This window comes from Takifugu rubripes, chromosome 1 (genome assembly GCF_901000725.2).
Source record: "Takifugu rubripes chromosome 1, fTakRub1.2, whole genome shotgun sequence".
Taxonomy (NCBI): domain Eukaryota; kingdom Metazoa; phylum Chordata; class Actinopteri; order Tetraodontiformes; family Tetraodontidae; genus Takifugu; species Takifugu rubripes.
Genome location: NC_042285.1, coordinates 4855560 through 5408963, shown reverse-complemented (window position 1 = coordinate 5408963; position 553404 = coordinate 4855560). Strand labels below are relative to the sequence as shown.

Here is a 553404-nt window from a genome sequence, read left to right as displayed (position 1 = left end):
ATGTAATGCTTTTGGGTTACATGGCGGGGGGGATTTCATACATACAAAAGCTGTCATCCTAAATGCGAAACACATCATAATACTGACTTCTCAATCAATCATTATTTTTTGGTGATTATTTATACAGTGAAGGTTAAAATAAGAAAACGGAGGACAACAGACACAGATAGTCTGTTGTATTTGGGGATCAAACCCCTGCCCTTCTGCCTGTTAGGCCACTACGCCACCATCCCATTTGATAGTTATCAGGCTGGTCTATGTATTCCCGATCCTTCCTGGTGTCATTTTTGTGTTAAACTCTTGCAATTTCACCATTTTATGCCTAACAACACGACATCAGGACAGGCAGGCCACCTTCAGCGTGATGCATAGAGACGCTGAGCTCAGGAATTGGTCAGTAAAGCTTTGTTTTCACTATTGCGAGGTAAGCGTATAATGTGGGTTTATTGTGTCTACCCTTGGCACTGTGAGGGTTTAACTGGGTGTCTCCGGGGAGCCGGTTATTGACTGTTGACCAGCCCAAATTAATTTTCAACAAGCCTCTTCAGGGTTACAATGGAGATGGATTATTGTTGTAAATGGCCACGCATGTTTTATTCCCAAGGTCCACTGAGCGGATGACAAGTAGTTTCATGCACCTCCACCACAGTGACAGGAGTTGTCTACTTGTTTTTGTATTGATTGTCAGCCTGGCGTACCAAATTCTCCTCCTGATGATGCAGAGTGCAGTCATTATTTCCAGCGGGTCGCCCTCACATGGGTTTAACTGTGCCTGTGTAGCTGGTGCACCAGGGAGGGAGTCGAGCAGCTGAGTTAAACAAGGCCTCATTGTTAATTTGAGCATCCTGGCTTATTAGTTTGGTTTTGATCCATCAGAGGCTGCTGGGTGTCATCCCTTTGCCTGTTTTCCCTCTCCCACTTTGAGTGGTAGAAGTGACAAAAGGCCTCCCACACACAGTAGCTGGCACAGTGTGATCACTGCATGCTGAGACACTGGGAGGTGTCAGCACTAATCTCCTTTAAAATGGCTCTCTTGTCTCACATCCGATGCTCGCAGCGGATCCGCAACACTGTAATTGTGTCTACTCGATGAGACTCACCGTTCCACTTTCGCGCCACTTTTGTTCCATACAGCGAGTTCGCGAGGAGTCGCAGATCTGTGAAATGTTTTTACCTGCTCATCTCAGCCGCATCTGGTGCCTTCTAATCTCCCATCACTAAAAGAGGTAATAAGAAGTAATATGCAGTACAAAAAGCACAATCTGCTCCGATTGTCAGTGTGTGTACAAAAAGGGAGCGAGACTGCTGAATTTCACAAAGAGCTCAGGAGCGCTAATTGACGACTGCTTCAGCCCAGTTTTTTGCACTTCCTAGAAAAACGTGAGCAGCACTTGAGGTTTACTTTGGAGAGACTTTCACCACTTTTAATCGATTCTTTTTCCCCCCATTTTTGCATCCAGATCCTCACCCAGTTCATTTATTCCGCTTATTTCGTGATTAAGTTGTCACATGCTATTTCCTCAGAGCTCAGTATGCTACTCTTTCCCAAGGACCTGAGGTCGGAAAATGATGGAAAATGTGAAACCACTGACCAGTGAAAATGGAACTAATAAAAGTGTGTGTGTGTGTGTGTGTGTTGGGGGGGGGGGGTGGGGGGGGGGGGGGGGGGGGGGTTCTGTTAAATTCTGACAGAAAACAGATTAGAAAAAGGAGAAGCCATAAAACAGGACATGCATATTTGCATCCAACTTGATCAACAGCAGACCTTTAGAAGAAAAACATACTTTTTTGAGTGGGGGCTTCCTGCATTCTAAGCATTACTGTTAAGCCAGTCTCCCAAAGGAACACTTTATTTCATTAAAACTTTGTAACTGAAGGAAACATTAGCATTAAACGCAAATATCAGGATCCCAATACTGTATCGGTAAAATACTGTCTTCGATACCCAAGCCTTCAGCGCGTCCTTGCTGTTTTCTCTGCTTTTATTCAGTGCTATAATTTGAGAGGCTGCGAGTGGCGGTGGAGCTGATCAAAATGCATGTAAATTACTTCCATTTTTACTTTTTAATGCTGACTTTGCACTGCCACTGTCCCGTTGTTGCAGTCTTTTACTAATAACCATTGATCGCCTGAGCAGCCAAGTAGAAAAAGTGGGTGGAAAAAATCTTACACCCTGACTGTGTCTTTTTTCATTTAAAAAAAAAAAAAAATCCCTACTAGGTCACGGTCAACTTAACAACACCACCTCTCAAGCATTGAGAGTAGAGCATGCAGATCACTCAATTATTTCAATATTAATGTGGTTTCAGTCAGGAATTGTACTGCTCTCATCCCTGAGACGCTGTTGCTCCGTCTCCTCAGTGTCCTAAAAATGTGGGAGAAGACCCACAGCTGAGGTAGTTTTCCCAAGGTAAGCGCGTGATGATGAGTAGCAGAGTTGACTCCATGCATCTGGACTTCATTATGGGAGGCTGGAACATGCTCCGCTATCATTCTTTCTATCTGCTGAGGGAGATGGAAGACAGCCGCAGAATCCAACTTAGCAGGGGTTGTCTTCCATCTTATTTTTTGTTTTTTGGAAGGGGGGTATCTCATATCTTCCTCTTATTTTCCCTCTTGTTCACTGAGTAACTCTGCCTTTCTGTTTGCCTCTGCTTCTGAACGTTTGCATGTTTATGGCAAAACCCATGTTTGGTGTACTTGTTGAGACTAAAGGGCTTTAACTTCAAGTCAATCTTACTTACACAATCCCCCTCCCTTGCTCCTTTTCACCCTCTTTCACTTTACTGAGAAAGTTTCTTCTTCCTCTCTCATACCTCCTTGATGCCTGGGAAAGTCAGAGCGCTCCCTGTCTCGCCCCCAGGACAGAGAGCACCTAGTCACATGCCTTGTAGGCTCGCCAGGAGCTCAGAACCTCTGTACTGACTGATTACCACCCAGACAAAAAAAAACAAAAAACAGAACCTGCACTTTTGCAATTCTTGATTTCTTATAATTTGTGTGAAAATGGCACACATAAACCTCTTACCCTCCATATGTCCATCAATCTTTGCATCTCCCATACGCTCCTCCTCTCCTTACTGGCAGCCAAACACAGTTTGGAAATGAAAGTATTACTCTTTTAGCCCAGCAGGAGTGGCGGACTGATGCGTGTGGCAAAGGGGGATCAATGCAGGCTAAAGTGGGAGATCAAACACAGTATGTAGGTTTGGATTACGCTATAGTGTCTTCATTAATATCCATCAAACCTGAGAAAATGACAGGATGCATTATTGATATCTGGCAGAGAAAGTTGCATCACCTTCAGTGTTCCAAAGGGGAAAATAAAATAACACACAACTGGCTGTTTTTATTTTTCTTAATATATATATATATATATATATATATATATATATATATATATATATATATATATATATATATATTTCTCTTTCCCTCTGGTGAGATGTCACTTCAAAAACAACCCAACCAAGGAAATGTTACTGTGCTGAAAGAATGTCAGCCAGTTACAATAGGCTGCTTAATGAGGTAGTGTGGCAAACTTTCAGGCAGGCCATAATATGAATTATTTGTCATTGCTTCTTGTGTATGTGTGTGTCTTTGGAAAAGGCCCAGTGTAAAGTGGGATGAAGGCAGGCCTTGATGGAGAGATGTGGCACTAGCCTGGGGGCTTGCTCCACTGTGAGGTTAGTTAGCTCGCTGCACACTGCCATCATTAGGGACTAGAGCACTTGTGCTGGGAAGGTGACACGTGAGCCTGCGTTCAGACAGCAGCACACACAAACACACACGCGCATCACACCTGGATGTATGCTGCGGCTCTCTATCGCTCTCCTGGCCTTGGCCTCAAATTATCAGATCTCAACCTCCTGTAAGTCTATAATCATTATTTCGCTGAAATGTGGATGTGCCTTCTTTGCCTGGAAGTGAATGCTGGAGTGTATTTAAAAATGGACTGTGATGTTTATGGTCCTCCAGCAGGGAAAGATATTAGAGCATCTGCTGGGTTTTAGTCCAGACAGGCTACAGAGTGATTGCTCTCTGGATTCCCTTTAAAGTATATTTTCACTGCGTTGTTCTTATATTTCCTTCAAAAACCAAAAATTAAAATAAAATGAGTCTACAGTCCTGAAACAACATACAAATCAAACCAACATAAATAAATCAAACAAAACATAACACCCCAGGAAGTCTACATAGAATACTCATCTTGTACTTGAACCAAATAAAAAGACCCTAAATATATACATGCAGAGGAAAGTAGTGTCATGATTTCTTATCCTGCACGTGAGCTAGGAATGGGCCCCAGACTTCATCAAACAGATCTTCCCTCCCAGCCACTCAATGGGTGACCCACTCAAAGCTCGACATTGAGCTCAGCACCTATATCAACTACTTAAAAGTGGACAAGTTGGGAGATTTCCACTGGCATAAAGTTGTTCTTGTCCTTTTTTGGCGTATTGACATCTGAATAGTATATGGAAGTAATCCCAAAAGACATGACGAGGGGGCTCTTATCAAGCGCATACCCAAGTACGTCTTGAGAAACAGAATTATTGCATTCCATATGTCATTAGTCTTGTCATACTCATATAACATATGCACCAGAATTCCAACCTTTCGGTTACATCTCCAGCATATATCACTGCTTCTTAGTTTCAGTCTTGCCAGTTTGGATGGAGTCCCAGAGGATCTATTTAATATCTTATAACAAATGACCTGTGATTGTGTTTCAACTAACAGTATCATGATGCATGTAGGTTTTTCCACTTTTTCTGGAATCTTCTGAGCCAAGCCCCTATCTCAACATACTGTACATTTAGGCCATACAGTTTTGGCACTTTTAATACTTTTATTCAAAGAATTTTTTAATTTTTATCTCATCTTATAAGAAATTTCTGCAATTCCAAATTGACCATACTGAAAGTGTTGCGATATCTGATTTGTAGGAATCCCCAAAATTTTGAATTACAATGATTATATTAATTTTTAATTTTGTCATAGGATCTGAATCCCACATTTCCAACAACCTGCTCAAGAATGTGAATACCAAACCTAATCCATGCAACCCAAAATAAACTCTTCTTACCTATTAGCAGTCTCTTGTTATACGATATGGAGGATCTGTTTGATAACCACAGATCAATTAAATTCAATTCACTTTTATTTACATAGTATCAGTTACAATAACAAAATTGTCTCTAGGCAGTTCAGATGGAACTCTGAGCAGCACTAGGCTCATGTGGGGGCATGCTAATTGCTGGTTGGGGCAAGAAGGAGCAGATGGGGTGAGGACAGATAGAAAATAATAAACGACTTACACTGTATAAATATATGAATTACACTGAGCAACCAAAGCCAGAGCTGAGCGGGTCAAAGGGGTCAGAGGTCGGCAGGTCAGTGCACAGCTATGGGGACGGCCATACCTATAGATAGCTATGGGGGGGGGCACATAAACCTACACAAGAAAATGTGTTAATGACATCATCATTGGCCTACAAGAAAATCTTCTTTTTTTTATTTGTTTGTAATTTGATGCAAAGGAATACGACAAGGAATGCCTCCACAATAAAAACAGGATACACTAGTAGACCCAGAAAGGGATCCTTTTATGGGCAGATGAATTTCAGATGGCTGAGATGAAGAAAATAACAAATGGTACCAGTGATAGTGCTAATTCCTCTTTGTCTTTTAGAGCATATAGTTTGGTCTTGGTTCATTAAACGTGGGTTTTATTTCTGCCCATATAAACTTCTCTTTCATTCCATTTTATGTTTTAAGTAGTGCCTCTCAGGGAAACAGAGTTTATCCCAATTGTGTAACAGATTTTGGGGTTTGTGAAAGAATATGTTGACTTCCGTTATTCTTTTAGACCTGGCGTTATTTGGACACCAACATATGTTAATCCTTCTGGCTTCCATCTGAATTTCCAGTTCTTTCTGGAAACGATGGTTTCTAATTTTAAATTTTAAACTTTGCAAAGTTTTGGGAAGATTCTGTCTTACTGGATATCATCTGCATACAAAAGACACTTCTTTTCTTCCTGACCTGCCTGCACACCCTGTATATTTGAATTAGCCATTTAAACTGATTTGAGGTGACATAATCCTATTAGTTAGGACTACGACTGATGGATCAGTATACATCAGTTCCTAGATGTTACCCAAACCCATATTTTTGTAGTATATAAAATAAAAAAGGTATGCTTTTTCAGCATCTAATGAAAAGGCCGCAGTTGGAGTGTCACAATTTGCAGTATCCACATAACAGTCATTGAAGGTTGTCTGCGGAGCTCCTGTCCCACATAGACCCCAACTGCTTCTGATGAATGAGAAATAGGGTTACTACTTCCAATCTAGATTTTATCGGGAATGTTTTCATTCACATTAATTAAAGCTGTAGGACACACTGCTGTGGATCTCTTCCCTCTTTCTGCATTAGCGTAGTAACTGCTGCTCTGGTGCTTTCAGGTACACTTCCTCTTTATAAGGCACCTTGATATATAACCACCAGAATCCCAGGGCCTAACCCCAGACAAGCAACAGTGGCAAGGAAAAACTCAGGCTCATGTAGGGGGACCCTCCTACTGATGGCCGGCTGGGTAGAGAGAAAGGAGAGGAGAGGAGAGGAGAGGAGAGGAGAGGAGAGGAGAGGAGAGGAGAGGAGAGGAGAGGAAGAGGAAGTGGAGAGGGGAGGAGAGGAGAGGAGAGGAGAGGAGAGGAGAGGAGAGGAGAGGAGAGAAAAGGGAGAAGGAGAGGAAAAGGAAGAGGAGTCAAATTACAAGTATTAAAAGGTATATTTGTAGGAGACACCTACAGTTACACACTAAAGCAAAATAAACCTGTTATTTCCCAACACCAAACCTTCTGTTACATACATACAACTTGTACCACCGGTTGTCCAATGATAAAGTCATTATTGTTGGCTATTGCAGGGCATATTTCCCATTATACCTATGGAGAATCCCTTGTCCTTTTTCATACTTCTTGCATTTCTCTTGAAACTCTTGCGCATATTCTTGGAAGAAAAATCCTCGTACCGTTCCAGGAGACGTGCTTCTTCTTTCTCACAGCCATTAACGTGACAGTTTTGGCTTTGTCCCGTAGTAACCGATGTGTCTTGGTGTGGCGTTGTCTCCTGGGTAGGGCCTGACAGGGTAGATCCTGCCAGCTTCATCACAGATAGCTATGTCCAACCATTAATAGCCAATGCAAGCATGAATCCATCCCAGTCACAACCGTCCATTCCTTCATTCACGCCCATGATATATATGTTTTGGCCCCAGTAAATGACACTCATGTCACGGACCAGATGAGAACCCAAATGCGACACACGAGTTTGGCTGAACACCCCTTTATTGTCAGAAACAGACAGGATTCACCGGGGAGCGAGCAGAATAGAATAGTCGGGGACAGGCAAGGTCGAGATCGGGCAGAAGGCAGACAGAGTTTACCGGGGAGCAGGCTAAACAGAATGGTCAGGAACAGGCAAGGTCGGAACCGGGCAGACAGGCAAACAGGAATACGCTGGAAAGTCATCGGAACATGAATAGTGATCTGGCAGGGAGCAGGTGTGCCTCTGGTGATTAAGAAAGGGGCTCATTAGTGTCCAGATGCACAACAGGTGTGCGGGGCGAAGCGACTCATGGGCATGATTGCCCACAGCTGTGACAACTCAAGGCTGTTGTTTTCTCCTTTGCGATTCTGTCTTGCTAGATCATTCATCTTTGGGGCCCTCTTTGCCTTTTCTTCCTCCAGTTTGGACATTCTGGATTCTGTAATCCTGCAGCCCAGGCTTTTCACTGTTTCGCTCCCTGCCTCAAGTCCTCTTTTTAGCCCCGAGATGTCTGTAGCCAGGCTGTCAAGGATAGTCTTGATACCCTACTGTTCAGTCCTCACAGCTGTGGTATCTTGTAGAGAGGATTCCGCCATCTTCACTGCCTCTGTAGACTCCTGGGTATTCTTGCTATATTGCTTGGACAGGGGTTAAGGGTAAAATAGTGGCATTTTAAAGACATATTCCTTTACAGTTGCTGTTTCATAATAATATAAGTTGGTTGTTTTTAACTGTGCTGATTTGACAATGCTGGCCTTTTATACAGATCAATAAAGCATGTTTGCCAAAATAATCATAAAACAACAGCCAATAATTTTGAAAGATTGAGAAATAAATAATGGGGGTTTGATTTATATGAGGGATATTTTAGATATTTAAATCCATTTTCATTTTGCACAATGTGATCTTTTGCTTTCCTGCATCAGACATCATTTATTATTTTAAGGACTGCAAGTTTATGAGAAAGAGCCATTGTAGAAATAAAGACACAAACAAGTCTGATTACTGAAACATGTCTGTGTTGTGTTTCACTATTTTCTGTTTACTTCAATGTCACTTTCTCCAGCCCCAGACTCTATTATAGGGGATCACACACACCGTTTAGCTGTAATGGATCCAAAATCTCTCTGATTGAAGACGTCCTTTTCATTGACATGCAACAGGACGGCCTTTGCACATGAAGCAAATATTTAACTATTTGTTGCGCAATTTATAACTCAGAAAAAAGGCACCTTCTCTTGAAGAAGGGAGCAACTTTGCTTCACGTGCGCTTTTTGTCCTCAGTGAGGACGCTTCATGAGTAATCACGTGATTGTCTTTGTATCAAAAAGTTAAAAAGGGGGACATTTGTCACCATGTGATGTGAACTGATGAATCATCCGGTTGTATAGGGCTTATATTTAAGATGTTGTGGGTGTGTGATCATTTTGAAGATAATGGGGGGAGGTGCAAGCACAGACTACCACCACCTACTGGCACGGAGTGTTTATAGCATGCATGGTTACCACCATTTATTTTGAATCTTTTTAAAATCTCAGAACAGAATTGTGCTGTTTTATTCCTCACCAATAGTAATTCTCCAGAGTGAGGAGGTGACCTTCAGTTGACCCCCCCGTTTGCCATGACACCTAAGGCAACAAAAAAAGACTGTGATCATTAGATGCCGTCAAGAACAGCGAAACACAAACTTCATCGTTCAGGTGCAGCACATTGAAGTGAGCAATTGATGACGACTTGCTTCTACACAATGAAGGTCACAGCAGAGCTTTAGTTGGGGTTTAGTGTATTCTTTTGAAGGGTTTTTGCAATTTATCCTTTTTATAATTCATTATTTGGCATCGAGAGCACAGCCACATTGAAGGGCAGCTTCGGACTCCTCACGGACACACTGGACGTTGACCTTTTATCCCATTTAACTCCTTATTACATCTAATAGGGGTGAAAAGAGGAATGTCATTATGGAGGACAACAAATGCAGCTGAATAGCACGCTTTTGCTCCTCTGTGACCACTTCCTTTAACCTTTAATTTATTTCAACCACCATGGACAGGGTCAGATGGATTCATTTCTCTTCTTTAGAATAACAAATGAAACAATGCTTGCTCCGGTATACGCCTTTCCTCCCCCTTGAAAGGCAGAAGCTGAATCACTGACGCTCACATGTTATACAATACAATAGATGTACAGTTCAAGGATATAGTCCACACAAATGCATTAAGTGTGCCTATAGCATACAAAGATGGCTTGATTGACACTGAATCCTCCCCCCTCGACTATTATTTGCTCCATATTCTACATCGCAGTATAGGTTGTGTTTGTGCAACACATATGCTGTGCTTCACCTACACTGGATTCAGCAAAATTCTAATGACTAAAACAACAATTCCCTGCCGCTGTAAGATGCTGCTGCCTGTCACAAAGATTTATTTTTTTATTTTTCTTGCTAAGCGGTTGTGTGAGCGCAGACTGACCCGTACGACACAATTCAGCCGGCTTCCCTGGATTGTGTTGCCTTTGTGCTTTTTCTAACACAGGAAAGAAAAGTACATTTGGAAACATAAACAGTTCTGAAAGTGGCAGTGCTTGTACAGGTGTGTCGATGCAGGAAATGAGGATAATCCAGAAGCCTGGATGAAGCCTGGATAAAACAGTTCCTAATGGGTAAATGATGAGCGCTCTGTAAACCGCAGTGCAGTAATACAAAGCTACAAGTGCCTTAGTAGATTGTTAATACCTCTCCACTGTATTGGAGCTAATCCTGACCTCTGACCTCCAAGTATATATGAATGCAAGAGAATAGAGGATGTCCCAATAGAGACCATTTAATTATCCCTTATCATTAATCCAATGACAGAGGAAAGGCCAAGGTTTGGCCGATGTCACGTGGTTGTTAAATGGTACACTTGAAACTAAGACTCTCTGGGTTCCCTTCCAGAGTCTTTCTATGTGGCCTTTGCATGGTCTCCACATGCCTGCATGAGTGTCCTCTCACAGTCAGTATCTCTGATTAAAAGGACTTAATCCAGGGATAAACATCACAAATGCATCGCATTCAGCTGATGTGGTGCACATCTGTGGCGTAACTGGCTCTGTAGGAAAGTGGCCAATTGTTCAAGCCTTGAAAAGTGTTGATCCGAGCAGTGCGGAGCTTCTATGTAGGTATTAATACAATATTTTTAATATTGTGTGCTTGGATAAATTTTTTAATCACTGAATGTTCCAGGAAATTGAATGGCATGGGATGCACAGTAGTTTTTATTGCTGCCTTTGTAAATGTTCGTGAAACCACGAGGCTACGCTGCCGCTCTGCACCTACGAGCCGCCATGCTTGCATCTGATGTGCCCTTCCCCTCGTGTGCTCCACAGAAAGAGGGACAGAGATTTGCACATACTAAGTTGCTTTTATTAATACAGAACTGCATGCTACAGAGACTGTACAGCATAAACATTTATTCATTACAAAAAAACATGGTTTTGGAACCATTTAAAATAACAGGAAAAACAAACAAACAAAAGAATAAGAGCATAAAATAGAACAGGAACATCACAGCCGTTAAGGAAACATTCAAACTATTTATCATTAGCATCTTAATAAACCAGAGAAGAAATCGACAGATTACAGTCGCGTCATGTCAACTACAATGGCACCGAGTGGATGATTCTCTTGTAGCTTTTTTTACAGCCTCTTGCAACATCAACATGCCTATTTTTTTCTATCTACCTATATGTAGTAGTGTACTTAAAAGTGGCAGTTTGTGTTTTTTTTTTGTATTTAATAGTTTTTTATGAACCTCCTAATATACATAATTTGGCCCTTGTGGGTTTATACAGTATGATGTTCGCCTTTTTATTAAGTTTAAATTTTAATATTTGACAATTTGCTACCAAACACATTTGTTATAGCAACATTTATACTACATACATAGCAATCTATGTAACGTCACAGCAAAAGAATGGTATCAAATTAAAAAACAAACAACAGCAAAACAAAAACAAAACAAAAAATTCCCTACAGAATGGTTCAGAGGGGGCAGCGAGTTATCACAAAATTTGGCACGGAAAAATCTGTACACGAATCTGCAGTCTGAGAGATGTGACTGTGCAATTGAAAAAAAGACAGGCTTCAGACACTTTTTCCGACTACTGAAGACACGGTACCCACTGTCTACTGTTTCAAGTTTATCTTTTCTTCTTTTTGTAAAATGGCTTATAGACGCATTTCTGGAAATGAAGTTGTGCATACTTCTGTTCATGAGATCTACACAGTACACTGGGTGGAATCCAGGTTTTTAGCGAGGAAAGGAAATGACAAAAAAACGAAAGGAAAAAACAAAACAAAAAAAACAAACAAAAAAAATCCCAAAAGAACATCAGCCTTTTTAAAACCTCCTTGTAAAAATTGATCATTCATATATAAGTCGCTTACCTTAAGAAAAAATATTTGTACAATGTTTTAAGAAAACAAATCTGAAAAAGAGACACGTACAAGATACAACAAGCAATCTCTAAAGCAATAAATACTACTGGTCCTAGCGTTGTGACATTTTGAATTTAATAACCCTTAACCCTCCCACCCCGACCTCCCCCTGACCCCACCCAACTTGCCCGACTCCTCCCCAAAGGTAAACAACAACGAAAAAAAGACAACGCAGTGGAAGAATGCATATTTAACACAGTAAGATCCCCCCCCTTCCCATAATTCTGTACATTTGAACAAGAACAAGTAACATCACAATTAAAGTTGTTCCTCAAAGAGGTGCCGCCGCTAGCCTCGTTGCCCTCCTTCAGTTTCAACAGATGTCAACTGATTGGTTCGCAAGCTCGTATTTAATACAAATAAACCAGAAGAACCAACTCTTTCGAGAAAAAGGGCTCAATGAATAACCTAGCCATAATATCCGTCTTTTAAACATTTTTGAAGTTGAACTAAATATTTTTTTTTCTGTTTGCACTGTTTAACACTACAAAAAAAAGACAAAAACAAGATTCATAAAAATTTTGGCAGATTCACAAAGCTATACTACAGCTCGTATCTTTCTTTTTTTTTTTTAATAATAATTAGATTTTTTTTTGATAATGATGGGTCAAATATTGACCAATGAACTTTTAATAAAACAACTAAAATTTCAAAGCCTCGTGGCACAGAAACAGAAAAAGAATCTGACGTCAAGTGAAATATAGCACAGGGAGGGCTTAGAAAGGTGAGTGCAGAGCTAGAAAAGAGCGCAGAATAGGGTCGACTATTCTATAGACTTGGTCACTAGCGACAGAGGCTGAGCGGGGAGGAGCGATTGGGAATGACACAGCGATGCTGATGGCCGGGCCATTGAGGGCACCACAGAGGAGCCCCGCTGCCGCGAGGACGAGACGTTGACGTGTTCCAGGGCTCCGTTGTGGGAGGAGGCGCCGGGCGTTTTGCTAGCTGCAGCGGAGTTTTCCAGTTGAACTAAAGGTGGCGTGGGCCCAGCCAGGAGGTGCGGGTGGTGGAGTGGCTGGTGGGCCGGTTTCATAGTCAGTGAGAGAGGTTGCATTTGTTCAGTCTGAGGTTTGGACTCTTTTGGGGAGGGGGAGGGAACCACTGAGGAGGGGGAGGATGGGGGGGAGTCTAGTAAGCTTCCGTCCGTAGAGGGAGGACTGGCACAGCTGCCTTCACCTTGGATGTAGCGAATGCACTTTTTTTTTCTCCTGGAGGACAAAGTGAGAGAAAAAACATTTTTAATTTCACTTCTTCAAACTGCATCGCCTCTTAGCACAGCTGCCTTAAATGCACCTTCCAATTGAATAAAAGAACACCCCAAAAGGGAGGCCAAAAGATGGCGCTGCCCCCTAGTGACCGGCTGCTGGAAACTCCACAGCCACAGCTCTAAACTGTAAGCTGAAGCACTCAAATAATTTAGCTGTTACAGTAATTAAACAGGCTAAAATTTGCTCACATGTTCGGTGTGTTCATCTCTTTGATTTTATAAAAAAAAAAAATCAGCGAAATGCCATTTAAAATTTAAAACCCCACTCAATGGGTTGGTCACTTCCTGTTTGCGGTGGAAAATGATCACCGATTCCAGCGATCTGTGCTTTTCAGGTGCATTTAAATAGCTCCATGTGGCTTGTGCTAAGAGGAAAGACAAGAAAGGTTGATCGAGTTCTGAACAGACAACCACCAGACAGGACAGCGATGAAGCGAAGAGCTCGGGAAGACGAGAGGGAAATAAGAAGCACACAGAGATGAGCATGAGGACACCATGAAGCAGGTTAGATGTAATGTTGCTCCCTGCCTAGAAACAAATCCTTTTTAGCTCAGAGTTGGGGGTTTCTTTAGCAATTTAAAGCTACCAGAGCTCTTTCTTCACTATCTGGGCTTTAGTATCGTGTCTCCCGGGGTGATGGAGTTTGGATGCGAGGCAAGAGTCAACAAGATCCACACTACCCTGTTTTTCTGCCCCACAGACACAAGTGTGTGTGGATGAGGGGTCAGGGCATTGTGTTTGCATTCCTGCCTGGGGTTGGGACCCTCTCCCTTCCTTGCCTGCCGAGTCCGGAGGCCAGACCCGTTTGCGCTCGGCAGAACCCCCGATGAGGGAGCGAGGGTGTGTTGGGGCGATCTATGGTGACTCTTCTGCGCATTCAGGTTTGGTTAAGGGGGAATCTCTGCACACCGCAGCTTCACCGTGACCCTGAGAGTGACCTTTCTCAGCTCTCCATTTAGGAGAATGCCTAAAGGCCAGAGGTTTTTAGCATTTAAGACTCAGGGACAGACAGATGTGTAAAGACAGGACTAACCTGCATTAAGAAGGTTTTACAATCCTACTATTCTAAATGCTGTCACAACAAAATCATTTAAATGGGGCACTATTCTCTCTAACTAGGAAGAGAGAGCAGATTACTGGAAAACAAAAGGAAGAGGGACATCGGCACATCACATGAGAGGAGTCAGGAAGCCTCGCGCTCTAGGATGAAAGAGTGGGGGTTCAACAGAACAAGCACACAACACCAGACACTACAACACAGCGGAAATCGCGGTGGAACTAGGGGAACGCTGGCCGGTGAAGACTATCCACTGGCTACTATATGCTCGTCTCGCTCCTGATAACTGTCCGTCAAGCTGCAACAAATGAGCTAATATCCATTTTTTAACAGACGTATCGATTCATCGTATGTGCCTGTGTACGTTATTGATTTCCTCGTCTCGGGGGAAATTACACCAGATGCATCTTTTAGGAAATGGAGCCCAGAGAGAACTTTTAACCTCTGGACTCCGAAGACGAAGACTAAATTATCGCACTTATCCTGAACTCATGATCCTCTATTATTGTTTAAGGAATAATGCAGTGTTTCTCATATTGTGGGCGTCATCTGGGAAGGGGGGGGGGGGGCAGGGGGGTAAGAGAGCTGAGTGGAAACGCGGGGAGCGCTGTGGGTGAGTGTGGTGCCGGTTGAAAGACAGCAATAGTTCGAATTTTGGATCGACTGAATGATCAGAACCGATGAAATGTGGAGAAACAAACAATGTGTGGCAGTTGAGAGGACAGGGCGACACAAAGAATCAGTACTTAGCAGAAACAAATACCTACCATGAAAATATTCCCAATTCAAAGACTGCTTGTGTCAGAACAGAAAGACAACAGGTAGGGACTAAGTAAGGGTTATCGAAGAGGAGTTTGGAGGAAGAGGAGGAGGAGGAAGAGGGCACAGAAAAGAGTGTCACTGAGCAGGCCCTCAGAGAAAGCAGGGCTAAATTTTTAAGCATTACATTGTTATTAAAAAAAAAAAAAAAGGACGCCAATTAGAACAAACACAACAGTTAGGATGGAAGGGAATCAGCCACAGCCTGGGGAGAAAATGGATTTCGACCGGTCGGCTTGGTAGAAAGGTGCTTCCAAATTTACATCGGGAAATCTCGAGTAGGTTTCCGTTTGCGATCAAATATTTGGTAATCTCATTTGGAAATCCATTTTCTGCCACTGGGCTTGGACCAAGATATATGAGGAAAATTGCTGAGACGGAATTTATAGCAGGAAGTTCCTCGGTGTGGAGAACGGAGCAAAAGAGTTTGCCATCTGTTACCACACGGAGGGAGCTGTGTTTTAGAGGCACAGTGTGTAATAATCAAGGAGAAGAAGGTGCTCTTTGAGGATGTCTTCCTCCCATTGGTTCTACAGCAGTAATACCTGCATGGTTTGCACCATAAACTCAGCTGGTCAAGCCCGAACAAGGCACGACACTTCTTTGGGGTATTTGCATCTGTTAGCCGAACAGGTCGACACAAACACACACACAGAGACAACAAAACAAAAAAGAAAAGAAAATGGACACGTCATTGCACAGACAAAAACATGTGGCCAGGGCTTAGGTTCAGGCTGGCAACACTGGGATATTCTCCATCATTACGACTAAGCCATCAGATCCTCCAAGCCCAAACCTGCCAGTTTTAGATTTCTGATATCCTGTAATAAAACCCCTGTAACTCCTTCCAAATATTAAACACACAGACGCCATTCACACAAACACTCTGGCATACACTGGTAAAAACCCTAGTTCCCCAAAAAGAGGTTAAAAAATAAAAACCACAGAGTGAGAACCTAGAGATAGACCGGCAGGACATGGCTGGAGGAAGCTGAGAGTTCTGGCGGAACAGACACGAGGCAGGGGGAAGAGGAAGGAAAGGCAGTAGCGGAGAGCAAAGGAGGAAGTCTCAGTGTACAGTTAGCCAGCCTTCACCTGGCCCCGGCCTGTGCAAGCACACACCATACACACCTGCACGGGCCACACCAGTTATTCTGTTGATCGAGCCCAAAGCGCGCTCGACACTTCTTAGGGGCGCTCAGGTCTGACGCCGCGACAAGGAGGGGGAAGCCAGCAGAGAGAGGAAATAGAACCAAAACCATAAGCAACAGAAATCCCAAAGAGGAGAGAAATAAGGAGAAAAAAAACAGGTAACAGTGAATCTATGAAGCTCGGCAGTGGATGGTTGAGCAAGAAACCCCTCCCCTGAACCCAATGAAAGCCATTCTCAAGTCTGCCTTTTCGCGCAAAGGTGAAAACACGAGTGTTTTAGACATTAGTGACAATCAAAAACGTGCAAATGAACGGGTTTACGTAGAGGCAGCTGCCTGCTTTCAGTCAGATAATCTAAATTAGAGCTGAAGCTGAAGAAAAGAAGTGCTGAGTTGATCTAAATAGAGCAAATATGGACAGGGTTAAAGGTCAAGGACTGAGCAGCGGTAGACTGTTAAAATAGCACTGCAGCAAGTTAGTTCTAGCCAGGGAGAGGATTAAAAACAGGCTGGAGCCTGAAGGAGAAACCTGCTCACGAGACCTGACATCAAACGGCTGGACTGTCCGCCATCAGCTGCTCAAAAGGCCGTCACCATTACATTCTAAGCTCTGACCGGCTGGAGCAGGTAGAGCAGAGTGACCACCGAATACTGAGCTGTTTGAGTCCAGGTCTGGTTGGAGCAGTCGCAGCTTTAGAGGGGAAGTAAGCCAACCTCATGCTAGCCTATAGACACGGGTACAGCAACTGAAGCCTACAGATTAAGGAGGTTTACCCTGACATCATTAATCTCAGGTCATACTCCAAAACAAATCTTTTATCTTACATATCAAGTTCTAGAGAGTTGAATAATGATTATGCTTAATTAGAGAAAATGCTTTAATGCTAAACAGAAGCATGAATAAATGGAGGTAGATGAAATGTAAGCTAGATTAAAGTCATATAAAATATATAATTGAAACATTTAAAGAAGAGGAAAGCAGCAAACAGCGAAAAAAACCTAAAACTGCTTTAATAATCAACATTCACTGATATACATATGTGAATATATAAAAGAAATATAAACATGTTAGTAATTTAATACTTAAAATGTCATTAGCACCTGTAATCGGAGGGAGTGAAAGGCAAGGGTTTGGAAAATATTCTCTGTGTTCTGAAAAAAAAGAACAAATAGAGAGGCCTTCAAGAAGAGATCCGTCACCAAACGAGCGCTAAATACATGATAACAAGTTGCCATTTTTCCTCACAACACAATCAGTGAATCATGAGAATGGAAGGAGAGCAATCATAGAAACAGCAAACCTCCTTAATTTTAAGATGGAGAGGATTGGTCTTGTGTTGATATAAAAGCATGCATAAAAGCAAGCAAGGGGCAGCCCAGCAAGCAAGCTCACACACACGCACACACACACACACACACAGTAGTGTGATCTATCTGCAGGGCACAGGCATTATAAAACAGGGCCACGCACACAACACTGTTAATGCTTCAACTTCACATTCTCAAAACATACATATCACAATACCACAATGCTAAGGGGCAAAAGTGGGTGGGGGGAGGAGGAGGAGAGGAGAAGGGTGTCAAGAGGGGAGGTGAGGAGAAGTGGAGGGTCATGCATATTCAGTTATTAGCTAGGGAAGGCTAGGGGAAAATGGGAGGGGGGGGGGGGTCTACCAGGCAACTCTACCATTTAAATATTGCATTGGGTAGCATAACTATACCAAAAAAAAAGAAAAAAAAAAAAAAAAGCCAGGCACAATAACACACACTCACAAAAGAACTCTAACAGAAAAATTGTTTGACTTTTATCTTGCAAAATGTCACATCTGCCCGACACATGATGGGGTCCTTCTAATATGAGAGATAATTGCAGCTCACTTACCATTGCCCTCTGCTTGCTGCTGCTTTTCCCTTTTTCTCTTCTTCCTTTTCCCCTGTTGGTTAGCCGACAAAAAATAGAAAGAAAAAAAATAGCCACAGACAGGAACCTTAGTTATTATACTGCAGAATGCCCAAAACATGAAACAGAGAACTCATCTTTGTGTTTACTTATTTATTTATTCATTCTTTATCTGCCTTTTTCCCCCCTCATCTCTGCCCTCCGGTTTGTTACAGCCACTGCAGGCCAGAGTAGAATCCTCCCTCCGCCTCCTCCTCCTCTTTTCTGATCTTTCTTCTTTTTCTGTAATCTTTTTTTCCCCTCACTCTCTCATTTTCCTCAGTTCTTTGAGCATCTAGACATGTTTTGACGAGCTTCTGGTTCGGAAGACAGACTTCTCTAAGGCTATTCGGGGAAGAGTCTGGTGAGCTTCATAAACCCAAAACGGGCTAAAAATGTGAAGAGAATTAGTGCGCCTGTCTGTCGGGGCACCGTCCAGGGTCCGAAGACATTTATCGGACTTGCATGTTTACGTCACGGCCAGACGTTCACACAAATTAAAGACGTACGTCTACAAAAAGGTGGAAATTCGAGCGCTCATCCCGGTAGTGTCACCTAATGAGTCGGGGGGAGAGAACCGGCTGTTAAAACTTGTAAACTTAAAAACTTACATAGTTGTCTCGTGCTGACCAGCCCGGATACAGCTGCATGTGAAGCTGTCGCTCTTTCCTGGCCAGCTCATAATACTTGGCCTGCTCCTCCCGTGATAGGGCGTGCCACTGTGACACCGGAAACAACACACGGAAATATGCTTAGATATGTCGGTCTGGGGCTTAACTGGGCCAAACGGGTCCTCCCCTGCCAAAATCCTGCCCCGATCTTACCCTCCGCCCCAGGATTTGGTTGATGGCGGCGCTTTCCTTCAGTGTACACTCCGCCACCACCTTGGCCCTCATTTCCTTCATATAAAGCATGAAGGCGTTCAGGGGTTTCTTTATGTGGACCTCTTTCTTTTTCTCCGGTTCCTTCTTGGAGTCTGACTGTTTCCTGCGGAGGACAAGAGGGCGGGAAGGTGAGTGTGGCGCCGGCCCACCGTGGCTGAGACCGAACCGGCGGTAGGATTAAGGCTACTCACGAGCTGTTGAGGGAGTTGATGTCACTGTGGGTGGATTCCTGCTTGACGTTGGGCGTGACGATGGCTGGATGTGGGATGCCCGTGGTGTGCAAACTGTGGTGAGGGGGCACCATGTGTGGGGGGAACCTAGAGGACAGAAGACTGTGTAAATCGTCAGAATTGACACGGGTGAAATGAGAAAATGAAGCACATGTAAACAAGGCTAAAAAAAACGTAATTCTTTTTTTTTTTTTTAGAAATGAAACAGTCATAAGACGACATAATTACACATAAAAAAAACATCCAAAAACTACTAAGAAGCTAAATTCTGCATTATTATCCGCAAACAATTGAAACTTTTTACAACACGAAACTAGTTAGAATTGCATGTGAGGAAAAATCTTTTAAAAAACATTTTAAGTAGAAAAAGTTGAGTGTTGAATACAGACAACAAACCAAGTTCTAGACATAATAATGTTTGAACATTTTACAACTCAAAATGCATAAGAAGGTCAATAATATTTCATTGCAGAGTCCAACTCAGATTATGCTTCTCACTATGCAACGGTAAGAACCCCCATGCAAGGATAAATCCCTTAAATCCCACTTTGGACAGAAAAAAAAGAAACATTTGAGTGGTGAATACAGACAGCAAAGCACATACTAGATTTAATTTAGTTTCTTTGAGCGCCTGTTGCACCCTGAGCTCTTATTATAGTCGTTTCAGACACATATCGGTGCTGATTAAGCTCATTCACCCCTCACATTCAGGCTTGGGGGGGGGCCTTTACACCTGGATTAGCAGGTGACACCTTTAGAAGCTCAGCAAGTGGTGTCCAATAAGATTTGAGGGACACAGACGATGTCTTTAAACCACAGACACCGAAAGGCCAATGGGATTATTCCACTCATCCAATTCATCAGTATTTGTGTTTTTGGTGCAGTTACATTGATATGAAAATGTCAGAATTGGGGGAACTCGTATCTCTGATCAAGAAATACTGCCAACTGGATTAAAATGGTTTATCAAAGTTGGGTATCTTCACTTCAGGTAGAGGGTCTTCATTTGCCTCCCTCCTATTCTTTTATGCAAAATCAGCACTGTCAGCAGCTCTGACATTTTTATCTCCTGACATCCCCCCTCCTATCATCATTTCATTATCTCCAACTGTTCCAGGGACCAGAATCCCTTTATTTATTAAAAAGGTAACCCCGGACACAAAACAGCCAGTCAGAGGGGGTGTCTGTTCCAACGCACAACACTAATTATTGACGCTGGGATATTTGAGTGAATGAACATGCTGCTCGAGCTGCATGTTTACAGCCCAAACTCCACATGACCACACACATGTAAGAGAAGGATGAAGAAAGAGGAAAAAGGGAATGATTCTCTCTCTCTCTCCCTCTTTTTTTTTTAAAAAGCAGCTCATTATCCGACTGTGTCTGGCTGCATGGCTCCGAGCCAGAATATAATGATGAGGATAAACTCGCCAGGAACAACTACTTTCTGTTGGAGGCCATCTCAGGGGAGTGCCAGTGCGCTCCCCCCTCAAACTCTTTCCATTTTTCCCCCTCCTCTCCCCTCTTCATCACTGACATGGGTGTTTGTGCCATGTCATCCGTTGATGGGGAGCTCAGCAGCAGTTGCTGCATATCACCCATCATTAGGGGTGCTGCGTTGTCCTCGGTCACACTGCTCACCCCCCCCCCCCCCCCCCCCCCCCACCACCACCACCTCCCCCTGCACTTGTTAAAATTTCCACTGTTTCAAGATCTACTTCTTCTCCTACTTCATCGTCTCTTCTCCTCCTCCCTGTCCCCTCACCACCTCCATACTCCCTCGCTTCCCCCCCCCCCCGCCACCGCACGGCACAGGTTATGGTTAAAACATGACGGCCGTCCCTTTGAAGCACAGGGGCATCCTCATCACCATCATCTAAGCTCATCAGTGGAAAGGCGCACCTTGGTCCAATTTAACCAACACAGAGAGGAAGACGTGGTAAACCCCACCCCCCCCGCACCGCCCCAGCCACCCACCCCTACCTCCAACCCTGGGGCTTCTATGTCTCAATCTGAAAGGTACGGCTGGCTGGTGGGGGGGTCACTGGCATAGCAAGCATCGTGTCAGCTAGTGCCATTTAATTGCCGGTGTGATGCAGCAGCCCCAGCCTGTTTAATGTATAATGACCAGGTTGGTGCGCTTCTCTCCAACCCGGAGAAAAAGAGAGGGAGCGGAATGGGGGGGGGGGGGGGGGACATATCAAAGGGCAGCTTTAAGCACAAGGGGCCTTCACACTTCCTCACCTGTCTCATACACACACAATGTAGGCGACCTGCACTGGCTCCGAAGCCATTATCTAAATCGTGTCTTTCATTTGTTCCACTGACCGTCTCAACTCTCCTTGGCTCTTTCCTCCCGTCCAACCAAGATGCATTTTTTAACAGCACCGACGTGTAAGGTGCTCATTGCCGGACCAGGTACCACATTCATCCCCAGAATCCTAATTCGGTCCCGGCTACGGCACATGGGAGGAAAAAGGAAACAGCGCGCCCCTGCAAAGAAGTGGCCCCTGACAGGACTACAAGGCCGGGACGTCTTTCACTTTCATTCGCTCGGCCGCTACAAACCCTCCGAGTTATCGCTGCAGTCTGGTCTGCTCTTGAAACAAAAACCGAGTGGCTGCAGGCAGCGTATGACGACTGTGGCTATTCTGCAGATACAATTAAGCCTCATTTTTATTCATTCCCTCAAAGTCACAATTTAGGATGTCTTTTCTTCATGATGGTGGAGGGGGGGGGGGTGTCTTTTTGGGTGATGTGTTAAACCCTCCCATTCTCCAGAGATCTCCCAGAGCACTCCATCTATTCAGTTATACTAATTCAATTAGGGCCCTCATCACAGTGCATTAGCTCTTCCCCATAGCTAGCCCCCCCTCTACACCCCGGCCAGTATATTCAATTAACTATGCTGGAAATAAGATCATCATAATGTAGAGGCTGTCATTAAGGAGCCAAATTAGCAGTCACTTAAAGCCCAGGTCGTCTGAGCTCTGCTGCCAGATGCCACGTTTGGGCAGATCACCCATTTGACCCATTTGCACCTGAGATGTGAGGGGCAAATCTGAGTGAAAAGCAGGGAAATGGTTTTTCTGGGGGAGGAAAGGAACTGTAATCCATCAGCGACAGAGGGGTATAAAATTGCTCTCCCAATCAGGCCGTAATTAAACCAACTCTAGTTCTTGTCCCTAGACTGTAAAGCAGCTCCTATCCCTGAAGTCCCACATGGCGGAGGAGAAGGAGGAGGTGGAGGAGGAGGCACAAGTGGAGCAACGAGGCGTTTGTTTTTGTGTGTGGCTGCAATCTGGCTCCTACAGACCAACAAATTTAAGACCTTTTAGTCATTTATATCATCAATATCCTAGGTTCAAACCCCTCAAGGGAATAAGTAGTAGTAGTAAACACTAACAATCCCAAATGCACACACAAAAGATGGCAACAATTACACATACACCCCCCATGGGTGCAGTAATGTCCATACCAGAGCCCAAACTGGACCCTAATGCGGCATGTCGATGCGCGAGCCAAGTGTCAGGGCCCGGCTTTACATCAGCGCGCCCCCTTCAAAGTGTTGCCATGTTTGTTTATCTGTGTTGCTGTTCCAACTCACAGCAAGGACATGCCCCCACTCATTTCAGAGCAGCTTGACATGTGGCGGGGGTAAATGTTCTTCAGGGGCCTCATTAGAAAATGATAAATATAATTAATATTTGAGCATGCTCGCTGGAGCCCCACACGGGAGAATTGGCCTTTTGAACACAGGGATGGGGAGTGAGAGCTCTTCTCCTTAAGGGAGAAGTTGCTTCTGAGTGTCTCCGGATGTGTGTGCGCGCGCGAGTGTGTGTTGACTGTGCTTTGCCATCACCTCCAATAGAAAACATGCAATTGTGTGTGTGTGCGTGTGTGTATTTCCTAATGCTCAACTCACCTTGACATGGATGCGTTGACAGTGAGCGCAGTGGGGTAGGGGTGTCTAAATCCCCCTGTTGTGATTGGATAAACAGGTTGACCTTGCCTGGAAAAGAGGATGGAAAGAAGAAAGACACATAGGTAAAGGAGCAAGGCTGATGGAAGGGGAGAAGGTAAAAGCCTTCTGTCTCTCTTCTCCCTACCGTGGGTCTCTTTATTCTCATTTGATCAGGACAAAAATCTAGGGGATTGCAGAGCGCGGATCAAAGGGAGGAAAACTCCAAACAATTTGAATGGCACAAATCTTGATAGCTATGGCTAATTAAATTTCATAACCCTTCACTCGGTGTCGACAGAGTGGGGCCCTGTTCCTCCCCAAGCTGGAACTAGGTGTTTTGTTGTGATAATTAAAGACGAAGCGCGGGTCTCTTTAATGGAGCCATCACGCTAATTGAGGTCTACACATTCAAAGACAAACAATAATGAATGTAAATTTATACCAAAATAAAGTGCAGCAAATCAAAGGGCGCCATGGCTGCGCTCAGGGCCTCTCTCGGTATTTAGATCGCGGTGAGAAAACATTAAATTAACAGAGCTTAATTTGTAGCCTTTTGTCATATTAACAAGTGTTGACAAGAGTTACCAAGGGAAAGACCCCTTGTGGAATTATGGGTAAAATACAGGCAATCACAGTTCATTGCTCTAATTGGACCAGACGCAGACATGCAAAATAGTATATTCCACAAAGTAAGTTGTGGTTGGCGAGAGCCTGGGGAAGCCATCGTTGGGCTGCTGAGCCCCAAAAGCGATGGCTTGGCAGGAGGTTCATGTATCAGGGTCGTCTGAGAGGACCGCGAGGAGGCAGAACGCTACCATTTCTTGCATAAAATTGCACAACGCATCCATTCAACTATAAAACCAAAACAAAGGAGCAATATTTGGCTGATGCTCAGTCCTTTTCTTAACACCTTTAAGACAAAAGGAGTGGTAAAAATGTATCTGCTTACTGTGGTACTAGCCATCCTAACGGATGGGGGATTTGGCCGACAGTGCCTGGTGACAGTGGGTAATAAGGAGATATATCTGGAGGATGTGGAGGCCTTGGAATTCCTGTGGAAGAAAGATGACAAGAGTACAGAGGAGGTGGACGGACATGATGACAGAGGCGAGAGCGAGAACCGAATCTTTGTTAGCGCCGAATTCATTCTTTGCAGAGACATTCACACATCTGAATGGGGAAAACATCACAGGAGTGCAGATGGGAGGAAGAGGAGGAGGATGAGGGCTTGTTGCTCGCATGTACACAGTTCTAAATCACACTTCCTGATCAAAGGCCTTTGAGGCGGCGGCGGCACAATGTGTTAGAAGAGGCAGAGGCGAGAGAGGTGAGGAGAAAACACCAACGTGATTCTTGTCGCATTTGTCTACTGATTCAGCTCTAATGATATAAAATGACGAGGGTTTAGAAGTTAACAAAACACAGCGATATAATTAAACCCTTCAATGTGATCAGAGGGCTGCTTATATGCGACTACAAGGTTGATTCTCTCTGATTTATCCTGAATATTGGCTATGGAAATGAAATGCCACCTGCCTTACAGAAATAAACCTAAAGGAGCAGTGCGATCGTCGGCTGAAAATCTACTGTTGAAGTACGATCTGTGTGTTTGGGTTTTGGCTTGTTACTGACACTTCGATTTTATATAAATTATATGCTTCTTTGTCATCCCCCAGGCTTAATAGACATTTGGTGTTGTGTAAATGGTTTAAAGAATTCAAGCTAAGAAGGTGTGTGTGTACGTGTTTGTGTGTGTGTGTGTGTGTGGGGGGGGGGTGGCAGCTGTGTGTTAGAAATGCACATCTGGCTGTCTGTGCATCTGTTGCTGATACCTGCGCCAATATGGCTGAATTACAGCTAGATAACTTCATGGATCAGATTTTGGCCCGTATTAATAGTTACACCCAAAGTCTGCAGTCGATCCAGGATAAATCCTGGACTTTTGAGAGAGATTCTAATACCGACAGACAAAATGCTGTCTGGCAATTTTTGGGACTGTAGCGCAGTGTTTTAACAAAGGCCGGGTTTATTAAAAAGGAAACATTATCCCATCAGCACTCAGCACTGAAGAACTAATAAAGCTCATTAATTAATTAAACACTGAGCCCAATTAAGCAGCCCCATTAAGCACTGCATTAAACAGCAGCTGGCACATTATTTCCCCTTTGCAAAGACCAGCATTCTTACCTAAACGAGCAAAAACCAATGGAAACCATGAAATTATTCCTCACACTGAAAACACATCAACCTGAAAAAGCTAGGCTGAATGATGGCTGACAAAATAGAGTGCTGGGTCAAGATGATCTTGGAGTTCAATAGAATTGCCGAGAAGACTTGCGCACTCAAAGACCCTATGCCTCCCCTTTTCTGTGTCCTCAAGCACAGTCATCATTGCAGACAGCCATGAGGCCTCCTGTGCCTTTCCTGATCTGTGGTATTTGGAAGTCCAACCACAGAGCCTGAATTGTTTTGAGCCTCAGCAAACCGACATCACGAGCAGCCGTAGTTGTTTGTTAAATTCCTTTTTTTTCCTCCAAATTTTTGTTTCGCCCCTGATGCCAAACTGTGGGGTTTTTTTGACCATGTTAGCTAAATCAATCAGCAGCGCGTGAGCACAAATGTGCTGTAGTTTGTCACTGGTTCTGAGGTGGCAATATAAGCAATGCATGTTTTATCAAGTTTAAATAGGACTTAAGTGAACAATACAGCCACTCTTACCCAACAGCTGCTATTCAATCACGAGCACCATATTGTGGTATCTAATCTTGTGTGCTTACAATGTTCCTGCAGACAGACAGACGCCATCTAGACGAACATATCTCTTAATATCCGAGCATATCTGAGCTGTGGCAGTAAGGCATAATAAAACATTTACACGCCCATCAGTGCAAAGAGGTGACACAGCTCATCTAAGGTTTCACAACTTGTTTTCAGAAATGTGCTCAGAAGTTTCTGACATATTATAAAAACCCACTTCTATCACTGTTTGTAGCATCCAGTAGCACGTGTGCTCGACTTTGAATGAGAAATTCAAACTCTAAAGGAGTGAAATGACGTTTTACCTGTTTTGGGATCCACGTCTGTCTGTAGGTGAGGTGGGGGGTTCCCCGGTGTGAAGTGCTCATTGCTGTAGGTGATCAGAGGTGTGAGAGGGTGCACATGGTGAGGGTGCTGTACCACTGGAACCTTATTAGACTGAGAGAAAGAGGAAGACAAGAAAGGGGAAACAAAATGGTCGAAGTATTAACATCCAAGTGAAGGGGTCTTTAAGGCTCTTGCCACACAATTACAGCTTGGTCTGCAGGCACTTGGAAACAGGAGCTACAGAATTCTGGGTATCCTTGAGGTGCCAAACCACCAAGCCGCAGTGAAAATAATGTGGTTTGTAATTAAAAACACTTCTGTGGTGTCACTCTGGAATCTGGTAACCCAATCTACATGGCTTTGAGGGGTGCCAGCTCACATTTGGGCCTGATGTGTGATGAGGCACTTTTTTAACCGCAGCTGCAGTGAAGTAATCGATCATGTGTAAACCACAAAATCAAGGCTGCGCGTGCAAATCCAGAGCCATTAGCAGCTCCAGCCAGCTCCCGCTCGTCTTGGCCGCCCCCCTCCTGTTCTCCCCTTTGCCTCATCTATTCCCCTCAGGGTCCAGTTCATGAAGGGTAGGGGTGTATTGTGATAAAAGGGTTAGAAGAGAGGAGGAGGGTCTGAAAATCCATTTCTGCATTTTTGCCAAATTAGTTTTAGCTATGTAATCTTCTCTTTGTGTGCCTAAGTGGTGCAGGCCCCCTTTTTTTCAATTACCCAAAGATTACAGTGGAGCTTTAGGGGTGTGCCGCCGTGGGCCCCTTGTGTTAACCGGAGCTCAGCCTGTCTCATCAGGCCAGAGACAGACACTAACACACGAGCAGTCCCCCGACCACAAGATAACCAGATTAGAGCAGCGCTGTCGATTATGCTGGTGGAAGAGGCTGCTCTCGCCTCTTTACCCACACGTCCTTATCCTGCCCTCGGCAGTCAAAGAAGCAGCACTAATCAGGCTTATCATAACATGCTTGATATGTTTGGGGGGGGCACACCAATGTGAGTGTACACTCAATCTTTCTCATAGGCCATACACTCTCATTAGTGACTTATATGTATACACTTAAAAAAAAAGTGTATACATATATATACTCACACACACACATGCACACACACACACACACACACACACACACACACTGTGGAGCACTGTGATAGACTTAACATAAATGAGACTAGACATTGGTGGGGGGGGTGCAAACCTGAGTTGTTGCCCAATGCTCATTGGCAAAACAAATAAAAAGCCTTGGAGGTAGTGCAGGACAAATGCTACAAGCTAATTATCTTTGTGAGTTCAGGCCAAATACACTGACGGTCCATTTAGAGACACTTGCGAAAAAGCCACAGTGCACTTGAATTTGTCCATCTGTACGGCCTCGCGCAAGCTTGGCCACCTAGACCTAAATCCAGCATTGGCGCTAGTGGGGAACTGGTGAGTGTGGAGGGGGTGGGGGGCATTCCCTATTGCCGTGGTCCCAATGAAAGATTAATGAACCCCAGCAGAACTCCAGGGAGGCAGAGAGACTCTTGGGACTCATTCACAGCCCTGAGCTGAAAAGGCTACGGAGGCGAGGAGGAGAGCGGGGTTGAGGAGGGGCGTATGTGTGTTTTCGTGTAGGGGGTGGGTGGAAAGGGATTCATTAAAAAGAAACATAAACCTCCTCGCTGCGTGGAGGCTCCCAATCTGAGCAGCACATGTAGAATAGATGCAAAAAAAAGAAAGAAAAAAGAACGGGTGTAAAAAACAAAAAACACTGAGGATTTAGATGGGGGGGGGGTTGTGACAATTGATGAGTCTGCAGCTGAATGCTAGAAGGTGGCTCTGTCTTCCAACCCTCTCTTGTCCCACTGCTATCTTCACCTCCTAACCTCCTCCTCCATAACTCCTCGCTCCTCCCTGGGGTAATGATGTGAAAGAATGTTGTCAATCCTTCATCTCTTGGTGCTGAGAAGCTTTAGTGACCATTTAAAAGAATTCTTTTGTCCAGGGGCCTCAGCCATTCAGAAGACAGTTCAAAATGTCCAACCACTGAGTCCACATTTAGACGGAGGGCGTCACACAGGGTGCATGTGGCTGAGAGAGGGAGGGGATGACAGACAGAGCTTGAAGGCAGCTGATTTACATCAGTCACTTGCGGTTGAAAAGTGTCCATCCAACCTCGAAAGCGAGGCAAACGGGAACCTTCAGGACTCAAAGGAGGCGATGTGGCCAAAACTTTGCTGTATCCATATAAGATTTGGTTACCGACTTCAGATCGAGCAATATAAAATTGATTAGCATTGCTCCCGCCAACTACCACTTTCAAGTCTCTGGAGAACTTCATAAGTGGCCTAGCTGAGCGGTTTCAGAGGTGGAAATAATATTGACATTTTCCAAGCAGTTATTTATTTACCACTGGGTAGAGCCGGCCACCCAACAGAAACTGGCTGAATGCGAAATAAACATGACGAAAATAAGATATCTTAGTAAACCTGATGTTTTCGCCAATGTCGTCTTCAGATTTACCTGCTTTTCCTTCTACTCTTTTTAACAAGCCTTCTGAACACATTTGCAACAGATCCATTTTGTGTCCCATTGACGTCAAGGCAGGACCCGGTGGTCCCCACAAAAAGAAAGGCCAGCACCTGTCCCACCCCGTGCCCGACGTGGGACAATACAAGTCCAGGGGTAGTTCTACATGACGCTCTTAAGCCACGCGGACCCCACAGAGATTAGGAGAAACAAAAGCATGCAACGTGGGAGGCTCGGCGCTTTACAAAAGCCAGGGGAAAATAAAGAACACTTCCTGCCCTGACACCCCCACTGGTTTGCATCCTTCCCACCACCTCCGTCATTACAACAAACAAATATAGAAGAAAAACTCCTCTGTAGTCACGGCTGTGAAGCTCAAGCCGAAAAAAGAAACTTTGCATTCATAAGACCCCGCAGAAGAATCTCAGAGCACAAACATCAATAAGCAGCACATTGACTCCTTCCATATCCAGGACACATACGGCGCCTGCTGCTGTGAAAGGCCAGCGCTGTGAAGTGCAGGCAGCACATTTAAGAAGAGCAGACACAAACGGAACATTTGGCTCCTCTGACGAAGTTGTTAGTATTGTCTCGGCTCTATTCTTTCCCACCTCTTCTATGCATCGATAGCGTCACAGTTAAAAAAAGGCCTATTGTCTGCAATACTTACACCAATTTGTCTACATATATATACATATATATATTTGAAAACCACAATCTTGTCATCAACCAGCATGTCTTCAAAGTAAAATGTTTTCTATATTAACTGGTAAGAGAAGTGTTTGGGACTTGGACAAATAAAGGAGGTTTTGAAACATCTCTGGAGAGAATGGGGGGGGGGTGTCAGGGGGTGAGGAGGCAGCTGAGGGGTTGAGAAGGTGACAGCAGGACAGAGTGAAACAAAGCTGGAGGGGGAGACAGAGAGGTGGAGGCCGGACAGGAAAAAGCTGTTGGCCTTGCGTTTCCGCTTGGTGGCACCTCGCAGGGCCAATTTGAGCCCTAAATGTAAAGGTGGTGACCTTGTGGCCCCAGGGGGCGGCTGGGTGTGAGGGCTGGAGTCTCCGTCTCTCTGCTTTATGTCATGATATGATGAGTTGTCACAACAGCTCGCGGGGTGCTAATGAGCTGTAGTGAGGCCAGGGCAGGGGAAGGGAAGCCAGCAACAGAGGAGCAAGACATGCGGATGACAGTGCGGTGATGGATGGAGGGTCCCTCTCAGGCCTCCAAATTCCACAGCAAGCAGAAAAATCTGCCGGAGCATGCAAGTGGCCCACATCCAAGGCACATCAAAAAATAAATAAAAAAATAAACTCTACACAACCACTAGAGAAAGCGTCATAAGCTGTGCACACGTATTCGCATGTGCGCGTTGATTTGAGCAAAAACATAAATTGCCCAGAAGCCGGCTCAGTCAATCATCCCATACCATTTCCATTCCGACTTGTTGAAATGTGTTTATACCCACAACTGTTTTTTTTTCCCCTATAAGGGGAGCAGAGTGCCCCCTTCAGGCTAAAAAGCCTCGTCTCTACGTGGAGCTGATACCGTACCAAACCTGCGTGCTCACACATATACACACACACACACACACACACACACATTAGTAGCCCTTCGAAAAATCTATCCTTCGGATTCCACCCGACAATCTAAAGGAATGCTCAGAGATTAACGTTGATGGAATATGAAATTCTCTGACAAATTAAAGGCTTATCAGAGCCCACATCCTCCAGCATGCCACACTGATTTTTAAAAAAAACCTGCTATATTTCAGAATTAATATTTCTTGGTTAATCATTAACACAATATAGAGAACCTGGGAATTATGGAGGAGCGAAGGGATTTTAAAAGCAGATATGGAGGTGTTGATCAGTTTTCTCTTGCAGTGAAGATGCATCTCTGAGGGCTAGGGGCTCCTGAGACCACAGTATATTTAAAAGTTAATCTATTCACTTTGCTGCAGTGACACGCCGACTGCTTGATCACAGCGAGGAACAAAAATATTATGTGGGCCAGAGCCTTTGCTCCCCATCCTACTGCTCTCTTCGCTGGCACTCAAGTCGTTCCGTCACCGTTTATTTTCGCTTCCCATCTTTGATAGTCGGCACATCAAATAGAATGGAAGAAAGGACACATTGCGGATATGTCAGGGATAAATACGACGGCGCGCACAAATAGTTTAAATATGAAGTGCTGTTTGGCGGCAACTGTTGTATTCTGTATTCGACAAATCGCCTCTTAAGGAACGTGTAAACACCCTCTTGAGCTCTCATACCTGAGTTAAAGGGGCTTCTCCAAGAGGTGATATTGTGTAACAGCGTTAAGAGCCAGACTGAATTCTGCCTTTTGAAATGCAATCAGCCCCCCAGAATTATATCTGAAAGCCGAGCGATTACGAATTTGAATAGGACGTCGACATTAACAAAGGACTATGTTAATATCGTGCAGGTTATTGAAATCTTATTTAAAATTTTAAGACACAAGCCCCATCAAGTCCTGTTTTGTTGAGTAAATTATTTCCCTCTCCAGAGAATCTCTTTTTTTTGGGGGGGGGGGAGTACTGAATCTTAAAAATCAATCTGCAAGTGCAGTTATGACATTTATTATTCAGGCCTCTCAGGCTTTTAGGTGCTGCACACACGTAAACAAAACTTTTCCAGAGAGGAGATTGTTTTATCAGATGTCCGAAGCTCTCGCCGTCCAAATATCTGCTCCCTCCACCCTAACAACAACCTGTCAGAGTGAGAGAAACAGAGAAGACGAGAGGTAGCCGTGCAGTTACTCACCCAGCTGCTCAGACTGAGGGGCCAGCGGCCCACCTGCTGGAGGAGAGAAAGCCAGGGGCCCAGAACTCCTAACTTGGCTCCCATCTCCTCCAGCCCGGCTGCAGCTTGATTCCACGGGTACGTGACCCCTGCGGTCCCACCCTTGCCCCCGTCTCCTCCTCCTTCCACCTCCAGATTCTCCTTCTCTCTCTACACTAGGGAGAAGATCTTTTGCTTCTCTTGGCCGCTTCTCCACCTTCTTTGTCTGTTTCCTTCACTGTGCGCGACTTTTTCGTGGCGTACGTGTGGGCTCACCGTCCCCTCCTGTCTCTGCACCTGGCCCTGCTAATCATTGTTGCCCAGGTTCTCTGAGGTCTAGTTTCTGGTACACAGTCGCCATAGTCTTCAATTTAAAATGGTTAAATCAATCCTCCAATCTAACCACAGCAGGCCCCGCGGACTCCTCTTCTTTCTAGGTCAAAGTTTTTACGCCGATGACAATAAGTACGAGTGATTCATACAGAGAAGGAGAAATTACTCGGAGCAGATGTTCAGAACTGCACAGCTCTACCTACGAGCAAAAAATATATATGAACTCACAAACACACACACACACACACTTACAAAATCAGTTATTACCCAAATCCCTGCTGGACGTTGGTTCTGTATGTGCTTCTCAGGGTATGTGTGTGTATGTGTGTGTGGGCTCTGCTGTGCCTCCAGGATGCCCAGAGACCAACTGGCAGCTTGAAACGCTTTGGCTACAAGGTAAAGTGAGCGGGGTGAGAGATGGAGACAAAGAGGAGGGAGAGAGAGAGAGCGAGATAGAGCGAGAGAGAAGAAAAAGAAAGGCAACAGGACACAAGAACACACACAAAAGGAGGGCAGGCTCAGCAAAGTGTGGCCAACAGTCACTTTACCTTTGTGATGCTGACAGTCCCCTCTTCATACCCACTTTGCGAGGGGGGTAAACCAAAAGGAGAGGGAGAGAAAGTCTTCACTCTGACACGCACCTTTCGCCGCACTCCTTTTTGTGTCCCCTCCCCTCCCTCGCGCATTTTTTTGAACAATACCTTAGAGCGGAGAACAATTCTTCTCTTAACTCCCACCCCCCCCGATTCCGTCTCCATTCAAGGTTCATGTGAACAAGGCCTCAAGCCCCTCCTCGCCATCCTCAACTCCCCGCTGTTCTCTCTGCAACTATTTCGCCTTCAAATCTATTATACGTGCGAAGAGCGAAGTCAAACGACAGGCTTTGCACGGTCACGACTTCCTCCAACAGGCGTGTGCAAATTCCACTGATCTGCTGCCTGTCCGTGCGCGCACACACACCTACAGACAAGCTGGAACGCTCGGGAATTTCATCAAACATTCACCGTCTTATTTTTAGATAGTAATAAATGAAGCATTTTCGAAAAAATTCTTTAATTTTTTTAAATAGCTAGTAAAAAAAAACCTCTTCATTTCCACCTGAACTTTTTTTAATTATTATTTTCAAATTAAAGAATGGGCAATAAATGCAGATTTCAAAACTTAGATTAAATAAATATTTTCCAGTTTTGGCATCGGATTTATTTTTATTTTTAAGATCCTATAAAATTAGCACGGTTGTGTTTTGTTTTTTTTAACGACCTGGACCCCGATAATTACCCTGACAAATTAAATATTTATAGTGCCCATGTCAAACCAGTCCACTTTCATTTATTTTGAAGCAGATAATATAAGAAGAAAAGGAAATAGCTGATCAGATTTAACTGTTTTTTGGCTAAAAAAAATAAAATTAAATGCAGATAAAAAAAAAATCAAATTTTAAAGTTCGCAGTAGTTAAATAAGAGCCCCTTTTCTAAACACACCATGACTGTATTTTTTTCTTCTTCCTCTTTTCTGCTGTATTCGCTCTGGCTGTCTGTCACTGATGGGACGCCGCTCTTCCCCTGGCCTGCAGCAAGGAGTCCCAAGGCCCTTAAAGCCAAAACAAAGCCCTGGGAATGTCCCTTACACAGCCCGGACAATAACACGGGGGCTTCGGTTTGACAAGTAAAAGAGGTCCGACAAGGCGGTGGCTAATTGCCTTCCCTCCCTCCATTGAGGGGGCCTGCCACACTCCTGCCATCTCCTTTTGTCCCACGTGCACTTTCTTAAGTACACTGCCAGTTCACCAGCAAGTGATGGACAGCTCCCAATCACAGAGCCACAATGGCATCAATGCCAAAAGAGAGCAAAGAGGTGGTGGTGGTGGGGGGGCAATACGCCACTGTCTGAAATGTTAGCGCGAGATCCACAAATGCATGACACCCCCCCCCCCCCCCCCAAAAAAAAACAAAAAATTAAAAAAAAATCTTCAGCAAAATAAACCAAATTCAAACTTTGCGAAAATTAAAATAAAATAAAAACAAATGCTTTTCATAATAAAACCACTCGCTTGCTTATCTTACTTTAGGGCAACTGTAAATAAACTGCTCATAATCAGGTTATTCATAAAAATAATATCCAGGTTTTAAAACAAAATCTTCGATATTACACATCAAGTGCGATTTAGAAGCACCGAAGCTCACAGCAGATTAGACATGCACTTAAAACGGCTTAAACCTAAATACAAGAAATAATATTATAAATTGTTCTAAATGGAACAATCAGCAATCAATAGGATTCAATATAATTGCTTTTTAATATAAATAATATTAAAAATGAATGCAATTTGTTTTGATGTACTACAATAATCCACCCCTGTCAGGCTGTCAAGACAAAGCAATCAAACGCTGCCTTTCATTATCTAAATTGTCAAACTGTCACTTAGCAACATAAGTGTTATAAATTACCAAAAAAGCCCAGGAAAAATATCAGTGAATAAAGCCACCCCAAACACAATATTTCAAGCAAAACATGCAGCGTGAAAACAAGAGGAAGAATAATTAAAACGTGGAAAAGTCTTACCATTTAAAAGAGCTGTATTTGTGATGCTGCTCGGTTCCTGGTTAAAACAAGCATGCTGGCACTCGTGGTAGTGCACAGACTCCAAGCAGACTCCCACCACCATGTCAGCCACTAATCCACTGGGGGGCAGCACCTCGTCTACGGCAGCCCCCCTCGCCAAAGCCCGATGGGCTAAGCCGATAAGACAGAACGGCCGAAGGACCGGGCGAGAGCCAAGGTACGCTGGAGCGACTCGGCACCGTAGGTCCGACGGAGGAGAGAGACGGCCAGAGCTGGTTGTTCCCTCTCAGCCCCCTCATGATTTCAGACAAACAGGCAGGCTGCGCTGCTCTCCTCCGCATCTGAACGGGACTCCCTCTTTCCCCCTCGCCCATCTTCATATCCCCCCCAATAAGCTCTTTTGTGTCCATCTCTTTCTTTGATAAGTTGAAAGAACAACAAAAAGAGGGGAAAAAAGAGAAAGGCTTTCATTCAGCGGCTTGGCAGACATAAAGGTGGTGAAGTGCCGTCTATAGGAGTTGCCCTAACTTGGCTAAACTCAAGCAGCGGGGTGTCTCTCGTCATGTCATTAATCCCCACAACTAGCCACGCTCCATTCACCACTAGTCACACTAAATTAAACACAAAATTAAAAGAAAAAACACACACAAACACAAACGGCAGCCATAAAAACCCGATAAGTTAAAAAAAGAAAAAGGCGCAGTTTGGATTCCGATCCGGGGCAACGCGGAGGCGCAGCCACACTGCCCCTCAGTCCAGCCCGTCGGTTGCCCAAATTTCCCGCACAAGCAGCGGGGGGAAAAAACAGCCATGCAAAATACAACCTGAAACATTTATCATCAAGGATGCTTGGCCGGAACGGCATCGCAGCCTTCGCGCCTCCGAGTCGCCCACCCGAAGCCTTGTAAGAGGAGTGAGAAAAAAAAGAGCTGGAGCTCCAGAGCCAAACCTGCCAGACACTGAACCGACTTCAACACTTAAAAAAAAAAAGTAAAAATACCAATAAATGGACACAAGCCCTGTGTGGTGCTCAGGAGAGCTGGCAACAGAAAATTCAACCCGGCCAACTGGTGGCTTGAAGAGAGGAAGCCCACTCTTAAAGCCGTGATCCGACCATCCACTATACCACCGCTGTGAGCCTTTTAACCACAGTAGAAAAAAAATGACTATTGATCTTCAAATAGCGATAATTGAAAAGATCAAAAAGATTAAACAAAAAAAAAATTGAGAATGTGCTGACTTACCATCTTACGCTCCGTTTTGTCGTAGCTTTTTGTTTAAATTTAAAAAGAAATGCTCAAAGATGCAGCATTGGAGGTGTCAAATATTTGTAGCCGCCTCTTGATCGTATTACTTCCACAGTCCTGGTTTCCAATGCGTCTGAACTTTTTCCCTTTCTCTTTTATTTTGTTTGTGGTACCTAGCCTTTTTTTCCCCCTGCTTAAGACTTTAAAAGCCTTCAGCTCAGTAAAGCAGCACAAATTATCTTGCCACCTTGCTCAGCTCTGATGCTTTGGCCGCTAACTTTGGAAGGCCCTTTACTACTGCATCAAAATTAGCATTGTCAAAGCAGTTAATGAATATTAATATTGTATTTGTCATTGGAGCTGGCCCATTGCTGAACTCCAAGTCATCCATCAGGGACAAGATTAAGCACACAATTATTTCTGACTGACAGGGACCAAATCTGGAAGATTTTTTTTTTCCCTCCAACAATTTAAAGAAAAAGACACAGCATCATCTTAAGGTACCTCCCATGAGACGAGACAAGATTAATACACTTTTAATGAAGCAAGATTTCTTGGTGCATGAACAGCAGGAACCTTAAGAAAAAAAAAAGGTTGAAGAATATAGAAATATTGTAAGTCATAATTTTAAACGTCTTATTAAAGATTTAAATCAGACATTAAAAATTATTTTGGCGACAGGAGACGAAAAATTTCAAAGAACAGGTTTTTTTTTGATGAATGATGTCTTTTCTTTCTTTTTTTTTTAAAGATCAGAATACACCATTTTACCATCGTTGGAATAGTTAGCGAATTAAACAGCGCTTTGAACAAAGGCGGCACTCAATTTAACATGAAACATTCATTAAAAAAATAAAAAGAGAGCGCGAGACACCCAGGACCTCCAGCAGTCTCAGCAGTGCCCGGCAAAGCACGGACCGCTGAGGACCACACAGGCAGCCTCCATCAGCACCACCCGCTGCATCCTGGAGCGCTCTCCCGGCTCCCGTTACTCACAGAAAAAGCTCCCCGCGCGCGCAGCAGCTCTCTCAGCCCTGGCACGCTGCACAATTTCCCAGACACGAAACAATGTGCAATTTTTAGATATATCATCAGCAATGATACAAATTATACAGGTTATTTAGGGAACGATTTACCAAATATGGGACGGGGGGGAAATAAGAACGTCCAATCGTCCCCTCGTCTGTGCCCAAATTTTTTTATGCCGCTGTCCCAATTTTTGGATTTTTCACATATAGTAAATTCTAAGCAACACATCAGCAAATCTCCAAAGCAGCCATCGTTAATCTTTCCAGAATCATCTTATCCGTCGCTTAGTTTGGACTGGAGCTTTGCTCGGGACAATTAAACATTTTTTTTCCCGTCCTTCGGAAGAACAATCACAGAATAAAGAGGACGGAGTTGTAGAGGTTGCACATACAAATGACAGATGTGGGGCACTAATGCTAGCAGCCCAGTAAATCGGTGTGAGCGCGGGGGTCAAGCTGCGAGCTCACCTTGGAGCGCCGGGCCCCTGCCGACCACCCTGCCGGCTCCCTAATACCATTAGCAACCCTTAGATGAACATATTAAATTGGACTTTTGTTCTCCAGTCCAGCCTCACTGGTGTCACAGAACCAAATGCAGATGGCGCCGGTCCTTTCTGAAAAGAATAGCGCCCGAAAGAAAGCGCTCCAACGTCCCTGCTCGCCAAGTAACGCCGCCGATGCTGAGATATTTTACCGCGGCCAATTGCCATTTATTCTCAACATAGTTACTTAATTTTTATTTCATTCTTACTCACATTTATCTGAATTTACAAATAATTCAATTTCAAGTTAAGGCAAATACAAATTTTTGCCCTCTTTAATAAAAAAAAATGTATAGAATTTCAGCCATCAAATGTATCTCCTTTAAAAATAAAATAAAATCTGATTTTAGAAAATTATTTTTAACAAGATGTTTGTCTCAAATAGAAGAAAAAAATGCACCGTAGCTCAGAATGTAATCTAAAAGATAAATAAAATTATAAAAGTGAAAAATACAAAAGGCAGCTGTAAATTCAAACAGCTGTTTAAGATGGCTGTAGATTTTAATTAAAATGAATGAATGATTAGGGACTATAAATGGTTTATTAAATGTTTGCAGGGTCCACTGTGAAAACAGGCACCCAACACACAATCGCATGGCTGCTTAATTCAAGCTGAAAGCCTAAAACAAGTCCAATCTAGGTGAGGAGCAGAGGAGGGAAGAGAGGGAGCGGAGCAGGCAGCTCTGAGGCCCAGCGTGATCACATCAACGCTGGTATCAAATTAACTCTCTGACTTTGAAACTTATTGATCTGCTATTAAGACACTAGTGAACTTGATGAAGTGAGTGCTGTAGGTGACTCTGGGACTTCAAAGTATCGCACCCGCCACATAAAACAAGCCACTTTGATCCCCGTTCTGCTCCTCGGATCTGTAGAGTGGGGCTTCAGAGGAACCCCGAATTCTCCTCTACTCTCTTCTCCCACTCACCCGAAGGCCCGGGCTCACTCGAGCTCTGCCTTTTCCCTTTCCGCGCCTGCTGATGCCCCGCGAGCCGGCAAAGCGCCCGTGCTACACACTGTTCGATTGCGGCGCGTCTTTCGGAGCAGTCAGCAAGTTGAGATCATATTCAGCTACGCCAGTGCGGACAGATCCCCTCACTGATTCTCGAAGAGACGATAAAAAACGCAGCGCGCACAAACGTGCAGAAAATGCAATGTGATGTCAAAACAACCGGTGGAATAAGGCGGCAATCTAAGCGCACTGGCATTAAAATTCAATGCCGATAAGAAAGATCTTCACGCTGAATATGGCATGTAATAAGGTCGGCGATGAGAGAGACAATGCAGAGTGTGAGATAGCGCTACCATTGTGCGGCGAATGCATCCCCCTCTTTGCTTAAGGCAACTCTTCCCACTACATTAAATACTGTGTGCTGCCAATCACACCTGCCTATTTTTCATTTTGTGCCACTGGGTGGAGGTAGTAGTTAATATTTTCAACTTGCGATGCATCGCTGGAACACTGGGAATCTCCGCTGAGCCACTCGATACTTCCGTAACGCCATCGTGGGACAAATGCGAGACAATTTTAAGAAAGAACAACAATAAACGGTCCATCTCTTCTACCTCTCTGCAACAAGACAGGCTCCAAGAAGAAGAAGGAACATCTCAGGCTCTCCACTGAGCTGCTAACTTAGCAAGAGAGGAAAATAAATATTAACGGCTAAATTAATCATCGGCAGGACAGTGTTTGCGCTCAGGCTCCAGTGCTCAAAAGCAGTGTGTGTGTGCGCGCGTGTGTGTCACTCGGAGCGCAGGGCTAAGCTGCATCTGTTTAATTAAGAGGGGTAAAGCAGATGACAAATGCGAGACAGTTAAACATTTAATGTGTGCTTATCTCCCCCTCATTTATTTAGTTGGGAGAGATTCAGAGTGGGTGGCGATTAAGAGTGATGCGCGCGGCAAAACTGGCGGAATTAGAACGCAGCCCTGCGTGCCGTGACAAGGCAGCACGCAACGTTCAGCCGTTTGCTGACAATTGTTTTGACGTTTTTGCAACTTAATTCTGTTTGATAAAAAAAAAAGGGGGGGAAAGGATTACGTGATAAATCAAATAAGCAGATTCTGCAGAACAGCTGTTTGGAAAAAAAACAAAAAAAAGAGCTTTAACAAATTCCAATGTAGCAATTTTAGCAGTGGAAAATGTCAAAATAAAGCAGGCAATTAAAAATGCAACTGTCAAGATTCTACATTCTCCTCTGGTTCACCTGACAACGATTGCATTTTTTTTTCCCTCCGAGGATGATCTCTATTGTATATCTGGTGTTGATGCACATTGCCTAAAGTCAATGTCAAATCCCAGCGCCAACAGTCCCACAATAAAAAAGAAAAAAAAAGAAACAGAACAGAACAGAACAGTGCCCGCGGCACACAAATCTCTTTACTCAACACACTCGCAATATATCACCCAAAGTTATCGCTTCCAATGTGACAATGTTAAAATGAAAAACAACAAAAAAATAATACGATTTTAGACACACACAAAGGAAAGATAGAAGGTGAGAGACAGAACGGGTGTTGGGGTGAAGGGACGGATGGTGTGGATGGGGTGAGAGAGAGAGGTGCTGCAGCTAAAAAAAAAATGCAAAAAAATAAATAAATAAATGAAAAGGGGGAAGAGAGAAAAAGAAGAAAAGGAAGAAGGTGGTGGGGGAGGAAGAGAAGAAGGGAGGAGAGAGGGAGAGAGAGAGAGGGAGAAAAAAAAAGCCCTGTGCCACGAGCATATATAAGAGAAACCTTCACCAATTAGTGGGGAGAAACAGGAGAGGGAGCTGCCGCCGCGTCGGCACTCAAAGAGCCGGGCCTCGCGGCGAAGCTGTCATGTCGGCAGGATTGATCAACAGGCCTGCTATTTCTAATGGCATGTTGTCATGAAGCTGCAGCCATGGGGAGCCACCTGCCTTGGTCCTCGCACGGCACTCGCTGTGTGTGTGTGTGTGTGTGTGTGTGTGTGTGTGTGCGCGCGCGCGCATGCACGAGTGTTTGTGTGCATGAAAGATGGGGATGGGGATGGGGGGGTACCGCAGCAGCCATACCTATTCTGTGCCCATATACTGTATCTTTTACTAACAATTTAAAAACTGCCTGAAATGCCCCCTCCCCTCCCACTATCTGGCTGTATATCCCGGCTCCTCCTGAAGGTGGGAGACACGTGCCGTCCCGGATTGTTCTTTAACGGCGCTTGGGTAGTACGCTAGCATAGAATCCGACACAAAGGGCGCAAACAATGAGATTTTAGGGAACCTAAATGTAGAAAAGTCTTACTGTCGCTAAAGAATTTAGAATGTAATTCAATGTTGTTAATACAATGTAAATATTTGTATGTTTTTTTTACGTTAAATGCAATTACATTTTCGACCACAACAATTAGGCTATTCAAATGAATTACGACAGATTGTTTACATATGAAAAAAAAAAGGTAGTAAAAATCTTTACGTTTTATGAAACTGTCCTGCCAAAGGTCACTGCAGGAAAAGGGAAATCCGAATTCGTAGACCGTTTTTTTGACATACTTAAAAAGTCGGCCCATAGTATTCTTTAACATAATGCCGTCACAAAAAGCAACTAGGTTTTGGGCCTCGATAATAATAAAAAGTCAAATAAAAGTTACCGAACTTAAAAGTTCAAGGTAGCGCAGGCTACTTGGAGTGTGTGTCACGTACAGTTAACCTTTTTATCGGGCATGCCTGTGGTCTCATCAGTCGATGAAATTCTTCGCCTGCGGCGGTGGCTTAGCCAAGGGACACGGACCAATAGAAAAATATTTCATTGTGTTAGCATTTCAAATGGCGGATGGAGGGTGGAGTGGAGGGCATTTGGAGGGGCGGTGGGGGAAGAAGCTCTAACCGATCGTTGCCAGCGGAATTAATTGCCTTTTCTGAGAATAATGTCCCTTATCCACGATCCTCGGAGGGCCAAACGCGAGCAGAGGCCACTTTTTTTTTTCTTTGGCGTCTTCAAAAACAAGAGCGCTTTGGGGTACTGGCCGTATTAGCGGTTTTAGCTGTGTCTCCTTTTGGCCTGGAAAAATAATCAGAAGCAGTGAACCAAACTAAACTAATCCGTATACCAATTAAAACCGTCGAACCCATTACACCTAACATTTTCAAGAATGCTTTACCTTTTAGTTTAAATTTATAGACAAATGCAAACTAATCGTCAGCGTCGATTACGTGAAAATAATTTTAAGATCATTTGGAAAGTACAGCGGCATACCGAATGGCTTTCGGCCAGTGGTCGATAATGGCTCAAGATGGAGTAACCCCGGTGGCTTTTCTATCCCTTTATTTAAGGGGATTTGGGGTTCAGGCTCTGTTACACATCGGCCAAGCATATGCAATGACCCTAACTGTTATCGGTGCATCTTTTAGCTGCATCTTAATCTAACCTTTATAAAGCTCTTTGCCTTTTCAAACTCAAAACAGCATTAACAACGACTATTGTTCGAATGCTGGCAGCCCTGGGAGATGATTCCGCCGAAAAGCCGGACTCGGGCTGAAGCGAGAGCCCTTTGGAAAAACAGCTGCTTACGTACTCCAATCAGTGGGAAACAAAACCAAAATCCCGATTGCTAAGAATGGAAGGGGGGAGGACGGAGGGGGTTTTTTTTGTCATTTTTATTTGGAGTTGGAGGGAACATCCCAAATGTTCCATCCCTTCATATCGACCTCTACGAGCGTATTCCTGCTAGGTGTCGATTTCATCCCTCAGCAGATGGATGGGCGAATTCGCAGCAGTCCCCATTACACGCCTCTCCTTCGCTCATTGTGAATTCAGTCAACGAAGTCAATCTTATTAACTTCCGCGCCGGTTCACACATGACATTTTCTTCAATTTTCTCGCCGACATCAAAAACATCAATTAGCAGCTCGAAAATGGAAAGGAGCGACTGACGGAGTCCGATAACACCGACTTATTTGAAGCCGAGGGTAAATCTATTCTCCAGTTTTGAATGTGTTCATTACAATTGCGTTTTCAAAGAAGACCTCGAAATAGCAAAGAAATTAAAATTATCTCCTAGAAATGTCCAGAAATTGTTTTTTCCCCCCCTCCCTCTCTTTTTTTAATCCTATGTCTATCGCTCAGCCTCAGTGGATGACACAAAGCATTGTGGTGCTGCATTTTCTGTTCCTCATTAGAACAGATCACAACTCCTATAGCGTAAACCTCGCCGTAACCCGTAAAAATCATTTTAAAAAGGAGTCCAACATTGCTTTAAAAAGAGGTGATAAAGTGGCCTCCCGCTGACCCGCAATTTTAACAAAAATACCAGCCGCTGATAAATGTGCTATCTACTTTTATCCAGTAAGGGGAGCTATTATCAGATTAAAGAAATAAATGCCTTCAAGAAAAATATTACGCTTTTTTGCGGGGGTTATCAATCCTAAAAATCTCTTTATAGAAATATTCATTTCACCTGAAGGCGTAATAAAAATGTTTAAAAGTTACATATTTTAAAGTTCCACCAACTCAGTTTTTATTATCTATTTACCAAACAGTATCCTTATTATGGTTGGAAAATGACTGCATTTAGAAATAAAACAAATTCACTATAATACAAAAATGTTCCCCCATCCATCTCCTACTGCTTTCCCTTGAACAGGGTCCTGAGTAATAGAAAAATGTTAAATAAAAATAAAAATCCATGAACCTAATTTGCATGTGTGTATTTTTGTTATTTTGCTGCATAAATTAGTCAAGATAAAAAAAAAAGTTCTATCACAACTAAATTTTATCCACAGTCTCATTGATCATTTCCTGCATCTCCACATCGCACCGACATCAAAATGAAATACAAACCTGCACATTAATGAAGCTCTCACGGCTCAACTCCTCTGCCTTCCATCACTGATGAACATGTAACTCTATAAACCTTGGTCGGTAACCTTTAAGTAAAGGGCTATTTTTGCCAATATCCAAACAATGTCAGACAGCTTCCTCATGCTTGAGTTACATCTCCGAGGGGGTGAACAAAAGCAACTTTATTGGCTGTGGAAAGGCGCTCGTAATGCGAGGGGGTAGAGGGTCGGTCGCATGCGGAGCCGCGCCGGATCACATTCCTCCGGCCCATTGATTTCTGATCTTTTGACATTATTTAGTTGCTTTTTATTTTCTTGCCCGTCTTTTATTCCATGTCACAAAAGACACAAATGTCCAAACAACTGATGTTGGTAATATCTACTATCTGTCAAAAGAGCGGGCCTTTCCCGGCATTAAAGCGGCCGAATGCTCTGATGTAGTGCCGAGAATCGGCAGGATGAAAATATCACTCTTTATAATGGAGGCTAATCAGATTTCGGATGGTGTTTGCCTTCAAGCTAAGGAGATATGGAAATGTGTGGAGCAGTAGGCCCTGTAACCAATACACTCCTAAATCATCACAAGACTGACCGCGAGACACAGGGCAGGGCCTTTTCCCCCCTCTCATGAAATCACTGCTGTGCAATCACAATCTAAACAAATACAAAACTAAATTTCGTCCCAATTTCCAAACATGCATAGCCAAACACAGACAAAGACGAGGACATACATGTTTAAAGCGGCCGTTGGTTGAATGTTGTACACACAGCAGCGATCAGTTCCATTAGGCGGGGATTTGATCATCTCCCCCGTGCGCCGTCACAGCTTAGGTTACTGTGAAAATGGTCAAATGTTGTATTTATCCCTCTGTAATTATTTTGATGCAGATGACAGAGATTGGTTGCTTGTAATGTGGCATGATGAGTGTGCACAGTGTGAGCCAAAGCACACACACGCAGGCACACGGGCAGGCTGAATGGCTCGTCTCTATGCCATTAACCCATTAGATAGTTTCAACAAAAGGCCTGAAGAATAATGTTTTATGTGCGTGGGGGAGAAAAAAAAGTCCTCAGAGCCCAGGGCACGGGCAATTACTACATTATAATCCTTGACTTTTGATTAATATTGGTGTTTTTCTTGCGTGACCCAAATGGATTTTCAATGAGAATAAAAGGTGAAAAAAAACAAAAACTTCAAAAATCGCAGGAACCAGAGTAGGAAAGCACCACTACACACTTTCCTTTTCATGGCCACTTTATAGTAGCATTTTGTCATCATAAATTAAAACTCACCCTAATTCAGGGACAGTAGCAACCATCATTAAAGCAGCAGCCTCCATCATTTGTAGTAACTTTGAAAAAAAGATTGGATTTTAATGCGACATCACTTGACTGTATGTTGATGTCAGCTATATTTTAGTTATTGAATCACCGGATATTCATTCAGCCACCAAAATAAATGACCTCTATTGTGTGAAAGCAACATTTAACGCGTTTCCAGCCGCTGTCGCACCGAGGACGCCCGTCAACCACGGGGTGACCTTGACTGAGACTCTCTCGGTCCTCAGGGGGACATAAGACTCCCGAGTTTTATGCGGTTTCTTTTGTGATGGATCCTTTCTATCTCGTTGTTTGAATAATCACCTCTAGTTTCACTTATCTCGAGTTAGGTTTTGTCACTAGATTACTGACCTTTCGTATCTACCTTTCCAATTACTTTTAAGAGTTTTGGATGAACAAATTTGCGCTTTCATGTCCCGTGTTAGTGGCTCAGTCGCTGCTTCTGGCCATGAAAGGAGAGTTTTTAATGAGCTGAGGTGAGGTTAATTGGTTCGGGAAGATCTTCCGAGTCATGCGTCTCTATATGAAATTAAGTCCATTTGGAGTTTCCCTGGATGTGTTTAATAACAAACACTTCATCCTAATTTTCAACCCACTAATATAACGTCAGATCCAAGAAATCCAAACTCTTTAGCTGCTTTTCACTCCAAAAAGTCTTTTACACTCATATTTCAGCAAGCTAATTACCAGAAAAATGTGTATTTCTTTATCACGAGGTGTTGTTGGTTCCATTCTGAAACAACAGGGGGAATTTGGCATCGGTGGGTTGAGCGCTGCTGTCGATTCAGTGCGGGGAAACTGCTGCACGCGCGCAATGATGCTAATCCTTTGCAAACGACTGTGCCTTTCACTTGCTATTAGGAACGACATGATGTGAATCTGCTCAGACTAAAGGCCCTTGTAATCAACACTGGTGCAAATGTGTTAAGTTCAGTGTCTCCTTGTAGGGGGTTCAATGGCCCTGACAGTGTAATTACGGGTTGCCGCCACAATGCCGCGGTCAGAGCACTCAACAATAATGCCATCCATCTTCATTTCTAAAAGCAACGCCCCTCCAATTGATGGATAGTTATCATTAGAGAATGACAAAACACTGAAACGACTGACACGTGAGGTGCAAAATGTGCATACGTGTATGTGAGTAAGAGAGAGAGAGTAGATGAACCAGCTAGGTATTCTGTAAATTCAAGAAGATAGCCAGTCTATGGCTAACAGTAGTATCATATTATTATAACTATTTAGAGAGAATGGGAGATAAATCATTGGAGTCGGTGTCCTTCACGCACCATCACGCAAATATACATGAGATATGGATATGAACATTTTCACACAAAAAGTGTTTACCTCGTGGGGATCCTGACACCCATACACATCTAGGTGCCGCAAAGCACTAAACCATGGTCTGGTCCTCTATACTTTCAGTCTATATATTCGTTTGAGCTGGGCTTGTATATCTTAATTATGAGCTTCGCCTCAGCAGAAGGCTAAAATGAGGCCTTTACCCTCTTTTATAAGGCCTCTGGCTCAGTCGAGGCACCATAATATCATATACATTTATCTTTATGTACTTCCTTTGACATTCTCACAATGTGATTCACAACAGTAACTGTGCTATTTCTGCAAGACAAACCAGAATTTGAAAACTTTCACTGAAAGACAGGCTGAGAAAGACTGCATTGAGAATATAGCTAAGAGGCTGGGGGGTGGACACACAAATGGCCAGAAGAATTTAAGCAGTGCTGTGCTCAATGTGATTATCTCTCCTTTTTCCATGCATGCAGCTTTAGGGGTCACTACCATCTCATACTCTCCGTCTCACACAGACAACACACACAAAAACAGGTTGGGCTTTGCCATTTCAATGACTCAATCGCATCTGGAGTTCTCCATCGATTGTGCTCAGTGACCCTGCAAAGGCCCATGTGGCGATGCGCCCGCCCCACCTCTCTGAATTAGACCACATTCAGATAAGAGCCGCTGCGGCCGCCGCCTCCTCCCCGTTACCAGGAGAGGGTGCTGAAGGGATCTCGAGTATTACTTCATCGGGTTGTTTTTGTGCTTTCAATGTAAAAAAAAACAAAGCAAAGCTGTGACTTATTTGTTAGGATTTTTCACGAGTGGGGATTTAAGAGCCAAGGAAACATTTCCAGAGAAAACACAAAGGCGCGCTGTGTTCTGCCGCCGAAGCCACGGCGAAGAAAGTGGCAGTCAGGTGATCCTGCTCTCCCGAACTCATGATTCTCACGTGCGAGTTCAGATTTAATGGTTTTGCTGCATCCTAAAGTGCACAAGGACTGTTTATTCATTAAAATTCCAGATGTGCAACAACACACAATTATATCTTAAGCCAGCTCGACGACTGATACACAGGCGGAGGATTGCCGGCCAACACTTTACCGTAGACGGGCTGGCCTGCTCGCGGAGCCTGCAGTTTGTTTAGCAACACTTCTTCTGACGACGCCCGAAGGGTGCAATTAAGCCCAATTAGAGCCTGTCAGTTTTATTAAGAGGCAACGACTGGCCAGACTCGGGGGCAGTGAGGGGTAGAGGAGGGAAAAGGAAGAGAAGAGGGAGGAGGAGAGCGTCTGCAGCACCAAGCTCCCTCTACTCTGAGCAACTGGGCACTCACCAGTGAGAGGAAACTGGTGTAAATAGAGTGCACGCCAACTAAACAGACACTGCACCGAAATGACAGCTTTGACAGATCAATGACCATCGCGTCTTAGGATTCTTGAACCCCGATCATATCTTCGTAACTAGGTTCTCAGATGACCCCCCCCAGTGAGAACCCCTAGCTCAAACACAAAGACGATACCTATATTCGGATGAAAAACAACTTTAAATGTGTCGTTTTGGGATCAGAAAGGGATCAATGTATGACAAAACCCAGCGTGTCTATAAATACTCAGCGGCTATACTGAATGCAGACATGTGTGGATGCAGATGTCACAAAGCATTTACGGAAGGATAGGAGGTGGTGGCTGTCTCGCTACGCAGGCCTGCCCCGATATATCAGTGCGGCGGTGAATAGAGCAATACAGCTGGTGTGAAACAAAAAACTGCCGCATCCCTTTCATCAGGAAATCAAAAAAGAAAGCAAATGAATGTATCATTCCTTCACAATTCCTTTTCCGTCGACCCCTCAACAGAGATGTTTACAGATAGCTATCATCCCCCCTCTTATTCACATTTGAGCTTGGACACGTTTCAAAAGAGGGGGCCTTTTCATCTCCCCTCTCGCTGTGAGGAAATTTGCTCCTTAATGGCTTTCAAAACAGGAAGCACAGACAATATAAAAAAGGGAGAAGTGAGAAAAAACGCTACGCTCCCCCGTCCCCCCACCCCCAGTCCCCACTTCAGTCGACGCATCGTTCGAGGAGCCGAGTGCCGCGGCACACTGCCGCTGTGCCAAGGTGCCAACTGTGCCAGTCACACTGACCTCCATCTGCAGGCAACTTGATACCATCTCTCCAACCGCCGCATACTCCCACTGAATGGGCTCGCTCAGTCACAGTGGAGTCTGAATGCCATTCAAGGCTCCGGCTCAGAATTGTGTTTCGAGTTTCTGTGCTATTGTATTCTTTGTTCACAGCTGCTGTGTAAAAAAAAATCCTTTATCACTACACTGAATAGTCAAAGGGTTGTATTGGAGGAATGCACATAGGAATACATTACTGCCAATGTGCAAATCATTCCACTCTCAGGCAAATTAGAGCTGATTTTTCACAAGTCTTTATCAATGACCCTAAGACAAGGTTGAACTACTACAGACCAGCTGAAATTAATGCTTAAGATGGTCTGTTGCCAAGTACTACTTACTATTTTAATAGTATATGTAGGTGTGTGTTTACTCATGTTGTATTCATAATTCCGCCTCCTGCGGGGCATCTATGTCCACCGAGTGCCCTTGAACATGCCATGAGTAGTCTTTCTACGCTTCAACTAAAAAGAGACCTGAAAGACAGCTACACACGCTTCCGCACAGTTGGATAAAACAAACCTTAACCACACAACTCAACCTCACCAAAGAACTTGCTTTTTTTTCAAAAGATGTTCAGAAGTGTGTTTTTTTTTCCCCCTCCTCGTCTTTGCTTTTTCTCTCCCTGGGTAAAACAAATGCATCATTTTTCAGCGTAAAAAAAAAAGAAAAGAAAAAATGCTTTACTCCCTCTTCTCCCTCCCATTGTGCCATTTCCGTGTATGGAAGTGTTCCCTCCCATTGATTTTCTCCCAGCCAGAGCCCTACCCAACACGAGCTTCCTTTCTGGTGTCATCTCCTTGTGCCTTCCTCCTTTTAACTGTGTTTTACTCATGCGGTATGCTGTAAATCTGCCAACCCGGCTGAGGGGAGGGGGCTTGTAAAAAAACAGATACAAGCACATGAAACTTTGAGGCATCGATTTCTTTTTGATGAAAAATGAAGTGTTTAAAGCTGTTTATAGAAAAAAAAATGAATGCATGTTTTTCCACAAGATACATTTCTTATCTGTGCCCGAGTTTGTGGCCTGCGATACGGTGAGGTTGTGTTATATGGAGCCACCCTCAACATGCGCGCATTATTAAGTGCACAACCACCAGGAAAAAGTGATTATAGTCAGAGAACGCCGGAGCAGATTAGGCCTACGGCTGCATCTCAGAAATGCATAAGAAAAACTGCATGCTTGTGAGAAAAACACAAAGCTGTGCAGGTCTTCCTCGGGGAATTGCCAGGTTTGCAAAAGTCTGAAATTTGCAGCAGAATTATTGAAGGAACAGTTGAATGATACGGTATGTCAGAGATAATTCTGACATTCAAATACACAACGCAGGATACTGAGATCAAAAGGAGAGCCATGTGGAGATATCCAGAGATGAAGGCGAGAGCTGGCAGGAGCATTTTCCAACTGCTGCTGCTCCTTGTCAGTGGTTTCTGTTCCCCGCTCAGCCAGCCCTCTGTGGTGAATGTCTGTGTCCACTGGGGGCTACAATTAGCCCATCAAACTCATTCCAGCCAGGGATCCGCACTGCCTTTCCAGTCCCCTTTCCCGGCATCTCGAAGCCTGGGCCCCTCCAAAGAGACAGGCAACTTGTAAGACTAGGGGAGGTATCCTTTGATGTGCCAGATTCTGCCGAGGCCGCCCTTTTTGCTCATATCAAGACTGAGAAGATATAACAATTAAAATAGAGGAAGAGGCAGGCTGACACCACAGTACAGGGCTGCTGCCCGTGTGTCACGTCCTCAGGTTTGAACATTGGACCTGCTCTTTAAAAGGTGGACGATTCCTGCCCAACTAAAAATGCTATTGAGGAACTTCAGGCTCAAAACTGCATTTGAGATTCATCCTGGACTTTAATTAAATGTTCAATGCAGGTCTGAAAAGCACGAGATCTGCGAGAACTTTGCAAACATTTTTTTGCCTTAATGGCATTGATGATACTTCTCTCTAATGTAAATCATAATTGGTGGCTTTCTTACCTAAAGTTTCTCATTTTAGCCAGATTTCCTGAGCGTTTCATTCCAACAATGCTAAATAAAGTAAATCCCTATTATTATGAGGCGAGAAGCTCTTTTAGCTAAACCAAACCGAGAAGTCAGTTAACGAAAACATTCTCAAGTTTTCAGAAATGTCCAACCTCACCTGCGTCTCAAGAGACCCAGTGTGGTGTTTAAGCCGGACTGAGAGCCAGCAGTTCTGATGGGCTGCTGTTTTATGTTGTGTAAGACACAGTTCCAATCCCATGGCTGCTCCAATGGGAATAAGAGGCAGACAGCCAGGTAATTACACAGCTCCGTGTACCAGCCAGGAGAAGAAGGCCCACCACCACACAAAAACACTAATTTGCGGATACAGATCGCACGAACCCCACCCCTAAACACACAAACACACACACGCACGCACACACATGCATGCAGGGCATTTATGTCAAGGGGGATTACAATGACTCCAACCTGACCTGGTGCTGCAGCTGCTCCGTCTCTGGCACAAGTGTGCCTGAATTCAGTGCCGGAGGTAAGGGACCGTCCGCAGTCAAAACAGGTGTGTATTTCTGCAGATGCACAACTCAAACACGTGGTTCGCATTAGTTGCTGCAGTCAAGCCTGATAAGGGATTGATGATTTATTCCCAGTTAACCTCCACAAGTGCAAAAAGAGAGCACTTCTCATGCAGTTGGTTCATTTCCTAGAACAATTCGGTCATTTTTATTTGTTTGTCTTTGCTTGAACCTGGATACAGGAAATGAAATCACTCTTTTGTGGAGCCTTTGCAGCATCTTCAGAAGGCCTAACATTATGGAGTAACAGTGGTGACTAACTCCACCACAGTCAAATGTAAGATTCGGTGCTGCTTCCGAAAACAGGTATTTTAAATCGGGTTTTCCTTAAATTGTTATTGTGTCAAAAACAGCAACTAAACTGCAATATCATCCAACCTGTAATGTTAATTTATTTTGGCAACATGATTATTTTCAATATTATGGAGACATTAAGATTTCAAAAGATCCAGCTGAAGTTGTAGAGGGAAAGAATGAATTTTACCAGGAAGGGGGCCCAGCTGTGAGTAATCGAGGGAAACAAAACAAAAGCACAGTCATGCGTCTGAGAAAGCGTAGGTATTCTCCGTCCTTTGTCGGTTATTCCGACAAAGAGAGAAATCTCGTTTAAAAAAAAAAAAATACTGTCATGGATTCCAGTGAATGCCAGTGAGAATCAAGCGCGCTATTCATGCTGCCAGTTGATTTAGGCACGCCTCGCTACACACCAATCAGCCCGGCCCCGGCCTCGGCAGCCACTCACTTGTCTGACATTCCGACACAAGATGGAGACACTGCCAAGAGTTCCAATTAAAATATCCATTTGTGATATCTGTGCAAAAGTAAGAGCAACAACAACAACAAAAAAGCATCTACCAGGCTATCAATAGTATAGGAGAAGATAGAACAAAAGCTGCCAAAATTCTGTGGACGGGCCACACTTCAGTTATCTAAATAAATACTAGCGGTGTGTGTGTGTAGGGAGAACGGGCGTGCGTGGGGAAAATAGACAGAATGTGCATTTGTGTGTATGTGTGTGTGGTACCGGGAGCGTCTTGTTATGGAGGAACAGAGCATGTTGCAGATAAGAGGGCGATGGTGTTCAAAGAAAAAGGCAGGCTGGTAAAGTGTGTGCCGATTCGACATCATCGCCTTACTGTCCCTTAATGAGCCTGGAGAGGCAATCTGGTGTCCACAGAATTCGCTCCTGTCTCGCTCCAATCAGGTTGCCGGGCTTTTTATTCAAATCTCACACACAACTGTCACGGAGCCAGTCTGGCCACGCTGTTTATCTTACTCCAGGAGGATGTTAACAAGACAAATGAATGAATAAATACACAAATAATGCGTTTAGGTAATGTTAATAATGTATGAAATGGAAGCAGCTTTTTGACAGTACTGCTGAACGAAGGATTCTTCCCAACTTCGGTGACAGGCTTGTTATTCTTTTCCCATCATGCAATTCTCTGCGTCTCCTTGCAGGCGACTGTCTGGCCGACTCTGCGCCTCTAACGTGCGTGATGAGAAAAAGAGCTCCTACACATTAGTTTAGACTTCTCTCCCATGAAAGCAGTCCATGCACTGTCAGGATTGAGCCATCTCTGCATCATCCAAAACATCTCGCACGATGATCCTCCTTAATCTCATGGAATCCGGCTCCACTTCTCGCCCCACTGCACTCCCTCCTCGCAGTCGGACATACTGAATTCAACGTAATTGTTTGGGGGCCGCGCAGCTGCACAGGTACACAACAGCCGCCCAATCAGAGTGGCCTCTCTTAAAGAGATTTCACTAAATTTACAGGTCTACGATGACAAAACAAAGACCAGAAGAAAGCATCAGGGAAAAAAATGTGTACTGAATTCCATCTCAGGGCCAAGATAAAATCCCGGTGCTCTGGCAAAGTTGACTTGGTAGATGCATAAAAAGATGACCCCCCACGAAAATCTCAAAAAGTTTGAGCGGGTCTGCCAAGAGGAACAAAATCAGATAAATTGGGGGTGGGGGTGGTGTCTCGTTCAAGCTGCGCTGAAACCTGAAAACGCTTTTAGAACAGGAGAATGAGGAAGGTGACAAAGGACGCAGCAAACGACTCAGAACGCAGATACACGGCTTTTCACCCTTGTGAACACCGTAGAAAAGCCCCCGTCCTGTTAAAACATGGGAGGGAGCTTAAGTGCTCCCTGGAATCACTCAGCATTCCACCGTCTTACACACACACATCCACAGTGTTCAAATTCGACTCTGACAGTGTATTCATCCATAACTGTAAATTGTTCTTTGGGGAATTTGACTGGGCCTCATATTCTCCCCCTCCTCAAGACCCCTCTCCCCATTTTCCCCCTCTTTCTTTCCGCAAAGCTGTCTTCATACTTGTATATGTGTACAAGCAGTAACCATAGTGATTGAGTGACTGCCAATCGTTACAAAACCGGGGACTCCGGAGGCCAGATAGTCATGTGTCACGTATGGTTTAGTAATTACCAGTTATCTTCCACTGACATCTCCTTTCTACCTTTTCTTTCCTGGTACGGTACTGGTTAAAAATACTAATGATGTTCAATAAAGAAATGAACTGTGCAAACTAACTCAAAGCTTAAAAAAACGATTGAAATTTTGAACGAAATACATCAGCAGCAGCGAAACCTCTGGAGAACGGTTGCGGAAAGATACGGTCCAGAAATCAACTGTTTGCGATCCGTATTCTCACCACTAGATGTCACCAAAACTTACACAGTGGACCTTTAAGATGGCATTTAGCAAGAAGCCGAAGGCCTCATTCGCTGCCAGGGTGCAAAACTGGTCGGGTTTCCTCCTAACTGATTGAAAACATACACTTCCTTAATCCATATCACCGATGTTAAATGCATCATTTATTTGATCAGGTGTACGGCCAAACTGACCTATCGATCAAGGCGATGACTCACACTCTCGGCCTGTACCAGCGATGGTTTCGGTATGAAACTACCCTGGTCTAAAGTTCACGTATAGAAAGTTAATCCAAAGGTTCCTGAGCCTTTGTCATGGCATCTTTGGTGGGAAAATGGGATGCATAGTGGAACTTTTCTCAAGAAGGGCTGTAAGGTTCAACAAAGCCCACTTCTATCACAATTCGTTGGTCACATTTTTTTTTAACAAATACAGGGTGGTGATTTCACTTGCAACGCGCTGCAATGCCTCTGTTGATGTGTACCAGGATTTAAAAAGAGCCTATAAAATCTGGCAGCCCACCCCTGGGATATGATCTTAATCACTTGAACCTGATCTCAAAAGTTCACTTGCAAGCTTCCTGGAACATGGGAAAGACTTTTCTAAGGAATAACAAAGAGGGTTAGTGAGAGCAATAACGTCGTCGTTAATCCGATGCAATTCTGCCCAGCGCCACTTTGGACACAGAAAGACACAACGGACCCGCAGAGAAATGGGAATCAAGAGTCAATTTGTGACAGAAAGACACGAAAGACACAAAAAAGAAAGTTTTAACATTTGCAGTTAAAAGAACTAATAGTCAGCAGAGGTGAGGTATGTGCCGTCCTGTATTGGCCTTACATACTTTTCCTCGTCTTTGCAGCTCAGCTCCTTCTATACAGCTGCTGGGGGTGCGGGGGAGGAACGAGGTTGCGGATCACCTTACTCCAGCCTGCCTCCATAATGTCATAAACCCCTCTCCTTTCCCGCCACACCAAGCCCTCTCAAAATGTCATTCCATCACTGTGGCCAAATCCACACGCACGCAGTTCAGTTTGTTTCTCCTCCCCTGTCATCCACTCCCACCCTTCCTGTGCCCTCATCCCAGTGTTAATTGGTAAATCTGTTGAACCATGCCAGCCCTAACAATGAGACACCTGGAGTTCTGTCAAAACAAGTTTCCCTGTGAAACAGCCTCCAGTGTTAACACAGTAGCAGAGGGAGCTGCTGAGCATGCTGCGGCTCACGAGGATGGCTAATAGAGCCGAAGCTCGCCCTATCTGGGAAACTTTATCAGGGATTAGAGCACTGTGGTCGACCGTCTGTCTGCTGGGAGAGAACTCTGTTGGGAGCAGTGCATCATAAATCTGACTCTTGAACCTTGAGCTGGCTTATTAAATGCATATCAATTAGTACCTACTCTGGGTGAACCTCTGGGTTACATGAGTTCATGTCATCGCATGTAAACATATACAGATAGAACCTGGCCTGACCCAGCTCTGACTACCTGTCATCCAAACCTCAATTCAGACCTCAGATGCGAGAATACAAGCAATAAACTGGCGCATACAAGGGTATGTTTGTAAGACAAACATGCGGAAGGATGGGCACGCCCAACAGTGATCCTGCCTGACCTTGTCAAACAAGTTCCAGCAGAGGTGCTTGTATAAAGACAAGACACAGGCCGATGGGAAGAAAAGTTATTGTTTGGTCTTTCTCAAGTTCAGACACTGCAATGTCATATTTATAGTTGTCATAAATTAACATCGGGCGTTTTTCTTGACTTTTCCCTTATTTTCGCACTCTTCTTGAACTAGTATTGACTGGCAGCACAGGCCCAGCAGAGTATGAAAAACCAACAACCAATTGACTAGTTAAACAACTCAAGCTGAGCTTGGTTCGCCCAAAGCAGATTAATAAATTATCCTTTGGGTCAGGATGTGAAACTCACAGAAGGAAATTAAAAATGAGGTGTGCCGCTTTCCTCAGAATTTGAGCTCTGCGGGAAAGCAGACTGACTTCGCCAAACGCACGTCTGGCCCCTCAAGTCCAATTCTCGGTTCCGCGAAGAAGCTCGTTGCCGATTTCACATGGAGTCCTGCATGATTGCTCTCCCACACTTCTGTCAGGCCGCATACTCATGGACACAATCATAGGTAAACAACATGACATATTGAGACACATTTCCATTTTGAGCATCTTCCACAGTGAACACTGTGTTATGGCTCAGCTTAGCCGACCTGATATTACGAAGCTGCTAAAAGTCTCTGAAAAATACAATCAACATCTCTACCGTCACTGTGTCAATCAATCAAACTATGTTAAACCGCATGCATCCGGAAAGAGCCCCAGAGCTAAAAGGATGTTAGTATCATGATCCAAAATCCCAGATTGTTACACAAATAAAAAAGGCAGCCAATACTAACATACAGAAAATAGCAAATGAAGCTGGACAAACAGCTGGAGCACTCATGAAAGTCTGTCAGACCGATTTAATACAACAGAAAGCACACAAAGCAGCAGCACAGAACTACGGCACACAGCACAGCATGATTATATCAGCATCATACCCAGTATTCAGGTTTTTCATTCATTTCACTTTTTTAAAATTAATCATCATGTTAATTTATGTGTGGAATCAACCAGCAAGGTATGTTTGGAATTCAAAGGTCTCTCACCAAATGAAATTGGTGAAGGCTCAGATCTGACTGTCCAGGGATTTCCCAGCAGAAGGGCCCCTGAAAGGCAAAGATGGACGTTCCCAAGTCACACAGTTGTATCAGATCGCCATTTCTTCATCATACTGCACACGCACGCACACACACACATACATACATACACACACACACACACACACCTCAACACATCTCCGCCGACCAAGCTCTCCCAGGAAATAATGCATTCTCCAAGCTTTTTAGTAATTTAAACCAGTACCTCGTCTCTGCTGGCTCAGCTTTCTCCCGGGTGCATGTTCGGCACCATTATTACTAATTTTACACAGAGAGAATAACAGAACACTGGCTCTGCACTGGTAACAGGGCTGTAAGTACTGGCTGCCTGGTTGTTAACACAATGCTCCAGTCTTTCTCTCCACAAAATCAAGAGCTTTGTGGATGTTGAAGGGCAGTCATTTGCTAATTATTCTCACAAACCATGGTTATATTATTTATACAGGGGTGGACATGCTAATAATGCATAAAAAGCAAACAGGGCTCCTAGTACCATAAAAGTACCGTAGCAACTGATTTCTCGGCAGAGAACACTTGGATTGGTTTGCAACTGCGCCTGACCTCGAGGGTGGGTGGGTGGCTTTTTACAAACAACTAGATGGCGAACGCTGGTGAACTATGCTTAGCCACACCAACTCACAAACACAATCACGTATTATCTTTTAAAATGTGCGTGCCCAACAGTAGGGTCATATATTCCCCGAGATTGCTCCGGTTGGCAGTTGGCATTAAATGGCGAAATACCCATGCAAACAAAAGTTCTGACTTTTTGCCATAAGAATTAAAAGTTTGGGTGTACTTAGAAGTTCAGAATGGGGGTCGGAGCCTCTTGAGTCATTGTTTTATTACAAGTGTTGACTAAGCCAACACAGAGTGGATTGTCTGTGGTCACAAGCGGCCATCCAGACTGCTAGACAGACACAATGACCGAGGTGCCTCATTGTCATTGTCACAGTTCCCATAGCCTGACGCCATGTCTCGACAGCCGTGCATTTTGACTTGCACTGGTGACGCAAGTGTTGACCCCTTGAACGGGTGTCTTGTCTGGGGAAGATGGCGATGGCAGCTGTGTACACTGTTCTTTATCAGCAAGGTGTGCAAAAGCAACCTAGCAAGATGGATAAAATCTTTAATTGATGAACGGTTCTTTTCATATTCGACATATTTTCTGGAAATTCAAGAGAAAACAATCAACAGTTAAATAACCAGATAGCAATGCCTGTTATATAATTCTGGCCTACATGCCAAGTGGGTTCTGCTCCTTCAACAAGTGACCAAATCCATAAATAGATGATTAAGATATGAGCTCTCTCTTTCAGCAAAGGTTAAGGGTGGACAGAAGAATTCCTGCACAGGGGGGAAAAAGACAAAGGAGGTGAGAGGTTATTAAGAAAATGCTTTTAGATGCAAGAAAGGAAAGAGCAGTTTAAGGTAGAGAAAGGCATCTCAGCAAAGAATCGGGACAGTGCGTGGGTGGTGCCTGCTGACCATGGGGTTGCTCATTAACAGCCGAGTGGGCCAGGCATCCTAGAGACTTGGGCAATTATCTGCCGAGCCCAGGTGCATGGCCTATTCAGATCACAGGAAACCCACTTTGTCCCCATTCCATCAATTCTATCCAAATGGATGTGTTTTTTTCCTATTACAGACCAACAGCTGCATGACGTGGCATTGTTTGGATCCACAGAGTTGTTATAGCTTGTGTTTCCTCAATAGCAGCACATTGTACAAGCAGATCTGTCTTTATTTAATATCAGAAGTGTGCCTAGGCTATTTACAGAGCTTTTGTCTCTTCTTTTGGCATATTCTTTACAGCAGAGACTGTCAAGGAATAAAATAAGCATGTTTGGTAGTTGTAAAGGTTCATGTGGGAGGTCTCGGCCAGTGATGGCCAGATTCCATCACTTCCTCTGCACAAATTACCATACGCTCAGAGCAGGTGCCCTCCTCTCTTCATCCCCAGGCCCATGATTCACTACCTCTGACACACACGCACACACACATAACAATAATGCATGGTGAGGTGCAGTTGGGAAATGGTTAACACTCCAGCAATCCCCTGCTGCCAGAGAAAGCCCACAAAACAATGGACACATTGTTGAAGCAGGCTCAAGACTCTAAGGCTTTGTGTGTGTGTGCGTGTGTGTGCGTGTGTGTGTGCTCCTTACTTTTCACCATTTTTGCCCCAGTTCCCAATATGGCTTTTCAGAAATACATAAATGTACACCACCCGAAGAGGGAACTAAAGTATGGAAACGTGACTCAGATTAGCCAAACGAATGTCATGGTTTAAAAGAATGAGACTTGAACAACTGTACGGGGCGAAAGAAGCCTAATTTACAGCACAAACACAGAACAAAGACGCTACTTCCACCAGCTATTGAGCTACTTCTTCCTGTTAAGTATCCGCAGAGGCACTCCAACATCAAAACATCACAATGCAAGTCAACCTGACAACCGTGGACTACTTCTCGTGGGAGCTCTGTGAGGCATAAAAATGTTTCTTGGGAGTCCCTCCCTCAAAAAATACACATCAATAGGTGGATAAATATTGAATTACTGCAGCCAATAGCATAAAAGTTCAGCGGCCGCAGGTTTGGAGGCTGCCTGCAGGGTGGTCAGGTACTTCAAAAGATCCAGCATGGCCCCCTTTGAGGGCATGGTAAACAGGGTCATACACCATGCCCTCAGACAGACCAGCCACTGCGAGGTCACTCCCCCCCCCCCCCCCCCCCTTCTCAGCTGATCCCCCCAGTGGTCCAATGCTGCAGAGCCGTCCAAATGAGAACAGCCGCGTGCATCCCGGTCCCTGTCCATCTCCCTGTCTCTTTCATGGGGTGCGCCCCTTCCCATCCAGCACCTTTTCTATTGATGGTTTCCCTGTCCCGAGATCGCTTACGCTCTAGCTAATGGTTATCTGTCAGGGGAATTTCTTATCACTGCCATTGCAGACTGCTATGACGCTGCAGGCGGTGAGAGGTCAAGGTGACTAAGAGTTTCACATTTGTAAACAAACGAAACTACCACTTACAGACCAATTTATTGATAAGAGAAGGGTGAACTGGTACATGCAGGTCTCCATCCTGGAGTGTAAAACAAATAAAAGCAGACCGATCAGGTGATACCAGTGGCCCCCACTGTGCCATCACTGTGCTGTCCAGTTATCCATCCTGTCTGTAGGTACAAGCATGATGTAAACTGCGGAAACGTTTGTCCGCATTTCCTTCCCAGTCATAGTTGCAGCAGGGTGGGTAGGTGGGGTTATACCAGCAGCAACACAAGTCGCATCTCACATTCAATTTTATCACTGGCACCAACAGTGAGTTGGGCGCCAAAGTAACAATGCTGCAATGCCTCTGATCTAACCGGTCTTTGTATTCCATCAAACGAACTGGGCGCAGGCAAGGCCAGGCCAATATTACAATATATTCTCTGATATTGATCGGTGTCAGTACTTATCACAGTATGCATTTAATCCTGCTATGACTGACCTGTTATTGTACCTTGGCTTCCTACGTAACCAAGGCACAAAGACAGAAAATACCAGGTTTGCTGAGGTTTCACTCACACGATTTTTATTAAAATTGAAGGATTTCTTGACATTACAATGATGTGAATTCAACAGTGGAAAACATTAAATTATGTTTGGAGCCCGTGTATTATAAGTGAAAAGGGTAAACCTATTTCACAGATGAACTGGCAGTTTTGCTAATTCTCTGTCGACATTATTTAGTATTCATTTTTTCCCGCCTCATCTTATGTGACATTATGAACTTGGATCTTATGTTGCGCAGCGATCAACATGTTTTTTTTTAGTTTCGACAGTGTTGAAAATGCTTGTACTTCAGCAAAGCGTATTTCTTCCATCTGGCTGCTTGTCCATCTTTGTTGTTTCAAGTTTGTTTTTTGCCCCAAAGCCAATTTCAGTTTTGTGATGAGCTGCTCTTGTTACTTGTTTGTTTCAAGCCTGTTAGCGCTTCATGCTCGCCTGTTTGTATTACAGCTGCCTGTGTACATTGTGAGGAAAAATTGCTTTTATTTTCCTCCAAAATAATGCCCGCAAGTGTCATTTTAACAAAACATTCATCACTGAGCACTTTTTAAAAAAATTTCTACCATCATAACAACTCATAAAAAGTGTCTCTTCACCCCCCACGTGACCTCAGTAATGACCACTAATGGTAGAAAACAAAGTCATGCATATAAATGCGTGTAAATAGCAATTTTTGCAGCACCATTTGGCCACCAGAAATCCAAAAAGTCTTTCCGTTTATCTCAAAAGTACAAAAGATTGTGAAGAGTGAGCAAAAAAAATGTTGCCTTTTTGGCTGTTCTCAAAGGTCCTTTAAAAGATTTATACAGCAGGAGCTGAGGTGGACGTGATGTGGTAAGTATTTGCAGCCACATGACTCACACCAGGATAAAACCTCGAGCATTTACCTGCAGCTTGAGCTGCCCACGACCAGTTTAATAACTTCACAAGCTTTTTTTCACCCTGTCAGCATCTCCTAAAATACCAGTAAGACGAAGCTCCTAAAGTATTTGAAATAAAAATAGAACCAACACTGCAGAAAAACACAAGGGGGTCCTTAACTTGGCAATTTTTTAAAATTTATTTTGCTTGTTTGCCTTACAACACAACTTTTGACGAGGTTTCAGTTTCAACTGGGCAGCCTTGTCAACTCCTGCTATTTTAAGACATGCTTAAGTTGACTGGGCAAAATACCAAGAAGGCCATACTTGCCAACCTCTGACTAACCAGAAGAAAAGGTATTTATTGCAAACCATAAAAGTCACTGAAGTGATAAAAAATCAGGTGTGACTCATAGGGACAATGTGTCTTGACAGCATAATCCATCTGATAAAAAAGGAGGAAAAAAATCATCACCACCTTCTGTGAGCTCAACTGCTGTGAGGACTATTAACTGTGTTCTTGCAAAAACAAAAAGGGTCAGTGTTGTATTATTAGCTCTAGCACCAAAATTTTACTACAGGAGGTGTTCTATTCATACAAAACTTGGAAGGCCTCCTTATCTAAAATTGTGATATGTAAAAGATGCATGACTCCAAAAAATAAAAGTAACAGTCGAGCCAAAAATGGCCCGGAGCGCTTGTGATCACCTCGCTAATTCTGCTCAATCTCCACTCTCATTGATTTTCCTGGCTCACTAACCCTGTGACCACATATGTACACCTCCTTATCTTCAACCTTTCCACTGACCTCTTGAAAACTTTATGCCTTTGGCTAACCAGTAAGTTCACATCCAACTGCTCATCCTGGAGTGCTATCCTCTTAGATATTGACATGCCCCGGGTGGTTGCTCTGTTGTGTGCATCTACTTCGTATGCCCCGTATCGCTGTCCAGCCAAGTCTCCTGCCAGACTACTCCTCCAACTCCACAGATAGGGTAATCAATGTTGATGGAACACCCACACATCCCTCAAAAACGATATGTTAGCAGGCCAGCATTTGTTCATTCTCATGAAAAAAGTTGTCAACATCAGACCAGTTCTCCATAATTACCCTTCTCATTCCAAGACTGGGCTGGGAATTACCACCTTGTTTGGAATAAGGTGCCTGTAGCTGCCTTTGGGGTGTAGTTTTCCAAAGAAAACCACGCCCCAAAGGCAGTTACAGCTACCTGTCAGAGCGGCAACCAACCACTCAGTCATCCCTCATAAACAAAAGGTGTACTTTCAACATGAGTTTGATCACGCAAATGAAGGAACAGAAATAAAGAGAGCTCACTGGGTGTGTGGGTGACTGTCATTAAGGGAATGCAAACAAATACGCTATATTGTTCCAGTCAAAGCAATGATTAACGGGGGAAAACACACAAATAAGAAAAGGACTAGATGGATTGCAGGATGCGTTTCTGCAGAAGGCAGTAAAATAACAAAAGTACCGAGCTGAGTGTTACTTACAACGATGTGTGCCGGTGACGGGGACCTGGCATCTTTAAGTGCTTGTCTACTTTGAAGACCTCCTGGTTGAACATCTAGCAGGGGCCATTTCATCTGTAGGTACTGAATGGCAGAAAGGAAACAGAATGGAAAGAAAGAAACAAAACATGTTAACAATGCAGAAAGCAAAAATTAAAAAGAACAAACCAAAAAACAGGACAAAAAAGAGGAGACGCCATTCCCCAGGTGGGTGTTGTGGAAATGCAAAGACAGACACACAAAAAAACAAAACATCTTAAGGTGGATGGTGGATGAAATGACGATTCACATGTGACATATGTAAACCAAGTTACCCCATTCACATTTCTGCCCCATAAATATGGACGGCAGGCGTGGATCACTGCTTTAGATTTCATTAAGTCATTAATTTGAAGCTGGGTAGGGCAGAGGTGTTGGAACTGCACCCAGCTCATGGATTCAAAATGACCTAATGCCATAAATGTGACTGCTGTTGGGCTTTTACTGGAAGTCATAAAGAGCTTCACGCATGGTATCTGCGCACGCTTCTGCGAGGCTAACTCTCCTGGCTACTCCCATTAATGATTGACTTGCCTTCTAACACAGGCCTCCCTCTTCTCCACAAAAATGTAATGACAATCGTCTGCTGCTATAAACCAGGTGGAAGAGTTTCATTCTTACGATGTTCTGCATTGATCCCTATAACTAAAACAGGGTGATTGATACCAAGTTCTGGAAAAGTTCCTTTCCGTCTCATCCCAAAGCTGCTAAATCTAAATCAACGAGGAGCATGACCGGCACTATGGCCACAGCTCTGTGCAGAACGTGCTTCACTGTGTGGTCCGTTTATCAAGGTCACGGCCACCTCGTTTTAGGTCACAGTAGCCGAGATATTTAAAAGTGGTACACTACTGGGAAATGCAAAACCAAAACACAGAAAGGAAATGACTAAAGAACTGGATAAGGGAGACAACAGCTGTAGATGGCATCAATCAGGAGCCGGTGAAAAATAGTTCTCTCAAATTTACGCACAAAATTAAAGTACTGCAGATAAAATGATCAGAATGTCTGAAGATCTAATGTTATTATTTCTCTTGTTTCTTTTTTTGTCCGTTTGTTAGATATTAAAAATATAAGGATAAGAAATCCAAGTTTAATCGAGGTATAATAATGAGTCTTTACTTAAGAACTTTATACAATATTCCTTTCTTGCAGTCTTGACAAAAAACCCAATGGACGAGCAGGTTCCATAGCGCCGAATCTTAGATAAGACCAACTTGAAACAGAATTTGCTACCATTCCTGCCATCCAGCATGTGCGACCAGCGTTTTGTATGTACATCTAGGGGGGCTTGTGTGTGAGTGTGTGCTCTGTGTGTGTGAGAGAGCCAGCCAGAGAGTGAGTGTGTCACGACCCTTCCCGAGACAGTGTCTAAATCAGTGGTAATTAGCGAAGAGTTCACTGTGGGGTGCCTGCCAGTGGTAGGCGCTGGAGGGAGTTATTGACTCCATGTCCTCAGTTACAGCCCCTGCAAGGAAAAAAAACAGTTTGCTGCCTGGTCTTTCTCCACCACTAACACTCATTTATGACCCCAAGATGGCTTTTACTGTGAAAACCAGGGTTTGTTTATGCTTGTTTGTATGTGATTTGAGTGAAAAAAGCAAAGGTTGTAAAAAAAAAAAAAAAAAAAAACTCCAGAGTTGAGGTCTTGTGGGTTTTTATGGACCCCCCACACTGGGTATCAGCCTAATTGCCATGGGGTGGGGGGTTGGGAGGGCAAGAGGAGGGAGATGGTGTTGCAGCTAAAAAAAAAAAAAGTGGGGAAGAGAGTGACGGAACTACTGTCATCTATGAAGTAATTCAAGACCGTGTCCATGGTGCCAGAGGGGCTAGAAGTGTGCTGGGGAGACGGAGGGCAAATTGTGATCCAGCCATGGGAAAGTCTTGCCACCGAGGGAGTGCAGAGGCAAACATTAACCCCAGCTGCAGAGACGGACGAAACAGGGCCACTCTGAGTAGGTGGGTAAAGAGCGTGATGGTGACACTCCTGAGTGTGGCAATGGGGTGGAGAGTCACTGAAAGACAACACTGAGGGGTAGTTGTAGTGCACTGGCCTGACAAGTGGCTCCACTTCAGCCACACTATTGCAAATGTTCTCACACGCTAATCTTTCCTGCAGGTTTTACAAGCATGCCAATGAAAATGGAGCCCTGGCAGGCAGCAACTCTCTGACCACCCCCCCTTTTTGGCCTCCTTCCTCCCTCACCGCATGCCTTCCTAACGGACACACTGCTGATGCAAGAGTAGGCCATGACCTCTGACCGCTCTCTGCTGCTTCGGGCCCCTCCCTTCTCCCCACTCGACAACCTGAAAACTTTCCTGCTGAGGGGGCCCCCCGGGTAACTCAAGAGCCATTCCAATGTGACAAATTGCTCCGAGAGTTTCAGGATAACTCTCTATCTTCCTTCCTGCCCCCCTGCACCATACACAAACATGGAGCAACCCCCCATGGCCCCCTCCCTACTCCCCACCACCCGTTGCACTAAGGGTTGTGTAGCAGACAGCTTCACCCTTCTCCCCTTCTCCTTTTCCCCTACCCAGCACCCCTCCTCGCCAGGCCCTGTCGCACAATGGGAGCTGAATGACTCAATTGTCTCTGATGAAGTGAAAGACAAGGGACTCCTCTAAATCCTCACAGAAGGATGAACTCGCTGTCTCTGCCCCGATTTCCCTGTCCTCTATTGCTTTCCCAAGCGCAAGAAGGGGGTTAGTGACTGGAAAGTGGGAGTTGTTTACAAGGGCAATGATTATTGTCACCATTGATTATTTTGTCAGCAGGTTGTTCACTTGACTACTCGGTCAATAAAATAGAAATATTTGCTTGTCAGAGGTTCTAGAACATCAACATGGTAATCTGATAAACACAACCAAGGTCCGGCATGTTATATGATACATTCCAGATACTTTAACAACTGTCCACAGTGAAAACACACTGGCGCCTTGGTCCTGGTGTTAGTACTGATGACAGAGGGCAATCACACTGGAGACAAATGGAAGGGCATTTTGAGAGTGCAGTCATCTACACACCGGCTCCTATCGACATTGTTACTCAAGTGTAACCAAAGCAATTTGGCCTGAAAGCTTCCATCCTGGTCCCACATTTTATCAAACATTAACCAAATATCAACACAGGATATTGACAAAGCAGGTGGTGGAGGGAGGGGCTCACTGATATATATATTTTTTTGAGTGTGAATGATAGACAAGGAAAGTGCGGGACTGTTCCGTCCCTTTCTGGTCTGCAACCAGCTCTTTTTTTCCATAACGCCTACATTTGATGTGTTTATCGCATGAAGCCTGGTGGCTGGCGCAGCGGCCAGCTCACAGCTTGTTCGTTTTGTTTTGGATTAAGAGCAGAGGGCTTCGGAGCAGTCAGACAAACAGAGCTCCTTATGTGCCAGTGTGGCTCCCAAACCGGTCCGCTCTTTTGCCAGATAGCCATGGGACAGATGATGAGGACCGCTGGGGCTCCATCAAGCATTCCAGCCATGTGAGCAATGTAGAGGAGGAGGGGAGACGGACAGACAGATAGCAGCTTGGGTTTAGCATATGGACGCTGGGTGTTGCCGAGAGTCCAGCAGATCTTGGATCCATCTGCGGCTGTCTCATATCAAAGGCATGACATAGCTGTACATATGTGTCACACAGATAATGTGTACATATTCATGGTTACCTTGTGGACATACTATACTGTACATTATTACTCCCTGATTCACATGTGAGCAATATTGCGCACGCATTGTTGGGAAATCCTGTAGCTGTCAGGCCCGGCAGCTCCTCTGGGAGGGCACTCAGAGACTGGGATTGACAGCTTGCAGATTACACCAATCAGACTGCTACTATAAAGAGCTTTATTTAAGTCTGAAATGATCAAGGCTAGTAAGAGGAGCCTATTCAAAGCTCTGCAAGTAAACTGTACCGAGCTTAAAAGATTAGTCCATCAGTTTGACTATAGTTTTATCCCTTTAAAAGAGAGCCGAGTATAACGTCTTGATCTGATGCAGATATTGCTGGCAATTTTCGTCCTTACAAGAGAAGCAAACAAGTGCTTAAACAAACACAGAATTTATGAAGGGAAAGTAATTTGCCGTAATTGAGGGTGGGGGATGCTTAATGCAACACAGACCTTTTGAAATCCCTGTTTAAGAGAGAAAACCATCAGCGGACAAGTCTGCTGAACTCAGCCAGACCGCTGCGTCCGTTACTGTGCACAGCGTGTCCGTAGAGGGATGAGAGTTCTGTAAAGAGAATATAGGTAGCGCGAAAATGCCTCGACAAAACTGGGGAAAGAGTTAGCCAACACAAGAGGGCCTATCATGGCTTCTTTGGTTCGACTAATGCACATTTTATGAGTAAATACGGAAAGGAAAAAAACACCTGCTCGGATAGCCAGAGGCATTTTGCAACCAGGAAAATAAAAGTGGAATGTGGGAAGGCCTGGGGTTTCTGTGCCCTGGGGCAGGAAGAGGTCCACTGGGCTTATATTTACTCTAAAGCCAGAACCGCTTGGGGGTTCGCGCGGCCCTGACAGCACTGGGGCAGCTGACCTGATCCAAATTCTCTCCTCTTCACCTCTGACAATCCCCTTTGCAAACAATCTCCCTCTCAAATTTGCCTCCCCCTTTGTCTCGCAGGGAAAAACCTCAACTTTCTTACACTGTACACACACACAGCGAACATTCTCGTGACTTTTCCTTGCTCTAAAACCACCTCGGACTTTCCTCACCCCGCTCCAATGAGCCTGTGGAAATAGGCTTACGAAACAGCTATTGTTCTTAATCTCAAAATATTGCAGTGTTTGACACAAAAGCGGAGAATTGCTTGGTTTTTGATGGATCTATCTGGTGTCCTGACTTCACACTTCTTTTGGTGAACGCTGTGACTTTTATCTGACCTGTTGTTGAAGTTAGTTTTGTTCTCTTAAACACTGCTTCATGACATAAACGGGGCTCTTTTGTGACTGTTTGCTTAGCCAGTTTGGACAAAGTGCTGTTCAAACACCAGCTGATGACCTGAACGTTTTTCAAGGATTGTGCCACACACTGACCTACACACCGCTCTATGACAATATCAGGCTGACCAAAGTGTCCAGTCAATGCTTTGAAAAATCTGCCACATTTAAATAGTTTATTTCAAAGTTGCACACAGCCAGGAAGTAGCAAACTGCTAACATCGGCTAACATTTTTCCTCTCGAAACTCGTGCTTGCAGGAGATACAGCAGTAGAAAATTTAGACTGATAAACAGGTGATTGTGAGAGCAAGATGCTCCAAATCCGTGGTGAAGCATTGCAGAGCCCCACAAACTACAGGTTTTACCATTTTGAGTGCCAGCTTCCGATTGCTCTGGCTTGTCGAAGACTGAACATGAAGTAGATCGATCAATTGATAGTATATATAGTATTGTTATTAAGAACAATTACATGTTATTTGTGCTGTAATCATCACTATTGAAATTCTACATTTGAGTAAAAGGATAACATTAAGTAGGAGTGGCAGTCACTGGATACATGAGTCAAATCAAAACAAGAATGAAAAATTAAACTATAGTTGGAATCAAAGAGCAACCAAAAAACTCAGAGAATAAAAAAGTGAACATCATAAGGTAATAGCTCCTTGGCTGCTGCACTATGCAAGTATACCATGATGTACAATGCAGGAAGTCTTGTTTAACCTGTCTTCTACATAGGACAAAACAAGCTTTTTAATTGGTTGAAAGTACGTGGGCATTGATAAACTGTTTTCTAACTGTTTGCGGCTTCGCTTGCACCAATGGTTACTTATGAGCTCTAGTACCACATAAAAACTTACAACCAACCGAGATGGTTATTCTAGTTAGGCTCCATGTATTTTTTTAAATCACCTTACAATGTGAGTCAACCAGAGAAAGAAAAAACAGACAGTATTAAAAGTAAGGTGAGATCTGAACTCACACTCAAGATGTTTATTGCAGTTGTCATTTAGGGATATTGAGTAACATTCTATTAGTATCATCACTATAACTGTTTCACACAACTCAGTGGCAGCAGGTTTATAGATTGACAGTAAAGTCACGTCCTCAACCTTCCGGACTGGAATCTGACCTACTTTGGGACTACATGATGGTGAGCAGGCATGTCGGCAGGGCTAGGTGTGGCGAATCCCTTATGCAAGGCTGGGGAGAAAGGAGAAGTGGTAGTGCAACTCACGCGTGTCCTTTACGCTTACCTTTGTCTGCAGGACGCCTACGCTCAGGGTGTGGAGGGGAAGAAAAGTTAGCCGACTGCAGCACTAACACTCTGCTAGAGAATGCTGTATTCAGTAATGTGCTAGTGGAGAGCTCAACATTGGCCTTGATGTTGAGTGTCTGGTTTGGTTCTGCAAGAGTTCACTGTGAATTCGCTAAATGGCTGACTGGATATAAGGAAGCTAAGAAACACGCCACAGAGGGACCAAATGCGTAAACTCTCAGGCTTCGCTGAGAATGCCAGCATTTTAAAAACACCACACACTATCACGCGAATCCACCTACACATATTCATCGATCAGAAAGCATTGCGATGAAGGCATCGCGCCTTCACACCGATCATCATACAATCTAACAACCAGTCGGCATTTTTGTGGCTTTTATATTTGCACATGCTCCTCGAAGCGGTTTAGCCTCCATATTCATGAGCAGCTCTTCCCCAAAATAAAGTAAGTTATTCTATGTTTATTCACTGAAATCAAATGTTCTGAGGCTATGAATTTGCTAAAGAACAATTTACTAAAATTACTTAGCTGAAATATTAGCTTTAAGATAGCCAGCAGCTATTTTAGGACTCAATTAGCTTTAACCATACTTATTATCTCTGCAAACAAAGTTGGCCTGTGTTGTATTTGCACCCATTTGTGGCTCACACCGACTAAAAATAACATTAGAATTTCTTTAATTGTTGGCACTAACTTGGATTTGGGCAGAATCCAGTCTTTTAAATTTAGTAGCGGTCAGATTCCCATGGAAATGTTTGTTTACTATGAAATAGAGCATGAAAAAAAGGGAACGGAAATCCAACACAATTGGTTACAAGCACATTCAAGAGCCGGATGTTGATGCTGTGCCACGCGGCTTAATGAATAAATAAGTAATAAGGGTTTGGCTTTAGCACCTCATTAAAATGAAAGATGCTGCGATGACAATAAGACCTGAGGACACTCAAGGCCATCCCTCCGTAACCTGACCACGTGCCCATAACACTCACCTCCAAATCAACTCTGCCACTGATGCACCCCTCAACTGCATCTCCACCTTTTCCTGACCCGGCGACGCATGCATCCTCGTGCTGTGCATGCACTCGCGCGCACGCAAGCACAGACTCAGAAAGTTAATTACCACTTAGCTCAATCACACGGTGATCCGTCCATAAGAGCCACCCCCACCCTGCTCCCCCTAGAACACAAACAGCAGCACACATGCCAATTATTGATGAATCTTTAATACAGCGTTTACCAAGGCTCCATCTCATTTCCTTGCGTAGGTGATTACTTACCCAATGCGAGTGGAAGGAAATAACCTGCAATATCATTGGTAGGTTGAAATAAAGTGGCCTTAGCCATTTAGAGAAGACATTTGTTTTAATGTTCTGTCTTGCATCTCCAGCTAGCTCAATATAAAACCCCCGCACAAAAAAAAATCCCACGCCGCGATAACATGTCAATAATGAGCTGAGGCCATCTATTGATCAGCTTAATTTTGCATCTATTAGCTAGGGAACGGCTTGCTCCGGGGGCGAGGGAAGCCGGGCGCTAACACACACCGACAGGCTGGATGGAGATCATTACAACTGATGTTCACACACACGCTGTGATTGACATGGAGATAAGGCAGGGGAGAGCCCAGGCTCGCACGCCTCCCCGCACACCAAGCTAATGATACACCAAACATGCGTTCGGTGTGTGTACGGGAGCGCGGAAGAGAGTATCTATCTAGAAAGAGTTTGAGCAGGGGGGAAAAAAGAGGGAAAAAGAGGAGAAGAAAAGCAGGCCACACGCCTTTGCTAATTGGCACAGTCAGCCAGCGAAGCTCATAAAAGACGAAAAGGCATTTAGAGGAGCACCTCAGCTTTCTGGATTGCCTTATCAAGTCTGTGTCATTTAAAACCCGTTGGCGACACCACAGAAAAAAGCACAGCTTTGACCTGGAAACCATGGTTTCATCTGATACATCCTTAATTTGGAGAGCTAGCACAAGTAACACAGTCAAAGTATTCATTATGAAAATTTGAATTGAATTTGTTTTCCACCGAGAGATTGATTGTGAGTTTCCCGTGCCCCGTGTCAACACAGCACGGGAAGCCGAGAGCATTTTTCCGACACTCTCCTTTTCCTCGCATCCACAAGAGGTGACGTAGGCACTAGAGAGGGATCCGCACAAGGAGGGAGTGGTGAAAACATGTTATGATGCCCTTTTTACTCCGCTCCACCTCTGCATTGATGCAACCTGCTGCAACACACGCTGCCTGCCATCGACGCATCTCTCCGTCCACCGTCTGAGAGTTTTTGGATGGGCGGAGGTCCCGTTTGATGCCAGTTGGGCTCTACGGTGGCGGGGATTGGAGACACACACAAAAAAAGACAACCCTTGTCTAAAACTGTGTGTTTTTGTCAGTTGAGGGACACAGCGCAGAGATCGAGCGAGAAAGGGGAAGAGGGAGGGAGGGAGAGAGTGAGGGAGGGAGAGAGGAGGGGGGGAAGCCCTCAGCCAAGCCATCAAGTTGAACATTGAACTTCACAGTAGTAGCTGCCTTTCTATGCCTCTGTTTGATGTTACCTCCAAAGCAAAGGATCAAAGGCTTGGAGTGTGGCGTGGGGAAGTCCCAAGCTCTTAGCCTGCCAGCCCGTGATATATGCAAAAGTCTACGCCAAAAGAGAGAGAGAGAGAGAGACAGACACACACACAGAGGGAGAGAAAGCTTGTGTGGAATGTGGTTGTATAGCATGTTCTATGTGTCGGATGACACGTGATGATGCAATCAGCTATTTTGCTCTCATGTTACGCAAAGCTGGAGAAAGTGTGAAACCATAAGCATTTGATACTCCGAGTAACAAATGGGGTAGAGCGAGGCCATATTTATGACCCCCACATCACCAGCCGACGGACAACGCGGGGCTACCTCTCACTGCCGTGTTGCACCAACCCCCGGTGCCTCCGCGACATCAACGAGGTGAGAGGAAGTGACATAAATACACAGTGTGTCGTTAAAGCGAGGACTACAGTAAACAATGAGTGGATGAAATCCCAGTCGTCTCCAAACAAACACACAAACACACACACACACACACACAAACACACTGTGGGCTCAGCTGGGCCACAGAGAGGAGCAGAGGTGTGTTAAACTTGACAAATCTGTATGAGACACACACCATACACACACACACACACAGACACACACACACACACACACCCTTTCCCCAAGGCTGTAGGATTAAGAGGTCCAGCTGGCTGACAGCAAGCCCTTCCTTCCCACGTATCCTGTCGATCTCACCCCTCCCACACACACACACACACACACACACACACACACACACACACACACACACACACACACACACACACACACACAATCTCCCCCTTTCCACAGTCCCTCCCAAACCTCCAGGTCTGCCAGCCATCCAACACAGCCAGCATGCCAGGAAGACACACCTGAATTTGACATCGATCGACCACGAGTTTCACCCCCCCCCCCCCCTCCCGTTCCCAATTGCACCTATCCTACTCAGAATAAAACAGATTCCAGGAAAACAGAAACATTTCAGTTGTCTGAATTGCAGGGGGAGCATCGCTGCACAAAGCTAAAGGTCACGTCATCATCAGCACTGTCACTGTAGTTTCGCCATTTATCCGAACACTGATTGTTACTGTTGCTGGTAAAATAGGCCCTGAAATGGGGAAACAAATGAGGAATTGAGAGACTTGTTAAGAGAAGAAGAACACGTTCTTGAATCCCTCCCACCCGCCACCCTTTCCCCATTTCTCAACAGCTGCCAGGGCGCTTTACAAACGTCTAGGAGAAAACATGCAGCAGGGTGTTGCTCGAGTGTTATGTGATTTTGTCGACAGTGGCGCGTACACACGTAAAGGCACACTAAAAAAACACCAGAAACTTAAGCAGCATCCAAGGAAGGATGACGACTTTAAGTCTGATGTCAGCATTTGTGGACTAAAATGGCTCATTTTCCCAAAACCAAAAATGCGCAGAAAGGGATTTGAAAGAAAACATGGTGTCTCTGAGCTGTCGACAGTGATTTTTACAGTCAATTGGTGATTTTTCACTCCCACGGAACAACAACCATGATTGATCGGTAGAAAGACACAGCAATTGGATACATTTGCATGTTTTCCTGCTGTGATTGGTTGCTGCTGTAGACAAGCGCAGCCTGAGCGCACTAGCACTGACAATACCGTCCAAGGAAACGACAAGGTAATATTTGTATTTTTTCCAAAACAACCAGAGTTCATGGGTCTGTTTATTGTTAAAAAAAAGAAAAAAAGAAGTAGCATGAGGAATGGAAAGAAAAAAACATGAGCGGCAGCAGCAACATGGTTTGATATCAGATGTGATCACAACCAGAGGTTGCCAAAACTGTGCTTTCATGGATAACTAACAAGAGAAAATAAAGATCTATCCAGCAATTCAGCGTGCAGCCATCGACAGGGGTAGATTACTAACACGGACTGGGCTGGATTGTAGAAAGGGGGGGGAATAATTATAAAAAGAGACGTGACAGTGGTGTAAGGGAAGAATAAGAATTAGTCAGTGAGAAACAGAGAGAGAAGAGAGCCAAAGACAGAAGAGAAGGGTAGAAATTCACAATGATGACACGTAAGTGCAAAGAGCGATTAAGGATTTACTTTCAAAAGGGCTCCCATTGATCTTTTTTGATAGACCTGCAATAAATCAAACCGGATTGACTCGCATGAGAACCAAGCCTAATCCTTTAGTCAGATCCAGGAGAACTCCAACCAAACCAGCTGTTAATTTAGGCTTTACAAGATAAAGCAGGAGAAATCCAACCTGATGTACCCTAGGGCAGGGGCTTACATCATCTCTGTAAAGCAATCAACTTATTGCCAGTTTGGAGAGGTAATCAGAGCGCATAGTGAGATGGAGGAGCGGGTGAGTGGGGAGGGACCACTGGGTGGGGAAAGAAACTGGAGACAAGAGATGGCTGAAAAGATTAGAGGAAAGTTATGAGAATGTAAGAATGCTAGGCCACTTTTGAGGGTGTCGCTTAAGGCCAGTGTCGGCTGCGTGCCGGCCAACGTCACATGTCCTCTAAAATGCCCTGTACTATGAAACTGAACTTTGAAACAAATAAAAACATGTTTACCCCGAGTGCATCGTGCTGAGGTTGAAGATGAAACAGAAAGGAGCTAGCTGGCTGCCAACATTAGCTGCCTGGGCTGACAGCAGGCGGTGGAGGCAGGCCTCAGCTCCATCCTTCCTACTCACCACCCTGTAATTTCCCCAGAGGCCAGCCCAGACTCCGGCCTAAACCCCCAGAGGCCAGTGCCACCTCAGCTGGGTCCTGCCAGCCGCACTGTGGCTGGAGGAAACATAACCATTGTAATTTAAATGGTTATTTTTGTTTGGGGGAAGAAGAGGATTCTTCTTTTCCGAGCTCTGGGTGGAAGTATTGCAAGACAACCATCCAGCCCACGCTGTAAAGTAAACCACACTGATGTCTTTTTCAGTCGGTTGTGGATGTGTGAAACTGTGTGTCATCGGTGTCCTGCAAAGGTTTTAGTTCCTCTTCTGAACTGGGTGCAACAGAGGACGGAGGAGATAGAGACTGAAAACACACTAGCGCTCCCCCTCCGCCTCCCCAATGTGCACGCCCCAGCACAAAGACTCATTAACTCGCCATCTCCCCCGTCTTTAATGTCCTGTTTACAACACAAAACAACCAGATCAGGACTGAAATCCAATCACAGACCTTTGCAGAGCCCTTCACGTCGGGCTTGCACCAGTGCTGAGCAGAAGCAGGCCCTGTAGCCTCTGGACACCGTCCAAAGGAAACCAAAACGAAACCGCACATAAAATCAGAGTTGAAACAGCAGCCTCTATTCAGCTCTCCGTGACCCCACCAGCAGACACATGCTTAAACATAGACACACACTCTCTGGCCCCTGCTCCTCTATCATCTCCCTTGGTTACACTGTATGCACACAGGGATCACTGCGACTTCAGCAGGGGCTCCTCTGAGGCTTGGTGTATTGGGTTTTGACATAGACACACACACACACGTCAATGTAAAGGAGACTGCCACTTAAACTCAAGTCACACCAGCCTGCACTATCTTTAGCAACTAGGTTGAACTGTTAAAACCCCACCACTTTGTCCCCTACCAGCCAGATAGAGGGCCTGGCTGGCGCTTCCCGCCACGGCTGCAAGGTCACAACGTTTAATCACAAGTAGTAATCTCGCCAGACAGATGGCAAGCAGGCCACCTCTCAATTACTTTATGCCCGATTGAATCATTACTGATGTTATTTGCTGAATTATAGCTCGCACAAAAGGAGACAAAACTAGATTTGTTCTACAAGTGTGCCTGTGTGTGCGAGACCAGCGTAGGGACACATGCAGATGTGCCTCCCGCTTTGTGAATGGTGACCGAGATCACACAGACGTGACGAAAATCAGCAGGTGACCATTTTCTTTTTTTTCTTTTTTTTTTGGGGGGGGGGTAGGACAGTGATCGGTGCCAGAAAAAATATCCCCTACACCCCCATTTATTTTTATTGCCTCAAAACTGGTCCAGAACATTGGCTGATGTGGAAACAGTCGGCTCCCAACAGCCCAGTTGAGGAAACCACAAGACAAGGCCGATTTAAAATGTAAAAAATTGTCTGTTTTAAATGTGATGCCAAGAAAAAAAAGGGTGGGATTTGGTCTCTCACTGGGGATCATGGCTCTCCTGGGGGGGAAAAAACTGCTAAGTGTCAGCAGCCTCATTTACCCATCCACCCCTGTTGATGCCTTTTCTTTTTACCTCCTCTTGCCAGCGACCACTGTGAACAAATAGAGGCCGATTTTCCCAGCGTTTCAGACCGCGGTATCTCGATTGCTGGCTGGGGAGTCGATTGCAGGCAGTTGAGGGAGCCAGCCAAGAATCAAGATTCTTCTCTGGTTTGAACCCGAGCTTTACCATTTTCTTAAATACCAACTGCTGCCTAGGCCCATATCAGTCTTTTTCTGATTTCAGGTGGCCACAGTGCTACAGCAAAACTAATGGTGTATTTAGGAAAATGCTCACCCCAAAAAAGGAGATTTTCACAGTAGTAGTGCGCTGGGGGTAGCTTTGGCTTTCCTTTTCTACCCATAATTTATTTTTGCACCTAAGGCCGTTGCTACATCTGTACCACTTCCGACAGTGGTAGCAAATAAAAAAGCCGTGTAAATCAAAAGTGAAGCGAGGACAACCGAGGCCAGTGTTTACTTCTAAATTTACCAAAGCACAAGAGGAGGAACAATAAGGGTTTGGTTCACCAGCTTGAATCAATTTTCAACCAAACCAGATAGAATGAAACTACAGAGCAGTAGTGAAAAACATTTGTCCTGCTGATGACTGTAATAGACTGGCAGCTCGCCACGAACAGTTGTGTGCGCAGGCACGTCTACGGATGAAAAATGATCTGTGGGAGCATATCAAAAAACCTCCGTGCCATTTCGGCTTTTTTTTTTTTTTTCCCAGACAGAGAGTAGGGAACCGTTCCGGCCTGCAGACGGCAGTTGTTCTCCCATGAGAGTGGACAGGCATCTGGGAAGAAGCAAGTAGGCCCATCACGAGAGCGCGATGATGAGGAGATCTGTGCTTTTACAGCACAGGATTTTCAGACTGCACTCTATGTGATCCCTGAAAGTCAAGAGAAAGAGAGGACAAGGGTCCCTGGAACTTTCCCGAGAAGCCTCGGGGGTTTATATTAATGGCTCCCAGGCACATCTACAATCCCACCATGCAGCGAGGATGGGGGAGGTTTCCTGTTCAACTTTCCAGTTGTGCCATTCCACTGTTTGGCAGCCGGAGCAGCACTGATATTCAATACCAGAATGTTCACAGTTCTATAGTGAGCCAAGCACACTAGAACATCATGAGAGCGTTAGGGGAACATTTTTACATCATGTTGTTATCATTGTGTCTTTACAAAGCCCTTCAATGTTTTTGTATTCCTAATTGTGGAACATGTGGGTGATTATTTCTAGATTTAGAAAGGTTATTACATGCATCCTGATAGGCATTTGCATTTAACAGCTTCAGTATCTATGACCTGAGCACAAAACGTTGGCCAATTTGGATTTATGGAGTATAAACTGTCTATCAGAGGTCTTTCTTATTCTTTAATTCTCAATGTTTGCAACAAAAGCAGCTAATCCAAAATAGTATTACACTGCATTAGCAGCACCTCCAACGTTACCAGGCTCTTTCTTTGTTATCTGAAAGAGCAGATCCTCAGACTGAAGTTCATGTTTATTTTAAAGGCTTAAAAAGCATGTACGCTAAAATTCTAGAATACCGTAATACCGTAGAAGTATACTAAAGAGCTAAAGAGGAAGGCCCGTGCACAATTGCACACACAATGTTTCCGTCTTGAACCACAAGTCTCCACTAAGGCTCGCCTATGTGATCCGCCACCAGGGAGGAATTCTAGCTGATGCAGCATCTCAGAGGCTCACATATGAGTGAGGGTCTTTGCAGTTTTTCCCCTCAGCTGCTCTACAACACTCCCACCTGTCTTTGCCTCAGAATTCACACCGACTCTGGTTCTCTAAAACTCCCTGCCTGACAGTCAGGTGACAAACACACACACGTACCCTCCAACAAAAACAGGGCCCGAGGTCTGAAACTTTCAATTTGTCACGCTACGTTGATTCGGGCTGTGGTCTACAGCTGAAAACCAAACCTTACCTCGATGCCTCTCACTAACCAGCATTTTTGCATATGGCTTTGCTTGTGTAACCGAGTGGTTTTGCTCCAGTAACACAATGGATGAGTAACAGACTAAGCAAAGCGAAGCTGGCTAATGTCAGCGCGTCGCAAGAGCTCATAAACAGATGACTGTCAGGCCTCACAAAGAAAACCGTCAAAAACAACATTAGGCCCAAAGAGAGTTCGTGATAGCCAAACAGTAGGTGTGACAGCCTGTGGCAAAAGCAAACACTGTTCAGTATAGCGGGAAAAAGGTCAGAGGGATTCCTCAGGTGACTTTCTCATGCTGTGGTTGCTTTTGCATGCTCTCAGCAAACACTGTAATTAGAACCCTGCTTAAGTTCAGAGAAAGGAGCAAAGCTAATTTGGGTCATGCTGGATTCTAACGCCACCGATATTAACAGAAATCCTGGCGCCCACATTTAGATCTGCTTTTTAAATTCACCTTCAGCACAGTGTCATCCTTTCACTTATATCCACACAGAAACACAAAATGTTTTCAAAGACAATATTTGGAGCTAGAACTTCAATTTTAGGTTTTGGGTCTGCTCTTTTGGGGCATTTAATTGCTATGACTGCTCACGTTGAGGCCACAATTGCTACATGTTTTTAAAAAAAACAACTGTGATTTAAGCCTCAGGAAGTAGAGGAGTCGACAAGAACTGATTGAGACCTTGGGATGGCAAAGCATGGTAGCACTCACTCTGCCGCCCAGCGGACCACGGCCACATTTCCCCACCTCATTTGCAAAGCAATCCTGCTTCCCTCCCGCCCAGTGCACTCAGTCCATCTTTTTGTCATTTCCACATCCAGCCTCCATTTGTTTGTCCGCCGAGATGGCGAGGAAAGAGGGGCGAAGAGAAGGTCTCGAGGAGACTGTTCTGCAACCTGAGAGCGTCTTAACGTGTGGGGAAGACACCCCTCCCCATCCACCCTACCCCCTGAGCCAACAGACACTCACCTCTCCCCCGCCTGACTAATGTGCCCTGACACTCGTACATCACCCGTAAATTGGCCAAATGAATTAACCACGGCCCCTGCTTAGCTTTACGGGCTTTAAATGGATTTTCTCCTCGCCAGGTCTGCCCAATAATTGCATTTATCCATCTTGTTGAAGCCGGGTTTACACACTCGCAAAAGATCACGCCAATCCCGGGATGCGTTTTCCGCTCTGATGGCAAGAGCGCGGGTGATTTGTCATCAGATCATAACAGGTAATTCAAACAACAATTAGTTAGATGACTCCGCTGTGTGTCAATGTCTGGTTCCTTCTGGGACAGGACCTCAGAGCAATGAAGCGCCTTCCATCTCTTCATCTGTCTTTACCACGCTTTTATTATCCTTCCCTTGTGTCTCAAAGTGATAAATTGAGCCCAGGAATAAATTTTATCCATCATCCAAGCCTGCGGGCTGAGGCAGCAAACACCCACTGTAAAAAGTAGTGGCGATCGGCATTTCACTGCTTGACGGCTCAGAAACACAACATTCAGATGGAGAGCAGAGGCAGAGCTGTGGACGCCGGCATCAGCGGGGGTCATCTCGCGCACTTGTGAATGTTTGAACAGAAGTGCATTAGACACTGAGGGGGGCTAAAGGACAATTCAGCTATGTAAACACGCAGCCACTTCCTTCTCTTGTCTCCTCAAGACCTGCAATGAGACAAGCCACTGTTTAAACAGCACACGCAGCATTCCTGCGCCTGGGCCTGGGCCAGCTGCCGCATCCTCGCTGCAGGCCTGCCTGCCTGTCTGCCTGAAGAGACAGATACAGGCCTTGGAAGGCCAGGCCTCATCCAAGATGGACTAAGGGCTTTCGTGAAAAACCCAGACATCTGCACCAAAAACAATGACCTAGCTGCTTTTAAGGATCTCCAAGGCATGTCAGCTTACCGGTAACTCCCGAAAAATCTAGACCTGTCACATGTCTGCAGGATTCGTCTGGGACTGCATGACGCCACCTGTCATGACAAAGCTGGAAACTTATCTTTATTGATATTTCAAATATGCTAAGGGTGGCTGCCAATAAAGATAAAGAAGGCAGTAAAAGGACAGATAAAAAGCATCCTGATGCTAAAGGGCACTCTAATATACATCATCATGACACCAAAGCAACCCCTGCTACCTGATGTCACTTCCAATGTGACAACTTCAAGTCAAACCAATTTCCATTTACCAAAATACTATAAAAGTCACTTTCATTTGTAGCATAGAGCAAATTTCTGGAATAACATAATGGAACAACACAATCAATCTTTTAATAATAAAAGAATCCCACAAAAATTCTAGGTTGATGTGTTCTTCACATATTCAGCCACATTTCTGGACACTGTGTTTGATATTTTCTTAAATAGCCAGTAAGGGCATTTTAATTACAGGAAGATGACGATCATTACTTCCTCTCTGAGACACGCCTCTCCCTATCTGCTCCCAGGTCACGTGCTTCCTGTGTCTGTCCATCCCTCCACCACCTCATTGCGACTGTCCAGACAGCAGCGACTCTGGGCTCGTCAAAGCAGGCCCTCCTTTGACTGTGACCCCGGAGGGAGGGACGGATGCCAGTTTCCTCAATGAGTCAAACCCTGACCTTACACACCACCCAAGAGAGGAACGATCATGAAGGAGAGAAGTGAAAGAGTTTGTCTTTGCCTGAATTCAGGCTAAAATCAAGGGAAAAGAGGCTTTGAGAAGTATGCATTTGTAATAATTTAGGCATGCAGCCACACATATTGTGCAACAAATTAAGCAGTCCACATTACCTGCACAATAGCTCAACGGTTACATGCTACGCACAGGCCATGTATAGACGCGACAAGCTGTTTACGTAAAATGTTATCAAGCGCTGCACATAAGTTGACAGCTGTCTCTTTACAAGACACACATTATTATTCTGTGTAAATCGGTTTCTAACAGCTGGTTTTCAGAGCAAACACACAACTTTACCCTTAATCTGTTTTCTACTGGAATTAGTTCATCAGTTCGGAGGGGGGGGAAAAACTAGCATTGTTCCAGCCCGGCGCTAAGGGGTTACATTTTGTGTATTTTGAAGTAATCTCGCCAATATTTTTTTCGGTTCCAAATCCTACCATAATCCGCAGATTAGCAGATGAATTTATTTCTGCCTGCGCTCTTAAGACCCCCCTCACCTTTTGCAAGCAGTTATGAATCCCCCACCTTTAACGACTAAACGGGCAGACGATCGCCTCATTAGTGGTCTCGGTCCGCTTTTCCACACACACAGATACACACACAATCACGCTTCCTCCTTGGAGCTTATCCTGCTACAATTGAAAGTTTAATTAGTTGATTAAAAATACATCGACTGGAGTTTTATCACCTTAAACACCTCCATTATGTGTTTAGCAGACACAAAGTGCTCCCATCCCTTCAGAGCCGTTTTGGGGAGATTATCTGCGCAGAGAAATTCCCTCAACAACAATAAGATGACGAGATACAAACTAGGTATAAAAACAAAACACCATCTGCAAAATGTATTGCATGCGGCCGTCTAAATGTCTGATAGCAAACAGACGCGAATGATTTCGCTTAAACAATCACAATATGGAGAAACTTGGGTAACATATTTTATCTTGGAATTACACTTACTGGTGTGAATAGGTCACCATCATACATGAAAAACAACCTCTTACAGAACTTAACGCAACCTTGAAGTGTAAAATAAAGATACAAGTATGATTTACCAAATTTCCTACAGATTCCAATGACATTCATACACCTTTTCCTAGTCTGGTATGTTGGAAAATGTAAACAGGACACCAAAATGTTATACTTCTTTACCCTCCAGTGGGCGTTAAAAAGGGGAATAAGCAAGGGTGCAATGTTCTTCTTCTGAGGTACGTTCCAGAGCATTCTACCACATCTATAAAAGGCCGGTGTACCACAGGTGTTCGATGCACGCTGGCAAGGATAGTCATTATCTAGGCCGACATGATCATTAAGAGCTGTGATTGCAGTGTGGCACCTCCTTCCTGCATGTACACACAGAAGCTGAGGGGGAAAGAAAGCAAAAAAGAAACTCCAGTGGAGGCTCCAGCACTCCCTATCAGTTGTTGTAAAAGGGAAGAAAATGGGTGAGAGGGGAAGCTTCTTTCTCAATGAAAAGCATGTCAGCACCGCTGCACTTTGACCCTTCCCATACACAACCCACAATCCAAACAGAAGGCCAGCACCACCAGAATTCCTCCAGCGTCACATCGGCCCACTCGCCGTGGTTGGGGCGTTTTTTGGCGGCAATTAGTGAGCAGGATGGGGGGCAAAAAGTGGAGTTGGAAGAGAGGGGGGGGGGCCAAAACCGCGCGCACGTTAATGCTTGTCAGGGATGACTGAAAAACTGAAACTCGCCACCTTCTGTGCTCAATCCCTGCTGTTTTTTTTAAAACAGGAAGATAAATGTGAAACCTCAGGGCACTATTGTTTGGACATCTAACCAGGAACTGTCGCTGCTCTCATTGCCCCAGCATTAACAGCAATTATGCACTCCATTCAGGCGGCTTTTGTGCATCCGACCCCCGGCCTCCCCCCTCCTTCGTCCCCCTGCACACACACGCAGCCCTAACGCACATTTCCCGCTTTTCTGTGACCAGCTCCCCCCCCCCGCACCAGCCTCCCATGCTGTGCTTTCCCTCCCACTCTGCTGCTGGTGAACTCATTTGGCTACTGAAGCACTCTGGTCCCACTATGAATGAACCTTCAGAAATATGCACATTCAAAAAAAAAAAAACTGGAGAAAAGTACGAGAGATGCCAGAAATACTTCTGCCGAGTGCATTTTCATTGACAGCAGAGTGCACGAGATAATAGCAAGTACGATTTTGTAATTGGGTCAAATAAAAGGTATTTCAAGGTAAAGTGTGGCTCAGGAACGGATCGCTTCAAATAATTATCTTTTTTTAAGCCGTTAACCTTGTCTGAACACCCAGGCGGAAGCTGTAAATCGTCCCTTCCAAAGCTGTCAACGCGTGTGGTTTAACTGGAGGCCACGTCGAGCAGGCTCGCCCGTGCTGGCCTTCGAGAGTTTCGACTCAACATAGGGCTAATACATCTTAAAGAGCTGGCGTGGATTCGCATGCAGAAGCTTGAATGAATGCGAGAAACGTCGGGCGCTGACGTCTGCTGTGATTCTCACGTTGAACTGGCTGCAAAAATGTGCCATCTAGCAAGGAAGAGCTATAAATAACATTTCAACAGTGTTCTCTGTGTGGACACACACTGAACATTTGGCTACATGTACACACACACAGAATAATTTGATTACCGTGTTTTGGGGAGCCCCCCCCCCAAACTGAAAAAAGAAAAAAACCCTGCGCACCAGGAGCAGAGCAGGCCTACATTTAACAGATGACAAAAGTTGCATTCCAGATGTACAGTACTATCTTTGTGTTGAGCTCTACAGAAATGCATGGGAAAGAAAGGAAGAGTGATGGGGGGCTGGGAGAGGGTGGGGGGGTTACACTGGGGGATGCTGGGTGGGGAGAGGGGCACCAGCGCACAGCTGCTAAACTAATGCCTTTTTTTTTTTCTCTGCACAGGCTCAGAAAAGCAGAGCAGTGGCTGACTGGCAGGGAAGGATACAGGAGGTGAAAATGGATTTATCCATTCAGAGAATAATTTGTTTTAGTGGGGGGGGGTCACTGCTCTCACTTAATGAGTAACAGGCATAATCTGTTACACTGAAGTCGAAAACTCGGCATCAGATTGGCCGTTATTGCATTAAAAACAATGAAGTTGATGATTTGATTAGGCAAAAAATAAAGAGTTCAGCCTCAAACCAGACGTGACTGCAGCTGAACGTTACACCCAGCTCAAGCCGAGCCGCGACTCCCTTCACACAGGTTTTTTTTTTCGTTAAAAATCTGATTAGAAACACACTCGCAGGCTGATTCCTCTGCTCTTCAGCACCTCTGTGGCATTCCCAGCGGAGTGACAGCTCGGCGAGAACGCGCGCCTTCGCACTGCTCAGCCTGCCAACATCATCAGCGTCGGACAATTAAGGCTCGCTAAAGCCGAGGGGGGAAAAAAAACACACATATATGCATCTCCTCAGTCAATATTTACTGCGCAAATCTTTTCCATTCATTCAGCAGGCACTAACAAAACCTTACTGTACTCCCTCTCCCTCCCACCACCCTCGCCACCGCAACCCCTACATCTGCGATTCATTGACTTTACAATTTACCACATGTCGAGATGGGAGAGGTCGAGCCTCCATCTGAATCACGGCACAAATATGCAAGTGATTTATTGTTTTAGAAACCCTGTGCTGATTTAGTGCAACTCCACTTTTCCTGGGCATTACTCCTATTGGCAGACCATGAACAATTACAGTTTAGACTAATTAAGCTCGGAGAATGCGCCGCTAATGTCTAGCAGGCCCCAATTTTAGTTTAATGGTGCCAAACTTTGCCCCCCCCCTCTCTCTCTTACTTAACTCCTCAAATCCAAAGCAGATTGTGCTTTTTATTGAGTCGCAGGCAAAATAGGGGCCTTTCCTCTCCCCTTCTCCTCGCGTAGGATAACAGGAACAGCGGAGGGAAAGCGGAAAAGAGGGAGCACAAAAAGATGGGAGAGCGCAGGAGCTGCTTCCGCCATACTTTGTAAACAGAAGTCATTTGCAAGACAAAAGGAGCGCAACCTGCTGACAAAATTCAGAACGCATACTGTGGCGAAAGGCACAAACTGCAGCCGCATCATGCCACAAAACCCCCTGCGGACACCAATTAGACCCTATTAACATGTAAAGCCAATTTGATAAGGTGTGGGCCCTATCCCTTAAATCCGCATTAAACTAGCTTTCCCCTTGTCACAGCAACCCCCCCCTCCAAAAAAAGAAAAAAAATCCATTTACAGCAGCCCAACACACATAATCCATATGCTATACCATTGTCATGCTTATACTGCTGCCACATTTGGGAAAGATACTGTCTGCCTGTGTCAATTATAACAGATAAGGCCACAGAAACGTGTGCATGTGAGCACAAAAGCGCATGTTCATTACAATAATCTGGCCAGAAAATCCTCCATTATTTGGCCCTTTTAAAAATGATAAAGCAAGTATAGTCGGGTCATATGATTTTGCCCCCCCCCCTTCTTTCCCTGAAAGGTGAATCTGTGGCGATGTGAGCGATCCCGGCGCTGCAGCACGACTGAAACAAAGGCAGAAAAATGGGAGAAAAGCTATTGTTTCAACCACACAAAGCCTTCCTGCCGTCTTGTGGTAGAATTGCCACGGGTTCTGGGAGCGTCTTTTTTCACAGTGGTGGATGCTCGGTGTTATGTTCCCCCCCAACACGCACTTTTCTTCCTTTTTAAAAAAAAATACGGGTAATTATACGTCGAAATTCAAAACCTCCGCCAAAAGTCTCCAGGCCTGGAGAATTATGGGGCCAGGGGTGGCGTCAAATATCTTAACATTCATAAGTCTGAGAGGCAGTAAATAAAGCCAGTGGATTTACGGCCCTGCAGCCCCGATACAGGAGAGCTGGCTGTCCAGACCCTGCTCTCCCTTTTTGAGCCTCTGCTTCTCCAAACCTGTTGAGGTGTGATGTTAGCCCACAGCACCGGAGTTAACCCGCTGCCTCTCTTCGCAAGACCTGCGTTAGCATCGGCAGGACACAAAAGGTAGATGGAGGGGGGGTGGGGAGAACAGCGGAAAGAAAGGAGACAGAAAACCAGGGTGCACCGAGCAGGCCACTGCTCCAATTCGACCTGCGCCCAGTGATCCAGCAGGCCTTTGTGTGAGGTTTAGAGAGGAGGGAGACGGCAGGAGGAGGAGAGGAGGAGAGGATGGCTTTTAAAGCCCAAGCGCAACATCATGTCAGATTGCTAAGTGATACTAAATTGCGAGCCTCCATGGATTTAGGTGGTAGGAAAAACAAACTCTCATGATTATGGCTCCCAGGGGTCAAGCAAATTATGTGAAATGCCACCTATGGGATTTTTCTTTTTACAAAATAATTGAAGGTGAATGGTCCAGACTTATCAGGAAGCAATTCATCACAACTGTTTTCTGAGAATCATAAAAGAAAAAAAAAACAAAAAAATATCATTTTTAAATCATTCAAGTGGAGCACTGAAATGCCTCTTGAAGGCCTGGATGTTGAGAGACAGATTCTAAAAATAATACCATCGTGTCGCCCGGACCAAAAGCAGCAGAAAGAGAAAAATGAAGGCAAAGGGAAAAAAAATGAGCGTGAATCAAAGCCTCTCCTGACGAGACAGAGAAAAGTCCCACCATAATAACACTGGCAGTCATATTCAGCCCCTCGCATGACGTGTGAGAGAGCGAGACAGCTAATCAATGTCCAGGTAAATTATTTATACCAGCTTTAAGTCTAATACATTTATATTACAGCGACCGCTGACTTCAAAGGACGGATGGCTGGACACACAGGGTGCTGCAGGCAGCGGGGGCCGAGGCAATACAGTAGGAAGATTGCCGCACGCCAGCTACTGCGCAGGTAGAGGAGAGGCTCGGAAATATCAGCTCCTAATTTGAGAATGAAAACCTCATTACCCAGATGTCCCTTTTAGATTTGAGCATTTCCTCCCCCCCTCCAACAGGGAAAAAACAAGGTACAAGATCAATTAAAATACGCCATTTCTGTGCAGCAGCAAAAGGGATCATTTTGTTTCAGAATTTTGTCTGGAAATAGAATTTCAGGGCCAGAAAGGTCACCGCTGTCTCGCCGCAGCATCTTCCAGACACGCTGCACAATTTACTGCTTTTCTAACTGCTGCCTAAGCACAATAAAAAAAAAAAAAGAGCGCTCGGCAGAGCCGCGCAGGACAGAGCAGAGTGGTCCGGCCACAAAGACAAACCACTGAAACAAGGGCCCCACTTTTATAAAAAAAAGAAAAAAAAATATATAATGCCTGTTGTGTGGTGAATGCATGTTTGTGTCAGCACTGATGAGAATAATGAGCGACTAATTCCACATACCAGCCGGCAGCTTTAACGAGGCCGGCCGAGCTAGAGGGAAAGAATGGCAAAACGTTCTCTGGTGTGCACACGATGGGAATGAGAACATTTTTACAAAAAAAAATAAAGATTCAAGAAAACACAGCAGATTATACTGCACGCGAAAAAAATAAAAACCTTGTGTTGAACCCAGAAGCAGCAAATTGTGTCAGGCACAAAAAGAAGGCATTAAGTGTCAATTGAGCATTTATTTTCAAGGTGTGTTCAGCACAGGGGATGGGGGGGGGGGGGGGACGAAAAAAATCAAGGTAACAAATATCAGTTTCGTTAGCAAAGGCCGAGGTGGTGGTTCTGGAGGTGGAGGGGTCATATTACCTAATGCCTGGTCTTTGCCTTAACCTTGTAAAATGAGATGACAGGTCCTAAAGTGCAGACTTGTAATTGCGAGCATTTAAAATGGGGGGGCAAACACACACACACACACACACACACACACACACACACACACAGTTGTGAAAATTATCCCGCTGGAGGATTGCCCATTGAGACTGAGCGAGATGCTGAGTAAATGTGCATAATTACAGCATGACCAACTGTGTCTAAATAACATGAATTTATTGATAAATGTGCATTTACGGTGCACATGCTTTATTAATTTTAGCCATGCAACCAGAAGTGTGTGCATGTGTGCCCATGCAGAGCACCGGGAGTGTTATTACAATTTAATAATATAAATATATTTACTTCAATTTATAAGGATTAACTTAATTTTGATTTAATGAATTCACCGCTCCTTTATAATCCAAAAAAAAAATCTTCACACGTTTTGACACATGCAAATCACTCCGAGGGCCTCATTTGCATATTGATTCCACGCGCGTGCGTGTGTATCCCCCTTTTTTTAAAAACCTTGCTTTACAAGAGATGTTGTGAACGCTCATGCATGTTTGGGGAGGAAAAAAGGGCATGTTTGATGAGGCCATGCAAACACAATTGCATTATTTAAACCATGCATGCGCGCCTGCAGAACCCTGGCGCAGCGGTCGTGACAACTTTAAAGTCGCTGGTGAGGGGGGGGGGCATATATTTCGTGTGCATTTACTGGAAATTAAAACTCGGCTTAATTAAAGTGATCTGTCCTGTGAAGGAGCGTTAGCATGCTAGCTGCAGTCCACTGCAAACACACGAGGCAAGGAGCTGCGGGTGGACGTGAACGCAACACCACTGTACACCCCACGAGTTGCAAAACTTGGCTCCGCGCTTTTCTGCCGCACTCCTGGGCTGACAACATTCCGTGTGTGCGGCAAGTGTGTGTGCGTGTGTGTTTGTTTCGAAACACCAATGTGCGTGTGCACATTACAGTGGGGGAAATAAATGAACTTACTGTGCGTGCTGTTGGAGAAAGTGATCCATTGGGAAGGTAGGGGCTTGTGAGATCGGGGATCATTATAAATGGATAGCCCGGGTACGGTGGGCTCTTGAACAGCCCTCCATCTTGCCTTTTCGCAGCTAACATGGCGGGGGGAGAGAAGAAAAAAGTTTTATATATATAAAGTAGCCGTTTAAAGTGATTTTTAAACCTACAGAGGTGCATTTACGGGCTTGAATCGGGGAGATCCCCCTACGTCAGGCACATGTAAAGTCATGGTGCGGGGGGGAGTAAAAAAACAAACAAACAAACAATAAAGCAGAAACTCACCCTCCTCTAAACTTTCTCTTGTTTTGTCTCTGAAAGTTTCAGATCTAGGCGGAGGCCGTCTTTCCGCCTTGAAATGCAACGAAACACAGGGATCGGTTAATGTTAACACGGATCGGGGCTGATAGACAACTTTCTGTAAAAGTCACTAACGCAGGCCCCTAACTTAGCGGCGCCGGTGGGAGCGACCAGAAGGAAAATCGATTTTTAATCTCCAACTTACCTCCGAATCCGACGAGCTGTTCTGATTAGTTTCCGACTCGTTTACAAGCGACGATTTGACATCGGCTAAATCCCTTTCTGCCGAGGAGTTCTCCGAAATTTTCTCTTCCTGCTCCCCTTCGTCTTTGAAGGAAATCATTTCATCGTTTGCGCCCAGATCGTCCCCTCCACCGCCGTTGAGCTGCGGCATTTTTCCCCGAGCACAAATCTTGCCGTTCGGGGGGCAAAAAACGCGAAGTTTTAAACCCTTGATCTCGGTGATCGAGAAAAAGTCCGAGTTTAAGTTTTGCGGGGGGTCTGTATTGGCGTTTTCCAAAGCTCTGGCGGTTGGTACAAAACTAAAAAAGAAGGGAATCTTGGCAGAAAGGGGAAGCCGGAGAAGGAGTCGAGGCGCTCGGATTGAGTGAGTTGAAGTTGGTCGGAGTGGTTTTCAGTTCAAAGGCGGCGCTGATTGACAGATAGAGAGGGATGGAAATAGAGAGAGTCTGGATTCAGGATTATTGACAGGGAGAAACACACAAGAAACTAATGAGATTCAAACAGGGAGGGACTTGAAGTGACGTTTTCATAAATAGGAGGAAAAAAAGAGTAGAGGGGGGAGAGAGAGAGGAGGAGAGGCTGAAGGAGGACTGCGGTGGAAAAGCATGCGGGGAGGGGGGAAAGCTGTTTGGGAGACAGGACAGGGATGGTAAAATAGGAGGAAATGTGGATTAAACGCACATATGGGCGGTGTCATGGCGGGGGAGAGAGGGAAATCGAGTTCCCCAAGGCCGCCTCACGCACAAATTACAACTTCAATTAAAAGTTGTTTATTTTTATTGATTTTTTTTAAAGGAATGTAATTCACGTATCATTTTCGAGCTCAAAATACCAGAGGCCTATCAAAGCAGCCGACGTGTATTCCAATTTTACCTGCTTTGTCAGTTCCTTCAGATCTATTTTTCAGTATATTAGATAATGTTTCCTCAGATCTATTTTTTGGGATGGAGCGTGTTATTGCATCCTGCTTGCTTGACAGGTGTGATGTCCTCTGGGACGAACCTGAATTCCTCGCTGGCAGCACAGAGCTGGGCTGCTTTCATATTATTTTTTTCTTTATTTTTTTTTCTTTTTTACCCTCTCCCGCCTCAGCAGCCAGAATGGACACAAATAAACTGATGCAGATTTGGATTGTTCCGGTTTATTCTTGCAGAGCTGCAGCCGAGCCTGTAAAGAACGGGCTGTTTCAGGGGAGAAAAATATATATTTATATATAGAGCTAGATATATATATATTAAAAAGGCAAAACTGGTTTGTTTTTTTAAAATATTAATAATGGAAGTCAATTGAGATATTATGAGTATTATTATTATTTATTCAATGGTCTCTTCATTTGAAAATAACCAATTTGCTAAAATGCAAAATATTCTGTTTATTACATTGTTATTACAGGTGAAAGCACGTGGTTTGTGCATGCTGCTGATTCAGTCACCCCCCCCCCCCCCCCCTCCTCATCAGCTCAGCAAATGCTGCTGGTGTTTGATGGAGGAATCACGAAATCAACAGTACTGTAATTTAAAATGCGTCTTCGGGAGACAACAGAGCTCGAAACACCCAGATGACACTTACACTCTGTTTGGGGTGGGGGGTGGGTTGTCTCCTTTCAAGCAAAATAAATCACTATAAGATCAAAAGAAAACACAGATATGCTGATTAAAAAAATCGTGTTTTGTGCCACCGCACCGGTACGTGCATACAGAACAATGTGATGACACTAATTCCTCCCCTTGAGCAGCTCTGTGCTGTCGTCAGACGGTCGTGCATCAGGCGCGCTGCTCCACGCAGGGAGCACCAAGGTGACGCATCTGGAGGAGGTGAATGCCGGTGTTAGAGCAAGGGAGGGGGTAAAGGTTCAGCTTCTCTGCTCGCCACCCAAAGCATCTTCATTCAGCCCATGGAAGAGGAGGTGCCCTGCTGCTCTGGACCCTCCAAAAACTGAGCCCACACAGACCAAACCAAAGCACCAGAGTGCTGAATCGGCCTCTCCCTGCCTTGTCTCAGCAGGTACCTGAGAGTTCACTGGGGGGTTGGGGGGGGGCTGGCAGCGTGTTATCATGCCTGCCGTGGGGACACCTGCCTCTGATGGTGATTCTAATCTATACACGAGCCTTTAATAGGATCCTGATAGGCTGCGTTACTGCTCTGAATGACAGTGTTGCAGCACGCACATGGTTCTGGTGGGTGTTTGTTTTTGCCTTCCTTTTTTTTGTATCTTTTTGCACGCTCACTTCTGCTCTCTCATGGTACAAAAATTATCTCATTAGCGTACTTGCACATCTCTCCAGTGAGGAAAAAGTTGGAGGCGGCCCACGGCCGTCCTCTGATCACAAACTATAAAGTGATGAAGACCTGAAAATGTTCGATCGGAGGTCAGCAAGAATCAAAGTGTGGTAGGTTGGAACATTCGTCCGTCTCCAGCCTGCACAAATTCAAGCGAGGCACATCCTTATATTTCTGCAACTCGGTGTGTAGCCTAGCTCTGTGCTAAGCCTGTGTTTTAGATACCTGCAGAAGAACAAACACAGCAAGAGTAAAAGGCAATATCTGGGCAGCAGTTTTGTAAGGACACTTAAATCTTGCCAGGCTGCTTTTTATAATACAGAGGTTTTTGTTTTTATTGTTTAATCATCTCAGATGACTGTGAATACATTCAACATGGAATAACAGCAACAGTAACTATAAAGCGGAGAGGGGAAGCCTTCCCTTAATCCCTCTGAACATATGTTTCTATGCAAAAATTAAAAACAATCTCAGCAATAATGAAAGCCAGATATATTTGGTCTGTACTTCCATATTAAAACACACTGAAATGTCAAATACCAGCATTTCAAGCTGTGTAATAAGATGAGTTACTGATTTATGAGCTGCTGCTGGTGTTTTTTAAAATTTCGGCTGACATTAAAAATATAATAAATGGGGGGAAATGGCAGGTAAAGATCCACGTAGCATACAGATAATATGTTATCGGGTTTTTTTTCCTTTCTGGAAATCATTGACGATTGTTGTAGAGCTCAACCACCTTTTCTGTGAACACCTTCATTGTTTCCTCTCAAGCGGGGAGGGCAGCAGAAGCTCGCCGTGCTCATCCTCTGCTTCTGCAAACAGTCAATTACCCATCATGCAACTATGCTGCCCACCAGCCCTGCTAAAAGGTCTCTCATTGCCGATTAACATATCGCTGCCGGACTTTTTACCCCCATCCGCCACACAATAATATGCTTGTTTTGTGGTTTTTCCTCAGTTTGATTTATTCCGATAATCAAGTTTGTTGATTGGATAATAAAAGGAAGCTTAGCATTTCGCATTAGCTGATGATAAATTTCCTCCATTGTTATTATGCTGTTATTACAGGAAAACTGCACTGCCAGGAATTCTCCAAGGGTTGTTTTATTTGTCTACAAACTAAAAGTCTTAATCTTTTTCTTTTTTGTGTCTTTATTTGCCTGAAGAAGAGAAGAGTGTTTCATGCTGTAGGCTGTCCTGTTAAATTAAAAGACAAATATTTACATTGTGCAAATATTTATATATTTTTTTAGGGATTAAGCTGCTTAATCTTTGCCGATGCTTCAACCTGGTTTGGTTTTTGTATTGAAAATGACAGCGTTTGTATACCGTCACTGTTGAAAAAGGCTACTTAATATTTATTTCCTCTTTGTTCTTGCAGAAATAATACAACAGTGTGGCGGCTAAATAAATGTGCAATCAGAATGTAAACATCGAAATCTGCTAGAGGTGCCATTGATGCACACACACAATTGCCCTGCGTCTTTTTATTGACAGCCAACAATGTCGGTGGGAGCGGCGCCCATTATTGTTGTAAATCACCTCAGTTAAATGTAGTTTCCACCTGTTTAGAAGTAAAGGAAATCACAACAGAGGGTGGGAATAATAGCGTAATGAAGACTGAGTCACGTTGCCCTGTGAGTCGGAGCTGATCTAAAATCAATATCACTCCCCTGAGACTGTTCAAATAATAAAACAAACAAGCTGAATGGGCCTTTCATTAGGTTAAAAGTTTATGAATCAATCAACAAAATAGATCTCAGGATGCTTCATTCTTTCCTTCCTGGACAAAAAAAACAGGGAATCTGGACAGTTGTCATTGACTCGAGGCACAGGAACGTCGAAAAGGGAACGTCTCCTTCCAAATGGCATCGTGGGAACTGCATTAGTCCGGCTTACACGAGCTGTCTCCAGTCGCCTCCAAAACAAACAGCCAAGCATTTTTCAGGAATGGACGTGAGAGTCATTAATCAAGGTCTGAGGCAGAGCTCCAGAACTCTCTAAACATGGAATCCACCTGAGAGGGAGCAGCTCAGAGAGATGGAAACTGGTGGCTCACCTGTCCGTCACGGCAGCAGCTACTCGTGTGTGTGTGTGTGTGTGTGTGTGTGGGGGGGGGGCTCTGCTGGCTGGTAAATGTTATTTAAAGGTCACAGTTATATACACCAGCAGGTTAATGGTCGGAGTCATATTTTTGCACCGGCTTGACTGCCAACACGTCGAACGAAGGGATTTGTGATGTGATTGGGTAGAAACGGTGGTCTCTGCTTGACGGCGGAACTTCTGTGGAGCTTCTGATATCCTGCAAGTCCGCATGATGGACTCCAGTTTTGATTCTATCACAGGAAAACCCACTGACAGAATTTATGATTAACCCTGAGAAGTCATCACGGATAAGTCAACCTCCCCCCACCCCCTGGGTGCTCTTCTAAAGAATATGACCCCTCACGAGGGGAAGGATATCAGCTTTTAACTCCGCTTTTTTAGTCTTGATGAACTGAAGAGCCTAATTTGTCAACTGGTGAGCCACTAAAGCAGAACAAAGCATTAAGACTCTGACCTTTGGATTTTTTCTGAGCCTCAGTCACAGCAAAAGCCAAGAAGCAGGTGCAAAGGACAGTGCTGACCCCCGCATTGTTTCAGAACCACATAGAAAGTCCTCTTTTCTCCTCCACGCAAGGTGGTCCTGCGTGCAGGACCCTCCACATCTCGGGGCTTTTAATGGAGCAGAAGCCTTTTCTGATTGTTGCTGAAGAGACCTGGAGTGTCTCCTGCAAGCCACTTCATCAAACAGGAAGTTTGAGTTGGCATTGTGGGAGAAGAAAAAGAGAGAACAGTGTCTTCTTCTTGTCCCAACAATGGCCCCATAATTAAAATCACAGGGAGGGCAAGTTGACCTTTTAAGGCCTGAATGAATGATCATTATGTGCACGATGGGGGCCGGTTTTCTGCACAGTTGTGTGTAAGTTCTGGGAAATGTTATGCACCATTATGTGTCTAAATTGGTGCATCTATTCATTTAGACCTTTACTAAGTATGAATTCTATCAGCTGCTATTTAACCATCGTTACACTGTTAATGAAATCATATCATATTCACACAAAGGCCATATATTGTGTCGCTGTTAGCGCTCCTTGAATTCCATTAGAAAAGGTGTTCAAGGTACTTAAGTTTAGTGAAGGACAAGTTGTAGGGGCAAATGTTCAGCGAACGATGATCTAATTATTTCTAAAGAAGACCAAATCAAACTGAAAAGAGGAAGTTCAGAAATTAAAGCAGATATACAAAAGCTTTACTTTCCTCCATTTGAACTTGACACTGCTGCTCATTTGCCAAGTTGTAAAGTAGTGGCTTTTTTCACTCTCTGTTTCTCAATGTTATAAATGATTGCAAAAGGCTTTAGTACAGAGAAACAATCGCATCCTTAACGCTCTGCATGCACGCCTATTAACGAGAGGCACAATGGAGACGTGACCTTGAGTCAAATGAGTTGCCTGGCAGCACAAATCAGAGCAGCCTCAGGTTCATTTGGCTATGTTTTCATTAACGGAACGGAAGGCGAGCCCATTAACGAGACATCGCTCCACCGTCTTTGTACAATGCGAGTCAAAAGAGCGGTAAACATCATCCAAGGTTAAGTTGTGAGCCGGTTATAGTTGATGCAAAGGCTCTTGTGTGAGAACACGTCCTCCAGTATCTCAAACTCAAAGCTCGTCAATCTAAACCAAAATCTATACTCTTTTCATCCAAGAAGCTCATCTATTGCAATGTACTGTATACACTCACAATATGGAGCCTTTTCTACATAAACCAATCAACCATGTAGATGCTTTAGATTAAATTATCTTCCATAAGACTTATCATTCATCTGTCTGATACCTCACACCTTTAAAAACAGACCTGGAGCCATGAAAAAGGCGATCAGGTCACATCTTGATGGAACAGGATGCTCGCAAAATACCAGATGCAGCCTTCAGGGATACAATTAATAATCGCTCTTGCTGATCATCATCGTTAGCTGATCAGCTGAAAGAAGCAGGAGAGCACAATGTGGAACATTTTAAAGGATACTGGAGATACTGTGTTCCAAACTCGGTGGAACACAGAATTTGGAATAAATTCAGAGAAACTTTTAAGTAGTGTTTACAGGGCGACAGCTTCTGTTGTAACCACTAAGTTTAGCAGGCGTAAAGGATGAAGGTCTTTAAATCTTTTGAATGAAAAAAAAAAACATCTTCCTATAACCAGCCTTGACACAAGACTGTCAAGACGTATATTTAAAAAGTTGTCCTGAAGATAAACAGTGTGGCCCCAACTGTGCCAACGATGCAACAGTTGTTATTTTATGTGTGAAGCAGCAATAAACTGAAAGGTTAAAAAGCAACTCAGGCACAAAAAAAGAAAACAAACACAAAAAAAGCCCAGTAAACCGAATAGCGTCTTTGTTGTGATGATTCCCCCTCTCCCTTCTTTTTCTGTCAATATGAAGCACAAAAAAGATAAGTCTTTTATTTTAATCATCGCTCCAGAGTGAGAGGATGAAGTTTAAGGGCACAGTTTGCCAGAATATTGATCACCTCTCAGGTGCTCCTTTTTCCTCGAAATTGATCCTAAAATCGTTGATAATCATAGAGACAGTTCAGTGTTAGGCAGATCGGATACATGAAACACACACACACACACACACACACACCGCACTAGGCCCCAAAGCTTCCAGCCTAAACAGAATATTTTGGATACCGTAGCCCTCATGGTCTTCAACAAGGCTCCTAATTGAGAAATTAATGCAGAAAAATCAATTGGCCTGAAGTTTGGTGTCCACTAGACTCCTAGAGGCTTCAAGCAAGCAGCAATCAATGTTTTTCCGCATGGGCGGCTCCTTTACACTCTTTTGTTTATGAGTTTATTGCTGGAGGATTTTAACTTACCAATTTCAATGCAATAAATTTAAATTTGCTCACTTTTGCAATGCCTTCTCATGTATATTTCAGGACATGAAATGATGCCTTTGGTCCTCACTTAGGCATCACTTAACACAAACAAGATTTATGAAAACAGGAGATGTATTATGCAGAAATGGTGCCCTTACTACCAACACTTTTTAGACGGCCTTATTTACACTTCAAACTGAGGATCTTTTAACATTCTGTGATCATCCGCAGCATTGTTGTTGGATGAATCACCATGTTCTGCACCTCCCTCTCACCTAGAGGACATCCTCTTCGTTAGGGCCATTTTTAAGCCACGCACAGCATCATCGCCATCGGGTCAATGAAAAAGCAACCTTGAAGTCCCAGAACGGAGCGCATCGCCTTGTTACAGCCGAAAGCAGAAGGCCCAATGCACCAAAAAAAAAGGCCCAAAACGGAAAGCGGTGGCAAAATCTTTAGGTAATTTAAAAATGTAACCTCAAACGCTGCTGCACACCCCTCCCATGCTTCTCACTTCTGAATGGCCAGAGTTCTGACAAGAAGAAAATGGACATTTGCTGTTGGTGGGTGCACTGGGAAAACGAGTGCCATGTTTCTTTTTTGTGCTCGTTAACCACCTTCCAAATTCATCATAAGCCCAGAGATCAGATCACAGTAATATTTGATCAATATTAATAAGGATAGGCAAACTCCTCCAGTAATTACCACAGTCTCTAGGCTTTGATTTCGTCCATTACTAACGCCTCTGCATCTTTAGATTAAAAAGGCGCCCCCCTTTTATTTCATAACATTAAATCCCGACATGCATCTTCTAAAAGCACTAATAAGACAAAGATAAGATTTGCATCCCCATACAAGTGTCTTTTTCAATTGATTATGAAGCCGCCATTGATGTGAGAGAAATTGATGTTTTCCTCTGTTCTTAAGGGCGGCTAATAGAAGGGGCGGGCTTCGAGGAGGAGACTTTGCTACTTTGATCTTCAATCAGTAAAAAATCCCACATCTTTGTCAGACTATATTTGGTAAATAACAGTGACGACCTGCAGAGCCTGGAAACGGAGAGAGGGATGATGAAGGGGAAGAAGAGAAGCTGGCCGGGGAGAAAATGGCCCCAAAAAGGAGAATGTTAAATGTCTGGCAAAATTACTGCCCTAACCAGTCTGTATCCACGACACAGTCAAAGGAGGCCATCAGAATATGGATGTTGGGCAAATCTAGCATTAACACAACTGCCCCCTTTAATTGACACACACGCCATAGGTTCCTAATTGATTTACTACAGGTAGATGTGAGAAAAATAATAAGGCTTTGTCTCCCCTCATGAGCCCAGTCTGCACAGGTACAGGTGACGCATGGGCCCCACTCATTTTCCATGATATCATTTCAGTGCCACCTTTGGAAACAGTTTCAGAACGACAGAGTGAAGTACACAGACCCCGGACACAGGCTGTACATGGGAGAAGGTTCCATTTAAAATGATTTAATTGTAGCTGATCTCTAGATGATCTCATGAATACTAACTGTTAGCACAGCCTAGCATAAAAGTGGAGGGTCTTCCACAAAGCTCATTTAGGAAGAGCTTCTGGTTGCCATAATTACTCTCCCCCCCAGGAGTTTACATTGTCAGCCAATTCTGCCAGGACAACAGGTCAGGATAACTTTTAACACTTTTTAAACCCCCTGGTATGCAACTCTTCCCTGCACCCTCGTTATTTTACAAAGTGGAACTTCATTGACTCAATAGCTCCCCTTGAGTCAAATGTGGTATTGCAATAAAGAAAGACAGCTCGATGCAATGGAGGGAGGAGGGAGGGATGGCTGGAGGGATGGATGGAGGGATAGATGGATGGATGGATGGATGGATGGATGGATGGATGGATGGATGGATGGATGGAGGGAGGGAGGGAGGGATGATGGATGGAGGGATGGAGGGAGGGATGGATGGATGGATGTTGGGCATGTAAGGTGGGAATAGTGGCATTATTAGTGCCAATTAATATCAATTTACAAACACAAAAAGTATTACACAAACCCAAATAAATAAACCATTAAAAGGAGAAATAAGAGAAGGATTGGAACAACAAAAGGATGGAATTGAATCACAACATAATCAGCATTAGAACAGGAAATGAGACAAGATGACAGACAGAGGGGGGCTGGGGGCAGGTTCAGAGCTGAGGGGAGGTCAGGGAGGGATTCATGGCCCAGGATCAACAACAGCACACTCAATAAACCTCCACAGGCACCAGGGAGCAAACCTAATATGCCTTCACCACAGTCATGCACTCATTTACAAATGTTTAAAACCTTGAAGGAAAACAAAAAGGCTATTTGAACCTTTCTTTAATTGCTAATGAAGAAGACCATGACACATTAAAAACACAAAACCTCAAATTAAAAGCAGTTTGCTGCATATGACATATAGGACTCAGGAACTTACATTTCTCTTTATTAGAGTCAAAGAGGCTACAAGTGGCAGTAAATGAAGTCACTCACTTCCGTTTTCACTGGATGGTGATGATTTCCAGCAGCCAAACCACGTGGTCCTCATCTCTGCTGTCCTCTGTGTCTGCGATGGTGCTGATTTGTAGCTTTCCAAGGATTTATCGATGCCCACCGAGCTGTGTGATGATCGAGCGATGTCATTGGCAGCTTCAGATCTTCCTCAACATCATTTGCAGAGTGGTCTTCCTCTTGGCAACTCCTCTTCCCTTTATTTCCTTTTTAGAGATGTTCTTAACACTATGCAGGCCTTTCTCGGATTTTACTCAAGTCTATACGGGTGTTTTAGCTATGGAAGCCAGTGTGGTCCAGATCTCTGAAATTGAGAAATTCTGAGGCGTCCCATCGAGGACTGTTATCACCTGTATTGGACCTATGCCTTAGAAGCTGTTGTCAGGCAGAACTTTAGGGTCATCTGAAATACTTTAGCCTGATTATTTGATTCTATATAATTTTAATACCAATATAGAAAAATATAGGGAAGGTTATTAATAAAGACAAACTGGTACATTTGCCGACACTGTCACGACTTCACGTGTTTGCATGTATTTGGACATCATTTCTGTGTTTTTCCTCTTCTGTATGTTCTTCATTTTTGTCCTGTCTCCCGCTCTCTTCCTCTTCCACCATCAGCTGGAGGGTCCCCTTACATGAGCCTGGTCCTGTTCAAGGTTTCTTCCTGTTAAAAGAGGGTTTTCCTTGCCACTGTTGTCTACTCGAGGGGTCAACGCTGGAGACAATCTGAATTGTAACAAATGGCACATGAATAAAAATGTAATGAACCGAATGTTCAATGAGTTCTAAACATGGCTGACATGAAATGATGCGATATTGGGGATTTATCAGGAAAATGCCCATCTGTGTCTCAGCAGATACACAGCACTTCTTCTCTAAATAACAGAAAATAAAAATAAAAATCTTATAATGGGCCTGGTCAAACACTGGATGAAAGATCTCTCTTTACAGGAATACACTCTGCATGGTAAAGGAAATTGCCCATTTACTTATCAAGTGTCAATATGAATAGTTGCATGAATAATCACCAAACAATAAAACCGCAGTGACCTCACCTCCGTGATTTTAGTGCCGTATTGATTTTCAAATTTATAAGCGATTCATAAATATGGATCGAAAGCAAGACCAAAAGAACATCTATTAGCATTTAAGGCAGAGAGGAGAGCAGAGCATCCTGACTTCCCCAAAAAGGAGAGGTCATGAGGGTGCTAAGGCGCTGCCGCAGCTGAGGCGGCCCGGTGTGGACTGGGAGCTTCATGTAGCCGGTACCGGCTCACTGAAGCCTCTGACCCGGCGATCACCAGCCCCTCGAAAGTAATTCAAGCCAAAAGGAAACATAAGAGATTTTCTTTCTTCCAGCCCTGTTAGACTTTGAATCTAAAAAAGAATCTTATTTTTTTTTGGAATCAGGCATCTTCAGCAAAGAGATCCACAGAAGCAGCCCCTAAAATGTCCATAACAAAAAGAATTGAGGGCTAAAAGATTCTGGGTCCGGGGCTGGAAACAACGAGAGGAAGGTATTTATCGGTTACTTGCCGCGCATCTCCTCGCTTGCTTTTATTCAAATAGCACGCACGCAAAGACGATACCGAGGAAAAACTTTCTCAGGGAATGAAAATTTCAGGAGGGTGGTTGCACTCCGATCCCTGCAGGTCTATTAGCTGCCCCCTACCCCACCCTGAAGGGATGGGAAAAACCTGTGTCAAAAAGTCTGTTTTCTAACACAGCCTCATCTGCATATTTGAATAATACATGCTGCTTATAAGCATATTAAATGGAATGTGGCGGTGCGTCATTTGAAGGCAGAGATTAGACCTTCCCAGTTAATTATAAGGATGTCAAATGTCAGCGGCTGAACCCCCGCGCTGGGGTCGCCCCCTTTAGTTTGGTGATTATATGCACAAACTATAGATAAAGTGTCATCATACAGGCTATTAAGGTGCTGAGGCTTTAAGAGAGGCTTCCCTCGCAGGTATTACTATGCAGAAACTGTCAGGGGAGAAGAACGAGACCACGCACTCTTAATAGCTTCTCAAACACCGACCACCCTCAAACCCCCCACATACTTTTAAACCCAGATTAATGGCATTCTCAACTGATGTTACCTTGCTAAATTGACAGGATTTGACCTTTGGGCTGCTTAAATGTTTTGAAAAGAAGCCTCCTATGCTAAGATGGTACCAGAGCTGTCTGTGTTTGCTTGTTTTGGTCATTACAGCACCATTAAAAGCCAATCAGCTCCTCCGGGCAGCCTTGTGGAACAGAGCGCGGGCCCGGGAGGGTACCCAGAGTTCACCTTGACAGGACCGCCAGTCAAACAGGGCAGCCCTTTCTGTGTTCCTGTCAATCCGACTCACCCTCTGAAGTTCATTTAAAGAGAGGAGCAGCGGCTCACTAGCTCCTAACAGGTAGAGAAGGGCCCATATTATCAGCCCTTAGAGAGCAGCGCACAAGTCTGATGTGCTCTTTCAACTGTACTAAACTGTCTGTACAGTAGCTCAGCTCGCTGACTGACTACACACACACACACACACACACATGCACAGGAAAGAGAGGGAAATGGAAAGAGCAGAATGGGAGGAAGGGCAAGAGGAACTGATTTGGATCAGAAAATGTGAAGAAATGATTTAAGAAAAGAAAAAAGCATGAGACTAAGCGTCTAAGAGCCTGTGTTGTGTGCGTGTGTGTGAATGAGAGACGGACAGAGAGAGGGGGGGAGAGAGAGAGAGACAAAGAAGACAAGGACAATGGTACAGAAAAAATATATATTTTCAATGTTGCAATCTTTTTTTCTGATAGGTGCTCACTAAGGGGCTATAAAGGGTTTGTTTTGGTTGGGGGTGGGGGGCTGACACAACATTCACTGCTTCCACCGTCAGGCAATACACACAGACACACACCTACACGAGACTCCCGCCCTTCCAGCATCCTCAATATTTCATGGGATGAGCCCATGCTGACTAACTCAAGGCCATGCGAGCAGGACTCCCCAACCAACCAAAGCGCTCGCGAGTCTGCTGAGGTTGCCGGTTGCCAATATCCACCGTCCTGCAAACAATAACACTTAGCTACAGATTGCAGGAATTGGATGGACGAGACAAAGAAGAGCCACAACGAACATCACATCATCCTTTACATGTTTACGTGCAGCACTTAAACCAAGAAACTAGTAAATAGAAAATAGTATCGCAGCAGCGATTCAGTGGGATTAAAATCCTCTGAGCAATTAAAGGTGTGCTCAGCTTTGACGCACCCTGCAAGTCTCAAATGTTCCCTGCTACTAGATTTGTGTGTGTGTGTGTGTGTGTGTGAGAGTATTTCATGAAGTTACCTCATATGAGGCTCTTTTTGTCTCCAGTTTTGTCTGCGGGTTAACCTCTCAGTAGACGGGTTATCGGTCCAGAAATGTATAAAATAATAATAGCAAAACTAACTGGCAACACGCTACTGTAAATAATTTAAAAGTGTAAAACTAAAGACCGCTGACTTTTGTTCCAGTGTTAGCAGATGGTCCCTTGGTCAAGGATTCGCCAGTTCAATTTAAAAAAAACTATAAAAACTATATCTCCATATTTGATCGGTTTACCTACCTGTCCAAATACATAGTTTTAAGCTCTGTAACGCACACCAGAACTAGGGGCAGGGTGGAGAGCGGACCCCACTTGGGGCGGAGGTGTGAAATTACATCCAAGGTGACATGTTTTTTCTCATTTTAGCAGATAGTGAGCAAAACACAAGGCCAAACTTGTGGAACAAGCTCGGGTTGTGACGGCGGACGCGGCCCGGTTTCATGCTGGGCGGGATGGGTCAGCTGGTTCCAGATAGAGCCCATGTTGGGAGACCACTGATGGTGGGAGGAACCTGAGCATCTTTTGCCTCTGAGCCTTAAAATTGAACCATCAGACACCGCAATTGTTGCCGCTCTGCCTTGTTTTGTCTGGGTTTTCTTCGAGCCCGCTGTCATTGGAGAGTAAACTATATGTGTGCTTTCAGTCCTTTGTATTTTTCCCCCTCCGCCTCCCTTTTCTCTCTCTTGCCGGATGTGTGCGAGAGAGCCGGTGCACGCTGTTGTGTGTTTACGTGTGTGTTTGCGAACGAACGTGTGCAGGCTTGGTTTCCCTTTGAACATCTCTTTGATGTCGCTGTTTATTTATTTATTTCTCCCGCCTGTGAAGGCCCTTCTTCGGCGGTTAGGGCTACAGCGGATCGGGCGCGCGTTGCTCTGAGTGCCATCCATCAGTGAGGAGCCTTTCTGACGAATGAACCGGTGACCTTGGTTCCCTATAGCGCATCAACTTGAAACTGAAGGGTTTTTTATTTTTTTGGGTTTGATTTCCAAGGAGATGTAGAGCAACCGGGAGGGCTCCTGCTTCACCACCGCCCCGCCTGGTCGAGTATGAGTGTGCGTCGTATCTAAAACAACATCTCATTTATCTCAGCCAGAAATCAACCTCCATTTAAGGTGGCTAATTAAATGGGAATTTCTTCATGTCTCCACTACAAAAAGTGGCAACTTGGCACACTGTTGGTGTGAGGAATGGCGAGGGCCGGCTGACACATCATGGTCTCCTTTCGATTCAGAACGTGCAGGTCTCGCTCCATCACTCACTGCCTGGTTTCCTTCATCTTGTTCTGCATCTGCGTCTTCTGGCGTGAAGCTTTTTTTTTTTTTTTTTTTGCTGTTAAAGTTGTGGGTCAAAGTTCAGATGGCAAAAGCCGAGAAATTTGTCTCGGCCCATTCCACAACATAGCGATTTTCTCCCCTTGCATCCTGTAAAATTAATGCTTATTTCATTAAGTGTTTATGGAAATAGGGATTTTCAAACTTTTATTGAATACTGATGACATCATCCACTGAAAACAATAGACTAAATCCAGAAACATATCTTCAAATTTCCTGAGCAACAGAAAGAATTTGTAACTAAAAAGGTCAATTTATTGCAAAAAACAATCCAAATGATTGATATCACTATACACCAACTAATCAAAAGAACATTTGTCTGTGCTATGCCAGGGCTAACACAGTCTCCTCATGGCAGGAAGGTCCGAGTTTGATTCTTTGTGGGTATATTTTCTCCAGCTCCCTCTCCTCCAAGTCCCCAAAAAAACATGGCCATTCTAAATTACCCATCGACACAAATACCTAAACCCAAATTAAGTGGCATGTACACATTATTGTGTGTCCCAGAACCATAAACTCATCGTCCTGCCAAGCCTGACATTATCAGTGGTTAGTTTGATGCCTTTAAACTGTCCGCTTTCTAAATTCCAGCAGTCCCTGACAGACAGAAGGGAGCCCTGTGATGTTGTGCCTTTCCGCAGCACTGCTGCGTTCAGGTGCTGTTAGGCTAAAAACAAACCAAAAAAAAGATCATGCTGGTTTTGTAGACACAACAGGGTGAAGTCAAAGTTTTCTTTAATGCTTCAGTTACTGTAGCTTATTTTGAAGAAACACATAGAGGGATGGTGTAGCAACAGGCGGCAATGGCAGCTGACTTTAGCTTACTGAACAGCGGTAAAATATTAATCACATCATTCTGTGCCTGCAGCCATTAACGGGTGGCCAACAAAAGAGTCACAAGTCAAAACTTAGGCTAAGGCTTAATTCACCGACCATTACATCAAACGGCAGCAGGATTGTCGTTTACCGGGTTCCAGATGCAGCAGCAGCAGCAGAGTCCCTTCAAACCAGGCGTCTTTGTTGTTTGGACATTCTGCTGTGGAACAGAAGCTCGTTTGGCTCATCTAGTCTATAGTTTTAGATACTTGCTATTTAAAACAGTACTGTCGATCCAGCCCAACAGGAGGAAAAATGTGCTAATTGTAGCAGCTACATGGAATTTTCCATTGGGCCTATTTTCCTGGTTGTGTTGAGAGCTCCATGTGCTCCCTGAGGCTCCATTAGCCATGAAAATCCTCTCGATGATGGCACCACCAACTCCTTTTGTTGTGTGCCCCTTAATTTCCTCAGTGTAGAACTGTGTAGGAAATGAGTAAAAACCTGTAAAAGCTGAAAGTGCTCGGACAATTAAGTAGGAGCCAGAATCCACTCCGCCTCCCGGTACAGTGAAAGTGAACCCAAGTGAAGTTTCTGAAAACCGGTTTTAAACTTCCAGACTCCGCTCCGCACAAACAGGAACCCAAGGCCACAGCACATGGTGCTCATGGTTGAGTGGAGATCAGTCCTCCAAACAGTGACCCAAGTGATAAAACCTTCCTAATGATGCTGCGCCTGCATTTTCCTGCTTTTACCTTCCTTTTTGTCTGATTGTCTGATGCAGAATAGAAACGAGGACCATTTTCTCTTTAGAAAAGAGCTCTGAATGAGCATTGATACGGACTAGATTTGAGCATCCATTAGATCGTTCCTTTTGAGTTGTCTCGTCCTTCAGCCAAACACATCAACTCACTAAAAAGAAAAAAAGTGCATTACATTTACATTATGTATTAATAGTGGGAAAATGTACAGTGTCTTATTAAACATGAGGAAGAGTTTTTATTTTAAATTTCTATGACTTGTATGTTTCAAGAGTAAGAGGGTTTTCATTGACCGTTGCACTACCCTCTTGTCCCAGACCCTTGCTGTGTGAAGTGCTTCACGCAGATCCAAGGTTGGAGATTTGTGTCTTTGTTAATTGTAGATGCTTTACAATTGTTAGATTTTCTTTTTTTTCCAAATAGACAAGGTGCTATTTGTCCTTGTTGTAGCTCACTCTTATTTCACAATATCATTTTACAAATAAGCAAAATAGGTAATGCTTAATTACACCATATGATTTCAAAGCATCTGTCGGCGGATATCTGGGCTGGTTTATATCACCATGAATGCTTGACCAGTATGTGTTTGACAAAAATACGCTGTCGAATAAAACCTACTGTAGGCCAACCTCGGAAACCCAGCTTTAACCAACTAGCCTCCACTCTAGGCCCACGGGGTGATTTTCAGGTTGATGCCTTGCTCATTGGGTTTCGTGGGGAATTTGGTAGCACTGATGAAGCTCATCTCTGTAAGAAGTTCTGGTAATGGGCCTGCAGGGCGGCGGGCAGAATTCATCTAGTGGAGGTCTCTGGACTCTCTCTAGAGGGTAGTGTGCAACTTCGGCATTTTAATCCCAGGGTGTAATCAAGCGTCTCGTGGTTTGGAGAACAGCCGAGGGATCGAGACACGATCAATCACCCCTCGCTGGACTGTCCAGATGGTTTTTGTGTGGCTGAGCCCAAGCAGGCCACCGGTAGGCAGGGGGGGACGGAGAAGGAAGGCGTGAAAAGTGCTCTGAAGACCATGTGACAAGCTAGTGCACGGGGATAGTTGACGAGTTTGTGATCACACCCGTGTAGCATAAAATCCACTTAAAGCAATATTTATTTAAGCACTGGTGACCTGAGAAAAACGATATTTAATACAGTTGTCTGCCATTTAAAGGGCTGTCAGGGCTCGCACCAGCGGTCTGAGCGAGGAGTATTTGTTCTCTGCGAAGAAAACAACACAAAAATCAGATAATTTGAAGCAGTGTTGTCCCAGGAACGAGCCTCTGTTGGGTCAACCTCTGTGGTTCATTTTAACAAGCATGCCAACGGAATAATTAATATATTTTGACCCCCCCTCCCACTCCGGTCAGATGGAGGCCCACAGGCCAAAAGTGTTGTTGGCCTGTTTAGCATAAAACGGGTGCATTAAGACCTGGAGACTCAATTATTTCACAAATAGTTTTGTTGACACTGTAGGTTACAATATGTTGCTGACTTTGAGCACCTTTAGCCAGAAGTTATAATACGATCAGCGCTAATGAGAGCTATCAGCATGCAATTGATTACTTGAGACGATGCCTTTTATCCCAATCGGTGAAAAATAGTCTTTGAATCAAAACAAAGGAATTTGGCGTTTTCTGTTATCTCCGTTGGACGCCAGGTTACGATTTTTCTTCTGTCAGCCCCCGTAAAGCCAGATGATTCGTTTTACCCACAATCCCCCAGCTGACTCCTGCTGCTTCTTCCTCACCTGATTAGAATTTCTGCCGTGGCCTCTGGGATTGGATGATTTGAACATATTTTATTTAAGTGCTTTTGTGAGCCCTAATATTCAACAGCTGTGATCTATGGCTGAATTACAATTCTCAGGGTCAAGGAGGGACTTGGCTGTCGAGGAGTGGGTGCAACACCACTGTGCCGGTGTGTGTGTTGGGGGGAAGGGGGGGAGCGGGGGTGTGATAGAGGGGGGGAAACAGGAAAAAGGAAGAATCTCAGTTTGGCTTTAAAAATGAATGAGAAAATGGGTAATCCCAGAGTCACAGCATGAAAAACGGGAAATCAATATGGCCTCTCAGTTCACCGGGGCCCTCACAAGTCCTTGAGATGAACAGAAACTTGTGCATTTTGTTGCCAAAACCATATGTCTCAATAGAATGCTGTGTGTTTTCTGTGCACGTGTACACGGTGGGACTTCTGTGCTGGATCCAAGGTTATTTAAGGGGTATTTCTATAGTATTTAAAGGGCAGTTTTGGGAAAATTTGGGAAAAATATTGGGAAAAATGTATTAGAAAAGAAAATTATGCATCTTTTATAAAAAAATAAAAATAAACAAACATGTAGCTTCTGTAAACTTTGACCTGAACCAGCTCCTTTAGTTGCTGACATGAACCACAACTTCACCTTTCTTTTTGTGTCCCTTGAGGGAAAAAAAATAGTGAATAATCTTGAATATTTGACTAAAACAAAATATGAATCTGAGATTTGCTTTTTTGCACCACCATGACAAGAGGTAGCTACAGTGCCATCCATCCATCCATGGGTCCAACCATGCATCCATCCATCCATCCATCCACCCCCCCACTCCAGCGCACTTCTCTATCCTGCCATGCTAAGCGAGCCACCCTCCCCCTCCCCAGTTGATTAGCGAGCTCTTCAGTAGCCTGTCATGGCGGATGTGCTCCATCAAAGCTGATCGACTCCTCGTTTTTCCAGGAAGATGTCGCGGGTTATCAGTGCACGCTCAGATCTCCAGCAGCGGGGGGAGCGTGACTGGCAGGCCGTCTTTTGAAGACAGTGATTCCTCCACTGATGCCTCCCAGTTGGAAATTTAGAATCGTGTCTGCTAAGACACCATATGCAAAGTAAATTACTGTACAGGGGTGAGCCTGACTAAACCCTCCACTCTGTGAAGGTCCAGGCCACTCAGTACCTCCCGGGCAATCTGGCCTCCTTTAAGCTCATCTCCACATTTCTTCTCACCTGTCTCTTACCATATTTGTTAAAATTTAAGAACTCCCCCTCCCCACAAAACTATCAGAAATACTGATGAGGGTGATCAAAATGATTCAAAATCCAACATTCCGAACACACTGTGCTCCCTTTACATTCTCTTCCAGTGAGGAAATCGAGGCGGAACAAAAACCACACATGAACAAGTCTACGTGGTGTTGAGCCCAAATCAGCAAGGATTCGATGAATTCTTTGAAACAGACTTTCTGAAGGTAACAGCTCTGGCTACTGGCAGATGAGAGGATTAACCTGACGATGATGCGAGTGATGTGCTGCAGCGTTGCCATTTCCCAACCTAGTAACAATGACAATGACAAAAGAGGCAAAGCTCCACCTGTAGAGAAGTGGCAGAGAATATAAAGGACTAAAATATGTTTAGAATCATGACAGAAAAACCTACAAAGGCAAGAAAGGAGAAAACCTGTGCCACTATACGTGCTGAATCTTTGCCTGACTCTTCGTTAGCATGCAAATGACAGCTACAACTGTACGCCTTTGTAGAGGTAAAGCGTTAATTTCGGTTCAAAGAATATGGCGGTATTCTACGGGGAGATAGAGGGAGGGGAGCGAGTGATGGGGAGGAGGGGGTTGCAATGGTTTAGCCTAAACCTGACCTAGCTCTTTGTATTCTGATATTTCCATGCCTTCTGCGCATTGCTGCATCTGCCCTGAAAGTCCATGGGCACACGGATAGTGCTGACGCGAGTTCAAAAATGGCAGCTCCCGGCTTTTAAACACCCCTCCCCCCTCATTTGTAGCAGAGGTGTCTGTCAGGCTCCTCCACGGGTGCGATCAGTGGTGACTGGAGGCGAATGCAAGTCGCCAGGACGGGATTTAGAAATGCTTTAATGACACATTAAAAAAGAAAACACTGACAGGGGAAAGAAATAATAATCCCAGGTCTTCAGCCCAGAGAGCGGCCGATGAAATGGCGACGAGTCGAACAGACAACGCGCGCTGGACACAAACAGGCGTCTGTGCATCAAGACGCCACGGCCTTTTCACAGGACCCCCCATCTGAAACCGGAGGGGGACGAGGTCGGCACGCACACGCACACAAACGAACACACACGTATGACTGCAGCCCCTGTGACTTCCTCACATAATAGGGGGCATTGTCATTTCTTTGCGGGCACAAACACCATTAAAAATGGTCGCCGGCACAGATGGGGGGTGAGAGAAAGCACAGATAAAGGGCTAAGGAGAGAATGAAAGCCATTCTGCTTGGACTGGTGCAGTGTACAAACAGTGAACATGGCTCCGCTTCTAACAGGCCTACACCAGAACACATGTGTATCGGGTTTGGTGGGGGGGGGGGTTCCCGTCTACACACTGTGGAAGAGTCATTGTACTTCTCAGACAATGCCATTGTGGGTTTGTCTTGGGAGTCTGTATGTATATGGGTGGTGGTGTGGACACTCCTGGAGATGAAGCGTCCCACCCTCCCGCCGCTCGCCCACCACAGGGGCTGTTTATTCCGTTTGAAAGGCCTGTCTTTCACTGGGGGGACAGAAGGCTAAAACCATGCTTGTCACAGTCCTTAAACGGCTGAAATACATCAGGCTTTTTTGTGAGGTGCTGCGAATCGCAGAGGTTCCTTGTTGAGGGACCTGTGTTTTTTAATGTGAAAACACTGGAAAGAAAATGAGAAAATGCTGCAGGATCACATGTTGTCAATAGAGGGGGAAAAATGGGAGGAAAAGGGAATAAAACGCGGACGTCCAAAGACTCCACCCTGTGTCTGGGAAACGGGAGATTCAAAATCGCTTTCAGACTTCAAATAATTGCTCTCCCCTCTCGCCTCACCCGTCTTACTCCTGGTGTCTGTATGGAACCCACAGCACCAGTCACTTAAGGAGGGTTAACACCCGTCTAAATTAAATATTAAAAGGTGTCTGTACCTGCTGCTATTGTTGCCCCTTGGAATAAGATATAACCTATTTTTGACAAGTTTCCATCCTCAGCCTTCTGTGGCGAGATACTTGTCGGAAACCAAATCAGTGAATTGGGGGGGTGGGGGTTGATGAATAATCTAGGGTCCTATACCACCGACACTTGCCGCTCAGGCGGGGGGGCCAACGAGGGGCGGGGGTGAGAGGGAGGAAGACAAGCAGGTGGACAGATGAGCAGGAGATGAAAGTGACGGATGAGTTAAGAGGAAAAGAGGAGGAAAAAAGAGGGGGAAAAGGAGAGGAGTGGTATATGATCGCCAACGTCTGCCTTGGTATCACACGACAGTGCTCCTGTTCAAATAATAAAAGAGGACGGGGGGGGGGGCTCTAAACAAATCGTTATCTTCCCACCTCTGCTCGTCTTGCCTTCCTTCTGTCCCTCCCTCTCCTCTCCTGGCTTTTAAAAACTTGTTTTAATGCCATGTCTTAATGAACATAATAGCCTGGCGCTAATAATGAAAAGAAAATATAAACATCTGAAAACGCAGAGGGGCCCCCGAGTTGTCGCCGGCGCTCAATTATTTCCTTGTCAAGTGGGTCTGTTTTTAATGAGGCCCTGTGGGACTGACGTCTGTCAGTCAGCCCTGACTTTTTGACACCATTACAACTTCAAATGGAAGCCGCCGCCACGCTGCCTTCCACCGCTCGCTCGCTCGCTAGCTACTGCTCCGCTCGTCTGACAGGCTGGGAGGGAGGGGAGGGGGGAAAGGTGGCAGCAGAGGTAGAGAGAGAGAGAGAGAGAAGCAGGGGAGAGAAGGAGGGATAGAAAGGGAAGAGAGCACACGTCGGCATGTGGGCGCACACACACTAAGCAGTGGGTGAAAACAATCACCGAGGGTCATTACCAGATGAGGTTTGTCAAACTGCCAGGGATTTCAACACCCCCCCCCCCACGACCGTCCCCGTTCCATTTCATTCTCCTCTCTTTCTTGCATTATTCCTTCACTCTAATGATAAGTCTTGGTGGGTCGTCCCCGCATGGGACGGTCAGAGGCGCGCTATTTTGTTGGCCATTAATTTCAGGCTTTGAAGCAGGCGGTGGCGCTGCGGCTGGTGAGGGCCTGCGTAATGGTTTATAGGTAGGAGGGGGGGGGGGGGTGCCAGGGAGGTGGAGGGGACACACCAGCTCAACACCCCTGCAACTAGGAAAACGAAGAGCGCGGCCCTGAAACAGAATAGCAAATGTGCTCGTCGGGAATCGTCGGCCGCCACCGCAGGAGATGCGCGCAGGCGCACTCCAGCACAGTTGAAACAGCAGCTTCGTTATAAGTTCCAAACGTCTCCCCAATGTGCTCCCGAAATTTCCGACGCATAATTAAGCAGCATTTAACTCACAGGAACACTCAAACGAGGGCAGATGGGGGACATCCTCGGGCTGGATAAATAAACACAAATATGAGGAGAATAGCATCACAAGACTCTTGCTCGACAACATAGAAGAAAAAGAAATAAGAGCGCCGGATCCAAGTCCTGTAGATTCATTTATATGAACAGAAGAAGAAAAAAAACAACACTTTAAGTCACACAACCAAACATGAAATAACCTCAGTTGGTCCTGATGTAGGCATTTTAGTCTAACAACAAAAAAAACATTGTTAAGTCTGGATTGTTACAGTTTATAAAATAAACATTTCTAGCACAAAGACTTAAACTGAATATTTATATGCAGTCATAAATAAATAGCAAATGAATCACTTGCAATGACAGTGACACACACTATACATGGATTTAAATGTTAGTACTCTCAGTATCAATTTACACAACAATTAAAACGTCTGTGACAGGGAGGGAGGTGTGGGTGTCTGAGCCGGATGTACCTCTGGATCCCGTAATGTTGGGATCTCTGAACCACTGAAGTGGCGTTAACTGACAAAACTTCGATTTTAGATTTCCAACCGGTGTTGTCACAACGTTGCAGACCAAAAATAATCAATTACGACAACCGTAAACGAGCGAGAACACCAACGCTTCTGGCAAAACGGTCTAATGCCAAAGCGGAGCGGCCCTGACCTCAACACTTTGTTGCGCGTCCTCTCTTTTCAAGGTAGTGCCGCTCATCTATTTTTGGCTCTTCTGAGCTTTATAAAGGAGGAGCAATCTTATTTAAAGGCACTGCTTTCTGTGCTGCGTGGGGTGGGGTGGGGGGGCGCTTGATGGTCAGTTCAGTCATAGTTACATAAAGACAAACATCGTTTGGTGTGTGCCTGTTCTTGGTGTTGTTGACTAAAAATACCATGGAAGCCTAAAATGCACAGTTGTAATTCATGTCCAAGTGTAACCACTGTATATGTGTGCAACTTCTACTCCCTCCTGCATGCACAAAGAAAATGATGAGCACCACAGCCCCCCTTATATTGACACCAAAGCGTCATGACTGCCCTCTGGTGGTTGAATCCAGTAAAACAATAATCCCACCCTCCTGTCTTGCTTGCCAGTCCCCCCCTCCTAAACCAAAATACAACAATCGCATAAAAGATCATGATTGCGGCTTAATTATATTTGAGATTGGGGTTTTATTGCAGCTCCATTTATTGATAACTAATGCGGCAGCCACCATAACAAGATTAATGTCTGTATCCGGGGGGGAAGTGGTGTCCGTCTTTATCTTTATGCCATTGTGCATGCAAACACATGAATAAACAACCCGCTTCCTCTTTAATAGAAGAAAAATGCGAAAAAAAAAAACAAAAAAAACAACAACAACCACAGAGGCTTTGTTCACCTGAAGACATCAACAAGGACAATGTCTTAAACAAACACTGGCCCCTCTGCCCCATTCTTGTCCTTGGAGCTGTAAAACAAAGTCTGACAAAAGAGTAGACATGAGAAAGGAAAAACAAGAAGAGAGGGAAGGTAAGAGCGAAACAAACAGCAACCAGAGAAGGAGAAAGAGATGGAAAAAGCTCCCTGTCAGACCTTGGAAACAGTGATTCATGAGGACCATTTGTCCTAATTACAGCTGAACAACGCTTTGTCGCTATTAATCACAAATGTGTGTGTTTGTATTTGTCGGGGTGGGGGTGCGAGTGTGTGTGTGTGTGGAGGGGGGATGGAGATCAGTGGCCTCGCAGATTGAAAAGGATGGCCAGGATTATGGTGACAAGGATGATGGCTCCGAGGATGAAGATCAGGACACGATTCTGGATGATCCTGCAGTGAAAAGAGAGAGAGGGAGAGAGAGAGGGAGAGAGAGAGAGAGAGGATCAGGTTTGGCTGTTGAATAAAAGTTAAAAAAAAACAACACATAAAACAGCCACAAGTCACATGTGCACGTGACCAATAATGAGGTTTATTAGGCTTTTCTGATAAGGTGTTTTCTGGTCTGTAGACCAGCCACAGGAGGGTAAGATGGACACAAAATGGACACGCGCAAAAAACAGGAAAATGAAACAACACAAGAATTAGTATTAACATGTAATTGGCACATTTAAAGTGGAAAAAAGGGCCTCTGTCATTTCCCGAGGGTAGTAAAATCGGCTGGAATTTGCCATTAAACCCTTTTTTTCAGATTGAAATGTTCCCAGTATGACCTAAGAAAATTTAACAAGGACACTTTAAAAAAAAAAAAAATCCAAAGGAAAATTGAAAAAAAAAAAAAAGACAAAATGGACAGGAAGTGGCAGCTCGCATCTCTACGCCCGCTCCCAAAATTCTCACACAGACTTGCCCCGCGAACCCTCTGCTGCTCCTGACAAATGAGAGAATTATCACATTTGCTGACTTGTGGAGGGGTGAGGGAGAGGCCCGGGAGGTGGGGAGGGAGGGCAGTGTCCACTTTTCTAAGCAGGAGATGAATAGCTCATGCTGTGGCCATTTATCACTGGAAAGAAAGAAGGGGGGGGGGGGTTGACTGGATGTTCAGTCACCCTGCTACCCTCTGAAGCCCAAGTCGGAGCCTGAAACGCCAACGGAGCTCCCAGCATCCTTCAGTCCACCGACGCAGACCCGCGGTAGCCTCGAGTAGCCTATCGTGCCTTTGTATTATGCTTTATACATTTTCTGCAGTCGACCTTTGATTTAGAACAACGCCCCTGACGGTTTAGCCTTGAATCGATGCGTATCTCTCCTAATTCTGTGGGCAGTTAAACACGACACTTGTGACGATTTAACATCGAGGTGTGCTAAGCTCTCACGCTGGAGAGCTCAAGTAAGAAGTCATAGCACACTGCTGAAATCATGGCAGGCTGATAGAGTGTGTGGATGAGATGACGCTAGCTAGGGGGAGGAGATCCCACTGAAACCCTAATCAGAGCAGGATTAGCAAGGCCACGTCTAACCCTATTAATATACATTCATTATTCACAATGATTATTTATCTCAGTTAAATACCCTGAGGAGGTGCTCGTGCACATGTACACAAGACTCCAGATCCCTTTCTCTTGATACTGTTAGAAAGCTGTAAAGAGGAGAGGACGACTTGTGGCCTGAAGGGAGGGGGGGGTGAACAGGAAGTTAGTTTCGCCTCCTGATAGAGGAGGTTGCTAGAGGAGGGGAGTGAATCGCATTCATTAAACGCAGTTTGATTTGGTAGCAAACAACGTGGAATAACTTCAAACGCCGCAGCGTTCAAAGCGCTGAGGAGTGTGACAGTGCTGCAATTTAACAACTTCTTCTCAGGGGACAGATACTTAGAAAAAACAAAAAAACACCTACTTTGACCCAAACTGATATCCTGCATGCCAATCTAACAAACGTGTCTTGAAGTCTGCTGTAAGGTAGCTGATCTTATTTGTGGCAACTGAAACACTTAAGCAGAAGCTTGATGCAAATTTAGCACTGCCCACTCAAAAACGCCGAGCTGCCAAAACAGAAATAATTCTGAGGTTAAACTCAATCAAAAAGCTAAAAACTCAGACGGAGCGCGCCTTCCACTTCTGTGGCTTTGTGCTTAAATCCACTGTGAGCAACAGAATGTCAAGGATGAAGCAGAAATCACAGCCTTGCGCATCTCTTTTGTAACGCTTACAATTACTCAAGTGAAACTACAAGATCTTTTGGAGGTTATGAACCACAGGACCTGCAGGCAGGCAGGCACACACACACACACACACACACACACACACATGCACACACGCACAGATCTAGTCAGACAGACTGGGAGGAGTTACACATAGGAAAGGTTGGTGCATTCCTAATTCAGTTGAGCAATGTTAAAAAAAAATATATATCCATGTCCAAAGTAGAGGTGCGGTCGTATTCTGACAGCTACAGGAGTGAGGACATTAACACCGTCTCTTCTCTGTCAACCACGGCTGAGGTGAGAAGACTGGATGGTCATTACTTATGTAACATTAGACCTCATTGTTCGCCTGTTACAATCTGCAGGTGATCCAGGCCCGTCAATGGACGGAAAAGGGTTTTATTATTTTAGCGCCGACCGCCATTTCATTTTAATTGACTGTGAACGTGTTTACTTGTAAGAACTGGTGTCCATTAAAGAGAGAAGCAGATTGATTTCATAATCCCCTCATCAGCGCATGCTGGGAAAACAGCCCTAGCAGAAATAATCTAACTAATCTAATATGAAAGTTCTGAGAGAGAGAAGAATCTGCCAGTAGAATAAATAAACTCAGGTAGTAATAATTAATCAATCTATAAACTACCATAATGGGCCTTGAAAAGGAAATATCGTAATAATTAAGATTGTTAATGACTTTTAAAAAAAAAAATGGATTATTGGTAAATACATTGACTTTACATTAAGAATGTATGGCTTAAATTTAGGGGAAAAACATTTTTAAGACGCTTGGCTTGCTTTAAGAATTTATGTTGCACTCCGGAATTAATACTTATCTAATTAAAGTGGTCATTCAAAACCATTTTTATGTGTCACAAAAAAAATTGTGGATTAAAGTAAGAGTAAAGATGAAAAGCTTAATAAAAGCAGCATCTAAAATAAAAGCTCCCATACATGGAGAATATAAATCAGCTGAAGTCTCAAACATTCCAAAAATTGGGAACTAAGAGGAGTGAAAAACATGGTTTTTGTCTGCTGTGTGGTTGATCCTGTCCTGACGCGTAGCCAGACAGAACAGAACTTATCAAACCGGATCCATCCTCCAGCGTTGACACTTGACTCGGGTTGTGTGTGTAAGGCTGTGTGTGTGTGTGTGTGTGAAGAGGAATGATTTATGATGTGTGAGTTAGGCGCACGTGTACGCGTGTCTCTACAACAATTATTTCACTAACTTCTATGATCCACAAGATATTAAAAGCAAAAAACACATATGCACAGAAGCAGACAACAACAATTTCTTAGTGTCAGCCAATAAATGCTCACAACACCACTTGTTCTACTGGCTCCGGGTGCTGCTTCATCACAGGACGCCAGTCTCGCCCAAGAACACGGGAAAGAGTGAAGCAGAGTTTAAATGATGAGTGTAAAGAGGGGCAAAAAAACAAATGCAGCAAGTAGAAAGAAAGACACATTAAAGCAGTGGAGAGTAAAACAAAAGGAGAAAAGGAAAAGAAAGGTGGAAGAGAGGCAGAGACAGAAGCAGACACGAAGGAGAGTGAAGTCCGTTTACCCATGGAGGCAAAGCTAGAGGAGAGGCTCCTCAGAGACAGATGAAAATAATGAGGACTTTTCTGTCAGGAAAGATTTACAAAATCTTACCAGTGTTATTAAAATTTAAAATCGCCCATTTTTTCCCCCTTTCTTGCTTCCCACCCTCTTCCTCCTCCCTCCTTTTCCTTTCCCTATTTCTCCCCCTTCTCTTCCAGCAGCACAGCCTTATTACCAGCTCTAATGAGCACCGGGATGCACCTCAGCTGCGTGTGTGTGTGTGTCTGCATGTGTGCACACGTGTGTGTGCGCGCGCGTGTGTGTGAGTGTGAGAGAGAGGGAGCGTGTGTGTGTGTGTGTTGGGGTCCAGGTCCCTCATGCCAGCTTCATCAACAATCTGGATTCTCCAGTTCCTTCAGTTCCTTCACACACACACACGCACACACACACACACACACACACACACACACACACACACACACACACACACACACACACACACACACACACACACACACACACACACACACACCTCTTAGACAAATAACATCACCTACCTAAAAACAAAAACTGTCTCAGACAGCAAGAGAGCCGACCCATAGTTAAATACAACTAGAAATACACAGGTGCACTCACACACACACACACACACACACACGCACGCACACACACACACACACACACACACGGAATATTAACAACAAACTTAGCTGCAAGTTGCATCTCTCAGGCCCTCCCCGTTCCCTCCTCTTTTCACTAGTAGGCCAATAAAATAAAAATCAATGGCTGTCTGAGCCATTCTGGTTCTCCTCCCTCCAGACCCTGGGAATATACAGCATGAGAGGGATTGGAGGGGTGGAGGGAGGGCAGGATCAATGTACTCACAAATGGTTTGAGTGATGGACACAGAGGTGGAACATTGGTGGGGGTAAGTTCTAACTAATGCATTAACTTGTTATCACAAACTAATACAAATATATGGTTCATCGCAGTGGCGTGCGTACATATCCCGGTCTGGAGTTCCTCCACAGACAACTGAAGGCGGAGCCTGTTATCCATCCCGACTGAGCGACGAAAAGGTGAGAAAGGCTTCAATCGAGACAAAGACAAGAAGTAAACTGAGGGGGAAACGATCCAGGAAAATCAGATGAGTTCACGTTGCTCTGCGGAGATAATGACTTGACCTGTTTTGTTGGAGGGATCTGATCCCACCAGGTTTCACTCTGCCTATTGTCCCCAAGGGGGTGTTCAAGAAAAAGAAAAGAAGATGAACCTGAAACAGGCGTGCAAACAACAAAAACGGGACTTTAATTAAAAAGCAGTTTGTAGTAATCATTGAAAGAAGTCTCAACCACCATGTTGTTGCTAAAACAAATATTAAAGAACGCACCCACATGCCCACAACACACTAAACATGAATGAACGCACAAATGTGCAGACAACAAACAGCTGGATTCAACTTACAGAGCACATATTTTACATGAAGATATGGTCTGATAGACTAATGCAACATGCCAACTTTGAGTTTAGGATTTCTAAAGTTGCATAGTCCACTTACCGGTGCCATGGAATAGTTATTTCTGAATTTGCTGATTAATCATTCAGTGTGCCCAGACAATTTACTCCTGTCTTTCCCCCCCACTACTGACACTACTGGACAAGTCTTATTTTGCCCTGTATTGACTAAAAAGATAAAAGATGGACAGCTTTTTATTTGGAGATTGTGCTCAGCATATTTCACACCGGCCTCTCCGTCTCCCACTTAGCTCCCCTGTCTTTCTACCAACTTGACGCAGGAGTACAGCAGCGGGATTCATCCATTTTTTATTCGCCGGCTAACAACCCAGGCCGGGTCCTGTTCTCTCCCAGAAAGGTGTTGCATGGAGGAAGAGAGGAAGGGCCGAAGGAGACATAAGAGGAGATGGAGAAATGGAGGGATAGAGGAAGAAAGGAGGAGGAACGCAGAGGAGTGGGAGGAATGTGTATGCAAGTGTATAGCAGAGACTAAAAGGAGGGGAAGAGTAAGAAGGAGATGGAAAACAGGGTGAGTGAAGGAAGGAGAATACAACTGTGACTGGAAATTTTTTCTTTTTAGCAAACTTTTTTTTTGCCGACAGCAATTTTGTGTAGGTGCTGAAATTTCTGGTCCTGATGTGATGTACAGGTGGCTTCCTGAGCCTTCCCTATCATCCATTCTCCTCCCCAAGTGTCATTTTCTTTCTCCTCACTCAAATATTCAGTTCTTTCCTGCACTTGAGTGAGACTTCGTACTTTTTAACACCTTACCTTCTATTTGTCCCGCGTTTCCCCAAGTTTACTTGTTGCTGTACATTCTTGACCAGGATTCTTATAATAAATTCACCAACAGTACCTGATATTAATGTGATACCTTGATAGCCCTCTGATAGCATGACATTTGTGAGCATTCGCACCGTTTCCTGCCAGGGCCGGGGGCAAGCCACCGATCCGATTACAGGCCGGTGAAAAGGGGCTTAACATGAGCCGTCAAGAGTTGTAGACCTCCATAACTGTGATCTCCTCTAAAAATGTACACGGTGTTCAGTTATTCTCATTACAGCATATAAATCACACAAACAAGCTCCCTCTTATTTTAAATAAAGAAAGACAGAAAGAGCTGATGTGTTATAGCTGCATGGTGCAACACGGTGTCGCAGACAGATGAACAAAAGTTCTGTGCTCTTGGTGTTTGATGAAAAGACGATCTCAACAGGAGAGAATTTTGTGTCTTAATAGTCGGACTGCCATATAAAAAGAGTCAACATATGCCTTTTCTGTGATGTTCTGTACAAGATAAGCCTTCACTTAGTTTAATTTGCTGGTTTCTCCTCAATATAAAAACAGTGAACCGTTAAATGAATCTCTCTGGGGCCAAAAGACATCTGTTTAGGATTCCACGACAAAGAAGCAGCAAGGATATTGATGTTTATGTCTGCGCCGTTTTATTATCTACTAAGGAAGTTTCTCTGCTTGGTGTTTGTTTGCCATTTTATAAGCACTCTCCAAATATTTGCTGCAAATCCCGCGTGGTTTTAACTCTGCATCCTGTGTGTCTCCACATACACATGATATTGCAACAGTGCCCACCAGCATGCACACTAAACATGCAAGAACACACATACACACACACACACAAACACACACACACACAAACACACACCCACTCACAAACCTCTTCTTAGACAAATCTGCAAAGAGCCTGAACTTGCTGGATGTTTGCCTGAAAACATTCATATATGTATTTATTTATGTATAAAAATCCAAATATGTGTAAAAAAAATTGAATTATTTTCTACATTAAAAATCGTTTCTATGACAAAGTTTGTTTTTGTTTCTTTTCTGTTGTTTCTATTATTAAAAATAACTATAATAAAAACGACTCTTAAACTAAGTGTACCTGTTCATGTGTTATAAAAGTTACATTTACAAAGAGCTTAATAATGATATCAAAGTCTGTCCAGTGCAATTAAATAAGTGATTTTAAGATAAAGAGAAGTTATGTTTGAACATAATGGAAAGATTTCCGTGTGGCTAAACTTTGTCTAGATTTAGCTTGAACTACTTATATGTATATCTATCCAATAATTTTCAAAACAGCATAAATAAATTAAACATTTGACCCAAATAGTAAAGGTTATCAAATCTGTATGTCACAGAACACAGACCTTTAACTTGTTCTGTAGTAACCCATGGATTCATAGTAGTTGTAGTAGTAATTCTAACTATTTTCACCAATTCTTAATACAGCATCATAGATGAGATAATAAAAGAAATGGCAGGGGAACATATATAATCCTAAACAAATAACAGAAATAAAATGTTAGAGGTCATAGGTTACCAAGGAAAGGAACACCTTGAACCTCATAACCTGTCCACCATTTGATTGCATTTGAACGGATTCTTAAAAACTTTCCACAGGGATCCTTTCTTAGTTCTAAACTCCAAACCCTTCTGCAGATAGGAACAGACTAAGCCTGCCAAAGGTCAGTTTCAGACTGTACTTGCACGAGTGTTAAAGATTGTGCAAGAGCAATTTTGCTCGCGTGTGTCCACAACAGGTGTGCGCTGCGTAAACTGGCATTCTGGTGTGAAATCGCAACTCTTTAATACAGGGTTGTATGGACCATCAGGTAAAGCTTGTTTGCCAGCACTGGTGCAGATCACTTTATCCAGGTGGTGAGCAGATAGAGATGAAAAATAGAAGAGGGAGTGAGACAGGGGAGAGTGGGAGAGAGAGAGAATGTAGGGATATCATGTCTTCCCACAAGCCCCCCCCATTTGACACTACAAGGAAGGCTTTAGTCAGTCTAAATAATCCATGCTGTTCCATTAAATTTGCAGACTAGTTTCCTGGTCCACATGCCTAAGCTGAGACAGCCTGAGGAAGAGAGAAAGGGGGGAAGACTTGAACAGGGATCAAGATAACCCAAGTTAAGAAGAAACTTACTTTTGTCTATGAAATCATGATAAATAGAGTAAGCTAGATGGGGAGCGCAGATCTAGCCCCACGAGTGTTACCGGTTCAGTCATGGGTGCCTGCATCACCAACAAATCCACAAACCCGTGGCCGCCGCTATACAAAGGAAGCCAGCATTGTGACAGCGATATTTGCAGTTACAGCAATATTGCGGCATTTGCTTAGTGCTCTGGAGGCATGATCAATAGACGCTTAGGCTCTGAAGAACTGCTAATCAGGGCCAGCAGCCATGCAAGGACAAACCCTTGACGAAAACTCTGAAAAAGGAAAGAGGTGTTAAAAGGAGAAAACAAAGAGACAGAGAAAGAGAACTTTGAGGGGTGACAATGACAGCGGGAGATAGCCAACAAGTCCATCCTTCACTCCTCTAGAAGCACCGTCACGTGGCAGTCGCTCCGTCCTCAGCAGCAGTGTGGGCAGTGAGATGCAGATTACAGCTTTACCTCTTTTTGCTGTGAGCAGAGGTTTAAAAGTCAAGGGGCATCTGGCCTGCTTTGGGACCTTTGGGAATGCAAGAGCCAATCCATATTTGTGGAATCCGGTTATGAGTTCTTGTGAGAATCCGTGGCGCTTAACACAAATACAAAAGGATCAATCTAAAGCACGATTAAGCGGGGGGATCTATAGGAACAGTCTGCTGACAAACTATGAATAAAAGTTATGTAGTTAATCAATTTCATTTATGTCGCAAGACTCAAAGCCATAAGGTTCCCAATGTTGTTGACTTTTTCTCGGCTGACAAATGCAAAATGTAAAGAAATACAAGATTTTCCGCTGCTCTCTTGTGGAGGGAGTCTCACCGGTCGTGATGGTCCTGATGCTGACCCAAAGCAGAGCATCAAATCCCTGGAGTCATTTCCATCTGTTGCCTTACACTCCGCACATCACAAGCCTACTATGGAATGCTATGGGAAATTCATGGGTGAACTGGCCATCAAATATTAAAGATCAAGTCAACCAATGTGGGGTTTCTTACCCTTTCTCTCCCCTGGTATCTATGGTCACTGCTGCTCTAAGAGACTTCCCATAAGAAAAGAACCAAAGACAAAAAAGAGCAGATAGGAAGAAAAAGGGCAAGGAAGACAGAGCAAAAGGCTAGGAGGGTGTATCGGTGTTCAATATTTTCTTTTGAGAGGCCAGAGCTGGGTTAGCTTCAGCACAAACAGGGTCTTGATACACAGGCCCCCAGGTGTAAAATACAAACTTGTACACTGTTTGTATCATGTGGGTTTTTAGCTGTTTTTGCTCATTTTTCTTCTCTTGTGTTGCGAGTTGGCAAAGTAGGATTCTTTTGTCCAGCCATGCAGATGTAAAGATGGGGATCTCCAACACTAAGCCACCTCTCTGACTAAGGCCTAGAACCTGCAACAAACAGCACAAACTTACCGATAAAAGAACATTCTGTAAGGAGGAAATGAAGAAAACTTTCTATGCAAATAAAAGGCTTTTTTAAGAAGATGCAAATCAGAAAGGTCAATTGTACACTATGAAAAAAGAAATAGGAGCAGCATGCCCTAAAAAACACTCAGATGGAAATATTGCTCATCAATAGAGCCCTGTTCTCGGACTTTGCCACAACCCTCTCAACACGCCCCTGGAATACCAACACCCACCATTATATAAGTGGATGTGCAGGGTCAGCAGAGTCTCCTCTGGCCTTGCTGACCAATAGATATTCTCATAATCACCTTCCTTCTGTACTGTCAGGCCTCCAGCCAGTGGAACCCTCATCCTGCCTTCACCCTCCATCTCCACTTATACTGGGGGCTTTTGCAGCGCGGCGCTGCTTCGATACATTAAAACTGCTGCCCCGTGATCAAACAACCAAATACCTCCCGGGTCAGCAGAGGGCTACCCCACGTCAGTTAACAATGCAGCATTTAAACATCAGTCGTATGCAAAGCGGCTTGTACACAGGGGAGGAGACGGGCAGCAGGAGAAAGCGGAGAAGCAGGGCCTGGACTGGAGAGATAATGAGCACCGAAGTACACAAGCAGACATCAGCATCCATTTAATGCAACCGTGTCAGCTCCTACACGGCTTTATGATGAAAATATAACATGTGAAGCGCCATCAACATCATAACATGGAGGAGCTAATGGCTGAGCTTGGTATGATGCTGGTCAAAATGCAGACTAATTAGTGATGGACTGGATTGCAAGTTACAGCCACACATTTCACTTGCTGAAAACTTTTGACAGATACGGGAAAGATTTAATCAAATAACGGCCACAATCTTTAATTAATCAGTATATTAAGGGATGACTGCTCGAAAAAGGTTTATAAAAGAAACACAACCCTTTTTCTGAGCTGATTGTACACGAAACCAAAATATACACAGCGATTTATTATATTTACCTATAAATTCTATTCTTGGATGTAAAAATGACACCGATTGTTAATTGCATCCCTCCACTTCCTACTACAAATGGCACCTCTGAAAAAAGAACAGAGCCCATATCCTCGTGTGCGATTGTTCATTTGATTTAAAATTCTGTGACTCATATGCCCTACAGTATTACAGCGGCAACTACAAAAACAATATATAGTTTAAATTCTTTTCCCCATTAATGAACCTTAAATGTTACTGAGATGGCTAAGAGACTTTCTTCTAGATTATCCCTCTCTCCCTCTGCCTACTGCTTGGATAACTGAATGACCTGCTGTCAAAGGGGCCTTTGTGAGTGTGCTTTGGCAGAAGGCCAATCAGATCCTCTGGCTTGTCTGTCTCAGAGAGGAAAATGGCGCCCCTGGTATGCCATCAGCAGCAGAAATGTGCAGACAGTCTGAACACTGAGGCAGGCTTGGCTTGCTGGGGCCCTCCTGAAAGTATGCCGGAGGAATTACCTGTTTGGCTCTTGGCCAGAGGGAGTCATTCAAAAAAAGCCGCTGGTTATTTATCTATTTGTTCACTTAAACCTCATGCACGCAGCCACTTTCAAAAACCTTCAACTCTTTAACACCGATTTCCACAGGTTCCGACAAGGTTTGCCTGAGAGAGAGAGAGTGCTACAATCAGTACATTTTTAAGGTTGTATTCCAAAGAGAACTTGGATGAACTACTGGTTTAGAAGATTTAAATGCATCACCTGCTGCAGAATCAAAAGCTTTTATTGAAACATTTCCTCACACTTGGTGAATGACACATAATTCCTGGTACTGGAATGTATGAGACAATAGTTGGGAATATCCTGACAGTAAAAACAACTTGACATCACAGAAAAAGTGGATGAGTGAATTTATGGAAACTCCCAAACCTGAAAACAAAGCAAACACTCAAACAAATACAAACATTACACCACAAGAATACAGGTTCACACAAGTCTCTGTTTTACGTTAAACAGAGATCACAACTCGTGCGCTGCACATTCCCATTTATTTCGGCTGGGTAAAACCTGCCAGACAGAAATCCAGCAGCTCAACAAAGTGCCACTTTTGACACATCATGGAAGGAAGCAAGTGTTTAGACTCCTGCTTCAGAAACAAACTTCTGACAGCAGGAGGTGATGAAACAGAGCAGATCCAAAATTATTCTCGCGCTGCTCGAAGCCTGCTAAACCTGCTGCAGCCTGGAGCATCCCCCTCACCCCTCCCCCTGAGAGAAAGCAGGTAGGGACCAAAGAAACTAAAGAAAAGGATTGTTGCTAGATGATTCAATGTTATTAAGGATTGCAGATTTCGACAGAGCAAATGCAACACTCCTTTAACCGCAAAATGAAACGTCAACAGAACAATGAGCAAGTATTGACAGAAGTAAAGTCAATCTCTCGTCAGAAAATCACAAACACATACTCAATTGTACAAGCGCAAGCCTTTCCTCTGGCATTGCGACATAATCTACGGCGGCATTTCGAACGACGCAGTCAGCGGGTCGTAAACGTCCTCATGTTTCAGTGCAAACAGAAACGCCATTCTTGGCAGTGCTCATGTGTCTGCAAGCTCGAGGGGTGGAGTGAGAGGGATAGTTCGGTCTCGCTCATTTCACACTGTGAGGTGAGCCAGCGAGAAGTAACAAAATCTAGCCATAAAATTTGGATGGTGTGAAAAGGTAGGAGGGAGATGGCTGTTGTTCGCGGTATGGTCTCTTCCCCTCCCAGACTGTCTCTCTAAGTTATCCATTATCTTATGTAGAGTGTACTTCATATTCTATGAAATATCAAGAATACATTTTCCTCAAAATATCAAAAGATATTTCAATGATTCCTCTGCCTTTATATACATGTTGTGATGTTAATTAGTCTGATCTTTATTGTTGGTCACTGCTGCCTTGATCAAAGAAGAACCGAGTCAAATCATTGTCATATCAAATATACGACTATAAACAAAAGCGTGAAAATATTAAAAGCTCACATTTACTAAAAAAAAAATGGCTTGTGGGTTTAAACTTGACAGCAATGATTCCTCCTTTTTTTCTCCTCTCAGAAGTTTGGGCCTTTCTGTTTTTTAACCCTTTAAATTCGGCAGTGTTTTCAAAGTATGAGCTTCTCAGGAGGGGGTCCATACCGCAAACTGTGCCACTGTCGACAGAAATATCCCTGATTCCTGGCTTCTCCTTCATTTGGGTTAAGTGCATCGGCTCAAGCAGCCCATGCAGGGAGAGGCAATTTGATTGGGGTGGGGGGGGGGAGAGAAGTGGATATGACATGAGGAGTCGGTGCAAAAGAGTAAAGGGGAAACATTTTAATTGCTGGAATAGAATTGTAGTAATGGCATATCAATGTAAACTGGGCAGTCTCACAACACACCACAAGTAAATTAAAACTCTCAGATCTCAGATACAGCCAGAGAGCACTCATTTGTCCAATTTTCCAATGACTGCACCGTCCTGAATCTGAAGCGGATTTCACGGGTTATTCTATTCTGGTCTGCAGGCCACAGTGGTGTGTAAAATGAGAGGGAATGCAATGTTTTGGGAAATCTAATTTGAGGCCCGTGTTTGTTTTCCTGGCTTTATTTTGCAACCAGAAGGCTGGCTCCAAAGAGACACAAGTCTCCTTTCCCCGAGTTTCACAACAAAAATGTGCAACGCCGACATCCAACCAGAACCATTAAATTCAATTTGAGGCAAAAACATTAAGCCATATGCCTCCCTTTTGCTCTTCTTGTCTCCCAGGTCAGACCACAGAATTGAGCAGACAGGTAATTGAGAGGCTGTTGTGTGTCACTGGAGCATATGCACACATGGACTCATATACATATTTTAAAAACACAAATATTATCAGTGCTCTTTTGGCAACTAATTGTGTTATGTTCCCGGAGGGAGGCGAGAGAGGTCCTCGGTCGATAATTAATCCTCGTTTGGAAAAGTAAATGACATTCATTAGCAGGGAATCGAGCCAAGTGCCATTATTTACATGGCAATAATCTGGAGTGCGCTGGTGGTTCTTTTAATGTTACAGAAATAACTCTGGAACAGGGGAGGAGTACAGTTGCTTCCTTCCCCCCCATGTCTTCGCACCCAGGAACAATTAGGCACAGGCGAACAGATGGGGACGCCTCTGAGTAAGACAGCTCCTCTAAACGAGTCTTCCTCTGTTATCTCTATTCCTCATTCACCACACACACACACACACACACACACACACACACACACACACACACACACACACACACACAGAAAAAAGGTGTCTGTACAATACAAGCATGCACACACAAACACACAAGTACTGAGCAAACACACTAACTTTTAACATCATATGCTGCCAAGATGAGATTAATTTTGCTTTTTACAGGTTATACAAAAAATTAAAAGGAGAGAGTACAATTAATATACTTCATAAATCAAAGGAACTGGCCACATTGAGGAAAAAAGCATATTTTTAACTATTATTAGTGAATTTATAATTAAATTTCATAACTAAGAAAGCATCTTCATCGTCGAGCATCAAAGTCACGCATCTCACTACATCTTGTGTTGGGATCATTATCCCCTTTGACCTCGATCCTGTCTGGATTCTCAGTCCAACAGCACACAGCAGGTCACATCCATGGCAGTGAACACACCTGTTACTATGTGACCTGTTAAATATCTTTGTCTCACTAAGCACGATGATTAAGGTATCAATTTCCATGGAGGCAAGTCACACAAACAGAGGAGTGAGAACTGAGTCTACGTATACATCACAGTCTCAGTCTTGTCCTCTTTGGATAGCAGGGACAGCCTCTGTCCCCTCTGGCCACACTACGAGGAGCGTACCATCAGACAGTCAGCATTCTCCTTGCCTATTAGATTAGGTAACATCTTGTGTTTGCTGACACTCCCGAGACCTGAGAAGGCCTCCACCATCATATTTTGTTACTGCAAAACAATAACCCCCTGTCTAAATTTAAACCACTCCATAACATAGTTATTTTGGCAATTAATACAATGTAGTGAATTAAAACTTTGCAAACAAGAACATCAGGTATTCTTATTTTAAACTTTCTTTTCCTTTCTGACAAAATACCAAATTGAATGGCATATAACACTTTTTTTAATGTTGTTTTCTCTTTGTGACCCAAGTTAAAATTGAGCCTGCATGCTTCCCTTGGCACTGGAGAGATTGCTATTTTAGCTATAGGTCTTCTGCCTTGCACGACCTTTGCTATGCTGAAGGAAAACTTCCGAGAGAAATTCAATAAAATCCAGGTTGCAGGTCTCACTAATTCGTCCGACCAGCTCGCCACTCTTGCACGACCTGTTTTCCTTCAGCCACCCCTCAACCCTCAATCGATCTGCTTATTTTCTGAGATCAAAGGCTCGCACCGCTGTTGTACACTTAGCCTCGGCTGGGTCCTCCCACATCATGTCTAAATATTAATGATAATAAAGTCTCACACCCATCCCTGTGTCAGGCAATTACAGCCAGCATTGATCCTTGGCGCTCTGCTCCAATTAGAACTCACCGCTAGTAATGCGTCCTAGCACATCAAAGGATAACAGCCATTGATCCACTCCTGGATCTTAACGTTTACCGTTAGGAGAGAGGTAGGGGGATGTGGCATGGTGGAGGAGGAAGCAATATTCTGACTAAAGGAGAAGAGGAGAAAAGAAATCATTTTATCCTGTTGGTCAGGTAAAAGGAAGGCTGAAGCTCAGATGGGAAGGCTCAGCAAAATGACCTTAATGGCAACAGACAAAATGAAAGCTGCAACTACAATGGGCAAGTTGGATTTCAACAACAGAAAAATGTAATAAAAAAATAAAAACAGGATAGAAATTTGTGTGCACATGCGTCCGTGTTAAAGCACCAGCCACCTTTGTCAGACTTTCAGGATTATTCCAAATATTGATAGCTTAAAGAGAACCAAAGTTAATAAATGAAGAAAAAAAAAACCTGGGAATTTCTGATCAGGGTTATACAATACAGAACTCAGTGGGAGGCAAGATAAGCTCGTGTAAAACACCATGTCACCTCCCACATCTATGTCTTTAGGCCAGCAACTGACCTTTCTGACATCTTAAAGTTTGAGGGAAGGGAAAGATTTTAATGCATGGCAGAAACTACAATATATCACTCTAGAAAAAAAGGGAAGAAATAGAATAACCAGCAGGGTGAGAATCAGACCCATTGAGTCAATAGAGAGCGACATGTTACCATTAAACCAGGGACCAGGACATTCCTTGCACAAATGAAGCTTAACAATCGCACTGTTGACACCATTATCTGACAGGGCTTATTGTTATGCTTGTTCACTGCTGTACTGATAGCGCTGATAGTCTTGGCCTCAGGCACGGCCTCACAGCTTCCTTTGTCACAGAGTTGGAGGAAAGCTTAACCACTGCTCTGGGTCACAATGATGATACTCTTCAGGGCATCATAATACACTGAATGCCTGTCCGACTGGTATGCGACCCAGTGGTTTGTAAACTTAGCTATTGATGGGGAACGACTCATGTCTCATTTTAAGGTTCATCTAAAGGTCACAAAAATGATTAAACTTCTGCAAATTCTGAAAGTAATTAATGCCTTTGAACAGCAAGCATAGATAATATACTCTGCAAATTAATACTATATACCGGTACACTATTTTTCAAATGATAATTACTGTTATTTATTCGAGTACCGCATTTTTCTCTCTGAGTGACCTACTTTCCTCTGAATCTGGTGCTCTCGGCTATTATACGCATGTCTTACATGATGCTTTGCTTCAACGTTGTGCCTTGGTCGCAACCAAACTTTGTAATTAAAGGTTGGTGAGGAGAAACCAGTGTTTAGAAATGGTTTAAATCAAGTCTGCACTAAAATGCTATACCACAGGGAAACTTTTAGATGGGCATACATCAACGTCTTTTTAAGCAAAATACAGTCCTAGCTTAGGAGTCAGGCAAAACATCTAACAAACAGAGCCACTGTGGGCAGGGTCGAAGGTGAAAGGCTGTGGACAAAGCTCATGCAAGGGTAAGCGTAGGAAAACATTTGTCGCTGGCTGGGATATCAGCCTCCTCACATGTGTGGGATATTCAGTGAAGCATTCGGGTCAAATGAGGAAAACGAGGGGGGCAGGCGGGCTCCACAAACAGGCTGGGAAAGTGACACCAGGACGCAAAGCCAAGTCGTCAGTGTCCTCACAACTTCCCCTTAACACTCTGGCAAAGTCAACTCCGGCGCCATCAGAATGTGGGGTGGGGTTTAACGTTTACACAATGGCTGACAGGATGTACCCATGTGACCCAGCAAACAGTCTGATAACAAACAACACAGCTCTCCACTTTATGAGATGAAGATGTGCTTAAAATGAACATTAAAAGAGTACAAATTCTATTTTTTCTTTGTTTGGTTTGCATTTTTGTTTATTAAAAATGATTTTCTTACTTTTCTAACCTAAATTATGCAAGTCCACATACAGCTTACACCATAGTTACAGAGTTCAGTGTCTTTATTGCTTCTGAAATCTATAAAAAAGACTTAAAGCAATGACTTTAGAGGTCAACATTTTTCCAATCCCTCAGCCTCAAGGAAACTTTTACAGATGTATGATGGGCAACGGAATATTTGGACCGTGGTGGCAAAGCGTATTTGTGGGTAAATAACAACTCTTGTGTTATATTACACTACATAGGTCCCAAAAAATGCAAATAAGAAAAAAGGTCTTAAATTCAGGAATGTGTTACTGTCCACAAGAACTGTTGACCGCAATAAGCCAGGGTTAGATGGGAGAATGTGTGCATTTGCAAAGTTTTCAGGGCTGTTCTGTGAACATGGTTGTTGAGACAGATCACGACGGGATGTTGTTTAGCCTTGAGGTGCAAACTGAGATCCCTGTCGCCACAGAGATGTGAAGATCGTGATGTGTTCAGGGAAGTCTTCTCTCTATTTGGCAAAGGGCCTGGCCTGGCACCAGGGTGCTCAGCCAACAGCTCCTCTCCTCTGTCAGGCCCCCACTCCTCCACTCCTTCCTCTGCTGCCTCCTGGATGCCTGTCTGACTGGCTGGTGTGGGCCTAACAAGCCCTAGACATCAGGCCAAAGGGGCAATGGAACCGCTGCCAGCTGGGCCAGCACTTGATGGCAGAGCAGCACTCTCCAAACAAACAGCAGGCTGGGCCACAGGCCACGGGCCACACGGAACCTGTCATTACCAGCCGTGCATAGCTGGTTCACTCCCCAAAAATTTAAGCGGACTAAACCTGTACGCGTGTGCGTCATCAGGGGGGTCAGTTTCTAAAATAATTACATCATCAGCATCAAGGTGTGAGTGTGTGTTCATACCTTAGAAACATTCCTGCTTGGATTTTTTTTGCCCCTTTTTTAAACAATGAATTCAATGACTGGAAATCTTGAGCAGAGACAGTCTGCCAAACAGGAGCGCACGTTAATTACATAACATCAAGAAAACCTCCAATGGCTCCTGAGCTCAAAATGGACTCGGCGGACATCGGTCTTTCCCCACTGATCAAGGCTTTTGTGGCATGACTCTGCTTTGTCCTGACTCATTCCTTCAGAATCTGGCAACAACAGATGATGGTTTGAGGCGCTGGTAATTAAAAACGGCCGTTTCAACATCACCAAATAGGATTAGGTCAGAGGGGTAAGAATTCAATTTCCAACTCTGCTTTCCTTGGAATGTTCCACTGGGACAAGGGTGGTACAGGCTAAATTGTAGTGACAATCAACCTGTGTAACAAACTGGCTGTGTACACTGACGCACACAGAAATACTGTTTTGGTGTGTTTAGTGCCATGATTAAATTGTCTAGAGCTACACAAAAGCATACAACACATCTCTGTGGTTATGGCTGTGCCATTCTTAACGCCTGCTTATTTAAATTACAGACATGCCTCTGTTTTGTTCACTTGCAATATCTAAACCGTGGCATGATAAGGCAGTATTTTAACTTTTCAAATAGCAACACCAAGTTTTAAACACCATTTTAACAAGAAAGTAGGTAACTATTAGCTTGGCCTTCCCCCCTCGAATAAAATTGTCTTGTATGGGTTTTAATCTGGTCCCTTGTTGCCAGACCTACCTTTTAGCTGGTATGTGAGACTTTTATGAAATTAAGACAGAGCAGAATAGTTGAGGAAAAAAAAGAAAAAAGACTGGGGGTGCTTTTCATTTAATTAACATATAACGGATAACACAAAAAATATTTAGGTAGTTTTGTCTTATAGCTTAAAGGACAGAAATAAGTATTAAACCACTTGTGAGCTGGTCTCACATTTGACTTTACAGTATCTCACTTGTGAATGCGTCTTGTCTCACAAACTTTGTCACTTACTTGAAAATAAGTGGTCTTTCTTTACAGTTTTGCCCGTTGTGATAAAGGAGATCTTTTATGCCATCAACATGGCAACATTGTACTGCCTTTGTTTCATTGCACCATCCTGGTGGCTCTGCCAGTATGAGATGTGGATGTACAGGCGCACAGTAAGAGATTGATGGGTGAGAAGATATATTAAAAGGAAATAAAAAAATGAGTCACAACTCAGCATTTGTAAATATTTTAAGCTTTTGCATGCTGCCAGAAAGAGATCAGAGAAGCCACAACAATAACAGCAAACACCACACTAAACCATCCACCCTGACGCAAATGTGTCTGAGACAACTGGCATGCTTTCTTGACACATAAGTCTTCAAATTCTAAATAACCGGGATGAAAATGGAGTCAGTCACTGGAGGCCAGGGACACTATTGATGATAACATAAAGGTCTTTATCTTGAGTCATATTTTTGGGGATTTTAAATGTCCATGCCCTTGAATATACACTCAAAATCTGAGTCTGGGTTCAGTCTGGGTTCATTTATCCATGCATGGAACCAATGAAATCTCCACCTTGGACTCAAAGATTCTGGGTGTAATTACACCTGACGGAAAATATTTTGATATATATTTTCAGCCCGACTTAAGTATTAGCATTCCCCATTATTTCAGGTAGCTGTTGCATGCATTCTTGGCTGCATGCAGAGAAGCATGCACAATCCCTTACTGGGAGGGAACAACAACCAGATAAGAGACAATGCGATAAATTCTAATTGCTTAAAAATGTCCAGAAGAAGCCTCCCTATTATCTATTTAAATCGGCTGATAATGGGAGGCTAGAAGGAAGAGGAGATAGAAAAGCGGGAGGAGGACTAGCAGAAGGGGGGAGGCAGGGGAGAGAAAGGCATCCTCTGCAGTGCTGTCGCCTCATTATTTTCCGTCTTGACGGACGCCCGCGCTCAACCCCTGGATGAATGGCCCTGTGCTGAATAAGTTATCGCCAGACACACAAAGAAAAGAGTGCCACAAACAACACAGCACTACTGCAAAGCAAGAATCTCTGTTTTTCCTCATCTTCTCAGTTTTTCTTCCCCCTAAACCCCCCGTCCCCTCTTCGCTCCCGCCATACGAAAGACAGGCCTTGCCACAGACTGAGAGCTCACCTGTAATTTCTACAGGAGCTCCCAGTGGGTGGGGGAAAATGTGACTGATATCATAAAATGAAAGGCAAGCAGGACACAAGCGTATGTTTACTGGGAAGATAGAGTGTTGCACCTCCTTTCGTCCATTTTGTTTCATCTGTCCTTTTTGTTTTCAAGGCTCCTGACTTAGCACGGGAGACCTCGTTTGGGCGACATCTGAAGATGCTGGAGAGGTCGCTTTGTTTTTTTTCTCTTTAAGACAAGGCCCACAGCATGATCAGTAAAAAAAAAAGGCTTGGTTCCATATGATGTGTATTATGTTTCCTATATGTGGGTTGGACTCCTCGGGCCAAGCACATCAAATCAAGATCAGTTCTAGGCAATGCCCCCCTGAGGGGAACGTGCAGAGTATAACAAAATGATATTAGGATTTGAACTGGTTGTACAAAATACAGTGATCCTGTAATACCACGCTAATCAAATCCCTTGATCACTTACTCAGAAAAGGGCTGAGAAGAGAACTCTTTATTCAGTTCACCATTCCAAATTCCAGCATCACGAGTCATTTAATACAGGAGTTTGTACATTATGAATGTTCCTTACAGCTGCTGAACATGTGCGAGGAAATAAATAGGGCAAACTGTTCATCCTCAGTTGGTTATGGTTGGCTCTATGGCTGTCAATCCATCGTTCCTGTTGTCACCCATAAACAGCAGTGGAACTTTTGGACAGGAGAGCCTGTTTTCCCTCTGACCAGGAAATCAGAGAGATCCGTGGCCCGACAGGCACTCGACAGCAGATCAAACAGGGTGGGTACCCTTGGAGTGACACCTGGAGCCACTTCAAGGGATGAGAGCACCCACTGATCTCCAGTCATCTCGTCAGAATATGTCAGGGTTAAAGGAGAGGGAGGAAAAGGAAGTTCTACAAACTCAGATGGTATGAAAAAGGTTGAACCAAGTGCGACCTCAGTGTTGCGGTGAACTGACCCCAGAGCAGTTGGAAGTGTTGCTATTGTCAGGTTTGACGTTACTCACAGACTGGAAACAGGTAATTTTGCCGAAGCATTTTTTCTCATGTCATGCTGAAATGTATCTACTTAAATATTGGTATGGCTTCAAAGGCAGATCCCAACATGATTTTGCATGTTTTTTACTTTCAAAAATGGAAGGGTCTTTACTACTTTACTAAGATGTTTGACAATTATCCGAATTCAAAGAAACTGGCAAAGAAACAGACCTTCATATTGGCTACATGGCAGAAAGAAGGGCAGATTTAAAGGGGAAAAAGGGGGATTTTGGCAGTCAGTTGAGCGAGCCAATCCTCAACAGACAAATGCATCCCTTATATAAAACAACACATCTTGCTCTTGTCAACAACCGGTAACTCAACAGCACAGGCATGGGTGTGTTTGTGTGCATCTTTCCCTTTCTGAAAAAACATTCCATCAGCACTCTCTAACAGGCAAGATGGAGGAAAAGAGAAAAAGTGATAGATAAAGGAAAAGGGGGAGAGGTGGCAGTGGTGCTTGTTTGGCTCAGGAGCAGTGAGTAATGAGGCTGAGGTGCACCCTGTCACTGTCCCAGCAGCAGCCTGTAGCCAAACACAGAGAAACAATAAAATGTATGTGCAAAAAGACACTTATCTGGTATTGGAACACACAAAAAACAGTGAAAGAGGTCTCACTGAAAGCTTATTAAAAATCTCTCCTAAAGGAGCATTAAGAGATATACTGGTCAACTTCATAACATGGTCACCATGGCTAAATAATAAAGAACCTGGCAATCCAAACCTATCACATCAATCTTAAAGCAATCTGCAGGTTAGCTGCTTTCATTTGTGTTGAAAACACATTCTTTGCTATTCTTGCTCAATTAAAATGGACAGGAGACAGGACAAATGCAACAAAGTAGGCCAATATGCTATCTTAATGCATGCACATACTCACAACACCTGTGCTCTGCTCGAATGTAACTTTACCTAAGGGTTGCACTGGAGGAATCACGCTTTGCCCTTTGCTCTTTTGCCAAAACAAACCCAGACTGGACACAAAATGAACAGAATGCTACTGTAGAGGGGCAGAAAAGGCCAGGGATGGGACTGACCCAGAGGAATGCTTCAGTGAGGGGTTGAGCGGGGTGGTAATGATGCCAGGCTGAACAAATTGCAAAGCAAAGGGAACGTGTTTTAATGTAGCACATGGAATTATCGTGGTAGCAACATGAAGAGATCAGAGGGACGGATCTACTGGGACTGAACTGCCACTCACGGGAGAGGAGAAATGAAGCTCAGCTAGGGCTACTCTGATGAGCTTTAATACAAAATAGAAGGAACAAATGGGGCATTCCTAAACTGTGTCACACAGGTTGAACACACACATGCTAAAGAAATTATGAAGAATGATTGACTCTTGATGCATCGTCTACAAAGCAAAATTGCATCACTGGAATGACTGGATTAAATTTACCTCAACACATCATAAAAAAGGCAACACAAAAAAACAATACCACCTACCAACCTAATCTGGTAATTTTTTCATCTTGAATAAATAAGTAATCATTTTCTTGTTCTACTCCTTATCAGGACTTTAAGAAGACCCTAAGACACCCAACCCTCACAGCTCACTGGTAGAGCTGAATTCCATTAATTATGTGACCTACATATCCCAGTAGTTAATATTCCACAGATGAGTAGAAAGAAAGACAGAGTATATATTTGCCAATAAAACAGAAGATGTGCAAAACTTGGAGCTCTTTGGGAATCAAAGTTTTTCCTCATATGCTTTTCCGAGGTCACGCACTGGAGTCCTTTGTCTCGTTAAAATGCTCATATTTGGGTTTGTGCTGCCTATCAAAAGGCAAAAATGGTTTCCTGTGAACTACACAGCCAGACTTAAACTTTTGATTTTCCTACAAGCAATGATGAACTACACATATATAATGATCATAAAAATAATGCAATTGTTCACTCGAAAAACAGCAGCAATACCACAGAAACAACAGTTTTTAGTTTTCTCCGCAATGTTTTCTTGAAATATTTCTCTTATATCAGTGTAAAATCAGAGAAATGTTGTTAGCTATGGCGTTAAAATGGCTTATTGTGACACACATCAGGGAAGATGCTCAGCATCTAGATAAGAGTGGGGGTGCATCAACCTCAGTGGGGTTTATGGGCTGATCTCTTAATCAGTGTCCAGAGTATAAATGAGTCTTCTTCTGAAGGCTGAGGCACTGTCCATCCTGCCTGCCCATCTCTACTGCCAGTCTTAGCCATGAATATGGAGCTGTTCTGTGGCTGGGAGCTTGCTTATGTTTTCTGTCTGATATCTAGGCCCCATTCCCATTTCAAAGGGAGGTCCACCCGGGGCCTTGACTTTTTGATCTGCCTGGCGACTGAGTCGACCACCTGCATGTGGGATCAGTTGCCAGTGAGAGCAGACAACCCCACAGCTTCAAAATATACATACTCACCCCCCCACACACCACCACCTCGCCCTCCCACTTCATTGCCCTTCACTATGCCCCCTCCTTCCATGATGCTGCCTAGAGCCCTATTGGTCAAAACTGGGTCTGGAGCTGCATCCAATTCCTGACTTCTCTTACTATGAAGAGTGAGATGTTTACAATGGTCCTTCTAAAACCGGGAAGACTGTGGCAACAGTCATAGGGCACATTTTCTAAAAATGAATTGGCCATTTGTCCATTGGTCTTAAAATATAAGGCCTTGAGTTTAAAGTCAACCATAATAAAAACCTAATTAAGTAACACTTAAGATTAAAAAACATATGAGAGCTATTGTGACGACGATGATTAAATGTGTGTGATGTCTTAATTAAAACCAAAAAGTGTTCACAAATGTGAGTCAAAGATGAACAAAAAATAAAGACACTGGATGACCAACAGTACAAGTGACATCCACTAACTAGATGAACACCGCTGAAATGAAATATTGGCTGTGAGGATGAGACTAGTTATCAACCTCAACCCTGATGATCAACATCACCTCGAGACCCTGATTAATACCAATTACCCTGAATGACAGTGATGAGTTTCACAGACATTAGCACGGATTCATTTTCAAACAAAGCAACAGCTATTTGAGATATGTGTTTTTTCTCTCTCAATGTCTCTTAATTTGAGTGTTACTCAGAGAGCCTGAAAGTTAATTGGCTTTCTTGAACCCTGACAGCTAGCTTAATGAGTGTCTAAGTGTCTCTCTACTGGGGTTACATCCAACACAAAATACATTCCAGAAAAGTTTTAAGAGTTTCAAGAACAATAAAGTGAATGTGGATGGCATTTGTACATTTGACCTGGTCAAGACCAAAGCATTTTATAAGGCAAACCCTGTATATTTTTACTATGCCAGTGCCAAATAATTCTTCAAATTAAAAACACTATGTTTCTGCTCATAAGGAATAATAAAATGCTTGTTTAGCTAACAGGAGGAAAGAATTTGCTCCTTTTAGTGACGGTCACCTTTGGAGGCACAAGCCATCCCCAACTTTGAATATATTTTAAAGAAACTGACATGTCACAAGCATGTAATTAATCAAGCAAAACTGGAGGAGCAAATACTAAAATAAAAAAAGAAAACTGTCTATAGGGAGTGTTTGGGAGAGATACTGTTGAATAGACCAGAACATTTTGCAATCAGTTCTGTATCTCTGGGTATAAATGAGTTCTGATTCGTTTTTTCCAGCCCACATCCTCACAACAAAAAAAATCTACTATAAAACACAAAGAGACAAAATGAAGGACTTTTTGTTTGGCATGTACGTGCTGCTCCCATCAAGCAGAAAGGCGGGTGGTACTGTGAGATGCTTGGAGCCAGGCCCCTCTCACCGAAGGCCTCATAAATCCTGATTTGGGCGGGTGCTAACCAGAGAAGAAGAAACATGTCAAAAGAGGGGGCTGGAGAGTTGGGAGGCGGGGGATGTGGCAGCTCGCCTCTTTAAATGCTACATCTGATTAAGTCTCCCCATTAGGTGACAGCTGAACTTTAACATTAATATGATAATATTTAAATAAGTGTGTTATTTACTTCAGCACCAGAGCGGGAGGAGGGAAGGAGAGAGGGAAGGAGGAGGAGGGAATGATGAATGATTTCTGGACAGCTTCGGGTGACGCGTCATGCAAGCTGACCCCCCCGCACCCACTACCCCTGCAGTCTTTCTCCTCTTCCCATAATCAGGCTTGACAAAATGGAGACATATGCAGAAATATTGGTTACAGTCGGCGTCACAGCCCTTCTCAGGCCTTCCCTCTCTAGTAAGTGCTGACCGCACTCTGAGCCGCCCTCCAAATTGTCTACGGGCACTGAAGCATCTATTTCAATTGGCACTTCCTTCCTGGCCCCCGGATTTTACATTTAGTCGGTGTCATTTACATATTACTCTTAATCAAAATCCACAGTGGGCGATGGGCAGAAGAAGAAAAAACAAGAAAGCAAGCACGAGAAACAAAACCGTTATGGTTCAGGGTTAGGCACACAGGCACTTTATGAAATGGAGATGTGACAAGACATTACCGTGTGTGTGTTTGTGTATGTGTGCGCTGACAATGTGCATGTGCGTTAGATGGTGGCTGCAGAAGACAATGCACTATTGAAGGATCTGCGTGCGAATGCCTGTATTCGCATGATTGCGAGGAACTGCCTTTTGCTTGAAGTAGCAGGAAATTGAAGAAGATTTTTTATGGGCGGGAAAAAAAGACAATGAAGAGATGTACAGAGATATATACAGTTCACGCTTGGTCTTTCTCAGCCTACCCACTAACCTTAAGGGGATTACAATAGAACTACAGTACACTTGCAATAGAAGTACACTTACACTGTTGCAAAGTTGTAATACCTACAGACAATACACCTGAACAATTCAATTATAATTCAAATTTAATTTAAAGCCACTCTCATTAAAGGGGGAAAATCAACTGCTCAAAAATAAAATAACTCCAAATGATAAATGGACCATTTTTACGGAAAGAAAAACCTCAAACAAATTTTTTTTGGCCATCACAGGCTCACTAATTCATTTATCTATTAATTTTTGTGATCTACAGCAAGTGATGATGCAGTATTAGGCAATTAAAAAGAATTGGTGGATCAATTTGAACTAATTATGACCTGTTTCAAAGGAGGGTGACATAAAGAAAAACAGTTAGGACACAATACACACAGAGAGGTGCGGAAACAGTGTCCCTACCTGTGTCTTACCTTCTCAGCATGCCAGTGAGGATGCGGGAACTCTTGCCCAGGTTGGCGTCTGTTTCTCTCAGCTGGGGGGAGGGTGAGATTAGGCAAGCAGGTTAACTCAAGAAAATTCATAAGAGTGTAAAAAATATTTTCTGATGCAATGCCCTGCCTACACAAAACAACTGCCTCATTATATTAGTAATGGAGACAGAAAACATATGATTAAAGCACACAATGGACACGCTGTAGATCGGAATAGGAGAATAATGGAGGCGGAATCTGCTGCCAATAAACACACACATTAGAAGAAGGAAGGTTACAGCAATAGAGATATTATAGTTATTATCTTTGTGCAGCCTTGTTTTACCTGCTTTAAAGTAACTAATGTTTTCATCCAACGTTGGAAACTCCTTTCACACTGCTACAAAACATCGTTTCACTGTGTAACTCAGCCTTATAATTTTAACAGATTTCTCTAAACTAGAGGTATACGAATAGTTAGAGTCAATTAAACCTTTCAATTCTAAAATACTTCAAACAAATGTTTTAAACACACCTAGTTACACACACAACCGGTAATTAATAATTGTCGTGTTTAACACTAGAAGTCCCAGCATTTTTCTGTCTACGTAGAAGACCCACATAGGGGCCATTTGGCCCGACCACTTTTCCCGAATACACTAATCACTCATTTTGTTATGGTAATGAGGCTGTTAGTGGCAGTGTGTGGGGTGAGGGGGTCACACCTTACAGTGGTGAAGTCATGTTGGCTACTTCTGTGTGAATGTCAGCAGCATGCACAGCATGATTCAAACACAGGATACCACCAAAAAGAAGCCAAACACCATCACACTCTACAACACAACAAAGTGCGGCGTCGATGTCATGGACCAGATGGTGCGAGAGTACACTCTCCGCGCAGGAACACGGCGCTGGCCAGTAGCAGTGTTCTATAACATGATAGATATGGCAGCACTGAATGCACACGTGCTCTATCAGTTATGCACCGGGAGGCAGGAGAGACGGGTGGAGTTCCTGCTGGAGCTTGCAAGAGAGTTGGCTCAAACCCACGTGGGTATGAAAAAGGCCCAAAAGGAACAATTATTTCGGCAACAACCCTCCACACCACAACTAGGAAAAAGAGCCAAGTGTCAGGCTAAAATTAAATGTAAGGACAATCATGCAACTGTGCGCTGTGTTGACTGCTACCGATATACATGTGGGAAATGCCGAAAGGAGCAATGGCAGTGCCAGGATTGTGAGTGACTGCTCAAATGTATTTCACTCATAATGCATGGCTTTTCCTTCCTGTTGATCCTTTCCACTTCCGCATACAGCTCATAGTCCAGTTTAAGTCTTTATGGCTATGTTCACTGAGGTATTTATCCATCTCACAACTAAAGCTTGCTCTCAAAAGAACCTCCTGAGCTGTAAGGTATGTCCCCTCCCCCACACAGGTTCAAGTGGCTCCGGCCGTGTGCCACTAACAGCCACATTTCCATAACAAAATGAGTGTCCACAGGGGGGACTTGGGGCCAATTGGCCCTCTTGTGGGTTTTCTAGGTAAAAAGGCCAAATGGCCCCTCTCTGGGACTTCTAGTGTTAAAAAGGCCCGACTTGGCTCATGTTATCCTTTTTGGCCTTCCTATAGCCTCTTGTGAGGTGTTTGTACATTTACTGGGACACAACCTGGGTGGGGGTGGGGGGAAATGCTAACACTTCACTGAGGAGAGGAGCTATCAGTGTGTACCAGTGTCTTCTAACTGTAGCTGCTTTTCGAAATAGACAATGAGTGAGTGTGAAGAGGAATCTTACACCATTCAGCTTCACACCTTTCTTGGATAGTCAAGATTGTTCCCCCATAAAACTGCTCAGACGTATGTTTCTATCTTTATAGTGTACTGTACTTTCAAAGCTTCCTCTTAAATCATTCTATCTTTATTCCTCTTTGGCCCAGATCATCTTGTAGTCATCTCCCTTCTCTGTTGTCTAGCATCTCTTCCCATTCTGTCTTTACTTCCTTTCTCTCCCTCTATCCTTTTTTCCTTCCCTCTGGCAGCCAGGTTGGTGTGATGCAGGTTGTGAGAGCCAAGGATACAAGTGCTGAAGGGTTGGAGTTGGGGGACCTGGGGTTTGGGCCCTCTGGCAAAGACAACAAGTCCTACAATTGTCTGATGCTTGATTCTACCCACAGATTCATCTCCCCAGATGCTTCACATGTTCTCCCAAAATATATATGAATCAGTTCTTCTTTCCTTTCATTTTCACTGCCTCACCTAAACTAATATTTCATCCTTTTACCTAAAATTCCCCATATTTTAGTGCAGTTCAATCTGATCTGATCCATAAGCTTTCTATTTATAGGTTACAGAAAACAGGAAAAAACATCAGTTTGAAGATGAAAACTACAAATTAGTCCTTGAAGAATGGAAAACTATTGGCTCTTCTTGTGGTTAGAATGATTAGTTAAGGATAAGTAGTAAGGCACCCTTTTTCTTTTTTTAAATTCATAGTTCCCTAATGTGTGGCTACAGATTAATGCATAAAGCATGCAAAGATCAGGGGCTTTGGGGATGCTGGTCCATGTTTTATTAATTTGAGATGAAGAATTATTCATCTGGGGGAACGCATTAACCATTTGAGTACAGAATAGCCTCTATCCTCCCCAGAAAACAGGAATTTGGTTTTGATTTACAGTGTTAACCGATGTTTTTGTGGGTACATGTATTTGCGTGAGTGTTTCACACTAGCATTGATGTAAACTATGATCGCTTCGTCTTATTTGTCTGGGAAGTGTAAAAAGAAGACGCTGACCAGCCTTGTCATGTCTTTACGTCATGAATTTTGTTTTGGTCCCATCTGCTGCCTTTAAATGCTGACAATGTGCGTGTGTGTGTGGGGGGGTGTGGGGGGGGGATTCACTAAAGAACACTCATGGGAGAACAGAAAGGGAAAGTAAATGCCAAAAAGAGGGAGAAGGTTTTCTCAGTAGACGTTGAAGACCATTTTGAAAGGAGACGTTTGATTTTCTTTGAAATCGCCTGTGCAAGGCCCACTGCCATGTTGGGGTCTTTAAGCATTCTGCGTTGAGGATACCGCCAGTGCTGAGACCCCTTCCTATGTTTGCTTTCATTTTTTCCCTGTGTCTGCCTACCTGTCGGTATGGTTGGATGAAGATGGGGTTGAGGGGAGAGGGAATCCGAGGGAAAGTAGTACGGAGTGATGGAGCAGGTGGGGAAAACAAGCTAACACTGACTACATAGGGCACAGTAAGATCAACATTTTAATTAAACTGGACATTTAGGCTGAAAAACCAATCCCACAATTCAAATATGATATTTGCTCTGAGATAACTGTTACATAACTGTCAAAAATAGGAAACTGCACATACTGTATATAAGGCATGTGTGTGAGGAAACCAGACAGAGGTGAACTCTGTCAACGCTAATTCACACTGCTAACATCATTACATTCTCACAGACACTTGTTAGAGCAGACAGACGAGGGAGTAAACGTGGCATTTGTTGCACTCACCCTCTCTCTGGCTCTCTGGATCTTCTCACGGTCAGTGTGCAGGTTGGTCAGGATCTCTTGACCCACTTGCTCTGTAATAGAAGCACTGTAATGAGAGGCACGTCGGACAGAAATGATCTTAACCTAAAGTTGAACTTTACAGTAAGTGTTTTCAAAACCTTATAAAAGCTACTATGGGTGAAAAAAGTTATCATTTCTGCCAGCAGCGTCCAGTTGGCCAAGGCATTATTCGTTAAGCCATTTCTAAAAAAATGCCTCTTGTCAGTTGTTGTAAACACATTTAGCATGGTTATAAAAAAAAAAAAACCCTGACAAGGCACCTGACAAGCTTGTCAGTGGTCACTGTCATTTTCTTGTCCCATGGGTTGAGGACGGGAAAAGAAAATAAGATAAACCAAATGAGGCCCCCCAGCTCCCCCTTAAAATAACCTACTGGTTCTATCACTGTAGCCATACTGCTCCACCCTTAATGTTTAAAAATAAGAGAGGTAGATGGTGAATCATGGGGGGAGAAAAAAGGAAAAGAAGTGAAGAATCTTTGCATGGATCAAAGACAGGCTTTCAAGCGCACCAAACAAATCCGGAATAAACAACACAGTTGCTGACTGTATTACACTACACAGGTGCCGCACACCAAAGGGCCCACGTGCTGAGCGCCTGTTTGGGGGGAGCAGTGGAAAAATGGGCTACATCTGGCAGCTAAACAAGAGAAGAGAGAGAGAGAGAGATGGAGGGAGACAGAGGAAGAGGATCAGGCAAAAGTGGAGGAAAAAAAATAAAGCGCTCTGAACAGAATGACATGCGTCTTCAATTCATCCCGTCTTTTATGCCCTTCTACACAATAACTGACTCAAATGTCTCTCTTCCTGCCTTCATTAATTTCTAATCTGGGACCAGACAGATTGAAGGATACCCAGATTAAACAGTGCAGTCAGACAGTCACTTGTGACAAATAGGGCAGATTAAAAGACTGAGTGTGGGTATTAATAACCATAAAGATACAAGGCCTCCCCTGTCCCCACTGGAGATGAACAATAGTGAAAACAGGAAGGCAGTTGTAGAGGAAGTCTTCTGTTGAAGAGACAAATAAGCATATCTATCAATCTCTGTCAGGACTATGGTATTCTTTCTTTCTTTTCTTTTTTTAAAATAAATGAGCATGAAAAGGGCTTCAGGAGCAGCAGCACAGCTTTTCTGATACCGAGGGCATCATTAAAAATGTGTAACAGGTTAAAAAAGATAGCTCAAAACTTGGCCAAACTACAATGCAATTTGTTAAATTTCATTGTACACAAAACTGGATGGGGAAGATAAATCCACTGGATTACCTGACAATCACGGTGATAAAGACAGCACATGACTTCTATTTCTCTTTCCATCAGAAAAAAGCCACAATCCCACGATTTGTGCAACAGTACCAGATGTAAACTCTAAAATGTAAATATTTTCTTCGACGTGGCAACTTCAGCACGGTTATTCCTACACCGGTAAACAAACCTGAGGCCAATAATCTAGGATTTTATGTAAATGAGGAGTAAAACAAAACACAAAACTGCAGACACAATAACTTCTGACCGAAAAGTTTCATTGTAGCTTGTTAAAATAAGCACTTTAGTTTGCTGTGCGGCCATTAAAGTGTCTCCAATCCCCCCAAATTTCTCATTGTCCCTTTCAGAATTTCCTGTTCTGCAATGACCCATTAGACGTGTATGCAACAACCACAAACCCTCCCACCCCCCCCCAGGGAAATTGATGGTGTTTATCATGTTTATTGTGTATATTTCCTGTGCATTACTCATTCACTGGTGTGTATCCACATTTCCATACATCTCATTTTAATCTAACTGTCCAAGGCTCTGAGTAAAATATAAATATATTGCTTAATTTGTGTGAAAGCATGTTTGGCTTGTTTTTCTGTGGTTAAACATCATCAAAACTACAAGTCTGTAAGAATATTAGGCTTTTCAAATAAAAGAGAACATTAACATTGATGTAATATGCCATTTAATTATTATCAATAATTCCACTTTAAAACTGTCACCGCCTATCTAAACCACTGTTGCCCATTAGTAATTTGGCGTTATATAAATGGAAACTGGAATATTGTAATATTTATACATATTTTTACAATAAATATATAATAAAAATATGATGCAGACAAGAAGAACTAATTCATGGCTAATGCCTGGACTTGTTGCTCGTTAGTGTATAAAATATTCCCCTCCTGTTTAAACAGCTATTAACAATTTAAATAACCCTGGCCCAGAGGCCTTGCTCTGACTCACTTGTTAAAGATTCCCATCCCCCAAGGCCCATTTAACAAGCCCATTATTCCATTACATTACACTCATACCAGCTGCAGAGAGCCTTAATTTAACTCTTTTCGCTAATGTAACTGTAGAAAAGAATTAGTATAGGTAAGTTGAAGGCATAAATTTGATTGAGAGGTGAAATAATGTCTGGATGAAGAATTAGGCACATTATTGACACAACATAATCCATCTCCAGTGTTCATCCAAGCTTGATACCTGAGCATTTGCCAATATGATAATATGGAAGCTAAATATATTTGCTGGATAATTAAGATAATGTTTCCAGTATTATTGTAATAATTAGAACAAATAAGCCAATCAGTCTTTAGAAAATGGATGATATACACTATTAATCTGTGTATAGCTGACTGAGCACATTTCTAAGAAGCAAAATAAGCAGGACAGGCTACAAAGCTACAAAGATGTATCTACTTTGAAGAAGACAAAAGCTCTAGCCGCTGCTGATATGGGAGAAATTTACAGTTGTTGCCCAAGTTTGTGACTACAAAAGTCTTTAATAGAGTAACAGAGGGGAACTCTCTTGTGACCATCTGACTCAGTGGAGAGAATACTCATAGTATTTTCCATCAAGTAAATGACCAGATGCATACAGGAAACACTTTCCTGGGTAGATTTAATGACAAAAAGGTGATTTTACTAATTATACTTGTTCCTACACGAACCCCTACGTTTCTATTCTCTCTTTTCGCCTTTACCTCCAAAATAGAAGAGAGTAAAGCTACAGTGTTGAGATGTGTAAATCTGGTTGAAGCCAGAGAAACCCTAGAAATGTAATCTCAGTCCAAATGTGAAGTCTGCAAACCTTGTCAATTTCATCTATAAAAGCAATTAAATAAGAAACCTACATGAAGATGTTTTTAAATGCATTTACAGCTTGTGTTGTGGGGACCTTTTCCTTCTCCTAAGCTTGCCTGTCAGCTCTATACCCTGAGAGGGTACAAGGCCCAACAGTGTAGTGCTCTGAGGCTCAGTGCAGGTAGTTTTAATCAGTTGAGACCATAAACTTACGCTCACATGAGCCACACACTCCAAAACAGCAGAGGAACTATAGACACCACCTACCCGTGATTCTCAAGCGAATAAAGTTAAATGAGGAAATGCACTGTGCTCAGTCATGGTGGCATGAATCTTGGAGCTTTGCAGTGTTACAGGAGAGAAGACTATAAGCTTCTACTGCATGTTTTGTTTGTCTGAGAAAAATTACTTTTTTACCCACTGAATCGTGTGTTTAGTGTCCTTGTCTCACTCCGTAATGCATTTTAAAAGTAGCCTTGGTGCGGAGAACTTGTAGAATTGAAAGCACTTGAAATATTGCGAGAACAAAGCACTATTCTGGACAAGGAGAAACCTGCCTACAACAGTCCGGGAAGCCTTAGCCCATGCATTGCTTCGTCCCTATGCATGTGCATGAGCAGCGTTGGGCAGTCAGGGTGGATTTCTGGGGCCTTTCTTCACACCGCCAGGCTCTGTATTATTCATCGCCTGCGCCCTGACCCCGCAGAGCTCCTGTTCTGACAAATCACTTCTGATTAAGACAGATCTCTGTTAGTCAGACACTCAACTTGGCCTATTCATCATTCCATAGAAAATATCCCGCTCGGCTCACCAGTCCCTCCTCCTCCCAGTGCGTTTGCCTGTCTGTCAGACCGAAGCAAAGCGCAAAAGAAATTTCCGATGCCATTTTAAATGGCTGATTATAGACAATTGGTGGACAGAGAGACGCAAGGGTGTCTTATGGGTGATAAGACGCAACTTTAATGGGTATAAATGACCGGGCCTGTAGGAGAGCAGCTGGTAATAGAAACATTTGTTTAAAGCTATGCTGGGGTGGAGAGAATTGAAAGGCACATTTTCCTTCTATTCAGCTCCCCCTCCTCTTTTCCCTTCACCTCAGCCTCAAAGTCAAATTTTCAGATCACCAGAGTTACATGTCTTTTAACAGCAAAGCCTTTTTCACATTCATTCAATGAGAATTGATGAGGCTTGGAAAGGAATAGTTTGTTTTACATTTATGAAATTACCCCTACCTACATGTCCCCGTAGACACAGCTGCAGACACTCTTATGTTAGATTGCCTTTGGTTAGAAAAAAAAATGTAAATGCACCATTTACTGTAAATGTATTTTCTAATACTGTCAAATGTCTGAGGGCATTCATATGCAAAGTTATGCCATAATAAAATACAGCAAGCTGTTAGACTGTGCCGGGGAATCTAGTTGACCACAAAGCTATTGTGTTAACGTTTCTAACAAACCAGATTAAATTAACCTGAACGACAACCCCGCTGGTGGCAGGGGGCTGACAAGCATGAGGGGTAAGTGAGGGTTCCTGTGAGAAAATTGCCTGGATTTAATCAAGCAGTCTTACTGAAGCATCCAAATGAAAACTAATGGACTTGGGTTCTTGCTGTGATTGCCCCACATGCAACAATATGTGGGCAGGAGCTATTTTTCACAGGACTTCAATTAAAAAAAGGAATTTCAACAGATGACTGGTCAGACCATGCACCTATTCTATGTGTATCCTGACTGGTCAATCAGTGCAGGCCTATTAATTCCATTTCCAGTGCTGGGAAAAAGATGTTTTAATGTGTTGATTAAACTTTTAAAATTGTAAAAAAAAAAAAAAAAAAATGTATGAAGCACAAAGCAAAAAAACCAAACCAAAACAAAGCAAACCAAAAAAAACCTGAAATTGAAAGTCACATTGGAACGAGTTAATCTGTGTATGCATTATTCATGGTGTTGACATTTGTGTCACACATTTGTGCTTGGCACTTTTTGACTTAAAAAGTAGTGCATGAATTAAAAAAACACAACCAAACAAATAACTTTCAACATTTAAATTTAAATATTTTATGCAAGCACAGCATAACAAATAAAGTAAATTATTAAGTACTCTAGAATGCAACCTTTCTAATTTTATCACAACCACAGCGACATGGAAATATGACATGTTGTCATGGTCCTTTCTAAGATCAGTTGAACCTTGAAGAGCCAATTTATCCTGAAAGGTTGACAAAGACTAAATGTAGAGAACAGGGTCAGTTAGTTCAAATCAGGCACATTTGAGTTAGCATCCACTGCTTAATTCAGCCAAAAAAGTTTGTCAGAAATGGACTCAGGCATATCTATATGGAGGGCGGAGAAAAGGGAGCGAGAACTTGACGTGCGTTTTCAACAGTTTAGGAGCACTAATCATCGCATTACTGTTGATTAAAGCCTTTTTACGTCTTTAATCAGAACATTGACAGGCAGATCAAAGAGCGAAACACAAATTTCTTGCCTTTTAATTATCTGTACAACACCACACCTCGGGCAGCTCATCCCTGCCTATCTCCTCAAACTCTGCGAAAGACTGCAAAAGGAGATCTAACGCTCTACAACAGTTCATTATCCAATAAACTCAGAGATGAGGGGGAGAAAACACAACCCCCCCCCCCCACACACACACACACATTTAAGCAACGCTTAAAGGCTTTACGATTAGTAAAGGGGGATGCTTAGTGCCTTTTTTATTAACAAGTCCTGAATTGGAACACCTTAATTATGTTTGTCAAAATCGGACTTGGAGTCAAGCTCATTTGCATGTTTTGACAACCCCTGTTGGGAGACTCCCTCAATTTTGTTGTTGGTGTGCTAGGAATATTTAGCACTTCAGCACCTGCTGATAATACGTTTTTTTACTGCTAAATAAATAAAATAACTCAAATTTCTTTTGTTGGATTTGCCCCCAATGGGCCCCTATTGTTTGTGAGTTAGAGCCGAGAAAAACATTGAGTGAAGCAGGCACAAAGGAGTCTGTCTTGATCGAGGCTTGATCAGTATGCCTGTTTAAAACGATGAGGACGTGGCGCCTTTCACAGTCCAACTGCTCCAGCCCAGCTGTTTCCTGTCAAGTCGTTCAGACATCTGAAAAAATCTGTGCTAGTTTTAGAAAAGATTTGGCATCGCTTTGGAGATTCTCAAAAGTCCTACATGTTCCTTAGCACTTACAGCGCTACAACAGATTGCTGCGTGACTCGTGATCACATCCTATTTGAACATAAGAAAGCAATGGTCCACTCCCTTCCTTCCCCCATTAGCGGCGCGCTAAACGAATCCCTGTTTACGTCGATGATATGTAAAACAAGCATGCTCGAAAACAAACAAACAATCTGTGGGGACACAGGACTGTCAGCAGCAATTTAGCAATGGGAAAAAAGGAGGCCATGAAAGAGAGACATCAAACATTAGCCTGAATGGAAGGAAGGCGTGGGCCATTAGAAGTGGTTGCACTGACAGGATCTGACAGTTGGAAATACTTAAAGATTTTTTCCCTCAAACTTCAACTTCATTAATACTCATGAGCTGAGGAAAGGTTCCCAAAAAGGGTCAAAAAAGCTTGTTGAAGCAGTTCAGTGAAAGGCAGGTTGCACAAGTGCAGTCAGTTCAGTCTCTTAATGGAAGCCAGGTTATTGCTACCATTTAACATAGCAGGTATGTTCTGTCTTCTTTTTCATCCCTAACTGAAAAGACTTGCAGAAAGAAAGTTCCATCCATTCATCAATCCATTTTAACTGCTGCTTATTACTAAGTGATGTTCATCAGTCACTAGACAATAGTCCGTAATACACCTTGGACATGTCGTTTGTCTATCATAAAACTCAGATAATGTACATTTACAATGTATAATTAGTGCAAAATAATAAACAATACAATAATTCAGCATAATCTTGAAACATATTTCTGTAATCCTTACATCAAGAGAAATGCTAAAATTACTAAAAGCGAGACTTTTTTATACAGTTTTCTTCTGACAGGGGAATTAAAGCCTCATCGTTTGATTCCACTGTAATACTGAGTGTGACAGCACAAAAGCAACAGAACATATTTTGTGCTTCACTCAAGTGTTCAATGATGCATCACACTTTCCTGCTCTTGTACAAGGAAATAACCCTCCTTTTAGAAGGAGAATACGAGGGGACTCAAAAGAGTGACACATTCAGTTCCTAACTTAACAGAAGCTGAGTTAAAGGGAGAAGAATACGATTCAATTTCAAGTCTGAACACACACGACTTGAAAAGTTATTTAATACTTGTTTGTTTTTGCCTAAATTATAGACAAGAATTTTAAAATCTGGCTCTTGTGCAAATAGAACAATGCATAGTGGGTGTCAACTTGGCCACTCATAGTGCCAAAAAACAAAAGTATAAATGCATCTAGATCCATAGGGAAGACACTTAAAATCAATGTTCTTCAACAAGCAGGCTAAATTCCTGAAGAAGTGTGACACAAACACAATATAACATGGTGCAGCACTGGTGACGTGACAAGGTTGTCTCCCGTTCCTCATCGAAAAGTAAAACACATATGTCTGCCACTGTCTCCCTCGCTAATGAAGCATATCTACATTTTCAGACATGGCAGAACTAATTTAATCTACCTTCTAAGGGACCTCACCACCATCAAATTAATTATTCATAAAGGACATATTATAACTCAATTGTCTCACTGAGAAGCTGGTCCTATTTTAATATTTTCCTGCCTGTCGCTCCCTTTTGTCTTGGATTCCCCCTTTTAAAGCAAGTCATTTGCTTTTAATCTATTACTGAACAATACACAGCGTCACTGTTGCTGCAGAACAAAATTGCTTTTTTGTTGTTTTGAAGTTTGCCAATGAAGGTGACAATAGGGTAGGGGAGAGTTTCTGTGATTGGCGAGGCTCCCCGTGGATTCTTACCGCATGATGATGTGGCCCGCTTCAACACAGGGGAAAAAAAAAAGACACACAAGTCTGTAATAACACAACCTTAGATAGATTTTATGTTCCTCTCATGAATAATGTAGGCCATCTGCCAAAGCTGATCTTGCCACAGTGTTGCTGAGACAGGTGGACCACAAAGAAGGGGGGACTTCTTTCACATCGGGTCTTTTTTGGCCACGTGTCATTTTTCTATCCAGGCGGACGATGATGTATGCAACCGCCATGACTGACAGGAACAGGAGCAGCATACGTTGCTACAACACCGTATAGTGTGAGAGCGCATCCTCTAATCCCTTCATGGTTTCACATCCTTCAGTACAAACTGTGCACAAATGATACTAATATACAAATCTATGTCAAAGAACACATCATTTGGGTTTTCAGTTCTGCCACACTGAAACAAATTAACATACACAAACAGCAAATAGCAGGTCTATAGGAAAAGATACGATTCTGGGCATAAGACCGCAGCCAAGCTGTCACATATGCAGTGAGCACAACATTAGTAGGAACGGTGCGGTAGGAGCAGTGAACTCACCACAGACAGCAGACAACAAATAAACACAAAAGCACAATAAACTTAAATTATTTGGTATGGTGAATGTTTTCAGTTACCCAGGTTGGAGAAAACTTAAAAGAATTCAACTGGACTACTTGTAGTGTTTTGTGGGAATCCCAACAGTTCATTTAGAAGTGAAGCAACCTCATGGATATGAGGAGAAACATCTTTGAAAAAGAAAATTATGTGCAAAGCTTCCAAAATATTGTTGACAGAAAAACTGCATCTTAAGCTGTGGAGCTGTTTTTTTTCCTACTAAAAGACAAAAATGAACCATTTACTGAGATTAATCCCGAGTGTTATGTAGATCATAACAAGTGTAATTCATTTTGATGAGAAACGATGATTGAAGACAACTCCCGATAATAAGAATACTGTCTTTTCATATTTAACAATCAAAGGCTGGCAATTCTAGCAATTCTTCTTTAAATGATTTCAAAGAAGCCTTACAGAAACTCAGGATATGAAATACAGTATCATGCTGTAGACTGATAGTCTGGAATAAAAGAATCAAGGTCGAGAGCCATTTGAAATTAATCTAATATTTTTGCACTTATGCAGGTTTGGTAAATTTCTCCATGAAAAATAAAAGGGGAATTTCACTTCCTTTCATTTTCAAGATCATCGGGATCCGAGGGAGGAGGAGATCCATTTCAGCCTTTGCATTCTCAGTTCCCTCATTGTAATTGAGACAGATGTGAGGCAGACTCTTCCTGCAGTGGCTGGGGGCACAAGGTATGTTAACAGTGGAGGGTTGGGAGACAGTGGCACCGTGTCCTGGCCAGGCACGACCATGGCACGGTACCCTTAGGGGCACCAGCCTTCCCCCTCTCACCCCACCGCAACTTCAGCTACTTCACCTCTGTCACCAGGCATCTCAGAGGCTAACGAGAGGGCAGCCAAGACTGCTTAACAATTCCGCCACATCCGTTGGATGGATATGCATGCAGCTTCTCCCCCCTCTTCTTTCCACCCCTCAGTGTCTCTCACCCTGTGTGCTTAGACCTTTGGTGATATAAGTGTCAGCCTAAGGAGACAGGGACTCATCAACGCTTTGTACCTGGGAGGTATATTAATGCTGTGATGGTTTCCTGGAAAAAAGGAAATGGCAGAGAGGCTTGTCCTCATGCAGGGAGAGATAAAGGACAAAGTCTCAAACTTTTGAGGATGTAAACTTTGGATTTATGAGAAAGTAGAAAGCAGAGGTTAGACAGAAAATCCTTTTAAATACTAATAGCATTTATACTCCAATTTTTTCAAATAATAGAAATTTGGTTATATTTCTTCAAAAAAAAAAATCCTGAAAAATATGTAAAAATGAGAAGAAAATAATAACATGATGCTCAGAGAAGAGAGTTTCAAGAAGAGAAATATCGAGGCAAAGCAATATTTGCTGTGAACGGATCCTTCCCGCCAGGATCACAGTTGCAAATGAAAGTTCACTTCCACAACAAGTGGAGCTGGAATTCTACAGGGGGGGGGGGGGGGGGGGGGGGTTCTAGAAACCAGTTGGAAATACATAATTAAAAGAAAAGGGAAAGGAAGCATGTTATTACCAATGTTTTCATTAGACCAAGTTAACACATTGGTCTCCCACAAGACCTACAGACAAGGAAGTGGATGGAATAGGATGCTGCCTATTGGGGTCTAAAACTCTGCGAGAACTGCTTGCATAGCTCCGGTTCAGTGGTATTCCATTCTGGCCATAGCATGTTTCTAGAAAAAACATTTAATTTTGACATCAGAAATATGAAAAAGCACGCATGGGCCTGCTTTTTCATGATATTTTTACGCTTTTCCCCAACATACAGGCTTAAATTAGACAGGATTTTTAAGATCAGGGACTGTTTTTTAGGCTATGAAAAATGGATTAAATGAAAAGGAAGTCTGGCCTAATGAGCTCCCTGGGCTATGGAGCAGCAGGGACCGAGAGGGGGAAAGAAGGGAAACGAGGCAAGCCTTTGAGGAAGAAGGGGCTGCAGCCATGCCCAAAGTGTGCCAGCTACTCCACACTTTAGCGCCAATGGCACAGACGGCACCTGGGCAAAGCCTTGCCACCCTTATTCCATGCCAAAGTGAGGCAAAGCAGCAAGTTTGTGTTGAACCTGAAAAGTTCTTTTGGCCATCTTGTTTTTCTTTGAGGCACTTTCACATTTATATTTAGCTTTCTTTTCTCCCTAATGATTCAATCCATATGTGGATAATGAATAATTTCTTGTGTCAGCCTATATATCCCCTTTTATTCCCCGACAATAGTAAAATAGTGAAAGCTGGAGTTCAGTCTGTGGGGGACTGGGCTGAGAAGCGGAGGGTTCTCGGTTCAAACCGCAGAGGGGACAAAACATGGAAGGTGTTGTGGTAGTGGGGGTGATGTCAGGACCCCTTCAGAGCACTGTTAAGGCAACCCTAACCCTAACCCTTGAGCAAGTTACTGAAGTCCCAAATGCTCACATTGGGCCCTGCGATGAGCTGGCGACTCATTCAGAGGTGGAACCTGCCTTTGCCCATATGCAGATGGAGCTGGGATAGGCTCCGACACCCTCCCTGAAACCCCGAATATGACAGTAGTGGAAAAAAAACAACCCACAGATTCTCAGAAAACATACGAAAATAAGATAAAGATAAGTTCATTCTGAATTTACATAAGCAGTCTGTGATGACATCACACCCTTGAGTTTTTCCATATTTTATAATGCTCAACATAAGAACTTTTTAAGCAAACTCAAATATGGAGTTGATGGGAGTCAACTTTCAGTGTCACAGGTTAACAGTAATTTACATTATCCTATTAGGAAGCCACAGTTTGGGCAATGCAAGTCTCAGTTTCTCTCTGTCTTCAATCTCAGTCCTTTTAATTTCTAAAATGATCAAAATGATTAGTTATGCATAGATGCAATAATTCATTTGGAAACAAGGTCAGAAAAAGGCTGTATTGAATTTTGCTATTTTGTTTTGGAGAAAACAAACAAAATAACCCGTTTCACTGAGAAAGCTGCTTCAATTACAGACAGACATACATTTATCAGGTTTATGGAAATTCTATGGAAAGTCTTTATGCACAATATTACAGCTAATTAATTGAGTGTGTCATCTTACTTTTACAAAGCACATGGATATCTCAAAAAAGCATTACAGTTAAAGACAGATTTTCCATGAACAAAACCTTTCTTTATTAACTATAATATATTATTATACTGGACAATGTACTTTGGCAAATCATTAAACTGGGAAAGTTGCCATTGACCATGAGAAAAACCAGGACAGGCTCTTTGTGCCCAAAGAATGTCAGAGGTGTCCACAGCAGTGGAGAGAGGTAGATGGGGTTCTTAAAGGGGGAAGAAAAGAAAAAGAATTACACTGGAAGGTAGTTGCTCATGGAGGACAGCCAGGGGGAGAGAAGGGGTAAAGAAAAGAACACGGATGCAGAAAAGAAGAATGTTTTACTTGCTTAGTAAGTCTAAATAGAGAAAAAGAGGCACATCAGAGATCAACATCAATGGGCGAGGACAGGAAGGAGGGGGGTTGACAGGCACATTCCTTGGCTACCAACAGCGATTAGAACCTGTCAGACCCTCAACCTGCCACTCCTCTGCATTCACAGGAGGCCCGTCATTACTAATAGTCCAGATGCAAATACCACACTCTTGGAGGAAAGGTCTGCAGTCCGTCCATGTGCCACATGTTTACCCAAACGGTGACCCACCTTGTTGAAAGGTAGGAGAGCTCAGAGCAAGAGTGGATAGAATCATAGACACAAAGAGATAAGGCAAGGTTAAAAGTGTGGATTGGCATAAAATCCAACTCACAACTTGGTTCTGTAAATGTTTTCTGAACAAAACAAGTCACTTTCTGATTTGCTTTAAAAAGGTAGACGGTATATTTATGCTAACACACCTAGCTGTAGGAGCATGCAGTTTGATTGGGCTAATGGTAACAAAACACCAAGTAGTGTTCCAGATATTCAGCTCAAGACTTTTGTACACGCGGTACATGCTGACTTGTATTTCTGTGACAGAGACATATGCAAACAGGGAATAATGAGTCCAGTGTGTCCTGGATCTATCTGGTGCCACAGTGAGTTGTCTGTCCTGACACTGAAAAATGACCTCTCAGCAAGATTTGGAGGATGCCGAAACTGTGTATGTGACAGTCCCAGCTCCGTTCTGACAGCCCAATAGAGCAGAGGAGGAAAACATCATTAGGATCTCACACACACCTTTGTACTTCTATCTGTGTGAGGACTTGTGTAGGTCTAATGTATTATCCAGCTTCTTAACCTAAACTTAACCATCCCAACTAACCCCTAACCTAAACCCAAAAGTCCTTTGAAGCTGTGAGGAGCAGCCAAAATATCCCTTCCCAAAAATGTCCTCACTTTGCTAGGATAATGTGGATTTTGGTACTCAGTACTGAACAAATGCAAGCACACAAACAAACATATACCAATACAGACATTGCAGCAAAATATGTGTATAAAATAGTTATAGTGAAATTGTTTTTCAGACAGACTCCTCAATGACCAAATAAAGAGAAGCACCAGCAGAGCAAAGGCAGGACAGTAATACCTGTAAGGGCTCTAAATGGGAGGCATGAGGAAATCACCAGAAGGGTCTGATGCAAAAGATTAAATCATAACGGCTCAAACTGTTGGTTTATAAATGACAAATGCATTTTACAGATTAAATAAAAAAGATGTTTCATTTATTAAGCTAAGGAGAGGCTTACAGGGGATGACAACTAAAAAAAGTAAAATTAGGCCTGATATGTGTTTAGTTGTCCAGACAGGGGCAGACGGAGACAAACAGCAGAGATAAAAGGAAATCCTGACAGAACAGCTTCTGCAGATATGGCAAACTCAATGAAAAGGGAAAACTTGCTTCAATAAAAATCAATAAAACTAACTGAAGCCTCTTCTGAACTGGCAAGAAATATTCAAATGTCTGGAACGAACGTTCTGGTGACCTGCAGTATTTTAATGTTCATGCCATAACAATAAGTTCATCACAAAGGAAGAAACAGAGGAAAAGACAAGGGATTATAAAGGGTGGAGACAGATATAGATCAGACACACCAACCTTTCACTGCAGCAATATCAGGTTATGTTGGACCAATGAGACCTGAAATGTGCGAAAACTAAATCCAAACACATTTTCTGATAACTTTCCCTCCTCCCTGAAGTTTTCATGCTGCAAGAAGACGAGTAGATTTTGATAGTTGGCTACACTGCGTAGGAAAAAAGCTCTCCGAGAAGCAGTCTGGGGTGCTGCCGCGGTAACCGTGGCCTTTTAAACTAAATATTTTTCAGAGTATGTATGAAAAGTCACAATTGTCCAAAATGACACACATTTAATCCAGAAATGACAATCTAAACTGAAGCAAATCTTTGTTTATAAGTGATATCACCTGAAGAGAGGAGTGGGGGACTGAGACTTACACTTACCTCTTCTCTGCACCAAAAATACATAACTAAAAAGTCCCCTGCCTAATTAAAATATCAAAAAAGAAAACCTTGCCTGCAAGCTTTACACGTCACACCTGGATGGTACAAACATATAATGTATAATGTATCACAACTACAACATGTGAAAATATGTACATATTCCAAAACAATGAGTTGGTACACAAGTGCAAGAGAGGATGGACAGAAAAATGCGTGCGTGTGTGTGTGTGTGTGTGTGTGTGTTTGTGTGTGCGCGCGCGTGCGCGCGTGCATGCTTGCGTGTATGTGTGTGTATCTGTGGGTGGGTGTGTGCGAACAAACTCTTGATAGTGACCCCCATAGCTCATCTCCAGGGCATAAATAAACATGTGTGTGTGAGCATGCCTGTGGATTATAATCAGAGAGAAAAGGGAATCAAATTTATTCTGCAGCTGCCATTAATATTTCAAGCCTGTTACTGTAGCCCATGTGAAAGAGCATGAATGATTAATTTAGACATCACCTCTGTCACAATCCCTTACCAGGCCTGGCCCATGATCCACCTTTGAGGCTAGTAAACAAAAGGTGGGCATCTCTTTATTTTTTAGGTCTGGTTTGGGCTGTTCCTGTCTGGCAATAGGAATGAGGTGCTGTGTCGTGCCATTGGACAAGTTGGTGTTCTTTTGGGTTTGGCTTGTAAAAACCTAGGTGTTGTGTGAAGAGTAGCTGCTAAGTCTGGATGACCAAAATAAGAATGTGAGTGCATGTGGGTTTGATGGAGATGCTATTGAGTTTTGATCCAAAGTAACCATACATGCTCCAATTAATCTGCTCTTTTTGCCATATGAAAATCCACATATTCAAGAATCAGACAAGAAACCACTGACAAGAAACCTCAACAACTGTAGGAGCATAAAACAAACACACCTGTTCAACCATTTAGTCTGCAAACCAGCTAGCCAAACTAACTGACAGCTTCTGTTAGCAGTCTCCATGCGTGACGAAGGATGTGCATCTTCCCTGTAAGTGACTGGGGAGGTGTTTATGCAGGCACAATACCTGCATTTTTGATTTGTGTTTAGGCTTCATTTGACACTTGTCTGACAACTGGAGATCACAAGAGGACAGAATCCAGCTATCAGACGACTGATGCCACTATTGTCTCTAGGGCCTGAGGGCATAGTGCACAAGTGTGTATGTGTGTTGGCTTGGGTGTAGGTGTCTGAATTTGTTTACCAGAAAACCACTTTTTATTTCCAAAGCAGCTTTAAACAGAATTCAATGAAAATCATGACTAATTATTACAATTAATTAAGTTTATGTGTGTGAGTGTGTGCACGTGGCTACCTGCTGAGCAGGAAGCCCACGGGGGCAAACTGAGGAAGGATGACAATGATGGGATGTGTTGGCATGTGCCCCCGGGTGGTTTTGGTGTGGCTGTCATTTAGTTATTTTCGTACAGTTCCCCCTCCATCATACCCCACATTATTCAAATATCTCGCTTTAAAGTTGTATAAATAAAAAATGAATTTGCAACTAGACTGATTGATGAACAATGATGGAGAAGTATTTGTTTTTTGGGGGGAGGGGGTTATTTTTCCCAAAGATTTCATGTTGTTTGGACAAACTCTTTGACAGACACTTGTCCCTTGGGACCTTTTTTTATTTATTTTTTTTCAAAAATGGAAGTGCTGGGTGAGATGGATGCTGTCTCACTGAGATGTGTGCCTGTGTGAGCCTGTGGGTTCTAACGCGAACCGTGCCCTAGCTTTTTAAAAATAAACTAGTTTCACTCTCTAAAATAGTTATTCGGATAAATTGGCCAATAACTTGAAAGAAACAAGAGGTGTCAAGAGGTCAGACACTACAAGTAAAGCACATGGAGGCATGATACATAATGCATCTATCTGCAATGAAATACAATAAATGCAAGGACCCATACTTTCTTTCTCTGTCTTCCAAACAAACACACACACAAAACAGAAATTAACACAGGATCCGATTAGATACAGAATGGGATCATAGAGTCTTCAACATTTTTTCTTACAAATATACATATTGCAACACCCCACCCATTTCTCAAAACAACTCTCCATTACTTAAGGGACCTAAGAAGGTCAACATGCATCTAAAACTTCCTTTTTCTTCCCCAGAAAGAAAATGTGTGGGACTTAAAAGCAGCGGCAACTCGCTGACTCTCTTCTCTATAGTTCCTAAAGCCAGTGCAGATCAATACGCAGCCATACATACCACAACTGGAACAACTCCTGTCAAAGGTTACTCGATTCTCTCTGTGTTCCTCTCTTCATTTCACTAGGGCGGAGGAGGATGAGGAGACAGAGAGAAGGAATGAGAGGGATAGACCGTGGAGAAGGAAGAAGAGAGCAAGAAAGACAAACCTAAAATGATCCTTCTCTATAGTTGCGGATCTTTGTGCTAATGGGTTTTGACACATCGCCAGCAGGCCAAAGAGAGAGGGGGCTGGGGGTAAGTCGATAGTGGTGCACGGTGGTGGCCAGAGGCTACCAGCAGCGGCTAGGCCAAACCCCTGGTACTAGCATGGGCTGGGGGCCTGACCACTAATCATTAGAAAGTCAATGAGTCCTCTAGCCCTTGCAGCTACGTAGCCTTCCCAGGGAGTCACACCACCTAGTGAGGGCCCTATTGTGAACATTCGAGCTTACTCAGACACACAATATTATAATTAAATCTACCGCATATGTGCCAAACAGAAACGTGTATTAAGTCCGGAGGCACCTATGAATACAAAGAAAAGCAAACGATGTGCATGCACGAAAACAGTTCAGCACAAACTTGCAAAGAAAAATACAAAGCTCTGGCTGAAAAAAAAACAAAAAACCTGGCACATGCACAGACGTTTTGCTGATGTACGCCATGTCATTCAGCAGTAGTCTGCAGCCTTTGATGCTTTGACTGTATTATCAAGCGTGGTCCCCTCTCCAGCCCTACACTGGACACAGCCTCTCCTGAGACAGCACACAAACTGCTCCCAGGTCGCACTGGGGCTCGGGTGCTTCACCTGGACCCCATACATTTTTAAATGCCTCAAACTGATTCTGACAAGTAGCTTCAGACTAGACTACTAAATGAGGAAGAGAGTCTCTAATTGGACAAGACTTCATTTCAAGCAAAGTTAACCAGAAGTCTTTATCTTTTTTTTTTTTTTTCGATGCACAATAGGCTATTTGTAGCTCTGTGCATTTGCATATGGATGAGATTTGCATATGTGCAGTTAATTTAGATTTGACTGTAAAATTTGAAGGGAGGTTCTGTTAATTAATAATATAATATTGTTCAGCTAGGTATGCCTGGATGTGAAGAAGCCACTGGTGTCATATAATGATGCTGACACTTTTTCGACCAGGACAAAAGAGGGGTTAAGCTTAAACTAAAGTCTCACAGTGTTTTATCCGATAAGGATGGCAAAAATGTTAAGGTAAAAAAAAAACATTCTGTAATCCTAAAAATGAAGAATACTGTGACGTTTCTGACGTTTCCTGTGCTTTCTGTACAGATTCCAGAATGTTAGGTACAAAAACATTGAGACCAAATTTGTAGACTGGAGTAATACCAAAATAAAAATCAATCATCTTACAGCCTCTTAGCTTTGCTCTGATCAATATTCATGCAGTCCAACTTTCACCAGCATTACCTCCACCGCTACGCACATTGATCGAGTCCATTGATCATGACGCTCAACCTCCTTTTAGGAGCGGAAGGTATGGATATTTGGCACTTGAGACCCCATCTGGCCATCTTTGTGAACTATGACCTTTGTGTTAATCCACAAACAAAAGATAGAACATATTGGAACCGATACAGTCTGACCTAGAATCAACCCAGGGGGTTAGATTCACACAGTTTGGTGCCAAAACTCAAATGCCAACTTGACAAAATTTGTAATCCGTGGGTTTATGAGATTTTAGAATCACGACCATTGAGTTTGATATTTGACTCTAGCGCAAACTTGTCGAGACTGAAACACTGGCTGAATATGTGGAATAAGATCAAGAGTAAGAGTCACGAAGACAGAGGAGGGCAGCAAGACACAGAGTGACGTAGGGTCAACAAGGGTGGGGCATCCAGAATCAGTGTCTAGTGGGGGATTGACAGTGGCTGAGGCCCCTGACTGATGTGCCGCCAGGCCCTTTGAAGGGATTATTAACCCATTTTGATTACTCTGGTTCAGTTGCCACAGAAAATATAACCTCCACCAGGACTATAAAATAGGCGGCTCCTCCTTTCTTCTCCAGCCTCCCTTAGGTTGTTGCTCCCTTCCCTCCCCACAGTCCCTCTCTTCACTCTGGACTGCTCTGACTCAAAGCAATCCACTAATTACAGCCTGAGAAATCTTAAAAATCAACAAGACAAATATATTAGCCTGAGCAAAGTAAGTGTGTTGTCCCTTCAACACACAAAGTCTAATAGTAGAGACACACATTAACCTAATAACACTGTAAAAGTCTCTTCAAGACCATACAGTGTATGAGTTTTAAAACACTTTCCTTATCTTAACTGTCTATGAAAATCATCCCCATTGTGTGAATGAGGCAAAAAAAATGAGTCAGGACCTCTTTATATACATGAAAGTGTTTTAATCGACATCGCCGATTCAATATTATTCAAATGCCACAGTGCGAAATGACAATTTCACATTCATTCTGCTAAAACCGAGACATCTGCCACATCCCAGTAATTGCAAGGCTTCCCATTCCACAGCCAAACTCACCTTTTAAAAACCCGTTTGGGTTTGTTCAGTGTCAGTATAAACTACCGGCCTTTACCAAAACAATTCCGTGGGTTTACTTTTCCATAGTTGCTAAAGGTGTGCTCAACATTTACGACAAAAGAAAATGATCATAAAAAGTCCAGGCACGAACGGAGTGCACATTCTCCATTAAAGAGCGCCTCGGGGTGACGTTACTTCATACTAACGACTGTGAAACCACAAAAATTAAGTATCCAGTATGTCCAAAATGGACTTGTGAAAGAAATTTAATAAAGGCGAGACAGGATCCATCTTCTACGGCTCAAAACATTGAGAAACAAAGTGTGCGCTTTTCTTTTCTAAAGGTCAGTGACGAGTATGCTCTTAATGATTTAGCTCAAGTCATTCCATATGATCCATCTGGAGCTGAAGGCATAATCTCATTTCTGAGGTTATGTAACATTATTCAGTAAGGGCTTTTTTTAAGTGACAACTTGCTGATACCGTGCCAAACTGACCAGAGAGATTCAGATCGTGCTCAGTTTGAGTCCTCTTTACCTTCAAAAGAAAAACAGTCAAACTGTCTTATTAATGCTTGTGCCTTTGACTTCACACATACACATGCCTACCCATCTTCACAGAAAAGATGCCAACAAAACACATATTTCTTCCCAAAATAAAGCTCCTTTTCCAGGAACCGAGGAGGAAAATACATAAGGGGGAGATGGGGGGGAGGGGGGTTGAAACAGCAACAACAACAACAAAAAAAACCGAGGAGTGGAAACAGAATCAAGCAACCGGAAGAGTGGTTTTCGCTGTGAAACTTAGCATCATTTACTGTGATAAGTACAGCTAATACATGAGAGAGAATACTTCTCTTTGTGGACCATCAACTGCATATCCTGTTTGTGAAATATATATTCATAAACAGACTGAGGATTTGAGCAAATGGACCATTTGCAAACATACACATGATCTGTGGAAAGGGCTAATATAGTCAACATCAAAAGGTCCACAGTGGCAGAGGTAAAAGTAGGCCAGGTCACGGCCTAGGAGAGAAGTGGTGAGAATACATGGGGCAGCGACAGAGAGAGCGAGATAAGAGGCCGTATGGACAGAAAGAGATAGAGAGAGAAAAGTTGGTCCCAGGCTGGGAGGAGCTCAGGTGTTAGTTGTGAGAAGGCACCTTCTGTTCGTGGCTCTCAGTCCCCACTGCCCAGACAGACACGGGCCCCTCTTGTTTGGCCCAAATAAATCCAGGTGGCTCAAGACGCGTGCCCTTGTCACTCAGCTTAACTTCAATCTCCACAAAAAAACAAACACCCAGTTGAATCATTTTTGAAAACTCTCAATGAATTTGTCTGAGGGAGCTCAAATCAAGCTAGCTTTGATTAATTCAAACAGTATTAATTCTAGTGATGCATTTATTTCAAAGTTAAATGACCAAATTGTTCCTTTTATTTTTCCAAAACAAAACAGTTTATTTTTCGTTGTCTATTGATCTACTGAGGTTACTTTTTCCCTTAATTTAAGTGGTTGCTCAAGCGTTTTTTTTGTTGTTTTTTTAAAAACACAGTCATTATGCAAACATAAGGTTTTGCAAAAAGTAGAAGATATACCATAGTCTATTTTCATCACCTGAGGAACCGTAGAGGAACGATTGTTTTTAGGATACGCTTTCAACTGCAGATGATACAGATGATACAGAATCAAATGGCATAAAATATTATGACTTTTAATTTAAGAATGTGCCATAAATGACCTGCAATTCCTCTTCAATTTTCCTGACAGATCTCCCCAAAATTTCAACTTCTCTGCAAGAAAGCTGCTCAAACTGCTCAAATCACTGACATCAAAGATGGCGCTCGCATATCCAGACTTGTTAAGTTAACTGTAGTCACATTGCAGAGGTAGGGTGCCGAAGCCATTGTTGTCACCTAACAGTGCTTGCATCTAAATTAGGAGTGAAGTCCTCCCCAGGAGAGATGGGTGAACCTGTCACGTAAGACTAAGGGAGCAGAAGTGTTAAAAAGAAAGAAAATGCCACTATCTCACAAACATGCACAATAACACGTACACACAAAACCAACACGGCATCTCCATATGTTTAAGATCTTAATCATCATCTGTTCTGTCCTTTCAGTGTGTGTATGTGGTTCACATGAAAGGAGGACATCTGGAATACAATTATTCCGAGACACCCTCTCTCTCAAACACACACATTCCCTTTGCTCTAAATCTGCATGAATTCCATACATCTGGCCTTAAAGCGGCAATAACAATTATTCAGTTAGCTGTTTTTATACGGCCTAAATGCAACTGGCCACTACTCTAAACAGCTCATTAAAACAGCACAATACCTCACTTCAAGCACACAGGAAAATTGGCATTCAACTCTCTCACTGGAATATTGTCTGTCCATTCTGCATAATATAATGAATAGTCTTTCTGGAAAGTGAACGTACAGTCCGTTTCTTTTTGATTCTCTGGCACTGTCTTCTTTTCTGTTCCGCGTGTCCTCGCCGTCTGATATTTAGGCGTTTATCAGCATTTATCAGGTAAGCCTCATTATAGACGAGTTTGACTTTCAATGAGTGTGCTGACAAAATATTTGGCGAGGTTTATTTCAAACACTTCCTCATCTGGAGGCTTTTTCAAACAAAGCCTGGCACAATGAAAACGCAATTCATTTAGCACATCCAATTGTAGTAACCTGGGGGGAATTATTTAAAGAGAAACGCAATAAAACATTGTTATATATTTTATTCCCACTTGAGAATTATGCAGCAAATGCATGCAGTAAAACAGGAAACGAATCAGGAAATTGACAATTTCTGGATGAAAAAAAAGACAAACGGTCAGATTTAAATAAGAAGCAGCATCCCCTCGTTCAGTTGGCCTGTGCTAAAGATTTAAAAGTCTACTTTAACGTTTGTACTCTCTTCTGTGTACAGTCGTAACTTCACCCGTATTCACATCAAACCTGAGATCGGCCAGACCAAGCAAAGTGTCCCTTAGGCCGTCTTAGCCAGTCTTTTACAACTGAGCTTTAAAAGATGGGCGACAGTACAGTGCGCTGCAGTTGGCCCTGATTGATGATTGAGTAACCCGAGATCATAGATATGCTGAGGGAGGACTTACCAGCGCGGAGCTGTGCATACATCAGCCCTTTAGGACTACCTCTACAGTACATACATCATGCGGTGAGGCCGACTGATGTGAGCACGGGGACTATGTAGACCACTTAAGGGAAGCATTCTATGGGGCAGTTAACAGTCAAAGTCGGCTAAAAACGATTAGAGCGTGGGAAGGAGATTGTCTTTGGTGTTATAATCACATTTTATCTGAGTCATGGAGAACTGAGAAGCAAAGCACGTGCAACAAGCAGATTAGTAGGAGAGACAGATATCCGGCACACACTTTTGTTAGAACAAACTCATATTTTTGACAGGCACAAGTACAAATCTATACGTCAGGTGTAAAAGCATGCCTTATTGTTACATTTTCTTTTTAGGAAAGTCCTTCTAAAACCATCCAGAGGATTGTGTTTGTCAATGTGCATTCATTCGTGCATATAGAAGGCTGCGTTAAGCATCTTCTCAAAGAGGCAGAACACCTCGCTCAGAAAGCAGCTCAAGGGCGCAGCCTATCTTCCAATCCTTAGAATGCATGAGAGGAATTGTGCTTCATTTTTAGCAGTCGGCCTGCCTCCAACCTCACAGTGGCATGGTTCATTTATATGGGAGTCAAACTGTTTGTACTGTCAAGGTTATGGTATTTAACTGGAGAATGAGAGAGGATAGAGACAACTTCCAGGCAATTTGAAATTCTGATTAGCGCCACACCAACTGCGGTATTTATGAGAACGGAGCAGTTCTGAAATGAGCCCAATTAACATCAATCCAGCCGGGTACTAGTCTGTGAGACCTAAACATTTTATTCCCTTGAAATGTCTGCTATAAACCTTTTGTGGTGGACACATCAAAGAATCAAAAAAATAGCTTATTTTTTATTTTTTTAGGTATGTAAATGGTATGATTGTAAATTGGCCTCTCCTGTCCCAAAGCAACGCACATGCTTGCATGTACACAAACACGGTTGAGCCACATACAGAGCACTCCTAAGGTTACCCCCCAAGACAAAAGCTTTACCATCCCACTGACTGGCAGATGGGGCAACCAGCTGACATCTCGGCCTGGTCCGTTTCATGTTCCCCGGGTGTCTTTAACGTCCAGGCACCCTTGTCTAATGGGCGCAGGACAGCCAAGGAGGAAGCTCCTTTGACAGAGGAGGGGGGTCTGTGCTCCTTGGGGCAACCACTGAGTAGAAGCGGCGCAAGGACAGACGGCGATGGCTTCACTATGTTTGCGTAGTAAAACTGTGTGTCTCCCAGGGCAGGAGACTCGGGGAACTTTGACAGAAGATAAAAAAGTAATAAAAGCTAATAACCGCCTTGATGCCCCATATGGCTTCTAACACCGAATAAAATATTTCTATCAAGGCTAGAGCAATCGATGTAGGCATCATGCGTAGCTGGACTTGGTTTTTTTTATATGTTTAGACCAAGAAATTTAAATGCAAAAGTACCAACCTTGCTTATTGGAACACAAAAGGTGTCCCGCAGCAGTTAGCAGACGTAAAGCTACAGGGTCCCTATTTGTACTACTGAAATACATCAGTGTGAATATATGAGAACTGACACATGGTACATTCACTAAGTGACACCGACAACAAAGCACCAGCTACCCTACATCATAAGATAAAAAGGAGATGCTGTTGTTGTCTTCCATACAGACATTTGGAAATGCTCCTAAACTGGGAAAGTTTAATTCAACTTTGAACTATCCAAGTGACTCAAAATCATTAAATTTATGACTGATTTGTGGCCTTTAAACACACAATAATAATGTAAATACTACAATTTTTTATCATATTGACCCACAATCTTATTATTATAGTTCCAAATGCGGTATGAAAATCAGAATTCAAAGAATCACAATATTAAATTGTTTTTAGTTTATTCAACCAGAACAAAAAAGCTAAAAAAATATGTGTATGATAATTAAATAGAAAAGGAACATGAAACAGTGGTAGATGCAATGCTGTTAGTTGATAACAATAAAGAGCTGGAGGGGGGGAAACAGGGCAAATGATAATTGGATTAAAATTTATTTTATTTTCTTAAAGTTAAGTCAATTTATTTTTCTGTTACTGCGAGATATGGGCCCATACATTTAATTTTATGACATTTCTTGAATTATGTTGTCATGTCAATTAATGTTACATTTATAAATTTAGGATTATAATTAAATTTATCTAAGAATTTTAAATTCTTTTGTATGATTGACACTTTCTTAAATCTTAATTTTTTTTAATCAATTCAGTTTCAAGACTGTCAATCAAAAAAAAGAATTTAGAACTGGTGTATTTAGAACTTATATATATATATATACACACACACATACATACACAGACAGGGATTTTTAATTAAGTGTAACTACAAAGGTGGAAACAAGGTAATATTACAGTTCTACTTGAGTCCCAAGCTTGATTCACAGTTAGTACTTTTCTACAAATGAAAAAAGATGTGTTGTGAATCTTCTCCTGGTGGTTGCCGAGATGTGTTGATGAGGAAGGAAACTTCGCAGACACCGACTTGGTTATCAAAGATGTTTATTGGAGAGAACAGTCAGGCATCAATCGAACACTGCAGTTTGTCCGAGGGAGGTCTCGAGGTCCCGATGGTGAAGAACTCCGGGGAGTCAACCTCAATTCCCCCTTCTTATAGAGCCGAGTAAACACCTTCTTTTCTGATGACCTCACACTATACCGTATGGTCACCCCAATGGTCTGGTGTTCAGTTATGACCAAAAAAGGTAATACTTGAAGATGCTTCATGATATACATCCTCCTAGTGAGGGGTATCAGGGGCCCCCAGGCTCCAGTGTTGTCTTTTAGCAGCTCCTATTACCTAAATGAAGAAGACACAGGACACACATGTGGAGCATGTCCTAATATGGCGCTTAGGTGGCTGTTAACACATTACAGCCTTACAGATGTAAAACCTGCATAGAACGGGTCAGATACTACATATTTCCCCCCTTCGAGACTAAATAGAGTCTCGAAAAATAAAGAATAACCAAGTTTTAATAAAAGTAACGGTGTCTAATAAAATGGTCTAATTTGAGAAAGATTGATTAATTCGACATGAACAATATGTGAAATTTAGTGGAGTGCGAGAGTGAAAAACCCATCCGACAGACGTCTTTCAGTTTGCAACCATCAAAACACTTTAGACGGGAAAATTCTCTCACGGTCCCTCTGTCGACGGCGACCACCTATGGTACTCCAATCCAATTTGCAAAAAGGTTATATTAGGGAAGAGTTTGGCAAACACATACAAGATACTCAGAAAAAAATCAAAAAATGTCCACGATCAGGCTGGTCGTCCCATCGGACCTTACCTTGGACCTTTCCCTGCCTAAGGACCCCTTTCCCTATACCAAAACAAGGAAAAAACTGAGTTCTCATAGCATCTGCCTACTGATGAAATTTCCCTAGTAAATTTATTAACACCAACTTCAAATATATGCATTAGACACATCAACAGTAATTTTCGAATCTGTAGTTCACAGTCCCCTGATGAAGGATCTTCAGTTGTTCCCCATCTTCATTCAGGGTCCTCCAGCATCTTTCACAGTTCATTTTGAATTTCTGAGTCCATTCCAACATAGTTGTCGCCCCAACGTAGCTCCCCAACTACTGTCCTGGAAACAGAAAACAGAGGTGCCAGTATCTTTGCAAAAAAAAACATTGATTTCATTAGAGAGAATACAATACAAACATATCAAAACATGATTATCACGATTAAGTAAATTATGTAACCATTTCATTTCCCCCCTTTGTCACCGGAACTACAACGGAGGAAAGGAAAACATAAACACCATTAAATACAAAAATAACATAAGGATATGACTCGAAGGTCACACTAGATACTGAATTAGTGATTATACTGGATATTTATCAACCATCTCATCAGAAATGTCCTCCTCATCTGAATCAGCCAAAGCTTTGGCACTTAAAAGTGGCATCTGGACCTGGTCGGTAGGCATTACTACACCAATCCAACGCAATATCATCGCCTTGGCACAAGTTAATGACAAGGTACAAAAACAAAACATCACACTTAGTGACACTACGACGGCACTGAGAACCTGTACCAACATAGCTCCCATTGGACCAAATTTGTCCTGAAGCCAAGCCGTCGCTGAAGTTCCTGCGCTTTCAGAAGGACCAAACGCATCTCTTATCTTCTTCAAAGCGTCAATCACACTTGTTATGTTATCACCATTGTCTGGAATCAGAGTATAACAAGCATCTCCTGTCAAGTTCAACGACACACACAAACCTCCTTCTCTGGCCAAGATGTAATCTAGCGCCATGTCATGTTTCAACAGCGTAAGTCTGTGACTTCTCTGAGTGTTGGAAAGATGTTCAAAGCCTTTTATGGTTTCATTAGCAAAACCCTGCAGAGTGTAAGTAACATTGCTGAGGTACTGGTGGAACAGATGTCACCAATGGAAATTGATACGATTGGCATGATGTTCGGTTTGATTGCATTTGTAATGTCTGATCAGGTTGGCTTTCCATCACTACTGCTTGCTTTTTCTCTTTGCGTTTGTTATCCACCAGCTGCAGTTGAGTAAGTTTTCTGAGAGTTTCATGATCTTGGTTTTTCAACTCTTGCTCTTTTCTACGATATAGTTCAACCTGGTGAGCAATGTGATCAATGTACACACTCTTAATCATGTTCCCAAGACCAACCACCTCTGCTATTTTACTACGCACCGGCAATGGCAATCCCTTCTGAATTTTAGCTCGAATGATAGACTGCTCCATTTGATTAGCATCGGGATCATTGCCTGTGACATTACGCCACGTTTGTAGAGCTCTTGAAACGTAGGCTCTCGGATTTTCTTGTTCACGCAATGGTTCAATGAGGATATTATCAGGATGTATGTTAGTTGGAAACGCGTCTTTCAGCGCCCCCCAAAACTGACCTCTGTGAGCAGAAAACAGTTCAGCATCATTTACTGCGGTTGCCATGAACCGAGGCATGCCAGCCTTCTGCAAAAGGTCTTCCATGGAAGACACACCAATGAGATTAGCTAGGAGCCTTTTAATGTCTCCAACAGCAGGTTGCGTTCCAATCAAAAGTTCCTCCAGTTTTGAAATCCAGGGGTGTGCCCCTTCCTGAAGGATAGGTAGCTTCTCTAATATATCTGACATATCGGAGTTCTGCCAAGGTTTATACTCAAGACTTTGACCACGAACAACAACAGGGAACATTTTGTTAGCAGAGCCGTCTTTCTTTGAACGCAAGGCGTAGTCAGAAGTGATCAGCCTTGAAAGCCTCCCCTTCTTTAACGACTTACGCCGTTTTTCCATATCTTCCAATTGTCTTTCTAGCATCTTTTGAGCTTCTGGAGTTCCCGTCAAGCTAATGTCTAAACGACACTGTTCGATACCCCTCTCAAGATTTCTCAAAGCCCGTTGTCTTTCCTCAGAGGAAGAACAATTGCCGTCTGAGTCTTCATCAGTGTCTGACCCTGAGCTGTCATCGGTCAGATCTTGACCAGACTTAGCTTTCTTTTTAGATTTGTTACCCCTCTTTTCAGCTTTAGCCAACATACGCTTAATGGCGGGATCATAGCCACCTATGGCTTCATCCGTACCGCTCTCATCATCATCCTCCAGAAGCAGTGTGTTGTAAACATCATCTCGTGTTTTTCTTGATTTAGATTTTGGAGTTGTCGGATAAATGTGTATGACTGTTTTTGCCTTTCCCTTTTCAACAGTTTGGTTGTGATCATCCTTAATGTTGTACTTGCCTTTCTGGCTGAGTACAGGAAGTTGTGGATAGATGTCACTGTATTCAGTTTCTGTTTCATACGGTGGAGGGGTTGTTACAGGAGCCGTGTGAGAGAAAGGAGTGTTAATTTTTTCCACAAGCGCCGCTGTTTGTTTTGCGGTTCTTTCAATAATTTCTTTAGCTTTTTTGTTTTTCTTTTTTGCAGCCAATCTCAACTTCTGTCCCTCCTGTTCAAAAAGTTGCAACATTGCGAGTTCCGTCTGTCTTTTTACTGCACGAGACTTCCCTCTTTTTCCTTTTTTCTCATTTGCTTTATAGGCGGTAACAAGTGTACAGATTGTTTGAATCACATCAGGGTTGAGGGTACCTTCAACCGGCCAAGGTTGTTCAATATCTGGCCAACGCTTGTTCCATTTCTTTGAGGCCTCTGGTAGGCCTTTAATAAGGGGATTGTTTTTCTGCACCACCTCAATTGGGGTCATGCGTTTAACCGCTTTACTCTCCGCTTTTGACATTTTGCTGTAGCAGTTGTCTTAGGAAAGTACGGTATATCAGTTTCAAACCTTAATATGTAAATGCTGTGTTTATTTCACTTTTAATGTTTAATTTAAATGCACAACTATTAATTGTTTAACTAAAAAATACAAAAAGAAATAAATTCAATTAATATAGGAATCTAGAAATATAAAAACGTGAAAGGAAACAGCCAAGTAGAATTATAGTAAAGAATTAATAAAGAAGAGTGTGTAAATCAAATTAAAAGGTTGAAGAAATTAATAAATTCCTTATAACTTTCAAACAAAGCTGGTCTGACTCTAAACCTGTCCAAATGATCTGGAAAACAATCGCTGTAGATGTTTGTCCAAACAATTATGGTGTGTGTATATATAAAATTTCACTGGCCTTAGTGCAAGACCGTTATGTCGCCACCAGCAGATCAATTCCTCCTCTCGTCTGTCCCTACTGGAGTCAAGTTCAGGTGCATCAAAAGTGTAAAAAGGAAACAGAAAAAATTCAATAATTCATGAACTGTCAAACTCCTTCAACAAAATAAAAATGCACAATTCTTGAACACTATCATAAATTGTCAACAAACTTCTAATTAATGTGTTATTATCATTGTTTCTATCCAATTATTGTTATTTTTAATGTTATTGTTATGATAAACAATCATCAACAGCAAACAGTCATTTAACAATCATTCATAAACCATAATCAGCCAAGTAGATAAACCTGTTGCATTTATGCCCCAGCATATCTCTTCTTAAATTCCAACACACATTAAACCATCAAACGCTGATCAATAAAGGAGAGAGAAAATGTGTGCTCCGTTTCTTCTCCTGATGAAAGCCGTCACTTCAGAAAGTGAGAGAGGGTTGAGTGGGGAGGGACTCTCCGCACCACCCCTAGGGGGAGCCAACTAGCTCCACCCCTTGAAGTCGAGAACCACTTCCTGTTCACCTCCGATAGTCGGAGAGTGAACATCCGTTCTCGCCAGCTCCAAGCTAGTCACTGGTTGCAGGCCCAACACACAGCCGCGAACTGTGAGCCACGCCCTGAGATCCAAAGGATCCAAATCAACCACCAACGAATATGAATAATTTTCAAAATCAATATAAATAAAGTTCTTCAAAGATATTACATAAACATAGAAATCCGCAAAAACAAACTCCTATGTTTCTCAACTTTTCTTTGTTCACCACTCCTTCAGCATATATGTATATGTGAGTGTGTGTGTGTGTGTGTGTGTGTGTGTGTGTGTGGGTGTACGTGGACCTTGCGGTCCTGCTGGATCACAGCCAGTTTCCTTGTCTCCGCACAAACTTATATGATATTCTTCACTACCAGGACCACCCTTAGGTCCTCCTCCAGCTTCAGATAAGATCTCAATCAATCTATCTGAGGTACAAAAAGATTTTTCCTTTATTTCTTAGAGTTTCAATCAATTACCCAATTTTTGACAACAACTATGGTAACATCCCCCAAAAGTCACTTTAAACAAAGAGAGAGAGAGAAAGAGAGAGACGAACAGAACACAGAATCAAATCACGCACACACAGGCCCCACAGACACACAATCTGTCCATGCAGATTTATCCTATTCAGACGTCCCGGCGCCGCTGCCGTAAACCACAGTTTCACGCGACTGTCCGCACTAAATTTACCACCCTGAAAACTGGGCCCCTGACCGTAAAAGAGTGTCTTCAAACGCACTCGTCAGCCACGTCAGAGAGGACACCCCCGACCCGGAGATAACCCCAGTTTTCCAATCCCTCAAAAGAGAGAGACCGGCCTGTGTGCTCCGAGAGGAAACACAGGACTTAGGGCAAATTGTCCTAAACCGCGGCTTTTTAACACTTTAACATCATTTCCTGGCCGTAACCTGACACATTCCTAGTGTCCACGCGCTCTATCGCCAATCCTGTACATAACACAGTGTACAGACCGAATAAAATAAATTCAGAATCAGCTGTCCTTTTTAGCTGAAATGAGCCGTGTAATAAACCTCATGGCCTGTCTCTCCTCCAGAGCCACTACTTCAATCTTTCACAAAACATAAAACAAAGGTCAAATTGAAAAATTTAGAAGAAGTATTCCCCAACATCAACACAAAAATGTACATCCACACTAATTATCTTTACGGTGTGTCTAAATTACTCCCCAAAAGCTTAATTGGACCAACTATCACCCCAATGTGTGGAAAGTGTGTACTTTACTTGCCAGCTTGGAGCGGAAGTTGGTCCGAGGAGGCAGATGGAGAAGACGACAGCCACAACCGATCCTGTTCGTGACGCCAATTTTGTTGTGAATCTTCTCCTGGTGGTTGCCGAGATGTGTTGATGAGGAAGGAAACTTCGCAGACACCGACTTGGTTATCAAAGATGTTTATTGGAGAGAACAGTCAGGCATCAATCGAACACTGCAGTTTGTCCGAGGGAGGTCTCGAGGTCCCGATGGTGAAGAACTCCGGGGAGTCAACCTCAATTCCCCCTTCTTATAGAGCCGAGTAAACACCTTCTTTTCTGATGACCTCACACTATACCGTATGGTCACCCCAATGGTCTGGTGTTCAGTTATGACCAAAAAAGGTAATACTTGAAGATGCTTCATGATATACATCCTCCTAGTGAGGGGTATCAGGGGCCCCCAGGCTCCAGTGTTGTCTTTTAGCAGCTCCTATTACCTAAATGAAGAAGACACAGGACACACATGTGGAGCATGTCCTAATATGGCGCTTAGGTGGCTGTTAACACATTACAGCCTTACAGATGTAAAACCTGCATAGAACGGGTCAGATACTACAGATGTTAAAGAAGTAACTAGTTACATAAAAAGGAAGGAAAATTTGCATAAAATTGTAAACATTTAACATCCTACAATGCAGCCTATATACACTGAATAAAAAACTTTTCTTCATTTTCCAGAGTCCTTTTTAGCCTCTTGTCTTCCCTGCATGTCATTTTTATGATAGGATGAATATTTCTAAAATCACATCCATCCTTGGTTGACAAGGTAGCACAATTTCCTCTCCCTGCCACTCTTTTGCTTTTATTTTAAACACATCCTTTCATATTTTTTTGGTTCTCTCTTTCAGTTTTTAATATTTCAGTGCCTCAGATGTAGCAGCTCTTTAAAGCGCCCATGGGGCCTCCAAGTCCTCTCTTTTGTCTCCCATTTCCTTCTGAAACTGTTTTTCTTTAACCCTTTGCGGCTCTTCACAGTTGTTGTCTTAGCTCTCTCCACACTGTTTCGCTTTCTGTCGCTTTCTACCCCCCCTCCTTATCTTTCTCTGTGTCAGCCAGAGGTCAATGCTATACTTTTTTCTTCTGCATGCGAGAAGGCAGGGGGTACCTTTGTTAGTTATTATAGTCTAAAAATAGAAACTAAGACTAAGTTGCCTTTTAAGACAAAGTGGAGCAGAAATATCCAGACTCGATTTCTCGCGCTAAATAAAAGATTGATTTTCAAAGCCTTTATATAAGCAATCCTCTCCGAGTCAACAATTCTTTAAAGTGGCAAATGGCGCCTTGTGTTTTGCAAAGTTCAGAATGAGCCAATGAGCTCTTGACTTAGATCATGCTTTCCAAGTCTCATTAGGTTGAGAGTCTTGTTGAAGCTAATAGCTGACTTAAGGTTCAATTACTAGCTTTTCTCATAATTGTAATAATGCCACCTCATGTAGACCTAAAGGGGGCACAGGGAGAACAATAGCAGCTTTTTGGAGGGGTGGGCACCATTAAGGCATTAACATTGCCAGGAATCATTTGTAGACACCGGTATTTGGTGCAAAGTCTATTTCATTTTACTGTAAATTGCCACATTTTGTCATGAATGTCACCCCCCTTAACTGAAGCTAATATTTGTACATTTCAGACGACACCTGTCGAAACTCCACGGAATAGACTCACTCCGCACACAAGGAAACAGGCGCATACGCATCAACATACACTTGAGTCTGTTGGTTTAGCTCTTCCATTGAGTAGGCTACGCTAGCTGACCATTGTGCACGTAAGGCCTTTTGTCTGTGCAGCCTAAAACTGGTGGCTGCACCTCAGCTACCGCAGTTCAAGCGTAAACAGCGTTTTCATGCCCTACGATATACACAGTTGCCAATGGACCCCTAAATCCCTGGGACAGCTGAGTCCTAGGGTGTCAAAGATAATGGCGATTTATTGCAGCGCGACGCTTTCTCGTTGCCCTGCCGCCCCCCTTTCCAATCGCCCCACCACCCCCTCCTCCTTCCTCAAACAGATTAAAATTAAGCCTTAAACATGTGAGGATGGAATTAACACATTTAGCGAGTCTCCTCTTCCCACATCCCATTTTCACTCCAGAGCGGCTGATCCCCACTGCCGAACGCGGGTGCAATTTTAATGACTCACAACGTTTTTGAAGTCCACATGAAAAAAAGCGTTGCTCGCCGTTTGTGGTGGCGCTAGATATGGCCAGGCTGCGGACGGCCATGATTTGGGGGGGGATACACGCCGCCGACTCGGACTCCAGGCTCTTCGATAGGATCGGTGTCATTTTCCTCTCCACGATAAGACGCCTTGCTGACAAGGTCCGATTAGGAGAGAAAAATCATTATTGCTACGCCTTTCATCCACCGGGGTTTACCGATAAACAGCACCCCCACGGCTAGATTTTCCTGAGAGCGAGATGTTATGCACCGAAGCGTGTACATTTTGGGAATATACTTTCAACGAAAATTCGGTTGTGTCTGTAAGAACAATTTTCTTTCTAAATAACTGCAGAAACATGAAATTCCTACTGACTAAATTAACACATTTTTTGGTTTCCAAAAACTCACGCGCAATAATTAAGTTGTAGTTAGCGATCAAAAGGTTATCAAATGATCCGATGTTCTTTTTGAGTACAATGTAACATGTTCATTGTTTCAGCCTACACAAAATTTATTATGCTGTTCCTAAAGGTTTATTCATGTCAGCAAGCTGTCCATTTAAATTGTTTGTTTCATTTTGTAGAAGAGAGAGAATAAACTAAGAGGGAAGTGAGTACAATTAAATAGAACATTATTAGAATTATATAAATTATAATGTAATGGTTTATTACAGGACACATTTGGGTATAAACAATCAACTGACTGAAATTTAAAAATCACAATAAAACCTTAAAAACACTTCAATTATAAATAAAGGTTAAGGGTCACTGTTTATTTCCATTGTGAATTGTATACAGTAACAAAGGGTTTCTTTATGTTTTTATAATTTATGTAAGCATTTATGATTGTTTCTTTTATTAAAATGAGGAACTTGCCAGCAATAATGCAGATAATGGTTGCATATGTGTCCAGAACTAAAAACAGCCTCGGTATAAAGCGCTGCTTTGGCCGGATGGACGCACCTGATCTTCTGTGTTAAGTGTTTGCTTACGGATTTGAGGTGTAAGTGCCGCTTTGGTGGCCCTGCACCAAAAGAATCATCAAGTCTGATCTTTAGAGGGAACAGAAAGAAATAAAACGAGTGGGAGAGAAAGGGAGAGATGGAGGGGGGGAGATAGAGAGTCGGGACAAACGTGTAGTGTGTTACTGGGCCACTCCAGCGCCCATGGACTCCCAGCAAGACTCAAAGACACACTCGGCTTCAAAAGGGAGCCATGAAGATTTTTTTTTTTCTGTATACAAAACATATTTATTTATTTTTATGTCACTGTCATTTATCTATTTTTCGCTGTCCCAGCAACCCTTGCTCTGCCGCTGGAATCGTGTTCGTGTGACGCCATCACTCGTGTCCTTCCATCTCCCCCCGCCTTGTCTGTTAATACCACTGCAGTTGAAAAATCAAACTGCTTTAAAACAAATTGATGTACTCTTTAATATAGTCGTCACATCATCACAGGGTCCCCATGCGTCTGCCTTGGTGACAACTGCAGGGCTGCTTAGCTTAGCCCAGCGATGGCTGCCACTTTGTTGGTCGCTTCAATGATTTATCACAAAAAAACGAGAGAGGGAGGCTGTAGGAGTGGAAAGAGAGGGGGGAAATGGGAGCGACAGAAGGAATAGTCCGCTGGATTATGATTGAGTCACTGCCACCTTTGATTGACAAGGTCTAATCAGCTTATCTCCATTCTAATAAAGTTGACAGCCTGTGGTGCTACTCTCTACCTGGCATGGTGTGAACTTTGGGCTAGGGCTGAGGCCCCGGGGGGACGGTCCAAGACCCTTTCTGCTTATCGAAACAGCACTGAAATCAATCCCTAATGAGCCCTTTTCATTTTGCCAGATTGATTACAGGCCTCTAAACACCAAAAACCAGTCTTCTCTTCTTGCTGGCCCTTTTTAAAATGCATAGTAGCTGCGCTTTTGTCTCATCCGTCTTTGTTTCGGCGTCTCATTTTGCTGGCATTGCTAAGTTATTTGTGTCAATTGAAGAAGAATAAAGGGGGATAATTTCTCAAAAGGTAATTGTTGGTTGATTTATTGAATGACAGTTTCTAAATATTGCTTTCAAGAGCCAGACCCTCATTCAAATAAAAGTTAGCATTCCATCTTACATTTGTATCAACTGTAATTAGTTAAAATTGTAATTAACCCACACAAGCCTGCTGCAGACAACAAAAGAAGTTAAATGAGTAAAAAATCTTCCATCTGGCAAATATGGTGTAAAATCTACAAGTCGTTTGTTGGAGCATTCTTAGGAATTTTATTGCCCGAACTGGCAACGGATATGTAAGTTACAACTCGTTCCCCTTCAATGAATAATCAAAAAGACGGAATAGCTAACCATAGCAACTAAAACGACTTATCTGACATGCTATTTATAACTAAACAAGCAATCATAAATCATCAATGTCTTTTGGACTGGGAGCAAAGGAGTAAAAATCTGCCTTTGATTTAACATCAGTCAAACCTCAATATTTGGGCATTTTCAAATACCCCTGACTCAAATGTCCTTAAATTGGTTAACTGCATCCCCTCCCTCTTTATTTAGGCCCACTTTAACTAGGCTAGCCCCCAAGTCTGCTTATTGCTATGCTTGGGCTTTTTAAGTCAGCGCTCTTCACTAATGAAGTTCTATACTTTATTTATGAGACAAACAGAGAACCCTGCTCCTTGAGGGTGTGTGTGGTAAATAGCTCTGCATGACCAAAGACTCTCCTCTACATCCCTTTGAGGACTCTCGTTGCTTTTGGCAAGCTTTTGTTTTGGACAAATACAGTGGGGACATTGAGAATGGTAGCAAACGGATAGCAGAAAATTATAAAATGGTAGTATGCGAGGATTCATCTTTTCTTAGAACCGAGAGTCTTCTTTATCTCATCAACGTGACCATCTCTTTTGTTCTGGGTCATTATGGGATACTCTGTGGAAGCCGAAGAGAAAAAAGGGCAAAGAGGAATTTCAACACCATTTATTTGTTCGAGATCTACCTCTTTGAAATAAAAGTTCCTTTTATTTCATTCCCCCTATTGGTCAATTAAAGCTGTGAATAGTAAAATGCAACTTTGTATTACTGCAAAACAACTTGACTAAATTGCTCCTTGTTAAAAGCACAGCTTAGATGTTTTTCAGAGCTGAGGTTGACGAAAAAAGGTATTTACAGTGGATCTGGAGAGTGTCTGATTGGAGAAACACTTAAACTTCTAATTATTTTGGTTAAACTCTATAGGTATCTCACCTCTGACTTATTTAAAAAAAAAAAAATTAGTTAGCGTAAATGTTGGCCAGAGATAATGTTAACGAGGGACCTACACAGACTAAAAGATTAGCATTTTTCAGAAGGCGAACACGATAACAGTTGAAGCAGGATTATGATTTGAATCATGCAGTGCTTCCTAACAATGTCTGGGAAACTAGTGCAGATGGTGGACTTTGAAAAGTATTTGAAAACAGCAACAAAAAACAAAATCGTAGAGCAAATTTAGCATGTGATTAAATGGCATATATACCAGCGGATAAAAGGTATAGGCTACCTATACTGCTATCAAATGTGATGCATATCGCAAATAGACTGATGGAATAGTGCAAATTTCCTTTCGTATTTATATTCTCAGTGCACATGTATTCACATTTTGACCCAGGGAGACTTTGTCATTTCAGGTTGTGCATCTGAGCGGAGGGTTGGTATCGACAGCAGACTAAAAAGACGGGGTCAGGGATTAAAGACGCGGGGCAAAGCCACCAACAAACCACAAGCACGATCCCAGCTGGTGGACCAATCCATGGGTGCACAACAGAGGCAGAATAAACGCGTATTGTTCTTAGCTAGCCACATACAGAGTGAATGATGTGGCCACAGATGACACGGGGGTCAGGGGCCATATGGCCAAATACGGCAGCGGGATCCACGAGCCCAGTAGCTACTGAACACTGTTAAGCTGCTGCTTCTTTAATACGGTCCAAGCTGTGGAAGTGGGAGGGGAAAAACCAACTAGCTGAGAAAGATGCGACGGGGTTAAATTAAAATACCTGTCGACTGTCGCAGAAACAGCCAAGAAAGTTCGGAACTCGTCTGCAGCGTTTGAATCAACGTTTTTTAAGCAGAGAAAGTCGATGGTATTTATGAATTTGTGAGAAGACATCAAAGGCAGATGGTCTACATGCAAACCTTCCCTGACTTGAATTATTAAATCTGTCGATGTCGCACATGCCAGCCACCTCGCCATTATAGTGTAAATTGACAAACTTTTCCCAAACTACAACGGAAGCCACAGAAAGCTTCAAGAATGAGCTTTGATTCATCTCAGAGGAATACACCCTGCCTCAATAATGTGGTGACTGTCAAGAAAGTAGACAGCAAGAACAAAAAATATGCTAACTGGTTAAATCTATTTAAGATCCCAATGAGTAAAAAAAAAAAAACCCAAAAAACAACACTATTTTAAGATTAAAGAAATCCCTCATTGATAATGAGGGGGGGAAAGGAGTTGTGTGTTTTTTGGATGCTTTATTTAGGAAGTGGTGTTGTGTTTTTTCTTTCTTCCTTCCTCACTCCTGAATTAAGAACTTCAGGAGGAACACTGGCGTTGTTTATTTTCACAGACCCCATGTCTGTGAGGGGGGGGAAGTAAATAAATAAAACTATAACACCACCACCCACCAAACACACACAGATTTTCTTCGGGAGCAGAGCAAGGAGAAGTGACGCCCGATCTGTCGCCTGCACACCCCTCAGTCTCTCTCTCTCTACCCCCCCAACCCGAGTTGTTTTTGATGTGCTCCCGAAAATGTCATCATATCGTCAAAGAAAGATTTTTTTTTTTAACCCCCATCCCACCATAACCCCAAACACACATATCTACCCACTTCGCGTGCACGCGAGCAAGACAATTTGCTGTCGCTCACTCTTCCTCACTACTGTCTTAAAAACACCCGCCCAATACACACACACGCACGCACGCAAACACACACACACACACAGACACACACACACACACCATCCTAACCCAATCCAAAACAGAATACGCACCAGTTTCGACTGCTATCTGGTAGCCGGCTTGCAGTCTCCGCGATGACCTTTCCAGCTTCTCTGTGTTGTCCAACAGATGCGCTCTCTGCAACAAATGGGGAAAATAAATAAATAAAGAAAATAAAGCCAGCGAAACAAACAAACAAAAAAAAAATGATTGAGCGGGCTGGGCCCCATTTCAAAGAAAGACATCAACACTGCCACCTAAAGACACAGACTGCAGTCACAGCGACAACATAATACAGCCATGTTGGCAATAACCTTCATGGATGACAATGTGTTATATGCTGATGGAGTATCAAACATATGCATGTTGAGGCTGACAATGTAAGAGGTGTTGCCACCTCATCTTGGACATAAAACAAGAACTACTTTGAGGATTTGTTGCCTCCTCGTATTGTTTTACAGAACAGCCTTCTGGTGTACACGGAGGAAAGTTAAGGCAGGGAGGTGAAGTGAATTAAAATGAAGTAAAGTTTTATTTGAAGTTTTCCAAAAAAGAAATCTGACGAGACTGAGCGACTTCCAACCAGAGCAGAAACTTAAGACAGAGAAGGCATCTACTCCCTCAGCTGTCGATAAAATAACAAGGCAGAGGCATGTAGCCGATTTTGTGACTACGCCCCCGATGTGATTATCACGATAATCGGATTACTCCCAATTATTGGATTTTTGTGGACATGTAAACAGGCCCATTGTTTTCATGATATGTGACTGTACTTGTTTCATATGGGGTTCCCACAGCATACCAAGAAAATACTCTGTGTAATGTAAATAATTAAATACGCTAGTTGATTCCGTTCCAGTTTATAAGAAGATATTTATGAGTTTCAAGGTGTTAGCAATGGTTTATTTATCATGAGCACATATAAAGTGATAGCAGCTCCTTTGAAGCCAAGAAAATCTGTCGTTTTTGTTTTGAAAGGAGAACTAATCTATTTTGTTGGTAAATGATGGCCATGGGTTCTAGCTCAAATGCAGAAACATGCCATGATTTTACTTTTTTCATTACGCTTAGATATAAAAAACATCTACATTTTATACTATTTATTCTACAGAACAGTTCATCATCAAGCAGTAAAAGCATGAAATATTACTAATAATACTAAATTGATGCATCCTGTCGTAGCACCTGCTTTAACACAATAAATATTCTTGCATGTATTCTTTTATTAGTAGATCGGCTTTGTCGTATTTTGAAGAACACTCTTGGAGACATTATTTTGATCATTTCATTGGAAAAAACTGCAACAGTTTCAACTTTCAGCAAAACTGAGGTTTACCCATTCTGTCAAATCAATGCCACTTGATAATAATGCACATTTTTACAAGATATCTATTGGACTGCACAGTATAAAACTATTGATATGATCAAGAAAATGCCATTCATGAATTCTTAATATTGTCAGGGAAAAAAATGTCATATCATCAATGCTTTCAAGTCATTTGTTGGGTCTGTGGAACTTGTAGCCTGCTGTGAAGAGAACAAATACTGTATATAGTTTCAAACTATTGGCTGATTACAGAATCTAAGCCATTTAGTTATTTTGTGTACACAGCACACAAATATTAACTGGAATAAAAAAAAAAGTTTATTCCAATGTTGTTGACTAATATATGGTAAGAAACTGATCAGCCGTACCATGTTTGACACTCACAAACAACCAGACGGATGACAACCGCCGCTCTGTGAAGGGTTTATGCCCATCACATGAGCAAAGAGGACAGGAAGAGGAGTGGAATTTCTGGTTTTAGTTCAGCTGTCAAAATGTGTACCAGCTAATCACTCAGAGGAGATGAAATATGTGAAGGGGGAGAAGAAGAAAAAAGTCAACGACACACTTTTCAAAGTTTGACAATAAGAGGGATGGGAAAGGAGCAGGGAGGAGAAAAATCCCTGTGAACTCTTCTTTCTGATGCCTCCTTTTGCTTCACACGACTGACACATGTCATTTAAAATCGCGCAGATATTTTTTTTAATGGTTAAAAGTAAGGGCAGGCGGAGGATGGAGGGATGGAGAAACAGCTGGCTGGGTGGGTGGCAAAATGGGACCGCAGAGAGGGACGGCATGTTTGCGGTGCGGTGAGCAGTGGGAGATTTTGGCATGGGAGGCGGAAGTGGAGGTGGCACCGGAAGAGGTGGTAGCCGTGTGCATGCAGGAGAAACTGGCTATGGAGCCTGGGTTATAATGAGCCCCTGTGGATCAGAGGGGACGTATTGACATGCAATTCTTAAGCTAATACACCTAGGCCACGGCTGCACCGTCTGTGTGCCTGGGAGCAGGAGGCAGCCGGGGATACTGACAGAGTAGCGCAGAGTAGCGGGTTCTTCAAAGAGCTCAAGTGATTAGTATGTTATCATTACCATTCGAAACGTGATTTTCCTATTCCCTCTCGGCAAAGGTGACACGTCTCGGGGAGACGGCCGGCAGACTCACTGCGATGGAAAGCCACTTCAAAGCTTTCCCTTCCCCATTTCGCTCTCCCTCTCCCTCTCTTTCCTCTCCCTTGTTCTGCCTTCTTTTAGGGCCAGGGAGGAGGGGAAGGGGAGGGTGAGGTGGGGATGCTGGGGTGCTGCTGGTGGTGGTGGTGGCGGTGGCGCCGCATGCGTGTATGATCATTAGTATAATGCAGTGTGAGCTTGACAGAACGTGAAGTAAAGGGGGAGAGTTCGGGAAATAAGAATAAAATAATCGCACATTATGACAACTGTAATTATACACCCCACAAGCCATGGGCAGGACGGCAGCATAGAAAATAATTAAAGAGAGATGGACAATTAAAACGAAACATCTCAATGAAGATCTTCAGAGTTAAGGCTGAGAGATCATTTCTATGCCTCAGATCTACCACCAATCCACCATAGAGAAACCAGCTGAACCGATCTTGACTTAATCAAATCTGATCCTCCCAAGAAATGTTCAAGGAGCGGATTTAAATATAATATATGGTAAATATTGTGCATCTCCTCGTGCACCGGTGCCCCTCAAACCCCACCATTTCTGCTTATGCATGTATGCCTTTTCATCTGACACCTACATTTTGAACAAAGATCTTCTTAGGAACCAGGAAAATGGTGTTTTTCTGTTGTGCTTTTTTGCGTCAGGAAACAGTCTTCAGTTGTAAGTTATTAACAGGGAGCCCCAGAACAATGCAGCTGCAGCTCAAAAGAAATCTCTCCCCTCTTCTTTCGCTCTCTTGCCTTTTTTCAATATCAAACACAAGCGGTTACTATCACCATTTTCCAAAGTTCAGATGATTTCCTTATTATTTCAATAAGGGTGGGGGAGAGTCAAAGTGAATAATGATGACAGCTGTGATTCAGACTGACTGTGTGATCTTCTGTGCCGTTTGTTTGGGACTTGTAAGATGAGGAATTACAAGTGTCAAACAGCTGTGAATATGGGTGCTAAATATTTAAACATGTTTTCCAGCCGAGGAAAAAAGTATAGTTTTTTTTTTAAAGCTAAGCTTAAGTGTGGATCAGCTATACCAGCCTTTGATTTAAATGCAGGAAAAGCAGAGGGGTAGACAACTGCAATGGAGGAGTGGAAGGGTGAACAGCAGCCAAGGCTGAACGGAGACTGGGCCATTCCAAAATCTGGTGCCGTAACTCAAGATGACTTCTGAATCTCAGATTATGAGGGAATGGGAAGAGGAGAAACTTAGGCACAATGAATGTAAATTGGGGAATAAAGGAATAAAGAATAAGGTGATAAATAATTAAGATAAACAACAAAATAATGTCTGGATATTGTCCCAGTTTATATAGAGGAGTGATTCTTGTGATTAGGCTGCCTTTGATTGGAACATAGATCTAAATTCACTTTCAGTAATCTTTCTATAGATGCCTATAGATTCATGATTAGTAGAGTGAACAAAAAGGGGGCTGGCATTAATAAAAACAACCATTTAATGGGATCCAAATTTTTATGCAAAAGAACATTTCAAATTTAAATTCTGAATGGCTTTATGTAGTCTCCTTGCAACAGTATTTTATACATCACTAAGTAAACCAACTATGTAGTGTTTTTAATGTTATGATGCTGCATGAGAGATGGTTTCTTTTGCCAAGGCAAAATATATTTATCATTTCAATGCTTTTAACTGGTAGATAACAATACTGCTGACTCAAAAGTGAACTCAACAAAGTTTCTGACAACATACTGGAGTTAAAGAGTGTTGGCGAGTCTTGGAAACATAGAAATGTTTCTAAATTGTGACAAAACAAGTGATACAATTTTAGAATCCTACCATTGCTTATTTAGTAAGCTTGTCAGATGAGCATCAATCAAACAATGATTTTAGTTGATCTACATAACTAAAACAATATTTCATGTAATGCAAATGTAAAATGGAAAGATGTACTTCCTGATATGTTAATTAACTTTTCTACTGACTCACAAGTAGTTTTTTGCCATAAATTGCACATTATATAACATAAATAATGAAATACATTAAACAAACATGAATTGTGGAGTCATTCCAATCAACAACAGTTACGTTAATGGTAGATATAATTACATTTATATAGCTGAAGCTAATCCAGCAGTTAATGGCATGCTAAAGCGATACAGAATAACTTAAAGGATAAATGTTATTTAATTCATTTGAAAAGACAGATTGCAATAAATATGGCCCCAATGAAGTAAATTAAGGGATGGTAAATCGAAAAAATGTAATCTCAAAAGTAAGATCTTTCTCTTTAATGTCACAAAGCTGCTAACTAAAGCTAAGCTAAGCCTGTTTCACAATATTTCTTTTCAAAAAGGCATTATCAGAATAATATCTTATCATCCCATTTTGATAATAAGTTAAGAGTAACTGAAGGAACTAGCCTTCAGTGAATGTATTATCTTCAGCTTGACCTGTTCACTCTGCAATCAGACGTGCCGAATAAAAGCGACTAAATGAGAGGATTTTAATTTCCATCAGAAGAGTTGAGGGCAAATTCAAATTTCAGTGGGAAAGCAGATTTAAAATGCTAGAGCAGGGATGCACTTACCTCTTCTCGTAACTTTATCAACTGCATCATGAGTGCATAAAGAGAGAGGAAAGAAAGAGAGAGTGAAGGAAAGATAAGGATAAGCAGGAAAGGAAAAAAAACATGGCAGAAGATCAGTCGTGTGGCTGGGTGCAAAATTAACCCTGACGATTTATCCGTTTGCATGTTTCGCACTTGGAAATCAGAAGGCAAACACATTAAACAGCGCTAAACACAGCTCGGGCTGACTTTTTTTTAACAAACAAAGAACAAGTCCTGATGCTGTCACATTAAACAAAAAGAGGGAAAAGATCGCGGGATTCACACTATCAAGCTATCAAGTAACATTATCAAGAAACTCGCACCACGAGAGTGGATATGGTGCAAAAAAAGAGTGAAATGATAAAATAGGGTCTTCACAGCTACAGTGTTTAGGTGCTGGGAATTGTCTCGGAAAGAATGCCCTTTAGTGCTGAGCCACTGTACCGCTGAGACACTGTCAATATTTCATGTATAGCTTATGGTAAAGATGCACACTGTTTTGATGGGAAACCATGTGAGGCTACCACTGTGCATGCATACAGTGCAGCTGATTATTGGGACAGCCACAGATCATGAAAAATGAATCTTAGCATAGCTATACATTTTTGATGAAAGAGAATAACATATTTAAAGTCGAGTAAATAAGAAATGCTTTTACTATTCCCTGTCCTGGGAAATCTAACATCTCTGATAATGATTCAGACATTTGGGGGAAGCCAACAATCCCATTTTCCCATTAATTATGCCTAATCGCGATGAAAATGCTTGCCTCCCGTAGGTGAGTGTTTTGGATGAGGATTAAGGATTATCGTAGCGGTGCAACACCATTGGAGAGAAAATAAAATTCTCATTTTCCAGCCTGTCAGAGGTTTTAAATCCACATCTCTAAGTCTACATTAAAGTTTAACCAACCTAAGGGATCTTCGTGTCCAGCGTGGCCTTTGCGGTATATTTTAAACTTCACTCTCTAAATTTATGTTAAAAAAAACAAAGTATGCTTGTAAGGCCAGCAAGTTGTAAAATAAGGCACAAGTATTAGCTATTTTCACCGGTTAGAATTAAAATAAATATAGATTAAAGAAATATTTATATAAGCACCATAAACTCTGTCACATAATTTATCATGTCATTTTTTTAATTCCAGTCTTTCCCCAATCAAAATAGGATTCCAAGAATTCCAAATCCTTGTAAATATCAGATACCCTTTTTCAGATGAAGCTCCCTTTTCTTGGTAGATATCGACACGCAGCAACAAGATCACACTTAAGAGTGAAACCCTCTTTTCAAACTTAAGCAGCGGCTCCCCGCCAAGGACGCATTATTGGAAAGGCCAAAGTTTAACACGACACTGTGAATGTGCTTATTTGGGGCTCGAAAACACCCAGCAGATTCTTCAATCCCTCACCCCCCACCCGTCCATCAGTCAATGGGTACCAAACAAAACTTGTTCCAGCATATTTGTGCTGCACGGCTGATTGCAGCCCCTCGTGGGGGATTCGTTAAAACGATATGAAAGGCATGTGCGCGTCTTCCCGTTTACCTTTCGTTTACTTCTGCGTCCATTCTTTAGCACGAGTGAGGATGCTCGCGTCGCTCAAGAGATATAGAGCAGCAAATACAGAACATTGTAAAGGTTATAATTACGACTACTCCCTGTGTTTTTGTCGTCCTAGCCAGCATTCAGAATCGCACTGCTGCAATTTTTCTGTTATGATAATCAGAGTGGGGTTTTTTTTCCAAACAAAAGATTATTTTTTTTTATCCAATACAGAATTCGATACAAGTGGTAATCTGGTTCCTTTGTAGCCTGTAAAATCTGGTCCATGCCGGCTCAAACCAGCGCAATCTCTTGTGGCCAAGCCTTCTGCTGCGACTGAAATCGAAACTATTCCACATATTGTTTGTGTGTGGAAAATGTGCGCATTCGCTGATCTGTGTGTTGCCTCTACGTGCATGTGTGTGTAGCAACATTTGCACGTGTGTTGCATGCAGGGGGAAGACACGTGCAATGGTAGCCTAGGACATTATTAAAAAAATGAGCGATAGTGCCAATTCAGTCTCTGTCCGCATACAGATAACGAATAAATGCCGAACTCTATTAAATCGTCCTTTAGCCATTATCTCAGGGCCAACACGCCATTTTCAGAACTTATGATGGTCCCCTATTTACTTAGCTATAAATCCTTGCCATGTAACCAACAGATTTGTGACTGGTAATGATCTGCTCAGCCAGGGCTATATGAAATGATCCTGACCTCTTTTAGATCGTCAGGAATTAAATTGACCGACTTGCCCCGGCCCCCACCATCTTTTCTCCTCTCCTATCGCCGCCGTCTCGTAAGATAAAAAAAAAAGAAGGGAAAAAAAAAAAGCTGAAGTTCTGAGTACTCCACTCACAGCAAGACCAAGACCGGCATTATCTCCACAAGTTTTAAAATGAAAATGAGGCAAACATGGCACCTGGGAGATAAAGAGAAACTATATATCATCTATTTAATTCGCTTTTGCCCCAGCAAAAATAATTCTGAAGATTTAGTGTTTTAGATAGTCACATTACTCAGTAATAATTTGTCAAGAAATTAATATGTATATTTTAAACACATTTAGGTCGCATTGCTTTCTAGATTCTTGTGGGTTTTTTTGGTTTAAGAGCATCAAAATTCAAGTGATGCTAGAAACATAAACACACCTGAATGTAATTTTTTGGATAATATATTTTATTAACATTTAATTATATTTAAATCGACTTTTTTTAAATTAATCTTCTTTTATAGAGGTAAGGCAACATTTTTTGCATCAACAGCTTTTATTTATCAAATAAATAATTTAAGTAAATTGCAAAATAAGATATTTTTAAATTAAAGGAATAAAATTTCAATTTCAAAAATTGAGAATATAAATGTACAACAGAGAGACACAATATTATTTTTTATTTGACATGCTTAAATTATTGATATTGTAATGTTATGAACATTTCCTAAAATCCTTTTAATTATATTTTAATATATAAGAAAAAAAGAATACAGCCCTGACTTTTAGTTATTTTGACAGGACTCAGATGGAACTCGACTATGTCTCAATTATGACATTTCTGACAGCCATTCTCCTAACTTGTGCATAAAATGTCACGCTCACTTTAGCGTCTCACTAATTTGCCAGGAATATGCATTTCAATTACACACTGAGGCTTACAATACATATGTTTCTAAGATGTGCGGTTCACAGGTCATTATTGAAATGATAATAAGATTTTTTTTTTAAAGAGCTGACAACTTTATTTTGCTTTTTCTGAGCTGCGAAGCGTCTAAATATATGCCCGTAAAGCACCACGGGACTAAATGTGCAAATGTGCATTTGAGTATTCGTCTTTGTCTTTCTTCTTTTTGAGTGTGCGCGTATCTTTACAAATGCAAAGTATTTATTTGCATGTGCCTTGAGACACAGTAACCCTTCCGAGTTGACAGCAGATTCTGAAAGCAATATATAATTAGTCAAAAGACGTTTGGTCACAGTTGAGAGTGGCTGCATGAGTGGCAGCTGCACAGGTGAAAAACAGTTAAATGCATTTTAAATGGTAAAAAAAAGCTGTTGATGTACTGCTGTTTTGATGCAGTTCTGATTTATTCTATTCAAATCGACTTAAGACTTAAATAATGTGTGGCATATTTTGGCCGATTAAGAACACAAGTGAAAATAATTGTTTTTCCTTTACATCAGCAGATCCATAACTGCAGTGAATGGATCTTTTGTTGGTACTGCCGACAATGAATGGAAATTGTTGTTTTTTTTAAACTGTTCTTTATCCCCCCCCTTTAATTCAACTGAACTAACAAAATGTCAGTTATCATTTAAACATTAAAAAAAAAAAAAAATGCAAATATGCTGCAAGACAACAGATCAACACTGTCCAGATAGACAGAATTTTAAAATTCTGATTAGGGATTGAAATGAAATAAGCTTTTAAAAAAAATGTCTGTGGGCTTAAAGATCAATTCCAAAGAAGAAATAAAGAGAGAGATTTTTTTTAAGTTGTCAACAATATCAATAAAACCAGCATTCTCTATTCGGAGCGTTGATGCTGAGCAGGTTAATTTTGCTTGAAGTATAAAAATAGAAAATTCTCATGGATTTTAATGAAGGGTGGGGGATCTATTATTGGTAAGTCCACAACCGGACTGGAGAACAGCTGTGGGACAGTTGGAGTGGGGTAACGGGGTTTTAGGAAAGAATTTTATTAGTGTTTAGATGTATGTGTGTGTGCGTGTGTGTCACAGACTGGCTTTAGCCAGATACCGGTCCCTTTCCCTTGCAGCCCAGCTTTGCATTAAACAGTGTTCCTTCCGCATGACTTGGTGACAATACTGTGTTTTCAGCTCTCTGTGGCCCCTATGAGGGGCCCACCTACTCACCCTGGGGGCCAGTCAGCCACCCACACTCTGGTGTCTTTTGGTTCCCCTGATTAGCACCTCACCTGGTTCTCAGAGGAGCTGGCATCATCCCCCAGGAGCTCATTGCGCACCTCATCACTGTAGGCAATACGTGACCTTTTCTGCAGGGGGAGGAAGATGAGGAAGAGGGACAAAAAAAGAAGAGAGAGCAGAGAAACAGAAGAGAGCAAAAAAGAGAAAACAAGTGGGGAAATATGTCTTAGTAAAGCTGTTAATACAAAAAGGAACAAAAACACAAACCAGGCATTTCTTAAGCACGAGAGCCCCCTATTGGAACTCGGTGACAAGTCACATCCAAGCAAATGTGAAAGTGTTTCTTTCTGCAGGCGTGTGCACATGCGTGTGTGTGCTTGTGTGTGTGTGTGTGATGACAAGCATGGGTGAGTTTATGCCCATGACTTCTGAGCTGATCTAATGCACCTCGTGCTCTTGTGCCAAACAAGGGAAGAGCCCTCGACACAGACACACACTCAGGGACACACACATTTGCCCACTTAAACAAATATAAGTAGAGGGATAAAAAAAAACTGATCCTGTGTGCATGGGGCGGCTTTGGAGCAGGGGGACAGGAGAGAGGACCAGGGAGATGTATTATGAGGAAGTATCACTTGTCAGAGTTAAATCTTTTCTGGGGGCTGTCACCACTGTCACCCTAGTGCAGTGGCAGGCTCTGTGATAACACCAGTGCTGAGGCTCAGACAGGGAATAATTCATCACCCATTGGTGGCCCATCGGATTTGAGGTTGCCTCTTTCTCGTGTGCACGCACACATGCACAAATGCACACACGCGCACACACATCTTCACTCTCTCTCTTTTCCCTTTCTCCGAATAGGATGGAATAAGAGGGAATGCCAAAAAAGACACACACACATTTCACATACAGTACACTTCAGAATGTGCCACCTGCGACTGTCAAGGAGTGGGCTTCCATTGTACCGCTTGTTTACAGACGCCCAACCCATGGAAAAACAACCTCTTGGCATGCCCTCTAAACTAAATACACACTAGCAGCAGTCAGAGAAAGTGTTTACTAAGCTTCCTTCACTTTCCGTCGCTACCCTGACAGAGTTTCTAGGTGGGCTGCGGGAGACGGGCAAAAATCTCACAAAACCAGAATCGGAAGAATGAAATAATGTGTTTTCTAAGCAAAAAATAAATAATTTCTGCATTTACCTGGTTCAAAAAAAATCCTAATAAATAAAACAAAGGAGAGACTCAGTGGACAAAAAAACAATTACCAGCAGGGGCTCTTTTTTTTCCTCAATGGCGGTATCCTTCTCCAAGTGTCTCTCTATTATCAGTGAAAGTATGGAGAAGCTATTGCGAGTCCTTTGATGCAACCTTCCATGAGAAAAATCACAAATCAAACTTGTAAAAGTCAATTCCAGCCCTGGGAGTGATGATATCAACACTCTGGATTGAAACAACTTTGGAACCAATCACTATCGTGCCAGAAGAGTTTTTTTTTTTTTTTATACGTCTCACCTCATAATCTGGAGCACTCGGTGGAAAGTCATGGCTGATGTGATTTGGTTATTAACAAGACACGAGGGCCACAGTTCTCTGGAGTAATTACTGGGCCTGATTGACCCAAACCACAAAACCCATTAGATAAAGTGTGCACCCAAACAATACTGGACCGCTGGGACCTCAGCTGGCCGCAGAGCCCCGACTGTGGGGCCAAAGAGAGGAGCGGCAACACTGACACAACACTAACACACACAGGGGCATTTAGTCAGAATGTACTGGAACTGCTTTTAAGATAATTCAGCCAACCCTCAAACATGTGACCAGACACGATGGCTGATTTGATTTCATCAGAAAAGTTGCTACCACACACTTGAATAAAATCAATAACGGACATGTCAAAATGTAGTTACCTACCTTTATTTGCAGCGGTTTTTGAGATATTTGCAGAAACTTACACACATTTTATAAAGCATAAAGCTGTTTTCTCCATTTCAAGAATAGGAATATAATCACATACAACAAATTTCTTTTAAACTTTTTTTCAAAAGGTCTTTATAGGAGTATAGTAAATGCAGTATAATCGGTATGATAAAAGACATTTCAAATTTGAGCAAAATCAGAAAGACAATAAGCGGCGCGTGGGCTTGTGCACAAGGCAAGACACACACGCACTTTGTTTGCCAGGAAAACACCCACATATTCCATTTAAATCGAATTTCATCTTAAAGAGCTTCAGCGCAACTTAAGGGGAGAGGCAGCTTCACCAGTAATTGAGATGCAGGGGAAGGATTGGCTTGAATGTTGAGACCCAACATTGCCTTCACATCACAGGCAGGCTTTTTTGGTAAACAGCTGTCTGATACAGATGAATCCACAAAATGTTCTTGCGAGGAGTACACTACATATAAGAAAAGCCTAAAGAACAGAAAATGCTACTGAAATTAAAATGTCTCTACTCCCCGTGTGTTTACAGGGAACGACTCAGTTTTCCAGCTTCCTCTCTGGAACAGATCGCTGACTGATTACCGCCTTCTCGTTTGATTTTAAACAACGACCACTGTGAAATATTGTCTGCTTCACGAGTGACAACAGGATGGGTCAGAAAATGTATTGGATAATGGAAGCTGCAAACTCTTCTGTTCTATAAAGGTATAATACTAAAAGTCTCTCGCTCCAGTTCTGGTATGTGAGGAGCGCATCTTAAAACAAAACCGGCTAATCAGGTTTTGTAATCTAAAAAAGAATGAGCCGTATCAGAAGATACCTCGTTGCTGTGAAAAGAAAAAAGGAGCTTTTTTTAATCCTTTTGAAAGGTCTGTCTTTTGTTGCTTTTTTAATCTTGGGTGAGAATTTGCTTCTATTCCCGGAAGCACACAAGAGAAGTACAAAGGTACATCTTAACTTTATGCAAAGTGGCCTGCCTTTAAAACTCTGCACATCCCGTCAAATGCAGCTATGGGGGTGCTGGTGTCCTGTCAAAAACACACGTATTACCTCTGTTGACATGGATGGCGAAAGAAGAAGGGGGAAAAAAAGATATTCTTCTTTACCCATCAAAATGTAATTACATATGCATGCATAACAATTCATATCAGATATGCTAATCAGTTTGGCATAATCCTCTGAGCTGCAAATTATATTTATTCAATTAGAGAAAATAGATGGATCTTTCCTTGTTTGCAATTTCTTTCTAGTATTCGAGCATGCATCCATATAGATTTTCCAAAGGACAACCATCATTTGTAGATTTTTCCACAGCATTTTAAAACAATGACCCCACCCCCTAATTTCAGTTGAAACTTAACCAGTTTTGGAAAGCAGAAGTCCCATAGCACAATCAAACGAGCCACGATAATCAAAATTCAATAAAATTTAATTTAAACACGCATCATAATGCCCTCCAACTCTCCTCCTCACTTTTTGCCCAGTGCCGAGTGATACAAGGACAAGCGCAAATTTATGTGGCGCCTGGAAAGTTGGGGGGAAAAAAACGTAAACAGTTCATTATATGGGAAATAAAAAGAGTAAAAGTACCCAGGGGCAGAGTGTAATAAGGGGCCCTGAGGTTTCTGTGCAGAGGCTTTCTTCCTCCACTTTTCCAAGCTGTTTCGTTTCACCTCGCATGCACGGCTAGTGGCATAGCATGAGGAGTAATTAATTGTATTCCATTTAGAACACTGTCTTCCATTACAGGCTTTTCCACCAGCAGGAGTGTGCCTGAGCATTTCTCATAGCACTCATGTCCAGTTCCATGTAATCTTCTATGTAATCATATTAGATGTTAGCCCTTTGCTCAAATATAAAAAAAAAAGCATTAATTTTCTATATAAGGTAAGATCAATGTCCATGTTCTGTTAATTCTGAGCTAAATTCAAAGGTTATTTCACATCCTTTCCTCCCCCTGCAGTGATCCGTTCCCAGGTGATGGAGACCAGTGGCAGCACCACCACCCCCACCCCCCCACAAATGGGGGCAAAGGTGGACTGATGCGGCATGGTGTTAAAAGGAAGCCAAGACCTTTAAGCAGGCACAAGTATCACAACAGCATCTTAAATAATGCAGCTCTACTTGGCAGGGGTCTAACACACACAGGCACGTGCACCTGGCACAAAGGCAAAGAAAAACACGCGCATAAATTGTTGTCGTCTTCAACTTCCAGATAAAAATCAGACGAGGTTGTTCAATTAAGTAAGTGTTCTTTTGTAATGTATTTGATATATTACGAGACAAAGGCAGCTAGCTACAATTGGGACTGTCACAGAAGGGTGCCAATTGTGCCTTTGTTTCGTTGTGGTCTTTGGTGCCATCGAATCCTCCGCCGCTGACTGTTGTGTGTACTCTATGTGCACGCGGGCTACAGTACGAACCACGGAGGCTTCCTTGAGCTCTGCGTTCCCCGGGAAAACCTCCTTTAGAGAATGTACACGCGCTGCATATGTGAGCGGTAGCCCGGTGTGTGTTCTCCCCTAATAGAAGTGCAGCAGTGGTATAGAAGCCAGAGCCTTAGATAACAGCATGGGGCCTCTCATTAGCTCACAGGTTGGTGCTTTGGTGGCTTCTACATATGTAGTATTGTGTTCTACTTTCATAGAAAAAAAAAAAAATCTAAAGGAGTCTCAGGAAAAAAGGTTGTTTGTGTTTTTTAAAAAGGGGGAAAAACAAATAAAACGGCGATTGATCGATAAGGGGATTGATATGTAGATACAAGCATTTTTTAATAAGGGGCATGAAGTATCAGTTCAGATATGTGTAGTCTAGTCAGAAAGTACTTCCTTTAGTTGAATCAAATTTAAAAAAACCAACCACTACATCGGTTTTATATTAAAACCACAAATAAACAGGATTTTATCTCTAGGGGGAATACCTAGTTCGCTGCTGGTGAAAGACTACTTTATTCTGATAGAGGGGCCTTTCATGCTTGTACCTCTGTGATACCTGTGGTGTATTTTCCTGTCAAAGTCATTTCTATTGCTAAGTACAGCCGAGATCAGTCAATAAGCCTAACGACTGTACCCGCAAAAGGCCGAGAGGCGGCGAGAGAAGAGAGAGGTGGGGGGAAGGATCGCAAGTGAACTCCAAACAAAAGAGCAAAATTCGAGGAGGGCTTTGATTGAAGAAGCGCCATATACTTTTTGAAGGCCAAGGGATCATCTCTCACTGGTTATTTCTTTAAGGCATGGGGGCCCGATTAAACCCCATATTAAAATATGGAGACACTTCTAATGAAAAATCAAAGGCCCCGTTTCCCCTCCCACAGCCGTTCCTTCCACCTCTCTTTTCCTCTTTCTCGTGTGTTCTCTGTCAGATTTTTTTCCCCGCCATAGACCAGAGTTGTGTAGGAGGGGACAGAAAGGAAGTATGAAAAGAAAGAGCAAGACAGGGAAAGAGAGAGAAAGAAAACGGGCAAGAAGGTAGGGTTAGAGAGATGAGGGACCAAGGTGCTGGTGGTGCAAAACAGAGACAGACAGCGCTGGTTGGAGGAGTAAATCAATAGAGCAGAGCCGTCGGGGAGACGGGCAGCCAGGGCAAAAGGAAAGGAGAGGAGAGGGGGAACCGGCACAGGGGCTCGGGCTCCGATCACAACGCTGGCTTCTGGCGTGCAGTGGGGAATAAAGTGGGCCTCCCCGGGTCAGCACCAGAGAAAAAGGTGAGATTAGAGGAAAGTGGAGGAGGGATTTTCACAGAGTGAAGGTAGGAGGGGTGGTTGTCGGAGGATGATGAGGAGAGACGGTGTGTGTGTGTGGAGGAGAAAGGGGGTGTTAGGAGATGTGCATTGCAGGATACCTGGCAAGCCAGGGACCAACCGGCCCATTAGCCTGTGGCTACCTACATATGGTTCAGTGAACCCTCTGCTGAGAAGAGCTCCTCTCCTATCAGTCGCCCCATCTTTTTTAAAGACTACCTTCACTTTTAACCCTTTTTCTGCTTTGGAAAGAGCTTCACTCCTGACCTCGATTTATGATTCATTTTTGTTTGATGTCTATTCTTGGAGTGTTATCTAAAATTGAAAAATGTAATAAAAAAAAAAAAAAAATCCTAGACACAAAAGGAAGAGGATTCGGGCCCTGCTGAGCATGTGCGTGTCCACTGAAGACTATCTTCTTTAGTGCGCTGCCTTTTTGTGTAATGTGACCATTGTTGGTACTGAATAGCCCACTCATTAACATGAGAATGCAGCATCACATATAGGGACTCAGCCAGATCATTATCTTTATATATTTATGTGTACTTTGTTATTTCACAACCAGAACACATTCAAATGCTGATGAGACCAGTAAGACCCCTCTAAAGCCCTTCCAACATGTGACCTCCTGAACTTCTCGATATACTTACCGGTTTCCTGGGAGTTTGCAGAGTTTGTACCGGAATTTATGACAGCCACACAAAAATGAGGAGGGAATAAAAAAAATGGTCACCTCATGGCTGCAGGAAATCACAGCACTTAATCATATTTAAAGCCCTGATATATACAGAAAAATGAAACCGTGTAAATGCATACACTAACTGCCACACACTCAAAATGTAACACAACATCGAATAGTAATGATGCATTTGATTTCGTGATTATTTTCAATAGACGAGACATTTCGCCACTACTGGGAATACGAGGCCATTTGATAAATGCGGTTAAATCAGACATTTTGTAATGTGAAATGGATCATTTGTGAATAAATACGTACAAAGACAAAAATGCGCCAAAAAGTTTGACAATGCAGTACAAACAAGGCGACTATGGTGATGAAGGGAACAAAACTAAAAGAGTTTAGTCTCGCTGCAGGAGTGGGCTGATGCACTAATGGCAGCCAAGCTGTGGGATAATTGAAAAAAAAAGAAAAAAACACAACGCAATTCATCTTCCACAATGTAATTGTGATCAAGGCCACAGCCAGATTCCACTACAGGCTTCAAAAACAGCAGAGAAAAGGCAAAACTGTTGGTTGCTGAGAGCAAAAAACACGATCCCTTTCTTTCTGGCAGGCGCTCTCATTAGAAACACTTAGGATGAGAGGAAGAAACCCAGTTTAATTGTGAGTCTGCATGGTTGCGGGTGTTTACTTGTGAAGAGGCCATGAGCTCTGCTTAAAACACTTGTAAATATAGACCTTCAACTATGAAGAAATGGCAATAACTGCGCAACGTGAAAAAAACGTTGTTTATCCCTATCCTCGCTCCCACTTTATCTAAGTCTTGCTTATTAAAAAGCAAACGCCATTGTCTAAAATACAGAGGGAAAAACACAGACCCAGTGATTCATAATATATTTCATAAATACTTCATGAATCCCTTCACCAGACTTAAGCCAGTCAGGCAAAAAAGAAAACACTGTCACCTATTCTGGTACCCGCTTGTCAGCACATCACTGGGGAGTGGGTGTCACATGTCACTTCTAGTTTACGCGACTGCGAGGGACAGGCTCGGTGCGCAGAATTCGGCGGTAGGACAGAAAGAAGAACAGAAGGAAAAGTGAAGGGGAGGTGGAAAAAGGGGAGCAAAGAGAGAGGAGGAGGAGGAGGAAGGGGGGAATGGGGTGTTATCATATCATCGCCCCCATGTCTTTATATTTTCCCCTTATTATCTGTGGCCCCCGCTCACTCCAGTCACTCAATCACACAAGCCCCGAGGACAGTGAGGGGACCTGGGAGGGCCTTCTCAGCCAGACGGGCGTCTGAAAGCTATCCTGATCACTGTCACTGTGTCGAAGTACGGCAACTTCGGAGGGGCCGGGAGAGATAAGCGGGAGAGGAAACGATCGCGTGCAAGGATAACGGCCAAATTTGCACACTGCCAAACAAACCCCTGCGCTTCAGGCATAACGCGCGAGCCTCTTCCATATAGACAAGCGCTAACGTAAAGAGACAGACGGGGAGCAGGGGGGTGATCTGCCTACAAATGATCTGCAACGTGGGTCCTGCGAGTCGACTGCTCATCTTGTTAACAACAGTGAAACTCATGAAAAATGACAGCAAAGCAAGTGACCCCAAACACTTACAGCATTTTTTTTTTCTTTTTCGTCTGAAATGCTCCAAATACTTTGATAATTTTACACTGAGAATTCCCTCAATTTTTATGTCAGGTGTGCTTGAAATAATAAAGCCAATAAAACTGACTTGCTCCTTTCGTTTAAGCGCTTTTTTTGGATGCGGCGTGCTCAGTCTCCATTATTTATTCAAAGTTTTCCGGGTTTTTTTTCTTTCTATTTTTAAGCTTTATCAATATAATATGTAGAATCGAAACACATTCCATCCTATTTAAGACCTGAAAACAAAACAAGAAGCACCATTTACAGTTACTTGATAACATAAATAAATACATCCCCCAAAAGCAAAAAAACAACATTTCACTATGTCCTTCCACGTCCTTCAACCCAGCTTTGACCCACTGCTGTCAATACACCATTAAATTGAGAAAAGACAAATACATTGCTACATGCATGACCAAAGGCTAATGAATCCCATCTTCATTCCCATAAAAAATAAGACATAGAAAAGCCAACGTGACAAATCCACAAAGGGTTGGAGAAAGACATTCAGCTTGCAGCAACTTTCAAATGAAAGACATGTTTCCAGAGTAGAAAACCAGATCTAGCTGTTGACATCTTAAATCTGCTGTAGTGGAACTACACAGAGTAAAATCCCTGCCAGTAGATGGACTCCTTTTAAACTGGTTATTAGACTTTGGTGGCATTGATGGGTTGTTAAGCAACAAACTATGAAAAGAGTTTATGTGTCTTTACTCCCGTGATTAGTAAGACCGAGCAAGCCAAAGCAACCTAAGGAGATTTAGAGTGTCTAACATCCGACTCATGTTGGTCTGTCATGTTGTTTGTTAGCAGGAGTCACTGCAACAAGGACAGGGGGCAACCAGCAACAACTCGCAAAGATGGATTACAACAAAGCTAATTCATAATCAGCAGCAGTGTGGCTGGAACGTGGGAAGCGCCGCGCTCCGAAAATCTCCCATCAAAACCTAAATGTTAACACATTTATCTGCTTTTATAAGTCAAATAACATAGATATATCCATTATTGATTATGATGTGATTTGAGAAAAATGCACAAGTTTCAAATAGTTGACTTTGCAAAGTCCTCTTTCTTCATTTTAAGTGACTAATTGTGTCCAACATAATGAGTTTATGGCCACTGTGAACTAAGTGTGGAGGGCCTTAAAAAAACCTTGAATTGTCCATGACCACTAATTAAAAAATAATCTCCGTAAAAACATTCACATTTTACATCAAAGATGGATTCGCAAAGCTTAGTTTGGTTACTTCCGCACAAAGTTTGAGTGGAGAGTAAACAGTTTCAGCAAAAAGGGCATCCTAGTGCAGAACAAATTCAGAGTAATGGACCATATGCCTAACTTTTTTTTTTTTTTTTTTTTTTAAAAAGGAATCAGTAAATAAGTAAATGAAGAAATAAATACTAATTTACTGTCCAATAACACATAATAACACATTATGCACGACCCTCAGAAGCACAGGCAGCAAATAGCTCTGGGGTTTGGAATCAGGAGAGGAAGCTCATTGAACACTTCTGACAGCAATGTTATTGGCAAATAAAACATACCCTGTTCAAGTCCAATGCTGTTCATCAGTTCTTCCAACAATCAATTTATTCTGATTCTTCAGGACTGCACTAGAATCAGGAGATAGAGAGGTATCCAGCGATATGCATTCCACACAGAAAACTGTTCGGATTATTAACGTTATTGTCGCTATTCACGCACTCTGAAATTGAGTGAACCGCACAAAAGTTCAAACACAGATATATTCATGGAGTAAAATTCAAGGCGCCAACACAAAACGTATGATTTTTAAAGCATTTAAAATATTCCTGGATTTATAAATGGTAAATTAGGTGGCACTAATGTGACTTGTTTAAAAGCTGAGGAGTATTGCTCTTGCGCTCTTTATCTTCATAGCAGCAGTCTGTAACATATTATTGCAATTTAATCATAGTTAGCATTAAGTTATTATTATTATTGCCACTAAGGTGTTATACAGCCACTCTTGTACACGTCAGGAACAAAACTGCCTTGACCATAACGCTCCTCGGTGGCCTCGACACAAAAAAAAAGAAAAAAAAACCCAAGCGTTGACGCAAATTACTGAATGACGAGCAATTAACACTCAACAGCATCAAGGATCTTTGAACACAAAACATCTCATATCTGGATAAGAAGCAGTTTTGTTATTTAAAACCCCAAGCAAAGGAATATATAATAAGCAAAATCAACTACAAGAGGGAGAAATATTCACAGAGGAATGTCAAAATGATTAATTCGGAAAGATGAGCAGAGAGCGAAAGAATAAAATATTAACAGTATCATTTAAAACGCTGATGATGTTTCTTTTAAATAATTGTCCCTTTTATAATATCAGCAAATGAATGGGGTGAGAGAGAAAAAACAAAATAAAAAACAAGTTTAGTGACACGTGGCGTAACACCGTATAAAATGGACCTTCACACAAGGACATTTTAGTTACAATCATTTCAATATCTATAACAAAGCAAAGGAGATGAAGGTCAGACATAATATTAACTGGAAGGATTTATCATAGGAAGTTCACTAACACATCAGAAAGACAGAGTAATTGGCAGATAAGTCCAACATTGTTCTTCTGAGTAGAAGTGAATTCTTAAAGCAATACCGCCACCTGCTGGACAAAAGCACCAATTTAAAAAGGCTGACTGATGCAAACTGTCAAAGTAACTATCAAACTATTAAGAGGCAAAATAATAAACAATAAGTTTTGACAAACTGTGCGAATTTGAATAATAGATTCACAAAGTTTCCAAGAGAAAGCACAGTCGATCAGATGAGAAACAGTTATTGAAACTATTCAAATTTGCCTCTTGTATTTTGCAAACTTTGAGTTGATCACAGCTGTTTCAACTCATCTACTGAGCTATCATGTTAGTGAAAATATGACAGGATTCAGTTTCCCATAAAGCTCACCCAGAAAAATGATATTTCCTGTTCAATAAACTTGCCGAAAGCAGAGATCTTACAACAGTGTTATATTTGTACTGTAAATAATAATAAAATAAAACTCGATGTTCCCTGACAGCTAAAGGCAAATATTGGTACCACACATTTATAATTCAAAAATAATTTGATTAGTTTTGTATTTGATCCATTTAGGAATAAGAATAATAGTAGTAATAATAATAATAATGCAGACATTTAATACTTCCCTTTTCCTGTACCGAGTCTGAATGTAGCCCTTTGAAGATGCCAGCTCTGTTTACCTGATACATTTCATTATAGTAAGCTTATGTTTCGCCTTTCCTGGTTTGATCAAAGCCAGCGCTAAGAGCTCTTCCAAGATTGATTTGACCAACCCAAAGCCAAAGAGGATTTTGATCATCACTTTTAATTTTATTTCCACACTCTGACCTGATCTTATTTGGTCAAGCTGGCCTACATTCTGTACCTTCAACACCCCTAACTGTATCCCCTAATATCACAATGGAGCTTAGAAAAAGCTCCAGCTTATGTACTGGTACACATCCACTGGATGTCTGTTGGATAAATTGTCCACCTGGATAAAATGGTTGGATTACTGGGGTCGACTTGGGCCCCCATCTGGAAAGAAACAGGAATGAGGTCTCAAGCTGGCACACCGGTGGTATAAAGACTTCAAAACCAGGGGTGAAGGTGAGGATGAGAAAGCAGGTTAAGGGGAAGACACCCATGGGAAGCCAGTAGGGGGTGGGGTTGGAGGGGAGAGATTGGGCCTAGTGAGGGAGTGGAAAGGCCTTGATGTCCGCAGAAAGCACAACAAAGCTGACGGTTTTTACATTAAAAAGAAAAGAAATTGCCTCCCTCCCAAAAGACATCTTCCTAGTCTAGTGTCATGTTCTCCCTAGGCCTACAGGAAGCAAGGGGGCAAGCTAGGCTGTGGTATCTGGCTAGTATGAAGGACACCAGAACTGCCTTGTGTAGACTAGTATCAAATGTTAAATGTTAGAGGAAGAGGTGGATGATCCAAGCCCACTGTTCCAAAAAGAGAACTGCTAAAAATCTACTGAGAATACCTCCACAGGCCAATAATTATAAAGTCTGACTGTTTTTCTCAAGTATAATAAGAGGTTTTACAGGACAATGGCACAATTTATTGAAAATAGAGCACAGGTGAAGTATCGAGATGTTGCCACCTATTGGATGGCTGTAACTCTACCGCTGGTACAAAATCCTCCCGAAGGCCTTAAGAAAATGTGGCAATATTGGGAGCTACAGCATGTGCAGGCTGCATGATGAGCAAATAAGCTGCAGCGCCAGTTGGGAGGAGAAAAAGTTCCGAAACTACAGCCAAATCAAATCACAATGGTGGGGAAAGTCACAGCGGCACAGAGATCCCCCGGCTGATCCCAGGGAGAACATCCCTGTGGTCTGCTGGCAGATCACACACCCGCTGTCTCCAACCAAATGCGCTCTTTTTACACGCTCACTTCTTTGGACTGCATATGGAACACAGTTTGGGAGGGTAACCTTTTTCATCCTTCAGTCCTTTCAATTTTACCACTTGGTACAAAATGGGACAATTACTTAAACCCATCCTGGAGTAAATGCAAACTGTAGTTGCGGCGTCATCTAATTTTGGTTTATGTACACTTGCAAGACATCACTGTGAAGATGCTCTTTTGCGTCACTTATATTGAAAATTCCTTTCCTTCCATTAACAGAAAAGAAAGGGCAAAGTCAGAACAGGTCACATTTAACAGAGAGATTCAGGTTTAGATTAGAAAGGTTGTCTTCTCTATAATATCCCAGGTAGTTTTCTGTGTCAACTGGACTTTTTTTCCTCTCTTTTGAAGACATTTCACCTTCTATCTATAATATTAAGGTAAATGTGTTGAGCAATATCAGTAGAAACACTGCTTTAAATACAAACTCTTAACCTTGGTAGGGGAAACACTGTATATTAGCACGTCAAGTAGAAAAATGTGAAGTAAACGGGTTCCAAAATGTGAATAATATTCAATCCATTATTAAAGTAAATACTACAATAATGTTTAAAAGTACTTACAAAGTCTTTCTCAAGTTTCTCCACTTCTTGCTTGTAGCTCTTCAGTCTGCTGTTGTACATGGCTCGGCTCTGGATGGGAATCTCTCGGGCCTCCAGGTCCATTTGCTCCAGCTGAGACCAGCAATTAAACAGTTAACTACACGGGTTTATCAAAATAACCTTATGATGAGCTGATGAATAGTGACGAAGTACAAATATTAAGCTAAAACTTGTTCTTCCACCATACTAATGATCTTATTTCTCTTTCCACCTATGCGATGGCTTATTGGTGCGCCTCATCTGTTACTTAAGACAAACAGTGCCTCAACATAGAAATTCTTTTTGACAACTCTGTAAATATTAAACTTCCAGAAATGAGCACCTTCAGCTGCGTGTTTTAAAACATCCCAGTGTTGATTGGGAAAAGAAAAACGCATCCCGCTCATATCACTCAGCTGCGATAGAAGCTACGACAGAGGAAGGCTGCTCTGTAAATAAATGCACCGCAAATATACGAGGGCCTTTCATTGCAGCGACGTGCACGGGCCCAACAGTGTCACCGCGAATGAAGTCACGGTGCATTTGATGTATGGTTAGACAGGTCCCCGTGTGGCAGCTTTGGAGGGAGCTAATCTAATCTATGTCATAACTAGACTAAATGTAACAACAATTTGTCTCTGTCGGGTGACTTTGCTCATTTTTAAACAGCAACATGAAGACTCCCACCTCAGATAATGGCTTGAAATGTGTCAGAGGGGTGTCACTTAAAAGAAGATTACTGGAAAGTAATCACGCGAGGAGGAATCCTCCTTCCCGCCACGTGTGACTGCATGTCATGTCAGCGCCAGGATAACACAGGTGCCGTTGTCTGGCGCCGCCGTCACCGCCCCCCTCCCTCTCTTTGCACAGATTCATTATTTAGGAACCAGGAAGGTGAGAAAATTACTGATCAAAGACGTACCAACTCTCTGACTTCTTCAAGCTGTTTGTCGACATTTAAAACCAGCTGCGTCTTCTCCTCTGAAAGAGAAATGAAAAAAAAAAACAGCGACATATTGATCAGCCGACAGAGGAAGAGCTCTTCATGACAACAACCGAACTCCCCCGCAACGGGGGAAGAGAGGGGGAGAGAGAGGAAGAGAGAGAGAGAGACTGGGAGAAAACAACGCAGCGAGGACACATTTGAAGATATATTTACACATTCTCTCTACACGACGAGCCCATATTTGATGTCTCTTAGTTATTGCCGTCTACCAGGCCTTTGTTGGTTTCTGCTGAGGAGCGGTGAGACACCTCGTGCCGGCTCAAAGGGAGAGAAGGTGTCAGCTTTGCTCGCTTGCCAAACATACGAGTCCCACTCAGACTAACGTGCCTTTCTGCGCCTCACCCCATGGCTGCGCTTCCACATTACCCACAGAAACTCATTATGACTTAAAAAAAAAAAAAAAGCACTTAAAAAGCAGTGCATCCCAAGACTATTTAAGGCAAAAAAGTGAGCAGAATTTCTTTATTCGTTTGAATTTAGCACTGCAGCACCAAAATGAATCAAGTCCGGTCAATGGAAAGACATTTTTACTAGAGATAATAAAGGATGGAGAATAATCTTTGAAATATGAGCTTAAAATGCACTTTGGGAGGAGTGAGGATTCAACATTTCAGCAACTATCAACAGAAATGGCTGCATTTATTCTGTGTTGGTACAGAATTTGGAAAAAACTTTCTGGGTGTACTAGTAATAAACCAAAGCACACAAATAATGCTTTACACACCTCCTGGCTTTTACATATAATTGGTACCTAGAAAATACAAAAATTGTGCGTTGCTCAGAGTGTGTTTTGTTGCTTTTACAGCAGTAAAATATGTATGATAATCACCAAGACAATAACCTCCTGTCACCTGAATCATGGCTTTTAGAAACAATGAAAGGATTCAAATATATGTGGTTGCGTTGAACTGTTTACATTGAAGCATTCCTTGAACACGTGGGCAAAATTTATTGTCGCACCAACGTCGATAGTCAAGGACAGTCTTTCAGCATTGCTGCCTTTGTCGGCTGCTGAACAAAAGCAACCCAACAAAAAAGAACTAGAGAAGCCGTTTGCCTGGAGCGATTTAATGTACAACACAGTGATATCAAAAGTGATGAAAAAAGTCAATGTAAAAGATTTATACATCTTTACAAGTGTGAGGAAATTAAAGAGTCTGTATGAGAAAGACCTGAAATTCACCTTTCACCTGAAATTCAGAATGACCCTGAATGCATCGTTGCGCATATTCTTATGTTCATATTATAACTACAGGAACAAATACAGTGTTGTGAGTCCCAGATGATACCAAGAATAAATACGTTTTGTCAAAAGCAATGCATTTCGAGAAAAAACAAAATAAACAGTTAGCAAGCAAGTCATGTCACTAGTCCAACACAGGACACACACCACTCACTTCATCTTAACAGGAATTTAGTCTCTAGTCACTTTCACTCATCACAAGTAAGGGAGGTCTAATTTTTACAAAAACAAAAGGCTGCTTGAACTGTGTAATAAGGTCATAAAAAACCTTTAAAAAAAAGGAATTATGCCAAGAAAACCAGCATCAACATATGCTGAGAAACATATGTAGTAGGGGGTATGCAATACTGAAGATATTGATAAAAAACTGACAAAATGATGCCTAATATCACAATAAAACAGATTATAAAATCACAGTTAACATTTAGCTTGTATTCCTCCACTGGAGACAGCACAGTGATTAGCACTACTGCCTGACAGCAGAAAGGTCTTGGGTTCAAATCTCCTTGGGACAAAGGACTTTTCTGTGTGCGGTGTGCCGGTTCTACACGTGTCTCCATGGGTTCTGACCAGATACCCTGGCTTCATCCTACAGTGTAAAGACTTGCATTTGGGGATGGGTGAATTGGTTACTCTAAACGGGTTCTACTACTACTTTAACATCGGTCATCAATCAACTATACCTCAATCCAATGCAACACAAACAGCAGATCTTAACAACCCACATAGGAGATCTAAGGACGTTTCTATTGTTAAAAGAGACGAATACAGACCTCTGGACAGTTTCTAACTACAAATAAAAAATGTTTAAATCATAAAAATTCAATACATCATTCTGAAATCTAATTCTAAATCACACATTGATTCGAAGGTTGACCAAGCTTTCTGATCTCATTTGAGTTCTATCAGCTGGACATGCGGTAATTATTAATAAGATTTTGAAAATAACCTCAGTGCTGAAGATGTTATATCATGTAGAATATATACTTACTCGCTAAATACGATAAACTATTACGTAATCAGGAGTTGTTTTAATTTACACGAGATGTCAGAAGAGAACGACTTTCCATTATTTTGGGGGGAAATGTTGCTATTTAATAATGTATTGACTTTAAACACAGATAAAACACTACCGTTAGCTTACCATTTCTCCTAAGAAAAACAAGCTTAATTAGAGCTAGCTCCAGCTGAGCGCAGCTTTAGCTAATATATTTGACTGTCTTACCTCCACTTAGTTTGGGAATTCGGCCAATTTTGTTGGTTATTTCGGCGGTGATCGTTCCGAAATCCTGTTCATAAGCTTCAAAGTCTGAAGACATTTTGACTTTTATGTTGAAAACAGGTGGATTTATAGTTGACAGCTCAGGATAATAAAAACAAGGATCGAATGGAGTCCCTTCCTTGAGTCACAGTAAAATATGCTCGACAAGAAACAGTTTATCGTTTATCATCCGGCACTGGATTGTTTAAATAATAAACTTAAAACGTTCAGATACAATTTTCTTTCAAGTGAGCTGCTACACAATGTCTTCAGCTCTATGGGGTTGAATAAAATATTTTGTAAAGTAAAATTACCACACTGAAATTGGAGTTACAGTAATAAACGTTCTAACGCCACAAGAAAGGTTCCTTCCTGAAGAAATTGAAGGAAAAAAACAAGGAAGTGGCCAAAGGTGGTTATTTAGAGTGCCAGATTTCTCTCTGTTTATGAAAACAAAATGTGCGAAATATGCACCCGACTGGTGAGCATCATTTCCATACAAAATATGAAATGTTGTTGTTTCTGAGATTTTTCCCTTATGTGATGAATTATTGTTGCTGGATCGAACAAATTAGCTAACCGGCTAACCATCACGCCAACATATAAGCTAAATCGAATTTCCCCCAAACGCATGCATAACTAGTATATTGTATTGCGTTGTTGTTTCCCGTTAAAACTAAAATATCTGTTAAGTTGCTTGTGATGTTGACTTCTTTGCATATCTTGTAGAGGTGGCTTAGCTAGCATGGTCAAATGAGCTAATTACTTATTGATCAAATGTTCTGCATCAACAGTGTCATTTTATTGTGGATTATTGTCTACCTTATTTGCATTGTGATCATTGTAAGCTGCTTTGCTTGTTTGAAAAAAACGTTAATATCTTGGCTGTTGTTATTGTCAAATTATCAATTGTATTATATATTTGTCTGACGTTTTGGGAAATTAAGTTTAACACGCATACAATTTATGTGAATACTGTTGTACATGGAAGAGCAAAAGTTTAGATGATTTTGATTCAAATCTGTTAAATGGTCACTATTGTTGTCGGTGCACAGTATGAGACACTGGTTCTTATGCTTAAACATGTCTGTTTTTTTCCCCTTAGATGGCAAATCTGAGCCTCTGGCAAGAGTAGTGCAGCTCAGCTGTTGATGATGCTGCTCTTTTCCAGTGCACACAATGGGACACAGAGAACACCAGTGACCCATAACCAGGCCATTTTCTCTTTACTCAGAAGACGAGAAAAGCTATGCGTGTGGTCCGCATTGCTGACTGTGCGAGATAGCAGAGACAAAACATTCTAGTGCAGCCAGTTGGGATAGTTGTGGCAAAAAGAAAAGATGAACATTTTTTCCATGGTCGTGACATTTGAAAACCTCCATGAGGTTCGGAGACTGTGCCACTGGGGTCCTATCATAGCATTGTCTGTCATCTCCATATGCTCCACCATGGCAATATTTGACTCCATTATCTGGTATTGGCCACTAGACACAACAGGAGGCAGCATTAATTTCATCATGCTCATCAACTGGACTGTCCTTATCCTTTACAACTACTTCAATGCCATGTTTGTAGGACCTGGATACATTCCTCTAGACTGGAAACCGGTAAGGGCCTTTGTTAGGATTAATGTGTGAAGAACAGGGTGTTGCTTATATTTAAAAACTTGTATTTCTATAGAATATAAGTTAAATGACATTTTTTACCTATTTGTTTCTATAAATCAGGGGAATCAACACCACACCCAGTACCTACAGTACTGCAAAGTGTGCCATGGATACAAAGCCCCCAGGTCCCACCATTGTCGTAAATGTAACAGGTAGCATTTCAGTCCTTTCTGCATCTGTAATGTGGCACCAAAGGTCCATAAGTGTCACATCTGACTTATTTGGGGGAAATAATATGGCAAATACTGATTGAACATCCGCTTAATCAGCCAAATAGCGAGCACTCATCATCATTTCACTCATCTCACCATAGGTGTGTCATGAAGATGGACCATCACTGCCCCTGGATCAACAACTGTTGCGGACATCTTAACCACGCCTACTTCACAAGTTTCCTGCTGCTGGCTCCTCTAGGCTGCTCTCATGCTGCCATCATCTTCATCATGACGATGTACACGCAGCTTTACGATAGGGTAGGTTTCCAGTTACATTGCTGTTTCTTTGTAGGCCCAATTCATTTTACTGTCAGCAGCTCTTCCACACATATCGGGTCATTTGCTTGTTTCTTTACTGCAGATATCATTTGGTTGGAGCACTGTAAAGATCAACATGAGTGCCGCTCGTCAATTTCAGCCCCTCATACCCTTCAGCGTGCCTGCCTTTGCTGCTACACTCTTTGCCTTAGGTTTGGCATTGGGCACCACTATTGCTGTTGGCATGCTTTTCTTCATACAGGTACATTTCTCCTAAGGCCATCAACACTCTGAAATGTACAAAGGCATTTGACTAGTGAATAAAATGGACTGCATCTTCCATGAGAGAACCATAACAAATCTGTAGATTTAACCTGTATATTTAGTTGTGAATGATAGAAATGTGTTAGTGATACTGATGTGAAAAAGAAGTTCAGATGTATTCTGTAAACTTAATTGTAAGAATATTGTAAGAGTCAAATGTATTATCCACAGCAGAAACAAAACCCTTACTTGCTTGCTTACTGTATGTTTTGTGTCCTTTTTCAGATGAAGGTCATCATTCGTAACAAGACCTCAATCGAGTCCTGGATTGAGGAAAAGGTCGGGATGCTTTCTGGATCATCACAGTAGTGTGGTGTATGCTCATAATCTGATTGCACACTTTAACTGTCCTATTATTTCCACTAGGCCAAAGACCGAATACAGCACTACCAAACAGGGGAGGAATTCATCTTCCCGTATGATCTTGGCAGCTGTTGGCTTAATTTCAAGCAAGTTTTTACTTGGACGGGGATGCCCAAGGGTGACGGCCTTGAGTGGCCAGTCCATCCAAAGTGTCACCAGCACACCTTAACTGTATGTTTAATCGCTTCTAGTTGGGTTTTTACTATTCAAAGCATGTAACATTTTCAAGATGCTTTCATGCCCAGTGCACTTTTTCTCGTTTAAACTGAGGTAGGTTACTGCAAAACAGTGATGGCTGTCGGTTAATCTATCCGTCTCTAACTAGATTGAACAACTGAAGCAGAAAGCTGATAAACGAGTGAGGAGTGTAAGTACCTGCAAAATGCATACTGTTATGCAATAATATCCATTCATGCAGTTCAGTATTTAAGAGCAATAAGAATAACCACGTATGTGGAATGACTCGGCCAGCAGGTCCAGTACCAGGCAGTGGAGGACTATAACGGAGCTTGCTGTCCTCTGAGCAAAGGTCTCCAAACATTTTTTCGAACCCCCTGCACTGAGGAGCCCCGCATTCCCCTCAGTAAGGGCGAGACTATTCTGGCCACTCGCGGCACCAAGTAAGTTACACAGAGGGAGCAAAAGCAACAACACGCTGATATTTAAACTGGAGGACTGTCCAGTAGTAACGCAACACTTCCTTTGTTTAGATGGTGGATGTATGGAGACAAAATGTTGAGCGAGCAGCAGGTGGCAGGTGAGATGAGAATACTGATTTTAATGGGGGATTTTTTTCCTGATTAAACTGTAACTATTTTTTCCCTTTTGCACTTACAGTGGGAGAACGTGTAAGGGGGTGGTTTCCAAGGAGATGTGTGGAGAAGTGCCATTATGACTCAGCTGCCAGTGAAAACACCAGCGAAAAGAAAGTAAATTAATATATTTTATGTAGAGGAGAGTAACACTGAACTAAAGGTGCATGTCCATCTTCATAAACTGACATCCACTGACAGTGTGAAGCCTGACACTGCAGGCTCATGGTCAAGAATTTCATTGTAGTGGCTATTCCTTTCTTGTTTTTTTAGGCAACATTCTTCAGCTGTGCTGTTTTCTGTCAATTCTTTTCTTAAAGAGCACTGGCATCTGTTTGACTCCTCTGACCAAATTCAAACCAAGTCTTAATTTTTAATTACTGCCACTTTGGCTTCTATGTGACTGCAATGTGACCTTCACTTATTTTTTTAACTTGAGTCTTTGTTTTTATCTGTGCTGATGTGATTTTGCTGATTATGCAATGCCTCTGCCTAGTTAACCCTGGGCTTGCAAGTGTTTCTACAGTTTGAAGACCTAATTTCTTTTTTATTTTTTAAAAACTAAACCGTTGGCCTCAAAGTATACATTAAAAAGAAAATCAGCCAAGATTCTCTGCCTGTGTTTACTTTCTAAAATGTGCTGAAAATCAATTACTCCAGTCTTAAATTATTTTGGAATGATGTAATTTCTTTTTTTAATGTACAATGAACATACGAACATAAGACTATAGTAAAGAAAAATTTGCCTCAAATGAAAAATAGCTGAGTAGGCTTTTAATGTCAAGTTTTGTAGTTAACCTCTAAACATTTAAATCCTGATATTAGGTATTGGTTTAGTATTTTCAGTACTATAATCATTTATCATGCTAACGCAGTTTCCAATTTTTTTTTTACGTCTATATATATTTTTTCTACACTTTGTAGTGGATCTGTTCGATGGAAAGATTCCAGTCATTCGTGGTAGAGGGCGCTGTTCACACAGTTAACGCAAGTCGGAGTAGAGAGACAGCCGGGGGGGTTGTGATTTAATTAAAAACTTCCAATGTGAAATTCACAATTTTGCTTCAGGATTCTTTTAACTAACTTTAATGGAGTTTGATTATTGGAAGCGGACTTATTTTTACTTTACTTGGTGCAGTGGAATGAGAAATGTTGCAAAATATGCACGAAGTACTTCATGTTACCTCGTGAGCAGTAAACAGTAGTATACGGTGCAGTAGCTGGGGGTGTATGACAACTTGTTTTTTTTTTTTGTTTTTTTAATTAGGTGTACCGGTATTCATAAATGCGTGGCATTTTCCAGAATTTGTCATGTTGCGCATTTCGAACGCTAGATGGCGCAAATGCAGTTTAATGCTTGTCACAGCTGCTTAAACGAAGAAGAAACGGTCACGTGATACTTGCAAACGCTGCTTGTCAGCTAGCTGCAGGGACTTACACTGTTTCCTCGTTAATTACAGAAATATCGCTTCAACGCTGAGCGGGTAAGTGCCAATTCAAATTTTCAGGTTTGCTTTCCAGGCGCATTATTCTGAAAATTGGCACTTCCCTTCATACTGAAGCTGCAGAATTATCTGACTCATTACAACGTTATAAATGAACACTTTACGTGACATTGTAGGGAATGTGAACATTGCAACATAAGTTTATTTGACGAGAGGTCAAGTGAAGGAGCAGTACTCAATTCTGAATTTTGAGGGGCGGGGGGGGGGTGTCTTTTTCCAGATGTCCTTTGGCCGTTTTTCGCGTACTTCATTTAACGTGATTTAAGGAATACTCTTGTGTTCAACTACATTGTTGACTTCGAGCCTCAGCATTGAGGAAGCTGTCAGAGAAGCATTAGGCAATAAGAGTGCCATTGTCAGTCAAATAATTCAATACATCGCATCCTCCGTGTAGCACAACAGGAGAGAGAAATGTTGCAGTCAATTAGCGTAATAGTACTTTTATTAGATTCGGTTGTCGGCAGTTGATGGGAGAAATGTTGGCAAGACACTTTTGGGGGCGGCTGTGAGAAGCCCAACGGGTTACGGCCCAACAGCACCACCTATTGGTGCGAATAGAACTGCACTTGGAAACGACCTCCCGCAGAACCACAGTTGCTAATATAAACAAAGTTCTCATGATTACACTTACAATATGCTCTTATAGGTTGTGTGAATATTGTAATGTGCTTATAATGAATAATTTTGTTATTCTAAACTACCTTTCTACTTTCCACCCAACACAGTGCTTTCTCCGTTTCTAGGAGGTACTCTTCAGGTACCGGGGGTCATCCGCAGAGAGTTGCAGGATCAACCAGTAACCATGTCCATGTTCAGCACGGGAATCCTAGTGTTGACATCTCCTCTCCATACCCTCCAATTGCGCATTGCTCCAGTGCTCAGTTCAGCTGCACAACTTGTGGAGCGCACGCTCTACGTTCACCTGCACCCGGGGCTGAACCTGGGTAGCAGCACCCAGCCTCGGCCAGTTTTCATACCACCGGTTGTGGACCTGTCTTCATTTATTTCCAGGGTTTACAGTAATGCAGCTGACATATGTGGCCACCTTGACGTCCGTGTGTTGCTGACCAATGTTTGTGCCACTAACGGGGGTCAGACCATCGCAAACTGCCCCTTCCCCACACCGCAGTGTCTGTCGCACTCCCCAGAGGTGGTGCTCACAGACTTTCCTCTGCATGACCCGGGACAGTCCCATCAGGTTACTCAGTGCCTGCAAAGGTACACGGGCCACTGCTATGTCTGCAGCCCCAGCCTGTCGTCAGTTCTGCTTCACCCACAGCTGGTAAAATTTCTGGACAAAGAGGAAGCGCTTGAAACCGCGGAAAGAAAGGCGGAATTTTTACACACATACAATGATGTGGTGGTGGGGGGGACATTTGACAGGCTTCACGGGGCTCACAAGACCCTGCTCAACATCTCATGCTTGCTAGCCAATAGAAGGTTCCTGATTGGCGTGTGCGACCAAGCAATGTTGAAAAGTGAGTCGTTTTTTTGGCTTGTTTGTAGGAATGGTTCCATTTGGAGGATGTGTGAAAAGGTTGAACAAAAGGGGGTCTGCCTGACGTCCGTGTCTTCTGAATTCTAGAAAAAATGCTGAAGGAGCTGATTGAGCCCTACGCTCTGCGAGTGGAGAAGCTTCAGGAGTTTTTGCGCGACGTCAAACCTTCGATACAGGTGGAGATCGTTCCCCTCGAAGACCCCTATGGGATATCTGTAGTTGACCCGTTGCTACAGTGTATTGTGGTTAGCGAGGAGACAAGAAAAGGAGGCGAGGCTGTAAACAAGAAAAGGATTGAGAATGTAAGTGCATCCTATCCCAATGTGTTGCCTCAAGTATCGGTTGAGCGGTTTTTGTCCTAAGAAGCTGATTAAAATATAACTTTTGATGCCTGTACAAGAGATCACGGCACCTCTATTCTCTTTAAATCAGGGGCTTTCTGCGCTTGTCCTTCACGAGATCCAGCTGCTTAAAGATTCTCACCACAGTGAAACAGAGGAGGAGAAGATCAGCTCCTCCAGCCTACGCTCTCGACTGCTGGGCACTCTTCTTACGCCGCCTACAGTAAGTTGCGTTCAAATTTGTTCATATTTCAATAAGGGATGATTTATAATAATGTCAGTATTGTAGCAAAGGAACTAAAAGCTGTCACCCCGCTTTTTTTTGTGGTATTAGGCTCCTCCCACTGCCGTACACGCTATGCTCAAGCTTCTTATTTATAAGATTTTGCTTTATTCCCCTGGTAAATGCATCTTTAATGCATGTTTAACTGGTTTTACAGTGGTTGTTGATTTTGGGTCGAAAAAAAAGCAGATTATTTTTACAGCTCATCCCAAATTACAGCTGAACTTGTTCAGCTGTAATTATTTCTATAATTCATCCTAAAGGAAGTGTGGTCGGATCAACAGAAGGATCCGGATGTTGAGTAAATAGGAGTTAAGAGGAGGTGGTCTGCTCACACCAGAGAATAATGTGGATTACTTTAAAGGAATAAGTTTGGTGCACATATTCTTTAATAATTCTTGGCTTTTCTCCTGTTTTTCTTCTGCATTAGGACACGGCTCATCTCCCCCCTCTTCCTTACGTTATTGGCCTGACAGGAGGTAGCGGCAGTGGGAAGAGCTCCATCGCCAGACACTTGGAGGCACTGGGCGCAGTTCGGATCGACTGCGACAAGCTGGGACACGAGGTGTACTGGCCTGGCACAGCGGCCTATCACAGAGTGCTGGAGGAATTTGGGCCAGGTAGGGATGCTCGTGTTTACTGGACGGTTGGACATGATTGCTGTCCAGCTGCTTGTTTTTTAAATAGTTGGCTTAAATTTTAACTTGACAGATACAATGTTTAGTGATAGGCAACAAACTCTGACCTGATAAAGATGGTCAAAATTTAACTTCTAGTCAAGACTAGCTGACATGGATCCTGCTTCTTAATATAACACTCAGTCCACATGTTTATTTCCTTATTTTAGATCTCATGAATGAAGATAAAACCATCAACAGACGTGCGTTAGGAAGAAAAGTTTTTGGAAACAAGGTAATATGACTGGGTATTATTACATAGCGGCAAAATTTGAGAGCACCGCTTCTTGTATGACGTCTAAAAAAGTTGCTTTTTATCATTTAGGAACGCTTAAAAGCTCTAACTGACATCGTATGGCCTGAGATTGCACTTCTGGTAAAGGATAAAATCAGACAGGCAAGAGAAGATGGTATGAATTTATTATGCTATGTCATCTGATATCTGCAGAGGGTTTATTTTCTTTTTCTTTTTTCTTTTCTATTCTTTTCTTTTCTATCTGTCCTGTAAAGTCATTCATGTCTTATAATGTTTTAGCAACATCATTAAGTGCTGAACTTACAAATCTGGATTCTCACTTTGTTAAATGTTTCTCTTTTTTGGCAGGTAAACAGGTGTGTGTGGTGGATGCAGCGGTGCTTCTGGAGGCTGGATGGACAGATATGGTCCATGAAGTCTGGGTTACCATTATACCTGATGAGGAGGTAATTCTGTGTTTGTACCTACAGACCTGCACTCACGCCAGCCTGAATCTCCTGTGTCTTTATAACAGTATTTACCAAAGAACAGTGGCAATACAACACAGTAATGTTGTTTATATTTTAATTTGAACAAGATTTCTTCCCCAAACCCTATATTTTGACATAGGTGACTATTTGCTATGTGTTTAAGTCACTAGAGGGCGCCAAAGCCATATTCTTTTTAAGCTGAACTGAGATCTTAGAACGTTGATGCCTCCTCTCATATTCTTCTTCTAGGCAGTAACTAGGATAACAGAGCGAGACGGTGTGAGCTCAGAAGATGCCCTGCGCCGGCTGCAGAGCCAGTGGTCCAACGCCAAACAAGTAGAGCGTGCAAATGTGGTCCTCAGCACACTGTGGGAGCCACAGGTCACTCAAAAACAGGTCAGATGCACATGTTGCCAACATGACAGAACACATGAAAATGTTATATTTCTGATACTTATGCCCAAACCCTCTTTATTTTAATAAGGTATTGAAAGCTTGGAATCTTCTTCAAAAGCGAATCCAGCAGACAGGACGGTAGAACATTCAGCAGCCATTTTGGATCGTCATGAGCAACCGTTGCCTTACATAGTGTTCAGAGAGATCACACTTAAACAGAGGATTTAATTGGGTATCCTTAACAAAGATTTCATTTTCCCCAAAAGGTGCAGCTCTTTTTAGATATCTGAAACACTCGTGCATGTGTCATGTTTAAAAGAATGATTGCAATATTAAATATTTTAAAAACACTAATTAATGTAGTAATGTGCATTACAGTCAGTTGAATCATCACAATAGAGGGAACATAAATGCACTGGGCATTAAAAGATGATTTAAAGGATATAGAGCTCTTGCAATCTGTAAGGGAACTTTGTAGAACTTCTATTTCTGTTCACCTGAACCTCCTGTTAATGTTGAAAAAGGTTCCACAATGTCAATAAATTCACATCTGTGGAAACTTAGCTGTGTGATCTTTACACAGTACAGCCACATTTCATTGAGTAATGCAGTTTTTATTTTTCATTCAAGGGTAGAAAGTTATCAAACAGTATTAAGACAGTTACTTTAAAACAAGTACAGTTGATATTCATGTGCAAAAGTAAACACAAGGTGTGCATGTTGTGTCCCGAGTATACACGTCTGTGCAAGAGTTGTGTCATTTAATGGCCGCTGGAGCCCATAACTTGTTCGTCTCATGTCAGAAGCTTTTTCTCTGTGGTCACATCCCCACTTTGAGTTTGGCTGAGCATGTTGCTTCTCCCTGCTTGTTGCTAGCCTTGCACGTGTAAACCCCAGAGTCAGAAGGGTTCAAATCAGCCAGAACCAGAGCGCAGAGCCCGTCTTCCTCTTCCTCCATTGTCGTTCTGCTCGATTCAGTCACGGGGTTCCCATTCTGAAGCCACTGCACCGTCGGCTGGGGGTAACCTAGAAAAAAAAAAAAAAATCACACCAAGAAAACAAATTACATGCAAAATCAGTTTAAAGCGGCTGCTGTAAACCTTTATGAATCTGGTTTCCTTGTTAGTTGACCGAGGAGCCTCTCAGTTTAGGTCATGTTTGTACAGCAACATTTAGACTCTCCGTCATTAAATCCTTCGCACAAGGACTTCTTGGACCAATGCCATCACTAACGCCCCCAGATTGAACTTAGAAAAAGCCTGTTGTCATTTTTCGGCAGATTTAGCATTTGGCTGAGCAATATTTCAGTTCCTTCACCCTACCGTTGACAATGCACGTGAGCCGAGCTGTAGCTCCTGTGGGATGGATGGTGTCCCTCAGGGCCTGCCTGAACCGAGGTTCACTCCTCAGCTGCTTGTCCAGCGACTCTATGGCCTCCTCTGCCTCCTGGCTCCAGCCCGGCTCTGGAGGAAGTTGAAGAAAGCAGAAACTAGGCTTTACTGATCACAAAAGTGTAAACTTGATGTGACAATCGGAAACGGCAAGTCATTTGCCATATGTATGTGGCTCGAGGAGATAGGAAGCTGAATGTGTGTGTGTGTGTGTGTGGGGGGAGGGGGCTTTTATCTGTCTTACCCTCTGAGGAGCTGCCAGGAGACTCTGGCCTGCTGGAGAGGTTAGCCATCCGCTGCAGGGCCAAAACAGCCTTGCCGGTTTTCTAGAAGTTTAAAAGGACAAATCACACCAGATGACAAACTTATTACTGGGCTCGCGGTTCTCACAATGGCTCGAAATGTCATCACTGACTCGTGATAAGAAAAATCCATATTTTAGTCCATATTTTACCTTCCACTTGCGCTTGGCCAGAAAGTGCCTCATCTTGTCCTTGTTGAGGGACTTGGTAGAGCTGCGAGTCAAGGGGGTGAAAGAGATCATCCAGGGGTGGACAAGGGCTTCGGTGCACGACAGGCGGCATCTGGAAAGCCATGAGTACAGAGTAGATGAGGCAAAGGCACTTTAAACGTCCCAGCTTGCTTTAGTCATCTGCTGCATTGAAAAAGGAAAGTAAAACTCCCTGGCTCTAATATTCCAAGAAAGGTAAGCAAATTTGGTATGCAAATTGGCTGCAAATGTCACAACGAATATTTTACTCTGAATGTGACATTATCAGCTGCAGGGAATATGGCACAAGATAGAATTTATCTGTGTGTATCACGCGCGCGTGCACAGAGATGTACTCTCCAAGCACAGATAGTGCGCACCAGTGACAAATACTGTGATTTTTCCTTCTTTTTTGGGGTAGTTTTTGCACACCTGCGGTCTTTCTTCAGCAGGGATCGAATGAAGTCTTTTGCTTGCTCCGATATGTCCTCGAAACTCTCCTCGTCAAATTCGTAGGAGGCCTCCGTCACAAGCGCCAATGTCTCTGTATCGCTGTTCCCCTGGAAGGGAGATTCTCCGCTCAGTCTAGGAGATAAAAATATAGATATATCACATTATAATATAAATAAAAATTCCGCTTAATTTGCCATCACACAGGACAGATTTTCCCTTTTCTAAAATGTTGACCAACTTAATTTTTCCTCCAACTAATAGCAGAAAAATCGGGATTGTAGTAAAAGAAACAAGATAGCTGCCCAAAATCACCTGCGATACATTTTATTTTCTTCAATCACAAAATATGTGTCACCGACCATTTAATTATTCTAGAACATCATTAACGGAGCAGCTCTTTATGCATAATCCCTGCTTCATCCTCCAAGTCGATGTGTTTAGTGGACTTACAGGATGAAGCAGATGACTCCGATGCTCCACATGTCCGTCTCCAGGCCAACTGGCTCATAGCTGATTACCTCAGGGGCCACGAATTCGGGTGTGCCGTGCATCACCATCAAAGGCTTATTGTCCTCTGAAAGAGAAAGGGAAACGATCACAAAACATTTAGTCGAAAATAAAATGGGCCACCCGGCGCCAAGCTGGAGAATCTCCAAAGTCTTCTGCTAGAAATGGCTCCACTGGCTTTGCCACTTCAACTGGAGGCATTTATTTGTTACTTAATGGTCACTGCAGACATCAAGGAATTTAGCTACGAAACACCCGATATCGTCATCTCGGGCGGTTGGTAAAATTAATGACTGTGTTGACCTGAAATATGCTGTTAAGATAAGTAAAGTTGTGCAACCAAAACAGGAAATGTTGAGGGACCAACAAACCGGCCTGATCTTCGAACCAAGCTGCTACCTTATAAGGGCCATTAGGTTTTTCTATATTGCAGCTTTTATTGGAAATGCAAACAGGAAATATTAAAAATACACATTAGCGGGAAAAAATACACCCAGTGGGATTATAGTTATGTTTACACAATTTCAGTCAACTCACCCAGCTTGCTGGCCAGGCCAAAGTCGATGATTTTGATCTGCGTGCCAGTCGTGTCTACGCACACGATGTTCTCCGGTTTGAGGTCCAAGTGTACAATGTTCTGCTTGTGAACGTACTCCATGCCTTGCAGGATCTGCCTCATGTAACGGGCGCTGGTGAGCTCCGTGTGCTCAAAGTTGTCGTCTACGAGCCGCTCGAAGAGCTCCCCGCCTGCGATGCTGAGGAGACGACAAGACTTCAGCGTCGGCGTAGGCAACACTGGGAATTTACCATCGTGGTCACTTACTACTCCAGAACCATCACCGTCTCCGCGCGCGCGTCGTAGGCCGCCAAACACTGGACCAGTTTGGGGTGATGGAGACAGTTCATGAGTTCGATCTCCTTCCGAGCCGCTGCCCTATCTTTGGCAGACCGTGCCCGGTAGAACTTCCCCGCGCACACCTGACCCGTCTCTTTATGAGACAATCGGAACACTTCACCAAACTTCCCGCTGGAAAAAAGGAAAACAGTGCTGCTTTGCTTCTCACCTCCCTGGCTGCTTAAGGGCGAGTTGAAATGTTGAAAACACTTACACGCCGAGCTTCTCATGCACATTGTAGTGGTCGGTCACCCTGTGTTTGCTATTGATGGTTATTGTGTCGTAGAAGGCGAGCTGCTGATGCTGCCTCGATACCCCTGCACACAGAGATTATATAGGTATAAACATACGAGCATCAAGTGCATATGATCGTCCTAAACATTTAAAGTGCTCACTTGTAGTGGCCATCTTGACACACTCAGATTCCTGGCTTGGTTCACTGATCCCTGCCGAGTTGTAGGCTCTGACCCGGAAGCGGTACCTTCCCAAAGGGTCCAGGCCCGAGCGGACGTGGTAGGACGTGCTTTTGCAACGGGTGGCGAGTTCAGTCCAACCTGGGGTCTTACCCAAGCCCTCTGGTCTGACCTCCACAATGTAGCCCTGCACGGCTTTGCCTCCGTCGTAGCTGGGACCCGTCCAGGACAGGACCAAGGACACGCTTGTCAGCTGGGAAACGACTGGTTGCGATGCTGGTGGGTCAGGTCGGTCTGCAGACAATCCAGATTGTGAAGACACGAGGACATTAAGAGAACGCATCATTGCCCGACTTCAGAGCAAAAACAGTCTCACCTATGACAGTCAGCGACACCGTGTGATTGGCTGAGCCCTCCTTGTTCCGTACTACGATGGTATAGGAGCCCCCGTCAGCTGGACCGGCCCCAGAGATGTCCACACTGCTTTGAGTCTCACTGCTTCTGACCGATACCCGCTGGGCTGTTTCCACCACCTGAGAAAAAGTTTAAAATGGAAAACGCACAGATTGCAGAAGTGCAGATTAGATGGGCCAGAAAACAAAGTAAACCCATTTTTTACCTTGTCCCGGTTGTAAATCCAGCAGCAGGCCACCGGGACAGAGCTACTCCTGAACTCACAGTGTAGTCGGGCCCGCTCTCCCACCCGAACCTCCACCTGCTCTGGTGGGTTTAGAAACTGTACTGGTGGCTCTGGGAAGAATTTTCAATCGGTCACCAATACCAAGTGCACTGCAGTGAACTTTTACCCGCTTGGCTCATGGAACTCACCTTTTTTGGCAGAGGCTTTTGCTTGACGTCGCCGCTCTGTGATATCTGTTGGGAAACGGAGAGACAGGTGAGCCCACAGGTGCAAGAAAAGCCAAATCTAACAGGTATTTGACCAATCAGAGGTCAGCAAGCAAGTTTGGTTGCAATGGTGCTGCGTTCAACAGAGCTGTGAATAGAACGCTCAACAGCACAACAGGTCAGGTTTGCGTGAAGGAATTTACAACCGCCTGACTCAAGACTCATGTTGATATTTGACAGGTTTTTTACAAAAATACCAATATATATCTGTATATATACCATAGTTTTCATCCTGTTGGCTTTTTTCTCTTGAAGCTCTTGTGGCCCAAGCTTTGACTTCAGCTGACTTCAGCCCCTGGTGCAGCTGCTTGTTTGTTGCAGGAATTTCCCTTGTTGCTGTTTCATGGAGAGAAATTAGTTTTCTTGAGGTGTACAGATGAATATATCAACCCTAAATCTCCCATTTTCACCTATGATGTGTACATCAGCGCTGGTTGGCCGCCTCTCAGCAGCGCTGTCAGATCTGCAGGTGTGAGTGCCGGCATCTCCAGTAGAACACTGAGACTGACTGGCAACACCATTTCTACGTAGAGGATTATGGGATGGCGCGCTCTTGCCTAAATGGTAGAAGAACCACACATGCTTTTAAATAATCCATTTTAACAGTTGAGGAGAGTTTTCTACCATTTTGTTGCCAGGAAACACTGAAGGGAAGCTGACTTCCTGTGATAACACCTTGAAAAGAAGCGTCGCTTCCTTTTGCAGCAATAAAGCCAACTAAGTGTGTATTTAAAATAAAGCTTTTCTAGTGTCTGGGTAGGAATCTAGTCTGTAATCTAGTCTGTCTCTATCTAGGAATGTTAGTCTGTAATCTAACACTGGATGAGCGGACAAGATGTGTCAAGGTTTTCAAAACATAACGCTGGATTTCTCAAGCGACACAATCCAGATGTATTTAGATATTTGCCGGACGTCTTAAAAATAATTACTAGCTCTGACGTGCATTTTAACTGGGATGCCTCGAGGCAGAACTGCTTCTGTTTTCTTCCATCTTAATCTGTTGCCGTGCTTCAACATAAAGCAGTGTTTACAGAGTTTTCCCCACCGTGAGTGTGTTTACAGCTGGAGGAGCTGGAATGTCCAACATGGTCATCACCGGAATGCCATCAGCACTTGTGTACATTGGGGGTAAGCATTTAGCAGATAGGTCCTGTGTACTTTCTGGTTAAACAGTATCTTCTCTGAATAAACAACAGATCTGAACCAAACTAATGTTCTGACAAAGGGCAAACCCAACATCAAAGCTTACTCTCCCTGATATTAATAGATTGGTGCAAGGGTCGAGAGAAGCAAGTTAAAAAATGAAATGCCTGCAGGAGCTTTGAAAGAGGAGTCGTGAAACTACCACACATTCACCCAAGTCAACTTTCTGTTTTTACCTGTTGAAGATGAGACTTCCACGTTGCTGCTCCCTGTTAAAGTCCTGTTTTTTGTATCCAGTCCATCATTTTTTTGCTTCACAACTAACAACCCGCTGGCTTTTGGCTTTAGGACCAACCGGAAAGTAGATACAAAGGTCTTTGATTTTTGTCCCTCCTTGTCCATCCTTGAGTGGAACAGATGCAGGCATGTAGTCCAAAGCTAATGTGTTGGATTCTCACCCCCGTCCCCTTTCACACATCCTCTCAGCTGCTAGCAGGAGGGGCCTCTGGCTTCAGACCTTTCAGCACCAGCATATGCGGGAAAAGGCCACTTTTATCGGAAAACCCAGCTGAAAACATGCATACCCAGCCCACACGGTGCCTCTGGCCTAATGGAATAAGAGAGGCACACAGGGGGGTTAGAAAACAAAAGAGATGTTGAGACAGATTAGGAAACATGTGGGAGTGACAAAACATTCAACAGATACAAGAAGAGCCTGGAGCAGACAAGATTAGAAAGGCCACTTTACCTGCTGCTTCTCTTCACTATTAGATTCACTTTGCCCTTGGTAGTTCGTGTAGCCTATTATTACATATCCCCTATGATTCGGAGGAGGAGCCACACAGGGAGTCACGGCGGAATCAGGAAGAGCCTGTAAGGCAGCTTTCATGTGGGCAATTGTTCATGTTTGAATTCTCTGCTGTGTGACAGACAACACGCAGACACGTCAGTCGTCCCAAACCACAAGAGCTCTCAATGAAAGTCGAAATGGGGCCACATTTGTAAATGAGGCTCATATAAATTCAAATGGAATGAACACAGAGGCTTTTGGGCATGCCTGCAATTTACCTTTTGTGCGGGGGTCGGTAACAGGGCAAAGTTTTTCTCTTTCTTCTCCCCATTTGCTGTCATGTTAGAAAACACCCCACCCCCATCCCACCCCCACTTTTTCCACAGCACAGGAGTGAAAACACAACCTTTGAGGTCTCGCCATTAAAGCACATCACCTGTTGGCAGTATAGCATGAAAACAGTTGACCTCAGGGGAAAAGCAAATCCAGACACACCTTCCATCAATCAACCCCTTGAGACAATGTCGGGAGGTTAAAATGGCACCAAAGAGAGGAGGACTCACATTTACAGAACAGTGGTGTTTGTTCAGCTCATACTGGACTAAAGACATACAAACGCGAAGCTTAGAAAAAAACTGGGATTGATGACGTGACTCTAAATGAAACACTTATTTTGTGGCCTTAAATGGATTCAGTTCAGTAATTGGTGTAGAGCAGCCCTTCTCAAATAGTGGGGCGTGACCCCGGAGAACATGGAAGTGCAGTGAACAAACCATCAAGAGATACCATGAAAAAATACTTCACGGTGATGAAAAGAAAGGCGGAGAGAGACGAAGATAATGAGACGAACGAAAGCTAAGACGAGGAAATATGACGAAGCATTTATAGCGCTTGGCTTCACTGTGACTACGGTGGGAGACGAGGAAAGACCGGTGTGTTTACTGTGTCTAAAAATGTTGACAGGACAGCATGAAGCCAAATAAATGAAGGCGTCACTTAAAGACATTACACCCCAGTCACGCTGATAAGCCGCTTGAGTTTTTTCAGCGAAAACGTGCCGAATATTGGCAACAATCATCCCGCTTTGGTCTATATTTCTTTCTTTTTTTGTTTTCTTTAATGTTAATAAGGATACAATGTTATGCAGAGGTGTATTTATAACAATTTCATATTTCAATTTCACTAATTATAGTCACGGCGGGGGGCGCAAAATGTTTTTCTTCTTCCTAGGGGGGGCGTAACAGAAAATAATTGAGAAGCACTGGTGTAGAGTAACAATAGGAGGAAGCAGTTCCATTCTGGAATGTGAGGATGTAAGTAGTACCATATGGCAGGAGGCACATAGTTTACTTTAGCCTGCAAACACGTGTCCCGAGAGTCGAGTGTATGCCTGTTTCAGAACCAAATATTAGCAAATCTAAAGTGTTTACTGGCAGACAGATGTGCTCATCCCAGCTCTCTGATTTCCCCTTTAGAAAAGGCAAATGTTCCTCAACACAATCAGATGTAAACATGTTCCCAAAAAAAGTTTAAATGTGCTGTTCAGGAATTAACTGAAGAGAGGAGACTGTTGAAGCAGAAGAGAATTTCCCTATTTGGTGCTACATTTACAAAATAATACATTTGGCTAACAAGTGCTAATTTGTTCTGTTTTGTTCGTTTGATCTCATTGGAAAGTAAAATTTGTTTATTTCAGCATATCTTTGGTTTAAAAAAAAAATTAACATTTTATTTCTCCCTACTGATCATCAGATTTAAGTACTCCCATGACATGTTCTAAAGAAAAAGCAAAATTTTCCAAAACAACTAGGAAACAAATTGAGCTAATTCACTTTAGACTAGCTGAGGCAGCTTTCATTTCTTGCTCAATCAGATTCTGATCTTCATTTCGTCTTGGTATCCTGAAAAGTTGATCCAAATAAATAAACTAGAAACAAAGCAGTCAGAGAAGCCCTCTACCAAGCAGCTCATTTCCCCACACAAACTCATACATAAATCACTTGGAATGCTGTCAATGAGTTCACCTCCCGCCGTATATTGTCGAGATTTGGGTTGTACTCCTTTATTGGAGTTTGTTGGAGTTAAATATAAGGTAATTACCAAACATATTATGACTTACGCCCATATTATTGTTTATACTGTATATAGTCAGTAGAAATACAAAATTATGTAACACAGCAAATTACTTTATGATCAAAGCTGATTGTTAAAGTACCTCTGGGATCCGGAATTTCACCAAAATTTAATGGGCTCACCCTTGGCCCATTATAAACATTTCCTGAAAATGTCATTGAATATATTAAAAACATTTTTAGTTATTTTGCTAACTTAGACATGCCTGCTGTCATATAACCTCCTTGCTGCATGTCTAATAAATAAATAAAGCAGATAAGTTATCTGAAATAACATCACCTCTAAAATATGCATGATCTTGGGCCAGCTGAATTCCTGCATTCTTTTGAAAGAGCCAAATAAGGTAAAAAGCCTTTTTTTCTTTTCATTTTTACTGCACATTTTCAAAAGTGTTTTCTACATTTGACTCCAAAAAATGCCCCACTTTCCCAGAAAAACTTTTCAGACTTTATCTTTTGGTTGAGTCCAAAACAGGAAGCGCAAAGACTGAGGAGGACAATGTTTCTGTTATGTAGAATTCCAATTATGTCAATTACTGTAGGCCTACTTCCTTTTCCCAGAAAATGCGTCAAAGGGACTCTGCTGCATGTGTCATTCACATGGTTGAGAGGGGTCCATCAAACACCAGTAAACCAAAACGACTCTCACGCTCACTGTAGACATAATCTAGCATTTATCTGGAAAGATAAAGGACAAAGTCAAACATCCGTGCCAATTCTCTGACAATGTCTCAAAGGCAGTGGTCCAAAAGAAATAAATCCAAATAATACATATTTACATTTTATATATTGTGTTTAAGAGATTGGATGATCAAATTGGTAAAAATACAAAAAACAAAAACCAACAACTTTATTTGCCATTAAATCACTAAAATTCAAACTGCACCAATATATACCAATAATGTTCCAGTCTTTTGTACAGAGAGTGCAGAGAGGTTTCAAAATATGGGCAACATTTTCAGCAGACATCTGCATGGAGTTCTGATGATAAAAATAACTGATGAAGCACAGATGATCTACTGAGTGTTCTCCTACCCCCAACCCCCACCCAATGTTAACTATTTTATTTTAGCTTTCAATATCAATATCAATATCAATATCAATATCAATCTTTATTTATATGGCACTTTTCATACGCTAGGTAGCACAAAGTGCCTCACAAAGGATAAAAACAGCAAAGAGAACAAGAGAATCAAGAAAAGGACACACACACACATGCATACAACACACTTACACACACAAACAAGCTTAGACAAGTTGAGACATGGCTGGGCACCGAGACCTGAGGCGAAGGAGACGCCACCTTTGGAGGCCCACCAGGCCGAGGGGGGTCACGGTCCGTGACCACAGGCGGTACCGCCACAAAGACCAGCCCGACCCGGACAGACCGGAGGCTCCACACCAAAGCACAGAGCCCCCTAACCACCCAGGCCAGGGTCGACAATGGGACAGCACCCCCAGCGGTAGACCGGAAACATCTCCTAGCCTGGCAGGCCCCCATGAGGAAACACCATGAGGAGACACTGGAGCTAAAAACTGAAGGCATGAAACAGTAAATGGGTTTCGGTTATATTTCATATGGTTCACATTATCTAAATGGGTAATTTCTTAGAAACAGCCGTAATATTACTCGCAGTTAACTCAGACGATAATGAACGGAAATTAAATATACTTTTATGAACAATGGCATCAAAACAACTATAGTGGTTGTTCACTCAGGTCAAAACACAGACTTAAGACAATCTAAGAGTGACATAAAATATTTTTGAAATGTTTCAAAGAGCTTTATCAGTTACAGATGTGCAAGCAGGATCATTTCCCATTGTTGCAAGCGCATATACGGAAGACTGTGTTCCCGAATGAGTTGATAGTTGTGGTTAGAACTGGTAACTATTATCATACATTTCTCGCAATGCTTGCTGACACGTAAATTATAGTCAAGAATAAAAAAAACATACTTTGATATTCTCCTTGCATGGAAAAAAATAAATAGATGATCGCGCATTTAAAAAAGAAAACATATCTTAAGCCAGCCGTACTGTTGTTTTATTTTCGTATGCCCCAAAATGGAACAGATTTGTATTAACGTTGGCGCCTTCACCCCTAAACTACATTTCCCACAATCCCTCAAAAGGGAAACGCATCCGTTATTAATATCGGTCCGACTTCCGTCGTCAGTAAACGTGCACTTAAGCAGTGGATTTTGAAGCAAACGGAATCTGGCCAAACAGCGGTACTCAGTCAATCAATCTTTATTTATATAGCGTCTTTTACAATCAAAATTGTTTCAAGGCGCTTTCCAGAATCCCAGGGCCTAACCCCAGACAAACAACAGTGGCAAGGAAAAACTCCCCTTTAACAGGAAGAAGCCTTGAGCAGGACCAGGAGAGGAGAGGAGAGCAGAGCAGAGCAGAGCATGACCCAGTGGGGTGACAGAGGCCTGTCAGGTGATCATGTTTCTGGACCCCGGCAGCTATGATAATTTGTCTGTCTATGATAGTAACTGGAACTACAGAATTAGTAACAATAAGCTTTTTCAAAAAGGTAGGTTTTAAGTCTGATCTTAAAAGAAGAGACGGAGTCAGCCTACCGTACCTGGACAGGGACCTGGTTCCATAGCAGGGGGGCCTGGTAGCTAAATGCTCGGCCCCCCATTCTACTCCTAGAAACTCTGGGAACCACAAGTAGACCAGCATTCTGAGAGCGGAGCGGTCTATTGGGCTGATACGGTATCACTAGCTCCTCCAGGTAGGATGGAGCTAGGCCTCTGAGGACCTTGTAGGTCAAAAGAAGGGTTTTAAAAATTATTCTAAATTTAACGGGCAGCCAATGAAGAGATGACAGTACAGGAGTAATGTGATCTCTTTTGTCAATACCTGTCAGAACTCTGGCTGCAGCATTTTGCATTTTTGAAGGCTTCTTAAAGAGTTGTTTGGACACCCTGATAATAAAGAATTACAATAGTCCAGCCTGGAAGTAACAAAAGCATGAATTAACTTTTCAGCATCATGCTGCGTCAGTAGTTTCCTGATCTTTGTGATGTTCCTCAGGTGAAAAAACGCACTTCTAGAGACTGTTTTAATGTGTGAGTTGAAGGAGAGATTTTAGTCAAAAGTTGCTCCTAGATTCCTCACAGAGAGACTAGATGTTAATGAGATACCATCTAGAGTGATCATGTGATCTAATCTATCCCTGAGAGGTAATGTAAAGATGACGCCAGTCACATGCTCCCATTGGGCCGAAAAAACTTTTCCATTGGTCAACATAGTGAAAAAGACAACAGCAAATACAGTAAAAGTACTTCTAAAGACTTTTTAATCACCCTTATTTAAAACATTTTCGACATTGTGGACGCGGATCAGAGGAATGAGACCCGGTCTGCCTGCACGTGTTTCCGGTCGTAGCTCGAGGCTCACGACGATGTGCTATTATAAATACATGTTACAAATGTTAACGACTTAAGTCATTTGCTTTAACTCACAAGCATTGTATTCAGCCAGCTAATATAATAGTAATATATATTTTTAAAATAATTTACATATTACATAAGAGTCCAATAGACATATTTTCACACACCAAAATAGACAAACACTGGATTGACCAATTTCTTCGATTCACACTTTTATAGACAATACAAGAGGGCATTTTGACTTTTGACATTCTCAATGCAAAAAAAGTTGAGATGTACAAAGGGGAACAAAATGTACCTTTGACCAGACAATTATTGTTGCTATAATTACTGTTTGGTCACTTATCTGTCATTTCGTAATCAACCAGAATTACGATAGTCACTCAAAGCAAACCAACTGGCTGGTTGAGAAGTGGATTTTATCTTTAATTCATCCATCTTCAATATTAGGGAGGCGAGATTAAATCAGTGTAACTGTGCGTCAATTTTTGCAATTAGACGCTTAATTTAACATTTTTTCTCAGATTGATAAATATCTCAACACAGGAACATTTGTTTTCAAAAGAAGACCAAATTCTAATTGTCGCATTGTATAAAAGTTTATTTAGTTTTAATTCATAATCAGAGCTATTTCACACATTAACACCTCTAAGTGGAACACATCGCTGTTTGATATTAGTAATTGTGTTGTTTTTTTTGTTAAATTGTTATATTTATAAATTAATCAAACGCCACCTCCAGTCATAGCCTCTTTCCAGCGGCTCGGCCACAATGAGCGCGTGAGCAGGCTCATAAACGCGCAGCCAGGACCACGGAAACTATCGAATGAACCCGAGAGAGCCCGAGCGGTCGTTTGCCGCGCTTATCGGAAAATGTCTGTGTAAATTCTCAGTCATCCAGGTCATTGTATCCAAGGTAGTTTTCTCTGTCAACTGGACTGGGTTATCGGAAAAGATATCGCCCCTAGATGGCTACAAAGATGCGCAGTAGCGTTCTTGTCAGACCCGGAAAACAAGTGTTATTGGCTTCGACACGCGGCACAAAGGCTCCGCCCCCAACACCGTGTCCACTTCTCTAATAGTTCCGTGTCCTCAGCAACAAGGAACGCTTGATTTACTCTTTAAGTGCAAAATCAGGTAAATTAGCTGTATTAGTGTGGTATTATTACACGTCCACTGGCGTAGTTTATCGAAGCGCAACATTTAATGCTCAAATCAGGCTGTACAGCCTTTCGTCAGGACGAGAAATGTGCTTTAGTTCATGGCAATGTCTGGATTGTCATCGCAATGTTGTGTCGCCCCACAATTAAAATAGCAATAGATTTAAAAGAATAACAAGTAGACATGTGTTTTAAGTGCGCTTATTTAGCAAATACGTTGTTGCTTTCCAGAAAACAAGCTACGTTCTGTGTTTACAGTGCAGCATGTCCAAGGATTTAATGCAGCGAGTGAAGGAATTGGAGGCAGAGCTGGAGAAACTCAAGTCCCAGTTGAAGGAGGGCAGCAGTGATGCAGCACTACTATCCGATTTATCTCCCAGTCCTTGTGAAAGTCAATGCACACCAAACGATAACGTCAGTACAAGGCGGAAAAAAGCAGGAAAACGTCCTTTAGATTTTTCCGCCCACCCTCGGCGCCATGTGGCTCTGCGGCTGGCTTATCTGGGATGGTCCTACCAGGGTTTTGCTGTCCAGGAGAACACAGGCCACACAGTGGAAGCCAGACTCTTTGAAGCCTTACAGAAGACATGTCTTATTCAGGATCGACAGACATCCAACTATCACCGGTGTGGTCGCACTGATAAAGGAGTCAGTGCTTTTTCTCAGGTAACTTCACTGAGGTTCATTGTTGAGTCTCTACTCGCCTCTATTTACCCTTTCCTGTAATTGGGTGTATTTAAGTGAAGTTGTGTTTTCTACAGGTCATTACTATAGATCTGCGCTCAACACAGTTTTGTGGCGGACTTGGAGTCAGACTCCCTGAAACGGTTGACGCTGGTGCAAAAACTAAAGCGGCTGTCTCTGAGCTTCCTTATGTGAAGATGCTGAACAGAGTCCTGCCACAAGACATCCGGATCTTGGACTGGGCACCTGCAGAAGAGGGCTTCAGCGCACGCTTTGATTGTCAGTCCCGCACGTACCGATACTACTTCCCCAGAGGAGCTCTAAATTTGGAGTTGATGGCAGATGCTGCAAAAAGGTGGGGGAAAGCACAAAGTTAAAGAAACTGACATAACCACGTGAAGCTAAATGGAGAAACTCCTTACCCAACAGATACGAGGGCAAGCATGACTTCAGAAACCTGTGCAAAATGGATGTGGGCAACGGAGTGTTACAATTTGAAAGGACTATTTTATCAGCATCAGTCAGGCCTGTGAACCCTATCCATGCTTCCAGCACAGACCAGTATGACATCTTCATATTTGAGGTCAAGGGATTGGCCTTCCTTTACCACCAGGTATTAGGAGATCTGACATTAGTGTGTAATTGCATGTTTTTATTTGGTCTTACCGTATCTGAGGCCCACAAGTAGTTTTTATGGTTTAACTTATTTAATTAATTATATTTGTGTTTACTGTGGTACCACAGGTGCGATGCATGATGGCACTGCTACTCCTAATAGGACAGGAGCTAGAAGCACCAGAGATAATTAATCAGCTGCTGGATGTTCAGAGTAACCCCAGAAAGCCTCAGTACAGGTAAATCCATATGCATGTTTACTTGGATACACCACTTGTATGAGGAATCTTACATTGTTTCTTCCTGTCCCCAGCATGGCAGTTGACTACCCACTGGTGCTGCATGACTGTCATTTCGAAGGTTTGGACTGGCAGCAGAGCAATGATGAAGTGAACCACGTGCTGTCTACGTTACAGCATCACTGGACCCAAAGTGCAGTCCGGACCCACGTCCTCCATGGAATGATCAAGGGTCTGGAGAACACAGGTGGGATATTCATTAAGAATGTGCAGACAGGAATGGTTGTTGTAGTGTGTCCTCCATGCTAGTTGCACATTTAAACAAGTATTTGACCTCTTCCCATCTGCAGGTGGAGCTTCATCTGACCACTGTTGGCTCATTGAAGGCACCAGGCAGAGAACCTACCGGCCGCTGCTGGAGCGTCCGCGCTGTGAGAGTCTCCAGTCCAGGATAGATCTTTTTGTCAAGAGAGGGCGGCTGGAGTTGGAAAAAGGGGAGAATGGAGAGGAAATAGTTCACAAGGGCAAAAGGTCCAAACATTTCTAAAAATCCTTCATCCAGCTCCAGTCTGCAGAAATATCATCAAAATCAAAACAAATGTCAAAGAGAGAAATTGATCATTTCTGCAGGGAAAATGGACTTGCTAAATTTTTTTTTTTGCTTCCTTATCTGATTTTTCAAATATTGAACAAGAAATTGTTTACATATTCACATAATTGGATATGCAAATATCTAATTTCCATTAAAATAAACATGCTTACCTAAATAATGCTACAAAGAACCAGTGTTTATAGGATGCCTCTTCTTCCTTTTATTCAGATTTTAAGGCCTTACATTTAGGGTTGTATTTCTTCATATAAGGTATTTATTAAAGTTGGATATTTTCAAGTTGAAAACTACGTTTCTCCCCGGATTGGAGGAGATAGAGGCAAGTTGGTGAGGCGGAACCGTCGGAACGAAATATTGTGCAACCTTTCGGAAAAATATTACGGTGGCACCTTCAATGCTAAAAAGAAATGCTTGGATTTAGTTGCGTTAGGGCTTGGAATTCCAACAACCGTACCGTGTCCAAACTTTTGACAGGCTTGAGTGGTGTTGAGCCGCAAGAAAAGAGATGATCGCGGCTTTGCTGGCTTTTACCCGAGCGACATATGTGCTAGCGTGAGCCCGCTAACAATCCGTGTTTACATTGCAACACTTTACCGAGGTTCAACGCGGACTACGACGTTACGTCACCTTAAATATAAGAAAATCACGGTAACGTACGAATCTATAGTGTCGCCAGTTATGGACTACAAATTATAATCATCCTCCTTAACGCCATGGTCTTCGAAATGATTTAAATCGCACTGTTTCTCTGTGAAGCAAATTGCAGCCTGATATTGTTTATGAAAAGTGATATATATTTAATATTGTGCTTCAGAACACCAATGAATTTTGCCATATCAAAATTATAGATCTGCTCAACATTTAACACAACTAACGTTTTAAACGTTTTTTTTTTTTTGTACTTGTGTGTGTTTCTTCAATGTGCCTTTTAAATTGCCCATTGGGGAGAACTAAAGGTTGATTCATTGATTGATTGATAGCGTTTATGTGTGATTGAAGATGTTCCTGGTGGGACTGACAGGAGGTATCGCCTCAGGAAAAAGCTCGGTGTCCTCCATGCTGAAGGAGCTTGGGTGCCCCATCATTGATGCTGATGTCGTGGCCAGGAAAGGTTGGTGAACGTGTCTCCACTGCGATTTTTCCTTAGGTTTAAGTGTCATACATGTAAACTCAATTAGATCACAAGGGACACAAAGACACTAGACCCTGTAGGGAGTTCATTAAGACAACACTGGGGGGGGAGAGTCACGACAGCTGTCTGTGCTGTGATGATGTGCTGGCTTTGTGGTCCAGTTAAAGGTCACAGTAATAGGTGAATAAAGCAAATCAAATAAGGGAAACTCATTTCAGATCAGACTCCTGGGCTTTAAATGATGCTCAGCACACTTTAAGTGAATACAGTTACATTTTTGTGTATTATATGACTGAAGAATGCAGGTTAATTCGAAAAAGGGATGTGTAAAACATCTTTTTAAGCAATTTAGCTCACATTACACGCATTTAACATTATTTTCTAGTTAAAGTATTAACACTCTACCTGTTTTGGGAGCAGTTGTGGCACCCAACACACCTGCCTATTCCCGCATCGTGCACCATTTTGGCTCCGAGATCCTTCTTGAGAACGGGGAGATCGACCGGCAGAAGCTGGGTCAGCTCATCTTTGCCAGTGCAGAGAAGAGAAAGCTACTGAACTCCATCACCCACCCGGAGATCCACAGAGCAATGCTCAAGGAGGTCCTGTTCCACTTCCTCAAAGGTGCTGCGATTAAAACCGGGAGCATGTTTACCTTTCTGGACTGATTTTAAACTTTCAATTGTTTTAAATGACAGACAATAATAAGAAATATTTATCAAGGTTTTTGCCTTTAAATATCTCAGGGCTGACTCTTCTCTTTTCAGGGTACCGCTATGTGGTGTTAGATGTGCCCCTTCTCTTTGAAACCAGACGCCTCACTAAGTTTCTGAACCACACTGTAGTCGTTTACTGGTAAGGCTTTCTCTTTTTTTTGGTCTTGTTTTTACATTTAAATGTTTCATTCAATTTCAGACTACTGAGTTATTGCCCAACCGTCTGAAGCTCCCTGGATGCTAATGTGTGACTCACAGCCTCTAGAGTTTTTAACAAGCCACACTAATGAGCCATTCTTGTCTGTTCCTTTGCAGTGACCTTGCCACTCAGCTATCACGCCTGATGCAGAGAGACGGTCTGACCCGGGAGCAGGCCGAGCAGCGCCTGGCCGCGCAGATGCCGCTCAGTGAAAAGCGCAGCATAGCCAATCACGTGATCGAGAACTCTGGCAGCCCAGAGGACACCCACCGGCAGGTCCTGAAGTTGCACACAAAGCTGGAGGACTCCATGGATTTCCTCCCAGTGAGGGTGGTGGCCGTTGCGGCGGCTGCTGGTCTGGGTGGGATATTTGTGTTTTTAGCCAAGACACTTCTCTCCTAACAGACGGAGAATATCAGGAGGAGGGATTACACCAGGGGTATAAATGCAATCCAGCGGGATCCGTTTCAATGTTACAGCGTCCTCTGCCGTCTGCTCTGACTCAGATTTCTGACACAACATGCTCTGACGTATTTGTACTGTTGTTTTTGTCCACTTTATTTCACTTCAAAATGAAATTTAAGCCTTCTTCTTACACACACACGTAATCAAACATGAAATATTCACTGAAGTTGCTCCAGTGATGGCACGAACACTAATGGGATAATTCCGGTTGTTATTGGAATTTTTATCAAGAATGTAATATAGAATTATGATTGCTAAGATACATTTCTTTTCCTGGAATCTATTAATTTATTCTCTTTTCACTCCTAAAAAAAGTCTGAAAATGTTTCACATTGTGCAGTAAAATTAACATTAAGCTAAATAAGCAGATTATTAGCGATTGCTAACAATTGTATCACAACCGTTTGCTTAATAAAGGTATATGAAGGGATGTATTAGATCTATTTTTAAAAAAACAGCAAATTTACATCACTGTTTTATCTGTATTTTCTTACGCTTTAAGCCGTCTTTTGTAAATATTGTGATCTGTATTTTTTGCACACATCCTGCTGCTTTAAAATATAAACGATAAATGATAACTGTCTTGTGTTGTGAATGTGCTTCTCTAAATCTGCTACTTTAGTTGTGCCACAGTAATATTACAGCTTGAAAAGGGACAGTTTTCTACAATGGGTAGACCTTTTTTTTTGGCAAATTTAGGAAACTATCTGGTCCATCACATCGTAATTGAGAGATTACTTACATTTCCCATAATGCAATTGGGTATGTTGGATGCTGCCATCATGAAATCAAACATTGAGAATCTCGACTGTTACGGGGCATCAAGAGAACATAATAAGCTTATAACCGTGGACGTCTACGATGGCCTCGCTCCCATCCTATCTGAATTCAGGCCTGCGGGCAGATAAGGTGACATCATCCTGGCGCCGAGGTCCTGGCAGCCTGCATGGCTCACTTGGCTCCATTGAAAACCCCAGCTGGTCTGCTCCCTTCAGTTTTGTCAAGCCACTACAGAAGTAATGCAAAGTGACACGAGTCGGGGTGGGGTTAACAGCAACGCGTGGCAACATCTTAATGCATATGCAGTGCACAAAATCGGATGCTACGGACATGATGCAAATCTGCCTACATCGCACACACAATCGCACACGATCCATGCAGGGATTTCGTGCCGAGATGAAGAAACCTGCAAATCAGTGGTGATCCAAAGGGTGACATGCTTTGCTGGGCAGCAAGCTGTTCAGCAGAGATTTCACATTGTGTCCCTCCCCACTCACACACACACACACACACACACACCCAGGTGGAGAACAGATGCAGAGTGTGGACTGAAGACTATCTATACCAGCAAGTGTGGCGCCTCAGGCCCAGAGTGGCAGCCAAGCCTCAGTCTGAATTTAAATTGGGTTTAAGTCTGAGGGTAAAAGGTAAAAGTCCTGCCTCGTTAAGATGTTGAAAGGGTGCACGCATGCCGACACAATCCGGCACGGTTTTTTGGATGTGGCATTGTCACGGCGGGCAGAGGGAGGCCTCCGTAATCTTGAAATCATTTTCAGAGAGATAGCCTGTGGCCCCCGCGGCGTGCGTTGACTCTTGCTGGGTTTTCATCGTGTCCCCTCCCTGCCCCAGCGCCACCGGGACAGGTAAATCAGCTCAGGGGAAGATTTGATTTTTGGACAGTTGGTGGCCTGAATTAATTTGCAATAACAATTGCATTCCTTCATTTTACTTAAGGGTCTCCTGTTTATCTCCAAAATGAAAAGTCCATGTATTGCCTCAGGGTGGCAAACTTTAAATATTAAGCAGGGGACAAAAAAGAAATCTTATATTTATATATAATTTTTTTCCCCAGTAAAGGCCTTTAAAAAAAAAAAATCTGTTGGGGCCAGTGTGAATGTAAGAGTCAAAAGTCTTTCAAATGTAGCTCCACTCATATCCGCGTGCCTTCTTTTCACTTGACTAATCTGTGTGGGTGTTCACGCGCCACGCTTGAATAACTTTCCTCTCACTGTGCTGTCTGACTTCAGCTCAGCACGGATGGAAAAAAATCCACTGATTTATGATTCTGAACAGCGCGGTGTTGCATTTATGTACACCGGTACGGTGAGCGTAGTGTTTCGCCTTTACAAATACACCAATCGGGTATAACGAAGTGATCCTGGGCCAAATAATGTGTCAGCCCCATTTTTGCTGCCCAAACCATCCCGACCCATGGCAGAACCTGCAGTTTCCCAACCAAGCTGTCTAAACTGGCTTGCCTTCTTTTCATAGTACACCCTTGTGCCAAATGTTGGTCACGTGAGCATCAGCAACCCACGTGATGTAAAACAAAATATGACACGTCAAATCAAGCAGCCTTCTTCCATTGGACCGTGGTCCAGTTAATCCCAATTCTCATACACTGATTTTGTCAGAACCACCATCACCTTCTTTATCGTTTAGCTACAGTAGCTCCTCTGTTGGATCCGGTGACCTGGGCCGACCTTTTAATTCCCAGATCATCGGGTCCCCCATCAGGTCACCCTGTCTCCAGTTAACTACCTTTCTTAGACCAATCCTGATAGAGACTGACCACTGGGAACACCACAAAAGAGCTGCAGTTTTGAAGACGATCTGTGCCAGTTGTCTTGGTATCAAAGTTTGGCGCTTATTAAACTTGCGCACATCCTCAAGCAGTTGTGACCAACTCCAGTCCGCGAGGTTCATGGTGGCGCCGGGTTTTGTGTCCAAGCGGGTAGACGGCACTGTATTTCTGTTTGTTGCCTGGTAGGACAGAAAACCCGGCTCAGATGAGGCTGTCAAGGACTGGATTGGGGCACCTCGGTCCTAACGTTTGCCTAGTTTTCCTGCTTCTAACACATCCACTGATATACCTGATACCTCAGGTGCCTTAATAAAGTGACAATAAATGGAATTTATATTGCAGGATGTAAAAATTGATGGACCCAGAAATATGGCTATGTCAAAACATCGAAGAGTTCTGCAAATAAACCTCCAGCCCAGTGTGATAAATTGATGCAGAGATAAATAGAAACAGCCCCAACCAATTTCTCTTTACACACTTCTTTATTTAATTGAAAGATTTTACTATTAGACCTGCCAATCACAGCTGTTCTGCCAAATCTGCAGCTGCAGATGACCTCCTTTAGGTCTGACGTCAGCAAGACACCTTTGAAGCAGGAAAGGTTGACAAAAGCCGCACAACAGAATGGCGAGGAAAACTTTTCTTCAAAGAACAAGGTGAAACAGAGAAGAACAACATCGTACATCAGGTCACAGACTCATGCAGCGTGATTCCAATGCAGAGGATAAACCGGCCCGGGTAACTGCAGTGCTCTTGAACTCCGACATCTGGTGTCATGGTTAGGAAGGGGCACTTGCAGAGCCTCTGCAGCCCCTTGTCAGGCTGCATCCACAAAACTGCGTTAAGGTAAAGAGACAGGCGACACGCCAGCGGAGCATCCCCAGCTGCATGACTCAGCCTGTCCTTCTGCGTTAGACTGGACCCAGTCAGAGCCACAAGAGGGCGAGGACGGCGGTATTGAGTCACTGACACGCTGGACAGGCCGCAGATTCGAGAGCAAGGCGCGGGCAAAGAAAGTGGGGGGTGGGGGGCATGTTGTGTCGGTCTTGCAAAGAATGGGATAAAGTGCCCATCATGCATGCAGGCTGGTCTCACAAATAGAGAAGAAGAAGGCCAGCTCTCTTGATGCTCCGTCCTGCTTGGCTCAAGACTGCTTCCTGTTTGGGGAAACAAGCACTTTTTCCCTCTCTAGAACTTTAAAAATTGATCTATTGATAGTCCACATAGTCTAGCTAAAGTAATTATCATACGCTTAGCATTTTCAAATTGTGACACATTTAACAGGAAAAATTCTAAAACTGAAAAAAAAAATACTGAATGAAATATAGCTCCAATGAAACTTTAGTGAGATCTAATTAATTGAAACTCTATAGGCGTATGCTCATTTATCTGGACAGATCATTTCTCCCTGGAGCATCGGCTCCATGTTGATGGCAACACTAAATAAACTGAGTGATCTCATCTTCCCCTGGAGTTTAGTGGTGATAATCTTAATTATCATGTCAGGTTTAGTAATTTCACTTTCATTGATGATTTGGCTCTAAACAAAAGCCTGAAAATCATGTGGCTGTTCCGCTACTTGCAGTTTTATACCTGTTTAGCATCTGTTAGCATTGGAATCTGAACATTATGAATTTTCTATAAAGTCCCTGTTGCTATGATGACACTGCCCAAAAAGTGCTGGTTGTCAAAATGAAAGGCAATGTTTGTTTTTTTCTGTTTGTTTTTTTAGACCTCTATATTGTTTGATCTTGTGACATCATTTTATCCACTTTACCAATCTATTGCTTTATGAACGGTTAACTGCTTTATTTTTAATAGCTAACTTTTTAAAATTGACTTTTTCTTGTACTCGCACTCCCTCTTGAATGAGTCAGGATGCTTCTGTAGACGCTTCTGTAGTGGTATTGACTGGTTTTAGCTACCAATGCTAGCAAAAACAGCTGAGCAAAAGCCTTTCTGGAGGTGCTCTTCTAGTTCTCCATCTTATTATCAACTCATAACGAGCCCACTTCTGTGTGTGCAGTATCTGGGTAGGTGGAAATGCAACATATCAGATTTGCTTTTTCACAAAATAACATATTATTTTTGTACATTTCAATGTCACTTCTGGTACCTGGACTGAATAAGGGGAATTTCTGGGAAGAAAATCCCAGATGAAATCTAATACTAAAATAGTTACCAAACACTACTATTTATACACGAGCACAAAGGGTAATCCAGCTCATCAGTGCATATGACTAAAGTTTAGATGCCCTGCAGAGTAAAGCGGGGATGTTCAAGATAACAATGCCAAGTAGTCATTAACGTCACATCCCACATGGCTTCAGAGGATGTTCTCTCCCCAAGCCTAGTATTCTCCTGTCTCATTTAAGGACACGTGTAGCGATGCGAAAATGGGGCTCTGCAGTCGTCTGATAAGTCCGCACGCCTTAACAACTGGCCCCAGCAAATGTCAGGTTGAAGCCATCTCGGTAAACTGATACAGGAAAGGTGGGAAAATTTCCTTCAGTTACGTTTGCATCGGCTGGAGATTACCGCAATTAAAACCACTCCGTGGTGGAGACATAATCTTTCAAATCCCTCCACTTAGGACATGATGAAAAGAGGTACAGTAGTAAATCTCAAAATATCCCTACGGCCAAGTCCAAGAAACGAAGCTTACGTCAACAAAAAGAAGCTTAAAGGGCTTTTCAGAGGAATGCTTATCTTCAAACCCTGTACCCCGCTTTAAGTCTGAGACGACACTAGAGGAAATACAAGTCAAAGGTTCAAGTGCTGCATAGTCCAGCTTCTGTTTCATCATGGAATCAAGTGCCCAACAGCGGCTGTTTGGGTAGGTTGTTCAGCTAAGTCGCCATCGCAGCCAAACACCCCCAGGGAGGGGTTTGTGTCACTTACACACAATAGCTGAAGCGAGGTTTTGTAGTAGGAGGTAAAGAAGGTTCACGGCAGGAGAAGTAAACAACGTTATAACTAGGGGTTTGGAGCTTACCACTGTTTCCGGTTCTGACTCCGACCTTGATGGGAAACAATCGATTGCTGACAAAGTCGTAGGTTTGTCCGCATCCTCGCGATGTGATGCAATAATTAGTGTTATTTACATGCGTGGTTAAGACTAAAGTGCTAATTAGACCCTAAAGAAGACAGTTGTGAGGGGCGCCTGCTTTTTTTCGGATTGAAATCTTCATTTAAGCATCCTGTGAGACTGTCTTCCCCCTCAAGGACTTACAGCATTGTACAGATGTTGCGGACTTGCTGGCAGCCTCCAATGGCAGCAGTTACAGCGGCGAAAGCTGTCCCTCTTGGTCCCGGGGGCGTTTGTCTTTGACAGTCTGACATGAAGTTTCTAATCTGACGATGTGCTCATGCCCCCCGCAAGAAGAAAGCAGCCTGTGCCAGTACTCAGTTGCCCCCTGGCTGGAGTGACCCTCTGCTCAGGCACAGACCTTCAGTCTTAATTGTATCTGGAGGAATTCTGCTGTCTTAAGCTTAAGTTTAGACCGGGGGTGGGTGAGGGGGGGGTTGTTACTTTCCTGCACAGACCAGTTAAATAAACAGAATGTCAGCATGGCAGACTAATGCTGAAGTAAATTTTTTTCTAAGGTAACCCTGGGCTGGCATTCAGCTTTGGCAGCTCTTGAGAACGTGTGAATAGGAGTTTTGGTAGTATTCCTCCCACCCCCCCCCACTTCATCACCCTGTCAAAACTTTAGTTCCCCAGCTCTCCGGCAGTTCTGACCCACGTCAAAGGCAAACAGCGTCTGGATAAGTTAGCAATATCGATGTGAGTACTTAAGAAAAGTGTGGAAATAAATTGTTTTTACAGTTGGGCCCCAGAAGCTATGTTCCTGCCTCTGACGCTGGTGTCACTGCCATCACAGCAGAGCCTAATTTGCCCCGATTACCTTCCAGCACTGATCTAAGCTTTCTCATGAACACCCGTCTCCTGACGCTCCCCCGCTAAATCTCTGCCACTGGAGGAAAAGAACAGCGCACCATTCTTTGACAATGATACGCAACAATTTCCACCTTCGTTGGGCATTGAATGCACCCCCCCCACCCCTGGTGATCGTGTCTGTGTTTGGTGTTTGGAGAACGCTGATTTCACTGGAAAACACCACTTTAATGTCACAAGGATTAACACACCGGCGGAAAAAAATAAAGCAACGACAAGAATCACTGACAATTCAAGTGGAAAAGACACAGAAGTTTCCGACGACTGTAATTAACTTTTTCTTTTTTTCCTGGCAGTTTGGGCGCACACAGAACAATTTGCACGGTTGTCGCATGCACAAATCGACGCAGAGTAAGGTGACCCGAGTCTTTCAGCAGCTAACAGACGCGATGATGGTGTACGTACACGAATTTGGTGAGACTCCACGACTCCATTTCAAACATACAGTTTGTGCACGAACGACAGTACAAATATAATACTGTATATAATATGTATGATATAATATTCCAACTCATCACAAGACGCGGTATATTTCGTAACACTGGCATTCAGAACAAGATTCATATCATTTTGGCACTCAGATTAGCGTGGCGTGGGAGAGAAAGCGTCTCTCCAGTCGCACCATCCTAAAATATGAACACCATGAGGGAACTTAACGGCACATTTACAAACACTGGTGGGGCCACAACTGCTGGGCTCCCAGAATTTTTATGTGAAATGACAGCTCGGAGAAATGACGGCGAGGCCTCTGCCGCGTCAGAATCGTCAGCCCGCCTCGGCGTGACACATGGCATGACTGTCACGTCTCTGGGGTCCGTCCGAATGGCAGCCTGTTCACAATGGATGTGTGATGAGGAGGTAGATGGTTACCATTAACCGCGGATCCACAGTTTCAGTCACCGTGTCGGTGTTTGACCATAAAGAATCGATAGGAACAACCTGACTGGGGATCCGTGGCTACGGGCAACATGAACCGTGCTGCAGGAGCCCGGTGAAAGTCAGACACCGACCGTCCTGGGGGACTGAGACCTTACGCCCGTCTTCAGTCAGCGTAGAGGATGAACCCTGAAAAGGTGCTGTATTTGTTGCTGTTGCCCCCGTGAGCTTTGCCCCCATCCAGCTTAATGAAAACCTCGTCGCCTGCATCCAAATGAAGGATGACGCTGTTGCTGGCGTAGTCATAACTCTGGTCCTGGTCCTGGGCGATGGCGCTGGCCCTGACCTGGAATGACATGCACACACAAGACCGATGAGGCCGCCGATGCACACTCATTTCTGCGTATTTTGTGGAGGGAACGTGGAAGCTGATTTAAAGCATATCCTCGAGTATCTCGATATTCTCCTGTGACTCAGCCGAGAGGGTCGGGCTTGATTCGCTGCGCCTCTGAGAAAGGATAGCAGCACCCTCCCCTCGTCTTCCACTCTTGCGGTGCACCTTTGGCTGGAGCTATGAAAAGGTCACGTCTTCCCAAATACAAGTGATGACTGAGGGTGTTACGAGCTGCTCTGCGTACTCACCCACATTGTGTAACGTCTGGATCTCCAGGATCAACTTCCTGCATAAATCCTTCCCGTATTTGGGGTTTTATTGTGTTTAATCTCAGAACAGACGATGATTGTGGGAAATCTGTCGGAGCTGACTGCAAACAGGTGAATCATTTTGATGGAAACACACAACTTTCTATCTTATCACACTGATGCTACGTACTAAAGCTACGCTAAGGCATTAGTTTTGAGCTCCAGACTCGCTGCATTAGCGACAGCGTGCAGGTGCACCACAGCCCGCAGCCTGACTCATCTGTTGGTAGGAGGTTCGGATTTACACGGTGTTTGATCAACCTCAACACTTGGGGCTTGAAAGACATTACAAATTTACCCATGGACGTGGTAAATATCAGGATTTGATTCTGCGAAGGCCCGAGCCTGACAGGCGCGCCGATAACACACACAGGCTCATCGCGGCTCCGCAAAGTTTGTTGTATTTCAAAGGGCACCAGCTTTGAACTAGCCACTACCTCGGGCTGTGTTTTGATGTGTGCAGAGTTGAGATAGCGCCGCGCTCCTTGCACTCCCGCCGACGTGCGCATCATTGGACGTGCGAGACGCGCCGATACACGATCTGGCAGCATGCCACTTTGCGTTGTCATTACACTAGACGGTGACACCATTTTATCGTGAACCTACAATCAGTGTCCACGTGAATGCACTATTGCTCATTTCCAAGCGCCAGCTCTCTGGTTTCAGCCTCCCGAGAAGATTTTGAGGCGTGCGATTCACAGTTATTCATCCATTCATTGAACAACAACAAAAGTCCTCCTTGTTTCCATCTTATCACCAGCGTGTCAGTAAATATTGTTGTCACTGTGCAGTAAAAGTGTTACCCACCAGACCGTTCTTGATCAGGTCAGCCCACATACTGGTGCCGTCTCCTCCCCTCATCAGCACGTTGTAGATGAAGAAGTAGGTGCCTGGAATCTTACAGGTGAACTTTCCAGTCGCGCCCTCGTAGTTGCCGCCGATATTTGTCACCACATCGTCGAAGCGTAAAATATCGTAACCTTCTTGAGGGTTTCGTAGTCCTGCGTAAAAAGCCACCCGGGGTGAGGTGTTGTACGTGGTTGTGCTGACTGTCCCTTTGCCTCCTAAACCCAGAATCCCAGTCCGTACAACATCTACACTTGCTCCGGGTGGTCCCTTCGGTCCTGGTGGGCCAGGCTCTCCAGGTGGCCCCGGGGGTCCGGGCTTGCCCGGACGTCCTGGCCTTCCTTGCGGGCCGTAATCACTGTAAGTTGGCAGGGGTGGTCCGATACTGTGATCGCTCACATCTGCGTCTTCGTCCACCTGTGGGCTTGAGATTGCTGCGTCGGTTCCTGGACCTACCGGGCCTGAGCTGGGGAAGGGGTCACAAACCATCCGGCAGGTGCCCAGCATCTCGAAGTGACTCCCGCTGTCCGCTGCACTACCTGTGCTGACCGAACTCACCAGCACAGGGATGAGAATAACCAGGACCAGGACCAGCATGACCCCTACAGCAGCCGCCACCAGGGTCTTCCGTCCGATGCTCAGCCGGGGAAGGGGCTGCGCAGCCACCGTGGAACTCTCCGGGGTGGAAATGGTGACAGTGAGGCGTGCGTCCACCTGGTAAAACACAGACACACTGAGGATCTCCGGCAACGCGCGGGGAGTGCTGGTCTGAGTGGCTGCCAAAGCGGTATAGGAGTAAGGGAGAGGGAGTGGAGCAGGGGACTAGAAGTGATGAAAAGGAGAGAGAGCTAGAGGGAGAAGGGAGGAGAGTAAGAGGAGAGGAGAAAGGCAGTAGGACAGAAAAGGACAGAAGGAGGGAAGGAGCGATGTGGGCTAAGGAGCTGTTTGAGTCAGAGCAGAGGAGAGCGCTTTGCGATGCGTAAAACAAGAAGTCCAAAGAATTCACGCAGTTCCACAAATTCCTTCCTCAAAACACTAAATTCTAGGCTGTGATTTTGTGCACTTAGATGAGGCAGAAAAGGGACCAGACGTCAACAGTTCTGTTAACTATTATGAATGAGCCGTTCTAAATATAGGCAATGGATCATGCTAACAAAGATTAACCAGCCTACTCGAAGATGTACTGATGAAAGTCCATAACGCAAAGCTGTTCTCACTCCTGATTTAAGTAGGTGGGATTTGTGTTTCAAGTGACAAAATACCCTTTTGGTGACTGATTTGATGGGTTATCCTACACCAAATAACACTTAATGACATGCCAGTATGGCGTCATAAAGAAACGCAGTTGCTGTAGGGGAAACCAGTCCTGCAAGTCTGACACTTGAACTGATTACAGTTGAACAGTTACAGCCTGGTTTGGGACTGAAGGTGACACACCTTAGCGAAACATGGACGCTAGAATAATTGTAAGTGTCATTCTTGTTTGACATGCCAGTTTGGAAAGTCCCCTTGTTATATATATATATATAGATATATAGACAACGTCTCGTGCTCTTTGTAATTTTATGCAGCATATATCTACACATAATGTCTAAATAAACAAACATACACTATTGTAACAATAATTTAAAGCCATTTTCTCTAAATAAAATCAGAAGAATCGAACGTCAAAGGCTGCTGTGTTTTGCATATGGAGATTTACTGCCGCCGTGTGGCAGTTTAACGCACTACACCATTTAAAACCGACAAAAACACCCTCTGGTTTTATTTCAAATCCAGATTGAAAGAAACACTCAAACTATATGAAATTATTTAATCGATTCAGTCAGGTTTAACCGCCGTATGCTGATAAACTTGGCAAGTTAGTTCTCGAAGTAGATAAACAGAAATAGAAGTTCTATTTTTAACTAAATTAAATTAAATTGATATAAGACCAACCTGAACTTGCTGCATAAACAAACTAATTTTTGTTGTTGATTTCTCCTCTCTTTTTATTAATACTTTGTATGTTTTGTTACCCTATAATCTCCACTTGATGGCGCCAACTTTGCTCTTTATAGTAGATTTTAGCCACTTAAAGAAAATAGAACGGCAGCACTTTAAAAAAAAAAAAATCTTACAGAAACTCTAACAAGGAGCATCAAAAGATTGATTTTGCGCAGGTTTAAATCTTATTTTCTATATATATTTTTAAGTTCTTACAGTTAATGTAGGACGACTTATTACAATCACCGTCTAAAAAACAAAACACAACAAAACAAAAGAAATTCTCGCTATGGAGCTTTTATCACGTCCATCTTGACCAGCCCAGCTTATATTTCAGCACGGACATACCGGATGCCTTGTCAGTAATTGGAGAGCGACGGAAATGAAATTCTTGTCCGGGAGAGACGCTACTGGGCATGCTATATATTTCACTTCTGGTTAACTGTGTTTTTAGTCAAATCACCTCATTTGTCACATTTAAAAGCGTCATCTGCTTTGCAAAATGTAGACATTACTATGCAAACTCCACAGAAAAGTTCTTGCAGAATTCCTTCATCCTTATCTGCTTTTGCTCACAGAAATCTTTCACATGACAGGAAACACAACAGTCGCAATTTCTGCAAGGGTTCAAACGAAGATCAACTTCCTTGATTCTTTCTTTTTAGACGCTTCCTTTTTAGGGAACAGCCCACGGCCTTGTCGTCCCACTTGGGATTCTGTGTGAATTTTTTAGCTGCTTTTGTGGGTAGTTGGGTTTCAATCCTTTAAACATCATTATTTGAAAGGAAGACTAAAAAGTTACTGTCACGGGCTTTCAAAGCTCTTCTAGCCATTTTCAAACGTTATCATTGTGTTTCCAGTTCAGATATAAAGTCTTTTACACACAACCTACATCTGAAAAAATGTCCTCAATTACTTTTTTTATTCTTTAAGAAAAGAAAAGTCATTCGGGAGAGCTTGGGAGCTGCGACAAAACAGATGTTTTATTCCACACCTCTGCTCTCCAGCGGGGCTCTGGAAGTGTGCACAACCTTGTGGGACTGGTGAACGTGACGCGGATGGAATCGAAACAGTAGACACGTATTTCCCTTTTTAGGGCATGAGAATATATTACGTAATTTAGGGAGCACTCAGGTCTCCGGCAAACTCAACGCTGAAAAGGGAGGATCGGACTAAGACTGAGTGGCAACCCGACTGGCCAATCAGCGGCCGGGAAAGACGCGCGCGCGTCCGCTGATTGGTCAGAGGGGGCGGATACTGCGTGACGTTCCGGCTGCTCGCGCTCTCCCTCCGTGGCTGGGACTTTGGTGCGTTGATGGTTTTACGGGAGTAGTTCAAGTCTTCCTGCCGAGAGGGTGAAACTATCCCGGAATAAAGGTGGTCTTCCTGGGCTGTGGTAGCGATATCTAAGGAGATCCTTTGGCAAGGCGGTTGGAGAATTACTCGGTCTTTCTCACGGATAGCTCTTTAAAGCAGTCATCATGCCGGTGTTCCACACGAAGACCATAGAAAGTATCCTGGAGCCGGTGGCCCAGCAGATATCCCATCTGGTGATCATGCACGAAGAAGGTGAAGTTGACGGGAAAGCGATTCCAGATCTGACGGCGCCGGTGGCAGCGGTGCAGGCGGCCGTCAGTAACCTCGTCCGGGTGAGTAACCTGCTCGGGTCTCCTGTCTGGACCTGTCGCTCTTTGTCCCGCACCCAACTTGCAACCCGGACACACAAGGCGGAGTTGACGCCACAATCTCGGTCCGCTTTGCGCGTCGTGGTAAACGCCATTCAAGAAAGCAGGTTAGCCGTGGAGCAGTTTCCCGAAGTTATTGGATTCGGGGCAAAGGGCAGTGACGCCCTTTTCCCCTTGAGAATCTGCCCTGCCTCTGTGAAGCCGCCTGCCATTTGCTTGACGTTGGCACCGCTGTGTCTGAGCCAGGTACTGGACCTGGATATGCTGATAACTGTCCGAAATATGGCCCAGTTGCACAGAAATGACACAAGTTCTCACCGAGTACGGATAAATGCGTCCATATGAGTCCCCCCAGGTGCTACCAAAACCCCTTTTATATTTATATTAACCTAAAGCTATTGCTCGTCAGCTCTGTAGTGTGAAAACAGGATTAATAAGAATTCAACAATAGCAAATAAAGCCCTCTTGGTTGTTGCAAATAGTGTCTCATTCACTTTTAAAATGTTGAATTTTGTGTTGAATTAACAACAGAGGTCAAATCTTTAGCTTTTGTTACGTAGAGCTATATATATATATATATATATATATATATATATATATATATATATATATATATATATATATTACAATATATTAAGGAGGATGTATCCTAACAAACCAGGAAACAGAAACTAAAAATATAAAGATAAACCACTATGGCTCATTGCTCACCATGTCTAGACCATGTAGTTTGGAACCACACAGGGTATTTTAAATGACTTTGGGGCTATTAATTATATTTGTTTGAATGGGTATTTGCAAACATTAAATTGCATCCCCCCCACGACAGGATACACAGATGTGGTTTCCAGTGTATTTTGAAGCTGGAGAGGTTTCTGCAGTATCAGAAGAGCTGTGAGCAAAGGACAGGTTTTGTTTCCTCAGTTTTTATCCTAGGAAACACTAAAATATGACATATACAGCTTCTGTGTTGGGAAAGGAAGGATGCCTGGACTGTCAAAGTTTGTGGTCTGCACAGATGAGATAGACTATATTAAGGCAGAGGATTCTTGTGTTGGTTTCTGTCTGACTGTCTGTCTGTCTGTCTGTCTGACTGTGGCAGTTGTCGGGTGATAAATTTGAACGATCATTCTGGCATCTCTTCTCAGCCAGTAATCCTTCAATTGCACAATCGCAATAACCCACAGTTTAATTTGGAGCTGCTCTGAACCGTAACCATTTCAAGCTCATTTCCCCTTTTGTCTCTTTTATCACCCAGTACCTGCTTTCGAACACCAGCGCATTACGGTGTGTACATTTATCCACACCCACGAGAGATTGAGGGCCATTACGCAGGATTGCACAGATGTTTCATGTGTACGTTCATTAAAAGAAGGCATGTCCTATCTCAAAGAAATCCCTGGATTCTTTGTTTGTGTAATAACTGCTTACAGTGAACTCGGCTACTTTTGTTTGGAGATGACGTACGCCCGAACATTTCCAAATCTCAACAAAGTGAAGCAACTACCTAAGAGTCGCTTGGATCTAGGCCATATCTGAAATACATTAGATATGAAGTAAAATAACAGTAATGCTTAGCATGTGTCACCGTGTTATTAGCCTGTCATCCTTGTGGCAGGAAAATCAGTGTGCGGCTTATTTTAGATATGAGTAATTTAAGATGAATGCAGCATTTGGCAGCATGTTTTTGAACTATCCTGTGTGCAGTTTCTAACAGCTTGATGGGAAGCAGCCCAGGCTCTGAATGTACAGTTCATATTGTGATCGAATGCTTGCAGCAGTGCATGAATAAATGAAGAGGCTAGTAATTAGTTCCAGTTGCTGTCAGAACATGGACCTCATTATAATTTCATTGCAGCTATAAGTTACTTGCAGTATCTTCTGATTTTTTTCTAGTCACATTTGTTTGTCAGACTTTTCATAGCTCTCGCGTTCCACTTTTTTGGATGCAGATTACCTTAAATATTCCTACTTATAAGAACTGTTGCTTGACTATATTCGACCTCTTATGAATGAGCGTGTCCACACAGAAAACTCTAACTGGAACGTTTGAAATGAGCATCCCTGGCAGGAAAAGGCAGTTTTCATCATTGTTAATGTTACCCAGAAAACCACATGTTGCACAGACTTCCTGAATTCAGGTTCAGAATCTCAAGGGAGTTTGCTCAAGACAAAAGACAGGCTAGCATTTAGCATTTAGAAGGTTGTTGGGCTCTTCGAATAGATCCACTGTAACCATTCGAATGGCTAACAAGGCATTAAATTTATGCATTGCAGACACACAATTTAAGGGACTCGCATTATAGACATTATAGACCAGATCTCTGTATCTACCGTGTACCTTTGGTGGGTTCTGATTGAGAAAGTGAGCCAGACTTAATTAAAGATAGATGTGAGGAATGTGGAGAACTCCCACTGAGCAGGAATGCCTCGCTACTCAGTGGGGGGGGGGTGCTCGTTGGACCCTTTGAATGAACACTTTTATACTGAAATATTGAGGACAACAATCAATTAGTAAAGCAAAAAAAAAAAAAAAAAAAAGTTCACACAGCTGCTCATGTCAGCTTCATCTCTGTCTTCAACCCCAGTAATCATAATTCCTGTATTTGATACCATGTCCACATCCCTAATGCATAAATATAAATATGCATATTTAAAATAGTTATAATTAGTGATGTAATCTGGTAATTTAGCGAAAATCAGCTAAGTATATCGTATGGCACGGCTTCACCTCAGTTCTTAAAAAGTGTTTTAAATTAAAATTAAATTGAGACATCCGCCCTCGTCAGAGCTAAGTACATAATGAAATGTTTCTGTTATATTAAGTGTTGTTTTAAGACATTTTGGGCTCACAGGAAGATCAACAGGCTCCTTTGTGTCAGACATTCCATTGAGTTGACCGCAGAGACCCTATTCTGGGCCTGTTGTACTTCATTATTTTTATAGCTCCTTTTTGTGGACCTTGGATAAAGACAAGAATGCCAATAATGTGCGTTTTGTGATCCCCAAACACTCGCAGCTTCCACGGCACTGCATGACCTGTCTTCACGCTTCTGCGTGTGGATGGCTCTGTGAGCGCACAGCCGATGTGGAGATTTCATAGTTTCCCCAGTTTCCCTTTTGTATCGTTGCTGATGCTGTTTCTATACAACAGGAGTTCTCACAACGGAAGCTGTGACTTGGGTGGTGCTGTCTTTTTATGCCTTGAAAGTGGTGTTTTTAATATAGAGTTGTTTCCGGTGCAATGAGGAAGTGTGTGTTCTGTCACTGTTTTCTATCGCGTCATCAAAAATACATGCTGTCTTCATATTAACCAAAAGTACGAGCACAAACATGAGGTCCAATGAAATGAGGAAGTGTCGGGAACACCCACCAGCTGTTGGCTCCTCACGGGAGCAGGATCGAGTAAGAGGGAAATCCCTGTTCCTCCGCATGACAAAGGATCTAATACAGTAGGGCTGTTTCTGTTTTCTTAAGCTTTCCTTGTTCCAGTGTTTGATATGGAATAAAGAATGGCCTTTGATCTGGGAAGGAATGAATCCTGAACACCACGGGATGCATTATTTAACATTATCGGCACATTATCTGACTGTTATTTTACCTGCGGTTATAACAATAAATAAAATACAAGCAGAACTTGATGTTGCAAACCCTGATATTTTATCCCAAATATAAATAATCCCTTTATTAGATTCCACACTCTTGTCAATCAAAGAAAAGGGCGTAATGATGAGATAAATACTGGTATCAATTTCTTTGATGGTTAAATCTGTTCTGAAGGATCCCGCCCCAGCAGTGACAGGCTGCAATAGCTCCTGTAACCTGAGCTTGATAGTGGCGATCCGCCCTCTCTGGCCAGAGAACATGTTTAAAGGCAGCCCAACGACATTGTGATTTGCACCTTTCATCACCTTGGACACCTCGGGAACCAAATAATTGAAGGACAGATCAACGGCCGATCCACAATAAAGGCGTTGACCTTTACCGTGACCCTCCGACTCATTATTGGTCAGAAGTCGTTCGATATCTCAGAGCACAGCGCTGCTACGCTCTGGAAGTATTGATCCGGGTTAGTACATGGAGTGCTGCATCATCACTTGGGCACATCTCATTATGTTGCGCTACACAATCCTTTAGAAAACTGCCAGAGTTGCCCAGTAAATCTCACAGCTTTCTGTTTGAATGAACCTGACGTCACTGCCAGTCATTGTGCGAGAACGAGCTAGCCTGTGAAAGGCAGGCTGTGTCCTGGCAGCCTTCAGGCTTTCAGAGCGCTCTTTCTTCTCCCAGCAGAGCGATGGCCTCCCGTCAACAGAACAGAGCCTGTTCTAAGGGGAGCAGCCACTTTATCAAGCTGCTTCACAACGCTGGGCTGCAGACGGTAGAAGGGACTGTCAGTGTTTCCACTCGAGACATTAATGGTGGATGAGACAGCGAGCTGTGTGACAAGATGACATTGAATCTGTCAAAGCTTTGAAAAAGAAGGCTGAAAGTGAACAGATCCTCCTCTCTTAAGTAGCTAGCATCTATTTAAGCAGCAGGGAATTTGTTGACGTAAACTATTCCTTTTGTGACGTCTCTGTTCTCTATTTAACACATGAATTGCAAATATCTTCGTTGAGATCACGGAAATAGTATTTAAATTGTAAAAGGACATTTTCATCTGCCTTTTTTATTTAATGACTTCACAGTGGAAAGAGGCTCGAAGCATTAGAGTAGCTGCAGCCTTGAAGTCAAGCTCGGTCCTGGTTGCTATCAGAAGTATGTGAAGCAAAATTTGGTCCGGGGCTCAAAATAGCAATGAAGGCAACGTGTCATGAACTGCTTGACAACAGTTACAAGCTGGGCCCAGCGTTCTATTTCAGTAGGGAATTGTTAGGATACGGCATCTTGTTCAGACAACAGGAAGAGGCTCCACTGGAAGGGGGGTGGGAGAGAGAGGACAGCAGCCCCCTGTAAAATATTGGTCCACTTTTCAAGGCTCTGGTTTTACGCCCAGTCTTATGCGCCGCTGAGGGGAAAATATGACTCAGCGCTCATGAAATGCAGCGTCCACTCAGCGTTTGGTCCCCACATTGTTGGCCTGTATCAGGTTAGATCATGTCTAAACTGGATGTAATCTCAAATAAATGTTGGCAGTTTGTTTAGACTTCAGCCTGTGCCCCCCTAAAACACTCAATGCTGTAACATGATATTACGCAATGTCACCGTTGGCTCGTATATTAGCATGTAAAAGGCAGACGTGTTGAAGTATTTTAAGGAAGGTTATTAGTTCTCTGTGCTAGGGCTGAGGTTATGAGATATTGTGTTACTTCCTGTCTCCTTTTCCCTCCATCTATGTTTACGGCCCCGTTAATGCTCTGTCTTGGTCCCTAGCTTTGCGTTGCTCTTGCATTTGTTTGGAACTGGTCATTGGAGGAGCGCCAGGTTATGTGTGTGTCGCCGCTTTGCCCGGCGATGAGCAGCTACCGCTAAGCTCCAGGTTTTTTATTTTGGCACCACTCCTGTAGCCTAATTTACAGCCGTCAGTAACTAAGAGGAGGTGATATATTTCTGCTCGGCTCCATTGCAGCCTCCACGCCAACACGCTGGAATGGCCATTTTACAGCCTGTAGCCAGACACATTGACAAGAGGTGCTCGACACGACGTCAGGGTTACATCTCAATTCCCCACGAAACTTTTCTTTTCTATAGAGTACCCAGATTATTTTTAAATTCCTTCTCACCGTATATTGATTATTTTAGATCTTACATTCTTTATAATGAAAAATGCCCTGGGTTTAAATCGATTGAACATATTTAGCATCCATACTGGACAGGGATACAGCTCATTTAGGCCAGTCAGGGGGATCTACCCAGTACAAATACGTGCGATCTCTCATCCACAGCAACTCTATGTGGGTGAGTCCTGCTTCTCTACAGGGCTGAGGTCATGACGGGGGAGGTGAGTCATTTTGGCATTTAAAGGAGAGGAGGCGTTCAGCTGCTATACACATTATAGCAGCAACGAGGTCCACCCCCCTCCAAAAGCAGCTGCCTCGTTGGAATAATGATTCACAGGACATCATGCTGGAGAAATGTATGTCACGATTAAAGACAAACCTCCCAGTGAGGGAGGGTTGTGGTAATCTCCTGGACACAACCTGCATTTAATGTGAAATCCCTTCATGTTGCATTCATGAAACAGTCGGACTGTTAAACAACTATGATGTGGGGGTGTGGGTGGGTTCCGTCTTTACTCAAAACTGTCTTTGCTTTTACCACTTCAATGACAGGATGAAGGACGTAGGACTTTTCAAAGATTTTCAGTAACTGGGCCTGGATTACTGGAAGAAGAAAAGACGATACAAAATTCATGTTCATTAAACTGAAATAAACAAAACAAAGAAGTCAACGTGTAATGTTGCATCCTCATATTTCTATTTACTTCCAAGAAACAGATTATTCTTTTACCCCTGGGTGGATATCAGTAGACTTGCTCTCAAGTTTAGGAATGGGCTGAGGAAGAACCCAGTAAATGTAACCGCCGATTCAGGAATTATAATCATAATATACGCGTAGCTACTGGTGGTCTAACGCACCACGTGCCTGAGCATTAGCATGCTGCTATTTGTAGACGTAGATTATAAGGATGTATCTTTCTGGATCCGTGTAATAAAGAGAGTTTGAGAATAAGTTACACAAATTTATAGTGAGGTTTCTTACTTTTTTTCTTCTTTTTTGACCGAATAAGAGTTTTCAGTCTTGAATGCACACCGATATGATACAATTACTACTTTTGATGTGTATATATACTGGAAAAAAGGCAGCACAGCCACTCCATAATAGAGAGAGAGCGACAGCCATTATGAATACCGATACTTTAATTTACAGTCGTATTGCCCCGATACCGATACTTGGTATCGGTACTTGGCCACCCCTGCAAAATAATCTACTTCTATCCGCATGGTCACACAAAGGGAGAAGCAGTGTGCATGTGTGGAACAGGGGAGCTTTGATTTACTCACAAACTGCACTGAAAATTTACTGCTCACCTGGGAACTTCCTGCTGTGTCATTTCTTGTCTTTCTCATTAAAAACATAGTTATGCGCCCGTCACTGCTGTGCGATCCTTGCTAATACCCACTGTGGCTGTTTATAGTTTTAAAGTCTGCATTCATCTTCGCCATCTGTGTGTCCGGAACAAATCACTGGCATGGGGATGGGTGGTAAAAAGACCTCAGGGGCACCACTGGTTCTCTGATTTGAAGGCCACAAATTGAAGCATAAAATAGTCAGTCTGTAGTGTAATTACTTGTTTTTTTTAATGCATAATTCTGTGTTTTCCAGGTGGGGAGGGAGACAGTGCAAACCACAGAGGACCATATCATGAAAAGGGACATGCCACCAGCTTTTATCAAGTAAGACCCAATGCATTGCATTATAGAGATAAAGTAATACAGTGATAAAGTCAGTATGTGGGACCAGCAGCCCTGCTCAGGCTCTTTTTTTCTTCATCTGTTGCAGTGAAGAGTGGTTGTACTGAAGCAAAGGTCAGACATGGCATGTGAAGTGCCCAAGAATAATGCTCAGGTCTATTATTTTTTACCCAAGAAGAACCACTAAGTCATTCAGGTTCACATACAGAAGAGCTGCTGGCTGCTTGGGGTTTATGTTAAAACCAGTGGCGGCTGGTCAATAGAGGGCGATTAGGATTCTTCCCCCTCCAGTTTTTGATTTTGATTTTTTAAATAATGATACTATAAAAAGGAAATAAACAGTAATAAACACTTATTTTAAGTAAATATGTGTTTCAGTTTGCTACACGTGCCATTTAGCTCCCTGCCTATTTTGAGGGCAACAGGAAAAATTTGCCCAGTCAGTGGTGCAGCCAGCCAATAACTGATACCAGATTTGCACAGAGCAACAGGAATTTATCCAATCAGCATCATCAAATCTGATGCTGGATGGGTGATAAAGGTAACCACCCCAAACCCTGTGTACAGAGTAAGATATGTGGTGGCACTGACGCAAGGGGGCGCTGCTGCAATGGTTTGTAAACTTTATAAGTAAAAATGTGTAAACCAAGTATGGTAATTTGTTCCAATTTGATTCTAAATTAGTTTTTCTGCAATATGCTGTTCGTTTTGTATTAGAATGGCTCAAGTTATTAATTTGAACATTTAAATAATTACTATTTCAATCAGCCCCTGTATGCAGTTTTTTTCTGATGGTTGTTAAAACTGACTTCATATCCAAGAGCCGCACCTAGACTATTTTTACCAGCCTCCACTAGTTAAAACATAAAGGAATAAACAATAACAGTCCTACATCATTGCTAAAGAGCACACATACGAATGCAAACATTGTATTTTTACCGCCTTAACATGAGCTAGAATGTTAACTTGCCCACCTGGCCTTCACAGTCTTTCCTTGAACTTTATTACATTAGAGACAACATTCAAAGGGAGAGGTGGGACATCAGAGCCCCCCCAAGGTCAGGGATAAAATGCATTGGCAGGGGCAGGTCATCGGGCTCCACACATTTGGCGTCTTGCAGTCACATCGTCACCCTGTCGTCATCCATCAGCACATGTGCTGGAATGTGTCTCCTTCACTAAATATAGTGTCTGTAAGAGTCCAGCTAATGCATGACTGTTTCTCGCTAGTGCACGCTGAAGGGCGCTGCTGGCTGGGGCCACAAATATGCAAACTCGTGCTTGTGGCAGCCTTGATGTCGCGCATATATACATCAATAGTAATCTTATGGCAAAGGGATAGAATCTGAAACGGGGGTGCTTCCTGCTGCAGTGTGCATTTTACCCAGGACAATCGGAGGAAACAGGTTCAATTAGTTTGGAGCCGGTCAGCTTGGAGCTCTTCTGTGAAACCCAATTAGTGTGTCTGTCAGTCAGCAACGATTGGCTTCAGAATGTTACACATTGAAAATGGTATAAGATCTCCAGACATCCCATCAGTCACTCGAGACTTCCCCGAAATTCACGTCTGTTCACTTTAATTTATGAGCGCAATGGATTGGAAAAAGTCAGCCTGTGGGGCTTTAACCTTATAAACTGCCTTATAACCAACCATTCTGTCCTAAAAAATGCAATTTAAAGCCTTTAAAAATATCATTATTTTAAAAAACTCCCAACATTTGAATAATGTTGTTAATGCTATTAAATGATGGTCAGTTAAAACCGGCTCTGGTCTAAACAGCCGCTGTTAATCAAACATTTACAGAGTGTAGGATCAGAAATGAAACCCAATCACTGCTTCAGCAGCAACTGCTGGATGTTATGGCGAGATTTATCTCAGCGCTTCTGTTTTTCTGTTGGATTTGTGCTGTTTCCATGGATCCCGTGCTTTCCATGCAGCTTTAGAAATTATTTCTATCATCCGCATGGCATGATGTTTTTAGCTTCTCCTCAGTCATTAATTATCCGTTCATCATTTACCACAGGGTGGAGAATGCATGCACCAAGCTTGTGCAGGCTGCTACCATGCTGAAAGCCGACCCTTATTCTGTTCCTGCCCGGGATTACCTCATTGATGGTTCCCGGGGCATCCTCTCTGGGACCTCTGATCTCCTCCTGACCTTTGATGAGGCTGAGGTATGCCTTTTTGATACAGAAATGTTTTAAATCTAAGAATTCCAATGTGTTACCTTAATTTGTCACACATTTCCACAGTTTTTTCCCCCCTCAGCAACACATGGAGTCTGATAAAACACTCTAAAATAAAAGGAATTGGCTTCCCTTAGTTCTGGGGTTTTCTTGCTGCATTGGTAAAGAATGGAGGGAAACTCTGCTTTTACATGTGCTTTGATTTATATATTGGCTGAGCCTCAACTGATATAAGATGATCTTATAACTGAATAGAAATGATATCATTTGTCTGGTTGGCATTATACTCAAAAGCAGATTTTTAAGCAAAAACATGACAGTGATGAGAAGAAACAATTTCCTGTCCTGGAATAAGGACTAAATTAAAGTCAGCTGGTGCTAAGTTTGATATTCGCCAAACATATAATGCTAACTGTAGATATATTTATGTATATTAATAATCTCGTCGATGGAATTCACTTAACTTGTATAGATTTTGACCCCTGTTCATTCAAGAAAGTTTTATTAATAGAAGGGTATGACAATAGTCTGAAAGACTGTCGGTACTGTAGTCGGCTGGATAGTTTATCCTGTGATAAAGTGAGGTTGGAAGGGTTAATTGAGAAAATGTTAAGATGAAAGCGATTTTAATTTTTTTTAATGGACAGTGGATAAAGTGCAGCCGAGCTCAGAGTGTCCTGAACCCAGGTATTTGGTAATGCTTCTAAAATATACCGCACACAGTCCCGACACAAACTGCTATTAAATGTCACACCAGACAAGAGCGTCATATATCAGGCTAATCTGTCCTTTCCTCTCACGCAAAGAGGAATCTAAAAAGCTGCCCAGTTCCCTTGGGGCAGACCTCAGGTTTCCCACCACTGATTGTCACAGTCAGCAGGCTCAGCAGGGGCCATCAGTCATGGATGACATCGTGCTTTCTTTGTAGTGGTGACTTCAGCAGGATAAAGAGGCTGGAATGTCAGCAGGCTGCGTTATCAGAGCGTCACTAGAATGTGAACTGCTATGTTTACCTAATGGCTTTCCTCAATTGCAGCATTGTTCCTGCTGCTTTGGTTCATTTATGGCGTCATTATTTGTAGGTACGCAAGATAATCCGTGTGTGCAAAGGAATCCTGGAGTATCTGACGGTGGCAGAGGTGGTGGAGACGATGGAGGACCTGGTGACGTACACGAAGAACCTGGGACCGGGTCAGTGTGGATACCGTTGTGCCTTAATTGTCCCAACGGGATTGTTGATAGTATCACAAACACCTTTTGTTTGGGTTATCAACCCTTTTTAGAACCGAAAGATGGATTTATACTTAATTCTTTGACACTTCTGCTTTGTCTCTTATTACCAGGGATGACAAAGATGGCAAAGATGATTGATGAGCGACAGCAGGAGCTGACGCACCAGGAGCACCGCGTGATGCTGGTCAACTCCATGAACACAGTCAAAGAGCTGCTGCCCATCCTCATCTCAGGTAAAAGGCATCTCCACATGTTGCCCCCCCCTTAGTTCCTTTTCTTTTGCTTTATTTTAAATGTGAGCAAAGTTTTATCTTTTTCTTTTTTTAAGGCATCAAAATCTTCGTGACCACAAAAACATCTGGCAGCCACGGTGTGGAAGAGGCCCTGAAAAACCGAAACTTCACCTTTGAGAAAATGAGCGCGGAGATTAACGAAATCATCAGGGTGCTGCAGCTGACGTCCTGGGACGAGGACGCTTGGGCGAACAAGGTAGAGTAGCTGAATCACATGTTTTCCATACGGACAAGATTCCGGGACACGCTGGAGATGTGTGTGAAGAGATAAAAATGTAAATTTCCCAGCTGCACGTTGTGCTGTTACACACTCCCAGAAAGCCACGACGCTGCCGTCTGCAACAATTGTGAGATCGTTGCTCTTTTTATAAGCGTATTTTTACTATATCACAAAACATTCCTTGTTGTCTTTGAGGTTATGTTCTTTTCAGGTTTGATAACTGCACTTTATCTCTGCCTTCATAAAGTGTAAAACCTCTTTTACTCCCATGCATGTTGGGCTTGTTTCTCTCAAATTTCTTTAAATGGCCTTTCCTTTACTTTTGTTGATGTTTCCTTGTTCCACTTAGTTGGTTTGTCCAGTTAAACATGTGTATTTATGTCATTCTTCCTTTCTTTTTACCGTTTCTTTCTTCCCTCGTCCCTTGTAGAAGGTAAGCCTTGCCTCTCTCGTCCTTTGTTTGTGCGGCGGCATGTATGACGGTTGTGTGTGCTGTCTGCTTTGTTGTGCGGTTGCGTGCTCCTCGGTCGCTAGGAAGCGATGGTCTGAAAAGGTCGAACTACAAAATGAGCAATTTTTGTACTGCTGTACTTGTACTTGCGTTTGCTAAACGGTTGAGGTGATGAAAAATGTGCAAAGATGCATTCTTTCCCTGTTTTGCTGCATAATAACACACATGATGTCCTTGTGTGTCTTTCAATCATCACTATATGCATGTCCCTGACCTGTTCTGAATATTGATTGACCCGCCTCATGCATTATTGAGCTGCGTAATCACCTTTATATTATCATGGTGTTACCATGTTTGTCCTAATCTAAACGTAACAGCCATGTGAGAAGCTGATAGGTGATGAATTATTTTAACCCAACATACGTCACAGTTTGCTTCCTGAGTTTACACCTATGATTGACACACCCGCCACCCCTGCTGAAAAGCCCCTATTCAGTCATTCTGCATTTGATGAAAGCTTGTTTGCATTATTGTGAAGTGTAATAATCTCGTCTATCAGCAAAGCAGATGTACGCGGACGCGTTAGACGTAATGCAACATATGGTTCATTTATGTAAAGGGCGAGGTGTGAATGTGTTCGACACCACCCACCCACAGCTTCGGTAACATCACTTCACACCTTCATAGTTGGCTATTTTCCTCTTCCTCTTTCTCCTCCACAGCCCCTGTTACTATAACAGACACGTTCATTGTTCCCTTGCATTGACAAAAGAAATATTGTGAGAAAATGTATTTGGAATCAAATAGTTGTGAAGAATAGCAACTTGATTTTTTTTTTTTCTTTTTGGGATTTTCTATTTTATTTAGCTTTGTTATTTTTTTAAAGGGAAAAAAGAGAAATCGTTGAATCACTTACGGCGTCCTGCTTTGCTCCGTGTCCTACAAGACTGCTTTTGTCTCTCCGTCTTTGGCAATGAGTGGATTCATTGTCGAGGACAGTGTGTTGTATTTCCATCTGCTCAGATTGAGATACAATTGTTTGGCTTTTGTAACACGACTTGTTCATTCTTGACATGGACGTGATGAAAGAATGCTGTAAATGGCTAAAATGCTTGTGTTCTGTGTTCCACAGATATTAGAGTTACTTATTAACTAAGTGGTAGATTGTTTAAGACTCGGGTTGTTTTATTATGGGAGAAATTCGATGATTGTAAACCTCAAAACCCACCGAGTTGTGATGACATTTCTGTAAAAATGTATTTATATGGAAATAATTATGTGAAGGTCATGGTCAAGGTCGCTCCACCTTCAACGCTGCTCTCTATTAAACTATTCCCTTATTTGTTTTTAATCCGTAAAGGATACAGAGGCCATGAAGAGGGCTCTGGGGCTTATCGACTCAAAGATGGCCCAGGCTAAAAACTGGCTCAGGGACCCAAATGCTCAGCCGGGTAATAATCATGCCTCTCCTTTGCTTTACCTCTTTACTCCTCCCTTAAATTCCTCATAAATGATCCGACGCTGCATGTGTGTTCCTGCAGGTGACGCAGGTGAGCAGGCGATCCGCCAGATCCTCGATGAAGCTGGGAAAGTTGGCGAACTGTGTGCTGGGAAGGAGCGTCGAGACATCTTGGGTACCTCCAAGGCGCTGGGCCAAATGACCGACCAGGTGTCCGAGATGAGGGCCCGGTAAGCTTTTTCTCCACCTGGCGAGATAGTTTGAGCCAGTCCATTTGTGTGTGACCTGATTGTCGGGTGTGCTTCCAAGATTTGTAAAATGAAAAAGATTTTCACTGGTTATATTTAATATTAATTGCTTATTTTATACATTTGCTGAATTGTGTTTGAAAAAGTGTATGACAATATAAGGACAATTACATTGTCTATGGTACAAAGAACCCCTTAGTCATGCCAGATTAAAATCAGTTAGGTATAAATCTTCTGGTTGAATAGTAAAATACAGAGCCCAAAAAGTGGTTGCTGAAAGCTAAATATGCTATTCTTAGGAAGGAGAATAGGCCTTGAACTTTTAAGTAAACAAGGATGTATTCGTGTGTGGTCAATTTTATAGTATCCATGTGTTTTCCTTGTCCACCTCAGAGGTCAGGGGGCATCCCCAACTGCCATGCAGAAGGCGCAGCAGGTTTCCCAGGGGCTCGACCTGCTAACCGGCAAGGTGGAAAATGCTGCTCGCAAGCTGGAAGCCATGACTAATTCCAAACAGGCCATTGCCAAAAGGATTGATGCTGCGCAGGTGGGTCATTAACCTTGGATTAGCATGGATTCAAACTAGATTGCAGTATTTAACAGCGTTTTGTCTAAATCTGTAGAACTGGTTGGCAGACCCTAATGGTGGCCCAGAGGGAGAAGAAAACATCAGGGCTCTGCTCACTGAAGCTAGAAAGATCGCAGACATGTGTGAGGACCCCAAAGAAAGGGAAGACATCCTGCGTTCACTTGGAGAGATCGCTGCCATGACTGCTAAGCTGTCTGACCTCAGAAGGCAGTAAGTACAGTAAAGGACCGTATTGAAATATCTTGTCCAGGGTTGATAAAAATAAAATAAACTCAAGCTGTAATGATAACTTCATACCATTTTTTCATATTAAAGGGGTAAAGGTGATTCCCCTGAGGCCAGAGCTCTGGCGAAACAGATTGCTACTGCGCTGCAGAACCTGCAGTCCAAGACTAACAAAGCAGTCGCAAACAGCAGGCCTGCGAAGGCAGATGTGCACTTGGAAGGCAAGCTAGAGCAGGCGCAGCGCTGGATCGACAATCCCACCATAGATGACAGCGGCGTGGGTGAGCTGAACTCCCATCCTCCCATCCTCTCAGCACCCTTATCTGTCTCTCACACTCCTTTACATTTTCCAAATGTCAGATGAGTTCCCTCAAGTATGTGATGCTACTGTTATGTTCTATGACTTTCTATACTATCTGTTAAATTAACTGGCTTTTTTGATGTCGTTATATTTGTGTGTGTATAGGTCAGGCAGCCATCCGTGGGATGGTTGCAGAGGGCCGCAGGCTGGCAAATGCGCTGCCTGGCCCCTACAGGCAGGAGATGCTCGGTAAGTGTGAGCAGGTGGAGCAGCTTATGGCCCAGCTGGCTGACCTGGCTGCCCGTGGCGAAGGGGACTCCCCACAGGCGCGTGCCGTGGCTCAGCAGCTCCAGGACGCTTTGAAAGTAAGACAGCTCACATTTGTTTTCACTCAGATCTGTTGCCGCTGCCTTGATCAACGATTCTCAGAAAAAGTGCAACATCGCCATCTGCTGGTTGAGGCACTGCAAAAATACTTTTATGAAAGTGTTACAATGTAGAAAGTACAGTATTATCAAATTATAGATAAAAAGTCACGAAAATAGCCGATCACCCCGTTTAATTAGTCTCGAACGAAAAGGTAAGTTTCGGTTTATGATGTCCCACATGAATGTAAGCATTAAATGAGGAGCATAGGTAGAGAAATGCTAAATATAATGTATAAAGGAAGAAGCTATTAATCATGTGCTGATCTTTTAGAACACTGTGTTAGCTATGATGTGGGACTGAGTGGCTTTGTGATGTCCTCCTTCCAGGACCTGAAAGGTAAAATGCAGGAGGCGATGACCCAAGAGGTGTCGGATAATTTCAGTGACACCACCACACCCATCAAGTTACTGGCAGTGGCTGCTACTGCCCCTCTGGATGCCCCCAACAGAGATGAGGTGAGCGAGAGTCACCTCAATCTTATATGAAATGTTAAAGCTATGTTAAATCATTCTATGCCTTATCCTCTTTGGGATCAATATTGTATGTGTTGGTGTTTAGGTGTTTGAAGAGAGGGCTGCCAACTTTGAGAACCACGCCAATAAGCTTGGCGCCACGGCAGAGAAGGCTGCTGCTGTGGGCACTGCCAACAAAAGCACGGTGGAGGGAATCCAGGCTGCTGTCAAGTCAACAAGAGACTTAACGCCACAAGTATGTCACAGTTGACCGTTTATTTGGTCCTGTTTGTCTCCCCGCTGCTCGCTGTCATGACTCACTGAGCGTAATTGTTTTCTGCTGTCTGAGCCAGGCTTTGCTGTAACGGCTATTAGACTTATAATTAATAGTTTGCTTGTTTGTTTTTTTTCAAAAGGTCGTATCTGCTGCCCGTATTCTGTTGAGAAACCCTGGTAATCAAGCGGCCTATGAGCATTTTGAAACCATGAAGAATCAGTGGATTGACAATGTGGAGAAAATGACAGGTGACGTGCTGTAAAAACATGGAATTTTCTCGATGGTACCCTTTTAAAGACCAACGTGTCAAATCCTATGTCCACGTGATGCGGCTTTTTAGGCTTGGTAGACGAGGCAATCGACACCAAATCCCTGCTGGACGCCTCAGAGGAAGCCATCAAGAAGGACCTGGACAAGTGCCGCGTGGCCATGGCCAACCACCAGCCCCAGATGCTGGTCGCCGGGGCCACCAGCATCGCCCGCAGAGCCAACCGCATTCTCCTGGTGGCAAAACGAGAGGTGGAGAACTCTGAGGACCCTAAGTTTAGAGAGGTGGTGAAGGCAGCTTCTGATGAACTGAGCCAGACAATTTCTCCTATGGTGATGGGTGCTAAGGCAGTAGCTGGGAATATCCAGGATCCAAGTATGTTGATATTCCAAAAAAATGGTTACACTGTATATTGCTATTAAAATGTCTGATTGGTGATTATTGTTTTGTTTTCTAATCATTAGATCTGCAGAAAGGCTTTCTTGACTCGGGGTACAGAATTCTGGGTGCTGTGGCAAAGGTCAGAGAGGCATTCCAGCCCCAGGAACCAGATTTCCCACCACCTCCTCCTCCAGAACTGGATCAGCTTAATGTAAATCCTTCAATAAACACAAGTTTTACATTAGAAAATCGTTTAAAGCATTCCACGAATGAATTAAAGAACAACAAATTGCCTTTGCAGCTTAATGATGAAGCGGCACCACCCAAACCTCCTCTTCCTGAGGGTGAGGTGCCTCCCCCCAGGCCTCCACCCCCTGAGGAGAAAGATGAGGAGTTCCCAGAGCAGAAAGCTGGAGATATGGTGAATGAACCAATGATGGTGGCAGCCCGGCAGCTCCACGATGAAGCCCGCAAATGGTCCAGCAAAGTGAGTGAGCATTCACCACTGAAGCCTTTGCGAATTCTTAGTAACCTTTGAGTGGCGGTGTCTTTTGACTTAGCGGCAGATCGCCTGCAACAATCTTTCAAAAGTGTCTGATTATGTTTCCAGGGAAATGACATCATCGGGGCCGCCAAACGCATGGCCTTGCTTATGGCCGAAATGTCACGGTTGGTGCGCGGAGGCAGCGGAAACAAGCGCGCTCTCATCCAGTGCGCCAAAGACATCGCCAAGGCTTCCGACGAGGTCACGCGGCTGGCCAAGGAGGTGGCGAAGCAGTGCACTGACAAGCGTATCCGGACCAACCTGCTCCAGGTCAGTTTTATATTGAAAAGGGGTTATTTTCCTTTCTTTGATGTCATTATTTGCTGTTTTAACTTTGCTTCCTGGCTTTCGTTCAGGTGTGTGAGCGTATTCCCACCATCAGCACTCAGCTCAAAATTCTGTCCACGGTCAAGGCCACCATGTTGGGTCGTACCAACATCAGTGAAGAGGAGTCAGAGCAGGTGAGTTCTTATTTCCCAGTGCGCCGCGTCTCAAAGATAGATGGATGGTTCCGTGATTTCATCGCTGAATTCCCTCTTTGACAGGCTACTGAGATGTTGGTCCACAACGCTCAGAACTTGATGCAGTCTGTCAAGGAGACAGTCAGAGAGGCAGAGGCAGCTTCCATCAAGATCCGAACGGATGCAGGCTTCACCCTCCACTGGGTCCGAAAGACCCCCTGGTACCAGTAAGAGAAGGGCTGCTGTTCCCTTCCCTCGTGCTGGTGCTATCAGGCTCCCTGAGAGGATAAGCATATGGACAGATGCACATTTAATCAGAGCGATGTAACGAGTCCCAAATGAGTTCCAATTCCTGTCTGTAACGGTTGCCGTTCCTGTAGGATGGAAACAGTGGGACTGTAAGTGTGCATTATTATGGGCTAGATTATTGTTGGGCTAAAGTGTGTTAAAATATTTTAAAGATTATTGTCAAATCCCAGGAATATATATGTTTAGTCGAGGTTGGATTTCATATAATGGTGGGTTTGGGCTTCTAAACACAAAAAGTAAGTTAAAATTAAGGAATCCTTGTAACATTTTTATATCTTTGGACTGATAATTTTCTTATCATGACCATGCATTTACCTAACACAAGCACATCACCTTAAGGAGTTGTTACAAGTATGATGCTGAGCACATGCTAAATATATTGCCTGGTGTTCTGCCTGTTTACACTATGCTATATTATCACAAACAAAAGAAACTTCGGTATTTTTAATACTGTAACAAAACTGTAGCAGCCTTTATATTTGTATAAGTTCTGCCAAAGACCTCGGTCGCCACTTAGATATATTTTACAATTGCAGTAGTTTTGGGGGAAGTGGATGTCTCAGCAAGGACTGCTCAAAAACAGATTCATCTAAAAACATGTCAACATTCTGAACTACATCGAGTGAACTACAAATGCGCTACAGTGTGAACATTAATTGTCAAAAAGGACACTATTTTTCTCTTGAAGAGACCTTCCAAACACTGCTCTGTTCCATGTCTCATGCTGTCCTTTTGTGCACAATCTTTTTATGATATACTGTATGTGTTGCACACTTTTAGGTAGTTAGAGGAATTTTTCACCTGCAGCTGGTGAGATCATTCAGATCTTCACACGAAATGACCACTGTTTGTGGTCCCTCTGCAACGCCTGGAGACCGTTGGTGTGAATGGCTGACACCAACTGATGTGCCTTGTGACAGAAACTGTTTGCGATTGATATGCTTTTTCATTTCTCTTTGGTATAATTGTGTCGAACGTTTGTTGTACGTGATTTTTCTACAGTTGCAACCACTTTGTGACTGTCACTTCAAGTCTAATTATGTTCTATGCAAAAAAAGATGTCAGAATTATCCAACTCTTGGCTTCAAGCAGGCCTCAATGATATTTTGTTGGAGCAATGTTCACAGTTTTGTAATAAAGCATTTTATAGCACCTGTCTGATTCCCCCCCTTTTTAAACTTATGCTTAATGTAGAGTTGCTTTTAATAAGCAATATTTAACAGGTGATAACACGAGCCAACGGTGGCTCGTGTTATCACCTGTTATATATTGCTTAATAAAATGTAGTAACGCGAGATATCGGTCAAATGTGCAACGGCTACGATATGTAACCATTAAATTTATCCGGGTTTTTAGTGCTGCTCGGTCCGATGTAGAAGCAGCAGCAGCAGCCTGTTCGCAGCCAGCAATGAAAGTAGCTTCAGCAGGGCTCCAACGAGAACAGTTGTCGGGGAAAACCAACAAAAACGTGCACGACGGAGAAGCAAACATGTCCACGGGGAAGACAACATTGCTGAGGTAAGAAAGCGTGACACTAAAGTGAGTTAGAACCGCTGTGCTCCATAAAATTAGCCGCCGCGGCTAGGCGTCTATGCTCGCTAGCACCCGTAGCCGTAACCTGTCAGCCGAGCTGAGCTACGGGGCGATAAAGCGCCGAACAGTTTGAACCTGTGGACGTTCCATCAACGTGAGACTGGGGGTTAAACGGCTGATATGCTATGGCGCCGTTTGTTTCCTTGTAGGGATGCTAACCACGGCTAATAGCGGAGGGTGGGTGGACCGCTGGGAAATAATAGCCGATGTACCAATTCGGTTTGTGGATGCCAGTTTAAGATAACGTCCTGTCATGTTGTGCGCTAGCGTGTTAGCACGATAGCGTCGAGTTTGTTCCGAGTAAGATAATATAAGGGAGGGAAAGGTGTGCGAGACACGTTTTAAGGTGGTGTCCTAAAGTACTTAGCGTGTTTTGATTCAGCCAGCGTTCGTCATTACAGCCTGTTGTCTGTAAAAATGCAAATAATAATACTACTTGATTATCGCTGACACGGGTCTTGTGTCTTGTTGACACTTTGCATATGGTGCTGCGTTCGAATGACTGTAGGAAAACTTGATTGCGAAAACTTAGTGCTATAGAATAAACACAAGGCCAAAGGTAATTTCTTGCCTTTTAAAAAACTTCTTAGCGAAATATTTTGTTCCAGTAGCATCAGAAATAGTAATATACTGTAGTATATACGATTGGAAATATAAGAAGTGTTATTAAGGCTTAGTTGGTTTTAAAAAAAAGTTATTCTTAGTACACAATTGAAAGCTAGTTGTGTGGGTGTGTAGGAATAACGAGTATTACGTGTAGTTCTAGTGAAGCCAAAGTTCTCAGTCATCCCATTCATAATAGCTGTCAGTAATTGAGTTGTGTCAAAAATCATGTTTATGTTCGGTTGCACTTACAGGACCTGGTATTTTCCATGTGTGCTTGGGACCACAAAAAAAAGGGTTACTTATTAAAACGTAAACGCTGCTGCCATCTACCATGGTTATGGTTTACCCACTGGTAATCAAACGCAGCATAAAAGACTCTACATAATTGGACGATCTGTTTCCAATCATATTTGTAGAATGGCCAAATGCCCGCCCCTTTTATTCAACAGCCAATCAGCGTTGAGCAGTGTAGTTCCTGGACTGAAGAAGCACATTGCTTTGACAGAAGCAATCTGGTTATTAATTGTTCATTAGTTTAACTTGCTTTCCTGATATAATGCCAACCGCAAGGTAAGATAATTGTCCCGTGATGTCTCCAGGGTAACTGTTTTTAAAATCTGTAATTACTAACGTGTTCACAATATGGCTAGTTTATATGATCTATTAAAAGTACTCTGAAAAGTATTTTTGAACTGTTTTTGGCTTATGTTTTAGGATACCTTCAGTGACTGGATTATCTTGTTCATCCCAAAGTGCAACATACAATAATACATTTAAAAAAACAAATTCTGTGAAAGTGATAATAAATTTAAAAAATGCTAGAGTCTTAAGAAAATTGCACCACATTGTGTGAAAACTATCAGGGTTGGACTTTGGGCACTGTGGTATCTTACAGAAAAGAATTTAAGATTACTAGGTCAAGGTATGGGGCGTTTAATGCAATGCCAGCAAGTCTTTATAGTATATGAGTATAAGTATGCATTACCATAAACCTTTTAAATAAAACATTAAAGCACTGCCAGGGCAATTGCAGCTTTTTAATCCAGCTAATGTGTTGGAATATGTGCATACCTATTGAGTGAAGTACTTCTGCACTGTTTTGCTGAGTTCTGAGACATGATTTCTTAATGTGAAGTCATATGTTTGCAATTGTGCAATGTTTCTGCAGCAGGGTTTGTGCAAATGCAGCTTTAGGCCTCATCAGCGTCTCAGATTTTAGAAACAGAAACATGACTTCCACTACAAACTTCTAAGCCTGACCCTTTTGTGGCAAGTTGAATGAGCCCCCCAATGTTTGTCTTCTCACAGTGAAAACACACTCTTCGGGATGGGAAATCCCTTGCTGGATATTTCAGCTGTTGTGGACAAAGATTTCCTGGACAAGTAAGTCAAAACCACACGTCTGTGTGCACGCGTTCTTTTACTTTCCCTCTGCCTCCTTACGATTCCCTTTTCTTTTCCCAAAGATTCGGACTGAAGCCCAATGACCAGATCCTGGCTGAAGATAAGCACAAAGCCTTGTGAGTCGAAACGTCACACCCAACGCAAACCGTTAAAACTATGTGGAACCAAATAGGGGATCCGCTGGCCAATCACAGCCGCCGCTCCTATCCTGACACTTTAGCTGCCCTCAAAATAACCAAGTTATAAATGGCCTATAATATTCCTATTCCCAATCTGGGAATTTACAAGTGCTAGTACATTCACACCTATATATGGTTTCCATGCTGTTAGAGTAGCAAAAAAGTAAACAGAGGAGCTGCAGACAATGTTGTCCTGTCCTGTTTTCCTTGTCTACATTAGACGTAGATGCACGAAGAATGTTATGTCCTTCTTCCTGGTTGGAATTCCTATTCGCAGCCCGAGAAGCACTGAAAACAGTCACAATTAAAACAAATCAAAGCCTTAATTACATTTTGACCTCTTTTTGTTCTTTAATCTAGTGCAGATGGCGTTGTCCCTGCGAATTTATTTGTTTTTATCTATTTTTGTGCCAAAAAAGAGACTTCACCATCTGTAAGACAGCTGCCGGTGAAAGATGATTCACCTTCACAGAAGGAAACTCCTATTCTGTGTTTGAAACGTGCAAATATTCGTTTTAATCCATCCCAATAGAGGAAAGATGAGAACCAAGAGTGTTTGTTTGCTGTAGTAACACTCACTTTTGAGAATAATCTGCAGCCCTTACCAATGTGTTGAAGTGTCAAAAGTCCCCAGTGGGGGTGTCTGACCGCCACTGTGACCTGTGTGCACCCTTTCATGCCAGAAATTCTGCACTGATACTGTATCTTAGAAAGGCCTCTTCACGTTAACTGCTGTTGTAAATTCCAAGAGATAAGTGTATAATGTAAAACACATTGTCTTACAGTTAACTAATATTTTTTGACAGTATGACATTTTTTTTTTACAGTTTACCATATTTTTTCCCCATTTTTAAAAGTATTACAGAGCTCAGAAAGGGAGCTTGGGGATCATTTTTTCTTCACGATGATGAAGATGGTGCTGCTCTAGAAGTGGTCTATCTGCTAACTAATTCTTTGGTTAACTTTTTTTAATTTCTATTTTGTGTATAGCTACTTCTTTAATCATATATCAGCTCATCTCATTTTTGTATTTAGTACAACGATGTGACATAAAGGTATAAAACATGAAAGATTAACTTGATCCGTTGTTGCCCTATAGTTGGCCGCTGTAGTCTTTGTTATGATTTTGGCGGACGCCATTAAAGAGGAATTGATGTTGAGTGTCACCAGGCTGCACTATAAGAACACGTCAGGTCATTAAGTGATCTGGGTCTTGACAATCGTCTACCTTATCAGGTCTTATTATACTTGATAAAGGGGCACGTGTGACTGGGTGCCGGCGGCGGCACAAAGCCGCATCATCAGCAGTGTTGTTCTCCACCAACACAAAGGCTGCGGTGTTATCTTTCGCCCCACAGATGCCATTCCCTCCACATTCTGTACAAGGCCAGGGCAGGATTAACATGTGGCTTTGGTGGTTTATTGCCAGCACAATGCATTTCAATGCACGTCTCTTCACGGTACCACTCAAACCCCACAATCGCGTCCGTTGGTTGGTACCGACCACACTAGCGTTACATTTAGTAGTCCACTCCAGTCTTGAGATGAGCAGCACCGTAGTGGAAGAACTTGATTTAGGCGATGTCAAACCTAACGGACTTACTTTGGCTAACGCTATCGCTGCACAACTGAAGCTACATCGTAATGCACTTTTTTTTTTCCTCCCTCCATCGTCCTGGTTGGAGAGGGATCATTGGATGCAGCACACTGTGGCCAAGGCCGAATTCAATTATCTAGTCACAGCAGCGCCCATGTAATCCTGTTGTGGAATAGAAATTACCTGCTGGAAAAAGCTATCAACATCCCTGTTAGTATTGGCTGCGTACTCATTGGTGTTTGCGTGCCTGTGATGTTTGAATCCATTTTACTTCACTGAGCATTTCCTCTGTTCTGTGCTGTACTTCAAAAGGGTTTTTGTTACTTTTTAGGATGAATACTGAGATGAAAACTGTCAGATCTCAGTTGCTTTTGTAATCTATACAACAAAAGTGAAGCTGACTAAATTGTGGAGGTTTGAAGGATGTTGTAATTGACTTGGTGAAAAGTGTTCTGAGAATAATCAGAAAATCCTGAAAACATCTTTGTTTTGTATTTGTGCTCAGTGTTTTTAACCACAATGGCGCAGACAGTTGGTTGAACTCCCTGCATATTTGTGGTCTGTGTTGACATTTTTGCTGTTGGAAAAACAGACAAGGAGCACAAATATACCTAGTAATCAAACAAATTCATCAATCATTTGTAGATTCGATTTATTAATGCTCCATAGTTCAACTGTGTTTTTCGTTTGCCCTTTAAAATTGGCTACTGAGAGGAAACTGACAGCCGAAAGAACTTTATTTGACTTCTTCAGTGCAGAGCAGCACTGTTCCATCCCTCAGAGGGAGATACAATCAGATGTGATGCAGTTTGCTGAATGTTTTGTAGTGACTGCTGCCATCATGTGGCTCAATTTAAGTACCTGTGACCTATTTAAATCCTCAATGATTCAATTATTTGGCTTCTATGTTTTTAAGTGAGCTGAAAATCTATACATCCATTTAGAAGACAACTTGCATGTTTTAATGTGATTACTGATAAAGAATTTTATTGATTTATTTCGCCAGTACAGGTTGAAATTCTCCCTGTCGAAACTTTCTCCACTGTCCTGCTGTACGTTGAATGCCCAGCAGGGGGCGGCAGTAGTCTTCTGCGTTTACCCCCCCCAAGGACTTTATGCTGGCAACAAAATGTCAACGTAATTAAAACACACCTATTTATGCAGGAGATTAAAATGTGGACAAGTAGACATTTTATTCCAGGATGAGGAGGCATTACAGCTTGTTTAGAATGTGCAGCATTTTATAACATGGCGCCTACCCAAACCCTCTTGGGCTTGTTAACCACATTATATGAGAGCTAATGATTATTAGTGTGTCAAATGAGTGAATCCTTGTAACAGGGAGCGTATTGTCACCTCAAAGAGGGAGGAGGAAGGGAGGGGGGGCATCAGATGGCTTCTGAATATTAGTCTCGTTCAAACATTTGTTTTATGACTCCCTCTGTCCAATCATAATTAATTGTTTACTTTCTCATCTCTGGTTGATGGCGTGACTCTTTTCAGAGGTTGTTTGCTCACAGCAATTAAGTTCATCAGTGCTCGTCCTCCCTCCTCCCCCCCCGATCCTCTCCCCCACGTCCCTTTCTCCCTTTCTCTATGCTAAATGCAGATTAGCAGCGTCACAATCACATCCAGAATGAGAGTAAACTCCTCATTATGCCGTGTGACCCTCTGCTGCATGAATAATTCAGAGTTGCAGCGTTAGTAGCTGGCTGTTATTAGCATTCCGGATGGCGAGGGAGGGGGTGGGGGTAGAGGGGGTCGGGTGGCTCATATCACTGACAGGGCTGACTCAGGGGGATCAGCTCTGGATTGAGACACACATCACACACACACATCATCACACAACACGGGAGATCAGTGGAGGTGCCTCTCTACTCACACACCCCGCTGTCTGTGTACATCTTACACACCCCTGCTGCTGCCGTGCAGCTCAATCTGCTTACTGGGAGGAAAACAACAAAGGCCCCTCTCGCAGAGTACATGCTAAACGCTCCGTGTGTGTTTGTGTGTGATTGATTCTGCTCTGTAAACACACTTGACTCCATGCCTCCATTTTATTATTATTTATTAAAAACAGTGCTAAGCAAAAAAATATGAGCGCTAGAAGGGATCCAGGTGTACTACAGAGAACCCCCCCCCCCATCTCACACACACCCCCACCCTGTGTTTGTGTGTGCTCACATGCAAGCATGCGTGCAGAAGCTGCATGTGCTTGCCATGGTGCCACTTCACTGGATGCACTCATGCTTGACTGAGTGTGTAGACACATAAAGCCCCCCCCCCTTTCTTTTCCCGGTTTTGATGCTGATGCTGAGCGCTGTACTACAGTACTTGATCCCAACTCCTTCATCCCACCGGGGGGTCCGAGCATCCGGCTCCCCATTCTGTCGAGGTTAAAGGCCCCAGACCTGCGTCTACCAGGCGTCCTCCAGAGGAGAGATTAATGGCACTTCTCTCTTCATTGAGACATCGGAAGCATGTTAACCCGACAGCCGTGCACTGCTCGCGATGTTTTATTGATATGCACGAATCTGGCAGGTTGAGGGGGCTCACATGAATCTGACATGCTCACTCCAGCCGTACTCATGCATATGTGGATCAGGGCTCTTTGAATTATGATAGATGAAAACTTTTCAAGCGAGGTGGGGGGGTGAATGGCCGTACGCGCAGGTGAGCTTTGGTAACGGTGACAGATCCCCGTTGAAACACGCGCTGCATCATGAGAAATGGCTGATGCAATCATAATTACAGCTCACCACGGCTGCTGCTGCAAATGCCCTCCCCTTTGTTGACAGCAGGTGGTGCCAGAGGGAAACGCCACCAATCAAAGAGAGTGTCACAAACATCATCGAAATCCCTGCGCCTGCACCCCCACCTCCTCTTCCTCCCTGCCCTCCAACTCCCCCCGTTAAAGACCGTTTTATAATTAAAAATGTGGGCGTCTCAGCCAGTGCATACAGCGCGCTCAGTTCAGAATACCCTGCTCACGGCTATTTTTAGTCATCTTTGATTCCCGGCAGCCACACAGGAAAAGCCACTGTGTAGCTACATGTAGTTAGCATATTATCTCTACTGATCATTTCACTGCACCTAAGCTGCAAGGGAGTAGAGATGGGAGGCCAGGCTGGTGAGCAGGCACACTCCCCGTGTGTTTTAAAGTTCGCACTGGGCCATATGGTGCCCACAGTAGGGGGTGTTGGTGGAATTATTCACATGGAGCCCTCTGAATCACCAAGATCCTGGTATCAACCTCCATGATAAGGGGAATATCTCGCAGGCTTTGTGCTTGGGCTTTAAATCTCAAATCTCAGGAGAACACCAGAAGCCCTCCCCCGTCCTTGCTTACACACGCACTGTCTTCCCACTGGCTTCCTCAACGTGTCCCTAGTTCGCTCTCTTTTATGTCCTCTCACACTCACTCACTCACACTCCTTTTCCCACATCCACACAGTACCGTGTGACAAATGGCGCCACGGTCTGCAGCGCGAAGCCAAAAACCTGTGACATTTTCGAGGAAATATTAAGAACTCGTCCTCCATGACCAGATTTTGCCCCCGCCGCCTAATCCCTGAGCGTAGCCTAATTAAGTACAAACGGGCAGTGCTCGGTTAATGCCAGCAAATGGGACGTTGCTGCTGCTGCTGGTTCAGATGATTATTAAAGGGCTGCGCATTTGTTGCCTCTGCATTCTAATGCAATTACTCACCCATTATGACCGTGGAATTGTGCAGTCATACAAACATATTAGCCTTCTCGGGGAGTGTTTGCACCCCCGGATGTACCTGCTCAAAGGCACCATCATCATGCTTTTTTTTGCAGATCAATTATTAGCAGATGTCAGAGGACACTAATGTCTTGTTGGACACAACACGCATCTCATCCTTTGCCATCGCACGCTAATGTTCCCATCACAAAACTAGCCTATTCATCTCATTTTCTTCACCGATTGCCTCAGAAGCAGCTTGTAAAGACACATCTGGCTCTGGTGGGGAATGCAAGCAAGGTAGAAGATAATTATTGATTGGAAATAAGAAAAGATAAGGCTCAACCTTGAGGAGCCGGGCGATAGCGCCTGGAACAGAATAATTAATGGGCCTGTCTTGTGTTGCGACAAGCTTTCACACCGAGAGGAGCGTATTGATTTTAAACAGATAAACTGCGTAACCTGTTGTGAAGGGTTTGACAAACAATTTAATTGGGGGAGAAAATACGGCAATATTCCTCGCCCTTTCCATCTCCCTTTCATCACGTCCCCGAGCTGTTTTTCCATCGCCTGACCTATGGAAACAATTATTGTGCATCGGATTGGTGCAGCCTCTACAGAGGAAGTGTGGTGTGGGATGCACACACTGATTGGAGAATCTAATCAATGGTGGAACCTGTCCACTCCAGATGCCTCTGTTGAAACTGGGATTACCGAAGCCTTTCAGCAGCCCCCCCCCACCGCTCGTGTCGGAAGGAGGGAAAGATGGATCTGCCTGGTTAAATGGACCTACCTGCTATGGCTGAGGCAGAGATAATTTACTGTTCCTATACAAGCCTCCTCTGTCCTAATTCCCCGAGGAGAGCAGCAAAGCAGTCCCAGTCCTCTCACTTCTTCCCTTGGCCTCTGCTGATTAGCAATAGGGGCTGTTTGATCACGTTTCCCCGCCCGTCCTTGTGATTTGTAAGCTGTTTAAACGCGAACGAGGCAATTAAATAAGGACAAACGGAGTGGAGTGTGCGCCACGGTGATCATTAGCGACGAATTACCCCGGTGTGCACTCAAACGTTCCGAAGGACTTTCGCACGGGCCCGCTCCCGAGGATCCTGATCCAATCTAGCTATTGATTAACAGAGACTTGTTCTTCCTGTGAAATCACTCATCCAGGATTTTAGGGCACTCATCCGGTCTTATCGAGATAGGCTAACATCAAAGGCGAATGAAGAGGGATCGGGTAAATGGGCTCGCCTTGCCCTCCACGTAAGAGACTTAGAGGAGCAAATCTTGAATTATTGCCTCATGTAAATAATCTACTTGGCTCTTTTTTTTTCGTGGGGGGCACTCATGAGTCACTTGTGGCAGAGAACACTCGTAGTCCTCTGGAAGCTCTCATATTTCCTTTGATGGGAAACAACGGCGGGGGCTCCATCCCCAGGAATGTAAACAACACCATGTTCCCAACTTGTGTGATCTCCCCCAACAATTTGGCTGTGTTAAGCCACAGATATGTAGGTATTAGTTCTAAAGGGGGCTGTTCATATCCTCTTTCCATCCAGTAGCCTGTATCTGTTAATTTGGCTTAAACCCAGAGAAGAAGTGGCTCCACTAGGGATTTGAAGCTAAATTGAAAAATAGTACCTTTTATTAAGGAGTGGCGTTTTAATCAGAGTGTCAGGGGCGATCTCTTGTACGCTATCCATACATTAGTGGGAGGCTTTGCGTACTTGGAATTTCTCTGCTGTTGAACAACATCAGTGGGTTTTTTTTTTGTTTTTTTTAAAGAAGAGGTTAGTGGGCTGAGGACATTTTGTTCAGAACAATTTATTTTTCTCTGCTCCCTCCTAGCACTGCATGAGATTACACCACAGTAGACGGGGAGGGATTTTCTCTTCCTAAATGGCCAAGGGGGCCGTTTACGGTGTCACCACTATGGGATCACATGATGTTTGAGGGTGTAAAGGTCTCGAGGCAGCTGCTCCTTTTCGGTTGGGATTTTCAAGGCGTCCAAGAGCAGGGCCCCATGCTGTCTGCACTGAAAGGTGGAGCAAATACTTCTAGGAAGGGAAGGGGGGGAAGGGGTGCAGAAATCCTTGGAAGCTGTGGGTCCATTTGAAATCGGCTCTGGAGTCCCTCGGCTGCCTTCATGTTATAAACACCCACAGTGCTCAAATTCCTCCTTTGTCAAGGAGTCATAACAGGTGTCTCGGGAAGATTTTTTTTTTTTTCCTGCAGTTAGCATATTTTCCACTTGCATGGAAAGTTTTTGTTGCGAACATTCTGCCCTGGGCAGACAACTCTGCCTGAAGACATGATATGCAGACTTTTCTTTGAAGCAGCTAAGGTTACTTTCACACTTGCTCAAAACTCAGCCATGCCTAGTTAAACCTAGTTTTGCTCAAATATTGAGCCCCTTCTGGCTCCCGTGTTGGTAATCCACGATGCATATGTATTACTCCTGTCCACAGTAAGCAAACGCAACAGACAAATTCCAGGTTGACATTCTATCCTCCCCAAAAATGTTCAACCCTGACCTAACCTGGGTGTATTTATTTTTCTAAGGAAAATGCATTGCATCTCTCTGACAAAGCCTTTAAATAACACAAATCCCCCAGGAGTGCGCTCTAGCATTTCCCCATCAACCCCTCTTACCCACTTAATTAAAGTAGGTCTTGCATATAAAGCCAGGGGGACTGGAAGACTGCACCTTGAACTATTTTCATGTCATTGAAGTACCCCCCCCCCCCATGTTCCAATACAGTTGTGAAACAGACAAACCTCAGATTACAAAAAAAACCTCCCAAAGTCGGCGATTCATCTTATTGCAGACGGGTCGATTTCTATAGCTGGGTGGATGGCGTTGTGTCGCCGGGCTCCCTGGCGATGGTTTGCATATACGGTGTGTGTGTGTGTGTGTGTGTGTGTGTGTGTGTGATGTCGAAGCTCCCACCGCATCACCCAGCTTTGCATCAGAGCGGTGCCGCGATTGATGTTGGAAATGGCAGCACGATGGGAAAAACACGGAAACGAAAGAAACGGCAGGCCCGAGGGACTTCCCCTGGTTTACCTTTCAAAACTCAGCAATTGTTTACTTCCCATTCCCCACTGTCATCTTTAGGGTTTTTTTTTGACTCGCCGTGTTTAGTCTGTTACAGTCTTTTCTAAACTTTACTGTACGGTTCAGGCATCAAAGGTTTAATCAGATGTGCTCTCTTCATAAACAACTTTTCTGGCTTGGAGATTTTCTTTGTACACAAATCTATTATACAGCTTGTTTTGGGTTTTTTCCTGTTGTTCTGAAACCACCACCTATACAATACAAAATATCCCCGCCAAGCGGGAGACGAATAGGATCTTTTTCACGTCTCCCTGTGAGGAAACATTTCCCACGTTTCAAAAACGGCGTTCCCTGTTCACGTTGTTTTAATTCGGCAGAGTTAACCACAGCCATGTGCGGACAAAGTTAGGTTTTTATTGTTTGTTTTGTTTTTTTCCCACCTTTATCAAGCTGACATTCAAACCCTAATAGGTTCAAGTATCGCATTTAACAAATTCCAGGGCTTCGCATCTTTTTTTCATTTTAAAATCCTTAGCGTGAACTGCTTTCACCTGGAACGTCACATGCGCACGCAGCACCAACGCTAACGTATTCCCCTCCTTCTACGTTCTCCATTAGCATGTGGAGAAATCCTCGCAGGAATTCAAAATAATACAATAATCGGCACTGGGCTCTAAGAAAGTGGAGCACGACTGAGGTTTTCTGCACATGTCGGACGGATCATTTGTTGCTTTAACAATCCAAATGATGTTGAAAAGCTTTGCAGTCTCTGCCCAGTTATGATAAAGAATAGTCAAAATAACAGCTTTGTGCTCCAGCCCAGGCCCAGCAGACCTCTAGTACAGTAGTCACTATTTAGTCCGACCAGAAATGAACGTTGTGAAACACTTAGGATAAAAAAAAAAAGCGATTTGATGTTGACATTTAGACTTGTCTACATTACAGGCTGTTATTGTTGCTCGCAAATTAAACAAGCAGAATGATATATTTTCTAAACTGTCCTACTTTTTAAATCATTTTTTTATGATAATCCACTGAACAAAGCTGCTCTATCACGGTTGTAATTGCATTGCAAGACTGGATTTTTATTTCCAAATGCCACAAATTGCATTCGGCATCTGCAGTCGCTCTGCAACAAAAGCCCAAAACTGCCTCCTCCCGAGGGAGGGTTTAACTCTTAACGAATGTACTACACCTGCATCATTAAGTGATCTTAGAACTCCAATATGTTGAAGAAATTACTTTTACATGCAAGCCCTTTCTCCTCTGGCTGGTGCGATCTAGCGCTCGTTTTCCTGTTGTATGTCAGCGTTGCCGGTGGTTACGGCTGGTGTTAAGACTGAGATACCAACGGCTGTTCATGGGGCTTATTTTTGTCTCGCTTTTTTCTTCGTTTCAGGTTCGACGAAATCGTCAAGAAGAGCAATGTCGAATATCACGCCGGTGGTTCCACGCAGAACTCTGTGAAAATTGCTCAGGTTGGTCTTGTCCTGCCCCGCCAGGGTATACATCTGTATGCCTGTAACTCTAGATTTGTCAGGCTGGCAGCCCTGGGAATAGAGAGCGTAGCTGCACAGCATGTTGACACATTACAGTTTTAGGTGTTGTGAATTCATCAGAGCTGTCATGGAAGGAGAAAGGCGGGGAAGATTCATAATATTTGCAGTGTTATCCAGCCGCCCTAATTTCCTCAGACGTATCAAACATCAATTAGAGAGAATTACAAGCAGATGCAATTCAATGTCACGACAAATTACGTTCAACAAATGACGATCTTCGCGGCGGCTGCTCAGATCGCAGCGCTCGTCCAGCTCCGAATGGCTAACCCAAGTGCGAAAATAAGTTATGGAATCCTTTGTTTCAAGTGGCCGCACGAAGTGTGTTTGCCTCGTAGTGATTAGCTGCTGATAAGGGTTTGGTCTGTTTGCAGTAAACAAAGAAAAAGCATCCTGCTGAGACGGAATTCTCTTCCAAGGAGGAACGAGAGCAAGAACTAATTGAGAGGCTGATGTTTGTGAAAGAGCCGGCTCTTTCTTGTGTGTGGGTTTTTCGTTCATAACATTTAAGTAAACTGTGTGCGGTTGGTATTTGTGCACACGCGCTCGTGTGTGTTAGGTGAGAGGGAGGAAATGAGAGCAGAGAGGCCTTCAGGAAAGCACCATCTTAATGCTTTTGAGACAGTAAGCAGCCATTAAAAAGATACTCAGAGCAGTACACCTCCATGCAAACACTCTTTAATTATCAGGATAAGAAGCTTTAACATAAACCTCAGGTGCTCTCAGACATTAGGTGCCAACTTCATTTTATTCATTTGGATAACAACTTGCGTTTTTATATCTCGTGTGCTTTTTGAAGGAGCGTTTCAAAAGGAAACCACGAGCTCGGTTTTCTGTTCATCGGCGACGGCCTTGAAGTCGGTCCATGGCAACGTTCTCGACAGCGTCTTCTTTTCTTGTCGTCGTGTGAGCCGGAGGATTTATCTCGCGCCGACAAAGACCTTGACAATGTCGTTTATTAATTGCAAATTGTGAAATCAGATGAAGAGGCTTACAACTGACACTCAGCGTTCAGACTTAACAATTGTGTTTTATAATGGCAAACTCCAGTTAGATGTAATCCTGCTGCATTTATTTGGACATTTACCCCGTTATCACCCCGACTGGGGTGATAACAGCTGTTTTCATCCCCTACCTGGAAGTCTCTTAACTGTTTATGTCAATATGTCTTGATGGACCGACTTTTCCCACATTTCACTTTCAGGCGACGGTGTTCTTTTATGAAAAATGTATAATGCATAACCGCCTCCCAGAATATTACATTGTAGCACTTGCAATATGGGAAACTTCAAGCCCCGCTGCATTGTGGAAGTCAAGCCTTCAAACAGGAATGATATGCACTGCAGTAGTGAATCCACATCAAAGAACATGGTGACTAAATGAGATGCTCGAGCCAGCGCAGGTTTGCTCAGGAGCAGCCTCGCTGCTGGAGGAGAGCGAGGCGCGTTCTGAGGCTTTGCAGAGGAATCACTGCACATGCTGGGAAAACCCAGGATGTGGGAGGATCAATGCCTTTGCATGTAGACGGCGCACTTTCCTCGAGAAAAGCACCCGCTTCATTGGAGGCTGTAATAGGTTAAATACTGCCGCTTCATCCCAGTTAAGATTTCTGCACTATCAAGGAAAAACCTAAAGCTCCAGTTTAAGCAGATGCAGAATCAATGGTAATTGGATTTAGTCAAATGAAAATTGACCGAGCCGGAGCTTAGATGGATAAGTATTGTTTCCTCTTAAACACCGCCTGCCCGCTCTTTGATCAAAATCAGCTTTCACAGCGTTCGCCAGTCGATGGCTGGTTCCACTCCGCTCTGGTGTGGTTGTTTCATTTCATTTGTTTCATTTCCCATGGATTATTACTGGAGTTGGTCGTTCACAACTGAAATTTTGACAAACAAACTCCGCAGGTCGAGCCGTCACCACGTTTGCGCAGTCTTCGCCGCCTTCCCGACTAAGCCGCCGCTTTTGTTCGGATTGACTCGGTGGAGTTGCCAGCTTGTACTTTATGCAGACCTTTGATTCCGAAGATGAAAAAAAAAGAAGCAGCCTCCCTTGCCCAGGCTCTAACAAACACCATGCCCTGAAGGTGCATCCGACATAAAGGCTTCACCTTGTGGATGTTGCACGGCTCTAAGGTAGCACAACCCAGTCCAGCCCTGCTTGCTCTCGCACAGCCTCACATATCAAAGAGCCTCTTCTCTGATGCGCTGCGGCAAGGTAACAACCACCATTCCACTGCAATTTGACAAATATTGTCGCATTTCCGAGCAGGTTCGGTGCGGCGGGGCACGCGTGGTGATTATCACAGGTGGGGGGAGTCAATCGACTGGAGGGCGGCATCGAGAAGCACAGTCAATTCATTTAGACAGAACATCAAAGTACTCCAACAGCTCCTTAGGGTCCAGAGATTGAAGCGGGAGCAGAGACAGGCTCATAGGGAGTTATTGCTGCTGCCGGGGAAGTGGATCCTACCCCGAGTGCCTGGCGTTAACCACGCTTTCTCATTATGATCCTCACAAGGCAACAGCAACGACCTGTCTTTGCACGGCAAATCCCTCATTTCCATTCAATGGAAGGGTATATTTTTACGCTGCCAGCTGCAAATGTATCAGAATAACTGAGCACGTTCATTGTTTTAATTTAGAGTTCACGCTGGGCAGGTCATCAATCCGCCGCGGTGGCTTTTGAAAAGTCTCCCCTCTCTGTTATGGTTATGATGCCTGTTTAACATTTCCTCAGACTTGGTCAATCACGGACAGGGTGAGTGGGGCCCTCGCTTGGATGTCGGCTCTGCGCTCTTAATTGGAAACGCATGTGCGCCACGCTGTTGAAAGTTTCTTTATTAAAAAAAAAAGAAAAAAAAAAAGGGCCTCACGAGTTGACTTTGAAAAAGGTCCTGACGAGCTCAAATCGCGAAGGGAGACACTTAAAACTGGGTTCGCTCTGTCACCGAAGACGTTGACTTATTTCTCGGGCCCAAAATATTCCATGACCTAATGTTTGGCTTTTACAGCTCATTTTGTTAAATAAATAAAGAACAGCAACTTGCCTCCATCGGAATGGGCTAAATGAAGAAATGCCTACGTCTGGTTCCACTTAGCGAAAAGAGGACAGCTGAGGAGAAAGAGTGGAGCTTTTGTATTCAAACTGAGTTGCTAAATCTTTAGCGAGCTGCCGCGTGCATTCATAATTTCACTGTTTCTTCTATATTTGATGCTTATATCCAACGTTGTCTTTAGCGGTGGGAACACATTCTTTGTCTGCACAGGGCGTTTGAGTCATTTGTTCATAACGTCATTTGTTCATTCAGTCATTTGTCATTTACGTAAGAGCTTTTCAAATTTTTGATCACCTCGCCAGTTGGTTCGTGGATCTCGGCACAGCTGCGCCGCAACGAGCATGTTAATGACCGATTTAAAAACCTGAGCCTCGGTGGGCTTTTGAGTTCCTCGGTGCAGAAATCAAACCGCTCAAGTATGCGGCTGTTGTTAAAGCAAAAGCCTCTTGTTTGTTTTAAGACAGGTTAATTGCAGAACCACTGTTAGCACCCACTCTGAGCTGTTTTATGGCGCCGGGACCATGCGGTTTCCTTCCCTTTATTAAGCGGTGGAAGGTCGCCGTCTGTTAAGCTCCTTGTGAGAGGCGAATGAAACCAAATGGATTTTTTTTGCGCCCCTTTTTCTTTGCCATTTCCACTCGCTCTCGACATTCCAGGTGTGTAGAGTGTGAACCCGGAGGGAGGAGGGGGGGCCGCCATTGTTTTTCTCGGCACAAGCGGAGGAAGCGGAGAACGCCTCATTCGCTTTGATGAGCGACGTGTTCATGCGTGGGCTCCACTGTCACCCGCCATGAGGCAGCTGTGAAGTCGCAGCTCACTTCTGTGGCGCCATTTCCTCAATGATGAAGTGGAGAGAGCTCTGTCCACATCCCACTCGTCTTCGCCCACATTTACATGTGAACCCGCCCCCCCCCCCCGACACCTCAGCAGTATTGTGACCGCATGTCACGCAGCGGTATCGGCAAGCATCGCCTTTTGTGCTCTGCGTCCGCGACAGGAAAGCATAATCACGCAACGGCCTTGCAGTTTGGCTTGTTTTGGAAGGTTCCCTGCAAAATTTGTGAAAACAGTTTGCTTATATTTCTCTCAGATTCACAGTGTTGCCCCAGTGAGAAAACGATACCGGATCCCTGCAAAGGTGACATATTACTCTCCCAGTTGATGTTAATTTGCTGTCAAATTTGCGACATAATTTAAGCTGCCAAAGGGAAGACGCGGGGAGTAGGTTGTAACTCATAACTAATGCATCGAAAAGGGTGTTGATTAACATTTAGGGCTCGGGAGACGCTCGCTCAACACGTATCATCTGGCCTCAGAGGCTGGCGGTGGAACCGAATGTGATATCTTGCGTAACGCGTCCTTGCTTCAGGCCATCACTTCCAGGCTCAGGAAGAGAGGCCGAACCGTTGGCTCGCTCGCCTTTTCGCTTTGGCTGCCGTACAGTTGCCTGAGTTCTGAGTCAAATTTAAAAAGACAGCAGTCCACATATGTGGCAGCGTTTTCATTGTCAATTTGCAGAATGATGTGTTTTCACGGGACACTTGCTTTGTTCACTGGGTTGCTGCATAAGTCAGCTCTCGTATAGACTTCCAGGGGTCCACCTCTTCTTGACCCGGGTCCAAAAACAACCGAACGAATGCAAAGGCGAGTCTACATTTTCATCTGATTACGAGTGAATGATGCCCCTGTCTCATATTTCCTCGCAGAAGGTCTGTGGCAGTAGTATTTATTTGGCGCATTCTCAGCATACTCCTCACTCCTGTGGTTGGAAGTGTTGCATAGCAACTGAGGAAAAACAGCTTTAAATATTTTGGTTGAAAAAGATTGTAAGAAAATAAAGAACAGCCTGCAATTACTGCTCATTTCTCCTGAGTTCATAAGTTTAAGGAGCCGTAGCGTTGTGCCAAGTAATAAACGAAATACCAAATTAGGCTTTGTGTTTTCTTGGAAAAAGTGAGAAATAGTATGCAAAGAATATTACCTTCTCCTGTGCCAGTTCAGTTATTCATCTGTTCAGGCATTAGGTTTATCGAATGAATTTCTGGCAGCTGTCTCACTAATTCACCCGTGTTTTGAAACAAAGCTGACTGTAGTTTTTAGAGTGCAGCGGGCTCAGTTTCCGAGCCAACCCAGCATCTGTGACAGGGTGGAAAATGTGTAGGTGAGTGCAAATTTGAAGCGATGTGCCTCAGGAAGGCGGATGGGGGGGGTGGGGGGGGGGGGGGGTTGGAGGAGGGACGGGGGGTGCGCATGTGGAGAGAGGGGAGACTGGATGACGCACAGCAGGTGACAGACAGACACTAATAGTAATGGCTCTTATCAGTGCTTCACTCGCTCTCTCTTTTCACATGGGCTCTGACATCCTCCTCCTACTCCACCCCCTCCATCTAGTCAGGGGGTGCTGGGAGCTCGCTGGGTTGTGCAGCCCGCTCGAACGGAAAGAGGCTGCCAAACACCGGTCCCCTCACATATAAATTGCATCATTAACATCGCCTAGATTATTCCAAGCTCTCCCACCGGGTTTATGGCAGCACCGGCTCAACTTAACTATTTAACTCACTGAAGACATTCTGGTTTCCTGTGTGCAGAAAGGTTTCAACAAATGAAGGGGATATATTCTTTCTTTTCCATCACTCAGGGAGGCTTATTGCTTAGATGGCTGTGCTTAATTCCATTTTCTATTTTAAATTGTCAAACGTATGTGGTGTGATGTAGGAAGATTGGTCCTGGAATGGTTTTCTCAGTATTATTTCCCAATTTTCTGCAAACACGTTAATCTAATGAGGTTCATTTTTAATGTATCACACCATTGCTTTGCATTACTGCTAATAGATTGTTATTCATTTAAATATGTTGCATTTTAGATGATTTGGTTTGATTTTTTTTTTCTGCACTCAAAACTATAAAGCCACTTGGCTTCCTACTAATAATCATGTCTTTTAATTTTAAAACACCCCATGGTTTGTCATACCTGACTGGGAAGCCTTTAAGCCCAATTGACATCTATTGGTGGATGGAGTTTCCTTTGCAGATCAGTTGGCAATTAACTCTGTAATTACTATCCGAGGTCGGGGTTAAGCTCTGAGTTAAAGGTTGAAGCAGCAAACATTTTCATATGATCCTCTTACTCTATTATCCTTTCTCCTCGCGACAAGGTTTTACCTCACGGGGAGAATACATTACATAAAGCCTCTTGGCAATTACTTCTCAATGAATATACTCATAGTGTATAGTCCATAATGATTTATCTGGAATAGCCTCTGCCCCCCCATCCAACCGCAGGGCCGGCTCTGCTTACTGCACAAGTTTCATTTTCACCTGAACAAATGGCTTCTTCCGAGGGGAAAATGTGCCAACCTTTTACTTTTACTGACTGCAAGGAAGAAAAAAAACAACCCTAAGAACAAGAGAAGGGGAGCACAACCCCCTGCAGTAAAAACAGATATTCTACCAAGGATATAAAAAAAAAAGGGGGGGTGGGGTGGGGGCTGGGGTTGGAATACTTCTTGGAGGTGTTGGGGAGAGTTTTACAGAGCTGGGGCGGTGCATAAATCTGTTGAATAAAGGGACGTTTATTTTTGTGCGTCCGTCTGTAACGGCCTCAGGAAGCAGCTCGGTCTTGATGGGACGCAAATCCGACTTAGTCGCGGGGGCTTTTGCTCGAGGTAACGGGCTCCACCTTGAGTCTTGGGAGGGCACTTTTCCTCCCGACACGTTGATACCAGTTTCTGGACGGGCCGGCGCTGGGTAAGCTAACACCCAGGCAGGGACCAGTCGAGTCAAACAATCTGCCCCGCTACAGCAACCCAGACCAGGGATGTTGATATCCAGCGAGCTCATTCAACAGGCCCCTTCACACGTTCCTAACCCAATTCCAAAGGGATCAGTGCTCGGGATCAGTTCAAGATCAGGTTATTCGAGCCCCTGAGAATTGTAAAGCGATCCCTGAGCAGCTTTTGCTTTCTCAAGAGTGATCGGAGCTGTCTGTTAAAGGCTGCAAGGGCCCGGGCTGAAGGCAACTCCTGGGGTCTGCGTTTATTTCTGTCCGGCAACAGAACGACTGTGCGTCTGGGAAAGTGTTTACACTGTGTGTACTTGTGTGCATTTTGAGGGAAAGTGTGAGAACGTGAGGCTCGATTTACACTTTGTGGGTAACCGCTATGCCAATGCCTGTTGGTAGAGAAACTCCAGTATCTTTTAGCAAAAACACAGGATACCTCAGGTTTATTATTTTCTGTCAGCAATCTGATGGTTTAAAAACAGTTGGCACAAAGCTGCCATATATGGTTACAGCTACAGTCAGTAGCCAGGATGTTAATCACCAGGAGAGAGAAGGGAGCCTTTCCGTCAGATAGCAGATTTGTCAGACACTGTTTTTTTGGGTTATTGACAGCCTTGCAAAACCCCTCACCTAAGCGTGTTTTAAACGCAACCACGTCCGAGGCTGCTTGACAAAACTGATGGATCGTCTGAGTCCGGACATGCTCGTAAATCCGCGTTCGCCGGCATGTTCTTCTCCTTTCAGCATTACCCCTTGTGCCTTCTGTCATCTGGCTGTCTTCTGTCTGCAGAGTTACAGTGCGCACCTGTCAGACACAATTTATGGCACGCAATTTGTTGCGTGCCGCGGGAATCGCGGTTTCTGGAGAAATCTATTTTCCCATTTGTTGCATATTAGGTACGGATGCTTTCGGTGACAAATTAAGCATTTGTCTCTTGCAGATAAGTCGAAGGATTACAACTTGCTTTGACGCAACAGCGACTGACTGTGCATTGTCACCAGGCATGAGATGAGGCTGTTTACCCTGAGATATTGGAGGTGTACGTGTGGTTTGTTTCCCACCGCCCTCCGGAGAAAGCAACATTAGTTGGCTTGTGATGAGCTGTCACCAGCTTTGTTTGATACAATAAAAGAAATGAATGCACAGCAATTAGATGTTTGTTCAGTCTTATTGTTGCATGACTGCGCCGCCGCCGCCCATGCTCTTAGCTAGGATTATCACCCCTGAGAGGGGGGAAGCATTACAAAATGACAGCCCCTTCATGTTGAACAAGTCAAGCTGATTCAGTGAATATTGAACAGTTTCCCACCACATGTTCTCCCGCATGCTAAGGGAGCTGCGTTAACCTTGTTTTGATTTGCATCTCCTTAGCAATTAAGATAATATGTCGTAATTAGAATTTTAATATACCGCTGTGAGATTTTTGATAATTATACAGAATTCTCCGCAGTGATTTTCTCTCGCCTGCTCGTCTTCGCGGATGAATTCATGGCTGATTAGATCACCACTCTAATCAGATTTGAGCTTGGTTGTAAGGCATCTTTCCACATGTCTCCGTCAAGCCAAGTTACTCGGCGTAGCTGTGAAACAGTTGCTGTGACAACACATATGTTCATAGTCGGTATCAGGAATTTTACTTCCAGAGAGAGGTGGATAACCACAGAACGCTTAGGTGGAACATCAATCTTCCAAATTCAGGCGCGACAAAGTTAGTCGAAAGAGTCGCCGTGTCTTAAAATCTCATCCTCCTTCACTTCGAGTGTTGCTTTGTGCTTTTCTTCGGAGCGGTCCATTTACTGGCACTTGCGAGTTTATGTGATAATTAGCCTAATGCATTAGACCCAAGATATTTAGTTAATTCAGTTGCAGTTGTGCCACAGTGCAGCAGCGTTAAATACTTAAGAAGAAAACAATTAGCATAAGTCCTTTTCAATTTAGGAACACACAGGCTACTTGGCTATAATTTTATACATTGCATGCATCAACCAAGTTCACATCTGCTGGAAGAAAATGCATTTAAACACTTACTCCTTACTCTATGCGTTTAATTGCTTATTTACACTCGCGGTGAATCATTTCCGAATGCTAATCGAGAATTCTACCATCCTTCGGCAACTGTTTTTTAGCGGTATGGTAGCATTCATCGCAGTTGGCCTCTACTACACCATATAACCTTTAGCAGACGCCAGTATAGCAGACTGACATAATAAAAGCAGCGGGTTGGCTTATTCATTGATATTGTGCTTGATATTCAACAGTAATAGTATCTTGTTATGTTCGTCAATAGCGAAAAGTGTGACTCCTTAAATAAAACAAACCCAGAGCGTTTCGTCTAATTGGTTAAGTTTTGTGAAGTCAAAATCAACATGGAGGTTTCCTCCTCCTTGCGTCAGCCATGCGGCGCTGCTCTACAATACATAAATGATATTTCATCAGTATACCTAACCTCTGCCTGTCTGATTCGAGCTGCTTGTTTTTATACAGCACGAGACGGCAGCCAATATTCCCCGTGGCCTTTTCACCACTACAGTACAAACCAGTCAATATTGGCAGGAGAATTTTTTCCTGCCCCGAGTCGCCACAGTATCAATACAAGAGTGTGATAACAAGGGCCAATGTAAATGAACAGATATCTGCAAGAAAAACTAAACCTGGGACCCCTTTGTGGTGCGAAATTGGCCACCTCAAAGGAATTAATGACGGATCCTTCCAGCATAATTGTCTAATTATGCCGGGCAGATGGGGCACTGCTTTAACTAGGACACATTGTGCTACCTCTCTAGACTCTCCACAACAAAAGGCAAACCAGTGTGACAGCCTCTTCAGCAACGAGTGGGAGGGAGAGTGAAAGAAAGAAAATGGAGAGAGACGAAGAGGGGGGGGGGGGGCTGGGTCTGTCACCGAGCCATTCCTCCACTCGATATGTTACCACAGAAACAAATGTATGGTGTAAACACTGCGCGGATCACAGCTCCTGGGAGGCGAATCACTGCAGTGTAATGAGGTTGGTTTACATGCTGCTTCTCAGCTTCCCACCCAGACTAACTCAATACTTAAGCCCTCTAATTAAAGAGAATCGGCCACTCGATAATTGATCACATCAGTTGCCTCGGCGTACGCCGTCAGCGTGAGGCTTCACACCACTGTTTATTAGAGCTGTCTGCCTGCTTTGTCTCCTGGGAAGGAAGGGGAGGGGAAGGCAGGGATGAAACAAAGGTAAACATGTAAGGGAATTAAATTTCCACTTTAAAAAGTGGCAACAGGACAATATCAGCTTCGTCTCAACGGTCCTACACCGGTAGCACTGCCATAGGAGTCATGGAAGGAGCTAATCTGTCACTTCTACTGACCTAAAAATCCTCAAGAATTCTAACAACGGCGCAGAAACGGTACCTCTATTACTCTAATGTTATAAAAAGATAATATATTAATCACCGCCATGCTAGCGCGCGCTTTGGTTTTTAGTGTTTCTCATTAACACATTTGCTCTAGCAGGCTAAGAACAAATACAACCGCAAAGGGTTTCACGGTTTGAAAAAATAGTATGCTAATCAGATTCAGATGGCAGCGTGACAGCTACGGGGACATTTAGGAAAACAAAAAAAAACCCCGAGGCATTTAAATAAGCTTTTCTTTTCTCACAGGAAAGTTTAATTGGTGCCAGTTTTTTGGTGGTTTTTTTTTTTTTTTTTTAAGGCTCCTCAATTTGTAGTTTGATTGACAGACGTCCATGCAAGGTTTATCCTTCTGGTTTGGCGAAAATAAAGAGGAGAGCCTTCATTTATTGATATAGAAGCTGCTGAAATGTAGAAAATAAAACTGCGTTCTACATACTGGATGAGGTGGTATGAAATTTAAAGTAGCATAAATAGTCGTTTTTGTCAGTGGTCCGATGAAAATCCGAAAGGGGAAAATGCTGAAGCCTCGGCGTTCACCTTCTGGTTCTCGTCTCGTGCCACCTCGCTGCTCTTTTGCCCCTGTCAGTTTAGATGGCTGTTATTGACCCGTGTTTGCTTTACCAGCGAGGTCCAGCGCCGCGCCTTCAAACAGACTGACGGGAAATGACAGAACTGGTTATTGAGCACCTGCGGGACCTCTGACTTATAGATTCAGGATCTCAGACTTATAGAGGGGGGTGAGGGGTAATTGCTGAGTTTGAAAAATTGATTTATGGAAAGTGAATGTATCATCAAGGCCGGGGGCTGAGAGCGGGAGACAAGCGGATTGATGGCGAGGAGACAGAGGAAGAATGAGAAGAAGCTATTTTTTCCTTTTTTTTTGGGTGTAATGTGTCAAGGAGTAAATACACCTGCACAGCAGACAGAGGAGGCTGTTCCAGACTCACACGAGCAGCTGTGGCGGAGTGAAGACGTATGACTGCAGTTTTTTCCCCCTTTCTTTCCGGTCCTTTTGTTTGCTTGACTTTCGCAGCGGTGCAGCATCACACAGAGCAAGTGCACTAAAGCTACTTATTAGTCTCTTAAGACTGCGTAAAATTACCCTTTTGCCGCTTTAACATTAAATATTTACACTGTTATTTTGAAGGTTATTATTACTCTGTTAGCACGGCGAGGAAGTGCGTAAAGGCGACGACAAATGGTTCATTTTAAGGCCTCGGTGACGTGCTAAATTCTTTAAGAGACTGACTCCTTGTTTCTGTTGCTCCACATCCCGTTTGTACTTATGAGCGCTACCTGAGCTCGGCCTCAGACGGATAATTGCAGCGTTGCTTGTCCTGATGTTTTTGGGTTGGTTTTTTTTTTCTTTTCTCCCCCCACAGAATGTTTGATCAGCCTGTCGTGTCTAGATTGGCAGCCACCCATCTGGCAACTCACGAAAGAGAAACATATTATTACAAAGTGGGTGTAACTTCCTTATGCCAATCACAAAGCGCTGGTTTGGCATTTCTGAATTCCTGCGGCTGCCAGCTGTTAGCGATTTCGGCGACTACCGAGCTGGGGGCCTTCCTGTCATTAACGATTAGGGTGGCGACGGTGGGGGATCACACGCACCCATGCAACGATTCTATTCAATCGCACAACTTCAAAATAAGCTCAGAGAATGATCTTGAGACAACCCAGAGCTCCGCGTTAACTTAAAATAGTGTTCATAATTAACACTTGCTAAGCTAAGGCCACGCAACCCACCAGTTCCAAAATGAACTAAGGGGGCGTTTTAATAATGAATGTTGACTGTGTTATTAAACAGTATCTCCATAAATAAATCAATAAATCATTAGACATAACAGGAATGTTCTGAGTATTACTATTAATGCGGCGGTGCTTTTGCTGCTGTCAGCAAATTTTCCAAAGTGTTAAACGAATATTATCAGTTTAGTAATATGATTAGTGCTCACTGCTCATACACAGCAGCAGGAAACATTCCTCTCTGGCCATAAGCTGTCCAGCAGCAGCGTTTCCAAGTGAAAGAAAGACAGCATGTGTTTATTCCAGAAACACACTTGTGCTTGGTATTATATTGAATTACAGCGTAGAGACCAGCAGCTTCCTAACGTGCCGCTCTGCTCAACAAATGCTGTGCTGCTCTTCGGCAGCAGCTGCTAGAACATATACTTCTTGTGTGCTTATGGATGCTTTAGGGATTTCTAGTCAATAGTCTTAAAAGTGCATAAAATTTACACCCCGAATTTTGAACTGCAAACAAGAATGCAGCTATCTGATGCACTTGTAGTATTAATTATTTAACATATTCCTGTTGCAAGATACTCCCACACTCCCTTTAACACTCCCTCGCCTTTTAATAGTCCTGATGTCACGTCTGGTTATTAATGATTGGCATTCAGTCTCATTCCTTATTACATTTCTGCATATTATTGCCATTCGGAACAGTGCTGCGGTCCAACCCAACTGTTATTTTACCATGTGTGACTTAAAATCAGTTGAGTGCGTGACACACAGAGCGTTAGCCTCCTTCCTCCGTCGCTTATTTGCAAAGGCGATGACAAGAAGCTACGTTTGTTCACTCGGCACTCTCTCGTTTATATTTCAAGGGTGCGAGACAAAAAGCACTTCCTCCCCCCGGCTGTGAGAACATCCTCTGTGCCGTGTTGTTGTAGTGGCGGGTGACCTTGGTTCTTCTCTGAAAGCCCTCTGTCGGGGCGGATTCTTCCAGACTCGCAGAGTTGACTGAAAACTCATTGAATCCCCCTCGCCAAAGCCAACAGGGCAGGAAGGTGCAGGTGCCACACCGAATTTGGTTTTCCTTTACATAAAAAGCAAAGCACGCTTCGCCCTGGACACCTCTCTCTCTCAATCGGTATCAGGTTTTTAGTTAGGCTGGAACTAAAAAGTCCGTTGACTCTGGTCAACAAATACAGGGTGAATTTTGACAGTCGGCTGTACATATTTCGGGATATGAAAACTGCCTGGATGGTGATAAGTGGCCTGTCCTGTAAATACTGTGTAGGAATGGGAGTTAGGTGAATCAGCTTTGGCCCACACTGTGTTTATACAGATTATTATGAGACTGTGATTTCAAAGAGAAAATAGACTGAATGAGATCAAATTTATTTTTTTGGCAGAAGGGGAGGGTTTGTTGGCACGTAGAACAATATCCAAATAGAAATCACATTTTTCACTCCAGTTAGACTTAACTGAAGTGCATTGTCCTCCTTTTTGGCTCCGAAACTCAACTGTCTACAAATGTGAAAGTTGCAGCCGCAGAGTTTCGCTATATTAACGTTATTGGCAGGCGCGGTGTTATATCTGGCATGAAGAATCCATTTGGAGAGAGTTTGGAAATACTGTATATGCAGAGAACATCCGTCACAGACTTGAGGTTCTTCTCTTAACCTGCGAAAACGTTAAATAGGTCAGTAATATTTCCCTTCTTTTTGTTGTAAAACGCACAGGATGCAAGGCCAAATCATTAGCATGGACGCAATCCAGAACCTTAATAGTAACCAGGCAGAGTCGAATGACATTGTTATTGCAGCCGTTCCCCGGGAAGTGAGCGGAGCTGAAAATTTTCGGTTTGATTTATTGCAGGGTTTGAATTTATGTTCCAGCCCTCAATAGGAAAGTAAGCGATCTTCAGCCGCCTTCTCGTAAGAGCGGGTCCAAACAGCATCTGGTGCCGAAACCGTCTCCGCAGCAGAGCCCCCCCTCCCCCCGCTCCTCACGGTCCCACTAAACCACCGAGAATTTACACCTGCGGAGGGATATCGTATAACTATGTTAACTGGATGGGATTCAAGTCTGGCCCTGGAGAAACGGTCAGACGGGTAGAATAAGCTGCTCTTTCTGCAACGCTAAAGCAACAGGTCATTAGCTACCAATGCTATTCTGTGCTAGTCATGTCTGCATCTTTGCCACTGTTCACCTTGGTTTATTAGCTACAAAATGGTATTTAATCGCTTGAGTGCCCGTTCCCCGTTGCAAGCATTATGCCATTGATAAAAAGAACTTTAATCTATTGCACCTAAGTGCTGTTATTTATTAGCAGTTCTTTTTCCAGGGGTATAGAGCGCAGATGAAGCAGAAATATAATACTCACTGTCACCGCGTGTGCTTTCAATCTTACAAACATTGTGACCGGCCATTATCATCTACTGGAAGTGATGATAAGAAAGCTATTCTTTATGGTTTGGTAATAACTGCCTTATTTTTCATACGGGCGCACAACATTATTTATCACTGGGAAGTGTTGCCGGGGATTAATGATGCATAACTCTGTCGGGGTTGTCTGGCATACAGCACCAGCTGAAGGAATCTGGAAGGTTATCACAGCAATAAATCCCGAGTTTTTCCGTCGCAGGGGGCTGCAGCAGCCAGTAATGACAGTTCCAGCATCCCTCCAAACACACACGCACTTAAACACATACTACCGCCTCCAAAAAAATAACAGGGCTTGTTTTAGCGGCCTAAATTCGATTGCGCAAGCACAAAGTTCAAAGCGGACAACTGCTCTCAAATTGTCAATATATTATGTTGATTGTCTCCCCCTCTCACTGGATGATTGGGTGGAGATAAGGAGGCTATTGTCTCCACCTCTAATGCTCATTCTTGGCACTCATTACAGGACTGCGGTCTGTTCCGGCTTGCATTTTGCGCCACTCTCATCCAATTCTGTTATGTCTATATCAGAATTATTAAATCACATGTACAGACTGTTACACAAGCTCAAACTTTCCCAGCCCAGCGGCCGTATTTCTTTCATCACGGTTTATGTGCTGTGTTTAATTTATTGATTCAGTCGCCCCCCCTTTAACTCGCCGCGCAGGAGGAAGCCATCCATAACTTGTCGGCGATCGGAGCGGCGAGGAAGATTCAGTCTATTAGAGCAATGATAGGGCCTTTACTGCAGCGTGCTCGCTGATTGAATGGCATCCTCCTCAAGGTCAGGTCGGAGTTAAGAGCTATTTTCTGCTTACCTGTGCAGCCGCCCGGCCACAGTGTCTGCACACAGGCTGCCTTCGCTCTCGCGAACTGAGCAAATGGAGGAGCTGATGGCTGGTGTTTCTAGCCGGTAAACACGAGGGGAGACCTCTGGGCCCACAGAAAAGGACACGAAGGCCCGAGTCATGCGATAAGTGGGAACATGCTAGGTTGCGTAAAGATATTAGGAATGTCGTTTTCTGATCTTTGCCAGAGATCTTTGCCACATTCCCCCGTTGCGTCCTTGCCAAAATAAAACGCCGGGTCGCACCTGAATCTGTTTGCAATGACTTAGCCGGCAGGTCCAGAGGTCAAACCGGGCTCGATGTCCCGTAAGACGGCAATGCAGCGCAAATGCCATTATTAGATTATCGGGCAGTGTCGCTTCAAGATGCGCATTAATCTGTTTATGCTTTGTGTACAATTTGTAGATAACGATTGAGTTTATTAGGGTTGTTATCTAACCTTGACCATTATCTTTTAAACCATACCAGAGGATTGCAGTCGTTAATAACGGTCATTAGAGCTTACGCGCTGCCCACAGCTAATGTTGGGGAGTGAATTTTCCGCACTGTCGCATTAAATTTAGACGCGGCCTGACCTGCGTTAAGCCTGGGGTACGTTTAAGAAAAGTAAAAGCTCTTCCGCGGCGCCATCCCCACCTCCCCGAGCGCGTCCGCCATGCTGCGTGAGGGGCACGGAGCAGATTCACCTGTGCAGGCCAAGCGCGGCTACACTCCGAGCAGCTGGAGCCCATGAACCACAGACAGGATTATAGGCTTTCGCTGCACTGGTCCCTCATCATCTCTCCATCTGAACCCTGTATAGCAACAACCCCCACCAGCACAAACACTGCTCTATGATCACTTAATAACCCACCCCCCCACCTTCGCCGCATGCACAGCTCATATTCCTCTGCAGCCATCATTGTCTCTGCAGATAAATAAGAGAAACCAGCAGGCGTTGGATGTGGTGTGGAGACATTTCCTATCAGAATGCTATCACTATAGGCCCTGGCTCCAATTTCTAAGTTGAGCCCCCCATGCCTGCCAGGTAAACTTGTCTGCCTCCTTGCCGCCGTGATAGGGGACTTGGTTCTGACTGACTGAAACAACATCCCACTGTTTATCGTGTAAATAATTTACCCCCCCCCTCCCCCGGGCGGCGGAAGGAAAATGAGGATTGTGTGTTTAACGTAGCCGGGAATGCAGACAACAACAACAAAAAAAATCTTTTTCTTCCTCTTTTTAGATAAACCAGGGACGGCGACACATCCCTGATTCCGATGCAGTGTGAAGATGCTGCTGTGAGATGTGGGAGGTGTGTGTGTGTGTGTGTGTGTCGGCGTGTTTGGAAGGGTTTATTCTGTGTGCTCACTGAACTCGCCCTTTGATAGCTGTCTGAAGAGCGTGCAGAGATACTGTCAGGGACATTCTTGCCATGTTTAACATCAGAACCTATGGAGGGTGTCAGTGCGTCATCCAGTTTGATGCTTATCGTGGGGGGGGGGCTGTTCTCTCGCAGCTGTCACCTCCTCGCCTACCACACCATCCGTGACACACATGTTTACACAGACACACACGCACACACGTCGGCTCCCTTCATTTGTTTTTGTGTTTGTTCGTCGAACATCACTCCCCGAGGGTAGCGCACCGGTCTCTGGTACACACAGATTCCGCTTCGTTCTTTCTTTATCACTTGCGGTGTCTTTATTCTGATTTCTTTTCATTTGTGTCTTTTGAATTTTCCTGATAACCACGTGCTGTGTTATTCACACTCAAACCCTGAAATCTACCAAACGGGGGGAAAGAAGACGTGACATTGAAACAAAAAGGGAAAGAAACGGGAAGCCAAGAAGGTGAGGGGAGATATGCTGTGACATTTTGGTTCTTTTTTTTACATTCTTTCCACTCTTTTTTTGGTCCATAAACAAGCCCAACAACTTAAGAAAAAGCACCAACCTTGTTCCAGGGTTAGCGGTCAACTGGTTTAATGCCTGGGGGGGCCCTGGAGATGATGCGCAGACCTGCCAACGGGACAAAAGCACAATCTTTAAGGGCTCAGCCCTGTATATTTGAGTGTATGGCGGGGGCTCTGCTCGGGTTGGTCACACCTCTGCAGGGTGGCTGGAGTCCAGTCGAGTCCTCTCTGGTTCTCCTGCATTATCTCTCCGGGAGCCACGGCCTGTGCCTGTGGATGGTCGGCTGTCTTTGAGGTGCCTGTCAGGAAAGAGGCTAGTGGGTGGCCTTGGGTCTTTCATGCTCTGTGGGGGCTCTTTGAGATCTTACCTGCCTGCAGCTGCGATGGTGAGGTGTTGCAGCATCCCAGCCTAACAACCAACACGCAGCTTTTCAACGCTTATACATCCTAAACTGTGCTGAAGTTGTTTTTTCTTTCAGTTCTTTATCATAAAAACATACATGTGAGAAAAGTAAACTGATGTGGACCCGGATATTTGAATCTGGGCTTCGTTCCCTTCAGGTGACACTCTGTGTCTACCTGATTTAGAGCTGACTGCAGAGAAGAGAGTGTGGTTGACTGATCTAAAAGGAAATTACTGAGGAGAGAGCTTATCCATGCCTTTGACTGATAATCGGCTCATTATCGTGTTGATCATTTACAGCTCGGCCCATCGCCTGTTCTCTATTCTTTTAGCTGTGTCACTGAAGCGCAGCACAGAGACATTTAATGGCTTGGCAGGAAGCCGGCTTTGGTGAGGCGCAGTTAAAACTACAACGCCAGCCCTGGCTAATCTCCACTTCTACATAGTACAGGTCTCCACCCCACTTATCAACTTCCCAGGGAAGAGGAAAAGAAATATGGAATAGAAAAACAGCAGCAAAAACATATGCAACCGTGATGCCAGTTGTGCCTTAGCTCCCCAAGACAGCAACTGTGCATGAAATGGAACTGATTGGACTTATTGACCAGAAGGCACCGGCCCCTAAGAGGACAGGGGGGAGAGGAGGAGAGGGGAGGCTTGTGTGTTACCTGATTGAGTGAAAAATGCACGGCTAGTTGCTTTGATGCCTGCCACTTTACAGAAAGGAGTGATTTAATGGAAGCTGCCAGAGCTCATCAATGTCATCGCTTGTGTTGACGGCCCTGTGCTCTAGCATATAAAAGCACTTGCATTGACAGGGCCTGATGGACAGATGTTTGGTAGTTGTTAAACTTAAGAGTTAACAGAAACACTGATATGATAGGAGTCGTCCATTCTGTCTCTGAAGGGCGAGCCATGATTTAAACTAGGCTGTCACAGGCCGCGCCGAAGCACGGCGCCCTCACCCTCGGCTATTTTAGGTCTCTATAAAAAGCCCTATTGAATAAGCCTATAATTAAAGTGACCATCATTAGGCATGGGCATGTTCTTTTCAAGAGGACCCTGCTGTTGAGGTGAAGAGAGGGGAATAGAGACTACTAGACTGCCATTTTCCGGATTGTTGAGCGGGAAGCACAAGTTATACAAGTATTTTGTCTCCACGTTGTAGATTACGTATGTAACCGATACTATGAGAAGAATTTGACACTTGTGTATCTACGATGTCATGCAGTGCTGTTTCCTGACTTTAAATCCCTTTTAAGTCAGAACTATGGAAACTGAGGTGTGAATGAGGAAAAAAACAGCCTGAAATGGACTCTTCATAGCTGTTGCAGCCTGTGTAGTTACATTCTTTGGGGCTGCACGCCAGACAAGGGGTTTCCTGTGGCGTAGGTTTAGGGCACAAGTATTAGATGATGGCCAACCAGCTTCCCAGTGATGTGCAAGAGGCGCCAATTTATTGTGGAGCTGCAGGATAACACATGGCTTCATCTGTCTAAAGCCCACTGTGTAATGTCTTCAGTAGATCTGAATTGCATCGGAATTGCATCATTAATAGAGCAGAAATGATTTCCAACGTCTGCAGGAGAATACATTGACCCCTGAGGGGAAGCTAGAAACAAGACAATGTTTTTACAGGAGGAATTCTAACTAGAGGTCCCATTACCACTTCATCAATATACAGCAGCTAGCGAGTGAGGAGATGCAAGAATGAGGAGCTAGGGGAAAAAGAAGTCTAAGAAGAGGGAATGTAAAAGTCTATAGTGCTAATAACAGTCTGGGAGCTCAAGTTCCAAACATTCAGCAGCCTCATCTCATCCGGGTGGTGTAATTGCCCTCCTGGAAGCTGCCACGCAAAGCGACTGCCTCCGTAGTGAAGAGTGGCAGCTGCTGGATGTTGAGGAGCAGGCCTGGGTCAGCTCTCCAAGTGGGGCTCCTTGCAACCAGGAGTTGTCATAATTAATAGCTGTCTCGGGCCCCCGAGGGTAAGTACTGGGTGGCGGAGACTATTTGGGTAAATGGAAGGCGAACAGACGCAGACGGCAGATTTATTCTACAGTTAACATAATGCATACTTATCATCACTTTGCCTTTAGCGAGCGTGCCTGTGCAGTATCTCACCCCCTGCTCTTCACAGATATATTTTTTTCTCACTTATTTGTATTCCATTTTCCTCCCATTTCTAAACACACTAAGAAATTGTTCTCTGTGTGATGTATCATGGGAACTTATTAATCTTTGGGGACCGGCGCTCTCCCTAGTTAGGCAAATATACATGAGCTGCTGTGCATGATACAAGCTCCCAGCACCTTGAGATAAATCTGTTAATTCTAGCCTCTCTTCCTCGCTCGCTCTTCCTGTGTGTGCGTGTGTGTGTGTGTGTGTCTCTCCCCAACATGACGCCCGGGGGCAAATCTCACTCTGTCTCATCTGCTGCTTAATTTCAGTGGAGCAGCCCTCAGTAATGAAGCGCCTTGATGTACATTTGCCAATTTCTGCCTCTGCCACTGTGGTATAATTGGGATGTGACTAAGCATGAATACCCAGCGCAGGGTTGGTTGACCTCTCAGCAACCCCACGAATAGCACTTTTGTCATAATGGAGGTATTATCTCACATAATCTGGGAAAGGGTTGTCTGCAGGGTGCCAGGGACGGGAATGAAGTGATATAACTCCCCTCTTCTGTGCACCACAGAAGAATCCACATACATCTACCGAAATCATTTTACTCATTTTTGCCTTTGTTATGTATTTATAACTTTGAGAAGGGAGAGTATTTTGATGCCGTGGCACTAAACAGGTTTGCCATGCGTGTGGCAGCCTTGTCTCTGTGTGGCTGCACTGTGTATTCATGCACATCTTGGTGTGTATGTTTGTCTGTTAATGACCCTGTAAAATGACAAGCTGCGCTGGCAGTGAGGGTACAGCCGACGGTCAGAGCGCGCCGGAGAGGAGGTGGAGGATGCAAGAGAGTTCAGATGGAGCTGGGGTTGCGCGGCAGTGGAGGAGGGGGTATGGTTGCGAGGTTGGTGGCTTCACTGTGATTCACCATGCTGTCATCAGACAGACGGGGACCCCTGAGTGGCCCTCTCTATTCCCACCTGAGAGGCCTGCAAATGGAGGGGCTGCGCTGTCATTATTTACAGCCCGCAGCTCCTAACCTTGGATTCGGAGCTCATCACGGAGGAGGGAAAATCAGATAGGACTTGACGTGTACCCGAGCCAGTGACCTTGATAAGTGTGAGGTGCCTGCAGCAAGGGGTTAGGGAAGAAGAGCTTGCTTCTGTCAGCCTTCGCTGTGGCTCTGTGCACGCGCGTGCACGTTTGTGTTTTCCAGCCAGGTGGGGGGATATGAGGGTACATGTCTGAGTGAGTGAACCATGACTCAAGATGACACACGGTCGGCTTAGTCATGGACCAAAATACACAACGTTACTGTTGTTTATTTTGTTGGCACGTGCAGTGAAAAATCTATTAATTCATGAAAAACTGGTACATTGAAGCAACAGGCAACTGACACTGTAAACAGGCAATATCAACTTATGGAGGAACTTATTAAATTCACTAACAAGAAGTGTTAAAAAAAAGATATGGTCTGTATGTTTGTCTGTTAATGACCCTGTAAAATGACAAGCTGCGCTGGCAGTGAGGGTACATATATATAATTTATTTATTTTCAAAAGCTAATCATGTGTACAAATTCATAGTCTCCTCCTGGCAAGTGATTCTTTTAAAGATAGAACCACTAATCGTAAACGCATCAATAATGGACTCGGGGTAATGTGAGTTATAGACCCACTGTTGCAAATCAGTCTTTATGTATCTTTCATTTTCTACGGCAGGAAGAGGAGGCATAATTATGGAAGGAGCACCTTTGAGTCAATCTTATTTCGTGCTGTTATTGTTTTCCCCCTCAGTTAAAATAAATACGAACATGCCTTTGGCCCATATTTGTTATACAGGAGTGAGAAGTGTTGTTTTAGCTGGTAAAAGCAGCAAAACCCTCACAGATCAACTACATTTGCAAATGTCAGCACTAAAAACACACCCACCTCTTGCCCAAAACGTGTTTACGCGCATAACCGAATGCATGAAAGTGCACAGTTCGGCCCCCACTGAGATGCTATTTCTTTGTGTGAAATGATTAATTTCACACATACAGGTCATCCCCAAAAGCAGCAACTTTTCATTCACAAGGGGACCCTGTCAGCAACAAAGCAGGAGCCTGCAATAGAATGAACAGCAGCAGCACGTACAGCACGTCAATAAATCTTTGGAGGTTAAACCTGAGCTCTGTAGAAATCGAACCATCCCCACCACAAAATACCCCCCTCCAAATCCCGGGCAGGTAAAAGTCACCGAGTCCATCAGGAGTAACAAGACCAAAACGTCCAGTGAGTAGAACGAGGAGTGCCCTGTGGTGGCAGGTACACTGTCTCACACACAGTCTGTGTTTGCATAAGTAGGATGGAGCCTTGAATTATGGGTTTTGTGTAAATAAAGAGAGGAGTTATTTTAGCACACAGGAAAGAGACAGTGCTTGGATAAGAATAGTGCCTCTGTGAGCGGTGGAATTGGTCTCGGGTTGTTTACGACAGCTCGCAGCCCTCGTATATCGCAAGCAGTATGTTTGCTGTGAAGCTACAGTTTGTATGCCATCTGCCTTAGCTGAACTTGACTGTTCACACAGACTTATATTTTGTAAACTGAGCTCACTGTAACTGCTGTGTTTTATTTCCCATTCCTTAGTGGATGATCCAGAAACCCCATAAGGTGGCTACCTTTTTCGGGTGCATCGGGAGCGACCACTTCGGGGAGATCCTGAAGAAGAAGGCCGAAGAAGCCCACGTCGATGCGCATTACTATGAACAGAATGTGGTGCCGACTGGGACCTGCGCTGCCTGTATCACTGGGGACAACAGGTTAGCCATCTATAAGTCACATTTGACCACACAATGACCCTTTAGTTTAGATTTCAGGTGGTTCTCTTGGTTCATTTTTACATCCTCAGGCTGGTGGTCCGCTCCTCGGGGCCGGGGATCATAACACCGCTCAGCTCTAACATCAAAAGGAAAAAAGAGCAACACCAGTGTGTTTTTTCCTGGCTCCCACTCACTCCCTGCTGCCCCAGCGGGTTGTCATCCATCTATAGGCTGACAGTAGCAATGTGTTAGGGGTGGCTGTGCTATCCGAGCTCTCACCTGTCAGCCATCTCCGCTGTAAAAAGGGTTTTTTAGCGGCTCCGGCGTCTCTCACGCCAGCATCATCATCAGCACGCCCGAGACAGCAGAGGTCAAAACCTACACACAACCTCGCGGGCGCATATATATATATCACTATCACAAGGGCTTCAGTTCATGATAGACCAGTTGTGGATCGATAACCTCCTTCTCTAAACACAGCGCACCCCTCCCCGCCGAGTCCTTCATCTGCCGTGGCAGCAGTTGTCAGTCAGTCCACGGCTGGACCTTGACTGCCCCGGGAGTGGGCCTCGCTGAACGGTCTTAGCGCGCTTGTTTGATGTGGGCTATGACACCTGAAAAGGTCAGGTGTTGTGCTCGGGGAGACGCGCTCGGTAATATTTCTTACAGGTGTTTAACAGACAGCTCAGTAGGCCACAGGAAAGGTCGCCGACAGGGCCAGACAGGACGGGCGGCGGCTTTGAAGGATTGGGAGCTAGTGTGTCACAGCCCTGAGGCTTTGATTGGTGCAAGTCATCAAAGGAAGAACAACTACCTCCCCTATCCAATCTGACAAAATGAGTTATAGTGTGTGAACAATCTGTAGGCCGAATAAACACCACAGAGGTGTGAGGAAAAGTAGTCCAGGTGACGTAACTCAGACTGCGGAGTGGTGAATTCAGGCCATAAAGACTTACTTAGCTGAATTGAATGAACTGGATGTAAACACGCGCAACCCCCTAACAGATCGGTCAGCTGTAGTAGCCTTCTGTCACAGGGTCATCTAACATTCTCCCCAGTAGACACGATGGCTGCACTCATTTTAATGGCTGCTCGTAAAGAGGCAGCGCGTGGAGTGGCTAATGAGTTGCGTTGAAATAATGCAACCTGCTTCACTTGTCTGCTCACACCGCTCAGTACTTGACTCAAGTGTCCATTTAGCAATGCATTTCTGGGGTTTTTTTTGGTCTTTTTCCCAACCTTTGAGATCAGCGGGCCGCTTTTCCAGCTGATTTTCCAATTTTCCTAGAACATACCCTTCGTGTGGTTTACAGTGATTTTATTCTTTTTTTTAAATGCATGTTTCCACATATGAAATCTGGTTTTCTTTAAAAGATGTTGCTGAAGGAAAAAATTAGGACGATGATAAGCACGGCCTGCGATTTATGGGGTCTGTCTCTGCAGGTCCCTTGTTGCTAACCTGGCGGCGGCAAACTGCTACAAGAAGGAAAAACACCTGGACTTGGACAGCAACTGGGAGCTGGCGAAGAAAGCCAGGGTCTATTATATTGCCGTAAGTGAGACCCTCTACATTCAAAACGACTGCTCCCCAAATCTATTGGCAGAAGAGGACGAAATGTTAAGAGGCTTTATTCAGGAAATGCCTCAGCGCGCCTATTGCATTGTCAATATATCCATTCATCCTTTGTCAGGCGGAATGAGCTATGTTACCTATTGAGACAATGCAGCTCCATTCTCTCCACTCCCCCCTCCCTCGTCTTTGTGTGCAAAGCTGCAGCACGGTGTGAAATTGTTCTACATGTAATGCATTCATTCATTTCTTTAAACATGAAGACAAGGCAACAGGTGCTGTTAAAGTGTGGAAATTGATTATTCATGTCCCCCGCCACCCCTCCACACACACACACACACAACTGCTCACAATATCTTGCCCTTCCAGACAAAACACACACAGACTGAGGGCGACAGATTTGTGCTTAGACATTCACACACCACTGAGGTAATGTCTTCACTGAAAGCTTCTGGACAACGATGCCCTTGCTCATGTTCCAGTCTTTGGGATTCTGCATAATTCAGGCAGATCAATATTTCCTCTCGTCTTAAGTCGAAATGATAGCCCTGAAATTTCACAGCATTCCACACGTCTAAGCAGTTCATTATCGGCATAAATCAGGATTACAGCCCGGCAGTCAACACGCTCCTTGCTTTATCGTCCTGAGTGAAATTCCCAATGTTCTCCCTGTTGCCCACAAGCCTCCTAAACACGAGGGTACTGTACTGCGGTAATGATAGAGGTTTTATAATTAGCTGCCTAGTGGCAGAAACAAACACACGCAAACAGAAATGATGTTATTGCTTGTGCCAGAAAGCAGATCAGTCAGTCTACCCTCCAGAGTTTGTGTGGTCTCATTTTTTAGCCTCTGCTTCGCATTAGCAAACATGGCACATCCTCTGCAAATTGGCAGTTGGGTTTTGCCCACATCCGACTGTCTTGCGCGCAGGAAAAAGCTTCCGTGGGATTTGAAGGAGGATAGAAAGGCCACAAATGGGTGTTTGTCAGTGCTTGGAATCTCAAATGTTATTTCTAACGTTTCTCCCGGGCCTCTTTGTCAAACCATTGGGGATCATTTGCTTTATTAGAGCCCCATTCGCACTTCTAAAGCACTTAGCCAGTTACCATTCTACAGCTATTCCCCCGTAATGCTGCGTGGCGTGTCTAGACCGGCGTTCGCCAAGGCCTCCTATCGCCATTAACCTTCTCGAGAGCATTCGGATGTATTTACCCAATCTACAGCCAGATTGTACATCTGTCTTTCCCCGTCTCTAATGGTACAAACCTCTGCTGCGCGTGTAGTCCCGGACACACTAATCTGTGAATTTCATTATAGAAAAAGCTTGCACGTGTTGCCGTGTTATTTCCCCCCCTTCACATTCGCGCCTGATCGTCAGACCATGCGTGTTGAGGACGTGATTGATGATTCCTGGCGGGGACTCTCAAGGTGCCTGCTACTACGCAGTGTGATTGGATGAAAGTGGAATTATTAGGGGGGCTCTTGCAGCCTGTCTGGTTCATCTAGCTTAAACCGCAGCGATGGCGGCAGCCGCAGCAGCAGGGCCGGTGGCAGACGCAGAGCAGAGAGGCAGCACTGCCATTTCTCACAAAGAGGGAGAATGTTGAACTCCTGCCAAATGTTTGGTGGCAGGCTGTTGCTAGGAAATCTGGGTCCTTAGGCAAATCGTCGCACAAAGACCTGCAACAAAGGCACGAGGGGGAAGAAGGAATGGCAAAATGAATTTCAGGCAGAGGATCCGTGTCTCTCTTTTTTGCTGAATGCCATCACTGTTGCATTGATGTTTACGGGCATCTCTTTCCCAGCAAATATAAACATCAGAAATGTAGGGTGATGTATTGTTTGAAGGGGAGATGAGTGACTCTAATTGGTTGGGGTGATGTGTGCGTGCTGGCCCAGTTAGCCTCTTTCTTTCCATCCCCATCCCCCTTTGGCTGCTATGGCTGCCCCCCCCTTTCTCTTCCTCCTCTTCATTTTGCTCTCTCCTTTGCCCCCTCTCTCTTTCTCCAGTCTCTCAGACACACACCCATTGCTAAACATACACAGCATGCACGCACACAATCTGCAGTCCACCATTGGCTTGTTTTTCTTACCCCAGAACGCTTTGCCCTGTAATTTGATCTCTACTGCTTGATGCATCCTCCATGATGCCACTTTGAATTAACCTATGGCTCTACAGCTCTACTTAGTCCTGGCTAATAAAACAGCCTCTCCCAACTTACGCCATTCACATCCAGGGAAAAAGCCGAAAGCAGTGAAAGAAAATGAAGTCGAGGAGAGTCGAACGAGACATTTGACTGAGGAAAGGCCTAATGACTTAGCACAGATGGTTTGAGCTCACCCAAGGATAGACGGAGGAGACGCGCGCCTCTGCCAACTGGTCTAATACTCAAAACTCGCCCAATGAGACACAAGCTGCAGAGCTGTAAGGTCAAAACCTTTTTTAACAGCTGTGGATTCTGTTACTTTATGTCTGTTTAAATGGCTGCTATATACATTAATCTGAATCTGTAATAGTAGTAAAACAGAAGCGAGCATTCAGTAAAAAAAACAGATGTCTCGGGAGATTTCCTGCGTTGATCCTTTATTTTAAAAAGTTTTTATTTATCCATCAATACTCCTCCTCCCCCCCCCCCCTTTCTTATTATTCTTGGGAGACTGACTTCATGAATTCAATTGTGGTTTATTTTTTCCTTTTTCTTCCCTAAAGGTAACCGTCTGGTCTCCGTTAGCCGCACCCAAAGAAAAGGAAGCACCTTTTTTTTTTATTGTTCAGACTTCACGGTGACTTTAAGTACTACAGCTCAGTGTTAACCGTAGCATTAATTGGTCGCATTCTTGCCGTCACTGCAGGGGAAAGCTGAGTTCAGCTTCAGTCACTGTAGCATAATATGCAAGGAAAGAGGCGAAGGGGAGGGCAAAAGCAAGAAGGAGGGGGAAAAAAAGAGCTGAATGCTGGCACCACAAGCGGCACGTCAGCCTGCCTGCACTCCAGAGTGGCACACATACACACATTGTTACCCCCCCCCCCCCCCCCCCCCACCAGCCCCTGCAATTTGCAGCCAAAAAGCCAAAGGGAGAGGTTTTCCATGTGCACAGCTAAGCAACATCTCATCAGCCAGCTGAAGGGCTGATTAGCACAGAGGTGACTGCGACTGTCTCTCTGTCCAACTCAGAGGACGGCTCTGTCCTCATGCTGACCTTGAGCTCTGTCCTGACTCTCTCTCGCTCCCCCCTCCCCCCATCCCATCACTGCTCTTTATTTCCTGTATTCCTCCCTTCCTGTCTCCATACCCCCCCCCCCCCCCCCCCCCCCCCTCCCTGTACTGCACCACTATGCACAGACCCTGTCCTTCCACATAGCCAGCGAGACATCATGAGGCAAATTGCAGGCAGTGGAAGGAAAGAGGGAGGGAGAAAAGAGAAGTGAAGGGTGGGGGGGAGAAAAAAAAGCTGGCAAGCTCCCCCTTTGTCTGCAGGCGATCAGTTACAGTCTTGGTTGCCGATGAAATTTAATCCCCACTGCATTTACATGCCAAGTTTGACTTCTGGCAAGCCTTATTAAATAGATTTGTAAATCATTTCATCTTGATTAGAATCCGTTCTCAAGGGATCAACATTTTTTTTTTCCTCCCCTCCTTTCTCCTTGCTTAGGTTTTGTTATGCGGACAGTCTGTGCCCACCGGTGTTTAAAATTTGAAAGTCATCCCTCGGCGGTGTTGCTCTTCTGCAAGAGCCAGTCCAAGCTGTGTTTTTTTTTTTTGGGTGGGGGGGGGGGGGGGACAAAGAGCCGCGGGTGCCAAGTGTCCCGTCTGTCACAGAGCGAGCCGGTGTCGCCATCGCCTCGCTAGGTTGAGCAACGGCGATGACGTCTTCTCTTTATCAGGCCGACGCTACACTCTTTAGCATGAAGCCGTGTTAGCTCACGTTGGGACCAAACAGATGGCGTTTTGTAATAACGTCATCTGAATATGAATTCATAATTGTTAAATTGCAGACTGACTGCATCAGATTTCCTTCTCCCACTGGCCTGTGCCAATTACAGGCTTTAAAATCTAGAGGCAACGAAGTGATGCGGGCGATGCATTTAGTGTTTGCTGTCACTGTATAATCCTCTTGAATGTTAACCATGCATCTGGGAGGCCTGTATTTTGTCAGAAGGCTGTGCGTCGAGGTGCACCTGCCTAATTGAGCGGTAATGAGCTGTCAGGAGCGCAGGCTCGGTGATTGGCCCTCAGCAGGGCGTCCCACGCCAGTGGGACGTATGGGCTAGCCCTGCCCCTGCTGGAGGTTCTGCCAGCTCTGCGGGCCCGCAGGCCCGAGTGGGCGGGGCGTGGCAAATGAGGGTGTAGAGGCCAAACGGTACTGGCTGCTCAGACGTCCTGCTGCTCAAACTCATTTGTGAGATTTATTTAGGTTGTTTAAAATCATCCTCAGTCCTGATTTGATTTCGCCCTCTTTGTGAGTCAAGTGGAAAATCCCACGTTGGACTCTCTGCCTAACGTCAAAGCCCATCGTGACCAGCGTCCCCACACGCCGCGTAAATGTAATTAATGACTCCACCGCAAATGTACTTTCATCGTTCCCGACATCCTGTTTTATTTATTTATTTATTTGTTTGTTTTTTATTTTCCATCATGCAGATTCGATTCATTTCTTATTCGTTTGTTTGGAACCGTGTGTGGAAATACTTAAAAGTTGGCAGGGACTGTGATTGTTTTATTTATGGGAGACTTTATTTCCAGCATCCTAATTTGAACACCAGTGAGAAGAAACGCTTTAATCCACTGTATTTTGAGTAATTGCCTCTTTGGGGGGGAGAGGGGAGGAGAGGCAGCGCACATTTTTGGACTCTGGCAGGCTTCCAGGCTGTAGTCCATATTACTCTGCCAGCGTGCAGTGACTTTCTCCTTGTACACCCACGTTACCTTGTAAAAACATTTTTTTCTTCTTCAGCAGGGAAAACATCATGTCCTTTCACCCCGGATTACTGCGTGCATCTGCTCCGCCGGTCTGTTTTCCTCTGCCTCGCCACTAAAAGGGATGAAATATTTCAGCCCTAATGATATTTCGACTTGCCATTATCACCTTGTCCCTTCTCTACCCCTGCATCAAAGCGGCCGGAGCGCGTTTCCGTTTCCGTTTCAGCAGAACAGAGCGGTAAAATGCCGATTAATATTCCAGTTTTTCCACTGGCTGGGGTGTTGTTGCCATTTGTGCAAGTTGCACAGCTTAATTGAATAGACTGAGTAATTATTTGTCAAGTAATACTGAGCTGAAAATAAATAGCCACTTTGCAGCTGTGAATTGTGCCTGATGGCCATGTGTTGATACTCTCACCAGGGAGAGTAAAAAACCTGCTCTACTGGCTAAGTATCTGATTAAGATTCACATGATGAAACCGCAGATGCTTTAGGATACCGTCTCCTGGGCAAGGAAAGTGAGTAGAGTTAAGTGTCAGATGCTCTTATGTTATCACATTGGAGCATAAAGCCTCAACTGAATAAATATTGTCAGAACATTCCTTTTCTCACAAACCATTCCCAGCACCGGGGTCAGCGTGTCAGTTTCTGAAAGAAGCTTACAAAGAAACACCACAGATGTGCATCTCTGCTCGGCAGATGCCGAACGCTGTTGTCTGAGAATTGTTTCCTTCTGCAAGGTTTCTTTTTTTTTTTCTTCTTTTTTTCCCCCCCCTTTTATGCCGTTGTAATTTGTTTATGGTCTGTAATAAGCCCGCGCATATCTTCCTTCTGCCTGTTTGGCTGAAATCCACCGTAAACTGCCAGCACATTTTCCCTCTCTCCCTTTTAAAGGAGACTAATGACTGCTGCGGTTAATGTTATATTTGGTGAGGATTTTAATAGGTCATTATTTCATTTAGAATTCTCGAGGTGTGCGTTATGTGTAAGTTATGTATAATTGTCAAAGGCAGATGAAGCCTGTGGGCTGCAGCTCACACACGCAACTTTGCATGAAAGTAAGCCACTAATAACAGTGCGTACGTTGGACATGTCCACCGTGCTGCTTGATTTATGCTAAGCTAACATTTTCTATATGTGATGAACTGTATATATATTGACTTGATTTTGTCACCCAACTCTCAACAAGATCCCAAACAAACATACATGTTGTCAAATGAATACTGATGCATTTTTTTAGTACTCATGTGGGATTACAGCAAAGTTTTTTCGGTATTTTTTTGTGTTTTAGAAGCGAGAATTGTTTGAAAGTGGGGGGGGGGTAGAAAAACCTGGAATTCAAATAAGGAAATACATGGAATATTTGCCTGTCAGAATCTTTTCAACAAACAGTTTTCAGAAAAAAATAATGTTTGCCCAGGATCCGGTAAACATGTCTGGGGTTAGCACTTGCAGTGGAAAAGTGTTTATTTTTATACACGGTCCCACTCAGACATAGGCCCGTACTCTGACCTTATCTATTGTTTCTCAAGTGTATATTGTAAGCAGCTTTGGAGGCTTTATAGAGACTTAGCCAGCAGAGCTGCCGTTGCTCTGGTGGAACATTTGGACCTCTGGCAAGTGTCAGATTTTCAGCAGCACATTAAATCTCTTACCCCAGTTATTTTTTCCTGTCCTTTCCTCTCACTCTCTCTCTCTTTCTCTCTCCCCATGACATGGTAACAAGCTGGCTCTGATTTATTTTTCATGTGTGGTGTTTTCTATTTCCCCCAGCATCTAAAATCTTGTGCCAGTGGTTAGCCTGGTGCCTGAGCCCTGAGGGGGCGCAGTGGAACTCCAGCCAGAGCAGCTGCACGTCCACTCCAGATGGGCAAAGTCCTACACTCGGCAGGCTAGAGCCACTTTGATTAGCACGTCCGTCATTATTGGCCAGCTTGAATGTCACGCTATGCGAGCCCAGTCCTCTAATGCCTTGCCTGGCCAAGGGGGCCGCTCCCTGCTTTTACTGATATGGCTGCCTGTTCCAGCGTGCACGGGGGTGCCAGGGAAACGGCCAAAGCGCCAAATCATTGTCATCGGAAAATCAAAAAAAAAAAAGCAGGCAACCTCCCTCTTTGATGCCCTATATGTGCGAGTCTTATTTGCAGCCGCTGTGGCGCAATCGCATTTGAAAGCATTTTGCGTTCCCAACATAACAACGGGGAACCAATCAAAACAATAACCGTGGTTCCTTTTGACAAAGCCCTTGGCTCCCAATTGTCAAAAGATGTAAGCTGACTCATCCACACAAGAAGGGCATGTATCCCTGGGAGCGAGGGGCGAAAAGCTATGATGAATCTTCCCCTCTGTGCTCTCTCTTCCCTCCACTGAGCCTGCATGGATTAATTACACGACTAGTAGCTAGTTTGGTCCCATTATTTATTTTTTCTAATGAATAATTTCACTCTGTCTTCCTCTTTGCCTCAATTTTATTCGGCTTAGGACGTTTTCAGCTTCACCCTGTGGAAACAAGAATGCATTGATTATTTTCCATCTAGCGAATATCCCACCAACTGAGGAATAACATGCCTTTTCCCTAATTGGTTTGTTTATCTTGAGCAACAGACTCCGGGTTTGTTTGGACTCTGGCTGGCATCCACACACTGCACCGCTCCTCTGCGTGATTACTCACCTTGGGAGGAGGCTGCTGGAGCAAGGTTGATGTTCCCTGCACAGACATCAGGCTGTCATTCTCCCCGCTTATGTGACATCATTTGCCAAGACAGATTTGTTACAGGAAAAATAAATTCGGGCCTAAAAAGGGATTGATTTAAGGACAGGCAGCAAGTGGAAAAAGGCGACAGGAGGGATGGGGGCTCCCAGACACATTTCACCAGTGAGAGGGCTCGAGCCAGATCCAAACAAGCTGCCAACAGAAGATAGATTCCGGCTTCATGTATAATTGATAAACTGTATGTTCTAGGTGTCAGCTTTAAAGAGAGAGCTAGGACTATATCAGGAAGCTATTTTTCCCTCTCCGAGGCGAGCATCATTTTTATTTTGTCCTCCCCCGTACTCTGGCTTATCTTCCCAGTTCAGAATGCGGCGTTGAAAATTATCGTTTTCTTTGAAGACAACATTCAGAAAGTGCAGCTTTAAAAGCACATCCTGTTCCGGCGCCTGTTGGGAGTGCTATTCCAGGGCAGATAGCCATCTGCAAAGTTGACTGTACATCCTGCGTTATCAGGATTAGCCATCTCACTCTTGACACCCAGCACATTAATATTAGCCATGGGAGACTCTATCCTGCTGAAAGCGGCATAAAAGGATTAATGCCGCGCATTATCCTTTTGGAAATAATGCCCTTTATTGAGCGGATTTGACACTGCAAAGGCTAATGATGACATTGAATGGATCCAGAATAAGTAATGGTGCATCATCCCATGTCATGCAGCTAGAGTAGTTGCTATTTGCATTCCAGCAGCTCAAACTGTATCGATTTTGCCAAAGGCATTCAGCATTTTTTCTCTCCCCCACCCTCAGCAGCAGTAAGAAAGTGTTATTCAATCATGAAGGTCCTGTACTTAACGACAGTTCTGTCCCCGTAGATCCAATGACAGGCTTTGTTCATCGCCATGCTGTATGATGCCACCTGGCTCTCTGTGCACTCTGAGTTGAAGCTACCAGAGGCACAAGCATGTGGGGGCTCCCGCGAGATGATGGGATTAATGCTGTTCTGTCCGCTGTTTTTATTAGCAATACGTCTGTATCTCGTCACTCAGATCTTGCTGCGTAATTAGTACAAAGGGGTTTTACTTACAATGCTTAATTTGCATGGCGTCTTATCATTTACCCGCGTGTAGAAGCTGTCAAAAGCATTTTGCTTGAAAGTTGTTTAAGTCATATATATATATATATATATATATTTTTTTTAAAAGCTCTTGCCTGTGCAGAGCTGGATGTAAACAGGAAATGTGCCTGCATGAGGTAGCTGGAGCCTTGCCATGCCGCGCGAATTTAAATCACGCTGAAATGATTGCAGTTCAGTGGAAGAGAGTCTCCTTGAACCCCTAACACGATTTGATTATAAAGAGGTTAACCAACTGTAATAATAAATCTGTCAGATTTTTAATAAGATGTGCCGTATTGCATCTGGCATTATAGCACTGAGGGGCAGACAAGTGGCCATCAGGGCCACCTGAGAACATTTGCTCTCTTCTTTGTGCTAAATTGCTGCTTCCCTGAGGTGTTTTTCTGACAAGATAGTAACCTTATCAATCACAGTCGCCTCTCTCCCTCTCTCAAGGACTCGTGTTGATATGTTCTAAGAGCTCTCTCCTTTGGTGGATTTAATGAGTATATTGCATGCTCATTTAACCGATGCCTCCCTGTTTCTTAATGAGCTGATAAAGCCTCAATTATGAAGGCAAATCCCGATTCCTGATTTGCATTACGGTCTCTTGTTTCCCCGCACACAGCGGCAATAATAGATACATGATTGAGATGCTGAGATGTTGCCCTGCCTTCCCAGAGACGTCCGTGATGTGTGTGTAGGGACACGGGAGATGGACAGATTAGATTAGATACAGTAGATGCTGCACGGCCTCGTCCGTTTGTGTAGAATGTGATTTAGTTGCGAGGTTCGAGGCAGCTGCGGGGCTGCTCTGGGCTCTGTGATGGGTGAGGGGACAGACCGCCGGTGACAGCGGGGTGGTAATGGCCCCGAATGAGGAGAAATGGCCCCTGTAAGGCTCCTCTTCCCCTCAGTTTTGTCCAAATACACAGCGAAATGAATTATTTTCTACACCTGTGATTGTTTTTGGGTTTTTTTCCTCTTCCTTCTTCTCATACAGCTACAAATTGAGGCTATTTATAGCTTCGGCTATCAGAGAAACGGTGAAGCAAATGGGAAATGCTACCCATAAAGCAATCCAGCCTTCACTTTCATTGAAAATCAGCAGCAGCGGGAGTGTCATAGCTCATCACACGCTCAGACCTCAGTGCAACGGATAGTTTAGAGGACGCTGATGTTTAAATACACGAGCGGTGTGGAGCCGTGCTTGGAGGCGGGCAGTTGCGTTTAAAACGACATCGTGCGGACATATTCTTATTTTGCCCTGCTCGGCCCGCTTCTTCTCTGAAACTGTAACTGGCTGGGGAGCACAGCGGTTCATGAAAAATGCATCCCCCCACTCTTTCCCTAACTCTTCGCCTGTGATCCTCTTGTCATATCATATCCGTGTCATGTCAGTCTGCATATTAATTATGCAGCAGGCGCCGTAGAGGAGACAATATTGATGCATCTCCACTCCGTATTTTATGTATATTACTCACCCGTCGTTGGAAAACATAAACAAGGCCTAATTAAGGATGAGCCGATGCTTTAATGTTCGCCCTCGTGAGCAAATAATTCTTAGCCAGTGTTTACAGGAAGTACGTCTTCTTTATTCTGCCTCTCTCTCCCCAGGGCTCCATTTTGAATCCTCAAACTTTCCCCCGATTCAACCTTTGCGGTCACCCTTTCCGGTTCATCTGCAGTGTTTGATGCAGACAAACGGCACCCAGTGGCGCCTTTTCAGAGGCGCCCCGAATGGAAAACTGGTAATCAATTTTTGTTGTAAACATTATAATGCAGGGGTTGTTTTTGATGTCAGTTTCTGTGGCGTCCTCTCGCGTATCCCCTTCGCCGAACGACCATTCGGAGGGAGCAGAGATCTGGACCGTTCCCTTTGGAATGCAGCTGTTTTCCTCTGGGTCCTCGTCCTCCTCCTGTAACAAATGGCCCCTGGGGACTAAAACCACTTCAGGGATATTAATTTCCATCTAGGACCTCATTCAAAAGCTGCATTTAGAGTGGATTGATGCGATGATTAACAACGCATCGCACTTCGGTGGCCTATTGGTTCCCCTGTCAGCATCGATCCCGCGCGCAGCGTAACGTCCCAATGATCGTTTTACGATGGCAGCAGTTTGACGGGAATAATTGGAAGTTCAGCCCGTCGATCCGTGAGCGCCGCCCGGGGAGGGCTTCCCGAAGACGGCGACACTTCAGACGTATTACGAATCCATCACGTCTAATTTGCACGGGCTTTTGTTGCAATTTACCCCCCCCCCCAATTCAGGGGAGCAGCCTCCTACTCCGCGGCGCGACACACACTTGCGTGCGTTGTTCCTGCTCATTGGAAGAGACACTGAGTGAATGAGTCGTGGAGCTCAAATAATGTGCGGCGCTGTTCCTGTCATATTTGTTGCTGTGAAATGGCTTCTGATTTGCAGCTTCCTGTAGCGCCTTTTTTTGGTTTCGGCGCAGGTGGCGCCGCACGGCACGCAGCAAATGTTTCCCGCGCATCCCGTCCGAGCAACTTGTTTACAACTCGGTGGCGAAGGGAAGCGCTCGGCAGATAAAGGGCCTCAAAATGTGGTAACGTTTTGGAGCAGGGGTGGGAGGAAAGTTGGGTTTTTCCATGTGCCGCGCAGGCTTTCTCGCACACGTCGAGTTGGGCCGCGCGCATCTTTGAAGATGCAAACGTGTCAACCACATGGAACCCACCGCCGGGGGAGAGGCTGAGATGTTCAGCCGCTTTTCTCACGGCCGCCAGTGATCTCGCCGGACGCTCTTTCACAGATTAGTTTGCGTTTCGTTGGACGATTTTCGCCCATAAATCACCCAAGACAAACGTCAGCCGCGCCACCTCGGAGGAGGAAGTTGCTAGCTTTACTTTTATGTCACACAGTGTTTACATTTCGACGGTATATTTACACAGAAGGCATTAATTGTCAGCCACTGTAAATGAGAAGTTAACCGACTACGGAGTGATTTATGAAGTCGACTGTTATGAGTTTGTTTTCCGTGACCAGACGGAGCGGATTTCCTTTTCCCGCTGCCGCGCGCAGCTGCTCCTTAATCAAGAGAATATGTGCCCCTTAAATTTGCCCTGTTTGACACCTGCCCGATGATCAGCACTTGTCACATCGCGACAGAGGAGGTGGTTGTAAATTATTAAAACTCTTTCCCCCCTCTTTCGCACGCCACCTCTCATCACGCCATCCCTCTCCTACCGCGGTTTGAAATTCGGGAGTAGCATTCCTGTAGCGCGACGAGCCATGTCACGGGCTCTCATTTCAATATCTTAAGTGAAAGGTCGGGCTGATATATTCTGTCCCGCCGCTGCGACAGTGACTTACATGCTAGCAGTTAAAGACGGCGCACTATTACGAGGCCCACCCCGCCTGTCGAGCAAACCGATAATGAATCAATCCGTGTGAAACATTTATGCGTGCCCCTCCCCTCCTCGCCCTCGTTGCGTGAGGCCAATTAGAGCGCCCTCGGTGGCCACTGCCGGTCGAGCCGCGGAAGCCCCTTACATTGTCATATCAGTATTCCGCCGCCGATCTCCAGCTGAGGCCAGTCCGGCTGCTCTTTCCACACATGCTAATTCGCGTTTGCCATTCTGCGTCGGCGATGGCATGCTGGCTGCCTCTCCTCGTGCTGCCTCCCTCACACTTTTCAACTTCTGTTTTTCTTTTCTTTTTTTCTCTCTCCTCAAGAAGGAAAGGTTTCCTTGATTCCTGGCATGCCAGAGAAGGGTCCTCTGAGGATTACATTGGCTAAGCCCTTATCACTCCAGGAAATTCACTGCCTGCTTAAAAAAGTGGTAGGAGTAGAAAATCAAGGGGAAGTGTTATTCTTTTTAAGTTTCTCCCTATTCCCATGGAAAGTTATTACGGGTTTGAAGAAAAGTCCTTTTTTGGCACTCAAGTTTTCTCGCAACTGTATTTCATATTTCACCCGTCTTCTTTTTTTTTCCCTTCACCCGGCTGGTGGAATTTTAGAAGTGGAAAATTTGAAGGCAGGTGCTTGTAAGAGGGGAGGGGAGTCCAACGGGAGGGCTGTGCTCACTGGGAAGCGATGTTAAACATCCAGGGGAAATGTTTGTTATTCTAATGGGATACCACCATGGTAACAGCTTTTAGAGACTCCCAAGGCTTTGTGCGGAGTATATGCACGCTTTCATCAATCTCGCCTAATTTCTTTGGGGATTAGCAAATATTATCGGCCCTTTCTCCAAGTTGTCACCTGCTTATCAACAAGAATATTGTGGTGAAATTTAGCATAACATGGCCCCCATTGAATTAGGCTGAAAGTAATACACAGGCTATTAATATAAATCATTAATTGTGGTGAGTCAAAACTCATTAGCATTCTACGGGGAACGACACAGCGAAACAGCTTACCGCTTGCTTTTATATAGACCTTAGCTACCCACAGCGGAATCCTTTTTTCACATCACTTTTCCAAGTTAAACATGCTTCAGACAGTGGTAATGAATGATGGTATTCTGAGGTTTAATTCATTCAGGGGATTTAAAGGCAACGGAGTGAACTCATCTACAAGACTCTGTGAAAGAAGGAAGCTCCGCCTGATGAGGAGCCTCCGACTTTAAAAGGCTCCAATAACTCGTAAGCCCTTCTCAGTCCCCCCCCCCCACCCCCACCCCCCACTCTGCGTCCATCCTTACAGATTTCTGTAAGTGGCTTATTTGAATTGCAGCAACCACATTCAGGGCTCCGGCATAAAACGACACATTTCTTTGAGGCTGTGACCAGCTAACGGCGTGTTGAACTTACCCACGTGGCGATGGAGAGGTTTCGCACTCGGCACCGTTGCGTTTCGGGAGTGTAACCTGACCTAAAGCCGGGCCACCATTCAGAAGAGCCTTCCATCAGCCTCTCGCAACACTCCTCCCTTATCTACTGGCATTTCTGTCTGATACAAATAGCCAGGGCATGATATAGATGGCTGCATGTCATATCTGGCATTGTACTACACTCTATCTGTTCCCTCCCTCTGTGAAATATAATGCTTTCAACTCAGCAGCTTTTTGCCTTGGCTATCTTCTTTCCATGCGTAGCAGAGCCACAGACCAGTGTGTTTGCTCGTCTTGGCCAAAGGCCAAAGGCTCTTTTCTGATATAATCCCCGCCATCGATCAGACACTGTTTACTCTTCCATGGTTTCTCTCCCTTCCAGCAATTAGAAGGCAACCTTCCACCTCCTGCTCCACAGAGCGGCTTTATACATTTATTTTTCCCCTAAAGTGCTAATATTTCATGTTGTGGCTAAGCTCTCAGAAGTGTGGGTGTATATTAAGTAATAGACACTCTCTACCCAGACTGACGGGTTTCTTTGTTTTTGGAGAGGACAGTTCTCCGGTTCATTCAGCATCATTTCAGAATGATTCATGCGATCGCTGCCTCGCTCTCCACATAGTGCGCGTTTCACTTTGACCGCTCCACTTAAAAATATGGAGCACTTGGAATTTTTTCGAAAGACGGAAGTGGCTGGAGAAGCCGAGGATGGCTCTCTGGTCCGTCTGAGAGGCTCTTGTTATAATAAATCAGACCGCAGAGTGACTGGTCTGCTCTGTGGTCTTGGCTAAAGAGGCTTCTAATCCACACCAAGAGAACATTTTGTTTTGCTCAGCCCCAGTGTGTTTCCCTCCACCTGTTCTCGGAGAGCAGAACGTGAGACAATGAAATGAGATATGACTTAAATATATTTATAGTTGCTTATTTTCTGGAAATAATTCAATTTGGACGGGAACCCGGGTTGCCTCAGTTGTTCGTCTCGATGCAGACAACTAATAAAATGGAATAATATACTGCTGCAGTCAAACGCAATGGAGGAAAAATCAGTCAGCAAAGCCAATGTTGTCAGTGATGTATCACCGATTTAATCTTTCAACCTCTCCGCCACAATGGCTCGGCCTGAGGGGCCGTTAAACAAGTAAATTCTTTTAAATAAGAAAACGTACCTTCCAGAAATAAGCCATCCTTTCCCGCAGAGACAGTGATTTCCTGTCTCTGGCAGGCGGCAGGCTAATACCTCTGATGAATTTTGATTTAACATCTAATGCACTGCCTCACCCTGTTTACTTGGGCTTCTGGCAGACGAGCCTGATGTCTGCAAGCAGCGTCTGATTCCTCTTTTAATGCCCAAAGATGACTTGCATATTCTAGCCTGAATTTCCCTCGCTCTAAACTTCTACTCTCAATCGGGAGACGCTCTTAAAAGGCTTCGCTGCTAATATCTGTGTGGAAATGAGTTCGCAAGGTCTTGATTATACGCTATAAACACTCGATAGTCAGACATTTCACCACAGCAACAGCTGAGCATTTCTACATAAACTGTTCGGGGATACTTTTCATCATCTTTGTCTGCACGCTTCGCCCGTGCACGCTCAGTGCACTTCGCCATCCCGGTCTGAGTCCCAACAGAGAGAATCTCGGCTTGATATCACCGCAGCAGCGGGGAGATAAAACCATGCAGAGTCAATAAACAAGCTCTAAAGTTTCCCTGCCTTGACAGTATTTCTTAGCGGCTGTCATTTTACATAGCTGTGTCATTTTGTGCATAATTCCACGGTGCATTGGCCCGGCTTGATTTGATTTAGGACCTCCACTTTCAAGGAAATTGGGCTCAGGGTATGAAAGTTCACACTCCTCGCCTCCGGGCAATTGATTTTTCCAAGCTTGATTTTAATGCTGCAGCAACCCCGGTGGCGAGCGTTAGCACCATGTTGTGTCGGCGCGGACCAAAGATGCTCAAACCGCGGCGTCGGCTTAATGATTTGACATGATTTTTACGAGTTTCAAGTTTGCAGGCCCAAATTGAAATGGGAGTAAAACGAGTTTCTGCCGAGGCAGATGTTCAATAAAATGTTCAGTCAAACTGCGAAACGCAGCGCGGCCATTTGCAAACAAGCATATATTTACAACAAATTAATGAGCTAAAACATAGACTGCGTTCTTCTTGGCCCATATGGTGTTTTCTAGAACACCATGACAGAAACGAGCATCGGCGGACGAGCATTTCCGTCTCTTTCCCGCAACAAAGCTCGGAAAGGTGAAGCAAAACAGACAATTAAGCTGACGTCTAACATCGCGGAACCAGTCCTGGAAACTTGCAGCCTTGAGCATGAGTCCTGTGAGAGATAGCAGTGAAATACCTTTGGCTGAATTACTCCAGCATATCGACTGGAAATTCTGCCGAGAAGTTGACTTTACGGTTAAGGTCACACCTTGAGAAAGGAGGCAAGGCTCCTGCTCGAAGGGGAGGGGCGGCAGGAATGAGTCTCAACCTGAGAGGAGAAATCATTTTGTAAAAGCGACTCGATGCGCTTTGATCTGAAACTTCCATTCTTTTGCGGATAACACATCCGTTGAAGCCGTGGAATCGTGGAGGGATGTTTTTCATGAAACGAAACACATAAATAAGTAATTCAAAGTCTCAGGGTTATTTGGCTTATTTCTAGTCAAACTAAAAATCTCAGTGCGGTCGATAAATGCGACAGTAAGACGAGGAGATATTCTCCTGCTAAGCAAAGAAAACTTTTTTTTCCAAATACATTTTTCTTTCGTTTTCAAGGTCAATGAGAGAGTTTGAATTAGGAAAAAAAAGACAAATATGTGTTTGTGTTTTAAATGAGGTTTTGAAAAGTTAAATCAGCGCCCGCAGCTCCATTTTTAACCTTCAAGCTTGAGTCGGCTCACGGTGTTTTTCAGAGAACATCTCTAACCCGCGCCTAAAGTGTGCTGCAGCGTTAAATATAAAGGATCTCCTGACCCGTTTTATTCCAAAAACAAGTCACAAAGGTTGCTTGTAGCCAGGAAAGCGACTCAGTTTCTAATACGACGCCGCCTGAAACTCTAAAGTCCCTCAAAGGTTGAGAAAATGATGCCTGACGATGTCATCTGGGATTACGTTTTCAGCTCCGGTTGTGAAAGTACAAATTAACAGAGAGCCTTTCATTTAAAAAGCCATAGACATTAAGCAGGTGCTGAGAGTTTAATGACTGCACACTCCGCTTGACACAAATCAGATTTTTTTTTTCCCCGCGCACTTTAGCCTCGCTAATCTAAAAGTCTGGACGCCTCTGAAGATTCCATTTAAACGCTTTTATGACAGTACGTGAGATCAGACCATAAATCCGCCTCTAACAGCGCCGTGGAGACATCGTTAACCATCGATGCACCTTCTAAAAAAAACAGGGAAAATATCTTCTTTTATTTGCACTCCAATAATCTACGATGGCTTTTTGCACCATCTACTCATTTTGAATTCCAATTTGCCGATTAGGCGAAAATCTGCTGATAGCTGTTAGTGTTTTCCTCCAGGGGCCGTCATATTACAGTTTTCAATTACTCTTTTTTTATTTTCGCCCCCCAACGAGGCATGAATAATTAAAAGTTCTTTCTGTGGCACGCGTTCTCCTGTTTTGCTGGTGCCGAGCGCACGCAGTCACAAGTTATTATTAGAGTGGATTTAAGCAGCCCCGAGTCCTCGTCTCTGAGCAGTGGGCACCGGGCTCCTGCATTGAGTTTGACAGCCTTCACACAATATTGTGCAAGGGCGCTCCCTTAGCTTCTCATGCTGCTTAAATGTAATACGGCAGATGGATAGTATTTGCAGGGAGAGCGGGGGTCTCACCCTCCCTCTCACTCCTTCTCTCTCTCCCTTTTTTTCTTTTTCTGGCCATTTCTTGCCAGTACCTCAGACATTTCAGGGGGAGAAATATGTATCAAATTAACTCTTAGCAACAGGGCCTCTGAGCTCCCTGCCCTTGTCTTTTCGGCAATCAGAGCTTTGTTTTTTTTAGCCTTTCAACCAAAACCAAACTGGATTCAACGGCTTCAGCAATTACCTGCAATTTTCCAACCTGCTGCGCTGGCTGCCACTGGCGCGGCTGCGGAACACTGGGAGATTGTCTCCCCGCTTCCGCGTTTGAACTCGGACGCTCCGACTCATTTGTACCCACGGAGTGGCACATTTGGAAGCGTTCACTTCCCGAGAGAGCGTCTGCAAAGCTTTGGTTTCTGTCAGCGCTCAACCTTGGAATCATGGTGACTGGAACCCCCCCCACCCCCCACCACCACCACCACCAACCTTCAACGTCGACACTCCAACGCCGAACCTCTGCTTTTTACATCTGACCCATATATTGATACATCCTTTCAAGCCAGCTCAGAAGAGACAACTCTGAAACCCTGACATCTGTTTTCACATTGCAGAACACTATCCCATTTTTCCATCCACCCCCTTAACCCCCCCCCCCCCTTTTTCCAGTCTTCAGCCTGTTCCCTAACTATGTAAGAAACTACAGCCCCGCTTGACTCCTCAAGTGTATATGTGTGTTTCCGTGAGTGATGTTTCCCCTTCTGCGGTACCGAAGGAGGGAGAACCGCTCATGCTAAAATGCTAATTAAGTGCAGTGTGGCAGACAAGGACACTTGAGAGTGCGTGCATTAGCAAATCTTAACTCCCTGCAAACCAAACAGTTTGTTCTGGGCTAATCTCCCAATGATAGAGGCAAGAACAACAGTGAGAACCAGACAGCCCTGAAATATATAGTAGGAGGCTAAAAAAGAGAGGGAAAGGCACAGCTTTCTTTTTCATTACCAAGGCTGCACACATTTAGGAGAAGAAAGCATCTCCTCTGGCACCGTTTCTTTCTTTTTTTCCTTTTTTTCCCCTCCTCGTTTCATCTTCTCACAGAGGTAACATATGGTATCTGTAAGAGAGAGTCGGTTTGCGCTATGCAGTGAATTATTTTGTGGATTAGTATTGGCATTTAAATGCTCTTGGCTTTAAATCTTGTCTGTTTTAGATCTTAAGTACATTCCTTGGCATCCAGCTCTCCTGCTCAGGCTGGCCTCTACCTTCAGCCAACAAATTTTTTGAAACTGTTGAGATTAACAGGAGAGCAAAAGGCAGCCATGTGAAAAGAGCCCGCAGCTGATGTTGAATTAGCTCTAGTTTAACGGCACTAAAATCAAAACAGTTCCCGCAACACAAATTAACATTCAGCCGGAAGTTAGAAGTTGAAAACTTTTGCAGCCGTCCATTAACGCCCGATGGGTGTAATTATGATTTGTTGCGGTTGTAAATGAAGCAGGCTGAAAAATCTTTGTTTTGTTGCTCATGATATCGAGCTTGTGTCCAGGCAAATGTAGTTGCTACAACAAATGTCCGGTTGCATCTCGCTCCTATATTTCATATAAACCACGAGAGACCCTCTCGTCACTGTGGAAAAATATCCGCTAGCCTGGAAATCTGCTGATATTTAAACCAGAGATAATGTTTTCAGAGATCTAATAAAATACTGCTGCAGTTAATAAACAGCGTCTCTGCTCGGTTGTTAAATCCAGCGGTTGTGGCACATTTACGCAAGCCCAGAGATCCTGGGCCGGCACCAAAGTCCCCCTCTCCTCATCTCTGACCGGCCTTTTAAAACGTAGCCGTCCATTCTGTTTCCAGTGCGGCTGGCCCCCCTCCAGCTCCCCGTGAAGAAGTGGATGGATTCCGAGATGTCTGATAAGCTTCACCGGAACACGATTCTTAATGGAAGCAGAAGAAGAGAAGGCAGATGCTATCAGTGCGGCTGAATTGCCTTTCGCTCAGATCAAACATCCTAAAAGCGTAGGGAATGCTGAATCACGTCGCTAGGTTGTTTCACATTTTCCTCCTGTTGGTTTAATTGAACTCACTTCCAACCGTCCCTCTTCAACTTGAACAACATCATTAGCATTGTGAGGAATCCAAGTTTCTTTGTAGCGTGCCTTCCCCACTCATTTTCCTTTGATACGAAAATGAATCGAAAAGCCTTAAATGAGCTCTTTTCATCCTTTTAATGTTTTTCTGCTTCACTCAAGGCAGTATGTGACACCATTAATCACTTAGCTCTGTTTGCCGGTCCTCTTTTCTTTCTCCTGTTTATTGAGCCAAGCTGACACCGATTCCTCCACTGCTCTTCGCGCATGAAGGTCTTCCCCCTGTCCCTCTGCGGGGCCACCACGATCTGGGAGTAAAATATGTCTCGCAACACTAGCGCAGCGTACCACAGGCGCCTCGTCGGTAATGGAGTCACACTGAGCTAATGAAGCTCCAAACCTAAGCTATCGATCCACCTTGCAACAGTGCTTCACGGAGATAACTGAGGTTGAGAGCAGTGTGCGCTCTCACGCGCCTTCTATACTGTGTGACATCTAATTCTGTGTGATGAACCAGTGCACCGGCGAGCACGGCAGGGGTGGGGGGGGGGACATCTATGGTAATGATGACAGTGCTACTGTGGTACATATGACCCTCCTGATAATGCTGAATAAAATAGTTGGACAAAATAATGAGTTCTGCTCTCAGAACATGCCAGAAACACATATTTATTTGGTTAAAAGGTTGGGTCAAACAGCTTTTTGGTGTCGTCTTCATCGCCTTCAGGTTCTATATGTCCTAAAGATTGTTATTGTGTAAATAGTATCCTCTCATATTAAATTAGCAAACAATACACATCTCTTCTAGCATTATAGTTTTTATTGTATTTGTGAGGACTGTATTGTACAGTAGGATTTTCAAGGCTGCCTCACTACATTGATCTCTTGCTGGAAACAGCCAAAACAGCCTAATTTAGTGCTTTAAAACTGGAACAATTATAGTGCGAAGAGTTGAACCGCAGAGCGAGGTGATAATGATCTGTTTACCCGTTGACGTTATCTGCATTTCTGGTGGTGAAATCCTTTTGGATTAAATTTAAACTTTACAGAAATATACTGTCATGCCATTCCCGTCCCTTCCAGATGCCATAATTGCTCGTTTCAGAGAAGTGGTACTGCTTTAAATTCCGGGTAATCAGAGGTGTCAAACAAAAACCTCTGTGACACCAACGCCTCAACAGAATTAAAATAGGCCTGAGAAAAAAAAGAAAGCTTCTCTTCCCCCCCCCCAGACCACCCCTGCTGCTGGTATAAATGAAAATGCCCTTCTGAAAATAGATCATTTTTACCCTTCAGATGTCCACTTTTATTTTAAGCCGGCTGACACCATCCCATCCATCACTCCCAGCTCTTCAGATGTGCGCAGCCTCGGGGAAAACACTGATACAAACACGGCGAGCGTGATGTCGTGCCCGTGCTGCTGCGTAGCTTAGACCCTTATGGTTAGGCTACCGCTAATTGCACCTCAGAGCGACGTTCAAATAGTTTTTTTTTGTGCAAATAAAGTGGATGTATTTCTTCCTTTCAAGATAAACATTGGAAATAAATGCCCTGCCTTTCCAACTGTTCCCTCAAATTACCGCTCAACATGGCCAAGCATCTCCGTGCATTATTGTCTGCCAGGAAAATGCTTCTCGGACTACTTCACTGGATGTTTTGGCTGCGTGGAAATGGTAAGAAGCCGTCCATTCAGCTTTGATCATCTTGACCCGGAAACGCGATATTCACCCCACTTCACAGGGCTCGGTGACACCTGGGAAACCCGATCCGCTGCTGTCGATACGCGATCCGCACCGCAGCACTAAAGACTCGACCTCTCCTGTTTCGCAGGCTGCAGAGACCACTGCTGGGAACTGCAATTTCATGCAGCTCCGACTGCTTTCTTTTATTTCCATGCCTCAACAAATTTCCCAACGTTGCGCCGACGGCCAGCGTAGGGCTGGAAACCTTGCTTCCACGTTCAGGCGATGAAACCACAGGACAGGGACGCCGCATATGTTCACATTAGCAACATGCAGCCCAACGTCATGAACTGCTAAGTGGCGCCGTTACACATTCGGCAACATGTATCCGGGGAAATGTCGCCATCTCTGGTGGTTGTTTGAGAGAACAGAGATGGATTACCTTTATTGGCAGCCCAGGCTGTGTTTCAGGAAGTGCCAGGCCCGTTTGTGTGAGCAGAGATCCGATAATCGTGATCAGATAATTGTAATAATCACAGCTGACGGATTAACGTGCACATAGGACTCGGGGTGAAGCGCCACAAGTGGCTCTCTGTTGACTTCCTGCCGCTGCACACCACGTTTGTTGTCTTTGGATTTCCGCTCAGGCTGTGTTTACATCACTCCCCGTTTATTATGCTTTGTTACGCATGTGTAGATGTAAAAGAATTTTTAAAAAAAAGTCTGAGGTGGATGTGCACAATGACTTTTGAGTACTGTCGAGAAATCTAGGCCTGTAAATCTGATTCCTCATAATCAGATTAAGCCAGAAATCAGATTATGATCGGCTTTTTACGGCCTGTTAAATACGTCCAGTGGGCCGCTTAGTAGCGACCACTAATTTTAAGCAAACCTGTTATATTGTTGCTCTATAAGTTCCTTAAATTTCTTTATTACCGGAGGTCAAAGACCTCGGAAAATATCCAACGTTTGCCGCAGTGATTTGTTTGTAACGATGTCAAAATCGGCCCCAGTGCTTGGGTATGAATTGTTTTGCCGGGCTGTGTTTTCAGATCATTCCATTTATTACAGTTTAGAGTAATCAAACGCGATTGCACCCGCAGCAGAGGTTAGGAGAGCCAGTGTGCAATTAGAGAAAGCTGTGGCACGGCTTTCAAAGTTCAGCGGGCCCTCAGGATATTTGATCGAGCTGCCAGCCTTTGATCAGCGTCAACATTACAGTAACCATGACAGTTTATTTTCAACTCTCCCCTCCAAAAAAAAGAGAAAGGAGGGGGAAAAAAAAAAGAAAACAATCTCCATCCTCTGGCGTATTGGCACGCCGCAAAAGAAAAATGTCAGGTTCAGCGATGGGCCATTAGCCATGAGTGAGTTCACTTTGTGCTCCGAAAACCATTTGAAACACCTTTCTGAGCCTCTGACAGTTGTAACAGGCGGCGAGGTCTTACCTGGGCAATATAGCCTCAACAATCGTCCCCAGAGGAAGGAGAGTTGACGACGGCGTGAATGTTGCACGTTTGACTGACAACCCAGTCGCCTTGTGTTCATCTGCATGGTTCTCCTGTGTTCAGCACAGTGCAAATGTCAGGGGGCTTTAATGAGAACTGCACCGTGGTCCACAATGGGCGCTTTTCAGCCAGATTAAATGTATCACTGTGCTGAAACTTTCCTTTCCTCTCTGCTCCTCCTCTCGGCCCCTATTGTGACACGGTGGTTTTACCGAGCAGCTTGTTTCTGAAAAACAAGGTTAAGAAGATCGGTATCAAAGGAGGAGTGTTTTGTGTGGCTTGCTGGAGAGTCTCGCCTCAGGTTTCCACCTGAAACACAAAGGTGTTTTCTTACCTGATTTGTATTCATTCTCACAATGAATGGGCCTGGCTCTCTTGTTTCCAAGTAAGGAGAGTCCAGACGAGACTTTTGTTCGCCCTATCATCGGATATGTGCATGTTGCTTCCTCCAGTACAAGCCTTGGAGCGCAGCCACAGGCTTTGTCCTGGATGTACCCCCCCACCCCCACCCCCACTGCCTCTTTTCCTTTTCTTTGTGTCTCTGTGTATGTTTTAAGAAACCATTTCAAATAAATGTTTCAGCCTGTGTTATTTCAATAAAACCAAACATTGTCAGCTTAAAATGTCTTTCAGCATCCAGAACCCACAAATTAGCAGTTTAAAGTCTTTCAAGTCACTGGAACCTGCACTTCGGTTCATTTTGGCTCACGCCGTGCTGTCAAAACACGGCTCACGCTGACTGTTCGGTGGTCCTGAGCAGAATCATTTACTTGATTTGGTTCAGGTCAGTCGACTAACAAATGCTCCTTTTTGTTTTTCAGGGCTTCTTCTTGACCGTGTCTCCGGAGTCCATCCTGAAGGTGGCGAAGCATGCTTCGGATAACAACAAGATCTTCTGCATGAACCTCTCTGCACCTTTCATCAGCCAGTTCTTTAAACAGCCCTTAATGGAGATCATGCCGTATGTCGACATCTTGTTTGGCAACGAGACGGTGAGTGCCGCGGGAGGTGCAGTCGGACCTCTTCGTTGACAGTGTTTTCTGTGGTTTTTGCCGTTTATTTTCAAAGGCCACGAATAAAAACAGACATTTTCTTCCCCAAAGACGAGCAGTTATCATCACAGCGATGGATATTTAAATGCTTATTTGGTCTGAAAAAGAGTAACTTACTGTGCCCACGGGTAGAAGGTTGACATTTAACACGTGAATTCAGACACTTAAAATGCCAACTACTCTTTGAGAGATGTCGGTTAGCTTTATTTATATCTCTGGTAAATAAAATAGGAATCCTTTTTGTATGTGTGAAGCTGGTGAATAGGCACCTTTCATCATTATCACCTTTTGCATGTTGTACAAAACATCTCAGCCGTATTTAGGATTTCTCTGAGAGCAATCAATACTCCCGTCAGCCGGTCGACATAAATATGCTGTTTTTAAGATTAAGGAATCGTGCTTTATTGTTATTAATATATACTCAGCATCGTGCGCGGTCTGGTTGGAGGTATGTCCTCCCTGCGCGGTTCATTGTTAATTACCTGGCTTGTTTAAATCATCAATCAAAATGCCGCGTCCTCTGCCTCATTCCAATCGAGCGCTTCTCGCCATCAATTTAACGTCCCTCCTATCACTGGCCAATAAAGAGATGAATAGGAATTAGCGCGGTAATCATTCATCTCGGCCGCAGCGCCGCTTTATGCCATCGATTTCCCTCAGCGTCGCGGATGTGGCTACCGTAGCTGCTCGGAGGTCAAGCTGTGGTCACGGGCCACGGTGCTGCTGGGAAGTATTCCCTAACAGGCCGGCTGAACTTGACGTAGCGGCACCGCCTGGAAGGCCTGTACCTTTGTGGTGGTGGGGGGAGAGAGCGGGAGGAAGGAGGATAATCACTGGACCCAACTGGGCTACCCGCTGCTAAAGCTACTAAACAGAGCCCCGTCTTCGGATTACAGCTCAGGTCCACAGAGCGGGACAGGAGTAGAAGAAACTTCATTCAAAGATTTATTGCCCGTGCTGACGCCTGCATTTTCCTCTTTTCTTTGCTGCCCCAACATAAGACCTTCCTTTTGCCTGGGCGCCTCTCTCACTCCCTAATTGCTGTGAAGAACGAGTCTGTCTCTTATACCGCGGCGCACGTTCTGCAAGCGTTCCGTATTTTCGGGCGGTGGGTACTGTAACTGTTTGCTAAAGGAGTTTGCTCACACCTCCAGTCATTACTGTTTAATGACTCTGCATAATTGCTTTGCGTGTTTGTTGAGGGAGATTATCTGTCAGAGCTTGCATCTTTGAATCGAACCCGACCGGGAACATGGGAGAATAAGACATTAGGTGGGGAAAAAACGGGGCACGCATTCATTGCTCGGTTGGCTCAAGCTGTGAGATTTTCCAGGGTCGGTACAGTATAGCAGTAAAGCTCGTCCAGGGTGTTTTGACTCCTTTTGGCCTTTCTGTGTTGGCTGCTGTGAGGAGGAGTGGGGGAATGACTGCTCATACAGTTGAGTACCGGACCTCCCATTGTGCACAAGCCAGACAAGGTTGGCGGTCATGCAGCAGTGCATGGTGAGTGACAGGCAACAGGGCCGCTTCAGCAATGCTTACACATCCAGGCTCCACCTCCCGGCTGTCCTCTCACCCCGACTTCCACCCCCCAAAGTGATGGATCAGCCCCAGCCCGCGCTGCTTTCATAACAAGTCAATGACAGTCGGGCTCATGCGGACTGACTCCTATAGCCTTGCAGAGCTTGCCATAAGGGAGAGCTAATGCGTCTGCCTGTCTCTGCTTCTCTTCCCACACTTACTGAGTCATGATACACAGATATTCAGAAACGCGCTTCAAAGCAGCTGCAAGATTTCATCGTTTTGAAATCCCCCAAAATCATTTCGGACGACCCTGAAGAATTCTCTTGCTTGTTTAGTTACTTTTTAAGAAGTTTTTATAAGGGTTTTGTTAGTGTGAACTCACTCATTTTTTTTAATCATTTGAAAACCCCCCCCACCCCCCAAAAAAAGTCAGTAGCCTCATTATTTTGGCTGCTTCTGAGGTCTACGGTGTTGCGGACCGAGTCCACTCCTGGTGACTCTGTTGTTTCTAGTGTAACCCGATCCAGCCGGTACATGTTTGAGGCCTGGCATCAGCATGCAGTCGCCGGCCTATCGGCAGCCTCGTGCTTATGTAACAGTCTCCCATCCATCCTGTAATTACTGCCTTTTTGGGGCATGGTGTAGCGTCTGCACCTTCACGGGTGGGGGTGGACGGGTTAGCGACACCGTTTCTGCATCGCCAGGGCCTCTGTGATGGTGCCGACAGAGGCACACGGAGTAGACATCAAACGCTACTTCACTTAATTGGCAACCATGTCGCAGGATAACCCGGGAACAGCGCGGGCCTAATTGAGTCCTCCTGTGCTGTCCTCCACTGACTACCTGACATGGAACCCAGGGCAATGCCTCTCCCTCATTTTAATGGCTGCAGTTAATTAGGCCTGAATGAGGGAATCATTACAGCTTTAAAAAAAAAAAAAAGCCACATTTACTTGGGCTGTTTGAGCTTCAGATTTAAACCACACAATAAGGGCAAAGGATCGCACCATTAATGGCAGATTTGTGTTGTGGACTTGTGTCAGACAAATGAAGCATTTAATAAAAGCTACATTAATGAGCCTTTTTAAAAGTGCCATTCATGTCCTTCCAATTGCTTGGTTTCCCTTTGTGTCTGCATCTATGGAAATGGTTTAAAAGCTTTTTTTTTTTTTGCCCCACAGTAATATCCAACAACCTCTTCTCTGCCATTAACATTATATACCACCCCCATACAGGAATCCTTCATGCCTTCCATTGCCGTCTTCCAATGTATTCTGCAGCTCCGTACTCAGAGGGAGCTTATTTTTATGAGTCCCAGCCCCGTCTTCAAAACCAGAGACAGCCATTGTAATTGAATACTCAATAGGTGAGCCATTTAACAAAAGTGGAAACGGCATTGGGATATGTATTAATGTGCTTAGCAGAAGCAAAAGGAGCCATCATCATTTCAATGTTCAAGCTGTTTTAAAAGAGCATTTAGCCAGCCATCTCTCCAGGCCATGAGAGCAAAATGACACGGATTTCCTTCCTCTGTAGTTTGTGTGAGTGTTCCTCGCCTAATATTTTCTACGGTTATCTGGCTTATTTTCCTATCCGTCCCTCAGCACCTCGCCCTGATCTAGGTGGAGGGAAACAAGCAGCTCCACAGAACATTACTGTCATGAAAAGCCCTTCAGGCGTCTTTGGCTTTCAGCCCTATTTTTTTCTCCATCTGCCTGCAGTGTGTGCGGGGCAGTGGGGGCTGTAATGATTTTTCCAGGACAGGCTCAAGTGGGTGTACAAGTATATAGTATATATGTGTGTCTTTCTGCTGTTAGGGATGGAAAGAAAAGGATAGGTGGAGGAGATGAGCGAGCGTCATTTCTTCGTATCATTTGTGATTCATCAGATGGCCGTTGTTTGTGTTTTAGACTCGGAGTCCTTATCTCTGAAGACAGACCCTTGACTTGTTTTTACCGGCCCTGTGACGTACGCCTCGGACGTGCGTGCTTTCTGCTGTCAGTATGTGTGTATGACGGCAGGTTCACTAAAGGCCCCTCGGGGTACGAGGGGCGCTCACAGAGCCGGGGAAAAGACTAGAGTAGGGGTAAGAATCTCCTCTTGACAGCTCACCCACATCAGCCTGGAGACGTACTTCTCAATGGTAGCTCGGGGAAAATACCTCGTCTCACTGCCTAAAACAAAGAGATGTGAGAGCCAGATTAGCGTATTACTGAAACCGTTTCCCTTTTAGGCTCTTTCTCTCTCCTTGCTGTCAGAGCTGTCTGCAGAGAACAGTGGAAGAACATGAGACATTAACCTCCGTGTGTTTATTCACAAGGCCCCACAGGCCAAGTGGGAGGACGAACAGAGAACCGTCTCTGAAGCCGGCGAAGCGGAACAATCACAACGTGTCATTGGAGGGGGAAAAAAAAAAGATACAAAGAATTAGCTGCTGCCTTTTGTGTCTTTCACAGCCAGGTTTTAATTGAATGTTCTATTTCTGTGATGAGTCAGGTGCATTCCTTTCAATGGTACATTGACCTTCAGTATGATGTACAGTCAGTGTGTCGCATGGTGAGTCACAGCGCGCATCAGCGGGAATGACTTAACACAAAAAAAGCAAATGTTTATTTGTTTTTACGGTTTGCTGGGTCCACGGAGAAAGGCTTAATAAATGAGGAAACTAAGAACTTTTCTGTCTTGTTAAATATTTCTTCTAGTCTCTGACCTTTTTAAAACAGCTGGAAATCATTCAAATCCAATTTAATTTCCCAAGTGGAACTGGACAAAGTGTGCGGACGTGTGCTGGGTGTCTGTATTACACTCAGTAGTACAATTGCAAAGGACATTTTTGACTTTAAATACTTAAATCATCAGAGCTGACAGTGGTGTTAGGCTTAAAAAAGACTTTCTAATATAAGCAATACAACATTATGTATGTTAAATCTGGAGTAACATTAGCTGACATGATTGACTTTTAGCTTGTAGCGCAATAAAGTGAGCAGTGGTGAACTTTATCGCAGAGAAATTTAACTTCTCATCAGGAGGAGGGAAGTCATACTATTCATTTCACAGATTACAGGCTCCCACAAAACTTATGAACGCTATCAATAACTTAACAAGTCCAAATAAAATGAAATTCAATGAAAAGAATCACAGTTTTCCTTCCCTCGGGTAGGAAACATTCCTCTGTTTTTTTCCTGGCCCGTCTGTTTGCTAGTAGCGGTGCTTTGGTAGCCAGCGTGGCTCCACCGGAGGAGTCCAGCTAACCACTGTAATCACGTTGCGCCCGAGCCCAACCTTGCGACTGAACCATGAAATATTCAAAAATGCCGGGGTTAAAAGCGGGGAGGGGGCTGTTTGGCAGCGGGACGTGAAACGCGAGACCATGCAGCATCTTTAACAAGGCGGCGGACAGAAACCAAGCCCGCCTGCCAACTGGGCAATGGTGCACGCTGAAGGAGAATAATCATGGATGTAAAAGATATTGTGCAGGGAGCAGATCAATAACAGCCACGTTCTTGGTGGCGCTTCCGTCACAGCGGGACAGAGCGACAATATCGGCTTGTGGCTGGAGAGGCTTGGAGAAGCTTGCGCAACGGCTGGTTTCCCATGTAATCTCCCAACCCGGGTGTGATCCCCCCCCCCCTTTTAAAACGACTGCTGACCCCTTCTATCCTCTTACACACAGAAAGTTGGCGGGAGGATTGGCCTTTGTCTACTCCTGTTTGTATTCCCACAGTCCAGGCTATACTCTCATGTTTTCCAGTGTCCTCTGGAGGACTTCCCCCGAGTCCCTCATTGTTTAAAAAAAAAACCCTCCTGGACTCGAAGACGTAATCGGAGAGCGTTATCTCCCCACCTGTGACAGTTTCCTCCATGACAGGCGCAATAAAACTTGCGGGTTTATTCTGAAATCCGCCTTGGCTCAATCAGCCTGTTGCTTCCACTCAAAGGGAAACCTACATAAATCTAAATAAGGTTGTGTGTGAACGTTAGCATCCTTGTTGACAGCCTTGCACAATCCTAAAAAATAAGCGTCTTAACTTCAATGGCCGAGTTATTTAGACAAAGCTCTCGAGTCCCCTCTGCGCACAAATGGTTCGAATTATTGCGCGAGCTTTTTTGTTCTTCCGCTTTTTTTTTCTCCTTTTTTTTTTTATCATCATCTGTTGCATGCAATACCCTCCAGAGCAGCAGGGTTTGTTTTCTATTAGGGGGTAAATAGAGCAGGCCAAATGCTCGTGTGTTTATGACACACAGGAGGGCATGGTCACTGTTCCCAACAGCTCACAGCGGAAAATAAACCGTTTGATTTCTTGACCTTTGCCTGAAGTGCATGCAAGCAAACATCTGAAGAATTCGCTGGATGGAGTCCCCGGTGCAGTTTGGATTTAATTTTAATCGGGACGTGTTGCAACAGAACCCCGTGCGCATAAACAAATCTCAAGCATCGCATGGAGACGCTGGCGAGGCAGCAGTGGGACTGAATGTACGGCGGAGGTTAAATAGGAATGACGTTGACTGTAAAGCGAATAATAGTTAACAGTTTAGTCTCAAAAGGTAACCTTGTCTTGCTTTCCATGACCCTGTGGGCGCGTTTTGATCGAATCTGACTCACTCGCTCACTGACTCACGACGTAAATAAAGAAGACAAAGCACTGTTGCTTTATCGGAAATACACCATTACCCTTTTCTTCCCACTTAAAACTAGTGGAAAGTGCACAAAAAGGATGAATGTCTCATGTGAAATAACCAGTTTATTTCAGATAATACATTTCTAAGACCTTCAGCAGCAGGTTTTAACTAGAGGGCATTTAGAGAAGTTAACACCACAAGGGCTGAACAGTTTACAGACTTGCTATTGTGGTCACAACTTTCTTTTTTTGCCAAAGCAGTTTCAAAATTAATTGTGCATATCGACCCTGAGACTGTGCCCCAAAGGGCTGCTGTCAAGACTGCAGTTTAGTTACTTTCATAAGTGAGACAAAAATAAAATATGCTTTTAAGGGGAAAAAAAAGAAGTCAATCATGATAGACCTTGACCAATCTAACTTTCAGAAAAAAGACTGATACTGAAGTAATACTAAAAAAAAAACAAATTAAAATTCATAGTTGGTGCTATTTTCCATTTTCTTATTTCTTCTTATTTTTTAATAAATGAATTAAACTAATTTTGATCCCCTTTGACTCATCAGAATCCAGTCAATAGAGAGCCCAACTGCAGCGCCAGCCGCACATTTGGAAAACATGTTTATGATGAGATGTAGAGAGATGGAATTCTAAAAGACCCGGTCAGCCAGCGTTTTCCCTGAGAGATACCAGACCCTGGAAGGCTGACCCCCTGTTCCATCCCAGATGTGAGGTGTATGATAGAGGCTTTGGCTGCTGATAAGGACATCAGGCTGATAGCTAACGCCCCCACTACAAAGCTGCTACGGCTTCTGCCCCAGCCTCCATTAGCCTCGCTGGACCGGCATGCTCGCCGCTGCTCTATCGGAGGTTACATCCTCCGTTCTGAGTCCCTTATGTAAACCCCGCGTGCCCATGCTGAGATCGGTATCGGCAGAGGTAATTACGTACCGCGCACGTTTCCGATTGTTTAACCTCTGCACCCGTGGCCTCCGGCTCTCCGTAGACCCCCCCCCCCCCCCCCCCCCCCCCCCGAGATAAACGGGCTGATGTCGGAGGCGTGTAATGGTTTGGTAAACAAAGACGCCTTTGAAATAAAGAAGAAAAATATCGGAGTGACAAATGTATCAGCGATTTATCTATTTATTTATTTTTTTTGCTATGGTAGCTGCAACACCACAAAGTCGCGACCATCTCTCACACCCTTTAGCTTGTGATATCTCTCCCATTTTCACAGCTGCAAACAAGAAAACTTTGCTGGTGTGATTGATAGAATTCACAGGAAGCTTGTTTTCATTTAACTAGTTGCTAGAGTTTGGCGCTCACGACATTTGCAGCCACAGCATCGACCTCCACGTCCCTGCAGCCGCTCTTCCATTCCCAAACAGTTAATTCCTCTCATTACATCGCCAAATGAACCTCAGAGACATTCCAGAACGTGCGCGCGAGCGTCTCTATTGTCTGACTTTCAGCACAATCGTCTCGATTTTCATCCGGCTAACGCGAAGCAGCGGAGTGACAGTCAGAGCAAGCGGAGCCACTTTGCTCACAAAAAGATCTGGATCCTTTTCTGACAACTGACAAGTTTAATAGCAGCCTACCTTCATCATAGAATTAACATTAATTAGTCAAAACTGGCATAAATTCCCGCCATGGACGTGTTTCATTTTATCCAGTTAAATCCCGGCTAAGGAAATTGTAGCTCCCGCCTAAATGTTTTGAACGCGGCTCTTTAGCAATCACGATTAGTGTCAAAGGTCAGTGCGAGGCAGGATTTTAGAGAAAAGTTTGGTCATCTGCTGTTCCTGCCGTGAGGGGATTCAAAAAAAGCTCCTTGTTGTCAATCCTTTATTGTTCCAGTTCATTCCTCGACTCCTCAGTTCAATCCCTCAGACTTCAGAGCAATGATAATCAAAGTCGGATGAACTCTCCACATATAGCAGAGCCACATTTTATTTTACAGCTCTCTATTATATAATGCACACGGACCTGAGGGGAGCAGCGGGCTTTAACAAAAGATGAAAATGAGTTCCATCCTCTGCTCTCCAGAAGGTATTGCAAATGTAAATGCTGTATCTTGCAGTAATGCACCATCTGGTTAATGCTGGACTGAGGTAAAGGCGAATAATTGACTTATTTAAGGGGTGGAAAAAAGACAAAACTCAATTTAAACTTTGCGGTTTTCATGTCTTTTTTTTTTTTTTTTGTCTCTGCTTTGCTGCGAGACATCAGGAAAATGCTGACATGAAGACAAATTTCCTTGTAATGCTTTCGGGATGGTCGAGGAAGACAAAGCCGGGCTGCAAATCCATCAGAAGCAAACCAAAAATTCTAATAAATGATGTTGAACCTGTATGATCGCACCAGCGTGCGGGGGAAATAACTGTAGAAATGAAATACTCCACTTAATGGCTCGGTAAAAGCAGAATTGAAATGCTGTCAGTCGTTGAGTAAATTCCCAAAGGCACTAAAAGCGGCATCTGGCTCTCTGGAGTACGCTGCTCGATGGGTGTTTACCCTCATGTTTGCAGCATGTCACGCCTGAGTAGCGTTCTCCGGGGAGCAACAGGAGGGCTCGGTGTCGGTGATTTATTCTTCTTAATCTGGCCCGCGCGGTGGCAGGCCACCACCTTCCCTCCGCCCTGCATATGGGAGAGCGCCGATCAGCCGCGATGATCGAATTATCAGCCCACATATCTTTGAGGTGGCAGCTTCCTGTTAAGCGGCACCTGGGGGCCGATACCCTGGAGGAGTGGAGTTTATGATCCAAAAGCCAAATTAGGGACAGTAATCGCACGGCTTTGATGAGCCATTGCTATTCCGCCCAGTGTGGGTGTACCGAAGAGTGAACCGCTCTGAAACGCTTGATTTAAATGCCAGATGTAGCGTTTACTGGACATTTATATAAGCGGTGTGACTCACCGTGGCGACGTGTTAGCGATGACATCAGCGCAGCGATGTCTTCCAGGAAATGAAGAAAGCCTGTCACAGGCCGTTTTCTTCCACTGAGTAAACTGTTTTAAACTTGAAGCACCCCCATTTATTCAGAACAATGTATTTATTTATTTACTTGAGCAGGTTAGTTGCGGTTTGGTCAAGCAAATACAGTCTTTTCGCGACCATAAGGCGCACCGGATTAAAAGGCGCAGTCTCAGTTACAAGTGCTATTTCTGTATTTAACACACATTTCTTCGTCCATTTTGGAGAAAATGTAAGACTTTTAAGTGCGCCTTATGGTGGCGAAAATACGGTACTCCTTAAGTATTGGAACGATCTTATAAATGGAGGCAATCCTCTTTTCCAGTCTGGTTCCTTTTATATTCTTAGTAGAGGGAACATGAATTATTAGGGCCAACCTGAAATATTGCTCCCTCTCTGTAACTAAATCAGGAAATGTGCAACCTCATGCGCCAGCTGCCAGAAGGACTAAAATTATTAATTACTCCATGTGTGTGCAACTGTTGGCTGGAGTGGGATTCAAAAATTTCAAATCCGAGCGGTTCCATGGGTTGTGAGTGTACTCGCCATACTGTAAAAGAAAGCGTTTTTAAACTGGACTTTGCGTGTATTTCCTGTTTCACATTGCTTGGCGAGATATTGTAGACTCGCGCCCCCCTGACTGGGCTCTGGATTATTAGCTTAAGCTCTCTAAAAATATCCCTTTGACTGTTTAAGCCTCTGACAGCAGCTACATCTCGCACATTCTGATAGCTTCATACTAACTATGGCTGCCGAGGACAGACGCGCTCAGCCCGTCCTCGTTATCCGTTACCTTGTTTTCCCGAAGAGGAGAAGGGGCCCGGCCCCATCTCTCGCCGGGAATCAGGCTCGGGTAGCATCGTGAACGGCGGGCACGCAATCGCAGCGATCTCCAAACAAACAAGATGCTTTTTTGAGCGATCGTGGAGGGGGGTGGGGATTTTGTCCAGATGTCACTTGAAGCACTTGTCATCGTGGAGACAGCTGCAGGAGCACATGGACTGTCATTTAAAAAGCACAACGTACTAAAAAAGCGCATGTCAAATATGGAACGTCCACACCGTGAACCATCAGAATTTCCAACTATTATCCTGTTGCGAAACCGTGACTTTTATTGGCTTGCGTGCGTAATCCTGGTGTTATTTACCACTCCAGTGTATTTATTACACCATTTAGCTCAGCCTAACTACCACATTTATAAATGCTGGCACCCTTAATTCATTAATCAAGTCCTGGAAGGGATTACTCTGTACACACATGACCGAGACCCTTCAGTTATCTCTTCTTCTGTACTCCCACGTGCCCTCAAACCCCCCCACCCCCCCCCCCCCACCCATACACACAGGCGTTTATTAGACCTGCTTAATAAAGCGAGAAAGAGGGAGGCGAAGGGTGCGACCGAGGTATGCGCCTCTTAACTGAACTGTTGCTATTCCAGCTTTAATTTACGTCTAGCTTCTAAACGCTAAGAGAAATTATCACCGTTTAAAAGGCTGGGCGTGCACACGCGTGAGATGCTGCAAGCTCGCCAGAGACGGAACATTGTTGCGGAGAGAAGGCAATAGGCGGTTGTAAATAGACGGAAATAAATGTGAGACCTACACACTCAATAGATTGGAAAGGGGAAGTGGGGGGGGGGGGGTAAAAGAAACTACTCCCATTTACTCATTATAGAACAGTTTCTTGGCTACAGGAGCTAATTGAATAGTCTTTCAACCTCTGAGTGTTAAAGCCATGTGGGCGAGTCAGGGGGGGAATGCCGGGGGGGTGGATTGACATATTGCTGGCGCGGAGAGGCTGATCCAAAGTGGAGAGAGCGTGAGGCCTTCCCTCAGGGACCAGTAACCTTATTGTTCCATGTCATCTCCTCCTCCTCTCTTTGAGGACCAGGTTGTCAACCTCTCCCCAAGGTCAGGCAAACACCAGCCCCCCCATCTGCCCATAATTGGATTATTTAGAATCATAGCAACAACTTATTGCCCTGTCTGGGGTCAGAAGTGGCCTCGGCACACAGGGGGGTAGATGGGGGGGGGTCTGTCATGATTTGTGGCTTCCTTGTCCCACTTTAAATGGTTAAACTCAGTTTCTCTGGAGGTAGATGCTTCTTTTTTGCCACTCATGTGTCCAGTTTTCATGATGAACTTTCCCTTGTAAACGAGCCCACGAGCTAATTTCCGCTGTCATTGTTCCCCGTTCCTCCTGTAGGTGTCGCCCAAACCAACTCGCTCGCGCCAAAGCGCTGCTCATCGCAACTTTGGATTCGCTGCAGCCGCTAAAGCCCGTTCCACCCCGAGCGCGTCAGAGGGAATCAAACAGATGGCGGTCCGGCCCGTTCGCTTTAAATAACGCAACTGTCAATGTTAGGAATGCTTTAATGTCTTCAAATACGAGATCTATATTTACAGTACACATGCGAGGGGGATCTTAATCCAAAACATTCAAGATTTAAAGCGTTACCTGATTTGAAAACAAAAATAACCCAAACCCCATAGTATTTAAGACACCTTCGCACAGCATGAGGCTGCGTTGACCTTTGACCTCTAAAGTTCGTAGACCTTTGGACCACATCTATCATGGGCATAATGGATAACAATCTACAATATTCTGATTGAGGTCTTTATATAAGCTTGTAATGACAGTGACCTTTGACCTCTAAAGTGCATCACTCTCATCCCCCCCTCCCCTACACACACACACACACACAAACACACAAAATGAATTCCAGAAATGGTAAATTCACACGCAAGGTGCGCATTCACCTATGGGTGCAGTGACCTTGACCTTTGATCACATGACGTCCAGAAAAGTTCCGTGCCTTGCGCCGCCCCCTTCCGCTGGAGCGTTGGTGCAAACGCTTCCTGAAGGCAGCCCAAATCCGAGATGGCAGGATAAGACCGGGTATTAGTGTCTGAAAGTGCAGCAGGTAGGAGACAAAAGAAGCATATGGTGGGCGTAGAATCCCTGCAGTGCTGGGGATTCCCACACACCTGAACGCATTCATGGCTTCAGTGGTGGTTTTCTGGCTGGAGGCTGACTGGGTGCTAGCGTATGCTGCTGCGGGAAGATGAGATGATGTGGGGGCGATAGATTTAATGGGTGGGCTGCATGCCTGTTAAATCAGCAGTCAGAGGAGCAACACTAACTCGGGTTACTTGTTCTCAAGTGACATGGCTGCACATGTGACAAAGCCAGTGAGATGTCTTCATGTCAAGCTTGGAGTATGACTGTAATTAACCTGTGTATGTGTGTGTGTGTGTGTGTGTATCTTTTACAGGAGGCGGCTACATTTGCCAAAGAGCTAGGCTTTGAGGTGAGTTGACCAGCAATTGCACACTAAACAGATCCTAAAGGTTTATTTTTGCTGATAATGAAGTTCTTTTTGGACAGTGATTGATGTGCTATTATACTCTCCAGGCCTTGCAGCAGTTGCTATGGAAACCTGGCAGTCGTCATGGTTTCTTTGTTCAGCCAGCTCTCTGTTATGACGCACTCTGCTAGGTCTGCACCCAACATCGCCTACAGATGTTATTTATTGAATTTTGAAAAGCCTCTTGGGAAGCTGAGAAGTTGGGCACGGTTTCAAGCCTTTCTCTGCAGGCTCGGGGCTCATCAGGTTGTCTGGTTAAACCCCCCCCCCCCTCTCATTATCTTCATTGCACTCGGGGAGGACCCTCTATGTCTTCCCTCCGCTGTTTTAGCACAGCAGCTCGCTGAATCACACCGCCGTCGCCGTCTTTTTGAACCGCAGCCACCTGTGTTTTTACACTATAGAAATGAAAATTACAGAGCCGCTACCTCATCAAACGCACTCTACGTTTTATGGCTCCAGCCTCTCCAGCGGGAAGGGGAGCGATCCCTCGCTAAAAAGGAAAACGTTCTGCATTTTGTATGTCCCTCGCGCTGCTTTTTTAGAAGGTGAAATCAAAAACACAAAATAGCCGCCGTGTGAGGTTTTCTTTTTATTTATTTATTTATTTATATTTCCACCCCCCCCCCCTTCAAATGGGCTCAGGTATTTCAAATGCTGTCTCTCTTTCAGAGGCAGAGCTGCCTCGGATATGGCTCTGCACTGTGTGAATAATTGTCATCCAGAATCACTAACGGTGTGATCAGCGTGACTGGAATAGAAATGCATTCCTGATGGCGGTGACAGGTTTAAGAGAGGAGAAGGGATGAAGGCGGGAAGGAGAGGAGGAGGAGGGGGGGGGCTCCAGTCGCAACGGTGGGGGCTTTCGCTTGGAAAAAAAAAAAAAACACGCACCAAAAGGGCAAAATTGAGACTCCTAGTTGTTACAGTTCTTTGACATTTTCCATGTCAACCCGATTTGCCAGAACACTCTGGGAAATTGCATTAGATGAATGTGATTTCTCAGATAACATCAGTGCTGTGCACAATACTGCGTTTTTGATGGATGGCAGTTGGTTTGTTTTATCCTCATCACCCTCTCAGGGCAATTTTGCTTGGCTTTATTGCGCAAATGTACTCTGACAGAGGTGGACTCTTTGAAAATACACGTGCAGCGCGCCAAAGTCTTTGGAACTTTGTTTCAGCAAAGGCTGAGGGTGGTGATGAGTTCAAACTCGCTAGCAGAAGCTACAACCAAACCTGATGTGGTACAGATTTAGCCTGGAAAGGCTACACCCGATGATCTGTTCCCCGTCGGTGGCCCAAGCGTGTCATTCGGAAAGTGCAACACTTGTGCTTTCCAGCCAGAGTTCCTCTCATCTCTGACAGCTTTCCAGCAAGTTTCCAAAATTATTACAGATCTGCTCGTGATTCTTACTTTAGCTGTACGCGGTACCTGCAGAGTTCTCTCCATTTATGGGCTGTTGGCAGAAAAAAAAGCATTTTATTCTTCCTTTTGTGTTTATTTTTTCTATTATCTTTCAGTAAATCATAGTTTAAGCCGCCTGTTTACAGCTCAAGCAGAGACCTTAGCTTTAATGCCAAAGGGTAATTTAAAGTCATTAAAGGTCCCGTCATTAGTCAGCGAGGCCTCTCTGACCACGCTGAACCGCTGCCGATCAGGCTTCATATGTATTCCGTATTATTGGTTTATGGATAATTAACAAAAGCCTAATAATACAAAAATGTTTCCTTTAAGTGCTTGAAGAAGTGTTTGTGCAGCAGCTCTAATTGAATCTGTGTCTAGCTGTGCTTCTCAAACAGCCTGCAGGGAAGACGATCGTTTCGCTGCAGCGCCAACTCAAAAGCGCTATTTAGCACCATTCCAAAACCATTACACCCATCAGCCTGTTAATGCAAGCCTAATCGGTTACAGGGCACTTGTAAATATTGTCATGAGATGAAGTCAGTCGACCCCCTCCTTTGCCAGTTGATGCTTCCCGTTTGCTTTATTTCGCAAGGCAGCGACTCAGGTGAGTTTGCGAGCGTGTCGCCGTGTGTGTAGCCGCTGCCTTCCAGCTCCTAAAGCCGGGGAGAGCTTTTTATTTCCTGTTAGTGATCATAAAACCAAAGGGCGACAATGTGTCAAAGCCTTGTGTGGTTTTGCGTTGAGTCTCCGGAGGGGTGCTTGTGGTTACGTCCAGTCACAGTGACAAATTGTCCTTTTTTTATTTTCTAATACCATCGGGCTGCTAACAACCACTGTATTAACCTCACCATTAGCACTTACTTAGAGTGTTACACCCATTTTTCTGCAGCCCAAGGTCTCCCTGGACCTCTCAGGGATGATTAAAGGACATTTGGGAAGCATTTAGAGGCGTTAAAGCTCATTGGTGTGAGTGAACCAGCATGGCTGGTGATATTGGAGCCTATCTCTCTGATTACTCCCATAACCCCAGTATTTGCTCTCCCCGAAGGTGCTCCAGCGTTAGCTTTGATACAAACGCTAAAGGCGCCCGTGACCCTTAATGCCACCTCTTCGCTGTGCCTTATTACAGAAAAGCCCGGTCCGCTCCACTGCAGGGCCACGATAAAGACATTTATCGTACATCGTGATGAGTTAATAATAAAGTAGCACTGACAGGTGTGGGTTTTTTTTCCTTTTTTATCCCTTTGATGATCAAAGGCAAGCACTCCGGAGAGTTCTGTCGTCTCCAGGCGAGAATATCCATTCTGTGCAGATGCTGGGGAGAGATGGCCTGTTTCAGGAAAAGGATGATACACACTCTACCTATCCCCGCAGCTCACAGACGTAGTCGCGCTTTATCTGACAGCAGCGTATCTTCACATGCTTATTTTCATCTCACTAAGGGACTGTGAGATTCTAATATTTTACAGCTCCCCCATATATACATGGAAACACACTTCACCGCTCCCGCTGATCTTTCTTTAAGCCGTTTCAGGGCCCCATCTGGTCTGATTCATCCGCCAGGCACACGAAACGTCGACATCACTCTATTAAAATAGGGATTTTTGTGGTTTGTTTTTCCCTTTTTGATCAACTAAAGGAAATTGGGTCCACTCATTTTAACGCCCTTGTTTTTATTTGTTTTACTTGGTCGTTTTCACAGACTGACGACATCGGAGAGATCGCTAAGAAGACCCAAACTCTTCCCAAGGCGAACACAAAGAGGCAGCGAGTGGTGGTCTTCACCCAGGGCAAGGATGATACCGTGGCAACCGTCGGTAGGCCGGTCTTCTTCTGAAGCACCACTTCAACCGTTCCCAACTTTGGCCCCTTTTTGGAAATGTTCAGCCTTCACCTAAACCTTCTACAGCATCTCTGAACCGCAGAGCGCAGCTTTAAATAGACGCTAGATGGCTGAGCGAAGAAAGCCAAACACTATCAGTGATTTCTTTGAAGTTAACCTGCAGTATTGACACCAGATGTTTTAAGAAAAAAGGGAGAAAAAAAAAACCAAACAGCGTTCGCGCTACATTCTGTCATTTCAGAGCAAAAAAGAAATGTGGGGGATGCAAAAAGCCGGAATTGATTTGCCAAGCACTTCTAACTTTGTCTTGGACAGACTCCAGGGCAGTCCTCAGCAATTTTTAATGCTTCATCTCTCACATCCTGGCCCCTTCCCCCCCCCCCCCCCCCCCCCGCAAAATGCCTGCAGAGTGACCTTGAGGAGACGGTTGACCGTGTTGGTCCACAAATCAATCCAATTCCCTTTGATTCGGGACACATCGGTAAGCGGGACATTAAAGGACAGTGTCATCACATCCGGGCAGGGGTTGCAGGTTCGAGCTGCGCGGCGAGAAACGGCGGGTTTCCAATTACAGCCGTGGGGGGGGGGGGGGGGCTATGGCTCTGTTTAGAGCCACGGGGCGTCTCTCTTCTTTGCCCTTAGCGCTCAGGAAAGTGACACGCGGGGCGAGATGTACTCAGGTAGAGACGCCAGGGTATCACTCATGGCCGGGACGGCGGCCGGGCGCAGCTGCTGCAGGGCTGTTAGCGCCGTAGGACGCCGCCTTCACACGTGTCCAAGGTCCTCGCTTTCATTTCAGAATCAGAATTTATGAGCTCAGCTGACAGGATGAAACAATCAATAGTTCTTATCTTAGTGTAATAAAAGGAAGAGGTGCCTTTAATTGCTGTTTCTATATAAAGGACAGATAAAATAACATCATTTGATACGGCGGCGACAAACCCCGCAGAGCTCCACAAGGGCTTATTTAGCGCCTTTTAAGTCTTTATTTTGGTTTTACGGGCCGCGACTTCTACGTTTTTCGGTTCAAATCTTGTCAGCATTGTTTACAGCTGCGGCCAACAGCTGCAAACGGCGATAAAGCTGCGATAACCCCCCCCCGCACATATATTATTGCTCAACCAGCGGCAGAGTTGGCGACGAGCTGGCGGACATAGCGGAGCACTAAAACGCCAGATATTTTCCTCCGGAGTTGACAAAGAAGGAAAACAAAGCGGAGAGGAGAGAGACGTACTTTGATGCATCAGGATCACACAGAGGTTAAAGTGATGCTCGCGCTGGATCTGCCTCTTGTGGAAATAAGACCAGGTTACTATGGTAACTTGGTTGTAAAGCTGCTTGATATGCTCATCACTCTATCGGTATATAGTATATTTACTGTACGATATGGTTTTTTTGTTCTTTTTTACAATGATTGTGGTAATTTCGGTGAATCCAGATTGTTGCGTTAACTCGGGAATTCCGGGAAGGATTTCCTTCTGCAAAAGTTCGGGAGGGATCTTCAAGCGGGGCCGAAGAAAGGGGGGGATCCATCCATCGCACCGGACGCCACGGATCATTCGCTCGTTTCTGGTGGCCCCAGCAGGAAGCCGGAGCCGCGCGACCCCGTGAACTTACACGCCGAACGCGGGCGAGATGAAAGACGGCGCGTTTCAGATGTCGCCCACAAAGGCAAACACGGCAAATGTCACTGACTGCGCTGTCATCGCGGCGGAGCGCTTACAGTAGCGGCGGCGCGGGAAAATGGGCGCGCGCCCGCCAGCCAAATAAATGTCAACGTAAAAAACGGAATTAAAGATTTTCATTTCCCAGAGGCGGCGCTCTAATAAACTTGATCTCTCATTTTGTTTGCAATTTGTCCTCCTGTCAGGATTTGATCATTTGCCAGCCTCTGTGTGTCATGTTAAACCATTTTATAGTGATTAAAGATGGGAGAATGCCTTCCCCCGTGGTGCACTTCTCCAAAAAGAGACGTCAGTTTGCTATTGTTCTCCCCCCCCGCTCCTGCCCTTCATCTGGCGCCTTTCATCACACCGACGCTTCAAACGTGCCTTTTAAGAGCCAGGGGTGCAGGGAAATGGACCTTTATTTAGCTGCCACTGACACTGCTGAAGCACGCTGGGGTTTTGCTTACACGGCCGTTACAGCGGCGATTAAAAGCGCGCCGCCCGGAGCTTTATCCGCGGGGGGATCTGATAAACGATCAATCGGTTGATAAGGACTTGATAAACCCTGACTCGGCGCCTCGGCGAGGCCCTCGTGGGAGCCCAACACCTCATCTGTTAGCATAAATAATAGCTTAATCAAATGAAGTAAGAAATATCGATTTGGGGGCAGGAAGGTCTTTTTTTTTTGTATTTTTAAGCAACTTTACTTGTAATTAGATTAAACGTTGCAGAATGACTGAACGATCCAAAACGGGATGTTTATAGTCTCCACTTCTTGACAGACTAAGTCCATTAACATTCAGCAGCGTGACAAAGGCCACCTTTCTTTTCCCTGGGCAGCTCGCATTCAAGTGTTTTCCTTCATGACTCTGAAAGGATATTGGCTGGCAGGGATCGTTTTTGCCTGTGGTTCCAGTCAGACCCCAACCCAATATCAGTTGTGAGTAAAGACACCGGTTGCGACAGTCAAACAGATTTTCAACGTCAACTCCTGACCTGTCGCGTTTGCCAAGAAAGCGGGAATGCCGTTTGGCTGGAAAACAGAAAGAAACGTCCCAGAAAAAAGAAGGTCTCTCACACCTAAAAGTGCCGCTCAGTCCGTTAGCTCGCCGCTATTAAGCTCATTCAACTTTTACCACTGTAGGTTCGTCAAGATGCGTGACAGGATCACAGCTATTGAAATTTTAACGAACTAAAGAATAATCCCAGACTCTGCTCCGTGCGCTCCTTTTCCAATAAAGCCAAGGTGGTTTCATTTTCATTATTTTCTATTTTTCTTCACGGGAGAGCTTCGTCTCCGTCTGTATTGTGCCGCGACTTGGCATTGTTTAAAAGAATGGCGCGTAATAAAGAGCTTCGCCGATACCCGTCGCAAAGAAATCCGTAAATTTAATCACCACCATTCAACAGTTGTAATGAGGGAATTATGAAAAGCGAATTAACAAAAGCACATAATTATTGCTTGAGCGTCTGAGTTTCCTCAAAATCCGGAGCTATTTCTCGGCCTTTGTTGCGGGTTACCTGTCAAACTACACTCCCACGTGTTCACCAACACCAATCTGCTTCCTGACTCCCGTTGTCGAAGCTGCAGGAATATGTTGGCGTTAAAAACAGAGTTCCAGCGCTGCTTTATCGATCCAAAATAATGTTGCCAGGCTCATTACAGCCGCCCGTGAATCGACTTGAGCAGTTTTTTTTTTTTAACACAGGCCAGTAACAACAGTCAGACTATTTCCCCCCAGTTTTTTTTCTTCTTCTTCTTCTTGAATTGTACTTTTTGCCAGTTGGATCTGATCCCGAGGGCTGGAGAACAAGACCGGCTGTAACCCGAGTCAATGCGTCACTCAAATTTGATAATTTGCATTAATGAGGTTATGTGAACTTCCCCACAGCGGCGGAGAACAAACTCGTGTTGACAGCTTTGATGAGAAAAACCCCCTTAAAACGCCGTTCCAACGGTTCTGTCCAGCAGACCAGACCGCCCACACAGAACTCATCAGTTACACCTATTAGTCTGTTTGGACACTTTGTCTCATTCATTTCTGCGGTGTGTTTTTAGCTAGGTGTGAGAGTGACTGCGTGTACCTGTCGATCAGACTTTGCATGCTACGTTGAGTTGCCTGTACATCTGCAGGCTTTTAAGAAAAAATGTGAATTAATTGTAGTTTATTTTGGGGCATTCAGTCGCATCGGCCCATTTGGGCTTATCCCATTTTTGACAATCGTCAGAATTTACTAGATAAATGACATGACAGAGCCAGTATGGACGGCTAGCATCACTGGGACCATCACTGGGAGCCCCGTAATGTCAGGTTGTATCAGAGTCGGAGTGATTTGGTCCACTGGGGAAATGCCCAGCAAGTCCAAGGTTGCTTGTTAGCGAGCTGGCTAGTTTGGAGTGCTAGCATGCTAACAGCACATCACAAAAAACAAGACTAGTGGTAGAAGTGAAACATTTGACCTTATAATTACATGTTATGGATTCAACATCTGGAAATCATACACTTCATGATGCTCCACGACGTATTGAGTTATTTCACCCTGAAATAACTTGGCTGAAGCCAAGCTAATGTACGTTTCTTATAACTGGGATACAATTTCTCCATTCAAATGGAGACTGGTGAAGATATGTTTTTTACGTGAATTTGGCTCAGAGCAGTTCCAAATTATGCTGCAGTGGCAGTTCTTCTGTGGGGAAACTTCGAATTTGGACGAGATTGTTTCCTGGAAGACCGGTTTGAGTGACAAACGTGGAAAAGGAAACCTGCCAAAGAGCAAATGAGGCATGACGGAAGATTAAATAACAGCCATTTAATTTCCCTCGAATTTAAAATGACTCGGTTAAGGATCCAAATCCCGAACTCGCGGGTCTATGCTAGGACCGGCGGATGGCAGAGACCAACATCTGTTTATGAGACGAGCGACCCGGTTTGAAAATCGCAGCAAGGCGCGTCGGCCCTTCTTCAGGGAACGACAAACGCGTTCACAGTTGCGACCACTCCGGTTCCTCGGCCGTGCTGAGCAAGTGCAGTGGTTTCTAAGCGTGACTACATTTAATGATTAGCACGTTTTCCATCACAGTTAATCGTTTTAAGGGGGAGGAGGATTCTTCTCCTGTAGCTTAATTATGTGAAGTCGTTACGCTGCTAATTAGCTGATCCTAACAGGATTCTCCTCTTATTGGAGTTTGTTATCGTTGTGACAATCACCAGCTTTCCATTTCCAAAAGGAAATGCCTTTATTCACACCGCCGGCCTCACCGGGGGCCTCGGCGTTGCTTTGCTGCGGGTCAGAGATGCATTCAGGGTATTTTCGGAGCTGTGGCGGAGCATCGGCAGCAGGGATGTTCTGTGACCCATTGTTGCGTTCGCAGGAAGCCTCATTAAGCAACTTTTTGGTGCTTTTTCTCCCCCTCCTCGCTAAACCTCATCCCTTCTTCTCAATAAGAGGTCTGTCAGCCTGCTCGGGCTCCTTTTATCCACATGTCAGTCTCCACCTTCGCGGCGGTTCACGTCTGCACCAGAGACCTCGGGTTGTTTGAAGCTCGCGTGTGCGGTTTAGATTTTTCTGACATAAGTTGTTGATTTAATGTCACTCCACACCTCCAGACTTTGTCATCTGGTGGATTTTTGTCCCCCCACCACCCTCCTCCTTCCTCTCCTTTAAACTGGAAGACTTTGAAGCGCATATGCTACTGATAATTGGAGCAACATAATCGGCTGAAGACAATAAAGAACCCCTCATTTAATAGATTCCGTTTTAAACTGACAACTGTTTCTAATTCCTCCCAGCGTTCGCTTAAACCTTTAGATATAGTGATTTTTTATTTATTTTTGTTTTCCGCTCAACATTGACTAAACTGTTGCTTCTGGAAATTTCACGCATGCAGCTCCGTGACGCGTCCTTATTTCATTTAAGCAAAAATATTTGGTCATATTGGGTAAAATAAAATAAAAATGTTGATGGGAATCGGTCACGATATCTTATGTTAACTTGAGCTTAATGCTACAATAACAAAGGGAAGGTTGTATTTTTTACCAACAGGGTTGTTTATTACCTTGTTCGTACTCGTCATGCTGTCGCCTTACACGGGTTAATTTGCAGGATTGAATGACTGAATGTGCAAAATATGGAAATACATCATAATCCCCTGTTTATTTTACCGTGAGTTGTCGCCTTCTAGCGTGAAAAGAATCATTTTTGACGTTAAATCTGTCAAATTAGCCGTTTAACGGGAGTTTTGAGAGGACTGCAGTTAACAGGCGCCATGTTTCTTGACCCGTAGGTGACAGGGCGACCATGTTCCCAGTCCTGGACATCGACCAGAATGACATCGTGGACACAAACGGAGCCGGAGACGCCTTTGTGGGAGGTACCGATGGGAAAAATCTCCTTCTGCGCACGATTCCGGTTAACTTTTGATAGCAGCTAGCATTGTAGCGAAGCCCTTTGTTAGCCTTTTATGAGCGCGGCGTTTACCCGGCTGTTTGTGGCTGACCTCTCCTCTGCTGTCTTCCCAGGATTCCTCTCCGCATTGGTCCAAGAGCAAGTGCTGGAGGAGTGCATCCGAGCCGGACACTACGCCGCCAACATCATCATCAGACGGGTCGGCTGCACCTTCCCAGAGAAACCAGACTTCCACTGATGCACCCGAGCTCCTACAATGTGATCTTTTTACACAACGTCACCTGTAAATGCCTCTTCTGGACTTTACAAACCTTTTTTTTTTTTTTTTTTTTACTGGGACAAAGCACTGCAGCATTTATGAACCTTCAATAAACTCAGAGGTTTTAATACGATTCAGTACCGCAACCAAATGTTGAAATGCTCTTTTCAAAGGTGCATAATTGTGACCCAACACTCCGCGGCATTTAACTGCCAACTCGACCCGTTTTAATGAGGTAGATATTCAGGAAATCCACTCTTAATAACAAGCTGCGAATATGGGTTTAATGATTATCATGTGATTCTTTCTGTGATGTCTTGGTCATTGGCGTGAGGAACGGGTCAGTCCCGGAGATTCTGGATACGTTTAACGTACGTTTGTGTGGACACTTTCGCGTTTTCCTCGAGAAGTCATTAATATTGATGCTAATGGAGACCCTGACCCAAGAAAAAACAAATAAGAGGGAACATTTCTCAAACCATTCCTGCTGCACTAATCATTTCTATCTCCTACTGGTGCTCATGCTGATTATTTTCCAAACAATTACGGCTCTGCCAAGAAACTGCTAATACGCTATTTCAGTCTGAGCTATCAGCTGGCAGCGTATGACACAGAATCGGCGTTTTTATTTCGAGATGCTGACATCGTGGGTCACAAAGATGTGTGTTGAGACCTCTTCTAAACACCTGATGGTTGTGAAAATGTACGATTTTGTCCGAACGCGCCAAAATACACAATGTTGCAACACAGGATTTGGTGAATTTTCTGATTATTCAATCAGCCAGAGGCTCTCTCATGCTAATCACCTTTAGCCAAAACACCCTTCATTACAGGGAGGAGAGTGCTGGGGGGGTGTGTGCAGGGCCGGTCTGGTGTTCTGGCTCCACTTCCGTGCCTTTCTGGGCCCTAACTGGACTCCTGGGGTCTGGACTCGCTCTGTGCTGCTACAGGAGATCATTTCTCTCAGTTAAGGGATTAGCGGTTGCTCTTCTCGGCGATCATTAGAGGGACGTGAAAATTAGGCTGATCCTTTGTACCCAGCTGTGCCGTCACTGGATGGGGGAGGTTGGAGGCAACCAGAGGGAGGCCCCCTCCCATTGACTGAGGGCCAGCAGAGGTGTGGAGCAGCGTCTCGAGTGTTGGGTGGAAAACAGCACAACACTCGTCTGTTCTGGAAAGATGTGTGAGGGACAAGAACAGTTTTTGCCCCGCTGACAACCTGTTACACTGCTTTTTCTTTTAGGTTCCTCTTTAGGAGCAATCTGGCTTTTACGAGAGTCCTTTTCTCTAACGAGGGTTTTACGCGTGCGCCCCAATCGGGGGGGATGGGGGGGTCTAAATAAGTAACGCTCCGCAGCCAAAATGTTATTAACAACTTTGAGACACTTTTTTTTGTGTGTCTTCATCAGTTTTTTTTTTTAAGGTTCCACACAGATGCGTTCTGAAAGGGAGGACATTTGTGATTGGGCGAGATCACACTCCATGGCAGCTGGTTCATTTGCCTCTCAAGATGACAGATGGCAAAACACAAACACAAAAAGAGGGAGCCACGATCAAATAATGAGAATGCCTGACACAATCAGGAAACGACCGGCTTTCTGCAACTAAACTTTTGCCTTTCTGGTTAAAAAAAAAAGGAAGAAATACCATAATTATTCCAACTATCTGCATGGCGTCTCCTGCGCGGCATTAGCAACCTTTAACGTGGCTCTTTGCCCTTAGCTGAGTGTAGCAAAGGGACAGTTTGAAACTCTGATTTTTCATGAACGCATATGAAGGAGTCACTGGGCCCTGGCCAGTGTTTTGCCCCGCAGATGGGCAGCAGTGTTTGTGAACACCAGTGTGGCAGTTGGCAGGGATTGAGGAAAAACGAGGGGGGGGGTGGGGTGGCGGGGTGGGCAGATTGCAATGGCACATGCTCCGATTCAAATTATCCCTGGACCCTTGCAGCAGCGGAGGACCCGCTGGGGCCCTGGGTGGTATTCATTTATAACCAGACGCAGGCAGGTTGGTTGGTCACCAGAAACAGACCCCCTTGTCCGTCCCGTTTCACCTGCTTGGAGACCAGTGAATAAATTTATCAGCCAGCTAATATGGGGACCACGAGGATGTGTGTGTGTGTGTGTGTGTGGAGGGGGGGCATTGTGCTGAAAACACCACAGTGGCACGTTAAGTGGAAGGCAAATGACACTTTAAATGTTCCTTTTTATGAGGGTTAAATATTTTCATTTGTCTTTAAAGCAGCGTGTACAGTGCAGCCTGCGCCTGTAATCTGATGAGGAAGTTACCAATTATCTCTCTAATTACATCTGTATTACTGCATGAAAAATTAGCTTTCTGGCATTCCTAATGCTGCTAAAAAGAGTTGAGCATGGGTGGTGGTGGGGGGGTGGGCAAATCTAAAGGCTGACAATTTAATGATCTACATTATTTCTAACAATTATTGCTCTTCCTTAGGCATGGTGGAGTTAATTAACAGATTAGTGTAACACTGTAAAATATCCCCCTGCTGCCATGGCTATAGTGGGGTCCCACTTTTTCTTTTTTCTTTTAATAAAACCTTATCAGGATTTGTGTTTATGTCGAAATCAATCTTGCCCGGGATTAAATCTACATCACATCTATGGAAGTTTAGAAATCCCCAAAGGGAATTGGTGCTAATAGGGGGGTGTTATGGCATACAAAGTGTTACGCAGCCTGCCTGGAGTGATCCACTAAAAATGTGATGCTTTCAAAAAAAAAAGAAAGAAAGAAAGAAAAGAAAAATCTTTTCCTGCCTCATCACTCGGACGTGTTTGATGGAGGGGAGAAAAAGTGGAATTGACAATATCATTGCAGGAGCGCACTAAAGGGGCGACGGTCCGCTCCTCCACGCTGAAGTAGGGATGTCTACAGTGGAAGAAGAAGAAGGGGGAGGGTACCACTTTGTCACAGGCTGCTATGTAGATTAACCTTTCAATTAGTTGTTATCAGGTCCTCTCCATGTCTCGGCGCAAGCTTTCCAGCCTCCGTTTTAAGAAAAATCCCACGAAAACGCACGGATACGCCGCCGTGCGCTTCTCCTTCGACGTTTCCACGATCGTGAAGCGGAGTATCCGAGGGAGGGAAAACTTGAAGAGGTAAACTACCAGCAAATATTTACGGTAGCTGCGTGCCCTCGTTTTTTTTTAACCCCTTTTTGCTTTCATACTAGTTATATGTTCATCCCTGCATGAAACTTGCTCGTTAATTTGTTCTCGCCCACGGCGGCGGCGCGCTGCACAGGCAGGTCTGTTTGTGCAACAAAACGCCGTGGAAAAAGGGGGGAAGAATTCCACGGAGGCTGCGTTATCATTTCCTAATAAAATATGGAAAAGCGGGGCTGAAAGCCTGAGAGATCGGAGCTAAGAGAAACTAGCGGTCCATAATTGAGAAGGAGCCGCTCTTCCCCCAGCAGTCGTGTTAACTTGTATTCCCGTCTGAACGCCTTAATTCTCCCCAGGGCTCTCGCTGTTTCCCCCTCGTTGGAGATATTTGATAGTTAATGGCGATAAAGAGGTCATGTCATCCTTTGCGCAGCGCAACAGTGGCTGTTCATAATCGCACCGGCGGATAATGTACTTTTTCCTTCCCCAGCGTGGCGGCGGGTTAATTTGCGGGGATGTACTTTAGACGTGAAACATCAGGAGAATTGCGTCTCCTCTGCGGAAAATAATGGAAGGGGAGGAAGATAAAGAGGGGGGAAACGCGATCGCTCGGACACGTTCAGCACGCAGGAGTCCTAAAGGGGAAAAAGCGCTACCTGCGGCCGATAACGTGCCAAACGCGTTCCACTTTAAATCATCGCCTCGGCCCTTTTCAAGCATTATGCTAAGATGCGATAGATTTATCAAACAGCCAATTAAAGTCTAAAATGTTCCGAATCACTTTGAAGTGTAACCAACTGTTTCAAGGAGGAATCCGAGTAAAGGTGGGCCGGGTCTGATGGCTTTGCAAGACGGGGCGTAATATTCGTGTAATTTGATTGCCACTCGGTCAATTCGTGCATGCGAAAGCGTATTTATAGGTTAATAACGAGCCGTAGCCGCTGTTCGAGCCGCAAGTTCAGGCACCACGAGTGTGGAAGGTAACCGATACTAATTCATCACCGGGGGCACCTTAAGAGGCGGGTCAATGGCGTTAAGTGACAGATCGTTCAGCCAGTGCCGTGGCTCCCACAGTGAGCTCATACATAAAGATTGACATGTGCTTTATCAAACCAGAGATCGCAACTTGTCTCCGCAGCCAATATTGAAGTTGCGAGGGAGGGCACATTAGTGTAGGTAAGGTTTAATGAGGCTCCATTGGATTGTAATCAGCGTCATGTCGGATTCATGTAAACTACAACATTGTAACAAAATGGCGACTGTTTAGGTGACATCAGTAACGCTGGCAGCGCTGTCATTTATCTGCTTAACTCAGCGGAACGCAACTCCGGGTTTGTGGCGTAGTTATTGCCGGTTGGTTCCCTCGCGCAGACGCTCCGCGGTTATTTGCAGACGTGCTCGAGACGTCCAGCGCCAGCTGTCAGGAAGTGAGTATTGATTATACGTATGTTATTAACGCTCGCGAGGACCAGTTTGGTGCTCGCGGACGTCGAGCTGTCAAAACTCGTGAGTGGGCAACTAATGGTTAAACTTTAGCCCCCTTTTATTACCCCCGAACATCTCTTTTATTTTTTTTTACATTTTAATTATTTGTTTATTTATTTATTTTTAAACTTAGTTCGTTGGGGGAAGACTGTGAAATTGTGCGGTGACATGTTCGGGTCGAACCCGCCGCTGAAAACGAGCGTTAACTCGCGAGGATTGTGTCTGACGTCGACGCGAAATTTAAACCGATACGAATCCGCGATACTTTTCAGCTCGTTTGAAGTTTCCGGCTAACGTTAACCTGACATTTTGTGGAAACGTGCTAGTTTTTTTTTTGTTTTTTTCCCCCCCTCTTTCTGAAATTGGCATCTGGTTTGGTGTGTGGATTATGGTGTCAGAGCATGGATTAAGTCCCTGGATTTTCTTAAACGACCGTGACAGCTCATGCATCTGTTTTTATCCATCTGTTTCTCATGTTTTAGCACACCTTAAAAGTCCTGCATTCCTTTAGCTTAGCCTGTCCTGCTATAAGCTAGTTTAAAGACTGATGGCGAGGAAATGTTTTGCAATTACAGTAAAGGTATCAATTTGACCTGTTTCTCTTTCTTCTTTATTTTTGTCTTGCATTAGATTGATCCAGGATTAAATAAACAAAGTTCCAGGTCAGCTGGTAGCTGTCATTGTGGAAATTACTTGTGCCAACTTCTCAAATCCAGTGATAACCAGGAATAAGACGGACTACGTGGATGCTGGCGTGGAACATAACCTTTTGACCTTACTGAGGATGTGGATGTATCCAATGTTTTGCCTCATAAAGTGGAAATCTGTATGGATCACATTGTTGTGAGTCTAATTGTTCAACCATGGTAAAACTTGCAAACCCTCTGTACACGGAGTGGATTCTCGAAGCAATACAGAAAATCAAAAGGCAAAAGCAGAGGCCCTCAGAGGAGCGAATCTGTCATGCGGTGGCCACATCGCATGGACTGGACAAGAGGACCGTCCTTGAACAATTGGAATTAAGTGTTCACGATGGCTCTATACTGAAGGTTACAAATAAGGGGAGCACCTCCTACAAGGACCCAGGTAATCCCGGGAGAGTTGGATCAATCCCGCCTGCAAATGTATCCGTGCCATCAAAGGAGTCTATATGGAATTCAAGTGATCTGCGCCACATTGATTGGAATAAAATACTTAAGAGGGCCATCGAGGGCCTGGATGATACCCACGGCTCCTCGTTAAAGAACATCGAGAGGTATCTGAGGAACCAGGATGACCTCTCCAACGTTGTCGACAACCCCGCCTTCCGGCAGAGGTTGCGCCTGGCGGCCAAGCGGTCGGTGAACAACGGCAGGCTGTTCAAAAACGGCCCAAGGTATAAGATCAGCCATGGCGGCGCGGAGGGACGGGCCCTCAGATGTGCGAGCGTTTCCTCCTTACTCCTGTCATCGGTGACGCTCCTCCCCCACGAGCGAGACCAGGTACAAACACCTCGCCGCCTGCCTTTTTTCCCACCAAAAACCTCCCCGTGGGCACTTGTGTCCTTTTGGGGCCGTGCAGCTTTTGGTGTCCATAATAAGAAGGCTTGGATAATCAGACAGTCATGCTGACTGTGTGGTAGTCTCTCTGCTCGGAGGTTATGTAACTCTAGCCTAATGACCTTAGGGGATGTTGCTGGCTGTCTTGTGAGTAGCAAAGCATTAGTGAGCAGATTTTGGATAGTTTCTAGGTAATTTGCAGGGATGAAGTGGTCTTCACATGCAGTGCTGAGAAATGGCTGCTGGAATCTGTGCGGTAGGACTGAAATAGAGTGCATCCAACTATTCTGACCTTTGAGCTAACTGAGATGCCTCAGAGAGGAAATAAAACTGTGTAAACAAAGTTCCAGGTTCTATTATTTTTTTTTATATTCCTCAGGGCTGGTTTATAGTTTGCAGAGACGGTTCAGTCCTAAACAAACTGCAGATAATGTCTGTAAATGACATTTCTGCTATTCGGCCGCATCTTTAAAAGCGCAGGAAGATCATTGATTTCCACCGCGCGTCCTTGAAGTTGAGTGCGACGTCTCATCGGTGGCGTTTGCTGATTCTTCTGGAGTGTTTGAGCGGCTCAAAGCAGCAGGCTGTCGAGATGTTGCCGTCGGTTTCACAGTGAATAATCAGGAAGTGACACGTTGATACTGCAGCCACAACTGTGACTGCCTCTGTGGTCAGGCCAGAAGTGAAACACTCAAACTGAGAAGTGTTTGGAGACGCGCTGTCCTGCAAACCTGTTTTTTTGTTTTTTTGAATTCATTTTTATCCTTTTATTTGGAACATTTCGGCCTATTGCTCCCAGGCTGATGACATCACCTCGGCCGGTCCAGGTTCCCCATCAAAGGATCGCACTGCTCTGCGTGTTCGGAGAAGTCGGAGTGCGTTAAGAATAAGAGACGTTTGAGGTTAAAAATGGAGCAGTCTTGCTTTAGAGTTTATTAGATTCTGAAGAGACTCTGGCAGGAACAAAAGCAAGGAATGAGAGCTTTTTTTTCCTCCCCTCTCTGCTGCGTTATGCAACCACTTGAGCTCTCTCTCTGTCTCTGACTCTCTGACATTCTCTCTCTACCAGCAGCGTTCTAATAGGACCCCACCCCCTCACTCAGGACAGCCTGAGCTTTTCAAGCGGTATAATTTCCTGTAATGTACTTAATTTAGAATCCCCCAGAAAAACCATCAGCCTCTCTTCATCTTTGTCTCCCTTTTTCACATTTTTTCGCGTTGCAGAGATCGCAAATTGTTCTTGGTTTGCCAAACCACCTGATGGAAACGAATTCTCCAGTTCCTGGATCAGACTTCACAACTCTGTCTTCAGAGAATGTGTCATGGAAGGAAGACTTTTGAGAAATCAAATCCCCCCCCCCTCTCTGCAGAACTGGAAACAAACCAGGATGCCCCAGCACTGATCCCAACACTTTTAGGAATCTGACAAAGAGATTTCCATCGATTTTGGGGTTGTAATTGTTATTTTTTAAGCAACTAACTGTAAGGCGATACAGATCTTTCAGATTGGAAGATAACCATATGAGCACGCATTGCAAGCTCTATAAATTAAACATCTGCACTAAAAATGTTTTACCCCTGATGCAATAGGTACCGCGATGCTGCGATACACATGAAATTTTAATGCCTATTATAGCAACAGCTGGGGTTTATTGGAGTGTGCGGCACCACAGAACAAGCCCGGTGGCACCACAGGATGAAACACTGATCCTGATGTTTTTGATCTTACAGTAAAAATACATATATTTGCTGTAATGGCCACCTTTTTCTGCCCCCTATTGGCTATATTAGAAATTACATTGTTATGTTTGGGTATGTGAATCTAAATTGGTAACACATCATTAATAGAGTTTTCATTAAAGGGGCATCATTCATTTCTAAAATAACCAGAACTGGGAGCATTTCATTTAACAGGCAGGTAATGTGTAGTTACAGATCTGGCAATATAATCCGGTGGCCCGAATTGAAACCGTGCCTCCGAGCCACGGTTTTCTATCCTCAGAGTCTGGGCCTCATCACAGAGAACACTTTCATTGTTTTGATGTGTATAATCACAGCTGTGATCATCAGTCAGCGCCAAAGATCAGCGGCCGCATTCACATATTGACCCGGCAGGTTGGGAAATGGAGTCATCATCCATGCGGCGGTGAACTGCTTCCTCTCACTGTAACAAATAATTGATACCAGGAGCATCGACCTAATCCCCAACCGCTTCTGTACTGAATTTCACCCCTGGGAATCACTTGCAGGTCATTGGTGGTTAGAGAGAGGTTATTGAATGTTTTGTCAGGATGCTGATCGGCATCACAGGAATCCAGAGGTGATAACGGACAGCCCCCCCACGCGGCCTTCAGAGCGCCCGTGGGTCGGCGAGGCCTTGTTGTGCGAGCGGATGATGAGGTTTGTTATTTATGATCGCACCCTGTGAGTTTGAGTTTCCGTTAAAGAGCCGTCCCGGCCGCAGCAACCCGCCCGCTGCTCCTCCAGGCACACATGACCTCATGTAATGAAGGACGCGTTGATGATGTCAGAGTTTGGTCTGGTCAAGAGTTCAGCATTGGGTTAGGCCAGTTTTAGTCATCCACAGCTTTCCATGAAGGTGATCAATAGGGAAAGCCTCTTTAATGTTTAACTCCACCGGAACTCAGCCGTAAGCCTTTAAATCGGTGTTTGTTCAGAGACTTGTTACATTTACAGTCACCGAGCCAGTAACAATGATAGCATGTTTTATGATGGCAGTAATTTGATTACATGCTGGTTAATCCTTTCAGACTGGGGTGCAAGCTTTAAGAATTGGATTAAGGCCTTAAACTGTGATTACTGGGATCACTTTCCCATTCAGATGTAACGGATAATGGAGGTGGACCTCAAACGAACCATATCTCTGAGGATGAGCTTCATTTATTATTCAGCTCTCGCCTGTGAGAAGTCAACTCTGTTTTTATTCCTTGAGCTTCAGGTTCATATTTTTGTGGCTATGTCATTAAATCACACACTGGATTTATCATCCTGCTTGAATCGACAATATGTCTGCAGTGATCCCGCAAATCCTGGGAGGATAAAATGTCCAAAAACAAACAGACTTCAGGCTTTTCATACTCCCTTTTTTTTGTTGTTTTTTTCTGCTTGTGTTCCCACCCAGCTCCGGGTTGACCCCATCCCAATATGCAGTTTCTGTCTTGGAACGAAAGAGTCAAACCGGGACAAGCAGCCAGAGGAGCTGCTGTCCTGCGCAGACTGTGGGAGCAGTGGTAAGTCCAGTCGTCTGAAGCTTCATAAGATTAAATATCCTGTAGTCAACTGTTGGCCAAGACTCCAGAGCAAACACGTACATATGAGGCACAAAGTTGAGTGGATACATCTTATATATATAATTTCACGGATTGAATGCAATATTATTCACCAGAATGTGCTAAATCAAGCTCTTTAGTTAATCCTAGCTATTGTATTTCATGTGGAACATTTTACAGAGTCACATTTGGCATGATACCTTTTTGGGGTTTATTAAAGCTTTACTAGATCAGGCGTTGAGGCAAAAACTGAGCAAATCCCAAAAATGTGTGAAGCCTTTTTCATTAAATGTCAATTTTTTATTTCATACGCTTAGATTTCTGCTTTGCTGTAAGTGCGCGAATGTTGGGGAATTGCTGTCATTCCCAGATCTGCAGTCTAATTTCATATCACCCTGTCTGGTAGCAGCGGTTCTCAGCATCACTTCGACAGATGTCACATTCTTCTGCTGCATTTTTCACTTGCCTTGAAGGGATTTAATGGAAGAACAATGTTCAAATTGAGTGGCTGGGGGGATCCAAATTACCCACAACCCTCAGTGGGCTGAAGAAGGGCAGATGCTCCATGAGTGGCTCTGAAATCACCCGAGTCATTTTCCCCTCAATTCAGACATCTATAGAGTGCGCCATGCAGAGCGGTTCAAAGATCAGCCATTTTCCTGCTGCACATTGGTGCCATTTCCTTTTAGTCTTCTTCTGTTCCATAAAAACCTGCTAACCCCCATAAAAATTACCTCTGCCAGGGAGTCATTTATGTCGGAACAATTATTTTAAATGCCATAAGGAATTGTTCTCATGGTGACATTTTTATAGCTCAAATTTGACTAAGTAGTTTCGAGGTGGTTTTCATTAACCACGCATAGTGTACACAAATTGTCCTCTCACTGTAAAACAGCAGTTTTACAACCATAAGAGGTAGCTGGGTGGGGGAGAAGGCAAGGTTTTACATGACTTTCATAGATTGGTGCTGCTGCTGCTGCTGCTACTGCTGCTGTTTCTGCCTCATTAAGATCAAATTATCTGTAATTAACAGCTCCGTTGTTTGATCGTACTGTTTTTAGTCACAAATACTGGCAGGGGGATAAAGTGTTGTGGACATTCTTTTTTGACGAGGCAGTATGTTAATGTTTAACCTTGCTGCCGCTCTGACTCGGCGACACGGCCAACACCAGTAAGTGAGTTAGGCTAACCAGCATTCTCGATTGCTTCTGAAGGGCATCCATCATGTCTGAAGTTTTCCCCGGAACTGACCTCAAATGTGAAGAGATTACGGTGGCAGTGTATCGAATGCAAAACCTGCAGCTCCTGTCGAATACAGGGCAAAAACGCTGTAAGTATTATGCTGAGTATATTTGAACACACAGCATTTTCTAGCGTGTAGACCTGGAGGTAGAGCTCTTCTTGTGCATCCCTGTGGATTTGCTGCTTCTCACTTGGATTTGTCATCCCCACTTGTACTCAATTGGCCGTATTCTTTTCCAAAAGACTTTAAATGATGGAAAGGTGTTGTATGTATTCAACAGGGACACCCTTTACACACGTCCGTTGTTCTCTTTCAGGACGAGATGCTTTTCTGTGATTCATGCGATCGGGGCTTTCACATGGAATGCTGCAACCCGCCGCTTTCAAGAATGCCAAAAGGTGAGGTGTTTACACTGTCTGGCTTCTCCGGTTGCCTCTCAGCTGTCATTTCAAAGCCCTTTCTCCACAGATGGCCGTATGGGGCTGTCACTCAGCAGACAGTGAGGCAGCGGTGGCTTATTAGGAGCTTTGCATGCATATCAAATGATTCCAGCATCCCTGGGGAGATTTGCTATCTCTGGATTACAGTACTGACCCTACAGCAAGGCTTGTAATGATGGTGTGCGTACTTTAGTAGGACATTTGGCAGGTGATTCATACAAGTCACATGGCCTTGTTCAACAAGCTGACACGAAGTCTATTTCGGAAGACAGCGAATTGATCCAGTGTTTTTCTTATAGATTTTCACTTGCTTTCACGTGCTGAGTAATCGATCGTCATTGTACATAGGTGGGATTCTCGCCAGCTAAAGGGAACGTTATAAATAAATACACTGTATGTCCTCTGAATTGATAAACCCACCTAAAGCACACTCTACTGTACGTGTTTGGACTCTTTCCAGGAACGTGGATCTGCCAAGTCTGCAGGCCAAAGGAGAATGGGAAGAAACTGCTGCACAAGAAAGCCGATCAGATCAAACGTCGATATGCAAAGCCAATCGGAAGACCCAGAAATAAGCTCAAACAAAGAATGTGAGTCAGCTGCGATTGGAATATTGGTCATTTCCTTAAGATGCAATGCTGCGATTGGTGAGGTTGAGCGCATTACTTTGGTGTCTCCGGTCCCATATTATAGTCTGTTATTATGGGCGGTAAACTGCAGTTACAACAATGAACTCATTGTTGAGAATAGTTCAGCTAAAACACATCAGGATTAACACATATTTTAAATACGATGATTCATCCATAACAAGATGGAAAATAGTGAAGAAAAAAAAAGTAATATGTAAATTGGTAAAGTAAATTCATTCCTTGTTTTGTTTCCCTTCGGCAGGTCTGTATCCAGCGGTGACGGCTCCATGGTAACAGTTGGAAGAAGGGGGTCACCTGGTAGGGGTCAAAAGATTTCCGTCTGTTCCACACCTTCATCTGGTCATGCTGCATCTGTGACGGACGCCAGAGACAGATTGACTGTTGCAGACCCCTGTTGTGCAGTCGACGCCACCCAATTCACCACCTCCACACCCACCACCACCCCCCCTCTCACGCCCACCTCCACCCCAGCTACACTTACAGTTAACAAGAAAACCAAAGGGCTTATTGATGGGCTTTCCAAATTCTTTACCCCTTCCCCCGTTGGCCGTCGCTCGCGAGCTTTAGCCGTAGAGTTGCCCGCCAGTCCGTTGAGCTCTAGAGACCACGGTCCACCCAAACACTCAAAGCCACCAGAGCCATTTTCCTACACTGCTGATTTTCAAAAGATAGCCGCCTCTTCATCCTCTGCACTTCCTCCCGCTCCCACGTTGCCAGGACTTAGCCCCCCGCTGCAGGTGTCCCACGGTTCCACCTCTGCTAACTCACCCCAGAGCTCCTCAAGCCAGTCTAGCGTTCCTTCCCTGAGTAGTCTCTGCAATAGCAGCCAACTTAAGGGGCTATTTGATGGACTTTCTCACATTTATACTACTCAGGGACAGTCACGGAAAAAGAGACTTCCTTGCTATGCACCGCCCAAGCGCATGGAGCATAAGCAGGATTCGCCCCACGTGTCCAGAACAGGGGTCCATCGCATTGGAAAGAGTGAGTTTAACAAAACTAGGCTCCTCTCTACATCTGGCGGCCCGGGCCGACACAGAGGACACCCATTTAAGATGGTCAGTCATTTCAAACGCAACCCCTTCCTTAAAAAGCACAGGACGTTAGGCAGGCTGAGGTATAAAGTGAGCCCTCAGAAGGGAGCCCCCTCACCAGAAAAGGGAGACTTGACAGATGGAAGAAATAAGCCAGAGAATAATGGTAAGCAAGGCTCGTAACTTCAACCCAGACCTGCGTCTCCACACCTTTAAGCTTCTTCCTCATTTATTTCTTTTTTTTACGCTTGACAACCGCAGTTATTTTTCTAAGACAGAGCTAATCTTTTCTTTGAGAAGAGACCTTCAGCATTCTAACAGACTACTAATCTTCTGCCTAATTTGAATTCTTTTAGTGTCTTAACCCACTTTCGTTGCGTTTTTGACTTGGCTGCGGAGTTTTCAACGTGGCTTCCATCTTCTCGCCCGTTGGCTTTTTGTTCTAATGCATGGCCCACTAACTCCCTCATGTTGCTCTTTGCTCTGTCCTTGACCCTCAGCCGTAGTTGCATTCACCACCTTGTAGAATCTACTTTCATCAACACTTGTTCTCATTCCATCCTCATTCTTGAACTCGCTGTCTCTGCTCAATCTCCAGTTCCAGTGATCGTTTGACACATAAAACCCGGTGGTTCACCCAACCAAGCCGACTCTTAACTGACATGATAATTATAGCGAGGAGTGCAATAACCCTTGCATTTTGCTGTCTTCTGGAGTGCAGCAACACACGAGAATGGTTTTAATATGTTTCACACAGTTCTAAACAATATACGTCAAAAAGACTGCTCTCCCTAAGAGCACATTTCCATAAATATGGTAATGACATATCAGGTCCGCTTGTAATGGATTTGTGTTTTGGCGGGTAAGTCAACGTGTTGATGCCTTTCATAAAAATTATTGCCTGCTTTTCATGTCAACATTGGCTCCACTCGCCACATCTGCTTTTTCATTCATGGGAAACTGTCTTGGTGAGTGACTATGTACATGAAAGCAGTTATGCAATTAAAGTGATTTAGTTTCACTTCATTACATTAGGGATTTTCATATAAACATGCAAAGATGATACATTACAAAAATTCCTCAGAGACGCGGCCCGAAACAGGCTCAGCCGCAGTACTCACAGTATAAGCACATTTGCATAGAATTCATTTATGAGATTATTCAGCTACGGCTGCTTCAAACAGTCCGGTGTTGATGTGCTAAACTGATGCGGCGATGTTGTCTCATTGTGTCTATAACAGGCCTCAGCGGGGAGTTGCACTTGAAACAGGAGGCCCGCACCACCTTTGCGGCGATGTCCAGGGAACACGTCACGGAAGAGGACATCGAGACGTTCGTGCACGTTCGGGAACTCGCCATGCAGGTGAGAAAACTGCCATTTAGGGACTACACCTTGACAAACCAACGTTTATTTTTTCAGGTTGACCAAAACGTTTTCTGTGGTCTGAGGCACATTAATGGTTTTGCATCATATGGATTCCGTTATAATAAGTATAGTTCTCCTTGACAAACAAAAGTGAAGGCCAGTTTTTGTAACTCCATACTAAATACTAAGAAATCGTTGAAAAAATACAACGGCAGCTATTTTTTAATCCCAGATGTTGGTAATAATTTAAAAATGATACATGTAAGTATAATACTGCGATGTTTCCATCATATTGGCTGGATCTGTGATACACTTGATAAGGGTGGACTGTAATTTGACTTAAGTCATAGCACCACTTTATAGGACTGATTAGACGCCATATGGCTGAATTATCTGGGTCACCACATTCATCCATTACTTTTTATTTCATCTCCTCACAGAGGACTGGATCTCAGATGAACACAGACTCCATGCGATGCCCGGCTGTCATTGAATTTGGGAAATATGAGATTCAGACCTGGTACTCGTCCCCTTACCCGCCCGAATATTCAAGGTATTGTGGCTTTTTCTTGATAAATAAGGTTGTTTTCTTTGCCTACAATTTTTGTCGTGTTTGTTTATTTCAAGTTCAAGTACAAACCTCGAGGTATCCTTTTTGCCTTTTTTTTTAAGATTACAAAAGCTTTATCTGTGTGAGTTCTGTCTGAAGTACATGAGAAGCAAAAACATTCTCCAGAGACACACGAAGAAATGCGGCTGGTTCCACCCGCCAGCCAATGAAATCTACAGGAAAGACAACCTTTCTGTGTTTGAGGTTAGTTCCTTTTTACCACAATAAAGCAATAGCTGTATGCTGCATGCGATTACACTGAGTGGGCTCTGGGGTGGTGGTAGAGGGGAAAAATTGGGAGCTGGAAGGAAAAAAAGGTCTTATTTTCTTTTTTCATTCAATGTTTAGGTTGATGGAAATGTCAGCAAACTTTTCTGCCAAAACCTCTGCCTGTTGGCCAAGCTTTTCCTGGATCACAAGACCTTGTATTATGATGTGGAGCCTTTCCTCTTCTACATTCTCACAAAGAATGATGAGAAAGGCTGTCATCTTGTGGGTTATTTCTCCAAGGTAAGGAATACCAAATGATTACATGAGAACGGAAGGAATACAGTTTAATTTAATCCTAGAAAAAAATAGGGGTCAGAGGTTAGATTACATTAGACTAGTCAGAGACTTGGCTTAGAGTTTTTTTTGGGGGGGGTGGTTTAAGTTTGGATTTGGTTGTTATAAATGTATTATTGCCTGTTAGAACTTTTGCAGTCAAGTGACCAAATTGAAAATCAAGCATCTTAACTGCCACATTTCAGAGCATAGGCTCACTTTATGAAGCTTTTCACTGAATGCTTTCCTGTGGGTGTGTTTGCGGGGGTGCACATGCATGAATATGTGCATCTTCAGACAAGGACAATGGCAGGTGCAGTAAATTGCGAGCTTCAGCAGAGCTCTGACATACTTGATCTGTTTCTCCTTCCCTCAGGAAAAGCTTTGCCAGCAGAAGTACAATGTCTCCTGCATAATGATCATGCCTCAGTACCAAAGGCAAGGATTTGGAAGGTTCCTCATTGATTTCAGTAAGTTCCTTAATGCTGTTTCAGACCACTGAACAGTTTTTCTCTTCTTTGTTTTAGATTAAGGGCTGAATTTGTGGCTTTTGGCAAGGTGCTGATATTTGGTTAATGCTTTGCAGTAGCCTAATCAAGAGCATTCATTTGCAGTGTTTAGGCAATCAAAGAAGATTCTGACTCGATTATATGACGGTCAGAAACGCTTAATCTGAGCATTACCTTAAGAGGTTTTTCATAGAAACAGCCCCATTTCTGTCCTTGATTTTTGATGAAGTGCAGATACTGCTTTTTGTTTTAGTCCAGTAAATGCAACACATACAATATTTAAAGCCTTGCGGCCCACTTATGAGAACAGTTGTTGCCTTGAGTGGATTTCCATGTTTAAGCAGACGGCTTTTTTTGTCATTATATGCAGTTTATTGTTTTCAAGACTTGTCTCGTTACCAAGTTTGTGTGCTCTGAAGAAAAGGAAAATGAGCCAACATGGGGATGGGTAGGCAGTAATGGAACATTTGATTTCCTGTTCACTTTGGGAGCCATTGAGACATGGAGATGCAAGTGGATCTGCGATATTGAGAGTGTGCTGATAACAAAGACGGGGATTAAGGGAGACTGATCACAGCTGAGTTCTGAGCTCTTTGAAGGCTTTATTGGAAAATGTAGCTTTGGAGCTGGAAGTTGTTTAGATTAGGATGCTCTGTTATATTGGATTTTCTTAGACTTGATTTAGGTAGCTGTGAGAGCCGAGCATTAGTGGGTGCCCGTATAAAAAAAAATGTTTTAAATTCTAATTCCAGCACACCAAGAAGCTTTTTGTACCGGTTTATTGATGATAATATGCTTGTAAAGTGACACAATGACATATGATAGTTTTTTCCCCCACTCAATTAATTTGAATATTCATTGCTAAGTGTTTATTATCACACTCTTCTTCTTAGCTTTAGCAATGAATATTGTCATGATTACTGGAATATTACGTGTTCGCTGTTTGATGATTAGATTTGCTTGTTTAGCTCTCTGTAGTGGGTGCACATTAAAAGGCATTAATTAATTTCATGCTGCTCATAATGGATGACCCTTGACAGGGCTGCTATAAAACTAATTATACACGTACATATTAGTATTATTTTTGTCTTGCTCATTATCACTCTAAAATGGAGTCTCTTGTGAGCAATGACATCCAGCTGCTTCTCTGTCTCGCTGTCGCTTTGTTTCCTCTTTACTCCCATCTTTCAGCCTCCTTTGTTGCCATTGCCAGCGTGTGTCACAGTTAGTGACAGAGGTTGAGGCAAAGAAAAACTGATTACCTTTCCTCCTTTCATACTGTTTGAAGGTGAAATCTCAACCATGTCTCTGTGTCATATCCTTTTGTGAATATGTGATTTCTAAGGGAAGGCTTGTAGGGACTGAAATTACAGGCTAAAAACATGCACACACACATAAATATATAAGCTTTTGGCCACTGCTAGTGCACACTAAAGCTCTTTGTTTTTGTTTGAATATTGTCTTTTTAGGTTACCTTCTCACCAGGCAGGAAGGACAAGCCGGCTCCCCAGAGAAACCGCTGTCAGATCTGGGTCGCTTATCCTATCTGGCATATTGGAAAAGTGTCATACTGGAGTACCTTTATAAGCACCCAGATAAACACATCAGTGTTAAAGGAATAAGCAGGGCCACTGGGATGTGTCCGCACGACATCGCCTCTACTCTCCAGCAGCTGGGCATGATTGACAGACAGGATGGCAGGTCAGGATTCGAGCCACGGTCTCCTTCTGCTGTTGTATGCTGTCTGACTTATCCAGGCCAGCTGGTATTTTTAACAGTGTATCCATTAATGCCGCCGAATATTGACAGAAGTAAGTCAGGTTAAGCACCCCCAAGGACATGGAGCACACGCTCTCCCAAAGAGCTTTAATTTAACTGCAAACCACCGTCTGTCTTCTTATTGTTTACCATGGCTGGTATTGCATTGTGTTCAACTCACGGCCTTTCCTCCCGCTGATCCAGGATTGTGTTGATCAGAAGAGAGCGCTTGATCCTGAAGCACATTGAGAGTCTGCGGGCCAACCCACGCCGCAATGATGTGGACCCCGACGCCCTGCATTGGACGCCATCTACCACTCTCAACGCTGTCCTGTCAGAGGAGGAGAGGGAGGCAGAGATGGATGTAGGTTTCCTTTTTCAAGCAGGGAGCACTAGTGATTTGTTTACTCTTGCCTAAAGCTGCTTTTATTGGATGTTTGTTTGATGAGCTGGAGAGTTCAAATGGAGGCCATTAACGGGGAAAAGGATTCTCACTGTCAGCAGGCATCTAATGTTGTGCAAAATTGCCCTAAATCAGTCCACTACATAATTGATAGTACTGAATATTCCATGAAATGCAATCCTTCCATGGTTACTTAATGGAAAGGTTTCCACTGTGGCAGGCAGACATCCAATCAGGAGGCTGTTTTTATTATCAGGAGAAACCTGCACTGATTCATTTGTCATGATGTTAATTCCAATCTCTTGTTTTCCCATTAGCCTCCTTGCTCAGATGTTGGAGCCGTGCGTGCTATTTTCCCAGAGATAATGCTTCTTGTCTGTTTAATTACCAGGCTGAGCGGCTGAAGGAGCAGGCCAGTTGCTGGGAGAAGGAAGAGAGGGAGGGCTACATGAGTCACGCTAGCAGGCAGCCTCTGACCAAGGTCCACTGTAAGGTGCCCTACAGGACTTATGAACGCCGCCCTGCAATGTCCTGGGCCAGGCGCGTCCAGCGGTCACCAGAAGTGAGCGACGATGCCGACGACGACGATGATTCCGATGCATCAGATGGCTCGCCTCCCATCCTCACAAAAGCCCACGCCATGCTCGCTACCAAGAGAAAGGTGACTTGTTTGTTGATGCGAATAATGCTTCTGAGGAAGTTCTTTCTCCCAATGGGATCGTTTCATCGATGATCAGGAGATTTATTCCAGGACAAATTGGAATTGTATGTGTATCGTTATATATTTTCCTTCATTAGGGGCTGTGCTGCCTACTCTGGTGAGATAGAAAGGCTTGATAAATATTCATGAATTCACTGGAGGGATCAGTGGCTTCCTCCTGTCAAGTAGAGTCTCCCTGTGTGCCTGCAGCCCAAGATAATAGATTGTGTTTTCACTGCTGGTGCTGAGACTGTGCAGACTAAACCTTGTACAGTTGTCAATGGTCATGGTTAATTTACTGCCCTCCTCCATGCTGCTCACATCTATTTTGGCTTTATGGCACTGCCCTCTTGTGTTGGAGATAATATTACAGCCAGGTGTGTGATGTCAGGTGGAGTTTTTTCAAAAGCAGAATAGAGGAGCACTAGCTACTGAAATTTATGTAGCATTTTAGTTACAGTATTGATTTAGCATTTTTCCTGGGAAGGATTTCAGAAGAGGAGGGTAGCGAAGCAGAAGGCAGCCAGCAGGAAAGAACTGGAGAATGTAAAATAAAGACTGTGGTTTCTGCCTACTTTGCCTGTCTCATTTGTGGTTTTCCACACCAGGATGAATTGCTCCAACATTTAGTCTCAGTGTGGTTCACAGCGTTTCACATTTAGCACAAAAGCTTGAATAAATTCCTGCCTTATCCACATGGAGGTCATCTACCTTGTGCCCTAGTTTTCAAGCTTTGCTAAACAGCTCAGCCTAGATTGTGGGATTTATTCAGTTTATATGAATTCATCTTCTATTGTGTTTCAGAGAACCATTGTGCTGAAGAAGAGAGGGCGTAAAAGGAAGAGGATAAACAGTAGCGTTACAACGGAAACCATCTCGGAGACAACGGAGGTGTTGAACGAGCCTTTCGATAACTCAGACGATGAGCGTCCAATGCCCCTCCTGGAACGCACCTGCAGAGCGGGCAAGATGGAAGCAGAAGAGGAAGAACAAGACGAGATCTTGATTACACCAATAAAACGGCGGAGAGGGCGTCCGAGACTGGAGAAAAACGTTCGCAAGGACGGTCTTGAACAATGGAACGAAGGTATTTATGTTTTGAATGTCCAGTCCCTCCAGGAATTCCCCGTGTCTCTAATAACGTCGCTTGAGTAAAATATAATCAATTATGCAATTCGTAGAGCAGTTTAAAAACACTGTGTGTACCAAAGATTAAAACTTAAGACGATAAAGTGCAAAAAACAAACGGTAATCAATTGAAAAAGACAATTAAATGCAGCCTCTCAAATGCCTCATTGTAAGAAATTCATTGTATTGTAATAAATACCGTGAAGCCTTTGTAGTCAAGTCAACTGACAGCACGATTGCTTCCATGTTTGTGAGTGTCTGTCTCTGCCAGACTGATTTCTACATGAAAGTAATGTTAAAATGGACTGGACTGGAACATAAACCAAATTTATGAAGTAAAACTAACTCTTCTCCAGAGAACACATCTGGAAAACAGCTGAAACATGAAAATAGAGAGGACCAATCACTGGGTGAGAATCTGTTGCATCCCTGCATAGTTCGAGTGTCAAAACGATACCAAGATGATTAAGAAAAACAGCTGCATTGTTCCCCCTCGGCTTTCTTTCTAAATTAACATCAGCATAACATCACTTGCTCCAGTTTCTTTGCAACAATCCAAGGAAAAAATCTGCAAAATCCTGGAGGGACTGACTGTCCCAACAATAAGATTTTATTTCCACGGCATATTTTTGAAAGGTTGTTGTCCATCACTTAATTTTATTGCCGTTTTTCCTTTCTTCTTCTTAGGAGCTGCCAAAAGGCCTGGCAGACCTCGTCCAGTAAAACGAAAGAAAGGCTGGCCCAAAGGAGTAAAGCGAGGTCCTCCAAAATGGAGACTGAAGAGTGAAAGGAAGATGGGCTTCAAGCTCAACCTGTACACGCCTCCTGAAACCCCCATGGAGGCAGAGCAGCACCACACCCAGAATGAAGCGAAGGGAGAACCAGACCAGGATACCATCAGTGCGGACGAATGCTACAACGCGCGCTCCGTGAATCTCGACGCAGTGCTCGAGAGGCTCGCTTCTGAGCCCCCTAGTCCCGCGGACCTCGTCTCCCAGAAGTCCAGCTCCCCAGAAGGTTCGCCGTTGCCTTCTTCGGTAGGTTCCCCCACCGGGGTCCCGGACCGAGCCGATTCCCCGGAGCCCCCTGAAGATGACCGGGCAGGCCACGAGAGCGATCCGGAAGAAAACTCCCCAGCCAAAGATGTAGACCACGGCGCAGTGAGCACCGTATCTCTGGACAATGCTAAAGAGGAGGATGACAAGAACGAGCAGGAAGCAACAATTGAAGACCGGGACGCCGCTGATGAGGATGTTGTCCGCGGGAAGGCAATGGAGCCCGACGGAAGCAAATCAGAGTTGGAACAGGGTGTAAGACAAGCGCCCGATTGCATCACATCTTTTTTAGTTGCAAAGGAAGACGGCGACGCCGAGCTGAGTCAGCCGGTGTCTACGGGGCTGTGTAATGAAGAGGAACCGCCTGCAACAGCAGAAAACCTCCAGGAACCACAGACTGAAACAACAGTAGCAACACCGCCGCCCCCCGAAGCAGTGGCAGTCACTTCAGTAGCAGCTGTAGACTCTGATAACCCCGTGGACTCGGAGTCAGAGGAGGAAAGCGCTCCGAGTCCTTGTCCAAATCAGCTGCCTCCGCAGCCTGCAGAGAGGCTAATGCTCAGCCCAGTGCTGAACGAGAATCCCCCAGTCTGTGCGGAGATAGACTCAGAGACGGCCCAAGCTGTTCAGTCCTTGACACAGGAGTCTGAGAGAGAGAAGGTGTTCCAGGACTGCGCGGAGAGCCGCGAGCCCTGCAGGAGCTTGCAGACCTACACGCGTGTGCCCAACAGTCCCCAGCTCACTCCGATGGACGACTGCCCGCAGTCAGATCACAGCAGCCCGCTTTCCTCTGCCCAGTCGCATCCCAGCCAGTCAGTGCGCTCCGTTAACAGCCCGGCGGTCTCCATCCTGGAGAGCAGCTACACTCAGATCAGCCCTGACCACAGCGCCATCTCGGTGCCCTCTCTGCACAACATGGAGACGAGCCCGATGATGGACGTGCCGTCGGTGTCCGACCACTCTCAGCAGGTGGTGGACAGCGGTTTCAGTGACCTGGGCAGCATCGAGAGCACCACCGAGAACTACGAGAACCCCAGCAGCTATGACTCGACTATGGGAGGCAGCATTTGTGGGGCCGGACCTTCCCAGAACAGCTGCTCCTATGGTAGCATCCCCCCAAGCGGCCTGGCCCAGAGCAGCTGTGCTGTGAGCCAGCAAATGGCTGCAGTCAACCCTGGTAGCTGTGGAATGATTCAGCAGAACAGCCTGAGCTCACCACCGCACTGCAACGTCAAGTCCCCGCAGGGCTGTGTGGTGGTGGAGAGGCCCCCCAGCAACAGCCAGCACAGCCAACACAGTCAACACCCCTCTCACAGCAGGCACGGCCCACACAATCAGCACAGCCAACACAATCAACACGGCCCTCACAATCAGCTAAGCCAGCACAGTCAACACAATCCTCACAACCAGCACAGTCACCACCACAATCACCATCTGCAACACAATCAGCACAGCCAGCACAATCAGCACGCTCAGCACGGCCTACACAATCAACACGCTCAGCACAGCCAGCAGCAGCCCATGGCCCAGTGCGCCATCCCCACCAACTTCACCACCACCATGCAGCTGGCGGACATTCCCGAATCGGGCAATCCAAATTTAACCCTCTACGAGAGGCTCAACCACCAGGGGGAGTACGGCGGCGGGCACTACCCTCAGTCCTCTGGCCTCAGTCTGGCTAAACTTCAACAGTTCACCAACACATTCATAGACCACCCGCGCTCTTTGCCTTTCAACCACACAGCCTCGCACCCCATCACATCTTATGCAAATACCCCCTCATTGTCATCTCAGCACTCCAGCTTGGTCTCCTTGTCCCAGACTCCGCATCGAGTCCCCAACCAACAGGTGCAGGCCACCATGACCCCGCCCCCAAATCTCAGCTCCCCGCCAACCATGATGCTACAACGCAATATGGGTATCCCGCCTTCGCAGCGGATCCAGCCCCAAATGGCACCCAAGAGTCACATCTCGTCGCGCTCCAAGTCGGCCCCGCTGTCGCACCACCAGCAACAGATGTACGCCCGGCCGCCGCAGGCTGTGACCATGCAGGCGCCTTCCAGGACGCTGGCTGCCATGCCGCGCATGAACATGAGCGTGAACATAATGCCGGCGCCGGCGTACAACGTCAACTCCATGAACATGCCCTCTCTCAATGCCATGAACAGCTATAGCATGAGCCAGCCTATGATGAACAGCGGCTACCATGGCAACCATGCCTATATGAACCAGTCACCCCAGTACTCTATGCAGATGGGAATGATGGGAACACAGCCATACCCCCAGCAGCCCATGCAGGCTCCACCACATGGCAACATGGTGTACACTCCAGCTGGTCATCATGGCTATATGAACACAGGCATGCCCAAGCAGTCCCTGAAAGGGTCCTTCATCAGACGGTAGCCCCACGCAGGACTGAGCTCTTTCTTCTCGTGCATTTTAATATACTGAATGCACTCTTCTGGCCTTTATTTTCTCTTTTTGTCTTTTTGTTCGCGTTTATGACTTAAAAACCAGCAGCAGCACTTGGAAAGAATGCAAAACTTGTGATCAGTGAGTCAACTTTAACCTTGATATTAAAAAAAATACAAAAGGTGTTTTTTTTTTGTTTTTTTGTGCGTGTTTGTTTTTCCAAATGGGAAGCCTTACATCATTATGATGAAAATCTATTTAATTAGTGTTCGTGTCTCTGACGTGTCTTTCTCACAGGCAGGTTCGGAGCTCAGAGGTGGAGATTTCATCAGTGGATTTTGTGTAGCAGCCTCAAATGAAGCCATTTAATGTGCCTGCTACAAGTGGAAATGTTTGAACCTGTTCAGTGTACCTGTCTAACAGTGCTGACAATTAGTTTGTACTATACTCATGCCTTTGTATATTTAAATTATTGTACTTATTTTGTAAAGTGACAACTAGCATGCTTCAGTCTCTGTTAGTGACAGTGCATTGAGTAGTACTGTACAAGTGTTGTGCTTAATAGCAAGCCATTTTAAAGATATCTGGCCTTTATTAGGTTTCCCCTCACGGGGGGAAAAAGATGAAACTATATTTTGTTAATTCTAATAATGTAAAAAAAAATGTAAACTTAGTCCTGTTTGTTTTGAGAGGTTTTATTGCTATGTATGTATAATTCTGAAGTCTTTTGTAACAGATCTCCTTGAGGCAGCTTTCTGTTTAATAAAGCAGACTGATTTCTGTCAAAAATATCAAAGCATATCTCAGTGTTTGTACCCTGGAACAAAATGTAAAACATTTCAAAATATCCAGCAGCGTGGCAGAATAATAATAATAATAATAATAATAAAAAGCTAATAATGAGTCTAATGATTAATACCAATAAAGAAATTATAAATTTAGTCCAAAGTTGATATTTTACACAATGCCTTTAAAGCTACATTTTCATTCCATCCGTAGATTTGTTTTCTATCTTTATAAAATGTCGGATTTATATTTTACCGAAGTGTAGAAGAATAGAGCCTGTGAATAGACCAAATTAAGCTAATGGATTGCATGTAAAACGCAACTTGTACTTGTGTTTTTGTTTATATTGCTCTTTTGTAGCCTTTGTACCTGTACAGAGTTGCTGGTCAGAGCGGGGGGTGACCTGGCTATGTGTACAAAAATGAGAGGGATTGACCTTGTATTTATGATTTTTCTCCTTTTGTCACTTACTTAAAATGCTGTACATTTTAGCATAAGAATAAATTATGATTGACCCTGTACTCGATTGTTCTGCTTTTGATTCGAAACGTTCGGCACCCGAAGGAAGAGCCGGCTCTAATCCAGAGCTCCTTTCCTTCCGTCCTGGAGCTGCGTGTCCAGTTCCCTCAGTTGTTTCAGGAAGCCCCAGTTGGGAACGATCCGCCTGCGCGTCTTCACCTGCTCGATAGCGTCCACCAATGTCATGTTCTCACAGATCATGAGGTAGGCGAGGAAAAGCGTGGCGGAGCGACTTCGACCCATCACGCAGTGCACCAGCAGCTTATCTGGAGAAAGTGGTGACAGCCTTTACTTCCTCACATGAACCATTAAAAAAAACAAGATAGTCAGGTCATCCTAGTGTTTCATAAACTGAATTATGTTTGTCTACGTTTGGTCTGATGTACAAATGCAGGTGTATATATATATATATATATATATATATATATATATATATATATATATATATATATATATATATATATATGTTAAATTTACACACTGTGGACTGTTCAATCTTCACGAGTCTCATTGTGAAGCATGTATGCACCCGAGGCATCACCCTTCCTTGCTATGTGGCGTTCCGCAGGGTTTTTATCTCGGTCCTGTGCTGATTATCCCCCTGGATGTGCTACCACTACTGTTAAATACAGACAAAGGTCTGTTTCTATGCGGATGATGTACTCTTCTCCACCTGTGATATAAAATGACTCAAAGTCTGTGCGTTTGTGTTCGACAACCAGATTCACTCTTGGTGATTCAGTTGGGGCAACATCTCTCTTCACTGAAGTCTAAAATCTGTTTTACAAACCTTCTAACACTTGATGACATAAGCCCTATTTTGTCTTCTATTTGCCGTGTTTCACAGTTTATCCATAATCCTTGAATCTGTCTTATTTCATATTTGTTGTTTGCTGTTGAATTCCAGCCAATTCCTGTCTCAGATCGAGTTTAGACGCATCTCCAAATCCAGATTTCAACCAGAATCGAGCAAAAACTCAATTTGCATCCCTCCAAAAGTAAGATGTCTGCTGATTAATCCAATGCGAGCGCCCAGGAGTGACCTCAGAGTGTTTGATGGATGCCTGAAAGTAAACATTCCACTTGTTTTAGCCTCGTCTTACTCTGGGGATTTCTCAGCGTTTCCTTTATAAAACGGGCAGCGGAGTAGAAATGCTGGCTGAGGTCAAAGGTTGGGATGTCTTCCGCTACCACGCCGTGATAGACCACATCCATGTCGCCGTAGTAACCTGCTCCGGTGTCCACGTTGTTCCAGGTCCCCTCTGCCGCATTCAACACGTGCGTAATCCCCAACCTCTTCAGATTATACTTGTCCTTTGCCGTCTGCCTGAAAGAACCCGGCGTCAGTATGAATTTGACCCACGATTAGCCAACTTAGACGGATCACTTATTAGGTTTTTACTCACTCATCTCCAATGTAGACGTTGGGCCAGACCTCGTTGACATGGGTGTAAGCTGGGCTCCCCCGGTTGAGGATTTTCTCTAGCTCATAACTCCCAGGGGTGACATATCCTTCCTCTATTTCGGACTGCTCTGCTACCTTTGAAACGTTACTCTTGGTGCCGTGTTTTGACTCCCGAGACGCCATTTCCCCGCCGCGGCTCCCTTTCACACACGATTTATTAGCTTAAGAGGAAGAGGGAAAACATTTTAGGGAGGAGGAACGGGCTGTTTTATCCTTCACGCGCATCTCCGACAGCACTCACCGAGACGCCGCCATCCTTCAACTTGCTGTTTGAAACTTGCCTCGTCGACATCGTGGCAGCGTGGCGAGGCTGAGGATTGTGGGGGGAAGGGGGGCGGGGGTCACTCTGGCAGGGTGCAGATTGTGTAACCGCTGTGTGACGGGCATCAAATGCAGAGGGTATTTTTAGGGCTGTGATGTGGCAGGCCCCTGACCTCAGCTGCCGCGTTCACTGCCTGTGGGGAAAACTTCCTCCCGCCATCCCACTCTTAACCACACAACTTAAACCGTGTGCAAACGTTGCATTTGCAGGACCGAGGACGACTCCTCGGGACTGCGTCAGGCGTCTCTCGGTACACACGAGGCGTTCTTTAGAGAACCGAAACGCGACAGACTGTCAGACAGGTGAGGCTCCCTCGCACGTGTGTCGAATCCTTGAATCTAAACGAGCGCGACGGCGACCGCGGCGGCTGCCGCTAACACGTCAGACGGAGCTTTGGCACCATCAGACTCCTTTACAACTGCCTCGCATCTTCACACTCCACCATCATTCATTCTGACAGTGAAATCATTAAAACTGTGATATCCAATTCCTTTTATTTTGACAGCATCCCTCTCGCTCTGGCTCTTCATGTGCCAGTGAGCTCTGGAGAGCAGCTCTTATTAAGATGGCTTCAGCGTTTCATCTCTTTTCAAAGTCTGACCTGAATCTGTATCCTCGCTCAGAGCCTAGCATCAGCCCCCCCCCCCCCCCCCCCCATGCGTCTCAGTTTTAACTGCACAAAGCTGCTCCGAGGCTGCGGAGACGGTGTTTTAAGAGTGATGAATACATAAGCGGCGCGTTGTTTATTTATAGGAACAGGCTGTCTCCGTCTGGTTGGGGTACATCAGTGGCTCTGGCACTTCTGCTACATTTGTTTTAATGGCCTCTCTGATATTAATTGCACTGTGATGGAGCCACGTTCTGGTGCATTTGAGTTCACTAAAAGTTGAGCTGACGTGCTTTAGGGGGGGGTTCTCCTGCTTCCTCCCGGGTCTTTAGTCTGGAGTTAATGGTGGCAACTGAAATGTGGCAATCTGAGTCATTTTAACAGGTTGAACAGGTTTAACAAGTTGCATCTACATCTACACAATCAGGACAACCGGTTGTATGTGTCCGCTCTCCTCTCCCGTGTCCTGTCCTCTTCCTGCACTCTGCTGTCCATCAGCAGGAGGGTCCCCTCATATCAGCCTGGTCCTACTCAAGGTTTTTTCCTGTTCAAGGAACAGCGTACAGTTTTTCCCATCCTGTCGCTTGAATCCTCACCACGGACGGAGACTTTTAATGTCTTTAAAATATCTTGCGAAAAAATCCCAAAGATGCTTTTTCAAAACAAAACAAAAAAAAAATGTCCACGTGAATCAATATTTGGGTCAAACTGCGGGTTTTTATTCAAATCACTTTTCTGGGAGCGCGATTTGCCCTTTGTTCCTCTGCCGGGCCAACGAAGCGTCTAACTGACGGAGCTGGTTCAGGAATCCCACGTTTGGGAGGATGTTCCTGTGCCTGCATACAGCCTCCAGCGCCTCCACCAGGGTCAGTCCCTCTCTGAGCATGAGGTAGGCCAGGACCAGGGTGGCTGAGCGGCTGATTCCCCGTGCACAGTGTACGAGCACTTTACCTACACAGGAAAGAACATTAGCTAAACATTTTTCACAAACTTTATGACTTTTTGTGTGGAGGGGACTAGGTTTTATTTTTAATATGGTAGAGAAAAGGAGTAATTTAATGAGAATGAGCCCCGAACTAGCAGCAGTTACAGGAAAAAAAACTCCCTTTGAACAGGAAGAAACCCTGAGCAGACCCAGACTCCTGCAGAGGAACCCTCCTGGCAGGGTAAAAGAAACGGAGAACCAGGTCGGGGGTCGGAATCTTAGAGCAGATCATGCATATAAATACATTCAATATACATAATTGTAAACAGGTGGAACCAAAACTGAATACTGCGTTTTGGACGGTGGAGGTGTAAATGATTCCATAAACACCTTTATTAGAACTGTCCTTCGACCCACAGCTGCACAGCTAGCATGAGCTCCTTTAACGCTTCATTTTCCTCTGCGCTACCTTGTTGTCGCAGCGCCACGTGTATGAATTCGGCCGCGTCCCTGAAGAAGGGCCTCAGGTCGAAGTCTTTGCAGTCTGAAGCCTCCACGCCGTGGTACTCTATGTTGGCGTCGTTGTAGAACCGCGGCCCCGTGTCGATGTGCTGGGGGCCGTGGGCGGCGTTCAGCACGTGCGTTATCCCCAGATTCGCTAGCTGGGGTTTATTCTGGGCCGTGAACCTGTCAACACAAGGGAGGTGGACTGGGTGCTGCTTCCAGCTCTGGGAGTGTTGCTGTGGATCCACGTGTCTTCCTGGTGACTCAAACCTACAGATTTGATATTCATCTCCTCCGTTGGCCGGATACGGCACTTGTTTGCGGCAACAGTTTCTCAGCCGGATCAACATATTGCAGCTGAAGCGAGAATGTCACTTACGCGTCTCCGACGTAGAGGTTGAGCCAAACCTCGTTGACAGCTCCGGTGGGGCGTCTGTTCTTCAGCAGAAGGCCGAGCAGATCGCAGGTGGGCGGTGTTTGATACTCTGGCTCCTCCTCTGGCCTCATGGCTGCATCTTTCGTGAGTAATTATCGCAGATGAGACTCAACCTCACACGCACATGAGCTGTTGCTGCGAATTTTTTTTTTTTTTTTTTCGCGAAGAAGCTCCTCTTACCTCAGACCGTCCCGGTTGCTGTTTCGGAGCCCGACCCCACAAGGAAGATGCCAGAGGTTGTGTGGGTCATTTTTTTTTTAGAAGCAGACTTTATTTATACCCACAGAGGGTTTACTGGTTACACAAGATGCAAGCAGTTTCCCATAAACACTCACTGGGGGAGGTGCCAGAGAGCTGGATGCTAATTTTGGTCTGCAACGGGGGTTTGAACCCAGAACCCTGCGACTCCCACCTACAGCCTGGGCAACAGAACCAATCCATTAAGGCCACAGATGAATGTGACAGAAGCAGGGCGGCATGTGTGGCGGCGAGTAGAGCACCATGTTTACAGCCGAAACAGAAACAGGGCAGAATTATTGCGAGGCCGAACCGGCGGGTCACTTGGAGAACGCTCCACCGATCAGCTCGGAATAAACAGTTGGAGGGCTTCTCTTTTCAACCGGAGCCACAAATCACACGAGGAGACTAAACCAGCAGACTTTATTTGGCTAACACGTAACCGGCGGCGCTTCAGTTTATGCTAAGAGCACTCAGGAACCTCACGGGTTTGACAGATGCTTTACTGTCACAACGGACTTCCCTTAGCTGCTTTGATGCTGCTTTGATGTCCACCACACGTTGCTAATTAACTATGGCTTTTTCTGTCGAAGTTAAAGGTCGGCAACGTAGTCGACACGACGGCGTCGTTAGCTCGTTAGCACGGGCGGATGCATCACCCTCAAACGTTTTCATATATATCAAGAGTTTATTCTTTTATTTTTCTTCTCTCAAAGTACAAAGTTGGTCTTCTTTCACTTGCGCCCGCCGTTGGCGTAGCTCTGCGGCGGCCCCCGGCAGTGCAGCTCCTTGTCCAGCTCTCGCAGTTGCTCCAGGAAGCCCGAGTTTGGCGAGACGTTCCTGTTGGCGCTCACTGCCTTGATGGCGTCCGCCAGGGTCATGCCCTCGTGGATCATCAGGTAGGCCAGGACCAAGGTGGACGAGCGGCTCAGCCCCATGGCGCAGTGGACCAACACTTTACCTGCGGGTCAGCGCAACACAAGAACTCACTCCGCAGCTCCTCCAGCAGCTCTGCTACTAAACGTGCCGCCATGCGACGACTGGATTAACGCGGCGAACTTCATCGCGACGTCTAATTTGTTACTGTGTCGTGGATTAAAGGCCGTGCCCATCACGGAGAGGAGTACTTCTGCCTCCCGAGTAAAAGTTTTCAACAATGTTGCAACAAATGTTTCTACACGCGGTAATCCCCGCTTCCTTATCGGCCCCCAGGATTAGGGGGCACGGGAGCGCGTAATTGAACTGTCTTCGGCGTCTGTGTATTTCTGCCGGGGATTACTGAGGGCCCCCGCCACACACTGGAGCCCCCGATCAGCCAGCGTGTGAACGAGGGGGCCTCGTCTTATTACTGTCATGTCAGACACCGACTCGACTTTGCCGAACAGCCGAGCGCACAAACCTAATTGTATAATTTACACGTCCGGTAAAAAAAAAGGGTTGCTTACGAATTTCCAGGGCGATACCTTTAAATCCAAGTCCCCTGGCTAGGTTCTGAGCTTACGAGGAGATATTAGCAAGATCTTGTGTTTGCTGTGTTTCGTTTCCATTTTAATGACAAACACAGGAAAGGGCTCCGCTAATCGGACCTGACTCGCAACCTCAAGGAGCAAAATGGCCATTGTAGCGCGATGAATTCCTCACCTGTGGGCGAGCTCACAGCGTTCTTGATGAAATTAGCTGCCGGGTAAAAGAAGGGCCTCAAATTAAAGGATGGCATGTCAAACGCTTCCACTCCATGATAAGTGATTTTGGTGTCTCTGTAGAAACCGGGCCCCGTGTTAACGTTGAATTTCCCATCAGCGGCGTTGAGTACGTGAGTGATGTGATGAGCCTGGAGAGTCCTTTTGTCTTTGGCAGCATACCTGGATTAAAAAAACAAAGTTCAACTCTATATAAACACATTAACGCATGAGTCCTGATGCCAGCTGCCTCAAACTGAACCACTGAGAGGTTGTTAAGTGGTTACTATTGAGATTTGTACTTGTCTTCTCAAGTGTAACAGTGCAAAAAGGGGTCGCCTAAGTATGAAAAGGTTACCATGCTAGCTTGGTAGCATATCAAATGCACCAATTTCTACATTAGGATATTAAGCCCAGCTAGCATGTTAGCATGCACAAACTGATAGTTTGAATTCAACAACATGCAAGCGAATGCTAATTTACAACAGAACTCTCAGAGTTGCTAAAAATAACCTTGATGGATGAATTACACTTGTTAACAAATTGGTTTATTGTGGTTTTTTTGGGGGGGAGGGGGGACCCAGGATGACCAAATCTAATTTATTATTTTTATGTGATGAGCCTTTCGTTTGTGGCACTCCGTCAGATTTTAATTAGCATGCCTCGTTAAAAATGTTGTTTTTAACATCCTCACATGTCTCCTATGTAGATCCTGGGCTGGACCTCGTCCAGGTGGCCACTGGTCCCTTTCTTCGTCCACATCAGCCTCTGGAGCTCTGCGGCCGGGGGGGTTTCGTACCCGCCGTCTGCCCCCTCGCGGCTCACCAAGCGCTGGAGACCTCTGGACATGTCTGGAAGCCTCTACTCTGCTTTTCCAGCCTGTCGCACAAAAGCGGAACATCCATTATCTTTAACGGGGTGTTTACCAAGATCTCCGCTAATGGCCTTCTTGTTTTAGCTATCACAGACAGAGCTAAAATAATAAATACTGCCATTAGAGCATGAGCTGTGGGCACCTATAGCCCTTAAAGATCTCATAAATACATCATCGAGTCCACTCTTCTGCAGCAAAGCAGCACGAGAACCTGTAATTGCAAGATGCCCCCGTGATGCACTCATCTTATCTTCGCTCAGTTGGACTTGGTGGGTTTATTTATCTCTAGAGATGCAGAAAATTGTTATTCCAGGCCTGTAAACAACACCTCTTCATCTCCTGCAGGCGAACCTAACCTGTGCATTCACAGTTTACACCTCCGAGAGACTCTGCGCTGTATACATTAGCATCCATTTTCTGCTGCTGCGGGCTGAGGACGCTCAAATGATGAGCATGTGTTGTGATGCTGTGGAAACATGATGGCAGACGGGCTTCTCTTAGCATCCCGCTGCTATCAGGGGCCCTCAGCTCAGCACTTGAGGTCCTGGGACTCATTGTCCCTTGCTCGAGCAGGGCACACGGAGGCGCACTCCCACCTCACGACGGGTGCATGTGGAGTGCAACGCGCTGGCGTCTTCGGCTACCTCGAGGCTCTTCCTTCTCCTCATTGATCCTTCTTCTCCCTCCCACCGTCAGGGCAGAGGAGTGATTTCCCCGGCGCAAACGTCAAGTTGCAGCGCCGCTTTCACGACCTCAGGCTAACCCGGGCTTCCTGCCTCACTTCCGTGTAATTAAAGATGTTCTGCATGCGCGGGGAACGTGCCCACGGTGAACACGGAGGGCAGATGAAGATCCCTTTTTTCCCTCCTCCAGGCCTTTATCCTCTTGGATGTGAATCACGCAGATTTGTGGGCGGATTAATAAAAGAATAAAGTGCTGCAATTTGTCAAGATGTGCAATACTGACAAAGTGCTTTATAAATACAATAAATGAACACATTGGGGCTTTTATAGGTAGTTTGCTCACTCATAAATAATTTCCAAGACTGACTTCACCTGTAATAAATCTAGAAAAGCACTTGCCTTGACTGGAATCGTTGCTTTTCAAGGCGTCTCTTGTAGCGTCTGCGTTTGCCTCGGTTAGCTACCCTGCAACCTTTTTTGCTATTTTAACATCTGAGCCCGAAAATACTTTTGGTGTCGTCTTCTGCGTTTCCTAAAGGTTACCCCAGCTACCAGCGCAGGAGGGAGCACGGGACCAGTGAATACCGGGAGAACAAGAGCAGCGCCATCGTGTTCGGGCCCAAATATGCTGTAGATTCTCACCACAGCCAAAAATCCACCCCCAAAAAAGTGTTTAATGTCAGATTTCAGGAGTCGTAGTGACGTTTCTGATCCAACCTTACGTGTGGAGCATCTCAAGAATGAAGGAATGAAATGTGTTTTTCTATGGATTGTAGATTTTCTTCAAAATTGCCATAAAAAAAAACATTGGTTCAAAATAAAACAGGAAAAACATTCAATGGCAAAAAAGGGGAGAAAAAAGTTTTTTTTTGACAAAAAAGTTAAATCCTGACCTTATCATCATTATTTTTATTCCAACATCAATTCCAAAGGAAAAAAAGTTGTTCGTGATGACAGGATCTTTGGTCCTTTCTGTTATAAATTTTAATGAGCTCAGAACTTCTTTACATGCTGTTAACGAGCATAACGCATGCCGAGATGCTAATCATGTATGCTACATATGTTCAACAAATAGGCCTGTTGTATATTACATTAATATGTAATATGTGCTAATTTAATAGCCTTAATTTCTAAGTTTCTCCATGTTAAGAGTATTTTGTGTTCTGAATCTAGGCTTTGCGCTGACATGCTAATGTGGCTTTAATAAATGCTGTCACATGAAAATAGCATTAAAGCACAAACATGCTATCAAGCAGAAAGATGCAAACAGGTATTAATAATGATGATGTGTTGCTATTATCTGCAGCACCTGATATGCTTGCTGTTATCTTGCACTTATGACATACAAAACAATTTCCAGAATGGAAAACCTATTTATTAGCATGACTCTATGCAACATGACTTGTTAGCGCTTTTGTCTGCTAGCATGAGCGTTGTGGGTTTTGATTGCTTGCTCAATTCTCGTGAAGTTATATTTTCCCCAACATAGGCATAAATGAAGTTAAAGGAGAATAATGTTATAGCTTTTAATCCTTAATGGTTTATCAAACTAGCATTTTATTAGTATTTAGCTTTGGTCTCCAACCAAGCAGCATTAAGTGTGAGTTGACAGTGTTGTTAAGTGCTAACAAAATATAATATAATTTATTTAAAGTGACTCTGTGCAACCATGTTAAACCATAAACCAGCCACATAACTACCTTTTGAACCTGGTAACTGTGACCATTAGCTCCAGCACATCACTGTGTTTAATAGTACAACCAGTTTAGGCACCTTTTAGTAAGTTTCTGTTAATAAATTGACTCAAATGTTCATGTTTCTGCAGACATAAACATCATGTATTGAAGCAGATTCCCAGAACATCACCAGGCAGCCCCAGTCGCCTCGCTACAGAGGGGGGGCGGCCTTCGGATTACAGGATCTGGCACGTTTTCTTCTTCCTGGTCAGCTGAAGGTCCAGATCCAGCAGCAAAGCCAGGAAATTCCTGTTGGGGTAGATGGCTCTCTTCTGGATCAGCTCCTTCAAAGCCCGTTTGAGCGTGAGGTGGCGGTAGATCATGAGGTACGCCAGAACCAAAGTGGAGGAGCGGCTCATTCCCATGATGCAGTGCACCAGAACTCTCCCTGAAGAGCACATGAGATGAAGGGAACAGGGGATGTGAGGGAAGGATTAGCGAGAGGCCTCACACTTATTAATATCATACATGGCTGCTCGTCTCACACTGTGGCCTTTCTTTTTTATCCCGCTGTGAGCTAAAAATAGCTCCCACAATTCACTGCCTTTGTTCATTTAAGGTCCCCTTGCAGCCTTGTCCCAGCTGTTCCTTTAATCCCAATTTGTCCTCTGCTTGATAACTCCTTTGAAAAGCCCGTCGGCAGATTGCAGAGTTTAATTCTGCAAGGTAAGACCCTGATTATTACCGCTGGCTGAAAAGACCTCCAGGTGTGTCAGCGGGCTTGAGAGGACGGCGCGATGGGAACATTTCGGCCGCCTTAAAACACACGTTGCATATTTACAGGAAGAGATGCTTGAGAATACGGAGTCAGAGTGGAGGAAAAAAACCTGAAAATCACTCAAATTCGAGTAAAAATTGATTTATATCACACAATACGTGCTTATTAGTAGCATTAGCAGCATGCACAAGCAATTGTAGAGTAGCCTATATATAGATGACACTATCACAATATTTTAATAGTCTCTGGCAGCTGATTTTATACAGGTATGTATATAATACAGTAATTGTATGCTTCTGTTTATTTGTTTTAGGATAATTAACCCTTTTAAGAGTTAACAGTGAAAAACATCTGATGTTTAATCTTCAGGGGTTCGAGGTTATTGGGGAAATAGTGTTTTTTAAGGGTTTTTAAGAGAAAACGTGACAGAATCGCGATGGAAAAGTGACATTTACCGTCTGGGGATTTGAGCGCCTTGTGGATGAAATCCGCTGCAGGCTGGAAGTAAACGTCCAGGTCGAAGTGCGTGGAGTCGTCCGCGGGGATTCCGCAGTACACGACGCTGCTGCCGTAGAAGTTTTGGCTCCCCACGCTGCCCCGTTTGGCGTGCGCGGCGTTTAAGACGTGAGTTATTCCCAGTTTCTTCAAGGCGGCCTTGTTGTGCGCCACGGCCCTGCGGGAGACACGCAGGTTCGGGAGCGCAGCCTCGAAAAGGTCACGCTCGGCTCCTACTCACGCGTTTCCGATGTAGATTTTGGGCCAGACTTCGTCCACTTCGTGGAGGTGCAGCTTGCACGAGTCCAGCAGCTTCTGCAGGTCCTTCACCGTCAGATATTCTTTCCTCTTCCTGTCCTTCTGCGCTGACATGACCGTGCCAGCCGGAGCCGTGCGCTCCGGATCAGGCTGACGCGTCCCAGCAGGTGTCCGGGGCTTCACTCACGCACACGACACAGATCCTGTCGTGTCAGTCATGGATTTCCCAGCTTTCAACTGTGTGATGTGACTTTTATTTTACTCTGACTTGAATCACTGGTTAAAATATGAATCAACTTTAACATTTATTGCGTTCGTCAGCCCCGAGGCTGCTGCTCATATTTGCCCTTCTGCGGGTCAGTTGCACCAAATTTAGCTTATGAAAACATAATTAACCTCAGTGCTCCCAGTCCGGAATTCTGCTGACCCCCCCGGGTCACCAGCTTGGACGGAAGCGTGGACTCGACGGCGTTTTTGCGCGCGAACAGCCAATAAATGGCGCGCAACTTTACTGACCCGGGGTCGGATATGGATTGATTGTTGAAAGAGCTGAACGCGTGCGTGCGTGCGTGTGTGCGTGCGTGTGTGCGTGCGTGTGTGTAAATCCCACTTGACCGGAAACGATACACTGATATTTATCGCTGGTGGCTTATAACATTCTAAGAACAGCAGCTTTCCTCCAATTAAAATAATTAAGTATTTATTAACACCGTGACAAGCAGGAAGGAAACACAGTCAAATAAACAAGCACAGCTATTTATCAAAGTCTGATTCCTTATTAACGGATTCCAAACTCTCCTGTTTTGTGATGTTTTAAGTTTGTTTACGGCTGAATTTCCTGTTGCGACTGTCGATTTATTGATGGCTCAGCATGAATTAGCAGATGAAAAGGGAGGGTCGGCGTCCACAATGTGGAATAAAGCTGAAAACATTTGGTCCTGAAGCCGGTTCCACCTCAGGCTGTGGCGATTCCACACAGTTGGGTTTAAAAATAAGAACCCCCAGTCGATATGAGACAGAGTGGAGCGGAAAGGTTCGAATTCAGCTCTGATTCCATCAAACGGGCAGCTGGGAAATCAGCGCTGCTGCGGCGGCGCTCTCAGGGTGGCCTCCTGCAGCTCCACGTCCAGAGCTCGCAGCTGTTTCAAGAAGCCCCTGTTTGGGAAGATCCAGCGGTGCTCTTTGACCTTGAGGATGGCCTCCAGCAGGCCGAGGCGCTGGTGGATCATCAGGTAGGCCAGGACGACGGCGGCCGACCTGCTCACCCCGACAGCACAGTGGACAAAGACCCGAGCTGCTCCGGACGAAAGAGTGACAGAAAGGAGCACAAGTGATGATTTTAAAATGGTGTGAGCGAGAGTGGAGCGCTTACCGCCGGCGCCGTCGAGCGCCTTCTTAATATAGTCAGCGGAGGGGAAGAAATAGGGAGAAAGGTCAAAGGTCGGCGAATCATCAGCTGGCACGCCGTAGTAGTCCACAGAGGAGCCGTAGAAGTCACGACAGCCCTGACAATGTGGGCTCCCGTGAGCCGCGTTCACGACATGGCTGATTCCCAGTTTCCATAGGCTGTAGCGGTCGTTGGCCACGGACCTGCGGACCGACTGGGATTACTGGGAATGGCATTCCAGAAGAAATCCAAGCGGCAGACTTACATGTCACCGAGGAACAGGTTGGGCCAGACTTCGTCCACGTGGTTACCAAACCGTTTACCGCCATACAAAACAGTTACCAGCTCTTTTACACTCCAAACTGGACCCCTGTCCTGGAGAGTCTTCTTAACTGGTTCTGTGCTCATTTTTTAACAACATTAAGCTCTAAAATGTCCTATTTGGATGACATTTTCAGACTGTTGGCGCATCAGACAAGGACAGGTGTCCTGTTCTAAAATTAAACCAGTGACCCATATTCTGTTGGTTTGCTAACCACATTAAAAGAAAGTGATGCTGCAAAAATAAAAAAATCTCTGTTGTATAAAACCAACACGGTTAGTTTAGATAATAATAATAATAATAATAATAATAATAATAATAATAATAATAATGATGTAAAAATCGAGTATTGGCAAACAATTTGTTCGTGTTGCCTCCGTTTTTAGAGCAAAAACAAAGGTATGACAAAAACTTCGCTTTCAAGACGATGCAAGTGGTGACAATCATACTTTTATTGAATTTTAGCTGTCAATAATTCACCTTTGTGGTCAGTCGTGCTGGCTGCAGTACCACAACGTGGCCAGAGGGTGTCGCTAACGGACAGCGAACGCAGCAGCACGCAGCTATTACAGACATTACCGCCGTGCGTTGGCAACACTGGTTAACAACAACCACGAAGCTACGACGAGATGAATTCCACGTCAGCACTATGGCAGCACACTCTCATGCAATATCCCCCAAGTCTGCTGAGATGTAACTCAACCAGTTAACCGAATCCACCTGTCTGCATCGCGCTCTCTTACACCTGAGTCTGGGTGAGTGAGTACACGCAGTGATCCGGCTAGCAAGTAGCATGCTAGGTCTGGTTAGCTATTCCTCTGGTTGCTATTGTGATAAAAGATGCAATTTGGTGCCTTTTCCCTAAATGTCAAGATATTGAATGCTTGTGATGGTGCACGTCGTCTGCAGCACCAGCAAATGGGGAAGGTGTCTAAGACTGAAATAATAATAATGTTAGCATCGGCTCACCCCTTATTGTTAGCCTTTAACGTTGTCATGGTCTCTACATCACAAATACCCCAAATGTAAATGGGATGTTATCAGGCACATAATCACAGAGGGTTTTAAATACTAAAAATCCACTCGAGTAGGAGGTTGCCACTGATATGTATTACTTTGCATGAAGAGGAGAGTGTTTAGAAGAAAAGTTGAAAGATGGAATCAAAGTTTGGGTGTCTGAATGGATCATAAACCATGATTTAAATGACATCCGGTCTGGCCCGAATCATAGAATTTGGATTTGACAAACCAACATCTGGTTTTAACACAAAATGACAATTCCCAAATGTCAGTTAAAAGGATATTCGGGTTTTCCGGCTCTTTTTGAGCAGCACTGTAGGAATCTGGGTGTGAAATCCCCTGATTTTGACCCACGGTAGTGCGTTTTTAAGCTCACTCTGCTGTAAAAGCCACGTCTGCCATGAGTTTTTAGATACCAAGTGTTGGTTCCCAGCCAGGAGGGGAGGCTGTGCTCCTTCACCCAAATTTAAAGTCGTGAGCTCAGTTGCAGAACTCTTGCTTCAGTCTGGATGTGAAACTCAGGGATTTTACATATTGCTGATCAGTCAGAGGACAGACTGACGCACAGTGGCTGCTTCTCCTTTAATGGTCAGAAGGTGGACGAGCGTCTGAAAGGACAGCTGAGTTGTTTGAGCCTCATTTAAGTTCTGTTTGCTCTGTCCTGCAGCCTTCAGATTGAGGAGGAAATGACACACCTAAGCGTCCGTCGCTGGACTCCCAAACACGTCGCTAAGTGGCTGAAGGAAGAGGGCTTTTGTGATTACGTGGACCTGCTGTGCAACAAACACAGACTGGATGGCACCAGTCTGCTCGCCCTCAGCGAGTACGACCTCCGCTCGCCGCCGCTGGAGCTCAAGGTGCTCGGGGACATTAAACGTCTCATGGTGTCCATCCGCAAACTCCAGAAACAGAACATAGACCTGCTGGAGGAGCTGGGTCTCCCCTTTGACGGCCACTCCCCTACGGGTTCTGGAAGCGGCCTTGAGTGGTTGTGCAACGGAGACTCGGGCCGAGACTGCGACAGCACCGACACGGCGCCCGTGGGAGAGGAGTATCACCAGTACACCAACGGGAAGTACAAGCAGCAGACGAGGCGGTTGGATCCAGAGTACTGGAAGACGGTTCTGAGCTCCGTCTACGTGGTGTTTGTGTTCGGCTTCACTTCCTTCGTCATGGTCATTGTGCACGAGAGGGTGCCAGACATGCGCATGTACCCTCCGCTGCCTGATATCTTCCTCGACAGGTGGGAGGACCGGTCCCGAGCTGTGTGTTTCTCTCTGCAGTTGAAGACTGACGCAGGTGTTTCTGTCTCTCCATCAGTGTGCCTAGAATACCGTGGGCCTTCGCCATGGCTGAAGCCTGCGGCGTGATCCTTTGTAACATCTGGTTGCTGGTCCTGCTGCTCCATAAACACAGGTAGAGTCGGTCACGCCCGCGCGGTCTTGTCACTACAGGGGCTGTAACGTACCTCCCTGCAGGTCCATCCTCTTGCGGCGGATGTGCAGCCTTATGGGGACCGTGTTCATGCTGCGCTGTGTCACCATGTTTGTCACCTCCCTGTCGGTGCCGGGACAGCACCTGCAGTGCTCGGGAAAGGTGGGGCGCCGTCTGGCGGTTCTTTTACGGGCAGGGGCCACGGCGCCATTCAGTCCGTCTTCATCTCTTTTTCTTTTAGATCTACGGGGACATGTGGGCCAAACTGCAGCGAGCCGTCGCCATCTGGAGCGGTTTTGGGATGAGCCTGACGGGAGTGCACACGTGCGGCGACTACATGTTCAGCGGTCACACGGTGGTCCTCACCATGCTCAACTTCTTCGTCACAGAGTGTGAGTAACTGCGCTGGCAAGGGTTTGGGAGAGTTTGCAGCTGTCTCCAACCACAAAAAGTTCTATTTCCATCCTCCTCCCGCCTGTCATGAGTCGCCCTATGACTTATCCAGGGGCCAAATTTGGCAACTCCCACAAAGGTTTGGAAGGAGAGCTTCATTAGCTTGAGATTAGCTTTGCACAAGAGTGCTCCTCTTGGGAATATCTTTCGGATCATCATTGAAGCTCTGACAGTTTATTCAGCATCATGAGGAGGTGCAGAGGTTCTAGCTGTCAGCGATAGCGCGGCTTTGTCGCCACCTGCTGGCATTCGGCGGGATTGCGGGTAACAAAATCCAAAAGAAGTTACTTTGTGTGTTCACAGACACTCCACGCAGCTGGAACTTCATCCACACTCTATCCTGGGTCCTGAATCTCTTCGGCATCTTCTTCATCCTAGCTGCGCACGAGCACTACTCCATTGACGTGTTCATAGCGTTCTACATTACCACCAGACTTTTCCTGTATTACCACACCCTGGCCAACACCCGGGCATACCAACAGAGTCGACGAGCACGCATCTGGTTCCCGATGTTCTCTTTCTTTGAGTGCAACGTTAATGGGCCGGTTCCCAACGAATACGGATGGCCCTTCTCTAGACCCGCTGTGATGAGGAGGCTGATTGGATAATGATCGCCGTTGCACCTTTGCGGGTTCTGATTCTGTCTTGTCAAGTTGCCAATTTAATATGACTTATTGGTGAACAAGGACAAGTGATGTCATCCTGTTTTGCAAGGCCTGATGGGATACACGCAGCCATATTTGTAAAATTCTGGGACTCATCTAACCTGCTTCCATCGTAACCATGTTTTAGTAGCCTGCATAAATGGACACAAAGCCACTCATTTAAAAGAAAACAGTATCGGATCATTTACAGAACTGTCCAAAAGATAATTTCAAAATTTGCATCAAGATTCTTGACTGTCATTTTTTGTATTCCAACCATGAGCCACTCGTAAAGCAATACGTAAAAAAAAATCCACATTTTGCACATTAACGTTGAAATATATTTGCCATTTGTTATTTATTTACGTCTATCATTCGCTGGAATTCGGCGGTGCTATGAAATAGCAAAAGGGACAGCAAAATCAGACTTAAGTCCAACAAAACTTGTCGGACTTGCTTCTGCTGAAGAGAAGTTCTACAGAAATTAATATGATGATTCACAACCATGAAAGCACTTAAGATTTTTCCACTTGTCTTAAATATTCCATTTGCCATTTACTTTCGTTGTGTGGAGATTTTGAGTAGTTTCTTTTTAAAAAGACGAGTTCTGGGAATAATTGGATATGTTGGTATTCAGTAAGTTATTGAAGAAAAAAAAACACTTAAATTTGTCTTTGTTTATATTTATTTCTTTTGTAAATTCCGATAGATATTTTTATATTTCTGAAAATCTACAGCAACATGCACATGGAAAAAAATGTTTACAGTTGCTTCAAAGTAGGTACGTGTATTATTGTGCTTTTTAAATGTAATATTGATTTCTGATTGGCCTTTACATTCTTTTGTGTGGAACTTGATCTGGTCACTGCAGCATGTTAGAACCGTGATAACTTTAGGTGGAATTTATAGTATTTAGGGAATTATTATTTTGAAGAATGATGCTGTTGTGTTGATATGATCTTGCAAAGCCACATTACTTGTCATCATCGCAACTTCTGTCATTAAAAGCTGAAGCTGAAGTTTTGGTTTTCACTTTTTCCTCATTCTTTACACTGCCACCTTTAAAACATTTAACTAATTTTATGTCTGAGAGGTCACAGGACATTTTTAGAACTAGGGCAAAGTACAATTTCGGGGGGGGGCATATTTAACAGAACTGTAGGTTGGTGTTAAAACTATATCAATGTTTAAATATGAAAAACAGCAGAGGCAGTAGAAGTTTACATTAGTAGACATTGTAAACTTCTCATTTTTTTTACATGATATAAATTCTTGTATTTTATCATACACTTATTTCCCCCCCAAAATAAATTTAATATCAACCTGAAAGCTATTTATGGTAGTTACATGGTTTTTGACCGTGAACGCATCATAGAATTGTCATGGTGATTTTGACGTCTTCGGCTCGCCAGTGGCCTAATGTTAGATACAGTACACTGTAAATACATACGGTCTGTAATGTAATAATGGAGATAAACAATAGAATAAGTAAATTATTCTAAATTACATATTGTAATGAATAGTCAAAATATTATCGCAAAAGCATTTACTGATCAGGATTAACGACAGGCGGCTATAAGTGGAACTAAATATGGGTCCTTCCTGCAGTTCCTAGGTCAGGTTTCCACCATATTGTCCTACAACCGGTTTTGCTCCAGCCGCCCCTTCTGTTCCAAAAGTTGGCTGCAACACATTGCCCTATACATTCATAATTGTAACATTACCCAGGTCAGTAGTACTCGGTAAGTAATCGATCTTACATTTATGCAAGTTGTCAGTATATGTTGTGACAATGTTTGCAACATCGCTATCAAACGCGTCGCTTGCTAGCTAGAAGTCGCCCCTTCCCTTCCTTATATGTTTAAACTCCTCCAAAACACCGAAACATGAACCAGTTACACTAACATCGATCAATTTCAAAACGGTCTTTGCTTCCAATTTTAAGAAATTCGACCTTTTACAGTAAGGTGACGACATTCTCGCGTTATGCCGCAGTTTCTCGCGTAACCGGTTTCTTTAAACGCAGTGGTGTTGTCGAATTGTGAGGGAAAAGACGCGCAATTGTAACATTTTTCTGGTCTAACCGTTCCCATTACAATAATTCAGTAGTTATCCGGGTTAACCTTGACATTGATGACACGACATTGATGAGAGCGAAAGTAATCGAACAGCAGAGACCGCAGACTCGTAGTTGTCTGGTTAAAAAATGATCATAAACGAGTTTCTTTTATAACCCAGTAACATGTAGACATTAAGAGTATAGATGTAAAGTTACTGAAATCGTAATTGCATTAGATTTTTTTTTCAATTACCAATAGACCTTTCCATAATTCCACTGCACTGTTGTTAAAGTATATTGGAGGATTCAATTTGATTATGATGGTCAGGACTTAAATAATGGCAAAAGTGTAACATTTCAAGGCTTCAGCTGCAAAATCAGCCTTCCAATATTTGATTTTATATTACTACGAGTCACTGATGCACATGTCTGTTCTGTAAACACACTCAACAGGCAAAATGGCAGTGCCCCCAGCATATGTAGACCTCGGGAAATCAGCAAAGGACATCTTCAATAAAGGCTACGGTAACTGGAAGCGAGATAAAAGGCTCTTATATAAGTGTGTATTTTTTGCCCCTCAGAGGAAAGGAGGCTGTTTGAAAAGTGCTACCCAGCCCAGAAGGTAGATTGTCAATGTCACTGTCTTGACAGGTTTTGGACTGGTTAAGCTTGATGTGAAGACAAAGTCTTCCAGTGGCGTGGTGAGTTCATCTGTTACTATAAATATACATAAGGTCTTACGCAGCACCAGGGCTTAAAGGATAAGTTCTGGTTTTATATCGGTGTTTTAACTGCAATTTATTAGCAAACTTTGGTCATTTCTCTTTTGTGTAGTTTGGCTGTGCTGTGCTGATTTATTTTTGTTCCATCTAGGAGTTTAAAACATCTGGCTCCTCCAACATTGACAACAGCAAGGTCACAGGCACCCTGGAGACCAAGTACAAGTGGGCCGAGTACGGGCTGACGTTCACCGAGAAGTGGAGCACAGAAAACACTCTGGGAACTGAAGTTTGCGTTGAAGATCAGGTACGCTGACCACTCTGAGCTGAAGCAGCTCGTTCCAGGAATTAAACTGCTGCAGCTCAAGTGCCATCCGTGCATGTGTCTCCTTTAGATCACCAAAGGGCTGAAGCTCAATTTTGAGACGACATTTTCACCAAACACCGGGTAAGCTGGCGTCCGTTATTTCTAACGAGGCCACACAGTGGGTTTATTGAACGGCCCCGCTGACCACCTCCACTGGACATTTATGTCTTGCTACCATTACAGCAAGAAGAGCGGCAAGATCAAGACGGCGTACAAACGGGAGTACGTTAACGCAGGCCTTGACGTGGACTTAGATTTTGCTGGTCCCACTATCCATGGAGCGGCCGTGGCCGGTTATGACGGTTGGCTGGCAGGCTACCAGATGACAATCGACTCCGCCAAATCCAAGATGACCCACAGCAACTTTTCTATCGGCTACAAGACTGGCGACTTCCAACTCCACACCAACGTGTATGTTTTAGCGCACAGAAGCACAGGTGTTGTAAAATGATCGCGCAGTGAAGTCATTCACGCTTTTTGGGCAGAAACAACGGGTCAGAGTTCGGCGGCTCCATTTACCAGAAGGTCAATGACAAACTGGAGACTGCTGTGAATCTGGCCTGGACAGCGGGAAGCAACGGCACCCGCTTTGGAATTGCTGCCAAATACCAGCTTGATTCCAGTGCATCCTTATCAGTAAGTAGCATTTATTGGATTTTGTTGCCTTTTTTAAAGTAAAAAAATCAAAGTGCACTTTAAAGATTGGTGGTGGAATTCCGGGAGTATTTCCTCATAATTCCATGTTTTATTTTAAGGCTAAGGTGAACAACGCAAGCTTGGTAGGAATTGGATACACCCAGACCCTCCGGCCTGGTACGGAAGGCCCTTCTTTAACTTTGGTTACAACAGAAGATCCCTTTAATCACCATTTATACCTGATCAAACTATGTATTTTGTCTTTTATGCCAGGAATGAAAGTAACCCTCTCTGCACTCGTGGACGGGAAAAATATCAACGCCGGCGGCCACAAACTTGGTCTTGGGTTAGAGTTGGAGGCATGAGGGGGGAATTTGGCCCAGCAGAGTGCAGCAGGAACAGCAGCTGAATCTGACCTGAATATTAGTACGGTCGGTAAAGAGTCGAAGCAGAGCCCTGGAAATCCTTTGTCGTCCTCATTATGGTCACAATAGCTAGTCATGCATCGGTTCCTTCTGCCAGTTATTCCTGAATAGCCAAATGTCACAAATCCTTATGTGGTGCACTGTATCAGGAATGGTTTTAGAAAATAAAACCCTGGTATTTTGCTGTGTGATGATATAGAATGTATATCCGCTGTTCTTTTGCACAGTAGAAAGTCCTCCTGTTTTATTTGCACATCTTTGTCTTTTAGTCGCGCCGCTTTGCTTAAACTAGTCCTAATTATGCTTCAATCCCCGGCGGCTCTTGATTTATTCCTGCTTGGATCTGATACGAGTTTGATTAATGGGTTTTCAGTCTCTTCTGTGACTGAAGCAAAAGTGTGTAATATAAAAATTTCTTCCTATTTTGGAGGGCTGTACAACAAAACTATTTTTGCAAAAGGCATCTGTGCAATAGGGTCACCTGTCCTGTCATAATTAACAAAAGGGCAAAATTCAACACAATCCACATGAAAGACACTATTTGAAACCTTTTGATTAGCTAAAAAAAAGGTGGCTTTATTGAAATAGTTAAGATGATCCTTTTAAAACCTCCCTATTTTATTATTTCCATGATTAAGATGTAAGTTTGACTAAAAACAGCACCCAAAATAAAGAGTCCTGTGATGAAGAAGTGCCAGAGGTTTCCAAATGCTTTCCTACAGTCTTCACGCCCTACAGCTTCATGGCCAGCGTGAGTCCGTCTCCCACGGTGAGCATGCTCAGGGTGACCCGGGTGTCTCGGTGCAGCTTCTTGTTCAGCTTGTCGATGGCCACGGTGTCGAGGTCGTCGGGGGAGGGGTTTAACACGCTGCCGCCCCACAGCACCTACAAGGACAGAGGTCGGACGGATCAACGCGTTGACCCACGTCGAGCATTTAAATGTCTCGCGTGACAGCCTTACGTTGTCGATGGCGATGATTCCCCCTTTCCTCAGCAGGAGAAGGGACTTCTCGTAGTAGTTGTCATAGTTCACCTTGTCGGCATCGATGAAGATGAAGTCAAACGTTTCAGCCTCGCCGCCCGACAAAAGGTCATCTGAAGCAGAAGATGAAGAACATGTTCTGTGTCCGTCAAACGACTGCCCGGACGGAAAGTCTTGGCTGCTATTTTGCACCTGTATAATGAGGGAAATGTGGCTGTACCTAGAGTTTTCAATGCTGGCTGAATGCGCAGGTGGATTTTCTTCTCCACTCCAGCCTGGAAGCAAAGACAGCGGAAAACTTTAAAGGAAATGTGCAGCAAACACTAAAGACTCGTTAGAAAATGAGGCCAGAGCCAGGAGCGTGTGTAATTAATCTGGCAACGGCAGCATCTTAGCACTGATAACTTGCCTTTAAATTCGGTTGAAGACATTTTAATATTTGCCAGGCTTAAAGACACAGCTGTTGTGGCACCCTTCCTACGAGTTAAATGATTAAAAAAAACAGACCTCTTTCCAGAAGGGTTTGCCAATGTTGGCGTATTCTTCGCTGATGTCACACCCCACCAGAGCGCCGTCATCAGGCAAGGCCAGAGCCATGCTCAGCGTGTTGTAGCCCGTGTATACGCCTGGAATGGGAGCGCAGATTGGACACATTACTCCAAAAATAAGATTTTCTTCAGAGTAATGAAATGCACGTTTGAGCAGGAGGGTTACGGAAGAGGCTGCAGTTCATGTTTAAGTAGATCTGGCATCGATCTGATGGACGCTCTTACCGATCTCTATCACTTTCTTGGCTTTTATCAGTTTTGCTAGATTGGCCATGAACTGAGATTGCTCGCAGGCGACCATCATGATGTTGGAAGAGTGTTCCATGGTCCTCTGAAGACAAGATTTTAAAACACGTCATTCGAGCAGATGTTTTTGACCCGAGCAGAGCTGTTCTCCAGCTGGGATCTGGACTCCTCACCAGTCTGAGGCCTTTCAGGGCTGGATGCTCCCTCAAGGAGTGATTGAGGACGTACTGCATCAGCGGGTCGTTCCCACAGTGACTTTTGATGATGCTCATTCTGGAAGATCTCCTTTTCCCTGAGGGTGAAACAGCAAGTTAGATACAATAATAAAGAACAAGAAGAGACGGCGGACCGTCTAATGGACTCCTCTGGAAGTCGGATCAAGCCATCAACGATCTCAGAGGGTCAAACATGCCACCAGCATCAACGGATAAAGAAAAATCCGACTGCTGCCTGTAAAGCTTGATATAATCTGAGCCAGCCTGGGGCCAAAATGTGACATCAGTAAATTCACCACTGAATCAAAAAAGCATAACTGATGGTGTGTTTGTAATAATATTCAGGCAAAAGTACTGAGACTAGTACCACATCAAATCCGGCTCAGGGTGTAACTGGTGTGCACATTAGAAGATAAGTTAGTAAGGAAATAAAGGTTATGTAACTCTGGACTTGGCCCTGGTAAAGATGACCTCTGATCAAGCCGAATAATAAATAATATGCCAAAGGCACACGCCTTTAGCATTCAAAAATGCAACCATTGGTTTCAAATGTGGAGTAAAGAATTAATGCACTATTTAGTACGTGCAGTTATGCATTTCTTCCGATATAATACTCAATGGTTGGAGTGTAGGATGATGATGCAATCTCATTCAGCGTCCCATGATCCGTATTTATGAAAGAACTTTCTCATATTAAACTTGATCTCAGAATCTGTGCTGCAGTCAAAGTCTTTTTTCTCTTATGACATTAAATCAAAAGAATCAAAGAATATTACCGGACGTCAACAAACATGCCCAAGTTCACGACGTTAACATTTAATTTTTTTTATTTAAAAAAAAGCCTGTTCATACCAATGAAATAAGCAGCGATGGAAACCACACCGATAGTAGTAGAAGCGGCTAGAATTTCTTTGGAGCTATAACGAAAAGACATTTGTTTTTAACAATTTAAACGGGACTCCACCGTTCGAACCCGTTGGCCCCCGTGGAATCACTTCCGCGTCGGCCGACGTCATTACCGTAATGGCGCAAAAAGAAGCGCAGCAGTGTCGACCATGAATAAAACCCCGGAGTCCGCAAAGATGGAAAATAAAAAGCCCGACTGTCGATAATCCCAGATATTTTCAAAATTTTAACCTTCCAAAAAAGACGAACCTTTCTTAATACACCTGTTACAGTAGTATACGTTAGTTTTGGTTAGTATGAGATGAGGAAAAGAGTAGTAGCGACTCACCACAAAGTAACGCACAATTCTGATCCGCTGTGAGAGAGCAAACGAGCCAATTCCTGCAGAAACGCCAACAACCAGCTTGGAAAGTATTATTGGATCATATGACCAGCAGCAGCTAAGGCGATAGGGTGAAACAGACCCCACCACATGCCTGCTTCCATGTAAAGAGATTATTGGCTACTAACCGCACTTAGTCGGTGGCAGCCTAAAAGTGCTGATTCATAGCTTTGCCCACTTGCATGCCAGTGTGTAAATCGTCTTTTCTGATCTGCAGCACGACGCCTTCGTGTAAGATGATATGAGCTTTACTCCTTTATACTAGTGTTCCGGCAAATATACACTTATTGTTGCAAATAAAGACAGATATGTGTGGAAGTTGTGCAGGTTGCTTTCTGATGTAAATATATTATAACCACTTGTACAGAGCCTGTCTGTTCCAGGAGTTCTTCATGTTCAATTTTAAATAATTCACATTTGACCTGGGCCTTAACCTAAAGTATCTCACATGACACGGCCATGACGGTTCCACCATGGAGGGGCAATGAGGCAAATCATCCAACCTCACATGATGCAGAGATGTTCCATCATTTTTGGCCCAATCAGGAGAATGAGCTCATCTGTCAATCAAGGTGTTTCCCCTTGTTTGTATGACATCAAAGCATCGATTTAACCTAAACAGCTAACATCCTATGGGCATCATTGGGAAAGTGTACATTTAGTTTTGAAAAAGGCTCAACTGCAGTCTCAAATAGTGCGTGAATTGGATATTAACCGCAGCCTTCCACGAGCGGGGGCTCGCTAACGTCATAAGCACCACTTTAAAGCCTCCACGCCTCAGAAAACATCCACCTTTAGGATGCCTGACTTTAAAGGATCGTCGGTTCGCTCCAAGCACAAGAACAAACATTCTCAGAAGAGAAGTGGCATTAAAGCCAGCTGGAAGAGTCCAGCCTGCTTCCTTCTCCAAACAGGCATCTCCACACCAACACTGAGGAAAATGGGCTTCTGTTCTCCCTTCTTCTCTTCTGACTATTGTGTGTGTGATGAATGCAGCATCCACTCACTGTGACAGAACTGTGACAGTTCAAAGCTGAAGAATGAGATGATCCTCCCCAAAGGGATGGCGAGGTCCAGACAATAAACCTGAGGGTTTTTGTGTCCGATTATTAACATGTTCCATGCTCTTCCTTCTGCAACAGTTCATCACACCTGCTCAGTGAAACCTTGGTGTAAAGGAGGTGAAGCCGTGCCTCAGTGACTCTACTTTGGTGTTTTAGAAACTAAGTTATTATATGAATATACAGTGTGCACGTACGCGCAAACGTGTGTATAAACACTTAATATATACTTCATATACTTTTTAGTATTTTGCAGATACGTGTCTGTATATAAACCAGATCCTCCTGTAATAAAGAACTAAAGGCTGACTGTTGTCACGTGACCTGTCTCCGTCTGTGTCCGATGATGGAACCTGCCTGGAACATCTGGTCCACAGAAAAAGCAAAACAGCTCACAGAACTGGTCCAGTTTAGACCCCAAAATGACAATAAATAATGAAAATGTGTGACGTAGTAGTAAAATGGACGAACTTTCTATTGGTCATTGACAGTTTCAGTCATCGTCATCAGAATTCATCAGAAATATTTAAACCCACAAACTACACACAGAACCGCAAAGTTTAGAGCTTAGAGGGAGCGACAGGTGAAGATTTAAAGCTCAACACAGCTGAAAAAGTTCGAAAAAAGGAGAAATATCATGTGGTGCTTTGCCGCCACCCGGTGGACACGTGTGGGACTGCAGACAATAGTTAAACGCGCTCCGACACATTCTGACCTCTTCTGCTCCTCCTGGACTCCAGGGCTGCATAAATATGCTGCTTTTACAAGTCTTTCAAAATCTGTGACGCATCATAAATCTTTTTTAACTGAGTTTATTTATCTAATCATTATCTAATTGCATAGTAAGTTTTCATTATTTAAGGCATTAAAATAGCAAAATAACTTTTAATCTTGAACCCTCCCAGAATGCTTTTATAGTCGTGGAATATAAATCAACAGCCATAAAGTTGTTGATCAACAGAGGAGTGTTCGGAACGGTTGCATCAGGACCCGAAAGCAGCAACACGCAGTGGACAATGGTGTCCGAAAATCGTCTTTATTTTAAAGTGAACAAGAACAGTTCGGTCCGCGTTCACAGAGAGGCGGAGAGACCTCGAGAGAGTCCAAAACAAGGCCGCTGGGAAAACTAATAGTCAAGCCACAGAAGTCCTAAAATCTAACGGGAGATTGAAGAGAGACCGCAGGTGCGTGTGTCTGCGGGGCCAGCTGTGGCTGAGGAGCGGCTCCTCCCCGCCCCCTGCAGGTAGACACCAGCAACAACGTTCCCAGAAACTGGGAACCCAACAAACGAGTTTTTCAAAGTATTCCTTTCAGACTAAGCAGGAAGACTGAAGGCCGACAAGGTGAGTGTAAACGAAGAGCAATATTGAAAAGAATTAACAGTTGTGTTTGGAGATAAAATCAAGATTTGATTCAACTAGACTTCATATTTAGTTTTAGCACAAAACATCATCATATATTATAAATGAATACTTCTTATTTAACTTTCTTATAGTTTGGCTTTAGTTATAGTTGAATAGTCTTTCTAAGTGAAGTTTAGTTTATTTTTCTGGTCTTTGCTACTGATCCTAAAAGAACTTTAAACCCTCCCAGAATACTTTAATGATAGTAATGTATACGCCATAAAGCTGTTGATTAGGTTTTAAAAGTGAAATTGAAACTATTCTCTTCAGACAAAGCAGGAAGAGCGACATTTTTGTGACAGGTGAAAAGCTATTAGGGTTATTAGAGTTGTTCAACAGTTCAGGTTACAGCTTGATATTTTGGTGTTCCTGTTTGATAAAAATGCAGTGAATTGGGATTATTTAACTACAACCTCTACAGATTATTTACCTTCATCACAGTCTCATCACTATTTCTGATGTTTCCTCAGGATGGACGAGGACAGAGCAGAGTCCACAGTGCCCAGCTGTGTGTCCCTGAAGAGTGACCACTCCAAACATGGAATGATGAACTTCAGAAGTTCAGACGAAATGTAAGAAAACTAAAGCGTGATGATGTGTTTGTGTGCCAGCTGTTAGTCACATTAACAGCAGCAGGTTGTGAGTTTATTATTGGAGATGTTTAACACTTAAACCTCAGACAGTCATATAGTTACATACTTAATGTGAATATTGTTGATTAGAAACAAGAATCATGTTTAAAAATGAAAGATGAATTCAGACATAAATGCTGGAACAATATTGAGTCTTGATCAGGTTTTTTCATCCTATAAATCAAAGGACTAATAGAGATCTGTTTCATAGTGAGAGGGGGGAGCACATCCTATCAAACTGGGACCAGTCAGCTCCACCAGGAGAGTCCTCTTGTTCACAATCTGGAAGCAGATCTGGAGATGCTGAAATGAAGCCCAAACAAAGTAAAATTGTTCAATATAAAATTGAACTTGTGATGTCATGAATTTGTAGTTGTGTTGATGATTTATTATAGATGGAAATATTGGTTTACTTATGTTTTCAGGAGGGTGATCTGCAGGGAGGTGATAGAAGGGTCATAAGATCATTCTGAAGAGAAGATGTGAACATGTGACTGAAGGAACTAATGAAGCAGGAAGTGGAACCCTGCTGAACAAGATCTACACTGAGTTCTACATCACTGAGGGACAAAGTGAGGAGGTGGACACACAACATGAGGTGAGACAGCTTGAGATAACCTCCAAGAAGAACATCCAGGAAACCCCAATCAAGTGCCAGGACATCTTCAAAGTCTTATCTGAGCAACAGAGACACATCAGAGTGGTTCTGACCAACGGTGTCGCCGGCGTTGGAAAAACCTTCTCAGTGCAGAAGTTCAGTCTGGACTGGGCAGAAGGTTTGGAGAACCAAGACATCAGTCTGGTGCTTCCGCTCTCATGGAGGGAGCTGAACTTGATGAGAGATGAGCAGCACAGTCTTCTCTCACTGCTTCATGTTTTCCATCCAACATTACAGAAGATCAGAGCAGAAGATCTGACTGTCTGTAAACTTCTGTTCATCTTTGATGGCCTGGATGAAAGCAGATTTTCACTGAATTCAGGTACGACCCAACTAAGAACTAATGTAGGTTTAATACTGACGCAGAGTAACATGCAGACCTGCCACCGTAAAACCTTATCCTGCATTTTCAGATTGATTAAGTGGCAGTGTATCAGAGATCAGCTGTGGCTCTCTGGCCTCGGCGCTGAGGTCCAATCCCTCCCATCTCAGAGAACTGGACCTGGGTCAGAACCAGCTGCAGGATTCAGGAGTGAAGCAGCTCTGTGGTTTTCTCCACTTTCCAAACTGCCGCTGGAACTCTGAGTAAACACCATTCTCAAAAATGTCCAGTTATTCCAATCCGAGGGTCCTCACACTTTTCTGAGTGGTGTGTGGTTGTGCCAGTTCCTTCAGGAGGGAGGGCCACACGGGGACCACTTATTCATGATAAAGTGATTTAAAGACAATGAAAAAGTCGACGGATCGTAACCAAAATTAGACAAAGTACGTGAGGGTGCCTGGTAGACACCAGCCAATGAGGAGGTAGATGGTGAGGGAGACAGGAAGTCATCTAAGACAGGTTGTGCCTTTAAAGATGAGCCACAGGTGAGATGGATCTCCATGATGAGATGGGAGGGAAAGAGGTTGGGAGAACCTGGGAAGAGTGAGGGCCAGAACAATATATATTCTCCTTTGGAACAGTGCAAACCTGAGAGGTTGGAATTGTGTAATTACATATTACTTATCAGTTTTTAACCTGTAACTAAATTAAAATATTTACAGATCATGCCTTTGAATAACCTTTCAGATTAATACTGGTTTCACTTATAACCTTATAAAGTTTCCCTTCTTTATTTAGATTAAGGGACTGCAGCTTATCAAAGATCAGGCTTGTGACTCTCTGGCCTCGGCGCTGAGGTCCAATCCCTCCCATCTCAGAGAACTGGACCTCAGCATCAACAAGTTGCAGGATTCAGGAGTGAAGCTGCTGTCTGATCTCATAGAGAAATCCACACTATGGGCTGGAGACATTGAGTCAGTAGCTGGTTGTAGCCAGTCAACTCCCGCTCATCTGCTGCATCACTCACTGACCACTGGTGAAGAGCATCTGTGGAAACATCTGCCGTCTACTCCGTCCATAGATGAGAATTCAGTTTTTAAAAAGCGGTGGGTGGACTTTCAGGAGATCAGTCCGATGGTCGACAAAGCAGAAGCAGCTTCGCCTTGAAGTTAAATTAGTTTCCTGGTATCACACAAGGTCATCTTTATAAAGTTCTAAATGGCTCCTGGTCACTCTTATAAGCATGAAAACATTCTCTTAATTGTCTCTTCAAATGTCTGTATTATACGTTACTATTTAACATCATGCCTTCAGAATCTTTAGGGTTTAGTATTTACTGTATCTGTGACCTGGAGCATTGGAATATTCAGCTGCAGCCAGCAAAAACCCATCAGAATGATGGCTATCGGTGGGAACCGCAGGTCATTTGACTTTAGTCAATCTGTTAAATGTTATATGATTTATTGCAATCTAATAAAACAAATAATAAATGTGGGAAATAGGAAATAAAAAGAAGCAAAATGACCAAATAAAACTCCCATGAATACTGTAAATGTAAAGATGTCAAGAATGGAATATCAGCTTAAATGGAATCAAACATAAAGTGAAAAGGCCTCCTTTAAGTTTACTGCAAAAATAAAGACTAAATCAAGAGCGACATGCGCCAAAAACGTCTCATTCTCTCTTCTGTCTCCACTCATTCTCTTATATTCTCTTAAGATAATGGGGACGGGGTCGTGTGATAACAAAACAACCTAATTGGGGACTATATTTTTGTTGCAAGAACTTTGGCTCTTCAGAAATTTCTATGTTGGCTTCCACAGATTGTGCATCCACTAAAAACTCAGTGTTTTTGAGGAACTACCAGGAGTGGCTGGAGTGGAGGCCAATGACGCTATAGCTACATATAGGTACATATAGATCACCGTTATCCTCAACCCAAAAGACCACCAGTTGGCGCAGCAATACTAAAGACAGGAGGTTGTGGTCGTTGCGCAGACGCGGAGTGATATCACGCACAAACGTGCCCTATATTCTATATACCGTATATGAAAAAGCCGACAGATGGTAACCAAAATTAGACAAAACTACGTGAGGGTGCCTGGTAGACACCAGCCAACGAGGAGGTAGATGGTGAGGGAGACAGGAAGTCATCTAAGACAGGTTGTGCCTTTAAAGATGAGCCACAGGTGAGATGGATCTCCATGATGAGATGGGAGGGAAAGAGGTGGGGAGAACCTGGGAAGAGTGAGGGCCAGAACAATATATATTCTCCTTTGGAACAGTGCAAACCTGAGAGGTTGGAATTGTGGTAATTACATATTATTATCGTTATAGTAAGTTTTCATTATTTAAGGCATTAAAATAGCAAAATAACTTTTAATCTTGAACCCTCCCAGAATGCTTTTATAGTCGTGGAATATAAATCAACAGCCATAAAGTTGTTGATCAACAGAGGAGTGTTCGGAACGGTTGCATCAGGACCCGAAAGCAGCAACACGCAGTGGACAATGGTGTCCGAAAATCGTCTTTATTTTAAAGTGAACAAGAACAGTTCGGTCCGCGTTCACAGAGAGGCGGAGAGACCTCGAGAGAGTCCAAAACAAGTCCGCTGGGAAAACTAATAGTCAAGCCACAGAAGTCCTAAAATCTAACGGGAGATTGAAGAGAGACCGCAGCTGCGTGTGTCTGCGGGGCCAGCTGTGGCTGAGGAGCGGCTCCTCCCCGCCCCCTGCAGGTAGACACCAGCAACAACCTTCCCAGAAACTGGGAACCCAACAAACGAGTTTTTCAAAGTATTCCTTTGAGACTAAGCAGGAAGACTGAAGACCGACAAGGTGAGTGTAAACGAAGAGCATTATTGAAAAGAATTGACAGTTGTGTTTGGAGATAAAATCAAGATTTGATTCAACTAGACTTCATATTTAGTTTTAGCACAAAACATCATTATACATTATAAATGAGTACTTCTTATTTAACTTTCTTATAGTTTGGCTTTAGTTATAGTTGAATAGTCTTTCTAAGTAAAGTTTAGTTTATTTTTCTGGTCTTTGCTACTGATCCTAAAAGAACTTTAAACCCTCCCAGAATGCTTTAATGATAGTAATGTATACGCCATAAAGCTGTTGATTAGGTTTAAAAGTGAAATTGAAACTATTCTCTTCAGACAAAGCAGGAAGAGCGACATTTTTGTGACAGGTGAAAAGCTATTAGAGTTCAGGTTACAGCTTGATATTTTGGTATTACCTGTCAAACAACATCTAATCGTGTGCAAGTTAGCATCTCTCAGCCAGACCAATTTAACACAATAAACTTTAAAAATAAATAAATAAATAAATAAATCCACACAGGATCACAGGACACCAACAGGATTTTTGGTTAATGTTGCACGTTTTCTCACAGTGGTTTATTGTTCTATGTTGTGGAACCACTGTGAAAGAAAAGCAGGAGTGGGTGTCATTTCTTTCATCTATTTTAAATAGAGCAGTGATCTTTGAGAACTTGGATTCTAGAAATAATTGAAGAGGGAACAAAGGAGGGAAGTTAAAAGTCCTTACTAGTATGTTTATGTAGCACCAAATAATTTATTGGCTGAGCTGAAGACAGTCCTTTCACCATGTTGGTCTGTGGAAAACCAGTGTTGTCGGGCCCGATGGACCAGCGTCCCTGTCGTTGCCAGACCACCGTTGGCCACCAGTTGGGTTTTTGGGATCAAAGTCGGGGCGTTTCCTGTATCCAGTTGGGTTGTGTCAACTTGATGCATCACTTCTGAGATATTGACACACCTTTTTTCCTGAGGCTGGCTCCAATGCTGCCAACACACCTGGCCATGGATATGGTGGGACTTCTGTGATGAGTGGGGTAAGAGGTGGTGGACAAGCTCTGCTCCAAAACAAGCTTGCTAGATATGTTTGGTATCTCCTCCGCCACAACCACCAGCTGCAACGAGTAGTTGTGCACGCCATGCAGAGTTTTGACCTCTAGGTCAGGCTACAAATGTTTTTTCCAGCACCATCATGTGTTCGTGAGAAACATGATGCGCCTGATCAAAAAAAGCTGCTTGTAATCTGACAGACGAGCCATGATGAGATGTCAAGGTGCGTTGTTGAAAATGAAGATCCTCTTCTGGAATCCTGTCTGAGATGACAGAAGATGATGCTGCATTTGACCGACTTTGATGATGTGATGACTTATTTCTGTTTAGTTTTGAATGCATTCTCATCTTATTTGTTGAATTTAATGCTGAGAACTGACATCTTGAAAGAATTTAGGTTTCTTGTAAACCATAACCAGATAAAAAATGATTTCATTTGTATTTGTGTGCGTCCGTCTAATGCCACCGCACCTTTTGAAACACCCAGGAGAAAACATTTTTCCACAACTATTTTATGTTTAACATGGTGTAAACTTTTAAGATGTCCCAAAACTTTTCCCAATATATATGTGGCATGTATGATGTACAGGGTTACATCATATAATAGATTTTTATGTGAATGAGCCGACAATACGTCATTGGACAGACCTCTGCTTGTCTTCATACTGAGATCATGTTCTTTAATCTTATTTTCTGTGTCAGCAGACTGTTCCTGCTTAACCATTTGGACTCACATTTAAAAATGAGCGAATGTGTGATGGAAGAGGAAGAGAGAGCAAATTCGTAGTGTCCAGCTGTGTCTCCATGAAGAGCAACAGGTCCAAAGACCGCCCTTACAACTTCGGTATTGGACCTCAAGGCTCACCTTTAAAGTAAGGTTTTCTGAACCACATAACTCTGCCTTTGAACATTTCACAACCATACAAAACATCATTTTGTAGGTATTAGCCTCTACTATCGTGAAAAATGAAATTCATCAGCTCTTTAAAATGAAACGGTGCACAGTCCTTTCACCATGTTGGCCTGTGGAAAACCAGTGTTGTCGGGCCCGATGGACCAGCGTCCCCGTCGTTGCCGGACCACCGTTGGCCACCAGTTGGGTTTTTGGGATCAAAGTCGGGGCGTTTCCTGTATCCGGTTCTCCTCACGGATCCATGACTACAACATGTTGCTGCAAGTGCAGAGACGTTTGCTCTGGAAAGAACTTTAGAGCACATTCAGTGCTAGCAGGATGAGGGGCTGGAAAAGGTGCCAGTTCTTTTCTCACTGCAGGGAACAGTTAAAAAAAGCAGCTTAAACTCTGAAAACATGAAAATGATACATATACATCATTGATTTATTGATTCAGTTGTTATTCAGAATGTATTAGAAATGTTCCTGTTTGATAAAAATGCAGTGAATTGGGATTATTAACTCCAACCTCTACAGATTATTTACCTTCATCACAGTCTCATCACTATTTCTGATGTTTCCTCAGGATGGACGAGGACAGAGCAGAGTCCACAGTGCCCATCTGTGTGTCCCTGAAGAGTGACCACTCCAAAGATGGAATGATGAACTTCAGAAGTTCAGACAAAATGTAAGAAAACTAAAGCGTGATGATGTGTTTGTGTGACAGCTGTTAGTCACATTAACAGCAGCAGGTTGTGAGTTTATTATTGGAGATGTTTAACACTTAAACCTCAGACAGTCATATAGTTACATACTTAATGTGAATATTGTTGATTAGAAACAAGAATCATGTTTATAACTGAAAGATGAATTCAGACATAAATGCTGGAACAATATTGAGTCTTGATCAGGTTTTTTTCATCCTATAAATCAAAGGACTAATAGAGATCTGTTTCACAGTGAGAGGGGGGAGCACATCCTATCAAACTGGGACCAGTCAGCTCCACCAGGAGAGTCCTCTTGTTCACAATCTGGAAGCAGATCTGGAGATGCTGAAATGAAGCCCAAACAAAGTAAAATTGTTCAATATAAAATTGAACTTGTGATGTCATGAATTTGTAGTTGTGTTGATGATTTATTATAGATGGAAATCATTGGTTTACTTATGTTCAGGAGGTGATCTGCAGGAGGTGATAGAAGGTCATAAGATGAGTCTGAAGAGAAGATGTGAACATGTGACTGAAGGAACTAATGAAGCAGGAAGTGGAACCCTGCTGAACACGATCTACACTGAGCTCTACATCACTGAGGGACAAAGTGAGGAGGTGGACACACAACATGAGGTGAGACAGCTTGAGATAACCTCCAAGAAGAACATCAGGACACGCCAATCAAGTGCCAGGACATCTTCAAAGTCTTATCTGAGCAACAGAGACACATCAGAGTGGTTCTGACCAACGGTGTCGCCGGCGTTGGAAAAACCTTCTCAGTGCAGAAGTTCAGTCTGGACTGGGCAGAAGGTTTGGAGAACCAAGACATCAGTCTGGTGCTTCCGCTCTCATGGCAGGGAGCTGAACTTGATGAGAGATGAGCAGCACAGTCTTCTCTCACTGCTTCATGTTTTCCATCCAACATTACAGAAGATCAGAGCAGAAGATCTGACTGTCTGTAAACTTCTGTTCATCTTTGATGCCCTGGATGAAAGCAGATTTTCACTGGATTTCAACAACCATCAGCTCATCTCTGATGTCACACAAGTATCGTCCGTTGGCGTGCTCCTGGTGAACCTCATCCAGGGGAACCTGCTTCCCTCAGCTCTCATCTGGATCACCTCCAGACCTGCAGCAGCCTATCAGATTCCTCCCTCGTGTGTTGACAGGATCACAGAAGTACGAGGCTTCACTGACTCCCAGAAGGAGGAGTACTTCAGGAGGAGGTTCAGTGATGAAGATCTGTCCAAGAGAATCATCTCACACATCAAGGCCTGCAGGAGCCTCCACATCATGTGTCTGATCCCAGTTTTCTGCTGGATCACTGCTATAGTTCTGGAGGACATGATGACCAGAGACCAGAGAGGAGAGCTGCCCAAAACCCTGACTGACCTCTACTCACACTTCCTGATGGTTCAGATAAAGAGGAAGAAGCAGAAGTATGGAGGAAAGCAGAGACCAGAGGAACTGACTGAGGCTGACAAAGAACTCCTTCTGAAGTTGGGTCGGCTGGCGTTTGAACATCTGGAGAAAGGAAACATCATGTTCTACTCAGAAGACCTGGAGCGATGTGGACTGGACGTCTCCGAGGTGTCGGTGTACTCAGGAGTTTGTACAGAGATCTTCAAAAGAGAGATTGTGATCTTCCAGAAATCAGTCTACTACTTTGTTCATCTGAGCATTCAGGAGTTTCTGGCTGCCGTCTACATGTTCCACTGTTACACCAGGAAAGACACAGTGGTTATAAATAAGTTCCTAAAATTTTCGAAACCAAACCGCTTTCCCAGGTTAACATGGTTGTACACAAATTACGATCCAGTCACATCTCTTGATGACTTCCTCAGGAGAGCACTAATCAAATCTCTTGAAAGTAAAAATGGCCACCTGGACTTGTTTGTTCGCTTCCTTCATGGTCTCTCTCTGGAGTCCAATCAGAGGATCTTGGGTGGGCTGTTGGATCAGATGGACAGCCACCCAGAAACCATCCAGAAGGTCCTCAACAACCTGAAGGAGGTGAACAGTAATGTAATGTCCCCAGACAGAAGCATCAACATCTTCCACTGTCTGATGGAGATGAAGGATCAGTCAGTCCATCAGGAGATCCAAGAGTTCCTGAAGTCAGGGAAGAAATCAAGAGAGGAGACTGTCAGAGATCCACTGTTCAGCTCTGGCCGACCTGCTGCAGATGTCAGAGGAGGTTCTGGATGAGCTGGACCTGCAGCAGTACAACACCTCAGATGAGGGACGACGTCGCCTGATTCCAGCTGTGAGGAACTGCAGGAAGGCCGTGTAAGTAAAGATCTTTGTGGCCGGACATCGTCGTTTAAATCAACCGAGTCGATCATGTCAGGTAGCAATACCCCCTCCAGTGGTCATTCCTTCAATTCTTTATTTCCATTGCAGCGTCCATAAATAAAAAAAACAACAATTCATCCGGAAATGTTCAACACTGGCTGGATATAAGTTCAAAGGTTCAATCCAGACTAAACCAACATAAGGCAGGAATAATAGGAGCCACAAGTTAACTTACTATCATGAAATTACTGTCATGTCATTAAATAACTTTTGTTTGTTTGTATACATCGTATTTAAACGACAGAAAAACACATTTTAACTAATGACACGTGACTATTTTGCTTCATTTGTTCAACGTAAAAACAGCCGGCCTCGTTGGCCGGCCTCGGTCTTTGTGGCGGTTACGTTTGGAGCCTTTATGTGACCCACAAAGTTGTTTGACCCTTTCCACACCCGTTAGGTGGCAACTTCATCACTAGCAAAAAAAGGTGCAGTGAAAATGATTTGAAGGAAAACAGGCAGATATAACAGAAGCTGAGGGCAATCGATGCAAGCAGACACTGATGTCATCGATCGGATCGCTCAATTAAGACTTGACGCACGATCGTACAAATTGTATGAAATGCAAAATATCCAAAGAGCCGATGGACAGATAAAAAGATGCACGTTTCTTTAAACCATTTGCTATAATCATTTTAAATATTGAGTAATTATGAGCTGTTCTAAAATAAGACAAATGTTGAGAATAATTCAGTTGCATTTCAGATCTGATGGTCGTTCAAACTGTTGCTCTAGGGTGTTGAATTTAGCTTTTCCAGGAAATGAGCTACATTTGTGTTTAGGTAGATTCTCAGATAAGTTGATTAGAAATCCCAAAGTTTGACTCACTATTTTTGTTTCATGCACAACAGACTGTCTGGTAGTTTTCTTTCAACGAGGCATTGGGAAGTTGTGGCCTCAGCAATGATGTCAAAGCCTTCTCATCTACGGGAGCTGAGCTTAAGCAAGAACAAAAGCCTGACAGATGCCGGAGTAAAGTTACTGTCTTCTGCAATGATGCATCCAAACTGCAGACTGGAGACGCTCAGGTCAGGAGGCCTCTGTTTTCTAAATTTCTTTACATTTTCTGCTTTTCTCTTCATTTTCATATTTAGAAATGTGTTTTTATTTGCCCCATTTATTGGTTTTCCAGGTTGTCGCGCTGCAGTTTATCAAAGATCAGCTGTGACTCTCTGGCCTCGGCGCTGAGGTCCAATCCCTCCCATCTGAGGGTTCTGGAGCTGAGCTACATCAGTCTAAAGGATTCTGGGATGAAGCTGCTCTGTTCTGGACTGGAGAGTCTAAACTGTAAGCTGGAGACTCTCAGGTCAGCTTTCTTTTATCTTCGACATAACAACGAAACAATGAAAGGCTTCAAGATAAACTCCATTGACTTTTGAAGAAGAGAAGTTTAGTATGAATTTAAATGAGCCATTAAAAGTCAATTTTATAGATACTTTTTAACTATGTTGTTGCTGTAATATCCCAGTTTATCAGTGGGGGGCAGAGCTCTCCTGACTCCAAGGGCCCTGATTAAATAATGAAATAAAATGAAATAATGATTTTGAGCAAGTGTAATATGACTTTTCCTCCAATAAGAGATCATTTCTTGCCATGATTCCTTATCCAGACTGAGTGGCTGCAAGTTATCAGAGATCAGCTGTGACTCTCTGGCCTCGGCGCTGAGGTCCAATCCCTCCCATCTGAGGGTTCTGGAGCTGAGTCAGAACCAACTGAAGGATCAAGGAGTGAAGCTGCTCTGTGGTTTTCCCCAGGATCCTCTCTGTAAGCTGGAGACTCTCAGGTCAGTCAGAGATGATCCAGTACTTTCCCAGGTGTAACTAGTTAGACAATAAATGTTTACATGTTTGATCTTTGTTATAAACGTAGTGTTACAGTTCTCAGAAAAAAGACCACACGGGACAGATTTGCAGTATTAAATTGGTTGTGGAAATCTGTCCCATGTGAGGATGGTCATCAATGACTAGAAAGGAAGTATCAGTTGTAGATTTGTCTTGGTTTATTTTAGGCTGGCCACAAAACCGCCCTAAACATTCAGACAAATCAAAAATGGTTCTTCCTGTCTTTTAAAGATCAGAGGGAAAACTAGAAAACCCAAAAAGAAAGCTGCTGCAGTGTGCCATGTCCCTTCTCTACTGAGAAAAGCCATCCCAAAAAAGAGAAAAGCCCAAGTGTGAAGTGAGCACCCTGTTGAACCTTGGTACCGAAAGCCTGCAGTCATTCTCATCTTAGGTGGCTTCATTCCAGCCAGAAGCCCAAAGCTGCCTCCCTCTTAAAGGGGCAGCAGGTCAGTCCAACCACAGAAACCTTCATGAAGATCTGAAGCTTTCAGCATCCACAATTGTTGCACCTCACTTCGACTGGAGTCCAAATCAGAAGTCAACAAGTTGATTCTACACCGATTCTACACAATGCAACAATTTTTAAAAATGTTTCCATTCACTAACTTGGAAGGTATTTTGACCGACACACACTTTACATACGGTGTAGATCTTGTCCAACCGCCCTGACAGAACCCAAAATACGAACATACGGCAGATAAGCCGGTGCAGGAAGAGAGGTTTGTTGCTTGTAAGCTGTGTTTTGCCCTGGTACATGTTGATTTTATTTGTCTTCTCTCAAATAATTGTTATTTTAGTCTAAGTGACTGCAGTTTATCAGAGACCAGCTGTGATTCTGTGGCCTCAGCTCTGAAGTCCAACCTCTCCCATCTGAGGGTTCTGGACCTGAGCTACAACACGTTGCAGGATTCAGGAGTGAAGCAGCTCTGTTCTGGACTGGAGAGTCCAAACTGTAAACTGGAGAGGCTCAGGTCAGTCTTCATTTTTCTACCTATATAACTGCTAAGATGGTGAAGTGAGGCTGTTCTCAACACTGCTGTGATGCACGACATTAAAAAAATTCCTTGTAATATCGTGAATTCAGGTACGACCCAACTAAGAACTAACGTAGGTTTAATACTGACGCAGATAACATGCAGACCTGCACCGTAAAACCTTATCCTGCATTTTTCAGATTGATTAAGTGCAGTTTATCAGAGATCAGCTGTGGCTCTCTGGCCTCGGCGCTGAGGTCCAATCCCTCCCATCTCAGAGAACTGGACCTGGGTCAGAACCAGCTGCAGGATTCAGGAGTGAAGCAGCTCTGTGGTTTTCTCCACTTTCCAAACTGCCGACTGGAAACTCTGAGGTAAACACCATTCTCAAAAATGTCCATTATTCCATCCGAGGGTCCTCACACTTTCTGAGTGTGTGTGTTGTGCCCAGTTCCTTCAGGAGGGAGGGCCACACGGGGACCACTTATTCATGATAAATTGATTTAAAGACAATGAAAAAGTCGACGGATCGTAACCAAAATTAGACAAAAGTACGTGAGGGTGCCTGGTAGACACCAGCCAATGAGGAGGTAGATGGTGAGGGAGACAGGAAGTCATCTAAGACAGGTTGTGCCTTTAAAGATGAGCCACAGGTGAGATGGATCTCCATGATGAGATGGGAGGGAAAGAGGTTGGGAGAACCTGGGAAGAGTGAGGGCCAGAACAATATATATTCTCCTTTGGAACAGTGCAAACCTGAGAGGTTGGAATTGTGGTAATTACATATTACTATCATTTTTAACCTGTAACTAAATAAAATATTTACAGATCATGCCTTTGAATAACCTTTCAGATTAATACTGGTTTCACTTATAACCTTATAAAAGTTTCCCTTCTTTATTTAGATTAAGGGACTGCAGCTTATCAAAGATCAGCTGTGACTCTCTGGCCTCGGCGCTGAGGTCCAATCCCTCCCATCTGAGGGTTCTGGAGCTGAGTCAGAACCAACTGAAGGATCAAGGAGTGAAGCTGCTCTGTGGTTTTCCCCAGGATCCTCTCTGTAAGCTGGAGACTCTCAGGTCAGTCAGAGATGATCCAGTACTTTCCCAGGTGTAACTAGTTAGACAATAAATGTTTACATGTTTGATCTTTGTTATAAACGTAGTGTTACAGTTCTCAGAAAAAAGACCACACGGGACAGATTTGCAGTATTAAATTGGTTGTGGAAATCTGTCCCATGTGAGGATGGTCATCAATGACTAGAAAGGAAGTATCAGTTGTAGATTTGTCTTGGTTTATTTTAGGCTGGCCACAAAACCGCCCTAACATTCAGACAAATCAAAAATGGTTCTTCCTGTCTTTTAAAGATCAGAGGGAAAACTAGAAAACCCAAAAAGAAAGCTGCTGCAGTGTGCCATGTCCCTTCTCTACTGAGAAAAGCCATCCCAAAAAAGAGAAAAGCCCAAGTGTGAAGTGAGCACCCTGTTGAACCTTGGTACCGAAAGCCTGCAGTCATTCTCATCTTAGGTGGCTTCATTCCAGCCAGAAGCCCAAAGCTGCCTCCCTCTTAAAGGGGCAGCAGGTCAGTCCAACCACAGAAACCTTCATGAAGATCTGAAGCTTTCAGCATCCACAATTGTTGCACCTCACTTCGACTGGAGTCCAAATCAGAAGTCAACAAGTTGATTCTACACCGATTCTACACAATGCAACAATTTTTAAAAATGTTTCCATTCACTAACTTGGAAGGTATTTTGACCGACACACACTTTACATACGGTGTAGATCTTGTCCAACCGCCCTGACAGAACCCAAAATACGAACATACGGCAGATAAGCCGGTGCAGGAAGAGAGGTTTGTTGCTTGTAAGCTGTGTTTTGCCCTGGTACATGTTGATTTTTATTTGTCTTCTCTCAAAATAATTGTTATTTTAGTCTAAGTGACTGCAGTTTATCAGAGACCAGCTGTGATTCTGTGGCCTCAGCTCTGAAGTCCAACCTCTCCCATCTGAGGGTTCTGGACCTGAGCTACAACACGTTGCAGGATTCAGGAGTGAAGCAGCTCTGTTCTGGACTGGAGAGTCCAAACTGTAAACTGGAGAGGCTCAGGTCAGTCTTCATTTTTCTACCTATATAACTGCTAAGATGGTGAAGTGAGGCTGTTCTCAACACTGCTGTGATGCACGACATTAAAAAAATTCCTTGTAATATCGTGAATTCAGGTACGACCCAACTAAGAACTAACGTAGGTTTAATACTGACGCAGATAACATGCAGACCTGCACCGTAAAACCTTATCCTGCATTTTTCAGATTGATTAAGTGCAGTTTATCAGAGATCAGCTGTGGCTCTCTGGCCTCGGCGCTGAGGTCCAATCCCTCCCATCTCAGAGAACTGGACCTGGGTCAGAACCAGCTGCAGGATTCAGGAGTGAAGCAGCTCTGTGGTTTTCTCCACTTTCCAAACTGCCGACTGGAAACTCTGAGGTAAACACCATTCTCAAAAATGTCCATTATTCCATCCGAGGGTCCTCACACTTTCTGAGTGTGTGTGTTGTGCCCAGTTCCTTCAGGAGGGAGGGCCACACGGGGACCACTTATTCATGATAAATTGATTTAAAGACAATGAAAAAGTCGACGGATCGTAACCAAAATTAGACAAAAGTACGTGAGGGTGCCTGGTAGACACCAGCCAATGAGGAGGTAGATGGTGAGGGAGACAGGAAGTCATCTAAGACAGGTTGTGCCTTTAAAGATGAGCCACAGGTGAGATGGATCTCCATGATGAGATGGGAGGGAAAGAGGTTGGGAGAACCTGGGAAGAGTGAGGGCCAGAACAATATATATTCTCCTTTGGAACAGTGCAAACCTGAGAGGTTGGAATTGTGGTAATTACATATTACTATCATTTTTAACCTGTAACTAAATAAAATATTTACAGATCATGCCTTTGAATAACCTTTCAGATTAATACTGGTTTCACTTATAACCTTATAAAAGTTTCCCTTCTTTATTTAGATTAAGGGACTGCAGCTTATCAAAGATCAGCTGTGACTCTCTGGCCTCGGCGCTGAGGTCCAATCCCTCCCATCTCAGAGAACTGGACCTCAGCATCAACAAGTTGCAGGATTCAGGAGTGAAGCTGCTGTCTGATCTCATAGAGAATCCACACTATGGGCTGGAGACATTGAGTCATGGCTGGTTGTAGCCAGTCAACTCCCGCTCATCTGCTGCATCACTCACTGACCACTGGTAAAGAGCATCTGTGGAAACATCTGCCGTCTACTCCGTCCATAGATGAGAAATTCAGTTTTTAAAAAGCGGTGGTGGACTTTCAGGAGATCAGTCGATGGTCGACAAAGCAGAAGCAGCTTCGCCTTGAAGTTAAATTAGTTCCTGGTATCACACAGTGCATCTTTATAAAGTTCTAAATGGCTCCTCGGCCACTCTTATAAGCATGAAAACATTCTCTTAATTGTCTCTTCAAATGTCTGTATTATACGTTACTATTTAACATCATGCCTTCAGAATCTTTAGGGTTTAGTATTTACTGTCTCTGTGACATGGAGCACTGGAATATTTCAGCTCCAGCCAGCAAAAACCAATCAGAATGACTGCTATCGGTGGGAACCGCAGGTCATTTGACTTTAGTCAATCTGTTAAATGTTATATGATTTATTGCAATCTAATAAAAACAAATAATAAATGTGGGAAATAGGAAATAAAAAGAAGCAAAATGACCAAATAAAACTCCCATGAATACTGTAAATGTAAAGATGTCAAGAATGGAATATCAGCTTAAATGGAATCAAACATAAAGTGAAAAGGCCTCCTTTAAGTTTACTGCAAAAATAAAGACTAAATCAAGAGCGACATGCGCCAAAAATGTCTCATTCTCTCTTCTGTCTCCACTCATTCTCTTATATTCTCTTAAGATAATGGGGACGGGGTCGTGTGATAACAAAACAACCTAATTGGGGACTATATTTTTGTTGCAAGAACTTTGGCTCTTCAGAAATTTCTGTGTTGGCTTCCACAGATTGTGCATCCACTAAAAACTCAGTGTTTTTGAGGAACTACCAGGAGTTGCTGGAGTGGAGGCCAATGACGCTATAGCTACATATAGGTACATATAGATCACCGTTATCCTCAACCCAAAAGACCACCAGTTGGCGCAGCAATACTAAAGACAGGAGGTTGTGGTCGTTGCGCAGACGCGGAGTGATATCACGCACAAACGTGCCCTATGTTCTATATACCGTATATGAAAAAGCCGACAGATGGTAACCAAAATTAGACAAAACTACGTGAGGGTGCCTGGTAGACACCAGTCAACGAGGAGGTAGATGGTGAGGGACACAGGAAGTCATCTAAGACAGGTTGTGCCTTTAAAGATGAGCCACAGGTGAGATGGATCTCCATGATGAGATGGGAGGGAAAGAGGTGGGGAGAACCTGGGAAGAGTGAGGGCCAGAACAATATATATTCTCCTTTGGAACAGTGCAAACCTGAGAGGTTGTAATTGTGGTAATTACATATTATTATCGTTATAGTAAGTTTTCATTATTTAAGGCATTAAAATAGCAAAATAACTTTTAATCTTGAACCCTCCCAGAATGCTTTTATAGTCGTGGAATATAAATCAACAGCCATAAAGTTGTTGATCAACAGAGGAGTGTTCGGAACGGTTGCATCAGGACCCGAAAGCCGCAACACGCAGTGGACAATGGTGTCCAAAAATCGTCTTTATTTTAAAGTGAACAAGAACAGTTCGGTCCGCGTTCACAGAGAGGCGGAGAGACCTTGAGAGAGTCCAAAACAAGTCCGCTGGGAAAACTAATAGTCAAGCCACAGAAGTCCTAAAATCTAACGGGAGATTGAAGAGAGACCGCAGGTGCGAGTGTCTGCGGGGCCAGCTGTGGCTGATGAGTGGCTCCTCCACGCCCCCTGCAGGTAGACACCAGCAACAACGTTCCCAGAAACTGGGAACCCAACAAACGAGTTTTTCAAAGTATTCCTTTCAGACTAAGCAGGAAGACTGAAGACCGACAAGGTGAGTGTAAACGAAGAGCAATATTGAAAAGAATTAACAGTTGTGTTTGGAGATAAAATCAAGATTTGATTCAACTAGACTTCATATTTAGTTTTAGCACAAAACATCATTATACATTATAAATGAATACTTCTTATTTAACTTTCTTATAGTTTGGCTTTAGTTATAGTTGAATAGTCTTTCTAAGTGAAGTTTATTTTATTTTTCTGGTCTTTGCTACTGATGCTAAAAGAACTTTAAACCCTCCCAGAATGCTTTAATGATAGTAATGTATACGCCATAAAGCTGTTGATTAGGTTTTAAAAGTGAAATTGAAACTATTCTCTTCGGACAAAGCAGGAAGAGCGACATTTTTGTGACAGGTGAAAAGCTATTAGAGTTCAGGTTACAGCTTGATATTTTGGTATTACCTGTCAAACAACATCTAATCGTGTGCAAGTTAGCATCTCTCAGCCGGACCAATTTAACACAATAAACTTTAAAAATAAATAAATAAATAAATCCACACAGGATCACAGGACACCAACAGGAGTTTTGGTTCATGTTGCACGTTTTCTCACAGTGGTTTATTGTTCTATGTTGTGGAACCACTGTGAAAGAAATGGGTGTCATTTCTTTCATCTATTTTAAATAGAGCAGTGATCTTTGAGAACTTGGATTCTAGAAATAATTGAAGAGGGGAACAAAGGAGGGAAGTTAAAAAGTCCTTACTAGTATGTTTATGTAGCACCAAATAATTTATTGGCTGAGCTGAAGACAGTCCTTTCACCATGTTGGCCTGTGGAAAATCAGTGTTGTCGGGCCCGATGGACCAGCGTCCATGTCGTTGCCGGACCACCGTTGGCCACCAGTTGGGTTTTTGGGATCAAAGTCGGGGCGTTTCCTGTATCCGGTTCTCCTCACGGATCCATGACTACAACATGTTGCTGCAAGTGCAGAGACGTTTGCTCTGGAAAGAACTTTAGAGCACATTCAGTGCTGCAGGATGAGGGGCTGGAAAAGGTGCCAGTTCTTTTCTCACTGCAGGGAACAGTTAAAAAAAAGCAGCTTAAACTCTTAAAACATGAAAATTATACAGATACATCATTGATTTATTGATTCAGTTGTTAGCCAGAATGTATTAGAAATGTTCCTGTTTGATAAAAATGCAGTGAATTGGGATTATTTAAGTACAACCTCTACAGATTATTTACCTTCATCACAGTCTCATCACTATTTCTGATGTTTCCTCAGGATGGACGAGGACAGAGCAGAGTCCACAGTGCCCAGCTGTGTGTCCCTGAAGAGTGACCACTCCAAAGATGTACCAATAACCTTCAGAAGTTCAGACGAAATGTAAGAAAACTAAAGCGTGATGATGTGTTTGTGTGCCAGCTGTTAGTCACATTAACAGCAGCAGGTTGTGAGTTTATTATTGGAGATGTTTAACACTTAAACCTCAGACAGTCATATAGTTACATACTTAATGTGAATATTGTTGATTAGAAATAAGAATCATGTTTAAACTGAAAGATGAATTCAGACATAAATGCTGGAACAATATTGAGTCTTGATCAGGTTTTTTCATCCTATAAATCAAAGGACTAATAGAGATGTGTTTCATAGTGAGAGGGGGGAGCACATCCTATCAAACTGGGAGCAGTCAGCTCCACCAGGAGAGTCCTCTTGTTCACAATCTGGAAGCAGATCTGGAGATGCTGAAATGAAGCCCAAACAAAGTAAAATTGTTCAATATAAAATTGAACTTGTGATGTCATGAATTTGTAGTTGTGTTGATGATTTATTATAGATGGAAATCATTGGTTTACTTATGTTCAGGAGGTGATCTGCAGGAGGTGATAGAAGGTCATAAGATGAGTCTGAAGAGAAGATGTGAACATGTGACTGAAGGAACTAATGAAGCAGGAAGTGGAACCCTGCTGAACACGATCTACACTGAGCTCTACATCACTGAGGGACAAAGTGAGGAGGTGGACACACAACATGAGGTGAGACAGCTTGAGATAACCTCCAAGAAGAACATCCAGGACACGCCAATCAAGTGCCAGGACATCTTCAAAGTCTTATCTGAGCAACAGAGACACATCAGAGTGGTTCTGACCAACGGTGTCGCCGGCGTTGGAAAAACCTTCTCAGTGCAGAAGTTCAGTCTGGACTGGGCAGAAGGTTTGGAGAACCAAGACATCAGTCTGGTGCTTCCGCTCTCATGCAGGGAGCTGAACTTGATGAGAGATGAGCAGCACAGTCTTCTCTCACTGCTTCATGTTTTCCATCCAACATTACAGAAGATCAGAGCAGAAGATCTGACTATCTGGAAACTTCTGTTCATCTTTGATGGCCTGGATGAAAGCAGATTTTCACTGGATTTCAACAACCATCAGGTCATCTCTGATGTCACACAAGTATCGTCCGTTGGCGTGCTCCTGGTGAACCTCATCCAGGGGAACCTGCTTCCCTCAGCTCTCATCTGGATCACCTCCAGACCTGCAGCAGCCTATCAGATTCCTCCCTCGTGTGTTGACAGGATCACAGAAGTACGAGGCTTCACTGACTCCCAGAAGGAGGAGTACTTCAGGAGGAGGTTCAGTGATGAAGATCTGTCCAAGAGAATCATCTCACACATCAAGGCCTGCAGGAGCCTCCACATCATGTGTCTGATCCCAGTTTTCTGCTGGATCACTGCTATAGTTCTGGAGGACATGATGACCAGAGACCAGAGAGGAGAGCTGCCCAAAACCCTGACTGACCTCTACTCACACTTCCTGAGGGTTCAGATAAAGAGGAAGAAGCAGAAGTATGGAGGAAAGCAGAGACCAGAGGAACTGACTGAGGCTGATAAAGAACTCCTTCTGAACTTGGGTCGGCTGGCGTTTGAACATCTGGAGAAAGGAAACTTCATGTTCTACTCAGAAGACCTGGAGCGATGTGGACTGGACGTCTCCGAGGTGTCGGTGTACTCAGGAGTTTGTACAGAGATCTTCAAAAGAGAGACTGTGATCTTCCAGAAATCAGTCTACTACTTTGTTCATCTGAGCATTCAGGAGTTTCTGGCTGCCGTCTACATGTTCCACTGTTACACCAGGAAAGACACAGTGGTTATAAATAAGTTCCTAAAATTTTCGAAACCAAACCGCTTTCCCAGGTTAACATGGTTGTACACAAATTACGATCCAGTCACATCTCTTGATGACTTCCTCAGGAGAGCACTAATCAAATCTCTTGAAAGTAAAAATGGCCACCTGGACTTGTTTGTTCGCTTCCTTCATGGTCTCTCTCTGGAGTCCAATCAGAGGATCTTGGGTGGGCTGTTGGATCAGATGGACAGCCACCCAGAAACCATCCAGAAGGTCCTCAACAACCTGAAGGAGGTGAACAGTAATGTAATGTCCCCAGACAGAAGCATCAACATCTTCCACTGTCTGATGGAGATGAAGGATCAGTCAGTCCATCAGGAGATCCAAGAGTTCCTGAAGTCAGGGGAGATATCAAAGAGGAGACTGTCAGAGATCCACTGTTCAGCTCTGGCCTACCTGCTGCAGATGTCAGAGGAGGTTCTGGATGAGCTGGACCTGCAGCAGTACAACACCTCAGATGAGGGACGACGTCGCCTGATTCCAGCTGTGAGGAACTGCAGGAAGGCCAAGTAAGTAAAGATTTTTGTGGCTGGACATCGTCGTTTAAATCAACCGAGTCGATCATGTCAGGTAGCAATACCCCCTCCAGTGGTCATTCCTTCAATTCTTTATTTCCATTGCAGCGTCCATAAATAAAAAAAAACAAAAAAACAATTAGTTCAGAAATGTTCAATACTGGCCTGGATATAAGTTCAAAGTTCAATCCAGATAAACCAACATAAGGCAGGAATAATAGGAGCCACAAGTTAACTTACTATCATGAAATTACTGTCATGTCATTAAATAACTTTTGTTTGTTTGTATACATCGTATTCAAACGACAGAAAAACACATTTTAACTAATGACACGTGACTATTTGGCTTCATTTGTTCAACGTAAAAACAGCCGGCCTCGTTGGTTTAAATGGGTGTTTTAGGTCTTTGTGGCGGTTACGTTTGGAGCCTTTATGTGACCCACAAAGTTGTTTGACCCTTTCCACACCCGTTAGGTGGCAACTTCATCACTAGCAAAAAAAGGTGCAGTGAAAATGATTTGAAGGAAAACAGGCAGATAGAAGCTGAGGGCAATCGATGCAAGCAGAGACTCTGATGTCATCGATCGGATCGCTGAATTAAGACTTGACGCACGATCGTACAAATTGTATGAAATGCAAAATATCCAAAGAGCCGATGGACAGATAAAAAGATGCACGTTTGTTTAAACCATTTGCTGTAATCATTTTAAATATTGAGTGATTATGAGCTGTTCTAAAATAAGACAAATGTTGAGAATAATTCAGTTGCATTTCAGATCTGATGGTCGTTCAAACTGTTGCTCTAGGGTGTTGAATTTAGCTTTTCCAGGAAATGAGCTACATTTGTGTTTAGGTAGATTCTCAGATAAGTTGATTAGAAATCCCAAAGTTTGATTCACTATTTTTGTTTCATGCACAACAGACTGTCTGGTAGTTTTCTTTTAAAGAGGCATTGGGAAGTTGTGGCCTCAGCAATGACGTCAAAGCCTTCTCATCTACGGGAGCTGAGCTTAAGCAAGAACAAAAGCCTGGCAGATGCCGGAGTAAAGTTACTGTCTTCTGCAATGATGCATCCAAACTGCAGACTGGAGACGCTCAGGTCAGGAGGCCTCTGTTTTCTAAATTTCTTTACATTTTCTGCTTTTCTCTTCATTTTCATATTTAGAAATGTGTTTTTATTTGCCCCATTTATTGGTTTTCCAGGTTGTCGCGCTGCAGGTTATCAGAGATCAGCTGTGACTCTCTGGCCTCGGCGCTGAGGTCCAATCCCTCCCATCTGAGGGTTCTGGAGCTGAGCTACATCAGTCTAAAGGATTCTGGGATGAAGCTGCTCTGTTCTGGACTGGAGAGTCTAAACTGTAAGCTGGAGACTCTCAGGTCAGCTTTCTTTTATCTTCGACATAACAACAAAACAATGAAAGGCTTCAAGATAAACTCCATTGACTTTTGAAGAAGAGAAATTTAGTATGAATTTAAATGAGCCATTAAAAATCAATTTTATAGATACTTTTTAACTATGTTGTTGCTGTAATATCCCAGTTTATCAGTGGGGGGCACAGCTCTCCTGACTCCAAGGGCCCTGATTAAATAATGAAATAAAATGAAATAATGATTTTGAGCAAGTGTAATATGACTTTTCCTCCAATAAGAGATCATTTCTTGCCATGATTCCTTATCCAGACTGAGGGGCTGCAGTTTATCAGAGATCAGCTGTGACTCTCTGGCCTCGGCGCTGAGGTCCAATCCCTCCCATCTGAGGGTTCTGGAGCTGAGTCAGAACCAACTGAAGGATCCAGGAGTGAAGCTGCTCTGTGGTTTTCCCCAGGATCCTCTCTGTAAGCTGGAGACTCTCAGGTCAGTCAGAGATGATCCAGTACTTTCCCAGGTGTAACTAGTTAGACAATAAATGTTTACATGTTTGATCTTTGTTATAAATGTAGTGTTATAGTTCTCAGAAAAAAGACCACACAGGATAGATTTGCAGTATTAAATTGGTTGTGGAAATCTGTCCCATGTGAGGATGGTCATCAATGACTAGAAAGGAAGTATCAGTTGTAGATTTGTCTTGGTTTATTTTAGGCTGGCCACAAAACCGCCCAAACATTCAGACAAATCAAAAATGGTTCTTCCTGTCTTTTAAAGATCAGAGGGAAAACTAGAAAACCCAAAAAGAAAGCTGCTGCAGTGTGCCATGCCCCTTCTCTACTGAGAAAAGCCATCCCAAAAAAGAGAAAAGCCCAAGTGTGAAGTGAGCACCCTGTTGAACCTTGGTACCGAAAGCCTGCAGTCATTCTCATCTTAGGTGGCTTCATTCCAGCCAGAAGCCCAAAGCTGCCTCCCTCTTAAAGGGGCAGCAGGTCAGTCCAACCACAGAAACCTTCATGAAGATCTGAAGCTTTCAGCATCCACAATTGTTGCACCTCACCTCGACTGGAGTCCAAATCAGAAGTCAACAAGTTGATTCTACACCGATTCTACACAATGCAACCATTTAAAAAAATGTTTCCATTCACTAACTTGGAAGGTATTTTGACCGACACACACTTTACATACGGTGTAGATCTTGTCCAACCGCCCTGACAGAACCCAAAATACGAACATACGGCAGATAAGCCGGTGCAGGACAAGAGGTTTGTTGCTTGTAAGCTGTGTTTTGCTCTGGTACATGTTGATTTTTATTTGTCTTCTCTCAAAATAATTGTTATTTTAGCCTGAGTTGCTGCAGTTTATCCGAGACCAGCTGTGATTCTGTGGCCTCAGCTCTGAAGTCCAACCTCTCCTATCTGAGGGTTCTGGACCTGAGCTACAACACGTTGCAGGATTCAGGAGTGAAGCTGCTCTGTTCTGGACTGGAGAGTCCAAACTGTAAACTGGAGAGGCTCAGGTCAGTCTTCATTTTTCTACCTATATAACTGCTAAGATGGTGAAGTGAGGCTGTTCTCAACACTGCTGTGATGCACGACATTGAAAAAATTCCTTGTAATATCGTGACCGACAGATCGTAACCAAAATTAGACAAAACTACGTGAGGGTGCCTGGTAGACACCAGCCAACGAGGAGGTAGATGGTGAGGGAGACAGGAAGTCATCTAAGACAGGTTGTGCCTTTAAAGATGAGCCACAGGTGAGATGGATCTCCATGATGAGATGGGAGGGAAAGAGGTGGGGAGAACCTGGGAAGAGTGAGGGCCAGAACAATATATATTCTCCTTTGGAACAGTGCAAACCTGAGAGGTTGGAATTGTGATAATTACATATTACTATCATTTTTAACCTGTAACTAAATTAAATATTTACAGATCATGCCTTTGATTAATGTTTCAGATTAATACTGGTTTCACTTATAACCTTATAAAAGTTTCCCTTCTTTATTTAGATTAAAGCGCTGCAGTTTATCAGAGATCAGCTGTGACTCTCTGGTCTCGGCGCTGAGGTCCAATCCCTCCCATCTCAGAGAACTGGACCTGGGTCAGAACCAGCTGCAGGATTCAGGAGTGAAGCTGCTGTCTGATCTCGTAGAGAATCCACACTATGGGCTGGAGACATTGAGTCATGGCTGGTTGTAGCCAGTCAACTCCCGCTCATCTGCTGCATCACTCACTGACCACTGGGGAAGAGTATCTGTGGAAACATCTGCCATCTACTCCGTCCATAGATGAGAAATTCAGTTTTTAAAAAGCGGTGGTGGACTTTCAGGAGATCAGTCGATGGTCGACAAAGCAGAAGCAGCTTCGCCTTGAAGTTAAATTAGTTCCTGGTATCACACAATGCATCTTTATAAAGTTCTAAATGGCTCCTTGGTCACTCTTATAAGCATGAAAACATTCTCTTAATTGTCTCTTCAAATGTCTGTATTATACGTTACTATTTAACATCATGCCTTCAGAATCTTTAGGGTTTAGTATTTACTGTCTCTGTGACATGGAGCATTGGAATATTTCAGCTGTAGCCAGCAAAAACCCATCAGAATGACTGCTATCGGTGGGAACCGCAGGTCATTTGACTTTAGTCAATCTGTTAAATGTTATATGATTTATTGCAATCTAATAAAAACAAATAATAAATGTGGGAAATAGGAAATAAAAAGAAGCAAAATGACCAAATAAATCTCCCATGAATATTGTAAATTTTAAGATGAGAACCTGCTGCACTGTGACGTGCCCCTTCTCTATTGAGAAAAGCCCAAGTGTGTCCTTCAGTCACCTCAGACATTCAGCCAGCTTTTAATACCTTTGTTCAAGCCCAGAACGCACTGGATTATTCCCACTGAAGATGGAAAAGCAGGTGGAAAACATGAGTTATTGTTAATTGTACTGGTGTATGACTATCGCGCATTACTGGACGACTATAAACTTGTTGTTTGTTGTTTTTCTTTCTTTGTGGAGATTAACACGTTAAAAATAAATTGCACTGGTTCAGCAGTTGATTTTGTGTTCTTATTTGACCTATACGACAATTTCACAAAGCTAAACATACATTTTTACAGAATAGTTTTATCCTTCCGATTACCAGCACCAGCTATTCAAAATATATAATGTAGTGGGTTTAGTTAGTGAACTAAATGATGTCTGCCTTGTCTCTCCTCTACCTGTCCTCCCCCTTCTCCTCCTCTCTCCCTACCCACCCCCCCATCAGCTGGACCCCTCCCCCCCCCATATGAGCCTGGTTCTGCTCAAGGTTTCTTCCTGTTAAAGGGGAGATTTTCCTGTTGATTGTTAGGGATCAGGCCCTGGGATTCTGCATAGCACCAAGTTTGACTACAACAGACATTACAAATAAAGATGATTTGATTTGATTTAAAAATAAAAGAACTGCGCCTGAAAATGAAGCAGAAGCAATAAAACCCAACACCAGCGAAGCTTTCGAAGAATCTCAGATATTGATGAAAAATTCTGGAAATCATGATGGAGAGATATTTTTCTCTCGGCTCAAATTCCACAGCTATTAAGTGATTAAATGGATTTAATGGTGATATTCTGGAGTCCACAATTTCAGGTGAAGTTACACGGGGGAACAATTTGAAAATATCCTGTTGAGGTTTTTATTTTAAATTATTCTGATTAAAAATAAAATTGGCACGCTGATTCCAAAATTACAGTCACCCCACCCCCCAGCCCGTCAAGTTTTGAAAGCTTCTCCTCCAGATAAGCAAATTTCCCCGAATGAGCTGTAGTCAGACTGGCCAGCTGATGACAACTGGATCAGCTCCGTTGGTGCAGTCACAATTAAGAGGTGTGTGCAGCCCCCAAAAGGTCAGTACGGTCAATATCCTATAGGGGACACTTTGAACCAGAGGGGATCCTATAGATCAAAAAGTTGACACAGTTTGATTCCGCACCCAAAAACGAACACCTGTCAGACGAACTCCAGTTCTTTCCCAGTATTTCAGTTAAAACGTGGACCAAATTGTTCTGAAGAGAGGCGCCTGTGCTGGATATGACGCGATCCAACCACAAACACGTGACGTGTAGAGGAAGAAGAAGCGAAAGTGAAAGTTCTCAACTTCGGGCTCCATCCTGACTGACCGAGCCCTGATGGAAAACCTCTAATATTCAGGTAGCATTTTGTTCTTTCACTGCTGTCGTCTCGAATCAATGTTCCGCTGCGAGATGCGGCTTAATAAGCTGCGTGTTCGCAATGAGCGTGCGCGTATTTCGGACACACATTGTGACGGATGATCAAACTTTGTACCGTGTTTCCTCTAACTGCGTTTTCCGCTAACCCTGACCCAAAATGTTAGAGGTTGACGAAGCACATTTTATTACTCACAATAAGTCGACAATATTATTTGCAGTTAGTGGAAAAATCCACCGAAAGAGGGACACAAACGCGAAAGTTTTAGCCTCCTCTCTTTGTCCCTCCACCAGGGGGACAATCAATTCTTTATTTATGTAAAGAGGTAGAGATCAAGGCATTCCATTTTATTGTTTTAACAACTAGTTCTTTGTGGAATATGAATTTGTTATTATGGATTTATGAAATTTGTTCTGTTTTGAATGAAGCAGTCAAGAAAACGAAACGAAAACTAAACCCATAGTGTTTTGATATTTTTGGTCCTGTACATGTGGTCAGATAAGATTAGTCTGAGCAGAATTGGGTGGTTTTTTGCCCTTTGCGGTGTGTCATCTATTCTATTCAGCATGTTGGGTTGCTTGACTTCTGTTGGGTTGTGTCAACTTGATGCATCACTTCTGAGATATTGACACACCTTTTTCCTGAGGCTGGCTCTCAATGCTGCCAACACACCTCGCCATGGATATGGTGGGACTTCTGTGATGAGTGGGGTAAGAGGTGGTGGACAAGCTCTGCTCCAAAACAAGCTTGCTAGATATGTTTGGTATCTCCTCCGCCACAACCACCAGCTGCAACGAGTAGTTGTGCACGCCATGCAGACTTTTGACCTCTAGGTCAGGCTACAAATTGTTTTTCCAGCACCATCATGTGTTCGTGAGAAACATGATGCGCCTGATCAAAAAAAGCTGCTTGTAATCTGACAGACGAGCCATGATGAGATGTCAAGGTGCGTTGTTGAAAATGAAGATCCTCTTCTTGGAATCCTGTCTGCGATGACAGAAGATGATGCTGCATCTGACCGACTTTGATGATGTGATGACTTATTTCTGTTTAGTTTTGAATGCATTCTCATCTTATTTGTTGAATTTAATGCTGAGAACTGACATCTTGAAAGAATTTAGGTTTTCTTGTACACCATAACCAGATAAAAAATGATTTCATTTGTATTTGTGTGCGTCCGTCTAATGCCACCGCACCTTTTGAAACACCCAGGAGAAACATATTTTCCACAACTATTTTATGTTTAACATGGTGTAAACTTTTAAGATGTCCCAAATCTTTTCCCAAATATATACTGTATGTGGCATGTATGATGTACAGGGTTACATCATATAATAGATTTTTATGTGAATGAGCCGACAATACGTCATTGGACAGACCTCTGCTTGTCTTCATACTGAGAATCATGTTCTTTAATCTTATTTTCTGTGTCAGCAGACTGTTCCTGCTTAACCATTTAGACTCACATTTAAAAATAAGCGAATGTGTGATGGAAGAGGAAGAGAGAGCAAATTCCGTAGTGTCCATTTGAACATTTCACAACCATACAAAACATCATTTTGTAGGTATTAGCCTCTACTATCGTGAAAAATGAAATTCATCAGCTCTTTAAAATGAAACGGTGCACAGTCCTTTCACCATGTTGGCCTGTGGAAAACCAGTGTTGTCGGGCCCGATGGACCAGCGACCCCGTCGTTGCCGGACCACCGTTGGCCACCAGTTGGGTTTTGGGATCAAAGTGGGGGCGTTTCCTGTATCCGGTTCTCCTCACGGATCCATGACTACAACATGTTGCTGCAAGTGCAGAGACGTTTGCTCTGGAAAGAACTTTAGAGCACATTCAGTGCTACAGGATGAGGGGCTGGAAAAGGTGCCAGTTCTTTTCTCACTGCAGGGAACAGTTAAAAAAAGCAGCTTAAACTCTGAAAACATGAAAATGATACATATACATCATTGATTTATTGATTCAGTTGTTAGCCAGAATGTATTAGAAATGTTCCTGTTTGATAAAAATGCAGGGAATTGGGATTATTTAACTACAACCTCTACAGATTATTTACCTTCATCACAGTCTCATCACTATTTCTGATGTTTCCTCAGGATGGACGAGGACAGAGCAGAGTCCACAGTGCCCAGCTGTGTGTCCCTGAAGAGTGACCACTCCAAACATGGAATGATGAACTTCAGAAGTTCAGACAAAATGTAAGAAAACTAAAGCGTGATGATGTGTTTGTGTGACAGCTGTTAGTCACATTAACAGCAGCAGGTTGTGAGTTTATTATTGGAGATGTTTAATACTTAAACCTTAGACAGTCATATAGTTACATACTTAATGTGAATATTGTTGATTAGAAACAAGAATCATGTTTAAAACTGAAAGATGAATTCAGACATAAATGCTGGAACAATATTGAGTCTTGATCAGGTTTTTTCATCCTATAAATCAAAAGACTAATAGAGATCTGTTTCATAGTGAGAGGGGGGAGCACATCCTATCAAACTGGGACCAGTCAGCTCCACCAGGAGAGTCCTCTTGTTCACAATCTGGAAGCAGGTCTGGAGATGCTGAAATGAAGCCCAAACAAAGTAAAATTGTTCAATATAAAATTGAACTTGTGATGTCATGAATTTGTAGTTGTGTTGATGATTTATTATAGATGGAAATCATTGGTTTACTTATGTTCAGGAGGTGATCTGCAGGAGGTGATAGAAGGTCATAAGATCAGTCTGAAGAGAAGATGTGAACATGTGACTGAAGGAACTAATGAAGCAGGAAGTGGAACCCTGCTGAACACGATCTACACTGAGCTCTACATCACTGAGGGACAAAGTGAGGAGGTGGACACACAACATGAGGTGAGACAGCTTGAGATAACCTCCAAGAAGAACATCCAGGACACCCCAATCAAGTGCCAGGACATCTTCAAAGTCTTATCTGAGCAACAGAGACACATCAGAGTACCACAATTCAGGTACGACCCAACTAAGAACTAACGTAGGTTTAATACTGACGCAGATAACATGCAGACCTGCACCGTAAAACCTTATCCTGCATTTTTCAGATTGATTAAGTGCAGTTTATCAGAGATCAGCTGTGGCTCTCTGGCCTCGGCGCTGAGGTCCAATCCCTCCCATCTCAGAGAACTGGACCTGGGTCAGAACCAGCTGCAGGATTCAGGAGTGAAGCAGCTCTGTGGTTTTCTCCACTTTCCAAACTGCCGACTGGAAACTCTGAGGTAAACACCATTCTCAAAAATGTCCATTATTCCATCCGAGGGTCCTCACACTTTCTGAGTGTGTGTGTTGTGCCCAGTTCCTTCAGGAGGGAGGGCCACACGGTGACCACTTATTCATGATAAATTGATTTAAAGACAATGAAAAAGTCGACGGATCGTAACCAAAATTAGACAAAAGTACGTGAGGGTGCCTGGTAGACACCAGCCAATGAGGAGGTAGATGGTGAGGGAGACAGGAAGTCATCTAAGACAGGTTGTGCCTTTAAAGATGAGCCACAGGTGAGATGGATCTCCATGATGAGATGGGAGGGAAAGAGGTGGGGAGAACCTGGGAAGAGTGAGGGCCAGAACAATATATATTCTCCTTTGGAACAGTGCAAACCTGAGAGGTTGGAATTGTGGTAATTACATATTATTATCGTTTTTTAACCTGTAACTAAATAAAATATTTACAGATCATGCCTTTGAATAACCTTTCAGATTAATACTGGTTTCACTTATAACCTTATAAAAGTTTCCCTTCTTTATTTAGATTAAGGGACTGCAGCTTATCAAAGATCAGCTGTGACTCTCTGGCCTCGGCGCTGAGGTCCAATCCCTCCCATCTCAGAGAACTGGACCTCAGCATCAACAAGTTGCAGGATTCAGGAGTGAAGCTGCTGTCTGATCTCATAGAGAATCCACACTATGGGCTGGAGACATTGAGTCAGTAGCTGGTTGTAGCCAGTCAACTCCCGCTCATCTGCTGCATCACTCACTGACCACTGGTGAAGAGCATCTGTGGAAACATCTGCCGTCTACTCCGTCCATAGATGAGAAATTCAGTTTTTAAAAAGCGGTGGTGGACTTTCAGGAGATCAGTCGATGGTCGACAAAGCAGAAGCAGCTTCGCCTTGAAGTTAAATTAGTTCCTGGTATCACACAATTCATCTTTATAAAGTTCTAAATGGCTCCTTGGTCACTCTTATAAGCATGAAAACATTCTCTTAATTGTCTCTTCAAATGTCTGTATTATACGTTACTATTTAACATCATGCCTTCAGAATCTTTAGGGTTTAGTATTTACTGTATCTGTGACATGGAGCATTGGAATATTTCAGCTGCAGCCAGCAAAAACCCATCAGAATGAGGGCTATCGGTGGGAACCGCAGGTCATTTGACTTTAGTCAATCTGTTAAATGTTATATGATTTATTGCAATCTAATAAAAACAAATAATAAATGTGGGAAATAGGAAATAAAAAGAAGCAAAATGACCAAATAAAACTCCCATGAATACTGTAAATGTAAAGATGTCAAGAATGGAATATCAGCTTAAATGGAATCAAACATAAAGTGAAAAGGCCTCCTTTAAGTTTACTGCAAAAATAAAGACTAAATCAAGAGCGACATGCGCCAAAAACGTCTCATTCTCTCTTCTGTCTCCACTCATTCTCTTATATTCTCTTAAGATAATGGGGACGGGGTCGTGTGATAACAAAACAACCTAATTGGGGACTATATTTTTGTTGCAAGAACTTTGGCTCTTCAGAAATTTCTATGTTGGCTTCCACAGATTGTGCATCCACTAAAAACTCAGTGTTTTTGAGGAACTACCAGGAGTGGCTGGAGTGGAGGCCAATGACGCTATAGCTACATATAGGTACATATAGATCACCGTTATCCTCAACCAAAAAAGACCACCAGTTGGCGCAGCAATACTAAAGACAGGAGGTTGTGGTCGTTGCGCAGACGCGGAGTGATATCACGCACAAACGTGCCCTATATTCTATATACCGTATATGAAAAAGCCGACAGATGGTAACCAAAATTAGACAAAACTACGTGAGGGTGCCTGGTAGACACCAGCCAACGAGGAGGTAGATGGTGAGGGAGACAGGAAGTCATCTAAGACAGGTTGTGCCTTTAAAGATGAGCCACAGGTGAGATGGATCTCCATGATGAGATGGGAGGGAAAGAGGTGGGGAGAACCTGGGAAGAGTGAGGGCCAGAACAATATATATTCTCCTTTGGAACAGTGCAAACCTGAGAGGTTGGAATTGTGGTAATTACATATTATTATCGTTATAGTAAGTTTTCATTATTTAAGGCATTAAAATAGCAAAATAACTTTTAATCTTGAACCCTCCCAGAATGCTTTTATAGTCGTGGAATATAAATCAACAGCCATAAAGTTGTTGATCAACAGAGGAGTGTTCGGAACGGTTGCATCAGGACCCGAAAGCAGCAACACGCAGTGGACAATGGTGTCCGAAAATCGTCTTTATTTTAAAGTGAACAAGAACAGTTCGGTCCGCGTTCACAGAGAGGCGGAGAGACCTCGAGAGAGTCCAAAACAAGTCCGCTGGGAAAACTAATAGTCAAGCCACAGAAGTCCTAAAATCTAACGGGAGATTGAAGAGAGACCGCAGGTGCGTGTGTCTGCGGGGCCAGCTGTGGCTGAGGAGCGGCTCCTCCCCGCCCCCTGCAGGTAGACACCAGCAACAACCTTCCCAGAAACTGGGAACCCAACAAACGAGTTTTTCAAAGTATTCCTTTGAGACTAAGCAGGAAGACTGAAGACCGACAAGGTGAGTGTAAACGAAGAGCATTATTGAAAAGAATTAACAGTTGTGTTTGGAGATAAAATCAAGATTTGATTCAACTAGACTTCATATTTAGTTTTAGCACAAAACATCATTATACATTATAAATGAGTACTTCTTATTTAACTTTCTTATAGTTTGGCTTTAGTTATAGTTGAATAGTCTTTCTAAGTGAAGTTTAGTTTATTTTTCTGGTCTTTGCTACTGATCCTAAAAGAACTTTAAACCCTCCCAGAATGCTTTAATGATAGTAATGTATACGCCATAAAGCTGTTGATTAGGTTTTAAAAGTGAAATTGAAACTATTCTCTTCAGACAAAGCAGGAAGAGCGACATTTTTGTGACAGGTGAAAAGCTATTAGAGTTCAGGTTACAGCTTGATATTTTGGTATTACCTGTCAAACAACATCTAATCGTGTGCAAGTTAGCATCTCTCAGCGGGACCAATTTAACACAATAAACTTTAAAAATAAATAAATAAATAAATCCACACAGGATCACAGGACACCAACAGGATTTTTGGTTAATGTTGCACGTTTTCTCACAGTGGTTTATTGTTCTATGTTGTGGAACCACTGTGAAAGAAAAGCAGGAGTGGGTGTCATTTCTTTCATCTATTTTAAATAGAGCAGTGATCTTTGAGAACTTGGATTCTAGAAATAATTGAAGAGGGGAACAAAGGAGGGAAGTTAAAAAGTCCTTACTAGTATGTTTATGTAGCACCAAATAATTTATTGGCTGAGCTGAAGACAGTCCTTTCACCATGTTGGTCTGTGGAAAACCAGTGTTGTCGGGCCCGATGGACCAGCGTCCCTGTCGTTGCCAGACCACCGTTGGCCACCAGTTGGGTTTTTGGGATCAAAGTCGGGGCGTTTCCTGTATCCAGTTGGGTTGTGTCAACTTGATGCATCACTTCTGAGATATTGACACACCTTTTTCCTGAGGCTGGCTCCAATGCTGCCAACACACCTGGCCATGGATATGGTGGGACTTCTGTGATGAGTGGGGTAAGAGGTGGTGGACAAGCTCTGCTCCAAAACAAGCTTGCTAGATATGTTTGGTATCTCCTCCGCCACAACCACCAGCTGCAACGAGTAGTTGTGCACGCCATGCAGAGTTTTGACCTCTAGGTCAGGCTACAAATGTTTTTTCCAGCACCATCATGTGTTCGTGAGAAACATGATGCGCCTGATCAAAAAAAGCTGCTTGTAATCTGACAGACGAGCCATGATGAGATGTCAAGGTGCGTTGTTGAAAATGAAGATCCTCTTCTTGGAATCCTGTCTGAGATGACAGAAGATGATGCTGCATTTGACCGACTTTGATGATGTGATGACTTATTTCTGTTTAGTTTTGAATGCATTCTCATCTTATTTGTTGAATTTAATGCTGAGAACTGACATCTTGAAAGAATTTAGGTTTTCTTGTAAACCATAACCAGATAAAAAATGATTTCATTTGTATTTGTGTGCGTCCGTCTAATGCCACCGCACCTTTTGAAACACCCAGGAGAAACATTTTTTCCACAACTATTTTATGTTTAACATGGTGTAAACTTTTAAGATGTCCCAAAACTTTTCCCAATATATATGTGGCATGTATGATGTACGGGGTTACATCATATAATAGATTTTTATGTGAATGAGCCGACAATACGTCATTGGACAGACCTCTGCTTGTCTTCATACTGAGAATCATGTTCTTTAATCTTATTTTCTGTGTCAGCAGACTGTTCCTGCTTAACCATTTGGACTCACATTTAAAAATGAGCGAATGTGTGATGGAAGAGGAAGAGAGAGCAAATTCCGTAGTGTCCAGCTGTGTCTCCATGAAGAGCAACAGGTCCAAAGACCGCCCTTACAACTTCGGTATTGGACCTCAAGGCTCACCTTTAAAGTAAGGTTTTCTGAACCACATAACTCTGCCTTTGAACATTTCACAACCATACAAAACATCATTTTGTAGGTATTAGCCTCTACTATCGTGAAAAATGAAATTCATCAGCTCTTTAAAATGAAACGGTGCACAGTCCTTTCACCATGTTGGCCTGTGGAAAACCAGTGTTGTCGGGCCCGATGGACCAGCGTCCCCGTCGTTGCCGGACCACCGTTGGCCACCAGTTGGGTTTTTGGGATCAAAGTCGGGGCGTTTCCTGTATCCGGTTCTCCTCACGGATCCATGACTACAACATGTTGCTGCAAGTGCAGAGACGTTTGCTCTGGAAAGAACTTTAGAGCACATTCAGTGCTACAGGATGAGGGGCTGGAAAAGGTGCCAGTTCTTTTCTCACTGCAGGGAACAGTTAAAAAAAGCAGCTTAAACTCTGAAAACATGAAAATGATACATATACATCATTGATTTATTGATTCAGTTGTTATTCAGAATGTATTAGAAATGTTCCTGTTTGATAAAAATGCAGTGAATTGGGATTATTTAACTCCAACCTCTACAGATTATTTACCTTCATCACAGTCTCATCACTATTTCTGATGTTTCCTCAGGATGGACGAGGACAGAGCAGAGTCCACAGTGCCCATCTGTGTGTCCCTGAAGAGTGACCACTCCAAAGATGGAATGATGAACTTCAGAAGTTCAGACAAAATGTAAGAAAACTAAAGCGTGATGATGTGTTTGTGTGACAGCTGTTAGTCACATTAACAGCAGCAGGTTGTGAGTTTATTATTGGAGATGTTTAACACTTAAACCTCAGACAGTCATATAGTTACATACTTAATGTGAATATTGTTGATTAGAAACAAGAATCATGTTTATAACTGAAAGATGAATTCAGACATAAATGCTGGAACAATATTGAGTCTTGATCAGGTTTTTTCATCCTATAAATCAAAGGACTAATAGAGATCTGTTTCACAGTGAGAGGGGGGAGCACATCCTATCAAACTGGGACCAGTCAGCTCCACCAGGAGAGTCCTCTTGTTCACAATCTGGAAGCAGATCTGGAGATGCTGAAATGAAGCCCAAACAAAGTAAAATTGTTCAATATAAAATTGAACTTGTGATGTCATGAATTTGTAGTTGTGTTGATGATTTATTATAGATGGAAATCATTGGTTTACTTATGTTCAGGAGGTGATCTGCAGGAGGTGATAGAAGGTCATAAGATGAGTCTGAAGAGAAGATGTGAACATGTGACTGAAGGAACTCATGAACCAGGAAGTGGAACCCTGCTGAACAAGATCTACACTGAGTTCTACATCACTGAGGGACAAAGTGAGGAGGTGGACACACAACATGAGGTGAGACAGCTTGAGTGCCAGGACATCAAGTGCCAGGACATCTTCAAAGTCTTATCTGAGCAACAGAGACACATCAGAGTGGTTCTGACCAACGGTGTCGCCGGCGTTGGAAAAACCTTCTCAGTGCAGAAGTTCAGTCTGGACTGGGCAGAAGGTTTGGAGAACCAAGACATCAGTCTGGTGCTTCCGCTCTCATGGAGGGAGCTGAACTTGATCAGAGATGAGCAGCACAGTCTTCTCTCACTGCTTCATGTTTTCCATCCAACATTACAGAAGATCAGAGCAGAAGACTGTCTGTAAACTTCTGTTCATCTTTGATGGCCTGGATGAAAGCAGATTTTCACTGGATTTCAACAATCATCAGCTCATCTCTGATGTCACACAAGTATCGTCCGTTGGCGTGCTCCTGGTGAACCTCATCCAGGGGAACCTGCTTCCCTCAGCTCTCATCTGGATCACCTCCAGACCTGCAGCAGCCTATCAGATTCCTCCCTCGTGTGTTGACAGGATCACAGAAGTACGAGGCTTCACTGACTCCCAGAAGGAGGAGTACTTCAGGAGGAGGTTCAGTGATGAAGATCTGTCCAAGAGAATCATCTCACACATCAAGGCCTGCAGGAGCCTCCACATCATGTGTCTGATCCCAGTTTTCTGCTGGATCACTGCTATAGTTCTGGAGGACATGATGACCAGAGACCAGAGAGGAGAGCTGCCCAAAACCCTGACTGACCTCTACTCACACTTCCTGATGGTTCAGATAAAGAGGAAGAAGCAGAAGTATGGAGGAAAGCAGAGACCAGAGGAACTGACTGAGGCTGACAAAGAACTCCTTCTGAAGTTGGGTCGGCTGGCGTTTGAACATCTGGAGAAAGGAAACATCATGTTCTACTCAGAAGACCTGGAGCGATGTGGACTGGACGTCTCCGAGGTGTCGGTGTACTCAGGAGTTTGTACAGAGATCTTCAAAAGAGAGATTGTGATCTTCCAGAAATCAGTCTACTACTTTGTTCATCTGAGCATTCAGGAGTTTCTGGCTGCCGTCTACATGTTCCACTGTTACACCAGGAAAGACACAGTGGTTATAAATAAGTTCCTAAAATTTTCGAAACCAAACCGCTTTCCCAGGTTAACATGGTTGTACACAAATTACGATCCAGTCACATCTCTTGATGACTTCCTCAGGAGAGCACTAATGAAATCTCTTGAAAGTAAAAATGGCCACCTGGACTTGTTTGTTCGCTTCCTTCATGGTCTCTCTCTGGAGTCCAATCAGAGGATCTTGGGAGGGCTGTTGGATCAGATGGACAGCCACCCAGAAACCATCCAGAAGGTCCTCAACAACCTGAAGGAGGTGAACAGTAATGTAATGTCCCCAGACAGAAGCATCAACATCTTCCACTGTCTGATGGAGATGAAGGATCAGTCAGTCCATCAGGAGATCCAAGAGTTCCTGAAGTCAGGGAAGAAATCAGAGAGGAGACTGTCAGAGATCCACTGTTCAGCTCTGGCCTACCTGCTGCAGATGTCAGAGGAGGTTCTGGATGAGCTGGACCTGCAGCAGTACAACACCTCAGATGAGGGACGACGTCGCCTGATTCCAGCTGTGAGGAACTGCAGGAAGGTCGTGTAAGTAAAGATCTTTGTGGCCGGACATCGTCGTTTAAATCAACCCAGTCGATCATGTCAGGTAGCAATACCCCCTCCAGTGGTCATTCCTTCAATTCTTTATTTCCATTGCAGCGTCCATAAATAAAAAAAAACAAAAAAACAATTAGTTCAGAAATGTTCAACACTGGCTGGATATAAGTTCAAAGTTCAATCCAGACAAACCAACATAAGGCAGGAATAATAGGAGCCACAAGTTAACTTACTATCATGAAATTACTGTCATGTCATTAAATAACTTTTGTTTGTTTGTATACATCGTATTCAAGCATTTTAACGAATGACACGTGACTATTTGGCTTTATTTGTTCAACGTAAAAACAGCCGGCCTTGTTGGTTTAAATAGGTGTTTTAGGTCTTTGTGGCGGTTACGTTTGGAGCCTTTATGTGACCCACAAAGTTGTTTGACCCTTTCGACACCCGTTTGGTGGCAACTTCATCACTAGCAAAAAAAGGTGCAGTGAAAATGATTTGAAGGAAAACAGGCAGATATAACAGAAGCTGAGGGCAATCGATGCAAGCAGAGACACTGATGTCATCGATCGGATCGCTGAATTAAGACTTGACGCACGATCGTACAAATTGTATGAAATGCAAAATATCCAAAGAGCCGATGGACAGATAAAAAGATGCACGTTTGTTTAAACCATTTGCTGTAATCATTTTAAATATTGAGTAATTATGAGCTGTTCTAAAATAAGACAAATGTTAAGAATAATTCAGTTGCATTTCAGATCTGATGGTCGTTCAAACTGTTGCTCTACGGTGTTGAATTTAGCTTTTCCAGGAAATGAGCTACATTTGTGTTTAGGTAGATTCTCAGATAAGTTGATTAGAAATCCCAAAGTTTGACTCACTATTTTTGTTTCATGCACAACAGACTGTCTGGTAGTTTTCTTTTAAAGAGTCATTGGGAAGTTGTGGCCTCAGCAATGACGTCAAAGCCTTCTCATCTACGGGAGCTGAGCTTAAGCAAGAACAAAAGCCTGGCAGATGCCGGAGTAAAGTTACTGTCTTCTGCAATGATGCATCCAAACTGCAGACTGGAGACGCTCAGGTCAGGAGGCCTCTGTTTTCTAAATTTCTTTACATTTTCTGCTTTCCTCTTCATTTTCATATTTAGAAATGTGTTTTTATTGGTTTTCCAAGTTTGTCGCGCTGCTGGTTATCAAAGATCAGCTGTGACTCTCTGGCCTCGGCGCTGAGGTCCAATCCCTCCCATCTGAGGGTTCTGGAGCTGAGCTACATCAGTCTAAAGGATTCTGGGATGAAGCTGCTCTGTTCTGGACTGGAGAGTCTAAACTGTAAGCTGGAGACTCTCAGGTCAGCTTTCTTTTATCTTCGACATAACAACGAAACAATGAAAGGCTTCAAGATAAACTCCATTGACCTTTGAAGAAGAGAAGTTTAGTATGAATTTAAATGAGCCATTAAAAGTCAATTTTATAGATACTTTTTAACTATGTTGTTGCTGTAATATCCCAGTTTATCAGTGGGGGGCAGAGCTCTCCTGACTCCAAGGGCCCTGATTAAATAATGAAATAAAATGAAATAATGATTTTGAGCAAGTGTAATATGACTTTTCCTCCAATAAGAGATCATTTCTTGCCATGATTCCTGATCCAGACTGAGCAGCTGCAAGTTATCAGAGATCAGCTGTGACTCTCTGGCCTCGGCGCTGAGGTCCAATCCCTCCCATCTGAGGGTTCTGGAGCTGAGTCAGAACCAACTGAAGGATCAAGGAGTGAAGCTGCTCTGTGGTTTTCCCCAGGATCCTCTCTGTGAGCTGGATACTCTCAGGTCAGTCAGAGATGATCCAGTACTTTCCCAGGTGTAACTAGTTAGACAATAAATGTTTACATGTTTGCTCTTTGTTATAAACGTAGTGTTACAGTTCTCAGAAAAAAGACCACACAGGATAGATTTGCAGTATTAAATTGGTTGTGGAAATCTGTCCCATGTGAGGATGGTCATCAATGACTAGAAAGGAAGTATCAGTTGTAGATTTGTCTTGGTTTATTTTAGGCTGGCCACAAAACCGCCCAAACATTCAGACAAATCAAAAATGGTTCTTCCTGTCTTTTAAAGATCAGAGGGAAAACTAGAAAACCCAAAAAGAAAGCTGCTGCAGTGTGCCATGCCCCTTCTCTACTGAGAAAAGCCATCCCAAAAAAGAGAAAAGCCCAAGTGTGAAGTGAGCACCCTGTTGAACCTTGGTACTGAAAGCCTGCAGTCATTCTCATCTTAGGTGGCTTCATTCCAGCCAGAAGCCCAAAGCTGCCTCCCTCTTAAAGGGGCAGCAGGTCAGTCCAACCACAGAAACCTTCATGAAAATCCGAAGCTTTCAGCATCCACAATTGTTGCACCTCACTTCGACTGGAGTCCAAATCAGAAGTCAACAAGTTGATTCTACACCGATTCTACACAATGCAACCATTTTAAAAAATGTTTCCTTTCACTAACTTGGAAGGTATTTTGACCGACACACACTTTACATACGGTGTAGATCTTGTCCAACCGCCCTGACAGAACCCAAAATACGAACATACGGCAGATAAGCCGGTGCAGGACGAGAGGTTTGTTGCTTGTAAGCTGTGTTTTGTTCTGGTACATGTTGATTTTTATTTGTCTTCTCTCAAAATAATTGTTATTTTAGCCTGAGTTGCTGCAGTTTATCAGAGACCAGCTGTGATTCTGTGGCCTCAGCTCTGAAGTCCAACCTCTCCCATCTGAGGGTTCTGGACCTGAGCTACAACACGTTGCAGGATTCAGGAGTGAAGCGGCTCTGTTCTGGACTGGAGAGTCCAAACTGTAAACTGGAGAGGCTCAGGTCAGTCTTCATTTTTCTACCTATATAACTGCTAAGATGGTGAAGTGAGGCTGTTCTCAACACTGCTGTGATGCACGACATTAAAAAAATTCCTTGTAATATCGTGAATTCAGGTACGACCGAACGAAGAACTAACGTAGGTTTAATACTGACGCAGATAACATGCAGACCTGCACCATAAAACCTTATCCTGCATTTTTCAGATTGATTAAGTGCAGTTTATCAGAGATCAGCTGTGGCTCTCTGGCCTCGGCGCTGAGGTCCAATCCCTCCCATCTCAGAGAACTGGACCTCAGCCTCAACAATCTGCAGGATCCAGGAGTGAAGCTGCTCTGTGGTTTTCTCCACTTTCCAAACTGCCGACTGGAAAGTCTGAGGTAAACACCATTCTCAAAAATGTCCATTATTCCATCCGAGGGTCCTCACACTTTCTGAGTGTGTGTGTTGTGCCCAGTTCCTTCAGGAGGGAGGGCCACACGGTGACCACTTATTCATAATAAATTGATTTAAGGACAATGAAAAAGCCAACAGATGGTCACCAAAATTAGACAAAAGTACGTGAGGGTGCCTGGTAGACACCAGCCAACGAGGAGGTAGATGGTGAGGGAGACAGGAAGTCATCTAAGACAGGTTGTGCCTTTAAAGATGAGCCACAGGTGAGATGGATCTCCATGATGAGATGGGAGGGAAAGAGGTGTGAGAACCTGGGAAGAGTGAGGGCCAGAACAATATATATTCTCCTTTGGAACAGTGCAAACCTGAGAGGTTGGAATTGTGGTAATTACATATTACTATCATTTTTAACCTGTAACTAAATTAAATATTTACAGATCATGCCTTTGATTAATGTTTCAGATTAATACTGGTTTCACTTATAACCTTATAAAAGTTTCCCTTCTTTATTTAGATTAAAGCGCTGCAGTTTATCAGAGATCAGCTGTGACTCTCTGGCCTCGGCGCTGAGGTCCAATCCCTCCCATCTCAGAGAACTGGACCTGGGTCAGAACCAGCTGCAGGATTCAGGAGTGAAGCTGCTGTCTGATCTCTTAGATAATCCACACTATGGGCTGGAGACATTGAGTCATGGCTGGTTGTGTTGTGACTCCTACTCTGGCCCCACCTCCTCCTGGGCAATCAGCTCAACCACCACCACCTGGGCCCTCTCCTGCAGCTGCACCCAATCCGCCCAAACGACTCTGCACCCATAAAAGGCCCCTATGCACTCAGGCCAGTGCTTGATCTTACTGATGTTTTTGGCAACACGTCCCGTGGACCCAGCATCTCTCCAGGCTCCCCAGCGACTCCCTGCGTCTTCCAGAGACTCCTCTGCAACCTTCCTAGCCCCTCTTCCTCTGACCTCTTCCTCTTCCCCTTCCTCGGACGGATTTCTCCTATCCTCTGGACACTTGGACTCTCCCACAGACTCTCGCCCCTGGATCTCGAACTTGGTTCGTCTGCCGCATCACGCACCTATAGTTTGTCTCGGCCTCTCTCATTTTGTTTCTTCCCTCCTGGTTTTTTTGCTTCATTAAACCTTCAGAGTTTACTTTTTTAATTCCCGTGTCTGTCTGCCTTCTTTGGGGTTCCGCCACACTTGACCGCCAGTCCTCTCGAGCGTAACAGAAAGATCAAGCCAAGATGAGTCAAGGTGGAACCCCGGGGCAGCCGGGCGACCCTAGGACCCCCACGTTACCCTCCCCCCTCGAAAGAAGAGTGGAGGCCCACTCTGCCCAGCTCTCCTCCCTTCAGTCGGAGCTAACCAAGGCCTTCCCCACAATCCAGGGGGAGATTTCCGAGCTCCAGAGCTCCTCCCAGACCACCTCCAGTACCCTGTCCGCCCTCTCCAACCAGATGTCCGCCATGGCAACCGTTTTGGCTTCCATTATTCAGAAGCTAGGCAGCGACCCCGGTGGGGCTGCTCCATCAGAACCATCTCTCCCGCTTTCTCCCCGAGCCGAGCCCAACCTTGCCAGCCCCCGTGTGTTCGGCGGGGATTTCGACCTGGGCAAGGGGTTCCTCCACCAATGTGAGCTGCTCTTCCGCCATCAGCCCTCCAGATTTGTTTCCGACGAGGCCAAGGTTGGATTTATAACCTCCCTCCTGGCCGACAAGGCATTGAGCTGGGCCATAGCTGCCGTCGACCTGGACCCCCGCCTCTCCTCAGACTACAGCGCCTTTCGACGGGAGTTCAAGGCTGTGTTCGAGCACCCCACCTACGGTGAAGACGCCGCGAGTCGTCTGCTCGCTCTCCAGCAGGGGTCACGGTCAGTTGCGGAGTACACCCTTGAGTTCCGCATCCTGGCTGCAGAGAGCCGCTGGGGCGAGACCGCGCTCCGTAGCGTCTATCGACGGGGCCTGAGTGAGGCAATCAAGGACCTGATTGTGAGAGACCGCCCCTCGTCACTCAACGAGCTGATCACCCTCTCGCTCCAGATGGATGAACGACTACGGGAGCGCCGCCAGGAGCGCGCCCAACGTGCGGGCGGTTCTACCCGCCAACTCTCCCACCGCACTTCCTCTGTCCCTGACTTCTCCCTTACCAGCACTGCCGCCCCGCCTCCTCACATCCTCTTGCAATCCCCAGCTCACTCCTCCCCCAGAGTCGGAGAGGAACCCATGCAGATCGGCCGGTCCCGTCTCTCACGGCAGGAGCGGGAGCAAAGACTCCGAGACCAGTTGTGCCTGTACTGCGGAAACAACGGCCGCTTCATCCAAGCCTGCCCCGTCCGACCAAAAGGGCCTGCTCACCAGTAGGGGGAGTACTGGTGAGCCGAGCTGTGATTCCCCAACCCACGGAGCAACACAACCGCCTCTTCCCCGCAACCCTCTCCTGGGATAAGGAGTCTATTCCGGTGAGTGTTCTCATTGACTCTGGGGCTGATGAGTCCCTGATGGACTTTTCTCTCGCGCGTCAAGCTGGCATTCCCCTGGTTCCTCTCGATCGCTCCCTGTCCCCCCAGGCGATCGATGGCCGCTCTCTGGGTAACATCACGCATCGCACCATCCCACTCACCCTAACACTCTCGGGTAATCACATAGAGAGTACACCTTTCCTGGTTTTGCACGCCCCCACCGCTCCACTCGTGTTAGGAAGACCGTGGTTGGAAAGGCACGACCCCCACATCTCATGGACTTCGGGTCGGATCCTGGGGTGGAGCGTGGCCTGTCACGCCAACTGCCTTCGCTCCGCCCCCTCTCCATCCAGTAATCCCAGGCCCGCGCTCACTCCCCCGGATCTCACTGGTGTTCCCCCTATCTACAATGATTTAGCCCCAGTGTTCAGTAAGGACAATGCTCTGTCCCTTCCCCCTCACCGGCCCTATGATTGCCCCATCGACCTCCTCCCCGGGGCTCCCTACCCCACGGGTCGACTTTACAATCTCTCCATCCCAGAGGAGGTGATGCGCAACTACATCACTGAATCCCTTGCCTCTGGGATCATAAGACCATCGTCATCCCCCTTAGCTGCAGGTTTCTTCTTTGTAGCCAAGAAGGATGGCGGCCTGAGGCCCTGCATCGACTTCCGCAAACTTAACAACATCACCGTTAAGAACAAGTACCCTCTTCCCCTTATGAGTTCCACGTTCGAGCCTCTCACTCATGCCCGGGTGTTCACTAAGTTAGACCTCCGCAACGCTTACCACTTGGTGCGGATCAGGAAAGGGGACGAATGGAAGACCGCCTTCAACACACACCTCGGGCACTTCGAATACCTGGTCATGCCCTTCGGCCTCTCCAACGCCCCCGCCGTCTTCCAGGAGTTGGTCAACGATGTGCTCCGGGACATGATCAACGTCTTTGTGGTGGTCTACTTGGACGACATCTTGATCTTCTCCCGCACCATGGAGGAGCACCACCAGCATGTTCGCCTGGTCCTACAACGGCTTTTGGAGAACCGACTATTCATCAAAGCCGAGAAGTGCGTCTTCCACTCCGCCTCAGTGGGGTACCTCGGCTACATCGTGGAGGAGGGGCGGGTGCGCGCAGATCCGGCCAAGATCCAGGCTGTGGTGGAGTGGCCACGCCCCACCGACCGCACTCAGCTTCGCCGGTTCCTTGGGTTCGCCGGGTTCATCCGGCGGTTCATCAAAGGGTTCAGTCAAGTGGCTGCCCCTCTCTCCGCTCTCACCTCCACCTCGCGCCCTTTCGCCTGGACACCGGAGGCTGAGACCGCCTTCTCGGCCCTCAAGGACAGGTTCACGACGGCTCCGGTGCTCGCCCATCCAGACCCCGCTCGGCAGTTCATCGTCGAGGTCGATGCTTCGGACGCGGGCATCGGGGCAGTCCTCTCCCAGCGGTCCGAGGCAGACCAGAAGATTCACCCATGTGCCTACTTTTCCCGCCGTTTTGATCCGGCTGAACGAAATTACGATGTGGGCAACAGGGAACTTCTGGCGGTCTATGGAGCCTTGGTGGAGTGGAGACACTGGCTGGAGGGAGCAAAGCACCCGTTCCTTGTGTGGTCGGACCATAAGAACTTGACCTATGTGAGAACGGCCAAGAGACTCAATCCCAGACAGGGCCGCTGGGCTCTCTTCTTCAGTCGGTTTGATTTCACCCTCACTTTCCGTCCTGGTTCCAAGAATATCCGGGCTGATGCCCTCTCCCGCCAGTTTCCGGAGGAATTCCCCGGCGCCCCCAGGGACCCTGACACCATCGTTCCCCCGGCCCGGGTCATAGGGGTCATCTCCTGGCCGATCGAGACGGCCGTCGAGCAAGCCCAGAGAGACGAGCCAGATCCTGGGAACGGGCCTCAGGGCCGAATGTTCGTGCCTTCCTCCGTCCGGCCGCAGGTGCTAGAGTGGGGCCACTCCAGTTGTTTCGCCTGCCATCCAGGCGTGCGTCGGACGGCGGAGTTTGTGCAGCGGCGCTTCTGGTGGCCCAACCTCCAAGAGGATGTTCGGGAGTTTGTGGGCGCCTGCACGGTCTGTGCCCGCAGCAAGGCCTCCCATCGCTCGCCAGCAGGCCTTCTGCACCCCCTTCCCGTCCCCAGTCGACCCTGGTCTCACGTAGCCCTGGATTTTGTGACGGGCCTCCCCGTCTCGCAGGGGAACGAAACCATCCTGACCATTGTGGACCGCTTCTCCAAGGGGGTCCACTTTGTCGCCCTCCCCAAACTCCCTTCTGCTGCAGAAACAGCTGAACTCCTGGTCTCCCACGTGGTACGTCTCCATGGGATCCCCCTTGACGTGGTCTCTGACCGTGGCCCCCAATTCACTTCTAGGGTGTGGCAGGCCTTCTGCAAGGGGATTGGGGCCACGGTCAGCCTGTCCTCTGGGTACCACCCCCAGTCCAACGGACAAGCCGAACGGGCCAACCAGGCTTTGGAGGCGGCCCTGCGCTGCGTGACCACCAGCAATCCTGCCTCCTGGTCCAAGTTCCTGCCGTGGGTGGAATACTCCCTCAACGCCATGGAGAGCTCTGCTACTGGTATGTCCCCCTTTCAATGTTTCCTGGGCTACCAACCCCCTCTGTTCCCCCAGCAGGAGCTGGAGATCGCAGTGCCGTCTACCAGGGCCCATCTCCGCCGATGTAGGCGCATCTGGAAGACTGCCCGCAAAGCCATCTTGCGGGCCACTGAGCAGTCCCGGCGTTCGGCCAACCGGCGAAGGAGGCCGGCCCCTGCTTACCGGCCTGGCCAGAAGGTCTGGCTGTTGGCCCGGGACCTGCCCCTCCAGACCTCGCAGACTTCCTCCAGAAAGCTGAACCCCCGCTACATTGGTCCATACACCATCTGCAGCATCGTCAACCCCTCTGCAGTCCGTTTGGATCTCCCTGCCGCCCTCAAGGTCCACCCGGTCTTCCACGTCTCGCTCATTAAACCCTTCTCCACCAGCCCCCTGTCCCCTCCTGCTCCGACTCCACCTCCCCCACAGGTCCTGTCGGACGGAGAGCCGGTGTGGAGCGTTAACAAGCTGCTGGCGGTCCGCCGACGGGGAAGGGGCTTCCAGTACCTGGTGGATTGGGTGGGTTACGGCCCCGAAGACCGGAGCTGGGTGCCCCCATCCTATCTCGCTGACCCCTCCCTCCTCGAAGACTTCTACCGGGAGCACCCGGATGCTCCTGGGCGGTCGTCCGGTGCCTCCCGTAAGGGGGGGGGTACTGTTGTGACTCCTACTCTGGCCCCACCTCCTCCTGGGCAATCAGCTCAACCACCACCACCTGGGCCCTCTCCTGCAGCTGCACCCAATCCGCCCAAACGACTCTGCACCCATAAAAGGCCCCTATGCACTCAGGCCAGTGCTTGATCTTACTGATGTTTTTGGCAACACGTCCCGTGGACCCAGCATCTCTCCAGGCTCCCCAGCGACTCCCTGCGTCTCCCTGCGTCTTCCAGAGACTCCTCTGCAACCTTCCTAGCCCCTCTTCCTCTGACCTCTTCCTCTTCCCCTTCCTCGGACGGATTTCTCCTATCCTCTGGACACTTGGACTCTCCCACAGACTCTCGCCCCTGGATCTCGAACTTGGTTCGTCTGCCGCATCACGCACCTATAGTTTGTCTCGGCCTCTCTCATTTTGTTTCTTCCCTCCTGGTTTTTTTGCGTCATTAAACCTTCAGAGTTTACTTTTTTAATTCCCGTGTCTGTCTGCCTTCTTTGGGGTTCCGCCACACTTGACCGCCAGTCCTCTCGAGCGTAACAGGTTGTAGCCAGTCAACTCCCGCTCATCTGCTGCATCACTCACTGACCACTGGTGAAGAGCATCTGTGGAAACATCTGCCGTCTACGCCGTCCATAGATGAGAAATTCAGTTTTTAAAAAGCGGTGGTGGACTTTCAGGAGATCAGTCGATGGTCGACAAAGCAGAAGCAGCTTCGCCTTGAAGTTAAATTAGTTCCTGGTATCACACAATGCATCTTTATAAAGTTCTAAATGGCTCCTCGGCCACTCTTATAAGCATGAAAACATTCTCTTAATTGTCTCTTCAAATGTCTGTATTATACGTTACTATTTAACATCATGCCTTCAGAATCTTTAGGGTTTAGTATTTACTGTCTCTGTGACATGGAGCATTGGAATATTTCAGCTGTAGCCAGCAAAAACCCATCAGAATGACTGCTATCGGTGGGAACCGCAGGTCATTTGACTTTAGTCAATCTGTTCAATGTTATATGATTTATTGCAATCTAATAAAAACAAATAATAAATGTGGGAAATAGTAAATAAAAAGAAGCAAAATGACCAAATAAATCTCCCATGAATACTGTAAATTTAAAGATGAGAACCTGCTGCACTGTGCCGTGCCCCTTCTGTTGAGAAAAGCCCAAGTGTGTCCTTCAGTCACCTCAGACATTCAGCCAGCTTTTAATAACTTTGTTCAAGCCCAGAATGCACTGGATTATTCCCACTGAAGATGGAAAAGCAGGTGGAAAACATGAGTTATTGTTAATTGTACTGGTGTATGACTATCGCGCATTACTGGACGACTATAAACTTGTTTTTCTTTCTTTGTGGAGATTAACACGTTAAAAATAAATTGCACTGGTTCAGCAGTTGATCTTGTGTTCTTATTTGACCTATACGACACAATTTCACAAAGCTAAACATACATTTTTACAGAATAGTTTTATCCTTCCGATTACCAGCACCAGCTATTCAAAATATATAATGTAGTGGGTTTAGTTAGTGAACTAAATGATGTCTGCCTTGTCTCTCCTCTACCTGTCCTCCCCCTTCTCCTCTCTCCCTACCCACCCCCCCATCAGCTGGACCCCCCCCCCCCCCCCCCCCCCCCCCCCATATGAGCCTGGTTCTGCTCAAGGTTTCTTCCTGTTAAAGGGGAGATTTTCCTGTTGATTGTTAGGGATCAGGCCCTGGGATTCTGCATAGCACCAAGTTTGACTACAACAGACATTACAAATAAAGATGATTTGATTTGATTTAAAAATAAAAGAACTGCGCCTGAAAATGAAGCAGAAGCAATAAAACCCAACACCAGCGAAGCTTTCGAAGAATCTCAGATATTGATGAAAAATTCTGGAAATCATGATGGAGAGATATTTTTCTCTCGGCTCAAATTCCACAGCTATTAAGTGATTAAATGGATTTAATGGTGATATTCTGGAGTCCACAATTTCAGGTGAAGTTACACGGGGGAACAATTTGAAAATATCCTGTTGAGGTTTTTATTTTAAATTATTCTGATTAAAAATAAAATTGGCACGCTGATTCCAAAATTACAGTCACCCACCCCCCCCCCCCCCCCCCCCAGCCCGTCAAGTTTTGAAAGCTTCTCCTCCAGATAAGCAAATTTCCCCGAATGAGCTGTAGTCAGACTGGCCAGCTGATGACAACTGGATCAGCTCCGTTGGTGCAGTCACAATTAAGAGGTGTGTGCAGCCCCCAAAAGGTCAGTACGGTCAATATCCTATAGGGGACACTTTGAACCAGAGGGGATCCTATAGATCAAAAAGTTGACACAGTTTGATTCCGCACCCAAAAACGAACACCTGTCAGACGAACTCCAGTTCTTTCCCAGTATTTCAGTTAAAACGTGGACCAAATTGTTCTGAAGAGAGGCGCCTGTGCTGGATATGACGCGATCCAACCACAAACACGTGACGTGTAGAGGAAGAAGAAGGACTTCTGTCCTAAAATCTAAGAAGAAGAAGAGGGAGAATGAAGAGAGACCGCAGGTGCGTGTGTCTGCGGGGCCAGCTGTGGCTGATGAGCGGCTCCTCCACGCCCCCTGCAGGTAGACACCAGCAACAACCTTCCCAGAAACTGGGAACCCAACAAACGAGTTTTTCAAAGTATTCCTTTCAGACTAAGCAGGAAGACTGAAGACCGACAAGGTGAGTGTAAACGAAGAGCAATATTGAAAAGAATTAACAGTTGTGTTTGGAGATAAAATCAAGATTTGATTCAACTAGACTTCATATTTAGTTTTAGCACAAAACATCATTATACATTATAAATGAATACTTCTTATTTAGCTTTCTTATAGTTTGGCTTTAGTTATAGTTGAATAGTCTTTCTAAGTGAAGTTTAGTTTATTTTTCTGGTCTTTGCTACTGATGCTAAAATAACTTTAAACCCTCCCAGAATGCTTTAATGATAGTAATGTATACGCCATAAAGCTGTTGATTAGGTTTTAAAAGTGAAATTGAAACTATTCTCTTCGGACAAAGCAGGAAGAGCGACATTTTTGTGACAGGTGAAAAGCTATTAGAGTTCAGGTTACAGCTTGATATTTTGGTATTACCTGTCAAACAACATCTAATCGTGTGCAAGTTAGCATCTCTCAGCCGGACCAATTTAACACAATAAACTTTAAAAATAAATAAATAAATAAATCCACACAGGATCACAGGACACCAACAGGAGTTTTGGTTCATGTTGCACGTTTTCTCACAGTGGTTTATTGTTCTATGTTGTGGAACCACTGTGAAAGAAAAGCAGAAATGGGTGTCATTTCTTTCATCTATTTTAAATACAGCAGTGATCTTTGAGAACTTGGATTCTAGAAATAATTGAAGAGGGGAACAAAGGAGGGAAGTTAAAAAGTCCTTACTAGTATGTTTATGTAGCACCAAATAATTTATTGGCTGAGCTGAAGACAGTCCTTTCACCATGTTGGCCTGTGGAAAATCAGTGTTGTCGGGCCCGATGGACCAGCGTCCCTGTCGTTGCCGGACCACCGTTGGCCACCAGTTGGGTTTTGGGATCAAAGTCGGGGCGTTTCCTGTATCCGGTTCTCCTCACGGATCCATGACTACAACATGTTGCTGCAAGTGCAGAGACGTTTGCTCTGGAAAGAACTTTAGAGCACATTCAGTGCTGCAGGATGAGGGGCTGGAAAAGGTGCCAGTTCTTTTCTCACTGCAGGGAACAGTTAAAAAAAGCAGCTTAAACTCTGAAAACATGAAAATGATGCATATACATCATTGATTTATTGATTCAGTTGTTAGCCAGAATGTATTAGAAATGTTCCTGTTTGATAAAAATGCAGGGAATTGGGATTATTTAACTACAACCTCTACAGATTATTTACCTTCATCACAGTCTCATCACTATTTCTGATGTTTCCTCAGGATGGACGAGGACAGAGCAGAGTCCACAGTGCCCAGCTGTGTGTCCCTGAAGAGTGACCACTCCAAACATGGAATGATAAACTTCAAAAGTTCAGACAAAATGTAAGAAAACTAAAGCGTGATGATGTGTTTGTGTGCCAGCTGTTAGTCACATTAACAGCAGCAGGTTGTGAGTTTATTATTGGAGATGTTTAACACTTAAACCTCAGACAGTCATATAGTTACATACTTAATGTGAATATTGTTGATTAGAAACAAGAATCATATTTAAAACTGAAAGATGAATTCAGACATAAATGCTGGAACAATATTGAGTCTTGATCAGGTTTTTTCATCCTATAAATCAAAGGACTAATAGAGATGTGTTTCATAGTGAGAGGGGGGAGCACATCCTATCAAACTGGGACCAGTCAGCTCCACCTGGAGAGTCCTCTTGTTCACAATCTGGAAGCAGATCTGGAGATGCTGAAATGAAGCCCAAACAAAGTAAAATTATTCAATATAAAATTGAACTTGTGATGTCATGAATTTGTAGTTGTGTTGATGATTTATTATAGATGGAAACCATTGGTTTACTTATGTTCAGGAGGTGATCTGCAGGAGGTGATAGAAGGTCATAAGATGAGTCTGAAGAGAAGATGTGAACATGTGACTGAAGGAACTAATGAAGCAGGAAGTGGAACCCTGCTGAACACGATCTACACTGAGCTCTACATCACTGAGGGACAAAGTGAGGAGGTGGACACACAACATGAGGTGAGACAGCTTGAGATAACCTCCAAGAAGAACATCCAGGACACCCCAATCAAGTGCCAGGACATCTTCAAAGTCTTATCTGAGCAACAGAGACACATCAGAGTGGTTCTGACCAACGGTGTCGCCGGCGTTGGAAAAACCTTCTCAGTGCAGAAGTTCAGTCTGGACTGGGCAGAAGGTTTGGAGAACCAAGACATCAGTCTGGTGCTTCCGCTCTTATGGAGGGAGCTGAACTTGATGAGAGATGAGCAGCACAGTCTTCTCTCACTGCTTCATGTTTTCCATCCAACATTACAGAAGATCAGAGCAGAAGATCTGAGTGTCTGTAAACTTCTGTTCATCTTTGATGGCCTGGATGAAAGCAGATTTTCACTGGATTTCAACAACCATCAGCTCATCTCTGATGTCACACAAGTATCGTCCGTTGGCGTGCTCCTGGTGAACCTCATCCAGGGGGACCTGCTTCCCTCAGCTCTCATCTGGATCACCTCCAGACCTGCAGCAGCCTATCAGATTCCTCCCTCGTGTGTTGACAGGATCACAGAAGTACGAGGCTTCACTGACTCCCAGAAGGAGGAGTACTTCAGGAGGAGGTTCAGTGATGAAGATCTGTCCAAGAGAATCATCTCACACATCAAGGCCTGCAGGAGCCTCCACATCATGTGTCTGATCCCAGTTTTCTGCTGGATCACTGCTATAGTTCTGGAGGACATGATGACCAGAGACCAGAGAGGAGAGCTGCCCAAAACCCTGACTGACCTCTACTCACACTTCCTGATGGTTCAGATAAAGAGGAAGAAGCAGAAGTATGGAGGAAAGCAGAGACCAGAGGAACTGACTGAGGCTGACAAAGAACTCCTTCTGAAGTTGGGTCGGCTGGCGTTTGAACATCTGGAGAAAGGAAACTTCATGTTCTACTCAGAAGACCTGGAGCGATGTGGACTGGACGTCTCCGAGGTGTCGGTGCACTCAGGAGTTTGTACAGAGATCTTCAAGAGAGAGACTGTGATCTTCCGGAAATCAGTCTACTGCTTTGTTCATCTGAGCATTCAGGAGTTTCTGGCTGCCGTCTACATGTTCTACTGTTACACCAGGAAAGACACAGTGGTTATAAATAAGTTCCTAAAATTTTCGAAACCAAACCGCTTTCCCAGGTTAACATGGTTGTACACAAATTACAATCCAGTCACATCTCTTGATGACTTCCTCAGGAGAGCACTAATGAAATCTCTTGAAAGTAAAAATGGCCACCTGGACTTGTTTGTTCGCTTCCTTCATGGTCTCTCTCTGGAGTCCAATCAGAGGATCTTGGGTGGACTGTTGGATCAGATGGACAGCCACCCAGAAACCATCCAGAAGGTCCTCAACAACCTGAAGGAGGTGAACAGTGATGTAATGTCCCCAGACAGAAGCATCAACATCTTCCACTGTCTGATGGAGATGAAGGATCAGTCAGTCCATCAGGAGATCCAAGAGTTCCTGAAGTCAGGGGAGATATCAAAGAGGAGACTGTCAGAGATCCATTGTTCAGCTCTGGCCTACCTGCTGCAGATGTCAGAGGAGGTTCTGGATGAGCTGGACCTGCAGCAGTACAACACCTCAGATGAGGGACGACGTCGCCTGATTCCAGCTGTGAGGAACTGCAGGAAGGCCAAGTAAGTAAAGATTTTTAGGGCCGGACATCGGCGTTTAAATTAACCGAGTCGATCATGTCAGGTAGCAATACCCCCTCCAGTGGTCATTCGTTCAATTCTTTATTTCCATTGCAGCGTCCATAAATTAAAAAAACAACAATTTATTCAGAAATATTCAACACTGGCTGGATATAAGTTCAAAGTTCAATCCAGACAAACCAACATAAGGCAGGAATAATAGGAGCCACAAGTTAACTTACTATCATGAAATTACTGTCATGTAATTAAATAATTTTGGTTTGTTTGTATACATCGTATTCAAACGACAGAAAAACACATTTTAACTAATGACACGTGACTATTTTGCTTCATTTGTTCAACGTCAACACAGCCGGCCTCGTTGGTTTAAATGGGTGTTTTAGGTCTTTGTGGCGGTTACGTTTGGAGCCTTTATGTGACCCACAAAGTTGTTTGACCCTTTCCACACCCGTTTGGTGGCAACTTCATCACTAGCAAAAAAAGGTGCAGTGAAAATGATTTGAAGGAAAACAGGCAGATATAACAGAAGCTGAGGGCAATCGATGCAACCAGAGACACTGATGTCATCGATCGGATCGCTGAATTAAGACTTGACGCACGATCGTACAAATTGTATGAAATGCAAAATATCCAAAGAGCCGATGGACAGATAAAAAGATGCATGTTTGTTCAAACCATTTGCTGTAATCATTTTAAATATTGAGTAATTATGAGCTGTTCTAAAATAAGACAAATGTTCAGAATAATTCAGTTGCATTTCAGATCTGATGGTCGTTCAAACTGTTGCTCTACGGTGTTGAATTTAGCTTTTCCAGGAAATGAGCTACATTTGTTTTTAGGTAGATTCTCAGATAAGTTGATTAGAAATCCCAAAGTTTGATTCACTATTTTTGTTTCATGCACAACAGACTGTCTGGTAGTTTTCTTTTAAAGAGGCATTGGGAAGTTGTGGCCTCAGCAATGATGTCAAAGCCTTCTCATCTACGGGAGCTGAGCTTAAGCAGGAACAAAAGCCTGGCAGATGCCGGAGTAAAGTTACTGTCTTCTGCAATGATGCATCCAAACTGCAGACTGGAGACGCTCAGGTCAGGAGGCCTCTGTTTTCTAAATTTCTTTACATTTTCTGCTTTTCTCTTCATTTTCATATTTAGAAATGTGTTTTTATTTGCCCCATTTATTGGTTTTCCAGGTTGTCGCGCTGCAGTTTATCAGAGATCAGCTGTGACTCTCTGGCCTCGGCGCTGAGGTCCAATCCCTCCCATCTGAAGGTTCTGGACCTGAGTTACAACCAGCTGAAGGATCCAGGTGTGAAGCGGCTCTGTTATGGACTGGAGAGTCTAAACTGTAAGCTGGAGACTCTCAGGTCAGCTTTCTTTTATCTTCGACATAACAACGAAACAATGAAAGGCTTCAAGATAAACTCCATTGACTTTTGAAGAAGAGAAATTTAGTATGAATTTAAATGAGCCATTAAAAGTCAATTTTATAGATACTTTTTAATTATGTTGTTGCTGTAATATCCCAGTTTATCAGTGGGGGGCAGAGCTCTCCTGACTCCAAGGGCCCTGATTAAATAATGAAATAAAATGAAATAATGATTTTGAGCAAGTGTAATATGACCTTTCCTCCAATAAGAGATCATTTCTTGCCATGATTCCTTATCCAGACTGAGGGGCTGCAGTTTATCAGAGATCAGCTGTGACTCTCTGGCCTCGGCGCTGAGGTCCAATCCCTCCCATCTGAGGGTTCTGGAGCTGAGTCAGAACCAGCTGACGGATCCAGGAGTGAAGCTGCTCTGTGGTTTTCTCCAGGATCCTCTCTGTAAGCTGGATACTCTCAGGTCAGTCAGAGATGATCCAGTACTTTCCCAGGTGTAACTAGTTAGACAATAAATGTTTACATGTTTGCTCTTTGTTATAAACGTAGTGTTACAGTTCTCAGAAAAAAGACCACACAGGATAGATTTGCAGTATTAAATTGGTTGTGGAAATCTGTCCCATGTGAGGATGGTCATCAATGACTAGAAAGGAAGTATCAGTTGTAGATTTGTCAGTGTGCCATGCCCCTTCTCTACTGAGAAAAGCCATCCCAAAAAAGAGAAAAGCCCAAGTGTGAAGTGAGCACCCTGTTGAACCTTGGTACCGAAAGCCTGCAGTCATTCTCATCTTAGGTGGCTTCATTCCAGCCAGAAGCCCAAAGCTGCCTCCCTCTTAAAGGGGCAGCAGGTCAGTCCAACCACAGAAACCTTCATGAAGATCTGAAGCTTTCAGCATCCACAATTGTTGCACCTCACTTCGATTGGAGTCCAAATCAGAAGTCAACAAGTTGATTCTACACCGATTCTACACAATGCAACCATTTAAAAAAATGTTTCCATTCACTAACTTGGAAGGTATTTTGACCGACACACACTTTACATACGGTGTAGATCTTGTCCAACCGCCCTGACAGAACCCAAAATACGAACATACGGCAGATAAGCCGGTGCAGGACGAGAGGTTTGTTGCTTGTAAGCTGTGTTTTGCTCTGGTACATGTTGATTTTTATTTGTCTTCTCTCAAAATAATTGTTATTTTAGCCTGAGTTGCTGCAGTTTATCCGAGACCAGCTGTGATTCTGTGGCCTCAGCTCTGAAGTCCAACCTCTCCTATCTGAGGGTTCTGGACCTGAGCTACAACACGTTGCAGGATTCAGGAGTGAAGCTGCTCTGTTCTGGACTGGAGAGTCCAAACTGTAAACTGGAGAGGCTCAGGTCAGTCTTCATTTTTCTACCTATATAACTGCTAAGATGGTGAAGTGAGGCTGTTCTCAACACTGCTGTGATGCACGACATTGAAAAAATTCCTTGTAATATCGTGAATTCAGGTACGACCCAACTAAGAACTAACGTAGGTTTAATACTGACGCAGATAACATGCAGACCTACACCGTAAAACCTTATCCTGCATTTTTCAGATTGATTAAGTGCAGTTTATCAGAGATCAGCTGTGGCTCTCTGGCCTCGGCGCTGAGGTCCAATCCCTCCCATCTCAGAGAACTGGACCTGAGTGGGAACCAGCTGCAGGATCCAGGAGTGAAGCTGCTCTGTGGTTTTCTCCACTTTCCAAACTGCCGACTGGAAAGTCTGAGGTAAACACCATTCTCAAAAATGTCCATTATTCCATCCGAGGGTCCTCACACTTTCTGAGTGTGTGTGTTGTGCCCAGTTCCTTCAGGAGGGAGGGCCACACGGTGACCACTTATTCATGATAAATTGATTTAAGGACAATGAAAAAGCCAACAGATGGTCACCAAAATTAGACAAAACTACGTGAGGGTGCCTGGTAGACACCAGCCAACGAGGAGGTAGATGGTGAGGGAGACAGGAAGTCATCTAAGACAGGTTGTGCCTTTAAAGATGAGCCACAGGTGAGATGGATCTCCATGATGAGATGGGAGGGAAAGAGGTGGGGAGAACCTGGGAAGAGTGAGGGCCAGAACAATATATATTCTCCTTTGGAACAGTGCAAACCTGAGAGGTTGGAATTGTGGTAATTACATATTATTATCGTTTTTTAACCTGTAACTAAATAAAATATTTACAGATCATGCCTTTGAATAACCTTTCAGATTAATACTGGTTTCACTTATAACCTTATAAAAGTTTCCCTTCTTTTTTTAGATTAAGGGACTGCAGCTTATCAAAGATCAGCTGTGACTCTCTGGCCTCGGCGCTGAGGTCCAATCCCTCCCATCTCAGAAAACTGGACCTCAGCATCAACAAGCTGCAGGATTCAGGAGTGAAGCTGCTGTCTGATCTCGTAGAGAATCCACACTATGGGCTGGAGACATTGAGTCAGTAGCTGGTTGTAGCCAGTCAACTCCCGCTCATCTGCTGCGTCACTCACTGACCACTGGGGAAGAGCATCTGTGGAAACATCTGCCATCTACTCCGTCCATAGATGAGAAATTCAGTTTTTAAAAAGCGGTGGTGGACTTTCAGGAGATCAGTCGATGGTCGACAAAGCAGAAGCAGCTTCGCCTTGAAGTTAAATTAGTTCCTGGTATCACACAGTGCATCTTTATAAAGTTCTAAATGGCTCCTCGGCCACTCTTATAAGCATGAAAACATTCTCTTAATTGTCTCTTCAAATGTCTGTATTATACGTTACTATTTAACATCATGCCTTCAGAATCTTTAGGGTTTAGTATTTACTGTCTCTGTGACATGGAGCACTGGAATATTTCAGCTGCAGCCAGCAAAAACCCATCAGAATGACGGCTATCGGTGGGAACCGCAGGTCATTTGACTTTAGTCAATCTGTTAAATGTTATATGATTTATTGCAATCTAATAAAAACAAATAATAAATGTGGGAAATAGGAAATAAAAAGAAGCAAAATGACCAAATAAAACTCCCATGAATACTGTAAATTTAAAGATGTCAAGAATGGAATATCAGCTTAAATGGAATCAAACATAAAGTGAAAAGGCCTCCTTTAAGTTTACTGCAAAAATAAACACAAAATCAAGAGCGACATGCGCCAAAAACGTCTCATTCTCTCTTCTGTCTCCACTCATTCTCTTATATTCTCTTAAGATAATGGGGACGGGGTCGTGTGATAACAAATCAAACTAATTGGGGACTATATTTTTGTTGCAAGAACTCTGGCTCTTCAGAAATTTCTATGTTGGCTTCCACAGATTGTGCATCCACTAAAAAATCAGTGTTTTTGAGGAACTACCAGGAGTGGCTGGAGTGGAGGCCAATGACGCTATAGCTACATATAGGTACATATAGATCACCGTTATCCTCAACCCAAAAGACCACCAGTTTGCGCAGGAATACTAAAGATAGGAGGTTGTTGTCGTTGCGCAGACGCGGAGTGATATCACGCACAAACGTGCCCTATGTTCTATATACCGTGTTTTCACGACCAAAGGGCGCTCCGTATTAAAAGGTGCAGCCTCAGTTACGGGTGCTATTTCTGTATTTAACACATACATCAGGCGCACCGGATTATAGGGCGCGGGCATGGTAAAACATACCGGTACGATAGTTTAAAACATACATGCTAGCGTGTATTTAGTAATGTATGTAGCAATTTAGCAATTTTGCGAAAGCCGGCAAGTCGAAAAGCATTTACAGATTTTGTCTGTGAAGATTCTCAATCATCCAGGCCATAGTTATCCAAGGTAGTTTTCTGTGTCAACTGGACGGTTATTTATTCTCTTTTGAAGACGTTTCACCTTCTATCCAGAAGGCTTCTTCATTTTTTAAAGTTTTTTTTAATATATTGTTATTTCCAGTTTATGTGTAAGTGTGATTTAAACAAGAATCGCAAACAAAATAAATTAGATGCAGCTCATTGGTAAGTGGTGCTATTTGAGCTATTTTTAGAACAGGCCGGTGGGCGACTCATGTGGTTCTGATGGGCGACCGGGTGCCCGCGGGCAACGTGTTGGTGACCCCTGCTGCAGAGGGTCTTGAAAGGGGCTCACCAGAGGTCTGAGGTGTGTCAGCACCAGCCGCTCCATGACCTTCATAATGTGGGATGTCAGTGCTATTGGCCTGTAGTCACTCGGTGCCACAGGATGGGTCTTCTTCGGCACCGGGACCAGGCAGGATGTCTTCCAAAGCACTGGGATCCTCTGAAGATGGAGGCTCTGGTTGAACAGGTGCTGCAGTATTCCACACAGCTGCCTGGAGCACCTCTTCAGCACTCGTGGGCTGATGTTGTCCGGTCCGGCAGCCTTTCTCTGGTTGAGCCTCTCCAGCTCTCTCCTCACTGGCTAGACGTGAAGGATAGTCCTGTGGGGGGGGGGAGTGGGTGACATGTTGGTATCTATGTAGGGTGTCGGGAGGGGGGAGAGGATGTTGGCAGAGGATGATGGCAGCTGCGTTAATTATAAGACCGGAAAGGATGGAAGGTAAAAGTTGATCAAACAACTCTGTTGTTCATTAGACTTGTCGTTTTAAAAAATAGCCTTAATTGACGATAAGCGTGGTTTATATAAGATACTCGAATATTAAATTGGTTATTTGAATATCAATTATTGACAATTTACCGTTTCCTATCTTACAGCTATGAGTTTAAATGTAAAGTTCCACTTAGAACAGAAGTTGTCTTTTTCAGACAGAGCATATGTCTTAAATAAACTGGTTCAAAATTCCATATATCACGAATGACGTGTCATAAATTAAATGTAATTTTACAGGCCTGGCGGTTTGTGCTCCCTCTTCATGTCAAAGAAAGAGAACACTATTAAAAAATAGTTCCCTGCTGCACCGCCACGAATTTGCAGCCTGGTTAATGATCCTACGGATGTAATAATGAGGGACAGACAGTGAAGAGAAGACAGGCGCATCCGGAGGTTAAAGGTCAAGTCTGCTCTGGATCATTTTTACGAACATGATGTGTAATACATTAGTTCGAACACAGAGGGGCAGTGTTGTCAAAGCAAAAAAGCATTTCGCTCTGCTCTAAGGTGGTGATGCAAGCAATAGATCTATTCTGTTTCGGTTTTTCAGTTATACATTGTGCAATTAAATAAATGAAATAGAATAGCAATCTCTTGGGGGCCGTTGTGCAGACATCGACCTTCTGTTTTCTGTTTATCATCAACATTTCCACTTGTTAGCCTGCGGATCTTCTCCTGGTGCTTGCAAACACAAGGGCCCAGCAGGATAAACCCCAAGCAAGACATCTGTATCCGCACATTATTTTTCTCACGATTAAATCCGGATAAATTCAGGATTACAGCACCGCTCCACCACAGTCCCAGTAGCAGGAAGGAGACAGGGTGCAGATGTAGATCCCACCGCTAGAGGGAGGCAAAGATCATTCTTAAATGTCACCTTTGAAACGACAGTGGGAATAAGAATAATACTTAGTTTTGTTCAAAACACATGCGTTTCCAATAGCTACATATTATTTAAAGGGATTGTGTAAGTGAGATTTTTCATCTTCATTTTTGTTTTATTAGATATACCCTCCCTGCTCTGTTTCTTCCCCTCCAGGAGCTCGCCTGATGCTGTATCCCAGCAGTGAGCGACCAGCACGGAAGGGGATGTTGGGACTTTCCGTCCAGGCTGCTGCTGTACGGCGCTCGCCTTGGGGCAGGATTCTCATGTGAGTAAACGCCATAATAATCCAGACACACTCCATGGGACGGGGAATTTGCTGCTTTGCTAGAAGAATGTGCGACACTGTTGGGATGACTGAATTTTCCAGACTGGCCTTACTCAAATCTGCTGTCTATGAAATAAAGTAGTTTTTAAAAAAAAATCTTTTTATTGCACTAGGCTGATTAATCTGGTCTTGAATGTGTGATTTTTCCCCCACTTTTATCACGCAGTATATGTGACACTGTGGGATTATTTCTATATATAACATAAGATTTAAGTGACCTGCAGCATCAATCAATCAGATTTGGGTTTACTGATATCCTTTATTACACACCAAACATCCCCACGACCTAAAATTTAGAGCTCAAATGTCTCCTCCGTGCAGAGAATGCCACGTAAGTCCGCTCTCTTCAAGTCTCGAATTTTATTTTGATCACAGTGGTTGTCTTTGACTGACAGGCGAGTGAGCGATAGGACTCCATCAAAAAGTGCAGCCTGACAGTTTGATTTGACAGCCCTCTTCAGACCAAACATACTCCTCGTTCTGGGCACTACATCAACTTGACAAGAAGGAAAGAAGTAAACAAAAGAGCAAGAAGGAGATACGGCTACTCAAACGTGGGTTCCCCCATGAAACGTAGTAAAAAGATGGACTTCTTTTTCTCCACTGGAGTGTGATTTAGATGTAGGCGTAAATAGAAATCTCCTTTAATCTTTACCAATCAATACATTTGACTGCGTAAACACAAATGCTGGGAATCAGTTTGTGCGGAGAACGGCCTGAAATAATTTACAAATCTTAATGGGCACATCGGAGAGCGACACAAACCTGAGGCCTTTGGGTAAACGTGACCCAATAACAGCCATTAAAACAACATGTTTGGTGAATTATTTATCGGTGCGAAATGTTTCCCGCCATTAGCGGCGCTCCTACTTGAAGTTGTGATCACGTCATTAAATATTCCTGTATTGTCATCAGCCAAGCGCATAAATCCTCGTCACTGTGATGCGGCCGCATTCTGGTCTCCCATTTAGCTAATAAACTGCACCGACCTAAATAATTCATGGCGCTCATTTACATAATTCATAATTAAATCACAATCCAATGGCTGGAAATTCATGAACAGTGATAACACATATACTAATTAATATCTTTAGTTATCCCTGGCGCGGTGCTTGTTATGAGGACAGGAATAATGTAATGCAACAGCAAATTATCGGTGCGTTCAAGTGCTGAATGGCTCAGAGTGATCGCCACAATATGCATTTGCCTGAAGAACTTAGGGGGGGATCAGTTTTATCGGGGTTGTCACATGCTCGGGCTAATCATTGTGAGCACTGTAAAGCTTAAAGCTAATGCATTTCCATCCTCCAGCTCCGGTTTAGGGCTTCGGGGCATCTTCGGCGCACATTTCCCACAGTCGACAGAAAGCAAATGCCACACGTTCTCTGGAATAACGGAAAACCGCCCTGCTCTCTACAAAGACTCTTGTTTCCATTTGGGGTTAAGGAACTGGAAATTGTAGGAGTAAATTCATGTGAAATGTCCCTATAATCTGTTGAAAGGACCCTTTAATCCAGGAATCTACCCCAGTACCAGCGGAGGACGGGCTCAGTGCCATGTGACCTCAGTTTTGAAATGGCACACGCAGGTCAGGCTAACGAGCTGCTATCGCCAATCACGTCGCCCCTTCTTCCTCTCATGATCTGTGTATGTATTCATGTTTTCTGAACACGGCTGTCGACTGACTCCCCCCCCCCCCTCGGTGGACAAACAAAGGGGTCCTCTTCAGTAATTGTCCCCGAGGCTCAGGCGCTATCTATTGATCTGCTGTCACCCAATTTCTCTGTGACTTATGCCCTGCTTAATTCCCATTACTGCTCACACTGAAGCCTTATCAGGGGGAACAATGGGCTCGTTGTCACCGAGGGCGAAAATATGAGCCGGCCTTTGACAGCGTGAGCGCAAACTCATGACTTCTCCTCCCGGAGCCCTCCAGGTGACCTCTGCGCTCCTCGCCCGGGACCGTGAATACCAACACCAAATCTGAACCCTTTGCAGATGAATCAGAAAATTGGATCTCCCTTCTTTCATCAAATCCTCCCCCCTCGTTAAAAAAAAAAGAAAATACAGCGTTCCGGGCCTTGTGCCATCAAACTGTCGCTGTGATACGTCTCAAGCAACGACGACGCTCCCTTCCTGAATGCCCCCGCCGCAGCTCCTCCACCCACTCGCTGCTATCTCTGCCTTTCAATTATATGTTTCTCTGCTCTTAGACAAAGAGTAATAAAGCTATAAATCGCGGCTGCGGCAGAAGGTATGGACATCCTGTCTCTGAACTGCTGTTGAAGCTGCCATAAACCACCCACAAAGTCAGAGATAAGGATTTACAGTTATTTAACATTATTTCTGGACCCTAAATCACAGCGATAAGGGAATTAGGCGATAGCTATAGGTTCTTTGTCCTCTAACTATTGATTTCTTTGAACAGACGGGACCATCGCAATGTTTTTATCGAGCATCCTATTTGCTCCAGGCGTTGGAGCAGACATTCAGTTTTTAGAGTTTGCTTGACCCTGATTTTGAAGCGCGCAGTCTAATTGTTCAGATGGGATGGAAATGCCTTCGAATAAAGACGGCGATCCAGCTCAGACGATTCAGCAATCTGAAACCACCTCGCTGACGATTCATGCGACACATAATGTGCGATTGTTCCATTCTAACCTCTTTAGACAAAAACGCATGACTCAATTTACAGGGAGACGTCATCTCCAATGGTAATTGAACTCAGATTTGCTTGTTAATGCGGCCATTGTTAGCATCCGCCCCCCCTTGGCGTGTAATGTCCCAGTTGGAAACAAAGACGTGGTTAGCTTAGCGGAAGTTACCCACTTCTTTCAGCATGAAAACACTTAGGCCATTGCCTCCAAGATGGCCAAGTTGCATCCGTTCACATTTAACGATTGGATTGTCGTTAAGCATCGAGTTGACGACCCCGGAGCTATGATAAATGTCAGGCGCAACACTGTTCCACTAACAAGACACGCCACTGCCAAGCAATCATCTTGTTATTGACTGGGAGGGCATAAGGCGGCGTCTAAATGCTGCATGGAAGCGCACGTTTCTGGGCAACCATGTGAGGCCTGACTGACAGAAAAACCCAAACGAGGTGTTTTTCTTGCTAACGTCATGTACCAGCTTATTGTCAGGTATATACCGCTTAATGTAGAGTCCCTAAGATCATGTGGGGGTTGGAAAAGAGCCACACGTGCTACAAATACAGGCAACTTGCACGTCTTTATGTGTAAAACAGGCCCGAGAAATCAGAAATCTCAATATAGAAAACTGACTGTAGGAATGCATAAAATGAATGTAGGGCTTTTTTTGGGACTTTTCCTTAGAAGCTGAAAAACAAGAGCGCAGAGGAGTCCGAAGCCCACATAAATACAACCGGGCAGGAATTATGCTCAAATGTAAAACTCCCAAACAAATGAGATGGGGGTAACTCTCCGGGGCTCTCCAAACTTCGCCGCCGTCATCAATCAAGAATATTGCCAAGCGAGTCCATACAGGACTCGGACAAACTGCTCCTTTAAGTATTTCTCTGGGAGGCATAAAAGTGTATTTATGGCCACCTTGGGCAGGTATGGAGGAAGATTGGCAAACATGAAAATAAAGTCCTCTCTGGGGTGCCATCCTAGCATGCTCAGCTGTGTTGAATCATAGACGGGGAGGACGTCGGTGCGGTGGCACAACCGTCTGACAAAGCATCGCCTTGGGTGTGCCTTTTACAGTCCCTCCACAGGCCTTTATTGGAGTCCATGTTTTGTCTTCATGCCTGTTTTCAGCGCTGTAATGAACCTCATCCGTCTCCTTCTGCGCACCAGTGACATGTTCCAGTTTACCACGACCTCCAGTTTATCCTATATTACCCCGCGCCCAGATTTAAAGCAATAGAAGGCTCTAATTCTGCAGTTAGCCGATGCGGAATTGATTTCCGTCATCAATATACGAATCACCGGGGTCGTTACTGAGTCACAGTCGTTCATTAAATTGAGCTATGGCTCAGCACTGGAGAGCCCTCCACCAAAATATACACCACACCTTTGAGGGCCGAGACGACTTTAAAACCAGCCTCGCTTAAGGAACGTCCTCATTTATCCAACCAAAGCCGAACATTGATCCCGGCTTGGTAAATTTCCCTTTTTCTGGATGAATGAGTGATGAAACGCAGCGCGCGACGTCTTTAACGGCGCGGGCTGCTACAGATGGCCGTCGCCTCAGGTTTCTTCGCACGCGCTCGCTCCGTATTGACTTTTCCAAATAAAAAGGCATTAATGCAGATAACGGCCATTTTGAATCCTCATTAGTCACCGGTAAGCCAGAAACACGGGCGATATATTAAGAGTGGTGGTTGTGGTGAGTCATTAAAGGGGAAATAAAAGACAAAATAAATCCAATCTGGAAATGCCTGCAATTAATCACGTCGGCCACCGGTGGCTGTCTGCCTGCTTAACAGTTTTATTGAGTCATTTATGCTGGTTTCCCAGATAATCCATTTATTCTGAATAATGCATCCCTTCATGCTCGCAGAGCTGTTCTCAGGTGATACCGCTGTAACTGTATCTATTTTTTAATCCCCTCCCCCAAAACGGGCCTATATCACACCGATTACACGGGACGCCAACAGAAGGGGAAGCAACAATTGCACATTATTCAGGAGAGCTTTTAATGAAAGTGTTAATTAAGTGTATTTTCATTTATTCCTGTAGGGAATGACAAATGAAGATGGTATCATGAATAATTTACTGCGGAGCCGCTAATTAGAGCTGTTTTAATGTAATTTTGTCGGTGGAAACGACTGAATTAGCGAACAGTGTAAATACCAAACCAGGCTGTGTGTACAGGTGATATGAGATAATTGATCAATAACCAGTAATTAGGATGTAAACCAGAGGACTAACACTGCTTCAGAGGTAATTAAAGAATGCTAAGGGCCACGGGCACCCTGGTGCCACCATTAGCTCGCAGCTAATCTAAGCATTAGCTGTAAATGAATATCCTCCCCCTTCCGTCTGTTGTTGTGGGGTGATGGTTTCTTTTGTCGAGGTGTGTTTCAGAAAAACTGTCCTCAGACTTTCCACTTCACATTTCTGCACCAGTGGTCAGGTGGCTGGTTCGTGTCAATCGCACCGTTTCAGAACCAACACAAACGTGGCGCCAATACGAAGACGCCAGTGGAAACACTGGCTTTGCCGCTTCAAATGCATCGCTCCAAATCAGAAATGCAGTCCCCAGTTTTAGACACGCCGCCATTAGCAAACCCCAACATTGGCCGACCCCTCGCCTCGGTAGACGGGCTTTATAAATACCCACAGCTGCTGCTGTTGAAGCCAAAGATGCTCCCCGTTAGCGGGCGCTTGGAGACCGACGCCTGTCAGGTGTCCGACGCGGCGCAGGAGGCCTCGCACCTGACAACGGGGTTCTGCGGGGACCTGCTGCTGTCACAACACGTTACAGACAGACAGGATACAGAATAATCGCGCCAGCGTCTTGTTTCACTCGCCCCTTTACCTCGGCCATATTTTCACGTGGCAGCGCTCGCTACAGAGCTTGATGGTTGACTTGGGAGGAATAATCCAGGAGCGGTAGCGTACAAAGAGCTGTTGATGGTTTAGGCTGCATGGAGCGCGGCCTGCCAGTAGCCTTTTATTCCTAAACCTCCGACGTTTGGCAGCGGCTGGAACAAACGCGATGCCTTTGAGAGAAAATACGTCAGTTTTATATCTAAACACGGAGCTCGTCCCTCCGAGCTGAGACATTAAAGACGTTTGATGATGTTTGAAAACGGAGCGCTCCACTCTGGAACCAAATGGAGCCGATACTTCAAACCCAGAGTAAATTGAGACGCCCGAACTAGCAGAGCAGAGAGAACCCAGCCCCCCTCCCCCCCTCCGCTTCATAAAGATGAATCATAACATCTAATCCTCACAAATTACCCAAACATTACGGAGCTCTCTCATTTCCGACGCTGTTTAATCTGCGTCTGGAGTATTCGCTGTCACTTCACGTTGCGAACGCTCCTTTCACTCCGGCAGTTCATTGTCTTTTGATGGGCCATAAAAGGCTCATTTTGATGGATGATAACTCGGGGCATCGCTCTTTGTTGTGGGATGTGACGAGCGAGCGAGCACGAGACGCGAGCAGACGCCGCGCGGGCGTGAATGGAAGATGTCACCGACGTCTCGCGCCGACGCCGAGACCCGAAGCGCCGTCTTTGATCTCCGACTGACTGCAAAGCAAACTCCGGAGAAAGACTCCGGCGCGGGAAAGTAATAGAAATTCCTGCCCGAAATCCGGCATCTGCCGAGATTAAGAGGCTGACAAACTGGGAAAGGTGTTTCTGGAAAGGCAGAGGAATGCGCCATTCATCAGCAGAGACGACAAATCTTGACTTCTGATCCCGTCCAGTAAAGATGGAGGGCTGCGTGGCCCCCGCACTCCCCGCTGACCCTCCAGCATCTGCTCAGGAGCTTACTGTGTGATATATAGAGTGAGAGAACAGGGCAGGTGTTTCCAGCCAGAGCCAAAGAACAAATAATGTTACTGTATTAAGCGCAGGTCGGGGAGACGCAGCATCATACATCTGCTGGACACATCGTGTCAAAAAGAAGATGAATAAATAAACATAAGTGCAAACAGCTCACAGAACTATTCTGCAGTGGAGATAAATCAGTCAAATAGAAGGATTATTTCTAACTAAATTACATTCCAGTGTTCTGCCGCTATTTATTATGGAGGAGCGGGGCCTGTTCCAAGCGAGGCTTTGCTCGTTTACATTTAAACTTGCATTATATGATATAAAAGAAGGTGAAATGATCGTAGTGTCATAAGATCTTAACAAGATCGAGTTCATGCGGTTTCCAGCTGTGCACTCCAGAGAATAAATGTTTAAGATCTGATTCATTAGGTGGAGGAGGAAGAGGTTAGGCCATAATTTTAGACTAAATATGTGATAATTATATACTAATGGTGACTGATGTTGCCTCGGTCAGCGTAAATTATGTTACAAATAAACCGTTAGCCAAGATAAACAGTTTTCCAGAAAGGTTCAGATCATTCAAATCACATTACCTCTCTTATCTCTATTTGAGATAGAAAATCCCAGCGAATGTCACTTTGCTCTAAATTGCTGCTCCTTTTACCCCTGTGGTTGAGTGGACCGCCCCCGCGTTAGCATATTAGCATGCTTCTGAACTTACGGTGACTTTATTCTGACGTCGATGCGAACGAAGAACGGGGTAGGATTAATTATAGCCCTGTTAGGATTACAGGTAATCGCTCTAAAGTTGATTAAACTGGAATTCTGACATGAGGATTGGGAAGAACAAAGGCAGCACAAAGGTCTCTGTGGTGCGATCTTTCTCCTGGGTGGTGTTAATTGTCCAAGTTCTTTCCGCTACAAAAATGGGCGACTATTAACAGCACTCGAGCAGGATTCCCTCCTTTGGATCTGTGCCTTTAATATTCCGACAGACACCAAGGGGCTGGTTATCGGAACGGTTGGGTGCTGGCACATCACGACAACATAAGGAGAAATTGTTGGACTTTACCGGAATGAAGTCTGGATAATCCTAAAGAAAGACTTTAGTAACTTTGGTTACTAGCCGCGACTTAGCGTTAGCGTTGAGTCAGCTCAGCAGCCTGCCAGGAATAAACAGACCATTATTCTCATATCCACTTTTTTATGTAGCGTTTATTGCTTCATATAGGAACGAAACTGGTGCTGAAACATTTTCCTCTTGTTAAAATCCTGTGTAGTGCACGTGCCCCCGTGCACATGCCGTGCACGCTGACCGAAAACACGTGTTCTGCCGATCATTGGCGTGAGGTGAAGCCTTATCTGAGCCGGGTTGAAAGCTCGTCAGAACTCAGGATACCTCAAATTGACCCCTGTCATCCCCTTCTATAGATATATCCAGATATATAAAATATATCTGCTCTTTTCCCACTCCCCCCCCATATGAGCCGAGCTCGCCGTCGTGCTCGTCCATCTGGTTCCCATTTCCTGGGAGTTTCAAGATGGTGGGAGAGTTTTAAAGGAGTCTCGTTTGAAGCGGCCTAATGTAGTCAGGATGGAATCTGTCACTCACTCTATTGCACGTTGATGACTAAGGGCAGTTTCAGCTGTAAGCAGTCTGTGATTTATGGACACTGGAGTGAACTCTTGTAAGCAAACGCCAACTTGGAGTTCAGAGCAGCCGCCCCCCCCCCCCCCCGCCTCCTCCTCCCCCATCCCCCTGGCCAGGGCTCGCCTGCATTTTCTTTGCCTTCATGCCAAAGTATTTCGCACGGCAATTAACTCCGTCCTCGTTTGGGTCGGCAGTCCCGCTGGGTTAGCGGAGCCATTTATCATCCTCGGGGCTTGGAACTGCAAAGCCCCGTCTCAGGTAGTTGGTATAAACATGGGCTGGCCGCAGCTCTTCGTGTTTCACCGAATGAGAGGAGATACAGTAGTTTGGAGGCTCTGCCATCCGTCCGTCTGTCAGGCGCTTGGCTTTTTCCATGCAGGTGTTGGGCGAAAGGGAAATGTCGTTTCATACGGCTCATTTGTCATATGGTAAACACAGAGTGGAGCAAATGGAGTGATGACAGCATGACCTCCTGCTTTCCCCCCCCCCAGAAGGTCAAAGACTTTAGGATTTGTGTGCAGGCAGATCCAAAGCCCGCCGCACACACGACTCCAGCCAGAGTGGGGTCGACTGAAAAGGAAATAAAAGGCCATGAGCGATCTTTTTGGAGCGTTAATGATATCAGGTCTTTTAGTGAGCTGGATTTACTGGGCGTTTTAACAGTACATTTGACATTTAGCGCATGTTTACACAGATACCGATGTAAAATGTAACCTCGTTAGGCTCCCATTAGAGAAGCGTTCATGCTTTATGCTGATCTGCGCCTTGAATCATACTGAAACCAAGGATTTGGCTCTGCTACAAGTGTTTATATAGCTTCCAAATGCCTGCGAGACATCATTAAAACGCACATTTGAGCAGGCAGAGCCATAAACATAGGTCGGGTACATTTTTTTTGAGCGTTCTGCATCTCCAGAGGGGAGGAGAACTGTTGAACTACGGCGAGCGTGTGTTTCTTCTCCTCTTTTTCCATCCATCCTCGGAGCGCCGTAACTTTACAAACAACTTTCCAACTGATTCGGAGTCCGTCGTTTGTTTAACCGACGCGCCCCCTCTGACCGGGCTTTATCCATCAGGACCGAGGAAGGAGATGGAGCTCTCCGGCCTTCTCTGCCGTAAACGGAGCGGCGAAGACACAGAGGTTGGAGCGAGTATCCGAGAGGACTAATTGTCAAGGTTACGTCTGATACGGATGATTGATGCAGGGCCAGGCTGCTTTTGTCAGCCTGTCAGGTGGCTGGAATGTTTAATGTTCTCATTATTGGTTGCTCTGTTGTGTATATTTCTCTGTCAGCGCCGCTGAGCCATCTGAACTGCCAGAGCACTTCAAAGGCCCGCGGGTCATCCGTCTTCCTCCTGACGCCCCCGATGTTCAGCCTCAGCTGAGTGCTGGTGATTTGTTATGACTCCAGAGCCAGCTGACAGACAGGTCTCCTATAAAAAAACACGTTTCCCATTTTGTCGTGCATCGTAAGCATCGCTGCGCCAGTAATGGGGGGAGGTTGGGGGGGTAGGGGGGGACAACTGTCACAGGAGGAAGGGGAGACTGACACTTGCATCATCTAACTAATTTGCAGAAAAGATGACTTGGAGTATTTCCTCTGTGTTTCCGCGTCTCCTCTGGTCCTGGCGTGCACGACGTCAGCGAGCGGAGAACATCAGAGCCCTCAGTCAGGCCCTGAAAAGTGAGGGCTGAGTTCCTGCAGACAAGAAGAGGGGAACCAGAACCCACCGCTCATTTCTTTTTCCAGGCTCTTTAAAAGATTGATTGTTTTCTGCTGATCTAATTTTGGATCATACAAAAACAGCCCATTTGTCTTAAAGCAAAATGATGTGCCACATGGTGCAGATGGGCTTTTTTTTCTCCTCTCTTTTTTTTTTGAGGCTGAAAAAGATTAAAGGGAAACTCCGCAGCCCTAATCACAGCCGTAGATTACTCTGCCCATTAAAGCAGATGGCTGCCTGGGTTCTGCAGGCCCTCCTGTACATTAATGAACAGCAGTCTGTCATATTTGACTTATGGAAGTGAGGTGTCCATCACCTGGAATGCTCTGCCAGCTGCCACTTTCATACGTTTGGGGTCCAAACAGCATATTTCATCCACGTTATTGGTTTCGTTCCCCATTTTCCCCTCATAATGAGTGTTTTGCAAAATATGTATTTAATTTATCCTTGGATTTCTTTCATCAAGGCCCGTGTCCACAGTGAGTTTCCTCTCATAGGTCAGGGCAATAATTCCGGCACTAAAGCTGTCAGGCGGGGTGAGGCGCGCGGGCTCCATAGTAAAGTGATTAACTTGGCCTGTCGACATGACTGCAAACACAGCAATATAGCATGTTAACAAACACAATAATAGAATCTCGGGCCACAGTTGTAAATCAAGTATTCTTCCTCTGCTGGCTTTAGGAAATCCTTTTATTTGCCTATAATTCTGTCAGATATTGCCGTCGGCTGCCAGCTCGGGACATTGCTGTAAAAAAACGCCTTTGTCTCTGAATGTCAGACTGAAGGAACTGCAGAAAACTCAAAGAGGCAATGGACACATGTTTGCCAGGCCCGCAGAAACTCCCTACATGAATATGCCAAGCCAAATTTCAGCCCAACAGCAGGGGAACTTTGGCCGCGTTTCCCGACGAGAGAGCACGAACGGAGCGGGAGCGCAACGCTGGCGTGTCATACATTTAAACACGGTTAAATTAAAGGCTGTTTACTGCGCTCAGAGGCCATTCATCTTACTCAACGCTAGCCTGTTGCTTGCAAATTTGTCAGTAAGAGCTTCCACATGCCAAAGCGAAGGGGGGGGGGGGGAGTTGAGGTTATCAGAGGAGGGTTTTCATAGCGTGTCTCTTCAGTCAGCCTGCAGTTAATTAGCCACCTCCTCACAATGAGGCCAGAAGTCATTAATCACCCGGACCCTCGCAGAAGTCGACTGGGTGCGAGCGAGATGTTTGGAGACAAAAAGTTTGCCGCCTGTGACAGCCTTCAAAATGGCCCCTGTCAGTGATGTGTAAATTATAGGGCACGTTTGGTGCTGAAAGACAAGGGCCCACTGTTTCCCTCACTGTTGCTCTTTCCTTTGCCTTGTGTGTCGACAGATTCCCTTCAAACCAAAATTCCCCCTCGCTCCATTTCTCAATGACGGACTTATAAAATGAGGGAAAAAGTCTCCCTTTATTGGGAGCGTACGGAATTAAAATCAGGCCGCCTTCCTGCACTTAATGACGCCTCGTTGGAGTTGATAAAAGAAGAGCCTCTCCAAAGGTCAAAGGGTCAGCAGAACCCGGCTTTGCCTCTGACTTCCTTCTGTTTACTTTGCTTGTCAGAAGGAGGAAATGATGGAGCGACGACAAATATTTAGCTAGTTTGAGGAAGCCTTTCTCCTGCGAGCGTGTGCGCCATGTTTCCCCGGATGATGGAAGACACGCTTCTCAGCTGAGTGAGCATGCAATAGGTCATCGCGCCCCCCCCCACTCCGCCTATAAACACAGAGCTGCTCGCCTTGCCAGGGTACATAAGCAGCGAGGAAAATCCGTTCAAATGAGCAAAAAGTTTATCCAGCAACGTGGAAAATCCCGTGGCGCGACTGACAAAAGGGTGTTAAATTCATTACGTGGCCACAACATGTGTAAATATCTGGTCGCTGTGTGTATTAGAGCCGTTCCTGGAAATAGCAGCCATGATGACCACAAGAGTAACAACCTACAGACAGTGTAACACATGGCGTGCAGCTGTGCCATAGGGGTCATTTTTAAACACTGACATGTCTGTGATGATCCAGGCTGTGCCGATCTGCACCCCCCCCTCCCAGGTGTAAGGCCATGTGTCTTCCTCACGCTGCAGTTCAAAGCTGACCAGGTGGGGTGGCGCTGCGACTCAGATCCTCCCAGAGTGTCTCGTGGCCCGACGGTATTTTACATCTGACCGTGAGGGGAAATAGTCCTCGGTTAGATTGATGCCTCTGAGAGGGGAAACGCAATAAACAGATGTTCCACTGACCTCGATCCACATGATGCAGCATGTGCCCCCGGTGACCTGCCCCAGAACGGCCCACTGGTATTGCGCAAAAAACCCTGCTCTCACTCTTAGTTTACTTGCAAAACTTTAAACCAGAAGGCTGTTTCGTGTCGGCCAAGCAGCTGAATAGGTGGCTCATAAAATAAAAGTATGAGGTTTATGGGTGATTTTTATCCATAATGTTGCTGGAACCACTAAAAGTGCTTAGATTGGAAGCTTTTTTGGGCTTTTCAGGATTCATTTATAAACATGCAACTTTACTGAACAGATGTTATAGAATCTAATTCAAGAAATTTATCTCGGGTTTGTTTTATATTGATAGGTGTTCATAGATAATCTATAATTGAAGAAACGAGAGAATAATTTTGTTTTATTCATCAACATATTAACTTTAATTTTTCAATTTGTGATATTGAACTGTAAATTACTGGCATTTTATGTCATTAAAGCTATATTTTCTGGCAATAAATGATAACCTAAAAAATTATTACAACATCCACGACCCCATATTTAATCCAGATCACAGTACAGTTAAATGGTCATGTCACCCTGTCATTAATTAAACATAATTATGAACCTACTACAATCATAATCCCGTTAACTCCCATTACCCTGATGTGTGGGGTTGGTAAAGAAAAAAAAACATCATATTTGAGTCAAACTGGCTTCATGGCTGACTGGTTCTGTACTGGTTAGAGGCTTTTCTTACCATCTATCATGGAGCTGCATGCGTCTCCGTGCGCATGAACGATGCGCGGCCTTGATGAATATGACATCTGACCGTTAATAATGGTGATTTTATTGCAGCAGAACCGTCTGATTTACCGAGGGTGGATAATGACGCTGCCGGCCTGCTTTAGCTGGCTTGTTTTAAGCGGCTGATTAAATAGTTGGGCCTCGCCGTGTTTCATTCTCTGCCTCACGCAGCTTCATTACAGCGATGACAAAAGCTGTGGAAACGTCCCACATCTGGTGTCAGCGTAAATCTCTGTTTAGTGAGCTGCGCTCACGCATCAGCTGCTCGTTTGTCTTTGTTAATGAAACGATCTCTCTCTCTCTCTCTCTCTCTCTCTCTCTCTCTCTCTCTCTCTCTCTCTCTCTCACACACACACACACACACACACACACATATATACAGAGAGAGTGGGGGCATAACCATAAAGTCCAAAAAACTAAAAATACCTACGCACAGATTTGGTCACCTCCGCACAACTTGTTCATATGTATTTACCATATTTCCACAAACGGAGGAGCATTTTAAAATGATAATAAACTAAATTTCGGCCTGCGTGGCGTTTCTAAACTTCGAGAAACAGGCCGCTGTGCCGACCGCAGCTGCCTGGAGTTTCAAAATGACACCCAGGTCTGCGTCTCGCTCCCCACGACGATGAATGAAACGCAGTCGCGAAAGAAGCCGATCTAATTGATTTCCCGACCAGTCATCCTCGCGTCCATCATCCGGTTAAATCACATCAGCACCGGCGCGTCTCTCATCCGTCCGCGTAAAAGCGCCTCTCCTGGTCTGAGGAAGGGAGAATAAAAATAAATGCCGACGTCCCGTTTCTGCACAAATGAGGCGCAATGGCGTGTGTGTAAAATAATGCACATTGAAGCAAAGTCATATTATTATTATTTTTTTTATTTTAGTCACGCTTGAAGCTATCGCAAATAAATACACCGGTTCCCACACGGCTTCAGTCCCTCCTTGAAGTACAATATAAAACTCAGTGGGTCTAAATCTCCTTTATAAACGTATAATTCTTTGTATTTATTGGTATCCTAAGGCCGAGGCTGTTGTCAGTCTCTGTCCATACAAGGCGTACGGGGAATAATATGCTCCTGTAGCCGCGGGCACCGGCACCGGCGCTCCGGGTGCGGGCAGGGGGCTCTTTGAATACGGGTGGTAGCGGCTGCTCAGTCCGAGAGGATGGGGGCCTCTGAGCGCCAGCGTGCCGGGGCTGCCTGGACTGCCATTGTGAGGCATGTGCATGTGGCAAGCCATGGCAGCGGCCGCGGCGGCGTTAGCGAGAGAAGACGAGCCCGGGTACCCAGATATTAACTTCTCCGTGCCGGCAAAGGCCGTGTGAGTCCGCAAGTGGCTGAGGAGCTCCTCTGAGGAGGAAAATCGCTTATCGCAAGGTCCGTTTGCAGACACCCAGTTACACACATGCGGCATGGGGTCGTTCGGCAGCATAAACCCGTACGGATATAACGGGTGTCCGCTAAAAGTCGGGGTCGCAGAGTGCACGCCGTGTAAAGGGTGCGTCGGGTACATGAGCGGATATCCGGATTTGAGCGCGTTGGCGGCCGCAGCTGCGGCCGCGGCGGACTCGTGTGAACAGTTTGCGCTGGACGCACCGGACAAATGGCTGGTGCAGTGGTAGCTGAGGCAGTAGGGGTCTCGACACAGGCCGGCAGACATAAGAGATGGCGGGGAGGCTCCGGCTAAGGGACTAGTTCCTGCTTTACTGCATCCCAGCGAGCTGGCGGCAGCAAACTGCGCGCTCAAAAGCTGGCTGCTGGACTTGGTCGGGTCAAGGGTCATTCCAGGAGGGAGGAACGGCTGCGGGTAGCCTGCATAGGCACCCGCTAAACTTCCAGGGTAGGAAAGCCCAGCAGGTGGCAAGGGGAAAACTGTATGGCCGGGCTTATATGGGGAAACGGGCGCCACCAGTCCTGAGCTGAGGACGGAGGAGGATGAAGACGTTACAGAGGTCGAGTCTGATGTGGTGGTCTTGGATCCAGATGTGTTCTCCTGGTTTTGACTGCCATCAGATGTAATTCCACTTATCCGATGGCTGCCGTTGCTCTCTGTTGTAGTGGTTTTATTGCTATCAGACTCTTTCTTTTCCTCCTTGTCCCCTGCTTTGGTTTCAGCCGGCAGTGGAGAGACTGAGGTGCAGGAGCTGGGGCTGCCTGTCCTGGGAGTGAACGGCTGGCAGGTGGCGCTAGGCACTCGGAAACTGGTTTTATCTCCACTGAGGCTGCTGCTCGAATCTTTCCTCTCCGACGACTTGGAGTATGGTTTGAAGCTGGATTTGTCGTCGGCACCGATGTCGCTCATTTTCAGCGGACCGGATTTGGTCTCTTTATCACTTGACCCATTTGACGTCACCGAGGACAGTTTGGATGAGGATGGCGGATCCGGTTTGCCGATCTGAGAGCACGTCTGAGCCAAGAGAGCCAGGGGACTTTTTTTGGCATCCAGCTGTTAAACAAATAAACAAAAATAGGTCGATCAGTAAATTTAGCAAAACCACACGTACGCAGAACTCGTGAGAAGCGATCGCTGCGCGTATTTACGCAACGCTTAAACTTATCTCGGGTCCACTCGAAACCTCTACACGTAAGAGACATTTAGATAAGGGACTTACACGCCAAAAGACTGAATAACTGCCGAAAACATTTAGCAAGGACCCCCCCCCCCCCCCCCCCCCCAAAAAAAACCCCAACAACAAACAAACAAACACAAAAAGGTGAACATGTATTAAGAATGAATCGATAAAAAAAATCGATCTTAGTTAATAAACCAAAATTGTGCGGAACCTTCATCCTTTTTCTTATTTTTTTTAAATTGTGCAACACTTTGATATGTACAGAACTGATGCCTGTTTTGCACAAATTTCCAGTTTGGTACTTACCTCGATGGGACTGACAGGGGTTGACGGTAAAGGCTGAAGGTACTCGGGGTGCAAAAGATGTCCAGCTCGAGCCGTGAGCATTTTTAAAACCTTTATAGGAAGGCGACTAGCTTGGCGAGAAGGATCTGTGGGAGAGACGGAGTTGTGAACGGATCGGTAGCTGATCTTGTATGCGCCCTTCTCTCCCGACGAGCCGCTCTCCCACGCTGGATTCGTGCTGTTTCTCAGGACAGAAACCGTGGGCGATGTGATCATGACCCAATTCTCGTGGAATTTAAGATATTCATGTGTGGAGTGAATAAAGCCAACACAGACAGACGTCAAACAGCTGGAGTCCTTGCCAGAAGTAAAACAAATAAGGTTTAATCCTTAAAAGAGACGCGCTGCGTGCGAGCAAATTCCGTGCGTATCGGAGCCGCCTTGCCTCATCCCCGGTATCTCTCTGGTGTGGCTGTAGGTCCGAGAGCGGACTCTGTTTACGTGCGTCGTGGGCAAGAGAGATCACTCCGCCTCCCTTTGAGCTGCGCTAGTCCGCAGATCACAAGCGCTGCCGCCTCCCAATCAAAAAGGACTTCCCGCTGCGATGGAAGCCTCGAATGAGAGTGACGTTTCCTCCTCGTGTAGACGTAGGCTCCATATCACATTACACGCACCTCAAAACATTTTAATTTAGGGTCTTTTGCGTGCATATTTGCGTAATTTTCACAAATGCGCATGCGCCGCACCCGCAACGGTTGTTTCCAAGGACTAGACCAGCAGCAGGAAAAACAATACACTATAAACTCCAGATAACAAACTTATTTAATACAGAAAGCTAATTTTTGACATTTGTTTTCAAAAGGTGAGCCCTAATACTATAGGAGCGTACATTTGTATGTTGTATATACAACATATTAAATCGGATTACATGTTCTGTGCGATTAAAAAAAATGACCAGAGAGGCATTTTAATAATTTCTGACTGCAGAATGATGGTGATGTGTTCGCTCCGCTTCGATATCCATCGGCGTGTTTCACATTTTGTGCAACTTTCTCCTCTCAATCACGCAGCCTGTCAGCTGTCACTTCACTGTCCTGCACTCCGCCTATCTGTCAGCTGTCGAGCATTTTATTTTCCCCCTCGCTTCCGCCCAGTCAGATTTAGGTCAACTGCTGGAAAGTGAATCCCAGAGATGCGCAGAGAAGAAAGGTTTCGCCTCGTTCACACTTCCATCTTCATTTAGGCCTGTTGGTTCGGTAAAAAGATCTAAACTGCAATTTGTTTGATGGGAGATAATTTAATATTTTCCTTCAACTACTTTTTACGTTTGAAAATCCTTAATATTGTGCCACAACCAACCCCCAAAAAAGCGCGAGTAAAAAAAAAATCCACTTATTATTCCAAGAGCGCTTAAAAACCTCTCTTGTGGCCGCTATTAATCATTTAAAGCTTCCACATTTCTTCCCATCGAAATAGAGCCACTTATCTTATTACTCAATAGCCTATAAATGTCTTGCTGATCAGGCGAAAGTTAAACATATGCAAGTGTTTTTTGATTGATAACAGGGGGGCTGTTTTCGGCAACGGCTGTCAGGCTCTGACACGGCGCTCTGAGTTATTAGGGCAGAGAAGGGCGACCATAAATTTCGACCGTCAGGCAAAAACTCCTTTATTGTGGACGTGATGAATGGCTCGCCGCGGCAGACACCAAATTCTCGGCTTTATCCTTAAATGGCTGCACATTTTTCCCCCTGACGCTGTAATTCATTACTTTTAAGCAGAAAGCTTGAAACCTCCTGCTATTATTTCACACAAGGACACGTTTATGAATCCCACGGAGCCGGTGGAAACACTGCTGTGTATGCAAGAAGGTCGGGTCTCTCACTTAATTACAGCAAACAGTCTTTTACATGGGACTAACGGTTTAAAATAAGTCGTGACATTTTCGCTGAAGGACTCGCTTATGTTTGCTTTATTTCATAATAAAGTGAAGGCAACAGTGTTGCAACAAAAAGCCTGTAGGTTTCTTTATTAAACCCGCCTGAGCAGTGTGTAAGCAATAACACCCTTTATAACCTTTTCAACACAGAACACCCTGCGCATTAGACACATAGTAAGTAATCAATCAAAACAGCCAGAAAAATCCTGAATAAATTACAAAATTATTACCTACAACAGGACAAAAATGTGTTTTCCTCATGTCAGCAAAAAACTGTTTATGGAGTCTTATGGAGACTGCCTGAGCTAAATGAGGGGGAGGGATTAGGACCCACTTGCTAAGCTGGTTTCTAAATGTATGTTACAGGCAACAGGCTTTGTCATGGGAGTTGATTAAAAATGAAACTTAATGGCATTTGATCCAACAGGATCAGGCAAAATAATTACAATGTATAATAAATCAGTGTAAAATGTGTGCTCTGCAGGTAGGAGGGTCACAGTAGGGTTGAGGAGAACAAATACAAGCCCAAGTGTTGATAACTGACATGAGAGTAAAGGAATATTGTGGTAAAGGTTATCTGTTTTGCAGGCTCTGTGGAGGCACCGGACAGCACTGGAAACCTGAGGCACATGAAGGTAAGTCACGGCTTTTGTGTTAATGATTTCACATCCGCCTGTGTGTGTTAAAAACAACACTAATCCAGGCAAAACCACCCTCAACACAAAAAAAAACAGGTGGCTGCTAAGTGGACATTGTAGCGCTGGGCAGAAGAAATAAAAATTTCCCCTAAGGTGACTTGAAATTTGACCGTGTGGCAGCCGGCGTGGGCCGCACCACATCAGCAGCCAGGCGGGTCGACTGGATCTGACAGCTAAAAAGGGGAACCGGTGGTTAGAAGGTGCTATTGTTTCATGTAGCTTTCTTGACCTGTCAGGTCCTGGTGCAGGAGCTTGTATCGAGGATCTTCCTGTCACATGCAAACATTCTTAAAAGCCTGCTATCCAGACTCCGGTGATTGCTGCTGTTTAATTGATTTGCTTTGCACCGAGCCCTGTCACATTAATAATGGTTAAGTACAGCTCTGGCGTGTCACCCAGAGTGGGACGTCTATCGGGAAATTAACAGCCTTAACTAACTGCTGTCTGTGAGGGAAGAACTGCGGGATGATAAGATGCAGCACTTTTAGTTTGGGACTGCGGTCGTTCGTTCTACGTGTGTATGCATGTGCCTGCCACAGCGTGAGCTCTTTATCGAAGGAGCCCTATATATGGCTATATTATACTCCCATCTCATTATGAGCTGCTGCTCAGAGTAAAACAGAGCTGCGCTGACAAGAAAATGGCGTCGAGTGAATAAGGCTCAGATTACGCTCTCCGCCGCTTCGCCGGAGCCTTTGACAGGTTGCAGTCGACGTTAAGTCTCTCTGATATTTCCACGACTGACTGACAGCCTGAAATTGCACCCATCACCTCGATAGCATAGTAATGCACCTTGCATGCGGACTGTCTTTAAAGTGCAGGAAATTAGACTCAAACTCGAGACTCGCCTTTCAACCTTATACTGTATGACAAGAAAATAGACTGCTTTTCTTCTGCGCTGGGGGGGAGCAGGTACAGAACGAGAGGTTATAGGAGAAGGTGTCAAGAAGTATTACAGATATTATGTTTTTAAGACGGGACAGTTCAGATGCTTTAAAGTCATACCAATTCCCTCTGACTACATGCGAGATACCACCCACCCTCCTCCGCAGCCGTCTGTGTCGTACACTTCAGCGTTGACTTCATTTGCAAGAGCTCAACGCTGACACCTAGATCTGGCGCCGTCTCGCCGGAAGTCGGGCTGCAGCGGCACGTCTTGACAGGGGGAGTTAGAAAAGTCGAGGTGCAGCCGAGATCACGGCGGCGAAGGGTCTTTTTCAAGTTGTCTCCTCGATTAGTTAAAGCTGGTCAGGAGTAGAAAGTAAAGCCTCATGCAGATTATATGCTGTCGTCCACTCGCTATCAGGTAGGTGAGGATCCTGGCAGGTTGTAGTCATGCTGTAGAGAGGAGTTAGCTTCACCTACGCACGGCGTCGCCACCGGAACCCACGGCTCAATTCAACCCGACAGCTGCCATATTACCGCTTCACAACTTTGCGGAAACTTCAAGTCGCTCCAGGAAGACCTGGAGCTCTTCCCTGGAATGCGATCCCTCCTGATTCTGAACGACTCTTCCTGCGACCAAGCGATTGATTCAGAGTTTCATTGATCGACTGAGTTAGAGAGACAACAGATGCGACGCATTTGTTTAAAATCAAGGCCTTCCCACCTTCGCTGATCCCCCACACTTACTTGTCTAGATTTAATTTATAGAGCTTAAGCCGAGTGGAAATGTACAGGTGGCGTGTTATGACACTGGAAGCACTGTGCAGGGCTGGATGAGTGTCTGTGATGGGCAGATTATTCAGACTAAAGTAGGCCTAAAGAATGATCTTGTCACATTTCACAGGCAGGATTAGGGATACGCAGGAGGAGCGTTTCAGTCAGGAATTAGCGTCATGTGGTTGGCTGGAGACAAGCATGCAAGGTATTTGAGGAGACAGGCTTGGACACTTACCGCTCCATTTGTCTACTTAGTGATCAAGTACCAAGGCTGATGGTTATTTCTCTGCCATCCACGGTTTGCGTGACGCGTGTTCATCGGCAGGTGATTCCATTTTGTCAACTTGAGGGACTCTCAAAGATCAAAAGAGCCCCAGGACCTCCCAAAACAGGTTCATTTTGCATCTCGTTTGCAGCGGTTAAAATAAAAGTGGGCGTCTCCGGGCTCTCGGAACGAGTTATCACCGCTGCGAAGAGCGTGCACGTGAGCTAAAAGGCAACGTAAAAGAGGCCTGACACGCGAGATCAAACTTCATAAGACCTGCCAGCGGTGTCAGTTCTTATCCATATCTCAAGTGTGTTATGGGACTGCGACAGCAGCATACTGCATTCCCCACTGTCGGGTTGTATTCATCACATTCTCGACTGTTTCTTTTAAGTCACAAGTGTCAGTGTGAAGAGGAGGGTTAATTGACGTATGAGTGGCACAGCAGTGGACCGCTGCCTTTATTTTGGTGCCACGACGGGTTGGCTTGTTTTTGATGAGCTATTATTGGCCGACGCCAGGAGCAGGGAGCAGCGGGCCTGGAAATGGGACGTGACATCAGACGGAGAGGTGCTCGTCATTGTCCTTGAGCGAGTTCAATCCGACCGTAAGAAACTGCCTGTTGAAGTGTCACTAATAAAAGTCAGCCTCTTTCTGGGAATCATAAACATGAGTTGGATTTCAACTGGTTCAAATTTGCTGCGGTTTCATTGAAAACCCATTTCTAAACAGTATTTTATTTAGCCTAGAATGCTCTCACAAGCTACACGCCCTGTATATCTGTGGCCCCAACTGTGTTTTGTACCCTATTTCTGTCAAATTTCAACAATGTTTCATTGTTTTGTACTCCCCCGTGTGACACCTATCTTTCTGAGGAATCGTAACTTCTCTTTTCTACATGCTCAGAGGATTACAAACAGGAAGGTGTGAGCATTTTACTGTAAATATTCCATCAAAACTCTTGACAGAATGAGAATGAATGAAGCAGATCGCGGAACATTAGCATGCAAGTCAGAATCCGCCTGTTTCAAATTGTGGCAGCTCAACAACTCGGCGATGGACGACCGTAAAATTGGGACAGATATTCATGAACTTACTGACTCCGTACTTCCCTCCTTCCTTTGCAGCGCACCATGAGGTTCACATTTTGTCCCGTTATGTAGCAGTTATTGAATGAGTTGTAATGAAATTGGCTACACATGTCCCCCCTCAGGGCAGCCTACGCGACCTTCCCTCAGTCATCGGGCGCCATCAACAGATCAAAAACGCGTTTTTATTGAAACAACAGCGTAAAACAAACAGGCAATTAATTCCCATGGTCTGAACTTTGCGGCCTGTGTCAATCAGTAACGGAGAATGCTAAGCTTGAATGTTGTTTAGTCTGAGTTTAGTTTCTCGTATTCTCTCTGAATATATTGGTTAATATACCCAGACAACAGACGAGGACCAACCTGGATACCGCTAGAGCAGCGATAATGCCTGAGACCCACAGAGCTGAGGGTCCTCTGGATGCTTTAGTAGAAGGAGATTGTTGTCCTTGCTAACGCGGCCGACACTCTGAGCCCATCCTGGCATTTATAATAACAAGCAAATCAATGAGGCGTTTGTAAAGCATGGCTCAATAGCCGCACCTCTTTATCAAGACCTGTAATATTCACACAGTCGGAGAACAGTGTAAATAAATAGCTGGCAGCGCAGCGCGTCTTACTGTACATCGATCACACGCACGATACCATGAGGCATCAATGCACAAAAGAAAAATGGCTGCCTTATTTTCATTCATCGCAGCCTCCACACGGCCCTTAATAGACAGAACCAGAACGTCTGCTGTGGTGTTGGAGGCTTTATGAGACCATTACCGCTTTTTATTGTGTATCCCAGAACTAATGGCTTTCCGTAGTCGCGCTGATTTACGGCCTGTCAGGTTCGTGGCTGTCCATTAGAAAAGGAGGTTGACACTGAGCCAGTGGCTGAAGTGCCCACTCTTAAAAAGCAGGAAGTCACCCACAGGCAGCAGACTCCTAAAACCGAAACGCATTCAGGGACGCTTGTTTTTCAGACCGCACCAAACATTTGCTGCTTGCCTATACCCAAATACTGAGATGGAGACCTAAATGTAACTGAGCTAGCTGGTATAAAGAATCAACAGTAAAAAACCCTAAATTTCATTAACACTTGATACTGGAATCATCTAGATAAAACTCTTTTTATGGCCACTTTATGGCAGAGCATAAACTGTGGGCCTAGCACTTAAACGCACCATTAAATATTAGTTTATCATTAGGATTTTTTTTATATATTATGACTTGGGTGGGATCCTTATGAAATAATGTTTGAGTCACACACACTTTAGTAGTGCTGATGTATATTTTTGTTAAATATTATGGGATATCAAACAGCAACTTTTGATTTTTAATGGTGCGTGTGTCCATGTCGGTCAGAACCTTACCTGCACCGTGTTGCCGCTCCCTGCCAGGATGAGCACATCCAGACCAACAGGAAGGAATGTTTAATTTAAAGAGGATCGTAAATGGATCACCATACAAGAAAGCCATCTCAGACTTTTATCTCCGTTGGCTCTCGTGTGACCTTTTATACTGCCTTTTTTTCGCATGTATGTCTGGGCAAACACAGCCTGCTGATTTGCAGAACAGGGCCCTTGTCTCGGATAATCTGTGTTGAATCTTCCATAACCCTAACTTTATTAGCTCATATGCAAGAATCATCCGTGTGGTATTAGAGGGGGGGGGGGGGGAACTCGAGCATGACAATATAACTTCCCTCAGATGTTCGGAAAAGGAAATCGCATCTTGCGAAATGCTCCGCAGTTGCCGTACGAGACGCGGGATTGATCGAAACGCACCGCTGTCGGTGTCCCGCCCTCCTCTCCTAATTGTTCACCGTGCAGCAGCAGCCACGGGCGGCGGCCGAGGCAGGTGATCCCCGACAGGGGTGGAACCGGGTCCACATAAAATCAATTCTGGCTTTTGGAGTCGGGGAGGCAGCGGGGTCGGAGGGGAGGGGGGAACACATGTCTGACACCTCCTGACTTTTTCATGAGGCCGTGTTTGAAGTTTTAAACCCCCACGGAGGATTCTTGGGGCGATGAATATAAAAGGGGGGTAGAGGGGTGGAGCTGGGGGGAAGGGGTGCTGAAAGCTCAGCCATATCAGTTGCTTCTGCTGTGGGTCGGTAGGTAATCGTCACATCGTGAATTACAACAGCGCAGCCTTCAAACCTGACTTCATTTGAACTTGGCACAACGTGTTTTCTTTCATGGTGGACGCCTTTTCATCATCAGCAGCTCTTAAGTTGTCCTTTAAGGACCGGTTCTGTTCTCTCCCAACGGGTGGCACGGAAAAGAGGAGCATGACCTCAAAGCATCTTTTGTTGCAGAGGCAGCGAGGGGTGGTGGCTGCGATTCATGTGATGGCGCGAGGAGTTGTGGTAGGTGCTGCGGAGGGTGGGCCACAATGACAAGCTTAAGTTCTGCAGTCCTGGTGGTCCCGTCTTTCAGCTGCGTCATAATAACACTACTTTCTGCCCAAGAGAAGATGACGGGTGTGTGTTGTGTAAGCTCCGATATCTCCAGCTTATCTCTGTTAATGAGTAAATATCTCTCAAATTCATGTTTTCCATGATTTTCACCCTTAAGCCCCTGGTTATACTCTGGATTTCTAAGGTCATAAACAAATCCCTACAAGACCAGAACAGCGATTCAGTCTTATTAGCACAGGCATTTGAAGGCCTGTTAAGCCTCTCTCTTTTATGCAAACGCCACCTAACGCTGCACGTTACGCCAGTCAGACACATTGGGCTAATAAAAGCAATAAGTGGACCATCTGAATGGGGAATGTACGACCCATAGCTGAGAGATTTAAAGCTAGGAGTCCTTCGAGAAGAAATAAGACAAAATAAAGTCAATCGGTGCTGGCTAATCACTGCAGCTAGCAAAAGCGCTAAAATACAGTTTAATAAAAAAAGATTACAACATCATGTTAGTTTGAATGAAATCAACATTTTAAAAGATGAGCTAAAAAAATCGTTCTACTCCTGCATGTATATAGACTAGTCAAAGTGGAACGGCACCAGATGTTCTGCTCAGCGCTACAAGTCTGTTCCAATAGCTGACCCAGGAGTAGAACAGCATGCTAAAAGGTAATCAGGTGCTTTAAGAGTCGAAGCCAGGTGAACCTCTGGGTTTGTAAATTGCTAGCTAGTTATTGACTAGTCTGTGACATCTTGATCAACCGGAAGCATTCGTAGCAAAACCCATTTTCTCAACTTCTCTAATAAACGAATATCCAAGTGTCATTTACTGATGTTCCAAACAGATGCTGGTGCTCGTCTGAGGAAAGTGTGCTGTCCTTCTTCTGCTGGCACTGCCATATAACAGTGGTATAAATAGATTTTTGTGACAGAACCATTCATCTCCAGGCACTAACATATCACCATTAAAAGACAGCCAGCAGATCCCTCTGCGCTTATTAGGGCAAGATCAGCGCTCCAGATGCCGAAGATGTAAACTTGTGAAGGGAAGATTAATTTGTCTGTCATCCCTGCCTTTGACAGCGGTTATAAATCTGATTTAACTGGAGAGCAGAGGGCAGTTGGACATTAAGATTTCAAAAGAGCGAAATCAAATCGTGCTCACGGCCTGCCACATACGGGTCAAAAGTTCTAATGGGATGTAACATTTATGCTTTGATATTTAGCAGCTTCGAGCTGGGAAAAAGCTTCCGGTCACGCCATTTCCCTCCCCTTTGTGGTGTTTCCAAAATGGCGACAATCATGTGAGGCTACCCAGACAAAACGTGGAGCCAGGGTGTCAAAGGAGCTATTTACTGGTAGATGGATGGGAACAGGCGATACGAGGTGCTCACATCCTGTGACCATCTGCACAGGAGTCATGCTAGTTATTCAGATCAGACACAGATGCTCAGGCAGAACATAACATGATCCTCTGTGATGTGCTGTGGATACGGGACAACGTGTACAGTGCACGATCAGTTCACGGAGCGTCGAGCGGATCTGTGTCGTGCTCGAGTTTTGTCCAGGTTATTTGGAGTTTTCCACTAAATGGCGTTTTTCTGAAGGTGTCGGCAGGCCGTAAGAAGCTGCAGCCGGTGGCTTTGAAGACGAAGATTTATTTTTGTTTTGTCCAAGTTGTGCATGATATGGGGGGGAGGGGGGGGGGTGTATTTGTTTTCCTGCATCCTATCACTAGAGGGCAATCACGGTGTTGTGGCTTCAGCTATTATGATTGCACGCTGAAATCCTGCACAGTTCCCTAAAAATGGGGGCCAAATCTTTCATTACTATTATTCTGTCACCAGCAACCATACGTAACTTTAAACAATGTCTTTAGTAGAGGGTTGTCTTGTCTGCGGATATGAACGCCAGATTGTCTCATCTAAAGAAAAAAAGTGCTAAATGTAGCCTTGGTTAGCGACACATGTCGTTTCTCATCCTCATCTTAATACCTAATAAAGGAAATTTCACTGCTCTCGATTCCCTGGTGAATTCACATACATTACCCTGCAAAATATGTCATTCTGTTCTGCTGACTTAAGTCAAACTAATCACATTAATGATGGCATCAATTACTCCACTGGTGTGGTTTGGCGGCTGCAGCACATTTTTCCCAGAACTGTGTTGGGATGACAGTGGGAATTTTGACGTGTCAAAGTGTCCAGGGCCAGAAGCAGGATTAATGGCCGCCTGCCTGCATCCAAGGTCCTTCAGCAGTAATTGCAAGCAGAATCTGACTCTATGATCTCAGCAGTGGTATGCAACATGCCAAAACAGCCCGCTCTTGACAGATTACCTTTCTGCAGTAACAACTTAAGCACGCTCATTCCCTCAAATAAGGCGTCACATGCTTCCCACACCACAAAACAAGAGCAATTACTCGTCTTCGCCTCCAGATACGCATCCCTGTCGGAGAGATCTGGGGGTAAAACCCGTCTTTAGCTTACAAAATCTGCTTCTTTGTATCAAATCTCTTTCAAATTGTAAATCCTGGTTTATAATGAAGCCATTTCACATGTTATAGGCTGATTTTGGAGGTGGTTGCAAACATCTTAAAGGTACTTCTACTGTTAGCATGCGAAGGAATAAATCCCACCACGGTTGCTTCTGTCATTCTCTCAGTTGATAGTTTGCGCCCAGCCGGAGAACAGAAGGACTCCTGTGTGCTGCTCTGTGGTGGGTTGTGTTCTCTGGAGCAGCCTGGCAGCTCCACCCCACGACTGTCCAAACACAGTCAACTGTAGGCGTCCACTTCAAACAGACCTCTCCTTGGGTCCCTCGGAAAGTTAACCACGGGGTGTAAGCTTATTTATTTATTTTCCTAATATAAAAATGTGTCGGAATTTTGTTTTTTTTTTTAAAAAAAGAGCCGTACCAAACACACCCGCTGGTGCGTTCGTACACAATCGGACAAAACCCTATTCGGTCCTGAAGGGTCGCTCGGTTCTAATCAAGCCATCTGGATCGGGTTGAAAGCGAGATTCGGAGCGGATAATACAAAAGGACAAGGCAGTGAAAGACCTCTTTTTCATTTTCATTCAAACGGGCACGTCGGAGGGAAGTTAACTTTCCCAGCAATGCGTTTCGGGCCACTCGACCTGCCCCGAGAAGCCTCAGCATTGATATTTGAGAGTACATTCTATGTGAAAATGTAAATAAACTTTAGGGGAGCTTTGGGTCAGCGCGGGATGCAATTTATAGTTTTGGCATTTACTCTGCAGTCATCATTCATCCCCCTGTCGAGAGCAGAGGCCTCGATCAGCAGAGCCTCTGTTGGCCCGCTGATGACCTGCAGCCATCTGACCAGCTGTGGTTCAGATGCCTCAGAGCGGCAGCGAGATCTTCACCTTACAGTTGCCACTGAAACTCTCAACAGGATCAGCAAAACGTCAAATAAACCGTCTCCCTGCAGCCGGGACGCACACACAACCGTTATTTTCTGCATTAGAACAGTGATCGATTTCATCTATAGCCATCTCTAAATCCAGAGATGGTTTAAAATATGCACGGTAGACCTGACAAAATGTATACATGATTCCAGATTCCCTCGTTTGCATAATTCCTCTGAGTTGAAGATTGTAAACAGTGCGTGCACAGTTGCACCGAGCAGAGGATTGTCTGCGTCCTCAGTGACAGAGGCGTTGCTGCCTGTCCTGCCTTGAACAGGTGAACCAGCTCTCCATTTGTGGAGGGCCACCTACTTTAATTGGTCCTAATCTGGAGCGACTGGCTTTGATCTCTCTGACAGTTTGACTGCATTAGCACGAGTGTGCCGGCTAATCCTTTGCGTAGCTTGTTCTTTTGGCGCAGTCAGAGGCCTGTCCGGCGATAATATGTCAGCTGAGGGCTAAGCCCTCATCAAACAACCTGGTCTAAGCTTCTGGAAAATGGGGGTTGAAGGGCAAACGTCACGCTGCGCTTCAAACAAAGATGGAGATGTAAACCGCCTCCGGCTTACAGTGGGCAACTCTCAGATTAAAGTTTAAGGAGAACATTTTCATGGTTGGTGTCCTTTATGCAAACGCGGTACTAACGTTGCAGCTCTGTGACCACTCTGGCTTTATGATACAGATGGTTACATGCTCCTCTAATCCTGAGCCACTCCACAATGGAAGCCTTATATCTGTCGCTCCAACCACGGCTCATGCGCAAGCCGCAGGCGCGATCCACAAGTCCAAACAGTGGCTTTATCTGTGCCGTGTCATCTTATTAGCACGTAACAAGTGTCTGAAGTGTTTGTCCCGAACTCCAGTTGAACTCCCATGAATTATGATAACCATCTCGCTGAGAACAATATCTGCTTTCAGGGAAGGATGGAGAGATACTGCGTGACACGAAGAAAATGGCAACACTTGTGCTTCCCTGGTGATGATATCACACATCACGGAGCCTTGCTTATCATGGCTGGCATCACTCCGCTTGCGGATCTGTTTTTTGGGGTTTTTTTGTGTGTGATGTAGGACTGCTAGTTTCTCAGAGACACATGGGAGATGGTCAGATGTGTCACGTTTGCTCTAATTTTTGGTGATTTCCAAGCCGAATTCCCAGGTTGTGGTTTAGCTATCGATGGCTATTGTTTGCTTTCTTTGACAAAACACACATGATGTATACATAAAAACAGTGAAGGGAAAATTGCATACACTTAAGTCATTATGATATCGTCACATAGTTTCTCTAAATGTTGGAATTCTCGGTGTTTCTGCCTGTTCTAATTTGTTTTCAGCCGATTTCAGCTCATTCATCCAAATTACTGATGCTGATGGCGTTCCAGTTGAAGCAGTTATAAGAAGCTTTGCGGGAGAAATATGATAAAAAATCACATAACAAGACTCTTAAACCAAAATATTATGGTGTGGTTCTGCATTTTTATCGTGGGCACCACCCTTCTTCATCTCAGCTCAGAAGATAGCAGAAAAATGAATCCACTGGAAGGTGACTTGACAGTCACGGCAGAAGGTAAAGATTAATCAAATGTTATGTGTAGTATCAGCAGCTGGCAGCAGCAGCCTGCGAGCCTTTGAGCGAGTGGGTCCACAGAGGGGCCCGTGGCACAGCTGAGTTTGTCTTGTAAAAGTGCAGCTGTCCAAGACATGACAGCTACAGCATTAGCAGGGCCATTAAGAGGTGTAGAACATTTCCAGAGAAACCATTTGAAAAATGACAACCTCCGGCACTGCTGAGATATTAATTATACGCTGCACCCGTGGAAAATAAGCCAAAACAGTCGGTGAGACAAAAGACGTCCTGTTTCCTAACAAGCTGCCATGTTTGGTCATCAAGCATTTAATAAGCAATAAACATAAGGAATAAAGGGAAAAAAGGCTAATTTATCAAATGTGTCAGCTAATTTCTCACTGAAGTGTGAAGGATTTGATTTGAGGCTGCCTTGCTCTCTGTAGAAAAAAACAAGTGCAAGTTAAGAGAATTTCTCCCGGCAGCATTTTGGTGCAAAAGAAAATCAAAAAAATGTTTAATAATCCACTAAAAGATCTCAGCGATTGATTTTCCAGTACAATCAACTGCAAGGGACACAAGGTGCTGTTAATAATTAATAAGTAAATTCTATCTTTGGCATAACCCAAAGGAAAACAAGACTCGATCCCACTTTTAATGAAATTCCAAGAAGGCTATCCCATAATACAGCGCTGGAAAGCGGAGGCCTTTGTCCTCTTGATCCTGGATATTCTATTTACATAGGTTGCAGTCAAACTTGTGTTGGGTGAATACAGGCGCAGTTTCTCTGACAAAAGAGTGAAACCTTTCATATATTTTCATCCTTTTATGTAGGAAAGAGTTGCATAAAGACTAAGTCTGCCTGGGGCATTAATTGGAGATTAATTTGGCATTAGCAAGGATTCTATAAGATGCCTTCTCATTAAAACCACAGGTCATGTAACAGAGTGTTAGCACAAGAATAATCCAGTAATTGTCCATAACTAAACCCCGGATATAGTTCCAGCCATGGTGGTAAATCCTGGTTGGATTCTGAAGCTGCTGCGAATAGATTACAGCCTCTTGTCCTCTTCTCGCCGGTATGTGAGCAACTGATCATGGCCACATAATGTCTTTTCATAGAGGCTCATAAATAAAGTGCTGGCCCTGAGTGCAAACTATGTTTATTATAGCCACCTGAACCTCGGTGCCAGCCCTTGGAGTTACTTATGCAGATAAATGCAGCACCATTCATCATCCGCTCTCTTCATAAATAGCCAATAACTCATCTCCTTCCATATGGAAGATTAGACCTTGGAAATGTTACTTAAGAGCAGGAAGTATTCAGTTCATGAAAACATGAATGATCTCTCTCTCTCTCTATTTCTCAGGTGCCCTCGCTCTCTCACACGATTACACGTGTGTGCAGCCGCAGCCACATCCTTTTTATTCATTATATCTTATTTTACATGTCATTTCCCTGCTTGGCTACCATCCACGGGTAACCGTAAAGAGTTGTTTGAGAATCTTCCTGGTGGTACGTTGTCTGAGAGCAGATCAGGTGTGTGTGTGTGTGTGTCTTGCTGTAGTGTGCTGGTTTGCAGAGAAGAGGCCACGGAGGTGCACAGACTGATGAGAAGGGATGATATATGTAGCGCCTGTGTCCCAGCTCTCCTCTGGCCCATTGTCATTAATCACGGCCATTAGGCTCCCCCTCCGCCGCTGCTCGCCTTGTCTGCGCCCAGCCATCACAGCCTCCCTTTTGTCTCATATCCATAAAGGGAAAGGCCGTATACTTTCACCTCGACTCGCACTGCGGAAACGCGAGGACGCTCAAAAGGGTGCTAGCATGTGTTCTGGGACATTAAAAGTCGTGATTCATCTCATTATGGCGCGGAAGGCCGTTTTTCTTCCCCCTGCCGAGGTGCTGTCCCTCTGATGTAGAGCTCTATTAACATACTAATCATACATCTGTGGCGTTTTACTCTTTTATCTTCAAAATAAGGAGAATTGTTTTAATCTTAGCGCTCACGTTATCGCCCCGTCGTCTCAGTGAGCTAATCAGCAGTCGGAGCGACTCTCCTCTCTTCAAGTCGCTGCTCACATCGTTAAACAGCCCCCCCACCCCATCTTCCATCCTCCGTGTCATCAAACCCAAGAGGTCTGATATGATAATATGTGTGAACTGAAATGTGAAAGCAATTCATATCACTTTCCAAGGGCTTTGGATGTTTGATTTGCATAACTAGAGAAAATGATATTAGATGGGCATATTGATTTAATTTCATCCTAGAGCGCTGTTAATTATGGTATCATAAAAGTGTCATCTCTTTATTATCGGGTCGAGAACAAGGGCTGATGGCTGGTGTTGGTGGAGCACTTGCATTGCGCTGAGAAGATCCCGGTATTTTCTTTTTTAAAAATTTTTTTTAGCATAATTTACATTATTAGACGAGGTCACGATGCAGCCGGGATGTAACTTTTATTATCATTGTTATTATTATTATCAGCCAATCAGAATTTGACTTTAGAGGATTAGCTGTATCTGGACTTTGTTCTTTGCTGTTGCATTAATGTATCATTGAGTGATCCGTTCTGAATGTTTTACATTACACACGCGCACACGTGCACAGGCTACTTGATTTATATTCCGGTCTTTGCACTATTACATGTTAAACATCATGTGACCAGAAAAGGGGGGCTTGCTTTCATGTCAATGAGTAACATGTGTCTTCCCCACGGTTTCCGTGTGCGTTTTCATCTCATAAAGTATGCAATCTGCATGGAATTATGGAGATACCCCCGCCTGTGTCGCCACGCATGCACGTTTGGCGCGCGCAGTAATGGTTTGTGGGAGAGGGCAGAACAAATGGAGCATCTCCCCCTCTGCTTCCAGCTGAGTTCAGATCTTTACAAATGGATTGTCTGAGAGCAATTTATCTAAATGAACAGTGATCATTATTCTAGACCTTAATGCCTGAGCACTATTGAGCAGATATCTCTTTAAACACAGCAAATAGGTGGTCGGGGCTAAGTAAGGGCTGAGTGCATTTATTACCTCTCTTCCCTTTTTTCCTCCGGAACACAAAGCAGTGCATAATGTGCAATCTGATAAGTATTCTCTTGCACACGCCCCCCCCCACCATCGTCATCCTATACATCATTGGCCAGCTCGGCTGTGGTTTTGCAAGAGGGAAACTGTGGGATTGGTGCGCATGAAGTTGATGAATAGGCCTGCGAGGGTGAGAAACTCCAGGGCCAAGCTGTAGGTCCATCCCCATGGCATGTGATGCTGATTGGCTTTGTCCTGTGCGGCCACTCCGGAGAAGCAGACATTAAGATTAAGTGATGCTGTCGTGTCTGGGAACAGTGCACTGCATCATCCCGGGGAAGAGACAGCTGCGGTGGTTAATCCTTCATCACCAGGGGAGCGCTGCCAGAGCAGAGATATACAGCCAAAGATAACCCCCCTATAACTTCTGCTAAAGATCAGAAACTTTGAGTTTGCATCCATCTGTCCTCAATCCTCGCTTCCAAATGAGGAACGAGCGTCGGAGGGTTCTCCGCCAGCGTAAAACAAATAGAGCAAATCACCTCAAGGTGAGCTGAATGTTTCAGGGAGAGCTAATCCCACTCTAACTGCAAGTAAAGAAATGTCATTGTGAGGCACAATCTGTAGCTTCTAGGGAGGGGGGGCAAGGGAAAACAAACAGAAACTCATTTACCCAGCTTCTGCAATCACTCTTGTGTCAGTGGCTAACAGACTGAAGTGTACTTTATCACACATTCTGGGTTGGGGGAATTCCCAGCAGATGGGAAATCTAGTTTAAACAGAGCAAAAAGCCACTCAGAGCTGAGCTAAAGTGGTCTGTATTTATGAGTCCGCGCGTGGCGTCAGCATATTTTAGATTGCTGGGTTTGCATGTTTGCCATCGGTTTGATGTCCCCGTCAGGGTGAGATGGATGAACATTGTCATGTAAAGAGTTAAAGGAGAATGCTGCCATGTTTTATCACTCAAAATGACCCGAAAGGGATATCGGAGCGGCATCGCGCTCGTTCTGTCCCTCTTGGCTGCCCGGAGCCGGCGTGTTTGAACTTTACCCATTACATTTCCAGATTGTGCTCCCACCTTTCTGAATATGGTAATTTCCAGCGGAGGCCCTTTGAGAGAGGCCCTTTCTGCGGGATGATATATTTGGTATGAGCCAGGCATACCTGCAGAGGGCCCCTGTGACAGTGACATATTAGTTATGGTGTCTCTTGGAATCTGATAACTTCAAATTTGCCACCTTGTTAAGTTTTGATTTATGTGATACCATTTTGCTAAAGTAATTGGCCTGGCCTGTTGTAGAAAATAATCAGCTTCAGCCCAGAACAAATGCTGGGCCATGCTAATAAGGCGGCCCGAGAGCCGAACTGATGCCGCCGACTGACAGTTATTAATGATTGTTATGATATACAGATGAGTCCAGATCGGGCGGGGAAAAAAAGTGACATTTTCAAAAATATAGGTTTTTTGCGAGGTGCTACTGAAGTAATACACTGCAATGAGAACAATCATGTTGCCGTGTTGTCACGGCGATGTGTAATTACCCAGCAACCACCCTGCGTGGAAGTTTGGCAGGCTGGGCTGAGCAACCTGGATGGTAATGGATGGAGCTCTGGAGGCAAGGGGCTAAAATGCACCAGGCAGTGACAGAAGAGTCCGGATTGATGAATTAATTGGGTCTTTCTCGGGACATAGAGGGAACCACTGCGGCATATGCTACGCTTGTTCCTTTGGCAAGTCTACTGACCCTTAGAGTCAAGCCGTCCCAGGCAGGGAGTTGTGTTTTTGGTTTTTTTTATGGCGCTTTGGGCCAAGGACTTGAATTCTACATGCTCGTGTATGCACGACAACTGATTTAAAAGCATTTAAATGCACCGCTAGGAGCTGCTAGCTGATTTTTGGAGGGATTTTTGGACCACCCTTAGAAGGTAAATATAAATATAAATATAAAATACCATCAAAACATAAAGAAGAACATTTTTTTTGTCATATAATTCAGCTGGAGGGTCAATCTGAGCCGCTGCCCAGTCAAAGTTCTGCTCCAGCCTCACCCGCTCACAGAGGTTGACACATAGTCGCCATTTAATCACGGCGCCGCAACACCCCTGTGCCAAGCCTCTCAGACAACGTTACTCAGCACGGCGTGCGAATGAAAGTTCTCACAGCTGCTAACTGTCACTGGGGTCTTACTTCAGCAAGTGCCCATTGGCTGCCATCGCTCCCCCGCACTCATCTCCCATCAAGCCGCTGCATTAAGGCCGACTGCCGCCCGCATCAGCGGGCCTCCTCTCGGCCCGCAGAGTCCCCGGCCCATCACCGCAAATTAAACCAGAGGCTCTGGTAGAGGCGCTGCTTTTGGTGCCACTGAGCATTACACTGACACAAATGCTAAGGATCTTTGTCAGCTATTATTTCAATACATGAGTGTGTGGTGCCTTGTCCATCCCAGTGGTTCTGGAGCTTAAATGTTTATTTACAATGCAAATAATATCATGTGTGTGTCGTTTTGAGTGGCTCAGTCAGAGTTGTTTTTGATTAGCAAAGTTGGTTTAGAAGTGAAATCAGGAATTAAGGTCAGCTGATTTGGCCTGAAAAAGGATTGAAATGGGATTTGAATTTATGTCTGTGTCTAGTTTGCCAGCTTATAATTGCCTTTCCTGATATATTCCTGAGCTTTCTTAATACGGAGTGCAGAAATGTGTCATCTTGTTTCTTTGAAATTGACTCTCAAACCCAAACAAGCCAGAATGAAGCCGTCCTGGTTCAGATGGACTCAGACAGTCACCATTTTGAGCTGCTGCTCAGCGATTCCTGCGTCTCGGCTGGTTCAGGAAGTGACATAACCTGCGCCCCATCTCCGTCTTGTTTACTGCTCTCCTCCTTCCTTCGCTCCGCTACATCTTTACACTCATCAGAAGAGACGGCTGAGTTAGTGCTTGTTCGACTTCAAACCGCCGTAATTGTTCCTCATATGGAATGAGGGCCGCCTACTAGACGTGATGGTCGGGCAACAACAGGGCTGATTAGCGAGGGTTAGATTTGCTTGCTGGACCAATTTGACACCTGTCTCCTTGCCTTCTCTGGTATCTGGACTGGATTTCTCTATTCCGTCAGTCACAGTGGGGGTGGGGGGGGTTCTTCTGCACCCCTCAGTCAGCACTGCCTTTGATGGGACCATGATGGTGCTACAATGTCTGGAAGCACTTGGATCACATGACCTTGCTGTTCAACTACCTCAGGCCACCCCTCCATGCATGCTCGCCATTCTATGTCATTTGTAAGCAGTGTTAACCTTGGGTTTATTTCAGAGTGGTGCAATAGGAGGGGACGAATGTACAGATATGAAAATCTGTACCCCATGTGGCTGCCTCTTGTTTACAGAACACAGTGGCAACTTGGGGTTATTAATCACTTTGTCTTAATTACCTCACATAGTTGCTCCGTCTCCAATTCTGCAGTTGACCTTTTTTTTTGTGCGGATCCTTTCGAACCATTAATCATGCAAAAGATCAACACCAGCCAAATAAGAGCAGACTGCGGTGCTTTTGCTCAGCTCTTCGTGAGGGCAAATGAGTCGCTTTGGAAAGCAGCTTGTTATTATCTGCAACGATCAGCACAGCCGCTTTTTATTAGACACTTTCCGACTGGAAAACTACAGTAAGAACCAAATCAACTTCATATGCCTCCATTTCTAATGCGTCTTGACTTTCTTCAATTAACGCGCGCTGACATTTTCAGAGACGAACAGTTCCTTCTCCAAGTACTGGTCCTGGTTTCCTGCCATATGGCCCCGAGCAGAGTCACTCCTAAACTTAATCTGACAGGTAAATGAGCATCAGTGTGTGGTCTATCTGTTGACGGGGGGACAGTTTAGTCCTGTGGGCTTCAATGTCCTTGCCAGAAAAGCAATGCAATTTACCGAGAGGCCTTAACTCCGGCATCTTTTCAGGTGCTTTTCATTTGTCACAGCCAGCCTGAAGAATGAGCCACCGCCGCGATCAGGGCGCCGATGCTTCCTGCATCACCGATACCTGTTCACGGGTGGCGTTTTTCTTTTAACAGATAGCATCTAATTGCAATTTATTTTACATCTGATGACCCGGAAGGGTGAACCGATGACTTCCCCTTCCCTGTTGTTGATTTTTTTCCCCCTTGTTTTTGTGGGTGAAAGTTGTGTCATTTATCATTCAAGTCAGCCCAGAGGGGCTTTAATTTGCATCACACTGTGCTGTGCAGTGATATGGAGAAGACCTCCTTTTTCCCTATTCCTCCTTCCCCTCAGTCAGTTAAACAGATGAACTATTGCAGGGCAAAGATTAAACAGTAACTGGGGGTGCCACAGCACTCTGTGAATGGGCCCTGACAGACATTTTATCAGTAAACCAATTAACATGATTTATGGTTGGGGTAACCATGAGACTTGCCCATAAATACAAAGGGCTGGCTGAGCAGCTCCTTCTGAAGCGAGATGTTATCAGACTCCTCTCGATTCCGCTTTGCTGGCATGGAGTCAGCATGCATTTGTAAATGCAGCTACTGTGCACGGAGGGCCTCCTCCTTCTTCGGGTCAAGAGTTCGAAGCTCAGCCTGATGAGTTGAAGAGTGGGGCGTGAACTCCCGACCCTGTTCATGTAACGCGGCGAGCGGTGGAAAAGCAGGTCTTATCAGGCCGCCCCACCTGCAAAGCTGCTTTCATTTAATATGGAAAAAGAATTGAATTCTTCTTGGGGGTTCGGATTACAATAATTTATGACTTCCAAGAACAAGAAATGCCTGAACGAGAAGTGGCTGACTCATCTGTTAAAGGCATGCTAAAGCTCTGACTCATCATTTAGGCCACCGAGCCTTCGCTGTGTGGAATTTTGACTCTTCTCATGAGTTGAGGCTCGGCGTTTGCTTTGGAAAGATTTAGTGTTTCCCCCAAAACACGTTAATTGGGCTCTGTCTTTTTCTATTTTAACCGGGCCAGAGGTCACAGGGGCCTTCACGCAAACTCGCCCTTTGACGATAACCAGACAATGACAAGTGGACTTTTTCACCTATTTAGATTAGATTAGATCAGATCAGATAGTTCAGGGGGAGAGACAAATCCAAGTTTCTCCCCAAAAGATGTTCCGAAGAATGCATCTCCGAAAAGTTAGCTTAAATTCTTCAAAACATTCAAGATTTTAAACATATAGTTACCTTTCTCTTTTTAAACTGAGCAGATACACGAATCTCCAGAGCAGATTCACTCCACACATAAAATCCCAGCTCTACTGAGATCGGCGCTAATTACCCCAAGTTTACACCAGCGAATTTAGATAATTAGATATATGATAAGAGCAATCATGTCGATGATATCAGCATGCGTCTCAGCAATCGTTTAGATGACAAACCTATAAAGCCGGTCGAGGATTGATAAACTGTTAGCCGATAGTCGCTTCCTGTACGATAAAATGAGCCATTTGTGTAGTGAGGCCACATCTGATGTTAGCCTGTTTTATGAGGCTCCGACGCTAAACAGTGATCAAGCACACATGATTAATCACAGCCGAGTGATTCTATGATTAATGTTTATCCGGGCCCTGAAGGAGCTGCAGGACATGTGCTCCCACATCCTTCAACGGTGTTTACAATGGGAACACCTATTATCTGGGAAGATGGAGAGCTCCATTTACAGTTCACTAACCTTTATGACAGCAGGCTCTCATCTGCATTTTATGTTCTTTTCAACACTTCGAGCCATCTCCAAACTACAAAATAAAACAGGCCCGTGAAACGTTCTGGCTCGGCTTTGGATAGAAAAACGCTCTTTGATTTAGTCGAGGGCGTTCTCGCTCACATTCCCGGTTTTATGAGAGCTTTTAATTTTTATTGAAGGACGGCACAAAGTAAACGGTTGCTCATCTAAGGAAGATTAAATGGTCTTACGCAGTTTGCAGAAACAAGAGGGCACGCGGGACGGAGCCCTGAAATGAGCTCTCCACCACGCGTCCTTTAAATAATTTGAAAGGAGGTGAAGGCGCCGAGGGAGACGAGCAGTGAGGAGCTAGTGCTTCTCTGCAGACACATGTAAATCAATTTGTATTGATCCAGGCAGTTCAGCCAGCAGCCCTGCACACTCATTGATTAAACAATTAGATAACTGCTTGATCTACCAAAAATGACATTTGATTTAGCCAGCACCTCACGTCACACGTGTTAATAGCAGGAATAAAGTATTAGCATGGCGAGCTGCTTTAGCGCTCTAGCTATGGTGTAAGATCCAGTCTGAGTAATGCAGCACAACCAGGGCTAATGGTTTAGCTGCTAGCCTCTGTAATACATTATTGATAACAATGGGTAAACGCTCTCTCCAATGGGTATTTTATTGGTAGTACACTTTGCTAACATGGGGTTAGCAGCAGCTGTAGCACCTTGAGCTGTTGCTGTTTGGTTCGACAGCCGTCACAAATCCTTTTAAAAACGTCGTATTTCTAACCGTGAGTGGTCCTTGGCAAGTCAACATTTCTGTTCCTATTGTACCCCTCTCTGATTTCTCAGACCTCTGGCTACGTGCGTGCATATCTGCCTGCGTTTCAGAGGGCCAGTAAAGCATAGCTTTCAATTCCCCCGCTCAGGTGTTTTCACTCAGGAATGGGAGTGATGAGCAAACGCTTTCAGACTCAATCCTTGAGCAAAGGCCTGTGCTGACAGGGATTATTATTTATTTGTCATGGTGGATGTAATAAGCTGTAGATACAGGATGGAGGGCGCGTGATTTATTGCCCTGTCGACCGCCACTAGCAGGACGTGCGCTGTAGCGTGCAGGATGAATACCGCACTGTCAGGTCTGTCCATCCGTCACCGTCTCCTCTCCCTGCCGCCTCCCTCCCCGCCCAGGCCCGGATACATAAACCACCTTTTATTGTTTCTGATACCTGCTTCTCTGTATTAGTTTTGGCGCACATTACCGTAAGTGTCTGCATTTCCATTTGTGTTTGTTACATCTTTGCTTTTTTCATTTCCAGCAATTGAATTAATGCTCACGGCGCAGAGATTTGTCTGGTTTCGCGGCGTCATATTTCATAATTACCGACATGCTGCAAAAAAAAAAAAAAGGCTTTATTGTCCACCAGCACCAGCTGCCGGGAAACGCTCCTCATACTCCAGATTAGCTGCTGCTCTTACTGGTATTGAGCCGCCGCTCACAGAACGGGTGACTTTCTCATCTCTGTAGGTCATGTAATCTTGTTAAAAGCCTTTATGGTTTTAGGATTATGTTATTGAAATGTCATTTAATTGGATAAACATTTTTCACGCAGTAAACACGCACGGCGTCGGGGTTGTGTTTAGTTGCCGTGGATATTGTTTACACGGCAGGGGGGATTTGCGTAAGTGGAACTGACTCTGTAAACATCGGCTCCCACTAGAGGCTTTATGTGAAAAGCAGGCTGAGAGCGAGGCATCAGGGAAAACACTTAGCCCACATATCAGAGCTGCGGACATGTGCTTGGCGAGAGGGAGCGAGCATGTCGCTGACAGCGCTTAATTAATATGAGGAATTGCCTTTGTGTCCTGGTGAAACGACTTGAGCAGGAACCGCTTTGTTGTTCAAGCCCGCTCGGCTGTGCGTGCGTGTGTGTGAGTGTGTGTGTGCGTGTGGAGGGCTGTAATCTGGGAATAACATTACACCCCATGCACGGGAAACAGTAGGCAGCCAACTATTCACCGCCTGGACCCGACTTTGTATTTCACTTCCATCCACTCAAACAGCAGCTGCCCCCCCCCTCGCGTCATCTACGCCGCTCGCCTACAATACCCCCCCTTCCCCCCAACAGCCAATTGTTATTTATGGACTTTTGTTTGTTCTGGGGGCATCATCACTAACAATACAGTTAATAGCGATCGTTTGTTACTCGGCGCTGGTGCCGCGTCTCGGGACGGGGGCAGCGAAGTGAGAATACTCATTTGGAGGTTGAGGAAAGTCTTGACAGGGCCCATTTATAACGAGATCATTCTGGAAGGTCCAGCCTATTAATAATCCTCCATTGGCGTCTAATTAGAGGTCCCTGATGTAAATGAGTGTGAATCATGGGAGTTTTTCGGCCGCAGATCATGTGCGCACGTCTCCTTTATCATCCGTGTTACGTTAAAGCAGCTGAACTGTAGAGGCCCAGATTAGGGAGAGTGCTGGAGTCAATTCGTCTTCCTGTCCTCCTTGACGACAACGTTGCATCAATATATGATGTGTTCACAATGGCGAAGTCACCTCGTGGCTCTGATCTACAGTCCGTTTAAATCTCGGCCCCGTTTTTCACCATGGTTCTGTTAAAGCGAGGGAAGAGATTCATCACGACACCCTGAGCCACATTCACAGTCTCAAGGATTTTGGTCACCTGTGAGTAGACAGGACAGATGTTCTGGGAAGTCCCTGCTCCAAGCCCAGAAACATTACTAGGAATTTTCTGGGAAATCCTGCGAATGGAAGCGGGGGTCATTACCGGGAAAAGTCCTCTCACGCCCGTCTTCAACTTCATTTTGATTAATGTCCTACTCAGATGTGTCTTCTTCTAATTCCCTTATTAACGTGATGAAAAATGATCTGATTTGGGTTTGTCAAAAAAAAAGATTCCTTTAAATGTAATTAAAATAAATGAACAGGATTGAACAAAACAAACGTCTGTCTCCATTCCCAATGTTACCTTCTGTTGACTGCTCAGACACCAACGTGGACACGCGGATGTGGCAAACCTGATGTTTGTTTGTATTAGAACCCTCCGTTATCATGATAAGGTCATTAAAGAAGGTCATTATCAGCCTTCTTTAAGTCCCACAATGCCATGCAGTTACACACGCTAGCTCCGCGTTCTGCAGCCACCCCAAACCTCAGCACTGACTAGCGGAGTTCCTCCCGTTCCTCTTCCTTTCCTCCCTCTCGGAGGTGCACATCAGGCCTTAATTAGCAGCACATTTTCTCCACGCGATGCCGACTGATGTGTCGGAGAAGAAAAGGCAAATTGAGTCGCAGGCTAACTCGGGAATCAATTCTTCTTGAAAACATTCCTCCTCTTTGCCTTCATGCCTCCATCAATCTCACCTCCTCCCTTCCCCTCCTACCCCCCCAGCTCCTATGAGAAGCCAGGAGTGGTCTGGAGAAATGAGGTGCAGCATTAGTGTTTGTTTTTTTTTTTTTTTTGCTTGCCTGTGCAATAGAAAACACAGCCCGTCAGGGGCCCTGTCAGCAGATTGGGGAGATGCAGATGGGAGGTGAAAAAGCTCCCTGGTGGCACTTGGACCCTGTTCAGATGTGATTGCAGCCGCCAGGATGAAGTCAGCACTGACAAAGTGCGTCCATTGATGGATGGACAAAGCAGGGAACTGGATGCGAGAATGGATGGGGGGCAGAGTGGGAACGTAACGCAGACAAAGAAAATGAAAGACGGAGAGGAATTACCCACTAAAGCATTCCGGCAATACAAATCCCAGAGCAATTTACTTACTGCTAACTGAGCACAGGAGTGTGTGCATCAGTACAAGCTCCCCCTGACAACTGGATGGCTTTTAGGCGCTTGATAGCGCTCGCTCGATTTCATGCAATTATTTCACGACCACCCCTTTTTCAAGGGAACTGCGTACATGATGTGTTTATGTACACGTGCACACGCTGCAGCCTGTCAGACGGATCATAGATTAGGCCCATAATTGATCATTTTATCATGAATAAATTGACAGAGGAAACAACAACCGTTAGCATTAGTCTGTTTTTCATAAACCCTCCCAAACCTTGTGTGAACTGGTGCGAATGGTGAATCTTGTTTTCTTCAGGATATTCCAGACTGGATCTGGGTCATGTCGGGCAGCAATAAATTCCACCTCTTCTTGTACTGCATCACTGTAAAAAACAAGATATTTTAGGTACTTCATGGCCTGGAGAGGACTAATAACCCCCTGAAGTCAGGGCCAATAACCTTCCCACACCCGTGACCTGTGTTCTGGGGGTCAGAAGAGTTTGCCTTCTTGTTGGGGAAGGATTTCTCATTACAACTGCTCTGGCACTGCATTAAATGTCAGCGCTGCTGCAGGACGGGGGGGCCGGAAGATTAAGAGTAATGCTGTTGGCCTCAGGATTTCCGATTAAAACTATTCTCATTAATCAGAGTCTTAGAGATGGAAGTAATTTAAAGCCCCGGTTCTCTCGGAGCAAAATCGCGGGGCACCACCCTGTCACCAGCGACGGGGCGAGGCTCTCGTGCCCATTCACTATCTCTTCATTATGGCCGCCAAGGACACGTGAAGGCCAGTCACCCTGCGATTTGCACTTGAAATTAATTTGACCACTGGAAATCTCCTTTCACCCACAGCCAGATTGTCACGTTGGGAAAAGACTTTCTTTTTTTTGTAGAAGGTCCCTGCACAAGAACAAGAACTGCACTGTCACTCTGCTTCCTGAGACGTTACTGCTCATGCTGAGACTTTATTCTCCGAGCTCTGCACGTGTCTGCTGCTACCTTTTCCATTGTGTGGTGCCAACTTCCCTCATTTTCCTCAAGAAACCTTTGTCCACTTCTAGTTAACAGTTGGCACCAGCTTGGCTAAAATTCCCGCTAATAGTTGCCAAAATGGCAAAAGTTTTCTGACAGAAAACTGATTTAAAGGTTCCATGTAATGCTAATATTGCTATTATATCATTATATATTTAAAATGACCCCTTTCATCAGGGTAAAACTGGTACCGCAGTCATGTCAGACCCACATTAGCAGCTATTTCAGGTTATCTTGAACACTCTGTTTTGGAAATGAAAGAGAAGGAGAACTTTTGGGATTTTGAGGACCTGACAGCAGAATGTCAGCAGTGAGCCATCGGCACAAACATCTGTCTTAACAACAATCAGTTTGGAAGTAATTCCTCCCCTAAATCTCTGCCTTTGTGTCTGCGTCCAAGGTTATCGTACCTACTGGAGCAGAGAGTCAAGGCTTCAAGGTTTAAAACTGGATGCAACTTGTGTTTGGTTCTCAATTAGCACCTGTCACAGGAGAACGGCCCGTCTGACCCCTGCTCCTCTGTGACACCCAGTAGATGGACCAAACCACCAGGGATGGAGGCGGCTCTATGCTGGGAGTCAATGTATTCTATAAACTGGGAGGCCTGCTGCAGTGAATCTCTCGTAAATCTTGTGGCACGCCGGTATCATTTCCCTCAGCTGACCTTGACAAGGTTGGAGCCTGGATGGGGAGAGAAGGGGGGGGTTACACAGGAAAGTGGGTCGTTGTAGCTGTGAAACTCACCCACTTTGGTTCTCCTGTTGCTTATCAGCCAGCATTTAACCTCCCTCACATCTGATCTGGCAACTTTAAGCACACAAAAGATGAGGACAAGCTCCAACATGAGCCCTGGGCTTCATGTTGGAGCTGAGCCTGCTAGATTATTATCTCCAGCAAGGCTGCAGAGCAGCATTTCTCGCACCCCCACATTCGCATTTCAAACAAATACTTATCAACAGCCCATGAAGTAATCAATGAGGATAATCCATCTGGGAGGCTGTCGATATGGTAATCGCTCTGTCTCATCGTTATTGCCGCGCAGCCATAAATCATTCGCTTAGCAGAATGCTTAGCAGCTGTTGCAACAAGCCGGTGATTGTGTGGAGCAAAGTGCTGCTTTTTGTCATCAATCCCCCAACATTGTGTCTGGCTATGGTTTTTTTGTGGATGGATTATGAATCAAAGTGTCACAGGGGCTCTTAAAAACGTGTGTGAGCCGCCTGTGTGTCACTCTCACACATTCAATGATGCTACTATGTCACCTGTGTCCTTTGGTTCGTATCAAATAAGGCGTGAGAGTCAGAAACATGCTAATTAAAAGGTACAGCAGTAGAGTTAAATTACTGGTGTAATGATACTTAATATTCCACCATTTTCACCAACATTCGCAGCAATGCTCTTTCCAGGTATTTAATTAGCGGGTAAATAAATCCTGGTGTTCTTTGTTTCTTGGGGCCTTTAGTTCATTATAAGTTTGTTTAAGATCCTTCAATGTTTAACTCCACTATTCTTACAGACCTTGCTGACTCAGTTCTCTCCCATCTGACCTCTACCCTACCAGAGTTTCTTCTCTTCTTCTGTTGCATTATTCCAACGATCAAATGCAAACATACTATAATTCATTTGGACTGTCCTGGAAATAATAGATAGATTTTAAAAAACCTGATGTATTCCAGCAAATCTGAAATGCTATGAGGGGAATATTGTGAGAGATTTTATCTACAGGATTTAAAAACCAATAGCAAAGTACAACGAGTGCCCTCACTGAAATGTCCGACGACCATTTAAAGTTAATTATCACTTCATTTTTCACAATATTTTGACCCTTTTTGCCTTTCTTAAAAAAATAATAAGCTTTACTACTGGATCGCTGCTTTACCAGCATAGCGGTGCCTCTTTCCCCAGAATGTGCAGCGATTGGCACTAAAATGCCAATCATAAACAAAAGGAGGCATTTAAAAGTCTTTCATTCACTGAATGTTAATGTATTTAGCACACGGAGGGGGCCGTGGCGCCCTACTGCTGTTTGGATATGTTCTAAAACCTCCAGTTAATGTCATTTAAGCTTTTGTATTATCCGTGGGATGATTAATCTTTATTTGACTCTCAGCCAATCAGCAACATCTACCAAACGTTAGGGTTGGGTTGTTCCACAGCCGTGTTCCACAGCAGGAACGTCAGCAGGTCAACGGAAGGAAGACTATTAAACCAGAGACCTCTTGTCCACATGAGTGTCAACAGCAGCCAGGATGGAAGCAATTTATTCATCCAGATACATGAAGAACGCCGTTGTCCTGCAGGAACGTGTGACAGCCTTTTCCTCCCGATGAATAACTGGGGGCAGGATGCCTGCCGGACGCAGAGTGGATTGTTCAGAGTCCCAATAACAATTTCAATCCTGTTACGGATAATGCCGCACAAACGACGTCCTGAAAATTGAACATGACACGCGAGCAATTTGTTGCCTTTGTGTTCGTAACCTTGAGCATCCGATCGGGAGGTTCTCTCCCAACACAGGAGCGCCTTCTGGCAGTTCAGAGGCAGACGTCAGAACAGGTCGACCCTTCAGAGGTTCCCATATTTTTTCAACAGCGACGCTCCGGACAGCGATTAGCATGTTCACACCTGAGGAAACACACCGCGGCTAGCAGGAAAACAAAGCTAACGGGGCTAAAGTGTGAAAGCATGCGTCTGCACTGTGGCTTCTCTGTCCAGCTGCTGTTTCAGGTGCAGCTGCTCTGGAAACAACATCTACAACAATCGGGCCTCTCTTCACCCGCCCCCCCCCTGTGGTCTGACACCAACACTGGCCTGTGCTCTGATTTAAGGCCCTGGCCTGCTGATGACCCTTCTCTGAGCTCCACCCCTCCCCTTCCTCTATCTGCGGCTCCAGTTCAGCCTAACTTGGGGAAACGCTCTCTTGCTCCTTCCACAGCTCATTAATCCAGCGAACAATGAAAAGAGCCGAGCGCAAACAGCAGCGTTAGTGAATCTTTAATGTTTAGCTTTTACTGTCCTGCCCTTTGTTCCCCGAGGCCAGGCTTCTGCCGGGCAGCTCCTTTTAAATAAAGCAGCATTGTTCCACAGTTGCTTTCACCCAGTACTGTATCTGTTTTCCTGTCACCGACTGGGAATCACGGCGATCCCGACTTTCCCCCTCTTGACTTTTGGCATCAGATTGTGTCTATTATGATTCCCGCTCTCCGAATGAACGTCATTACTTGAAGACGAATGGTCGGCCCTTGACCCCGACGCTCCGACTTCTTTTGCAGCCTTTGGCCATAAATGTGTAGCCTCTAAGTACATAAATATATTATTTATGTGTGGTTAAGTTACGGCTATTGTTGTCTCAGCACATATAAAGAACGGCGCTGTGGCCTTGGGCCAGGCACCGGCACACTCTGTCATGTTTTTTCATTCCCATGCATAATTAAAAAAAAATTAAATTATGTGTCATGTTCAAAATTATAATGCTGCAGGAAATGCTCTACATTGAACTTTATTTTTTTCTACAAGACTGACAGGAAATCAATTAATTCTGATGTATTATTTTATGCTGGACAGGCAGCGGGCTCCGGGATGGGGGGGGGGGGGGGGGCTGTCTAGACAGCTGGATTGGTTCCAGCTGTTCTCAGTGGTGCAGCTATATATTATTGCTTGTGTGTGTGTGTGTGTGTGTGTGTGTGTGTGTGTGTGTGTGCTTCTGAGGAAAATGGCTGAAGGGTATGAGGCAGGTGACTGGACTGTAAAATGAATAACACTGTGGGATAAAAACGGTTTTCTAGCCTGTGGTGGCAGAGACGTCGCTGTCAACATATTTTAACAGCATTCTAATCCACGTCCTTCAGACGACCACAGAGAAATTGTGTAGTAATTTATGAGTCAGTGTGTGTCACTATTCCTACAACATGTATCACATTACTTTGTTACAGTCAACAAGAAAGATAAAAAAAACCCCATATTTATCAGGTTAGCTATCCTTGTAGGTGTTGGAAGGCTATAAGCACCTAGCATTAGCCGTGCACTGCTGTTTTAGCAGGAGGTTTTTTGTGGTGTAAGGTGTCTCGGTATTTACGAACTATTTACACGTTAATGTTTCTTTCTCGTCTACGTATCAATGGAACGAGATTGTGACCAGTGAACGACTGCTCTTCACCCTTAGTTTACCCTGCTAGCAAAGCTGTAGCTACAATATCATTGAAGTTCATGCATGGCTAAACTAAAAAAATACAGGGTCGAGGAGTGGTTGTGATCTTTCAAAGCTTTTTATCATGACCTGCTGAACAGCGCCGGCGTTTTCTTCTCCACAATCAAAGAACTAACACTTTAATCTGATGTGGTTTTAGTGTTTCATAAAGAGACACAATTTATAACTTCTTTAGGGAGAGCAGGAAATTGCTTTGGCCTCACATGTTTAAGCAATAAAATGTGATATGTGTTGGATTATAAGAGTCAAACTCCAGATTACCTGCATGACTGATGGATGAGTCCTCCAGAGGCCAGAGGTGAAGCCATAATGCTCACAACCGCAGCATTAGCCCAGCCCAACAACAAGAGAAGCCTGTTTTGCTTTATTCTTTCTCTTCTTCTCTGGGTCACTTCATTGGTTGAAACATTGTGGACATGATGCGTCGTAAATCAAAAGCAGGGCGTCAGTAATCTTTGCTCAAGGGCAGGGATAACAGGCAGATAGACATGTGAATGAGATGGTGAGGGGGAGGGTCCAGGGGCGACTCATCCCGTTCTGCCATCGCCACGGAGACGATAGAGGAAGATTTATGGGGCATCATGGACCACTGGTGGGCCGCCCATCATCCACGTGAACCTCTTCTCCCACAACATCCCTCCATCTTGTTTTTTTCTTTCCAGCGCCGACTTGTTAGCGGAGTGTACCGGAGAGCTAAGGAAGGCCACGCCCATCGATGATGTCACGTTCCAGGGAACTGGCTCGATAAATGACGCCGATAAGGCAGCACGATTGACCTTAAATCTGGGCAGCGCTGCCTCACAACCCCCTCCCCCCCCCCTTCCTGCATTGTGAGTTGAAAAGAAATAACGCTCAAATTACTCGAGGGATTTCCAAACAAAGAACAAGCACATGTAATGTTCAGGATATCTGGGTTTGTTTTTACACGTTAGCAACCCTTTGCGGCTGGATAAACACAGATGGGTTGGAGCCCGTCCAGTTTCCAAAGGTACGGCCATGAGCACAATAGCCTTACGTGTGACTTAATTACAGCCATCTGTAACGCTGTCACTTTGGCTCCGCCTTGCTAGCGTGACACCGTGCCGAGACGCTGAACAAAGCTGCCTGACAGAAATCAGGACAAGTCGTGGATTTTAATTGATCTTGATCCCAGAAGCGGTTCTGATGGGACGTCATCCGACCCACAGAGGTGATCGTCAGCTGACGAATTCCCGCGTCGTGTGCGAGAAAAGTCGCCACATCTGCCCAACAGGTCGTAGACTGGGTCTGAGGGTGGCGGCTGGCGACCCTCCCTCGGGCCGCTTTCATATGTCATCAGCAGTTATCACAAAATGTCTTTACAAATGAAATGTTCGCCCCTTTGGGTAAATCTCCGAGGATTTCAGGGAACAATATTTATTCGTCTATATTTAAGCTCCTTAACTCCACGGTTTCATCCACCTTTGGCCGTGTTGATCGAAGGTTAATGATTACTGCACATGTGATAAAAGGTCTAAAATATTATTTCTCTTTGTCCTTTTTACACTCTGAATAAAAATCGCTATAATACTGTAATACTGCAATTTGACCTTTTTCTCCATTTAACTGAACTGTTATTATTTATTTACCTGGTATAAAAGCTCCTGGAAATCTGTGTGTTTGTGTTTCTGCCGCACCTCAAAGTTCCAGGAATTTCATTCGGATCTGGCTCTGGCGTGTCGGGGAGCGGCGCAGCGGTTGGACCCGATGAGACGGTCGTCCAGCTTCTTATGATCTTGTTTTTTAACACGAAAACCAGAGCCCGCGCCACTTCCTGGAGCTTTTCTTTATTTTTAAACAAAGCCGCGGTCCTCCAATCAGCGTTCGCCAGCGCACAACCCCTCCCCTCGAGAGTTCGGCCTCCTGACTAAGCGCTTTTTCACGGGAACTTTGGGTTTGGGGGACATTTAGGTGGAAACACGGCGAGATTTTTGGAAATATTGACGGCAAAAGATCGCGAGGTGGAAGAGGGACAATAGCAGCGTGAAAAACCCGATACAGACGAGCTGCTAATCTATAATTCACGTACTTGCGGTGTAGATTTGACGGCGAACAAGCAAGAGCCCCGACGTTCCCTCCGTGATATAGATCGCATCGTCAAGAAAGGCGGACGGCCTGTTTCTTCTGGCGTAGCGTCTCTTGCCGGCGCCTGTGTCTCTGACAGGTCGTTCCATCCGTCACAGAGGCGAAAAGAACTCGTGAGCCGGGATGCAAAAGCGGGTCTGTCGGCTCTGTTTCACATCAGAGCCCCCACGAGCTTCGCGTTCAGGTACCTGTCAGGAGCTGTGAGCCCAGGGAGGAAGTGACTGCGTCGGTAGGGTGATATCCTTCCTCCCCGCGGTGGCGAGGGAGAACGCCCTCCTCACACAAAGGACAGCCTCGCTCCTCCACGCTCTTTATTTTGAGTCATAACATCCACCGCGATTGTGAACGCAGGGGTCAAGGTGAGGCTAGGACACTTGTGAGGGACGGCCGCCCCAGGAACAGCAAACAGATGTGCTTTGATGATTATTGCAGAGGAGGGAAAGCGAACGCCAGGGCTGCATTTGCTCCTCTAGCGCTTGCCCACCTGAATCCCCGTGGTGGGAAGAACCCCGGGAGTTAAACGGGTCCGACGGCGCCGTTTCCTTTAGCCACTGGAGGTGACATCTGCTCACGCTTGCAGGCGCAAAATTGAACGTCAATATCTTCACCTCGAAGCAACCTGAGGAGAGGGGGAGAAAAAAGTTTGTGTCAGTCGGAGACAATCTTTCTTAGCATGAAAGGTTAGGCAGCAACAGCACTTAATCAAGTGGGGGCTGTCAGCGGGCGCCGTTAAAATTGAGCCGTAAAGACGGGCTGCCAGCATTACAGCCGATGAGCTCTCCCGGTGAATGATTGACTTGTGTAAATCATTTTCTTTTTTGCGCTCCTTCTCTTTTACGAGCATCAGTAGCGGCGGAGGATGGCGAGGATACCATCATGGGATTAAGTACAGCTCCTGCGGGCTGTCCCGGTGATTAATGAGCTGCCACCGCGTTCTCAACTGTCAGGCAGAGGAGCAGGGGGTTCAAACCATGTCTAGACTGATGGTACGAAGGCCAGAATCAGTGGTGTCACCGTGTCGTTAATGTCCTGTAGCTCCAATGTTGATTTAGCAGGTTGCCAATCACCCTCGGCAGACCGTGACTCCGCTTCTGTCCCCGTTTCAGCAGCGCGTTTGGACATTTTTAATCAGCACCCCCACTTTAGCGTCTTGTTGGGGTGAGTTTTGCTCTATTCAGAACAACCCTGTTTTGTTAGCTTTTGCACTGTGGCATCTACTTTTAGCTGCACGCAGTTGTCTAATGCAGCTATCGGGCGGGAGAGTAAAACAAGTACTCCTGCAACATATACGGTAACGGAAGAAAGGCTAGGTGGCTAGCTACAGTTAGCTTCTCACAGATACTGCGCTGCTTCTTCTATGTATGGAGATGGATCTTAATAATCAGTTCACCAGGGTTTACTTAAAGTTATGAGATCAATGTGTATTATCTAATACTTATAGGCACAATTTCTCTTCGTTTCCAGACAAAAAATTGCTGTATAAAGAAGCTATCTGGTGCTAGCTACTTAATTAGTGCATTTCATCTTGGATATTGATAGAAGTGTCCAGCGTCCTTCGCTGCAAGCTGCTGGTCTTGTTCTTTAGATCCTCCAGAGGTTCTTTATGTCTCGTTGGAGGGATCGTCCCGTGTAATGTCGTCTGACCTTTCGCTTTGAACTAAAATGCGGCGCATGCAATGACGAGGAGAGCAGGACGGAGGGAAATTGAGCAGCTCCACATCTATCTCTCCCCTAGGAGCGTCCCGTTTCTCTTTCCACCCGTTATTTGAAAGCTATCATTTCCTAGGATTCATTGCTGAAAAATGGCATCGATTCTCCAGATGATAGATGCTAAGTGTCCTTCTATCGACACGCCTATTGACAGACCTGTGTAAATTCTGCATCTTATAACCTCTCCGGATAAATGATACACCTTCTGAACGGGGAGGGGGGGTGGTGGATGCAGCTCGGTCGATGCTTGCGTCTGAGTCTTTCCTCCGGTAGTGTGCGTCACTTGGAAACCCGTGATTCATTATGTCAGAAAACACATTAGCGGTCATTACGCCGAAGACTTAAACATAACAGTGACAGGAGATAAAATCCTCCTGCAAGCTAGCGGGAGTCACCAGAGTGGACTTCATTCAGCTGTGGGTGACAGCTGCTGTAGGTTGGATCTCCATCATGAAGAGTTTTTTTTAAATCTAATATCCCAGCCTAGCATCAAAATGACTTATGGAGAGCCTTAAACCTCCTACATGTGCTGTGAAGCAACTCCTTTTGCTAGCGTTGTTTACAAGGGCTATTTTTCTCCCAGTCTACGGTTTATTGCATCTTAATCATAGCCCTTTGTAGCGCTGCCTACAAGGACTTTAAATAATGTTCCAATGCCAACCGGTTGCTCCGTCTCAATTTGTTTTATAGTAATACACAATTTAACCTTCAGAATAGCATTTGCAGGTTCATAACGCTCGGAGCAGATGTAATTTTTCTAACAAACAGAGCTGCAATGTGACCTTATTTATCTCCTTTCTTATATTGTGTTGTGTTCATCTGTACGCCGCTCAGGCCTCGGTGTTTTACCACGACACTAAATCACTTTTAAAAACTCAACAGCGATGAGAATCTTTGGAGCTCCGCGGCCTTCGTGCACAATTTATGTACATTTTTCTAAAGTAAACCCGACTTTCCCCGTTCCCCGGTCGAACCACCCCCGCCTGTCTTTTGTCTGCTTGCTCCAAAGATAAATTAGCACCTTCTAAATAATGCAGTGAACCCTAATTCTCTTTGATTAGTGGTGAGTTAGATGACGGCGACCCATTGAAATTGGTCATCGGCATAAATAACGAGCGAATGAACTGATAAAATGCAAAGTCCTCGGCCATCATAAATCAAACGGAATCCAGTGGCCGTGGAAGTGGGTGGAATTAGAAGTCCGTGCTCCTATTAATTATGTTGCCTTGTGGAGGCGACAGTATGATAAATCAGCAGTGAAAGGCACTTCAGCAGGCTGAGGCTGAGGACTTAGACTGCCTGCAAATTGCTTTGTGTATGCTCCTAATTGTTTTTTAAATAACCCTGCTTTTTGGAGGCAGGTTGAAGCGGCCGTCCACTGCAAAGGGTCAGTGTAGCCAGAGCCGCCGCCTCGCTAAGCTAATGCTACCGTTCTCTGATTCAGACCTTACAGTGTGCAGCAAACATACATATGAGAACACACAGAAGCACTAGAAATTGAGTCTTTTATAGAAAGTTGTACAAAGGTGTTAATCATATTCACCATCGTGTTATATTCAGGAATATTGATCAAATTACAGCATGTCAGCAAAAGCTAGCTTCATTATTGTAATTACACACTCACTGCACGTGTGCATTGTCATGCTAATGGAGTTCCACTCAGGTTTTATTTAGTCCTCTTCTTTAGTGATCCTTTCTTACAATTTCACCTGTAAGTTTTGCTAAAGTCAATCCATGAAAGGTTTATGGAGTCCAATAATAGTCACGCTTCTGAGACTTAAAGAAGCAGTCTCAATGCTAATGCTAATAAAGTACATAAATATAAAATCCAGGTATTTACTAAAGAGCAAAAGCTGTTATTCAGGGTGAGTTTTTAGTATAAGATGGTTGTGGATATATAGCAGGCATACGCCTGGTGGATTATTTGTGTTTGCTACCAGAAATGCTAATAGCTGCACAGTCAATTTCTTGTTTACCTTTGACTTCTCTGTCCGTGTGATGAAGGGCAGAGGAAGGTGCAGAGGCGCCTGCATGTTGTCATCAGCTATTGAAATCCAGAGGCACTAAAAGTAGCTCTGATTCTTGTTTCCAGATGCTAGCTGGTTAGCGAACTAGCTAGCCATGAAACAGAACTCTTGTTTGTATTGGATTAAGTCAGGAATTTCGACATTTTCAACATTTTCTTACATATTTCTGTCTGTCTGTCTGTCTGTCTGTCTGTCTGTCTGTCTGTCTGTCTGCCTGCCTGCCTGCCTGTCTGTCTAATATCAGTTTTGTTAAAATTTTCGAAAAGATTCGGAAAATTGGTATTTGTGGTTTTGCTGATTTTAATCATTGTTGTCATGGTAGTCAGTCCCTGTGACACACACACACACGCACACGCACGCACGCACGCACGCACACACACACACACACACACACACACACACACACACACACACACACACAAACACACACACACACAGAGGATCTCTACCCACATGTTCTGCATTTTACCTATTAACATAATAGACAGAGGGAAAATACCCATAAATCAAAGTGACACAGTCAAAGGGATCAGCCCATTTTAGCAAGACATGAGCAAAATGTCCCTTTTGAGAGCCTAAAGGCAGCAGATGTTTGGCATTTCCACTTGATAAGTGACTGGAAGGGATAGATTGATCCCTAATATCATCCATTCATTTTTCATTACGTGTGTTTGCGGGTGCCCTTCTGTTGACATTCAGCCCCCCGGTGGATGTTTGAGCTTAAATAATGCTCCCATGCGGTTGGAGGAATAATGGCGTGGACTTTCATGACATTGCGTCAGTGCCAAGGTGACTGGAATCCGGGACTGATTGCCCCCCCCCCCCTCTCTCTATCTATCCGTCCCCCTTTCTCACCCTGTCAATAAGCCTCCTCCTGTCTGATGGAGTCATGTCAGGGCACTGCAGCTGACTCTGTGGTGTCTTTATTTCCTGCAGCAATCCTTTTACAACACACATCAGTGATTAATACAGTGACAGCAGCCAGGAGGTTAACCCCCTGCTGTTCACCTCACATACCTGCTCTGCTAGACTCTCTTTAAATAGACTGAACATCATGGCGTGCACTTACTTTGACAGACTGCAGGACATGTGTCCCGCCCGCAGCTGCCTGCACCGTTCCTAAATTGGAATTTTAAATCCATTGCGTCCATTACTCAAGTATTTGACCAGGTGTTAGGACTGTTTGGCTTCAGGTGATGGTCAAGCTGGTTTATTAATAACCCTGCGCTCATCTGCAGCACGCCGCTGACACATTGCGACTTCGGGCAGCCTGTTTTTGCATCTGCAACAGCTGCAACGACCTGCGTGTTATTAGCAGACCGAACACGTCGGCTTCCGCGCGGTGTTTAGTGCCTGTAATAGCCGATAAAAAGCGGATTGTAGACCGGAGGCCGGATGAGCCTTTCCCTCATTACGTCTTATCAAACACCTGCTTAAATGTGGAAGAACTCATGATAGAGGAGATAAGTTACCAATCTTCATGAATGATTGAACCATCTGGGTCGTTCGGAGCCCATATGTTCACGTTTTGTTTTGTTTTAGCCAACCGCAGCCATGCGCGCTGTCGTTTCATAGCCTCGGTAGCATTAGCATCAGTTCCGCCAGTCGCTAGTTCAGCAGGAACTCAATCAGCCATGGTTTTATTTATTAGTTTATTGTTTGTCACCTCGGTCTCAGGAAACTTTGTGCTGTCGGGTTTTTATGAGAATAGCAGAGTTTTATCGCTAGAATTCAAATGTCGACAGTGAAGTTGCTCGCAGATCCCACGACCGGCGCTCCGGCTCCTCTGGGTGTCTCGGCAGGACGGCTCACTAATGGCCAGAGGTGGCCCAGTTTTTAGAAGCTCACAAATGTCACGGGCCGAGAGAGAGAGAGAGGGAGAGACCCCTCAAGTCCCCCAGATGCTGCTCCCACCTCTCATCATTAACTCTCACACTGAGATAGTAATTAGTTCTCCTCCCGGCACAAGACAGATTCTGCATCAGACCAAATTTTCGAAGCTGTCATTCTAATTACACAGGCCAGGACAAGATGGATCGGCCCGCTCGTCTGTTAGCGCCGACACGCCTTCATCACGACGACTCGGCCCCGAGTCACAAAACCCTCCGCTGCATCCATTTGCAGGGACAGAAAGGTGGCGCCGGGGATGCTAGCAAACTTTAGCAACACTGGCTGTTTGACACTTTCTGCCGAAGTGTCCTTAGTTCTGTCTCGCAGCACAACGGACATCCCGACTCTGACTGGAGCAAACTGCAGCCTTACGACCTTTTTTCCTCAGGAGGCAGGCTAGGACATGCTAATTAGATTTGACAAGGGCATATTATGCACAACAAATACGCATAAATTGGCAAAAATGGGACAGAAAATTGGAAATAAAGATGAGAACAAAGTAGATCTACATGGTCGGGTAGCCCGAATGTCTGGTATCATATTCACTCCACAGAGCTGTAACAATGGGTATCAGTAGAAAGTGCTTTAAAGTTAAAGCTGATGGATGGCTTGTCAAAAAAAATAATTGTGCTGGTGGGAAAGTGGGTCTGCGTGCTTAGAGGAGGGAGAGCAGGATCTACAGAGAGGATGATGGGAAGTGACAGTGGTCTGTCAAGACGCAGTGGCTGCCCAGAGTAGTGTGAAACCCCAGCTAGAAGGTGGCAGAACGGAGCAGACTGTCAGAGCAGGAAAGTGCCTTTAATACAGCGAAATGAAAAGGAATCCGCCTGTCAGACCTGTTCAGCCAGTCGAGGGAGGAAAAGGGGGAATATGGCGGAATCGGCGCGGACGCGGCGGAGCTGCGAGCCGCCGGCTGCAGGTACCAACCAAGCAGGAGTGAGATGGATCATCAGCGGGCCGGTGGCTGCTACCAGTTACAACTGGTTCCTTTTAGTGTGACAACTCATTAATCAGTTTGACAGATCTGCCCTTATTACACGGAATATTTGACAGTTGAGCAATTGGATCGTCAACTGCCTGCTATTATAAACGCAATTCCAAGCGAAGTCGCTGTCTCTCTCAACTCTGAGAAGCCTGCTATCTTTCAAGGAGCCTCGCATTGACCTTGACTGGCAAGCGTCGCCGTTTTTGTACTTAAATGTTCGCAATAATGGCGCGCATAGACGCTGGAGCCTCCGCGCACCTCTCGCCCGGTTCTCGCCCATGCATGTGATAAAAATGTCAGGCTTTGATTGGAGGGATGATGTATAGACTGACCTAACAAAGGCTCAAGTGCCCAGGAAGACAGACAGCTAATAGATAGAGAAGCAAGAGAAGCCTCATTTAGAGAGGAAGGGCTGTTTGTGCTGCCAATATGACAAAGGGGAAGTCGACGGCCATTGATCCGTGCTCACGGATGACAGCTTAAAAATTCAGCAATAATCATGACAAACGAGGAGAGGCGCACCAGCCAGAAAATTATCAATAATCGCCGGCCGGGAATAAATGCCAAGGTCAGAGGGAAAAGGCTAGCGCTGTGCTGCCTGCGCGTGGACACCGGCAGGTGATGTATTAGTAGAGAAAGGAGGAAGCAAGGTAGAAGTTATTCATTTAGTTTTGGATCCCGCTGGGATGCGAATGTCCCTCATATGGATTCCTCGCTCCAGCCCACTCGATGCCAAGGGCAAAGGCGCCATTATGTAACAGGCGGTTTGTGGTGGCTTCACGTGAGAGGCCCTGGATGGATCTGCTTTGTCAATAACTCAAACCCTTCGCAAAGGAAACCTGAGGAGGGGCTGGAGCGTGACCGGCATCGCGTTTCACTAGCATCCTGCTAGCATCTCAGGGGCTATAAATGCAGGCCAAATTCTGCTGGCGTGAAGGAAGAAAGTTTGCAAAAACGCAGACAAATCCAACCAATCACGGCTGTTCTTCTCACACAAGGTGACCCCAATGCGCTATATTGTATAGTCATTATCTCTAATGAAGTCAGTGGCTTGTTTCACAGTTGGAGCAATTAATAGGCCCGTCATTAGACTTAGCTGTCTTCATTTTGGCTTAGCAAGTGGCGCAACCCTGATGTCCTTGGTTCTTTCTTCCAAAGTGAAATGAAAGAGGAGGGAGGAGGTTAAAGGAGCTGCTGACCCAGTCTGCAGAGCTCTTGTTATTGACACTTTAGTGCAGCCACTTACTGTAGCTACACTTTTTTTTTCTTTATTTAAAAACAGACAAAGCTAGGCCACCTGCTCAGCCGTGGGTTCAAAAGGCCACGGGGGCAAACAGACAGGGGAATAATTTACTAGCGGTGTCATGTGGCTGTGATTGAGCCAACCTCCTCGCTTTGAGACCTGATTTCTGGCCTCCGCGCGAGAAGTGACATGTGGCTGCGAGTATGCAGACTTCAGGGGAGGTGCGCCTTCTTGCATGTGCGGGCCAAACTCGCACGCCGCCGCCAGCGGCCGGAGAAATGAGTCCTCGGCTAGTGAAAATGATCGTGCAGCACGGAGGAGAAATGCGATGGAGGTGTTAAGCAATTAGTCGTCCTCATATCTGCAGGCGCGTTTGGCATCTTCAGGACGTTCGCATCCATTCACACCCGATCGTGACGGCTTTTTTTGTTGTTGTTTTTAAAAAAAAATACCGTTAGCATCATAATGTTACGCGTCGCCTCGAGAGGGACGATTATTCTGTCATATTATCGCCTCCCAGACGCTGCCCACACGCTTCCCTTGCCTCCGCTGTAAGGATAAAAAGCACAGTTCCTGTTTTTCTGGAACAATCTGTAAGGGGAAAAAAAAAACCCAACCCAAGGTAAAACCGAGGACTGCGGCTTGGCAGAAGATAAAACGGGCGCTCTGCAAAAGCCATTAATAATTCTCATATTTTGGAAACAGACCATACATACAGAATCTTTGGTATTTAATCTCCCCTCTCGGTGAATAAAAAAAGGTCAGCTGGAGAGAAGGAGGGTTTTTTTCCCCCTTCCTTCTCCCCCAGCCCAGAGTGATGGGCCTAGCTTTTCCAAGGCGCCCCATTTGTCTGTCAGGGCTGCGAGTGGAGTCGGTGATTTAGTTTCCATCACACGAAGCTCATGTCCGGTTGATGATACTGCCAGGCGGGATATGGAGGGAATTTGTCACCTGGAGCTTTGACAGGGAGATAATTGCTGATAGTTAGCAGAATAATAGGATATGAGCATTACTAGCTGCACGGGCTCACACATTTTCTCGACGCCATTTGAGTATTGACTGTGTTTAGACAGAGATCATTTAAGCTAATCAGGATGAAATAGACAAAACGTCAGCACGGCGTTCAAGAGCAAGACGGGCTAAAATGTTAGCTGTCACGTGATGTCACTCTTTAGGTAGGTGTCCATTTGGGGTTTACTGTTTTTTATTTTTTTAGCCTCAGCAGGGTCAGAACTCACAGTGAGAAATGAGCTACAAGTGCTCTCTGACAGGCTAGCCCAACTTCCAGAACAGCAGAAGCTGTAATTGGTTAGCTGGACCTGAAAATGGAGGAGCCGCACATGTCCGGGAACGATCTCGCAGCGAGGGTACATTAAATCAGGGCTGGTGGCGTGTGCGCGGCGAGGGCAAAAATATGCGTATGCCACACGCCTCCGTGGATCCTCCCGGGCCCATCAGCAGATCACGCACGGCCTCAACACCTCTGCACAGCAGCACCCACCAACACCAGCTCAACCCGCGGCTACAAACAAGGCACGACATGTCAGAGCACAAGAGCGATTTAAGACGCCCACCCACCTAATGTCAAAGGTTATTTTTCTCTCATTATTTTTGGGTTGATCCACAAGTAGATCCAAGTGTGACCTCTGAAGTGCAGCTGTCAGAGAAAGGGTGTTTTCCCTTTTTTTCCATTTCGGAGTGTTTTAGCTTCCTTATTTTCATATTATACAGCCGGTCAGCCGTCTCTGGGCCCCTTTCAGCGTCTTTAAGGGCCAATTATTTTGAATAAAACTGTGAATTTCATTATTTATCTGAGTTGTGTTGTTGCCCCATGTGCTTCCAGGGTTTCCTGTTTTTAAGGTTTGGAAGATAAGTGTTGTGTGTTTAACATTATCTCTCCAGCCCACCTACAGCAGAGCCGGGTCACATCAGACAGGCGTAACGGATGGAGCGGCTCAAGGAGCAGCGCAGTTAAGGGAAATGTGCCAGAAACCTCAGCTGCGGGGGTCAGGGAATCACCTCTCTATGGTACCCACTGCTGGGTCAGAGGGACCCCCCCCCCCCCCCCCCCCCAACCTCTGCGCTGTCTTACTGGTTGTTAACTAACACTCACCAAACTGCTGGATGAACTCGGTGCTAGAAGCTGAGTGGCTCTGTGACCCGTCTCTACCTACCGCTCAGTGGGAGGGGTTGAACCGATGATGTATTTACCCCCCCCGTTGGCAAAATACCCACAACACGGCTTTAAAGTGAGGAGCTGTGAACCTTTTACTGCTGTTGGTTCACTCGGTGCTGTTTTATGTGCGTCGGATACTTAATGGAGTGTGTTTCCCACCTGTTTTTGATAGTGTTTTATTTTCTCGCGGCCTCTCCAGGAGCTATTAAATCATTTCGCCGTGCGGAATAAGAAATTCTTCCTGTCTTACCAAGTGTGTATCGACAGAGGAGTGGATCACTTTTTGGCTCCAGGGCCGTTGAGATCAGTTTATACGCCCCTGCTGCTGATGTGGTCCAAATTAGAAATGGTCGCATGACATGTAGGCCCCAGTCTGTAGCAGCGTTTATTCTAATGCCTCATTCTAACGAGGCGTAATGAAGGGGCGGCTTTAAGGAGACGCGCACGTGCAGCCAGGCGTCACGGATTAGGTCAGTGGAACGGTCGCCATGCTGAAAATGATGGATGACTGGTGGAATGAGTTTCTGCTTTGTGGGATTGTGAAATCCTTTCATTGTCACTGACGGGGGCCTATGAAGGGGCTGATAAATGAGGGAGCAAGTGTCAGAAACGCCCTTCTTTGCCCTGCGGTGGCTTTAATATCTGCCCCAGCTACAGCAGGGAGTATTGATAAAAGTAAAATTAAAAAAAATAAAAAACTAAGCACGGTCAGTGAGAGCCGAGGTGGCGATGATTAAAGCGAGCGGCGGCCGGACCAACCCAGCGCCGAGGCTGGCGTCCACGCCGGGATGAGGGAGCCGCTTTTTATGGCGAGCGGGTGTTACCTGCTGACACGCCGCCGTGATGAATGCGTCGCCTCCATCTGGCCGCCACACATGTAATAAATATCTGGACTCACGTTTGACCTCTTTCACTTAGCAGACGCATCTTTCACATCGGAAACATCGGAGAAGGCAACGCCGCCGCGGCTCCTGGGGGGGGCAATCTTTTCAATTATGAGGCGGCAGTCCTGCACAAACGAGTGCACAAGAATGTGCAAAATCGTTGTTTTGGCCTAACGACTCCTCAAATGATTTCATTATGTCACTCAGCCAATTGATTAGCAATTTAGCAGATCTGTCAACAGATTAGCGTTTACGAGGCAAACAAAGCAAAGAGAGGCGACAGCAGCCGAGCGCACGCCGCTTTGCATTCTTCTGACCTTGCAGCGCCCGAGCCTCATCCATCTTAGGCTGTTTAGGGGTTTCACTGGATACATACTGCGCAGATTAACACAATTCATCACCGCAATCATCCCCGATTCATCAACCTTCCCAATGAATGTTTTGACATCTAGTTAATTTTCTGCTGATGATTTATCAAATTATAATTACCATACTCCGAAGGAGTCATTCATTATTTTGATACATGATAACGATGCCAAGGTGGATGGAATTTTAAGTAAGTTCTCTGTGATTAGAGCACCTGCATTAAGGTGAGCGATGACCTCCAATCAGTGGACTGTTATGTGGTGACAATAACTACAGGAACGGACTGCTTGTTAATTCTCGTGGTTGTGTATTTAGCTACAAATGAAAAGAAAAAAGAAAGGTTTGTGACTGATTTAAGGAGCATTGTTATTCATGGCTGCAAAGACTTAATAGCTCACGTTTATTCACAGTTCACAAACTTCACCGCGGCTCTAAAAATAAATCAATATGGAGACTGGTTAGCTATGCATTCCACGAGATGGTTAGCATCTCCATTAATCTGCTAATTATTTAATTAAAATTATCATTAGCCTGTTAAGTAGATTATCGATCCACAGTGATGGTTATTTACAGGTTAATCTGTTGTTTATTTCATGTCGGTGACTGGGCTGTAGTTGTTGAAGTTGTACTAGTTTAAAATAGATGAGTGGTGATGTGAGTTCTGCTACCATTTGTTTAAGATGCGAAGGCAAATTGGACCGATGATGCTGCAACAGTATACGAGTGAACCTGGATTTGTTTTTGGGTTTTTTTGTTAGCATTAGCACTCTCCTCTCCTCCCCTCCCCTCCCCTCTCCTCTCCTCTCCTCTCCTCTCCTCTCCTCTCCTCTCCTCTCCTCTCCTCTCCTCTCCTCTCCTCTCTCTCTACCCAGCCAGCCATCAGCAGGAGGGTCCCCCTACATGAGCCTGGTCCTGCTCAAGGTTTCTTCCTGTTAAAGGGGAGTATTTCCTTGCCACTGTTGCTTGCCTGGGATTCTGGAAAGCGCCTTGAAACAATTTTGATTGTATAAGACGCTATATAAATAAAGATTGATTTGATTTGATTTGATTTATAGCTTTACAACAGTAACTGACAACAAAACCAAACATTTCCATTCCCTTACTTACACATTTTTTAAATGTATATTTGTTTGTCACCGGTGTTTGTATGGTTTAATATGACACATAAGTGTGACATCAACCTGTACAGCTGTCAAGTAGTAAAAATTTAAATATATGTCTGTTTTAATCCCTTGTTGCCATTTCAGCAGATTCTTATACTGGAATTATGTGAGCTACAAAAACATTGTTCAAATAACAAGTTTGCTCTGAGGAAGGCTCATGCTCCTAAAAGAGGCTATTTTTGTTCCAATTAAATATAATAATAATAATAATAATAGATTTTATTTCAAAGCGCCTTTCAAGACACCCAAGGACACTTTACAGTACAACTATGCAACAGTTAAACACTATTTACAATTTAAAATCATAGGTCAGCTTCACAGTTAAGAGTTCAATAACAGTTGCAATAGCACCAGTTACAACAAAAAAAGAAAATAGTAGGTGAAACATACATACATACATAAGATCAACAAAGTAACATATAATCATAAACCTAAACAAAGAAAACAATTAAGGGTGGTGCAGTGAGTAAGCCAGACGAAAAGGTGTGTTTTGAGGTTTGATTTAAATACGGGGAGAGAGTCGATATTTCGAATGTCTGGTGGTAAGGAGTTCCAAAGGTGAGGAGCAGAGCGACTGAAAGCTCTGGCCCCCATGGTCCTGAGGTAGACAGGGGGCACAGTGAGGTTGAGGGAGGAGGAGGATCTGAGGGGGCTTGTTGGAATGGCAATGTGGAGGAGGTCAGACAGGTAAGGAGGGACAAGTTTATGGATGGCTCTGAAGGTGAGTAGAAGGATTTTGTACTGGATCCGGAAAGTGATGGGAAGCCAGTGGAGTTGTTGTAGGATGGGGGAGATGTGGTGGGAAGATGGGGTTTTGGTGATGATGCGGGCAGCTGAATTATGGACCAGTTGTAGCTTGTGGAGAGATTTTTGAGGGAGACCGAAGAGGAGGGAGTTGCAGTAATCTAAACGTGAGGTGACAAGACTATGGACGAGGATGGAGGTGGTGTTGGGGGAGAGGGAGGGACGAAGTCGATTTATTTGTCGGAGGTGGAAATAGGCGGCCCGAGTAGTATGGCTGATGTGGGATTTAAATGAGAGAGTGCTGTCAAGGATGACGCCCAAACTCTTAACTTGAGGGGAGGGGGAGACCAAGGAGGTGTCAATGGGAATGGAGAAACTGGGAACTTTAGAGAGGGATGATTTCGTCCCTACGAGGAGCACTTCAGTTTTATCACTGTTTAATTTAAGGAAGTTGGACGAGAACCAGGCTTTGATTTCAGCTAAGCAGGTGGGGAGGGAGGAGGGTGGAAGTGAGGAGTTAGGTGAGCTTGAGAGGTACAGTTGAGTGTCGTCTGCATAACAGTGATATTGGATGTTGAATTTGCGGAAGATGGCACCAAGGGGAAGAAGATAGATGATGAATAGCAAGGGTCCCAGGACTGAGCCCTGTGGCACGCCTGAAGTGACTGGGGAGAGGTTGGACTTGAATGATTTGAGCTGGATGAACTGTGTGCGGCCTGAGAGGTACGAATGGAACCACTGAAGGGGGGTCTTGGCAAGACCGATGGAGGAGAGTCTACGGAGTAGAATGGGGTGGGAGATGGTGTCGAATGCTGCAGTAAGGTCAAGGAGGATAAGGATGGAAAGTGAACCAGAGTCAGCTGCAGTGAGAAGGTCGTTGGTTATTTTTATGAGAGCAGTTTCAGTGCTGTGGCGGGGGCGGAAACCAGATTGGAACGGGTCATAAAGGGAGTTATGTGCTAGGTGGGTGTGTAGTTGAGAGGCGACTACGTTTTCGAGGATTTTGGAAATGAAAGGTAGATTGGAAATGGGACGGAGATTGTTGTAATTATTGGGGTCTGAGCCTGGTTTTTTCAGGATTGGGGTGATGGCTGCCGTTTTGAGGGATGAGGGAACAGTTCCAGTCGAAAGTGACGATTTAATGATGGAAGAAATGAGGGGGAGCACAGCAGGGAGGCAAGATATACCGTATTAAAAGGCGCAGGCATGGTAAAACATAGCAGTACGCTAGCTTAAAACATGTTAGCGTCTTTTTAAAAAGGCAGCGGGAGCAAAACTGAGTTCAGTTGTACTTTATTGGAATATTTAGCAATGTGCTCATGTTATTTTTTGATCAATCCTCATCCACAAATCCATCATCCAGCATTGACAGGTTTTAGAACTTATAGGGCGCCCTGTCCAGTTTGGAGAAAATTTAAGACTCTTGAGTTTGCCTGATAGTGGCCAAAATACGGTATATTTTCTCCAGAATTCTTGTGACTTCCTGCCACTGGTCAGCTTGCTGCCACTCCACCAGCAGACTGACGGGTCTGTCCGCTTCCATGCTTCTCTCACGTGTCATCGGCACCCATTTTGTCAAACTAAGTGCTCAAATTGAGCCATTTTGTCTCACTTTAGAGTAACATCAATTATGGTGAACTTTCTTTCCTTGCTCCTTTACCTCTCACCTCAATCTCCATCTATACCCCCCCTTCCTATTTGCCCTGGCCCCCAGAAATGCTTGGTGGGTAACCTTGTGAGGGCTCGCCTCTCGCTGGAGGCTTGTCAGAGGCGATCTGCAGTCATTTGGTGTGAAGTGTATGCTTCGGTCCCGGCCTCTCAAGGTCAGGGCCTGGTAACTGATGTTTCTTATTCATCTGTTTCCTATGTCTTCTATTCCTTTTTACACTGCAGCTTTTGCTTTGATAAATAGTTTGAACATTGACCATAGTTCCAAAAGGACCCCCCCCACCCGGAAGTCTGGGCTCAATGTCCCGGTGATGACACACTGCTGCTCATGGACAAAGGCCCGCTTCTCTCTGACAAGATGGAGGAGGCACCCCCCCACCCCCCTCCCCGCATAACAATTAAGATGAGACATGAATGAAGGTTTTATTCACTTAAATATAACTTAAATCTTCTAAACAGGCTTTTAGCAAGAAGTCCTGCCTGTATTATCAACCTAAATCTGATTTTCAAAGTCCAGAATCTATAAACTAAGTGGGAAGGAATCAAAACTTGGGTTTGCTTCAATCCAGCACCACTTCTTGAGCCTCCACTCCGCTGTGCGCCCTTGATGGCTGTCACCAAAGGTGCAGATAAACAATGGGCTCATTTGAAAACAAAGAAATTATTATGGGGGGACGTTTAATCCCAGCTTGACATGTCAGCAGGCTGCATGGGCGACAGCTTTCAACAGAGGCTTTGAAGTGGCAATCTTTTCAGATTCTTGGCTCATTACACAATAAAGAAGGCTTCACATGTAACTGTAGTGGGCTGGCAAATGATGGCTAATGATGTTTATGGGCTCTTGAATCGCAAGGCAATTTACAAGCTTGGACCACCTTTTGCTAGCTTAGGGAGCGTAGAAGTAAAACAACAGGAAAGGAGCAGGAAGTTTGGATTTGATGCCCTAAGGTGCAAACGATTCTGCACTGTTCAGTTACCAATTATCGTCTGTCCGGGAAACTGCATGTTGGCCATCACAGCTTAGCTTCAGCCGGTAGTTGCAAATTTTGTGAGGAGGACCACAACTTTTCCACAATTTTTGTCTGATCGCTGTCATTTAAACAATTAAAAGTTGCACACTTTGAATTATCCTGACGTTTTTTGTCTGCAGTGTTTCGGGACACTCGATCAGCATTTAATCATCTGCATACGTGGATCACAAAAACCTAAAAGTAGCAGCTTGTCTTGAGTGATGAACAACCTGTCTGAAAGAGAGACCCCTGAGGAGTACTAGCTGGATTCCTTTGATCTCTGGTTTCTGTTGAGTTAAGATAAATAAAAGTAGCAAGAGAATTTAAAAAAAACAAAACATGCACATCAGTTGATCTTCTGCAACAACAACTTTATCGATGTTGCCCGTGTTATTCTGATGCAGTAAATTGGGCATTTTGCTCTTTTTTCATCTCCAAACAATGGTCCTAATCTCCTTTGATCACGCTCCGTGAACAAGCGGAATGAATGAAGAGGAATGTGAGTGACGCACCATAGTAAACACTGAAAATGCACCTGTGAGGACAATGTGTTGTAGAGGAACAAAAAAAAGTGCACGCAAGGCAGCTGGAAACCTTTTAATTAGTGCTAATTACTTTAGCAGAGGAACGCCGGGAGGCTTGAAAGGCTTTGTGTCAGCGTGTCAGAGATCAAAGATTGGAGCGGTCACGTTTTCTTCTGCTGAGTCAAATACTAATAAGGAGAGTGATAATGGGGCCCAGGAGAATGACAACCCAGGTGGTGGCGTGTTTAATCCCCGCTCGGGCCTGGTTCCAGTTAAACGATCAGGTGGTTCAACCCGGACTTGAGGAATTGTTAGGAAAGGGCTCCAGCGGGGGAAACACTTCTCTAAACACATCAAAGCAGAATAAAAGAACCTTAAAGGCAAAGCAGCCATGTTTGTTTTCATTCTGTAAGTATGAAATGATTAAACCGGTATGAAGACTTTCCTTTCTCGGATGGTGCAGGCCAGAGGGGCCACGAATGTTTCAGTCACAACCCACCAACCTGACCCCTGATGGTATCTGCAAGTTTTGCTTTGTTCCGAAGGCGGGTCAGACGGAGCTTTAAAGTCGGTCCCCTTCACTACCAATTCAGCGTCACATTCTTACCTACCGGCAACCTCTGTTGAGGCCTGGTCATTAATCAAAGCGGAGTGCTGTCCTGACCTCAGCCCTTTCCTTTTGAAGTGCCGTGTCCTCTGCAGCATGAGGAAATCATTTGCTGCCTGATTCAATGAGCCATCAGTCGAGCCAGCAGACCTAATGACATGTGAGAATATTAACCTCCTACCACCAAGAGTGCTGCTGCTCAGGGAAGCAGTCTATTATTCATCCAAGGTTTTAGTCGAACCCTTCCTCACAGCTCGGCCTGTCTGCACCCATCCAGCTTTTCATTTTGGTTTTTGACGCCCCCAAAGTCCACGAGCTCTAAACCAACAGTATCGCGTGCTTTACGTCAAAGTGCCGCATCAAAACAACCGCGCTCCTCCGTGCCATCCGTTGTAGTTTCCGATCTCGACAGCCCATCTGTCCTGACGGGCGTCCGCTCTATTACACACATGCGAGGCCCATCAGTCCTCTGCTATCGACAAATTCATCAGGCATTCTTCTCGGGGCCCCTGGGCAGAATTTACATTTGACCGCCGGCCCAAACGCACGACAGCCTTGTTAGAATGTAGACGTGAATTCTCCACTTGGCAGCTAGTTGGGGGCTCATGGAGTGATGTCATTAGGTGTGAGTGGTCGCATCCCAGCAGTAAGTACGCGGCAAACAGCGTTTGAGTGAACCCGGCGTTATTAAAAAATGCCAACGTGACATTGACAGCAGAGACTTGGACTACAATATATTTTGACACTAATTTACAGGAGGGGTGGAAGCTTTGAACGCTGCTGCCACAAGAAAGCAGCAAAATAGTCTGTGAACACTGGCAAGAGTAGCACAATTTGAGTTTATTTTTTAACAATTAACCATCCTAATGCCTTTGTTGTGTTAATTAGGAGTTAAGATGACTATTTTTTTCGTTTAAATGGCTCCCCCTTGTGGCCAGAAATGACTCGGATAAGATTGACGCAAATTAGCGACAACGTATCTCCGGAAGCCAAAACACTGACCTGTTTATTGCTCATTTTAAGAAAAAATGGATACCGGACTAGTTAGCTAGTGCCAACCTCTGAATTTTTATTTTTTTTTAGTGTGTTTTGTAGTTTCAAAAGTCTGTTTTTACTTTGCTACGTTGACATACTAGATTATTGAAACCCTGCCCAACTGGACCTCAGGATGGCGGGGAGTCGATGCGTCTGCTCTTTTCAGAAGTTTGATGGTCACATCAGACGTGGGTGTTCCTGTTTTTTATTACTGCCTGTCTTCATGTCCTGTCCAATACGGACGTCTGGAGAAGTCTGGATTGACGCTGAGCAGAATGAATTCTGACAAGTGATAAAAAAGTGTTTTGGCATGTTACGGACCTCGCAGGCTAGCCACAGTAGCCCACGGTCGCAGGTTGAGGACATCCGACCTGAAACTCATGCAAACTAATGGCCGACATGACTGACATTTCCACCGATGAGCCCAAAGTGTCCGCCCGTTGTCAGCAGGAGTTTATCAATAGGCGCGTCCCCATATGCAGTCGTCTATTGATCCATCCATCTCTGTCCACCTGCCTCTACGTCACCGTGGCTGCTTGTTGTCGTCCGGCGAGCGTGGATGGCCGCCAACCGTGGTTGGAATAACGCTGATGCCATTTTGTGATGCCACGCTGAAGTTTGCGCTGATTCTACAGTTTTTTGGACACATTTCTACCTGCCAAACTTTGACCCAACATAAATTAGCAATATAGGTCATACATTGAGATATTCAACATTGGGAGTTTTAATCTTTCATGTATAATTAGTGATGTATCTCGAAGTATCTCGGCTCTTTTTGAGAATATTGGTGGCACTGTTGTAATCTGAAGTCATCATTAATGAGGTGGGGCAGCCAGGACCTTGCTCCTACCACTTTCCCTCAGAGACTGACACGCTGCACCAAGTGCTTTGGTAACGAGGCCCCGGGTTAATTGCTGTAAGTACCAGAGATCTCGCCCCCTCCAGATAAGACGGAGCTTTAGAGATGCGTTGCGATTAGAGAAAGAGGCCAAACAGGTGAGTGAGGGGAGAGTAAAGCAGCCAGATCAGGCCTGTGGGGAGAGAATGGTGGGAGTCTGGAGGGGATTGAAGCAAACAAGATAGTACCTGTGAGGGAGATGGAAAGATATTGGCCCCAGGTCATTACTGCCTGAGGAGAGGATGCAGAAACACACACACACACACACACACACACACACACACACACACACACACACACCACACACACACACACACACACACAAACACACACTTTCAGTGCCCATCAATGTCCGAGGAGTAATCCAGATATTATTGGGCCTAAACTGTCAGCCAGTCAAGGCAATATTTCACAATGAGCAGACATTTAGGGGCTACAGAAATCGAATTAATGAAATGGCGATTAACGGTCCAGTTAATAACTCCGTCATGTTTGGCTCATCGGCGTTACTCAGCGCACATGCATGGAGATCAAGCTCAGGGACGAATCGGACTGACAGGTTGATCGGTAATATATTATTATTACACCTCAACCGTCAAATCATGCTGGGGTCACAGTTCCCATGGCGGTGAATTTAGCTGATTAAATCAGCGGGTGCACGCAGCGGCGGTGACACGAAAACAACAATTAATAAGCTAACCCCCAGAGGACAATGGCTCCATTTTATCCAAGCAGCTAATAACATTACAGGGTAAAAATGCCCTAATCAGACGGATAAAAGGGGATTTGGAAGCAATTTGATTTTCATCCTCTGCGCGCCTGCGTGTGTGTGCGCGCGTATGTGTGTGTGTGTGTGTGTGTCCAGCAAATGTAGACTTTTATGGAAACACTCATGTATTCTACTATATTGAGGCAGCTTGTTTGTTTTGACAGCGATAATAACTCTGCTTTTATTTATGTGCTGTTTATCTTCACAGCTTTCTCCTTTTTTCTTCTTATTTGCCCCTTAACAGACAGACACACACACACACACACACACTCACACACACTGACACACACAAAATCCCCCACACTATCTCCCACAACGAAGGCACATTAAAAAGGATTTGTTCCCCAAAGAAGGTCGACATTTGTAAGGCTACTGACAGAATTAAGTGTCAATTAAGTTGATGTACAGTGGCCACATTATCATACAAGGTTGTCAGCTGTGGCCATTTGAGGGAAACAAATACCTGCAGCTTCACACCTTCCACGGCTTGAACTTTGTATGGACCCACAGCTGCAATGAATGTCACAGTCCATCATTTATCCACTTGCCAAGTCTAAGATCAAGACATTTTATACAAATAAAAACCACAGAGAGAGAGAAAAGTCATGTTGCCGCTGATGTAGTCCCAACCCTGGCCTGTTTGGGGGGTCTTGCACTCATTACAGGGGGGGTGAAAATTATATCGCTCCGCAAGGATGATGGATGACAAGTTAAATTTGTGTCCAGGGACTGAAGGTGAATGGTGACAGAGGTATTTATCTTGAGAATGGAGGTTGGGGTCAGGCGAGGCTGGGTGCCTAAAGGCACAAGACGTTGACAAATTTATCCACTGGACCCCTCGCCTGGGCCTTTTCTTTGTTTTGAATCCTCGCCACTTGCTAAGTGACCCGCATTGCTCATGCTGCCGATGTGTAAAGAATAGCATGCCGCGCCAGGCTTCCCGCGTCCGCTCCCGCGCGTTCTTCATTCTTCTTTGACTTATTTTTGACCATGTTTGTTCGGGCTCCTTCAGCAACTGTTGCACTCTGGGTCAGTGGGTTAATTTGCTTTTTCAAAGTTTAGAGTTCTTTGGAATCCCACTGTTTATCTGCTCCGACTCCTCGTCCCGGACTGATGCGGCGTCTGTACGTTCCACCACCATTGCTTTGTTTTGTTTTGGTTGCCCATACTGTGCTATTGTGAGAGGGTAGAAACAGAGACCTCTAGTGGAGATGAAAGAACTATCACAAATAAAACTGTTTATTCTAAGTTCTTATTGGACCATTTTAACCTTTCTACTCAATTCAAGAGTTACAATCTAAAATATGATATCAAGTTACAATATACTTAACCCAAATATTAATAGTTTTATGCTGCTCTCCCTATTGATCAAAATCCAATAAATACATCTTAAAAGTAATTTTAGCGCTTAATTTGATTTGTTTTATGAAATATCCTGCTTTAGATCTAAATGGAGTGCTTTCACATTTAGCTTTGACCTAAACTCAATAATAAAGTATGCTAGGTAGCTAATAGACAACAAACTAAGAAACAGGAAATACAAATGATTAAATGTTAGCATCCTGCTGTAGTCTGTCAGAAGCGTAAAGAACATCACTCAGTCACTCGGATTTTTGGCTGTGAGGCTTCAATGTGAGAATATGAGCGAATGCAAACGAGGACGAATTAGATCAAATGAAACAATAGCTGTCGTATCTTGAAGGCTGCCAGGAGAGATCTACTCAAACTGAAACACTTCTGCACCATTTGGACCCATTAACAACCCTGGGCATTAATATATGCTCTCAGAAAGCAGCGGATAATGCTACATGCCTTTCCACAGTGGCTTATATTTACTTTCAGCTCCCTTAAGTGCAGTTTTTAACAATGCAGGCACTATGAATCATTTAGCATATAGGAATACCTTAAAGGAATCATTTTCTTTTGAGCTGTTGCGCTGACGAAAAGGCATTATCTCCTGAGTGACAGCGTCGCCGGTTCCTCTGATGCAATATTTATTAGATGTCACGTATCCGTGCATTAGTACAAGAATGGGCCATTGTTTGTGTGCGATGGACAAGAGATTTAATGTCCCGCGGTGGGGCAGAGATGGCTACGGGGCAGGGCTATTTAGGCCAAAGCTAATGAAAACATTTGGTCACCTCAGAAACAGCAAAGATGCCAAATAACACAGATTAGCTAACTGATTTGAAAAACTCTTTTAAGCCTCGCTTGTGCTTTTTCAGATTTGATCTTTCACTGTTGTTGACGTAGGAAAATATTGTTATGATTAATTTAGTGTAACACAGAACTTTATTGCATATGCTAATATGCTAACAGCGCCTCTGCTCTTTGGTTCAGTAGGATTTTTCCATCTTGTTACTCTGATCATATTTCTGTGTGATTTCTTCGAGCAAAAGCGAGAAGGGAAATAATTTGATGCGAGTACTGAAATTTTCCCAAAGATCCCCACCGACTCCAGAGCAGACCGGCCGTGTGACTGGTCCTGCGTTCTAGCTCTGGCGAGAGATCCCTGTAAGTTCTGGCGCTCTCATCGGGCTGAGTAATTGAGACATGTAATAACTGTGACAGAGGGCATTATATGACCCATTTTCCTTTTCTTCTCACATTGCTTTGTTTGTACATGCCTTCCTGTCATAAGCCTTTACAAATCTCCAGAGTCCGAGCCCTTTGAAGAAATTGCCTCTCGTAGCGTGATACGCCGAGTAAGGAGGCTCCTTTAATGACCAGGATCTGACCTCATTTCATATGCATAAGCCTGCATCAAAGTCGACAGCGTCCGTCCGATCCAAGCAGCGTTGCTTGGCTTGACAGTCTTTCACATTGGAGCGACAAAGCCCATACACGGAGCTCCTAATTGCTTAATTAGTTTCAGGCCCAGCAGTTTTACCCTGGGCTGACCTTGGAGGATCTGTCCTGTACACTATGCATGAGTTACACTCATATTTTCCTTCTTGATGAGCTGATTTTTTGATACTGTTGTTTAAAGCATTACCTCAGTCGTTCTCTGAGGTCACCTTGTTACAGCTCCGATCTGGATGATTTTCACGTATTTGTTTCGTATTTCGTTGGATTTTAGTCAATAAATGATTCACTGGACATCCAGAAAAGAGTCTAATTCAGTTTGATTTTATCAAAACTGAGATTAGAATCACTTTATCCCTTTGTAGCTACAGGGCATTTAAAGAGCGTTTGCTATGTCGCGCTGCAAGCTAACGTTGGGCGAGGTGTACGTTCTATATGTATCACAACCATTTTAATCGACTAAAAATGTATTGACGTGGAAAATATGACAATCGTGTGGCCAGTTGTTGCTCTAAAGACCACAGCTGTAATCTGACAGCATATTTGTCTCAAATGTCCCTCAGTCCTTTGTCCTAGCCAGGCTCGAAAACGTCACACCGCTACCGACAAAAGCCGGTAAAATAAATAAGTTTAATCGTGACGTTTGTCAGCTGGCTGAAGAATTTTGCTTTTCCTGAAGAGCTGTTTGTTCCTGTAGTTTTTCAGTTTAAACAGTAAAGTGAACAATTCCTCAAAGTGGTTCTGACTCGGGGAACATATTTCAGGGTATTACACTATAAAGCGCTCGGCCCGCTCCAAACACGTCTTAACGGAATATCAGCAAATTCGAAATCTACTTTTTGTCAAATCAGCAGATTACGGGTCCTGATGGGGTGTTTCCTGCTTATTGGACGTGTGAACGTCTGGATCCACGCTGCAGCTTAAAGCTTTTAATCTTTTCAGCTCCCACGTGTTTTAACTTAGAAGTGCCTGAGGGGTGGGGGTGGGGGTGGGGGTGGGGGGGGTACTGTAAGCACAAAGGTCACGATGCGTTCACGGCTTATTAAAAATAAAACCATAAAAAAAACCCTGCAATTAGCTCGGCGACTCCACAGTTTCACGTAATGCGGCGAGCGCCGCACCTCGTAAAGCAGACTGTTTAACTTTAAAGCATCTGCGATTACTCGTAGTCGCTGCAGAAGTTGATTTATGAGCGCGGGTGCGAGGCTGTATGAGCCGGGTGCCATCTGACCTCCAGCTGAATGAATAATCAACAAGCAGATGTTTGAAAGTGTTGCTGTTTTATCGGGGCTTTAATGGGAACGGGCATGAAACCAGCTCAGAAGAAACGACGTGAGGACAGACAGCCGAGACACATTTGGACGTTTGCTCTTCGCAAGCTAAAGGCGGCTCGTGTTCCCACACAGAAAGAGAAGCTCCGGTCTAAACATTTTCTTAATGAATACGCAGAAACAACGTGGTGACAGAAACCGTTGCGATGTTTTGGTTTTTTTCCTTCCTGCCACTTTCAGTTGCTGGAAATAAATCACAGGAGCGGAAATTAGCAACGCAAACGACAGGAGATCCGTACGTGTTTTTTTCCTCCAGCTGTTTTCAGCGCGGTGTTCTTTAGGGACGTGAGCGATGATCCCTTGGCTTCTGCCCCCTTTTCCTCTAATTGCTGTTTAATTTCTTGCTTTGCTAGTAATTATAATGCTAATGAAGCACGGATGAGTTGTTTATGAACTGGTCCACGCGAGCGCTGGTGCTACTTTAGCTTTGTTCGTTATAAAGCCTTTCATAGCGTTTCTGATAGATTCAAAAATCCTGCTGTAGCCATGAATAACAGGCCGCTGGTTCCAGTTCGCGCTTGGTTCAATGCTGAAGAGATTTTTGTTGTGTTTGCCTCCGGCGGCCCTGCACTCCAGTCCTTCCCTCCGCAGACGTCCTGCTCTTTCAGGAACAATCGGAGAAAAGAAAGTAAATTGTTCCCAGACACTTGGATTGCCGTCCTCACGACATCTGCCACGGCGGCGCGGATGATCGATCCCTCCTTCATTAGCCAGTGGTGTGGGATTACCCAGCGAGAACACATTAATCACCGCGTTCTGTGGCAGCCCCGATGTGCTGCGCTTTGTTTTAAAAAAGGGGGGGATAAAAGAAAAATCCTTTGCTCACATGTCAGTCTTCCTGTGTGACAGGCCACAATCCATCACGTTGACTGGCGGCACTGATGGGTTACACTGTTTACACAATGTGTAACGAAAGATCATGTTACCAACTATTGTTGTTGGTGAGACAACTCTTTTGGGCTGGATGGGGAGTGAAAGAACGTGTTCTGTGGTTAAAAACCAGCACGCGTTGGCTACCCCCCCCCACGTTCTCTCTAGAAATCCTTCAGGAAAACACGGTTTTATCACGCAGAACTCATGAAGGATGAAATGTGGAAGCTATTAAAGAGTAGCCAGAACAGAACCAAAAGAAGTGGTGGGCCCAGGACGGATCCCAGGAGCCCCCTTTCAAGGCTGCAACAGGGGTCAGCGTGACCTTTGATTGGCCCCTCACCCAGAACCAGTTTGCTTCAGGAGTCGGTGCAAACCGACCCGACCGGCGTAGTTTATTGGGGTCATCAGGGCGCTGGGACCCTCCCTGATGATAAGATACCAGCTGATGGACGGCTGTCATAAACCATCATTCCAAAATTCCCGTCTCATCACAACCTTTATAATCCATCCACTTATCTAACGACGTGTCGGAATAATAACATCACAGAATCCATCAACCTCGTAATTCCGATAAAAACCTTTAAACCTGATGGATGGAGGATTTACCAAAGTTCCTGAGAGTCTCTTTTAATTAAGACTCTAAAACTTTCATTTTCCACCGAATACGAACGAATAACTCATCTTTGCTCCCTGTCGGAGTCCTTCACCTTCTGTTATAAAAGGACAAATCTCGCACACAGCCATTCTTTCTTTTTCGCACATTTCTTGCTTTTTAAATGTTTTCTTCTGGCTCCATGAAGTACATTCAGCATCCAGTCGAAGGCTAATGCGACTATAATGATAAATGCTTTAAACCTCAGTAGCTGTAGCACCTGAACAGTCGTACATCAGTTTAATTTGGACAGGATGGTAATTGTGCTTCAGGGCAATCAATCAAGCACCGCCCCAGTCTTTATAATTAGCCCCTTTGGATCGCCCGATCGACCGGGCTGTTTTGTGTCCGAGGTTTTCTAGACGCCATCTGCCTCTGACTGTTGCCCCCAAGATGTCCTCTTCACCTGGATGACCTCATGGAGGTGAACGCATGAAAACACCAGGTCGATCAGAGACGTACAGCCGTGTATTGTCTGCGTAAAGAGAAGCTGCCGGCGGCACAAGGGTGCGATCCCGTGACAGATCGCTCCATGATTCACATGTTCTCCCTCCGAACATCCTCCCATGCGAGTTTGGAGAGGTTTAGAACCGAGCCAACAGCAGAAAGAGGATTAAGTTGCTAATGCTGACACATAACTAATACAGTTTGTAAGAAGATGGCAGGTTTATCTTGCGGGGTTTTGCTTGAAAGATGATTTCAGACAGATATGAGAGTGTTTATCTGCAGCTCCAAGTAGTTTTTCAGGTTCATCAGTCATGTCGAAGGGCTGGCATGGAAACCCGCCGTGGTTGGCCCAATATGGACTTCTTCTTGGCCTTTATTTTTTTCCTCATGAGAGCTGGAGGGCTCCTTGATTTCCCTCCTTTATTTAGAGTTTTAAGACTCTAATCAGAAAGTTCTGTTTGCACACATTTTCCTAACTGTCTGAGTCACATGAAGGTAAGATCCTTTATGTTGCTCCAGACTTTGGTTTGCAGAAATCTGATAAGGAGACATAAATTGGCAGAACTCGGCGTCCTCATCTGCAAGAGTTTCCTTTCCTGCCAGATGGATCATAAATCTGCGTTTCATGGGAATGCTACTTCTTCCCGAGCTGGATGACATCTCCCGGCTCAGCAGCTTTTTGTAATATTCAGAAATTTGGTCAAACTTGCACAGAAAACGAAGAACGGCAGCGTTAATCTGCTGGTGCCGGACGGAAATACGACTTTCTTCCCTCATGCTGCAGTTGAAACTTACGCCCACTGTCGTCCAGAAGATGGAAGACCGGGGAAAGAGGAGTACCGCTAGCCAGCTGAAATAAGGCCAGCACGTTCCCACACACACGGCCACAGGAAGTGACATCCATCCCTACCTGTCATCTAAACCCCAGTGTGCGCTCTCATTGTGATTATCTCACACACACAGTCCATAAAGGCCCCCATAAAATAGGTCCTCTCCTTTTTTGCCTTTAATGAAGCTCAGCGATCTATTATTCAGATGCGGTACAGTGACAGAGAATTCTGCAGAGGGTTACACGTTCGCCGCGATTACGGTCAGTTCTTTGATTTAACTTTAGCCGAGACCCCTCTGCGGCTCCTCGGGTGGTCTCCTAAGATGGCTTTCCTCCGCTTTGACAGCCCTTGTAAAATACAGACGGAGCACAACAGCGAGAGACACTCCTGAGGACCGAGCAGCGCTCTTCAGCCCGTCTGCCTCGCTCCTCTAAAGAGACTGTTAAATATGAGTCAGCTGTTGTGCTCGGGACTCCGACAACAGCTTTAATTCCTCTGCCTCCCCCCTCCCCTCCCCTTAAAAGGGGGCTTTGTGCCTGTAGGGCCCCCATCAGTTACCTGCTGACAGGCCGAGCATGACTGATGAGCTGCCCGAGGCGTCCCAGTATACTTTGTCAGCTGCTCATAATTTATACATCTTATCTCTGTCAGAACAAAAGACAGAGCGCGGCTTTATGGAAATGAAAACAGAGGCTTGTTTAGGCTCCAGCGTGTGGAGTGAAGTGGAGTGATCCTGCTGATAGTTGGTTCTGTCTGGAAGCAAGATGAGCTGCCTCGTCTGGCTCTGAGCACTCCACACCCATGCTGTCTGCACACACCTTGACTCTGTTTGTGTGTGTGTGTGTGTGTGTGTGTGTGTGTGTGTGTGTGTGTTGTGAAGCCACGGGAGGCTGTTGTGGTTGTGTCTGGCTGGAGGTGGGAGGCGACAAAGACGTAAAACAGGCTGGTTTCATGTTTGTTATAATGGAGTGACGCCCGAGCGGGAGTGTTAACCTGGTTTAGGTGTTAACCTGGTTTAAGTGTTAATCTGGTTTAAGTGTTATTCTGGTTTAATTGTGAACCTGGTTTAGGTGTTAACCTGGTTTAAGTGTTAATATGGTTTAAATGTAAACCTGGTTTAAGTGTTAATCTGGTTTAATTTTGAACCTGGTTTAAATGTTAACCTGGTTTAGGTGTTAATCTGGTTTAAGTGTGAACCTGGTTTAAGTGTTAATATGGTTTAATTGTGAACCTGGTTTAAGTGTTAATCTGGTTTAATTGTGAACCTGGTTTAAGTGTTAACCTGGTTTAGGTGTTAACCTGGTTTAAGTGTAAACCTGGTTTAGGTGTTAACCTGGTTTAAGTGTTAATCTGGTTTAAGTGTGAACCTGGTTTAAGTGTTAACCTGGTTTAGGTGTTAACCTGGTTTAAGTGTTAATCTGGTTTAAGTGTGAACCTGGTTTAAGTGTTAATATGGTTTAATTGTGAACCTGGTTTAAGTGTTAACCTGGTTTAGGTGTTAACCTGGTTTAAGTGTTAACCTGGTTTAACTGTGAATCTGGTTTAATTGTGAACCTGGTTTAATTGTTAATCTGGTTTAATTGTGAACCTGGTTTAAGTGTTAACCTGGTTTAGGTATTAACCTGGTTTAACTGTGAATCTGGTTTAAGTGTTAACCTGGTTTAACTCTGCCTGCAGCCCAACACTTGACGGCGCTTTGCCGTGCACGTTTACGCTACGTGGCCGATGCTCTCGTCAAGCGGTTCGCTGTTGATGGAGAGGATGGTCTTCGGTGCGCGTCGGGCCATTTTCAGAGCACTGCTGAAGTGCCCTCGAGCAAGGTACCAAAAGCCCCAATGCTGCAGTACAGTTTACTCACTGTGACACCTCCAATAAATACACGTGCTTGTTTTCACCGTACGCACAGAACGTGCTTGCGTTCGTACCCAGGCGGGCCTAGCGGGGCTCTGGTACGTCATTAGAACCGGGACGGAGATGTGAACCGTGAACACGGAGCCATTCGTCACTGTCCGAGGAGCACGTCCCGGACTCATCCTCAACCACTTTGTCACATTTAAATTTCCCTGTTTGCGTCCCCGGACCAATACCCGGGACCCAGCGGCGTTCCTCTTCCTCCTCTTTCGTAGTGCCGCAGTTCCTAACAAACCCGCAGACACGTCTTCAAAATGGGATTCCACGTTCCTTCGGATACATGTGAATAACAAAGACATCACCCCCCCCCCCCCTTTCCCCCCAGCAGCCCCAGTGTCCTGGTTCAGGAGAGCAGGAAGCAGGCGGCCCGGCAGAGGAGCGAGCAGTCATCTCAACCGCTCCGCTGATATCCATATCTTTCCGGGGATTCTGCCGGGTGTGTGCGGAGCTGTCCGGGCAGTGGATCATTTCCACCCCAGTGACAAGTACATCATCGTGCGCCTGTAACCTTAGCTTCAAGAGACGACGCGGCCTTTGTTCTCCGCCAGGCTCACTTGGGGCTGTTTGGCAGCGCGCTGATAGATATGATTATCCTTAATGTCAGTGCGGAGCAGCGTTCCCGATAACAGGTTCCCTCAGTAAAATCCAGCTTATCTCTCTGCTCTGCTGCCAGGCAGCAGTTGTAGATCCCAGATGCTCCTTTTTTCATTTCTGTACCGGTCCAACGCTTGGGAAACATTCGCGGAATCCGGCGAACTATTTACCGCATTTTCGCATGGTTTCGTCAGCGTTTTTCTCAGGAAAAATTGGTTCTTGTGTGATCGGAGGCGTCGGATTACTTAATTCCATCGTGTAGGAGGCAGCGGGGGGGGCCGCGGACCACCTCACTTGACACCCGCGCTGGGGCCGAGGGCGGGCGTTGACGTCCTTGTCAGGGAAAAGGGGACGAGGAGATGTCCGGGAAGGGGGGGGGGGGATCAGAGGATCCACTCAGCGGCCCGGCAATGAGCCTGGAGATGAGACGGGGGAAGGGGGGGCTCAGACCTGGGAATGCCAGCTGCTAGACAGTTCACCATGTGCAACACATGTCTTTCAGCACCTCCTGTCCCACTATGTGCCCCCCCCTCCGCCATTAAGATGACAGAACTGTTCATATCCTGCGCCAGGATGATAGATATGTCATATCTGAAAAGCCTGTTTGTCTTCCACAGGTGTACGAGCTCTTTTATTCCCCCCACAGACAGCGCACGCGGCGCTTTTTGACGCTCCGCTCCCCGATAGTGATTTGGCATGCAGACGGTATCAAAGGGGAGATCTTTCCCATGCAATTATGGCAGAAAATAAAGGTGATGAGGCGTGTCCCACAAAAGAAAGCGCGGGATCAAAGGGGCTGGGATGAAAGCTGGTTAACAACAAAAGCTTCCACCAAATACCGTCATACCAGCCGGTCAGTAAACAACCAGGAAAGCGGGAACTCGTGACGTCTTCAAAGGAAGAGTTTTGGTCAAAGTACAACCAGTTCTACCTCCAAACGCACGTCTACGGAGCTGGATTTATCTGGAATGCAGTTAGCTAATGGAACTCACGTTAGCCTCAGTTCTGCTGCGCGATTCACAGTCATGTGTGCTGACATGTAATGCTACATGTGCATCGTCATTGCTTATTACAGTTTTAGTTGTTGGTTTTCGGCCGAGAGAAGTCGCGTACTCTCAAACAAAGACAAGCTAAACGGCGTAAAGATGTTTCGACATATAATGGCGAGATTCTTGAAACGTCGCTAACCTTGATACTTTTTTGGTCCCAGCTGTCAAAAACCTGCTCTGAAATGCTAACAAATATGCTGTGTTTAAAGCCCAACCTTTACTTTTGTTTTTAAGAAGATAATGCTAACGACACTCGCTTGTTCTGCATGCTGTTTCTCTTTCATGTCGATGAGATATAAAGGCAGATTTGTCAGTCGGGCGGCTTCATACGAGGCTTAGATGGCTCAACTCTCTCAAAGGGATTTATCCGCTGTTGTTATGACTAATTCTCTTGGATTAGGAGTTAGCGAGAGGTCACCTATTACTCCTGTTTCCTGCAAGTGAGACTCGCGTGTGTGAGTGCGCAGTCTCGACCCTGAAAACGTCCTGCCTGTCAGTGTCGGGGGACGGGGGCGACGAGGGTACGCGTCTTTTGATCATTAGCCAAAGGGTGACTGGAAGGCTTTCTCCCGTGAGCCCAACGCCACTTGTCACTTTCTTTAATTCAGAATAGAAATCAGCTCCTGAATTAATGAATTTTCTCTGATGGACAGAATTATAGCCGACCGGCTCCCCAGACATCACATGACACCCCGCTGCTCCCAAACCCTGTCAGTGATTTAGCACCTCGCCCAGGCAAAAACCAGTGAATTGAATTTATTCAGAGGGCGGTGGCAGCTAGCGCCGACTCACAGGCTTTATGCGGCGGAGCGTGTCCCAATTCATCAACAAGCATGTCCTCCCTGAAAGGGCAGAGGAAGTTCATAGTCAGCAGATAGTTACTTATTTATGAGTGGAGCTTCAGAGATCTAAAAGCTAATAAACTAGCCCCAAAACAACCACGGAGGGCTCCGAGCCGCGCCAAAATCAACCCTTAGCATCCTTTCACGTCTAAATGTGTTGTTTTAACAGATTTATTTATTGTCGGGGTGTTGTCACAATGGAGTGTCTGGCCCCCAGTAACCGCACCCCCCCACCACCACCACCTCACCCTCTCAAAAATAGTAAAGTCCTTAAAGGGTTGATAGGTTTTGGACTGACGCTTAGCAACAGCATTCCTGCGCCTTAAGTAGCAGTAAGCCCCTCGCTGCACCCTTTGATGTGGCTGTCAGAGCCGATTTATTTCCTCTTAACACATTGTCTTCTTGTCCACAGACATAAAAGGATGAAAGAGAGTGATGTTTACACTTTTCCTGCTTGTAATTAAATTGTGTTGCTCATGATTTTTCAGGTGATGCGAGTCAAACATTGTTGGCAGATCAAAGGGGGGGGGGGGGTCTGACAAAGCAGCTTAATTTGATTTGACCGGCTGACATCTGAAAATGGGCTTTAAATGCCAACTTAATATCCGTTGTTCACCGTAACCATGGAAATTGAGCCACAGGTAATGTTTTGTACGACTGTCTTCGAAGTGGCGCAGCGCTTAAATGTCCCACGTCCAAAAGCAGGACATCGATTACATGAGAGCACCAGACTAGCTTTGCCTTTATCGTTAGCTACATCGACTGTCTTGCTAGCTGACATACATCATAAATGGCCTCACACAAAGGGGGTGAAAATGAAATGCGATGAGTGCAATTCTTGTAAAGACGTCTGCTCGGACCACCTTCCTGCTCGTCCAGTGGGCTCCCACTTTTGTGTGGGAATCAAGCAGCTGGACAAGCGCTCGCTCTTTGTGTTTAGTCAGACAGCCCAGAATGTCCTCAGTCACATAAATCTGAAAGAGAGATGTCTGACCGTGAAAGGATTTTAGCCCAAAAAGAGCAATTTAGTCCTCTTGTCCTCACTGCAACGAGTTGGTTTCATTGTATAAATAAGAAATGGACTTTGTCCAGCTTTTTTGTAGCTTTAGCCTTCACCTGCCACCACTGTATGTTAAATCCTCTTAGCATTTTCTTAGTGTAACGTCGCTCTTAAACCAAGGACCAAAAGATATAGAACGAGCTGTTACAAGGTGTTTTTTTTGCTTAGCAGAGTTTTTTTTTTTTTTAACTCTAAACGCAGATGTAGCAAAGAGCAGGTGAAACCTAACGTGCTCCAATCAGCCACACACATCATACAGTGACATTGGGAACGACCGTAAGCTAGCATGTTTTAGGTTCCAGCGCCTCAAACTAAGCTTTTGCGGTCATACTTTGGACCCTCGGATGACGGCGGGACACAGGGGAGCGTTGCGTGGGATGATTTTAAAAGCCCACAGCTGGACAGGAAGCTGTGACAAACCCAAAGAGCAAAGAAAAGCTGTGTTTGGTTATTATCTCAGCATCTAGAATAAAGCTAGTCTTTCTTTGCTCTTCATTATCAGCGCACTCAGATACCAAACATGTCGACTTCTGCTCCCAGGAGCGCCCTTAAATTGGAAACACAGTCACATATTTTACAGAACGAGTCTTTTCCCAAATCGGGGGCTTTGATACATCGCTGTGAGGACTTCTCTTTCAGCTGAGAGGATGTTTCTGTATTCTCTCTGATATTAGCGCTGATCGCTGACAGGGAGTTGAGCCTTATTTTTCTGTGAACGGCAAACAAAAGAAGAGAGAGATGCTTTTTTTCCCCCTGTGGCAAGAGGGAAAATAGGGAGAGGAGAGAGTAGGTGACACTGAAGATGGTTCTGTGTGGGCGTTAGCTACGATGGGACTGGAGTGGTGTGTTGTTGCTACTTCAGGATATTGATTGGGTGTTCATTGAAAAGATTTGAATGCACAAATCTCAAAGACGGGAAAATAATTGTGTCTTTTAGCTTTTTTCCACGGAATGTTTGTTGCAAGTTCAGCATTTCTTTGGCACGTTAGGGTCAACAGCAGTGACAACTGGTTTACATGAAAAGAACAGAACCAGAATGTGATGCCGGAGAACCTGGTGTAGAAGTTTATTAAAACTACCACGATCAGAGCTATTAGCACTGTTATTGTTTTAAAAATCAAGCTAAGATCTATAGAAAAGAGTGTATACTTTACAAGGATGATGCTGCTAATTAGCAGGCTAGCACACGCGTGAATAAACATTATTGGTACGTCTACGCCTCCACAAGTTGTGTATGAGGGGGTTTCGTCATACAGGGAAAGCTTCTGCTGCGGCTTTCTTTTTTAAATGACTGCCACTCGGTTCTGGCTAAAGGTTTAGCACCAGTCAGGGCAGCATTTCATGCTTCATATCTATTGTTGGTTAGCAAACATGGGTCATAGCAGCAGCTATAGCTTTAGACAAATAGAGACAAAAACACTGGTTCTCATCGATTATTCGCTAACGCCGTCCTGTAAGTTAGCTAACAAGAGAATTATGTAGCTTTTTCACACCACCACGTACAGCTAAACAGTCGTCTTTGACCACATGAAAAGTCATCTGGAGGTGGGCAAGGGTGGGTTTTATTCTCAACCTATAACATAATAAATAAATACAAATGTGATGTGGCAGCAAGAAGCCAGATTACAAAGGACGTTGTTGTAAAAGAGGAATAAAAGACAGAAAGAGTCCAAACCACAGCCCTTCTCGGGTCACTAAACATACGGAGCTAACCGCTGATGGACGGGTTGAGTCTTTTTGTGGGGTTTTGTAGCTTTACTTCTGTTTGTGTTGAGCATCTTCCACATTTACAGTGACATCTGCTGTTCAAGAACAAAGCAGATGCACTGGCAGAGCCACACATCCCGCTTTCAGGACTAGTTCTGCAATAAACATCTGTGAACCGTTGCACGTACAAAGCAGAAGCAGATGTAGCATCGTGCTGCCCTGTTCATGCCTGAAAGTTGCTCCAATGCTCTTTATCATTACAGAAACATCAGTTCTATTTAAAGTTGAGGGTGCTGAGGAGTTGCTGGAAACACCGCGGATACAGCTCTAAAACAATATTCTCCTTTGGCTGCTTTCATTAGCATTCAACAGTTAGCATCGTGGTTTTAGAAAGCGGCCGGCCCACGTTTAGCTTAAAGCTGCAGCTAAACCCCCAAAGACAGGACGGACGGTTTCGTAAGCAGGACACTCGGTAAACATCAGCTCAGCGGGACTCTCTGGGTCTTTTTTGTGGGCCTCGGCATGATAAAGGCTCTTGTTTGGAGATGTGAACGGCTAGTTTTTTTTGCCCTGGACATCCCCAGTAATTTCTCACCACCGACAAAGCCGCCTGCTGCCTCCGATGCCGAGCGGAGCCTGAGAGTTAGATCTGAGGGAATTATTCCAAAGTGGTGGTCATGCATGCAAACACGGGGGCGCTGTGAAACCGCATCCTTTGTCTGACGCACAATAGCATCTGATCCACTGGGGACGAGCTCGGCTCGCCGTGGAGCGGACGTTACTTTCATGTCAAGTGACACCGAAGGCGATCGAGCGACCGGCTCCTCAAAAGACCTCCGTGCATTCAGCTCTTGGACTTTTCCTTCCCTGCTCTCACAGATTGGAACTTTATTCCATATTCTGTTAAGGCTGCACTAATGATTTGATGAGTGGACGCTAACAGCTAAAGCTAGTCTGGCGTGGCGCGGTCCAGGCGAAGGCCGCGGTCGTCACACGTGTTCAGGGGAAGATAAAAGTGCTTCAGTGTTTCCATTGTCTTCCCTGTAAACACCCGATGACAAAGCAGCAACTAGCTTTTTGTTATAATCCCATAAGTGGGATCCATTCGGAACGCCGCCGCATGCGGCTCGTTTCGACGCGTCAACTGAAACACGTCGGCTTTATTCCTCCGAGGACGCCCGACCATCATCTGTTTAATACCAGAGATGATTGCGTTCAGCCTCCCTGCGACCGTTTCCAATATAACGCTTCCCTCTCCCACCTGTTTCCGGTCGGAGTTTCCACCCGTTTCAACAGAGCGAAGCGATTCATAACGCCGAGAAAACAAAATTCCAGCAGATGGCGGCGATATGAGGAAGCTAGCGCGAGCTGCTGCTGCAGCTGTGTCAGAGAGGTTTTGGGAGTTCTGGAAATGTCCTGAATTTTAAATTTGCCTCTGCGACGTTCCTCAAGTCTCCCCTGTTTAATTGGATCAGATCGATCAGACGGATGAGGTCACCGATCTGTTTGTCATCGGGATTCAGTTGGAAACAGCACTTTCAGATGTTTGTGGCTCCTGATTAGAGCGAGGGACAGATTAGAGAGAGAGAGGAGAGGGGGGTCCACTGTGGGGGGGTGGGAGGGGGTTGCTCCGTTTGATCACCAGTCGGGAGGAGGGGTGGGGAGGGGCAGTTTGAAAAGCCCTTGATGCTGATAGTGGGCGGTGGTTTAGACCCCCGCGGTGATTGACACCCCTGCCACTGCAGGCCGAGCGAGGCGGGATGGGGGGATGGGGGGGTGGGGGGGTCTGCACACAGAGGGGCCTGTTCCTGGCTCTCCATTTGCATCCTCTGCCCGTGGGTGGTTGTGTTAATAATGTGGCAACTGGGAAGATTAATTGTGGACAAGCAGCGGGATTACGAGGGTCTTTGTGCGAGCAAAGGGAGCGCTGGGTGGGAAAGGCCTGTGATCCGTGAGGCCGAGAGGAAATTAGCGGGGGCAGGCGGGAGCCGCCTTTTAACGGCCGACCCGAGGAAATGAAAGGCCGCCGCTAAGAGGATGTTGGAATAAGTAGGCAGAAAATTGTTGACATTCTTGGGAGGCTAATATGGTTCAATATTCCTTGTTGTTGAGGGAAAAACAGCTTTTCTTGAGTTGTGACGATTTCTCTTCTCCCACCTTTAAAATGTGGGAATCGGGTTCCCCTTCCTGTCTGGGGCGGAATAAGACAGCAAAGTTTTATGTTCCTGCAGCTGCGTCTCCGCGGGGCGGGGGTCTCCTGCCACCTGTTGGCCTGTCCTCACATAGCAGCACCAACCCAAACACCCGAAAATGGGACCCCCAACTCCCCCCCGGAGGCATTTCCTGCCTTCATCCTGATCAGGAGCGATCCTGGAAGCGAGCGAGCCTTAAAAACCTCCCGGGTCCGCGAGCGGATCCTCTCGCCGCAGCTTTTTCACCTTCACCTCCAACAGAAACACCCGATTTAATTGTCGTTAATTAAATTTAATCGTGCAAAGAAAAGACAGTGGGGGGGGGGGGGGGGGGGGGGGGGATCAGTGGGTGATTAGGATTCGGAGCGCTACCTGCTTTTTCTTGATTAATTTCAGACACGCTGAGCTCAGAAATTGATCTACAGCTTCATTAATTTTGCTGTAAGTCCGTCCAAATGTGCCATTTGGGCATCTGATTCCAAGATGTGACGCTAGGGCGTTTTCCCGGCCACGTATGAGCACCGCCAGACTTCCGGCATCACTCATCGCTATCTGGAAAAGATATACGGTCCCAAATGTGTGTGTGACACGATGGGCTTTGAAAGAAATTCCTCGCACGGCGAGCGTCGGTGATTTGCGGCCTCGGCGCTCCGCGTCTGAGATGAAGTCTTGCATTTCACGTTGTGTTTTTAGCTGTGCCAGGATGTTGCGCCGCTCGTTATTTTCCCGGGAGTTCTGCCGCACCGCCATTTATCAGGGAGATTTATTTAGCAGATGGACTTCCAGATGTTTCCAGGATCTTCTGCGGCCAGAAAACGAGCACGTGTTCTAGAAGCCGGGTCATAATGTATGAAAGTCCACACAACGGTAGAAAGACCAGATTGTGTGTGTTTGTGTCAACAGCAGCGTTTTAAAGGGACTGTTTTGATTGGTCGACGCAAAGGAAACAACAAAGCTTTAAGAAAACGAGCTGAAAGTGTTGCTTGTGCTGTTGGCTACAGCTAAGCTCCACCCACAGCTCCGTAGGTTAGCGCCAGAGCTTGTTGGGCACGATTTTGAAGCGTAGCATAATTAAGTCGATTTAGTTTAGTTTATGTCATCTCTAGGTTGTTGTGCGGCTCATCCGGGTCCCCTCAGTCATTTAACGGCTCGTTTTAATCAGCGAATCGTCCCTCTTGCCTCCAAAATGTGCCCGAATAAAAAAACGTGCTGCTGTTCGCCGCCAGAACCCTCTGTTAGCGTACCGAGCAGCATAGTTTAGGTCTTTGTCTTAGCTTCCTATCTTCTTGTCTTAGCTTCCTATCTCCTTGTTGCTCCTCACACATCCTCTAGATGATACCAAGGTCACAGGCATGAAGATAAGGAGCGACTAAGTAGTAAAATCACTGCTGCTTTTGACCGCCTGATGAACAAGGAAGAGGCTAGCACGGCACCGAACATCGGATGTTAACAAAAAAGTGGCAATTTTTATGTCAGAGCATAAGTTCCAGAACATGGAAACCGCTGTGTTCTGCTAAAGCTAATCGGTTTGCTTCTCCTCAACATGCGCCGCTAACAAGCGCCTCACCAATCAGCTGTGACATCAACACGATCCTGACGTCTGATGGCTCCTCTCACACCACAGCAGAACATGGACTGGGGGCCGCTGATGCTGCTCCGGCTCGAGCCACTGACGCCAACATAATACGCTACGGAGATTTAGCTTAAAGTTACCGTTTCAGAAGTTTTTCCATTTCAGTACGTTTCCATTAGCGCCAGGATGACAGCTACTTAACTGGGAAGTGGGAAGTTAAATAGCTGTACTCCAGTAGCTAATAGAGTTTAGGCCAGTTGTAAAAATAGTCAAATTAATCAGAATAAATGAATTCATATTATATTAACAGAACTCTGAAATGACGAATCACCTCAAATGAGCGGGAAATCCATTTTTTTGTGCCCGACAGTATTAAAACTAAGGTTAACATCCGACCTGCGCTCGTAAATTAGTGCGCGGGTGTCGCCCCGTTCCCCGACCCCACTGATGGGATTAGAAAGCCCCAGCTCGCCTCATTCCTGCCCCTTTTGTCTGTAAGGGGTGATTTGATTTGTCAATGACTGGTTCTAATTTGAGCGAAGCGGCTAAAGGGGGGAAATAATAATAATGCAGGCCTGTTTGGAAGCAAATGTCCGCCTTGAAAGAGGCAGAACGAGGATTTAGCCATTTAGGAGGAAAACCAGGAACAATTGTTTGTGTCTGGCAATACTGAAATAACCTTGTGATTGCAGATAAGAAGCTGCGGGGCCACTTTTGCCGCTGCTAACCGAACGCGACGTTTGGGCGTTAGAGCCGCTTCACGTCGCTGCGTGTGAGGAATTTGTGTTTGAACAAGCGGCTCCTTCCATCTCGCGCCTGCTGAACAAGCCTGAGCAGGTCCGGCCCGGCGCTTATAGTGGATGTGTCCATAAATTAGCATCAGAAAGCTCGCTGCCGGTATCATACAGCTTCACATCGAGTTTCCACCCTTGTTCCTCTTTTCCCCCTCGTATCTCAGCTGCGACTTTGTCACGCAGCCAAGCACGTAATGCGCTCTGAGCTCTGTATCATGTCCAATTATAATTAGCTTTGTCAGGCCTGAGCTCTACAACCCTCATGCAGATAATATGATAATATGTCTTCATAACCAAGTGACCTTACAGGCGCAGTATTTCTCCCCTCCTCAGGACTGGGCGTCAATAAAGTAATAGAGTCTGGGTGGCAGCAGGAGGAAGATTTAGATGATTGGCTTCTGTGGCGCAGTGATGTATAACTGTTATTATTACCTGGCGGCGTTGTGTGCACGGCTGGGGGCGGCGTGGCGGCGAGGGGGACGTTCTCTGAATGAGGCCTGACTCTTTCGCCAACGTCCGATGTGGAGATTTTGATTTAAAACACGTATATTTGGGTGAATCACAAGTGTTTGTGCATATCAGGGTTCGCCAGTTGGCAGGTTTCTGTCCGCCTTAGCGCGAGCGCTGACGTTCCGATATAGAAGGATTTGTTGTAGAGATCCGATGTCAAACTCAAATAACCCAGTGGGCCAAAATTCAAAAGTGGGACAAAGTCCCGGGCCAACATTGATATTTATTGAAAAAATCTTCCTGGAGCTACAACACGGAACCTTTTGATATGGACCCAAACTAGTTTTGCTCAACAACTGAACATGGAACAATTAAAACACAACACAACATATAATTTATTATTGCACACATGCAAAATTGAAATTCAAATTAAAAAAACACATCACATCGCATTCATTTCTTCTCTTTTAAATTTCAACGGTAATATTTTTCCATTGTAAGTTAATGTAATGTATATGTAATGCCTTTTCATCTCTTCTACTTTCTGGCGCCTTTGAGTCATTTCCAGGTGTTTGTGCTTGTCTTGGTGTTGTGTTTTATAGTGTCATCTGTTGTTGTTCTCCTTGTAATGCACATTGGTTCCACATACAAGAGAGACAGGTTAATCTTTTACATATCTAAACAGATATTCTGCCTTCTACCTGTTCAGAAAGGTCCTATTTTCTGCCTTTCCTTTAATCATTTTCCAGAGGGGTCATGCCAGAATTAGCATTAGCATATAAGGTCGCTATGACTACTTCCTCTCTCTTGGTGGTTGGCAAGTCACAAATTGGTGCATTACCACCACCAACTATTGTGGAGTGTGGATTCACACCAAAGCACCAGCAAAGCATTCTGGTACTTTAGTATATAGTATTAGCACATGCGCTTTAAGCGATAATACCGGCGGGCCAGCTCTAATAGCCAATTGGTATGGCTTTACGGGCCAAATATAATTACATTGTGGGACAAATTTGGGCCACAGGCCAGAGTTTGATACCTATATTTTAAATTGTGCAGTTGATTTTTTTTGGAGAAACCTTTGTGGCTTTGACAGAGCTGGCCAGCAGATGCTCTTCTCCGCGTACCACATTTTCAGTAATTTCTGACACTAGATTTGGCCACCAGGGGGCGTATTTACTTCAAAACGACGTACATTCAGGCTTTTAAGCGTATGCATTTAACGCCGTTGTAAATGTAGTTTGTGTTTTGAAGTTTCTGCAAAGCCATAAACATTTGTCGCCGGCCGAAAGCTTCGGGTTGTCGCGCCAGCGAACGCATCGCCGGTAATTTGCACTGAGGCTCACGAGCGCGGACGTGTGCAATGATGCAGACGCTCTGCCTTCCGTTTGGTAGCAGAGGTCAGGCCCAAACACCTCACACGTTGTCATGTATGTAATAGCTGCAAAATTCCCGTTGTGTTCGCGCCCCGCCGCCGATAGAAACAACGGACTGCTGTTGCGAAGGAGGCGGCGGCGGATTCCTGACAGGCCGAGGTTTCACTAACACTGACGCAGTGTAATGAGGGAGCCAGAGGTGAGGCCTCTCCCCGCACGTCCACGCCGATTTCACAGAGTGATTGATGTGTTCCAGTCAAATGAAGCAGCGGGCTGAGTGATATGACACTTGTCTCACTGTGACACGCGTGTTCGCGGCTAACGTTTATTGGTGTTGATGGGCCCCACTCCACTCATGCAGCAAGGCCCAGTTATTTTGATCCCTTGTTCTTTTATTTCTGTCCCCTCTTCCCTGTTTTCTGTCTCCTTGCCACATCAAATCAGAGCTCAGAGATGGAGGCAGGACCCTCAGGTACTTGCTTATCGAGCATGAGGAGTCGGGAGGAGATGAAAGTAATCATGTGGACCAGGCAGCCAGGTCGGCGCCTAAAATCTCAGGTAGGACCCAACATTTCTGGTAGAAGGAATCCTATTTAGGGGTTTGTATTATTTATTTATTGGGGAAGAAAGTACCTACCAATCTAATTATGGCATTTAGCATTTCAAGCCATTTTGGACAGAAATTCTTGCTAGTTAGCAAAGGCTTGTTTGCTAACAGGAAAGATCAGCTGATGCGTTGTTGGGTTTGTTAAATCTGCCCGTAATTCCTGATCCGAGTAGCCTGATAGAAGTGTCACGATATTCCAACATAACGCGACAAAACACTGAAATATCAGTTTATAAAAACATATTTGGAAGTTCACTCAGGTTTAAGTTGATGCTACTTGTTAGCCAGTTTCAACTTTGATCCATTAGCAGTGTTTTTCCTGAAACTTTTATTCCGTTAGAGGTTCACTAAACTAAAATAAACGAAATCAAGTTGCTTACATTCCGCCTAAAATGCTTCGCTTTGCTGATGTCAGTAATCAGCCGCAGCTATACGGCGCTGAAGTGATTAATCACTTGTTGATTTGGCCGATTTCTTACATGCCTGTGATTTATAGTCACATTTTATTAATAATCTTTATAGGAAGTTGCCAATAAGAATCCAACCCCAAACATTTTATCACTTAATTGCCTTAATGTGTAAAATCTGTGCTAGCGCTGGTGAGCGTTTCAGGCTGTTATCTCGGTGTCGTGACTGAAATTGTTTCCAACATCAGATGCCCCCCTCTTTCATTTCAGCAACCATGAATCAAACGCCGATCCTCTCTAATGGTCTAATGACTAATAATTGGATTAAATTGGTTCCAGATTGATTAGCGTGTGATGCTGAAATTACTGTAGCATTAGCATGTTCTGCTGCGTAAAGTCTGGGATCCTTAAAGTCCTTTTTTCTTCTTCTTGTTTTATGTGGGCGTCACTTCCAGTGGTCACAAGACGGTGGCCATCAAACACTCTGTGACAGCTCTCATTATTGGGGGGGTCCACAGAATAGTTCCCAACTGATAAAAGCATATCACGCCACGGGAGGAAATTGAATTCTGGAGGACATAAATTCTGCCGATGAGAGCTCATAGTCAGGAGCTAATTTAAGGAAGATTAAATTAATTTCAGTGACACCCATTCTATCTTGACGGAGTCGGAACATAACATAATGTGGCTCTGTTGCCTTGAGATAAGAGGATAGTCTTTTCCGACTGGGCACAGCCGAGGATCCAGGCCTAATCCCATTGCTGCAACCGTTTTTTTCTCTCCTTTTTTTTTTGCAGAACATGACGGAGGATACAGCGTATTTGACAACCATTATTCAGACGGGGGATTTTTTTTAAAAGTCTTTCAGTCTGGTGTGATAATTTAATTGACTGCTGACCCGAAGCCTCGGGACACAACAAGCTCTCGCGGTTCCGTTTTCATAGATTTTACCAGGATTTTGTCTGTAGATTAAAGAAATCTTTGGCTTTCACAAGTGTTTCGCAGGCACCTTCTTCCCTTTCTAGTCATGTTTTTCTAAAATAACTCCCCAGAATACTCCCACAAAAGGCTACACAACTGGCAAAATATGAAACTCAGCAAAAATTTATAACTAGTAGTTGAAATATGAAGGCAAGTTTTGTCGGTTGCGTCCTCGCAGCCTGATTCCCTCCCTACTAAACTGTCTTTTAGGCAATCTTTTTACTTTTCTCACTGTAATCCTAAATATTTGGCTGCTGCTTTTGAATCTGAATCCACAGACACCTCCTTTACATTTCCCTGTGGGAAAAGCTTATTATTCCAAGACGGGGTCCTCGTGCTTTAGCTGTCTCAGCTGCTAATGGATTGTAGGACAAAAGTGGTACAAATGAATCTCCCAGCAGTCCTTGGGTGATCTGGCAGCCGCTCCAAACTTTTGTCAATAACCCCACAGTGAAAAGTGTTGCGACGCTGCACTTGTTGGGTCACAATAAGCAGGATGTTGTCTGCAGCTCCTGTAAATCACGGTGACAAGCACAGTCATGCTAAATCAACGCAAGGAAAAAATAAATGTCTGCGTAACAGCTGTGCTTCCACACTTCCTGTGGGAAGAAATCCGCCGAGCCAGGAACGCACACCAGCGATGTGTCATTTCACTAAAGCGTCGGTCCATTTTAAGGTGGCTGTTTAGAAAATTCCCCAGCAAAACACAGTAAAACGGAATTTTCACACAGCAGACTGTGTAATCTAAACAAGATGAAATCTCCAGCTTGGACAACCAACCCCATAAATCACCTGGAGCAGCTGCTTTGGAAACATTTCCCTTTGATTTTAACATTTTCTTTGATGGTTCTGTTTAGCAAATGGAAGTGGACAAACCCAAACACACCTGTTAGCTGTTAGCTTAGCTAGCCACGATGCTACCTGTGATACAAATATCTGCCAACGGCTTCAAGCTGATGTAAATTTACTGTCGTTTTCTTCATCTTTCTTACAGAAGGATGACAAATCTGCTCGACCTGCATGTGCTGTAAGTGCTTCCATGCTAACGCTCCGTTTAATTGTTGACAGCTGCGTTGCTGAGATTCGTGCCTCTTTCTTTTTTTGCTCCACAATCTCTCCCTCTTCTTCATCTTCCTCCTCCTCCTCGTAAATCTTGCCCCGCTCCTCCTCCTCGTCTCTCCCAGATGAAGGTGCAAGCGCTGCAGTTCTCCCCTGTACCTCGCCGCCCTCCCCCAGGATGTCGTCCCCGTGCTCCATCTTTCAGAGGGGTAACCTGCGGTCGCCAGCTGTGCGCGGAGCCCCCGCGGTGCATTAACGGCGAGACGCGCTTTATCACGCGCCGCCTGGGCCTTCCTCTCCCCAGCTGCTGGAAGGTGGAGGGAACTGTAGTGGCCTATAGAGCGCAAACAGCTGTGCCAGCTGTGGCCACTGGGCGGGCCTAGAGCCCAACTTCCTGTATGAACAAATAACTGAATAACTCAGTTAATAACGGCTAAATTGGGATTCAAGCGTGTTAAGCAGCTCGGCTTTTTCCATGGATTCTCCACTTGTTTATAACCAGGAATATCTTGGTGCATTTACGGGGATGGCGGGCTGCCTCTTTTACCCCTTTCCCACCGACCTCCACCCCCCAGGGCAAACACAGTAGAAAACAACCGCCCGACTCTCTTATAGGAGCCCGAATGCGTCGCCCGCAACCAATCAGGACAGAGAGCCGCGCCCCTCCGGTATCGGCGGCCGTGCGTCCTCTGCTGGTGTCCGGCGTGATGCAAAGCGACAGCTCCTCACACTTCGGTGTTCGGATCACCTCAAGTAGCTCAGATATCGGAAAAAATGAGCACACTTCCCAGAGCAGCGGCCAAATGTGGAATGACTGAGGGTGTCCGCAGGCCGCCGCGCCCCAATCCTCCCGCCTGACACAACAGGCTCGCTGGTAGAGAGACAGAGAGAGAGAGAGAGAGAGTCAGGAGACCCGTCAGAGAGGGAAGCTGGCTGCAGCGGGGCGGGGGGGGGGCAGGTGGCGGCGGCAGAGAGGGCCGAGCGCTTTGAAGCCATCGGAGGTGATGTCAAATTTGCTTAGACTCAAGGTTGCTGTTTGAATATGCTGCCCACTAATCCGGCACCAGTATCTCTGTCCTCATCTCTGTTTTCTGTCACCATGGACAATCCGCCGTCGTCTCCACGACGACGGCTCCTGACAATGTCCTTTCACATCACGTTACTGCACACCCGCAGCTGCAGTCAGCACGCCGTCACTCAGCTCCTTTGTCTGAACGCCGGGGCCCCTTTCTGCCGTTGACGCGCTCGGCGTCGGCGTGGCAGCGACGGGCAGCGCGTGTGCTGCCGGCTCTGCCGTCACAGCAGCAGAACCGGACCCTCGCCGGCTATTCAGCAGCATCTGGAAACCCAATCCGCCGTCCCTTGAACATCTCTGTTTTTTTTGTAAAAGTAGAATTTAAAAGAAAATCTCCTAAATCAAACATTGGCGACGGAAACGACCACAATCCAGTCGGCCACCAGCTGCCGCTGTTGCTTCCTTAAAAAAGGCTTCAAACCCAGTTTTCAGGACAAAACACTCCTTTGTGGCTGCACAGAGACATTTTAGATGACCCTAACGTGTAAACACAGAGTGGAAGGCTCTAAAAACAGCCGCCGTTGCCGTGTCAACTGGTGGGTTTCAGTCAGAAGGCTCTGGGTGTTCGTTGGCGGCTGCTTGTGCTTCCCCTGAACCCTTGAAGGCTCAGGTCCACGTTCCTGAACATCCTTTTGTCCTCAACATCGTCCCTACGATGGGATGCTCCCGCACCCAGCAGAAATGTGGGTTGCAGCTTCCAAGATAGCATCAACCAGGTCGCCTCGGTGCCCCCCAGTGTCTCAGATGGACTCTTCCGCCACTGTCACGTCCTCCTTCCATCGGGGGGTGTGAGCAGTGGCGTGGAGGCTGACATGATTGCCTTTAAGCAGCTCCTCTTATCCAGTGACACGCAGCTGCAGCCAGGCACCTCTTCTGACAGTAAGAGCACAATGATGGATCGCCTTGCCAAAACTGCTGATCAGAGGAGGTCAAAGGTCAGACGCGGGTCGCACAAGGCCCGTCCAATCACCGGGGACGGCTTTTCGTCACGGCGCGGGGTTGAAATGTTACCGCATTGGGAGCTTAATTATGTTATTAATGACAGAGGTTTCACCAGATGGTTAAAAAAAAAAAAAGGTCAGGAACATTTGAGAGTATCGAGGATCCTCGGAGCATCACAGCGCAGCGGCGGATCCGGCCCGAGCGCCGTTCGCACGAACGCGACGTCTCGGAGTCGCCGAAGAGGTCTGTCGAAAAGAGCAGACGTTTGAAAGTTTGTGACATGTGCGGCTCCACGGCCGCGACGCCGCCGCTGACGTAGGCGGAGCTGACAGTGTCCTGGCCACGGAGATGGCTCTGGGACATACCGAGTTTGGTACGCGTCAGCTCGCATTGTTGTCAGGACGCATCCTGAGTGAAGCCTGAATACGTAAACAGCATCATTAGAGGGGAACTCAAATGAAAGAGGGGGGGGGGGCGTCAGAAGAGTTTTTTGATGTTTGCCCTCGCTCCTCTCAAACAGAACTTGCTAACAACCACCTTTTATTAAATTTTTGATGGAAAAAGAGTCAATCTTTGAGTTCTGTCCTCAGTCTGGGTAGTGGACCGTCATATTTGAGCGCAGCCTGAAAGCACGTCTGCATTGCTTCAGTCTGCATCGTTTGTTGGTGCTCTTCAGATGTCAGTTGCTATAGAAATGTACTAAAACGTAGCTTCCTTTAGCCCCCCTCCTCCCGTGTTAGCGCTTCGCTTCTCCAGTCTGGCTCTTCCTGTTAGGTGTCAGGCCAGGACACGTTTCGCTTTGGACATGGTCAGATAATGGAAAACTAAGCTGCATTTGCAGCACTATTGTAGAAAAGCAAAAAGTAGTATTAATTCAATTAGCGAGAGAAAATCACATTATTGTGAAATTGCTTATTATATTTGATCTGATGCTGTAAAGTCGGGGTTAGCGGCTACATTTCACCAGTCGAGCCAGTCGTTTACATGCACAGCTGGACTTTATCTCTGTCCCAGTAGGGCAGCAGAGGATCATCCTGGTTTTACTGTTGAGATCAGACCACAATACTCTTGTATACAGAGAGAGCTGTCAAGACTTAATGAAGCATCGTTAGTGTTAAGATGACTTAACAGAAGTGTTTTGACGGCAGAGTTCAGCGTTCATATCTGGAAACGCCAGCTGGAGTCGCAGGGTTCAGCGTTCGAGGTGACTTAAGGAGTCCCGTTACTCTTCCTGATGAGAATTAGCAGCATTTATCAACCAGGCTAGGTGCTATAATTAGCTTGTCAGTCTACTTCAGGCCGAGCCGGCGCTCTTTAGGGAGCAGAGGAGACGATATGCATGAGGAGCCGACAGTCCGTCGATAATGTGGCAATTAATGTCATAATCCTACAGCCAATAATATTCAAATGGACGTCAGCCTCTAAAGCGGCACTTATTTCCCGTCCTTTTCCAGACCTCTGTCTTCGCCATATCGCCGACATCCGGCGCCTCTGTAACGCGAGGCGTAAAACCAGGATTTATTTATTGATTTGCTTTTGACCGTTGAGCGTCTCCTTTATTGCCGAAGCTTCGCTTGCTGTAAAACGCAAATCCGAAGCGTAAAACACGGTTTTAATCAAAACTTTATTGCCTCCATGTTGCCGCATCCATAAAATGTATCCAGCTGTTGAAGAATGTGAGTAATTCAATGGCGGCGGCGGTCAAATATATCAGCCTCTCCCGGCCTTGGGAGGGTCAAGCTCGCCATGATGTATGGGGGCGGCGGTGGCTGAAGGTCGTGGCAGCTTCTTCTACATAATGCATTAATCCCGTAGATTTCTGCCGCCGCAATCTTCCCAACGCGAACCTTGGCGTGAAAATCTTACTAAGTAAATCAGCAACACGCTGGCATTTCTATTAACCTCCAGTGTGCAGCTGACAGAAACATGAATCACAGTAAATAATATCGCTCAAATTGTAAATCCTGTTTACAACTGTGGTGGGAGGGCCGGACCATCTGTTTGCTGCACGTGGGGGTCTGGCGGCCTGAGGTCACGACGTGTTAGTGTTTACCCCGAACCTCACGCGTGTCCCGGGTTAGCTAGCGAGCTTAGCTTTCAGATGGGCGGTACGTCCCGCTTCAAGGTGAAAACAGCCGAGACGTTTGATTCATGCAGCGTAATCGAGGGAGCCGTTGACCTTTAGAGGGAACAGGAAGGGTCACCGCGGCAACGGTGCCTCACGGGCATAGCCCCGGTTCCAGCGATCTGTCCCTTGCCTGTTGCAGACGAACCGGCCATCAGAGTTCTCCCGGATTCCCGTCAAACTCAAAGAGATCCACGTACCCCGACGTTGTCTTGGAGGGGAGTCGTCGGAGCCCTTCTGTATCAAAGGGTGAACTAATGCAAAATGCATGTGGCCCGTGGCACTAAAGATGGTGGTGCGGCGCGCTGCAGGAGCGTCGGTGAGCTGAAAGCTGAAAACATCTGTGTAAACACATGGCCTTTTTCCAACCATGTACACAATGTTCCCATCGCCCTGAGATAGATGTCCGAGGCAATATACCTCGCCCCGGGGCCAGACCGCTATGGCTTTGAACATCTGAAAAACCTTGAGCTCGGAGCGATATCCACTTTCAATGTTCCAGCACGACAGAAGAATCCAACCCAGGGCCCTTATTTGGCTCTTTGTTGTTCCACGGATCAATCGGGCCTGTTGTTCAAAATGTCTTTAATATGACGGCGTTGGGAAAAGGCCGATGAGCGCAGAGGAGGACGGATAAAAAAAACACAAGGGAGGGAGGAGCGTCTGTCTTTGTTGTTGTTCTTTAATTCTGTTAATAGCCCAAGGTAAAGATTTATCTGCTCTTGTCAATTTACCTCAGCCTCAATATAAAGCACCAAGGTCACTTTTTCCTTGCCGGGCCCACAGGATTAAATTGTCATGTCAGTCTAATAGGCAGCACAGGGAATCATTAGTCCAGCTCAGCTGCCTGACTGATAGGCATTTCAGTCCAATCATGGGAGCGTGC

General features: G+C 44.5%; 20 protein-coding genes and 6 long non-coding RNA genes across 69 annotated transcripts; 12 read left to right on the top strand and 14 right to left on the bottom strand.

Annotated features, from left to right (window-relative positions):
• Window positions 1-10716: 10716 nt before the first annotated feature.
• tcf7l2 (transcription factor 7 like 2) lies at window positions 10717-88134 on the bottom strand. 20 transcript variants are annotated; one of them, XM_029833928.1, is made up of 16 exons: window positions 87583-88133; window positions 87363-87429; window positions 87048-87172; window positions 61730-61831; window positions 55754-55813; window positions 26186-26318; window positions 24073-24175; window positions 23085-23171; window positions 19121-19261; window positions 18870-19032; window positions 18657-18764; window positions 17989-18055; window positions 17208-17258; window positions 16087-16159; window positions 14904-14964; window positions 12882-13020 (listed from the first exon to the last, which is right to left on the bottom strand). In XM_029833928.1, the coding sequence occupies exons 1-15, from the start codon at window positions 87769-87771 to the stop codon at window positions 14922-14924; spliced, it is 1512 nt and encodes a 503-aa protein (XP_029689788.1). In that variant the 5' UTR covers window positions 87772-88133; the 3' UTR covers window positions 12882-13020; window positions 14904-14921. The 20 variants fall into 20 exon arrangements, with proteins under 20 accessions (XP_029689743.1, XP_029689726.1, XP_029689721.1 ...); XM_029833883.1 differs by lacking the exon at window positions 14904-14964 and having other exon boundaries at window positions 10717-13020; window positions 19121-19246; XM_029833866.1 differs by lacking the exons at window positions 14904-14964; window positions 16087-16159 and adding an exon at window positions 15501-15573 and having other exon boundaries at window positions 10717-13020; window positions 87583-88132.
• A 21889-nt stretch (window positions 88135-110023) lies between these two features.
• Window positions 110024-204912, bottom strand: vti1a (vesicle transport through interaction with t-SNAREs 1A). 9 transcript variants are annotated; one of them, XM_029847459.1, is made up of 9 exons: window positions 204668-204912; window positions 202116-202174; window positions 201176-201286; window positions 188195-188272; window positions 183703-183723; window positions 178698-178782; window positions 141112-141182; window positions 137588-137660; window positions 110024-111712 (listed from the first exon to the last, which is right to left on the bottom strand). In XM_029847459.1, exons 1-8 carry the CDS (start codon window positions 204759-204761, stop codon window positions 137595-137597), a joined length of 585 nt encoding a protein of 194 aa, XP_029703319.1. In that variant the 5' UTR covers window positions 204762-204912; the 3' UTR covers window positions 110024-111712; window positions 137588-137594. The 9 variants fall into 9 exon arrangements, with proteins under 9 accessions (XP_029703319.1, XP_029703291.1, XP_011620004.1 ...); XM_029847431.1 differs by having other exon boundaries at window positions 137599-137660; window positions 204668-204889; XM_029847440.1 differs by lacking the exon at window positions 110024-111712 and adding an exon at window positions 118824-132273 and having other exon boundaries at window positions 137599-137660.
• LOC105419834 (uncharacterized) lies at window positions 115877-116920 on the top strand. The gene is made up of 3 exons (XR_966351.2): window positions 115877-115995; window positions 116060-116146; window positions 116834-116920. It is a non-coding gene; the product is annotated as an uncharacterized lncRNA (long non-coding RNA).
• LOC115252417 (uncharacterized) lies at window positions 168968-172071 on the bottom strand. Its single transcript, XR_003890869.1, has 2 exons — window positions 171486-172071; window positions 168968-169732 (listed from the first exon to the last, which is right to left on the bottom strand). It is a non-coding gene; the product is annotated as an uncharacterized lncRNA (long non-coding RNA).
• A 132-nt stretch (window positions 204913-205044) lies between the features above and the next one.
• On the top strand, window positions 205045-209094 carry zdhhc6 (zDHHC palmitoyltransferase 6). Of its 2 annotated transcripts, none has more exons than XM_003961186.3 (11): window positions 205045-205184; window positions 205809-206310; window positions 206431-206522; window positions 206684-206843; window positions 206947-207105; window positions 207393-207446; window positions 207534-207701; window positions 207856-207897; window positions 208005-208150; window positions 208241-208287; window positions 208368-209094. In XM_003961186.3, exons 2-11 carry the CDS (start codon window positions 206044-206046, stop codon window positions 208466-208468), a joined length of 1236 nt encoding a protein of 411 aa, XP_003961235.2. In that variant the 5' UTR covers window positions 205045-205184; window positions 205809-206043; the 3' UTR covers window positions 208469-209094. The 2 variants fall into 2 exon arrangements, with proteins under 2 accessions (XP_003961235.2, XP_029703286.1); XM_029847426.1 differs by having other exon boundaries at window positions 208002-208150.
• Window positions 209095-209700: 606 nt separating this feature from the next.
• coasy (CoA synthase) lies at window positions 209701-214327 on the top strand. Of its 3 annotated transcripts, none has more exons than XR_003890845.1 (10): window positions 209701-209826; window positions 210573-211325; window positions 211433-211647; window positions 211778-211909; window positions 212400-212589; window positions 212817-212881; window positions 212972-213043; window positions 213251-213348; window positions 213622-213768; window positions 213857-214327. XR_003890845.1 is itself a non-coding variant. In XM_003961245.3 (10 exons), the coding sequence occupies exons 2-10, from the start codon at window positions 210650-210652 to the stop codon at window positions 213908-213910; spliced, it is 1662 nt and encodes a 553-aa protein (XP_003961294.1). In that variant the 5' UTR covers window positions 209702-209826; window positions 210573-210649; the 3' UTR covers window positions 213911-214327. The 3 variants fall into 3 exon arrangements, 2 of the variants coding, with proteins under 2 accessions (XP_003961294.1, XP_011619661.1); XM_003961245.3 differs by having other exon boundaries at window positions 209702-209826; window positions 212972-213056; XM_011621359.2 differs by having other exon boundaries at window positions 209733-209826; window positions 210591-211325; window positions 212972-213056.
• A 34-nt stretch (window positions 214328-214361) lies between these two features.
• LOC101061699 (myosin light chain kinase, smooth muscle) lies at window positions 214362-220818 on the bottom strand. Its single transcript, XM_029847411.1, has 17 exons — window positions 220715-220818; window positions 220203-220573; window positions 219234-219380; window positions 219043-219159; window positions 218746-218790; window positions 218537-218667; window positions 218294-218450; window positions 217900-218211; window positions 217719-217821; window positions 217433-217636; window positions 217147-217364; window positions 216553-216676; window positions 216082-216234; window positions 215614-215743; window positions 215404-215485; window positions 215091-215231; window positions 214362-214794 (listed from the first exon to the last, which is right to left on the bottom strand). Exons 2-17 carry the CDS (start codon window positions 220366-220368, stop codon window positions 214589-214591), a joined length of 2436 nt encoding a protein of 811 aa, XP_029703271.1. The 5' UTR covers window positions 220369-220573; window positions 220715-220818; the 3' UTR covers window positions 214362-214588.
• A 6402-nt stretch (window positions 220819-227220) lies between these two features.
• On the top strand, window positions 227221-229764 carry pus3 (pseudouridylate synthase 3). Its single transcript, XM_003961243.3, has 7 exons — window positions 227221-227433; window positions 227715-228122; window positions 228218-228495; window positions 228570-228753; window positions 228885-228994; window positions 229069-229241; window positions 229345-229764. The coding sequence occupies exons 2-7, from the start codon at window positions 227721-227723 to the stop codon at window positions 229539-229541; spliced, it is 1344 nt and encodes a 447-aa protein (XP_003961292.2). The 5' UTR covers window positions 227221-227433; window positions 227715-227720; the 3' UTR covers window positions 229542-229764.
• LOC115252001 (uncharacterized) lies at window positions 228348-230184 on the bottom strand. 2 transcript variants are annotated; one of them, XR_003890447.1, is made up of 4 exons: window positions 230059-230184; window positions 229329-229472; window positions 229048-229228; window positions 228348-228485 (listed from the first exon to the last, which is right to left on the bottom strand). It is a non-coding gene; the product is annotated as an uncharacterized lncRNA (long non-coding RNA). The 2 variants fall into 2 exon arrangements; XR_003890448.1 differs by having other exon boundaries at window positions 229401-229472; window positions 230059-230183.
• On the top strand, window positions 230116-232694 carry dcakd (dephospho-CoA kinase domain containing). The gene is made up of 5 exons (XM_003961185.3): window positions 230116-230252; window positions 230604-230715; window positions 231157-231360; window positions 231504-231591; window positions 231768-232694. Exons 2-5 carry the CDS (start codon window positions 230604-230606, stop codon window positions 232051-232053), a joined length of 690 nt encoding a protein of 229 aa, XP_003961234.2. The 5' UTR covers window positions 230116-230252; the 3' UTR covers window positions 232054-232694.
• A 6117-nt stretch (window positions 232695-238811) lies between these two features.
• Window positions 238812-242009, bottom strand: LOC101066767 (C1q-related factor-like). Its single transcript, XM_003961184.2, has 2 exons — window positions 241044-242009; window positions 238812-239880 (listed from the first exon to the last, which is right to left on the bottom strand). The coding sequence occupies exons 1-2, from the start codon at window positions 241677-241679 to the stop codon at window positions 239701-239703; spliced, it is 816 nt and encodes a 271-aa protein (XP_003961233.1). The 5' UTR covers window positions 241680-242009; the 3' UTR covers window positions 238812-239700.
• Window positions 242010-244549: 2540 nt separating this feature from the next.
• LOC101066406 (vinculin) lies at window positions 244550-263650 on the top strand. Of its 2 annotated transcripts, none has more exons than XM_003961182.3 (21): window positions 244550-244717; window positions 252083-252153; window positions 254196-254346; window positions 255441-255549; window positions 255702-255824; window positions 255920-256080; window positions 257916-258006; window positions 258097-258244; window positions 258656-258809; window positions 258886-259061; window positions 259167-259357; window positions 259543-259742; window positions 260133-260261; window positions 260365-260514; window positions 260675-260783; window positions 260876-261178; window positions 261268-261395; window positions 261486-261671; window positions 261795-261998; window positions 262085-262189; window positions 262274-263650. In XM_003961182.3, the coding sequence occupies exons 1-21, from the start codon at window positions 244550-244552 to the stop codon at window positions 262418-262420; spliced, it is 3204 nt and encodes a 1067-aa protein (XP_003961231.1). In that variant the 3' UTR covers window positions 262421-263650. The 2 variants fall into 2 exon arrangements, with proteins under 2 accessions (XP_003961231.1, XP_029681788.1); XM_029825928.1 differs by having other exon boundaries at window positions 257913-258006.
• Window positions 263651-263784: 134 nt separating this feature from the next.
• LOC101066176 (adenosine kinase) lies at window positions 263785-346755 on the top strand. Of its 3 annotated transcripts, none has more exons than XM_011620935.2 (11): window positions 263802-264016; window positions 266006-266080; window positions 266164-266217; window positions 276038-276116; window positions 298500-298672; window positions 300116-300224; window positions 323705-323875; window positions 336327-336362; window positions 339530-339644; window positions 345623-345709; window positions 345858-346755. In XM_011620935.2, exons 1-11 carry the CDS (start codon window positions 263907-263909, stop codon window positions 345980-345982), a joined length of 1134 nt encoding a protein of 377 aa, XP_011619237.2. In that variant the 5' UTR covers window positions 263802-263906; the 3' UTR covers window positions 345983-346755. The 3 variants fall into 3 exon arrangements, with proteins under 3 accessions (XP_011619276.2, XP_011619237.2, XP_003961230.1); XM_003961181.3 differs by lacking the exon at window positions 263802-264016 and adding an exon at window positions 264596-265267 and having other exon boundaries at window positions 345858-345982; XM_011620974.2 differs by lacking the exon at window positions 339530-339644 and having other exon boundaries at window positions 263785-264016.
• Window positions 346756-348814: 2059 nt separating this feature from the next.
• Window positions 348815-370083, top strand: kat6b (K(lysine) acetyltransferase 6B). 5 transcript variants are annotated; one of them, XR_003887904.1, is made up of 18 exons: window positions 350272-350555; window positions 351244-352094; window positions 355294-355402; window positions 356656-356771; window positions 357001-357082; window positions 357585-357714; window positions 358016-358974; window positions 360050-360171; window positions 360615-360727; window positions 360847-360988; window positions 361133-361294; window positions 361704-361797; window positions 363306-363537; window positions 363799-363958; window positions 364389-364658; window positions 365502-365784; window positions 366513-369433; window positions 369590-370083. XR_003887904.1 is itself a non-coding variant. In XM_029834021.1 (17 exons), exons 2-17 carry the CDS (start codon window positions 351477-351479, stop codon window positions 369281-369283), a joined length of 6363 nt encoding a protein of 2120 aa, XP_029689881.1. In that variant the 5' UTR covers window positions 348815-349122; window positions 351244-351476; the 3' UTR covers window positions 369284-370083. The 5 variants fall into 5 exon arrangements, 4 of the variants coding, with proteins under 4 accessions (XP_029689881.1, XP_011619025.2, XP_029689891.1 ...); XM_029834021.1 differs by lacking the exon at window positions 350272-350555 and adding an exon at window positions 348815-349122 and having other exon boundaries at window positions 366513-370083; XM_011620723.2 differs by having other exon boundaries at window positions 366513-370083.
• LOC101065724 (dual specificity phosphatase DUPD1-like) lies at window positions 369972-372452 on the bottom strand. The gene is made up of 4 exons (XM_011620808.2): window positions 372304-372452; window positions 372004-372223; window positions 371701-371924; window positions 369972-370863 (listed from the first exon to the last, which is right to left on the bottom strand). The coding sequence occupies exons 2-4, from the start codon at window positions 372183-372185 to the stop codon at window positions 370655-370657; spliced, it is 615 nt and encodes a 204-aa protein (XP_011619110.2). The 5' UTR covers window positions 372186-372223; window positions 372304-372452; the 3' UTR covers window positions 369972-370654.
• A 1236-nt stretch (window positions 372453-373688) lies between these two features.
• On the bottom strand, window positions 373689-375185 carry LOC101061246 (dual specificity phosphatase DUPD1-like). Of its 2 annotated transcripts, XM_029843030.1 has the most exons (4): window positions 375037-375185; window positions 374800-374935; window positions 374386-374603; window positions 373689-373942 (listed from the first exon to the last, which is right to left on the bottom strand). In XM_029843030.1, exons 2-4 carry the CDS (start codon window positions 374925-374927, stop codon window positions 373719-373721), a joined length of 570 nt encoding a protein of 189 aa, XP_029698890.1. In that variant the 5' UTR covers window positions 374928-374935; window positions 375037-375185; the 3' UTR covers window positions 373689-373718. The 2 variants fall into 2 exon arrangements, with proteins under 2 accessions (XP_029698890.1, XP_029698885.1); XM_029843025.1 differs by lacking the exon at window positions 375037-375185 and having other exon boundaries at window positions 374386-374931.
• Window positions 375186-375761: 576 nt separating this feature from the next.
• Window positions 375762-379886, bottom strand: LOC115251298 (dual specificity phosphatase DUPD1-like). The gene is made up of 4 exons (XM_029843039.1): window positions 378729-379886; window positions 377467-377651; window positions 376735-376955; window positions 375762-376054 (listed from the first exon to the last, which is right to left on the bottom strand). The coding sequence occupies exons 2-4, from the start codon at window positions 377619-377621 to the stop codon at window positions 375828-375830; spliced, it is 603 nt and encodes a 200-aa protein (XP_029698899.1). The 5' UTR covers window positions 377622-377651; window positions 378729-379886; the 3' UTR covers window positions 375762-375827.
• LOC115251304 (uncharacterized) lies at window positions 375924-378719 on the top strand. The gene is made up of 3 exons (XR_003889873.1): window positions 375924-376060; window positions 377482-377915; window positions 377992-378719. It is a non-coding gene; the product is annotated as an uncharacterized lncRNA (long non-coding RNA).
• Window positions 379887-380059: 173 nt separating the features above from the next.
• LOC115251302 (dual specificity protein phosphatase 13-like) lies at window positions 380060-381781 on the bottom strand. Its single transcript, XM_029843047.1, has 3 exons — window positions 381520-381781; window positions 381239-381456; window positions 380060-380453 (listed from the first exon to the last, which is right to left on the bottom strand). Exons 1-3 carry the CDS (start codon window positions 381648-381650, stop codon window positions 380242-380244), a joined length of 561 nt encoding a protein of 186 aa, XP_029698907.1. The 5' UTR covers window positions 381651-381781; the 3' UTR covers window positions 380060-380241.
• Window positions 381782-381929: 148 nt separating this feature from the next.
• On the bottom strand, window positions 381930-383396 carry LOC101080027 (dual specificity protein phosphatase 13-like). Of its 2 annotated transcripts, XM_029843020.1 has the most exons (3): window positions 383189-383396; window positions 382909-383126; window positions 381930-382830 (listed from the first exon to the last, which is right to left on the bottom strand). In XM_029843020.1, exons 1-3 carry the CDS (start codon window positions 383329-383331, stop codon window positions 382613-382615), a joined length of 579 nt encoding a protein of 192 aa, XP_029698880.1. In that variant the 5' UTR covers window positions 383332-383396; the 3' UTR covers window positions 381930-382612. The 2 variants fall into 2 exon arrangements, with proteins under 2 accessions (XP_029698880.1, XP_029698878.1); XM_029843018.1 differs by having other exon boundaries at window positions 381930-383126.
• A 413-nt stretch (window positions 383397-383809) lies between these two features.
• Window positions 383810-387815, top strand: LOC101065042 (sphingomyelin synthase-related protein 1). Of its 2 annotated transcripts, XM_003961176.3 has the most exons (6): window positions 383810-384000; window positions 384933-385508; window positions 385586-385681; window positions 385744-385861; window positions 385941-386091; window positions 386456-386760. In XM_003961176.3, exons 2-6 carry the CDS (start codon window positions 384952-384954, stop codon window positions 386758-386760), a joined length of 1227 nt encoding a protein of 408 aa, XP_003961225.1. In that variant the 5' UTR covers window positions 383810-384000; window positions 384933-384951. The 2 variants fall into 2 exon arrangements, with proteins under 2 accessions (XP_003961225.1, XP_029698875.1); XM_029843015.1 differs by lacking the exon at window positions 383810-384000 and having other exon boundaries at window positions 384952-385508; window positions 386456-387815.
• Window positions 387816-388389: 574 nt separating this feature from the next.
• Window positions 388390-391198, top strand: LOC101065268 (voltage-dependent anion-selective channel protein 2-like). Of its 2 annotated transcripts, none has more exons than XM_003961177.3 (9): window positions 388390-388538; window positions 389309-389380; window positions 389507-389556; window positions 389729-389881; window positions 389970-390022; window positions 390125-390352; window positions 390427-390577; window positions 390697-390754; window positions 390851-391198. In XM_003961177.3, exons 2-9 carry the CDS (start codon window positions 389314-389316, stop codon window positions 390940-390942), a joined length of 852 nt encoding a protein of 283 aa, XP_003961226.1. In that variant the 5' UTR covers window positions 388390-388538; window positions 389309-389313; the 3' UTR covers window positions 390943-391198. The 2 variants fall into 2 exon arrangements, with proteins under 2 accessions (XP_003961226.1, XP_011618707.1); XM_011620405.2 differs by having other exon boundaries at window positions 388392-388524.
• Window positions 391199-391557: 359 nt separating this feature from the next.
• On the bottom strand, window positions 391558-394410 carry LOC101064827 (catechol O-methyltransferase domain-containing protein 1-like). 2 transcript variants are annotated; one of them, XM_011620514.2, is made up of 7 exons: window positions 394228-394410; window positions 392952-393070; window positions 392758-392863; window positions 392492-392610; window positions 392205-392259; window positions 391964-392097; window positions 391558-391887 (listed from the first exon to the last, which is right to left on the bottom strand). In XM_011620514.2, the coding sequence occupies exons 2-7, from the start codon at window positions 393048-393050 to the stop codon at window positions 391735-391737; spliced, it is 666 nt and encodes a 221-aa protein (XP_011618816.1). In that variant the 5' UTR covers window positions 393051-393070; window positions 394228-394410; the 3' UTR covers window positions 391558-391734. The 2 variants fall into 2 exon arrangements, with proteins under 2 accessions (XP_011618816.1, XP_029698850.1); XM_029842990.1 differs by lacking the exon at window positions 394228-394410 and adding an exon at window positions 393846-394006.
• A 51211-nt stretch (window positions 394411-445621) lies between these two features.
• LOC115253371 (uncharacterized) lies at window positions 445622-447309 on the top strand. Its single transcript, XR_003891710.1, has 3 exons — window positions 445622-445642; window positions 446882-446983; window positions 447255-447309. It is a non-coding gene; the product is annotated as an uncharacterized lncRNA (long non-coding RNA).
• A 22934-nt stretch (window positions 447310-470243) lies between these two features.
• LOC101064608 (zinc finger protein 503-like) lies at window positions 470244-472784 on the bottom strand. The gene is made up of 2 exons (XM_003961174.3): window positions 472267-472784; window positions 470244-471833 (listed from the first exon to the last, which is right to left on the bottom strand). Exons 1-2 carry the CDS (start codon window positions 472519-472521, stop codon window positions 470394-470396), a joined length of 1695 nt encoding a protein of 564 aa, XP_003961223.2. The 5' UTR covers window positions 472522-472784; the 3' UTR covers window positions 470244-470393.
• A 25222-nt stretch (window positions 472785-498006) lies between these two features.
• Window positions 498007-505187, bottom strand: LOC115251194 (uncharacterized). The gene is made up of 3 exons (XR_003889757.1): window positions 505082-505187; window positions 499310-499508; window positions 498007-498178 (listed from the first exon to the last, which is right to left on the bottom strand). It is a non-coding gene; the product is annotated as an uncharacterized lncRNA (long non-coding RNA).
• Window positions 505188-553404: the final 48217 nt, after the last annotated feature.

Coding starts and splice junctions, on each gene's coding strand:
- LOC101064608 (XM_003961174.3), bottom strand. CDS start 472,521: ATGATCACATCGCCCACGGTTTCTGTCCTGAGAAACAGCACGAATCCA. Junction 471,834..472,266: donor CCCCTGTCAGTCCCATCGAG/GTAAGTACCAAA, acceptor TTTGTTTAACAG/CTGGATGCCAAAAAAAGTCC.
- LOC101065268 (XM_003961177.3), top strand. CDS start 389,314: ATGGCAGTGCCCCCAGCATATGTAGACCTCGGGAAATCAGCAAAGGAC. Junction 389,557..389,728: donor CAAAGTCTTCCAGTGGCGTG/GTGAGTTCATCT, acceptor TGTTCCATCTAG/GAGTTTAAAACATCTGGCTC. Junction 390,023..390,124: donor ACATTTTCACCAAACACCGG/GTAAGCTGGCGT, acceptor CTACCATTACAG/CAAGAAGAGCGGCAAGATCA.
- dcakd (XM_003961185.3), top strand. CDS start 230,604: ATGTTCCTGGTGGGACTGACAGGAGGTATCGCCTCAGGAAAAAGCTCG. Junction 230,716..231,156: donor TGATGTCGTGGCCAGGAAAG/GTTGGTGAACGT, acceptor TTTTGGGAGCAG/TTGTGGCACCCAACACACCT. Junction 231,361..231,503: donor CCTGTTCCACTTCCTCAAAG/GTGCTGCGATTA, acceptor TTCTCTTTTCAG/GGTACCGCTATGTGGTGTTA.
- pus3 (XM_003961243.3), top strand. CDS start 227,721: ATGTCCAAGGATTTAATGCAGCGAGTGAAGGAATTGGAGGCAGAGCTG. Junction 228,754..228,884: donor TGGCCTTCCTTTACCACCAG/GTATTAGGAGAT, acceptor GTGGTACCACAG/GTGCGATGCATGATGGCACT. Junction 229,242..229,344: donor CAAGGGTCTGGAGAACACAG/GTGGGATATTCA, acceptor TCCCATCTGCAG/GTGGAGCTTCATCTGACCAC.
- LOC101065724 (XM_011620808.2), bottom strand. CDS start 372,185: ATGGCGTCTCGGGAGTCAAAACACGGCACCAAGAGTAACGTTTCAAAG. Junction 371,925..372,003: donor AACGTCTACATTGGAGATGA/GTGAGTAAAAAC, acceptor GGGTTCTTTCAG/GCAGACGGCAAAGGACAAGT. Junction 370,864..371,700: donor AACGCTGAGAAATCCCCAGA/GTAAGACGAGGC, acceptor CACTTTCTCCAG/ATAAGCTGCTGGTGCACTGC.
- LOC101061246 (XM_029843025.1), bottom strand. CDS start 374,770: ATGTTGATCCGGCTGAGAAACTGTTGCCGCAAACAAGTGCCGTATCCG. Junction 373,943..374,385: donor CGTGGCGCTGCGACAACAAG/GTAGCGCAGAGG, acceptor TTTCCTGTGTAG/GTAAAGTGCTCGTACACTGT.
- vti1a (XM_029847431.1), bottom strand. CDS start 204,761: ATGTCTTCAGACTTTGAAGCTTATGAACAGGATTTCGGAACGATCACC. Junction 183,724..188,194: donor CCAGCTCCTCTGAGAACCAG/GTGAGGTGCTAA, acceptor CTCATGATGCAG/TTGATAAAGTTACGAGAAGA. Junction 111,713..137,598: donor CTCACTGGCATGCTGAGAAG/GTAAGACACAGG, acceptor TTTTCACTGCAG/GATCATCCAGAATCGTGTCC.
- LOC101065042 (XM_029843015.1), top strand. CDS start 384,952: ATGACACACCTAAGCGTCCGTCGCTGGACTCCCAAACACGTCGCTAAG. Junction 385,509..385,585: donor CCTGATATCTTCCTCGACAG/GTGGGAGGACCG, acceptor TCTCTCCATCAG/TGTGCCTAGAATACCGTGGG. Junction 385,862..385,940: donor ACCTGCAGTGCTCGGGAAAG/GTGGGGCGCCGT, acceptor TTTTTCTTTTAG/ATCTACGGGGACATGTGGGC.
- LOC101080027 (XM_029843018.1), bottom strand. CDS start 383,331: ATGAGCACAGAACCAGTTAAGAAGACTCTCCAGGACAGGGGTCCAGTT. Junction 383,127..383,188: donor AACCTGTTCCTCGGTGACAT/GTAAGTCTGCCG, acceptor GTCGGTCCGCAG/GTCCGTGGCCAACGACCGCT.
- coasy (XM_003961245.3), top strand. CDS start 210,650: ATGTCCATGTTCAGCACGGGAATCCTAGTGTTGACATCTCCTCTCCAT. Junction 211,648..211,777: donor ACAAGAAAAGGATTGAGAAT/GTAAGTGCATCC, acceptor TCTTTAAATCAG/GGGCTTTCTGCGCTTGTCCT. Junction 211,910..212,399: donor CTCTTCTTACGCCGCCTACA/GTAAGTTGCGTT, acceptor CTTCTGCATTAG/GACACGGCTCATCTCCCCCC.
- tcf7l2 (XM_029833866.1), bottom strand. CDS start 87,771: ATGCCGCAGCTCAACGGCGGTGGAGGGGACGATCTGGGCGCAAACGAT. Junction 61,832..87,047: donor TTTCTCCAACAGCACGCACA/GTAAGTTCATTT, acceptor TCTGCCATTCAG/TACCTACAGATGAAATGGCC. Junction 23,172..24,072: donor TTAGGATGGCTAGTACCACA/GTAAGCAGATAC, acceptor CCTCTTTTCCAG/GCAAGGTCAACCTGTTTATC.
- kat6b (XM_029834021.1), top strand. CDS start 351,477: ATGGTAAAACTTGCAAACCCTCTGTACACGGAGTGGATTCTCGAAGCA. Junction 358,975..360,049: donor AAATAAGCCAGAGAATAATG/GTAAGCAAGGCT, acceptor TGTCTATAACAG/GCCTCAGCGGGGAGTTGCAC. Junction 361,295..361,703: donor TTGTGGGTTATTTCTCCAAG/GTAAGGAATACC, acceptor TCCTTCCCTCAG/GAAAAGCTTTGCCAGCAGAA.
- LOC101061699 (XM_029847411.1), bottom strand. CDS start 220,368: ATGGACAAGGAGGGACAAAAATCAAAGACCTTTGTATCTACTTTCCGG. Junction 215,486..215,613: donor TGGCCAAGCGCAAGTGGAAG/GTAAAATATGGA, acceptor TTAAACTTCTAG/AAAACCGGCAAGGCTGTTTT. Junction 214,795..215,090: donor GCTCACGTGCATTGTCAACG/GTAGGGTGAAGG, acceptor TTTTTTTTCTAG/GTTACCCCCAGCCGACGGTG.
- LOC101066406 (XM_029825928.1), top strand. CDS start 244,550: ATGCCGGTGTTCCACACGAAGACCATAGAAAGTATCCTGGAGCCGGTG. Junction 255,825..255,919: donor GCTGCCCATCCTCATCTCAG/GTAAAAGGCATC, acceptor TCTTTTTTTAAG/GCATCAAAATCTTCGTGACC. Junction 258,007..258,096: donor GGACCCAAATGCTCAGCCGG/GTAATAATCATG, acceptor GTGTTCCTGCAG/GTGACGCAGGTGAGCAGGCG.
- LOC101066767 (XM_003961184.2), bottom strand. CDS start 241,679: ATGCTGGTCCTGGTCCTGGTTATTCTCATCCCTGTGCTGGTGAGTTCG. Junction 239,881..241,043: donor ACCTGATCAAGAACGGTCTG/GTGGGTAACACT, acceptor ATGTCATTCCAG/GTCAGGGCCAGCGCCATCGC.
- LOC101064827 (XM_029842990.1), bottom strand. CDS start 393,927: ATGTCTTTTCGTTATAGCTCCAAAGAAATTCTAGCCGCTTCTACTACT. Junction 393,071..393,845: donor CATCGCTGCTTATTTCATTG/GTATGAACAGGC, acceptor TTTCACCCTCAG/GGAAAAGGAGATCTTCCAGA. Junction 392,864..392,951: donor CCCTGAAAGGCCTCAGACTG/GTGAGGAGTCCA, acceptor TCTTGTCTTCAG/AGGACCATGGAACACTCTTC.
- LOC115251298 (XM_029843039.1), bottom strand. CDS start 377,621: ATGTCCAGAGGTCTCCAGCGCTTGGTGAGCCGCGAGGGGGCAGACGGC. Junction 376,956..377,466: donor AGGATCTACATAGGAGACAT/GTGAGGATGTTA, acceptor TTTTTAATCCAG/GTATGCTGCCAAAGACAAAA. Junction 376,055..376,734: donor CGCTGTGAGCTCGCCCACAG/GTGAGGAATTCA, acceptor GCTGACCCGCAG/GTAAAGTGTTGGTCCACTGC.
- LOC115251302 (XM_029843047.1), bottom strand. CDS start 381,650: ATGTCAGCGCAGAAGGACAGGAAGAGGAAAGAATATCTGACGGTGAAG. Junction 381,457..381,519: donor AAAATCTACATCGGAAACGC/GTGAGTAGGAGC, acceptor TGTCTCCCGCAG/GGCCGTGGCGCACAACAAGG. Junction 380,454..381,238: donor GGCGCTCAAATCCCCAGACG/GTAAATGTCACT, acceptor TGTGCTCTTCAG/GGAGAGTTCTGGTGCACTGC.
- zdhhc6 (XM_029847426.1), top strand. CDS start 206,044: ATGAACATTTTTTCCATGGTCGTGACATTTGAAAACCTCCATGAGGTT. Junction 206,844..206,946: donor ACACGCAGCTTTACGATAGG/GTAGGTTTCCAG, acceptor TCTTTACTGCAG/ATATCATTTGGTTGGAGCAC. Junction 207,106..207,392: donor GCATGCTTTTCTTCATACAG/GTACATTTCTCC, acceptor GTCCTTTTTCAG/ATGAAGGTCATCATTCGTAA.
- LOC101066176 (XM_011620935.2), top strand. CDS start 263,907: ATGAAAGTAGCTTCAGCAGGGCTCCAACGAGAACAGTTGTCGGGGAAA. Junction 266,081..266,163: donor GACAAAGATTTCCTGGACAA/GTAAGTCAAAAC, acceptor CTTTTCCCAAAG/ATTCGGACTGAAGCCCAATG. Junction 323,876..336,326: donor TCTTGTTTGGCAACGAGACG/GTGAGTGCCGCG, acceptor TATCTTTTACAG/GAGGCGGCTACATTTGCCAA.